The 576,716-nt window shown below is 47.6% G+C and overlaps 1 protein-coding gene and 1 long non-coding RNA gene across 6 annotated transcripts; both read left to right on the top strand.

The window, feature by feature from the left end:
- The first annotated feature begins 138,355 nt into the window (after positions 1 to 138,355).
- On the top strand, positions 138,356 to 454,838 carry ajap1 (adherens junctions associated protein 1). Of its 5 annotated transcripts, none has more exons than XM_038821840.1 (7): positions 138,356 to 138,520; positions 221,723 to 222,525; positions 346,171 to 346,258; positions 368,267 to 368,278; positions 376,039 to 376,281; positions 434,220 to 434,346; positions 454,077 to 454,838. In XM_038821840.1, the coding sequence occupies exons 2-6, from the start codon at positions 221,727 to 221,729 to the stop codon at positions 434,290 to 434,292; spliced, it is 1,215 nt and encodes a 404-aa protein (XP_038677768.1). In that variant the 5' UTR covers positions 138,356 to 138,520; positions 221,723 to 221,726; the 3' UTR covers positions 434,293 to 434,346; positions 454,077 to 454,838. The 5 variants fall into 5 exon arrangements, with proteins under 5 accessions (XP_038677768.1, XP_038677766.1, XP_038677767.1 ...); XM_038821838.1 differs by lacking the exon at positions 138,356 to 138,520 and adding an exon at positions 138,992 to 139,428; XM_038821839.1 differs by lacking the exon at positions 138,356 to 138,520 and adding an exon at positions 138,992 to 139,466.
- Positions 454,839 to 454,861: 23 nt separating this feature from the next.
- Positions 454,862 to 459,184, top strand: LOC119979510. The gene is made up of 2 exons (XR_005463748.1): positions 454,862 to 458,300; positions 458,749 to 459,184. It is a non-coding gene; the product is annotated as an uncharacterized LOC119979510 (long non-coding RNA).
- Positions 459,185 to 576,716: the final 117,532 nt, after the last annotated feature.

Below are 576,716 nucleotides of genomic sequence, written 5' to 3'. Positions count from 1 at the left end.
TTCTCCCCGTGTCTGCGTGGGTTTCCTCCGGGTGCTCCGGTTTCCTCCCACAGTCCAAAGATGTGCAGGTTAGATGGGTTGGCCATGCTAAATTGCCCTAAGGTTAGGTGGAGTTACTGGGTTACGGGAATTGGGGGTGGAGGTGTGGGCTTAAGTGGGGTGCTCTTTCCAGGAGCCGGTGCAGACATGATGGACTGAATGGCCTCCTTCAGCACTGTAAATTCTATGATTCTATGATTCTACAAGAGAACCACGTTGTTGGGAACTCGGCCCAACGGCAGCGGTGAACCTGAGAGGCCCTGGAGAATAGGGTGTCAGGCCCGCTAACGATATGCTTACTTTACTTTTAACCTGCGCGGCGAGCGACACATTTACTCCATTTTCGGAGTGCCGATTTCCTCCCGCAAGTCCCGAAAGATGTGCAGTTAGGTGAATTGGACATTCTGAATTCTCCCTCAGTGTATCTGAACAGGTGTCGGAGTGTGGCGACTAGGGCCTTTTCACAGTAACTTCATTGCAGTGTTAATGTAAGCCTACTTGTGACAATAAAGATTATTATTATTATTAAAATACTGAAATGTTACCATCTCAGGGGCTGCAATAGTTACAGGGCGAGTTTATCTATTCTGAGTGACAACGGCAGAATACGAGATTAAGTTTTTAAAAATAAATTTAGAGTACCCAATTCAATTTGTTTTTCCAATTAAGGGGTAATTTAGCGTGTCCAATCCACCTACCCTGCATATCGTTGTATTGTGAGGGCGAAACCCATGCAAACACGGGGAGAATGTGCAAACTCCACACGGACGGTGACCCAGAGCTGGGATCGAACCTGGGACCTCGGTGCCGTGAGGCCGCAGTGCTAACCACTACGCCACCGTGCTGCCATTGAGAGAGATTAAGTTGCTCCCTTACCAATGAGACTATGGATCGGAAATGGTGGTAAACATTGTCGGCACCTTTTTGTGCCCTGTGTTTGTATTACTGTGGGGCGGCACAGTAGCACAGAGGTTATCACTGCTGCCTCATAGCACCAGGGACCCAGGTTCAATTCCAGCCTTCTGTGACTGTCTGTGTGGAGTTTGCACATTCTCCCGTGTCTGCGTGGGTTTTCTCCGGGTGCTCCGGTTTCCCCCCACAGTCTACAGGTGTCCTGGTTATGTGGATTGGTCATGCTAAATTGCCCCTCAGTGCCTAAAGACGTGTCGATTAGGTGGGGTTACAGGGGTAGGAAGTGGAGTAGGCCGAGATGGAATGCTGTTTCAGAGGGTTGGTGCAGCTTCAATGGGCCGAATGACCTCCTTCTGCATTGTAGGGATTCACTGATTCTATGTTCTGAGGTGGAGATGCCGTTGGACTGGGGTGAGCACAGTAAGAAATCTTATAACCTGAGGAAGGAGCTGTGCTCCGAAAGCTAGTGATTTGAAACAAACCTGTTGGACTTTAACCTGGTGTTGTAAGACTTCTTACTTTGATCTGAGGTGACAGTGAATTTTCCTTATTTCTACCCCCTTACCATGGGATGATCTCCTTCACCAACTAAACTAAAATACATCTCGGAATTCAGGATCAGTGAGTGAACTCAGATCAGCAGCTAAGATACAAAAGAAAAGCTTTCATATACGTACACTGTGGGACATCTGCGCCTTTTTAAAAAATGATTTTAAAATTGGTGGTTGCCGTGGAAACCCTTTCACGTGTGCATATTGTCCAACAAAACATTCGGAGGCAAGAGATGTAAGATTTAATTGTAATCCTGTCGAAGGTGTGTCACTCTGTAGCCACGACACAGTTGTGCCAAGGATTGAGTTTGGTCAGATAACTGGGGAAGTCAATGACAAAAGATGATCAGCGTGGAGATTCCAGATGCTTATCATGTTCCACTGCTATGGGTCACCGATACTATTTATAACAGTGTTTTCAGCTGACCACATTTTTTTTAAAACAACCGTTATTGTAACACTAGAAAGTTAAGAGGAATCTTTGGGATGTGCTACATGTTCGCCTGTCTGACCAAGATGCCATCTGTATCTTGGCTCCCATGGAATCTCATTCCACTATGATATTCCACGACTGGCTTTTCTTCCTGCCATGCTGGGTGGCTGATCAACCCCAATATCATAGTCGCCCATTTCCTATGTATGGGCCAAGAAATCCAAGCTGCCCCCTAGCCTGTGACCGCACTCATGCATACATCGTATTGTTTCAGTCGCTGGATATTAATCAGGCAGGGAGCTCAGTCTGATTATTCTTGGCTCCCTCTCGCTAACCTAAGGATGGGGAGATCGATTATTTTGCCCAAGTACAAAGCCAAAAGAATCAGTTTACTCCGCAAAGGGAGAGGCACTGAAGACCAGGATTCTCTTGGCTGTTCCACAAAGAACATCAGAGGAGCTTTGCTGTCGGGTTTTCAACAAAACTCAAGGTGGCCTAAAAACGATGATGCAATATTGAAATGACCTCTGCCTGGGTCTGACTCCCGACCTAGAAAATGGTGCAAATCGGGCGGGATTCTCGCGAACCCCCCGATGGCCCGACGGCGGCATAAAAAAATGACGTGAACCACTCCGGTGGCTGGCCAACAGGAAGTTGCGGAATCCTCCGCACTTCAGGGGCTAGGCCGGCGCTGGAGGGGTTGGTGCCACGCCAACCGCGAGTTAGCGCATGTGCAGAACCGTCGGCGTGGTTCCGCGCATGCGCAGACTGGCCGGCGTATTCTTGCGCATACGCAGGGGGGGTGTCTTCTCCGCACCTGCCATGGCGGAGCCCTACAGAGGCCGACGCGGAACAAAGGAGTGCACCCATGGCACAGGCCCGCCCACAGATCGGTGGGCCCTTTTCATGGACCAGGCAACCATGGGGGCCCGGAACCCCCCCCCCCCCCCCCCGAAAACCGCACCAGCCGGCCTACCAGCCAAGTCCATTTCAAGCCTGTGGGACTGGCCAGAAATGGATGGCCGCTCGGCCCATCGGGGCCCGGCGAATTGCCGGGAGTGCCGCTGCCCACGGTCCCTGACAGACGCGAAGTGATCCCCGCCCCCGCCTGAAAACCGGCACCGGAGAATATAACAGCCAGCGACGGGGCGCGATTCACGGTTCTCTGACCCGGCGGGGGGTCGGAGAATCAATGTGTCAGCATTCCCTCACTTTGCCAGCTGACATAATAATAAAGCAGGAAGAAGGGCTTTCTGGCACATCCTACAAACAGGTTTAACTGCTCGGTAACAGAGGGACTCCTTGCGACTCACTTCATCTGATTAGCCAAATGGCGTTAGGTTTCACTGAAGCACTTACCCTGAATTTCAAATGAAACAATTACCAACCTCCTAGATGTAGTCGAATTCGAGGATTCCCAAGAAAGCAAGACATAGACGAGCCATTTCACTTCATTGGGCCCAACTGGTGCGCATCATCTCCCTCCCACTGCTTCAGCTCGTGCTCATCTTTTGTCGAAGACTGTCTTTGGAATTCATGCAAAAACAAAGTCTCACTGTGACTGCCCATGCAGGCAATGTTGTTAAATGTATTACCTGATGTGGCTCTCTGCACATGTTAGATTCCAGCCCCAGCCTTTGTTAAGTTAGTTAACAGCAGCGGAATTAATCAGCTTTTTTCTCAGGGTGAAACAGTGGCACAGTGGTTAGCACTGCTGCCTCACAAAGGCAGGGACCCGGGTTCGATTCCGACCTTGGGTAACTGTCTATGTGGAGTCTGCACGTGGGTTTCTTCCGGCTGCTCCAGTTTCCTCCCAAAGTCGAAAGATGTGCACGTTAGGTGGATTGGCTATGCGAAAAATACCCCTTAGTGGCCAAAAGGTTACGTGGGGTTACAGGGATATAGGGCAGGGGCATGGCTTAGGTGGGGCAGTCTTTTGGAGGCTCTGTGTAGACCGATGGGCCAAATGGCCTCCTACACTGTAGGGATTCTACAATTCTATGAAACACCCAGGCAAGCATTCTTATTCATAATTATTATTCTACTGGAAAGTGCTTGTGTGTGAATGTAGGATGAGGACAGGACGGGATTTGGCTCAACTATGATAGTCCTGCACCAGCAAAGATCCTGCATCACTTGTGGGGAGGACCCATACACATACGGTGGTCATTTGGGTGAGGTACCAGTGCGATACCAAGGCATACAAGGCTATGGGCCAAGTGCTGGAGAATGGGATTAGAATACTGAGGTGGTTGCTTTTGACCAGCGCAGACGCGATGGGCCAAAGGGCCTTTTCTGTGCTGTAAGACTCTGTGACTTTAATTTCGATATGGAGATGATCACACCGCAGTTAAAATTCCAAAGGAATTATTGGGATTTTTCGAAAGATCTGGGGAAAGAAGTCATTGTGGACATTGTGTCAGCTGTGCACATAGTTTTGTTGAGTTTCCTGCAATTTTTGGAGGAGTATTATTCACTAATTCTGAAAACAAAATCGGAAATGCCTACTTCTTGCAAAAAAGAATGAGGGAGTTCCTTGCAATTCCTTGAGCTAGGACCAAAGAAATCAGGTGAGGGACGCCTTAATGACAGCTAGGGTGAAATGACCACACAGTGAGTTTTCCCATTCAGTAGTTGAGCCTCACATTGTCACATTCTGAGAAATGTACAGAACTGTAAGGGTTAATGTTATATCCGAATCAACCACTAGAGGGAGCTAGATGCAGAACTATATAAAGCATCAATGCTAAGCCTTCTGGGAGAGAGTTGAGGAGAAGGCTAAGAGAGAAACTATAGGATAGCTAGTGTGAGTGAGAACAGATCACAGTTATTGTATTAGTGCAGACATTAGTGGTAGATGAGTGTAGATTGTATATTTATTGTCAATTGTTTATTGTATGGAAGTAAGAGGTTGAATTCAATTAAGTAGCGCAAATAAATCTTTAGCTCTGTTTAATACAAAAGCTAGTTGTGGTCTTTGTGAACACTACGCCAACCATCTTTGGATCTGAACCACAAAGAATACCACAAGCATTATCCCCTGTCACCTCAGCAGAGCCATTACTTATGCATTGGGGAGGGAAAAATCAGTAAAATATCACCCCCCCCCCCCCGTGGAATTACTATTCAGTGATTACTGCTTTTAATGCCCATGCATTGGCTACAGAAGTCAGTTGTGATGTCTATGAAGGTTGGATAGGTTGCCAACACATACTTCTACTGGCTGTTCCCAGGGATGCACAATGACTACTGTTGTAGGATCATCAACTCGTTGAAGACTGGAACATTCCAAGGTCCGGAACTATGTGCTGAGGGACGCACTCAAGCTTGGGGCAGCCGCCGCCAAGGTGCAATGGGAAAAGCCACTGTGTAAGGTCTTCCAGCATATGTACACCGAGGGGCTGGTAACCGTGTAAAACCCCTCAGTCTGTAGTGATTCACAATCAATGTATAAAAACTACTGAAGCACCGCAGGGTGCAACATGACCAACGTAAATGTTTTGAAAAGAATTGTATTGCAAACATTGAAATGTGTGTACTGTCATCATTATTGAATTGAAGAAAGTCAAGTAAATGTGGACCTCTGGGGAAAATGTAAACATTACCATACTTCACTGTTATGACAATTTGAAATGTTTTTCTAATGTCTATTTTTAGAGATTTTATGAATAAATTACATTTTTGAAAACAAAAACAAAAAAAAACACTTACTCCATATATTGTGAAGTTTGGCTGAGAGCCCAGACATCTATTAAAATAAAAGAACATATACTCCCCATAGAAAAGATTGTTTGATTTGCAGCTCAGACTCTCTGGTCTCTGCAGTCAATTTCACAATGTTTGTAGACATAAGTAAATGGTCTCAAGTGCTTCTGGTTTTTTGAGATTTCAAAGTGCCTGGATAATTGATACTTTTATTGACTTGCAGTTCAGACATTTTTTTCATAGGGTAAGTGATCATTTAATTACATTTTTCAGCGCTTATTTTATTGGACATTCTACTTTATACTGGGACATTCATTGGTTGTCGAAAGTGCACAGTGGCTCAATGGGCATGGAAGTGCCAGAGTCTGGCATAGGGGACTTAGGGATGGGTGGAAGGATAAACTTTAATAACGGGGGAGTGAGGGGACTTCGGGGCTGGGTAGCGTGGAGGGGCAGAGCCTGGCATAGAGGACATGAGGGGCCAGAGAGGTTGAGTGAGGGGCATGAGGTGACATGAATGGTGCATGGGGAGTGTTTGGAGGGTGAAGCGGGTGTGAAGGGCGAGGGATGGGTGCTCTAATTCTAGTCTGCATTACAGAATTATCCATAATTATCCATTAAGCTGTTGATAAATGAACTGTATAGGGTAGGGACTGAAGACAGAACATTCTTTGTGTCTGCAGCTCAGTGGTATGTCACTTCCTATGACTACGACTGAGCCGTTTACAAAAGAAAATAGATTGCAATAATTCAGTTAATTTACTGAATTGCATTAATTTGCATCCCAATCCTTTAATTTCAGCCAGGGCAGCAGGGTAGCATGGTGGTTAGCAGAAATGCTTCACAGCTCCAGGGTCCCAGGTTCGATTCCCGGCTGGGTCACTGTCTATGTGGAGTCTGCACGTCCTCCCCCTGTGTGCGTGGGTTTCCTCCGGGTGCTCCGTTTTCCTCCCACAGTCCAAAGATGTGCGGGTTAGGTGGATTGGCCATGCTAAATTGTCCGTAGTGTCCTAATAAAAGTAAGGTTAAGGGGGGGTTGTTGGGTTACGGGTATAGGGTGGATACGTGGGTTTGAGTAGGGTGATCATGGCTCGGCACAACATTGAGGGCCGAAGGGCCTGTTCTGTGCTGTACTGTTCTATAATGCACCAAAGTTTCCTTTAGGGGACAATAATATAACCCATGTTGGCTATCAAATGAAGTATTACGAGAGTGCCTGATTGTTGGAAGTGCTGTTCTTCAACTGAGATGTTAGGCAGAAGCTAACTAGAACAAAGAAAATTACAGCACAGGAAAGGCCCTTCGGCCCTCCCAGTCTGCGCCGATCCAGATCCTTTATCTAAACCTGTCGCCTATTTTCCAAGGATCTGCTTCCTTCTGTTGCCCGCCCGTTCATATATCTGTCTAGATGCATCTTAAATGATGCTATCGTGCCCGCCTTTACCACCTCCGCTGGCAAAGTGTTCCAGACACCCATCACCCTCTGCGTAAAAAACTTTCCACGCACATCCCCCTTAAACTTCCCCCCTCTCACCTTGAAATCGTGACCTCTTGTAACTGACACCCCCACTCTTGGAAAAAGCTTGTTGCTATCCACCCTGTCCATACCGCTCAGAATTCTGTAGACCTCAATCAGGTCCCCCCTCAACCTCCGACTTTCCAATGAAAACAATCCTAATCTACTCGACCTTTCTTCATAGCAAGCACCCTCCATACCAGGCAACATCCTGGTGAACCTCCTCTGCACCCTCTCCAAAGCATCCACATCCTTCTGGTAATATGGCGACCAGAACTGCACGCAGTATTCCAAATGTGGCCTAACCAAAGTCCTATACAACTGTAACATGACCTGCCGACTCTTGTACTCAATACCCCGTCCGATGAAGGCAAGCATGCTGTATGCCTTCTTGGCCACTCTATCGACCTGCGTTGCCACCTTCAGGGTACAATCGACCTGAACTCCCAGATCTCTCTGTACATCAATTTTCCCCAGGACTCTTCCATTGACCATATAGTCAGCTCTTTAATTGTATCTTCCAAAATGCATCACCTCGCATTTGCCTGGATTGAACTCCATCTGCCATTTCTCTGCGCAACTCTCCAATCTATCTATATTTTGCTGTATTCTCTGACAGTCCCCCTCGCTATCTGCAACTCCACCAATCTTAGTATCATCTGCAAATTTGCTAATCAGACCAAATAGATGAGAAAGAGTGAAGTCTTTTCACAGTGGATGACTTGGCACTTCGCAAATAATGTGCAATTGCTTTACCCACCCTCAAAATTGCTTTTTAACTTCTTGCTTCCATTAAGACACATATAGCCTCCCAATTTAGTATCACCTGCAAATTTGGTTAAACGTCTGTTCATTCCTTCACCCAAGGCAGGATGGAGCGAACGTCCTGCTCCTCTCAAAATCATGCCACTAAATTTGAACATTTACCATACCTTGGGGCCAATGGGAAAGGCTGACAGTTTAATGTCTTGTCAGAAGCAATTCTCATTTCTCTCTCAGAAATTGAACTTCCCTTGTTTTTTTATTGTGGCCATTTTTATTTTTGATGACTAGCGTTCAGTTTTTGTGACTTCTCAACTTATTCATCTGACTAAAAAGGGTTTTTAGCAAAATTAGATGCTGGAAGGAAAGTTGTTGGATGCTTGTGTTGAATTAAAGATATATTTTGCTGAGAATTAAGTAGTATTTTATCTTGCAACCTTTGCAACAGCTGCAGAAGGAATTTGTTTGAATTAAACATTAGGGAGGAGGAAGAAAGAGTGCGAGAAGGCTCAAGTGGCACGCACACCCATTATTGTGCTCTATAAACTATACAAGGCTATACAATGTTCCTTTTCATTGTCTTCTTCTACCACTATGTTCTGGTATCTGTGACATTATGAATAATGTCTAGCACATTAAGGGTTAACGTAATGCTGTGACCAACCACTAGATGGAGCTAGGGAGAAGATCTATAAAAAGGAATGCCTCTCCGGTTTCTGGGAGTGTGTGTGAGGAGAGTGTCGAGAACTAGAGAGAGTAGGAGCAGAGCAGAGAACAATTTAAGATAGTGGGTATGAGACAGGTGTTAGTATACTGTAGATTGTAGTCTAATTATAATATTATTTATTTTAAGAATAGTGTTCAAACTGTATAATAAGTAGTGTAATAAATTTAGCTTTGTTTCTTAAACTTAGCTTTTGTGGTCTTTGTGTACACTACAAAATCTATCCTGAGTAGAAGCAGCACAAATAGCACCACAGTATCTGTCTTAAAACATTTACTCACTGTCACGGAGAACATGGCATTTTAGCCGGTCAATGCAAGTGTTGTCTTGCATGATGCGACCAAAGAAAATGCAACTTAAAACATGACTTGACATCTGACCAAAATCATTCACAATTCCATTGAGCTATGAGTTGGCCTGGAACTATCAGCAGTTTCAGCTACAGAGGTAACCTGACAATGTACCCAAAATGAAACACCGAGACATTAAAATAGAAAAGGCTGAACATTTCTTTCTCAAATTCCTCCCTTTGCTTTTTGGTGGAGGTGACATCCCAATTAATTCCACTATTGGTAAGGAAGAATTCCAGGACACAAAAGCAATGTTAAAGGACCAAAGGAATGTTGTTAAATTTCCTTTTATGAAGGCCCTGACTCAAGTCTATGTGGTAAGTCTATAGGTGACATCTACGCCATACCCCATTGACCATTCTTTATATATAAGCTGTTGTGTTAGGTACACTGGTATAACACTGGCAACTGGATGCAGCTTGGATTGAAAAGATACTTCAGACCTTGAAGTTAATTCAATCAGGTTTATTGAACTAATAGCACAGTTAGCACAATTCTCTGTGAGTTCGACTCTCTGCTAACTTAAGTGTGGCTACTCTGTCTGACTGAACCAGACTAGCTCTTAGCCATGTGGTAGAGGTGTGAGACTGTAACAACCCCTTGACTGACTCTCTAGATGTTCATCAGTGGAAAGAGGCGGAGTGTGAGTGCCTCGTGCCTTTTATAGTCATATCCCACCCCTGAGTGTCCTGCCCGCTTATTGGTCATGTCCTGTTCTCTGTGTCTATTAGCTGCTTGTCTATGCCTGCCTACATATAATATGTGTGTGTCTGCATATCATGACATAAGCCTAGGCCGCATGAGTTGGATTTCCTTGGTCCTGATTGGGATCAGAAGGATGCTGGAGCAGAAATAAAGGTCTTTGAGTGGTGCACCTGAAGCCCCCCATTTCTTTTTCCGCTCTCAACCATTTTCAGGAAGGCAAGAGGGGGAAACATAGAAACATACATACATAGAAATGAGGAGCAGGAGTATATGGGGGAGGCGATTCAGCCTTTTGAGCCTGCTGCACCATCCAATCGGATCATGGCTGATCCTCTATCTCAACGCCATATTTTTGTTTTCTCCCCACGCCCCTCGATGCCATAGAAATCTTGAATACATTCAGCGGCTTGGGCTCCACAGCCTTCAGTGGTGGACAATTCCACCGATTCACTCCCCTTTGAGTGAAGAAAACTTTCCTTATTTCAACCATAAATGGTCTATCCCGTGTCCTGAGATCCTGAGCGGGCCCTGGAAGTCGCCTGCTACTATTCAGGAGGCTATTCACACAGCTAATTTTTAAGAATTTGTTTGTTTAGTTAGTGAAGTTTTTGCGGGGCTGTTCAATGGCTTCCTACTGTTACAATAGGTCTTGTGAGTTCTGCTCATAAAGTAAAAAATGGGGGGCATAGGGAAGATAAGGCTGATGAGGGGGTGGGGGGGGTGTTGGTGGTGGAGAGAGGAAAGATAATTTCAATGTATGTAGTTGAGTCACTAATTGCATCAGAGGCACTGGACCGAGGATTCTTGGAAATGGAAGTTGACCTTTTAATCTGCCGGCTCTGGATTCAATCCAACTGCCTTGCTACCTGCAGCAGCCGGCCCATCTCCAGGCCACTTTGTGCATGGACCCCTGGGAAATCCCATCGCCCAGCAGTCTCGAGACTGAGGTGGAATCAGTCACATCTCCCGATTCCCATCTCCAACGTGAAAACCTGGCTCAATTTTGGAGAGATATTGCCAATTTATATTGCATCCCCCCCCCCCCCCCCCCCCCTTCCACTTTCTTCCATTAATATCTGCATGTCCCAGCCGGAGGTGACTGGATGGTAATCCGGAGGCAGGGTTTTGGGAAGTTATAACTTCACCCGCTGTCTGTGGAAACTGAAGCTAATTGTAGCATCCCATAGTCAAACCACTTGAGAGCAGCGAATATAGGAGAAAGTTAGAAAGTTGACATCTTCTTGTTCTGTATTAGTACCTCATGGTGGAACAGTGGTTAGCACTGTTGCCTCACAGCACCAGGGCCTGGGTTCAATTTTGGCCTTGGGTGCCTGTCAGTGTGGAGTTTGCATATTCTCGCCATGTCTGCGTGGGGTTTCTTCCGGATGCTCAAATTTCCTCCCACAGTCCAAAGATGTGCAGGTTAGATGGATTGGCCATGATAAATTACCCCCGAGCGCCCAAGGATCTGCAGGTTACGCGGGGTTATGGAAGTATGGTCGGAGAAGCGGGCCTAAGCAGGGTCCTCTTTCGGAGGGTCGGTGTGGACTTGATGGGCTGAATGGCCTCCATCTGCACTGTGGGGATTCTATGGTTCTATAAGTGGAACACTGACCAACTCAGTCATCCAATAGCTTTGTTTCCATTCCCTTGGTTTTCTAGAAAGCAATGGTAATCAGCACATGTCCAGATTGCTGAGTATGTGGTTAAAAATTCTCTCCTCTGTTGCATCGACTGAAGAAGGTGGCTGGGGTTCTCCATTGTGAGTCCGGCCGACTACTACTACAATGTGAGGACAGAGAATTTGACATGGCATTGGCTGGCAGAGGGGTTCTCTGATCCTGCCGCTTAACAGTGTGGTTTCTCAGTGTGCTGCCGATGGCACCAGAAAATCCCTCTGTCAGCGAACGGCTGGAGAATTCCATTTTTGGGGATAGCGACACCTAAATATAAAAAAATATACAGCGAGACTAGAGCTGTGTGTACATCTCCAAAGGATTCCTTTCCAGCCAACGCTGTCTAAATAGTGCGCGGTTAAAGGTGCTGATGGAACTGGTCTAGCAATTTGATGCTAATTTGGATTCATGCCCTTACAAGTTAAATACCATCAGAGCAGTTATAAGAGACACTTAAGTTGCCTAATGGTTCATTGAGCTCGAGAGTCTAAAGATATTCACGTTTGAGGGACATACCACAGCCAGAACAATATATGCATATACATACACTCACACACAAATAGTAAGCCCAAGGATTGGAAGCACTTTAGAATTCAGCAAAGGATGCTGATTTTAAAAAAAGTAAATAGAATATGAAAGTAAGCAAGTGAGAAACATTTAAAAAAACAGACCGAAAAAGCTTCACTTTGTATGCAAAAATGAAAAGATTAGCAAAGACAAATGTGGGCCCAATACAGGCAAAGACATGAGAATTTGTAATGGTGAATAAAGAAATGGGAATGAAATGAAGCAAATATTTGGGCGTAATTCTCCCATACCCCCTGCCAGTTGGTTCATTGGTGGTGGCGAGGGGAAGGGTTCTCACGTGCGCAGGACTGTTGCTGTATAAACTTTCGGTTTGGTTGGCAGAATTACTCCTCTTCATTCCTCGACTGACGGTTGAAGTCTGCTGAAGGCTGCGCTTGTTCCATAAGCTGCTTTGGTGAATGCCAGCAGCAAGGGTGTCAGCCTTTCTATCTCAAAGTCATAAATAAATATGAATCAGCCGAATGTAGTACAGGAATTGAGACACTACCAAAGATGATCAGATAGAGAGAGAGAGAGAGAGCGTCTTCTGACTTTGCCATTTATAAATTGGGAATTCTAAAGCTAGTCTCAGAATGGTGACCATGACAACTACCGTTGATTATCGTGAAAACCCATCTGATTCACGAATGCCCTTTAGGGAAGGAAATCTGCTGTCCTTACACAGTCTGGCCAACATCTCACTCCAGATCCAAAGCAATGTGGTTGACTCTGAATTGCCATCCGAAATGCCCTAACAAGCCACTTAGTTTAAGGGCAATTAAGGATGGGCAACACATGTTGGCATTTCCCACAATACTGCCCAAATCCCATAAAAGGACGGAAAGAAAATTCCTATCGCAAAGTGGTTTCAACAGGGATTTCACATGACTGCGCTTTGCTTGGGGCTGGATTGTCCGCCCGCAGGATTCTCCGTTGCGCTGACAGCACACCCATGCCCGGGGATTTCCCAATGGCGTGGGGCTGCCCACAATGGGAAACCTCATGGGCCGGCTGGCGGGATGGAGAATCCCGCTGCTGGTGGGGGCACGCTGCACCAGAAAACAGGTGCGGTGGGATAGAGAATCATGGTTTTTCAATCATTTTAAAGTAGCAATCTCATAATTTCCTTTCACTTCGATGGGGGTGTGAAGCATAGAAGGTAAAAATGCTTAAATTTTTTGTTGCTTGCACAAATCATGAGTCACAAAAGGGTTCCGTGCTTACTGTCTGCATCTACTGACTGGTGGCAGGTGGTGTATCTCATTATTGGTCTTTAGAAAATATCACCTCATATCAAAAATTAATGTTGCAGCACCTTAAGCTTTCAACAGGTTGTTTTTACCTTTAACCTCTGACCTAATCTGAAGCCCTTAACTCGTGTTGGGTACAGTTCCACAGGGCTAATGGACTCCAGTGTTTCCCGAAAACATTCTGTCCTTTCAATGACTACCAGGATGTTAATCCATCAGACGGATGTTTCCGAATCGACTCCAATGCTCTCTTCACTTGAATGCACCCGGGTGTACTTTTGAATCATCAAATAGCAATCGGGAGCAGGAAAGCTGACTGAACCTTCTCCTTCCTAGCTCAGGGGCATCTTGACAAGTTGAAGTATTTCCAATACTGCCATAGCGATGATGAATTAAATCTGCACAGAGCTTGGGTCGGTTATGGTCAATATGGTTCTCAGGCTCATGTTGTGCATTTGTTGTGATCTGTGGGGAAATCAAAATAACCAAGTTTGCTGAATGACCCCCAGATGAAGAAATTACAATCAACATTCCACGTTTTCATAGCTTTTACTTTAACACAAATCAGAATCTGTGTAAATGAAAGATTCGGCTGGGATTCTCCATCTGTTCATGGCAGCGGGATTCTCCAGTCCCGGTGTGGTGAATGGGAGATTTGGTTGTGTGCCAAATTCTCCAGGCGGGATTCTTCGTAAAACGGCGGGGCGGGCAACTTTGGGGCGAAGGAGTGGCGTGAACCATTCCGGCGTCGGGCCGCCCCAAAGGTGTGGAATCCTCCTCACTTCAGGGGCTAGGCCAGCGCCGGAGTGGTTTGCGCCACGCCGGGCCGGCGCAGACGGGCTTGGCGCCACGCCAACCGGCGCCGAAGGGCCTCCGTGTGCTGGCGTAATTCCAGCACATGCGCAGGGGGGGGTTCATCCCCACGCCGGCCATCGCGGACCGGTACAGCAGCCGGCGCTGAGTAATAGAGTGCCCCCATGGCACAGGCCCACCCGCGGATCGATGGGCCCCTATCACGGGCCAGGCCACCGTGTGTGTGCCCCCCGGGGCCAGATCCCCCCCCCCCCAAGGACCTTGGAGGCCGCCCGCAGAGCCAGGTCCTGCCGGTAAGTACCAGATCTAATTTATGCCGGCGGGACCAGCCTAAAACGGGCGGCCACTCGGCCCATCGCGGGCCAGGGAATTCGGGTGGCCTAGATCCCATAGCGTCGCGCCGGTCCTCGGCATTCTCCAAGGCGGGCGGTGTGAATCACATCAGCAGGATTTTGGGGGGGCCGGAGAATTCGGCAGCCGCCGGGGGTGGGATTCACGCCGACCCCCGGCGAATCTCCGACCTGGCGGGGGGGTCGGAAAATCCCGCCCTCCGTCTTCGCTAGTAGCAGTAGCGGGGAAGACTTGCAACAGAGAATCCCGGCTGAAACTACAGGTAAATTATGATCTGTACGAACTATAAATTACACATGGAATAGCAGATGCAACAAAGGCTATCTCATGAGATTATAAGCATTTGTATCATTCCCCAAATGTGGAAACCATGTGCAATCTCACAGTATTCCCAACTGTGGAATGCACCTTTTTCACATAATGGATTTGGTCCTCAAGTCACCTGCAATAGGAGCGCCACTCCATCCAAGACCCCTGGAGACTGTCATCACCCAAAAAACACATTCCTTAGCAAAGTTCATGACAGTCTTGCTGGCAAAGTTTTCCCAGAGACGCCTTTACCTCGCTCCTTCAATAATCCTTGATGAATGGTCAGCTCTGACAAAACTGAAACATATTCGTAAAATCTTTGCAACCACAATTTCTTCTCTAACCATGCCTTCGTCTAAATGCATGGTTCGAGGCTAAGACATAGAGATCAGGATCGAATGCGGGTCAAGTATGGACCAAGTGCTGGAAAAATGGGATTAGAATAGGTGCCTGGTGGCCAGCGCAGACATGATGGGCTGAATGGCCTCTTTCTGAGCTGCAAAGCTCTATGACTCAATGATTTTATCATCGTCATGGTAATATTGGAGAAACTTAAATTTGTCAAGGGCCCTTGAGATAGGAAGCTTCAGCCAGTGTCCTTGTTCCTGATTGCTATTTGGTAATTCCTACTGTAAAATACATCAGCGTGCATATCAAGTGAAGAGAACGTAGGAATCCATTCTGATACTTTTACTTTTGGAATAATTTCCTGGTATTATTGAAATGGCATGCTGAATGATCACTTGCACGAAACACTGGAATCTGACCCTTTTTAACTGTATTACACACACAACGCCTTGTAAACGTGCCTCCTCCTTTCTCCCCTATTGTAGTTCTTCTTTGTCTCTGCCAGCCATCTGGTTTCCATGTCAAAAGTTACCAGGTGACCAGGAGCAGTTTTTCATAGAATCATAGAATCCCTACAGTGCAGAAGGAGACCATTTGGCCCATCAAGTCTGCACCGGCCCTCAAAGAGCACCCTACCTGCCCATTCCCCTGCCCTATCCCCATAATGCCACCTAACCTTTGACCAGTAAGGGGGACGTTAACATGGCCAATTTTCCTAACCTGCACATCTTTGGACTGTGGGAGGAAACCTGAGCACCCGGAGGAAAACCATGCAGACACGGGGAGAACGTGCAAACTCCACACAGAAAGTACAATTGATCCTGTTAGAATTGACACAGACTTTTAAACTCAGTGTCAAACATTTTTTAAACATTTGCAGATTGCCTAGACATCTTTAAAAAATTACAATATCTCCCGACTGCACTACTTCCGGGTCAGAGGTCATCACACATTGTATTTACTTACTGAACTGATGAAGGGGGTAGGCAATGTCTCAGAGTTTCAACTGTCCAAACCTATTGATTTGAGGATTGCACTCTCCAAGAATCTCAGATTCAACTGGCATTCACATTCAGAGCTCGTCCTAGGTTATGGGGGCTTAGTAGTTTCAGCTGAGGCATAAAACTGGTATTTATACATCGCACTTCAGCTCAGAAGCACCTCAGAATAGATCGCATACAGTGACTTCCATTAAATGAAATGACTGTCATGTAGCCGGAAAATGTATCAAACCATTCTGTACACAGAAAGATTGCACAAACCAACAGTGGGACGACTGATCTGTTTTGCTTGCACTGGTTGAAGGAGTCATTTAAAGGAGAGAGGGAAAAATGAGCTAACAAGGGCAGCGCCGAGGTGGAGCAGGGAATAGCGAAGTACCAGAGCACATTTTTCACAGAATCAGTCATCCGAATTAGAGATCCTTATTCAAAGACCTGTAAAATAAGTTGAACGCAAATAGAGAAAGATTTGAGCGACACTTCAAACACTTGTGGATGAACATTGAAACCTTCAAAGGTCCTGACTATTTTCTGAGCTTATTTGCAGTGGAAGGCAAAGTAGACTTGCACGGAGTTCCATATTGTTGCAACATAAATGGATATCTCACCAGAGTTCCTAAAATCCTGTACACTCCCTCGTAACCATATTAGTTCCTCGTCCATTGATGCCTCATTTAAAAAAATCAAGTCTTTGTTTTCAAATCTCACCATGGCCTTGTTTCTCTCTATTCCCCAAATTTCTTACAGCCATCCACTATCTCGACGACATTTTCATTCTGGCTTTCTGTGCCTCCCTGATTTTTTAACTGCTCCACCATTGCCAGCTGTGTTTTTAGTTGCCCTAAGCCCTGGATTTTCTTGCCGAAATCACATCATCTCCCGATTCTGTTCTGCTCCTTTGAGACACGGCTTAAAGCTACTTCGTCCTCCACTTCTTTGGTCATCTGTCCTAATATCTGCTTATGTGTTACATTTTGTACGATAACGATCCTGTGACATGCCTGAGGATGTTTTATTCTCTCAAAGGCGCTAAAATGAAATGTAAATGTCGACACACTACCAGAGGACCATAGGATGTTCTCCCCTTTGACTGGTGGAGAGTTAACCTGATGGTCACCACACCTTAGGCGAGGGGCAGAGTTCATGAATAACCTGAAGCGGTTAGCTCAGTTGGCTGGGCAGTTGGTTCATGTTGGCGACACCAACAGCGTGAGTTCTATTCCAGTACAAGCTGAGATGCTTCATGCCTTCTGAACCTTGCCCCTCACCTAAGGTGTGGTGATCGTCACATGGGGAGGTGGTGGCGTAGACATGTTGTTCCTGGTCTGGTAATCCAGAGACTCAGAGCAATGCTCTGGGGGACAAGGTTGAAACCCACCAAGGCAGATGGTGAAATTTTGAATTCAATAAAAATCTGGTCTGGAATTAAAATGTCTAACGATGACCATGAAACCATTGTCAATTGTCACAAAAACCCATCTGGTTCACTACTGTCCTTTAGGGAACTAAATCTGCCATCCTTACCTGCTCTGGCCTACATGTGACTCCAGATCCTCAACAATGTGGTCGATTCGTAAATTCCCTCAGGAATGCAAAATAAATGCTGGCCCAGCCAGCAATGTCGACATCCCATGAACGAATAATTTTTTTAAATTACCACAAGCCAGCTCTCTCTCAAAGGAGAGAGCAGCTTATGATCCTCTGGGATTGTGGCAACATTTACATTGAAGGCACTACATCAGTGTTGTTGTTTAAACTCCTGCAATAGCACCATCTAGTGCTGCAAGCATCATCATGCAAGAAATGGGGCAGGGTTCTCTCAGCCCTGGACCGGGCCTGAGAATACACGTGACCGGCGCAAATCGTGTCACGCTGCCCCGACGCCGGCACGCGAAGAGCGGAGAATCGGTGCCATTGGCGCCGGTGTGGTTCGTGCGGCGCTGGTTGCGGGCCGCTCTACGCGGCCAGCCCGCCGATTCTCGGCCCGGGATATGCTGAGCGGCCATCATGAAAACGGTGAGTCCCGCCGGTGGCGTCGACACCTGCTCTCAGCCGGCGGGACCTCGGTGAGGAATGGTCGGGTGGCGGCCTGTGGGGGGGATCTGACCCCAGAGGTGGCCTCGGATGTGGCCTGGCCCGCGATCGGAGCCCACTGGCTGGGGGCCTCCTTTCCTAAGCGCTGGCTCCTGTAGTACTGCGCCATGTTGCGTCAGGACCGGCGCGTTGAAGGAGGCTACTACCCAAGCGTGCGTTGCTGCCGGCGCCCCTGCACATGTGTAGATCCCATAGCGCCCAGTTCGCGCCGGGATCAGCAGCTGGAGCGGCGTTAACCGTGAATTAGTCGTGGGGTTGGCCCGTTCACGCTGTCGTAAAATGCAACGGCGTTTACGACAGCGTGGACACTCTGTCGCGGGATTAGTGAATCCCGCCCATGATGTCCTGTCCACCACCCCATCTTTCTGTAGTGCAGTTGCCTCATTCGCGTGTGAACTTATCAGCCGAGGTATTAGACTACAAAAAGCATTACAGGCGAACATGTTCCCATCCATTTGTTCCCAGCTGGTATCATAATATCCACTCATATATATCATGAGATGCAGACAGGCAGTGATTTACACACAGGATAACCAATGAACACACACGACACAGAACAACCAATCACCAGACAGGCCACCACCACTATAAAGCCCACAGGGCAATAAGGCTCTCCCTCTCTCACAGGACACAGCCAGGGAGATAGTCGCAGTGCACAGGCCAATGAACATCATCACCATGTGATAGAAAGCAAGTCTGGTCAAGCCAATAGGAGGTTATCAGTTAGGTTAATAGAGTGTCAACCCACAGCAGATTATGTACAGCAATCAACAGATTCAATAAAACAGTGTTGGACCATCTCCTGTGTCGGAAGCCTGTTTCTCGTTTTACTGCATCCAGTTGCAGTCGATGTTAGACCAACACAGATAATACATCATGGTACCAGAGAGTTATTAACTCTAACGAACTTCCTTCGAGTGAATCTGCAACGACTAGCACGCAGCCATCCAGCGGCATGGAAAAGATCCAACCTCCTCCGCAACTCCTGATCTCCGGCAACCTCGGCGCCAACTGGAAAGTCTTCAAACAGAAGTTCCTCCTGTATATCGAGGCCTCCGACCTCGAGGCAGCATTGGATGCCCGAAAGATCACGTTGCTCCTGTCGACTGCGGGGGATCACGCCATCCACATCTATAACTCGCTCACGTTTGCCAATGGCGAAGACAAGACGAAGTTCAAAACGGTTCTGCTGAAATTCGACAACCACTGCGACATTGAGGTGAATGAGAGCTTTGAACGGTACATCTTCCAACAGAGGCATCAGGGTAAGGATGAACCTTTTCAGTCCTTCTTGACCCATCTCCGCATCCTAGCGCAGTCATGTAATTATGACTCGACGGCTGATTCCATAATCTGGAATCATATCGTTTTCGGGGTCCAGTCCGACTCCCTGCGGGAGCAGCTCCTCAAAATCAAACAGTTGACCCTCTCCGTCGACATCGAAACATGCGTTGTCTATGAGCATGCCAGGAATCGTTACTCCCACATCAGGGCGGCAGAAAATGCAAAACTAGACTCCCACGAGGCAGAAAGGGTGCAGGCCATAGCAAAAATGCAAGGCCTGAGCATCGAGGAGAGTGGCCGTTTCGCGTGCTTTTCCCGGGTCCCTACGCATGTGCGGCACGACCGGGTGAATGACGAGGCCAAAGACCCCGATGCGCATGTGCAAAAATCGGCCGACCGCACTGCGCATGCGCGATGGCGCACAGAACTCACTGACGTCAGTTTCATGACGTGTCCAAATTGTGGCTCCGCCCATTTAAAGTGGCAATGTCCAGCCAAGGGAAGGCAATGTCTACAGTGTGGAAAGCCTGGGCATTACGCGGCCTTATGCAGGTCCGCTCCACCGACCAACAGTCAGCGATCCCAGCTGCAGCGCAGACGTGTCCACTGCGTACAACAAGGCAAGCAGGATTCGGATGCCGACAGCCCAACGGACCCTGATGCTGACTGCCTCGAGTCTCCATATCGGGTGGGTATAATCACCATGTGCGAGCTGGCCTCCACCGTGCCTGCAAACCACCTTTCAATCCTCACTGTGGATCCTGACGATGAGTGGTGTGCTGTCGTCATGGTTAACCAGTCTCACATCCGATTTAAATTGGACACTGGCAGATCTGCAAACCTCATATCACAGTCAGACCTCGACAGCATCCGAGACCAACCTAGCATTCTTCCAACAGCCTGCCAGCTCCTTGACTACAATGGCAATGCCATAACTGCCAGTGGATCGTGTCAGCTAGGTGTATCTCACAAGGCAATCAAAGTGACGTTACGATTCGAGATTGTCCGGCCTGACAAGGCATCCCTGCTCGGACTCGCGCATGCAAACTCCTAAATCTGGTCCAGCGCGTCCATGCCATGTCCTCGACACCGGCGACTGCCTCGCCCAATGTAAATCGGCAGGCTAAGATAGACGACATTCTCACGCAATACCACAATGTGTTTGATGGAATGGGCACGCTCCCATATCGCTACACGATATTGCTCAAATTGAATGCCATCCCAGTCACAAATGCACCACGCCGGGTGCCGGCCCCTCTCAAGGATCGTCCGAAAACGCAGGACCAGAGTATCATCTCAAATGTCACGGAACCAACAGACTGGGTCAGCTCCATGGTCTGCGTCAAGAAGCCCTCTGGTGAACTCCGCATTTGCATTGATCACAAAGACCTGAATCGCAACATCATGTGCGCGCACTACCCGATCCCAAAGCGTGAAGAGTTAACCTGTGAGATGGCTCATGCCAAATTCTTTACCAAGCTGGACGCCTCCCGTGGGTTCTGGCAGATACAGCTGGACAAGTCCAGTCGGAAGCTGTGCACGTTTAACACTCCATTCGGAAGGTATTGCTACAACCGCATGCCTTTTGGTATCATGTCAGCTTCCAAAGTATTTCATCGCATAAAGGAGCAAATGATGGAGGGCATTGAAGGGGTGCGAGTCTATGTGGACAACGTGATCATCTGGTCCACGCGCCTGAGGATCACATCGCTCGCCTCAAACAAGTTTTCCAGAGGATACATGAAAACGGCCTCCAGCTCAACAGGGCCAAATGCTCATTTGGTAGGTCCGCTATCAAGTTTCTGGGTGACCACATTTCACAGCAGGGTGTGCAACCTGACGCTGACAAGGTGCTGGCAATCAATGCCATGAAGACCCAAGAGGACAAAAAGGCCGTTTCCTCGGGATGGTGAATTTTCTCAGGAAATTCATTCCCAACATAGCATCCCACACCACAGTCCTCCGGCATCTCGTAAAAAAGTTGACAGTGTTCCAGTGGCTTCCCACACATCAAGCGGAGTGGCTTGAGCTGAAGGCGAAGCTCACTACAGCCCTAGTACTGGCATTCTTTGACCCAACCAAGGATACCAAGATATCCACAGACACAAGCCAGGATGGCATTGGGGCGATGCTCCTCCAGTGAGACGACTCCCCGTCCTGGGCTCCAGTGGCATACGCCTCCAGGGCCATGGCTCCGACCGAACAATCGTATGCCCAGATCGAAAAGGACTGCTTGGGTCTCCTGACAGGAATAGTCAAGTTTAATGACTACGTATACAGCCTTCCAAAGTTCACGGTGGAAACAGACTACAGGCCTTTAGTCCACATAATCCAAAAGGATTTAAATGACATGACACCTCGGCTGCAGCAAATTCTTCGTCGTCTCGGCCGATATGACTTCCAACTCGTCTACAGACCGGGCAAGGAGCTGATCGTCGCGGATGCCCTATCCCGATCCGTCACCACGCCATGTCAACAGGGCGACTTAATTCGCCACATTGAAGCACAGGTGCAGTTGTGTGCCAGCAACCTCCCAGTCACTGATGAATGAGTTATACAAATACGCAAAGAAACTCCCAAAGATCCCCTACTGCAGTGCATGATGAAGCACCTCGCCCATGGCTGGCAAAAGGGACAGTGCCCCCAGTTCCTCAATGTTAAGGACGAGCTGACGGTTGTTGAGGGGATCCTTCTTAAACTAGATAGAATCGTTATTCACCAAACCATGCAAAACATGGTGCTCAGACAGATCCATGAGGGTCACCTGGGGGTCGAGAAATGTCGACGCAGAGCTCGGCAGGCAGTTTACTGGCCTGGCATCAGCCAGTACATTGCCAACACAGTCCTCAACTGCACAACATGCCAGAAGTTTCAACCAGCTCAGCCCAAGGAAACGCTGCAACAGCACGAGATCGTGACCTCTCTGTGGTCCAAGGTGGGGATAGACCTCTTTCGCCCCAATGGGCGTGATTACGTGCTCCTGGTTGACTACTTCTCCAGCTACCCGGAAGTGGTGAAACTGTCGGACCTCACGTTCAAGTCCATCATCAAAGCCTGCAAAGAGACGTTTGCCAGGCATGGGAGACCACTCCCATGAGTGACAACGGTCCATGTTTCTGCAGCCAAGAGTGGTCCGACTTTGCAGATCCTACCACCTTAGTCACATCACATCCAGTCCCCATTACCGGCAATCAAACGGGAAGGCCGAGAAAGGGGTTGTCAAGGCCTTGTCAAGCGGTTGCTGTGCAAGGCTGCAGATTCAGCCTCGGATTTCAACCTGGTGCTACTGACACACAGGGCAACCCCTGTGTCGACTGGTTTGTCTCCGGCGCAGTTGCTCATGAACTGCAACCTGAGAACGACTGTTCCAGCCATCCATATTCCAGACCTTCACCACCCCACGGTGCTGCAGAAGGTGCAGCGATCCAGGGACCAGCAAAAGATCACGTATGATGCTCATGCCACGGATCTGCCTGCGCTGGCTCCAGACGATGTTGTTCGCGTTCAGCTGCCTGAAGGAGGTTGGTCAGCCCCAGCTGTTGTTATCAGACAGGCTGCTCCCAGGTCTTTTGTTGTCCAAATGGCTGATGGCTCCATTTTATGGCGCAACAGGAGGGCGCTGCGTAAAGTTCCCTGCCTATCACCCGACCGCACATCTCCGCATGTCATCATGCCTCCTCCGGAAGTCTTGCACCACGTGGCCACCGATCTGGCAGCGATCCCACCTGTCCACAAGGCCACCGAGATGGCAGCCATCCCGCCTGTCCAGGTGCCGGCGTCCCCCCCTCCACCTCTGCATCCAGTTACAGTCTATGTTAGACCAACACAGATTACACATCATCTGGAAGCACTGTATTCCCATGTGGTAGGAATCTTGACCAATTGATGTTCCTTCCATGGCACTGAGAGCAGCTGGCAACCCCTGACTGCTGCATGGCTACGTTGAACTAAATGATACACAATGACGTTGAAGTTCAGGACCATCCTGACCAGTACCACAGTTAGACAAGCTGAGGGAAGACTACGAGTTATGTGAAACCATATCACAGTACATGTCTTATGCAAGGAAAAAGGAAGGTTAGATGGTGGAAGCAAGCAGAAAACAGCAAGTAAGGATAAAATGAATCAATGCACTTTCTATGACTACATATGCAAAGCTAGCAGTATATATATTTATACTGATGATTGGTAAATGAGAACCAAAGGGAACAAGGTTATAATCTCGCCAGTACAGTTTACATTTTATCACCGTATCCTTTCCTGTGCTGTGCATTAAGCAAGCTATGGTTGTCTGACAATTGGATCACAGTTGCCAAACTTTAATTCACTAATGGCTATATTGCTGCGCTGTTAAATCTAGTTTTCAGTCAAAGCTTGACACAAGTAACCTCAGAGGGATAAATAAGCAGCTAGCATTTTCCCTTGGTGATATTTTCTATTGAAGTGCTTGTTTATAATTTCTTATTTGTCAAAGTCTTCAAGTAACTGGATAATGGCCAGGTTCTTTTGGAGTTTGGTGCATTACGCAGCACGCCCTGTCAATTAGACTTATTCATTGACGTCTAGTATAAAAAGTTACCCCCAAAAAAGTTGCTGCTGGAAGTGCCGCTTCTTTTATTATGCAGCCAAGGGCGACAGAGCATCTGGGAATTAGTGAACAGTGCAACCGACAGTGTAATTCCTGAACCAACGCGATTAAAAGATTGAAAAATAGACAGCAATAACTAAGAGGGAGCATGAGTTAAAACTGTTGAATTTAATGTCAAGTCAGGAATAGAAGCAAAGAGAGGAAAATGAAGATTGGATTAAGAGAGAGACAGATAGAGAGAGAAAAGAGACATAAAGAAAAAGTAAGAACCTCTTGTAAGCCCTTAAATTTAATGCTTTAATCTCATACAATTCGCAACCTTAGGGCATGCACCTACACACTTAATCTTTCACTTTCGGAGCAAGAGAGGCTGATAGACAGTCATTAAGAACAATCACTTTGTTAAAAGAGTATTTACATGTTTAATCACTAGACTTAACTTTTTGTGAAGCCTTTAATGGGAAATTAATACACAAATGAGAATTTGATGAAGTTTACAGTGAGATGCCCTTTTTACAAAGCTAATGAAAGAGCGTTACAAATTAGACAGTAACCTGGTGGCAATTTGCAAATCACAGGATATCTCTTCTTCAGCAGAAGTTGCTGGCTGATTTGTATATCTGATGGTGTGCACAATTCACAGATTACTTTTGTTTCAAACAATTATGTGCATTATTTTGAAATATAAATTACTATAAATAGGTGCAGGAGGAGGCCATTCGGCCCTGTGAGTCTGCAAGCCATTCAATATGATCATGGCCGATCCTCTATCTCAACACCATACTCCTGCACTCTCCCCATATCCCTTAACACCTTTAGAGTCCAGAAATCTATCTATTTCCATCTTAAATGTATTCAGTGGCTTGGCCGCCACAGCCTTCTGTGGTAGAGAATTCCACATGTTCAGCACCCTCTGAGTCAAGAGGTTTCTCCTCATCTCAGCCCTAAATGGCCTATTCCATATCCTGAGACTGTGACTCTTTGTTCTAAACACTCAGCCGAAGGAAACAACGAATCTCCATCCAGTCAGTGCAGCCCTGTCAGAGTTTTACACATTTCGATGAGAGCCCTTCTTCTGAATTCCAGTGAATACAGCCCCAGTCAACCCAATCTCTCCCCATAGGACAATCCTGCCCAACCATGAATCAGACTGGTGACCCTTTGTTGCACTCTCTCTCTGGAAAATACATCCTTTCTTAGACAAGGAGCCCAAAACCCCACAAAATACACCAGGTGTGGTCTCACCAAGGTCCTGTACAGCTGCAGTAAGACATTCTTGCTCCTGTACTCAAATCCTCTCTTAATGAAGCCCAAAATAACATTTGCCTTCCTAAATGTTTGCTGCACCGGCATGTATGTTTTCAGTGACTGGTGTACAAGGCCACCCAAGTTCCTTTGTGCATCAATGTTTTCTAATCTATCACCATTGAAATGATACTCTGCCATTCTGTGTTTCCACCCAAAGTGGATAACTTCACACTTATCCATGTGTTTGCCCACTCACTCAACTTGTCCAAATCACCTTGAGACCTCTTAATATTCTCCTCACCATTCACAGTCCCACCAAGTTTTGTGCCATCAGCAAGCTTGGGAATATTAGTTTGGTTCCCTCATCCAAATCAGTGATGTATATTATGACTAGCTGCCCAAGCACTGATCTCTTCAGGCTCCCACCAGTCACTGCCTGCTTTGTCTTCTGGTTCTCCGATTCCTGTCTGTTAACCAATTCTCAATCCATGCCAATGAATTACCCCCAATCCCTTCTGTTTTAATGTTGTACACCTCCTATGAGAGACCTTATCAAACGCTTTCTGAAAATCCAAATACACTACATCCACTGGTTCTCCCTTATCCACTCTGCTAGTTACATCCTCAAAAAACTTTCACTATAATTTCACTTTCATGTTGATTTTGTCTAATTCTGTTGATATTTTCTAAGTGTCCTGTTATCATATTCTTTATAATAGATGCTCGCATTTTCCCTATTACTGATATTCGGCTAACCGGTCTGTAATTCCCTGTTTTCTCCCTCCCTTCCTTTTTAAATAGTGAGGTTACATTTACCATCCTTCAACCTGCCAGGATTGTTCCAGAATATACAAAATTTTGGAAGGTTACAATCAACGCATCCATTATTTTTATGGCTACATCCTTTAGTACCCCGGGGATATTGATTATTAGGCCCTGGGAAGTTATTGGCTTTGAGTCCCATTCATTTCTCCAGCACTATTATTTTATTAATACTAATTTTCTTCAATTCCTCTTTCTCACCAGGCACTTGGTTCCTTAGCATTTCTGGGAAGTTATTTGTGTCTTCCCCTTTGAAGATGGAACTAAAGTAGTTGTTTAATTGTTCTTCCATTCCCCTTGTTCTCTGTTACAAATTCTCCCATTTCGGACTGTAATGGTACCTACATTTGTCTTCACTAATCTTTATCTTTTTACCTACTATAAGAAGGTTTTACAGACCGCTTTTCAGTTACTTGCAAGTTTACTCTAATATTCTATTTTTCCCCACCTAACCAGTCTCTAAGTCCTCTGAACAAGCCAGGAATTTATCTGTCACAGTAGTATTACTAATTTTGTTTGTCCAATCTATATATAGATTAAAGTCACTATGATTACTGTAGCATCCTTGCTACATGCATCTCTAATTTCCTGTTTAATGTCATCCCCTACCTTACCACTACTGCATGGTGACACATTTCCCAGTAATGTTTTCTGCTCCTCGTTGGTTCTTGGCTCTATCTGAACTGGTTCAACATTTAGGTTTTCTGAGTCAATATCGTCTCTCACCATTGCACTGATTTCATCCTTAACTAATAATGCCTCCCCACCGCCTTTTGCTTTTTACCTGTCCGTCCTAAATATTGACTTTCCTTGGATACTCAGTTCCCATCCTTGGTCACCTTGCAGCCATATCTCCGTAAGCGTTATCAGATTGTACCTGTTAATATTCTATAATCACAGATTATCATAGAATTTAGTGCAGAAGGAGGCCATTTGGCCCATCAAGTCTGCACCGACTCTTGGAAAGAGCACCCTACCCAAGGTCAACACTTCCACCCTATCCCCATAACCCAGTAACCCCACCCAACACTCTGGGCAATTTTGGACACTACGGGCAATTTATCATGGCCAATCCGCATAACCTACACATCTTTGGACTGTGGGAGGAAACAGGAGCACCCGGAGGAAACCCACATAGCAACAGTAATTGTGCAATGCAATTCACTAAAATGCTTTTCTTCTTCTTAGAACATAGAACATAGAACAGTACAGCACAGAACAGGCCCTTCGGCCCTCAATGTTGTGCCGAGCCATGATCACCCTACTCAAACCCACGTATCCACCCTATACCCGTAACCCAACAACCCCCCCCCTTAACCTTACTTTTATTAGGACACTACGGGCAATTTAGCATGGCCAATCCACCTAACCCGCACATCTTTGGACTGTGGGAGGAAACCGGAGCACCCGGAGGAAACCCACGCACACAGGGGGAGGACGTGCAGACTCCACACAGACAATGACCCAGCCGGGAATCGAACCTGGGACCCTGGAGCTGTGAAGCATTTATGCTAACCACCATGCTACCCTGCTGCCACCATTTCTTGGTGAAATGATAATCGATAAATGTGATCAACTGTAGATGTTTGCAAACATCATTTGCTTATAAGATGTAAATACAATTCACTAGCTTCAGGCTAGGATTTCAAAATCATCCTCTGGAAGGCTATTGGGTTAAACCAAAATTTGTTCCAAATTGATCGTTTCGTGAAGTTTTTCCGTGGAAGTGTGTAGGATCCAGGCAAGCAACCACAGGGAAGCGATGTTGGATACGGAACAAAGAGGTTTAATATACAACAAGTTACACTCACCACTCCCCAAAGAGTCTCCAATGCCCTGACCCCACTCGGGTCAGGGTCTTTATGTCCATAAGGCTTCCTGGTTAAGGGTTTAGCCATGCCCGCTCATCAGGGAATATCGTATTCAGGTGAGGCCACGGGGAACCTAATGATCCATACCCCGTGACCTGCGTTCGGGTTAGATTAAATTGGTTTCCCAATCTTAATTAACCCCATATAACTTCAGTTAAGTGGTTGATCACGATGTCCCACAGAACTTCAAGCAATTTTGATCAACCAATGCAGCAGTGTTTTTCAAACTTTTCTGCCCGGGACTCATCTTTATCAATTGGCCATGCTTCGCGATCAACACCGGCCAACCTTCATGACCCATGCCAATCGACCTTTGCAACCCATGTCGGCCGACCTTTGCGACCCACGCCGGCCGACCTCAGCAACCCATGCTGTCCGAAATTTTACGTGACAGGTGAGCCTGCTTGGTTCTCGTGATCTCACTTGCTTTATTATTCAATGTTACATTTCAGATAATGACTTCAGCTGATGATTTAAGATCTGTTGAAAATATCAAGGCATTTGTCCTCCATCTCTCCCTGCTGAGTCTTCAAATGTCTTTGAAGTTTTCAGGGTTTTAAACTTTCATTTGCCAGTGTTTCCCTGCACACAACATATATGGGGCGGGATTCTCCATTCCTGCGGCAAAGTACCGGCTAGAATGGAGAATCCGCAGGAGGTCCACGTGTAAAAATCCAGCTCAGGCCCCTCACCGATTCCGCTACTGGTGAGGGGCGAGCACTGGCACTGACCAAAACTCCTGCCTTCCGTGTCCTAAAGGCCGGAGAATGGCCGGGTCCCGGGCCACGCATGCACACGACTTACAGTTGTGGCGCTGTACAACATGGCGTGGACCTGACCCGCCATCCGCAACCATACAGCCCACCCCCTGGCCACCCCCCACCAGAACCCCCAGCCCTCGCTGAAGCCCACGGCCAGTGGCACGGATCCCGGCTGAGTGTGTGCAGCCACCACGCCGGATTCACGATTTGTGTGAGGACAAGTGTCTCGCATCGTGGGGAACTCAGCCCATTACGGAGGAGCATCGTGAGTGGGCCGGCCGATAAGCCGCCAACGGAATTGGGACTGCACGTGTCATGATGACGCCAGTTTGGAAGGGGTGGAGACTCGCAAACCGGTACCGGCCCCGATTCCAGCGTCGTAATCGATTCTCCGCTCGATCGCTGATCACAATATCGGCGTCAGGCAACAGAGAATCCCGCCCATGAACTTCGCATCCTGATTTGCATTGGCACAATTAATACACCCACACGTCAAGTAATCAACTTTATGCTGCCTAGTTCTGGTTTTCAGCTTCTTCTTCATGGGTTGTTCACTAGAGGCCCTGGAGCTCAAACCAGCACTCTTGGCAGCTGCAAAATGGAGGAATCTCTCTCGCACCCAGAACACGTGATGTCAGCGTACGGGGCAGGTGACTTTCTCTCTGCTGCCGCTCCATGCTGGAAGACTCCTGCGATTTAAAAAAAAAATCTGATCCTGGGTCAGCGCGCTGACTTCGGGAGGAGGTGTTCTGCCCCGCTGGGCTCCAGGCCTGCGCACTGCTGAGGGGCCACGCATGCGTGGAACGGCAAGCATTCTGAAAGCCGGTTGCGGTCAACATTTTAAAAAGCTGGTCACGCTGTTGGGCATGACTTTTAACTATCAGACTCGCAGTGACGCGCATGATCCCATGACCCTCCCTACACCCGCCTGCATGCCCCACCTGCGACCCTGGGTTTGAAAGTGACCGCACTCGCCTATTTCTGACTTATATTGTTGGAATTAAGAACATAATTGCGAATAGCTCTAAATCAAGCTACACCGGCAGCATGGTGGCACAGTGGTTAGCACCCCTGCCACACGGCGCCGAGGTCCCAGGTTCGATCCTGGCTCTGGGTCATTGTCTGTGTGGAGTTTGCACGTTCTCTCCATGTTTGCGTGGGTTTAGCCACCACAAACCAAAGATGTGCAGAGTAGGTGGATTGGCCTCATTAAATTGCCCCTTTATTGGAAATAAATAAATTGGGTACTCTAAATTTATAAAACAAAATCAAGCTACACTGACTTGTTCCTCCTTATAGCTGCCCAAGAATGGCCTGAGCATTCGGTGCAGCACAGGCTAAAGCACAGAGAACATGACCCAGGCCTGACTCGCAGAGAAAGATATAAACGGGCCTAAAAGTAAGTGATGCCTTTGGAAGGCAGTATACTCTAAGCAACAAAAATGTCATCAACCAATAATTCCAAATGTCAGTTCTAAAACCCCATTGTTCACTCAACTCTAAATCATCCTGTCTGTTATGGAAAATAATGAAGTCCTGCAGGACTAGTTGGAAATGATCCTATTTCACTCACCATCATTATCCCTCATTACTAACCCAATTAAAATTCAATGCCAATCTCTCAAAATTTGTTGCTCATTAATTGTATTAGACCCAGCAATGTGTAGCTTGGCCAACATGGCAATATGTCCCGTGACTACGATGAAGATATCCAGATTATTCAGTGGTTTGTCTCTGCCCGCAAGTACCTAATTTTCTCTATCAGAGGACTCCATCCAACCCTGCCACAGACCTTCATCTTTTTTCCCTGAGATTTGTTCCATCCCCTCTTGAACACTCTAACTCAAAGTGTCACACATGGCAGCTGCTCTCCATTACTGACCCATTTAACTATTCAACATGTTTGAGCAAGTGTGGGCAAGCTACTTGACTACAATCAGCACCATAGGTAAGAAAATCTAAAGAAGTGATGTGTTAAAATGACCAAGTTCAGTTTTGTCTATGCATTCTATGCGCGCATACTCTCTCTCGCGTACAGAAACACTCAATCTCACACACGCACTCAGAAACATGGACACAGATACACATACACTCTCTCACATACACATTCTTTCACAAACACAACACACTCACACACATACACACACTCACACACACACTTCCACTCTCTCACACACACACATTCTCTCACACACACATACAAATACACACACTCAATCACACACTTCCTCACACGTCCATACTCCCTCACACACAAACACACACACACACTCATGTACACACACACAAACATGCTCTCACACAAACCTATACACACACACACACAGGCACACACACACATTCAGACAAGCACACATTCTCTCACACACACATACATACATATGGACTCTCACACACTCCCATTCTCACACACACACTCTCTCACACACATACACACAGACACATTCAGATACACTCAACTGGGATCCACCAACCTCCCTCGATTCTTCGGTCTCCCCAGGGAGGCTGCACCATGAGCTGATCACTGCTGGTCCTCACAAACATAGACCAGGTGGAATGGCACCCGATGGCGTGGAAAAAGTCGACACCGACCTTGGACCATGGGGAGGTCACTATCTCATGTTGCTGCAAAGTTCTTTGGGTTGAGCTGGCTGAAATTTCTGACATGTTGGGCAGTTGAGGACCGTGTTGGCAACGTCCTGGCTGATGCCCGGCCAATAGACTGCCTCCCGAGCTCTGCATCGACATTTCTCGACCCCAAGGTGATCCTCATGGAGTTGGCCGAGCACCATAGCTCGCATGCTCTGCGGAATCACGATCCTATCAAGCTTCATGAGGATGCCGTCCACCACCGTCAGGTCATCCTTGATGTTGTAGAACTGGGGACATTGTCCCTTCTGCCAGCCATTTGTAAAGTGCTGCATCACTCACTGTAGCAGAGGATCCTTGGCCATTTCCTCACGAATTTGGATGACCCTCTCATCAGAGGCCGGAAGGTTAGTGGCACACAATTGCACCTGCGCGTCGATGTGGCAGATGAAGTCAGTTTGTTCACATGGTGTGGTAATGGACCTGGAAAGGGCATCTGCATTGATGAGCTCTTTGCCTCACGTGTAGACAAGTTCAAAGTCATAGCGGCTTAGCTGTAACCGAGGCGTCATGTCATTTAAATACTTCTGGATTATGTGGACTAGTGGCCTGTGGTCCGTCTTTACCGTGCATTTTGGCTGGCCATAGACATAGTCATGAAATTTGTCGATTCCCATAAGGAGGCCCAGACATTCCTTCTCAATCTGAGCGTACCGTTGCTCAGTGGGCGTCATGGCTCTGGAGGTATACGCTACTGGAGCCCAGGATGAGGAGTCATCCCGTTGGAGGAGCACCGCCCCAATGCCACCCTGGCTTGCATCAGTGGATATCTTGGTCTCCTTGGTTGGGTCGAAGAACGCCAGAACCGGGGCTGTGGTGAGCTTCTCCCTCAGCTCATGCCACTCCTTTTCATGAGCGGGCCGCCTCTGGACCATGCTCATGGATTCTCTGGAATACCTGCTTGAGACGAGCGATGTGTTCTTGGGGAGTTGTGGACCAGATGATAACATCGTCAACATACACTCCCACCCCCTCGAAACGCTCCATCATCTGTTCCATGATGCGGTGAAATACCTCTGAAGCAGAGATGATGCCAAAAGGCATCAGGTTGTAGTAGTAGCGACCGAACGGGGTATTGAATGTGCACAGCTTGTGACTGGAAGCGTCCAGCTGTATTTGCCAGAATCCCTTGGCGGCGTCCAGCTTCGTAAAGAATTTGGCATGAGCCACCTCGCTGATCAACTCTTCACGTTTTGACATGGGTAATGCTCCCGCATGATGTTGCGGATTAGATCCTTGGGGTCGATGCAGATCCGAAGCTCCCCTGACGGCTTCTTGACACAGACCATGGAGCTGACCCAGTCCGTGGATTCTGTGACCTTTGATATGATGCCCTGATCCTGGAGGTTCTGTAATTGCTGCTTGAGGTGATCCTTGAGGGGTGCCGGCACCCGACGTGGTGCATAAATTACAGGGGTGGCGTTCGGTTTGAGCAGGATTTTATATCGGTATGGAGCATACCCATTCCGTCGAACATGCTGTGGTACTGCGTGACGATGTCATCAATATCAGCCTGGAAGTTTTCATCAGGTGAGGCCGTCGCCTGTGACGATGACATGGTGTGGACTCGCTGAACCAGGTTCAAGAGCTTGCAGGCCCGAGCACCAAGCAGGGATCTCTGTCAGGTCCGACGATCTCAAACCACAGTGACGCTTTGATCGACTTCTTGGACACTCCGAGTTGGCATGAGCCATTAGCAGCTATGGCATTGCCATTGTAGTCAAGGAGCTGGCAGGCCGGTGGAAGAATACTTGGTCTGACGTGGATGGTGTCGAGATCGGATTTCGAGATGTGGTTCGCCGATGCGCTGGTGTCCAGTTTGAACCGGATGCGAGCCTTGTTAACTGTGAGGACAGCACACCACTCGTCATCGGGATCCACGCTGAGGATCGAGAGGTGCTTCAGTATCTTGAAGAAAGGAAGCGCATGCTTCGTAATGATGCCCATCTGGTATGGGGATTTGAGGCACTCAGCATGAGGATCTGTTGGGCTGTCGGGATCGGAATCTGGCATGCCTTGCTGTATTGAACGGACACTTCTGCGCCGTGGCTGGGATCGCTGGCTGTTGGGCAGTGGAGCAGATCTGCAAAGGGCTGCGTAGTGGCCAAGCTTGCCACACTAGACATGGTCGTGCTTTTGCCGGACATTGCCGCTTTAAATGGGCGGAGCCACAATTCGGACACGTCATGACACTGACGTCAGCGCGTTCAGTGCACCATCACGCATGCGCAGTGCGGTTGAATGACGTACGCACCTGCGCAGTCTGGTCGTCGGTCTCGCCGTCCCCTCAGTCGTGGAGCGCATGCGCAGGGGCCCGGGAAAAGCGCGCAAAATGGCCACTCTCGTCGATGCTTAGGCCCTGCATTTGTGCGATAGCCTGAACCTGTTCCGCCTCGTGGGAGGCTAGCTTTGCATTCTCTGCCGCCCTGATGTGGGAGTACCGATTGTTAGCATGTTCGTGGACAACGCACGTCTCGGTGGCGATGGCGATGGTGAGGGTGAGCTGCTTGACTTTCAGGAGCTGCTGACGAAGGGAATCGGAGTGGACCCCGAAAACGATCTATCCCGGAACATGGAATCAGCTGCCGAGTCATAGTTACATGATTGTGTGAGGATGTGGAGATGGGTCAAAAAGGACTGAAAAGATTCATCCTTACCCTGAAGCATCTGCTGGAAAACATACTGTTCAAAGCTCTCATTCACCTCAATGTCACAGTGGCTGTCAAACTTCAGCAGGACTGTTTTAAATTTTGGCTTGTCTTCACCTTCAGTGAATGTAAGGAAGTTGTAGATAAGGATGGCGTGGTCCCCAGCTGTGGAGAGGAATAGTGCGATCTTTCTGGCATCCGATGCTGCCTCGAGGTCGACGCCCTCGATGTATAAGAGGAACTTTTGCTTGAAGATCTTCCAATTGGCAGCGAGGTTGCCGGCGATGCGGAGCTGCAGAGGAGGGTAGACGTTTTCCATGTCACCAGATGGCTGCTTGCTGGTCAACGCTGATTCACTCAAGGTAGGTCCGTCAAATTGCAGCATCACTCACTGGTACCATGATGTGTTCGGCAGGCTGGGTCGACGTGGACGGCACTTGACGCAGTGTAGCGAGAGACAGACCTCTAACACTGGATAAGATGCAACACGATTTTATTTAACGTCTTAACTAATATACATGTTCAACTGTGGGTTGACACTATACTGAATTGACTGGAGACCTAGTACTAGCCTGAGCAGACTTCCTAGCTACCGCATGGTGTTTGCACTAGCTAGCTCATGTTTTTAAGGTAAAGATAGATAATTATTTGAAGAATAAAGGGATTAAGGGTTATGGTGTTCAGGCCGGAAAGTGGAGCTAAGTCCACAAAAGATCAGCCATGATCTCATTGAATGGTGGAGCAGACCCGAGGGGCCAGATGGCCTACTCCTGCTCCTAGTTCTTATGTTCTTATGTTCTCACGAACTCTGACTGCCTCAGTGGCTGGGTCCAGAGAGAGCGGGAAACCTAGTGCCCTCTGGCTTAATAGTGGTCGTGTCCTGTCTGGTGATTGGCTGCACTGTGCTGTGTGCTTACTGGTCAACCTGTGTGTCAATCACTGCCTGTCTGCACTCCATTATATACATAGATGTATATTATGACAGTGTCCATGTGTATGTGTGTGTGGTGGGGCGACATTTCCCATGGGTGGGGATGTAGGGAACCCACAAGATCACTTAGAGATCTGGGCACCCTTTCAAAATGTCGGCCCGATTGCAGAGTTCAGCTCCCCAGTGCTACAAATAATTCTAAGTGTGGGCTAAACCAGTGAGAAACTCCCCAGAGCCCAAAAAAGTGTAATTGAATAGCGGCGGGGAGCTTGCTGGCAGTCGGCGGGAAACCCCCTGAAAAACACGCCACACATTATCTCAGAAAACCTTTGGGGGAAACACGCCCATGTCTACACACGCACGCACACACACAGACACACAAACACAGATACGCTCACAGACACACAACATACGCGCACGCACTCTCACATACACTTTCTCACGCATACACATATAATGAGCGATCTTCCCAAAAGGGAACAAAGTCCCCTAGTGAGTGCGTTTAGCCGCGTGTTCCCTGGCTCCACTCACTGGAACTCTCCGTTGTAGCGAGGCCCACAAAAACAAAACCCTGACCTCCCCCGCCCAGCCCAAACGCAACACAGGAGGGTCCCTTGCACCCCGCAATACCCACGGTGGTCAACACTGGCCCATTCGCACAGGCGCAGAAAATGCCAACTGGGCAACTTGGCAGTGCCAACCGGGCACCCTAGCAGTGACCCTGCCAGCTGGCAGTGTCACCTGGGCAGTGCCAGGCTCGCACCCTGGCAGCACTACCAAAATGCCAGGTGGCACTGTCAGGGTGCCCAGGTGGAACCAGCAGTGCCAGGGCACTACCCTTACCAAAGGACATGCAGCTGGGGGCCTTCGATCCTCTTGGAGACCCCCACAAGTGCGGTTCCGTCTGGTCCCCGTTTGCTTTGAATCTCGCGAGGCATTTCGAGCCGAGTAGATCCCTAGAGCGGGGTCTCCTGGCTTTCACTGGCCACACTGCGCTACAGCGAGCTGCTTTTCCAATGCAGCGTGGCCAGAAGATTGTGCTCATATACTCTCACACACCCCCATTCACCCACATACATAAATACTCTCACCCACACACATACTGTCTCATACTCACTCACACTCACTCATAACACACACACTCTCTCACACAAGCACTCACACACACTTACAAACACACACATGCATGTATACCTTCACATATACACACACTCACACACATATACACACACTCTCACAAGCATACACACACTCACACACACACAGACACACAAAAACACACACGCTCACACTGTCACACACACTCACACATACACATGTGCACACGCACTTAGACACACATTCACATATACTCACACAAACTCAAATTCACAGTACCTTTATTGCAGTGTTAATGTAAGCCTTCTTGTGACAATAAAGATTATTATTAAAACATACATGCACACAAACATACAAACATAGGTACTCACACACACATACATACAATCATAGATACTCACACATACTCACACACACACAGATACACACTCTCTCGCACACACATGCGCACATACAAACTCACACAGAGATGCACAGTCACACTTACATATACGCACAGACAAACACATACAAACTCACACACGTAAAGACTCACACACACACACACACACACACAGATTCACACATACAGGCACCACAGACCTGGCCAGTTCTTGACTTTGTGCAATAATATAAAACAAGTAAGAGCTCGCTGGCAACCCATTGTACACCCACATTGTACACATCAGGTATGATGTGGTAGGCATCACAGAGACATGGTTGCAGGGGGTTCAGGACTGGCAGTTAAACATCCAGGGATTTACAACCTATCGAAAAGACAGAGAGGTGGGTAGAGGGGGCGGGGTTGCCTTGTTAATTAGAAATGAAATTAAATCAATAGCACTAAACGACATAGGGTCAGGCGATGTGGAGTCTGTGAGGGTAGAGTTGAGGAACCACAAAGGCAAAAAAACCATAATGGGAGTTATGTACAGGCCTCCTGACAGTGGTCAGGACCAGGGGCACAAAATGCACCACGAAATAGAAAGGGCATGTCAGAAAGGCAAGGTCACAGTGATCATGGGGGACTTCAATATGCAGGTGGACTGGGTAAATAATGTTGCCAGTGGACCCAAAGAAAGGGAATTCATTGAATGTTTACAGGATGGCTTTTTGGAACAGCTTGTGATGGAGCCCACGAGGGAACAGGCTATTCTGGACTTAGTGTTATGCAATGAGCCAGAATTGATAAAAGATCTTAAAGTAAGGGAACACTTAGGAAGCAGTGATCATAATATGGTAGAATTCAGTCTGCAATTTGAAAGAAGGAAGGTAGAATCAGATGTAAAGGTTTTACAGTTAAATAAAGGTAATTACAGGCGCATGAGGGAGGAACTGACGAAAATCGACTGGAAGCAGAGCCTAGTGGGAAAGACAGTAGAACAGCAATGGCAGGAGTTTCTGGGAGTAATTGAGGACACAGTGCAGAGGTTCATCCCAAAGAAAAGAAAGGTTATCAGAGGGAGGATTAGGCAGCCATGGCTGACAAAGGAAGTCAGGGAATGCATCAAGGCAAAAGAGAGAGCCTATAATGTGGCAAAGAGTAGTGGGAAGTCAGAAGATTGGGAAGGCTACAAAAACAAACAGAGGATAACAAAGAGAGAAATAAGGAAGGAGAGGATCAAATATGAAGGTAGGCTAGCCAGTAACATTAGGAATGATAGTAAAAGTTTCTTTAAATACATTAAAAACAAACGGGAGGCAAAAGTAGGCATTGGGCCGCTCCAAAATGACGCTGGTAATCTAGTGATGGGAGACAAGGAAATAGCTGAGGAACTTAATAAGTACTTTGCGTCCGTCTTCACAGTAGAAGACATGAGTAATATCCCAACAATTCAGGAAAGTCAGGGGGCAGAGTTGAATATGGTTGCCATCACAAAGGAGAAGGTGCTAGAGAAACTAAAAGGTCTGAAAATTGATAAATCTCCGGGCCCAGATGGGCTACATCCTAGAGTTCTAAAGGAGATAGCTGAAGAAATAGTGGAGGCGTTAGTTATGATCTTTCAAAAGTCACTGGAATCAGGGAAAGTCCCAGAGGATTGGAAAATCGCTGTTGTAACCCCCCCTGTTCAAGAAGGGAACAAGAAAAAAGATGGAAAATTATAGGCCAATTAGCCTAACCTCGGTTGTTGGCAAAATTCTAGAATCCATCGTTAAGGATGAGATTTCTAAATTCTTGGAAGTGCAGGGTCGGATTAGGACAAGTCAGCATGGATTTAGTAAGGGGAGGTCGTGCCTGACAAACCTGTTAGAGTTCTTTGAAGAGATAACAAATAGGTTAGACCAAGGATAGCCAATGGATGTTATCTATCTTGACTTCCAAAAGGCCTTTGACAAGGTGCCTCACGGGAGACTGCTGAGTAAAATAAGGGCCCATGGTATTCGAGGCAAGGTACTAACATGGATTGACGATTGGCTGTCAGACAGAAGGCAGAGAGTTGGGATAAAAGGTTCTTTTTCGGAATGGCAACCGGTGACAAGTGGTGTCCCGCAGGGTTCAGTGTTGGGGCCACAGCTGTTCTCTTTATATATTAACGATCTAGATGACAGGACTGGGGGCATTCTGGCCAAGTTTGCCGATGATACAAAGATAGGTGGAGGGGCAGGTAGTATTGAGGAGGTGGGGAGGCTGCAGAAAGATTTAGACAGTTTAGGAGAATGGTCCAAGAAGTGGCTGATGAAATTCAACGTGGGCAAGTGCGAGGTCTTGCACTTTGGAAAAAAGAATAGAGGCATGGACTATTTTCTAAACGGTGACAAAATTCATAATGCTAAAGTGCAAAGGGACTTGGGAGTCCTAGTCCAGGATTCTCTAAAGGTAAACTTGCAGGTTGAGTCCGTAATTGAGAAAGCAAATGTAATGTTGTCATTTATCTCAAGAGGCTTGGAATATAAAAGCAGGGATGTACTTCTGAGGCTTTATAAAGCACTAGTTAGGCCCCATTTAGAATACTGTGAGCAATTTTGGGCCCCACACCTCAGGAAGGACATACTGGCACTGGAGCGGGTCCAGCGGAGATTCACACGGATGATCCCAGGAATGGTAGGCCTAACATACGATGAACGTCTGAGGATCATGGGATTATATTCATTGGAGTTTAGGAGGTTGAGGGGAGATCTAATAGAAACTTACAAGATAATGAATGGCTTGGATAGGATGGACGTAGGGAAGTTGTTTCCATTAGCAGGGGAGACTAGGACGCGGGGGCACAGCCTTAGAATAAAAGGGAGTCACTTTAGAACAGAGATGAGGAGAAATTTCTTCAGCCAGAGAGTGGTGGGTCTGTGGAATTCATTGCCACAGAGGGCGGTGGAGGCCGGGACATTGAGTGTCTTTAAGACAGAAATTGATAAATTCTTGATTTCTCGAGGAATTAAGGGCTATGGGGAGAGAGCGGGTAAATGGAGTTGAAATCAACCATGATTGAATTGTGGAGTGGACTCGATGGGCCGAATGGCCTTACTTCCGCTCCTATGTCTTATGGTCTTATGGTCTTCCAACCTTTATTTCCACTTCTTCAGTATGAAATTGGGAAGGATGTAGAATGGAGTGCCTATTCGCACTATCGCACAACATCAAGATCTTCCCCATAGGCTTCAGAGGATATCATTGTAAAGTGGTCAGGGGAAGGAGAAACCCTGACTGATTTGCCACTGCCAGATAACCTTGGATCTTTCAGACGAGTCGCCCTGCCAGAGGTTAAGCTAGCTTGAGTTAATTTAGCACAAATTATCATAGAATCATAGAATTTACAGTGCAGAAGGAGGCCATTCAGCCCATCGAGTCTACACCGGCTCTTGGAAAGAGCACCCTACCCAAGGTCAACAACTTCACCCTATCCCCATAGCCCAGTAACCCCACCCAACACTAAGGGCAATTTTGGACACTAAGGGCAATTTATCATGGCCAATCCACCGAACCTGCACATCTTTGGACTGTGGGAGGAAACCGGAGCACCCGGAGGAAACCCACGCACACACGGGGAGGATGCGCAGACTCCACACAGACAGTGACTTAAGCCGGAATCGAACCTGGGACCCTGGAGCTGTGAATCGATCGTGCTATCCACAATGCTACCGTGCTGCCCAACACATCATTTTGAGCATCATTTTGAACAGCGTTGGTCTATACAGCTGAAAACCACTCCAAGCAGTTCACTTATTAAATAAACATATTCAGCACCGCAGCTGTGGTCACTTTCTATAGATTTACAGAGATGTACACAAAAGGTGATGGAGTGGTAAACACCCTCTGATCCATCTACCCTGTCCCTGGGAAAGACCCTCTGATCCATCCACCATTCCCTGGGAAAGATGATCTGATCCATCTACCCTGTCCCTGGGAAAGACTCTCTGATCCACCCATCACTCCCTGGGAAAGATATCTGATCCATCTACCCTGTCCTGGGAAAGACCCTCTGATCCATCCACCATTCCCTGGGAAAGACTCTCTGATCCATCCACCATTCCCTGGGAAAGACTCTCTGATCCATCCATCATTCCCTGGGAAAGATGATCTGATCCATCTACCCTGTCACTGGGAAAGACTCTCTGATCCATCCATCATTCCCTGGGAAAGATGATCTGATCCATCTACCCTGTCTCCCAGAGTTGTGATACCTTGTGCATTACAATGGATATATATATCTATATATACTGACCTCACCCAAAATCAAAAAGTATAAAAACCCAGGTCATTTTGGGGAATAAAGTTGAGAAGTTCCTCTCCTACTGTCTCACAAGCTCAACATTATTCCAGGAGATAGTTGGGGAAAGGAGACCCGGAATTATCCGGCAGTGGAAATGGGCATAGTACCAACATCACATTGACTGCAGCGGTTCAAGAGGGCTGCTCACCCCCCACCTTTCCAAGGGCAATTAGGGAAGGGCAATGAATGGCCAAGCTGGCGACGCCCACTTCCCTTCACCGAATAAATAAAATAAAGACAGCCAAGTTGCAAATAGTTTGAAAAAATATTTTGATTTCTTTTTTAAATCACATTCGCCTCCTGAGACAGTAAAACATTTTAAATCCCAGCATCAATAAAGCGTTTTAGTTTGCACGTAATTTTGGACTCTCACAGTTACGTGCAAAGATGTCTTGAGCGTATATTAAAGTTGAAGAGGCCCACAGTACATCACAATCTTTTGACAAAGACACTTAATTACTGTGAATCCGGTTGACAGTTTGAGTGGTAGAAAACCATGCACCTATTGATGTGCAGGCATTGTAATGTTTAAGAAAGCTTCAAACACAGGAGCAATTTAAATCTGTTTTGCGCAACCTTGTCTTTTGACAAGCGATCCTTCTCTCACTTCTGGATGTCAACATCTCTCCAATCCATTGTTACCCTACTTGTCTCTCTGTCACTTGCAATACCGTTACAGCTATTGCTCTTGTGAACTTTTCTCTCCAGTCATTGCGAGACTCCAAATACTCGACCCTGCAAGCATTTCCTTCTCTTTACCTCCTCTCAGTGTTAAACGTCTAAATTCATTGGGGTAGCAATTTCAATTAACCACCTGCCGACATGACTGGTGTTGTGGAGCTCTGGCATATCGTGGAAACTGGCTGAGTTTAATTCCTTTGAAATTACCTGGTAATTCAAATTACACCAGAGTGACAAGTTGAAATCTATATTAAGCAGACCAGAAAATTCTGGAGCCACTCTGCAGGCAGCATCTGTGGAGGGAGAGAAAGAGAATTGACGTCTCAGAGCTGTGACCTTTCAACAGAATATCTATCCCTGTTGTCTCTTACTCTAATTCATTATTTTCTAGCATTTGAGAATTGTGTAACTCCTTAACCTCCTGCTGTAGCCTCCAGGCTTTTAAAAGCCAAATGTGCTATCACGTGGTGACTATTTTATCTATCTTGCCTATTCCTCACTCTTTTCAACATCACGCAAGACAGGCCGTGCCTCATTACGTTTCTAACTCTGAGGTAAAAGGATTAGATCTCACCAGGAAAAGGCAAAGCAAAATATCTCTACGTTAATGTAATTTATCCTTATTTTGGCCTATGACACCCTGACCAAGAGGTTATGTAGGAAACCAAAGATCGCGGCTTTTTCTGGCTTCTGTCATGGTTGACTTTCAGTCATTGTGTTGGGCGTATTGAATTGTGTGTTGAGCTGGGAAATCCTGGTCACTTCTTTTATCTTTTCTGACAGCTGAGGGCTCATCATTCTTATTCTGGATGATTGCTGAAATAAGGATGAGCTTCCTTTTGTCACCATACGTTGTCTCAGCATTGCCTTCACAACATGCATTAATGTGCATCATTGATTTAAGTTTGCTATATTTGCACAACTTTGTTTTTTTGAGTTGGACAGTGATTGTTGCTCCCACTCTGACCTTTCTGTCCTTGGCCTGTGACAGTATTCCCATGAAGCTTAACATAAGCTTGAGGACCAGCACCTCATCTTAGGCTCAGCACTCCACAGCCTTCTGGACTCAGCATTGAGTTCTAACAACTTTCACTCATAACCACTGTCTTTATCTTGTTTTACGTGGGTTTTTAATTTTTGTGTTGGTTGACTGGTTTCTTTTTTATCCCTTTACGTTGCGTTCTGATGGCAGCTATATGCCCGCCTCGTCTGGATACAACAGACTGTTTCTTTACTGTCCCCATTATCACTCTCTTTGGCTGTTACATCTTGAACCTGTAGCTATCACGCCTGCCTCCCACTCAATGGCAGATCTTCCTTTTGCCCTTTCTGCACCTTCACCCTTGTTAAGAACCCTGCTGATGTTAAATGCAAAGAAGGATAAGTTGGAACACCGGTTCTCAGTGGTGTATATTTTCAACTTAGTTTAATGTGTTAACAACCTAGTGTTGTGAGACTTCTTACTAGTTTTTGTGAGGAGAGATATGCAAACCAGTGAAGAACAGTCCAGTCTTGTTGTAATCCATTAATGAGAAATATTTATTAACTTAAAAGAAACACACAAGAACGACGACAATACAGGACAACAGTGTACTTAACTACAATGATGGCTACATGCACACGCAGTATCTTATGAAGTTAACTACCCCCCTCACCCCATTCCCACCTATCTATAACCCTAACCTCTGAGAAACATCCTGTTTCCAAGCAACATCCTGCACCCTATAACTCTATGAGCTAAATTCAGCAAATAGTTACCACCCACAAGTTATCTTTTAGCTTTGGAACGTTTTCTTCAATTCATAGCATTCATAGCATAGCATTCCTTCTCTCTGGGATCTTTAGTATAGTAGCATTTCAGCGCCAATTTGTTTTTGGGAAACAAACTGTCTTTCCAGCTGGGTGTGGCTATGGTCGTAGCTGCCTACCAGCTGTCCTCGCTTCCTCCTCTCCTGTTATAACCAGTTACCTGCTATTGATACACTGGTTTTCTCCTTTGATGACCTCCTATCCAGATAATCCCTTAGATCAGGCTTTTATCATATAGGTGCAGGAAGTGATCAAGTTCCCCAATCAAAAGGTGTCATAATGTAATTTGATTTTAATCAGTGCTCTTACAAAAGCTTGCAATGTCTCTGGTTTCTGCTGGTCTCTTGACAATGGTCGCTGGAGACAGCTTTAATCGTTATCTCGTTAAGGTATTGTGGTTCCGTCTGGCCAGGGCAACAAGTGATTTGCATTTCAACTGCCCCTGGTCTGTTGACAATGGTCGCTGGAGATAACATTAATTGTTATCCCATTCAGGTATTGTGAGTCTTTCGGGCCGGGGCCGCAAGTGATTTGCATTTCAACTGCCCCTCTTTGAATGAGATTGGGCTGTTTCATGACTCATGGCCTGTTTGTCTTGATTTAGTTGTCTGCCTGCAGACATGGTTTGTTCAGCAAAATGTCCATTTAAAATGGAATGTCCTGCTCCAACATGTCCAGTTCATTTTGGTCTTTTGATGAGTTTGCTACAACGTACACTGCAGCACACCCACAGCTACCCTGAATTTTATTTATTGTTTGAAATCATTTTCTATTGGTCATTCCCTTACACTTCCCACCTTCACCCTCACTGAGATAGATGATAGGTCACTACCACTAAACTGAAAGAATGGGTGGAATTCTTCTCTGCGGAACTAAGTCCCATGACGGGGTAGGGATGGAGGGTGACAGAGGCAGACAGGAACCAATACCATAGTTTCTATCCCCAGCATAATTAATTACACATCCAGAGATTTTGCATCACCTTCCATGGTGCGGTGGGCTTGACGGTGTGCACCCTACCGTCACAGCCGGGTGGCATATATAGAACAGTACAGCACAGAACAGGCCCTTCGGCCCTCGATGTTGTGCTGAGCAATGATCACCCTACTCAAACCCACGTATCCACCCTATACCCGTAACCCAACAACTCCCCCCCCCCTTAACCTTACTATTAGGACACTAAGGGCAATTTAGCATGGCCAATCCACCTAACCCGCACATCTTTGGACTGTGGGAGGAAACCGGAGCACCCGGAGGAAACCCACGCACACACGGGGAGGACGTGCAGACTCCACACAGACAGTGACCCAGCCGGGAATCGAACCTGGGACCCTGGAGCTGTGAAGCATTGATGCTAACCACCATGCTACCATGCTGCCCCGCTACCATGCGGCCCCTATATAAAACGTGACCAACAAAAGAATGGACTTCCTGAAGAAAGAAGATGGACTCCCTGAAGACATTGAAGCTGGAAGGCCCACCTGATAGATGCTCCCTCTAACAACTTCCATAATTGTTGCTGATGGCCTGCATCCTAATCTTCGGAGGCAGCTCCGGGCCTTCTTCAGGAAAGACAAACTTTTGCGCGCCACATTGGTCCAAACATGCTCTTGACTCTCCGTGTTATTCCGCTGATGCTGCTGAGATTTGGGCTTGGAGGAAGATTCTGGTCAGGCCTTTATCTGCATCCCATTAGCAGGATGTGAATTGGTTTCTGTTATTGGCCAGGGTTTAGCGAACCCCAAAGTGTATCATGCAGTTCCCCTGACCCACAACTTTTAATAGATTGTGGTATGGGGAGTACACGGCCCACTCTACAGGTGTGGTACAGCAGAAATTGAAAAGTATTGTTTAAAGCAAAACAATGTTTATTCTATGAACTCATGTTAATCTTTTTAAAGCATACAGTGAACATCTCAGCAACCATCAATTCAAATTCAACCCCCAAAGAATACAACATTAAGTAATCCTTAATAACTTGCCAAACAACATCCAGAAGATAAAAGGAACACCTTTTAACAGAGGCACATCACGTTTACATTCACTACTGAAGACATTTATAATTCTGAATTCACCAAATGATCAAGAGATAGTCTTTTCATGGCAGAGTGATCAACAGTACACCTGCTTCAGCTCCCACACTGAATACAAAACTAAAACACACCCTGCAGCAAACAGCCTAAAATGAAAGTAAAAAGCTGACAGACAGCCCAGCTCCACCCACTCTCTGACATCACTGCAGTAGTAAACACCCATTTCTTAAAGGTACTCTCACTATAGATATTTATATAGACACCCATTTATAAACACCCATTTCTTAAAGGTACTCTCACATGACAGTTTCACACTGACCTCCGGCGGGATTCCCCAGCCGCGATGACGGACATCATCAGAAGATACCGCTGTAATTTCTTGGCTGGCGTGAAAATGATTTTTGGTGCCCCTTGCCAACTTCTCGCTGCCCACATTCCCCTGAATTAGCATGCCAGGAAATGAAGTCCTGGAAATAATCTGTGGTATTTTAGCCAGAGACAACCTTCTCACTATTTATGTGACAAGGCTAAGGGTGAAATTTTCTGCTTTCGCTGATAGTGAACATGGGGATGGGAAGGGCATCTACTGAGGTGGAATGACGGCACAACAGAACCTCGCCGTCTTCCTGCCTCTACCAGAATCAAGTTCTGTGCGGGACTGCCCATGGTCCACCCTCACTATCAATTGAGATTATAAATTGCCAATCAATGACCACTTGAGGGCCTCATCCCACCTGCTGCTGGTAATACCCCAGTGACAGATGGACCTGTCGCCATGCGGCGTGTGCAACAGGTGAAACTCCGTGACCAGCTTGGTGCAATCACGGGATGAGGGTGTCCCTCAATCAAAGGAGCACAGTGCCTGATACAGGGACTGGATATTTGGACATCGCAGTCACTGAGTGGTGGGGTGGGTGGTGCGGGGAATGCTGACAACCATTCCTCTTCTCCTCTTCCCTTGCTGCTGACAGCCCTGCACCACACTTCCTGCAAACCCCAGCATGTAAACCGCCCCCCCCCCCTCCATATTACTACCAGTGGCCTGGGTCGCACCGTGATCCTGGGTCTCCAGAGCCTGTCCTTCCAGCAGCAGCCATGGACTAACCCGTGGCACTGCTGAGCCCATCAGCTGCCAGCGCCTTACTGGCTGGTAGCTCTAGTTCAGTGAAACTTCCACCCCTGAGGTGGCACCTACAAAAAGAAGGTTAGTAGCTTACCTGAACCCACCTCCACCCATTTGGTATGGCTCTGGCTCCAAGGTCTCTGACCTCCTCATAGTTCTTGACTGAGGAATGTCTGAAGCTGGATCATCCCCCTTCCCCAAAGGGCTTCAAAACTCCCAACCTCTCCCCAGCACAACTCCAAGATCCCAGTGTTATGAGCCAGGGTTTAGAGAGCCCCAAAGTGTATCATGGAGTTTACCTGACCCACAACTTTGAATAGATTGTGGTTATGGGGAATACACAGCCCTACTCTGCAGGTGTGATGCAACAGAAATCTACAGTACTTTTAAATTAAAACACTGCTTATTTATGAAACCAGTTTACACTTTATAAACCCACAGTAAACATCTTAACAACTATCAACACCAATAAATCCCCCAAAGAATACAGTACTCTCTAAGTAACTCTTAATCTTTCCTTGCAACACCCATCAGACAAAAAGGACCCTCTTTACAGAAAGACATCAGGTTTAGTTTCACTACTGAGAACAGTTACCACTTTGAAATCACCAAATGAGCATTCTTTAGCTTGCAGAGATTCATTCACATCTTGCTGTGTTTGCAACTTTTCCAAATCTAAAACGAAACTAAACACACCCTGCAGCAAACAGCCTAAAGTGAAAGTAAAAGCTGACAGACAGCCCAGCTCCACCCACACTCTGACACCATTGATAAACACCCATTTCGTAAAGGTACATCCACTACAGATATTTTTAGAAACACCCATTTCTTAAAGATACTCTCACATGACACCAGCCAAATCCCACCCTGTGTGCTACCCTCTCCCATTTAACATCCCATCCCTGGGTCCACCCCAAACCCACTTACCTAAGTGTCACTGCAACAAGTGCAGAGGGCTAATCCCTCTCTGGGGGCCTTCTACAATCACAAGCATGCATTGTGCCAATGAAGTCTGAGCCCCAACATCATGGACACTTTGGACCGAACCTTCCCGATTAGGTACTCCCCAAGTGCTGAAAAAAGGCTCCTCCTGAACTTCAGGATGGATGTGCTTTATCGGTCAGGGCCAATTTCAGTCGGAAAAGGATTGAATATAGATCATAAATCAAAGAATTTACAGTGCAGAAGGAGGCAATTCGGCCCTTCGAGTCTGCACCGACCAATGGAAGGATCACCCTACCTAAGCCCACACCTCTACCCTCTACCACACGCCTCTAACCCAATAACTCCCTCTAACCTTTTTGGACACTAAGGGGAAATTTAGTATGGCCAATCCACTGAACCCGCACATCTTCAGACTGTGGGAGGAAACCGGAGCACCCGGAGGAAACAACGCAGACACGGGGAGAATGTGCATACTCTGCACAGATGGTGACTCAAGCCGGGAAAACTGTGATAGTAACTGACTTTACAACTCATATTCATCTATGACTATGGATATGACTCTATTGATGGTGTTTTACAATTTCTGTAATTACATATTCAGGATATAACCTGGAGATTTTTCAGTGTGCATGTCTCATGTCGTTGAGCATGTGTGTAATATGTATGAAGCTATGTCAGAATCTTCTGCTCTCACTGGTGGCCGGCTTGGAGGCAGGAAGGGCATGTGATGAGGGGATGATGGTGGTTGGGGTGATGGTGGTGTCCCAGGGTGGGAAGTCTGATGGTCAACCTTGCAGCTCCCTTTCTATTGAGGCCTTTAAGTGGCCAATTAATGGTGGCTCAAGGAATGCATTCCACCGCTGCTGGGATTAACGTAGTGGAGGGTGGGACTGTCGACATACTTGCACAGCAGTTAAATTTGTGCAGCCAGTTGGGCAGCTCCAGTGGGAGGGTCCGCCGGTCAAAGACACTCAGTGCTGGTGGCCTGGGTGTCCTCACAATCTGGGGTGTCAAAACAGTCGGTGTTTTTCCTGCAGCAGCTGATCTGCCAGTAGCTCTCGGTAGGTGGGACTCCTGCCTCCAACTGCTGTGGTCTTGCCACTGCCCGATTAGCTTGCAGGCCGGCAAGCCTTCCTAAAAAGAGGCAGCACGGACCTCTCGCTGGCACTCTAGCCAGTAGGCAAAACTCACGCTACCTCAACAAGATTCCGCCCATTGGATCAGCACACAAGTCCTCTGACATTTTCAATATCCCAGTTTTGTGCTTATTGTTATGGAACTACCATTCATTTTACAGATTCGATCAGTCAGTTACTTGTGCTTTTTCATACAGACTGTGAATTTAATTGCTATTTACAGTACAGGGAAAACCTAGCCACACTGACTCTCATGGGAATATTTTCAAGACCTTATTTAATAGAAGTTTTCATTTGCTTCCTGTACACATAATGCTTTTTTAGTTCAACTGAAATTTCAGTTCAACTAATCTCAAAACTGAAATAACTTAAATCAATATTTTATGCCAAATTATGCACTTTACTATTGTGTATTAGATTCATAAAGTGTTCAACATGGTCCCAGTAGGTATACAAGTAGAGTGGCTCTGTTGTGTTTTACACATTGTTCTGATCCTGTTCAGGGCCATAATGTTTCAACAATCAACCAACAGAACCATGCCTCAGGATTTCATACTTTTTAGCAAAAACAAACATTATTGTCTGTATAAACAGAAATGAATACAGAAAGCATGATTAATTTGGTGTGAAAGCTTATGAAAGCTCTCAATTCAGTTCTACTTTTTACTTGCCCCAAGAGTTCCCTTATCTTATGAAATCTTAAAGGTTCATTAACTTTTCCTGGATTCACCCTGAAAGGTATGCCACAGCCCCCCTAGAATGTACGTTAATTGTCATTATTCCAGCTATTCCTTGAGCTATCACTTACATGGGGATCCTTCCATTTGCTTTTGGTTGTGCAATCTTCAAATTTTATTTAAAGATTTCATGGCTGTGGACTCTTCAGCTCCTTGTCTTGGCTTTGAACATACACAGACTGTTTTTCCCAATCTGCTCCCACAGCTTCTATACAGGTCTTTCGAAGCGAATTGTTCAAGATAACTGTTTTCCATCATAAGTCTCTGTGAGGACCACTGTAGATTCTTTCCCCTAGCTACAAGATAGAAAATTTCTTCCAGCTGCTTTTCCCTCATAAAACCCAAACTGAATTGAACTATGTGTATGTTTTCTGACAGAAATATAGAGTAATTCAACAAAAGACACCTTCTACTCCCAAATCCTGCACCCATGCTCTTGGATGCTCTGAGTAATGTAAACAGATCATTTTAATCTCCATGCAGATCTTTGATTCTGTAACCCATATAAGCAAGTTATATTGCTAATAGAGTTTTACAATCCCCTCTCCCGTAATTGCTGGCCCTGTTCAGGAACTCCCTTGTTCACAACCTGATGTTACTTTTGTATCAGGGAAGTAAAGGCGGATCTTATGGCTCTATTATACCAAGACAGAAGATTCCCTATTGGTTATTTCTTTCGCAACTCCACCCATGACCTTGTAAGATAAACATAGATTAGCATTCAACAGTGCTAATGACTCCAAGCTTGTTGGAATTGTGTTTACTTCAGGCTTGCTTATAAGTTTCCCAATTAGATGCTCTTGTTTATCTACAGTTAGAACTTTTATTCATAGCTCTCAGTTACATTATAAACCATAGGAATTATGAACTAGATATTTGCGATGACATATAATTGCGAGTGATGGCAAAGTGTTTCAGAGCACAGGATGTATTACAGTGATTTGTAATATTCCATGAATTATTACTGCTGCTAGAAGAGATAACATGCATTTATATATTGTCTGACACATCCTCAAGGCACTTCAAAGTGCTTTTTCAACCAATTTCAGCAGTTGTATCATTGATGTTACTGCTGCAGCTCAAATATACACAGCAAGGTCAAATGATTGGTAAATGATGGAATGATCAGTTAATCTGTTTGTAATGACGTTGGTTGAAGGAAGGATTTTGGTCAGAATGTAAAAAGAACTCTCTGCTCTGCTTTGAGTAGAATCATGAAACCTCTTACAAACCACATGAGCAGAAAAACCGAGGCCCCCAGTATTAATCTGAAGGCAACTTCCATGCAGGCACTGAATACTTTGGGGTGAGCACAGACGTCAGCTGAGAAGGTCGGAATCTTTCATCCCGTGTGATGGAATGGCCAGCTCGCATGCAGGGATCACCAGGTGAATGGTGGAAAGTGCTACTGTGGGCAGCAATCAGCAGTTGTCATGCGATGTGGAGCACCAGAGCTCTTTACAAAGCGGGTCATCATCATCCTCCATCCCAGGGCCCACACCCCGCAGAACGGCATGTTTGTATCAGGGAGGGAGTTGCAGGCAGGGCGGGTGACCGGGAGACAGTGAGGGGATGTGAGGGTGAGATGCGGTGTCCGTGGCCCTGGCCAGTACCCCAGTAAACCCCCCCCCCCCCCCCCCCCGCACACTAGTTGGTGAACTTGGAGGCAAACAGAGCGTCCCGTACGCGTTGGTCCTAGTACACACATAGAACATAGAACATAGAAAATAGAACAGTACAGCACAGAACAGGCCCTTCGGCCCTCAATGTTGTGCCGAGCCATGATCACCCTACTCAACCCACGTATCCACCCTATACCCGTAACCCAACAACCCCCCCCTTAACCTTACTTTTATTAGGACACTACGGGCAATTTAGCATGGCCAATCCACCTAACCCGCACATCTTTGGACTGTGGGAGGAAACCGGAGCACCCGGAGGAAACCCACGCACACAGGGGGAGGACGTGCAGACTCCACACAGACAGTGACCCAGCCGGGAATCGAACCTGGGACCCTGGAGCTGTGAAGCATTTATGCTAACCACCATGCTACCCTGCTGCCCCTGTGACCTCGTGTGACCTCCCTTGCCTGCCTGGGGCGCATGTCCTGCCCATCCTTACCCTCTCCCACATCCTCCTTGTCAGACGAGGCCTTGTCCTCCTACTCCAGCACATCGCCACTCTGCTGCGTGATATTGTGGAGGACGCAGCTGGCCGCCACGATGCAGGTGACCCTTTCAGCATCATACTGGAGGGCTCCTCCAGAGCAATCCAGGCACCTGAACTGCATCTTCAGGATGCCGAAGTACCGCTTGATCAAGCTCCTGGTTGCTGTATGGGCATCGTCGCAGCGGGTCTCGGCGTTGGTTTGTGGATTCCTGATATGTGTCATCAGCCACGGCCCCAGTGGACAACCCCTGTCACCCAGGAACCAACTCCCCCAACCGGCGGGGGGGGGGCGTCTCAAACATGTCAGGAATCGTCGGGTGTGTCAGGATAAAGATGTCACGCACACTGCCCGGGTATCAGGCGCAGACGTGTACAATGCGTAGCTGATGGCCACATATCAGCTGCACTTTCATCGAGTGGAACCCCTTTTGGTCTGTGTGGAGCGGCCTGTCATCTGCAGGTGTTCATAGGGGTGCATGCATCCCATCGATCACCCCCTGGACCCGGTGCATCCTGTCGATGGCGGCAAATCCTGCTGCCTGGGCATCCTGGGGTCTTGGTCCACATTGAAGTGGATGTATTGAGCAGCCTGGGCATATAGGACCTCCATGACAGCACGGACGCATTGTGAACTGAGGTCTGTGAGATCCCGGACTGGTCCCCCCTCGGAGCTTGGAAGGACACTGTGGTGTAAAAGTTCAGGGGGGCTGTCACTTTGACGGTGACTGGGAGCGGATGTCTTCCCCCATACCGCCGGGGTGCCAGGTGTGCCATGATCTGGCAATTATGTCGCACTGTCCCCCTACTTAACCAGTCCATGCGAGGCCTCGTATGGTCTCCTTGACACCTCCTCGGCCTGATGGGCGGCTCGTTCTCCATCCTGGGCGGCTGCCTCCTGTTCCTTTGTGGCACATTCCGCTGCTGCACATTCTGCTGCTGTACCTTCCTCCTTCTCAAGCAGCTCCAGCTCGGACAGTTGCAGGGCATTCCCCAGGCCACCATTGCTGGTTGAATTCCAATATCCATTGTCTGCAGGGAGTGAAAGGCCGACATGTTAACATGATGCATACCCACCCGTGCCTAAACAGGTGCACCGGGCTACACGATGGCCCCAGTTGGGCTCTGCTCCCGCATGTCCCCTACTCCAGTCATGCACCCTTCGTCCCATATGTTCCCTGCACTGTTGGGGCCTCTGGCCCAGGGGTGCCCATCCCTGATGCCAGGGGTAACGTTGGCTGGCACTGCCCTTGCCGAAGGTGCGCTCTGCTCTGTGGCCCAGGCCGGCGCCCCGTGGAACTACTGTGGGCGCTGCCCTGGGTGGGCCGCTCGCATGTGGTGGCCGTTGAGGTGGGGTATGGGGAAGGGTGGGGATGGGGGAGGTGAACCATACGGCCGATGTCACTCTGCAGAACCAGGGGCCAATGGGTGGTCAGTGGGGTGTGCAGCAAGATGGTTGCCTTGCAGGCCGTGGTAATGGCTGTCTGTGACTGGACATCATCCGAGTCCCGTAGGTGCACGACGGCCACTCGGCCCATTCCCCCATCACCCCCGGGGCAAAGGAAGAAGACACCAAACAGTGAGAAACTGCAGGTCAGGTGATCTGGAACCGGAGCGCCATTCCAGTGAAGGTGTCCCAAGGAGATGGACATGGGACAGAAAGAGGTCTCACAAGAAAGTCCCAGGCAGGGACAAAGACGGGGATCGGAGATAGATCCCAGAGTGTCAAGATCAATGACAGGAGCAGAGAAAGTAGCTCCAAGTTAAAGCAAGAGCAGCGGGCAGCAGCCTTGAAGCAAAGTGCATTTGAGGGAACCCCTGAAGATCTGAGGAGGCAGCGAAAGGTTGAGAACGCCATGCTGCATGCCGTAATAGCAAGAAGCCTGACAACACCAGGTTAAAGTCCAACAGGTTTGTTTCGAATCACTAGCTTTTGGAGCACTGCTCCTTCCTCAGGTGGCATGCCGTAATGGCAAAGGTACCCTTTTGGAGCAGTAGTGTTCTGCTTCACATGGCTGAAGATCTGAAAGTATGCTTGGAAGGTGTGAAGAATGACTATGCTCAGAGATCCAGTGGAAATGAATCTCAGTGGGTGAGATTGAAACCCTGGAGGTGGATTCTTGTTGAAGCCATACGAGTGGGAGCAATGTTTTGAGAGAATTCCAAGGCCAGTTCTTCAAACGTGTAGATTGGAAACCTTCGTTAAAAAAAGCAGCATTCTGGTGAGACTGGTTAGTTTATGGTGTGACAAGCTTCTGGGTGGATGTTGAGAAATCAGATAGAATCTGCTCTGGTTTGGGCTGCATTGTGGCGCAGTGGTTAGCACTGCTACTTATGGCGCTGAGGACCCAGGTTCAATCCCAGCCTTCAATCACTGTCTGTGGAGTTTGCACATTTTTCCCATGTCTGCCTGGTTTCACCCCCACAACCCAAAGATGTGCAGGTTAGGTGGATTGGCCATACTAAATTGTCCCTTAACTGGAAAAAAAATTGGGTACTTCAAATTTATTTAAAAAAGAATCTGCTCTGGTCGCATCTGACATTTATTTTGGAGCATGGTGTATTTGACCACATAGGTATTTGCATAATTACCCAGAATATTGGAATATAAAATAGATATGATAAATTGTATAACCATTCTGAATTTGTATGTGCCTGTAAAGATATAGCTAGTGAGGGAATAGTGAATATTTGACAATTTTCTTGTGTTTGTATTGAGATCTCTCCAACCTTTTCATCTGGTGTAATATAGTTCATTTTTCTTGATTAATAAATTCTTTGAGGAGAAGGCAGGAGAATGGGGATGAGAAAATATCAGCCATGATTGAATGGCGGAGCAGACTCGATGGGCCGAATTCTGCTCCTATGTTTTGTGGTCATTTGGTCTTATGTTCAAAGTTCATCAGCAAATTTCTGTGAATTTGTTCAGTAACTTTCCTCCACAGTTTCTAAACAAATGCTAGGATCTATCAAGCCAGGTTTCCCTATGGAATCAGATTTGTCCAGTAGTAACATCAGCTGGGATTGTAACAACAGCCACAGGACCCGCAGCCATGCAATGGCACAACTACTCACACCTCAGTTAGACAGTTAGTTGGGCTTTCACACTTCTCTATTGAACACAAGCAGACATTAGTAACAAGGATAACTGTGGTGAATTGAGTTGGGGGGGGGGGGGGCATTGTTTCCTCCAAGGTCTACTTAACTGAGTCATAGGAGTTATTGTTGAGAAGGAGATTGCTTGAGGCGCTTCACAGTTTAACTGGTACAGACAGATGGGCTGCGCTCCGAATAGTAAAGACTTGGTTGCCACCATGGAGCTTCAAACAAAGCTCTCAAATGAGCCCATGCAGGTCGTGAGTATGTGCAGTCATATGGCAGCAGGAGGCCATTTGGTCCATCGAGTGTACATCGACCCTCTGAAAGACCACCCAACCCAGGCCCACTCCCCCGACGTATCTCTATAATCCCACCTAACCTTTGGACACTGAGGGACAATTTAGAATGGCTGATCTACCTAACCTGCACATCTTTGGACAGTGGGAGGAAACTGGAAACCCAGAGGAAACCCACGCAGGCACAGGAAGAAAGTGCAAACTCCACATAGAGAGTCACCCAAGGTTCGAATTGAATCTGGGTCCCAGGCACTGTGAGGCAGCAGTGCTCACCTCTGTGCCACCCTTTTACATGTCAACTTGTTTGCCACCTTAAACAGGGTGCCAGGTACCTGAACTGTGGATTTACTAGGCACCATTGACGTTCATCAGCCTGGTCTTCTGCAAGCTGGTAGGGATGATGCCAAAAGCAGAGATGGAATTGAGAGCTCCATTCAATGTGCTCCCAATCCACTCCTTGGGACATTATCTCCTTTCAGAAAAGCCTGTCAGGCACTTAGTTGGACAGTGCGGGGCCGTCCTTTGCAGCAAGGACCTCAGGATGGAAATCCTGCCTACCTCATCCAAATTCTAGCCAATCAGAGGTCAGCAGTTGTAATTGCAGAGGGTGTCACTGGGAGCAGTCCTGGGATCAATGAGGGAGGCATCCATCCGTGGGTGGAAGGAGGTGGACAGCAAATGCATGGAAGTGGCTTTCAGCAGCCCCAACCCAATTTCTGATGCCTTTGTGCCCTTGAACAAGGGACCTCCCAACCACCTGCCCACATCAGAAGCCTGCAAGCAACACCAAAAAGGTTTGCTTTTCAGGTTTCCTATATGGCAAGACCCCTTTTTGCCGTTGGGTTAAGACCAGCGATGGAGGAATGATGCATTGAATATCATATTGTTTCAATGATGTAAGCACCAATCGCTCATATGGGTTGTGGAAACACATTGTGGGCCATTTACTAGGTCCCAGATGACCATAGGCTGCTTTCCCCTTTGAGGGAGAGAGCAGACAGGTGGTGATTTAACCTGAGGGTCACCACACCTCAGGCAAGGGGCAAGGTTGAGAAGGCGGGTCTTTATGAATAACCTCAGCTGGTATGGGACTTGAAGCCACGCTGCTGGCCTTGCTCTGCAACACGGGCCAGCTGTTTAGCCAAATGAGCGAAAACCGGCCCCTCACATGTATACGGGAACAGATAGACAAAAGGGAGTAAGCTTGAAGACAACAGCAGCAGAGCTGTGTGTGCTTCTTTTGGAGTAACCAAATCCAGAAACTGAGGGATAAATTAAAAAGTAGCCTCATAAAGGGACACTGCATCAAAGTAACCAGAATCTCAAAGGAAACTTAAAACATCAAAACAAAAATGTGATTAAAGGGGTCAACAAGAACCCTAGTCCCCCCCGGTGCCCACTGAAGCTCTTAATCATGCCTGAAGACACCACGTGCTCCCTTTCTAGGGAACCCGGCAGTGACTATAGCCATGGAAGTGCTCTGTGTAAGTGTTCTGCTCAAAAGCAAAAGTGAAATTAAGTGAAGTTTGCACTAGATTCCAGTACAGGAGCAGGGATGTGTTGCTGCAATTATACAGTGCCTTGGTGAGTCCACACCTGGAATATTGTGTGCCGTTTTGGTCTCCTTATCTGAGGAAGGATGTTCTTGCTCTAGCGGGAGGACGGTGAAGGTTTACCAGACTGATTCCTGGGATGGTAGGAGACGTATGAGGAGAGATTGACGAGGTTTGGATTGTATTCACTGGAGTTCAGAAGAATGAGAGGGGATTTCATAGAAACCTATAAAATTCTAATAGGAGTAGGCAGGGTAGATGCAAGAAGAATGTTTGCAATGTGGGGATGTCCAGAACCAGGGGTCACAATCTGAGGATATGGTAGACCATTTAAGACAGAGATGAGGAGAAATGTCTTCATCCAGAGAATGGTCAGCCTGTGGATTTTGTACCACAGGAAGTAGTTGAGGCCAAAGCATTGCATGTTTTCAAGAAGCAGTTAGATATAGCACTTGAGGCGAAGAGAATCAAAGCATATGGGGGAAAAGTGGGATTAGGCTATTGAGTTGGATGATCAGCCATGATCATAATGAATGGCGGAACAGACTTGAAGGGCTGAATGGCCTCCTCCTGCTCCTATTTTCTATGTCTCTATGACACACTTGTCTTCTCGTGATGTCATGCTGCTGTCTCCTAAAGGCATATTTGAACATTTAAGCGGGCCACTTGAGGATCTCAACTGGTGACAAGGTGGAAAGGTGAGAAAATTCAAATTTACGGCCATTCACCCCTCCACCTGACCTTTCTCACTCAGGTGTGCTTGGAGTCAGAAGACACAAATTAAGTCCATGGGGTGGAATTCTCCGCTTCCCACGTGGCATGGCAGAATCATGGGAGGGCCTCCCGACATTTTTTACGCCCCCCCTGGCGCCCCCCGCGATTCTCCCCCCCCCCCCCCCCCCCCCCCCCGGGCTCGGAATAATCGCCGCTCGCCGTTTTTCACGGCGAACGGCGATTCTCCGAGCCCGATGGGCCGAGCGCCCGGCCCTTCACGCCCGTTTCACCACAGCAGCAACCACACCAGGGGCGGGATTCTCCGACCCCATGCAGGGTCGGAGAATTGGCGGGAAGCGGCGTTATTTCCGCTCCCGCAGGTTTTCGAATTCTCCCGCCGGTAAAAAACCGGCGTTGTGCAAATCCCGCCGGCAGCCTATGAAAACAGCTGGCGCCGGCGGGATTTCATTTTATTTGCACTGACCTTAAATCTCTGGCCCGGATGGGCCGAAGTCCCGCCGACGTGGCCACGGGTCACGTCGGCGAAAATCACAGTTGATTTAAAACGGCGTCAACCATCATCAATGGTTGACGCCGTTCAGTGTCGGGGGTGGGTTGCGGAATGGGGGGGGGGGGGGGGGGGGGGGGTGGGGGGGGGGGGGAGGGGGGGGGGGGGGGGGGGGGGGGGGGGGGGGGCGGGGGGGGGGGGCGGGGGGGGGTTGCGGTCCATCGGGGGGTTGCGGCCATGGGGGTGGGTTGCGGCCATCGGGGGGGTGGGTTGGTGGCCATCGGGGGGTGCGGCCATCGGGGGGGTGGGGTTGCGGCCATCGGGGGGTTGCGGCCATCGGGGGGGGTGGGTTGCGGCCGATCGGGGGGATGGTTGCGGCCATCGGGGGGTTGCGCCATCGGGGGGGTGGTTGCGGCATCGGGGGGGTTTTGGGGCAGCGGCGGGCAGAGGAGGGGGGGGCGACGGATGCCCGGGGCCAACGCACCAGTCGCCCCCCCTCTGCACGCAGCTGCCCCTACCCCAACCCCCTCCCTTCACCACCCCTACCCCCTTCACCACCCCTACCCCCCTCCAACGCCGCACCCCCACACCCCCACTAACGCCGCACCCCCCCCCCACTAACAGAGGAAGGAAGGGGGGGGGGAGGACTGGAAAGAGGGAGGGGGGGAGGAGGGAAAGAGAGGGAGGTGGGGGGAGGAGGGATAGGGGGGGGATGAGGAGAGAGGCGGGGGAGAGGAGGAGAGGGGGGGTGAGGGAGGTAGGGGGGGGGGAGAGGAGGTAGGGGGGGGGAGGAGGAGGGGGGGGGAGGGAGGTGGGGGGGAGGGAGGTGGGGGGGAGGGAGGTGGGGGGGAGGGAGGGGGGGGAGGGAGGTGGGGGGGGAGGTAGGGGGGGGGGAGGGGGGGGGGAGGGAGGTAGGGGTGGTGGGGGAGGGAGGTAGGGGTGGTGGGAGGGAGGTAGGGGTGGTGGGGGGGGTTGAGGTAGGGGTGGTGAGGGGGGGTTGGGGTAGGGGTGGTGGGGGGGGTTGGGGTAGGGGTGGTGAGGGGGGGTGGGGTAGGGGGGGTGAGGGGGGGGTTGGGGTAGTAGGGGGCAGCGGCGTACAGAGGGGGGGCGACGGTGCGTTGGCCCGGGCATCCGTCGCCCCCCCTCTCTGCCCCCAAACCCCCCCCCCCCCCCAAATGCCGGACGGAACACCCCCCCCCCCCAAATGCCGAACACACACACCCCCCCCCCTCCAAATGCCGGAACACACACACCCCCCCCCACAAATGCCGGAACACACACCCCCCAAATGACGAACACACACCCCCCCCAAATGCCGGAACACACACACCCCCCCCCCCCCCAAATGCCGGAACACACACACCCTCCCCCCCCCCCAAATGCCGGAACACACACACCTCCCCCCCCCCAAATGCCGGAACACACACACCCCCCCCCCAAATGCGGCCACACACACCCCCCCCCCCCCCCCCAAATGCCGGAAAACACCCACACCCCCCCCCCCCCCCAAATGCCGGAACACACACACCCCCTCCCCCCCCCAAATGCCGGAACACACACACCCTCCCCCCCCCAAATGCCGGAACAACACACCCTCCCCCCCAAATGCCGGAACAAATGCCGGAACACACACACCCCTCCCCCCCCCCACCCCAAATGCCGGAACACACCCACCCTCCCCCCCCCCCAAATGCCGGAACACACACACCCCCCACACCCCCCCCAAATGCCGGAACACACACACACCCCCACCAAATGCCGAGTCTGTCTCTCTCCTCCTTATCCTCCAAAAAACGCCGGGTCTCACCACTCCGCAGCTGGTGAAACTGACGCGTATCGCATCAGTCAGCTGCTAGCCCCTCCGGGAACGGAGAATAGCGGCCTTAAAGAAGGCCCAGACGCCGGAGTCATTAACACCGATTTTTCTCGCCGGAAACCCACGTTACGACGGGCAATGGAGAATCCCGCCCCCTGGTCACTGCATTCGTTGAAACGGGCGCCAGATGCCCGTTTGGGGCATCTAGGGGCCCGATTGGACGGGAGCACCGCGACTGTGCTCGGGAGGGGACAGGCCCGCGATCGGTGCCCACCGATCGTCGGGCCAGCGTCCAAAACGGACGCACTCTTTCCCCTCCACCGCCCGGCAAGATCAAGCCGCCACTGGAGAAAGACGGCACCGCGCATGTGCGGATGGTTTCACATTCTCGGCGTGACTAGATCGCTGCTGAGAAAGATGGAGGCCCGCTCCTAGCCCCCGGGTGGGGGTGAATTAGGTGCGGGGAGCGGGCTCCGAGGCTGTCGTGAACCTCAGCCGAGTTCACGACGGCCTTCACGAATTCGGCCCCCTGTGGAGAATTCCGCGGATGGTCTTTTTAGCTTTCCTTTGATTTACTCCTGATTGTACAAACGACAACTTCCAATGGTTTCATTGTTGAGCGGCCTCAAAATATTACCGGTTACGGTGGAATTTGCAGAAATCTACAAAATTTAATTCCATAGTTCAGTGGAAACATATGTAGTCTGTCCTCCCCAATGAAACTGGACTCACTCTCATCAGAGAATGGCCTCTGGTGTTTTGACAAAACTAATTAGCCCATCTGTTGAGTAGTTTATACCACATTTTGTTGTCTCCATGCATTGATTTTTGCTGTGAGGCCTAGATTCAAGCAGACTACCCCAGGGACCTGGACTATCCATTCTCGGGATGAAAGCAGCTGTTACTGAGAGCTCCCATGTCTGGCCACAGGCTAGTGCAGCTGGACAATCTCCTGTTGCTGTGTAACTAAATTCTGATTGACATTTTAGGGCTTTTAAGTTGACGTACACACCTACTGTGTTGGGCTGAAACATTTGCCATTTTGTGAATTGGTTCCCAGTGTGTGAAATTAATTCAAACAATAGATTTTGTTGCAGGATTGTCCTTCTTGATTCATCCACAACCTCCCGTAATCTTGACAGTAAAAATATTGGGCTTGTACATTCTTGTCACTATGCAGAGAGGCTCCTTTCTGATATGTGTAGCTCCTTCATCTCTTTTCCAATCAGCTTCTCGGACGTCCTTTTGAGGTGGTCTTTGTGTTATGATTCCAGTTGGACCAGGAAGATCCTGGAATAGAACCCTAGTTCAAAAGTCTGTAACTTTTACTTTTTTAACATAATGTGGAGGAACATAGTCAGAGGACCACTTATTATTTTTAACAACAAGAACAAAAACACTTGTTAAACACAAAAAGTTGGATTATAATACAACACTCCTTTATTCCCCTTACTTTAACAATTACTCACAGGTTTTAGAATTAACACAGATTACAAAGTAAATCTTAATCTACAATGGTCTCATTAATGCGTAGTCCCTTTTAAGCACACAGGATGACTGTGGGCAAATACACTCTCCACTCTGAACCCAAATTATCATCTGTGGATTTCTCCTCAGAATCCCCCAGATGATTGTCACGTGACAGTTTCCAGACTTCACTCCCAAAAGCATACTTGAAAGTTTTCTCTCACAATTATAATGTTTTCCCTTGGCGGTTTGCATTCTGAAATCTAGACCAGGGTTTCCAAATTACACTTTTAAACAAAGCTACCGCTTCACCTTTAACAGTGAATTCAATCCAGAATTTCACACCAACCACTTTAGGATCTCTTTGTCTTGACTGCTGTGAAAACAGCTCATAATTGCTTTAACTCTATTCCCAGATTGTATTGAAATGACATAAAATCTTTAATCTACCTCTGAAGTCTGTTATCCCACCTTAAATCTATTTACTGCAATTGCCTCTTTAACTCAAAACACTATGGGCGCGATTCTCCGCTCCCCACGCCAGGTGGGAGAATTGCGGGAGGGCCGGGTGACTCACGACATGCCCCCGGCGATTCTCCGGCCCAGATGGGCCGAGCGGCCTGCTGTTCCCGACCAGTTCACGATGGCGGCAACCACACCTGGTCGCTGCCGTCGTGAACATGGGCGCCAAATGCTGGTTTGAGGCTTGTGGGGAGCGGAGAGGGGAATGAGCACCATGGCCGTGCTCGGGAGGGGACTGGACTGGCCCGCGATTGGTGCCCACCGATCGTCGGGCCAGTGTCTCAAAGTGACACACACTTTCCCCTCTGCCGCCCCGCAAGATCAAGCCGCCATGTCTTGCGGGGCAGCGGAGGGGAAGACGGCAACTGCACATGCGCGGGTTTGAGCCGTCAGCTGTCGTGACGTCAGCCGCGCATGCGCGGGTTGGAGCCGCCCAACCTGCGCAAGCGCGGCTGACGTCACTTAGGCGCCGCCGTCGCATCATTCTCGGCGCGTATCCTTGACGCAAGCGTCAAGGCCCGGCGGCCGAGAGTTATGGAGCGCCGCTCCTAGCCCCCCGGGTGGGGGTGAATAAGGTGAGAGGAGCGGCCTCCGAGGCCGTCGTGAAACTCGGCCGAGTTCACGACGGCCTTCCCGATTTATCGCGGGAGCGGAGAATTCCGCCCTATGTTTACTCATCCTTTAATTCTTCTGAAAAATACATTGGCCTCTGTTCTCTTGATTCCAGTCATCTTAAACACTCATCTGTCCCAATTTCCTGGCTATCTGCTCTGTATCTTATACTTTCGGCAGCCTGCCTCTTTGCAGTTCTGTCCTGTCTTTCTCCTAGCAAATCTGAGAGATATTCACTCCCTGAGATCCTGTTTCCAAATTCCCACACATTCAGCTGAAACAAACTTAAAAACTTCTCTTAAAAAACTTACAAGGATCCAGTTGTGAAGCAACATTGCATACCTCTGCTGGCCTATTTATTTACTTTTCACACCATAGTTCTCTCTAAGTAGAATAAAAACACAGTTTGAACTTAACCAACTCTCACATATGCAAACATCTTTTTCTAGCATAAATGTAACTATATGTCCCTTCCAGGCACAGAAAGATTAAATTAAACCCACTTAAAACTATGCTTTATTTCTTAGGTTGACCACTCCAAATATAAATCCTTTAAATCTACCTTTGTTTTCCTGGCACTTGCAAGAGCCACCTATCTAAGTTTGCACTTGAGGGCAGCCCGTTCTGCTGTACACAGCTGGTGGGAAAAGATTACCCACTGGCAATGTAACCTTTGAGAATTATTCTTCCCATCTTTATATCTCAATGACATTGCCAGAAACAGCAATACTCCTGTTGGCAGTTACAGTCTAAATAAAGCACTGTTAGCATTTTGAATAGCCTCAGGGTTTTAACAAGTGAAATTGAGCTCAGTTGCATTCCTTATACAAGCATTTTGTTTTCCATTTGGTAACAAAATTAGTGTAGGGTGGACATGGGCATACTTTTTCCCCTGTTGCTGCCAAATGCCATATTGGTGAATGTATTGGTGCCACTTGGTGAATGATTTAGTGCACAGAGCAGACAGGTCACCGTGCCAATTAGCATGCAGAACTAATTTGATACCATCATGTCATTTTGAAGCTCAACACTCCAGTCTACACACTCTTAACCTCAGACTGCTCACCATCTATTAAGCAGCAGGTTCGGAAGCATTCCCCTCTCCCCGCCATTTCCTTCACCCCATGCTACCTCAAGGGATCATCAACAATTTATGGGTTGGCTTCTGGTTGATTTGTTTCTGGGTGTTGGTACAATTTAACGAGAGTTTGACGCTTTCCTCAGCTGTTTCAAGTTACAAATATCTGCAGGGAGTTGTGGAACAGGTGCTAAAGAACGTTTTCCTGACTTCAAGGTTTCAGAACCCAGCAATGTCTTCCAGACATGAGTGTATGAGTAAGTCTTCAACTTGGGGAATGGGTAGAGGACATGCAAAACAGGACACGCTGCTAGAAGGGGGAGGGGACTGGGAGGAGAAAAGTGAAGACCTACTTTGAGTGAAGTACCAATGACCAGGGATTGCATTTTATGTCACTCCCAAGGGGTTTTGAGGTGAATGGGGAGTGTGGAATTGTTTACATAGGATTGCTCCGTGATCCGGTCCATCCAGTCTCAATTTTATGGTGGGGAGGGGAAGGCCTCAGATGGGAAACTTGCCTTTCCCCAATTAAGGCCCTCAAGTGGCCACTTAAGAACCTGCCCGATCTCAATTTTCAGTGTGGTGGGCACGCCAATAATTCAGGGCCAGTACAGGGATTGTACTGTTGGCCTCGCTCTACATCACAAACCAACTGTCCAGCCAACTGAGCTAAACTGGTAGTGACCGTGACCGTACCAGCTGAGGTTATTCATAAAGGCCCCGTCTTTTCAACCCCAACCCTGATGTGTGCTGATCCTCAGGTTAAATCTCCATCAGTCAGGTCACCCCCTCAAAGGGGAAAGTAACCTATGTTTATCTGCGATGATGATGAATTTATTTACTTACTCTGGTGATTGCAGCTGGGTTGGTGGAAGTTTGTTAACTCTCTGCGATGAAGATTGCAGATCGCCATGGAGGATAATCTCAAGCAGCCCTGAGCCAAGAAGGCCCAGCCTCATGGTGCACCATCTTGACTTTGTCAGTAACAACAGGCCTGGCTGGGTGTCTGATGGGCAACAGTCAGGGCATGGGCGGGAATGGCACGTGTTGCAGGACAACTGCTGTCAACCTGAGAGAGGATTAGTATTGCACAGATCGACTGGCAGTCTGTCGGGACGGCATCGCAGAAATCTGCAGGACAGATTTCTGTAGCGCTTTGGGACTATGCAAGCCTCTTTGAACACCACAATTTCAGTCTGAACTTGCACTGCAAACACCCAGTGACGTCAAGGGAAAAGGTTGCTGTAGTGGAAGCTGAAATATTGACCGTCAGATGCTTAATCGTCGTGGAGTCCTTCAGTGTGTTAACAGAGTTGGCCAATATTCCCTTGCCAGGTAAGGTGGCAGAGAAGATGGCATGGAAACCCCTGTGCTAAGTTGGTGCCAGTCTCTTCCATGCTCTTCAACGTTGAACGCAGGCCTCTTGGGCAGGCTTCCCGTGTGCCAAGCATTCCACTGTGTATAGCCATCAGTCTTTCTTCTGTTGCATGGCCCACTAAAGGCTTCATCTGAGTCCTCTGATGCAGAACCTTGCATTCCAGCAAGTAGGCACCTACTCCTTCCTTGCCCCCTGCCCAGGCCACTCATGCCTCGTGTCTCACAATGTGTATATCCAGCCCCTCTTATTCTCTACCTCGTGCACTATATCTGTCTTGGTTGCTGTAATGCAAAATTGTGCAGTGTGATGTCTTGGTGATCATTGTCTTCTTCCTGCTTGACCAGTTTGGGCATTTTAGAGGAGAAAGCCATAAGGGTACGACCATAGTGAGGGAAGGAAGAAAGATGTCAGGATTGGGGAATTTTAGCTAGGAGGAAAGAGTGGATAGGCTGGAGTTGTTTTCTTTGGAACAGCTGGAGTCTGGAATGAGATTTAACTGAGGCTTAAAATGTTGACAGACCTCGATGGAATGGACAGGAAGGACCTATTTCATTAGCAAAGAGCTTATGACCTGACTTCAAGATTTCAGAACCAAGCAATCTCTTCCAGACATGAGTGTATGAGTAAGCCTTCTCCTTGGGGAATGGGTAGAGGACACGCAAAACAGGACACGCTGCTAGAAGGGGGAGGGGACTGGGAGGAGATAAGTGAAGAACTAGTTTGAGTGAAGTACCAATTACCAAGGACTGCATTTTATGTCACTCCCAAGGGGTTTTGAGGTGAATGGGGAGTGCAAAATTGTTTGCATGGGATTGCTCCGTGATCCGGTCCATCCAGTCGCAATTTTATGGTGGGGTGGGGAGGGGAAGGCCTCAGATGGGAAACTTGCCATGGATTTAAAGTAATTGGTAAGAGGGGAATTCAGGCTTAATTATTTCACCCAGAGGGTGGTAGGGTCTGAAAAGCACTGCCTGAAAATGTGATGAAGGCAGAAGCCATCACCACATTTAAAGAGGATGTGCATTTGAAGTGCTGGAACCTACTGGGGGTGAGGACGAGGAGCAGAAAGGTTTTTCTTGGCGAGCATGGACATAATTAACCAAATGGCTTACTTCTGCGCATTCGCACTGTTGCTCGTTCTGAGTGAGTGTGCTTTACACTCAATTTGGCTCTGTTTCATTCCTTAGCTCTAGAGTCGCCAGGTATCGTTAAGATACCGCCACAAGTTTCAAGTTCAAGTTCAGACCAATAACTCAATACACCAGTTAGTAAGTTCAAACAAGACATGTTTATTATAATACAGTTATCTACTAATTGTGCATATAAAACTACAAGACTAGGCTAATCCTACCACTAACAGGCCAATACTTACCTGGAATAAGGGAACTGCCGGATTAGGGAACAACGGCCTCTTGCTTTGTTCTGGATCCGCAGGCTTCCAGTCGGTGTGGACTAAAGGAGTCAGGAGTGTCTACTCTCGTAGCGTGCGTTGTATGACACTTACTTGATGGCGGCTGCTGTTGGCCAGGCCTCTCCTTCTCAAGGTTCTTCGAGAGCTGCTAAGATGTTCTGCTGGGAGGGCCGGCTAAGAGAGCGAATCAGTTCTGGGACCTGACTTTTATAGGTCCCAGGGGCTTTGTATCCTTCAGGGCGGACCCTCTATAAGCCTGCAATCGATTGGGTCTCTTCCCAATCGATTGATTTGAATTTCCCCAATAACGGGGCTGTCCCTCGATCACCGGCCGATTCCTTACAGCTTATTGGAGCCCTTTGTCTTAGACTCTACTGGCGCCGGAATGTCTGGCCTTCCATAGAATGTTTAACTGTTGTGTCCATTGTGCCTGGGAATCACCGTAAATCACTTCATTAATATGCACAGCTTGTGAGTTACAATTCTGTCGGGTTTCTGTGGCAGCTAGAATACAGGGGATTCTGCAGACTGCTGGTTTCTTTGCCAATATCCATTTTACCCTGCAATCTTTGCGTTCTTCCATTTTGTGTGAGAAAGTGGCCAACCCAGGTGGCGACAGCACACCATCTATTGCTTGTAAATCACACAAGAGTATGTGATACGATCAGGAAGTGGGATGCGGGAAGGAGAAATAGTTCTGAGGATACCATCATCTTCAGTTGATTCAGCCCTGCAGTTGACCGCATACTCAGCAATTGAAGATCCAATACCATCTCCTCACTGGGGCTCAGAACACAGAGGCCCACCTGACTCTTTGGTGAGCTTTTGCGACCTCCGGTTGTGCAAGGGAGAGCGTGTCCATGAGTACTGCGCGGTCAGTTTAGGCATGGTGGCTGGCATGGTTGACCAGCTGGAAATGCGTGCAAGCTGTGAGGTCAGGGTCCTGGAGATGTTTGCTTCCAGTGCCTATTGAGTGTGCGACCGGAGGGCCTCCTGTCTCCCAGCTAATACAGGACGTCTCTCTTCCCTTCCACCTCTCCCCATCAAGGCCTCCAGTGCAGTACCCGAAAATCTTGGAGCTCGCTCTCTGCCCTGTTGCGCCACTCCTCATTGTTTCCCACTTCCTGTGCGGCCGTCAATATCTGCTCCAGCCAAAAGTCCACCATACCATTAAAAGGTTACTGGCCAGCTTTACCAGCACAGGCTGGCTTTGAGTGGTGCTCGGAAATAAAGACTCTGGACCCTCTACTGATGTGCGCAATCAATGAACAGCACGGTCAGTGCTTGTTTCAAGTAAGAAAAAAAACGATAATGTGCAGTGCTTCTATTTAGCTCACTTGGCTAGACAGCTGGTTCATGCTGCAGGGCGAGACCAACAGCATCGGTTCAATTCCTGTCCCAGCTGAGGTTATTCATGAAGGCCCTGCCTTCTCAACCATGCCCCTCGCCTGAGGTGTGGTGACCCTCAGGTTAAATAATCGCCAGTCAGCTCTCCCCCCTCAAAGGGGAAAGCTGCCTTTGATCATCTCGGACAATGGCTTGTATTTCAATCAATAGCTGGAGGGTAATGGCAAATTGCATTTGCTGCGCACTTTTCAAACACTCGATTTTACCTCAGTGTGTGGGAAAGATTTACCTTGACGCCAACGACAAAAGCCCACCTCCAGTGACAAGCGCTGTCTCACACCATGAATGGGTCTTCTTCCTTGCCTGCAGACAGGCTCAGTTGCTTATCTCATTCAAGCAGTCCAGCTGTCAGGATTTCCACTGTCGACCTACATGGGACTATATGTATCTGGATCAACTTGATAGAGGGTATACGCTGCTCGCTCTTGTGTTACTTCCACTTAGTGCCTTCTCATGTAAATCAGGACATTTCTACTGTCAATTAATTGTAGCAGCACTCACAGAGGGACAAAGCAGCTACAAATTTAAATCCTGGTAAGATTCATAATTTAAAGTAGGCAGTCCATCAAATTGTTATTTGAGTGTCTACCTGTAAACCACTTCTGAAATCTCTGTGTGAATTAGGCTGATTATTCACACAATGGGCAAGTTCGACTTCATCAGCGCCTATTGTGCTGTACAAGATTTGAAGTGAAGGTTACGGCAGCAAGCAAGCTTAATTGTTTCAGGAATGTGTCTGTTGGACACGTCTGAGCCGTGAAACCCTGTAGCTCTCCTCCCCCCCCCCCCCCAATATGCTAAAAAGTTGTGGCAAAGTTGTTCCGCAGCATATCAAGTAAAGAATATCAAGTTCTTCACCACTGCAGACACGCCATTCAAGAAGAGGTCTCATCCCCAATTTTCACTGCTGCTAATAAATGCCGGCCGTTCCGAAGTCTCAGGAATGAATTAGAATAGAATCATAGAATCCCTATAGTACAGAAGGAGGCCATTCGGCCCATCACATCTGCACCGAATCTCCGAAAGAGCACCCTACCTAGGCCCAAACTCTCATCCTACCCCCATAACCCCACACAAACATTGGACAATTCGGAACAATTTAGTATGGCCAATCCACCTAATCTGCACATCGTTGGACCGTGGGAGGAAACTGGGGCACCCGGAGGACACCCGTGCAGACACACAAACATGTCTTCCATCAATTGGCTGTCACTCTTCAGATGACATGCTTCAAACTACCAAAGGTATAAAAATAAAGGCACATGGTAGGCCACTCTGAAGCCTGCTGATTTTCTGGCCTCTCATTAGGGCAGGCTGTAGGGATTCACAAGCAGCTGCCATTTTACGGCAACTTTACTCAGCGATGAGCCTTTTCCCGACTTACGCTACTTTTGTTTTGGGAGTTACTGGAGCATTGCCATTAACGGGACAAATTAGGTTAACATAGCTTCATCTTAACAGAGAAATAACTCACACCCTTGTCCCACGAAATCTGGGGGGAAAGCCAAAGGAGGTCGTTCAGTCAATTCTGCAAGGGAATCTATATTTCTTAAGTTAACTTGTGCGTTGCTGAGGCCGAATCTACCTCAGAACAGAAGCTGTACTGAAAATGAAACTGAAAGGGAAGCAGACAAGGTAAACACAGAAATGAAATTTAATTTCCCAGTTTCTAAGGAAATCAGGAACAAGCTGCTGTTGGGAAAATCAAAACGAAAACCTTGTTGAAAGATATAAAAAAACACAGATTCAGTCCAAGCACCAATGCCACTTGTTGATTCTACCAGAACAGAGCAGACGGGCTGAAGAAGACTCACAGAGAGGATGCTAGATCCAAAAGCTGAGAATAAACAAAGAGAAAAATAAGGGGTGGGATTCTCCGCGCCGGTCTGGAGAATCGCCTGGGCGGGGGTGGGCGCGAATAACAAGACGCCGCTCCGATGCCGGTCCGCCGATTTTCCGCTCAACGCAGCACCCCCCCCCCCCCCCCCCCGGGATTTTCCGCACTCGACGGGCCGAATGCCCGCCGAGTTCGGCCGAGTCCCGCCGCCGCCGTTCACGTGAAATGAAAAAATGAAAATCGCTTACCCAGCATGCACTCGCCATTCACGCTGCGGGGGCCGTCCTGTTGTGGGGGCAGAGGGATCTGACTCTGAGGAGGACCTCCACGGTGGGCAGACGCGCGATCAGAGCCTACCGATCGGCGGGCAGGCTGATCCCGGGGTGGGGGGGCTATGTTCCTCCGCGCCGGGCCCCTGGAGGGCTCCGCCATGTTGCCCGGGTGCAGGCGCATAGAAGGCAACCCACACGCATGCGTGAACTCGCGCTGGCCGTGGAGTGTATGCACGAACTCGCGCCGTACCGTGGGCGCACCTGGAGCTGCGTGAGGTGCACCAGTGCCGTGCTAGCTGCCTGTGCGGTGCAGGATCGCTGCTCCTCGGGGCCAGGTGATGCCGCCATAAAACACTCCAGCGTTTACGCCGGCGTCAACACTTAGCCCTAGGATCGCAGAATCCCGCCCATGATGTTACAGGTCTTTCTGTTACTTGAAGTTAACAGTGGTGGATCAACACCATCCTGGCCTGGTTGAGGAGGTTCTGCAGATGTGTGTCATTTGGGGTGAAGACCATGCCTGTGGAGCTCCAGTAGGTTGTGCATTGCTGTTGGGCTGGGGACCGGACTAGCTTCTACAAGGAGAGGAGCTGCAATTCCTTGTGAGCAAGGCAGAATTTGAAGGATTTTGTAACTGAGAGTGATCACCAAAACCTGAATGGACAGCTGAGCCAATCCACAATATCTGTTGTATCCACTAATTAATGTGCAATTTATAGTTTATATTCAACCACCAATTGCCTGTTAATTCATGTTTGACTCATGTTAATTCTGAATGTTAGAGCATAGCATAGACTGTATTTAGTGTTCGATTTGTTGACTCTTGTATTGGCAAAATTTTTCTGTTTTAAACAATGAAATCTTGTGGCTTAATTCTCTTAGTAAATGACTGAGATTTCATATTTCTTCTTTTAAAAAAATGTTACTGATCTCTCCTGAGATGGTAACAAATTGCAATTTTTAAAAATTAATTTGCTATAATGGTAATAATTGGTCTTCAGTCAAATAGTTATTGACTCAAACCCGACTCCAGGATCTAAGTACAAATTGCAAGCTGAAACTTAATTGCGCAACTAAAGAAATGCTGCACTATAGCAGCTGCTGACTTTCATATGGCATGTTAAACTGAGGTCTCATTAATTAGCAGAAAGATTCCATGACATTGGTTCAAGACGAGCTTTGCAGTCTCCCAGTTAACTGGTCAATGTTCTCTTCCCAAGCAAGACCGAGAAAAAGGTTTGACTAGTCAATCATGGAATAGTACAGCTTAGAAGGAGTTCATTCTGCCCATTGAGCCTGTGCTAGCTCTCATTCACTATTTGTAGGGTCTTGCCTACATAGGTGCGCTTCCCAAAAGGCAGGTCCTTGGCCCACTAACGCTCCATTCGCAACTGATTTCCAGGCCGATTTTGGTGATGTCTTGCCACATTGCCATCCACACTCATGGGTTTAGCAAGGAGCCAGTCTACCTCAGGCAGAACAGGAAGTGAACGCATGTTGTCAGGCATTCTTCTGAACCACCAGCCAATTGATCCAAGCTGTCCCTATACATAAGAGTAGTAGCTATATTTCAAAGAGTAATTCATTACATGTGAAATACTTCAGCACGTCACAAAAATGCAGTCATTTGGGCAAAATTCTGTCTCATCATGATCTTCTATTGCACGAATGCAATCTTTTTCCGTCCATTTTGCAGATGTCTTAAATGATCAATGACAGGAGATGTGACAGACTATCCAGAGAATCCATAGAATTCCTACAGAGCAGAAGGAGGCCATTTGGCCCTTTGAGTCTGCACCAACCCTCTGAAAGAGCACCCTACCTAGTACCCCCTAGCATCACCTTGCCTCCCCCCTCAAGGTACTTTGGAATAAGAAACTATGATGCCGTGGAAAGTAGTTAAAATGCACTTTTACAATTTTCAGATGTTGTTGAACATTTGGGCAAAATTCTGTCTCATCATGATCTCCTATTGCAAAGTATCTTGTGACTGCTGATCCAAGCTTATCTCAATTGAGAATTAAATTAAAGTTCCAACACCAAAATCTCTCTAATGAGTTACAGATATTCCACTTACTATTTGCCTTTTATAAAATAGAGCTATCAGGAGAACTGACCTGCCATATATGTTTGTATCAGTAAGAGTGAGTCCAATAATAAAGATAAACTGTGCAGTCATAAATAAAAGCAAAATATTGTGGCTGCTGGAAATCTGAAATTAAAACAGAAAATGTTGGAAAAGCTCAGCAGGTCTGTGTGGTGATACGCATCACTGTAAATACATAAGGGGTTAATGCAAATACACTAGGACTAAATAAACACTAGAGGGAGCACCAGAGACATCATGACACACAGACATTCAACCAATAGGTCAGTAAGATAGGACACGGCCAATGGGCAGTCAAGACACACCCAGAGGTGACACTACCACAAGGGGGCTACCCACGTAAAAGGACAGGGCACACATGCTCTTTCTCTTTTCCACAGGCGACACTCAGAGAGACAGGAAGCATCACACCCACCGCATGGCTTAGAGCAGACTGGTTAGCTAGATTAAGTTACTATAGCAAGATCAGCAGGAGAGTCGTACTCAAGTAAGAGAATTGTTAACTGTTCAATAAATGTGTTAAACCTATCTCCAAGTCTGAACCTTCCTTTGTCAGAGTGTACATGAAGAAGCATAACACAACAGTTTGGCAGCGTAAGTGGAAGGAGAATCAGAGCTTCGTGTCTGACGCGAATCTTCTTTGCAATGAAAGACTCTTCTGAAGTCGTTTTGGACTCGAAACATTGACGAGAATTCTCTGCCGCTTGCTGACAGCGGGATTCTCTAATCCCTCTGGCAGTTCATCCCCGCCCGTGGGTTTCCTGGTGGCATGGAGAGGCTTAAATGGGAATTCCATTGACATGTGGCAGGAGCAGAGAATCCCACCACCAGCGAACGGCTCACCTCCTCCTGCCACCGACAAATACGCGGTCGGGCGAACTGGAGAAACCGTCCGGTTAATTCTGCTTCCCTCTCCGCGGGTGCTGGCAGACACACTGAGCTTTTCCAGCAATGTCTTCGCCACAAGAAAAACCACCTGACTAGGTTAAATTCACGGCGTCACAATTTTCCAACCACTGAAGTTATTCGACGGAATAGCCAGTTCGGCTTCGGCCTGAATTCCTGCTCTGTGCTCCCAGCACCCCAAGTTGAACCGTGAAAGGAAGAAGGAAGCAGCATTTATATGGCACCTGACCACATTAGCCAGGATGCCCCCAAAGTATTACTTTTGAATTACAATGACCATTATGTGGGTTGCACATGGCAAAGCCCCACAGACAGTAAAGTAAAAACAAATTACTGCGGATGCCGGAATCTGAAAGACAAACAGAAAATACTGGACAACCTCAGCAGGTCTGACAGCATCTGTGGAGAGAGAAGGGAGCAAACGTTTTGAGTCTGGAAGACTCTTGGTCAAAGCTGAGACAGCACAGAGAGGAAACCGTTAAATGATCAGATAATCTGTTTATTATGATGTTGGCTGAGGGAAAAATATTGGGCAAGACATGAGGGTCAGGATTTTACGGTCCTACCGGGCGGGATATTATGATCCCGTTGAAGTAAATGGCCCACCAAATCCGCTGGCTGGGAGAGACGTGGCAGAGCAGTAGAGTCCTGGCCCAGGTAAAACACCTTGCTCTGTTTTTGTATTTTGCCATGAGATCTTTTACATCCACTTGCGCAAACGCTCTGAAAAGCTTCTGAAAAACACAGCAGCAGTGCAAGCAGTGAGGAGTCCGCCTGGATTACCTACTCAGATCTGTGATGGGGTGTTAACCCAGAGCTGGCTGAGTCAGAGGTCAGTGTGCTCCCAGCTAAACCAAACTAACACACCAAGAGAAGGAATATAAAACAAAAGACTGAGTGGTCACGTGAAAACATGGTGGCTACAAACGAGATCACATGTCAGGAGCATGGCCGTTATCCCCGGGAGTGCAGTCAATACACAAGTGTTGTAAAAGGAGGTAAGTAAAGTTGCCACAGTCCCAGATGACCAGAGGCTGCTTTCCCTTTTGAGGGTCAACACACCTCAGGCGAGGGGCAAGGTTGAGAAGCTGGAGCCTTCATGAATAACCTCAACCAGTACAGGAATTGAACCTGTGCGCTTGGCCTTGTTTTGCGTCACAAGCCAGCCGTCCAGCCAAATCAACTAAGGTTTCTCTACATGCCATTCACCATCGTGACGATATCACCATTCCTTCACTGTCACTGGGACAAAATCTTGAAATCCTCTCCCTAATAGCACATGGACTGCAGCAATTCAAGAAGCAGATCACCACCAACTTTTCAAGGGCAATTCGGGATGGCAATAAACCTTGCCAGTGATGAATTTGAAAAAGACCCAAATGATGCGCCAGATATATTTGCTCTTTACTCCAGGGATCTATTAGCTTTGCTCCAAAAAGTTTTAACTTTAATACACACCCTCAAGGGCATCTTCATGTTGAAGCACCCTTACAGTTCCTGACCTGCCTCAGCAGCATCCATCGCTCCTCGTGGGGTTGGCTGGGTTCCAGAGCCTTTTGGATTAGGTCAAATAGTAACATCCAGAAAGATTATTGGACTCACTGTTGAGGCATACTATTGGTATGTATGGACAGGGGTCCGCTGTGTGGTCTCAATGTCAGGGTCCCGACACCTACCAGAAAATCCAACTCAAAATGCCTCTCAGCAAAATGCCTCACAAATAAGGTACAAAGGGCACAACAGGTATTCAAATTGAAGATGGATTTTGAAGGAGTAAATCAGAAATACCGGTCGACATTTTCCACCCTCATTCACGGCTGGGATTTCCCGTTACCGCTGAAAGTGAATGGCGTTTTGGTCAGAACACCAAATCCTCTATTCGTGCTTGCTTCGGGTCCCTCCACGTATGAGGCCGGAGAACCGTTCTAACCTCACAGGGGAACGTGATGCTGCCACCCACCATCTGAACAGGGTGACCGATGAGGGGCAATTTAGAGTGGCCAATCCACCTACCCTGTGCATCTTTGGGTTGTGGGGGACGAGACACACGCAGATATGGGGAGAATGTGCAAACTTCACATGGTCAGTGACCTGGGACGGGGATCGAAACTGGGTCCTCAGCACCGTGGGGCAGCAGTGCTAATCACTGACTGTGCCACTGTGCTTCCCATGCGGGATATTACATTGGTGCTCCAGCTTACTTTGAGACCCGAAGTGTTATTAGTGGCTATTAGTCATGAAGAGAAACAGACATCCCCTATTTCTGCTTAAACAAGGGGCTGGATTCTCCGGTCGCCGACGCCAAAATCGCGTTCGGCGATTGGCCGGAGAATCAAAATTCCCGACCGAATCGGGGGCAGCGCCGCTTTCGCGATGCTCCACCCACTCCAAAGCGGTGTACACACCTTGCCATGTATCGACGGCCTCAGGATGTTGCCTGAGGCCCGCCCCAACTGGCCGAGTTCCCGACGGCGCGGGATATGTATGGACTCAGCCGGGCGAGAACTCGGCGTGGCGGCTGTGGACTCAATCCAGCGCCACCACAGTTGGGGGAGGGCCAATCCGTGGGGAGGGGGAGACTTTAATAGGGGCTGGGGGCACTGTGGGGGGAGTGGTGGTCTGGGGTACACGAGCCGGCCAAAGGGGGGACTATTTTGCGGGCCGGGTCCGCAAGTAGCTGCCGCCAAGCGCGGCCACGGATCCGGCAATTCTCCGGGCCATATTGGCAGCTAGAGCCGGGTGCTCTACGCTGCCTTCCTGCAAGCCCCAGCAAAACGGGCACTCCGTGGCCGTTTTATGCCATTTATTCTGTCGTAAAATGCCACCGTTTCCATGACCGCGTGGGGACACAGCCGCAGAATCGGAGAATCCAGCCCAAAGAATTTGAATACTACAACATATAAGCATAACTATTTTGGCCTGGTTAAAAAGATAACCTTTGAGCACTGACAAGGGGAGGGAGATGAGGTCAAGATAGGAATAAATAAGTCCCAAAGGGCAGGAACAGGCTGATAAGATGGGTCTATAGGGCAGTCCTGTTTGTGGATTTTGGGAATGTGGTAGAAGTGAGCTGTTTGGTGTTGGGGGACTATGAGGTGGAGGGAAGATCACCAGAGAGGATGAGGTCAGTGACTGCCCTGGAAACAGCGCCTTGATTTTTGGTGCTGGGGCCATGGTTTGGTGGGGGGTGCGGGAGTGTTGTGTGTCATAATATACACACAAGTATATGATGGTGCACAGACAGACATTGATTGACACACAGGATGACCAATGAACACACAGAACACAGCAGCCAATCACCAGACAGGACACGGCCAGTATAAAGCCAGAGGGCACTAGTCTTCCCGCTCTCTTGTGATGCAGCCTCTGAGACAGTCAGAGCCTGTGAGCAACAACTAGAACATACACCATGTGGTAGTAAGATAGTCTAGTCAGGATAGCCTCAGGTCTCCAGTCAACTCAGCATAGTGTCAACCCACAGTTAAAGTATGTTTAATAGTTAAGAGTTCAATAAAATAGAGGAAGTGTCTGAGAGTTGGCGCTCAGTCTCTGGAGGTAGATGTCAGTATCCCAAAAACAACCGCACCCTTGTCAGCAGGTTTGATCAAAGAATGTTCTCTAATTTTGTTCACTAATCTCTTTTTTGAAGGATGAAGGGGTATCTTACTGACACTTACAGGATTCTGCAAGGTCTGGATAGAGTGGACGTGGAGAGGATGTTTCCACTTGTAGGAAAAACTAGAACCAGAGGACACAATCTCAAACTAAAGGGACGACCCTTTGAAACAAAGATGAGGAAGAATTTCTTCAGCCAGAGGGTGGTGAATCTGTGGAACTCTTTGCTGCAGAAGGCTGTGGAGGCCAAAACACTGAGTGGCTTTAAAACAGAGATAAATAGGTTCTTCATTAATAAGGGGATCAGAGGTTATGGGTAGAAGCCAGGAGAATGACGATGATTAGCCATGATTGAATGACGGAGCAGACTCGATGGGCCGAGTGGCCTAATTCTGCTCCTATGTCTTATGGTCTTGTGGGACCTGACCAAAAGCTTCTGAAAGTCCAAATACACCACATCTACTGGTTCTCCTTTATCTGTGCTATAAGGAACATCCTCAAAAAACACCAACAGGTTTGTCAAACATGATTTCCCTTTCATAAATCCATGTTCCCACCGCTCAATCACAGAATTATTTTCTAAGTATTTAGTTATCACTCTAGCTATCATATTCTTAATAATAGATTTGAATAATTTCTCTATTAATGACGTCAAACTAACAGGTCAGTTTTCTATTTTCTCTCTCTCAAACTTTTTAAATAGTGGAGCTGCAATTGCTACTCTCCAGTCTGTAAGAACCAATCCAGAATCTATGTCAATTTGACATTTCTTTCAGAGAACAGATGATGCTGATCTTTGACCAATAATTTAACAGATATAGACTTGATTTTTTTATCCAAGTGATTTCTTAAAGCCTTTCCATGATTGGCAATTTACAAAGAGAAATGTTCTTAAGGTTCAGTCAGTGCTTAAAAGTTTATCTTTCCAAACAGGCTAAAAGAGACTGTTTTATACTTAGGTGTTGAGGGGTCCAAATTCCTTGTTTAAGGAGAAATGAAAGATACCTATTTTTTTTCATAATTAATAGCTTACAATGGGACACAGTAGCATAGTGACAATGTCACTGATTTGGTAATCTAGGGACCTGGGATAATGATCAGGAGACATGGCTTCATATCCCACCATGGCAGCTGGTGAATTTAAATACAGTTGTTCAATAAATCTGGAATTTAAAAACTAGTTTAATTAATTACAGAACTCCTACAGTTCCATTTGGTCCATTGAGTCTGCACCAACCCTCTGAAAGAGTACCCTACTTCTTTAAAATAAATTTAGTGTATCCAATTCATTTTTTTTCCAATTAAGGGGCAATTTAGCGTGGCCAATCCACCTAGACTGCACCTGGGTTGTGGGGATGAAACCCACACAAACACGGGGAGAATGTGCAGACTCCACACGGACAGTGACCCAGAACCATGATCGAACCTGGGACCTCGGCGCCCTGAGACAGCAATGCTAACCCACTGCACCACCTTGCTGCCCCAAGAGTAGCCTACTTAGGCCCCACTATGCCCTATACCTCGAACCCAATCTAAACTGCACAGGCACGATTCTCCGCTCCCCACGCCGGGTGGGAGAATCGCGGGAGGGCCCCGCCGACTAAATTCACGAGCCCCTGGCGCCCCCCACGATTCACCCACCCCCCGCTCGGAAGAATCGCCGGTCGCCGTGAAAAACGGCGACCGCCGATTCTCCGACCCGGATGGGCCGAGCGGCCTGCCGTTTGCGACCGTTTCACGACGGCGGCAACCACACCTGGTCGCTGCCGTCATGAAATCGCCATAAGATGCCTGTTTTGGGGCTTGTAGGGGGCCTGGTGGGGAATGAGCAGCATGACTGTGCTCGGGAGGGGACAGGCCCGCGATCGGTGCCCACTGATCGTCGGGCCGGCGTCTCAATCGGATGCACTATTTCCCCTCTGCCGCCCCGGAAGTTCAAGCCGCCACGTCTTGCGGGGCGGCTGAGGGGAAAGACGGCCACTGCGCATGCGCGGGTTCGAGCTGTCAGCCGTTGTGACGTCAGCCGCGCATGCGCGTGTTGGAGCCGGCCAACCTGCACATGCGCGGCTGATGTCACATAGGCGCCGCCGTCGCGTCACTCTCGGCGCGACGCCCGGCGGCCGAGAGTTACGGAGCGCCGCTCCTAGCCCTGCCGAGAGGGGAGAGTAGGGGGTGAGGAGCGGCCTCCGAGGCCGTCGTGAAACTCGGCCAAGTTCACGACGGTCCTCCCGATTTTTCCCGGGAGCGGAGAATTCCGCCCCACATCTTTGGACAACAAGGGGCAATTCATTTTTTTTCTAATTAAGGGGCAATTTAGCGTGGCCACTCGTCCTGGACTGCACATCTTTGAGAGGAAACCGGAGCACCTGGAGGAAACCCATGGAGACACGGGGCGAAAGTGCAAACTCCACATAGACAGCCACGCAAGGCAGGAATTGAACCTCGGTCCCTGACGCTGTGAGGCAGCAATACTAACCACATCCAAGGCTGACCCTGTCATGATATGCAAACATGCACCCAATGGACACTCAGAATAGGACCCCGGAGGCCGCCCACACAGCCAGGTCCTGCTGGTAAGTATCTGTTGTAATTTACGCCAGCGGGATCGGCCTAAAACGGGCGGCCACTCGGCCCATCGCGGGCCGGAGAATCGCCGGGGAGGGGGGGGGCGCTGCTAGCGGCCGCCAACTGGCGAGTTTCCCGCCCCAGCCAAATCCCCGGCGCCAGAGAATTTGGTGGCCGGCGGGGGCTGGATTCACGCCACCTCCTGGCGATTCTCCGACCCAGCGGGAGGTTGGAGAATCCCGCCCATGATTTCAATTTGGTGTACACACCTGGTAAGGAGCTCATCATTGCCGATGCATTGTCCCGCTCCGTCAACTCACCCAGTGAACCACTGGAGATCATCCAGCACATTGAATTGCAGGTACAACTGTGTGCAAGCACTCTCCCGGAAACAGATGAGAAGATTGTTCTCATCCGAGAAGAGACGGCCAAAAAACCCCTGTTGCAGCGAGTCATCCACAACCTCAGCAATGGCTGGCAGAAAGGGCAATGCCATCAATTCTACAACGTTAAGGACGACCTGACGCTGATCGGTGGCATCCTGCTCAAGCTGGACAGGATAGTCATCCCGCTACGTCTCCAGAACATGGTGCTGCGACAGATTCATGAGGGACACCAGGGCGTAGAAAAGTACAGACGTAGGGCCCAGCAAGCTATCTACTGGCCCGGCATCAACCAGGACATCATGGACATGGTTCTGAACTGCGAAACCTGTAAGAGGTTCCAACCAGCGCAGAGCAAGGAGACGCTCCAACCACATGACCTAGAGACCACTCCGTGGTCCAAGGTTGGCATTGACCTATTCCACACGAATAGTCGTGACTATATCTTAATCATCGATTACTTTTCGAATTATCCTGAGGTGCTGAAGCTGTTAGACCTCAGCTCACGGACCGTCATCGAAGCGTGTAAAGAGACATTCTCAGGGCATGGCATCCGGAACACCGTCATGAGCGGCAATGTCCCATCCCATGCTTCCAAAGTCGAGAATGGTCCATGTTTGCCAAGAGCTACAATTTCAGGCATGTCACCTCCAGTCCGCAGTGTCCGAAGTCCAATGGCAAAGTCGAAAAAGGGGTGCACATCGTTAAGCAGCTCATCCACAAGGCCTTGGACTCCGCGTCCGACATACACCTTGCACTACTTACGTTCCGGGTGACTCCCTTGTCCACTGGCATGTCGCCATCTCAACTTCTGATTAACAGGGACATGCGGACGATGCTTCCAGCCATACACCTGCCCAACCTTGATCACCTCCCGGTACTGCAGAAGATGCAGCAGCTTCGTGACAGCCAGAAGCAGGGCTGTGACGTACATGCCACGGATCTGGGCGTGCTATCCCCGGCAGACACGGTCAGGATCAAGATACCGGATGGTGGGTGGTCTGCTCCGGCTGTCGTTGTTCGACAAGCTGCACCCAGATCCTATGTCCTACGTATGGATGATGGCTCCATTGTGTGTAGGAATCAAAGGGCACTGCAAAAAGTTACTTGCCCACAACCACTTTCCCCTCCATTTCCACATGTCGAACTGCCACCTCCAGACACCTTGAACCACGAGGCCACCAGTCATACCTCCCACTTGCCTGTCAAGGCACCGTCATCCCCTCCACCACCTCTCCGGCGGTTGACGAGGATCAGACGCAAGCCTCAGAGACTGGACTTATGAGCATGTGTTTTGTTTGTTCTGTTCTGTATTCCTCAGTCAGTCACATTAGACAGACACATTCACATCATCTAAAAAAAAAGGGAGATTTCATGATATGCAAACATGCACCCAATGAACACTCAGAATAGAACACAACCAATAGGCAGTCAGGGCACTCAGAGTTGGCATCGCCACAAGGGGGCATGACATAAACACTATAAAAGGGATGAGGCACTCACACTCTGCCTCTTTCCACAGACAGACATCTAGAGAGTTAGACTGGGTTGATCAGCAACATCACACCCCAGCATGTGGCTTAGAGCAAGCTGGTACAGTTAGACTGAGTTACTACAGTTAGATTAGCAGAGAGTCGAACTCATTTGAGAACTGTGTTAATAGTTCAATAAACACGTTGAACTCATTTCAGAGTCTGGAGCATCCTTTACTTAAGACTGCATCTAGCAGCAGCCTGTGTTTTCCGAAGCAGCATAACATAACAGGCCCAACCACCCCCATGGGTGAAGAGATGCACGGGTGGGAGCTTCCGGTGCTCTTGGCAGACACCACACTGTTGAATTAGTCGCTCTATTTCCCCATCAAGGCCTGGCCACCAGACATAACTATGGGCGAGCATTTTCATCTTTGAAACACCTGGATGTCTGCAGTGCAGATCTCATGGTCAGGGGTCTTGACCCTGGTGAGGGACCACGATGCGTATTCCCCACAGAAGGATGTCGTCCTTGATGCTGAACTCCGATATCGTGGTCAAAAATGCCCTCAATTGGTCAGGCAATCTCCGGTGTTGACATCTGCATGACACGATGTGGCAGACTTTTCACAACAGGGCGTCTTCTGCCTCCACTCCCAGATCTGGGCTGCGGTGACTAGAAAAGTATCCATGAAATTCAGTCTGGTGACGACTTTGTCAGGTTTAGGAGGAGCCAGCAGTGGGGGTCTACTCACTGCATCGGCATTCGCGATATTTGTGCCTGGCCGATGCGTGAACGTATATCCGCTTGCCGTGAGCAACAGGGCCGATCTCTGGGTCCTGGCAGACGCTAACAGCGGGATTGCCTTGTCTTCTTTACAGAGACTCAGTAACGCTTGTGGCCTGTCAGGATAGTAAAATGACATCCGTACACATACCGGTGGAAAGTATTGACCCTAAATATTACGGCCAAGCCTTTCTTTTCAACCTGCGCATAAGTTTTCTCCGCCGCGGCTAGTGTCCCGGATGCAAATGCGATCAGTTGTTTACCATCATCGTTACCATCATCCATGCGATGTGACAGCATGGCGCCAAAGCCATATGGTGAGATGTCACACATAACCACAAGCGCTTGAGCGGGATCGTAGTGCATCAACAGGCCGGACAAATGCTTCCTCCTGAGGTGCTCTCCACGCCCACTCCTGGTGTTTTTTCAGCAGGGTGTATCGGGGAGCGAGCATGGTCTCGAGGCCTGGGATGAACTTTCCATAATAATTCACGAACCCCAAGAAAGGAGCGGAGTTACATCATGTTTTTTGGAGGGTGGGCTTGGTAAATGGCTGGCACCTTCTATTCTACTGAGTGCACGTCATCCCAGTCTACGCGGTGCCCCAAATAAATGATCGCCCTGGCATGGTAGACATATTTTCTCTTTTGAGGCGGACACCCGTCTCTGAAAAGTGGCGGAGGACCTCGTCTAGGTTGGTCAAATGTTCTCGCTCTATGGCTCCCGTAACCAAGACATCGTCCAAGTAGGCCACCACATGTGGCAGCTGCCTAGGAATGTTTTCCATGACGTGTTGAAAGATGATGCAAGCCGATGACAGTCCAAATGGCAATCATGTACATTCATAAAGGTCCCTGTGGATCTTTAAGGTCACTCACTGTCTGGACTCGGGTCCAATTGCAGTTGCAGATATGTGTGACTCATGTTGAGTTTTGTAAACGAATGACCCTCGGCCAATTGCGAACATCAATCTTCAATCCACATCCTCGGATATCTGTTCAATCGGGATTCCCTAATCACGGTTAACTTCTAGTCGCCACCAAGTCGAGTAGTTTTGTCCGGTTTAGTACGGGGTCTACCGGTGCTGCCCAATCCGTGAATCTTACCGGCCTGATAATCCTGAGGCCCTCCATTTGGCCGAGCTCTGCCTCAACCTTTGCCAGTAGCGAATAAGGGACTGGGCTGTCCTGAAAATGCCAGAATTGAGCTTCAGAGTCCACTTTTATTTTGGCCATGGCACAGTTGATCTTTCCAAAACCGATTTGAAAAAACCTTTGAGATATTTTCCCTACATCTCGCAGACGCCTCCGGAGCCCATCTGAAAGATCCGTTGCCAATCCAGGCAGAGGCATTGCAGCCAGTCAAGGCCTAGGAAGCTCGGTCCAGGCCCTTTTATGACGGTCAATGGCAACCTAACAGATAGCTGCCCGTAGGTTACCGGGGTCATCGCTGTGGTTGTGGGACAGGGCGTGGGAGAGGGCCTAGGTGCGGTGCTCTTTTGGAGGGACAGTGCAAACTTGATTCTATAATTCAAATTCTATGAGCAATGAGCAGTTTTCAGGGTTGGCTCAACTTTAGTGCTATACTTTAGTTCCCATCTCTCTCCATGTGGCCTTGTGGATACATGAACCACCCTTAATGATTTAGCTGCTTTCTGCCAGATCAGTTGTTGGGCTAGCAGACTTAATCTCAGCAACCTGTGTGAGGAAGAGGATAAAGAACTCATCTGGATTATTTTCTCCTGATCCCTAACCAGGGACTTATGCTGGAAACACATGTGTACATGTCATAACCCACATGAGACCTATGGGGAGGGGCGATTGATCTCTCCATGGGTCTCGTGAAATACGAGATTCCCCGATAAGCAGCAGGGCCCTATCAATAGAGTAATAGACTCTAACTTTAACATAAAAGCTGACCCAGAGAGGAGCCGAGATACAGCAGTCCTGACTGGGACCTAAATGTCATGTGTCTCTAATTTGCTTTGTAATAAATAGTTTTCTCCATATTCTCTGATCAGCTCCTCTGTGACCACAGAATGTATTGGGGAGGACAGGCTTGTTTGTGACACCCTCCACAGTCAAATAGCATGTCAGCATTCTCTCTCTCTAGTCTTACACAAGAATGATGGCTGTTCAGTGCAACACCAAGTGACAGCTGCCATCTTTTGGCTCGTCCCTTCCCAGATCGAATTTAGCCTGATGGATGGATTATAACCTTCTTGTTTCCAACCAGCTGCTAACTTGCCTTATTGAAATGAGTTTCACTAGACATTTCCCAGTGAACCTGACCCTGTGTAATGATTCTACAATCAAATGCGCTGCGATTGGCATTTACTTGGAAATCGCACACAGATATTGGAATATTCCATAGCGGTTGGATTGGCATCATAGAACATAGAACATAGAACGATACAGCGCAGTACAGGCCCTTCGGCCCTCGATGTTGCACCGACATGGAAAAAAAAACTAAAGGCCATCTAACCTACACTATGCCCTTATCATCCATATGCTTATCCAATAAATTTTTAAATGCCCTCAATGTTGGCGAGTTCACTACTGTTGCAGGTAGGGCATTCCACGGCCTCACCACTCTTTGCGTAAAAAACCCACCTCTGACCTCTGTCCTATATCTATTACCCCTCAATTTAAGGCTATGTCCCCTCGTGCTAGCCACCTCCATCCGCGGGAGAAGGCTCTCGCTGTCCACCCTATCTAACCCTCTGATCATTTTGTATGCCTCTATTAAGTCACCTCTTAACCTTCTTCTCTCTAACGAAAACAACCTCAAGTCCATCAGCCTTTCCTCATAAGATTTTCCCTCCATACCAGGCAACATCCTGGTAAATCTCCTCTGCACCCGTTCCAAAGCTTCCACGTCCTTCCTATAATGAGGCGACCAGAACTGTACGCAATACTCCAAATGCGGCCGTACCAGAGTTTGGTACAGCTGCATCATGACCTCATGGCTCCGGAACTCAATCCCTCTACCAATAAAGGCCAACACACCATAGGCCTTCTTCACAACCCTATCAACCTGGGTGGCAACTTTCAGGGATCTATGTACATGGACACCGAGATCCCTCTGCTCATCCACACTACCAAGAATTTTACCATTAGCCAAATATTCCGCATTCCTGTTATTCTTTCCAAAGTGAATCACCTCACACTTCTCCACATTAAACTCCATTTGCCACCTCTCAGCCCAGCTCTGCAGCTTATCTATGTCCCTCTGTAACCTGCAACATCCTTCCGCACTGTCTACAACTCCACCGACTTTAGTGTCGTCTGCAAATTTACTCACCCATCCTTCTGCGCCCTCCTCTAGGTCATTTATAAAAATGACAAACAGCAACGGCCCCAGAACAGATCCTTGTGGTACGCCACTCGTAACTGAACTCCATTCTGAACATTTCCCATCAACTACCACTCTCTGTCTTCTTTCAACTAGCCAATTTCTGATCCACATCTCTAAATCACCCTCAATCCCCAGCCTCCGTATTTTCTGCAATAGCCGACCGTGGGGAACCTTATCAAACGCTTTACTGAAATCCATATACACCACATCAACTGCTCTACCCTCGTCTACCTGTTCAGTCACCTTCTCAAAGAACTCGATAAGGTTTGTGAGGCATGACCTACCCTTCACAAAACCATGCTGACTATCCCTAATCATATTATTCCTATCTAGATGATTATAAATCGTATCTTTTATAATCCTCTCCAAGACTTTACCCACCACAGACGTTAGGCTCACCGGCCTATAGTTACCTGGGTTATCTCTACTCCCCTTCTTGAACAAAGGGACCACATTTGCTATCCTCCAGTCCTCTGGCACTATTCCTGTAGCCAATGATGACCTAAAAATCAAAGCCAAAGGCTCAGCAATCTCTTCCCTGGCTTCCCAGAGAATCCTAGGATAAATCCCATCTGGCCCCGGGGACTTATCTATTTTCACCTTGTCCAGAATTGCCAACACTTCTTCCCTACGCACCTCAATGCCATCTATTCTAATAGCCTGGGTCTCAGCATTCTCCTCCACAATATTATCTTTTTCTTGAGTGAATACTGACGAAAAGTATTCATTTAGTATTTCGCTTATCTCCTCAGCCTCCACACACAACTTCCCACCACTGTCCTTGACTGGCCCTACTCTTACCCTAGTCATTCTTTTATTCCTGACATACCTATAGAAAGCTTTTGGGTTTTCCTTGATCCTACCTGCCAAAGACTTCTCATGTCCCCTCCTTGCTCGTCTCAGCTCTCTCTTTAGATCCTTCCTCGCTTCCTTGTAACTATCAAGCGCCCCAACTGAAACTTCACGCCTCATCTTCACATAGGCCTCCTTCTTCCTCTTAACAAGAGATTCCACTTCTTTGGTAAACCACGGTTCCCTCGCTCGACCCCTTCCTCCCTGCCTGACTGGTACGTACTTATCAAGAACATGCAATAGCTGTTCCTTGAACAAGCTCCACATATCCAGTGTGCCCAACCCTTGCAGCCTACTTCTCCAACCAACACATCCTAAGTCATGTCTAATGGCATCATAATTGCCCTTCCCCCAGCTATAACTCTTGCTCTGCGGGGTATACTTATCCCTTTCCATCACTAACGTAAAGGTCACCGAATTGTGGTCACTGTCTCCAAAGTGTTCACCTACCTCCAGTTCTAACACCTGGCCTGGTTCATTACCCAAAACCAAATCCAAAGTGGCCTCACCTCTTGTTGGCCTGTCAACATATTGTGTCAGAAAACCCTCCTGCACACATTGTACAAAGAACGACCCATCCAATGTACTCGAACTATATCTTTTCCAGTCAATATTAGGAAAGTTAAAGTCTCCCATAACAACTACCCTGTTACTTTCGCTCTTTTCCAGAATCATCTTCGCCATCCTTTCCTCTACATCTCTAGAACTATTAGGTGGCCTACATCGTTCAGATGTGGTGGATGAAGTGCTCCTGTGAGATTATACATTCCATTTAGAGTGATTGGAGGGGAGGTGCTATGGGATTGCCTCTCGCTGTCTGTGAATGAAGGAGGAAGACAGATGTTCAATTACTTACAATGACATCTGAAAGCACACGGGCATTGAATGCTCCCAGAACACATCATTCAGTTCTCTTTTGTGCCCCATTTTGATGCATTTGTTAACTGATTTAAATTATACATGATAACAAATTTGCTGAAATAGTGCAAGAATAGAGGGTGTGGCAAAACGCTCATTACATCCACAGAGAAAGGTTCCAACTCCAAAATCCTTTACATTCACCAACAGAAAAAAAGAAGAGCGTGATAATGGAAACATAGAAAGTAGGAGCAGGATTAGGCCATTCGGCCCTTGAAGCCTGCTCCACCATGTGACCCCTGGTTCTGGACACCCCCAACATTGGGAACATCCTTCCTGCATCTACCCTTTCTAATCCTGTTCAAATTGTATAGGATCACCCTCATTCTTCTAAACTCCAGTGAATAAAATCCTAACTAACTCATTCTCCCCTCATACGTCACTCCTGCCATCACAGGAATCAGTCTGGTAAACCTTTGTTTGTATCATAGCTTGGCCCCTTTAAGGGGAAATCTTTGGCAGGCCACATAACCCACTCGGGGCCTCATTTGTTGTTTCAATAAACCTCTGTTACGTGAAAAGACTCCTCAGTGATACCTCGCACTGTTACATTGGCGATGAGAGTAAATCAGACAACGATTGTAAATCTCGAAATTCGTGGGGGAAAGGATTTCGTCAGAAATCTCCAAGAAACGGAAAAGAGGATGTCAGCAGGAAAACAGTGAGTGAGAAACCGTGCCGATGGTAGGTAAACTCAATCCGTTCGGCCAAGGGGCTGAAGACTGGAGCCAATATTCCGAGAGGTCTGGTATATTTGTTTAACACCCAATGAGATCACGGGGGAGAATAAGCAAAAGGTAATTTTAATGGTTTGTAGGCCCCAGGCCTATGACCTGATCAGGGATTTAACTTCCCCAGAGGCCCCAGACACAAAATCGTTTGACCAGACAGTGACATATGTTGGCCCAGACCCACCATCATACTGCAGCGTTAAAAGTTTAATTTAGCCATGGGGAGACAATTTCGGCTTCCATTGCCAAACTTCGCCAAATGATTGAACACTGCGATATTGGCTTGGCATTAAGTGACATGTGACGTGACCATCTGGTATGTGGCATCAACAATATCAATGTACAAATGAACCCCGACCAATGGGGAAAGAGCACGGGGCCCTGGGAGCAGTGGGCCTCGGCTGTGTGGACTCGGGGGTCAGGGATAAAGACCTGCATGTGTTACCTCTATGCCTGTATACAGTTAGACCTCATTGTTGTTTCCAATAAACCTCCTCGTTACACAAGAAGCCACCTCAGTGATACTTTTCACTATTACAGTTTATATACCATTCAAATCCCAGGATGTTCCAAAACACTTTATAGCTGCTGAAGTATTTCTGAAGTCTTGTCACTGTTGCTATGAGTGCAAACCTGGGACATGTAAACATCAAAGCGTTTGCTTTGAATGGAATGCAATGCAGTTTTCAATCTGGCAAGGTTATGTCTGTCATCAATGTTAGTTACAGCTTTCAGTTGCCAGCAGTCAGGCCTGTGTGAGCAGTGGAGGAACCCATTGATCTCGGATTCTCGGATACTATTGTTTTGTCGAAACTCTAAATGTGTGAATGGCGTGGTGGTTAAACAAAATGTAATATGACGTGAATTAGAAGATCGGTGCCAATTGGCAACATTTGAATTCAGGTGCCAGGTAACGGAAAAGCGTAGATCATTTCCCAAACATTGAGTTACAATTGAGTCAGATTCATCATCTTGATTCTAGTGTGAATCGCCTATCGGACCCACAAAGCACTTCCACCTTTGTCGGTCTGTGCGCCCTATGACGTTGGGAATATCTGAATGGTAATTTAAAATTATGAATTCCTTCCTCGGCAAAGCCACCTCTTCGTATAGATTGCTGATGAATTTGGTGAAATAGACCCTTCGAACTTAATGGACAGGAAGGAAGCAATTTGTCCCAGTGTGTTTATGTTGGCATTTTACGATCTCTCTCCCCACTCCCCATGTCTTCCTCTGCTTTGAAGGTTTATCCAAGTTTCCAGTAAAAGATGCAGCGGGATCTTCCTCAACAGTTTCTTACAGAAAGGAATTCCATGCACCAACAACCTAGTATATGAAAATATTTCCTGAGGCCGCTCCCCTCATTCTCTCAAATGACAATTTCAAATTCATCGTCTCAGTCGGCTCAGTAGTCTTTCCCTCCTCACCTTCGGCATTTTGAAAGATACTTATCCGTCTCTCCTTTACTGGAAATAGTCCCAATATCTCAAAACTCTTCTCATGGGTTTTGTTTTTCTATTATACATCTGGTGAATCTACACCGCATGATTGTAACCATCAAAAAGTACCTGGATGAGCACTTGGCATGCCATAACATTCAAGGCTATGGACCAAGTGTTGGTAAATGGGATTAGGTAGGTAGGTCAGCAGTTTTTCACGTGTCGGTGCAGATTTGATGGGCTGAAGGGCCTCTTCTGCACTCTGTGATTCTGTGATCTTTACAGGCAACATGATGGGTTTTGTTGGAACAAATAGGACCTGTTTCCACTGGTAGGTAGGTGAATAACTAGAGGGCACCCATTAAGGATGATTGTCAAAAAAGATGGATGAGGATTATTTTTTACATAGCAAGCGGTTATAACCTGGAATGCAAAGCTTTATTAGGGCAGTAGAAACAGGTTCAGGAGTAACATTCAAAAGGGTATGGGAACACAAATTAAAACAAAGACGTTTGCAAGGCTATGGAGAAAGAGAAGTGGAATGGGACAAATGGATATTTGCTTGAAAGAGCTAGCAGAGTCACACTGGGCTGAGTGGCTTCCTTCAATGTTGTGTGATTTTGTGGCTGGGTCTCAGCTCAGAGCCAGGGTGAACTGTGGGGACATCCAGAATTATCCTGAACATCTTGAAGCTTTTATCTAGTGATGGAGGTGGGAGGGGGAAAGATCATCGGGAGGGGGTGCAGTAGTGCATTGGGAGGCCCAATTGCGGAGTTGGTTTGATTGTTGGCCTGCGGTGCTGATAGTAGTTGTGGTGGGGTCTGACACTCTGGGGGGAAGCAGGCCGATTATGAAATAGGGTGGAGGTGGGGGGGGGAGGGGGTGTGTGGTTTATTGGTCTGACTCCTCCTGGTCAACAAGCACTGCTATAAAGGTACTTAGCTCATAGATTCAACCTTTCTCACCTCCTTTCACCTGCTGGATTTCTCAAAGCTTGGGAATCCCAACTGACTGTGGTTAAAAATAATGGCTATTAAAATGAAAGCACACAACCTCTTTAAACTATTTAAATAGCCAACTTGCTTTCTGCAAGTAAATTGGTCATCTGCCCTTGTCCTAACTCCCACTAGATGTGGGCACGTTTGAAACAAGTTGAGTTCTTTGTCAGAGTTTTACCTTTTTCAACTCCTGCGTATGTGGCCATCCAAAATGGCGACCCGCAAAGGATGATGGGAATTGTGGTCAGGTTGGGACACAGACAGGACACAGCCTGTGTGGATTGCAAACAACAACTCCGACGTATGCAGAAACTTGCACCTGCTAGAGACCACTCACAGATCTCCCCAGGACATTGGGCTTCAGATTGAAACTTAACCTTAGTAACAGACTCAGGGCACCTATTTGCCTTATTTGGGAGTGCCTACGTGCCTTGGACAATAACAACTAGGACCCGCCCAGCTATCGAGGTCCCCACCCCTAATTGGCCAGAATCGATTAGGGTGATTAAAATCCGATCGATCCATTGGATCCCGACCTGGGACCGCTCAAAAGAGTGCGAAAGACCGGAGGATAAGAAGAACTACACAACCAACGTTCTGTCTCTTTTGGGACTGGCTTATGAGTACCAACTGCAGCACATCGACCAGCCAAGTTCAAGGACCCAAGAATCCACCTGAAAGACGGCACTGAGTCGAGACGAACCAGCAAACCTCCAGCCACCACATGTGAGGAACCGGATAAAGACCTTATCTAACCTGCACAGAGCTAGTCACTTGGAAGTTAAGCAAAGGTCATTTAAACTGCTAGATATAGTCTAATGTGTAGTTGCGTGTAATTTATCAAGTATAGAACTAAACCTATGTTTGATAATTGTGGTAGTCACCACTGTTGTATTATACTGTATGTATGGGTTTTACGGTAAGGCCCCTGTACTACAGGTATGGGGGTAGATCCCTGTCTGCTGGCTCTGCCCGTCAAGTATAAATGTGTGGGCTCTCTGAACAGCAGCCATTTCACCAGCTTCTGTAGGAGGCCACACATCTCTGTGTAATAAAGCCTCAATTACATTCTACTCTCGTCTCGTCGTAATTGATAGTGCATCAATTTATTACACAGAGATTTTCAGAGATGGACCACCACATCAAGCCGGATCGCCTGCAGCTGCATCCTCAAGCAGACAACGCCAAAAAGGACTTTGAACATTGGCTAGCTTGCTTTGAAGCATACATCGGGTCTGCGGCAGACTCAATCTCAGAGGCACAGAAGCTCCAGATTCTGTACACGTGACTGAGCTCCAATGCTTTTCCCCTCATCCGGGACGTGCCTACCTACACAGAGGCCATGGCGCTACTGAAGGAGAACGACGCTCAGCAAACCAACAAGATCTACATCAGGTACCTACTGTCCACGCGGCGCCAACTTCCCGGTGAGTCTGTGGAAGGTTTCTGGCATGCCCTGCTCGCCCTGGTGAGAGACTGTGATTGCCAGGCCATTCGGCCTCTGAACATTCGAACCTGCTAATGAGAGACGCGTTCGTTACGGGCATAGAGTCGAACTACATCCGCCAGCGCCTCTTAGAAGGGGCCACGCTTGACCTCGCCGCGACCAAGAAACTAGCGCTCTTGCTCACAGTCGCCTCACGCAACGTACAGGCTTATTCCCCCGACCGTACGGCCCACCCGTCCTGTGCATCGTGGACCCCGCCAGCGGCCACCTCATTGCGGACCCCATCAGCGACCGCCCCCAGCCAACCCCACGCCTGCGCTGCGTGGCAGCCAACCAACCCTGGGGGACAGAAGTGCTACTTCTGCAGAAAGACAAAACACCCCCGGCAACCCTGCCCGGCGCGGAGTGCGCTCTGCAAAGACTGTGGCAAGAAAGGACATTTTACTGCAGTGTGCCAGACCCGCTCAATCGCCGCTATTGTCCCGGCACCCCCCACGTGTGGCCAGTGGGCGCCGCCATCTTCCTCTCCTCAGACCACGTGCAGCCCGTGGGTGCCACCATCTTGCTCCACTCACAACACGTCGGCCCATGGGCACTGCCATCGTGCTTGCCCCAGGACACGTGCGGCCCGTGGGCGCCACCATCTTACCCGCCTTTGGATCGCTGCCCGTCTGGCACTCATTAGGCCGCTCATCACCTGCAACCGCCGCCGACGAGCTGTGTCTCGCCTCGGTCACAATTGACCAGTCTCGACCGCACAACCTCGCGACCGCGTCAACAAAGGTAAAGGTCGACGGGCACGAGATATCCTGCCTTCTGCACTCCGGGAGTATTGAGAGCTTCATCCACCCCGATAGGGTAAGGCTCCCTCGCGGTACATCCCTCTCACCAAAGAATCTCCCCGGCCTCTGGATCCCCTCTGTGGCGATACGGGGGTACTGCATCGCCAACCTCAACGTCCAGGGTGTAGAGTTCAGCGGCTTCCGGCTCTATGTCCTCCCCAACCTCTGCGCTGTCTTGCTACTCGACCTGGACTTCTAGTGCAACCTCCAGAGCCTAATCCTGAAATTTGGCGGGCCCCTACCACCCCTTACTGTAAGTGGCCTCACGACCCTGGAGGTCGATCCGCCTTCCCTTTTTGCAAACCTCACCCCAGATTGCAGACCCATCGCCACCAGGAGCAGACGGTACAGCGCCCAGGACAGGGCATTCATCAGGTCTGAGGTCCAGCGGCTGCTGCGGGAAGGTATCATCGAGGCCAGCAACAGCCCCTGGAGAGCCCAGGTGGTAGTGGTGAAAACCGGGGGAAAAAACAGAATGTTCATTGACCATCAATCGGTACACGCAGCTCGACGCGTACCCTCTCCCACGCATATCTGATATGGTCAATCAGATTGCACAGTACCGGCTCTTCTTGACAATGGACCCAAAATCTGCCTACCACCAGCTCCCCATCCGTAAGGCGGACCGCCCATACATTGCGTTTGAAGCAGATGGCCACATTTACAATTTGCTTAGGGTTCCCTTCGGCATCACTAATGGGGTCTCGGTCTTCCAACGGGAGATGGACCGAATGGTTGACCGGTACAGGCTGCGGGCCACTTTCCCATACCTGGACAACGTCACCATCTGTGGCCGTGACCAGCAGGACCACAATGCTAGCCTTTCTAAATTTCTGCACGCTGCCACATTCCTCAACCTAACTTACAACAGGGAGAAGTATGTGTTCAGCACGAACCGATTAGCCATCCTTGGCTACGTGGTTCAAACGGAGTTCTAGGGCCCGACCCCGACCGTATGCGCCCCCTCATGGAACTCCCCCTCCCCACTGCCCCAAGGCCCTCAAACGATGCCTGGGGTTCTTTTCATACTACGCTCAGTGGGTCCCAAACTATGCAGACAAGGCTCGCCCACTCATTCAATCCACCGCTTCCCACTGACGGCCGAGACTCACCAGCCCTTCAACCGTATCAAGGCCGACATCGCCAAGGCCGAGATGCACGCGGTCGACAAGATGCTCCCCTTCCAAGTCGAGAGCGATGCATCAGACGTCGCTCTGGACGCCACCCTCAACCAGGCAGGCAGGCCCGTGGCATTCTTTTCCTGTGCCCTCCATTCCTCCGAAATTCAACACTCCTCTGTCGAAAAGGAGGCCCAAGTAATCATTGAAGCTGTGCGACATTGGAGGCATTACTTGGCCGGCAGGAGATTCACTCTCCTCACTGACCAACAGTCAGTTGTCTTCATGTTTAACAACAAACAGCAGGGTAAGATCAAAAATGATAAAATCTTGAGGTGGAGGATTGAGCTCTCCACCTACAATTATGAGATTTTGGATCACCCCGGTAAGCTCAACGAGCCCTGTCCCGAGGTCCATGTGTCAGCGCACAAGTGGACTCCCTCCGGTCCATGCACGAAGATCTCTGTCACCCAGGAGTCACCCGCATTTAACCACTTCATTAAGGCCCGTAATCTGCCTTACTCCATCGAGGAAGTCAGGGCTATCACCAGTGACTGCTAGGTCTGCGCGGAGTGTAAACCGCACTTCTACCGGCCAGACCATGCGCGCCTGCTGAAGGCCTCCCACCCCTTTGAACGCCTCAGCGTGGACTTCAAAGGGCCCCTCCCCTCCACCGAGCGCAACATGTACTTTCTTAATGTGGTCGACGAGTAATCCCGATTCCCCTTCGCCGTCCCATGCCCCGACATGACGTCTGCTATCGTCATCAAAGCCCTTAACACCATCTTCGCTCTGTTCGGTTTCCCCATCCACAGCGACTGGGGTTCCTCATTTATGAGCAATGAGCTGCGCCAGTATCTGCTCAACAGGGGCATTGCCTCGAGCAGGACGACCAGCTACAACCCCAGGGAAAACGGGCAGGTAGAGAGGGAGAATGGGACGGTCTGGAGGGCCGTCCAGCTGGCCCTACGGTCCAGAAATCTCCTGGCCTCCCGCTGGCAGGAGGTCCTCCCCAACGCACTTACCTCCATTCGGTCGCTTCTGTGCACCGCGACTAACGAAACCCCCATGAACATCTCTTTGCCTTCCTCAGGAAGTCCACCTCAGGGGCTTCGCTCCCAACGTGGCTGGCAGCTCCATGACCCATTCTCCTCCGCAGGCATGTGCGGCTCCATAAGGCGGACCTGTTGGTTGAAAGGGTACAGCAGCACCAACTGGGTCCCCACACCCCCCCCCCCCTGCCCTGGCACCACCCTAGCTTCCCCCGGCGCACCCCACCGCAGCCCCCGCACCAAGAAAATCCGTCCTCCCCTTGCTCCCACCCGGGGATGAAGAGGATTTTGACACACTCCCGGAGTCACTGAACATCAAGCCAATGCCTGAGTTGCCACCAGCACTGTGGCACTCTCAACGACAGATCAAGGCGCCCAATTGTCTAAATTTGTAACCTTCTCTGTAATTTTAAAACCAATCTCTGGAAATAGTTTTTCACCACCCCAGCTGGACTCATTTTTAACAGGGGGTGAATGCGGTAGTCACCACTGTTGTATTATATTGTATATATGGGTATTACGGTAAGGCCCCTGTACTACAGGTACGGGGGTAGATCCCTGCCTGCTGGCTTCGCCCAGTAGGCAGAGTATAAATGAGTGTGCTCTCCGAACAGCAGCCATTTCGTCAGCTGCTTTTGGAGGCCACACATCTCTGTGTAATAAAGCCTCGATTACATTCTACTCTTGTCTCGTCGTAATTGATAGTGCATCAATAATAAACTGTGATTGTACTAAAATACTGGTTGTGTGGTTATTTGCCGAATACACGTAACACACTCGCATACTGTGATTATTATTAATAAAGATAGAAGTCAACACGTGGAACAAATCCATCTATTTGTAGGGTGAAAAGAAGCCACCACTATGTCCGTTCTCTGATGTGCATACACCAGGAGGACTGAAGGGTTACGGAGATCGGGCAGGATGGTGGAGTTGAGGCCATGATGAGATCAGCCGTGATCATGTTGAACAGTGGAGCAGGCTGTAGAGGATTAATTACCTACTCCTGTTCCTAGTTCTTATGTTCTAAGAAATAACCATTCCGCCAAATTCCACCATCCAGCTCTTGGCCTGCAACCCTGTAGGTAACAGCACCTCAAGCACAAATATGGTGTTCTTGATTAATATGGGGATCTCTTAATTAATAAGGGGATCAGAGGTCATGGGGAGAAGGCAGGAGAATGGGGATGAGGAACATTTCAGCCATGATCGAATGGTGGAGCAGACTCGATGGGCCAAATGGCCTAATTCTGCTTCTATATCTTATGATCATCTCAAACTGTGACATAACAATTGACTTTTGCAAATGTATAATTTCTTATTTTTTCTTCTACTCGATGCCCCATTTAGAAAACCTCACATACAATTGGCTATTTTTCTAGCTTCATCCGTGCTCAAACATTTAGATCTCTTTGTTATCTATACCTTCTCCATTGTTTCATTGATTATTACCTCAGATTCTTGGTTTTTCCCCCAATAATACATTACCTCACACTTCTCTCCATCATTGTATCTGCCCACTGTCTATTTCTATGTAATGTCTTCCTGAAGTCGCTCACAGGCACCTTCACATTTTAATAAGCTCCTCACTCTGCGTCATCAGCAAACTTCAGCGAGCGGGGCTCCTCAGTGCAAAATGGGGCTAAGTGCTGCCTCATCGGGGAGTTCCCCGCTGAGGCCTCCAATCTATGGCCGTTAGTTAGCAGGGTGTTTCTCGGTCCTCCGATCACCAACACATGACTAATCTTGCGTGTTATGGGATCTTCGGGTAGATCGCTCCCAAAATCTCTAAATGGGAGAATTCCGCCCACTCTCGCTCATGTTGTACTTACTACATCCATTCTTTCTCACCTCAGGTGAAATTTGGAAGACAAGACCTGACATCTGCTTTCATTGATCTGAGAATTCTGACTGAACAATGGCAGAACATAAAAGTTTTATTTTCAATTCAGTGACTACTATGGGTGGTCTAAGATTGATCTCATATTACTAACCTCGGTGATGGTGGATTCTGATTCTAATGGTGAATGGCGGTAGAGCTGAATTGTTTCCGTTCCACTTTCAGGATTAATTTTCACCATCGCAGGGTATTCATTTGGAAGATTTCCCCCCCCCCACCCCCCACTGCACACATACGTCCAGCCCACTGTGGCGCTGGGCATGGTGGTACCAGGCGAGTCTTTATACCATATACAAACATTGTTTTCCCATTTCACATTGGAATGGGCCCTCCTCCATTACGGGGACTGTTGAGATTATTCAGGTCACAGTCGCTGCATTGATAGGCTGTTCTGTTCCAGTAACTTCAGTGATTGCATCGCTTTTCCAAGTACAAGTTATTTTACAATACTAATGGGCGATTCTGACCTATGTGTTTAATGTTACTTGAAGTGGTCTTCAACACAGAAGCAGCACGTGCACACGTGGAAGGTTTGCTGCTGATGATTTGTAACAGCCTGGGGCGTTTTGTGAAGGCACGCACAAGCTCAGAACTCAATCCGTTTGTTCATGGTTAACCCTGGTCGTGACATTTACATTTGCTCTTGTGCAGGTTGATGGGTTGCGTTTGAAATGACAGAATCAATTGTTTCTGGAAAAGGGGGAAGGGGAATAATTTGAACTATCCTTCAGAATCAATCTCCAGTTTTCATTTATCCCCTTCAGGTTTTGCCGTAATTATAGTATTTTGTCTCTCCGGTCTTGATCTGATGAGCCAGAAGGTTTTGGAATCAAGCATCACTCTAGACACTTGAATACAAGGTAGACATGTGAATGGAATACTCATTGGAGCGCATATCCTTCGCCACACTGTGTTAACTCAACATTATTAGAATTTCGTGGCATTTGCTTGAGGCTCTTCCCTGCCTGGTTGATGCTTCACAACTGCAAAGCTGAAAATAAATCCCTTCTTATTAAGAGCTTCTATCTCTGTGAGGAGGCCTCAGGCCAATCTACATCCAACAACCTGCTCTCAAAACTCTGCTCACATTTTGACAGTTGGGACACTATTTCACCACAACATTCTAAATAAAACAAACTGTAGTGATATGCATCACTGTAAATACACAAGAGGTTAATGTAAATACACGTAGACTAGATAGACACTAGAGGGAGCACCGGAGACATAACACACATAAATTCAACCAATAGGTCCGTAAGATAGGACACGACCAATGGGCATTCAAGATACACACAGAGGTGACACCACCACAGGAGGGTATTACACCAACCCATATAAAAGGACACAGCACACATGATCGTCCTCTTTCCAGTGGAGACTCTCAGTGAGTACACAGGGTTGATTTGAAACACATCACACCCACCACGTGGATTGTAGCAGACTGGTTTGTCAGTCTGAGTAGCTATAGCAGGATTAACAGGAGAGTCGAATCCAAGTAGGAGAATCGTTAACAGTTTAATAAATGTGTTAAAGCTATCTCCAAGTCAAGGCAGCACGGTGGCTCAGTGGGTTAGCCCTGTTGCCTCACGGCGCTGAGGTCCCAGGTTCGATCCCGGCTCTGGGTCACTGTCCGTGTGGAGTTTGCATATTCGCCCCGTGTTTGCATGGGTTTCGCTCCCACAACCCAAAGATGTGAAGGGTAAGTGAATTGGCCACTCTAAATTGCCCCTTAATTGGAAAAAATGAATTGAGTACACTAAATTTAAAAAAAAGCTATCTCCAAGTCTGAACCTTCTTTTGTCAGAGTGCACATCACGGAAGCAGCTTATGCTAAATCAAGAGCATAACAAAACACAAACCACAATATTCCAAAAGGAAAAAAAGCCAACTCACCCTATCTCCCAATGTTACCAAATCCTTTAAAAGAAATTCCAGGTCCTTCATCTGCTCCGCCACCAAAACCTAATTAGTTCTCCTTTGGGCCATAGACTTTTATGTACCAAATTTCATTGAAATCTGTCCATTAGGATTTAAGATATATTTTTGTTTACAGTCAAACAGGCTTACAAAGAGGGACAAAAACATTAGCTTCACCCATCTTTACCGGTGGAGGTCACCAGCACTCCTGTGCAGGAGTAATAGAGTGCCACACTGTTAGGAATGCTGTGATTTGAGTTAGTTATTAAGCCAAAGCCGTGTCTGTCTTTTCAAGTGGACATAAATATTCCCACTACATTATGGGAAGGAGCATGGGGTAGTCCCAGTCATCTGGTCAAAGGTTTCACCTTCCACCTCACACCTAAAATAAGACTATTTGGATCTTTAGCACTCAACAAATTTAAGGAGGAGATCGGTAGGTTTTTAATTAGTGGTGTGATGAAGGGTTACAAGGAGCGGGCAGGAATGTGGAGTTGACCACATGATCGTATTGAATGGTGGATCAGGCTCGAAGGGCTGAATTGCCTACTCCTGCTCTTAGTTCTTAGGTGCTTATGTTTATCGACACTTGGTTACGCACAGGTTGACGACTCCATTTGGCTCCACTGCATGTTTGTTGCACTTTACGGACTTTATTTATTCATCCAGAGGTTATGGACATCAGTGGCTAGCTCAGCATTTTATTGCCCATCACCAATTGCCCTTGCAAAGGTGGTGAGGAGCTGCCTTCTTGAACGGCTGTAGTCCATGCGGTGCAGATACACCCACAGGACTGTCAGGAAGGGAATTCCAGGGTTTTTACCCATGGACAGTAAAGGAACGGCAGTGTATTTCCATGTCAGGATGGTGAGTGACTTGGAGGGAACCTGCAGATTGTGGTGTTCCCATGTGTCTGCTGCCTTTGTCCTTCTAGGTGGTACAGGTTAGAGATTTGGAGGGGGCTGTCAAAGGAGCCTTGGTGAGTTCCGGCAGTGTATTTTGTAGATGGTACACATGTTTGGCACCATGTGCTGGCGGAGGAGCCAACTAATGTTGAAGGTGTTGGAAGGGGTGCAAATCAAGTGGGCTTCTTTGTGATGGTGCTGAGCTTGTTACAGGTTGTTGGAGCTGCTATCATCCAAGCAAGTTTGATTCGCTGCAAAGCAATTGAGAGCCGCCCTTTCCTTCCATTTAACCTCTCTCTTCTCTTTTCTAACACTCATGCCCTTTCACTGCATTCCTCCCAACTCTTCCTCCCTCCTTTATATCCGATCCCCTTCCTTCCCTCCTTCCATCAATGCAAAAAGAATATCAGTGTCCTGAGAACGTCATCAACAACAGTTTTGCTTTCTGCTGAATCTGCTAATTAATCTGCTCGCTCATTGCATGGATTTATATTCAGGACTTGTATCTTGAGGTGCCAGAATTTTTTTGGAACGATGGGTTGGCTTCTCCTGGTGTTCAGAGTGACAGTGGGATTGCTCTGATATTATGAATAGACTTAATTAAATTCCATCAAAGCCAAGAGTCTAATTAGTGATCAATCATTTTGGAGCTGATTTTGGACTTGTAACTCAAGCAAATTGATGGCAAGAGTATTTAGTATTGTGATTCAACTCCCTTGTGGTGATGCAGTTGTCCTTGGTTCCAATCATTCATCTATCATCAAATTAGTGCTGTGTTTCCATGTTAATATTGCCTTCGGTTGGATGTTACACGTTGCAATAATTGGGTCTCATCCACTTGATCTGGGTCCAGATGAAGTTTGGATGCTCTTGACGTGTTGACGGACTGCTATCTTAAAGGTGGTAACTTTATTCTGAAAACTGCTTCAATTCACCCTGTTACGCAACCACATCTTGCACTTGGTATTCATTTTAAGATTTTAAGAAAGCAGTCTGGACACAGCTTGAATGCTAGTTAGTAACATGGCAACGGAGTTTAAAATTGTGGCATGACTATAAGATGGTTTCCTCTATCTGAACAGTGAATGAGGCTGGTCAAACTCTGAGAGCAAAACGGCTATGATCAGAAACCATCTTTTGTACTTAATTTTCAAATTAACCATTGAAGTAATTAACCAGGAGAATGGTGCAACCAGGAGTACAGAATCAAATTCTAGTTTTGGCATTTTAACATTTTGGGAAGAATTAAATCAACTGAAGGTGGTCAACTTTCAGATTTTGGTTTGCATCCTCGAGGCAAGTAGGGAGTCCCGGCTTGCCCGAAAATGTGGGATTTCAATGCCTGGGGGCCAGGTGGCAGGCAGGAATTGAGGCCACTGACCCAAGAAGAAGTATGGAGACAGTCAGAGGGGCTGCCCTGTGTGTTGTAATATGCCTTTAAGAGATAATCAGCAGGACATCACTCGAAGGGCAATTCGTCATGTGATCCAGTCTTAGTTTCACTTTTGCTCTTGACCCCTTAGCCATGTTATGGCAATTCCATGCTCATTGACCCATTGTATTGTGTGGGATCTAACTTGGATCTAACCTTGGAGACCTCAGGTGAGCGCCGTTCAGTGGTGATCCCCACAAACGGGGACCAAATAGAATGGCGTTCATGGGAGTCTCTCATAGGATTGGAGGCCCCTAGGTGCTTGCCCTCAGGGCAGGGTGGCACACTGGCACTGCTTGTGCCACCCTGGAACCCTGGCACTGCCAACCTGCCACCCTGGAACTGCCACCCTGGTAGTGCCACCTGGGTGACAGCCTGGCACCGTCAAGGTGTGCCAGGTGGCACTGACAGCTGTCAGGGGCACTGTCAGAGTGCCAGGCTGGCACTGTCAAGGTGCAAAGCTGGCATATTTTGCACAACGGGGAGCGGGCCTGGGGCTCCCCTGCAAGGGTGAGGGCAGGGGTGGCAAGGACCCCCTTATCGGTGAGTTAGGGCATGGGGGTGGTTTGAGGGTCTCGTCAGGGGGTTTGAAGATTGGGACGCCATTTTAAAATGGCACCCCAATCTCTCCGTGCAGTGAGGAGCTCCGTTCGCCAGTGCCGAAAATGGCCTTAGCCGTGCATTCTCCGCTGAGGCACCCAATCTACCCGACTGGTCGTTCTGTAGTGTGGTGTTTATCAGCGCTCCGAGTACCGGGAAACACCCGGCTAATCGCCTGTGCTATGGGACTCTGTTCCCATTCGGTAGGTCGTGCCCCAGGTTTCACATACCAAGTCTGATGTCCCTGGTAGGCAGGAGTGGAAGGGCCTCAGTGTGCAGACAGACGTGATCAAACTTTAAAAAAAATAAATTTAGAGTACCCAAGCATTATTTTGTTTTCCAATTAAGGGGCAATTTAATGTGGCCAATCCACCTAACCTGCACATTTTTGGATGTGGGGATGAAACCCACGCAGACACGGGGAGAATGTGCAAACTCCAGATGGGCAGTGACCCTTTTTTTTGGATTTGAACCCGGGTCGTCAGTGCCGGCCACCAGGCTACTCCCACAAGCGATCAAACTTGATGGTGTCAGTGGATGCAGTTGGATGCAGTTGGGGCATTGTGAGTTTTGACCATCCCCTCATAGAAAGAACATAAAGATAATGGAAAAAGGCGTAGTAAATTCACTCAGGTATTGGAAGATACAAGAGACTAGAGTTAAGAAAAATAATGAGTACTTAAGATGAGGCTCTGGATTTTACAAGCCCCCTGGATATGGGCCGGGATGTGGGAAATCTTGAAAAAACGGCAGGAAGGGTCAGGAAAGGGGGCCTATTTCTTCCTGCTGCCACGGTATTTTCTCAATGGCAGGAGTTGGGGGGGGGCTGCTGCCATCCTCAATCAAGGAAGTCTTGACAGGATGTGGAGAGGACGGGTCTGTTAATTACGTGATTGTAATACGTCGTTACTCTTTTGCTTACTTTCAGAACTTCCCTTACCCAGTGTTACTCCCCCCCCCCTCCGCCCTCCATCCTCCATAGTTAAATCTTTGCCCTCTAGCCCTTTCCATTGCTCTGTCTTGCTTTCCCTCACCCTCCCCACCAAGATGTGCCTTTGCCCTCCAGCTCATGTGAATCTGCCTCCCTCCAACTCACTGCTGGTCTGGGAGGTAGAACATTGGCCCTGAAACAACCCCGGAAATCATTCTGCTGTTGCCTGCGCAGCCCAGCATGGAGTTGGAGGAGAGACAGGCGATGCACAATGGAAAGAAGGTGAACATACCACAAAGACACAAGTGCGGCGCATTTTTCAAGGCGGGGTCCCTTATATTCGATCCTGAATGACACCGGTCTAATTAGACGCCATTGTAATCCAGCATTGGGGAGAGGGACATGATTTCGGCGAGCTGCCTTCATAAGTGAGCATTCATGAGATTCCAATATGTCCAAAAGATATTCCCAACACGTTGCGACAGGAAATGCGCCATTGATCTCTGAAGCAGACGATGGCAACTTGTTTTCACACCAAAGTAAAACTGACATTTGTAGTCCCGCAGTATTCTCCCCTCTGCCTGCCATTGTGCCTACCACTGATGGGAGTGAAAAATCCCATCCTTTTGGGTGGAATTTTCTGATTTTTTTGGAGAAATGTCAACTCCGACGGGAAATGCGGAGCGTAGTCCTGTCGCTGCACTGCTGGCATTTAACACGCATGGGCGGGATTCTAGGCCTCCCAGCCACTTGTCTCTCAGCGGCAGGAGGCAGCACACCGTTTGCAGGCGGCGGGATTCTCCGCTCCCAGCATTGTCAATGGGAAACCCGCGGACCACCGCCAGCGAACAGCTGGAGAATTCCAGCCCGTATGTTGTGACGCGTAGTCATGAAGGACCACAATGGCGGAGCAGCTCCCCGCCAGCATATTCGGCTATCAAAAGAAATTTTAAAAATTGAAAAAAGAAGATCACAAGACTCGCAGAAACAGAACAACCCCCCTCCCCGTTTCTCTGCCCTCACACAACTGATCTCCTGAGAATACCTCCATGGAACCCCCAGGAACTTCTCCTGCCAGTGTCTCCTGGGGGGGGGGGGGGGGGAGGCGTGCGCAGGCAGTGCTAAGGCAATGCCAGGGTACTGTCTGGGCATGACTCTTTCCCTCCTGGGGTCCATACTCACCTGTGCGACTCCAGCAGGTTCCGTCTGCCAGGTACATGTCGTGGGGGACCTTCCGTGATTCACGTTGCCATGCTCTCACCCAATCATGAATGGACAATCCAACATGGGGGATGGCAACATGCGGGGGGAGGGGGAGCCTATCAGGTGGAAACGTCTGATCTGCATTGTAAATGGAGATCCCTGTTACCTCATTGGCAGGGATGCGGGGACAATGGAGCTGAGAAACCCTGCCAATGGAAAAGCTGTTTTGGGACCACCGTTTGATTCTCTTTCCTCTCCACCATTCCACCCCTGCCCCACAGAAACTAGGGCAGGATTCCCCCCTGCCCCACCCCACCCCGCCCTGCCCTTTGTTTCTGTATTTTCTATATCGCCGAATCCATGAGACTGCCAGAAATCAAGAGTCTCCAAAGGGCAGACCATTTAAATGAAAAGGCTTGTATTTATATAGCGCCTTTCATGACCCTAAGATGTCCCAAATCATTTTACAGCTAATTAAGTATTTTTGAACTGCAATCAATGCTATAATGTAGCAAATACCGAATAATGAAAATGAAAATCACTTATTGTCACAAGTAGGCTTCAATGAAGTTACTGTGAAATGCCCCTAGTCGCCACATTCCGGTGCCTGTTCGGGGAGGCCGGTGCGGGAATTTTATTTATTTTTGGGTTATTGAAACCTTTTATTTTGACCTCATCGGAATAACTCAAGAAACAAGACATTTGAGATGATTCTGATTCAGGTCACAAGCAAGATTTCATAGCAACAAATCCTTCAGTCACTCAGGGCTAAACGTAATTACATTCTGCATTTGGTTACATTTATTGTTCCAACATCTTTCAGTCGCAGGCTTTTATGACTCCCGTTTGATCAGTGGAGTATTTTATATTCATGTCAAACCTTTACACATTTGGGAACAACCAACAGAGAACGGAGCTCATAGCAGCCTGTGCTGAATCTGTAACTTTATTAACTCAATTGCAATTGATAATCGAATCACCATTAGCTGGGGTAGCGACAACTTTGTGAGGTGGAGAGGTTTGAAGTGGTCGCAAAATAAGAAGGGGGGGGCAATTAAAAATAAAAGGTACCATTGTAAATGGGATTCAGTGATAGAGGCGCCTGAGGGGTTTATGCATGCAAATGTTCAAAGCAGTGGGCAGGGCAGATTGGGAAAGTGGTTAAAAAAGACTGAGGCATCCTTGGCATTATAAATGGAGTACAAAAGCAAGGACTGAACAGGCGCCGGAATGTGGCGACTAGGGGCTTTTCACAGTAACTTCATTTGAAGCTCACTTGTGACAATAAGCGATTTTCATTTCATTTTCATTTTCAAACCTGTACGAATCACTGGTTTTCCCTCTCAACCAGAGTATCAGTCTGAATTTTACCCATCAGCAGGATGGCCCACCACTGGGAGATAATACATATTGCCAGCAAGTCTGGATTGCAGCTCCCTGTCCCCCTTCGATACCCACCCCCTCCCTGAAAGTTACAGCCGATTTAGTGGCTGCTGCCAGTGTTGCCATCTGATTAAAGATGACAGCCCTCCCCCCACAACCCAACTCTGAAGATAATGAAAATTTGCCGGGGGAAAAGGAAAAGATGAGGGACGTGGGATGAAGTGAGTTTGCTTTTTCAAAGAGCTAGCACAGACACAACAGGTCAAATGGTCATTCTATTATTCGATGGTTCGAGTTGATGCTTCCTTTAAATGGTGCTGTTGGGGTGGAGGAGGGTGTGGGAGTGCCAGCGGTTTAGTGTCATTCTGATGTTAAATGCATGTTCAACTGTGCACGTTTAAAAAATGACTTTTTATTTTAAATTTTGTAAGACTGATCGCTCCAGGAGTGATTTCACAAAGAAATAGGGATATGGTATATTAAATCAAACTTTATTACTACACAGTATTAAAGTATCTTTAACACCACACAAGAAAATAGTTTACAATTACCTCTTAAACAATGCTAGTCAGTACTGTGACACAACAACCCTTAACTGCTATCTTTATTTCCACTCAAACAACAAAACCATCTCAGGTCACAATCCACTTTTAAATACAATTAGCACTCAGGAATACTTGCTGTAAAGAGATGGCTTGGATACTCCACTTTGAGAAAGAAAGATATTTTGAGACTGCTTGAAAGACAGAGATCTGGCACCCGTCAACATAAAGCAAAATCTCTGTCTTTATTTCTTCAGTAACCTTTTCAGTCATGTGTCTTAACCCCTGGTTCCTCCCGTTACCTGTATCATCTCACTAAACTGAACACAATGTCTCTAATTATCTACTCTGCAGGGAACCCTTTTAATATAAAATTAAAATCCATGGGCCAAACTTTTACGATGTTTTAATTGCACTTCTGTCTCCAAAAAACTTAGTTGTCTTTCAAACCAAGATTTTTTAAAAACATGACTGCAGCAGTCCTACACACACTAACCCAGGTTTTTCATCCTTACTGCACCAAACACAAATAATGTAATATATCTGAAATTCCTACAATCATCACACGTTAGCTGGAGCATTGAGCTTCAAAAAGACATCTCTGAAGTCATACTCTGCCTCCACCGCATGCTCCTGGCAGACACATGTGCCAATCTCCACACCAAATTAGCATCCAGCAAGGCATGTAACAAAAATGTGTCAATGTGGCGCACAAAAATAAAATGTCAGGCATCAAAAAGCCGAATTTTGCAGCCAGAGATTCCTGAATAATTTAAGAAGCAGTTGACTACTGTGACGAAGGATCTGTCTGATCAGATGTAATAGGTTGTGTCAAATGGTATTCCTCACTGGGTTCTTGTATTTTGTGAACAGTAGATCTAGAAAGGCCACTTGGCAGAAGTGCTACCCAGTTCTCTATGTCCAGAGAACCGAATGCCAATAAATGTCAATGCCTGTATGTGGTGAGAAGGATCAAACCTAATGCATGCCAGCTTATGGTAATAAGAACCTCGTGACTTTGGTTGCAATATTAAAATATGAATGCCTAACTGGATCATTTCACAATACCAATTTAAAAGGGTTAACACCTCTCAACTAATGGACAAAGTAATGTCATACAATTAACATCTGTAGGATTCACACAATAATATGGCACAGTGTTCATTCTAAGCTGGAAGTGTTCCAACAAAATCTACCTTTCATCCAAGGTTCGAGTGTTCATCCTGAAAATCACTGCATTTATCTCTGGGAAAAAATGTGTTCTGATCGACATCAACGTGTTCATTTCTTTCTTTGAAGTCAGTTTTGTATTTATTACGAAAACATCTGTCAGGTCTAAGTACCAGATGGCAATAGAAGTTCCAGTGAATAAAATATAATTACTAACTGAATTGACGAGGTGAGGGTGCTTATTATTCTTATTATACAGTTGGTTTTAGTCCAAAAAATACGGGAGAGATCTGGACTTGCATTTCAGTTTTAGAATTCCGGACGCAACAGCACCTCCGTGTTCGTTCGCTGTGATCTCTCCCACCTGAGATTCTGCCATTTTTGTATTCGCAAGGGTTGCTGGGTAGTGATCAGGTGTGAACATCAGAATTGACTTTCCCACCCCTGCCCCTCCTGCAAAGCCAAGGGTTCTGAGGCCAATTGTGATGCTGCAGTTTGAGTCCATCAGCCTGACATCAGCTCGCACCGAACAAATCAGGGAATATAACTGAGACCTGTTTGTATGTGTTAGAGGTCAGTCAATCTTCGAAAAATCGCATGAAGTCACCACGACAGCAGGGAAATGTTACGTGCAAATGTTATATTGGCATTGGGCTGTTGGAATTCCAAATTGTTCCTCAAGTGGCCATTTAAAAAAAATATTTACTAGTGTCATAGCTTTCTGAAGTACTGTCTAGGGTTTGATTGGAATTAGGATTGTAATTCAAAGGCCTATCTTTCTTTATGCCTTAGTTAGTGACAAGATGTACTGTGTCTTTTGTAGAAAAATGTGTGTTCTAGTTATGGATTCAAATTACTGATTAGAGGGAATTTCAAACATTATCAAGGAGTGTGTGATCACTTTGAGTGGTCTCACATCAAGAACAACTTGGTTAACTTCAGACTGTTAAAGACAAAATCAATACAGATAAGAAAGACCATTTGGCTCATTATCCACCAGGAAGCCCCGACCTTTCTCTTGTAATCAAATTGTCTCTTAAATGATTAGTGCATTCCATGCTGATCATTCTTTGTGTAAAGCGATCGTTCTGATAGCAGTCCTGCATTTATCTTGCACTACTTTGATTTTGTGCACCCTTGTCTCTGCACGTTATGATTTTAACTTGAAGTTATTTTTGGAATCCCGACAGAATTCCCACAGTGCAGAAGGAGGCCATTCAGCCCATCGAGTCTGCACCGAACCTCCAAAAGAGCACTGTACCGAGGCCCATTCCCCCTCCCGATCCCTATAACCCCGTAACCCCACCCAACCTACACATCTTTGGACACCGAGGGGCAATTCGGCATGGCGAATCCATCTAAGTTTGCCCAGGTTTCTCCACACAAAAGACCTTAGTTTTCTGATGCTAAGTTTTAGTGGTCCTTCAGTTGTCTCTAAGTATCCAGAATCGGACAGGGTAATCAAGATGCGGTGAGATCAGAGAACTGTGCAGCTGGAACATGATTTTCTCCGTCTTATACTTCAGTGCTTATCGTTCCACCATTTTAATTGCTCTGATGATTGCTGCTCTACATGGCTGGATGTGCTGAGTATCAAGTCTATGAAAACATCATGATCTCTTTCAGCATCATCGTTTAGTGATTCAGCATTTTTCCTTGCAGTATGACTGATGTTAAATTTCATTGACCAGTGCCCCACCCAATATTATGTCCACCTCTTGCCGGTGCAGACATGATGGGCTGAATGGCCTTCTTCTATGCTGTAACAATTCTGTAATTAATTTAGCAGTGCCTTGAGCCTACACACAGAGAAGACAAAGGTCTATGCACTGTTACATTGTTTATCAATTTGCTTGTTTTAAGCCCATAAAATGGTGCTATGATTAAATACAGAGTCTGGAAATAACAAACGCTTGAGTAATAGATTCACCGCATAATAAGGAGAGCTGAGTGTTTGGAAGTAGCAATGAGTCTTAACAGTGAGCAGGAGATGGAGTTGAAAATTTGCCCTGAACAATCAGGCGACAGGGGGTTGCGTGACCTGATTCACCCTGAGCAAATGGTCATGGAGGAAGATGTAGTTACTGGCAATGATAACTTCGGTCATCATAGTGCTCAGTTGAAAGAACTTTTGACTGAAAACGTTAAATGTTTAAGCATGTTATGATCGTGACAGATCGGAGCATCAGATGTGATTGGCAATAGAATGTTGCCACTCATAGCACCATCGAGCAAGCATCTGTTTACAAAGCAGAAAAACCTCCTCACAAGTTGCGTTATGCAAAGGGCTTACAAGCCATGCAGAAAATGTACAAAGTAAGATTTAATTCAATTTCTTCTTCAAAGAAAGGAAGCACAGAGTAGGAACAATTATCATGGAGTGGATACAATGACTGATTGCTAAAAGCCTCACTTTATATGTCTATTTTAGCTTTAAGTGCTCAATTTGAACAAAAATGTCAGCATCTTGGGAACCTTCTTCACCAGCGGATATCAGGTCAGTCTGTGGTCAGAACCCACGTTGTCATTAATAAATCCATTTCAGGGCACCCGCTGTCACCTGGGTAAGTAACAGTGTTGAGATATAATGGCTTTCCATGGGAATTGTGGATTTGGAGATACGTTTTATGATTTAATACCTTTGGTATGGAGTCTCATTTGGGGAAAGGATAAATCAGGAATTCAAATTACACCCACTTGAATTTCCAGTAAATAATAACATTTGTCTACTGATACCTGTGGAAAGGTTGCTCTTGGAGGTGTAGTAATGTCGCTTTCACACGTATCCAAATGAGTTTTCACCAAAGCATCAATCTCGCGCATCCTGGTGCGAGGAGTAAATATTAAATGGAACGAGGGCGAGAATGTTACTGACTGCATGAATACACCACATTTTGACCCAGCATAAGAAATTGAATGGTCACAAGGACAGGAACAGATCATTCAGCCCCTTGAATGAAATGAAAATCGCTTATTGTCACAAGTAGGCTTCAAATGAAGTTACTGTGAAAAGCCCCTAGTCGCCACATTCCGGCACCTGTTCGGGGAGGCTGGTACGGGAATTGAACCGTGCTGCTGGCCTGCCTTGGTCTGCTTTCAAAGCCAGCGATTTAGCCCTGTGCTAAACAGCCCCTTGAGCTTGTCCCAACATTTAGTTACATCGGGACCGATCTGTCACCTAATTCCAAACATCTGCTTTTGCTCCGTATTCTGGGGGGCAAGCTGTTCGCTGGCGGTGGGATACTCTTGTATTGGACGCTTGTCAATGGGATTTCCCATTGAAGCCACGTCACGCCATCGGGAAAGCCGCAGACGGGGCTGCGCTGCCAAAGGGAACAGAGAATGCCAGCGGCCGGAGATATCCATCCTATATATGTCATAGGAGGAGAGCAAAGTCTGCTGGAGGGAGAGACTGCCTTGGACTTCCATCCAATTATGTGTGACTTTATTTTTACCTAGAACTATAGGTAACTGATGGAGTCCACTAGATGGGTAAGACTTTATTTTCTGATTGTAGTTTACCCAGATGCTGCGTTCTAATCCTAGTTTTAAATCTTTTTGAGTGCAGTGGAATGGCAAAGTATCTGATGACAGCATATTGCACAAGAATAACTAAACATTTCCAATTATCTGGACTATGCAGGAGGGACTTTTCCATTGTGAATGTAATTCTTCTAACAGTGATGTTTGACCAGATCTCCCAGACTGCTGCTTGCTCTACTGTCACCTCCCAAAGCCTTTATCCTGGTCCCACCTGACTGCTACCTCCCACAAAACCCTTCTGTTATAACCCTTACAAGACTCACCAATACACCAATTGATCTCCCTGTCAGACTCCTGGAATGTGAGCTCCCCTGCTGGTGAGCAGAGGCCTATTGCCTGAGGCTGGTGAAAATTGACTATAAACGCCGGTCCAGACTGTGACCAGCAAAAAAATGTAGTCCTGTTTGGGACCTTTGAGCTGTAAGCCGCATTGCAACCTTTACTTTTGCTGTCAAATAAAACTTATTTTGTATTTACCTTCGCTGGCCTCCTAAGCCTTTATAACCCCCAACCTCCTTCTACTTCCTTGTACCCTACCTTTGACTACTTAGAATCCATTGAATTCCTACAGTGCAGAAGGAGGCCATTTGGCCAATCGAGTCTGCACTGACCCTCTGAAAGAGCACCCTACATAGGCCCACTCCCCCACACTATCCCCTTAACTCCACCTAAGGAGCAATTTAGCATAGCCACTCCACCTAACCTGCACACCTTTGGACTGTAAGAGCAAAACAGAGCATCCAGAGAAAACCCATGCAGACACAGGGAGAACGTTCAAACTCCACACATAGAGTTACCCGAGGCTGGAATCGAACAGAGTTAACCCGGTGCTGTGAGGCAGCAGTGCTAACCACTGTGCCGCCCACTTGCTCGCATTCAATCTAAAGAAACATGCTGGCACTTGCCACTGGCACCCACCTGATGGGCCGCTACCTTCAGACTCTCATCTGAGCTTTTCAATTCGTTGTCAGCTCTTGTCCAATATGTCCCCTGCACCAGGAGAAGATGAGAGCTGATCAAATAGTGGGGAGAAACACAATTCATTTTTAGAGATGCAGAAACAAGGAGATTTTATTCAGATGCCAAGCATTTGCACTTATTTTTCTGGAGCTATCACGACAGACTGCAATTCTTCTGTTCTGTCTGTGGTCATGTAAAGATTAAAGCTTTGTGTTGGGAACAGAAAACAAAGATAATGTTCAAAACCATTCAGACTTTGAATGAATAACATTGTCTCCTTTTGCATTGTAGGGTCATATCTTTCGGATACTTTTAGCACGCATGGGGAGACTTAAGCTCTTCAGTACAATTTGACTTTCATACCGCATTTGTCACTTATCCGGATCAATTATACCTCAGCCAAACACTGCTCTTGATTAAAAATCCCTAAAATGCGCAAGTTATGTGGATTGGCCATGCTAAATTGCCCCCTGGTGTCCAAAAGTTTAGGTGGGTTGCGGGGATGGGGTGGGGGTGTGGGCCCAGGTAAGGTGCTCTTTCGGAGCATCAGTGCAGACTCCAGTGGCCGAATAGCCGCCTTCTGTACTATATGAATTCTATGATTATAAAACAGAAAATTCTGGATAATCCCGTCTGTGGAGATAGAAACAGAGTTAATGTTTCAAGTCCAAATGGTCCTCCTACAAAACCTCACAGATGCTGTCAGAGCTGCTGAGTTTATCCAGCATTTTCTGTTTTTATTTCAGATTTTCAGCAACTGCAGTATTTTGCTTTTATCTGACTGGTCTGGATAATCGGTCATTAACCTGCAGGGGAGTAAATATTGATCATAACAGGACTGGGAACAGGACCAAACTGAAAGTAGCAGCAGAGAAGATAACCATGGGTTAGGTGATACCAAGTTTGTGTTTTACAACACTGTGGGTTGTACCAAGAAGCAATAATGGAGAAACGGCAAGGAGTTCCACTTTTTGGAATCTTCGGAAAGAGTAGGAATAATACGATGATGAGTCTTGACTCCAGTACAGTGAGGACATGAATAGATCTATGTAGGGTAGCTGTTTGGATCTTCGGTGAAGCAACGGAGTTCATAGGAGCAAATATGGAGAGATAACATAAATGTTGTTATGGTGTTATGGATGTGGGTCTTTACAAGATGTTACATTTTAAAATGTTTCCATTAACTTCAGGTGAAACTGCTGCCTCACAGCGCCGAGGTCCCAGGTTCGATCCTGGCTCTGGGTCACTGTCGGTGTGGAGTTTGCACATTCTCCCTGTGCGTGCGTGGGTTTCACCCCCACAACCCAAAGATGTGCAAGCTAGGTGGATTGGCCACGCTAAATTGCCCCTTAATTGGAAAAAATGAATTGGGCACTCTAAATTTAAAAAAAAAGAAAAAAAAAACTTCGGGTGAAACAGAATATTCCAGATGGGGGGAGGGATGATGGCCACAACAAACCTCTGACTGGTGACATGCCCAGGTGATTGGGTTATCATACAAAAGAATCCCAAACCAAAGCCTATTGAAAATCAAGTGAAAGCTTTCACATCTTAATACTGAAAAGGGACAGTGGCTTTTTGGGTACAGACATGGAGGTGCCAGAAAGGAGGGAGACAATATAGTTGCTGTGAAAAGCAAGAGAAGACTGTGTTTGGCTCAGCAGCCAAATCAGACACAGGGTGGGGAATCACCCCAGGGGAAGGAGGAGTTCTCCTGGGCAGAGGTAGATAAGAGTGAACTGCAGACATGCGGCTGCTCTTGAAGATCACTAAATAAGTCCATTGTTGTTCGCTAATGAAGTCTCTGAGAGTGCACCATTACATGGTTACGCTGTGACATTCGGTAATGTGAGAAGAGAATTCCCTCACACTTATTAATGATTCGGTACAGAGCATTTGGAGTTACTTTACAACTGAATGGCATGCATGTCTGGAGCTCAATTCAGCACAGGAGGGAAAAAAAAGTTTATTATTTGACCTTTCAGCTAATTGAAAGTGCTGCAAAGTGATCACAGAGAGCTCACAGGTTCTTTTCCCCACCTTCTCTCGAAAGGTTATTATGTGCCAACAGCCTTATCATATCTTACTCAAGATGCTCACCTTTTCAGAGGGTTGAGGCCAATTTACGCTCATCCTATCACTGCAACTGGTTGTGGTCAGTCAGCTCAACACCAACTGAAGTGAGCTGTTCTGGAGTTTTATTTTTTAACAAGTCAGCTTCTTAAAACTGACCACCTTGAAATTAATTGATGGCCAACCCTGTGTAGTCCTGATGCAGCACTCCCACTTTCTCCCACTGAAGGCATTCAAAAGGCCCGTGGGGATAAAGCAATTAATTATGAAGAAGTACCATCTTGAACTCAAGCAACAACCTCATAACGATGGATTATACTCCATTGATTCACGTTCACAGCTCCTACTGCCAATAATGTACGTGCCATGGCGAAAAGAAAAGACACAAAAGTGCATTGAATATTCATAGCACAACTATAATATCGACTGTAATCCACAAAGGGTGTGGGAGGTTTCCAAGCTGTTGACCAAGAGGATTCTAATGCTGCTCTGCCCTCTGCTGTTAAAGAGCTGTGTGCTCTGATTTAAATGGTACAGTGCAACACAGCCAAAGCTTCAGTCATTCTAAGCTGCCTTCTGTAATCATGTGGTGATCTTGACTTTGTTGGATAATGAAAAAGGGGTGATAGCTAATCAACAGCCAATTTTCTACTGATTTTAAAAGGAGATTTTTCAATTTATAGTTATCAACTGTTCCTTTCCTGTGACGGCTCTAGGGCTTACGTCCAAAACAAATGTGAAAAAGCAGACTTCTGTGTATCACCCATCCCTCTTTTACTTTTTTCTTTCTATTTCTCTCAGTCTTTTCTTCTATCCACTTTTTTATTCCCTACCTTTCTCTTTCTTTCTTATCACTTTCTTTCTCACATTTCTTGTTTTCATCCACTTCTCTTTCCAGGACCCTCTCTCTCTGTTCCCTTCCTTCTTTCACTCCATTGCTCTTCTTCCTCCTTCTTTCCGATGCTTCCGTTATCTATCTCTTGTTTTTCTTTCGGCTTCCTTTTCTCCATCCTCTCCTCCTGTTTTGTTTCTCTGTCTCTTATCTTTTATTCTCTCTTTCCCTTCTTCCTCTTTCTTTCAGTGTCCTTTCCCCCCTCTCTCCCTCTTTCATTCCATCATTACTTTATTTCTCGACTGCCTCCTCTTTCTCTGTGACCTCTTTAAAACAGTTTTATCCTGTGTTCTTTCTGCTTGTGCGCTTTCATGTTCCAATGACTTGAAAAATAGTACCATGATTTTCATCTCCAACAGGAAACAGTCGGGATAAATCAGACATTTTCAAGTTGGCAAGCCGTAACTAGTGGAGTGCTGCAGGGATCAATATTGCGTACTCAAATATTTACAATCTATATTGATGACATAATAGAAAGAACTTTGTTGGGGCAGCACGGTGGTGCAGTGGTTAGCGGTCAGTGAGCTTAGAGAAGATTCTCTGGCTGATTCCCCAGGTCGACTTATAGAACCATATAATTCCTTCAGTATAGAAGGAGGCCATTTGCCCCATTGAGTCTGAAAAAGCACCCCAACTCGGCCCACTCCCTTACCCTGTCCCTGGAACCCTACCCAACCTGCACATACCTGGACACTAAGGGTCAATATATCATGGAAAATCCACCTAACCTGCTCATCTTTGGACTGTGGAATGAAACCTGAGCACCCACGCAGACATGGGGAGAACGTAAAAACCCCACACAGACAGGAATCAAACCCATGCCCTAGCACTGTGAGGGAACAGTGCTAACCAATGTGTCACCATGCCGCCTTGAGGAAAGGTTGTGCAGGTTGTCCCTATGTCTCTTGCAGTTCAGAAGAATGAGAGGCGATCTTATTTAAAACATGTATATCGCTGAGAGGGAGTTTGACAGGGTGGGTTGAGAAAATATTTCTCCTTTGTGAGTATATCTAGATTTGGGGGCATAACTTTCAGAATGACGGACATTTGAGATGGAGATAAGGAGAAAATTGCTCGCTCAGAGGGTTATTGATCTTTGGACTTCTCAAGAACAGTGGAGGCTTTGGTGGTTGAATATATTCGAGGCTGATTTTTGATACACAAGGGCATCAGCGGTTATGGAGGACAGGCAGGAAAATGGAGTTCAGGCAACAGTCAGATCAGCCATGATAGTATTGAATGGTGAAGCAGGATGGAGGGGCTGAATGCCACACTCCTGCTTCTATTAATCATCTTCTTTTGTAAATCAAGTAAAAGCGAGAGTAGGGAATGAGTCTCCAAAAAGAGCGTGATTTATTGTTCCATACACTTCAATGGAAAGATGATCAAGACAGTGTAAAATTGGCAAACAATGTTGCATGAGTTTGTTTTGAATTGTTTGCATATCCACTTCACTCCATTATGTTCCTCGCGGCTGTTGTTCACACTCCTCTCTCCTTTTCAATCTCTTAACACTGTCTCTCATCCCTTCTTTTGTCCTTTTCTACACTCCCTACTTCCTTTCTTTACCCCTTTCTCTGTAGTATCTAAGATTCTCCCTGACCCCTTTCTATTTTCCTCCGCTCTTTACTCTCTCCACTCAATCAGTTCTGTTATCCCAGATGTTTTCTTTTTCCCTCCCCCCACTTTTTAATCTTCCCTATCTATTCTTCTCTCAACGTTCCCTCCCAGTTTCCACCATCTCGACAGTTATTCCCTGCACTTCTGAGATTAATTGTGACAGGGCTGACCTGACTGCATCTGCGCTCAGCAGAACAGTCTCTAAAGTCAAGTATGTTGAGGGATCGACACTGCTAAAAAAAAAAATTGTTGCCTTAATTAAAATTGAATGAAAATTAAACACAGTGGGTGCAATTTAACCGGGAAAAATCTATGCCAGGTTTTGGGTGCGTTTTGTGAGGTGTTTCGAGAAACACACCATTATCCAATAGCACTCTGCCGTTTTTGCTTGGCCTCAGGGAGTTTCTCCACACCAAGGTGCACTTAGAGGGATTTCCTGCGAAGGTTCCTCACAGATCGAGGTGCCATTTTGTCTAGCCGCCCTGATCTTTCTATCCCCCCCCCCCGCCTTTCAGCCTCCCACCCCCTATTTTTGGTCTCCCCTTTCCCCCCAACATTGGGAAGCCCCAGGAACACCCCCTCACCCCCTCCACCTAGTAAGGCCCCCCGGGTGTGGTCCCTGGAGGTACCAACCTTGTACCTGGATACCCTGGAACTGCCACCTTGGCAGTGCCAGGCAGGCACTTATAGGGTGCCCGGGTGGCACAGCCAGGTTGCCAGGCTGGCAGTTCCCAGGTACTATTCCGACTTGTCCACATTTGTGAAACCCAGTACTAAACAGCACCTTGGCGAGGTCACCCAGGCGCGGCCATTAGGTCCTGGGGGCTGAAAACGCATTTAAATATGTTGATTTGGATGATGCCTGGGCGAGCAAGATTCAGATCACGACATCTCGCAGGGCTCCATTAAATCTGCTGAGGCTTCACGAGCATCGCAAATCTCACAAAAAACCCCTCACGAGATTCAATGGCCTCACCCCGACACCAAGTCCATTAAATGGCACCCAATAAGTCCCTGACTGCTTATATTGCACGTGTTCAGTAACAGTCGCAGACGTATTGCAGGATAAATTCTCTGATGGGCAATTGACTGGTGCAATTGTTTGAATCAAGAATAAATAAGTTAATGCATGCCTTAAAATAACCTGATAGGGATCACCAAAAGGTCAGTGGCTGAACATTTCGCTGAACGGTTCACAGCGGTGGAAAGATCATTAAAAGTGCCCATTTAGATGACAATTCTGTTGATGACCCATATCATCATAACAAAATCATGTATTTTGCTAAGTCACTGTAGAATCAACTCACTTGTCCTTCTGAGAAACAATGCCTCAATGGACTATCTTTACTCACTGAGCACTCGAGCACCGCACACAAGAGGCTTTCTTCTTGTGTCAACCTACACACTTGGTATGGACAAGCTGTTCCAACATGATTGCACCAAGACCAAGCCTGATTTTGTCCCATTCCACACCCATAGTCATGCATTTCCCTTCAGGGTTCTGTATTTGCTGCGTCAACGTGAGTAATGTTTTCCTCTCTCAATACGAAGGACACATCCAATATTTGTAATGCTCCGAGCTGCGGGGAGAACACAGATAGGCTGCAAAGAGAAATAGGCAGGCTCAGCAAGTGGGAAACAAGGTGGCAGATGGAATATAATGTAGGCAAGTGTGAGGTGATTCACTTTGGTCGTAAGAATAGAAAAGCACAATATTTTTGAAACGGTGTAAAACTTCTAAGTGTTGACGTTCAAAGAGACTTGTGCTCGTACAAAGAATGCATGTTGGTACAGCAAGCAATTAGGAAGGCAAATGACATGTTGGTCTTTATTGCAAGTGGATTGGAGGACAAGAGTAGAAAAGTCTTGCTGCAGTTGTACAGGGATTTGGTGAGGCTACATCTGGAATACTGGGCGCGGTTTTGGTCTCCATATTTAAAGAAGGATATACTTCCATTGGAGCGATACAGTGAAGGTTCACTGGATTGGTCTCTGGGATTGAGGGGGTTGGCCTATGATGAGATGCTGAGTAAATTGGGACTATTTTCTCCGGAGTTTAGAAGAACGCGAGGTAATCTCATTGAAACCTACAAGATTCTGAAGGGGGTTGACAGGGTAGGTGCTGAGAGATTGTTCCTCTGGGTGAGGGAATCTAAAACACGGGGGGCACGGTCTCAGGGTAAGGGGGCCGACCATTTTTGGACTGAGGTGAGGAGAAGTTAGGGTTGTGAATCTGTGGAATCCTCTACCCCAGCAGGTTGTGGATGCTCCATCATTGAGTACATTTAAAGCTGGGATAAGCAGATATTTGGTTTCTCTGGGTATTAAGGGATAAAATTGAATTGAAACCCAGGATCAATCATGATTGGATTGAATGGTGGAGCATGCATGACGTACCATATGCTCTACTCCTGCTCCTGTATCAGCACAGACCAGAGGTCATATCTGGGATTCCCTGGCTTGTGAGCCTCACAACCACATTGAAACCAAATGCATTTCTCGGATAAAGCAGCCACTTGACTGGCACCCCATCTCCAACCTTTAACATTCGCTGCTCCCACCACCAATGTGCTGGAGCAGTGGTCTGTACCTATACAAAATGTACTGCAGCAACTCAATCTAGGGCAGCACATTTTGCACACAAAAGCTCTGTCACCTGGAAGGACAAGGGCAGCAGATGCATGGGGTAAGCGCCACCTGCAAGTTCCCCTTCAAGTCACACGCCATCCTGACTTGGAGATATATTGATATTCCTCCATCGTCACTGGGCCAAAGTCTTACCTAACGACACTGTGGGACTATGTTAACCACATAGATTGCAACTGTTCAAGAAGACAGCCACCACCACCTTCTTAAGGGCAGTTGGGGTTGGGCAATAAAGGCCTTGCCTGCAGTGTCCACATCCCCTGAACAGATGAGCAAAAAAAAAAAAAATAATGCTGCAGACCTTTGAATAAAACACAATCTTCACTCTGAAAAGCGACTACGCTTCCAAGTAATTTATTAACTGTGGAACATCTTGAGGGGAGGTCCTTTAGTTATGAAAGATACCATATCAACACACGTTCCTTCTCTATTCATTGGAATTTGGAATGAATGTTTAATACAGACTCTATCACTGTGTGAAATAGAGAATGGGGTGGAAACTCCAGTTCCCCATCTGCGTGTTTCTCTGGGGGAGGGGGGTTCTATCCTCCCACCGCTTCTCAATGGGATTTCCCATTGAAGCGACACAATGGCACCAGGAAAACAGCAGGCAAAGGCGTGTTGCCGGCGGGAAAAGTGAATCGCAACAGTCGGAGAACTCCAGCCAATATTTCATCAGCACCAGCAGCTTGCTACGCACAAAGACAATAAACAAAAATCATTGATAATGAAGATCAAAACCCAACAGAAATATGTTCACTGAGTAAATGATTTAAAATGAGGTCACCGATCAGATGTAGAGCAGTTACCATCATTACAACCGAGGCTACACTTCAAAGGAGTAATATATTTGCTGTGAAGTGCTTTACGATGTCCAGGGCTGCATTGTATGAACGCAAGTTCTTTCCCTTTTATCGTCCCCTTTTCAGTAGAAGACCAATGGAGACAGTGTGAGACTCAAGGATCACATGATCCATTCGACTGCAAGTTGAAAGCATGTACACTTGTTTCAGAAAGGTTTCAGAGATTTCCTCAGATAAAGTATTAATGTCGTAACTGATATCAGCTGTCATAATTTATCTCGAATTTCTTCATAGATTCAGCCATCATTTCCATGCTGCCTCGACCTTCGGCACTGCGTGTCTGTCTGACAAAACATTTATTGTAGCCCATGAAAACAGCCACTCTTCATCCATACCTTCAGGCGTCAATAACTGGGATACCTTAGCAAAAAGAAGACAGTAGCAGATGTGTTCCTCTGTGTCTGTGAATCCTGCACTGCCAGTGAAAATTCAGACTTACAGGAAACATGGGTCAGATAATCGTATCCCTGTCCTAGAATCATGGAATCACTTCAGTGTTGAAGAAGGCCGATCGGCCCATTGAGTCTGCACTGTCCGTCTGAAAGTGCACCCTATCTAGGCCCATTCACCCACCCTATCCCCGTAACCTCCACTAATCTGTACATCCGTGGACACTAAGGGGCAATTTTATCATGGTCAGTCCACCTGACCTGCACATCTTTGGACTGTGGGAGGAAACTGGAGCACCCGGAGGAAACCCGTGCAGTCACGAGGAGAAAGTGCAAACTCTATACAGTCGCCCAAGGTCAGAATTGAACCCGGGTCCTTGGCACTGTGAGGCAGCAGTGCTAAATACTGTGCCACCGTGCCATCCATCCTATGCTGGGAAGATGGGAATTAATCCTTACGCATAGTGCAATCTTAGATCCACTCTTTACTGGAAGACTTACAATTTTATGAGTGCTAGGTAAATGCCTCTGCGAGTGGGGATAGTGGGTCAGTGAGTAAATACCACAGAGCCATCCAGACATTAAAGTTTAGATCACTTGATTCCTGTTCTGTACTGAAACACAGACAGGTTAACAGTGGAGTGACGCTGTTGCTCTTTGTGTTACTGTTGAAGGGAGGAGAAACATGGGGCTGAGTTCTCAGTCCCAGTTGTTATCCAATGATTTCTGCTGGAACGTCTCAGTATGTGGGTAGGCCTCGGCTCCAATGTAATGTCTTCCATGGTCAAGTATGAAAAGCAGGAGAGGCAGTGGCACAGTGGAATTTTCTACGAGGTGAGCAATTCAGAGACCTGAGGTAATACTCTGGGGATCTGGTTTTGAATCCCACCAGGGCAGATGCGGAAATTTGCATTCAATAAAAATCTGAAATTAGAAGTCTAATGATGACCATTGAGCCATTGTTGTAAAAGCCCCTCAAGTGCACTAATGCCCCTTTAAGGAAGGAAATCCGCCATCTTTGTCTGGCCTGAGTGTGGTTCCAGATCCACAGAAATGTGGTTGACTCGTAAATGCTCTCTGAAATGATCTACCAAGCTATCAAGTTCAAGGGCAAGCAGGTGTGAGCCCTAAATACTCACCCAGCCAGCAGCACCAACATCCCATGAATGAATTTGTAAAAAAATACGCAAAGGTGACCAGTGAAACTATCTGTGAAAGAGGTTTCAGTTAGTGCAATTAAGAGAGGGAGGGAAAAGAAACCAATAACTACAGGTTGACTGTCAGTGGAATTAAATATTCTATAAGTCCTTCTTCCTTATTCATCAATCATCACCCCTCCTATGCTCCTCAATGCAATGACTGAACATTGATTGTGCCCATATAACTTATCCAAATCTTCAATCTGCTCAACGCTGAGTGTCAGCAAGCTTGACAAAGTGAAGCCTGAATTTATCGTAACCTTATGTCCGCCTACCTCTACTACCCATTACCTGTTGCTTAATGGAAGCCAGGAACAGGAATCCTGGTCAAATTTCCTCTTCCTATCCCAGGGGCACTGAGGCCAGTTGTTGCACATTCTTCTGTTCTCTCGGTTGAGATGCTCAACTCTGCCATAATCAACTAAAGCCAAAGGACAATTACTGTAGTACATTAAATTTGTTTTTATTGAAACCAAGTGTGTTGATGTACACACACACACTTTGATTATTAAAATTCCTGCAGTTCAACCGTGATCTAATTGAATGATAGGACCTGCTTGAGGAGTTGATTGACCTCCTCCTGCCCCTTTGTTTTTTCCTACTCAGGCATTACCTTGAGTTTCAGTGTTCTTGAATCTGCATTTCTCTCAGATTTTACCATTGTAAATTCATATGTCAACGTTTTCTCATTCAATTTTGCAATGTCAGCGCTCACAGTGTAGTTCCGAGTGTTTGGCCACTAGGTAGCTCTGTTGAGCAAATTTCTATGCGCCCTCTTGTTCTTCGACAATGGTTTTAGTATAAAATTGAACTGAATATATGAGCAGGCAAGGACAAGATATGGCACTCACCCTGTTCATGTGGATTCCTCTGATCCTTCCACTGCGGCATCCATCTGCATTTTGAATGTCTCTGACATTGTTGGCTCTGCTACCTTCCAGCAATTGTTTAGTTGAGTTTATTTCTGCCACTCCATTTGTCCACGTGCATGATTGCTGATGACAACAATGGAGGAATTGGTCTGATGGGGGTGTAAGGCTTCACAAGTGTGACGGAACCAAATTAAGCTTAATTATAGAATCATAGAATTTACAGTGCAGAAGAAGGCCATTCGGCCCATCGAGTCTGCACCAGCAATAAAAGGCATGTTCCTCTGCTGATTCCAATTATATACCAAACGCACTGATGCTCATTAAATCCATTACGACAACTGTCTCCATCTGAATCTTCTATTTTAATAAGGCTACAGCCAAAGTGAAATGAAAAAAAAAGATTTAAACAGTCATCATAATTAACTGTAAGAGTTTTATTCGTAATCAGAGAACTGATTGCAACATTCACTCTGTTAAGTTTTTATTGTCTCAAACCAATGTCTCAAAACTACAAGATTGGTTCGGCTGATAGCAAACCTTTGGTACATTCGATAGTGCTTCATTGGCCAAAAAGCACTTTGAGATATCAGGCGGTTGTGAGAAGAGCTCCATAAATGCAAGTCTTTCTTTTCTTTCTTCATCCTTCCAGAATACCAGCCGTACAGTCTTCCTATTATATTCCGTAGCTGTTTCTCAAATGACTCCCGTGCTCTGGCCTTAACCACCTTCCCCAACAAACTGTGCCAGCCATTGATTTCCCTCCGTATTATGAAGTATTTTCTGGCTTCCTGCCTTGAACTTGCCCTTCACTGTCCTGCACAATAAGGTCAACCGCTGTCTATTTTCAGCACCCAATATGATGTTGGAAATGACTAGTTCAAGCTTCAATCTTTCAGAATGGTGCCTTTATATTGCAGGGCCGCTGTTGCAAGTGGTTGTGCCAAATTACTCTGGGTAATGGATCCGCTTGGCTTGCATGAAGAATGTGCATTTATATAGCGCCTTTCCTGACCTCTGGGCATTCCTGTGTGCTTTACAACCAATGAAGTAATGTAGGAAATTTGAAAGCAAAACTGCTCCAAACAGCAATGAGATCATCAAATAACCTGTTTTAGCCATGGTTGTTGGAGGGAAACATATTGGTTTGGATGGGGTGGCATGGGATATCTTACCTGAGAGCGCAGATGATTCCTCTGTTCAATCCCTCATCCAACAAAAAACAGCACCTCCACTGGCACAGAACTCCCTCTGTAGTACACGGAGCCTTTTGTGTTCAAACCTTTGGACTGGGACCTGAACGCAAAACGTATTGACTCCGCTCCTGAAGGGACTGACTTCTGCTGGGGTTGGTGAGGGTGCCGGCCGTCTAGAGGCCTGGGCCCACGGTGATGTGCCCACCTTAACCACGTAATTTTGAATCTCACTAATATTTTTGGGACATTGTAGAATATTTGTATGTTTCAGTTCCTCTGCAATGTGTTTGATTTGTCTGCAACATTGCACAGTTACAGATATATGATATATATATAGTATATATATATATATATAGAGAGAGAGAGAGTGTGAGAGAGAGAGAGAAGTTTGATTCACAGAACAAAAGACCGCAGGCAATCAATTGAGTAGAGATGTAGGTTAATGCCATTGGGGGTATAGTCTGTTGAAACCTAATTACAGCCTGGTTCCATTGAAAAGGTTAACAGTCCCAGGAAGTGCATAATTCTGTTAGGTAGTGTCACAGATTTAGAAGCTACGCACGGGCTGTATGTTACATATTTCCACAATTGAGGTCAGATCGACAATGGAAAATAGTTACATTATTCCAATGATATGGAAATGGGATATTAGGCAATTCAATTTTTCAATCATGAGGTGGCAATAGCCCACTTGTGCTTTAGCTAAGCATAAAATCATAGGGAAAGGCTGAGGAAGGCCATTCTGTCCCATCTTATTTTATCTCTCCAAAATGTATAAATGGTTTTTGACTCCACCACCAAACTGAAAGTCCGTTCCACATGTCGGATCGATTTCAGGTTATGCATTATTCAATCATTGTCAATTTTGGATATATTGCTGTTTAATTATCCCTGTTGGTGGTCATATTTGGGTTTGTCAAGTGCACTAAAGAAAAAGGGGTTTGGGCATTAGCTTATTTAGCGCAAACCAGTATTTGCATTGTTGATCGCCATGTCAAAGGAATTACATACATCGTAAAATTATTGCTTCTGTTTTTGCAGACACAGGTAGATCTGGAGACCATGGATCTCATAAATTTGCTGTGCAAATGATGTGCAATTCAGAAATTAGTTCACAACATTAAAACCAGCCTATGCTACCAAACGGTTCGACAGCAATCACAGACCCAATAACATTCATTCATGTGGAAGATACTCAGTGAAATCTTTAAGAGCTGACTGAGATCCGGAGATTTATGAAATTTTATTGTCAACTAAGCTAGAACATGCAGGAGTCTAGAAAGTCAATCATACTTGGAAACCACTGTTCAGGCAGTCACAAACTTCCAGGCCATAGTGTTGTCATCACTGTTAACTCTTTCAGCTCCATTTCAACACATAGATTGATACCTCTTCATTGGATGTCGTGACTTGATTCCATTAGAGAATTTTCTTGCCTGCAGATTTGAGTTAGAGATTTCCTCTGTGGGTGAAATCTTCAAAAACTGTTTGTTCTTTACATAGTAGCATGGTGGTTAGAACTGTTGCTTCACAGCGCCAGGGACCCGGGTTGCATTCCCGGCTTGGGTCACTGTCTGTGCGGAATCTGCACGTTCTCCCCGTGTCTGCGTGGGTTTCCTCTGGGTGCTCCGGTTTCCCAGCACAAGTCCCGTTGAATTGGGCATTTTGAATTCGCCCTCAGTGTACCCGAACAGGTGCCAGAGTGTGGCGACTAGGGGTTTTTCACAGTAACTTAATTGCAGTGTTAATATAAGCCTACTTGCGACACTAATAAACATTATTATTATTATTGTAAAGGTACTTAAGTAAAAGCCCATAGTGCAGCACACTGGTGAACCTAAACAGAGTAGGAGAGTAAATCACTTCAATCAGGAAGCATTGTTTAAAAAATAATGGTAAAATGCTGCGCTGACGAACTAAATGCGATTGGAGAACCATCTCTAACAATACCTCCCAAAGCTCTGATCACTACCAAGTTGAAGGGCAAGAGCAGTCAGGCAGCCGCTTCCAAGTTCCCCTCGACGTCATTCACCCTCCTGACATGGAAATACATCGCCCTTCCTTCATCGTCCCTGGGTCAGAATCCTGGAACTCCCTCCCTAATAACACTGTGAAAGTTCCCTCAACGTGTGGACCGCGGCAATTCAAGAAGGCAGCTCAGCACCACCTTCTCAAGTACAAGTGACAATATGATAGGCAATAAATGCTGGCTTTGCCAACACTGCCCACGTATTGTGAATGAATAACACCAGGAGGGGAGGCAAGGTCAAATGCAAGAACGTTCATATGTATGAGGCAGGGCATATAAAGAAAGGAAATAGAGAAAGTAAATTCCTCAGGTCAGTGAAACATACTGAACTTGCAATACCCAGGAGAGCTGGCGGTGTTAATACCCCAAGCAAGTTAAGTAAGCTCGCCATCTATTGCTTCAACTCCATATATATCTTGCAAGCATTTCAAACCACCACTAATCTTTAAAATGTATTCATGTTTGGATGGAAGTGTCACCAGCAAAGCCGGTATTTAGCACCTGTCCTTTAATTGTCTTTGAGAAGGTCATATTGATACAACTGATTGGATGTTAGGCTCTCCAGAAGGTAATTAAGAGTCGGTCATGTTGCTGTGGGCTTGGAATCGTATATAAATCGGACCAGTTAAAAACAAACTTGTTTCCTGCCCGAAAGGATACGAGTGAGACTGTTTCTTTTCTCTCTCTCCCTGGGACAAACTGAGAGCTAAATTGCAACCTTTACTGATACCGCTTTCATATTTGAAGGTTTTTTTAAAAACTGGCTTCAAATTCCTAAGTTGGGAGTTGACTCTGTGTTCTCTTCGTCCAGATCTCTGGATTACTAGTCCAATAACATAGCTGCTACACACAACCAGACCTTTGTATTTACACAAAGTTTACTGAAAAGGACGGAAAAAAATATGATGTCAATGGAAACGGTGGTGTAAGTATAAATATCAATGGGCTACCCCTGCGTACCGTGATTGGTCGTCTGTATGGAGTTAGGAATTTTGCCAAGGATTGATAATGTGGCAATTTTACTCGTCCACGTTATCTCCTTGGCTATGATTCTCTTCGACCTTGGTGCTTTGTGGTATTGCAGACGTTGTCCGTTCATCTCCGCTTCTTAACAATGAACAAGATAGAACTTGCTGGGTGGAAGTTCTTCCCACACAGCCTCCACAAAATACAGAATTATATAGAACCGTGCAACACAGGAACAGACCATTCAGTCATTGCACTGTCACCGCCCTTTGGTAAAGCTTTTCAATTAATTCCGCTTGCCTGCTCTTTCCCCACAGCTCTGTAATTTTTTTGTTCCCTCAAAGTATTTTTCCAATTCTATTTTGAATGCTGTTATTGAATCTGCCTTCGTCACCTTTTCAGGCAGTGCATTCCAGAACATAACAACTCGGGGTGTGTGAAAAAGAAACATGTTCCGAACGTCACCTCTGATTAATTTTGCCAATCACCATAAATCTATGTCCTCTGGTGGCCAAACCTTCTGCCACTGGAAACGGTTTCTTATTATTTATTCATACATTTAACATACTCAATTGTTGTATTCAAATGTATTTTCTATATTTTATCTTCAAAGAAGATAGCTTGCTTTCTGGCTCCAAGGTACAAGAGTCTTAGCACTTATGTGGTAGAAAATGACTGGAAGAAATACATTATATTTATACACTTCCCTGGAAGCAAGTGATTGACTTCATTTCAGATTTTCTTTGTAGAAATGTTCCCAATGGCACTTCAGCTGGAACAATGGGGAAAATGGCATCACAGGGAAACCGTATTGAGTCAGGAGCCAGGTGATGTTATGCAACAGGCTTTGTCACTCAAAGCTGAGCCAATGATTTCACGGAACTGAACTGGACTAGCCATATTAATACTGTGGCTACGCAGGCAAGTCAAAGGCTAGAAATTCTAAGGCGAGTAACTCACCTCCCGACCCCCCCAAAGCCTATCCACCATCTATAAGGCACATGTCAGGAGAGTAATGGAATACTCACCACTTGCCTGGATGAGTGTACCTCCAACAACACTCGAGAAGCTTGACACCATCCAGAACAAAGCAGCCTGCTTAATTGCTCCCCCTTCCAGAAACATTCAATCTCTCCACTACCGACGAACAGTGGCAGCTGTGTATACTGTCTACAAGATGCACTGCAGTAACTCGCCAAGGTCCTTAGCACCTTCCAAACCCACGACTACTACCATCTAGAAGGACAAGAGCAGCAGATACCTGGGAACCCCACCACCTGGAAGTTCCCCTCCAAGTCGCTCACCTGGAAATATATCACCGTTCCTTTGCTGTTGCTGGGTCAAAATCCTGGATCTCCCTCCCTAACAACACAGTGGGTGTACTACGCCTCAGAGACTGCAGCGGTTCAAGATGGTAACTCACCACCACCTTCTGAAGGGCAGCTAGAGATGAGCAATAAATGCTGGCCTAACCAGCGAAGCCCACATCCCGGAAATGAATATTAAATAAAAAACATTCTCACCAGTAAAGAACACCAAGCAGATGTGGACTAATGATATTCTTCAGTTGCACAGAGGACAGCAGGGATAGGATAAAGTTAGCAGAGCTGAGCATTCAGCCAGATAGAACAATGGTGTATTTAATAGATGATCCTCCAACCTATCACTCACAGGACTGCCACCTGCAACAAGTGCAAATGTGAAACTGCATCCTAGAAGGAGGATGCACTTCTGGGATAAGATGTTAGACTGAGTTCCCATCTGCCCTCTCAAGTGGATATAAAAGAACCATGGCATTGTTGCAAACAAAGGGTGATGTTCTGCCCATTATTGATGCCTCAACCAAGACCTGAAAACAGACCACATCATCTCAATACTTTTTGTGGAATCCTCCTGTGTCAAACTGACTGACATGCTTCCTAAATTACAACACAGTCTGCACATCAAAAGTAATTAGTTCGCTGTAAAGAGTTTGGGGATTCTGAAAGGTGCTATATAATTGCTAATTCTTTCCTTCTTTAACCATATTCCAGAGAGTCAGCAGTTATGTAAGTTTCCCAGAGTTAGTGCTTGTCAAGCTTTTTCCCACAGAAAGTCTGTGCATTGCAGAACCTTGTGCTGGAGATAATCAGTACATATGGAATAGTTTCCCAGGAGTATGAGCACTTACTGAATTGTTTTCCAAAGAGTGCCAGCACTTTTGGAACTTTATCCAAGGGAGAATCATTACTTGTGGATGTGTATCCCAGAGAAAATGAGCATCCTCTTTAAAACAACAGCAAATAGGGCAGCACGGTAGCATTGTGGATAGCACAAATGCTTCACAGCGCCAGGGTCCCAGGTTCGATTCCCGCTGGGTCACTGTCTGTGTGGAGTCTGCACTTTCTCCCCGTGTGTGCGTGGGTTTCCTCCGGGTGCTCCGGTTTCCTCCCACAGTCCAAAGATGTGCAGGTTAGGTGGATTGGCCATGATAAATTGCCCTCAGGGTCCAAATTGCCCCTTAGTGTTAGGTGGGGTTTCTGGCTTATGGGGATAGGGTGGAGGTATGGGCTTGGGTAGGGTGATCTTTCCAAGAGCCAGTGCAGACTCGATGGGCCGAATGGCCTCCTTCTGCACTGTAAAAAAATTCTATGAAGTGAGTGCTGTATACATCTTCAGTTTGCCCCAAATTGTTCATCAAAGTCATAATGATTCATCCAGTTCAATTATCAATTCAATACTTATTTCTGTTGCATTCAATGGCAAGCTTTGTTATATTTAGATATCTGTGGGGGTAGCGTGGAGGAACATAGCACAACTGAAACAAAATGTACCCATGTCAGCCAAACGCAGTCAGGGAAAAGACTGAGATCATGATTCAGATCAGTGGTTTCCACTCTATCATGTCTAGTTGCTTTAATTTCTTCTTGACATTTTTATTTGTCTTTCTTTTTTGTCCTTGCACAATGTGGAAAAGTGTGAGGTTATGCACTTTGGAAGGAGGAATGGCGGCATAGACTATTTTCTAAATGGGGAAATGCTTACAAAATCAGAAGTACAAAGTGACTTGGGAGTGCTTGTTCAGGATTCTCTTTAGGTTAACGTGCAGGTTCAGGCAGCAGTTAGGAAGGCAAATGAAATGTTAGCATTCATGTTGAGAGAGCTGGAATACAAGAGCAGGGATGTACTTCTGAGGCTGTATAAGGCTCTAGTCAGACCCCATTTGGAGTATTGTGAACTGTTTTGGGCCGTGTGTTTCAGGAAGGATGTGGTGGCCTTGGAAATGGTCCGGAGGAGGTTCACAAGAATGATTCATGAAATGAAGAGCTTGTCGTATGAGAAACGGTTGAGGACTCTGGGTCTGTACTCGTTGGGGCTTATAAGGATGAGGGGGGATCTTATTGAAACGTACAGTATCCCAATAGCAACCGCGCCCCCCTTGTCAGCAGGTTTGATCACAAGAATATTTTCTAATTTTTTTCACTAATCTCTTTTGTGATGATGAGGGGGTATCTTACTGACACTCACAGGATACTGCGAGGCCTGGATAGAGTGGACATGGAGAGGATGTTTCCACTCGTAGAAAAAACTAGAACCAGAGGACACAATTTCAGTCTAAAGGGATTACCCTTTAAAACAGATGAGGAGGAATTTCTTCAGCCAGAGGGTGGTGAATCTGTGGAACTCTTTGCCCCAAAAGGCTGTGGAGGCCAAATCACTGAGTGTCTTTCAGACAGAGACAGATAGGTTCTTGATTAATAAGGGGATCAGGGGTTATGGGGAGACGACAGGAGAATGGGGATGAGAAAAATATAAGCCATGATTGAATGGTGCAGCAAACGTGATGGGCCGAGAGGCCTAATTCTGCTCCTGTGTCTTATGGCCTTATGGTTTTATGGTCTATGGTCTTGAGGGAAAAATATAATGTAAGTAGAGAGGACAGAAATGGGCAGAAAGAAGGCATAAAACATAATGTGGGAATGCCAGAGACCCAGAGGAACTGAGGTATGGGGAATTGTCAAGTCACCATAGTTCCAGATGACCATAGGCTGCTTTCCCCTTTGAGGGGGGAGAGATGAGTAGTGGTGATTTAACCTGAGGATCACCACACCTCAGGCGAGGGGCAAGGTTGAGAGGGCGGGGCCTTCATGAATAACCTCAGCCGGTGTGGGAAATGAACCCACGCTGCTGGCCTCGCTCTGCATCACGAAACCAGCGGTCTAGCCAATTGAGTTAAACGAGCCCCCTAACTGGCTGAGCTAAACCGGAATAAAGGATGAGGAAGAGGGACTGAGGAACAAGGGAAAATATGGAATGGGAGTGATGGAAGGAAGGGAATGACAGAGGGGATCATGAGACAATGCGATTAAAGGGCTGTGAGGAACAGGGGGAATATGAAAGCAAGGGGCTGGGTTTTAAAGTTTCGTGGATGCTGTAAATCTGAAATAAAAACAGAACATTCTGGATTTCCTCAGCAGTTCTGGCAGCATCGTGGGGAATGAGAGAGACAGAGTTAAGGTTTTGAGTCCATACGCCTCTTCTCCAATTGGTATGACAAGCCAACTTTGGTTACAGTGTAATATCAGTAGGAATACTGTTTAAAACATGTGGCTTTTTGATGACATGCAATTTACCCAAAATGTTTGGTTAACCTGAGCAAGTTCACTTCGAGGAGGTTTTGCTCTCCTATGATAAGCTCAATAGACAAATACATACCTGGTGTGAATCAGGAACATCCCATTTTCAATTTAGTCTGTCCTGGAACGGCTGCACTCTGCTGGGTCTGCAGTTGGAGGTGATATTTCACCTGAGTGACCCTAAAATAAACTAGCATTTTCCTTCTTGACCACAATCAAGTGATTCCTGCTAGAGCATTAAGGTCCACAGACAACTGTTGAATCCATAGAATCCTTACAGTGCAGAAGGAGGCCATTTGGCCCATCGATTCTGCACTGACCCTCCAAAGGAGCACCCTATCTAGGTCCACTCCCCTGCCCTATTCTCATAACGCCAGGTAACCTACACATTAAGGGGCAATTTTTCCATAGTCAGTCCACTTAACCTGCATGGTTTTGGAGTGCAGAGGAAACCGGAGCACCCGGAGGAAACTGGGGCACCCAGAGGAAACCCATGCAAACACAGGGAGAACGTGCAAACTCAACACAGTTACCCAGGTTGGAATCAAACCTGTATCCTTGGTGCTGTGAGGCAGCAGTACTAACCACCGTTCCACCCGTAGCTCCTGTATGAACACCTCCGTTACATCATGTACACTGCCTAATCCAGCAGTTAGAATAGCAACAGTTACCCCTCTGGGTGAAAGATTTAAAGTAACGATTCCTAAAGAAGCATGAATGCTGCAATTTAAAAAAAAAATTATCCTTCATTCTATGCTTCTGCACTAATTTAGTTTAACTTTGGCACAGCAATTGTAGTCTTCAAATTATTGTTGGAGATAATAGTCGATGAGTGCCTTCTGCATCCGTATGACATTGTCAAAATCTTACTGCAGGAGTTATTCCATCTGCTTCACATAAATTAATACCTCTGGCAAAATTGCAAACAGAAATGCCATATGAATGTGTTAGGCACTCATCTGTTAAATATCCCCATAGTAATTCCAGGCCTTAAAGAGGCTTGAACTGGGAACAATCTTAATTAAATATAGACAAAACATTGGAGCCACTTGGATTCATAGAGATGGACTCCAGGAGAAGGAAGGAGGGGGTGAAATGTTGTTTTCTTTGCAATGATTACCTTTCATAGGCAGGGCTTGGAGCAATCATTGCAATGCACTTGCTGGGCCTTAATTTCAAATCATGAAGTAAAGTCATTATAGTCCTAGATGACCATAGGCTGCTTTGCCCTTTGAGGAAGAGAGCTGACTGGTGGTGATCTAATCTGAGAATCACCACACCACACCTCAGGCAAAGGGCAAGGTTGAGAAGGTGGGGCCTTCTTGAATAACTTCAACTGGCACGGGAATTGAACCCTGCATCACAAACCAGCTGTCCAGCCTACTGAACTAAATCAGCCACCCTTTCAAGTTCAAAGCGGTTCAAGTTCAAGTGGTTAGCACTGCTGCCTCACAGCACCAGGGACCCGGGTTCGATTCCGACCTCAGGTAACTTGTGTGGAGATTGTATGTTCTCGCTGTGTCTGCCTTGGTTTCCTATAGGTGCTCTGATTTCCTCCCACAGTCCATAGATGTGCAGGTTAGGCGGATTGGCTATGCTAAATTGCCCTTAGGGTGGGGTTACAGGAATAGGGTGGGGGATTGGGCCAAGGTAGGGTGGAGTTTTGAAGGGTCGGTGCAGACTTGATGGGCCAAATGTCCTACTTCTGCACTACAAGGATTCTATGAAATAATACCGTAGAGTCGCCTACCCTATGTCTCTTCCCACTCAATTCCTTTCACTATCAATTTATCCTTTCTTACCAATCCCCAAATGCTGTGGCTACCCCCCCCCCCCCCCTTCCCCCCCCCCCCACCCCCCAAGGCTATCAGTAATGTATTTTTCTATTCTGAGATTGAGTTTGTGGCCACTTTTAAAATTAGGAATCAATTGACCTACAATTTACAGCTTAGATTCTTCAATGGTGATGATTTTGGTCAAATCAACGGTAATTTTACTCCAGAGTAATTTGACACAGTGCAACAACACTTGCCAAACTGCCTTTGGCCCATTATCATCGAGTGGGCACACAGCAAGTCAAGAGATTATTACCTGAAACATAGTTTGAAAAAGAGTGTAGATTGTTTGTCCATTCCCAGAATGTTGCCGTTTGTAGACATTTACCGCCCCCCCCTCCCCAAACTCCGATGTTCCGAAATGATTGCCCTTAAAATTAAAACGTCCACATTCCGATTGCAACATACTAATTCTTTTATAACATGTGATTATCAAGGCATTTTATTGCAAGTTACTGCCTGTAGCCTGATTATAGTATTTAAATAAATTATATGAATAATCAGGATGCAAATAGAAATTATTAACATTAGCTAGTATTAAGTTGTTTTTGTAATTACAGTTGGTACCTCTTCAGGGTCAGGTGGGATCGGCCGACTTGAGATACACTGTTAATTCCTGCAGCTTTCTCTGGCCTGGGAATATGTATTCCTCGTTGCATTCATGTGAACAAAACCATTCAACGCCACTCAATGAGTGTCTCATGCTTTCTTTGCAGTTGTACAAAGTGAAGTTAAGCAAACATTTGGGCGAGTGGCAGTGTAGCCCGAGGGAGGAGTTATGTTACAGAAGTAAACTAAGAATAGTTTGAGGGACCGATTTGCACTGAATGGGAAAATGGGTCCTGGTTTGCAATTCGTTCTGGTTATTATACATATGTGGTGATGTCATGACATCAGAGTGCAAATATACACTGTTGTTGATTATATTTACTAACCATGAAAATTAATCCAGTTTGTCCATTATTTTTCCAAACATATCGGGCGGGATTCTCTGATCCTGAAGTGATGATGCTGTCGTAAACGCCGTCGCGTTTCCCGACGGCGTCAACATGGCCTCAGGATCAGCAATTCTGGCCCCTACAGGGGGCCAGCCCGGCACTGGAGCAGCCCACGCTGCTCCAGCTGCTGATCCCGGCGTCAACTGGGCACCGCAGGGTCCACGCATGCGCAGTGACTCCCTTCTCTGCGCTGACCCCGTCGCAACATGGCGTAGGGCTACAGGGGCTGGCGCAGAAGAAAGGAGGCCCCCAGCCCGAGAGGCCGGCGCGCCGATCGGTGGACCCCGATCGCTGGCCAGGCCACAATGGAGCCCCCCTCCGAGGTCGGACCCCCTACCTCCCCCCCTCCCCCCCCCCCCCCTCCACCACCACCACCACAGGCCGCCCCCGAACCTTTCACGCCGAGGTCCCTCCGGCTAAGAGCAGATTAGAACAGAGCTAGCGGGACTCGGGTTTTTTGTTACGGCTGCTCGGCCCATCCCGAGAAACTAGGGGACATAGTCTAAAACATAGGGCCAGATTGTTCAGGAGAGCTGTTAGGAAGCACTTACTCACGCAAAGAGTGGTAGGGTTTGGAACTCTCTGCCACACACAGCAGTTGAAGCTGGAACAGTTGTTAATTTTAAACCTGAGATAGATAGATTATTGTCAATCAAATATGTTATTAAAGGGTATGGGTCAAATGCAGGTATGTGGAATTAGGCCACAGATGAGTTGTGCTCTCATTGAATGGCAAGACTGGAGGGGCTGAATGGCCAACTCCTGGTCCTATTTTCCATTGCTTCACTTTAGAAAATCCAAGTTACAAGTAACTCACTCTTTGCCCTGAGGTGTGGCCTTTGTAGTTCACATCTCCTGGGGTGTGGGTTATCACACCTGAAGTTTCAGTCTGTTCACCAGGGTCAATATCTGTTCAAGTCCCAATGTCAGTATCGTGGCATGGGGGGGGGGGGGGGGGGGGGGGGGGGGGGGGGGTAAGGTAGTAAGGTATCCTCCTCGGTGGGTGGAATTGCACCCTGAAAAATTCCAAAACTCCCTTTGCAATTGGCTCCTGTGAGCCTGACTTGTGTGTGCGTGTGTGTGTGTGTAGCCGCGTTCACACCCCTTACCTGTACCTACTTTGGGTGGATTCAAATTTGTGATGCAATTTTGCATTGAACGCATTTTGGAAGAAACAATCCCCTATACCTGCCCGACTTCGGGGTGGGGGTGGGAGGTGGCGGGGGGGGGGGGGGGGGGGGGGGGGGGGGGGGGGGGGGGGGGGGGGGTGCGGGTGCTGGGGAGGGGTGCTGGGGAGGGGGAGTGGTGTGGGAAACCAACCAGGTACAGTCATTGTTAATTTTATCAACAATATTTCAAAATCTGCCAAGATAAAGTAAGGGCCACAGCAATAGGAACTTATTTTACAAACAATTATAACATTGTTACTTTGCAGACAGAGGCCACTTGGCCCATCATGTCCGCACTGGCTCTCCAAATGAGCATCATGACTTAGTGCCATTACCCTTCCTTTTCCCTGTACCCCTGCACATTGTTTCTATTCAAGTAGTTATCTAATTTCCCTCTTGAATGCCTTGAATGAACCTACCTCCACCACACTTCCTGGTTGCACATTCCAAACCCCAACCACTCCTTGTGGGAAAAGAAAATCTCACCTAACATTTCCCTCTTTGCAAATCACTTTAAATCTTTCCTTCTTGAGCCTTTTACGAGCAGGAAACCTGTCCAGCCCCCTCATGATTTTGAAAATCTCTATCAAATCTCCTCTCAGCCTTCATCTCCCCAAGGAGAACAATCCCAACCTCTCCAATCTATCGCACCATTGAAGTTTCTCACCCCTGTAAGCATTCCTGTAACCCTCTTCTGCACTCTTTCCAATGCATTCACATCCTTCCTATCGTGTGATTGATGTTTTCCACCGGCACTATCATTGAAACCCCTATCAATGTTCTCAATGTTCCATCTTTAATATAGCAAGGAGAACTATTCACCCCATTGTTGATACTGGTCTTTTGCAGCATATTTAATTTATAGTCAGAAAATATTACATTTCTCGTTTTGAAGGGGGTGTAATTTTAATAATTAGGCGTTCTGTTGAGGTTATGCTTCATTTGTCTATTGCAGTGAGTATGTGTGCACCTGAGGAATTAATCTTGCATGCTCCCAAAATAATGTTCTCTCTTCATTCTGTAATCTGCGACAGCTTTGATACAGGGATGCTGCGAAGTGGCCTTGGGTGTGGGTGGGATGGATTGGCCACTCTGATTCACAAATGATTCACTTGACCTGTTCACATTAGGAAATCTCAAAAGCAGGTTACTGACAACACATCACGGGCCCATCAGCTTCTGGGAGGAGAGGATACAGGTTCATCTTTTTTTCTTTGGGGGTGGGGGGGGGGGGGGGGGGGGGGGGGGGGGGGGGGGGGGGGGGGGTGGGGGGGGGGGGGGGGGGGAGGGGGGGGAGATCTTGTCTCTGTTTGCTTTTAACTGTCAATATGCCAGATGCAATGAGCAACATATTGATTGAGTCTTTGGGTATAGACCCCCCAGCACTGCTCCAATAGTGAGCTGAATATTGAATCTTGTGCTGAGACACCGGGGCGGAGGTGTGAAATTCAGTGGAATGACCTGTCTGGATAGGATGCATGCAGAACGTTTTCATGTTTGCATTAACACTGACCAATGTCATGCAAATAATACCACCACGAAATGCAAAGTAAACAATATTTTACTATAATAAAAATAAAAGCAAATTAACTGCGGATGCTGGAATCTGAAAGAAAAACAGAAAATGCTGGAAAATCTCAGCAAGTCTGGCAGCATCTGTGGGGAGAGAATGGAGTTAACGTTTTGAGTCTTTGTCAAGGAACATTGTAACATATTTTACTGTTGGACAAACCAATCACGTGACCGATTCAGTTATTTGACCGAACAATGTGTCATTTAAAAGTCACTTTGCTAATTACACTTTCTATTAATTGCATCTGCACAGTCCAGTTTGAAGCTGTACATTAAACGGTGGTGTGGTGTCGTAGGGGCTAGGTTATAATAGAATTGCCTGGAATGTGCTTCAGCTGTAGATTAGAATGATCCGCTTAATCGAGAAACTCACATCAGTAAATAATCACTTGGGTCGCACTGGCAGAAATGAGTTGACATCTCCAACGCCCAAATCGTTAATGTTTTGGTGCCGGTTCGATTGGCTCCAAGATCGACCGAGGGAGGAACCGTGCGCCCTCAAGAGCTGGACAGATTTCCAAAATGTACACACCCGGTGCATTAACATTCCCAGGGCCAATATGAGGTATGACTGCAAGGCACTTGTGCAATAATCTGCCTGGGTTATATAAAATCATAAGCATTCACAGTGATGTGTGTTTGTGTGTGTGTGAAGCCCCGATAAAGTTAATATTTGTGAATGCATTGTGTGGACGGAATGCAGGAGACCCAATTGCCGCCTTTAAATCAACTCGCAGTCTCTTACCCCGGGAAACAGTAGTCACAACTGACACTGGGTGGGGTAGCTGACCCATTCCAGATTCTTCCTGGGTTGCCAATCATCTCGGTTATAATCATTCCAACTCCCTTTTGCCTGTCGGTCACACCAAACACAATTGCAATCCGGCTGGTTACACCCCTCTCCTCTCCAACACCCCCCTCCTCTCCAACACCCCCCTCCTCTCCAACACCCCCCTCCTCTCCAACAACCCCTCCTCTCCAACACCCCCCTCCTCTCCAACACCCCCTTCCTCTCCAACACCCCCTCCTCTCCAACACCCCCCTCCTCTCCAACACCCCCCTCCTCTCCAACACACCCCCTCCTCTCCTTCACACCCCCTCCTCTCCAACACCCCCCTCCTCTCCAACATCCCCCTCCTCTCCAACACCCCCCTCCTCTCCAACACCCCTTCCTCTCCAACACCCCCTCCTCTCCAACACCCCCCTCCTCTCCAACACCCCCTTCCTCTCCAACACCCCCTCCTCTCCAACACCCCCCTCCTCTCCAACACCCCCCTCCTCTCCTTCACACCCCCCTCCACTCCAACACCCCCCTCCTCTCCAACACACCCCCTCCTCTCCAACACCCCCCTCCTCTCCAACACCCCCCTCCTCTCCAACACCCCCTCCTCCTCTCCAACAACCCCCCTCCTCTCCAACACCCCCTCCTCTCCAACACCCCCTCCTCTCCAACACCCCCTCCTCCTCTCCAACACCCCCTCCTCTCCAACACTCCCTCCTCTCCAACACCCCCTCCTCTCCAACACCTCCCCTCCTCTCCTTCACACCCCCCTCCTCTCCAACACCCCCCTCCTCTCCAACACACCCCCTCCTATCCAACACCCCCCTCCTCTCCAACACCCCCCTCCTCTCCAACACCCCCTCCTCCTCTCCAACAACCCCCCTCCTCTCCAACACCCCCTCCTCTCCAACACCCCCTCCTCCTCCCCAACACCCCCTCCTCCTATCCAACACACCCCTCCTCTCCAACACCCCCCTCCTCTCCAACATCCCCCCTCCTCTCACAACACCATCCCCTCCTCTCCATCACCCCCTCCTCTCCAACACCCCCCTCCTCCTCTCCAACACCCCCCTTCTCCAACACCCCCCTCCTCCTCTCCAACTCCCCACTCCTCCCCAACACCTCCCCTCCTCTCCAACACCCCCCTCCTCTCCAACACCCCTCCCTCCTCTCCAACACCCCCTCCTCTCCAACACCCCCCTCCTCTCCAACACCCCCTCCTCCTCTCCAACACCCCCTCCTCTCCAACACTCCCTCCTCTCCAACACCCCCTCCTCTCCAACACCTCCCCTCCTCTCCTTCACACCCCCCTCCTCTCCAACACCCCCCTCCTCTCCAACACACCCCCTCCTATCCAACACCCCCTCCTCTCCAACACCCCCCTCCTCTCCAACACCCCCTCCTCCTCTCCAACAACCCCCCCTCCTCTCCAACACCCCCCTCCTCTCCAACACCCCCTCCTCCTCCCCAACACCCCCTCCTCCTATCCAACACACCCCTCCTCTCCAACACCCCCCTCCTCTCCAACATCCCCCCTCCTCTCACAACACCATCCCCTCCTCTCCATCACCCCCTCCTCTCCAACACCCCCCTCCTCCTCTCCAACACCCCCCTTCTCCAACACCCCCCTCCTCCTCTCCAACTCCCCACTCCTCCCCAACACCTCCCCTCCTCTCCAACACCCCCCTCCTCTCCAACACCCCTCCCTCCTCTCCAACACCCCCTCCTCTCCAACACCCCCCTCCTCTCCAACACCCCCTCCTCTCCAACACCCCCCTCCTCTCCAACACCCCCTCCTCTCCAACACCCCCTCCTCTCCAACACTCACTCCCCTCCTTTCCAACACTCACTCCCCTCCTTTCCAACACTCACTCACTCCCCTCCTTTCCAACACTCACTCACTCCCCTCCTTTCCAACACTCCCCACACCCACCCTCAACTCCACTGTTCAATTATGGGTTAATCATCAGATTACTGGGGAAGGCAAACAGAGTTTAAGGACATCCGCTTGGCACTTGTGATTTAGCAAGAGAGAGGGAACACAAAATAAAACCCCTTGCAATGGAATGAAGTTTGCAGCTGGGGCGATGGGAAGGGTTAATGTTGTTTGCACCGTCTGGATCTTTGCCTTCGGTCTGACAACTAGTATTTTCCTTTCTCCGCTGGTGCGGGGAGAGTTGAGATGAATGGGCATCGGCGCCTCTCTCTCTCTCTTCTCTTATGATCCAGCAGTCATTGTTACCCACCGCCGCGGATTCCATCACTCCTAATATCTAAGCATTTCACGATTCCTATCTTTCAGTCCAACCGACAGCGATCAACAACAACAGGAAAAAAAAACAGGGACCATTTCTGCAAATCACAGGCACAGTTATGTTCAACAGTTCCAACAGTGGGGACGTGTAGAGAGAGAGAGGGAGAGGCAGAGCTGGTACAGGTAACCCTGGTGAATGATGTTCTGTGTACTGTACTTTGTAATCGTTTTGGGAGATTGCCTGGTTATGGTGGGGGGGGGGGGGGGGGGAGATTGCAATGCAAATACTAAGTTTGAGAATGAGATGTAATCGGTGCAAGGTGAGGTTGTGGAGTTTCTGCGTAGCTCCTAACCCAGCGGGCGCTGGGTTTAGCTTGTGGTGTGGGCTCTTCTCTCCGGCGGTGTTATACAGCGGTAGAGGGGGGTCAGTGGTGAGCAGATCAGAAGTTGAAAGTAGTTTGGCGAGCAATAGGTTAATGGGGACGATGATGGCGCTGAGCATTAATCCGGTGTATGTGTGTGTGTGTGTATGGGTTGACACTTTGGCTTTTTTTTAATGAAGGGGGGGGGGGGGGGTTGGTGGGTGGGCTCAACTGACGTCAGCTGGAGCCAGACAAGGCTCTTCCCTCAGTCCCTGGATTGCTCATCCTCACATTGAGAGGCTCTGTGAGCAGAGCATGCTGTCTGGAACCTGATCCAAAACATTACCAGCTCACTTCTCCCTCGCCCTGATCTCTCTCCTCCTCCTCCTCCTCTCCAGCTCTCCCCCTCTCTCTCTCTCACCCTCTCTCGCCGGTGTGGACAGACTCCATCCAGGGTTGGAGGAGGAGGAGCGGGGAGGAGGGGGAGGAAGGGAGGTGTGGGGGTGGGGGGGAATCCTCCACCACTCTCAAGCAATGGGCAGACCAGCAACAGCGTTTGGGGGATTATTGCTTTCAGAATGACTCTGCTACGAGGCTTTTGACATGGGATCTTACTGTTCTTTGGAACTGTGCGGGACAAACATGGGCTCTGCCTCTTTGCGTTGCAAAGACTCGGCTATGTGAGAAGGGGATGCTAACGGTGTTCACCATGTTGCTAAAGCGCTTGTGGTAAGATCGCGTTTGATGAATCCACTTACAACTTGGAGGTTTGGTTGTTTTTTTATTGCTTGCACCTTGTAAAGATTTTTCTGTTGATCTTTGAGAGAGTGTGGGGGTGGGGGGGGGGGGGAGGGAAACTGTACTAATGAATTCATTGATCTGATTTATTTGTTGGAATACTAGAGAAAGTAGTTGGGGGCTTGGGAGGAAACGGGAGGAAAGGACAGCCACATTGCTGTCATATCCACTGGGCAGCGCTAGACATCCACACACACACAGACACACAGACAGAACGGGGCATATTCAGCACCACGTACCTTGAACAGCTCCGACATGAGGCAGCCAACTTCAGCACCTTTCGCGGGCAGGCAAGGCTCCCCAATCCAGAGATTGGCAATGCGAAAGAAAAGGGGTCATAAATAATTTAAAATCAAAGGTAACACGACCGTACCAGAGAGGGGATCTTTTCCATAATAGCACTGCGTTTACCTGTCTGATGTGAGATTGCATTAACATAGTGGGCACCGTTTTATTTCCATAAGGACTGAGTGAAAACAGATGTTAAATAAATGCACGAGTTGTTTACATTTCGTATTATGGCCGAATATCCATGACATAAACGCCTCTAGATTCACATTTGCATGCCCGCCTAATGCTGAGCTATGCAGTTATGTATCCGCACATTTCTATTATATTAACAGACGAAAACGCAACACTTTATATAATTAAAGTATTTATATGCCTACAGTAGTCATTTATGGTGGATATGAGGAGCTATGCCATAAAAAATATGGAAACCTGCTCAAGTTTCATTGAAAACGCAGCAACATACTTCACAAAATAGCGATGAACTCCAATGAATCAGGTCAGTTTAAAATACCAAATGTAATTACTGAAGTATTTAAAGTGACCCGATTAATGCGACGCCCTCTAAATGGGAAAGAGGGTGAATATAGGCAGGTGAACTGTGAGGAACGTTATTAACTGTATCTTTAAAAAAAACATTGAATAACACTGAAAGGGAGATAAATTATAAATGATTGCAATAAGATGCTAAACACAAACTAAACTCAGCGACACAGTAGCCGTCATTGGGTAACTAGCGGGAAATCAGTCCATCAGTATTTTTATGGAAGGTTTTTAAAAAAAAAATATGTTTTCATTATTTTTATAGGTAGCCACTGGCCCCTGGTTTGAAAAGTTTTCTCTTTTTTTGCATAGCTCCCCTTCACATCCCCCCCCCCCCCCCCCCCCCCGCCCCACCTCCAAGCTGGAAATTGATCCAAGTGTGTCTCGTTATCTGAAGCTATGATCAGGGGTTGCGAACAGGGGTAGGGGAAAGCAGCAGGATTGCCAAGTGGGAGTTCTATGCAGATCAGAGGCGAATGAAAGGAGCTTTAAGAATAATGAGCTGTTCCAGCGAGTGACACATCACCGAGCATGCCAACACTCTGCCAGCAAGAGAGAGAATCATCTCGTTTCAGAGCATGGCAAAGCTAGCAAAAAAAAAAACTAAAACATCTGCAACCTCTGTTTCTAATCGGGTATATAGATCTATATATTATATGTATGAACGGTACACTCTGATCCTGTATACACTCACAGTTCCACTATAAATATCTATCAGGGCATATGTGTGTTGCTTGTATACATGGGCACATTAACATAGGAAAGAACAACATGATATTCATTTGTAATCTATTCAGAATGTGGAGTAATGTGCTCAGAATTAGCTTCTCTAATGCCACTACGTTAAAACTTGCCAGATAGGATGGGAGTTCAGCATTTAAACGTGCTCGTTAATATCTCAGCAGTGACATCTTGTTGCCTAATGTCTGGACATAGTGCATTTTCTTTCTAGTCTCTCCATTCCATGGGAACACTGACACTTATTCAGGTATGATTGCACCTCTCTCTTGTACCCATCCGTCCAGTACTGTGGAGATCCTAGGCTATTTGACTGTGGAAGGACTTGCAGCCGAGTCTGATCTTGCTCTTGATTAATAGCCATACACATCCACTTTCCAGTAGAGGTCAGTGCATGGTAATCAAGAGTGGGAAATCTGGTGGATGCACTCTTTCCTTGGCCCGAGGTCAGCGGTGACAACTAAACTGCTGCATACTTGAGATTAGCTAACCCATATTGGGAATTGAGCCTCTGTGTCTCTGTATGGTGTTGCATCATATAAAGTATTGCTTTTACCTGTTAGAGCATCAGAGGAGCCAGACAAATTTGTTTTTGTTCTGGAAAGAATGTAGCTTTTAATATAAGACATGTGTTGATGGGGATACAGGGACTTATATATATTTATCCATGTTGTCTCTCTCAGTTGTTTCCTTTCCATGGCTGCACATCTGTGTGTGTGTATATATATATATATATACATATATATATATTAGTATGCATTACTGGCCAAAGCTAATATTGGCAGACACTACATTTAATTTTGGAGCATTAGCATGTGTTGCAGTGAAGTAAAGTTGTTTTTGAATTACCTTTGCTACAGATGTAGAATAAGTGTGTTGGCCATGTCAATACTGCTTGGGTATCATTGCAGGATAGAAGACTGGCGTGTTTGAAATGAAATGAAAATGAAAATCGCTTATTGTCACGAGTAGGCTTCAAATGAAGTTACTGTGAAAAGTCCCTAGTCGCCACATTCCGGCGCCTGTTCGGGGAGGCTGTTACGGGAATCGAACCGTGCTGCCAGCTTGCCTTTGTCTGCCTTCAAAGCCAGCGATTAGCCCAGTGAGCTAAACAGCCCCAGTTTGATCAGTTATGTCTCTGTTGGTAGGCTGGGTGGGTGGAGTGATGTGTTGGATGGTATTGCTGTCTCACCTCCCACCCATTGTACAGTTTGGGGGAGGGTGTATACTGGCTGTGTTGATTGGTTTCTCTTTTACATAAGGCATTTAGGAATTGATGGGTGCGGTGCTGTTGATGAAGTCTCCCAGAAAGACGCCAAGGTTTTTCTTTTGTATTTCTAAAATGAATGAATGCAACCATGGTATTTTCAGCCCTTGTGCACCTTGTGTCACAATATCTTTATGGAGTGGGAGTGGGGGAGCCACTTCCACTCAGTAGATATAATGAGGCATTTGTTACACTAATCTTTTACTAGATATGAACTGTATTGAGATTATGATAAATTAAAGTTTGATCAGTTGCTGCACGGATTAATTCTGTTTTTAATTTCAAACTTGCTTCAGGGGAGATTTGATTCAGACACTGAATCTGAACCAACAACCCAAGCAGCTCACAGACATTTGCAGGTGTGCTGGCTGCACCAGGGGTAACCTCTGAAGGAAATGCTCGTCAACAGTTAATATCTTTGCAAATGCAACTTCGCAATAGCACAGATGGTTGTTAAAAGGGCAATTGATCATGTTGCGTACAGTTTTGGCTGAAGTAAGTATCATTACTGGGAGCACTGCTTTAAAATTATTTATTTTTTCACAATTAGTTCCTGCTGCTTTTGTCTTTTCTATTGAAAGAACTCAAGACACAAAACCTAATCAGACATCAGTGCAATTAAATCAAATTGCTGCACTTCAATGGAATGGACAAAGCACCAATTCAGAAGCAGAAATAACCCAGTGTGATATTAGTTAACTATTCATTAATTATTTGTGTGAAATTTCTTTGCCTGCTACAATATGAACATTACTTTAATATGTTACAGGATAAAAAACATAAGAGTGAATTAAGGATGTGAGTTAACTATGGTATTGAAGTTTTGTACTTTAGATTTTTAAATTGTTATTTATCCAGTTATTGCCTTGTAACTCAGGGGCATCATCTATTTTTAATATGTATTATAAGTTATATGTTTGCTCATATTGCCTGTCAAAATTTTCCATTATGCACTTATAAGCTTCATATTAATAATATAAATTTATCCTGTTGGAATTACACTTTTCTACTAGTGCAGGCACCAAAATGCCTCAGTTTCCTAACCTCCAGTGTTACCAGCCTGTACTGATTTAGTTTTGAAGCTAAACAGAATAAATGTGGTAATTGATAGCCTAGCATCAGAAAATGATCATGAAGCCTCCTGGATTGTTCTGCTGGTGACTCTGTTCCACATGATGTAGGTGAACTATATGCCCTCAGGGCAGCAAGAACAATACTCCTGCTGTTCGTATCCCAAGATGGCATTTTTAATAAAGGAAAATGGTGAGCAGACCAGAGTGGGGGGTGAGGAGGGGTGGGGGTGAGAAGGGAGGGGGTGGTAAGGGAGGGGAGGGGGAGCGTTAGGTGACCAAACACATGCTCAAAGGAGGAGAGGAGAGTAAAAAGGCAGCAGTTTAGAGAGGCAGTTCCAGAGAGTTGACCGAGGAGATTGAAGGTATGGGGACCAATTGTGGGCCAAAGGTTAGTGGGATACCTAAGAAGCTGAAGTCAGATAAATAGGATGAGGGGTGGAGGCGGAGGGATGGAGGAAGGGGTGGGGAGAGAGTTGCCAGCTAGGAGAGAGTAATAGAAAGGAGTGAGCACATGGAAGGGTTTAAACAGAAGCTTGAGAATTTCTACTTTGATGTGTTGGGGAACTGGGTGCCAGTTCAGGTCCACAAGGTTAAGTCTGATGAGTGAGTAGTATTTGATATGACAGACTTGATTCTCAGGATCTGAATTCCATCCCTCGGTCTTCTCTTCCCATTCAAATCAGATATTCAAAACCAACAACTCCAGTCATATAACCACCACTATTTGATTGACGCAGTTTTCTCTCCTCATCCATTCAATGTTGAGGTACTGCATCCAGTGTTCACCTATGTTGCCACATCCTGCAACCTCTTTCGACCATGCAGAAGAGGTTTAATTTCAATTAATGGTCGAAAAACAAATGAAGCCTAACTATCAATATGTGCCACCTTCCAAATTGAGAAGCCACTTTCTTAAATATCACCTTGGCACTTTTGATGTTTAAAACATTTGTTAACAATGAATATAAGATTCGGCTTCCGGTGGGGGAAGAGAGCGGTCGCATGTGGAGGAGCTCCTGGAGGGGAACAAAGTTGCGTCCCGCTCCTTGCCGAGAACCTGCAGCCAAGCGCACAAATTCACCCATTTGGGCCCCCCACCTGCAACAAGAGAGTGGGGACGAAGAAAAACCCGGACTCCAAAGCTCATTAGAGCAGGAGAACTGGGTGCTCGGGAGCAGAGCGATTCGGCGACACCCCCCCCCCCCCCCCAACGCACAGCAGCAGAGCGCAGGGCAGGACGAGCGGCGGCCCGAAGCAAAGCGAGGATTGAGCCAGCAGGAACAACCAACATCCCCCGTCCCCTCACCCTGAGCAGGAGAGCGCAGGGTAAGACGAGCGGCAGCTCTGTCCAAGACAGAGACCAAAGCGGGGACCGAGCCAGCAGCAAGGACCGACCACCCCCCCCCCCCCCCCCCTCCCCTGGCGGTGACCACCACGAGGCAGGAACGAAGAGGGACTCCCGGCCAGAAGCCTCTCTCTCTCTCTCTCTCGATCCTGGGTGAGTGAGGGAACAGGAAAAAGACCTTCCCATTTTGCAAAAACCAAACTCTGAAAATAAAACTTTTAAAGAGAGAGAATTTTTTTCACTTTTTATTTCACTTTTTTAAAAAAAATAAACAAATTCTCTTGAAAAGAATTTGATAAAAAATAAGTGGTAAAGGAGAGAAGGGAGGGGAAAAGAAAAAGGGGGACCAAAAAAGGGGAAAAGAAAGGGAAAAATAAGGGAGGGGGAAAAAAAGGGGGAGAAAAATGCCAGAACGGAGCCAAAGCAGAGGGAGAAGGAGCACCAAAAGCAGACGGGCAAGCCCGTTCAGGTGAGCTAATCAGCAGACGAAGCGACGGAACAGAAGGTTCGCCTCTACAAAAACAACTGGACTGACAGGAACATTTTCCCCCTGGGCCAGAGGGGAACCGGAACTGGAAGGCAGCCTTTGTCAAGGTGCTAAGGGAACATCAGCAGGAAAACAAGGCAGAGGTTAGGGCAGACATAGAGGCCGCAGTGCAGGCAGCAATGGTCAAGACCCTGGCGGAGGTGCAGCATGCCCGGGGCAGAGCAGAGGAGAAACTGGAAGCCCAAGAGGCGACCATTAAGGAGCTGGAGAAAGCAGCGACTGACATGAGCGACCGGATCATGGCCCTGGAGAGGGAGGTGGCGAGACTGGGCACAACACAGGGGAGCTGAAGGGCAGAGTGGACGATCAGGAAAACCGCTCGAGAAGGCAAAATGTCAGGATAGTGGGCCTGCCACAGGTGATCGAGGGTAGAAACCCCACGGCATACGTGGCCAAGATGCTGGGCAACTTAGTGGGGAGGAAAACTTTACCCAACCCACCAGAAATGGACAGAGCACACCGGTCGCTGCGCCCGAAGCCCAAGGCAGGGGACCACCCGAGAGCAGTTATAGCTAAACTGCACCGGTACCAAGACAGGGAAACAATCCTGCGCTGGGCCAGGAAAAACAGGACCTGCAAATGGGAAGGACACTTCATTCGAATTTACGAGGACATTGGGGCAGACCTAGCCAGGAGATGGGCCAAATCCAATAGAGTGAAAGCAGCTCTTCACAAGAATGAAGTGCGTTTTGGTATGCTGTACCCAGCAAAACTTTGGGTCACATAGCAAGAAAAAAAATACTTCTTTACAGCCCCCGCTGATGCGAACAAGTTTCTCAAGGAACATGGGCTGGAAAACCAACAGCTAAGGTAGAAATCAGGGGCCCCTGGCAAGGGGCAACAACATGCTGATGGGGGGGGGGGAGGGGGGGGGGGGGTTGTGGGGGGGGAGGGGGGAGGCAATGCCAGGCTCCCCCGCCCCCACCCCCGCCTGGCAGAGAGGTAAGAGCGACAAAGGAACTTTGATCTGCTCTCCACCAGGAAAGCAGTGCATCAACTCCGCCAGGCACGTGGGACCCTATACGAACACGGAGACAAAGCCAGCTGCCTGCTGGCTCACCAGCTGAGAAAGCAGGCAGCCACCATTTAAACAAGCCCGACACAAATTCCACTACCTGGGGATCCAAATTGCATAGCCCATGACTGGAAAGAGATCCACAAATGGAACCTCACCAGTCTGACGGAGGAAGTGAAAAAGGACCGGCAAAGATGGAACACACTCCCACTCTCCCTCGTGGGGAGAGTCCAAATGATCAAAATGAATGTACTGCCCAGGTACCTCTTCCTATTCAGATCCATCCCGATCTACATCCCCAAAGTGTTTTTCAAAGCACTGGACAAACTAATCATGGCGTTCGTATCGTGGGGGGGGGGGGGGGGGGCGGGGGGGAAGAATGCTAGGATCCCAAAGAAGGTCCTACAAAAAACAAAATCCAGAGAGGGGCTAGCCCTCCCAAACCTACAATTCTACCACTGGGCGGCGACGGCTGAGCGAATAAGAGGATGGATCAAGGAGCCAGAAGCCAAGTGGGTGCGCGTGGAAGAGGCCTCCTGCATGGGGACCTCCCTCCGGACCCTCGCCACGGCAGCATTCCCATCCCCACTCAAAAAACACTCCAGCAGCCCGGTGATAGCCCCTCTCCAATCTTGGTACTAATTACGGCAGCAATTCAGCCTGACCAAAATGTCGGACAAAGCTCCCAACTGCAACAACCATAGGTTCACACCAGCACTGACTGACGCCACCTTCAAAAGGTGGGGGCAGGAGGGAGGGACACTGACAGTCAGGGACCTATACACGGACGGCAGGATCGCAACACTCGACGAACTGACAGAGAAATTCCAGCTAGCTAGGGGGAACGAGCTGAGGTATCTACAACTCAAAAACTTCCTATGAAAGGAGACAAGGACGTATCCACAACTGCCACGACAGACATTACTGGAAGAGTTACTGAACACAAGCATACTAGACAAAGGAAACTGTAGCGACATGTATGACCGACTGGTTTAGAGGGCTGACACCGTACTGGACGCAACAAGAAAGAAATGGGAGGAGGACCTGGGGATTGAAATAGGGTAGGGACTCTGGAGTGAAGCATAGGGTCAACACCACCTCCACGTGCACAAGGCTCAGCCCGACGCAGCTGAAAGTGGTACATAGAGCCCACTTAACAAGAACTCGTATGAGTAGTTTCTTCCCAGAGCTGGAGAATAGATATGGACGGTGCCAAGGAGGCCCGGCCAACCACGCCCACATGTTCTGGTCTTGCCCCAGACTTGCGGGGTACTGGACTGCCTTCTTCGAGGTTATGTCCAAAGTGGTGGGAGTGAGGGTGGAACCATGCCTGAAAGTGGCGGTCTTCGGGGTTTCAGACCAGCCAGATCTATTCCTGGGGAGGAGGGCGGATGCCCTTGCCTTTGCCTCCCTGATCGCCCGCCGTAGAATCCTGTTCGGCCGGCGGTCAGCAGCACCGCCCAGAGCTGCAGACTGGCTGTCCGACCTCTCGGATTCTCTCCAAATGGAGAAAACCAAATTCGCCATCTGAGGGTCAGACGACGACTTCCACAGAACCTGGGAGCCATTCACCCTATTGTTCCGGGTCCTGTTTGTGGCCAACAAACAAGCAAAAGAGCAGCCAGGTAGCCAAGAATTAGGGGAAAGTAGCCAAAGCATGAGAGGGAGAGCTCGACCAGGGGAGGGGGTGGGGGGTGGGGACAGCTAAACCTAAGAGGAAAGAAAGGCGAACCACAGGAGAGGGGGGGGGGGGGGAGAGGGAAAGGACAGGGAAAAAGAGAGGAGAACCAGGGAGGTGGGGGTGGGGGGGGGGGGGGGGGTGGGGGGGGGAGGCAGGGAAATGACAGGTGGAAGGAGGGCACGGGATACGATCACAAACTTGGCATCTCCAGGAACAGAGAACAAGGAGAATACAGGAGAAAGACAGGAGGAACAGCTGAAGCGGACGTGAGCGCAAGACGACAACAACAGCGAGTCCGGGAGAAGCAAGTGACAACACCAACACCAAACCCATTTGAGTATTGCCTTCTGTAATTGTTTCTCCGGCACCCAAGACCTCCCCAGTCTCGACCATCTCCCTCCCTCCCCCCCACAAACAGTCGCCTACTTATGTGCTGTAAATAATTTTGCCAGTTGTACAGAGTTGCTGCTGTTGAGCTGGTGCACAATACCCTACCAGTTATTCTATTTTATTTTTTATTTTATTTGTTATTATTACTTTTTTTTTGGTATGTTTGGTGTGCCCTTCTCTTTTATTCATGTGTATATATATATATATTTCTTATCCTGTGTACATAACGGTAAATAAACTTTGTTCAAAAACCCAATAAAAACATTTATTTAAAAAAACCAATGAATATAAAGCTATAGGGGCAGCATGGTAGCATGGTGGTTAGCATAAATGCTTCACAGCTCCAGGGTTCCAGGTTCAATTCCCGGCTGGGTCACTGTCTGTGTGGAGTCTGCATGTCCTCCCCGTGTGTGCGTGGGTTTCCTCTGGGTGCTGCGGTTTCCTCCCACAGTCCAAAGATGTGCGGGTTAGGTGGATTGGCCAGGCTAAATTGCCCGTAGTGTCCTTAAAAGGAAGATTAAGGGGGGGGGGGGGGTTGTTGGGTTACGGGTATAGGGTGGATACGTGGGTTTGAGTAGGGTGATCATTGCTCGGCACAACATCGAGGGCCGAAGGGCCTGTTCTGTGCTGTACTGTTCTATGTTCTATGTTCTAAATCGAATGCGTAGGTTTTGCAAAACCACAACTTTCAGGGAAGACCAATGCCATTAAAAGGCACATGCTCTCACATAAAAACCAGGCAGATAAATCACAAGCTACATATAATATTGAGAAAAACGATGTAAAATTAGTGCTAATATTAACAATAGATAAGAAATTGAGGGCGAGGAATGGGGTTTGGTACTTTGTGCACTTTGGGATTACAGCAATCTTTACTGGTTCCGTGATGTTAATTTTGTACTGAAAGGTACAACATGAAGTAAGTGATAACAGGGGGACACGTTCATGTATGCCCGTTTGCTAAGTGCTCAGTGTAACATTGCCCAAGACAAGAAGGATTTTATGTAGCTAGCTTCTTAAAAATTTAAGGCGGCATACTGAGGCATGATATGGTACTGCCGAGGGTACAGGTGGCAATATCGTGTGCGGATTTGGCCCATTTGCTCCACTTCCTTACTGAATGTGCTGAGGCTATTTTATCCTGTCTCCAAGAGCCAACAAATAAATACAGCTCTCCGAACAGTGTCAGACTGAGTTGAGCCTCTCACCCACCAAAGTTTCTGACTCTGCAGTTTGACCTTTGGCTGAAAATATACCACAGACCTGTGGCTGATTCAGGAAATGCTTCATCAAAAACCTTTATCTGTTCAATTCATGGGTGATCAGGCAGGACAAGGAGATCACCGGTCGCCAAACTGGGAGACACAGCGAGGCACCAGGATAGCTATTACTGCAACAAAGAATGTGAGACTTATATTAAGCTATTCTTCCTTCCAAATAACCAACGGGGAACCATCATGTGTTTGAGGCAGTTTACTGTCTATTACAGCATCACGGAGGTCAGAAATTCCATCTTTTGGCACCACAGCAGCATTATATCCAATTCAACCAGGAATGTCAATAACAGCATCAGCAAAGCAGTTTAATGATTGCAGTAGCTTCATAGAGTGCAAGGCAGAAGAGATTGAATACATTTGGCCATCAGAGTGTCAGCATAATACGTCATGCACTGTCTACGTTTAAAAAAAAATGACTGTACACAATGAATGTGTGCACGTTGGGCAATCCTTGATCCAGCAAGACAGTGCCCACAAATTCCAGCATTGGACATGGCCGGCGCAGACATGATGGGCCGAAGGGCCTCTCTCTGTACTTTAAATCTCTATGGGTGGGATTCTCCGTTGCCCGACGCCGAAATCGGGCCATGCGATCGGGCGGGGAATAACTCCCGATGCCGAAATCACGACAGGTGCCGGTTTGGCTCGAAATCGTGATGCTCTGCCTCCTCGAAAATGGCGTCAATGCGACGCACGGCGCACATAGTTGAAACACTGCATCTCATTAGTGGGCCCACCCACGATGCTCTGCCTCTGATGGGCTGAGTTCCCGATGGCGCGGTTCACTTGTGCTTTCGGAAATCGTGAAGCTGGCATGGCGGCTGCTGAGAGAGAGAGAGAAGCTGTATGGACAGTGTCCAGCACCTCCATACCTCAGCGGCACGCTGGCTGGGAGGCATCTGCCAGAGCTGGGGGGAGTAGTGTTGGGTGGCCAAGAGGTGAGCTGTGGGGTTGGGGTGGGTGGGTACACAACACCATTACCGCAGCCGGTAAGGTAGCTGAGCATACCGCTGACAGCCCGTTATAAACCTGCGCCTTATAGGTGACCTACCCGGGGCACCCCCCATGGGTGCACTCTGGCCCCAGCCAACCCATCAGCTGTCTGGGCGCTCCTGCGCAACCTGTCCCATCTTGTCGGCCGTGATCAGTGTGAGTGGGAGCTGTAGAGTTTTAGCGCAGCTGCAGGTTGTCAGCCCTGCGAGTGTCCATCATGGACCCGCCGATACTCGCACCATTTTTCGTGAGTTTCGCTGGTGTTCCATGCGGTGTCGGTGCTAGTCCTCACTGGTAGCAGAATCGGTACAGGTGTGGCACCGATTTTTCTGACATGAAACTCCACGCATTCTCCATTGGCATCAGCACTTAGACTCAGAAACTGAGAATCCAGCCCTTTTACTCTAAGAGCCATTAGTGACAGCCAGAATTTCATTGAGCAGAGGTTGAAAGTTTGAAGCATCACTTCTCATCTTCGATGAGTCCTGGGGAAAGGGAGCTGTCAGCACATTGCAAAATGTGATGTTAGAATAATAACCGATCCTTACAGTCAACACAAGCCTTGTTCCAGACTTTGAAAAGGAACAGAAATGACACGTGGAACAGGTGGAGCATGAGGATGTGTGGTAACAACCTACAACAGAGGTGTTTGGGGAGAGGGATTGGAGGTTTGTAATGTTCTTGCCAGACTCTGATAGGTGATTTCTTCAATTGATGCATCGTATCATCTGTTCATTTGTGCTGTCTCCTTGTTGTTCTGCTGTTGAGTGACACTTAAAAATATATCCTTATTCTTGCACTTCCCGCTACTCTGTTTTCATACAAATTGCAGTAATTCAAGTTGGTTACTAATTAGTGAAGTCAAAAGATTTCATGAGGTCATAGCATGGAACGGAGATTGAACACATTAGGCCATCAGAGCGTCAGCATAATATGCAATGCAATGTGTGCATTAAAAAAATTACTGTACACCATGAATATTGTGCAATCTATAGTCCAGGAAATCACAGTCCACAAATTCCAGCATTGGACAGGGCCGGCACAGACATGATGGGCCAAAGGGCTTCTTTCAGTGTTGTAAAACTCTATGACTCTAAGAGCCGTTCGTGACAACCAGAATTTCATTGAGCAGATGGAAGATTTCTGTCCCAGAGTCTCACCAAGAGTGTGTTTCAGCGCCAAGTGTGCCGGGTGCTGGTTTCATGGTATTATTCATATTTTTGCCATTCATTTTAATGTTTGAAACATTCAGCCGACCATGACTTGAGTGTTTGCAACTTCTGCAGCCAATTTTCTCAACAGTGCTCTCAGCAAACTGTACACGTCAATGTAAAATGTTGAGTTGGAGTGTTCTCGTCTTGTACATCCTGTGCTCGTGCAATGTCCTCTACTTTGTTCCTGTGAAAACCTAGTGGAAGGACAGAATTCTGTATCGGGTGACAGATTTTGCGTCTTGCACCTTGAACATCACATGGTACCTCGACGTGCTCACAACTGCAAGGATTCAACAGTTGCCCCAACAATATTCTCTGATCCCTTTGGAGGAAGGGCTTTGGGAGACATTTTACTGTGTTACCCCTGTTGTTCAGATATTGAGTATATTTGCAGCTAATGTGCAAGTTCTTTGTATGAGCTGCCCACCTTGTTCCAAGTGGGTCATAGTTGCGAAATATGGCATCTTAGGTGGTTACGGTCCATCATCAATGGCAATAATGATGAGGGTCCATGGGGGACCTTGCCTGTATGAATAGCTGCCGCAATGATCGCACGATTAGAGCACAATAGGCTGTTGACTCCTGTGGAAATGAAGCTAGTGACACTTGACACATTCAGTAAGTGTAGCAGCTGGCCACTTTAAGTGGCGTAAATCAGGAAAGTCAAGTGAACCCCATCACCCAATGGGAATTGAGTGCAGGGACCTTGGTGCAGAGTGTGGGCTTTTGCAGCCTAAGTAGATCCTAGGGCTGATATTGCTAACATCGTGAAAGGCTCTGTGTAAATACCCTTTGTAAATTAACCTTTATCTTTTGTTGTATAGACTGACTAGCAGTTGCCAGTCCTTCCTTTAGTGCAGCAAGGAGGCAGGAAAATGGACCAAATACTGCACACAATATTCCCACCTGTATTCCCAGCAACACCATTTTGCAACTCAGTACATCTTCAATTTTGCTGGAGATAGCTACACACGATTTCATTCCACTTCTCATGGCTGTTATGACACAACAACTTTGCTGCCACTGACATATGTCAGTAACCATCTGCAAAACCCACCACCTCATGCCTGTAATATCTCCTACATCGGCCCTATGCATACCTTTCTCACATCTAGGCTCTCTTTACCAGCCTCCCATTAGTTACAGAGCCACTGTGGTACAGAAGGAGGCAATTTGGCCCATTGAATCTATGCTGTACATTTGATCACATCCAGAAGTCTGCTGCTCCCGTCCTCCACCAAACCTAGTTTATCCAACACCCATTAACTTTTCATTCTCGTCTTTAATTTCCTCCGCAGCACTCTGGAATTGTTTCTCCAAACCCCTCTACCTTTCCTCATCCCTCTCCTCCTTTAACACCTTCCTTCAAACCCACCCCTTTGATTGAATCTTGGTCCTGCCCGCCTGCTATCTCTTTCTTGGCTGAGGCACTCAATTTTGCTGTTGCAAAATGTCTTGGGCTCCTCGTCTATGCAAAAAGCAGCAGACAAAGGCAATTTGTTGCTACTGTCTTTAAGTTTATGGTTTAAGGACCTAGAAACACAGACTTAAGATAATTGGCAAAATAACCTGGGGCGAAATGATGAGACCTTTCTTCACATTGCAACTTTAATGATCAGAAATGCGCCACTTAAAAGGATAGTGGAGCAGATTGAAAAGCCATTTTCAAAAGGAGATTGGAAAAATAGTTGAAAAGGAGAGCTATGTGAAGCTGTGGGAGAAAAACAGGATAGTGGGACTAATTGGATCGCCCTTGCAAAAGGGGCAGCACACAAACACTGGGCCGAACGGCGGTCTGTGCTGCGTGATTCTGTGATGTTGCCTGTAGAGGTATGATTTGGTTTGTGTGCAAGTCATGCTGATGGCATGATTCATTGTGAAAATGGGAATATGTGCTACACATGACAGTAAATAGTATAAGCAGGCCCTGTACCTGACTTGGCTTTATCTATTCCCCTTCAGGGAAATGTGTCCTATCACATCCAGTTGTCTCTCCAAAGCTGACTGGTTGGTAGATTGGAGTGTGTCATTTCAAGCTGCTTGATTTTCTGTTATTCAATTGCAGCTTATTCTGTAAAGGAAAATATATGGAAGTGAGTGAGAGCAGTGGGATAAGGATGCAATGCCTGTGTATGATAAAGATGCTATTTAAAATTGTTATGGTTGTTGACTTAGAAAAACCTGCATCATATCCACACTGACTTTTTCCTCAGAGTGAAGTATTCATGCCGTTTTAAACTTCCTTCCTCAATGATGCCCCTCTACATGCACACGTCAGGTAACTTTGCCGCATTTTCAAATTCCACATGCCTTTCTCGTGCTTTGCACATCGTTTTGTGATTGCCACTTTGATTATGCGCTGTTGGTATGTGCAGCATAGAGTTAGTGGGCTGACTCACCTTGGAGGGGAGTGGACAAAGATAGATGTGCCCTGCAATGAGATGCATGCACGCCCATCTCACTGATGTCTGTAAGTAAATGGCAGTGTTATTAAACAATCATGACATGCAACTCTTTGGTATTGTATCATTATATAGTACTATCATTTAAGTTGGTGGGTGTGGGAGGCGGGGGTGGGGTGCGGTGCAGGGAAGGCTTGGAATTGGTGTTCATAATTAGTAATGCATTTGAAAAAGAGAGCCTTCACCCAAAAATGTTTGAGAGCCATTAGGGTAGAACATATTGTAATCACCACACCACTTATCCGTTGCCACTAATGCATTCTCTGTTGGATTTCCATGGCTTCCTCTGGCTTTCACCCCCACCCCCCCCAACCTCCATCCCCCCCCCCCCCCCCCCCCCACCTCACTCAAGCTCATCTGCCTGGAGCATGGTGCTTAGTAATACCGGCACCGTGGTTTTAATTCCTGTACCAGCTAAAGTAGTTTATTGGGTCTGTCTCTTCTACTTGGCCCATTGTGATATGCTGCCGTTATTGAACCGTGATTGACAAGGAGGACAATACCCGTAGAGAGATTCACAAATTCCACTGAACATAACCTTCTGCTGTTTTCCTCCATTGGCAGATAAGGACACAGACGCCACTGCAATAAGATATCAAATATTAAATTGATGAGTCCCTCATTAACAAGCTGGGAAAGATTATGAAGGATTTGCTTTCAAATGGAGTCTTAATGAAGTTAAAAGAAACTGCGCATGTGTGAGATTCACATTGCACAGATTTCCCATACCATCATGGGTTTATTACAGGCTCCATCAAACTGCTTCATATTTTTTGTTCAGTCACTAAGCATGACTTCAGGCACCAAGTGTGACCTTAGATCAGGCAATATACAATGTTGACACAAACTCTTTATATCAGATACCACTTTCTTGATTCGGAAGGTTATGCATTCAAGTACCGTGTACAACTTTGATCTCCTTGCCTCAGGAAGGATACATTTGCTTTTGAGACTATGCAACAAAGGTTCGCTGGACTGATTCATTGAATGAGAGATTGTCTTCATAGTCCTCAGTCTGTAATAGGTGGATGGACACACACCATATCTCGTGGCCCATCTTAAAAACAAGCTTCAATGGGGATTCCACATTCAGCAAATGCCATCCAAAGCATCAGGTTCTCGATTTCTGGGGAGGAATCTTTGGTGTTGCAACAACAACCTCAGAGTGAGAGCTTGCTAAACATTTATTCCTTCAATCCTGGAGTATTAAAGTCGTATGTGGGATCCTTTTATGGCAAGAGAACTTGGCCTATCAGAGATGGAGCATCGCGGAGGCCCCAGAGAATACCGGGTTGGGTCCGCTAATGGTATGCAAACAGTGTCTACTGTACGTGCGTTCTGGAACGCATTGACTGTGCTGTTGAGGTGCTGGACCATTATGATTTGACATCAAATCGGCTTCTGCTGCGATTTCGGCCCAATCGCTTTTCCCGGTTTTGCCGACGGCTAACGGAGAATGCCGTCCAATTTGTTCTCAAGGACAATTCCACAATGGAATAAGGTGCCACAAGGAATAGACACAATCTTCAAGATGCTTCTTCAGATGATTTTAATTTAAAAGTTTTCTTGCCAGGTCTACCACCTCAGCAGGATGTGCCTAGTGTATCCAACATTATCATTTAAATATTGGCAGAATATGGATATCAGTCCGTGATACCGCTGAAAACAGAAGCAGAAGATGAGGTGAGATTGGGTATACCGGGTTTTAATTCCCTAGGGTTTAGAAGAACAGGAGATGATGTCACTGAGGCAGAGGGTCTGACTTTATGGACAATTGACTCTTGGCCGCACTCCAAACTTTCTCATCTCACCTGCGACAATGCCCGCTGCTGGGGAGACGGGAAAATCCCAGCCATATAAAATTCTTGAGTGCTAATGCTGGGAATGTGTTTCCTCTGGCTGGGAAGTGTAGCACAAGTGGCACAGTCTCAGTGCGCAGCTTGTCCACTTAGGGCTGGGATGTGGAGAGATTTCTTCACTGAAAGGGTTATGAACCTTGGAAATCCCAGCCAGGAGGCTGTGGATATTCAGGGATGGAGTATATTAAAGGCCGAGATCAGTACTGAACAGCCAAGGGGATATGGGGATAGCGCAGGGAAATGGAGTTCAGCTGAAAGGCCAGCCATGATTTTGTTGGTTTCTGAAGCAGGCTGGAAAGATCAATTGGCCCCTCTTTTTTCTGTTCTTAATTCTTATTTTCAAATGCTTTATCTGGGCACACGTCTTAAACCAGTGAACAGAACCTTTGGGAGCGAAACTTGTGCCCGTCAGACTATGTAAAGGCAAGCGGAGCCCAAGCCAGATTTTTTAAAGTATTTTTCAGCCGAACTGTGTGATGACGTTGTAAATATGTTCCTCGAAAACTTGGGCATACGCTGTCTCAGAAATTTCAAATTGATTGACAAAACAAAATGGATTTTTTTTCTCATACAACACAACTAGGCAACCTTTGGAGCACAAAGCTTTCACCCACACACAATGTTTCCTTTGCAAACGTCCTTTTGTAAAGTGAAAGAGAAACCTAGCAGTGTTCAATGTAATATGACGGTCCCAAAGGCACAGTTCAGAACTGCATAATTTCATGCCAACTGGTAGTTTAAGGCTGGAATCTAATCAGTACTGCTAGTTTCTTCACAGAGATTTCAGGTTGTCTCTTCAATTTGGAATCTGCGTGCTCGGTCTGTGTGGTCTGAGACATGTGTACTTTGTTAGGCAGGAGATTGGGGGGAGGCGGCAGGTTGGGAGCTATCTTCATTTACACAGAAAGGCTAAATTCAAGTGTGATGCATATTGATGCTTGTCCTTGGACTTGGAAGGATTAACACAACAAGGGAATGCAAGCTGTAAATCCAAATGCACATGTTTTTATAGAACATAGAACAGTACAGCACAGTGCAGGCCCTTCAGCCCACAATGTTGTGCTGACCATTTATCCTCATCTAAGATCAACCTAACCTACACCCCTTCAAATTACTGCTGTCCATGTACCTGTCTAAGAGTCGCTTAAATGTCCCTAATGACTCTGACTCCACCACCTCTGCTGACAGTGCATTCCACACATCCACCACTCACTGTGTAAAGAACCGACCTCTGACATCTCCCCTATACGTTCCTCCAATCACCTTAAAATTATGTCCCCTCATGTCAGCCATTTCCACCCTGGGGAAAAGTCTCTGGCTATCCACTCTATCCATGCCTCTCATCACCTTGTACACCTCTATCAAGTCACCTCTCTGCCTTCTTCGCTCCAGTGAGAAAAACCCTACCTCCCTCAACCTTTCTTCATAAGTCATGCCCTCCAGTCCAGCCTCTCCAAAGCATCCACATCCTTCCGATAATGAGGCGACCAGAACTGGACACAATATTCCAAGTGTGGTCTAACTAGAGTTTTATAAAGCTGCAGCAAAACCTCACGGCTCTTAAACTCAATCCCCCTGTTAATGAAAGCCAACACACCATACACCTTCTTAAGAACCCTATCAACATGGGTGGCAACTTTGAGGGATCTATGTACGTGGACCCCGAGATCCCTCTGTTCCTCCATACTTCCAAGAATCCTGCCTTTAACCCTGTATTCAGCATTCAAATTCGACCTTCCAAAATGTATCACTTCACATTTTTCAAGGTTGAACTCCATCTGCCACTTCTTAGCCCAGCTCTGCATCCTGTCCATGTCCTGCTGTAACCTGTAACAACTCTCAACACTATCTACAACTCCCCCAACCTTCGTGTCATCGGCAAACTTACTAACCCATCCTTCCACTTCCTCATCCAAGACATTTATAAAAACCACAAAGAGCAGAGGCCCCAGAACAGATCCTTGCAGGACACAACTGGTCACCGACCTCCAGGCGGAATACTTTCCATCCACTACCACTCGCTGTCTTCCTTCGGCCAGCCAATTCTGCATCCAGACAGCAAAATTTCCCTGTATCCCATGCCCCCTAACTTTCTGAATTAGCCGACCACGGGGAACCTTATCAAATGCCTTAGTGAAATCCATATACACAACATCCACTGCCCGACCATCTTCAATGTGTCTCGTCACATCCTCGTAGAATTCAATGAGGCTTGTGAGACATGACCTGCCCCTCACAAAGCCATGCTGACTATCTTTAATCAAACTATGTTTTTCTAAATAATCATTAATCCTATCTCTCAGAATCCTTTCCAATATTTTGCTCACCACAGACGTAAGACTGATGGGTCTGTAATTCCCAGGAATTTCCCTATTCCCTTTCTTGAACAGGGGAACAACATTCACCTCCCTCCAATCATCCGGTGCTACTCCAGTGGAGAGTGAGGATGCAAAGATCATCGCCAATGGCGCAGCAATCTCCTCCCTCGCTTTCCGTAGTAACCTTGGGTATATCCCGTCAGGCCCAGGGGACTTATCTATCCTGATGCTTTTCGAAATTTCCAGCACATCCTCCTTCTTAATACCAACATTTTCAAATCTATTAACCTGATTCACACTGTTCTCATGAGCAACAAGGTCCCTCTCTCTAGTGAATACTGAAGCAAAGTATTCATTTAGGGCCTCCCCATCTCCTCAGACTCTAGGCACAAGTTCCCTCCACTATCCCTGATCGGTCCTACTCTCACTACTGATCATCCTCTTATTTCTCACATAAGTGTAGAACGCCTTGGGGTTTCCCCTAATCTTTCCTGCCAGGGCTTTTTCATGCCCCCTCCTCGCTCTCCTCAGTCCATTTTTGAGTTCCTTCCTGGCTACCTTGTAACCCTCTAGATCCGAGTGAGATCCTTGCTTCCCCAACCTTACATAAGCTTCCTTCTTCCTCTTGACTAGAAGCACCACTTCTCTTGTCATTCAAGGCTCCTTCACGTTACCATTCCTTCCTCGTCTCAGTGGGACAAAACTATTCAGTACTTGCAGCAAGTGCTCCTTAAACAATCCCCACATTACTGTTGTGCATTTCCCCAAGGACAACTGTTCCCACTTTATGCTCCTCAGCTCCTGTCTAATAGCAGTATAATTTCCCCTCCCCCCCATTAAATACCTTCCCATACTGTGTGTTCCCATCCCTCTCCATGACTATGGTAAAGGTCAAGGAGTTGTGGTCACTGACACCAAAATGCTGTCCCACCGAGTCATCTGACATCTGGCCTGGTTTGTTGCCGAGCACCAAGCCCAATATGGCCTCCCCCCTAGTTGGCCTATCTACATATTGAGTCAGGAATCCTTCCTGTACACACCTGACAAAATCTGCTCCATCAAACCAAACCGTTTAAACAGTAAGACATAGGAGCAGAAATAGATCATTTAGCCCAGCGGGTCTGCTCCGCCATTCAATGAGATCATGACTGATCTAATATAATCCTCAATGCCACATTCCTGCCTTATCCCCATAACCCTTGATATCTTTACTGATTAAAAACCTGCCCATCTCAGCCTTACTTAATGATGCAGCCTTTACAGCTCTCTGCAGTAAAGAATTGTATAGATTCACTACCCTCTGAGGGAGAATAAATTCCATATGAAAAGGGACAAATGGGATGGCTCTTTCAAAGAGAGGATACAGGCACTATTTACAGACTGGCCTACTCCCATGTTGTACAATGGTACAATACCATTCAGGCTAGCCTGTTATGCCCCCACGGTTCATAGAAACCAATGAATTCCTACAGTACAGAAGGAGGCCATTTGGCCCATCAGGTTTACACCGAACCTCCGAAAGAGCACCTTACCTAGGCCCACTCCCCTGCCCTTTTCCCCATAACCCCACCTAACCTGAACATCTTTGGACTGTGGAAGGAAACCGGAGCACCCGGTGGAAACCCACGGAGACACAGAGAGAACGTGCAAACTTCACACAGTCACCCAAGGTCGAATTGGACCAGGGTCCCTGTCACTCTGAAGAAGCAGTGCTAACCATTGTGTCATCATGCCAACCAGCATGCAAAGACTCACTGGCTAGACTCACATTGAATGAATAGCTGGTCACAGTGATGATGCACTGTAGCAGGATAGGCAACCGAATGGAGTTGTGAAGCAAGGGAATTAAAGAATATCGGGATCAGGTGGTGTGGGGGTTGGGGGAGGCAGGGGGCTGCAGTTTAATGAGGAATGTGGAATTCAAAACAAAAAAAGCCAGGATCTTATTGAATGCAGAACAGGCTTGAGGGGCAGAATGTCCTACTTCTGCTCCTATTTTGTATGTTTGTATGGCAGTAGCCAACTTATTTAAAGTGGCAGAGCAGCGGGATCAACCAGCCAAACACTATAGGAGTTGCAGGAAAATAGAAAATTAGTTTAAGTGTTTTAATTCTGCAGAGCTTTGTTTTTGCCATCACCTTGTGCATCGCAGCAGTGGCTTTATGAGTTGTGCTGGGAGAACTGAAACTGCATTTACCTGACGTGGACAGTGTGTGTCATCCAAACCCTGAAGTCACCTCTCAGGCTGCAAAAAACAATTACAGCTTATTCGGAATGTGTTCACTCCATTCAAGTTTCGACTGAATGAATTTCCCAATCACACGCTCCTGGAAGCGGAATCTCATTCTGGGATCAGGTCGGGAATGGGATGCACATAAAGGCAAGAATTTTCAGATAGAAAATGATTGACTGTGCAATTTCCCAAAATGTGCATCCACTCCAATGGGACTGGCTGAACATAAGCCTGATATGTCCTGATATTTACTGAGTAAGCACTTAAGTTAGTGACAATATTTCATGTTAACATCTGCCTAAATGGCCACTGAAGGAGAATGTAGATTTTTCTAGAACATTGTAATTAGGAGCCAAAAGAAAGCCACTCAGCCTCTCGCTGATCTGTATCTCAACGAACAGAAATCTGTCAATCCTGGTTTGACCATTTTTCATTAGCCCCCCCCCCCATCTCAGCAGATTTTCTTTTGGGGGAGAGAGTACCAGATTTTACTGTCCTTTGTGTGAAAAAGTGTTTTATGACATTAACCCTGAACAAACTAACTCGAATTTTAAAGTCTGCAGAATACTATCTACTCTATTGTCTCGTGTGTTCACTGTTCCCAATATGGTTTCATCTACATTGGGCAGACTGAACGCAGACTGGGTAACCGATTCACGGAACGACTTCGCTCAATCTGCAAGCACAACCCTAACCTTCCAGTTGTTTGCCATTTAAACTCAGCACCTTGCCCTCAGGCCCACACGTCCATCCTTGGCCTGCTGTGGTGCTCCGGTGGAGCCTGGCGTGGGCTGAGGGAGCAACTCTTCATCTACTGATTAGGCACATTACAGCCCTCGGCACTCAGTGTTGAGTTCAGCAACTACAGACTCTGATCTATCTCCTCCATCTGAAAACTCTGGCCGTGATTCTCTGTAGACCGACACCAAAATCTGGGCAGAGAATGGATTCCGACCCCAGAATCGCCATGCTCTGCCCCCCTCCAAACCGGCGTCATCGGGCCGCGCACGTTGTTGCAACGCCATTGGCGCGTCATTGGCCGGCCCACCTGCGATGCTCCGCCCCCGATGGGCCCAATTCCCAACTGCGCGGACTATCTGTGGTCACAGTGGTCAGGAATCTGGCATGCCGGCTGCGGACAGTGTTCAGCGCTGCCACGCTTGTCCGGGATCCATGCCGCTGGCCAGGGGACTTCTGCTAGGGCTGGAGATCTGGTGGGGGGTGGCCAGGCAGTGGGCTGTGGGGTTGTGGTTGGCGGGTTAGGATTCGAGCACGGCCGGCGCCATGTTTTCCGGCGCCACCGGTGCAGGTTGCCAGACCTGCACAGGCGCGGGACTCGGCCACTCTCCGGCTGTCTTCAGCGTGTTCCGTGGCCATTTTGACAAGGAGCTGGTGCTAGCTCCTAACCGGTACCAGAATCAGTAAGAGGTTCGCGCCAATATTCCCGCGGATTCTCCATTTGAGCCGGCACATAGCCTCAGGAACGGAGAATCGAGCACCATTTTTTATATCCCAGACATTTCTTATCTCAATTTAAACCCCCTCCCCCCCCCCCCAACAAACTGGTCTATTGTTCTTAAGGTTGCTACATCTTGTTGCACTCTCACCTGTAATGACATGTAGAATATTATTTGTTCAGAATTTAACAACCTGAACTGTAAGTTAGGATAGGTGCCGTATGCATAGCCTGAGATTCTAGTATCCGACCACAGGTGGCGTGGTGAAAGGAGGAGGTCACGAGAAGACGGGCCTCATGGTGATTGGATGTAACCTCCAATGGCACAGACAAAGAATCAGGACAACAAGCACAGAGCACAGTCGCATATCGAGCAGCTCCTAAGACAATAGTTATTTGTATTTAACCATAATATCCAACTGCAATCTTACATCATAGAAACCCTTTAATGGTTTTGTAGTAGTATGGCTAGAGAGATCATATTACCGGAGAACCAGGCTGCCATTGGTACAGCAGCCTCGCTGCCCATTGGCCCAGGCAAGTCATGTGTCTCTCTGCCAATTGGTTGTGGCTGGTCATGTGACTCCCCGCCGATTGGCTGAGAGGTTGGTAGCTCCGCCTACAAGGCGGGGTATAAGAGCTCGTGTTGGCTGGCAGTCGGCCTTTCTCTGTACGACCACTGCCGGGCTCACATCTAGCGTATTAAAGCCTGTTGTTTGGAACTTCACTATGACTCGAGTCCAATTGATGGTGCATCAATTTAATACGCTAGACTTTGAAAATGGAACTACGGATTAAGCCAGAATGCCTCCGGATCAGCCCGCATGCTGAAAATGCATCAGCAACTTGTAAACATTGACTGGCGTGCTTCAACAGCTACCTCTCTACTACAGAAAATCAACCAACAAAGGAACAGAAACTCCAAATCCTCCACTCGTGCGTGGCTGTTTACTCAATGATAGAGGACGAACTGGACTATGATGTTGCCATGGATCTCCTAAAAGGACACTTCATCAGGCCAGTAAACCAAGTCTACGCACGGCACCTCCTGGCAACAAGGCAACAATTCCCCGGTGAGTCCCTCAATGAATTCTATCGGGCCATCATTGTCCTAGTTAGAAACTGCGCCTGCCCGCAGGTCACTGCTGCGGAGCTCTGATTCGAACTCTTGATTAGGGATGCCTTTGTGGCGGGCATGCAGTCACCCCAAATACGGCAGAGACTGTTAGAGAAGGACGCTCTCAGCCTCACTGAGGCATGGACCCTTGCATCCTCTTTGGAGGTCGCTGACCACAACGCGCGCGCGTACGCCCCCGGCCGCGCGGCAGCCCCTTGGGCAGTGTGGCACAGCCCCCTCACTCCCGCTAACTCGGACCCCCAGACCTGCGCTGCAGGATGCCCAGACAAGCCCACGGGACCCGCTGCTATTTCTGCGGGCACGCCAAGCACCCCCGCCCGCGCTGCCTGGCCCGCACCACAGTCTGCAAGAGCTGTGGCAAAAAGGGCCATTTCGCGGCCGTCTGCCTCTCCAAGTCGGTCACTGCTGTTCCAGACAGCGACTGCGGGGCCCCCCCTGCACTCCTCTAGGGCCCCGTGCGGCCCGCGGACCTCGCTGCCTCCACCACCCACCGTCAAGAGTGATCCACGGCTGCCGCCATTTTGGGCCTCCGACGCCACGTGCGAGCCCCGGGTACCGCCCTTTTGGGCCCCCAACGCCATGTGTGACCTAGGGCGCCGCCATCTTGTTCATCCCCCACCACGTGCGGCCGACGGGCGCCGCCATCGTGGATCGGCACAGAGGACCCCGCAAGCGAGTACTCCATCCTGGATGACGATTCTGCGTTCCGACCACGACTTGCCTCGGTGACACTGGACCAGACACGGCCCCACACACTTTCCACGGCGACCACACAGATCCACCTCAACGGTCGCGAAACAATCTGCTGACTGGACTCCAGGAGCACAGAGAGTTTCATCCACCCCGACACGGTAAGACGCTGCGCGCTCCCCGTTCACCCCGTAAAGCACAAAATAGCATCTGGTTCGCACTCTGTCCAAATCATCGGGTGCTGCGTAGCGGACCTCATGGTCCAGGGGAGGGTTTTTAAAAATTATAAATTCCTCGTCCTCCCCCGCCTCTGCGCACCGGCACTTCTTGGACTGGATTTTCAGTGCAACCTGCAGAGCCTAACTTTTAAATTCGGCGGCTCTATTCCTCCCCTCACTGTCTGCAGCCTCGCGTCCCTCAAGGTCAACCCCACTTCCTTGTTTGCGAACCTCACCCCGGGTTGCAAACCCATCGCCACCAGGAGCAGATGATACAGTGCCCAGGACCGGACCATCATCAGGTCCGAGGTCCAAAGGCTCCTGAAGGAAGGGGTCATAGTGGCTAGCAACAGTCCCTGGCGAGCACAAGTGCTGGTGGTTGAGACTGGGGAGAAAAACAGTATAGTCATTGATTACAGTCAGACCATCAACAGGTTTACGCAGCTGGACGCGTATCCTCTCCCCCGTATCTCTGACCTGGTTAACAGGATCGCGAAGTACAAAGTCTTCTCCACGGTGGACCTTAAGTCCGCCTACCACCAGCTCCCCATCCGCACGAGTGACCGAAAGTACACCGCGTTCGAAGCGGATGGGCGACTCTACCACTTTTTAAGGGTTCCCTTTGGTGTCACAAATGGGGTCTCGGTCTTCCAAAGGGAGATGGACCGAATGGTTGACCAATATGATTTATGAGCCACCTTCCCGTATCTCGACAATGTCACCACCTGCGGCCATGACCAGCAGGACCACGACACCAACCTCCGTAAATTCCTCCGAACCGCAAAACTCCTTAACCTCACGTATAATAAGGATAAGTGCATGTTTAGCTCCGACTGTCTAGCCATCCTCTGTTACATAGTGCGTAACGGAGTGATAGGCCCCGATCCCGAACGCAAGCGCCCCCTTATGGAACTCCACCTTCCCAACTCCCTCAAAGCCCTCAAACGCTGTCTGGGCTTCTTTTCTTATTATGCCCAGTGGGTCCCTAACTACGCTGACAAAGTCCGTCCCCTCATCCAACCCACCACGTTCCCCCTGTCGATAGAGGCCCGCCAGGCCTTTAGCCACATCGAAACTGACATTGTGAAGGCCACGATGCGCGCTGTTGACGAGTCCCTCCCATTCCAGGGCGAGAGCGACGCGTCTGATGTAGCTCTGGCGGCCACCCTCAACCAAGCGGGCAGACCCATGGCCTTTTTCTCCCGGACCCTCCACGCTTCCGAAATCCGCCATTCCTCTTTGGAAAAGGAGGCACAGGCCATTGTCGAAGCTTGCAACATTGGAGGCACTATCTGGCTGGCAGGAGGTTTACCCTCCTCACAGACCAACGGTCAGTAGATTTCATGTTCGATAATGCACAGAGGGGCAAGATCAAGAACGACAAGTGGTGGCGTGGTGGAATTGTTGATGGACTTGTAATCCAAAGACCCAGTCAGGGTAATGCTCTGGGGTCCGAGGTTCAAATCCCACCATGGCAGATGGTGAAATTTAAATTTTGGGCAGCAGGGTAGCATGGTGGTTAGCATAAATGCTTCACAGCTCCAGGGTCCCAGGTTCGATTCCCGGCTGGGTCACTGTCTGTGTGGAGTCTGCACGTCCTCCCCCTGTGTGCGTGGGTTTCCTCCGGGTGCTCCGGTTTCCTCCCACAGTCCAAAGATGTGCAGGTTAGGTGGATTGGCCATGCTAAATTGCCCGTAGTGTCCTAATAAAAGTAAGGTTAAGGGGGGGGGTTGTTGGGTTACGGGTATAGGGTGGATACGTGGGTTTGAGTAGGGTGATCATGGCTCGGCACAACATTGAGGGCCGAAGGGTCTGTTCTGTGCTGTACTGTTCTATGCTATGCTATCTTGCGGTGGCGGATCGAGTTGTCCACGTACAACTACGATATCTTGTATCGTCCTGGGAAGCTCAACGAGCCTTCTGATGCCCTGTCCCATGGTACCTGCGCCAGCGTGCAGATAGACCGCCTCCGCACTCTCCAAGCGGACCTCTGCCATCCAGGGGTAACCCGCTTCTTTCATTTCATTAAGACCCGCAACCTGCCCTACTCCATCGAGGAGGTCAGGACTGTGACCAGGGATTGCCACATTTGCGCAGAGTGCAAACCGCACTTTTACCGCCCCGAGCAGGCGCATCTGGTAAAAGCTTCCCGCCCCTTTGAACGTCTCAGCATGGACTTCAACTGTCCCCTCCCCTCCAACAACCGCAACATATACTTTTTAAATGTGATTGACGAGTACTCCCATTTCCCTTTTGCCATCCCCTGCCCCGACATGACCACTTTAACTGTCATCTAAGCCCTCCACTCCATTTTCTCTGTTACCCGCGTACATCCACAGTGACCGGGGGTCCTCCTTTATGAGTGTCGAACAGCGTCAATTCCTGCTCAGCAGGAGCATCGCCTCTAGCAGGACGACCAGTTATAACCCCCGGGGTAACGGTCAGGCCGGGAGGGAGAACGGTACGGTCTGGAAGACCGTCCTACTGGCCCTGCGGTTCAGGTGTCTCCCAGTCTCCCACTGGCAAGAGGTTCTCCCAGACGCCCTCCACTCTATTCGGTCCCTCCTTTGTACTGCCACGAATCAAACATCTCATGAACATCTTCTTGTTTTCCCCAGGAAGTCTTCCTCTGGGACCCCACTCCCGACCTGGCTGGCCACCCCCGGGCCCATCCTGCTCTGGAAGCATGTGCGGGTGCACAAGTCCGACCCATTGGTTGACAGAGTCCAGTTACTCCATGCGAACCCGCAGTACGCGTACGTGGAGTATCCCGACGGACGACAGGACACGGTCTCCCTTCGGGACCCGGCAGAGTGTGGCCACACCCCCCAACACCAACACCCTCCCCCAGTTCCGACCGCGCCCGGCGCCCTCAGGCCCCCGCAACCCGGCGCACAGGAACCCCTTCCCCCGGCCCGGCTACTACCAACTCCGACCAGGGGTACGGACCCAGGACCACGACCACAGCTCCCGGAGTCACAGACGACCACCGCTCCAACGTCACCGGCGCCGCTGCGCAGGTCCGGCAGGACACCGAAAGTACCCATCCGGCTGATCAAGTCAATTTGATGGACCTTATGGACTTTCATGTTCTGCACATGTTCCTTGCCGATGTTTTTTATTATTATTGCTATTTTATTGTTGTTTTTTTTCTCTTGTACACTGTTCGTCACGGGCCAGTGGGCAGCCATAGTTACCTCGGTACTACCCGAGAAGGTCTCTAGTCATACTACCAGTTTTATGAACCATACACCCTCCCCCCGTCTCTCCCGCCACTTCTTCCCACCCCCCACCCCCCCCCCCACTTCTTTCTCCACAAGGGGTGAATGTGGTAGTATGGCTAGCGAGATCATATTACCAGAGAACCAGGCTGCCATTGGTACAGCAGCCTCGCTGCCCATTGGCCCAGGCAAGTCATGTGCCTCTCTGCCAATTGGTTGTGGCTGGTCATGTGACTCCCCGCCGATTGGCTGAGAAGTTGGTAGCTCCACCTCCAAGGCGGGGTATAAGAGCTCGTGTTGGCTGGCAGTCGGCCTTTCTCTGTACGACCACTGCCGGGCTCACATCTAGCGTATTAAAGCCTGTTGTTTGGAACTTCACTACGACTCGAGTCCAATTGATGGTGCATCAGATTTAGAAACATTGAATAAACAGTTTTGTTCATTAACAAAGCCGTATGTTCTCTGAGCACTTCAACAACAAAGACTCCGCCATCCGTGCATGCAGAGAATATTACATCGCCCAGCTACACTTTAACATGCAACATATTTTTCCCTCTCATTTAGTTCAGATGAAGAGTCAAACAGACGTAAAAAGTTTTCTCTCACTACCGATGATGCCAAACCTGCTGAGATTTCCCAGCATTCTCTGTTTTTGATCCTTATTTTAAGGTTATGCCTTTGTGTTCTGGAATTCTGTGTCAGAGAAGGTCCTTTCTAACCCCCCATCCCCCGTCAATCCCTGCGATCATCTTAATTTACATTAATTCCTCCATCTTCTACATTCAAGTGAATGCAAACCAATTCTCTGCCTGTTTTCACCATTTAACCCTTTTAACCCTGTTAGTATTCTATGGTTAGTCATCAATGATCACTAGGAGTGTTCAGACAAGTTCACTCTTAACTTTGAAAATGTTTAAGTTGTTACTTTCGTAACGTTAAAAAACGGCCAGGCAGCATCTGGGGAGGGGAAAATGGGGTGACCCACCTTTTTGGCAGAGTTGGAAGATGTTGGAGATGAACAGCTTTCAGACAACAGCAAGACCCTTCAGCCGTTGCTGGGTTTCTGCCTTCGTCTGTGAGACACATTTTATTAGAGGTGGTTTTGGGGCGGGGGGGGGGGGGGGGGGTGTTGGAATAAAGCGACATGAACTCAAGCTGTGAAAACCTGAGATGCTATAGTGCCCAGTTTATGGTTATGTGGAGTTGTATGTCTCGCATGCAGGATTTACATTGCCATGATATATCTGAAAAGTGCTGGCAATATAATATGAAAGTGAGCTCAATGGGGTTCATAAAAACCATTGGAGTCTGCCCCTGATGATTTAATCTTCTCCTTTTGTGAGGTCTATTTTGCAAACATGGCTGGTTTGTTCCTCACAGCGGTCTGTTGATTTAATTTTAAGCCTGTGGAGAATCCCCGTTGTGATCCTTGAACTGAATCATGACAACATCACGTGGCAAGGATTGAGGTTTGACGAGCTGTGTGTTAACCCCAATTTCTTTCCCTGGTTTTCCTCTTCTGACCTGGAAGGCCCTCATTTCTGCTGCAGACGGGTATCATGGGCATGGATCGCCATTCTGCCATTTCACACGGGCAAGCATGAACAATGTGTGTCGGCAGGACACTTGACCAGTGCAGCATCAGGGACTAAACTTAGTCTCCAGCCTCCAGTATGGAAATACCCATTTGGTGCTTTTGACTAACATTTCTCAAGGTTCAGAGAGGTTAGTAGAGAGGTCAGTGATTAGAGAGGCATATATTTAAGGTGATTGGTAGAAACATTAGAGGGAAGATGGGGATTATTTTTCACCTAGTAGGCTGTAGGTGTCTGGAACTCACCACCTGAAAGGGCTGTAGAGGCAGAAACGCACAACTCAATTTAAAAAATGACAAGGGGTGGAATTCTATGGCCGTTTCCTGGCGGTGGGACTCTCTGTTCCCGCGGGCAGCACATCCCCGCTGGTTGCTGAAAATGCGGAGTGGGTTCAATGGGAAAACCCATTGACAATTGATGGGAGTAGAGAACCCTGCCGCCAGTGAATGGTGTGGCCAAATTCTCCACCCTCGCTAGCAGCAGTAGCGGGGCAGACTCACAACGGAGACTCCCGGCCGAGATATGCACCTGTAACCTGCAGAGCTACGGACCAAGGCTGGGATTCTCCGAGCTCACGCAGGCTCGGAGAATCGGAGTGACACCACGATGGTCCGCAACGCTGGTCCGCTGAGACGTGATTCCCTGGCGAAAGAGGCGGGAGCTCAGACCTGCGGCTTTGGTGGCCGTCCTGGTGGGGGGTGCGGGGGGGATCAGACTCTGTGGTGGGGTCTCCACGATAGCCAGGCCCGCGATTGGGGGCCACCGTTCGGCGGGCGCGCAATCCGGGGGGGCCTACCTTCTTCCGCTCTGGTCCGCTGTGTGGCTCCGCCATGTTGCACCGTCCCAGTGCGGAAGAGGCCGCCGCACGCATGAGTGGACCCACGGCCGGCAGTTCAGGGCCGCGTATCGGTGCCGGCGCTGCATGGAGCACTCCAGCACTGTGCTGCCCCCCTGTGGCCACGGAATCGTTTGGCCAGGGGGGCCTGTTGACGCCGGCGTGAAACACTCCGGTGTTTACGCCCGCGTCAACACTTAGCCTCCGTATTGCAGAATCCCAGCCCAAATGTTTGACAGTGGGCTGAGGGTGGGTGGCTGGTTTCTCGGCTGGCGCAGACATGATGGGCCAAGTGACCTCTTTTTGGCCGCAAACGTTCTATGATTCCTCGATGGAACTTTGAATTGGCATATTCATTGTAGCTCATCCACTAGTGTCTTTATAACAGGTTTTGTCTGGAGGAGGTGGAATATAAGCGATTATTCGAATGCCTGCAAAAAATGTTCCTATTCCCATTCATTTCCATTCAGCAGAATTCCCGATTTGCTGTCCCATCCTGAGTGAGAAATCTTCCCCACTTTGTACTGATGCGCTGGCTGACATAAGTATGCAGAGAAATAGTCCCCAGGGGGCAATATTCCAGTCCTGAAGTCTAATATTGGCAGTTACGTAAAACAAGATGTTCAAAAAATCACAAGACTGTCTTTTGTTTAGATCAAATTGCTGAACGAGTAAGTACCTGTAGATTGGAGTTAAAATATCTGTAAATTGAATATTTTATGTGAAATTGATTGAGTTGCTTATCCAAACATATCACTTCATGGGAAATTAGTTTATGTTTATCAAGATTCAATTGCTGACTATAGGCTGAAATGCATTGTTGATGAGGTGAGGGGGCGAGCACTTAATGGGTGAATATGATTCTCTATTGTCCATTGTTTCAAAGATTTAATGATGCAACTAAAATAGCAGGCAAAGAAACACCATTGAATCTGTTAAGTATTTAAGTACTATTATCACAAACAGTAAATTCTCATTTTACGCAACATCGAAAATAATGGACATTGACAATTGCATAATAGGACAATTATTGGTTGCTGACATTATTCCAGTCATAGAGTCATAGCGGTCTACATTCAGAAAAGGCCCTTCGGCCCATTGCATCTGCGCTGGTCAAAAACAGCCACCTAATCTCAATCTGCACTAATCAGTGCATGTTTGAGGGCATGGACATGGGGAAGGGTGGGGTCGTGGAGGGGGCCGCTGACAGCTATACCCTGCCCTTATTGCCAACCTCCAGGTGCTCCCTGCAACTCCCACCTCATGGGACCGCTCTCCCCACCACGCCCCCTTGTGGGTCACTCTGCGATCCTGGGACTCCCGGGGCGCAGGAAGGGGGCGTTAATCCTACTGCAGCCACACCCTCTGATTGGCCGTCAGCCCTTGGCGGACAGGAAGTCACCTTCTGGGGCCCTCAGTCTGAAGAAAGTCCGCCGTTGTCCACTGAACTGCTGGATAGACAGAAGATATAACGGAAGATATATCATCGAGTTAATGTGGGCGTCTCACTGTTTTTCCAGCCAGCAGATGAGACACCCACTGAGAACGCCCTCTGTTTCTGTACCATTTCATATTGTAACACTATTGTTTACAGTGTGGGGCCGCCAAGCTTCAGATTCATTGGGAATAAACTTTAAACCTCGGTAACAGGTGGATTGTAGTTAGGTGAGATACAAAAGTCTCAAACCAGACTCCAATCTGCGTTTAACGTAACAGAAGACAGGCACTCATTCTGCTCCCAGCTCAGTTATTTGCATATGTCAATAATGTTGGCAACCGCCAAGCTCCACCCATCCAAAAGATTATCTTCCTATTTTTTAAGTTGTTTACAATGTGAAGGCATTGTTGGAAAGCTTAGTAGTCCTTGTCTCCTGCTCCCAAAATTGCACCCCCCCCTCCCCTCCCCGCCGCCATGAGATACAGTTGCTCATTGAGATTTTGACCTGAAGTGGTCTGATCACAGGTTCCCTGTCCAAGTAAGCACATATCCTTAACTGCCCTTAAGAAGCTTCTAGAACCGCTGCAGTGCATGTGGTGCAGGTACACCCACTGTGCTGTTAGGGAGAGAGATCCAGGATTTTTATCCAGTGACAGTGAAGGAACAATGATATATTTCCGAGTCAGGATTCTGAGTGGCTTGCAGGGGAAATTCCAGATGGTGATGTATCTGCTGCCCTTGTTCATCTAGGTTGTAGAGGTCGCAGGTCTGGCAGCCGCTGTTTTTCGAGGATGATGAGGTACTACGGTACACCTTGTAGACGGTACAACTTGCTTCCAAAGTGCACCTGTGCTGGAGTGGAGTGAATACTTAAGATGGTGGATGGGATTCCAATTAAATGGGGCATGAGTTCGATTCCGGACTCGGCTGATTGTCTGTGTGGAGTTTGCACATTCTCCCCGTGTCTGTATGGGTTTCTTCCGGGAGCTCCAGTTTCCTCCCCCACTCCAAAGATGTTCAGGTTAGGTGGATTAGCCATAACCAATGCACAGGGTTACGGGGATAGGGTGGGGGAGTGGGCCAAGGTAGAGTGATTTTTGGAAGGTCAGTTCAAACTCAAAAGGCCTCTTTCTGCACCGTGAGAATTCTATGGATTTCACTTTTTGGAACTTTAACACAAATCAAAACCAATGTAGATTAACAGGAAAATTGTACTTCAAATAAAAGGGTGAATGTCACTCTAAATTGTAATTCAGGCAAAGGTATGTCTTACAAAACCACAAGCATAGCTACATAGCTAAACAGATACAGAATATGCGGTTCTTTATTCACGCAGAGTAGGTTAGGAGTCCTGTTCGACACCAGCTTTCACCTTTGTGTTTCGCATATACGATTGTCATCTTGTCTGAAGCCTCTTTCCCTTGATGTGTCACAAGAATCACGATGGTATAGCTTTCCAGAATTCCTTTTCAAACATCCAGCCAATGACACCCCAGTCCTTGGTTTGATCACTTGTTGTGAAACACCCAGCTCTTTAGCATCTCTGAATTACTCATATAGTCTTCCAGGTTTTGGACTTATTAAATTCGCTCACAAAGTGCCTCCAAGATCTTCTGCATTTGTGTGCCGGTCGCCTTCTGCCTCCAGCTCTCCCTTGTGTCTACCGACCACACAAGCTTTTTTGCATAACTTCTTCCAGATCAAAGGTCATCAGATCTAATTTCTCATTCTTCAAGAAAATTTACAGTTGAATACTTCAAAAATTGATGCAAACTCTGAAAAGTCCTTTTCAAACGTTCTTAAAAGCAATGACAGATTCCTTGGACATTTCAAAGATTCTTACTGTTAATGCATCCATGTCAAAGGCCATAACACTCGCCACTGATCTGCCCAAGCTTGAATGTTGTTCAGGTCTCACTGCACATGAATATGGCTTCATTATCTGTGGAGTTGAAAGTGGTACTGCAATCATCAATGGCATCTCCACGTTTGAGCATTTGTTGGAGAGAAGGCCATTGATGATGCAGCTGACGATGTTTGGGTTTTGGACACCATCTTGAGAAACTTTTGCAGTGGATTGAATTGGATTGGATTAGATTTGTTTATTGTCTTGTGTACCGAGGTACAGTGAAAAGTATTTTTCTGCGAGCAGCTCAACAGATCATTAAGTACATGGGAAGAAAAGGGAAGAAAAGAAAATACATAATAGAGCAACACAAGGTATACAATGTAACTACATAAGCACTGGCATCGGAGGAAGCATACAGGGTGTAGTGTTAATGAGGTCAGTCCATAAGAGGGTCATTTAGGAGTCTGGTAACAGCGGGGAAGAAGCTGTTTTAGCGTCTGTTCGTGCGTGTTCTCTCAGACTTTTGTATCTCCTGCCCGATGGAAGAAGTTGGAAGAGTGAGTAAGCCGGGTGGGAGAGGTCTTTGATTATGCTGCCCACTTTCCCCAGGCAGCAGGAGGTGTAAATGGAGTCAATGGATGTGAGACAGGTTCATGTGATGGACTGGGCGGTGTTCACGACTCTCTGAAGTTTCTTGCGATGCAGCCAGATAGGATGCTTTCTATGGTGTATCTGTAAAACTTGGTAAGGGTTAATGTGGACATGCCAAATGTCCTTAGTTTCCTGAGGAAGTATAGGCGCTGTTGTGCTTTCTTGGTGGTAGCGTCGACGTGGGTGGACCAGGACAGATTTTTGGAGATGTGCACCCCTAGGAATTTGAAACTGCTCACCATCGCCACCTCGGCCCATTGATGCTGACAGGGGTGTGTGCAGTACTTTGCTTCCTGAAGTCAATGACCAGCTCTTTAGTTTTGCTGGCATTGAGGGAGAGATTGTTGTTGTTACACCACTCCACTAGGTTCTCCATCTCCCTCCTGTATTCTGACTCATCGTTATTCGAGATCCAGCCCACTATGGTTGTATCGTCAGCAAACTTGTAGATGGAGTTGGAACCAAATTTTGCCACGCAGTCGTGTGTGTACAGGGAGTAGAGTAGGGGGCTAAGTACGCAGCCTTGCGGGGCCCCGGTATTGAGGACTATTGTGGAGGAGGTGTTGGTGTTCATTCTTACTGATTGTGGTCTGTTGGTCAGAAAGTCGAGGATCCAGTTGTAGAGTGGGGAGCCTAGTCCTAGGTTTTGGAGCTTTGATATGAGTGATGTCTTGTGGTTGAGATGATTGGCCTTCAGTACCAACGACTTTGCACTAAGTATCTTTCCAACCAGAAGATGATTTTCTCCCTGATTCCCATTGACTTCAAGTTTGCTGGAGAAAAAAATAAAGATGCGTTCTTTCATTAGAAGCTGCATTATGTGGTATATGACAATGCAAATGGATTCAGCTCAGATTATTAAAATTGAAAGAATAAGTTGCTGTTATGAAACACTTAGAGACAAATGAGATAAAAAATGTCCTTTCAAACACTGGCAGCCTTGATGAAAATAAATTACTTCTGACAGCCTCCTGAAACTCACTACCAGCTGCAGTGCCTGTGTATCTGTCACCAGCACTTCAATATCGTTTTTGTCCTATTCTTCCCCTTTCTGCTTTTAATGATTTTTTGATGACTGGCCCTCTTTGCAAAACAGTCTGCAACAGCCAATGCAGTGTAATAAATTTCACTGGGGAATATGCAACAGATCAGTTGTGTAATCCAGGTATCAAAATTTTTGCTGTCGTGCCTCAAATCATAATTAATAATATCACTAGTTCTTGTGAAGGTATTTTTGTAACTGATGTAATGTTTTAGAGTAAAATGACCAACTAATCAAACAAAATTAAACAAACTGAGGATAAATTAAAGAGCATTCACTTAAAGGGATACTACATTAAACAAAAATAGATCTCAAACTAAACTTAAAACTTCAGGGTCGAGATTCTCCGTCGGCTGACGCTGGAATCGGGAAACGCCATTAGGCAGAGAATTGCTTTTGACGCCAAAATCATGGTGGGCTCCGGATTCATGCCAAATCGCAATTCGCCAGGGCCTCGACAATGGCGTCAGAGTGTTCCAGACACACGTACAGTAAACGCCTTTGGCATATCATTAGAGTTCCTGACCCATCATGGCATATCATTAAGTTCACTAATGCTTTGAAATTTGTGAAATGGGCTCTGTGGCTGCTAAGGGAGAGAGAGGGAGGGAAGGAAAGAGTCCAACATCACTGTAGTTTGCTGACAGTTGTGCCACTGGCGGGGGGGGGGGGGGAGGGGGGAGGTGGGGGGGGAGCTTCTGCCAGGGCCAGGGGAGAAGGGGGAGGTGGCCAGGCAGTGGGCTGTGAGGTCTGGGTGGATGGGCATGGAGCACTATTGTCGCGCGGCCTGCAAGGCAGCTATGCAGCTGCGCACGCAGCTGACTGCTCACTGTAAACTTAGGGTCACAGGTCGTATGGGTGTCTCCCCCAGAGTACCTCCCCCAGGTGCCCTCTGGCCAAGCCAACCCATCAACAGGATGGCGTGCTTCAGCAGAACCAGTGCCATCTTGTTGGGCTGGGATGAATGTGTGTGGGGAGTGTAATGTGTATATGCGGCTGCAGCTTGTCAGCCTCCCGAGTGGTAATCAATGGACCCGGTGAATTCTGCACCGTTTTTCATTGGAATCGATTATGCTCCACATAGCGCCGGTGCTAGTTCCCCCACAATCGTTGAATCAGTCCAGGTGCAATGCCAGTTTTGCTGTGGTGGAAGTCCACAAATCCTGCCCCGGCGTCAACACTTATCAAATGAAATGAAAATCGCTTATTGTTACAAGTAGGCTCCAAATGAAGTTACTGTGAAAAGCCCCTAGTCACCACATTCCAGCGCCTGTTCGGGGAGGCTGGTACAGGTATTGAACCGTGCTGCTGGCCTGCCTTGGTCTGCTTTAAAAGCCAGTCCCAGAAGCGGAGAATCCTGTCGCAGACCAAACTGTGATTAAAGGGGTCAATAAAACATCCTGGTCCCCACGATGCCCACAGGGCATGGAAGGACTTAATGGTGCTGGCAGACACCGGATGAGCCCTCTCCAGGGACACCAGGCCACGAATATAGCCGCAGTGAAGTGGAAGACATTTGTGCCGGACGACGCCCTCGATCGCCTGCCGATGGTGAGATCGGCCAGGCCCAGGAGCAGATTCATAAGGAGATCCTCCTCCTTCTCTGCCCTTCTCCACATTGGGTGCCCATAGATCAGGAGTGTGGGGCTGAAGTGCAAACAAATCAGAAGTAACACGTTTTTAAGGAAACGGAAAATCGGTTACAGTCCAGGACAACTTATATATGTGTGGTCCACGGACTCCACAAGCCACAAAAACGCATTGGCCGGCATTCTCTGATCCATTCACTGCAGCAGGACTGGAGGATCCAACCGGCGTGGTGAATTATGGCCATTATCTTTGTTATAGTTAAGCAGGAGGTTGAAATGAAAGTCGCCATATTCCCCGAGGACCATAGGTTCTTCTCTACTTTTGCAAGAGTGCCGACCGATGACATTTTAACCGGAGGGTTACCGTACCTCTGGAGAAGGGCAAGGTTGAAAAGGCAGATCCTTCATGGTCAACTTCAGCCGGTATGGGAATTGAACCCGTGCTGTTGGCGATGGTCTGCTTCACGAACCAGCCATCCAGTCAACTGAGCTATCCGACCCCCAGTAGGTTGTTAACCATTGATATAATCAACAATAGGGCAAGTTTATATGCTTTATTTCCCAGGAGCCATGGATCTTGCTACTCATTTTCAAACCCTTGGTCAACTAGGCCATGAAGAGATGACGCATATTCTCTTTGTGGCATGCACTGAGATGTCTGACTTAAACTACTAATGCACTCTTCATTGTTGCATTTTATTTTGCCAGTTTTAAGGATTTGGGGATTAATCATGATGAAGTTCTTGCATTTAAATTCAAGCCATGAACCAGCTGCGAATGAAGCTTCATTTCTTACAATCTGTAATAACTGGGGGAGTCATACCTACTATTGTTGCGATGATCCAGTCCATCTGGGTGTAGCCAGGGTCAGTCGCCAACTTGAGCTTCAGAGACAACGGATTTTGAGCAGAGGTAATGGGATTGATTTGCAGTTCTATTGTGCAACCCTCAGACGGGCAGCGGGATAAGGACCATGGGCTGGAATTTTGCTTTGGGAGTGGGAAACAGGAGTCGAGAGTGTTAAATCAGAGTCGGAACAGTTCCCTGGTCCCAAACGCACCCTCCCATACCCCGAAGGAATACAGTCACTCAGTGAGGTTTTGATGGAGAACCTGGAGACAGGTTCTCGTTCATGTTCAGGGGAGGCAGGTGGACGAACAAAGCTGGAGGGCCTACATGAGGCTTCCATTTTGAGAGGGGCAGCAGGCTGTTGTGGAAGGTAAGTAACTGAGAGAGAGATTCAGCATGAAGGTGTCCGCTCACCAACTTTATTAAAAATTCAAATAAAAACAGGAAAAGCAGCCAGTCCACAACTGGAGTGATGGGGCACGGGGTGGTGGTGGGGGGGGGGGGGGTTTGCAAGACTTCCATGCACCTGCATCCAGCACCCAGACTGGCAGGGTAAGCCTGTCAGCCAGAAGCTTTGGCCCCCTGATCAGTTACTGAGTGCCCCCTTGCAGGTAGTTAAACTGCAACCCACCCTGCCCCCTGCCCCGGTTATGTTGGAAAACTGGAGGTTGACTGGAAAAATCCAGTTAGCCTCCTTTCTGTGCCCTGACCAAGGATAAAACCAATTGGCTGTCCATGTCTCACAGGCCCAGCAACCATCTTGTCAAAAAATGGCTGCCACCTGGAGTATGGTCCGGGATCCGACAGGCCAGCTGACGTTGGCATTCTCAGGCCCCGTCCACCTTTTTTCCTGACCTTTGTGAAGCCTGAAAATTCCACCCCAGAAGCAAAGAAAATAAATTTGAAGGCAGCAAACAGCTAATTCCAAGAATGGCTGTCAGAAGCAAGCCTTGACTTGGGTTGCAAACAAAGACACAGATGGTCAGTTGTCAAAGCTGGAGGTTGATCTGGAAAGAAGACTCCAAAGTGATCATTTGATCTTCCATTTATGCTGGCTCAATGCAAGAAGCTTTATATAGAAGTCAGAAAAAAATCTGGAAGCACTATCCTGCCTAGTCATGTGTTTTTTCTTTCAAAATAAACCAACTTCTTGACTTTACATTGACCTTGTCTCATCAGTGTTCATCAGACCTGCCTAGTGGAAAAAGATTGGCAAAGCATCCACAAGGGCACATACAGAGGACACATTATCCAACTAAGATCACAAGGAATTCTTGTTTTTACAACCCTGAGATTTGCTTTTATACAATTGGAAGTTGGACAACAAATGTCACCTTCTGAATGTCAGAAAGTTTAGGCCACTGCTGGAGTATTGTTTGCTGTTCTGGAATCCACATTATAGGAGGGATGTGATAGCACTGGAAAGGGGGCAGAAGAGATTTGCTAGGATATTTCTTGGGCTGGAGAGTTTTAGTTATGAAGAGAGATTGGAGTTGTTTTTCTTGAGGCAGAGGAGACTGAGGGGGTGGGGGACATGATTGAGATGTATAAAATTATGAGGGGCATAGATAGAATGGACTGGAAGAAATATTTCCCCATTGGTGGAGGGATGATTGCCCAGGGCACAGATTTAAAGTAAGGGGTAGGAGGCTTAGGGGAGATGTGAGGAACAACCTTTTCACCCAGAGGGTGATGGGAGTCTGGAATTCACTACCTGAAAGAATGGTGTGGAGGCAGAGACCCTCATAACATTTAAGAAGTATTTAGATGTGCACTTGTGATGCCAAGGCAGACAAAGCTATGGGCCAAGTATTGGAACATGGGATTAGAATGGTTAGCTGGCTGTTTTAGACCAGCACAGACATGATGGGCCGTATGGCCTTTTCTGTGCTGTTGACCTTGATAACTTTATGTGTGACCAATGCCACTGAGGCTGAGAATATCTGAGGGAGAACCAACATTTCTAATATAAGCCCATAATTGTGAGCAGGCTCATGAATAACCACAAATCTGTAGTTAGTAATGTCCTGCGCATTAGGCAAGTGGAAAATCCATTGAAGCCAAGTTGTTGCCGCTCCTGTTGCAAGTGGGTCATACTGAACTCTATGGATTGGTATTTATTTTGTTACAGCATTTGAGTCAAATCCCTTGCACTGTTACCAAGGTGCCTGAAAGCCCATTTTTGCAGTATCCCATGTCTTTTAGAAATATCTGAAAACGTTTCATGAAACGTAGCAATGAAGCACTGTAATCAAAGGTATCATATGTACAATAACAGCAATGAAATGAATAAGCAGGTCATCTGGTGGTGGTGCAAGTTGAAGACAGAATGTAGGGTTCACTCAAGGAGGTCTCCCAGCACTGCGCAATAGGACTAGAGGAGCTTTCAGACACATTTTGAGGAGGTAAATAGAAAAGCGCTTCATAGGGGAGAATGGGCGCCTCCGATGTTTAACAGTCATTAAGCCAAGAAAATATACTGAAATTCTGTCATGGGACTTGTACCAAGATATTCTGCCCAGAGATTAGAGGATCATCGACGGAGCGAGGTTACTTTCTGGTGGTTGCAATGTTAACTTTTAAGGCAGTGGCTCCCTTTTCATACATGACCACTGTACATTTGTGGATGTCAATTATGGATTTTTATACATTAGCGACAAGGCGTGGTTCACGGTGGCGGAGGCTGCCTGCCATTGGCTGGCGACAGAATACACCGGTTCTGCTGCAGTTGATGAGTTTTCCCGTTGTTCGCACCCAAGGCCGGGGGGGAGGGGGTGGGTCACCATGAGCAGGACTGGAATATCCTGCTGGCGGAAATGGTCAGCATATTTTGGCCAATGCCTTTTCTCAGCTTATGTTCATTGTCAGTTTATATAGAAACTGATCTGGTGCAGTAATAATAATCAGCCCTTATGGCCCCCTTCTGATGTCTCCTCTATCTACCCTTCCACTGTATCAGAGTCTGCAATTGGCCCACCTTATCTTCCTCTGTTAATGGGTATTCACAGCAGGTGACAATATCAGTCCATGATGCAGCTTAACTTCAGCCAGTAAGTATTATTCTGTGCAAATAGAATGAAGGAGATTTTGTGGTGCACCCCTGCCTCTGAGTCAGATGCCATGGGTTTGCGTTGCAACACAGACTCGATGATCAAGGAAGATTTGTTCATAACGTGGCCACATAAGTTGATTATCAACTTGTAAATCCTTCCAACATATGGCAGGTGATAAGAATAGGAGAGATTCCTGATGATGGAATGAATGTTGGAGCTTCTACCATCACAATCCAGAGCTCTATATTTGAACATAGAATGCCTACAGTGCAGAATGAAGCCATTCAGCCCATCGAGTCTGCACCGACCTTCTCAAAGAGCACCCCACCTAGGCCCACACGTCCCGCCCTATCCCCTTAACCTCACCTAACCTTATTGGACACTAAGGGGCAATTTAACATTGCCAATCCACCTAATCTGCACATCTTTGGACTGTGGGAGGAAACCGGAGCACCCAGAGGAAATCCATGCAGTCACGGGGAGAACGCGCAAACTCTACACAGTCACCCAAGGTTGGAATTGAACCCAGGTCCTCGCCGCTGTTAGACAGCTGTGCTAACCACTGTGTTACTGTGCCTCCCTTCATTTCCTTTTTGAATTAGGAGCAGGGGTAGACCACTAGGCCCCTCGAGCCTGCTCCACCATTCAATAATACATGGCCGATCTAATTCTACCCCATGCTTATCCACAATTTATCTAGTTCTGCTTTAAAGAAATTAAAAGGACTCTGCCACAACCACCTTTTGAGGAAGAGAATTCCAAAGGGCAGCATGGTGGCACGGTGGTTAGCACTGCTGCCTCAAAGCGCCAGAAACCTGGGTTTGATTCTGGCTATGAGTGACTGTCTGTGTGGAGTTTACTCATTCTCCTCATGTCTGCGTGGATTTCCTCTAGGTGCTCCGGTTTCCTCCCACAGTCCAAAGACGTGAAGGCTAGGTGGATTGGCCAAGCTAAATTGCCCGCTAATGTACTAAACGTTAGTTGGAGTTATGTGCAGGTTAGTGGGTTACGGGAATAGGCCCAGGCAGGATGCTCTTTCGGAGGGTCAGTGCAGTCTCAATGGGCTGAATTATCTCCTTCTGCACTTCTCTGAAATGCTTCCCATGCATTTACACCCTCCCTTAACTGTGCTGTAAAACTCTGAAGAGAACAATACTGTACACAATAGATGTGGCCTCACCAATACCATGTACAACTGAAGCATATCCTCCCGCTTTTGCATTCAATTCCCCTCACAATAAAAAAACATTCTATGAGCTTTCCTAATTACTTGCGGTACCTGTATTCTAGCCTTTTGTGATTCCTACGCTATGACACCCAGATCCCTCTGAAGGTGCACGTTGCCACATCAGCTTTCACTCCCGGAGTGATCTGTAACACACCAGCACCACCTTAATCAAAATATATGGCAAAACATTCCAACAGCAAGTTTCTTAGAAGCGATTGCGCAGTGAAGGAAGCCCTGGTACAACTGAAGCTTTATTCATTGGATTGTTTGAGCACTTGACATGCAAATCTGGCACATCACAGCTCAACCGAAGTTTTTTTCTTTTATTTGGACAGCGAAAGCCATACTTATTACAGAAAATGTCCTGGTGGACTTCTTCGGAGTATAGTCAAGTTAAAGGCTTGGCAGAAATCATTGAATGAATGATAAGTGCATAGTTTTGGAGTGTCGTTTGAGTATAGTGCTTGTTAAATTGTAAACATTTCGGATCCAGTGGCTTCGTGAAATACAATCTCGGAAAAGACAGCGACAATTTATATTGTGATTTACAGCCCGTAGGTTCCCAGTAGAGGTTTGCCATGTTGATGTCTTACTGTGCTAATAGTTCAGAGTTCCCAACAAAGAAAATACTTTGGCAGCCTAAGTACTGTGTGGAATCATTCTAACTTACAGCGCAGTGGGAGGCAATTCAGCCCATCATGCTTGAAAGAGCAGTCATGTTTCGCACCACACCTTCACTTCCTGTCTGTAACACTTCAAGATCCTCATCCTTAAGCACCGGCCCAACTCCCTTTTAAATTTTAACATTGTTTATGGAAGCAGCTATCACCGTGCTTTCAGGTAGCCGTTCCAGATCCCCCGAACTTTCTGAGGGAAAGATTTTCCCTCACAGCCTATGACCTCTGTTTATTCACCCACTTGCCAGAATTAATTATTTTTCTGTACCTACTCTGTCAAAACCCCCTGAGGCCCCCACCTCTCATAACCCCACCATCTTTCGAGGGACATCCCAAGCTCCAACTTTGTTCCCAGGAATCATGCATGTGCAGGGAGGCAAAGATATTTGGCAGGGCTCTTCTGAGCCATGGGCAAGATGCCTCCTGCAAACTAAAACTGTCCCTTCACACGCTCCTCTGTTCCAACACTATGGCATTGCCAGTGGCAAATGCTTGATTTCCCCCTCAGCTGTCCAGTTGAGCTTACCTGCATCTCCACCCACACCACTTTGACCCAACTCCCAGGCAGCATCTCGAGATCTCCACCATGAGGCTCTGCATACTTGTGAGCACCCATGATTGTAGTTATCTTCGACGAGTAGTCCAATACATTTACCCGCTCCCCCGTGATCCATGCCCTCTTCCCCCATACCATTGACACCCCAGGTGTAAGATTTGACCTTCCCTCGGTCACCCTTCAACTTGTCCCCTTCACCCTCCATCCTGTGCAGGTGAATGTCAACATCCCCTACCTTCCAGAGGAGCCCACCCCAATGACAATAGATATGCGCTCCCCCCCCCGCCCCACTCTGCCAACCCCCACTATTCACCTCTCCTTCCATATCTTCTCCAACAACCTTCAACTCCCCCCTTCACCCATCTCGCTAAACCCTCATTTTCCCACTCTCTCAGCTCCCACTGCCCTCTTTAACTCTCACCATCCCTTCCTGTCACCGATTTTCTCAGTATTCCCCTTGAGTCTCACCAGTTAACACCGCAGAGCCCATCCCCTGAACCCCTTTCGCTCTTCCCCCAAATGTCTGTTCACATCTGCACCCCCCCACCTCCCCATGTCCATTCACACCTGCACAGCCCCTCCACCATGTATGTTCACACCTGCACAAACCCCCTTTCTCCCTGTCCACACTCAGACTTGGCCCATTCCACCCTCTTGCTTTCTTCCACCTCAAGACCATTCCACGACCCTCAGAGCATCTCTCTCTTTCCCCTACCTTTCCTCTGCTCCCCTCGAGGCCCCCACATCTACTCCTCCTCTTCATTCATCCCCTCCCCAGCATCCCCACCCTAATACAGACCATCACTGCCAAACAGTCCCTCCTGTAGCCATCCACCTGCAGCTTGAAGATCCAGCTCCTGGAAGCTACTGCAGAGTGAGGATCCACATTGTTGATGCTCCACTCCGCCCGCCCACTGCTGCACGTGGTGCCCCACAGTCACTGGAGGCCTCCGTGAAAAAAAAAATCGCTTATTGTCACAAGTAGGCTTCAATGAAGTTACTGTGAAAAGCCCCTAGTCGCCACATTCCGGCGCCTGTTCGGGGAGGCTGGTACGGGAATAGAACCGTGCTGCTGGCCTGCCTTGGTCTGCTTTAAAAGCCAGCAATTTAGCCCAATGTGCTAAACCAGCCCCTTCTGTTGCCTGGGCCTAAGCCGTGAAATGTGCACACCACATTGTTCCCGACATCTTCTGGATCTGCGCGAGATCACGCTGGCAACGTGGATGCTTGGTAACGTGAAGGGAAATTCCCATCCGCACTTCATCAGCATTCTGTGATCGGAATGGAAAAAAGTTTCACGTCAGGCTCGGTGGGAATGACGACCTACCATGCTATGTCGGCGGGAAACCAGTTTTTTGGCTCCCATCATATTGTTTACCCGCACCCCCTCCCTCCCACCTGTCCTTAAATGCATGGGGGACATGGAAAATTTCCTTCCAAAATCTTTGCATCTTTCCTGAAATGTGAGGCCCAGAATTGTACACAGTTATTCAACTCAGGCCTAACCAGCACTTTATAGAGTTTCATCATGATCGCTGTGTTTTTATATTATATTAGATTTATAAACCCAATTAATCTGTATGGCCTTTTGCAAAAAATACCTTATTAACTTGTCTTGCCAAATTTATGGATTTGTATTGTCATGAAATCCATGTCCTTGGGTGCTAAATTTGCGGGCTATGGAGATTGTGACTTTTAAGGATCGGTGTTCCAATGCTTGCTACACTACTTCTTGCCTAATTACAAGGGTGGGACCCTCTGGATGATAGCCCACCAGAAAAGTTCAAAGGTCAGTGAATTACTCTCTTGAGCCAGTCAGTTTTAATATGAAAATAAGTGACCCACAGAGAGAGGAGGACAAGAGGGGGGAGGGGCAAGGGGCAAGGAAAGGTCCCAAAAGGAAGTCACAGGTGAGGGACAAAGACAAGAAATGCCAGAAACAGTTCCCAGATAAAGAAAGTGCTGCAGGGAACAGACCAAATGGTGTTCTGCTGGGCATGGCCAAGATCTGAAAGTGTGCCTCTACGCTAGTGTTGAGTGTATGCTGGAATCCACAAAGAAGGAATCTTGGAAAGTTTGATTGAAACCCTGTGAGGGTTAAAGCTGCCCGAGTGGGAGCAACGTTTGGAGAGAATTCCAAAGAGAAGTCTTCAATGATGAAGCTGGGAATCCCTTGTGAGACAGTTTTAATGAAATTGTTTGACTTGGTGGCTACTGATGTCTGGGTGAGTTCTTGACAAATCCATGGACTCAGTCTTGGTTGAATCTGTCATTTAACTTGTCGTGTGGTGCGTTCCACCACAATTCATCTGTTCATACACAGGTGCCATCGAATGCTAGTACAACATGCATATGTTGTAAATTGATTCATCATTCTGAATTTGTGTTGTAAATCTTGTTTTGTTTTGTTAAAATCCCATAGAATCTTGTGGCTTTTATCCAAAATCAGGTGTCTTGCATCTCAACATTTATCTACTACAAACAAAATATTTTTGGTTGCTAACTGCATTTCCCTTCACAGTCCCGGGGCCTGGCCAAGGATTATAACACCAACGAAAGGGAAAATGCTGGAAAATCTCAGCAGGCCTGGCAGCATCTGTAGGGAGAGAAAAGGGCTAACGTTTCGAGTCCGATGACTCTTTGTCAAAGCTAAAGACAGAGAGAGTGGGAAATATTTATACTGTGGAGTATCATCTTTCATTCCTACTCCACAGTATAAATATTTCCCACTCTCTCTGTCTGTTAGCTTTGACAAAGAGTCATCGAACTCGAAACGTTAGCTCTTTTCTCTCCCTACAGATGCTGCCAGACTTGCTGAGATTTTCCAGTATTTTCCCTTTCGTTTCAGATTCCAGCATCCGCAGTAATTTGCTTTTATCCAGATTATAACACCAAGGACTCTCTGCTCATCTCAATTTTTCAGAAATGTGGCATTTATACCTTGGCTAGAATTCACCAACTGTAGCAATTCGCTTTTCCCGCCAGTGTGTTTCCGAATTATGTGGGGTTGCTTCAATGAGAAATCCTGTCAACAAGAGATGGAAAGACAGAATCTCACTGCCAGCGAACGGCGCGCTGCCAAGAAAGACGTGCCCATGGGCGGGATTCTCTCAGCCCGGGGCCGTGTCATGCCGTCCCGACGGCGGGATGCAATTCACCGTGGAGCGGAGAATCGGCGCCATTGGTGCCGGCATGGACAAGTTGGGCGCCAGTTGGGGGCCGCTCTACGTGGGCCCCCGCCAATCCCAGGCCGAGGGCCATAGCAAAAAGCCCGAGTTCCGCCGGCGCTGTTCTAACCTCCTAGCCGGCGGGATCTCTGCGTGGAAGGGTCCGGGTGTGGCCTGCGGGGGAAGAGGAGGAGGGGTCCGACCCTGGGGAGGCCTCCGTTGTGGCCTGGCCCGCGATCGGCGCCCACCAATTGGCGGGCTGGCATCTCGGGCTGGGGGCCTCCTTTCTTCTGCGCTGGCCCATTTAGCCCTATGCCATTTGGCGTCAGGGCCGGCGCGGAGAAGGCAGCCACTACGCTTGCACGCGTTGATGCCGGTGCCACTGCACATGCGCGTGTTGGCGTTGGTGCCACTGCGCATGCGCGGACCCTGCTGCGCCCAGTTGACGCTAGTATCAGCAGCTGGAGCAGCGTGGGCCACTCCAGTGCCGTGCTGGCACTGTAGGGGCCAGAATTGCTGATCCCGAGGCCACGTTGACGCCGTTGGGAAACGCGCCGGCGTTTTCGACGGCGTCAACACTTGGGCCGGGATTCTGTGATCCTGAGGCTATGTGTCTTTCTATATTATTCCTCCCAAAGGATATCACTTCACCTGTCGCCACATTGAACTTAATTTACCGGGTTGGAACTCCATAGAGCTGGCTAAGGGTTGGAGTACAGAGCTAATCATTGTCTATATGAACCATATATGGGTCTTTGATCAGAAGTAACATGTTGATGATATGCATCCCTTGGAAAGCAGCCAGCCTATATCAAGACTGAATGACCTAGATTTTTTTTAATTTGAGTTGCATCAGCTGCCTCAGGGCAGTTAATACAATTTGAAGGAGACGACTTCAGGAGCTGCTTTGCCAGCTCCACAATTGCCACCAATAATTCAGGAAATTTCTGGCAGAAGTGATGTGAGGTATCAAATATTAGCATCCCAAATATGGGTCAGCATATTTCAGGTCAATAACTGAAATGGGCTAGTGTGCAAGGTTATTGCTGCCCTCGCAAGTGCTTAATGCAAGGGACACACGAGGAATGGAAGAGGATCACTTAATTTTAAAGAAGCTCACATGAGCCTGTGCAGCCAACTTGAGGCCATTGATCTCAATTGATATGCCACTGCTTCTGAACCTTTGTTTTTCAGCTGGGGTCAAGTTGCATTTGTACGGCAAATGGAAATCTTACCATGATCAAGATGAGTTGTTATTTTCACTAATGTGGGATATTCCAGCTGACATGTCTATAAGTAATGGAAAGTAACAACTGTTCAGAGTTATAGAGCCATAGAGGTCTGCAACACAGAAAAGGCCCTTTGACCCACTGCACTGTTCGGAAACAACCACCTGAGTATTCTAACCCTCTTTTCCAGCACTTGGCTCATGGCCTTGTATGTCTTGGCACCACAAGTGCACATCTCAATCCTTCTTCAGTGTTATGAGGGTCTCTTCCTCCATTCCCCTTTCAGGCAGTGAGATCCAAACTCCCACCACCCTCTGGGTGAAAAGATTTTTGCTCACATCCCCTCTAAACCTCCTGCCCCTTACCTTAAGCCTATAGCCCCTGGTCATTGATCCCTCCACCAAGGGGAAAGGTTTCTTCCTTTCCACTCTATCTATGCCCCTCATAATTTAATATGCCTCAATCATGTCCCTCCTCTGCTCCAAATGAAACAACCCCAGTCTATCCAACCTCTCTTCATAACTGACCAGCCCAAGCAACATCTTGGCAATGTCCTCGGCACCCTTTCCAGTGGAATCACATCCCTCCTTTAATGTGGATTCCAGAATTTACACAGTACTCTATCTGTGTCCTAACCAATGTTTTATACAGTTCCAGTATAACCTCCCTGCTCTTAAACTCTATGCCTTGGCTAAGAAAAGCAAATATATCAAAAGCCTTCTTAACTACTGTATCCAACTGCCCAGCTACTTAAGGGACTAGTGTACATGCACATCAGTGTCCCTCTGAGGAGTTGAGTGACATGATTCAACAAGTACTTTTCTGGCGTTAACACATCTTTAATAAGTTTTTCTTTTCTCTCTATTGTTTTGTTTTGATCATATCATTTTATTGATGCGAATGAAATTGCCCACAAGTGGTGATAATGCAGATTTCAAAAGAACGTATAAAAACAAATATATTTCTGCACCAGTTTACACCACAATGAAATATATTCCGCTTCCTCAACATCACACACTGTGCAAAATATACCTCCTGGCGATGCAACCAAGAGCTACCATGCTGTCATTAATTTTAAAACATTGCTGATTCCCGGTTTGCTGAGTTCAGACATGCCAGTTGCTACAGCAACGTTCTAAAGTACATTCCTAGCAGTCAATAAAGTAATATTCCACTTGATGAACGAACGTTAGCCGCATTTTATTTTTGTGCAATCGATCAAAGGAGTTTTTGATCTCCAGCGAAGAGAATGTGATGTGAAATTGTGGGATTGAAGGGACCTGAGACTGAGACAGTGTCTGTGTGTGTGTGTGTGTGTGTGCCACTGGGATAGCAACCAGTGGCTTGTTACAAAACGTATGCTGCATTGCCTGTCATGTGATTTTTCAGCAGTGTGTCCTTCAGATGCGATAATCTCAAAAGTGATTAGCTTCTTCTCTCCCACGTCACTCCTCTTTCTGGTACTGCCGCTGAATTGGTCAGCAACTTTGCAGAATCCTCCTGCTGGAGGCTGTTGTTTTTTGCTCAATTCTCGGCTGTCTTCAACAACTCCAGGCATTTTGTTTTGTTGTTTTAATCTTTACAACTACAACCAGCTCCCTTGTGTTTAGCTTGACTGATCTTGTGATCTTGCCATTCTGCTCTGAACTATTTGAAAACTGCATTGGCTCTTGTTTATCCTGCATTTTGTTTCTCAGGAGATTAAAGCGTTCCATGCACTACAGTGTGCAGATGTGAGGCTGGGAATAATGAGGGACCATTAACACCGTAAAGTTGACCCAGTTAGGGCTATATTTAGGTTAGAGCCAGACTTTCTTCATTGTCCCCTGCCTGTCAAATCTATATTACTCTACTTCCTCAACTGACTCGAATCTGCTCAGTTATTTTTGTTCAAATATTTCGACCATAAGAAATAGGAACAGCAGGAGGCCATTCAGGCCTTCGAACATGCTCCGCCATGTAAGAAGATCACGGCTGATCTAGCTCACTAAGTCTACTTTCCTGCCTTATCTCCATGACCATTAATCCTCTTACTGATTAAAAACCCATCAATCTCACCATTGAAAATGTTAGGGCAGCATGGTAGCACAAGTGGATAGCACTGTGGCTTCACAGTGCCAGGGTGCCAGGTTCGATTCCCCGCTGGGTCACTGTGTGGAGTCTGCACGTTCTCCCCGTGCCTGCGTTGATTTCCTCTGGGTGCTCCGGTTTCCTCCTACAGTCCAAAGACGTGCAGATTAGGTGGATTGGCAATGATAAATTGCCCTTAGTGACCAAAAAGGTTAGGAGGGATTGGAACGAAAGGGAAAATGCTGGAAAATCTCAGCAAGTCTGGCAGCATCTGTAGGGAGAGAAAAGAGCTAATGTTTCGAGTCCGATGACTCTTTGTCAAAGCTGGAGGGGTTATTGGGTTACGGGGCTAGGGTGAAAGTGAGGGCTTAAGTGGGTCGGTGAAGACTCGATGGGCCGAATGGCCTCCTTCTGCACTGTATGTTCTATAACTCAGAATCCACAGCTTCCTGGGGTAAAGAATTCCAAAGATTCACCATTCTGAGAGAAGAAATTGTTTCTCAAATCGATCTCAAACGAGCACCTCCTTATGAAGACTACATCCCTAGTGGTAGCTGACTCCTGATATGCTGCAGTTATTTGTCCTAAACTTGGTATCACGCTCGCTCATCCCTGTGTCCTGGCTCAGGATGTTTAATGTAACTCACTCTTTCTTATGGGCTTGTTGAGTTTCTACGCTATCATAGATTTCTTTCAGTACTGCAGAGTGAGAGATTTGGTCATAATGCTGACCTCTCTGGTTTTTGCTTGAATTATATGGGGGGTAAATACGGCCCACAATCAATCAATTATATTCAAGAATGTAGATTCAAGAGAAAAAACTCATTGAAATAAAAGCCTTAAAATATTCTAAAAGTGTAAATATTTGAAGTAAATTTGTTGCCATAAAAACTTGCTGTTGAGAGGTAGAGATGAAAGCCAAGGCCCATTGAGGAGAACATCATTGAATCGTAGTAAAGTAAACAAGCTAAATAGATAGGGGTAGCCAGAACCATAGAATCCCTACAGCGCAGAAGGCGGCCATTCAGGCCATCGAGTCTCCACTGACCCTCTGAAAGAGCACCCTACCTAGGCCCACTCCCTTGTCCTATCCCAGTAACCTCATTTAACCTGCATGCCCTTGGACATTTAAGGGGCAATTTAGCTTGGCTAACCTGCACATTTTTGGACTGTGGGAGAAAACCGGAGGGCCCAAAGGAAATCCACGCTGATACTGGAAGAATGTGCAAACTCCACAGTCACCTGAGGTCGGAATTGAACCCGGCTCCCTGGCACTGTGAGGCAGCACTGCTAAACACTGTGCCACCGTGCCGCCCTGGTTTCTCAAGCTTGCATTGTTTGTTTACCTGAGTCTTGCCTTTCTCTAATAAGACAGTAGAGAAAGGCATGACCAGGTGTGCAAAATATTCCTCTCTTTGCCGATCCTGAGAAAAATTGGGTAGGAGGTGCCACAGTGAATATTGGCACCTTGACAAGGAAGGTACAGAAGGAGGAAGTGAATTATCGGGCGATGCCTTTGAAACTGAGGAGAAACAAGAGAGAATTGGCCTGATTGACTGGAGTGATCTTTTCTAGGCCTGTGTGTCCCAGTTTTAACTTTCAGGAAAACAGTATCTGTAGTAACATTGATAAAGTAGAGATACATTGGAAGTTATTATAGAGACAGAGCGAGGGAACATTGAAGCAAGACTTGAGAAATATCGGATGAGAACATAGGAACTCATTCTGCCCTTTAAGCTTTCTCCACTTTGCCAACTGACCCCCGACCCAAACTCTCGACTCCCTCTTCTATCAAAAATATGTCTAGCTCAGCTATGAATAAATTCAATGACCCAGCCTCCACTGTTTCCTGGGGAAGAAAATTCCACAGACTAACAACCCTCTCAAAGGGGCAAAAAATCCTCAACCTCTATCTTAAAAGGCAGACATCTTATTGTAAAACTGTGTCTGCGTATTATGGTCAACCCCAAGAGAGGTAAGACCCTCCCACTACCCCCCCACCCCTTCAAATCCCCTCAGGATCTTATATGTTTCAATACGATCACCGCTCATTCTTTGAAATTTCAATTGCTTTTGGACCAACCTGTTCAACCGTTCTTCATAAGATAAGCCATTCACCCAGGAATGAGTAAAATGAATCTTCTCGGAAATGCTTCTCATGCAATTATATCCTTTCTTAAATAAGGAGACCAAACCTCTGCACAGCACCCCAGATGTGGCCTCGGCAACCCCTGTAAAACTGTTGCAAAACATCCCTACTTTATATGCCTTTCCGCTATCAATAAACAGCAACATTTCATTTGCCTTCAAAGTTATCCCCCTGAATACTAACTGATTTATGTACCAGGATACCCAGATCCCTCTGTACCCCCTAATTCTGCAATCTCTCTCCACGTACTACGCGGTAATGTTATGTTCTACTCAAATCATGTGCTGCTTTTTTATTCTTCCTGCCAAAGTGGCTAAGTTCACATTTTCCCACATTATGCACGTTCGGCCAACTCTTTTGCTCACTCACTTAATTGCTCAGGCAAGTGACATCACAGGGAGAGGTTGCCCGGTCTGGACTAGATATCGCTTTGTCTGAATCCAACATTAACGATCGAGAGGCACAGGCCTTTAAAATATCAATGTTTGCAACTTGAAATTGGAGGAGTTATTGGGATCAACTGACTGGAGCTCGCTGCAGTTATTATGAGCCAGCTTTTACCTATTGCAGGTTGGCCATTCTTCGAAATGGCGCGACTCTTGGTGTTGACCATTGTGGTGAGAAACTTGCCACTGTGGAAGATCCGACTGAGGGAGAAGACAATGGGTTGATGTGTTCGGTTTTCAACCCAGCCTAGGGAGCAAAAGATAGAAATGTGAATTTTTCAAAATGTTTGGACTGCCTGATGGGTGACAGCTGTTGTTTAGAACTCAGGATGTCACTAATTCATTCAGGCCTGAAGCCAAAAGTCTCAAGTCTCAAACCGGGGAGTATAGAAGGCTCAAACTTAAAGGAATATAATGAAGTCAAATGTTTTTTTTTAATGTTGCCTGTGAATTAACATAAAAATTGTAGAGGCAGTATCAGACCTAGTCACACGTGGAAAAGCTTCACGACACTTGGTTCACAGTATTGACCAGATATAGATATTCTTGTTTGGTTTACCTGCCAGGTATGCTGTACTGAGATTTATTCTACCTTCACTGCAAAGCAGGTTGGGAATGTTTCTGAATGTAAAGTTAAGCAACATGTAAATTCCCTGTTTCTGGAATGATGCAAGATATTTTCAAAGGTTAAGCATCACTGGCCATTGGAATAAATGGACCTCACATTTCTTAAAATCTTAAATGCAACTTCCCCTGCACAACAGCAGGGAAACGATAGTGAGGGACAGGGATGGCTGGCATCCCGCAATTTGGGGCATGATCCAACCGAAGAAATTCTGTGTCCGGTTTTGGCCGCATTTAGCAAGGTGCTTCTCGTCGGCTGCATCGTGGAAAACACCAGGCTATTCAATGGCACTTTGCCATTTTTTGGTTCTGAGGAAGTTTCTCTCCACCGAGGCCGCACTTGAGTCATTTCCTGCTAGTGAACTGAAAGGCTCTTCATAGAAGGGTGTGCCATTTTGGAATGCTGCCTTGATCTTTCCCTCCTTCTTTTAGTCCGCCCCCCTGTTTTCGACCCCCCACAACCATGAGGAGGTTGCAGTGAGCCCCTCTAACCTGCCGCCACCTGGTAAGGCCTCTCCAAGCCCCAACTCTGGCAGTGCCAATCTGACCTGGGCACCCTGGCACTGCCGGCCTGCAACACTGGCAGTGCCTATACTAGAGGGCAAGATCCAGATTGTGATGTCATGCAAGATTCTGTTAAATCTCGCGAGATGTTTCAAGCGTCGCGAGTCTTGCCAGAGGCCCCTTGCGAAATTTAGCGGCCTCATCTCGACACCAAGTTGGTCGCGGTGAGGCCGCTGAATCACATCATTGAACTTTTGAGGGGTGTCCCCCTTTAAATACAGAGATTGGGCTATGATGAGGCTCATCAGGAACTGACTGCAATTGCAACCAAAGGCCTATGTAGGGAAGTGGGTTGTAGCTCCTCTTCCAGCACAACCTGGATCAAGGGCCAGAAGAGTCCTAGAAAAGTGATTTGATTTTGGATAAATGGAGCTAAATGTCCGGTAGTGCAAAACCGCTGATGAGGTGGCCAAAATTGCAAACAGAGTTTGTTATTGACACAGTTGCTGTGCACAAATTAGAATGAAAGATATTGGTGAGAATTGACTTTTCCTTTAATAGTGGCAAAAGTTTCATGTTTTTGCATAATGCTTTCCACTGTTGAGGTGCAAACTCATTTATTTTACCTCAATTCTTTCAATTATGATTATCTCTTGCATAATTTCTGGGGTTTTGTGATAAACGTGAAGTCTCTATTACGAATGAATGTTAGGGTTTCTTGTGATCCAAGATTGAATGAAACAAAATAGTTTTCATACAAGGCTTGAAACCGTACTGCAGTTTAGCCCCTGTGAGCAAATTCCACCTAGGACAACTTGCTTCAAGTCAATTGCTTGAGTTTCTATAATGTGAGATATTGATTGTGAAGTGAAGTCTTTAAATTACATCCTCGCACCTTTATGAGGCAAGGTGTTCCTACTAAAGGAAGAGAACACCGTGAACTGCTTGTATTGTGTCATTGCAACTGAAAGCAGTAATGGCATCTAACTGGACATGCGGCACACAGTGTAGTGCAGATGAATGGCAGCATGGGACTTCTGCTGCAAAGTGGATGGCACAGTGGCACAGTGGCTAGCACTGCTGCCTCACAGTGCCAGGGTGGCACAGTGGCTAGCACTGCTGCATCACAGTGCCATGGACCCCAGTTCGACTCCGACCTTGGGTGATTGGCTTTGTGGAGTTTGCATGTTCTCCCCGTGTCTGTGTGCGTTTCCTCCGGGTGCCCCAATTTCCTTCCATAATCCAAAGATTGGATTGGATTGCATTTGATTATTTTCACGTGTATCGAGGGACAGTGAAAAGTATTCTTCTGCGTACAGTCCAGACAGATCATTCCATACATGTAAAAAAAACATAGGGCAAGCATAAACACACATTGTAAATACATAGACACAGGCATCGAGTGAAGCATACAGGAGTGAAGTAGAGAAGATGTGTGAAGAGGTCAGATCAGTACAAAAGAGGATAATTTAGGAGTCTGGAAACAGCGGGGAAGAAGCTGTTTTTGAATCTGTTAGTGAGTGTTCTCAGTCTTTTGCATCTCTCACCTGATGGAAGAAGTTGGAAGAGTGAATAAGCCGGGAGGGAGGGGTCTTTGATTGTGCTGCCCGCTTTCCCAATGCAGTGGAGGTGTAGACAGAGTCAATGGATGGGAGGTGGGTTTGTGTGATGGACTGGGCTGTGTTCACAACTCTCTGTAGTTTCTTAAGGTCTTGGGCCGAGCAATTTCCATATCAAGCTGTGATACAGCCAAATAGGATGCTTTACATGGTGCATCTGTCAAAGTTGGTAAGTGTCAATGTAGACACGCCAAATTTCCTTAGTTTCCTGAGAACGTACAGGTGCTGTTGTGCTTTCTTGGTCATAGTGTAGGCGTAGGTGGCCCAGGACAGATTGTTGATGATGTGCCCACCTAGGAATTTGAAGCTGTCAGCCATCTCCACCTCAGCACCATTGATGCAGACAGGGGTGTATATGATACTTCTCTTCCTGAAGTCAATGACCAGCTCTTTAGTTTTGCTGACATTGAGCGAGAGATTGTTGACGTTACACCAGAGGTTCTCTCTCTCTCCTGTATTTTGACTCATTGTTGTTCAAGATCCAAACCACTACAGTCGTGACATCAACAAAATTGTAAATGGAGTTGGAGCTAAATTTTGCCACACAGTCGTGTGTGTGTGTAGGGAGTATAGAAGGGGGCTAAGTATGCAGTCTTGCGGAGCCCCGGTATTGAGGACAACGTGGAGGAGGTGTTGTTGTTTATCCTTAGTGATTGTGGTCTATGGGTCAGAAAGTCGAGGATCCAGTTGCAGAAGGAGGAGCCAAATCCTAGGTTTTGGACCTTTGACATGAACTTGGCTGGGATTATGGTGTTGAAGGCGGTGCTGCTGTCAGTGAATTGGAGTTTGACATAAAAATCCTTGTTGTCATGATGCTCCAGGATGAGTGTAGGGCCAGAGAGATGGTGTCTGCTGTGGACCAGTTGTGGAGGTATACGCATTGCAGTGGATCTAGGCATTCTGGGGGTGTGGAGTTGATGTGTCTCATGTCCAACCTCTCAAAGCACTTCATAATGATCGATGTCAAGGCCACCGGATGGTAGTCGTTGCAGCACATTGCCTGGTTCTTCTTTGGCACCGGTATGATGGATGTGCAGGTTAGGTGGATTGGCCTTGCTAATATTTCCCCTCAGTGGTCAAAGATGTGCAAATTAGGCAGGGCTATAGGGATGGGGTGGGGAAGTGCACCTTGGTAGGGTGCTCTTTCGGAGGGTCGGGGCAGGCTCGATGGGCTGAATGGCCTCCTTCTGCACTGTAGCGATTCTGTGATTCTATGCTTCCCTCTCGTCTTAAGTGCATTACTTTTGACCATCCAGTTGTGTCCTGGCCTCGACTTTAAGCCAGGCATAGGTTGGGATACTGGCATCTCTGGTGCAGCGTTGTCCTGAACAGCAGAGAAGGCAGCTTTACAGTCCGAGGTGCAGATTCACGATAAAATGATTGCCCCATATGAAAGTGCACCTCACTGAGACACGTTTGTCAGATAGCACGAGAGCGAGTTTATGCTGCAGCTGCTCAAAGGCAGAAATGTCAGCCCCAAAGGTCAGCGATATGTAACTGGCACCTTGGTATTTCCATTCTAAGTGTTTGTAATTAGAATTGTGATGTAATTTAATATTATTAATGGGAAAGAAGCCCTGTTATTGGAAAAGCTAGAACTGGGATTTAATGAATGTGTGAGCAGAGTAAACTTGTCTTGTATATTTATGTTTTAATTAGTAGCACTAACGCTGGTGGGCGCCACAAGGCAACATCGGCCCATTACTCTCCTGAAAGCTGAAATCCCACCCTGCCCTGAGCAGCCATATATTTTATAGCATAGTATTTTATTTTTAATCGTACTGTAGAGATACTCCTCGGAACACGAGTAAGAATCATAGAATCCCGACAGTGCAGAAGGAGGCCATTTGACCCATTGTGTCTGCACCGACCCTTGGAATGAGCATACTGCCCATTTTGCCTATCCCCATTATCCCCTGACCTCACCTGCACATTTCTGGACATTAAGGAGCAATTTAGCATGGCCAATCCACCTAACGCAAACATCTTTGGACTGTGAAAGGAAACCAGAGCGCCCGGAGGAAATCCACGCAGACACAGGGAGAACATACAAACTCTGTGAATTGCAAATATGTAGAGTGCCAATAAAGGAATGTGCAGACAACTGGAACATAACTGCAAACGCGTTCTTCCAGTGTTCAAAGGATTTAAAATTAGTTGGGGGGGGGGGGAAGGGGGGGGGGGGGAGGGGTAGGGGAGGGGGTGTTGAGACCGAGTCAATTAACCACTCCATGAAAGGTTAGACAATGGCTGGAATTCTCCGGCCATGGGAACTGCCTGGTCCCGCCGGCAGTGTACCCCAGTTCATGGGTTTCCCGGCAGCATGGGGCTGCTTCAATGGGATCCCGTTAACTGGCGCGGGAAGAGAGAATCCCATCGCCAGCGAACTGGCTGAAGTATTGGGCAGAGTCTCCGGTCCCCCAGTCACATGTTTCACGCGGGGCGCCGCTTGTCATTGGAATTTCCCATTGAAGCAGCCCCGTGCCACCAGGAAACCCACAGGCTGGGGTGCGCTGCCGGCGGAAAGAGGGAATCCCCATGGCCGGAAAACTCCGGCCACGGTTGGAGTGTGATTGGAGGTTCGAAGGATCATGTACGTCAGGCACATTTTTCTGTGCCCAAGTGCTCCATATTTCTAGTGCATGGGTTATGATGGACTGGAGGGCAGCGATCCATGACATCAAAGTTCCAAGTCTTGTATTTTCAACACACAAGACAGATGAGTGAGTAAAATTACAGTGACACTGAATTAACATGGGCCTGGATTTTCATCATTTGGGACATAGGAACGTAGAAAGCAGGAGCAGGTGGAGGCCATTCGGCCCTTTGAGCCTGCTCCATCATTAACTATGATTATAGTAAGAAGTCTCACAACACCAGGTTAAAGTCCAACATGTTTGTTTCAAACACTAGCTTTCGGGGAACTGTTCCTTCCTCATTTCACCTGAGGAAGGAGCAGTGCTCCGAAAGCCAGTGTTTGAAACAAACATGTTGGACTTTAACCTGGTGTTGTAAGACCTCTTACTGTGCTCACCCCAGTCTAACGCCGGCATCTCCACATCATCACTATGATTATGGTTGATCATCCGAACTCAGTAACCTGTTCTGCCTCAGACTCATCTTCTACCGATGCTGTACTTGTTGCTGAATTCATAGATTCAGAACCAGAAAGACTTGTGGGAGCCTTCTCTGACCTTTCGTCAGTTTGGTTTGTGTTGTTAGTGTCTCTTTTTACATTTATCCATGGCATAAAGGTCTTGGGGAAACTGCTACAGAAAACAAGGACCCACATCCATCCTCCTTTGTGAGGCCAAGACCTTTGATTGACCTTTTACAAATGGAACTATGTTTTAAAAGCTTTTGAAAAGCTTTTCACTCTCTGGGTGAAGAAAGTTCTCCTTATCTCTGTCCAAAATGGTCTGCCCCGTATCTTCACACTGTGACGCCTGGCTCTGGACACCCTCACCATCGGGAACATCCTTACTTGCATCTAACCCGTCTAGTCCTGTCAGAATTTGATAGGCTTCTATGAGGTCCCCCCTCATTCTTCTGAACTCTAGCGAATTTAATCCAAACTGATTCTTTCATCCTTCATTTATCAGTCCTACCATCCCAGGAATCAGTCTGGATGAGAACAGGAATGGAAAAAATCCTCAGCTTGACGTGCTCACCTCGAGAGAAAGTGACGATAAGGGCAGGATTTTCATTGTCAGGCGTGGGATCAGGCTGGGTCAGGCAAGCCAACCTGGGAAATAGTCCGAAGGCAATCACACTGGCTGCCAGGTGCAGAGGCCAGGCTGTCTAAAAGGGTGTTTCACTTGGGTTCAGGTGTTTTAGCCAAGCCTCATTATGTATTCTTGGCTGAGAGCCCAGGGGCGGGATTCTCCGACCCCCCTCCCCCTCCGCCGGGTCGGAGAATCGCCCGGGGTCAGCGTCAATCCCGCCCCCGCTGTGTCCCGAATTCTCTGCCACCCGAGATTCGGCGGGGGAGGGAGTCGCGCTGCACTGGTCGGCGGCCCCCCCGCGTCGATTCTCCGGCCTGCAATGGGCCGAAGTCCCGCCACTGACAAGCCTCTCCCACCGGCGGGAATCAAAACACCTACCTGACGGGCAGGATTGATGGCACGGGCGGGCGTCGGGGTCCAGGGGGGGCGCAGGGCGATCTGACCCCGGGGGGTGCCCCCACGGTGGCCTTGCCCACGATCGGGGCCCACCGATCGGTGGGCGGGCCTGTGCCGTGGGGTCACTGTTTTTCTTCAGCCTTCGCCATGGTCTTCACCATGGCAGAGGCGGAAGAGATCCCCTCCCCTGCGCATGCGCCGGGATGATGTCAGCAGCCGATGATGCTCCGGCGCATGCGCGGAAATACGCCGGCCGGCGAAGTCCTTTCGGCCCCGGCTGGTGTGGCGCCAAAGGCCGTTCACGCCAGCCGGCGGAGCGGGAACCACTCCGGTGCGGGCCTAGCCCCTCAATGTGAGGGCTTGGCCCCTAAAGGTGCGGAGACTTCCCACCGGATAGGGGAGAATCCCGGCCCAGATATCCATGAGAGTAATAAAACACTTAAGCCCCAGAGGAAACATTGCTTGATTGACAGCACTGGCTCTCTGATCTCTGCTGTCAACTTCACAATGTTTGAATACACTAGATTAAATGTTTCAAGTGTTTGAGGTTTCTGCTGCTGATATTTTGAATAACCTGGACGATTGACAAATCTATGTCCTGTAGCAAAACAAAATATCTTACTGTCTCTATAGGTTTTATTGCTTCTTTACAGTGAGTGAACAAGCATGGAAGTGCCATAACATGGCATGGAGGCATGAGGAGCCATAGGAGTTATTTTCTGGGGGCGGAGGGAGAAGCGGGGGGGGGAGAGAATTTTTTGAAATTATTACAAAAAGTTCCTCCATGCCGACTATATTCCATGATGTATCAGAGGTGCTGAGGAATGTGGCTCATTGAAAACCTGGTTGACCCCATGGATATTACGAAGGGCTATTCCTATCCCCGCAATGGAGTCAGCCAGGACGGGAGAGCACGGTGCAGGCTTCCGACTTGAATCTGCCCAACCCTTTAAAGCAGCCTTGTCCAAACTTTTTGGGTGGTGGGTGGGGGGGGGGGGGGGCACATTTCAAAATTCTTTTCACTCAAGGGGCTGATGAAAATAAAAATTTGGCACACCATTAAACATGAATTAAAAAAAACCTGAGCTATGAAAAAAACCAACTTGCGAAGCAAAAATAAAACAGAGTCATAAATAAAGATGAGTATTAGAGTGTAATAGGGTGAGAGTGCATGTTTCTGGCTCAGTCCCAGGCTCAGGGCATTGTCACAGTCAGCCGCTGTGAGAATGGATGAGAGTGACTGATGGGTGCCTGTGGGTGCAAGAACTCTGCTGCTGGGAATAAGCCAGACTGATGGACACATTCTTCCCCCACACTCTCTCACCCCCACGTTCTCTACCCCCCCCCCCCCCCCACAATCTCTCTCACCCCTTCCCCATACTCTCTGTCACCCCTCACACTCTCTTACCCTCACAATTTCTCTCACGCAACACTCTTGTCACCCCACATCCACACATTCTCACCCCCTTAGAATCATTCACCCTCCACTCACACACTCCACCTCTCACACTCCCTTACCTCCCTCACACTCTCTCTCTCTCTCTCTCTCTCACCACACTCCCACACTCTGTTACCTCTTGTCATAAGTCCGCGGAGGCAGAAATCCCTTCACCAGAATCCTTTTTATTAACAAAACCAACAGCCGAACTCCCAGGTGCATTCAGCTTGCTGTCTACACTGGGAGTGCAAAGGACCTGACACTCCCTGTTGTATACAGAGAAGAGGTTCCCTGATTGACCCACTAATCAGGGAACTCATATTCCAATTGGCCAATCACAAAGGACTGGTCTAAGACACCTCTCCCACACATTCTCACTCCCTTCAGACTCTCTTTCTCACACACACAGGCTCCAGTCATTCACTCACTCAGACCCTAGTGAGCTCTGTTCCTGTTGCCTTGCGCTTCACTCCGCTGTGGCTGAGCCCTGCTCCCTAACACCTGTGATTCCCAGCAGCCCTGCACCCTGGGCCCCACTCCCCACGACCTATGCCCTTTGTTCCTGTGCCCAGCACCTTGCTCCCTTGGACCTTGCGCGAGGCCCTTGGCCCCCCGGCCCTTGGCCACCTTGACCCCGTTCCTTGTCTCCCCGACCCCTGACTCTTCAGGCCTCGATTCCGGTTGCTTCTCTGGTCACAGGTTTTTTTTTCTCGTCCACATTTGCTGCTGATAGGTTCACTGGGTTTATGCTTGAAGGAGCAGCGATTCTTCCATTCAAACCTGTTGGCCAAAATTTTGAGAACTTGTTCCTGGGGCTGAATAGTTGGACTTTGAGGGCCACGTTTAGTCCTTGAGCCGCACGCGGACAAGCCAGCTTAAAGAAAATTGGTAGTCTGGGTACGGAGTCAGAAATCCCATCATCGGAACCTTCCTGCCATTTTTAAAGGGCTCAGCCATTCTGGCTGGGCAACAATCCATGCCACAATGTCATTCTTGGGCCATTCTACTGGGTCCAATCCACCTTAAAGTCACCCGCCAGTACAATGTGTATCCAGGTTTGCTGTATGTTGAGCGGTTTAAAGGGGCAAAGTAGGAAGTTTCATTCAACAATTTTAAGCATGTTCCTGCACCATTTGCCTCATTTCTAGTTCTAGCCATGAACATTCAAGCTGAGCCACGGACTAAAAGTTATAGACATAAATTAGTGAAAAGAAAATTAAAAACCAATATTACAAAGAATGTCTTTGCTTAAACATAGAAAATAGAAGCAAGAGGACGCCATTCGGCCCTTCGAGCCTGCTTCACCATTCATTACGATCATGGCTGATCATCAAGTTCAATATCCTGATCCTGCCTTCCCCCCATATCCATTGATCCCTTTAGCTCCAAGAGCTATATCTAATTATTTCTTGAAACTACACAATGTTTTGGCCTCTACTACTTTTTGTGTGAGCTAATTCCACAGAGGCACCACTCTCTGGGTGAAGAAATTTCTCCTCACCTCAGTCCTAAAAGGTTTACCCCTTATCTTCAAACTATGACCCCTAGTTCTGGACGCCCCTGCCATCCAGACCATTCTTTATGAATCGAACCTGCCTAATCCTGTTGGAATGTTGTAAGTTTCCATGAGATCCCCTCTCACTCTTCTGAACTCCAATGAATATAATCCTAACCAATTTAGTCTTTCCTCATATGGCAGTGCGGCCTGGGAAACCTTTGCTGCACTCTCGCCATAGCAAGAACATCCTTCCTCAGATAAGAACACCAAAACTGTCCACAATTCCCCAGGTGTGGCCGCACCATTGCCCGAAAGATGATTGGAGTAATCTTTCAGACAAAAATAGAGACAAAAAAACCTTCAGAAATGTTTAAAATCCTGTTGGATGGTGCAAGAGGAGAGTTTAGGTGTGGGAAGGATGAACAGCGATAGGCCAGTGCCAGGGTTAGTGAGAACAAATTGATGAGGTATTCGGACATGATTGAATGCGGGAGATATGAAAATTGATGAATAGCCTGGAGATGTGCTTGATTACCTTTTGGAATTTTGTATAAAATGATTCCTCAAGGATTATGTGGGGCAGAGTTCACATTAGGCTGGATTGTAAAAGATCTTTGCAAAAGTGGACAGACGGCCCAACATTGCATCCTGCACTGAGGACTTAATACCTTGATGATTTCAACACTTCAAAATAGATGTGTGTTGGGGTTGAGTGAGATTTTAAAATGTTTAAATATTTAACCTGCTTTACAGGATTAATTTGGATCTTGAGAAATCTAACATGTCAAATTGGGATGGGGGGTGGGTGGGTGGGTGGTGGTAGGAGCGTAGGGATGCAGGCATACAAGGACGGCTTCAGGCAAGAAGCAAGTGGTTTTACAGCACTGCTTGTGGGCTACAAAGAGCTGCTTTCCACTCAGCTGCCCCAGTTTCCCTAGGATTACTCATTCCTCCACCCCCTCCCGCTTACCCCCAATCAACTCCTTTGACCTACTGGGGTCAGCAATCGGGAACAAGAATCCTTGCCCAGGTTCATTGGATCAGTCCCCCTCACTGCTCCTTATCCAGCTGAAAGCCAAGCCTGTCTGTGAGGCTGCCTTCCCGGCTGGAATCCAGCGATTGCATTCTGTGTAGTTCCACCCCGGCTTCTGAAACTCCATGCCTTCCCCCTCAGCCTTCCAAACCTGGTCCTGTGAATTTTGGGACCATTTAATGTTGCAATATCTCCAACATGCACGAATATCTTTGGTAGTTTTACTTGGATGCTGATTCCTGTTTACATTATTGCATTTCTCATAATACAAATACTGTCTTGAAGGCATCAATGGTTACATGGGAATACAGAATGTCAGGTGACAGATTCAACACTGATGTCATATTGTTCAGAGCATTTAGTGGCCACACAGAGTCCAAAATGAGAGGTGTTTAAGAATCGTATTTTATTAAAGAGTAACTATACACACAGTACACTTCAGGTCGCAGCCAGGACTACTCGCACTTGACTCCCATCTTTGCTGGCTTTTATGCTAGAGTCCGTTTACTCTGCTGATGGGCCCCCACCTCTCAGCGGGGCAGCACGTATTCTATGAGGCTTAATGGAAGGCTAATTGGTCCCATCCCCGTGGGTCTCATGCAAGTTATACCAGAGCGTCTTACAATTAGGACTTGCTGTCAGCTTTTCCTCTGCCCTGTCTGACAGTGGCAAAATCATGACTTTGTTATTGATGTGGGGCCCGAGTGTGTGCATGTCCTCGAACTTTCTGAACAGATGTCAGCCTGTTAAGCCCTATCAAATGGGCATGAAAATGGGATGGAAATATTTTGTCCTGAGCCCTAACATTAATCACTGGGTGCTGTTGAACATAAAGAATAACAAATTCCCCACCGTGTGCTTGCCTTGCCCTAGATTGTTATTCAAGCAGCTAATCCATTACAGACATGCAGTTTAATTCGAAAGTCAGCGTTTAACAGAATATTTTGTCGAACAGCAATAGGGAACAAGTCAGTCAATAGCAATTTCTTACCTCCAGAGCAATAAAGGAGAAAAATATATCTTTAAAAGTGCAGTGTTGCAAACTAAAAGTGCAAAAACACAGCAGAACATGGCTAAAGGAAACTGTTGGGGCATTGACTGACAATAAACACTTAATAATTAATATTTCTCTCTCTATTTTATCGATGCTGCAATGACATGTTCTTCATACCTTTCCTTGGTCATTGCCCCGAAGATTCAAAACATCTGTTCTTCTTCTTGTCCGATATTTGATTAGAAACTCATTTCTCATTCTAATTCGTTCCCTTTTGGACCCAATAATCGAGAACTCCATCGATCTCTTCCTCCTGTTATCATCATCATACATTTATGATTCAGGCTCGGTGACACGTGATCGCGACTTTTCTTACTACTTTATTTCATATCTTATATTTCATCTTATATTTCATGTCGGGCAACACGTTGGCACAGTGATTAGCACTTCTGCCTCACAGCACCAGGGACCTGGATTCAACTCCTGCCTTGGGTGACTGTTTGGAGTTTGCACTTTGCCTGCGTGAGTTTCCTCCGGGAGCTCCAGCTTCCTCCCACTGTCCAAAGATATGCAGGCTAGGTGGGATTACGGGGATAAGGTGAAGAGTAGGTAGGGTGCGCTTTCAGAGGTCCGGTACAGACCCGATAGGTCGAATAGCCTCCTTCTACACTGTAAGAATTCTATGGCTCTATCTTTAGTGGTTTCCTGCACCGTAATCCCTTCTCAATGAGAAATGTACGGTCCCTTGAAATGAGTAAGGTCGCACATCCCATGGGCATTTGTGACAGGCTCCCAACATAGCTAATTATTGTTATGCCGATTAACTCCTCTTAACAAGAGCTGGATATAGCTGCTTAAAAAGGGAGATTAAGGGCTCTGGGGATACGGAAAGGCACAGATGATAAAATATTTAGTGTTACAAGATAATTCACATGATATTGTAGCTGTGGATGAGCCACCTGTGGAATGCACCATCTCAGAATTGAATAAAGTGTAATGTGACTTGAGAGATTGGCATTTTGATTCGATTACTCCTGCTAGTCACAGATTAATTCATGTTGTTTGACAATTCATCTGTGATTGGGTTGTCGTATTTTTTTGGTCTGTGTTACTCTAGAATATTTCTGTTGTCCCTCAAGGCTACGTTTGTTGTTGACCCCCAGCTGATGATGTCTCAATGAGGGTGTTTTTTGTTTCCACAATACCTAGATAAATCTGAAACAGGCTATTATTCTCTGGAAATATTCCAATAGAACAGATGTAAAGAAATCCCAAAAATATTTACGTTGGAATATTACATTGGGCACAGTGGTTAGTACTGCTGCCTCACAGCACTAGGGACTCGGATTCGGTTCTGACCTTGGGCAACTGTCTGTGTGGAGTTTGCACTTTCTCACCGTGTCTGCGTGGGTTTCCTCCGGGTGCTCCGTTTTCCTCCCATAGCTCAAAGATGTGCAGGTGGATTGGCCAAATTTGTCCCTCAGTTTTCAAAGGTTTGGTGTGGTTATGGGGATAGGGCGGGGGAATGGGCCGAGGTAGGGTGCTCTTTCGAGTACAGACTCGATGGGCCAAATGGCCTGTTTCTGCACTGTAGTAATTCTATGGATCTATGAAATATCACTATCTCTGTAAAGGGAAGGGTACAGCTAGAATCAAGCAACCAGACAGGACAGGGTTAGATTCTATGCGTCTCCATTAATTTTAATAGACGCAAAGTCCCGATCATGTGAGCACAGCTGGATCCGAGGCTGGGACAGTTGTGGCATTCAGGGGATGAGAGCGTTGGGAGAATCTTCTCTTGCCATCGTTGGCCTTCCTTAGCTCTTGAAGCTGCCTTCCTTGAGTCAAGACTTTAAAGAATCCAACCGTAAACCTACATTCAGGGAGACTGCACAATCTTTCCGTGGAGCTTCTTAACCCCGTTCTGAGGTCAATCTTTAACAAAAGAATTGGCTGTTGTCCTTTAATCATCCTGGGCTTTCATGCTGGGACCTTTAGAGGAGGAGAACCGTGAGCTCTGAACACCCACGCCTTCCAACAGAATGTGTAATAAATGCCGAATGACTACCCTGCAACATTCTCATGTAAAAGAAATCAGAGATTAAAATTTCAATCCATTTTCTTCCCTTACAAAGTCAGCCAGCAAGTCTCCTTTCATGTAAGATGTGCCTACAGTGTCAATCACTTCAAATACAAAGATATATTATGTGCATTGTGGGGGCTGAAGCCGTCACCATGTTTGAGACTTTTCATCTTTTCTCAAATGATTCCAGCAATTTTATATTTGCCCAGATAAAGAAGCCAAGTATTTACATTTATACGGTGAAGAAAAATTAATAGGTTCTCCAAAAGTATGGACATTGAGTAATTAGGCATGGCAGAATTTTACTTTGATAGAATCCAGCAAACCCTGAAGTGATAATGGAGATTTGTTCCAGTTTTCTTCCTTCAAACCTGTGAATTATTACACTCAGTCACGTTATCGTTCTCGGAGTGTAGCTGAATTCCTAAATAGGTCAAGTCTTCTGGGGTCTGAATGAATGAACAGAAATATCTAACGTAAAATGTCCTGATTAGATGTGCTTTCTCGTCTTGTATAATAATGTCATTAAATGACAATTCGTCACAACAGTTGGCAGAATGCCATCCTCTGTCCTCAAAAATTGGGATACACTAACGTTTTATTGAATGAGATTCAGGGTTAGTTAGCTCAGTTGGCTGGATGGCCGTTTTGTGATGCCGAGCACTTCCAAAAGCATGGGTTTAATTCCCCTGGAATAATCTGAGGTTGTCCGTGAAGGCCTTCTCAACCTTGCCCATCGGCCGAGGCACAGTTGCCCTGTGATTAAGTCATCACCAGTCAGCTTTCTCTCAAATGGGGAGAGCAGCCTATGGACCTCGGGGAATGCGGTGACTTCCTCTTGCTTGCAGAATGAGATCAGTGGTGGGATCTTCCGACCTCCAGGCTGTGTGTTTCCCGGCAGCGGGAGATGTGGCACGGTTCTTCGGCGACGTGATTCTCTACTGCTGTTGCCATCAATGGAAATTCCCATTGAAACCAGCCCTACGCTACAGGGAAATCCACAGGTGGGGACGCTGCCAGGACGCTGTAGGAAAAACTAAAAGCAGAGGACATAATCTCAGACTAAAGGGATGATCCTTTAAAGCAGAGATGAGGAGGAGCTTCTTCAGCCAGAGGGTTGTGAATCTGTGGAATTCTTTGCCGCAGAAGGCTGTGGAAGACAAATCACTGAGTGTCATTAAAACAGAGATAGATAGGTTTTTGCTCAATAAGGGGATCAGGGGTTATGGGGAGAAGGCAGGAGAATGAGGATGAGAAAAATATCAGTCATGATTGAATGGCGGGGCAGACTCAATGGGCCGAGTGGCCTAACTCTACTCCTCTGTCTTATGGTCTTATCTTCCAGAGCGCTAAAACTGGTTGTTTGGAGGGTCCTGTAAATATAGTAAGACATGTTAGTCGCAATGTTGCTACAAATTGTGAATGTGTGGATATTAGACAATGGTAGGCTTAGCCTTGCTGCCTCTTTCCAGTTGAATTGCATGAACTCACCCACTTTTTTGCTTTTCACATGAATAGTGAGCAGCTGGGCAAGGTATTGAAGGGTTGAACGTCCGGTCAAACTAGTACCCCAATGGCGGCTACCACTTTCATGAGGGGATAAAGGAAAAAATAGGGGGTCGGAGAATGGCAGGCTTTAGAAATTGGATCAGCAACATCACACCAACTGGGCCAAGCCTGTCCTCACTGTGATGTGTCGGTGTGCTGGGCACAGCGATGTTAGCAGTAGGGAAAGATGGTAGTGCGTTCCAACGTTTAGGGAGTGGACCACAGAGGGTTTTTTAAAAATCTGCATACATCTAGTAGCAGAAATATTTTGTGGAAGATGAAAATTTATTTTGTGTGGTTATGCTATAACCCAAACAACACTGCAATGTTGGTTTAGCATGGTCTGTAAATAATCAAGGTGTAAAGGTGGACAAAAGCTGTATTTTAATGGCATACATCTTGACGACAATGCAATTACTGTTTCTGTGACCTTGAAAGCCAACCACATGTGTATTCTAATGGTAGTTTAACTTTTAATGATCTTCATTGTCAGCAGAACCTTTATAACCATCAAGTTGGTTTAAGTATATTTTCATTGCCTGCAATAATAGGCACAGCATTTATGAGGCCTATAATTGATATGTTATACTTTATATCATTGGCTTCATAATATTCAATTCCCATAAATCAGTCCATGGCACGCTTGAACAGCAAGTTGCTGTCAAAGGATGACATCTATTTAGCAATTGGGTTTATTGCGACTTATCCGGACAGACAATATGGAGTTAGTAATGGGATAGTGGTACCCCTTCTGGGAAGTCTGGGATCCTATCATGTCCTCACTGGAGTCTGAGCCCACCATGTTTAGTATGAACTGATTTATCACATGGAAAGCTTTGTCAGGTAAGAAATTTATTTACGTAGCATCGTTTCCAGCAGTGTAACAAAGAGCTACTTGGATATTTTCTCATGCATGGAGCTTCCTGGTCATGTCCTGCATTCAAATGAAGTTGTTGGAAGTGCGAGATCGTGATGTCACTGACGGCTTTATGTGGTGTTGCTGATGCAGTGTCAGGGTACCAAAATTGGTAAAAGAATCTGCAGGCAACATCTCCCTTATTCATTCCTGAAATGACAGCATTATAAAACTAAGACCAGTGCTGTTCTGAGGCCATTTAAAGGGCCATCCAACAAGTTGCGGTTGAGGGTTAGGATTCTCCATGCGAGTCTGCCCCTCTACCGCTGCTAGCGGGGAAGGAGAATGTGGCCGCGCAGCGAAGCCTCCCATTCACTGCAGCGGGACCGGAGTATCCCGCTGTCGTGAACAGACAGAGAATCCCGCCCAAGCTATTTTGGTTGACTTGTGCTCAGGCAAAGTTTGTGGAAGCACCACGATGAGTGGCTGGTGGACATTGCTGGCATAAAAAGGCAGAAAACAACATTGCTTTCCATAGCTATGCAGTCAGTATGTGCTGTGCAACATGAACAGACCATGGTGAGGAGGAAGTAGAGGGGGGAAGGGGGTGTGCTCTGTGTAGCACCCCCCCCCCCCCCCCCCCCCCCCCAGCCTGCCCATCATTTACAGAGCTGAAGTCAGGAGTCTGATGAAATACTCTCCACTTGCCTGTGTGAGTCCAGCTCCAATAACACTTGAGAAGATCGACACCATCCTGGTCAAAGCAGTCTGCTCATATAACATCCCATCACCACTTTATACATTCACTCACCTACAACTGGCACACAGTGGCAGCAGTGTGTAACATATACAAGATGAAAAATGGCATTTGCCAAGGCTACTTCGACAGCATCTTCCAAACCTACTACCTTCAGCATCCAAATGGATAAGAGCAGCATGGGAACACTATCACCTGCAAATTCCCCTCCAAGCCACTCACTATCCTGCCTTGGAATGATATCAGCACTTCCTTCACTGTCACGGATCAAAATGTCACTCCCTAACAGCATTCAATAGAGCCATGTGGCATCAGGAAGCCTGCTACCCTGGAGAGCCAACAAGCTGACTTTTCTGCTGTTTCCTCCTTAGGGAGTAGAGGAATTAAGTTCCCTCTCCTTTTGTACAGTGTGTCCATCAACTCCCTGACGCTTCTGTGCATTGTGAACTGTGACATGTTGCTGATGTTTCCTTGTCCATTGCATCGAAAGGAAGGGCAACAGTGATCTTCACAGTCATCCTCACCCTAGTTTGAGGCTCCAAATTGTTGTGAAGGTGTACAATTCTATCATTGCCTTCTGTGTGAAGTCTCATCTCCTCATGCACTGCTCCTGGCTGTCATATAATTCAACTCCCCACTTTATGTTTTGTAATTCTCTTCCAACCAATTATTCTACATTTTCTAAATTAAAACCTTTTAGAGGCTAAATATTTGTTCGCCCTGATATTTGAGTGCAGGTCCATGATTGCCGAGCTGCCCACACTGGTTAGAAATGAGGTGAGCAGTGTGCAATCTTGTGTGCCAAGCTCGCTTTCCTGACAGTAGCATGGTCGCAAGCGACTCCCACACTGTCCTCCTCTCGATTTCACTGCCAGAGTCCTCTGCGTACCACAGGAGTCCCAAGAGGCACTGCAGATGATGCCTGGAAGCAATCCGCAGAGAGATGGAGGCCGCGGTTGAGGCCATGTTTCCACTGCAGCACATGCGACGTGGCCTCTCAATGTCTGAGTGCTGCAGTGGAAGCTCAGATGGGGGTAAGTGGATCCCTGATTTCCAATATCAGCACTATAAAGTGAGTAAAAATAATATGCAACCTGACATTGCAGCAGTGTTTGGAACTCAGAGTGCAAGTTCAAGGGGTCGTACTGCTATGTCGGTGCTCTATTATGAACTCCAATCCCTTTGATCTGTGCTTGTCTCTGTAAAATTATCCTTTGATCCCTTCCATACTTAGTGTCTGACACATGATGTTGATCCATTCCATGTTTGATAGTGGGAAGATTGAAGCCATTGACTTCCGTTCCCCAACCCACAATCCATTTCCTTGCCACTGATTCTCTCATCCTTGCCCTTGCCACCTCCAGGCTTGACTATCTGAGCACACTCCTCTACCCACCATCAGTCATGTAAAACTTTGCTGCCAGTGTCCTAAATCGCACCAACTCCCAGTCGCCCATCACCCCTGTGCTTGCAGACCCACATTAGCTTCCGGTTAAGAAGTGCAGTAACTTTAAATTATGCATCCTTGGCTTCACCCTTGCCTCTCTCTGTAATAGCCGTCATTGCTGTAACTCTCAAAGACATTTGCACGATTCCCTTCTGGCCTTTTGGGCATCCCCAATTGTAATTGTACCATTACTGGTGGCGATGCTTTCTGCTGCCGAGACCCCTTACTCTGGAATTATTACCATCCCCAACCAGATCCCAACATTTGCTAGCATACCAGATAGGAACCCCAATACTTATTTTTTAATTTGTAAGGGCTGTGAGGATGGGGTACTTTGCTTCCGGAGTGATTCCACGCACAAATAGGAATGTGGTGTATTAAAACAAACTTTTTTTTATCAACACAGCGTTAAACTACCTTAACATCACAGAAATATAACTTTCAATTACCAGTTAAATAATGCTGAATAGTAAAATGAAACACTTAAACTCCTAACTGATACCTCCTTTAACTCCAATCAAGCAAAGCCCATCACAGGGCAAAAACAACTTTTCAATAAAGTTCGCACACCAGATCACTTGCTGGCCTCTGGCCAAAGTGTTCTTTGAAAGACTGCCTGAAGAGAGGGAGATGGTTTCAGTAAACAACCAACAGATCTCTGTCAGATTATTGCTGAATCTGACCGCCTTCTACAAAAGCTGCTATTCAGCTCCCAGCGCTGAGCCAAACTAAACTAAAAACTGCCTGCTACAGTCCTGGCTCCTCCCATCAATTACATCACCCTTATCCCACTCAAATCCCATGACCTACTTACTAAGCTTAAATGTCTCCACTTATCTATTCCCCAGGGAATCCCGAGAATGCATAACAAAATCCCATTACAACTCTCCTTTTAAACATATATATGTTTTGAAATAATGATACTCTACCTTTTACCACACCTTAATTGCACATTTTGAAGCCACAGAATCTGTATGTCTTTTAAACAAGGATTCTTAACAAATAGTACTGCAGCGTATATATATATGATCATCCTGAACTAGCCTTTTACAATATTACTGCAATAAATACATATAATACTATGTCCCAATTTCTTACATTCATCACAGAAGTGCCTCCATAAAGCTCTCTACTTCTCTCTTCCTTTAAGGTAGACCTTTAAATCCTACTTCATTGACCAAGATTTTGGTCATCTGTCCTAATGGCTCTTTATGTGGCTCAGTGTCAAATTTGATTTGCCAGCGCTCCTGTTGTAAAGCACCTGGAGACATTGCATTGCATTGAAATTGCTTTGGACATACAAATTGATGTTGTTGTGGCATCTGACACTTGCTGTAATAGCTGTATATTGATCCTGTTCACATTTGGTTTCTAACTCAGGAGCATTCAGATAAAAGTGTTCAATGATGGGTGAGCAGAAAAGATCAATTGTTGATCCGCAGCAGATTTGTAGAAGCCAGTTAGCACAGGTTAATCTACGCCCTTTGTTACATTTGAACAATTCTACATTGTACCTGTGCTGAGTGAGCCTGCTTTCAGGCATTGCTGACTACTAGTCTGTCATCACTGCTGGAAGGGAGGAGGCAATGTAAGAGGTCGAGAAAATCGGCAAGAAACACAGTAAGAGTACAAATTTAAGGTCTATTTGGATTATTTCTTGAAAGCAGTCCCTCCTTTATACTGGAAAGCAATATTTTCAAAATGATTAATCTATGGATCGAGTGATGATACCATAAAATGCGGGGCTCTCTCCAAAATGTTGGGAATTTACTGGAATGGGTGTGGGGGGACTCACCACGCAGTGTAAAAGTAAGGGGCTAACTCGCCTCCATATGGCCTCGTAGCCGTTTAATGGCTGTCAGTCCATTTTATTGCTTTGAGTTGGGTCTTGCACCACATCTGGGGAGGAAGTCCTGCCTCCGAGAGCTGTCAGCCAATCAAATGGCGGCAACTCTCTGGACACAATAGCACCACTGGGAGGAATGGCCACAACTGGGACTGCATGGCCCAGACAAAGGGTGCGTGGGGCTGGGGAGATGACAGAGTGAAGGGGTAATGCGTGGATGGAAGACTTTATTGTTGGGGTGGGGGGGGCATCTCTAATGTGCACTGTGGGGGGGGGGAGGTGCTGCAAATCTGATCCCCCCCCCCCACCCCCCGCCACCACCCCTCACGTCCACCCCTTCCCCTTACCCCCTGCTGGTAAAATTGTGGTTGGTGTGGGGGGGATTGGGGGACAAGCAGGTAGGTGCTGAGAACCAGGCCCATGGCATGGTACTCATGATCCAGCAGAGGGCAGCAGAGCAAAGCTACTGATCAGCTGTTCTGGGGGAATTTGCATACGTGCAGTGCGGTCAGCCTAAGTTGAAGGTGCGGGAGCAGGGTTTGAGGTAATATCAGGTAAGCTCTTCCTTTCTTTTTCTTTTTCTTGTTTTTTTTTTAAATCTAGAGGTGATGTCAGGGAAGGCAGTACAATGCTCCTCCTGCAGAATGTTTGAGGTGAGGGACGCCGTCAGTGTCCCTGCTGATTTCATCTGTGGGAAGTGCACCCAACTCCAGCTCCTCAAAAACCGTGTTAGGGACCTGGAGCTTGAGCTGGATGAACTTCGGATCATTCAGGAGGCAGAGGGGGTCATAGATAGGAGCTTCAGGGAAGTAGTTACACCAAAGACTGGAGATAGATGGGTAACTGTAAGAGGGACTGGGAAGAAGCAGTCAGTGCAGGGACCCCCTGTGGTCGTTCCCCTGAGTAACAAGTATACCGTTTTGGATACTTGTGGGGGGGACGACTTACCAGGGGTAAGCCATGGGGTACGGGCCTCTGGCACGGAGTCTGTCCCTGTTGCTCAGAAGGGAAGGGGGCAAAGGAGTAGAACATTAGTAATTGGGGACTCAATAGTCAGGGGCACAGATAGGAGATTTTGTGGGAGCGAGAGAGACTCACGTTTGGTACGTTGCCTCCCAGGTGCAAGGGTAAGTGATGTCTCGGATCGTGTTTTCCGGGTCCTTAAGGGGGAGGGGGAGCAGCCCCAAGTCGTAGTCCACATTGGCACTAACGACATAGGTAGGAAAGGGGACAAGGATGTCAGGCAGGCCTTTAGGGAGCTAGGATGGAAGCTCAGAGCGAGAACAAACAGAGTTGTTATCTCTGGGTTGTTGCCCGTGCCACGTGATAGTGAGATGAGGAATAGGGAGAGAGAGCAATTAAACACGTGGCTACAGGGATGGTGCAGGCGGGAGGGATTCAGATTTCTGGATAACTGGGGCTCTTTCTGGGGAAGTTGGGACCTCTATAGACAGGATGGTCTACATCTGAACCTGAGGGGCACCAATATCCTGGGGGGGGGAGATTTGTTAGTGCTCTTTGGGGGGGTTTAAACTAATTCAGCAGGGGCATGGGAACCTGGATTGTAGTTTTGGGGTACGGGAGATTGAGAGTATAGAGGTCAGGAGCACAGATTTGACTTCGCAGGAGGGTGCCAGTGTTCAGGTAGGTGGTTTGAAGTGTGTCTACTTCAATGCCAGGAGTATACGAAATAAGGTAGGGGAACTGGCAGCATGGGTGGGCACCTGGGACTTCGACGTTGTGGCCATTTCAGAGACATGGATAGAGCAGGGACAGGAATGGTTGTTGCAGGTTCCGGGGTTTAGGTGTTTTAGTAAGCTCAGAGAAGGGGGCAAAAGAGGGGGAGGTGTGGCGCTGCTAGTCAAGGACAGTATTACGGTGGCGGAAAGAATGCTAGATGGGGACTCTTCTTCTGAGGTAGTATGGGCTGAGGTTAGAAACAGGAAAGGAGAGGTCACCCTGTTGGGAGTTTTCTATAGGCCACCTAATAGTTCTAGGGACGTAGAGGAAAGGATGGCGAAGATGATTCTGGAAAAGAGCGAAAGTAACAGGGTAGTTGTTATGGGAGACTTTAACTTTCCAAATATTGACTGGAAAAGATATAGTTCGAGTACATTAGATGGGTCGTTCTTTGTACAATGTGTGCAGGAGGGTTTCCTGACACAATATGTTGACAGGCCAACAAGAGGCGAGGCCACATTGGATTTGCTTTTGGGTAATGAACCAGGCCAGGTGTTAGATCTGGAGGTAGGTGAGCACTTTGGAAACAGTGACCAGAATTCGGTGACCTTTACGTTAGTGATGGAAAGGGATAAGTATACCCCGCAGGGCAAGAGTTATAGCTGGGGGAAGGGCAATTATGATGCCATTAGACATGACTTAGGATGTGTTGGTTGGAGAAGTAGGCTGCAAGGGTTGGGCACACTGGATATGTGGAGCTTGTTCAAGGAACAGCTATTGCATGTTCTTGATAAGTACGTACCAGTCAGTCAGGGAGGAAGGGGTCGAGCGAGGGAACCGTGGTTTACCAAAGAAGTGGAATCTCTTGTTAAGAGGAAGAAGGCGGCCTATGTGAAGATGAGGCATGAAGTTTCAGTTGGGGTGCTTGATAGTTACAAGGAAGCGAGGAAGGATCTAAAGAGAGAGCTGAGACGAGCAAGGAGGGGACATGAGAAGTCTTTGGCAGGTAGGATCAAGGAAAACCCAAAAGCTTTCTATAGGTATGTCAGGAATAAAAGAATGACTAGGGTAAGAGTAGGGCCAGTCAAGGACAGTGGTGGGAAGTTGTGTGTGGAGGCTGAGGAGATAAGCGAGATACTAAATGAATACTTTTCGACAGTATTCACTCAAGAAAAAGATAATATTGTGGAGGAGAATGCTGAGACCCAGGCTATTAGAATAGATGGCATTGAGGTGCGTAGGGAAGAAGTGTTGGCAATTCTGGACAAGGTGAAAATAGATAAGTCCCCGGGGCCGGATGGGATTTATCCTAGGATTCTCTGGGAAGCCAGGGAAGAGATTGCTGAGCCTTTGGCTTTGATTTTTAGATCATCATTGGCTACAGGAATAGTGCCAGAGGACTGGAGGATAGCAAATGTGGTCCCTTTGTTCAAGAAGGGGAGTAGAGATAACCCCGGTAACAATAGGCCGGTGAGCCTAACGTCTGTGGTGGGTAAGGTCTTGGAGAGGATTATAAAAGATACGATTTATAATCATCTAGATAGGAATAATATGATTAGGGATAGTCAGCATGGTTTTGTGAAGGGTAGGTCATGCCTCACAAACCTTATCGAGTTCTTTGAGAAGGTGACTGAACAGGTAGACGAGGATAGAGCAGTTGATGTGGTGTATATGGATTTCAGTAAAGCGTTTGATAAGGTTCCCCACGGTCGGCTATTGCAGAAAATACGGAGGCTGGGGATTGAGGGTGATTTAGAGATGTGGATCAGAAATTGGCTAGTTGAAAGAAGACAGAGTGGTAGTTGATGGGAAATGTTCAGAATGGAGTTCAGTTACGAGTGGCGTACCACAAGGATCTGTTCTGGGGCCGTTGCTATTTGTCATTTTTATAAATGACCTAGAGGAGGGCGCAGAAGGATGGGTGAGTAAATTTGCAGACGACACTAAAGTCGGTGGAGTTGTAGACAGTGCGGAAGGATGTTGCAGGTTACAGAGGGACATAGATAAGCTGCAGAGCTGGGCTGAGAGGTGGCAAATGGAATTTAATGTGGAGAAGTGTGAGGTGATTCACTTTGGAAAGAATAACAGGAATGCGGAATATTTGGCTAATGGTAAAATTCTTGGTAGTGTGGATGAGCAGAGGGATCTCGGTGTCCATGTACATAGATCCCTGAAAGTTGCCACCCAGGTTGATAGGGTTGTGAAGAAGGCCTATGGTGTGTTGGCCTTTATTGGTAGAGGGATTGAGTTCCGGAGCCATGAGGTCATGTTGCAGTTGTACAAAACTCTAGTACGGCCGCATTTGGAGTATTGCGTACAGTTCTGGTCGCCTCATTATAGGAAGGACGTGGAAGCTTTGGAACGGGTGCAGAGGAGATTTACCAGGATGTTGCCTGGTATGGAGGGAAAATCTTATGAGGAAAGGCTGATGGACTTGAGGTTGTTTTCGTTAGAGAGAAGAAGGTTAAGAGGTGACTTAATAGAGGCATACAAAATGATCAGAGGGTTAGATAGGGTGGACAGTGAGAGCCTTCTCCCGTGGATGGGGGTGGCTAGCATGAGGGGACATAGCCTTAAATTGAGGGGTAATAGATATAGGACAGAGGTCAGAGGTGGGTTTTTTACGCAAAGAGTGGTGAGGCCGTGGAATGCCCTACCTGCAACAGTAGTGAACTCGCCAACATTGAGGGCATTTAAAAGTTTATTGGATAAGCATATGGATGATAAGGGCATAGTGTAGGTTAGATGGCCTTTAGTTTTTTTTTCCATGTCGGTGCAACATCGAGGGCCGAAGGGCTGTACTGCGCTGTATCGTTCTATGTTCTATGTTCTATGTACTCATGCCTATAGCCCCAAATCCATCCCCCGGGAGCTATAAATTTCAGTCCATGATTTTTTTTACAACCCCATTCCTCAGTCACTTTCAGTCCTTTGTTTAGTCACTTTGTCCATTCTGCAGCTCGTTCTTTCTGGTCTGACTTCTCAAAAGTCTGAAATCATTCCCTGAAAGCCTTTGTCTGTGTACCTTCCATCATATGTGCACAAGTAGGCTTATATAGATGATTGAGGCATCAAGCAAACACAGGCAGACAAGCTGACGCGCTCAGGGTTCACAGAATCATAGAATTTACAATGCAGAAGGAGGCCATTCAGCCCATCAGCCCTTGGAAATAGGGCCCCACTTAAGCCCACACCTCCGCCCTATCCCTGTAACCCAGTAACCCCACCTAACCTTTTTGGATATTAAGAGCAATTTAGCATAGCCAATCCACCTAACCTGCACATCTTTGAACTGTGGGAGGAAACCAGAGTACCCGGAGGAAACCCACGCAGACACGGGGTGAACGTGCAGACTCCACACAGACAGTGACCCAAGTCAGGAATCGAACCTGGCACCCTGGAGCTGTGAAGCGACAGTGCTAACCACTGTGCTACCGTGCCGTGGGTTAAAACAAAACCTTTATATCTAACATTAAATGCTCACATTTTTACCTTTGGCTTTACCTTATGCATTGTGTCTTTACTCAGCGCACTCTAATGTTGTTCTCTCACTCTCCTGTGCTCTCATTCTCTCTCTCTCTCATGCATAAACACTATTTAGTGCAATCTTGCCCTGTAAATCTTCATTACTCATCTTTAGCTTGCTTTGCCCAACACCTCGGTCTCAAATCATTTTCCTAATTCTGCCCGTTACCTTTTTAGCTTTACTTTCCCTTGAAGTTTTGTCAATTTCCCTCTCCAAACCCTTGTACAGCTCCCACCCAACATCCATTACTAAGATCACAACCACAATTGAACTGTGATCAGTACAATAGGAAGAAACATTTCTGATCAAACCTCGTTGGCCATGGCATCCCGCAACTCGCTGTATTTGTGGAGGTTTGCCATTTTCTCACACGTAGCTCAGTGAGCCTCAAAGTTTCCTGTTGCAGCTCTGAATTCCTGTCGATCTGAGAGGGCTATGGGCCCTGCTTTTCCTCCCACACAATGAAAGTAGGTCAGCTCAGTCACATTCTCAACCTACCAAAACGTTCCGCGAAATCAAAAAGAACAGCTCCATACTTTACCCTGGATATGTTCATCTATCTTTAATTTAAGATCCACTCTAAGAGGGGTGGTAGTTTTTATTAGCTTGTGGCAATTAATCAGTGTTACATTCCTATAAAATTGCTACCGTTTCTCACGGAAGGCTGGCAAGATTTACAGCATTCCTGAACAAAGGAGTCCGCGGGAATGGGAAAAATCCGATTTTGATTTCGGCACCTCCCTGCATACCTCCATTTTCTTCACTTTGTCTTCCAAGGTCAAAGGATACAGCATCCCAACAGTACGGAAGGAAGACATTCAGCCCATCAAATCTGCATCGACCCTCCGAAAGAGCACCTTACCCGAGGCCCAATCCCCCACCCAATCCCCATAACCCCACCTAACCTGCACATCTTTGGACACTGAGTGGCAATTTAGCATGGCCAATCCATCTAACCTGCACATCTTTGGACTGTGGGAAGAAATCGGAGGAAACCCAAGCAGACACAAGGGAGAATGTGCAAACTCTACACAGACAGTCACACAAGGCTGGAATCAAACTCGGAGCTCTGGTGCTGTGAGGCAACAGTGCTAACCACTGTGCCACCATGCTGCCTGAATCCTGCTATGCTATGCTTCCACTGGTAATGGCTACCCTCTGTGGGACCATGGTGAAGTCTGTCTTTCTTTACAAATGGTGAGCGCCAGCAAGCTGTTCAATCACAGGAAGCATCACAGGCAAGTGTAGCGTTGACATGGTGGTATTTTCCAGCAGGTATCTGTAAATGAGGCACCAGAACTCTGATTGATTGTTTCCCCCTTCACTATCCCCGGGGCAAAAAAAGGCCAATTGTAACTTTCTCACTGCCAGTTTAGATAAGCCAATTCGGAATATTGCAACCTTGTGGCCCGCCACACCTCTGTACCATGGTAGATGGTGAACACACAGAAGGTGGAATTTTCCTTATTTATTCCCTTTGGTTTGAACATAGAATATATTCATAGTCTGAACTGCTGAGATGGTTAATGTTGCACCCATTAATGAGTTTCAGAGCGTCAAGGCCCCTCTGTCCTCACTGATGTCTTTTCACTGTTTGCAAAAACTTCGCCTTAGAAATATAAAGGTTCCTTGTGCATTTGTTTGCAATTTTATTTCTGCAGTTACAGGGGTCATTCGCACCTCTTTCGAGAGAGTGAGATACTTGTCCTTTTCTGAAGGTTAGAAATTCCTTTAGTGTGAATCATAGCCAATCATGTTTCCGTCAGTGTAAAGCCTTTGTCCATTTTTTAAAATGGATTAATTTTATAAAGTTGTCAGGATAATATAGCCAAAGATTTATTTTCATAGAATTCATAGAATTTACAGTGCAGAAGGAGGCCATTCGGCCCATCAAGTCTGCACCGGCTCTCAGAAAGAGCTCCCTACTTAAGCCCACGCCTCCACCCCATCCCCGTAACCCAGTAACCCCACCTAACCCTTTTTTGGACACTAAGGGTGTCATGGCTAATCGACCTAACGTGCACATCATTGGACTGTGGGAGGAAACCGGAGCACCCGGAGGAAACCCACGCAGGCACAGGGAGAACGTGCAGACTCCACACAGACAGTGACCCAAGCCGGAATCGAACCTGGGACCCTGGAGCTGTGCGGATTCTGCACAACCTCCCCGTGTGTGCGTGGATTATGGGGATAGGGTGGAGGTGTTGACCTTGGGTAGGGTGCTCGTTCCAAGAGCCCGATGGGTCGAATGGCCTCCTTCTGCACTGTAAATTCTATGAAACAGGTTTACTGTTGCATTCACCACTTCGCAATCTCTGCCGAGCGGGTGCTGGAGGTCAATTGTAACACACAAAGAGCGGGATTCTCGGTTGCAAGTCCGCCCCACCACCCCAGCTAGCCAGGATGGAGAATTTGACCTTCAGCCAAATCTCCCATTCACTGCAGCAGGACTGGAGAATCCCACTGCCGTGAATGGACGCAGAACCCCGCTGCCGTGAATGGATGCACAATCCCGCACAAGGTATCAGGTTTCAATAAAAGATACAAACTAAGGGACTGTTGCATAAGCTGGTGACTTCAGGAAAGGAGGAAGATCACAAAGGAATATATAGCTTAGAAGCAGGCCATTCGGCCCTTCAAGCTAGCTCCATCATTCAATAATATCATGGCTGTTCTGGTTGTGGTCTCAAGTCCACTTTCCTGTCTGTCCTCCATAACCCTGATTTCCTTGTCAGTCAATAAGAAAGCAGGAAATACATATCAGGGCTGCCCTCTGGAGTAGATGTTCTACAATGTATGTTATGTATGTTCAGTAATTATAACAATACATAAAGACTATAGGTACCTGCATAACATTATTAATGTGGTTGAAGCTGATGTGTGATGTAGAGATGTCATACCGCAGTGGAAATTTTTTTACCTAATGAGATAATGTTCAGGTTGTGACCAGAGGGACTGTTTAATTGCCTTGTCTCAGGCTTCTGTCAATTGGTGGAGTTGTGTTGCGAGGGGAACATTTGGGTTTTGCGCAGCACTTTCAAGAACAAATGGATGCAGTAAAAGCACTTTTTATTCCAGATAAATTGAAACTCAAGTGATGAGCCAGAGTGCAGGTCACCATCCAGGGTGAAAAGTAGAAAATAGCGGAGGCGATCCATCAAACGTTGGTGATTAACAGATTCCTCGCTGGGTTGTTTTGAACCTGTGGGTTGTCATGAGATGGGGAGACTGAGGAACGTGAGGCAGGCTGCGATTATTGTCACCTGCTCAATAATGAGTTTGGAGGTGGAGGCGAGGGCCGCGATTCACCCGATAAATGTCTCTGTCCGGTTTTGGGCGTTTTTAGCAGGATGTGTCCGGGTGCCTGCGGCCCTGAGAAATATCTCGCTGTTCAATGGCACTTCGCTGTTATTTTTAGCCTCGGAAGATTCTCTCCGCCAGAGGCCACACTTCGAGCGATTTCCTGCTGGAGATTTGAAGCTCACCAGCATGAAAGGCTCCTCACAGATTGGGGTGCCATTTTGCAAGGCTACCCCAATTTTCACCCCCGACCTTTCAGGCTGCCCCCACTCCCGTTGTTTTCGATCCACCCTCCTCCCCCCCAACCAACCTTGGGGAGGCCCCTGGGACCTCCCCCCCCCCCCCCCCCCCTCAACCTGGTAACACCTCCCCCGCCTGGTAACACTCCCTGGCATGCCAATGTTGCATCTGGGCATGCTGGCACTTCCAGCCTGACAATGTCAGCTGGGCACCCAGTGCCTGTTTGCCACTGCCAGGGTGCCAGGCTGTCAGTGTCAAGTTGCCCAGGTGCCAGTGGGAGTGTCAGGGTACTACCCTGCCCTGCTCCGACCACCAGTGCCTCCAATGGCCCGGGAAACCCCCCCCCCCCCCCCCCCAGGTGCCATTGTGATTGATCCACGCGAGAGGCCTATCGCGAGATCAAACAGCCTCGTCCCGACACCAAGACGAGCACGACAAGGCCGCTAAATCGCTCGCAGGGTTTCAGCATGGTGAAAGTAAGGCCATGGAAACACTCCATGTAGGTTTACGTGTTAGGAACTTGAGTAAATTCTGCAGAGCTCAGGTTAAGAATAAGATAATTTTGTACAAAATGTTACCTCATGATTAAAACAGTGCTGTATGCTGGTACTGGATTAGATGCCGGCCAAAGTATTTTGCACATATATGTAAAGAGCTTCTGAAATATATTCTTATTTGCGTTGCATTCACTAGACTGATGTTGCACTCTTTTCTTCTTCCAGCCCAATGCCTGTCAATATATTTGGACGACCTGTTGGGTGCCATGCCTGGATATTGCTTGCCATGTTTCACCTAGCCATGGATTTCTCTTCTTGCGAATCACAGAGTCAGGGTCAGGGACTCCGCCACACGTCAGGGTCAATCCACCCACCAGCACGTCACAGACTTGCCGCCGGCCCTCTCTGGGAGTACAAAAATGCCCAACTTGGGAGAATTACAAAATCCTGGTGGCTCAGAATGATCTGGCCTGAAATCCATCCCGGGAAGCAAATGGCGGACCAGCCAGCTGGAGTTCACAAACACAAGTCAGTCACAGGCACCCTGTGTACCAACTGTCTGTCCAAACAATCTATGTCTTACAGATGGGACCCTTCAGTCTCCACGGAGAGCAGGGACTCGGTAAAATCGACCTCTTTGAAAAGGTCGAGAAGGCAGAGCGATCATTTTGCGTTTGATCATTTTGAGAAACCCAAATGCACTTCTTATGACAGTGACGGAGCCGCGACTGTGATACCTTGCGCCATCGAATGGGGCCCCACAAAAGAGGAGCTCACGGAATTCAACATGTTTTCAACTCCGACAGGTCTTTCCACCACGGCGTTGACCTTGCTGCCCTCCACCAGAATGACAACTGCCAGAACCACAACCACCACCACAGCCAGCACCACATCGACCACTATGCAAACCACCACAACCACACTCAGGAGCCCTAAGATGGTGGTGCCTGAGCCAGGGACAACCGAACCGAACCTAAGCTGGAAGCTGAGCAACACCGTCCGCCCACCCCGCATAGGAGATTCAGGAGGTAGATCAACCACGAGAATTCTGAATCCGTTATTTTATAGCTAACAATGCAATATGGAGAGGTCATGTTTAACCTGTTTCTGTGAGAAACCTATTGATCGTGACAATGTTTTATTTTTGAATGGACAACAAGTAGAGATGTTCACTGTGCACTTGCTGAGTTACATGTTTTAATCCCAGGACTGGCCTACTTTGACATTTCCAGTGATCTTGGCTAAATTTACAGTAACTTGGAAATCACCTGCTACAGGAGATAGATTCTAATCTCGCTGCCACAGGAGAGAGATGTGAAGAGACACCTTAATATTCACATGAGGCCAGGGAGTGCAGTTGGAGGGGTGGGGGGGTGGGGGGGGTGGGGGGGAAGGGGGGGTGGGGGGGAAGGGGGGGGGGGGGGGGAAGTCCGGCAAGGCTAGGCTGTTTGAAAGCCCTGCTGAGCTTCACGGTCAGGGTCGCATTTAAATAATCTGCTGCAACCTCCTGCCCAATAGCCTGCCAGAACACACAGCCTGGTCAGCAGACAAAAACACAAATTAGCACACCCGCTGAGTCTTGCGTATAGTCGCCAGCAGTCAGCACAGCACGTGGAAAGTCTGAACTGCCATCTAGTGGCAGGGGGAGGAGAGAGAAAATGTTTGTTTCAGTTTGGGGTAGGCCGAAGGCTCTTTGGAGGGGCTCGCGAGGAGCACTGCTGCTCCTCATGGCCCGTGAGGCAAGGAGTGCTGAGGAAGGCTGACCAGGTCTTAACCAGGAGACATTTCCTGCCTCAGATCTGCTGCCAGATGTGACAGCTGAGCTCTCCTCTGACTTACTGTTCAATACAAAGTGCACGGGTGATGGCGGATGTTCCTGATGTCATAATATCCACTCATGTATATAATGAGAGGCAGACAGGCAGTGATTGACACACAGGATGACCAATGAACACACAACACAGAACAACCAATCACCAGACAGGACACCACCACTATAAAGCCCACAGGGCATTAAGACTCTCTGTCTCTCAGGACCCAGCTACTGAGACAGTCAGAGTGCACAAGCTAGTGAGCACTATTACCATGCGGTAGCTAGTAAGTCTGGTCAAGCCAGTAAGAGGTCATCAGTTGGATTAGTAGAGTGTCAACCCACAGCTGAACATGTACAGCAGTCCAAGTAGTTAAATAAAACAGTGTTGGATCATTTCCTGTGTCAGTCGTTTGTTTCTAGCTTCACTGCATCCAGTTGCAGTCAATGTCAAACCAATCTGCCGAACACATCATGGCCCCACTCCTGGTACCATGATGTGTTAGGCATGTTGGTTCGACGTTGACTGCAACTGGATGCAGTGAAGCTAGAAACAAACATCTGACAAAGGAGATGATCCAGCACTGTTTTACTTAACTAGTTGGACTGCTGTACATGTTCAGCTGTGGGTTGACACTCTACTAATCCAACTGATGACCTCTTACTGGCTTGACCAGACTTACTAGTTACCGCATGGTAATAGTGCTCACTAGCTTGTGCACTCTGACTGTCTCAGTAGCTGGGTCCTGAGAGAGGGAGAGTCTTAATGCCCTATGGGCTTTCTAGCAGTGGTGTCCTGTCTGGTGAGTGGTTGTTCTGTGATGTGTGTTCATTGGTCATCCTGTGTGTCAATCACTGCCTGTCTGCATCTCATTATATACATGAGTGGATATTATGACACCTGAGGCTTCCTCCTGCCATTTTGGGAGCCTCTGTATAGCCTAATTTATCTTCGTTGGATTTTAAACTGGGGTGAGTGGGGTGGGATTGGGATCGGGTTGCTCAGTCCCGATATTTTAACTCAACATTTCCCACTCAACACTAAGTAAATCAGTTGATGAAGATGCTACCATTTAGGTTTTTCTTTTATGAAGTCTGGGGCAAAGGGTGGGAGCAGAATTTTGAAATACAAGCTCACAATTGAGAGAATATAGTTAGCGTACTGAGAACAATGTTGCTCCACAGCAGCTTCCTGGTTTTGGGAGGGCAGGGAATTAGCTGACTGGTGGGAACAGGGTCATGGGCACTAACTCACCGGATACAAGCTCATGGGCACTGAATCGCCGGGTACAGGTTCATGGGCACTGACTCACTGGGTACAGGTTCGTGGGCAATGACTCACTGGGTACAGGTTCATGGGTACTGAATCGCTGGATACAGATTCGTGGGCAATGACTCTCTGGGTACAGGTTCATGGGCACTGAATCGCCGGATACAGATTCGTGGGCAATGACTCACTGGGTACAGGTTCATGGGCACTGAATCGCCGGATACAGGTTCGTGGGCAATGACTCACTGGGTACAGGTTCATGGACACTGAATCGCCGGATACAGATTCGTGGGCAATGACTCACTGGGTACAGGTTCATGGGCACTGAATCGGCGGATACAGATTCGTGGGCAATGACTCACTGGGTACAGGTTCAAGGGCACTGAATCGCTGGATACAGGTTCGTGGGCAATGACTCACTGGGTACAGGTTCATGGGCACTGAATCGCCGGATACAGGTTCATGGGCACTGAGTCACTGGGTACAAGTTTATGGGCACTGAATCGCCGGGTACAGGTTCGTGGGCAATGACTCACTGGGTACAGGTTCGCGGGCACTGACTCACTGGGTACAGGTTCTTGGCACTGACTCACCAGTCACAGATTCATGGGCACTGACTCAGCAGATATAGATTCATGGGCACTGACTGGGTATAGGTTCATGGCAGCAACTCACTGGATACAGGCTCATGGGCACTGAATCGCCAGGTACAGGTTTGTGGGCAATGACTCACTGGGTACAACTTCATGGGCACTGTCTCACTGGTACAGGTTCATGGGCACTGACTCACCGGGTACAGCTTCATGGTCACTGACTCACCGGGTATGGGCACACGGGTACTGACTCACCAGGTACAGGTTCATGGCACTGACTCACTGGGTACAGGTTCTTGGGCATTGACTCACTGGGTACAGATTCATGGGCACTGACTCACTGGATACAGGTTCATTGACACTGACACACTGGATACAGGTTCACGGGCACTGACTCACTGGGTACAGGTTCATGGCACTGACTCACTGGGTACAGATTCATGGGCACTGACTCACTGGATACATAGAACATAGAACATAGAACGATACAGCGCAGTACAGGCCCTTCGGCCCTCGATGTTGCACCGACATGGAAAAAAAAACTAAAGGCCATCTAACCTACACTATGCCCTTATCATCCATATGCTTATCCAATAAATTTTTAAATGCCCTCAATGTTGGCGAGTTCACTACTGTTGCAGGTAGGGCATTCCACGGCCTCACCACTCTTTGCGTAAAAAACCCACCTCTGACCTCTGTCCTATATCTATTACCCCTCAATTTAAGGCTATGTCCCCTCGTGCTAGCCACCTCCATCCGCGGGAGAAGGCTCTCGCTGTCCACCCTATCTAACCCTCTGATCATTTTGTATGCCTCTATTAAGTCACCTCTTAACCTTCTTCTCTCTAACGAAAACAACCTCAAGTCCATCAGCCTTTCCTCATAAGATTTTCCCTCCATACCAGGCAACATCCTGGTAAATCTCCTCTGCACCCGTTCCAAAGCTTCCACGTCCTTCCTATAATGAGGCGACCAGAACTGTACGCAATACTCCAAATGCGGCCGTACCAGAGTTTGGTACAGCTGCATCATGACCTCATGGCTCCGGAACTCAATCCCTCTACCAATAAAGGCCAACACACCATAGGCCTTCTTCACAACCCTATCAACCTGGGTGGCAACTTTCAGGGATCTATGTACATGGACACCGAGATCCCTCTGCTCATCCACACTACCAAGAATTTTACCATTAGCCAAATATTCCGCATTTCTGTTATTCTTTCCAAAGTGAATCACCTCACACTTCTCCACATTAAACTCCATTTGCCACCTCTCAGCCCAGCTCTGCAGCTTATCTATGTCCCTCTGTAACCTGCAACATCCTTCCGCACTGTCTACAACTCCACCGACTTTAGTGTCGTCTGCAAATTTACTCACCCATCCTTCTGCGCCCTCCTCTAGGTCATTTATAAAATTGACAAACAGCAACGGCCCCAGAACAGATCCTTGTGGTACGCCACTCGTAACTGAACTCCATTCTGAACATTTCCCATCAACTACCACTCTCTGTCTTCTTTCAACTAGCCAATTTCTGATCCACATCTCTAAATCACCCTCAATCCCCAGCCTCCGTATTTTCTGCAATAGCCGACCGTGGGGAACCTTATCAAACGCTTTACTGAAGTCCATATACACCACATCAACTGCTCTACCCTCGTCTACCTGTTCAGTCACCTTCTCAAAGAACTCGATAAGGTTTGTGAGGCATGACCTACCCTTCACAAAACCATGCTGACTATCCCTAATCATATTATTCCTATCTAGATGATTATAAATCGTATCTTTTATAATCCTCTCCAAGACTTTACCCACCACAGACGTTAGGCTCACCGGCCTATAGTTACCGGGGTTATCTCTACTCCCCTTCTTGAACAAAGGGACCACATTTGCTATCCTCCAGTCCTCTGGCACTATTCCTGTAGCCAATGATGACCTAAAAATCAAAGCCAAAGGCTCAGCAATCTCTTCCCTGGCTTCCCAGAGAATCCTAGGATAAATCCCATCCGGCCCCGGGGACTTATCTATTTTCACCTTGTCCAGAATTGCCAACACTTCTTCCCTACGCACCTCAATGCCATCTATTCTAATAGCCTGGGTCTCAGCATTCTCCTCCACAATATTATCTTTTTCTTGAGTGAATACTGACGAAAAGTATTCATTTAGTATCTCGCTTATCTCCTCAGCCTCCACACACAACTTCCCACCACTGTCCTTGACTGGCCCTACTCTTACCTTAGTCATTCTTTTATTCCTGACATACCTATAGAAAGCTTTTGGGTTTTCCTTGATCCTACCTGCCAAAGACTTCTCATGTCCCCTCCTTGCTCGTCTCAGCTCTCTCTTTAGATCCTTCCTCGCTTCCTTGTAACTATCAAGCGCCCCAACTGAAACTTCACGCCTCATCTTCACATAGGCCTCCTTCTTCCTCTTAACAAGAGATTCCACTTCTTTGGTAAACCACGGTTCCCTCGCTCGACCCCTTCCTCCCTGCCTGACTGGTACGTACTTATCAAGAACATGCAATAGCTGTTCCTTGAACAAGCTCCACATATCCAGTGTGCCCAACCCTTGCAGCCTACTTCTCCAACCAACACATCCTAAGTCATGTCTAATGGCATCATAATTGCCCTTCCCCCAGCTATAACTCTTGCTCTGCGGGGTATACTTATCCCTTTCCATCACTAACGTAAAGGTCACCGAATTGTGGTCACTGTCTCCAAAGTGTTCACCTACCTCCAGATCTAACACCTGGCCTGGTTCATTACCCAAAACCAAATCCAAAGTGGCCTCACCTCTTGTTGGCCTGTCAACATATTGTGTCAGAAAACCCTCCTGCACACATTGTACAAAGAACGACCCATCCAATGTACTCGAACTATATCTTTTCCAGTCAATATTAGGAAAGTTAAAGTCTCCCATAACAACTACCCTGTTACTTTCGCTCTTTTCCAGAATCATCTTCGCCATCCTTTCCTCTACATCTCTCGAACTATTAGGTGGCCTATAGAAAACTCCCAACAGGGTGACCTCTCCTTTCCTGTTTCTAACCTCAGCCCATACTACCTCGGAAGAAGAGTCCCCATCTTGCATCCTTTCTACCACCGTAATACTGTCCTTGACTAGCAGCGCCACACCTCCCCTCTTTTGCCCCCTTCTCTGACCTTACTAAAGCACCTAAACCCCGGAACCTGCAACAACCATTCCTGTCCCTGCTCTATCCATGTCTCTGAAATGGCCACAACATCGAAGTCCCAGGTACCAACCCATGCTGCCAGTTCCCCTACCTTATTTCGTATACTCCTGGCATTGAAATAGACACACTTCAAACCACAGACCTGAACACTGTCGCCCTCCTGCGAAGTCAAAACTGTGCTCCTGACCTCTCTACTCTCAATCTCTCGCACCCCAAAACTACAATCCAGGTTCCCATGCCCCTGCTGAATTAGTTTAAACCCCCCCAAAGAGTACTAACAAATCTCCCCCCCAGGATATTGGTGCCCCTCAGGTTCAGATGTAGACCATCCTGTCTATAGAGGTCCCACCTTCCCCAGAAAGAGCCCCAGTTATCCAGAAATCTGAATCCCTCCCGCCTGCACCATCCCTGTAGCCACGTGTTTAATTGCTCTCTCTCCCTATTCCTCATCTCACTATCACGTGGCACGGGCAACAACCCAGAGATAACAACTCTGTTTGTTCTCGCTCTGAGCTTCCATCCTAGCTCCCTAAAGGCCTGCCTGACATCCTTGTCCCCTTTCCTACCTATGTCGTTAGTGCCAATGTGGACTACGACTTGGGGCTGCTCCCCCTCCCCCTTAAGGACCCGGAAAACACGATCCGAGACATCACGTACCCTTGCACCTGGGAGGCAACATACCAAACGTGAGTCTCTCTCGCTCCCACAAAATCTCCTATCTGTGCCCCTGACTATTGAGTCCCCAATTACTAATGTTCTACTCCTTTCCCCCCTTCCCTTCTGAGCAACAGGGACAGACTCCGTGCCAGAGGCCCGTACCCCATGGCTTACCCCTGGTAAGTCGTCCCCCCCACAAGTATCCAAAACGGTATACTTGTTACTCAGGGGAACGACCGCAGGGGGTCCCTGCACTGACTGCTTCTTCCCAATCCCTCTTACAGTTACCCATCTATCTCCAGTCTTTGGTGTAACTACTTCCCTGAAGCTCCTATCTATGACCCCCTCTGCCTCCCGAATGATCCGAAGTTCATCCAGCTCAAGCTCCAGGTCCCTAACACGGTTTTTGAGGAGCTGGAGTTGGGTGCACTTCCCACAGATGAAATCAGCAGGGACACTGACGGCGTCCCTCACCTCAAACATTCTGCAGGAGGAGCATTGTACTGCCTTCCCTGACATCCCCTCTAGATTAAAAAAAAACAAGAAAAAGAAAAAGAACGGAAGAGCTTACCTGATATTACCTCAAACCCTGATCCCGCTGAAAGGTAAGCAAATTTAAAGGCACTCACTCACCTTCACGACAGGCCCCTGCTCCCGCTTCCCAACCACCGTGGGGTGGGGGGGTTGGTTAGAGGAGGAGGTAGGGTGGGAAACACTCACAAAGTGTTTCGGGTTTAACTGTCACTTGCCAACAGCCCCTCCACAAACCACCTTCATCTTAGGCTGACCGCACTGCACGTATGCAAATTTCCCCAGAACAGCTGATCAGTAGCTCTGCTCTGCTGCCCTCTGCTGGTTGCTTGCCTTTATTCAAACTCCTTGGGTCTTCTTCGCAGGTTCACCTTCAACTTCGGCTGACCGCACTGCACGTATGCAAATTTCCCCAGAACAGCTGATCAGTAGCTCTGCTCTGCTGCCCTCTGCTGGTTGCTTGCCTTTATTCAAACTCCTTGGATCTTCTTCGCAGGTTCACCTTCAACTTCGGCTGACCGCACTGCACGTATGCAAATTTCCCCAGAACAGCTGATCAGTAGCTCTGCTCTGCTGCCCTCTGCTGGTTGCTTGCCTTTATTCAAACTCCTTGGGTCTTCTTCGCAGGTTCACCTTCAACTTCGGCTGACCGCACTGCACGTATGCAAATTTCCCCAGAACAGCTGATCAGTAGCTCTGCTCTGCTGCCCTCTACAGGTTCATTGACACTGACACACTGGATACTGGTTCACGGGCACTGACTCACTGGGTACAGGTTCATGGCACTGACTCACTGGGTACAGGTTCATGGGCATTGACTCACCCGGTACAGATTCATGGTCACTAGCTCATCGGGTACAGGTTCATGGGCACTGACTCACCCGGTACAGGTTCATGGGCATTGATTCACTGGTACAGGTTCATGGACATTGACTCACCGGGTACAGGTTCATGGGCACTGACTCACCGGGCACTAACTCACTGGGTACAGTTACACGGGTACTGACTCACCGGGTACAGGTTCATGGGCACTGACTCACCGGGTACAGGTTCATGGGTACTGACTCACCGGGTACAGGTTCATGGGCACTGACTCACTGGGTATGGGCACACGGGCACTAACTCACTGGGTACAGGTAAACGGGTACGGACTCACCGGGTACAGGTTCATGGGCACTGCCTCTCCGGATACAAGTACATGGGCATTGCCTTATCGGATACAAGAACATAGGCACTAACGCATCAGGTACAGGTTCATTGACACTGACACACTGGGTACAAGTTCATGGGCACTGACTCACCGGGTACAGGTTCACGGGTACTGACTCATTGGATACAGGTTCATTGGCACTGACTCACTGGGTACAGGTTCATTGGCACTGACTCACTGGGTACAGGTTCACGGGTACTGACTCATTGGATACAGGTTCATGGGCACTGACTCACTGGGTACAGGTTCACGGGTACTGACTCACTGGGTACAGGTTCATGGGCACTGACTCACTGGGTACAGGTTCACGGGCACTGACTTACTGGATACAGGTTCATTGGCATTGACTCACTGGATACAGGTTCATGGGCACTGTCTGACCGGGTACAGGTTCACGGGTACTAACTTACTGGATACAGTTTCACGGGTACTGACACCCTGGGTACAGTGTCACAGGCACTGACTCACTGGAGACAGGTTCATGGGCACTGACTCACCTGATACTGGTTCACGGGTACTGGATCACCGGGTACAGGTTCACGGGTACTGACTCACCAGGTACAGGTTCATGGCACTGACTCATCGGGTACAGGTCATGGTCACTAACTCATAGGGTATATGTACACGGGTACTGACTCAATGGGTACAGATTAATGGGCACTGACTTATTGGGTACAGGTACATGGACGCTGCATCTCCGGATACACGTACATAGGCACTAACGCATCAGATACAGGTTCATTGACACTGACACACTGGGTACAAGTTCACGGGCACTGACTCACTGGGTACAGGTTTGTTGGTATTGACTCACTGGATACAGGCTCATGGGCACTGACTGACCGGGTACAGTTTCAAGGGTACTTACTCCCTGGGTACATGGTCACAGGCTTGTGGGCACTGACTCACCTGATACAGGTTTGTGGGCACTGACTCACCTGATACAGGTTTGTGGGCACTGACTCACCTGATACAGGTTTGTGGGCACTGACTCACCTGATACAGGTCCATGGGTACTGACTCACTGGGTACAGGTTCATGGGAACTGACTCACCGGGTACAGGTTCATGGCACTGACTCACCGGGTACAGGTTCATGGGCACTGAATCCCTGGGTACAGGGTCACAGGCGCTGACTCACCGGGTACAGGTTCATAGGCACTGACTCCCTGCGTACAGTTTCACGGGTACTGACTCACCGTGTACAGGTTCATGGGCACTGACTCACCGGATACAGGTTCGTGGGCACTAACTCACTGGGTACAGGTTCATGGGCACTGACTCCCTGCGTACTGTTCACGGGTACTGACTCACCGGGTACAGGTTCATGGGCACTGACTCACCGGGTATGGGCACATGGGTACTGACTCATCAGGTACAGGTACATGGCACTGGCTCACTGGGTACAGGTTCATGGGCACTGACTCACCGGGTACAAGTTCATGGGCACTGACTCACCGGGTATGGGCACACGGGTACTGACTCACCAGGTACAGATTCATGGGCACTGACTCACTGGGTACAGATTCATGGGCACTGACTCACTGGATACAGGTTCACGGGCACTGACTCACTGGGTACAGGTTCATGGCACTGACTCACTGGGTACAGGTTCATGGGCATTGACTCACCCGGTACAGATTCATGGTCACTAGCTCATCGGGTACAGGTTCATGGGCATTGACTCACCCGGTACAGATTCATGGTCACTAGCTCATCGGGTACAGGTTCATGGTCACTAGCTCATCTGGTACAGGTTCATGGGCACTGACGCACCGGGTACAGGTTCATGGGCACTGACTCACCGGGTATGGGCACACGGGCACTAACTCACTGAGTACAGGTACACAGGTACTGACTCACCGGGTACAGGTTCATGGGCACTGCCTCTCCGGATACAAGTACATGGGCATTGCCTTATCGGGTACAAGAACATAGGCACTAACGCATCAGGTACAGGTTCATTGACACTGACACACTGGGTACAGGTTCACGGGCATTGACTCACCGGGTACAGGTTCACGGGTACTGACTCATTGGATACAGGTTCATTAGCACTGACTCACTGGGTACAGGTTCATTGGCACTGACTCACTGGGTACAGGTTCACGGGCACTGACTCATTGGATACAGGTTCATGGGCACTGACTCACTGGGTACAGGTTCACGGGTACTGACTCACTGTGTACAGGTTCATGGGCACTGACGTACTGGATACAGGTTCATGGGCACTGTCTGACCGGGTACAGGTTCACGGGTACTGACTCACTGGATACAGTTTGATGGGTACTGACACCCTGGGTACAGTGTCACAGGCACTGACTCACTGGAGACAGGTTCATGGGCACTGACTCACCTGATACAGGTTCACGGGTACTGGCTCACCGGGTACAGGTTCACGGGTACTGACTCACCAGGTACAGGTTCATGGCACTGACTCACCGGGTACAGGTCATGGTCACTAACTCATAGGGTATAGGTACACGGGTACTGACTCAATGGGTACAGGTTAATGGGCACTGACTTATTGGGTACAGGTACATGGACGCTGCATCTCCGGATACACGTACATAGGCACTAACGCATCAGGTACAGGTTCATTGACACTGACACACTGGGTACAAGTTCACGGGCACTGACTCACTGGGTACAGGTTTGTTGGTATTGACTCCATGGATACAGGCTCATGGGCACTGACTCACCGGGTACAGGTTCATGGGCACTGCCTCTCCGGATACAAGTACATGGGCATTGCCTTATCGGATACAAGAACATAGGCACTAACGCATCAGGTACAGGTTCATTGACACTGACACACTGGGTACAGGTTCATGGGCACTGACTCACCGGGTACAGGTTCATGGGCACTGACTCACCGGGTACAGGTTCATGGGCACTGACTCACCGGGTACAGCTTCATGGTCACTGTCTCACCGGGTATGGGCACACGGGTACTGACTCACCAGGTACAGGTTCATGGCACTGACTCACTGGGTACAGGTTCTTGGGCATTGACTCACTGGGTACAGATTCATGGGCACTGACTCACTGGATACAGGTTCATTGACACTGACACACTGGATACAGGTTCACGGGCACTGACTCACTGGGTACAGATTCATGGCACTGACTCACTGGGTCAGGTTCACGGGCACTGACTCACTGGGTACAGGTTCATGGCACTGACTCACTGGGTACAGGTTCATGGGCATTGACTCACCCGGTACAGATTCATGGTCACTAGCTCATCGGGCACAGGTTCATGGGCACTGACTCACCCGGTACAGGTTCATGGGCACTGACTCACCGGGTATGGGCACACGGGCACTAACTCACTGGGTACAGTTACACGGGTACTGACTCACCGGGTACAGGTTCATGGGCACTGACTCACCGGGTACAGTTTCATGGGCACTGACTCACCGGGTACAGGTTCATGGGCACTGACTCACTGGGTACAGGTTCATGGGCACAGACTCACTGGGTATGGGCACACGGGCACTAACTCACTGGGTGCAGGTAAACGGGTACTGACTCACCGGGTACAGGTTCATGGGCACTGCCTCTCCGGATACAAGTACATGGGCATTGCCTTATCGGATACAAGAACATAGGCACTAACGCATCAGGTACAGGTTCATTGACACTGACACACTGGGTACAGGTTCACGGGTACTGACTCATTGGATACAGGTTCATTGGCACTGACTCACTGGGTACAGGTTCATTGGCACTGACTCACTGGGTACAGGTTCACGGGCACTGACTCATTGGATACAGGTTCATGGGCACTGACTCACTGGGTACAGGTTCACGGGTACTGACTCACTGGGTACAGGTTCATGGGCACTGACTTACTGGATACAGGTTCACGGGTACTGACTCACTGGGTACAGGTTCATGGGCACTGACTTACTGGATACAGGTTCATGGGCACTGTCTGACCGGGTACAGGTTCACGGGTACTGACACACTGGGTACAGTGTCACAGGCACTGACTCACTGGAGACAGGTTCATGGGCACTGACTCACTTTATACAGGTTCACGGGTACTGGCTCACCGGGTACAGGTTCACGGGTACTGACTCACCAGGTACAGGTTCATGGCACTGACTCACCGGGTACAGGTCATGGTCACTAACTCATAGGGTATAGGTACACGGGTACTGACTCAATGGGTACAGGTTAATGGGCACTGACTTATTGGGTACAGGTACATGGACGCTGCATCTCCGGATACACGTACATAGGCACTAACGCATCAGGTACAGGTTCATTGACACTGACACACTGGGTACAAGTTCACGGGCACTGACTCACTGGGTACAGGTTTGTTGGTATTGACTCACTGGATACAGGCTCATGGGCACTGACTCACCGGTTACAGGTTCATGGGCACTGCCTCTCCGGATACAAGTACATGGGCATTGCCTTATCGGATACAAGAACATAGGCACTAACGCATCAGGTACAGGTTCATTGACACTGACACACTGGGTACAGGTTCACGGGCACTGACTCACCGGGTACAGGTTCACGGGTACTGACTCATTGGATACAGGTTCATTGGCACTGACTCACTGGGTACAGGTTCATTGGCACTGACTCACTGGGTACAGGTTCACGGGTACTGACTCATTGGATACAGGTTCATGGGCACTGACTCACTGGGTACAGGTTCACGGGTACTGACTCACTGGGTACAGGTTCATGGGCACTGACTCACTGGGTACAAGTTCACTGGCACTGACTTACTGGATACAGGTTCATTGGCATTGACTCACTGGATACAGGTTCATGGGCACTGTCTGACCGGGTACAGGTTCACGGGTACTGACTCACTGGATACAGTTTCACGGGTACTGACTCCCTGGGTACAGTGTCACAGGTACTGACTCACTGGAGACAGGTTCATGGGCACTGACTCACCAGATACAGGTTCACGGGCACTGACTCACCTGATACAGCTTCACGGGCACTGACTCACCGGATACATGTTCGTGGGTACTGCCTCACCGGATAGAGATTCACGGGTACTGACTCACCGGGTACAGGTTCACGGGTACTGACTCACCGGGTACAGGTTCACGGGTACTGTCTCATAGATACAGGTTCACGGGCATTCACTTAGTGAGTACAGGTTCTTGTACACTGATTCACGGGGTACAGGTTCATGGGCATTGACTCACCGGGTACAGGTTCTTGGGCATTGACTTACTGAGTAAGGGTTCTTGGTCAGTGACTCACTGGGTACAGGTTCATAGGCACTGACTCACTGGGTACAGGTTCACGGGCATTGACTCACTGGGTACAGGTTCACGGGCATTGACTCACTGGGTACAGGTTCATGGGCATTCACTTACTGAGTACATGTTCTTGGACAATGACTCACCGGGTGCAGGTTCACGGCCATTCACTTACTGAGTACAGGTTCTTGGGCACTGATTCACTGGGTATAGGTTCATCGGTACTGACTCACTTGTACAGGTTCATGGGCATTGACTTACTGAGTTCAGGATCTTGGGCATTGACTCACTGGGTAGAGGTTCATGGGCACTGACTCACTGGGTACAGGTTCATAGGCACTGACTCACTGAGTACAGGTTCATGGCCATTGACTTACTGAGTACAGGTTCTTGGGCACTGATTCACTCGGTATTGGTTCATGGGCATTGACTCACCGGGTACAGGTTCTTGGACACTGATTCACTGGGTATAGGCTCACGGGCACTGATTCACCTGTACAGGTTCATGGGCATTGACTTACTGAGTTCAGGTCCATGGCCATTGACTCACTGGGTACAGGTTCATGGCCATTGACTTACTGAGTACAGGTTCTTGGGCACTGATTCACTCGGTATTGGTTCATGGGCATTGACTCACCGGGTACAGGTTCTTGGACACTGATTCACTGGGTATAGGCTCACGGGCACTGATTCACCTGTACAGGTTCATGGGCATTGACTTACTGAGTTCAGGTACTTGGCCATTGACTCACTGGGTACAGGTTCATGGCCATTGACTTACTGAGTACAGGTTCTTGGGCACTGATTCACTCGGTATTGGTTCATGGGCATTGACTCACCGGGTACAGGTTATTGGACACTGATTCACTGGGTATAGGCTCACGGGCACTGATTCACCTGTACAGGTTCATGGGCATTGACTTACTGAGTTCAGGTCCATGGCCATTGACTCACTGGGTACAGGTTCATGGCCATTGACTTACTGAGTACAGGTTCTTGGGCACTCATTCACTGGGTATAGGTTCATGGACATTGACTCACCGGGTACAGGTTCATGGCCATTGACTTACTGAGTACAGGTTCTTGGACACTGATTCACTGGGTATAGGCTCACGGGCACTGACTCACCTGTACAGGTTCATGGCCATTCACTTACTGAGTACAGGTTCTAGGGCACTGATTCGCTGGGTATAGGTTCATGGGCATTGACTCACCGGGTACAGGTTCATGGCCATTGACTTACTGAGTACAGGTTCATGGCCATTCACTTACTGAGTACAGGTTCTTGGGCACTCATTCACTGGGTATAGGTTCATGGGCATTGACTCACCGGGTACAGGTTCATGGCCATTGACTTACTGAGTACAGGTTCTAGGGCACTCATTCACTGGGTATAGTTTCACAGGCACCGACTCACCTGTACAGGTTCATGGGCATTGACGTACTGAGTAGAGTTTCTTGGGCAGTGACTCACTGGATACAGGTTCATTGGCATTGACTCACTGGATACAGGTTCATGGGCACTGACTCACTGGGTACAGGTTCATGGGCACTGACTCACTGGGTACAGGTTCACGGGCACTGACTTACTGGATACAGGTTCATTGGCATGTCTCCAGTGAGTCAGTGCCTGTGACACTGTACCCAGGGAGTCAGTTCCCGTGAAACTGTATCCAGTGAGTCAGTACCCGTGAACCTGTACCCGGTCAGACAGTGCCCATGAACCTGTATCAAGGTTCATGGGTACTACCTCTCCGATACAGATTCATGGGCATTTGTGCATCAGCTACAGGTACATGGGCACTGTCTCATCAGATACAGGTTCACAAGTACTGACTCACTGTGCACAGATTCATGGGCATTGACTGACTGAGTTAAGGTTTTTGGATGGTGACTAATCGGCTACAGGTTCATGGGCACTGAGGCTTGAGATACAAGTTTCACAGACAGCAAGTTATGAGTCATATGTTTAACTAGCACTGCGTATGTGGTACAGAATCAACAGACATTGACACATTAGATACAGTTTTCATTGCTGTTTCTTGGTGTAGATTCAATGGACAATCCTGCCAGGGGTCGAATACTTGGACTCTCCTTGGTCCTGTATCTATGGGTGCTGATTCTTGGGGTGTGGTGTCAATGGGCAACCCTTCCAGGTGTTTAGTACCCAGACTGTTCTTGGTCCCATACAAAATACCCCAAAAATGTTGAGCCTTTTGTGAAGGAGCAACTCGTGACCCCTTTAAGAGCTGTTGGTTACGCTACTCCCCACCTGAGCACAAACTGCCAGAGTGTTAACTATGCACTGTCCATCCATTTGTACCTGATAATAGCAAACAAGGCCCAACATGTAGGACTTCAGTTGATATGTGTAAGTGGACTTCCATTTGAAGCAGGTGGGTGCATTGCTTTGCTCAAGTATCTGTCCTCTTAAAAATCGCATCAACATAGCCTTGAACGTCCAAAGAGCCCCACCTAGATTTCGCATCAGCTGGGAACCCGGCGTTGAGGAAATAAATGATAAATTGATATCAAGGGACACTGGCAAGGTGCTGTGATAATGGCATCCCATCCACCATCTCGCCCTGTGGGAAAGACACACTGTGATGGTGTTTAGGTTTGCAGGCAGCACGGTAGCATTGTGGGTAGCACAATCGCTTCACAGCTCCAGGGTCCCAGGTTCGATTCCGGCTTGGGTCACTTTCTGTGTGGAGTCTGCACATCCTCCCTGTGTGTGCGTGTGTTTCCTCCGGGTGTTCCGGTTTCCTCCCACAGTCTAAAGATGTGCAGGTTAGGTGGATTGGCCATGATAAATTGCCCCAGTGTCCAAAATTGCCCTTAGCGTTGGGTGGGGTTACTGGGTTATGGGGATAGGGTGGAGATGTTGACCTTGGGTAGGGTGCTCTTTCCAAGAGCCGATGCAGACTTGATGGGCTGAATGGCCTCCTTCTGCACTGTAAATTCTATGTAAATGAGGACTTGGTTTCATTTAGTTTGCTCCCCTCTAAGGTGAATTAACAGTCATTGAAGAGGTAGATTCATTACCCGCTGGTTCCCGCAGAAACCTAACGCACATTGTACCAGGAATGTTGAAAATATATTCAAATGAGTTGACCTCTCTCTATCGCAACAAGGTGTGCTGCACATGTGCAACACTAAAAGGCACTGAGGCATCTTGTGCCAGGACATGGTGGCATTGGCACAGGATAAGGCTATTCACCTCCTCATGCCAATTCCGCCATTAAATTAGATCTTAACTTCTTCTAGCTGTCATGGTTCCATCTCCCTGAGTACCTTCACTGAACAAAAATCTGTCAATCTCAGTTTGTAAAATTTCCAATTCAGTCCAGGTGAGGGATTGCAAATATCTTCCACCTGATGGCTTCAGGGCCCTGTGTGAAAGTGAGGCTGGCAGTCTCAATTCACCTGCTGTCAGCATGGCTCCCTATTGGAAAAGTAAATTGTGGTTATGTCTAACCTCCCACTGTCCAGTCATCAAGACATTCACTTTCAAATGGGTTAATAAATCTGTACCAAGAGTAGACAAAGCAATTGATTGCGAATGTGCTGAGCAGTGTGTCACCAGAGGCAATGAAGCCCCCGATTTTGGCAGCCTCACTCAGACGGGGCGGGCAAACAGCCAGTGCGGATAACGTAATAATCATGCCGGGATAGTATGGTTGTTCTTTTCAGGCTTGGGTTGTCACATCATGAGTCAGAAGACGGTGAGCTGGACTCTGTTCCTGGCTGCCCTCCTGCGGTGCGTGGACTATACATGATGCTGAACTAAAAATATTGCGACTGCACTAAATCTAAAATGAATACAGGAAAGAAGACAACAGATCCACGTGATCGGAAAAGGCAGGTTAATGTTTTCACTGGAGACCCACCCTCAGAAGGTACTTAATGTTAACACTGGTGAACATTAAGTGTTGTATCGATCATCATTTTTTTTTATATAAATAATTTTTATTGAAATTTTTACAAAATACAAAATATAAACATCTTAACTCTATTAACGTACAACCGCGGTAACACCCCATAAACAATGCCCCCCGGCTTCAAGAGCAACTTCAAACAAAAGGAAGAAACAAAAACAAAGAAAAAGAGAAAAGAAAAACAAACAAAGGAGAGAGATAGCACCCTCCACAAACCCTTGTGCACAGTTCTCCCTCCCCCCAATCCTTACCCCCCCCCCCCCCCCCCCCCCCCCCCCCCCCCCCCCCCCCTCCCCCCCCCCCCCCCCGCCCCGGGTTGCTGCTGCTGTCGGCCTGTTTCCCTACCGTTCCGCCAGGAAGTCCAGAAAGGGCTGCCACCGCCTAAAAAACCCTTGTACTGATCCCCTCAGGGCAAATTTCACCCTCTCCAATTTAATGAACCCCGCCATATCCGAGTTCCAGGCTTCCACGCTTGGGGGCCTCGCATCCTTCCATTGGAGCAAGATCCTCCGCCGGGCTACTAGGGACGCAAAGGCCAGGACCCCGGCTTCTATCGCCTCCTGCACTCCCGGCTCCACTGCAACCCCAAAAATTGCGAGTCCCCAGCCTGGCTCGACCCTGGATCCCACCACCCTCGACACCGTCTTTGCTACCCCCTTCCAAAACTCCCCCAACGCTGGGCACGCCCAAAACTTATGGGCGTGGTTCGCTGGGCTCCCCGAGCACCGAGCACACCTGTCCTCGCCCCCGAAAAACCTACTCATCCTTGTCCCAGTCATGTGGGCCCTATGCAGCACCTTGAACTGTATGAGGCTAAGCCTCGCACAGGAAGAGGAGGAATTCACTCTCTCCAGGGCATCCGCCCACGTCCCCTCCTCAATCTCCTCCCCCAGCTCCTCTTCCCACTTCCCCTTCAGTTCCTCCACCGAGGCCTCGTCTACCTCCTGCATTACCCGGTATATGTCCGAGATCCTCCCTCCTCCGACCCACACCCCCGAGAGCACCCTATCCCGCACCCCTCGTGGGGGCAGCAAGGGGAACCCCTCCACCTGCTGCCTAGCAAACACCCTCACCTGGATGTACCTAAACATGTTCCCCGGAGGGAGCCCATACTTCCCCTCTAACTCCCCCAAGCTCGCGAACCTCCCCTCCACAAACAGGTCCCTCAACCTCCTAACCCCTGCCCTGTGCCAGCCCAGAAATCCGCCATCAATGCTCCCTGGGGCGAACCGATGGTTCCCCCGTATCGGGGCCTCCATCGAGCCCCCCATTTCTCCCCTGTGCCGTCTCCATTGCCCCCAAAATTTGAGGGTAGCCACCACCACCGGGCTCGTGGTATACCTCGTTGGAGGGAGCGGCAACGGCGCCGTTACTAGCGCTTCCAGGTTCGTGCCCACACAAGACGCCACCTCCATCCTCTTCCACGCTGCCCCCTCCTCGTCCATTACCCACTTACGCACCATCGCTGCGTTGGCCGCCCAGTAGTACCCACAGAGGTTGGGCAACGCCAGCCCCCCCCTATCCCTGCCTCATTCCAGGAACACTCTTCGAACCCTTGGAGTCCCATGCGCCCACACAAAACCCGTGATACTGCTGTTGACACTCCTGAAAAAGGCCTTTGGGATAAAGATGGGGAGACACTGGAACAAGAACAAAAACCTCGGGAGCACCGTCATCTTAATGGACTGCACCCTCCCCGCCAGTGACAGCGGTAACATATCCCACCTCTTAAACTCCTCCTCCATCTGCTCCACCAACCTTGTGAGGTTGAGCTTGTGCAGGGCCCCCCAACTCCCAGCCACCTGACCCCTAGGTACCTGAAGCTCTTCCCTGCCTGCTTCAGTGGGAGCCTACCAATCCCCTCCTCTGGATCCCCCGGATGCACCACAAACACCTCGCTCTTGCCCAGGTTCAGCTTATACCCCGAGAAACCCCCGAATTCCCCAAGGATCCTCATCACCTCCGGCATCCCCCCCACCGGGTCCGTCACATACAGCAGCAGGTCGTCCGCGTGACACTCGATGCTCCTCCCCACCCTGCACCATGCCCCTCCAGTTCCCTGACTCCCTCAATGCCATGGCCAGGGGCTCAATTGCCAACGCGAAGAGCAAGGGGGACAGGGGGCACCCCTGTCTCGTCCCCCGATGCAGCCGAAAGTACTCCGACCTCCTCCTATTCGTGGCTACACTTGCCATCGGGGCCTCGTTGAGCAGCCTCACCCACCGAATAAACCCCTCCCCAAACCCAAACCTCTCCAACACTTCCCACAAGTACTCCCCCCTATCGAAGGCCTTCTCCGCGTCCAACGCCACCACTATCTCCGCCTCCCCTTCCACCGCTGGCATCATAATGACATTGAGGAGTCTTCGCACATTTGTGTTCAGCTGCCTTCCCTTCACAAACCCCGTCTGGTCCTCATGTATGACCCGCGGCACACAATCCTCTATTCTAGTGGCCAGGATCTTTGCCAGCAGCTTGGCATCGGCGTTCAGCAACAAAATCGGCCTATATGATCCACACTGCAGAGGGTCCTTGTCCCGCTTCAGGATCAAGGAAATCAGCGCCCACGACATAGTTGGGGGCAAAGCCCCCCCCTCCCATGCCTCGTTAAAGGTCCGAACCAACAGGGGGCCCAACAGGTCCAAATACTTTTTATAAAATTCTGCCAGAAACCCGTCCGGCCCCGGCGCCTTCCCTGACTGCATGCTCCCTATCGCTTTGACAACCTCCTCCAACTCGATCGGTGCCCCTAGTCCCTCCACCCGCTCCTCTTCCACCCTCGGGAAACGCAACCTGTCCAGGAAGCGCCCCATTCCACTTTCCTCCAACGGGGGCTCAGAGCGGTACAGTTCCCCATAAAAGTCCCTGAAGACCCCATTGACCTTCTACCCCCCTCCGCACCAGCTTCCCAGCGCTATCCCTCACTCCCCCAATCTCCCTGGTCGCGTCTCGCTTCCGGAGCTGGTGCGCCAGCACCCTGCTCGCCTTCTCCCCGTGTTCATACACCGCCCCCTGTGCTTTCCTCCACTGGGCTTCCGCCTTTCTGGTCGTCAGTAGGTCAAATCTGGCCTGTAGGCTACACCTCTCCCCCAGCAATTCCTCCTCCGGGGCCTCCGCATATCTCCTATCCACCTGCACCATCTCCCCTATCAGTCTTTCCCTTTCCCTCTGCTCCCCCCTCTCCCTTTGGGCTCGGATGGAGATCAATTCCCCCCTCATCACCGCCTTCAATGCCTCCCAGACCGTCCCCACCCGAACCTCCCCGTTATCATTGGCCTCAAGGTATCTCTCAATACACCCCCAGACCCTCCCGGCCACCTCCTCCTCTGCCGTCAGCCCCACCTCCATGCGCCAGAGCGGACGTTGGTCCCTCTCTTCCCCCAGCCCGAGGTCCATCCAGTGCGGGGCATGGTCCAAAATGGCAATGGCGGAGTATTCCACTTCCTCCACCCTCGGCACCAGCCCCCTGCTCAGGACAAAAAAGTCAATCCTCGAGTAGGCCTTATGTACATGGGAGAAAAACGAGTATTCCCTGGCCCTTGGCCTCTCAAACCTCCAAGGGTCCACCCCCCCCCCCCATCTGGTCCATAAATCCCCTCAGCACCTTAGCCGCCGCCGACCTCCTACCCGTCCGGGACTTGGATCGATCCAATGGGGGATCCAGCACAGTGTTAAAGTCTCCCCCCATGATCAGGCCCCCCACCTCCAGGTCCGGAATGCGGCCCAGCATACGCCGCATGAACCCCGCATCGTCCCAATTTGGGGCATAAACATTCACCAACACTACCCGCTCCCCCTGCAGCTTGCCACTCACCATCACGTACCTCCCGCCACTGTCAGCCACCACTTTCAACGCCTCAAACGACACCTTCTTCCCCACCAGGATCGCCACCCCTTTACTCTTCTCGTCCAGCCCTGAGTGGAATACCTGGCCCACCCACCCCTTTCTCAGCCGGACCTGGTCCACCACACTCAGGTGTGTCTCCTGGAGCATGGTCACATCCGCCTTCAGTCCCTTCAGGTGCGCAACTACTCGGGCCCTTTTGACTGGCCCATTCAGCCCCCTCACATTCCAGGTTATCAGCCGGATCCGAGGGCTCTCTGCCCCCTTCCCCTGCCGATTAGCCATACCCCATCCCTTGCCCACCCCCGGCCAGCGTCCCACACTCTGCCAGTTTCCCACGGTGGCACCTCCCCCCCTCCAGCACTCCCTGCGTCCTCCAGCTCCTTCCTGACCGTTTCAGCAGCAACCCGGTAACCCCCCCCCCAGGCTAGGACCCCTCCTAGCCGCGCCCCCCCCCCCCCCTCTACAGCACTCCCGTGAGCCAGCTATCTTCTGCTGACCCCGGCGGCTCCCGCCCTACTTTCGGCTCCTCCCAACGTGGGACTGCCCCTCCCCCATAGTGCCCATCAACCAGTCCACCCTCCCCCGCTCCTACGCGGGAAAAGAAAACCCCGCCCCCTCCCTCTCCCTGCTGGGCCCCGCCTCCTCCAGGGCCACTCCCATTGTCAGTCCCCCCCACCAGCTCCCCAAACACCCCGTTTACCCCTCAGTCCAAACCCGTCCACCCAACTCCTGCTAGAAAACCCATAAAGAAAACACCCGTACGGCATCACCCCACCCACCCTACGGCCACCCCACATCATACCCTAAACCCCGCAGATACACATACAGTATAAATAAATACAGTATTCCACAGCATCCCCCATCCGGGGGACCCTCAGTTTGTGTCCAGATTCTCGGCTTGCACCAAGGCCCACGCCTCCTCCGGGGACTCAAAATAGTGGTGCCGATCCTGGTAGGTGACCCACAGACGCGCCGGCTGCAGCATTCCAAACTTCACCTTCCGTCTGTGGAGCACCGCCTTCGTCCGGTTAAACCCGGCCCTCCGCCTCGCCACCTCCGCACTCCAGTCCTGGAAGATCCGCACCTCCGTGTTCTCCCATTTGCTGCTCCGCTCCTTCTTGGCCCACTGGAGCACACACTCACGATCCACAAACCGGTGGAACCTTACCAACAAAGCCCGCGGCGGCTCGTTCGGCTTGGGCTTCCTAGCCAGAATTCTGTGGGCCTCCTCCAACTCCAGGAGCCCCTGGAAGGACCCAGCCCCCATCAGCGTGTTCAGCATCATCACCACATAGGCCGCTAGGTCCGACCCCTCCAGCCCCTCCGTGAGGCCCAGGATCTGTAAATTCTTCCTCCTCGACCGGTTGTCCAACTCCTCGAACCGCTCCTGCCATCTTTTATGGAGCGCCTCGTGCACCTCCACCTTCCCCATGCCATGGCCACGACCTCGTCCTCCCTCTCGGCGGCTTGCTGCTGCAGCTCGCAGCCCCCTGGGCTGTCTGGGTCTCCATCAGTTCCCTGTTGGTTACCTTGATGGACTCCAGCAGCTCCACTTTCAGATCCTGGAAGAGGCTCAGCAGAGTCGTCTGGACCCACTTCTTCAATTCTTCAAAACTTTCGCCGGCCGCCATTTTGTCCTCCGGGTCCCAATTTTTTTCAAAAGCTTTTCCTCCCGATTCTCTCCCTGCTCCGCTCCTGGTCTGCACCATGGGACCTCTGGGGAAACTCCTGGCCTCTTCCCCCGTCAGGATTTGCCTCTTAAGCTCCGTTGGGGGCCTTTAAAAAAGCCCCGAAGTCCGTTTTTTTTCAGGAGCCTCCGAACGTGCGGCTCAGCTGGTCATTGCCGCTACCGGAAGTCCGTATCGATCATCATTGATGCCGATTACTTTGACGAGTCATTCAAGGGATTGAAAGGTAACGATTATGGCCCTCTGAAGTTTCTTGGTTCCAGGTTGTTATGACAACTCCGACCTTTGTCCGTCTGATTGTGGTGCATCAGCAGTCAAAATTGACTTGTGTCTCTTTTGAGTATCGCTCTGTGATATAAATTGAACAGGCCCAGAAATAAAGAAAAAAAATCTTTCTATTTAGCTTCAACAGTTTTGACGTCTCTCTGATAATGAAGCCTGTCAACCAATCTAATATAATGAATGTCATCCAATTTATAGAAAACACCTTTTTGTGCTCATCAAGGTCAGGGATGCTAGAGCAGAAAAACAGCAGCTCTTTCATTCAGACACCCAATACCAGCATGAATCATTTTCACAACAGGAAGATAGAATGAAAGCTTTTATTTTATTGGAGGTTTTTACTCCAATTCAAAACAGTTATCTGAAGTGCAACAGTTCCACTCGGACAGTTAAGCTTCCATGGTCAACATGTGGAGCTACGATATTGTTTCTGTTCCTGTGAGGCCAGTTTAGCTCACTCGGCTGGACAGCTGATTCATGATCCAGAGATGAAGCCTGCCGTGTGGGTTCAATTCCCAGCCTGCCTGAGGTATGGTGATCCTCAGGTTAAATCACCACCAGTCTGCTCTCCCCCTCAAAGGGGAAAGCAGCCTATGGTCATCTGAGACTATGGCAACGTCCATTACATCTGTTTCTGTACCTAGTGGTGCATGAGACAGATTTCCATTTTATTCCATAGAACAGTAATGGGCAACCTAGGCTAGTGAGTGTCCAGTGAGTGGGCCGCACGAGTGGCCCTCCTTCATCTCAGGGGGCTGCAATGTTGAAACCAGGTTTGTTCACTAACCGTGATCCTAAGATTAAGATGAAATACATTTAATACACCCCAACTATTTCATAATGAGTTAGAGAAAGTTCTTAATCAGTTATCTATGAATAGAATTATCATCAACTTCAAATGGTAAGTACAAAATGAATATTTGCGTTTTGAACATAGAGGGAGCGCACATCTCTCACAGTCAATGTTGTGAGCAATTAGCAGGCACCCCACTTCACTTCCCCTTGCTTTAGCAAAAGGAGAATGGGCTACACTCAGAACCCAGATGGGGGTCACCGGTTGCCCACCACTGCCATAGAAGGATCTTTCTTGGAACAGCTCGTCAGCCTGTTGCCAGAGGTTTATAGCCTGAGGGGGCGCCATTCCACATCAAGCGAGGCTGATCAGGGGTGGAATTCTCCGAGCCGTGCCAGGTCGGAGAATCGCCAGGGGCATGGAAAATTCGTGCCACGCCGCTCCGACGCCGGGCTGCGTTTCTCCAGCGACCGGAGGATCAGCGCCAATCGCGCCCACGCGTCTGCCGCGGCGCCGGTCGGGGCCGGCTGACATAGGCCCCTGTGGTGATTCTCCGCGGGCGATGGGCCGAACTCCCGCCGAGTTCCACTGAGTCCCGCCGGCGTGGTTCTAACCTGGTACCACCCAGCGAGAGCTCGGACCCGCGGCCATGGTGAATGTCCTGGTGGTGGCGGCAGGGGTATCTGACTCCGGAGGGGGGCCTCCATGGGGTCCAGGCCCGCGATCTGGGGCTTCCGACCGATGGGCGGCCGCGATCTGGTGCGGGCCTACCTCCTTCCGCGCGGCCCGCTGTAAGGTCCCCGACATGTTGCTCCGTGCCGGCGCGGAGGCAGCAACCACACGTTTGCGCCAGGGCAGAGATGGCAACCACGTACAAGCGCCGGCATGGAGACAGCCGTCGTGCACATGCACGGACCCCCGCCAGCCGTGCAATGCCACCTTTTAGCGCCGGAGCAGCACGCACCACTCCCACGCCGTGCTGGCCCCCTGAACACCGGTGCATTGCTGGACCAGGAGGCCCATTGACGCCGGCGTGCACGACTCTGGTGTTTACGCCAGCGTCAACACTTGGCCAGGAGTTTGGAGAATCCCGGCCCAGGAGTCTCTGCCACTCTTACTGCCAGCCATATGCTTGTTTGGAAGGATTTTGCAGGTTGACACTCAACCTTAAGTCCTCAGGAGAACTTGAACCCAGAGACTCTGGCTCATAGACAGAGACGCTACACACTGTGCCACAACACCCTCAAGCTATGATATAGTGTAAGGCTAGAGGAAGTGACATGTACAGCTACCTTAAAAAAATAAGTAATTCATAGGACTGGGAGAAAAGCAGGAAACATCAAACATTCCGATGGACACAAAGGAAATATTAAGAGCTGCTAAAAGGGAATACGCAAAGAAATTTGCAAGTAATATAAATGCTAATAGGAAAGACTTTAATAAATATTTTAAGAGTCAGAGAGTAGCTAAGGGACACGTCTGTCCATTAAAGACAGAAAAAGGTGACACTGTATTAAATAACAGAGTAAAGCAGATTTATCAAATGCAAAATTTGTAACTGTTTTCAGAGCAGGAAAAGAGAATAAAATACCAGCGACGGAAAAGAAATGAAATATAAATCAAGGAGAGGAACTTATTGCATTCAACGTAAATTTAAAAAATGATAATGGAGCGAATAATGGAACTTGGGAGACAAATGTCCAGATCTTGAGGTTTTTCTACCTCCGTGTACAAAAAGAAGTAGGTGAGGAAATTACAGAAGCATTATTCGCAATCTTTAAAAGCTCTCTTGATTTTTGAATGGTGCCATCAAGTGGAAAGTTTGTTAATCTTCCATTATTTACTAAGGGTGAGAGAGAGAGAGAAAAACTAGGTAACTCCAGGACTGTCCATTTTAATGTCAATTGTGAGCACGTTCGGGATGGAGTGAGTCGGCACTTGAGCAAATGTGAGTTGGTCAGAGAGAACTAGAACGGCATTTTCTTCAGGATTAATAGTCTTATCAGCATTCAGTCATGTCTCTGCTCTGGTCACCATGGCATGCATTGAGCAAGCACTAGATACTTGACGGTAGAGTATATCAATAAATTTATTGATAGACTGCACAGTGATCGGCCAAAGTGTATACTGAAAGAGCAGCTTTCCAAACTCTTCGCAAAGTCAAGCTCCTTCATGCATCTTATTTTGCCTACATCAAAGGTCAGAGAAAGAAAGTCTTATGATATATTTATTCTCAACTCCTTTGAAGACAGTCTATTCCTGTAAACAGTTGTAGCTGCGTACTCCAAAGCTACTTCCCGTAGGCAAGACTTCCCAGCACAACTGGTGTTGGTAATGTCTTTGAAGAACAGGCTTAACTGTTATCTTCCTATAGCTAATGGATCCCTTTATCTATGTTTATTACCATAGCAACAAAAGTTGAAACTTAATCACTCGTTATTATTGCTGCATATTTTCTCGTACATGCACTTTTTGTGTGTCGCACAAACTCTAAATGCTTTAATTAACCGTTAACTCCCCATATAACGTGCAACAGTCCAGATGTCCAACACATGTCTGACTAATTGAGTTGAATTTTTTTTTGACGCGGTTACTCATCATGTAAATAACATGGAAAAGATGATGCCTACCCATGTTCCCCATATGGACTTGCAGAGGGCATTTGACAAGCATTCAGAAAAGGGATTATTCACAAGTTTGAAAGAATATGGAATTGGGAGTAGCTTCCTGACTTGGGTTGGAAATTAGTTGGGCGATGGGATGGGAGAATGAGGATAAAGGGCAAGGCCTCTATTTGGCATGATCCAACAAGTGGATTTCTCCAGGGATCTCGTCTGGGGCCTTAACTTTTCACCTTATTAATTAGCGACTTGCATGAATGAGTAGAGGGTTGTGTATCCAAATTTGTAGATATTTATTTTTTTGGTTCTTGGGATGTTGGCGTCGCTGTCTGGGTCAGCATTTGTTGCCCATCCCTAATTGCCCTTGAACTGAGTGGCTTGCTAGTTAAGAGTCAACCACATCACTGTGTGGGTCTGGAGTCACATGTAGGCCAGGCCGGATAAGGACAGCCGCTTTCCTTCCCGGAAAGACATTAGTGAACCAGATGGGTCTTTACGACAATCGCCAATGGTTTCATGGTCATCATTCGACTTTTAAATCCAGATTTTTGTTAAATTCAAATTTCACCATCAGCCATGGTGGGATTCGAACCTGGGATCCCTGAGCATTACACTGGGTCCCTCCCCATACACTAAATTGGGAGGGAAATCAGCAGAATAGTTGGATTAAATGAAGCCACCCTCCTCCCCCCAAGATGCCGGAAATTGGTGGGAAGAAAGCAAGGAGGGGTTAAGTTGTAAGAAAGGGGATATCCCATCCCAGCCTGCCAGGAATGCACCAATTTCCAATCTCTCTGGGGCAGATTGGCAGAGGAGATGAGCAACCTACTGTAAAGAGGCAGGGTGATGATTATAATATGTTAATTAAGCTGATTGCCACAGATTTCCATTTGGATTCACTGATTTCCAAGCCCAGAAGAGAGCTGCAGCTGAATGCCTTTCCTGCACTCCTCAGGGCCAGGAAGTGTAGGAATGTTTTGTCCTCAAAGTTCAACTGAAGCTGCTGAAATCTGCTTCTCTTTGTGCTATCTGTTGACTTCCCCACAAAATAATCAACACCCCTCTCCCCTACAATCTGGTCTCAATCAACCCCCTGTAATCTCTTTCCCCATCTGATTTCTTTTGAGTTTAGAGGGTTTGGAAACAATCTGATTGGGGTGTTCAAAAGGTGCTGGATTTAATCAGGTAGATATGAAGAAAGGATTTTATTTGATGAGGGAATCAAGAAGGGGGCATTATCTTAAATTGGAAACTTGGCCACTCAAGACTGAAATCACGGAAGCACGTTTTCCACATGATGTGCAGTGGTAATCTGGAACCCTGGGCTGGATTCTCCGCAGCCCCGCGCCAAAATCGTGTTTGGCGTGGGGGGGGAGAATCGATGTTTACCCGGGAATTGTGCCCACTGCCATGAGCATGCGCGGACTCCCAACTGGAAGTACGGGGCCCGTATCAGCAGCCAGAGTTGCGAGAAGCACTCTGGGTCCTGCCAGCCCCCTGCAGATAGGAGAATCGATCTTGACTTTTTTAAGGAAAGTCAAGAGTGAAATGCCAGCGTTTTTACGCCGGCGTGAGGACATAGCCCCATTTTGGAGAATTCAGCCCCCTGTCTCTCAAATTATGGATCCTGGGATGTCAATTGAAAGAGATAGCTTTTTGTCAGGTAGGAATATCAACATGGACTTATAAACTAGCTTTAAACTAATATGGCTGGGGAGCGGAGTTAGGAGGAGAAGGAATCAGGGTTGGAAACGAAAGGCAGAAAAAAAATGAAAGCAAAAGAGGAAGACATGGGAATAAAAGGCAAGAAACAAACAGTTGCTCTTTTGTCCCTAGAGGTAGGCTTGGTGGAAGGCAAAGTGGTAGAAAACAAAATTAAGAGTTCTGGAGCCTAATGCACGAAGCACAAAAAACAAGTGAACTGACGGCTAAGAGAGGAAGTAAAAACAGCTTTGAGAGGTGATCTAAGATGAGAGGATGTGGAATCAATTTGGGTGGAAGTGACAAATCTCAAAGGAAGGAAGTGAGTGTTTGGAGTATTGTAGAGGCTCCCGAAAAGTAATCATACTGTAGGAAAAAGTTTAAATCAAGAAATAAAAAATGCATGTAAAAAGAACATCGCATTAATCATGGCAAGAGCATGCCAGGAACAACACCAGGCATACCTATAAATGAGGTGTCAATCTGGTGAAGCTACAACATAGGACTACTTGTGTGCCAAACAGCATAAACAGCAAGTAACAGACAGAGCTAAACGTTTCCACAACAAATGCATCAGATCTAAGCTCTGCAGTCCTGCCACATCCAGCAATGAATGGTTGTGGACAATTGGTTGTGGAGGAATCTCCACAATTGTCCCCATCCTCAAAGATGGAGGAGCCCAGCACATCTATGTAAAAGACAAGACTGAAGCATTCACAACATCTTCAGCCAGAAGTGCCGAGTGGATGATCCATCTCAGTCTCCTCTGGAGGTCCCCAAGACCAAAGATGTCAGTCTTCAGCCAATATGATTCACTCAATGTGATATCAAGAAACAGCTTAAGGCAGTGGGTACTGCAAAGGCTATGGGCCCCGACAATATTCCGGAAAAAGTACTGAAGACTTGTGCTCCAGAACTTGCGGCACCCCTAGCCAGTACAGCTACAATACTGGCATCTCCCCAGCAATGTGGAAAATTGCCCAGGTGAGTCCTGTATACAATAAACTAAAGTGGACAAATCCAACCCAGCCAATTACTGCCCTTTCAGTCTATTCTCCCGCATCAGCAAAGTGATGGAAGGAATCATCAACAATGCTATCAAGCGTCAATTACTCAGCAATATCCTGTTCACGGACACTCAGTTTGGATTCTGCCGGGGTAACTCAGCTCCTGACCTCATTACAGCCTTGGTTCAAACATGGACAAAAGAGCTGAATGCCAGAGATGAGGTGAGAGTGACCGTCCTTCAGATCAGGGCCGCATTTGACTGAGTGTGGCATCAAGGAGCCCCAGCCAAACTGGAGTCAATGGGAGTCATACCTGGCGTAAAGGAAGATGGTTGCGGTGATTGAAGGTCAATCATCTCAGATCCAGGACATCTCTGCAGGGGGTCCTCAGGATAGTATCCTAGGCCTAACCATCTTCAGCTGCTTCATCAATGACCTCCGTTCCATCATAAAGTCAGAAGTGGGGATGTTTGCAAATGACTGCACAATGTTCAACACCATTCACGCCTCCTCAGATAATGAAGCAGTCCATAGGCAGCACGGTAGCATTGTGGATAGCACAATCGCTTCACAGCTCCAGGGTCCCATGTTCGATTCCGGCTTGGGTCACTGTCTGTGCGGAGTCTGCACATCCTCCCCGTGTGTGCGTGGGTTTCCTCCCACAGTCCAAAGATGTGCAGGTTAGGTGGATTGGCCATGATAAATTGCCCTTAGTGTCCAAAATTGCCCTTAGTGTTGGGTGGGGTGACTGGGTTATGGGGATAGGGTGGAGGTGTTAACCTTAGGTGGGGTGCTCTTTCCAGGAGCCGGTGCAGACTCGATGGGCCGAATGGCCTCCTTCTGCACTGTAAATTCTATGATTCTAGATATCCAAATGCAGCAAGACCTGGATGATATCCAGGCTTGGGCTGACAAGTGATAAGTTATACTCGCGCCACACAAGTACCAGGCAATGACCATCTCTTACAAGAGCGGGTCTAACATTCAATGGCATTATCATCGCTGAATCCCTCACAATCAACATCCTGGGGGTTACCATTGATCAGAAACTGAACTGGACTAGCCATATTAATACTGTGGCTACCAGAGCTAGGCATCCTATGGCGTGTAACTCAGCTGCTGACCCCCCAAAGCCTTTCCACCATCTACAAGGCACAAGTCAGGTGTGTGATGGAATACTCTCCACTTACCTGGATGAGTGGAGCTCCAACAACACTCAAGAAGCTCAACAGCATCTAGGACAAAACAACCCGCTTGATTGCTCCGCCTTCCACAAACATTCAAACCCTCCACCACCGACGACGAGCGGCAGCCATGTGTACCATCTACAAGGTGCACGCCGGTAACTCACCAAGGTTTCTCAGACAGCACCTTCCAAACCCACAACCACTATCATCTAGAAGGACATGAGCAGCAGATACCTGGGAACCCCACCACCTGGGGTTTCCTCTCCAATCAGTCACCCCACCCAACTTGGAAATATATCGCCGTTCCTTCATTGTCGCTGGGTCAAAATCCTGGAACTCCCTCTCTAACAGCGTAATGGGTGTACCTACACCTCAGGGACTGCAGCGGTTCATGAAGGCAGCTCACCACCACTTTCTGAAGGACAATTATGTTTGGCAATAAATGCTGACCTAACCAGTGACGCCCACATCCCATAAATGATATTTTAAAAATCCCAACGGGGAGGAGAGACTCGAAGGGGAAGAAAGATCTAAGATGGATAGCCAAAGAAGGTAAGAAGGGTATTAAGTTGAAAGGGGAAACATATAAGATGAAAAAGGTTAATGTGAGGCTAGAAGAGTGGGATAGATTCAGAATGCAGCAAAGATGGACTAAAACAATAATCAGGAAGGAGAAAATAAACTATAAGTGCAAGCTGGCGAGAAACAGACAATGTCAACTTTTTTAAGTACATTAAAAAGAAGAGTAATTTTTTAAAAAAGTATTGGTCCCTTGGAGAATGAAACTGGGGAGGTAATTATAGGGAACAAGGACACGGCAGAAGAGTTAAATAGATATTTTGCATCGGTCTTTATTGGAAAGGATACTATAAGTCTCCCAAAAATAGTACAAAATACGGGGGAGGAATTAATTACAGTCGCCATCACCAGAGACTTATTTTTAGGCAAACTAATGAGGTTAAAGGCTGACAAGACCCCTGGACCTGATAGTTTACGCCTGTCACGAAGCACGCTGATCTTATCTGTGAGGGTAACCAAACCTGGAACACCGGTTCGTGGGAGTGTATAATTTTATTTTGTTTTGGTCTGAGGAAACAAGTGAAACCGCAGTGAGAATAAATAGCTCAGTTGTCGTGTAACAATTTTTAAAGACATTCTATTAAAGTAAAGACAAATACACACAAACAGGATGACTCTACCTGAACTCTGTAAGACTTCCCCTGTTCCCCAAACAACATCCAAATTGAATAACCAGCTACAGTTACCACACAAAACAGGGGTGATACTCAAATCTGGAAACCGTCTATTTTCTGGTCCAGCAAAGATATTCTAAAACTGCTGTTACAAAGGTTTTATGCACTGCCTTGACTGTAAGACGTGGAAGCTTGTTTACTGTAAACCTAGTTTTCAGGTTTGGTGGCCAGAAACTGTCCTGTCTGCTATCTGAGACTGCCTGATGGTAACTGCCTCCCTTCCTTCTTAGGGATGGGTCAATTGTACCTTTGTCGTTCTTTGATTATGCCTTTAGTGTATTCAGCTGTCTGCCCCCATCAAATTCCTTGCCTATACATTAACATATGTATATCTCGGGGACCTTCCCAATCGTCTATAATCGGTTTCTCCTCCATAACCTATTCACACTTGACTATTATCTAAATTGCTGTTCTAAACTCATTACCGGGAGAGAATCATACCAATTGAGGTCCTTTGAATACTAACTAATGCTGTCTCCAGGTAGATTCACGACACACTCCAGGATCTTAAGACTAGCTACAGAGATTGTGCATGTCTAGGTAGTCATTTTCCAAATAGCCATCGATTCTGGAACTGTGCCAAAGGATTGGAAAACTACCAATGTGGTTCCTTTGTTCAAAAAGGAGAGGAGGCAAAATGATGGAAGCTACAGGCCAGTTTAGCCTAACTTCAGTGACTGAAAAATATTTGAATCAATTATTAAGGAGAGAATAGCATTTGGAAAATCATGGGTGGGATTCTCTGATACTGAGGCTAAGTATTGACGCCGTCGTAAATGCCATTGCGTTTCCTGACGGCATCAACATAGCCTCAGGATCAGCAATTCTGGTGCCGACAGGGGGCCAGCACGACACTGGAGCGACCCACGCCTCTCCAGCTGCCGATCCCGGTGTCAGATGGGTGCTGCCGGACCGCGCATGTGCAGTGGTACCAGTGCGAATTCCGCGCATGCCTGCTGTCTCCCCTCTCCGTAACAAGGCGTAGGGCCACAGAGGCCAGCACGGAAAAAAGGAGGCCCCCAACCTCAGAGGCTGGCCCGCCAATCGGTGGGCCCCGATAGCGGGCCAGGGCACAGCAGATGCCCCCCCCCCACCGGGTTTGAGGCCCTCCTTCCACCCCATAGGCCGCCCCCGGATCCTTTCACACTGAGGTCCCGCCGGGTAAGACCAGGTGAGAATGGTGCCAGCGGGACTCAAGATTTTTGGTCCGGCCGCTCAGCCCATCCCGGGCGGAGAATCGCCGGGGGGGGCCCCACAGAGCGGCCCCCGACCAACACCACACCGACCATGGCGGCGCCAATGGCGCCAAGTCTCCACTCTCCGGAGAACCGTGTGCTGGTGTCGGGGCGGCATGGCGTGATTTGCGTAGGTTGCACGGATTCTCCGGCCCGGCCCCGGGCTCCGATTCTCTGGTCACCGATGCTGAAAACCCGTTCGACAAACGGCCAGGGAATCCAAATTCTCAACGAAATCAGGAGCGGCGCGCTTTTGCAATGTTCCGCCCCCTCCAAAGTGGTGTACTCGCAGAGTATGTCGTGCGCTGTTTCGATGGCCTCAATCCTTTGCCTGAGGCCCGCCCTTGATGCTCTGCCGCCAACCGGCCGAGTTCCCGAGGGCGCCACCTGTGGTCTCATCCATCGGGAACCTGGCATGGCGGCTGCGGACTCAGACATATTCGGGCCTGGGGGCACAGTGGTGGGGCGGTCCAGGGCGCGCGAGCCGACCGAAGGGAGGGACTATTTGTGGGCCGGGTCGGCAAGCGGCCTCCACCATAAAGCACGGCACAGCCACTACAGGCCACGGACCTGGCAATTCTCTGGGGAGTATCGGCAGCTAGATCCCGGTGCTCTACGCTGCCATCCTGCTACTCCCCAGCAAAACGGGCAATTGGTGTCCATTTTGTGCCAGTTCTCGCCATCGTTCCAGTGCCGATGTGGGGGCATAGCCCCAGAATTGAAGAATCCAGCCGCATATCTGTCAAATTGCAAAGATTTGTCCAAACGTGAACAGTAGAGCGCAATAGAAAGTACATTTCCAGCAGCTAAGTACTACCCGTCTGTGCTTGCACCATATCAGTTTGAGGCAGAGAGCTCCACATAAAGCCCTTTGATGAGGGATCAGCCAGAGTAGACAGAGGAGAACCAGACAATGTATTACACAAGGCATTTGATAAGATGACACAGAAACGGCTACTGCATAAGATCACAGGACCCAGCAGACCGCCGACTGCTGTCTTGCCTGGAAGTTCCTGCCTCCACCAGATGTACATCAGTAGCAGTGTGGCGCTCACCAGATTGTGCCCCAGAAGCCTGACCACTGCTATTTCCCACCAAGGTGTGTGTATCTGAGCTGGTGGAGGGTGGGGATGACAGCTGTGCCACGACTATAACAGTTGTATCCTCAGAGCTCCACTCCAAGGTGTTCCCCTCGGAGTCAGGAGAAGGGACAGCCCTGGATGGGCCACCTACCTTCGCTGGAGGACCTGCAGGAGAATGGTCATGTGATTAGCGGGAGGGATGGGTTAGTCAGTAAGTTCCTCACCTCTACGGCTCTGCCAGCCTCTGCGTTGGTGACCACCCTGTCTTCGGCTATCCCAGTCACCTCCAGGACCCATTCCTTGAATAGGTGAGAGTTCTGATATCCAGCACACCCATGCCAGTCTGGAGCCTCACCCGCCGATTGTGGGAGAGATTTTCCTTAGGAGTCACAGAGAGGGCATTGTTAGCCACACTTGTGGTTCACTATAATGGGAGAGGGTGTGTGAAGGGGGGATTGGGGGAGTAGAGGGAGGGCTGGTGGTCACCTGGAGAGTTGGGGGAGGATGCATGCTCTCTTGGAAGGTCGGAGGGGCATTGGTGTCTACTCACTCGTGCTGCCCGGTGTAGGTGGTTGACCTTTTTCCGCCACTGCAGGCCAGTCCTCCTGGTCACACTCACCGAGCTAACGGCTGCCTCCACCTCATCCCAGGCGGCACTGACTACCATGTGGCACACCCTCCGGGTCCCTTGGGGGAACAGGACATCCCTCCTGGCCTCCACCTTTTCCAGAAGCCTCCCTAGGTCAGTGTTCCCAAACCTTGGGGCTGGCCTCCTCGGTGTCATGAGAATGTCACTTTAAGAACTGTTTGGCTGCTCATGTTGCTGCAGTGATGTCAGAGTGTGGGTGGAGCTGATCTCTGGCTCTGCTTTTTAGTTTCACGTTGAGAAAAGCTTGGGTGTATCTGTGCTTTTTTGGTTTTGTTTTTCAGTGTTGGAGCTGAAGCCAGACAAAGCAGTTGTACTGTTGATCTCTCTGCCATGAAAAGACTATCTCTTGATCATTTGGTGAATTCGGAATTATAAATGTTTACAGTAGTGAATGTAAACCTGATGTGCTTCTATTAAAAGGTGTTTCTTTTGTCTTCTGGATGTTGTTTGGGAAGTTATTAAGGATTAGTGTTGTATTCTTTGGGGGTTGTATTTGAATTGATGGTTGCTAAGATGTTCACTGTATGTTTTGAAAAGGTTAAATTGAGTTCATAGAATAAACATTGATTTGCTTTGAAAAATACTTTTCCATTTCTGCTGTACCGCACCTGTAGAGTGAGTTGTGTGCTCCCCATACCACAATCTAGAAAGAGTTGTGGGTCAGGTGAACTCCATGATACACTTTGGGGTTCTCTAAACCCTGGCCCATAACATCAGCGACATTATTGCGACCTGGTTATGGTTGGCTGAGCAAATTCAGCTTAAGTGCAGCTTGAACTTGTTAGCGAGGGGCTGGTGAGCGCAGTCCCGGCGAATCAGCTGGCGAGCCGTCAATTGCGGCGAGAAACCCGTGAGACCTTTTTAACATTGAATGGCGTTGCCGGCCTTGCTGGGTCGAGCGCTGGGAAGCTCACAGCAATTCCTGCTTGCTACCACACTCAGAATTCTTTCTGGAGAATCACCCCCTCAGTCTGCTGAACAACCGTTATCATAGATTTGTCATAGAATTTACAGTGCAGAAGGAGGCCATTCGGCCCATCGAGTCTGCACTGTCTCTTGGAAAGAGCACCCTACCCAAGGTCAACACCTCCACCCTATCCCCATAACCCAGTAACCCCACCCAACACTAAGGGCAATTTTGGACACTAAGGACAATTTATCATGGCCAATCTACCTAACCTGCACATCTTTGGACTGTGGGAGGAAACTGGAGCACCCAGAGGAAACCAATGCACACACGGGGAGGATGTGCAGACTCCGCACAGACAGTGACCCAAGCCGGAATCGAACCTGGGACCCTGGAGCTGTGAAGCAATTGTGCTATTCACAATACTACCGTGCTGCCCCTAATACAACAACACTTGCTGTCTTTTTGACCTCGGGAAGATTCTCTCCACCGAGGCCGCACTTAGAGGGATTTTCTTCTGCCGACCATCAGCTACCAGCAAGAACGGCTCCTCGCAAATCAGGGTGCCATTTTGTTTGGAAGCCCTGATCTTTCCCACCCCCTTTCATGCCCCCCTCCCCAGTTTTTGTCACCTCCTTCAACCTCCCAACTTTGTGGAGGCCCTTGGAAACCCCCCCCCCCCCCCCCCTCACCCTCTATACCTGGCAAGGTCCCCCCAGGCCTGAGTCCCAGCAGTGCCAATGTGCCCATGTGCAGGGGGGAGTGTCAGGAAGCCACCCTGCCCTGTCCTTCACCACCCGGGGGTCCCAGGTTCCCTCACAACTGACCCACGTTTGTGTGGACCAGTACTAGATGGTGGACTGGCATGGTCTCCCAGGCGTGGCTGGTGAATCCCGTGTACTGGGCGAATCCGACATTTACGTATTTAAATGAGCCGAAAGGCTCAGCTCAATATTCAGATCGGGATCTTGCCCAATGAGGGCGAGACCCAGATTGGACCAGGCAGAGCGAGTTGGGTGACTCGCCATTGGCTCAGCATGGAGCCCAATTTGGGTCTCGCTCATGATTAACCCGTTGCGTCTGGATCAGCGCGGGGTAAAACTGGGTTGCTGAATCGTGTGCATTGACAAGTTCAGTGAAAGAGCAGAAATTTAGCAAATGGATTTCAATGTGGCAATATGTAAGATTGATCATTTTGGAAGAAAGAATGAAAAGGCGGACATTATATCAATGGAGAGAAGTTGCAGAAAGCTGTAGCACAAAGGGACTTGGGGGTGCTGGTTCAGGAAACCCCGGAAACTAGCATATGGATGCAGTCGGTAATTACAAATGGAATGTCAGTTTTTATTTCAAGGGGGCTGGAGTATAAAAATAAAGAGGTGTTTCTACAACTGTGCAAGGTACTAATGAGGCCACATTTAGAATATTGTGTACAGTTTTGGGCCCTTATTTAAGGAGAGATATATTATCATTGGAGGAGGTTTACTGGGATGATCCCAGGTATGGAGGGACTGCCCTATGAGGAAATATTAAACAGGTTGGGCCTGTACTCTTTGGAGTTCAGAAAAATGAGAGGTGATATGATTGAATCATGTCGGATTCTTAGGGGATCAGACAGGGTAAATGTTGGGGGATGTTTCCACTCATGGCAGAGTGTCGGGCCAGAGGATTTATAGTCGCAGAATAAAGGCTGCTAATTTAAGGCAGATTTGAGGAAGAATTTTTTTCTCTCAAAGACCGGTGAATCTTTGGAATTCTTTACCCCAGGAAACTGTGGAGGCCGAAACCCTGAACATTTTCAAAGCTGAGATCATCGGCGGGTTTCTCTGTCCCCGCCATTGGGATTCTCCCTTTCGCCGGCTGGTCAATGGGGTTTCCCACTGTGGGGCAGCCCCACGCCTTCAGGAAACCCCCGGGCAGCCGGCAAAACGGAGAATCCCGACGGTGGAAAATTCAGCCCTATTGGTTTTTAATCAGTGGGGGAATTAAGGATTACAGAGATAAGGCAGGAAAGTCAACTTTATGAGTGTTAGATCATCCATGATCTTATTAAATGGTGGAGTAGACTTGGAGGGCTGAATGGTCTACTTCTGTTCCTATTCCTTATGGTCTTATGGTCTGATAGAACATCCATGATCTAACTGGATGGTCCAAAGGATTGAATGGCCTCCATTTGTGTCTAATGATCCTTATGCATCTCCTCATCTTCAATCCTCAGAGAAAAGCAGGGTGACATTTTTCCATTTCACTGTCATTGAACCTGACTGAGTCACAATCAATTTGTACCAAATTAAGGAAAGTTTGTGCTGCAGGCTAGTTAGAAAATAAATGGGTAATTTACAGGTTGGCAGGCGCCAACCAGCGGAGCGTGTAACAATCAGTGCTGGGGCCTGAGCTATTTACAATGTATATCAATGACTCAGATGAGGGACCAAATGTAATGTGCCCAAGTTTGTTGAGGATGGAGATAAGTTGAAAAGCACCTCCTTACCTCAGAGGGAGTACCACAAAGGTTACCACAAAGATTGAGCCCTGAGAGGATTGTCTTATGATGAGTCAACTATAGACCTATATTCTCTGAAATCTGGAAGGATTCATTCTCGGGAGAGGTGATCTTTTTAACATTCTAAAGGGGCTTGCCTCATACCAGCCTCCCCGAACAGGCGCCGGAGTTTGGCGACTAGGGGCTTTTCACAGTAACTTCATTGAAGCCTACTCGTGACAATAAGCGATTTTCATTTCAATTTTCATTTATATGCTGTGAGCAGGTTCCGTCTGGTTGGAGAGTGTAGGACTATGGGCCACAGCCTCACAATAAGGGATCAGTCACCTTGCAGGGGAATTTCTTCACTCAAAATGCCTGGAATCTGCATGGTCAGTCATGTTCGAGATAGAGATCAACAGATGTTTGGACACTGAGCAAGGTCAGGGACTGTGCCGAGTTCAGGATGATGGGGTTGAGATGGAAGATGAGAAGTGGTTGTTCTGAGTACCAGAGCAGGCTCTAAGAGACAAATGGTCTATTCCTGCTCTTGTCAGGGGGCCGGGGGGGGGGGGGGGGGGGGGGGGGGGGGCTGGGAAAGGCTGAAACTACGTGCCCCATACGCACAACGAGGAAGATACCCGACTCCCGGCAAAAGTCCTGGAGTCTGGCGTCACATGTAGGCGAGACTGTGAATTGCGCTTTCACGTATCTGATCGTCAGTCCAGAAGTAAAACACTCGAACACGTCAGTAACGAATATTCGTTTATTCACGGCCGGGACAAATCTCTAAGCAGTCGGGTAACTACCTTCGAGAAGTGCCAAAATCCCAGAATAAGGACTGTATTTTTATACATTTTACAGCTTAGGGGTGGTCCCCTTAAATTCCTAGATACACCTATGATTTGGCAAGGATCCAGAACATGTACATATATGGAATTATTCTTCGAGGTCGGGAGGTTATTTTTGACATAATCATTAGCACAAGTCACTATTAATATTATTACAAAGGTTTTTGTATCCCATGGCCATCTGGCTTAACTCATTCCAAAGCCCATTCCTTTTACATTTCAATGTTTATTTGTCTCAACTGGTCAAACGAGCTTAATTGCGCTATCTCTGCAATAAAGTAACGCTTCCCATTCATTCCATTCTTTGACTTTTTGACCTCTCTGCTTTCACAGATGCGGGTCAGAACATTAAATAGTACTAAAGCCACACTCCCCTTTTTCCATCCCATAACCTTCTGACATCTCTGCTTTCACAGATGCCGGTCAGAACACGCTCCCTTTATTTCATCCCTTGACCTGTTGACATCTCTTTCACAGAGCTTTTCAGAACTGTTATATTAACCCTATCAGCGAAGTTCCAAATGAAATCCACTTCTACAAGACCAGGTAATGGTGACAGATTTCCTTTTCTAAAGGACATTAGTGAAACAGATGGGTTTTTACAATAATCAACATGGTCATCATTTCACTTTTAATTCTGTATTTTTAATATCCCACCTGCTATGGTGGGATTTGAACCTGGGTCATCACTATGGGTGTCTAGAATACTCGTCCTGCAACAATACCACTATGCCACCACCTCCCCTGCATTATTGGGAACAATGAAGGCTCTACTTCCCCACCTGCTGTGCAACTTGGAACTGCAGTCAGGACTGGCGATCCATGATAGATAATAGTCGGAATTCTCTGGCCATAGCGATTCTCTTTTCCCGCTGGCAGCGCACCCACGCCTGTGGGTTTCCTGGCAGTTTGGGGTGGTTTCAATGGGAAATCCCATTGACAAGTGACGGGCAGAGAGAATCCCGCCACCAGCGAAACACGCCGCTGGGGGTTCACAGAATCCCATCCAATGGCTATTCACTAATAGGGAACTCTATCCATTCCCCCTATATAGACATAACAGGGAATGATGACACACAAATAAGTTTAATATATCATTGATGCCTCAATCCTCCGTCATCTCCCCTAAGCTCCCTACTTCCTGTCTCCGATTATCCCTTTCCTAACTCATCAAATAGGAATTCCAGCTTTGTCCTAAAACACCATGCCGCTCTCAGTCTTCTGCTCCTCTCTCAGTTCGACATTTAGCTTTGTGACCTGAAATCTGACTTGGCCATCTCAGAAGATATTTCATCTCTCTGAGATGTCAAGTCATCCCATTACTCTTGCATCCTGCTCTTGGGGAAGTGGAACTCCAGACCTCTCCACCCCCCCCCCCCCACCCATATCCCACTCCCCCACCCCCTGCAACCCTTTCATTTAAAAAGAAACTGCTTCCTTGTGTTCACCATCTTCAGTTCGAGTCACGAGGTGAAATACTTTCTGACTCACCTTGTCTATCACCTCCAGATGCATTGATTTCCAAATTCTCATTCTAGTCTTTAAACCTCTCCATAATTCTGACTCACGTTACCTCTGCAACCTGCTCCAGCACAATATCCAGTGAGCACCCATGGCCTTCTTCATAGTTTTCTTTCTCTCCACCCCAACAGCTGTGACAAATTGTATAATTCTCATCTGGAAACTTTCACTCTTTGTTATGTAGTTTGCCACTTTTGAAAGCCTCCTTCGAAGCAACCTCTTCGGCTGGGTCTTTCGTAACCTCCCTGAACCCTCCTCCCTAACTCCTTCCAATGTCCGCTTGCTCCTTGTAAAGACCCTGCGATATCTTGCTACATTAAAACTGGTACATAAGTGAAGGTTACTGTTGATCACAGTAGAATAGCAATGGAGATGCCATGAATGGCCTCAGCGGCCCGAGGCTAAAAATAAATAAACCAAGTTCATTGCTTCCTTTTCTTTACAGCTCTGTTCAACTCTGTCTTCTGAGGAGCCCAATTTTGGATTCAAACTTCACTATGGTCTGCATAGTTGCGACGGAGGTGGGTAGCTCAAGTTGGGAAATTTCCCACCTTGTCAGACACCGCCATCCCCCCCCCCCCCCCACCCCACCCCACCTCACTTCATTCCCTCCCCTTGGCTTAAAGGGCCCTCCCTCGACCTGTTTTCCATTCTAGGGAGATTGAGTCGGGCTCACCGACTCTGGAAGCCAATTGTGTATGGCCAGGGCGGGCGGAGGGTAGATGAGGACTGAGGTGGGCTGATTGGAAGGTCCACCTCAAGTCCTTGGGACTGAATCCCATTAGCTTTGGAAGCTGCTGGGCCCTGTAGCCCTCACCCCTCACACTCTTCATCTCCTCCACTGACCCCCCTCACCATGAAGTCTGAATGTCAACTCATGCCCTCATGTCCCCCCACCCCCCACGGCCCCCACCCACACCCCTCCCCCTCCTCTATCCCATGTCCCAAGGGCAGCAACGTGGCAGCACCAGGGACCTGGGTTAAATTCCGGCCTTGGGTCACTGTCTGTGTGGTGTTTGCACGCTCTCCGTGTGTCTGCGTGTGTTTCCTCCGGGTGCTCCGGTTTCCACCCACAGTCCAAAGATGTGCAGGTTAGGTGGATTGCCCTTGGTGTCCAAAAGATAAATAAATAAAGATGTGTATGTCAGGTTAAGGGGTTATTGGGGAAGGGCGGGCGGGGGGTGGTGTGTGAGCTTGGGTGGTGTGCTCTTTCAAAGGGTTGGTGTAGACATGAAGGGCCGAATGGCCTCCTTCTGCACTGTCGGGATTCTATGCTGCATTATCAGAGGGATTTAAATCGAAAGCAAAAAGACTATTGTAAACTTCTTCATTCACTGCTCGTGCATCATTGATGAATAGAGACAGAAGCAACTGAAAGATTTGGGTTAAGTACACTCAATGTGTTTCTGTTGCAGTGCAAGATAATTAATTGCAGTTAATTATCACATCCCTGGGCTGCAGAGCTGACATCAACACCCACGGCATAAATAAAGGCCAACTCACTGGTGATAGTGAGTAACAGTTCCCTTTCCTCAGGTGTGAAAATCCTATAAATTAGAAGCTCGGAGCTGCAGCATTTTCACGCTTTCTAAAGATAGAACCTGCAGCATTGTCACTCGCAGGCGGACGGCAAATTAATTTGAATATTTTAAACATGGTTTCACTCAAAAGAGGATTAAAACTGAGCAAGAGCTACCATTGCTAATTTTATCAATCCTGAGATGTAATACCTGGCCTGAAGGCCACTCTCAGAAATTCAAACCGAACGTGCATCGTATCCCAGTGAAGAGCCATTTTAAAGCTGAGGTATTGCCAAATCCCTCTGTGATTCTGTGACCAGACTAGGCCTACCTGCAGAAACTTGTTTAGTAATCCAGAGACCCAGGACAAGATCTGGGGACCTGGGTTCGAATCCCACCGTAGGCAGATGATGACATTTGAACTCAGTACAAATCTGGATTTAGAATGAGCCAACTGGCTCTCTAAAGTCCTTTACCTGCTGCGGGATACTCCGTCAACGGGATCTTCCGCTTCACTGGCCGTGCACCCACGCCACCGGGTTTCCTGACGGTGTGGGTGTGGCCACAATGGGAAACTCCATTAGCCACCGGTGGGAACAGAGTCTCACCGCCGGTGGGTGCGCGCTGCGCTGGAAAACGAGGCTGGCAGGACAGAGAATTCCGTCCCTGACCTGGCCTACACGTGACTCCAGACCCACAGCAAACACTTTAAATCCCCTCTAAATGCTGGCCTATCACATAGTGGTTAGCATTGCTGCCTCACAGTGCCAGGGACCTGGGTTTGATTCTGGCCTTGGGTGACTGGCTGTGTGGAGTTTGTACGTTCTCCCCCCCGTGTCTGTTTCCTCCGGGTGCTCCCAAAGTCCAAAGATGTGCAGGTTAGGTGGATTGGCCATGATAAATTGCCCCATAGTGTCCCGGGATGTGCAGGTTAGGTTACGACATTATGGGGATAGGGTGGGGTGGATGGGGGCAGTGGACCTGGGCAGAATGCTCTTTTGGAAGATCGGTGCAGATGGGCTGAATGGCCTCCTTCTGCACTGCTGGGATCTATGATTCTATGAATGATTAAAAATAAATTGATTTCATACAGGGACCAGAATTCTCCAGTCGTCGGAATTTATTTTTCCCACTGGCAACGCACCCCCAGCGGGTTTTGCCGCGGTATGAGAGGGTTTTAACTGGAAATCCTATTGACAAGCGGCAGGAATATTGAATCCTGCCGCCAGCGAATGGTGCATGGCAGAGAACCACGTAGCAGGAGGCTCGGAGAATCCAGCTCATGATCTGAGCTAGAATTGCAATTCTTCAATTCTTTTCCCCTTGAAGTTTGCCAACCAACTTGCCAACCAGTCGGTATCAACTCACCCTTACTAGCTGACTTGACCCATCATCTGCAGCTATTGTCAGGTGATGACAGGTGAATTTGGCTTCTCTGCCCATCTCGGGTACCAATTTCTGGACCTCCCTGTCTGTTCACTGAAATGGTCGCAAACTTGACAATATAATGGGGCGGAAGGGGATCAATGTTGCAGAGGTGATGACTGATCTTGAAGACCACACAGTTCGTATTGGTAACTGCGCTGACACTAAAGGAACTGAAGATTGCCACTAACACTATTGATGCAAAAAAACTGTGCTGAACTTAAGGGATGAGAGAAGTGTTAATGCAATAAAAATAACATGCAAGGGATTTGGCAGAAAAGCAATTGTCACTTTGGAAAGTGTGCAGTAAAAACACGAGAACATTTAGCGTTAAGCAAGACCAATGAACCAAAATCACTTGTTTTGAGAGTTAATCCTATCCTGAAGGAGTGCTTCAATATGCAGCACCATGGTGTTATGGAGCACGGATGTGGACCTGTGATTCGTATTACCACGTAGTTGTAAATCAAAGCCAGGCGTTACCCCACAGTAAGGGAGAAAATGAGTAATGAGTGGTTTTATTTTCTTCAGCTCCATTTTCCAACAGTGTTCCCTGATTTCCTGACGAGGGTTCTCTGGCCCCCCAGCTGCCTGTTTCTCTGTGGGTTGCCGATCGCTGATGGCAGGGGTGAGCTTCCAGTGGGAAAAGAGAATCCCATTGGCTGGAGAATTCCAGTCTCTATTACAGGACAGTAAATGAAAGAGAGGGAGACTATGATTGTAAATAAGCTCATCACCCAAGACCTGAAAGGCCCAGGCGCCGAGGCAACTGGAGAAGGAGGTGTGATGGCGGCTTACATGATGAGAAGATGGACCCCATATGGAGGCACAGGCTGCATTGGAACTCAAAATCCCAAAATTGTGGCATGGTGGCACAGTGGTTAGCACTGCTGCCTCACCGCGCCAGGGACGGGTTCAATTCCGGCCTTGGTTTACTGAATATGTGGAGTTTGCACGTTCTCCCTGTGTCGGCATGGGTTTCCTCTGGGTGCTCCGGTTTCCTCCCACAGTCCAATGATGTGCAGGTTAGGTGTATTGGCTATGCCAAAATTCCTCTTAGTGTCTAAATATGCGCATATTAGGTGGGGTTATGGGGTTACAGGGATAGGCAGGGAGTGGGTTTAGGTAGGGTGTTCTTTCAGAGGGTCCGTGCAGATCCAATGGGCCAAATGGCCTTGCTCTGTACTGTAGGAATTCTATGGTTCTAAATCCCAGCTTTCAGACTTTGTGAAGATAACAAAAATACCTTAATTTGCTAAGTGTATGCTGGCATGCTTATGAAGAACAGTGAGACAATGGTGTCGTGGTAACATTACTGAACTAGCAATCCTGAGGCCCAGACTAACACTCTGAGCATATCGGTGGACATCTGGTGGAATTTATATTCACTTAATTAATCAATTCAATAAATAAATTAAAAGCTAGTTGCTAGTCCCGGTAATGGTGCCCATGGCAACAATTGTCAATTGTTGCAAAAACCCATCTGGTTCACAGATACCCTTTAGGGATGGAAATATGCCATCTGTGCCACGTCTGGCTTACATGCGACTCCAGACCCAAAGCAATGGGGCCTACTTTAACTACCCTCTGAAATGGCTATTCAGTTGTACCAAACTGCTAGCACTGTGAGTGTACATGCACTGTAATGGCTCAATAAGGTGGTTTACTACAACCTTTTCAAAGGCATTTAGGTTTGGAAAAGAAACATTGACCTTGCCAGCGATGCCCACATCCCATGAAAAGAAAAATACGCTCACGTGCAAAATACCGTGGGTACCGGAAATCTGCAACCTGGACAGAAAATGTTGGAAATATTCATCAGGTTAGGCTGCATCAGCGAATCGAGAAACAGGCTAATGACCTTTCATCAGAACAAAGAATTGCCACAGATATTTGTTGCATGTTTCCAGCAAGTACAGAGCCAGGGAGGATGGAAGGAGCAAAAGGGAAGATCTGTGATTGGGTGGATGGCCGGGGTGATTACAGGACAAAAAGGGTCTATGCTGCAAGGAAAAGCTGGGGATAATGATACAAGTACAGGGACAAGAGATGGGTCAAGAAGAATTGCAAACGGCAACAGAAAATACACTCTCATCTGCAGTCTGAAACAGTGGTTAAGTGGTGGTTATGATCTGAAAGTGTTGAACTCGGTGTTGAGTCCAGAAGGTTGTACAGTAAGCATACATATGGTGGTAGATTGAACTATACTAGCATTCAGCAGCAGACACAAACAGATCTTTGGTTCAAGGTTGTTGGTTCCAATTCAACTTGGTTGACTTCTTTGACAAGAGTTCATTACAGTCTATTAAAATTGATTGGAAAATAATTGGCCTCAAGACCTTTAATTAAAACGAATGGTGATGGAGGAATGAAGGTATAATCACAATAATAAGTATGGATACAATCTATTCAAGCACAATGATGCATGTGACAGGTTGGGTTATTGAGTTATTTGCATGCGAGGCAAGATTGTACTGTTGCCTCTCACGCAAGCGTACACCATTCTTGCAGGATGTTGCAGTTCTTTATTCAGATAGATCAGAAAGATTAGAATGTGAGCTGAATTCTCCAGTCCCCCCCCCCCCCCCCCCCCCCAGCCACATCTATCTCAGTGGCACACCGATCTCTGACAGCAGGACTCACTAATCCTGCCACTTCTCAATGGGATTTCCCATTGAAGCGAAGATGCACTGCCGGCGGGAACAGTGACTCCCAACTCCCTGCTGGTCACGGCCCTGTTTGAATAGTGAACTAACTTAGCAATCCCTCCACCGTACCCCGTCATCCGCACTGCAAAGATGGGTTAACCTCTTTCATCCGCTACTCTTCTGAAGGTTGTAAACCGACATGACCAACATGTGCAATGACATCCACCAAAACTATCTGGGTTAACTTGGCGATCTCGCATGCCCAGAATGGACCAACGCTCAAATTGACCAGAAAACACAGCTACAACACTGCAGTGCTAACCCTTTGAAGAATAGGACAGTGAATTTGTATTTATTTCAATCAACATTCCTGTAATATTATTGGACACCTGCAGTGCTTTTTTCCCCTATCATTTATCTTGAGAATATGAGGTTTTGAGAGTTTACACACAATTCCCACCCCCTTCTCCACATCTGAGTTTTAAAAATTATTTTGTGGGACGTGGACATTGCTGGCAAGGCCACTATTTGTCGCCCATCCCTAATTGCCTTTGAGAAGGTGGTGATGAGTTGGCCATGCGGTTGAACCAATTGCGTCAGAGTGGGTGAGGTGTAGAGGGGCATTAGATCAGTAGGGAGGTATTACAGCTAAAGCTAATTTCTGTCCTTGCCTAATATTTGCTTAAGCCTCCCAGCCATGGTCAATGCATGTTGAACAGAAATGTTAATTATTCCTCCAACCTATCCCCTTAGTCCTGCGGAAACTAAGTGTCCACACTGTCGCATCAGCTGAGGCAGGCTAAGTCAGCACGGTGCAGAATTGAAATCACTTACCCTGTAATAACATAGACTATCCAAAATGAGTATGATGGGGCAGCATGGTAGCACAGTGGCTAGCATTTCTGCCTCACAGAGCCAGGAACCTGTTTTCAATTCTGGCCTTGACCCATCATTACTAAAACAGATTGTCTGGTCATTTATCTTATTGTTTGCCAGGATTCATTGTGCATAAATTGACTGCCACTTTCTACATTACTACCCTGCAAGAGTACGTCATAGGCTATGGAGTGCTTTGGGGTTTGAAGCCAAGAAAGACACAACATGAATTCAAGTCTTTCTACAAGATTTTTCAAGTGTTTTTTGTTCAGTAGTCCCCCTTTTCCCTCCCAAAAAGCAATTGAACTATACTGGAGCTGATTACCACAGGCCATATGTAATAGCGCAAGGTATCAACGAGGAGGCTGTTTAAAATCACAAAATTATTTATTCGAACATCAACATGGTTAAACTTTATGCAGGGACAGGAACTACAATAGAGGTCTTTACTCCTTGACTCCCAGGTCCACATTGCGGGTCTCTCGAGGCCCATGCGCTTTCGTCCCATTGGCTGAGGTTCATGTGCTCCAGAGCAATGGACTCCAGGCGGATTACTTGACCCACAAACGATCGCCCTTCAAGGGGCCATGCTACCACATCATTCAATTTGATGGCAGATCACTAAATCATTTGACTAAGATATGTAAGGCATTGTTAAGTGTGTAACGTATCTGTCAACAACTGTAACAGTCCCGGTCAATCCGAGATTTCTGAATGACCAATTAAATGCCATCGCTTCAAAATTTTACAGAAGGGGTTCTTACTCAAGAGAGACATTAGAAAGGGCATAACGCTCTCAGTTATAGAATAGTTTAATCAGAGTTGAATTAAAAACGGTAAAAGATAAAGGCGGCCTAAAAAGTCTTTGCAAGAAGTATTGGCAGAAATTATGAAATCTATTGAGATAACCCATCAAAGCGCTTTACTGAGCCAGGCTGCTAAAACAACAAGAGTTGTAATAGGTGGCAAATTAACGAAACCCTTCAGTTGTTGCCGAGTTAATCTTAAAGAGAATCTTAAATAGAATCAACTAGCACATGCTTAAGTTAGCCGACTTCCCTGTCACAGTCTTATTTTCAATGAAAAAATGATAATTATTACTTTTCCAAAATGGATGGTTGAGGTTTCCTGGGACATATAGGCTAAATGTATTAACGGGTGTGGGCATTTTATCTTTGTGTTTGTATGTATCATTTAATACTATTGCACTCAGAATACTGGTGTGACTGTTTAAATCATATCTTGTTCGCACATTGCAGTCATTACCATGGCAACAAAACTGACTGCCCTTTGTAGAAAACCTGTGGTCCATTTTAAATGTATGCATCATACCAAATTGGCTAAGTATGCAATGCCGCTTAAGTTAACAGATTACCCAATATATTAAATGGCATGCACAGAAGTACATTTATATATCACATCTGCCCAAGGTATTGCAAGGCTCTTTGCCTCCCAAGTGCAATGATTATTACTTAAGCAAACGTGGCGGCTCTTTTGCACACAGAAAGAGTTCACTGACATTAGTTGGGGAATGGGGATATGTGAGGTGACATTTGAACATATGAATCCGGAGCAGGGGGAGGCCACTCGGCCCTTCGAGCTTGCTCCTCCTATTCAGTAAGATCATGGCTGATCTGATTGTTATCTCAACCCCACATTCTCAACCATATCTCAACCATACCCACACATTCTCATATCCATATCACCCATATCATTCTCATATCCATATCATTTTTGTATCCATATCTTCCCCACATCCTCACATATCTCAACCATATCCCCACATTCTCAACCATATCTCAACCCCACATTGTTATCTCAACCCTACATTATTGCCGATCCCCAATAACCTTTCTCCTCTTTGCTCATCAAGAATCTACCTCCCTCTGCCTTAAAGATATTTGAGGACTTGAGTCCCAACGTCTCACAACTTGCTGCGAGAATTATTTCCCCCTCATCTTTGTGCGAAAAGAGTGACCCCTGATTCGGAAATAGTGACCCTCAGTTCCAGGTGCTCTCACATGAGGAAACATTGGGTGAGATTTTCAGCCCCTGCGCTCACCCCCCGCCGCGTGTTTTCTGGAGACGGATCGCCATTGGCCACCAGTGGGACCTTCTGGTCCCGCCGATGTTTATGGCATTTCGTGCAACTCGCCCGTTCTGCAGCCAGGGAACCCACCGTGGGTCCGAGGATGATTCGCCTTCCGTGGGACTGGTTGATCCTGGCATCAATCTTATTAACCCTCTCTGAATTGCTTACAGTTGCTTTCCATCCTTCCTGAAAGGAGACCAATACCGTGTACAATACTTCGGAAATAGGGCTGGATTTTCCGGTCCCTCAGCTGCGTGTTTCTCAGCGGCGCGCCATTCCGTGGTAGCGGAATTCTCTATTCCCACCACATGTCAATGGTAGTTTTCATTGAAGCCCAATGGTGGGCTTGTGGGGCTAGAATTGACCATGGACCCACTCAGGGTGTCGTAGCAATACTGACTGTAGATCGAATGAACACAGGATGACGAGGCTACTTAAAACGTCACATGAATTCCCCCGAATGGCGTGTAGTGTACAACCATGAATTGTTGCTCAGATTGGTAAATGAACTATTGTTGTTCTAAATCCTTGATCATCAGTTATTGGAACCCAACGCTAACTGTTTTGCGATTCATGCACAAACTGGTAATTGTGAAGCCCACATACTGCAGTGGTGGGTTAACCGTGTTACTCTGTGTTGTGTGATGCTGGCTGAGAAGAGATTTGTTTGGCAGGGGAGCTCCCTCCTTTTCAAATTGGGCCATGCAAAATTCTATTCCCCTCTGAACCAGCAGACATTGTTTCACCCAACCGCGGACGAATTGCGATATGACATTGACGTGCCAGAGTGCATTTAATCCTCAAGGAGGGAACATGGAAAAAAGAGATAAGAAAGAAATGAACGAAAGGTAGGAAGGAAAGCAAGAGATTGCATTTGTGGTGATCACAAGTTAACTAGATGCAATACAACTGAGCAAACACTAGAGGGGGCATGGGAGAGCCATATAAATACACCGGGACAGGATGTACAATTTTCTTTAACGATGTACAGAAAATATGTAAAGAGAAAAAGGGGGATGTGGTGATCACAAGTTAACTAGATGCAATACAACTGAGCAAACACTAGAGGGGGCACGGGAGAGCCATATAAATAGGGGGACAGGAAGTGAGGACACACTTCACGGAGGGCAGAACTTGGAGCAGGACACAGATACACACCAGCAAGTAGCACTGAAGGTAGCCGTAGGTAACAGCTCTGAAGAGAGAACAAATTCACAATAAAGCATCTTCTCCACATTTGAGACTACGAGCTTTATTAAGACACGAGTAACAACACAGCATTTATATATCACCTTGTACAGCCTCTGCGTGTCCCAATGTACATCACAGCTGATGAAGTATCTTTGCATTGCTGTTATATCGGCAGCTGCAGTAAACAATTTTTACACAGGAAGATCCCAAATATAGCAATTAAGTGTAAAGCTAGAAAATCTTTTTAAATCATTTTAGTTAAGGGATGAAGTTGGGCAGGATATAGGGAGAACCACCCTGCTCGTCATCGAACAGTGCCACCAGGCAGCTGAAAGTTTGATTGAAAATATCATCCAAAAGAGTTGGGCGGAATGCTCCCATCTGGGATTAAGTTCCAGGCGGGAAAAAGGAATGTTTCTTGTGATTCAAGCCAATGGGAAACATGACATATCTTCCGGCTCCAATGTTTTTAATTATGCATCCGGGGATTTAGCGTCACGTTCCGCAGGAGGGACGGGCTTGATGTGTTGCGTCCTCTTGTCATATCTGGGTGCCATATATAAAGGCGCCCAACATCACTGATCTACCTGTTGAAGAAAGAAGATCGATCTTCTGCAGAAAGAAGACAGATCTCCAGGAGTACTCTGAGGTCGGAAGATGGACGACCTCCCTGCTGACTTTGAAGCTGAAAGTGCTACCTGTAGATACTCCCCTACCCCATCCATTGCTGAAGTGTTCCAGGATCTAGCAACACTGGCGGCCTCCATCCTGAACTCTGGAGAGTCGGGCATACATCAGGGAAGTCCTGACTTCTACACGCCACATTGTTCCAGACTTGTTCCCGATTGGCATCGCGGAAAATCGAGCGTGGGGGTAATATTCCGATCAGGCCTTCATCCACATCCCAGTAGCGGGATGCAAATCGGTTTCACCCTGGCCTCCAGTGGGATTTCCTGATCTGTCATGGGGGGCACCAGCAGAAGGTCCCGTGGGAAATTCACGCCAGCGTAAAACCGATTTTTGGGTCTCCCGCTGAATCCTCCCCCCCCCCCTTATCATCCACCATTGAATCCAACGGTTGGGGGGCATGGGAGAATTCCACCCAGCATCTCCAAGAATGCAGCACCACTGCTGAAATGGCAGCTTAGATTACATGCTCAAGTTTTGGAATGCTATTTGAAACCGTCACCTTCTGACTCACAGCCAAAGGGATTTCTGAATGAGCTGCGCAGAAAATATGCTGAAAATGCATCTTACATCTTGTACACATCTTTCAAAAGTGAGCCTTTCAATCAGATGTAAGCGTTTGGCAACCAGCTTTCATTCATTCACAGCAACATCATTCTTGACCATTTTTCAAAGGCATTGTGATTCAGAACACTTTGCCGCACTCAGGGATGTCGGTGTGAATCATCAGATCAGCAGCTTGATCAGACGCCTGATAAAACCGTTACCAGCAGAATATACCCTAGAGGTTCACAGGGATCCTGGATGCATGGCACGATGGCACAAGAAAATACTCAAGGTTCAGGTGACACAGTTAAGACTTGTTGCAAAAATGATGAAGAAGGTTGCAAAAATATCCTGGCTTTGAAAACCTTCACAGTATTAATATTTTATGTCGGCAATTTTGAAGATTCTTCCTGCCAGTGTAAGTGATCAAATTAAGGAAAGAAATAACAACCATCCTCGGAACAAAGGGTAGCAAATAGGGACTTGTCCCAAATAAATTCTTTCTGTCCCTGACGCAGCTACAATTGTGGCAGATGTGCACTTGCACAGAACTAATTCATCACTCAGTTGCCTTCTTAAGTCACAGTTGAGATGCTCCAGACGCGTTTCCCCTCTCGTCTTCAGAGTGCGCCTCTTCAGGTGGGGAAAAATAAATCAAATGCTGAGGTGCTTGCTCAAGGGACTGTTGTCAGTTGTTTTACACTAACAGACTTGGACTGTGGGAGCATTTTTTATTTTATTTCTCTTATCTTCCTTGGTGATTCCTTGGTGATTCACCTGCAGCAGTGGTGGCTAAATTCGATGCTATTCAGTTCAACCACAAATGGCCATGTTTCATTAAACCTGAGATGAGGGCGGCACGGTGGCACAGTGGTTAGCACTGCTGCCTCACAGCACCAGGGACCCGGGTTCGATTCCGGCCTTGGGTGACATGACTTGTGGAGAGCTTACACATTCTCCCCATTATTACGATCCCAGATCAGACTCCAACAGTTGCGAGGACACTGGACAGAATCGCCAATATTTTATTTTAATTTTGTAAAACTGAGGAAAGGACATCCTCGCTCCAGGAGTTATTTCACACAAAATAGGGATATGGTATATTAAAACACAGTTTATAACTAACACAGTATTAAATAATCTTTAATATCACAGAAGAAAATAGCTTACAATTACCCCTTAAACAATGCTAATCAATACAGTGACACAACAACCCTTAACTGCTATCTTTATTCCCACTCAAACAACAAAACCATCTCGGGTCTCAATCCACTTATTAATACAGTTAGCAGACTCAGGAGATAGGTCTTGGATGTTCTACTTTGAGAAAGAGAGATCTTTTGAGATAGCCGGAAAGAAAGAGACCTGATACTCTGTCAGAATAATGCAAAATCTCTTCAGAAACCTTCCCAGCTCACCTTCCAGCCAAAAACTAACCCTGGAAACCTCAACATCGGACAGCTTCAGCCCCTGGTTCCTCCCATTAATTACATCATCTCACTGAGCTGAACACATTGGGCGGGTTCTCCATTCCGCCATGCCAGATGTCTGGTTCAGCCTGCCGTCGGGAGTCTCCGTTTTGCCGGCTAGTCAATGGGGTTTCCCACTGTGGGGCAGCCCCACGCCATCGGGAAACCTCCGGGCTGCCGGCAAAATGGAGCATCCCGACGGCGGAGAATTTAGCCCAATGTCTCTAATTATCTACTCCACAGGGAACCCTCTTAATCTAGGTCAGGAGGAAGAGGCACACACACCAGGAAGGAAGATCACAGGCAGGACAGCTAGGTACTGTCATGTTGGAAGGTGCACAGACCTCGGATATCTTACCTCAATATGTTGGAGAACCATCGTCGAAGGTGGCTAAGGCTAAGCCATGAGGCTCAGCAGCAACACTATATCGCAATCCATCAACCCCATGCCCTGCCAGGTAAATGTAACCTTTGCTCTCAACTCTACGCCAAAGGCTCTTTCCAGGTCAGGAGACCTGCCTGGTACATCACAGTCAGCAGCAAAAAGCTGCGTTAAAGCTGCAGCTAATGCCGTGGTTGCTCATGTCGGGGAATCATACTAATTTCTTCATAGATTTGACATCTCAGATGCAGAGAGCCTCAGCCTTTGCCCAATTAGCAGGCGTCCCTCAGGTGGAGGGTATTAATGACTGCACTCGCGTTGCTGTAAAGGCCCCAAATCAAACTGCAGACAGCTTTGTCAACAAGAAGCCCTTCCACTTAATCAATGTACACATGATTTGTGACCACCACAAGGTCTACCTTCATGCATGTGCAAGGTTCCCTGGCAGCAGCCATGACTCCTACATATTAAGCAGTTCCCAACGCCCTCAGCTATTTCAGCCACCAACACAGATTTTTGGTTGGTTTCTAAGGGACAAGAGCTACCCCTGAAGAACTTGGATAATGAGCCCCTGCACAGGACAACTACAACAGAAAACATGATGTTACCAAGGGTACCACTCAGCAGGCAATTGGCATTTTAAAAATGTGATTCAGGTGCCTCACTCAGGTGGAGGTCTGCAGTATGTTCCAGGAAGGATATCACAAATAGCGGGGCTGTGCAGCTTGCTGCACAACATTGTGCAGTGGAGTGGCATACAAATCAATGACAATGATGTCATGGGCAGAGCCCCAACCTCGGAGGAGGAAAATGAGGAAGGGGAGACCCTATCCATTCAAACAATTCTGAAACAGATGAGGATAAGGAGATCATCAGTTGGTGGGCATGGTCATAAAGCTGGGGGTGACACTGTGCAGGAGGGAATCATCGCCGGATAGATTCCTGTGCAAAAGAGATTCCTGGTGACATACGCCCACTTAAACAACCTTCTACATTGACTCCACAATTACTCAAAGGACAGCCTACCCTGAAAATGCAGACAGTAAATATCAATGAGTTGGACTGAGTCACATTCATATGGCTGAAACCCTCACCATCATAAGCATGGGCCTCACCATATTGCAAACAAACATGGTAATGTGTCATTCACAACCTGGCCCCTGTACATGAACACTGATGACTGTCAATGACGGGTACATACTGCCAAATTGTGCAGAATAAAACCATGCCCAGAATGCTGAGAGTGACACAATGTCAGAATTCCAACCCTATACATGCAGATAGGATTGTATATTGTAGCATGCATGCAGATAAGGCACCTCGTGCACGAGGAGACTATAAATGCAAAAACAGCTCTTTGAAAAAACCTGCGGACCATCCATTCCGGCCAATAGTCCAGTTTCTAACGTGGGTGCCACATGCCACATTCCTGGCTTCCATGTAGCTCTGATTACTGCACAAAGCAAATCAGACTTCTATCTGCTCCAACATACCTGCACAGGATGTGCCTTTGTTCGCAGGGATGTAATTTGGAAGTGAAGGACAAGCAAAAGGAGCAGTTGTTCATGGCTGACATGCTGTCGAGAGCTGCATTCCCTTTGAAAGAAGCTGATGATGTTAGTACAGAGCGTGTGTGAAATCTTCCAGGTTCAATGAGAGGCAAAAGTACAGCTTACTCCAGAAGTCATAAGCCCAATAGAGACAGAGAGTGTGATCTAACCAAAAGAAAATCAGAATCTGTTCTGGGCTAGATAAGCAGGGACGTTAAGCACGGGGCCCAGCCCCACTAACTAACGGCACTCCGTTGCTATTTTGGGCCCAGGTGGTGAACGCGCCCCCCCCCCACACCCCCCCCCCCCCACACCCCCCCCCCACCCCCCCCCCCCCCCATACCCCACCCCCCACTCCCCCTACTCCCGAGGCCGCACTTAGCATCATTTCTTGCACTGAGGAGCTCCAACGAGTGGGGCACCTCTTCTAATGGCACCCGTGATCTCTAGACCCCCTGATGCAACTCCCCGACCCCCCCCCCCCCCAATTCCCCAACGCTCCTGTTGGGTAGTCGTCAAGCCTCCCCCACCACACCTGGGCCCGATCCCAAGTGCTTGGCACATTGACATTGCTAGCCTCACACCCTGGAAGTGCCCCTGCCAGCTTGACAGTGCCACTTGAATGCCCTATTAATGTCAGGGTGAACCTGAGTGGCACTGCCAGGGTGCCCAGGTGGCACTACCTACATGCCAAACTGGCAGTACCAAGGTGCCCAAGTGGCACAAGCAGAACCAGTGTGCCGGCCTAGCCAGAGGTCAACCACCCGGGGGCCTCTGATCACCCAGAAGACCCTTGAGTCCCCGTTTGTGGGGACCAGTACTAATTGGCGCTTGGCTGGGGTCTCCTTGGCGAGTCCAATAGATACCCGATGGCCGTTCAATCTGACTTCAGCGAGGCTGAATGGGTTTTTAAACTCACTTTACCGTGCAAAACTGGGTCCTGTGGTTAGATCTCGCGAGGCGCAACAACCTGTATATAATGTATATAATTGATTTGGAGTAAAATGTAACTGGTCTGATTAGTAAGTTTGCGGACAACAAAGGTTGGTGAAATTGTGGCTAGCGATGAGGACCGTCAGAGGATACAGCATGATATCGATTGGTTGGAGACTTGGGCTGGGAGGTGGCAGATGGAGTTTAATCTGGACAAATGTGAAGTAATGCATTTTGGAAGGTCTGATAGAGATAGAAAATATACAGTAAATGGCAGAACCCTTAAGAGTATTGATAGGCAGAGGGATCTGTGTGTTCAGGTACACAGGTCACTGAAAGTGGCAACGCAGATGAAGAATGTAGTCAAGAAGGCATATGGCATGCTTGCCTTCATCAGATGGAGCATTGAGTTTAAAAATTGGCAAATCATGTTGCAGCTTTATAGAAACTTAGTTAGGCCGCACTTGGAGTATAGTGTTCAATTCTGTTCGCCACACAACCAGAAGGATGTGGAGGCTTTGGAGAGGCTACAGAAGAGGTTTACCAGGATGTTGCCTGGTATGGAGGGCATTTGCTATGAGGAAAGGTTGGATAAACACGGTCTGTTCTCACTGGAACGAAGGAGGTTGAGGGGCAACCTGATAAAAGTCTACATGATTATGAGGGGCATAGACAGAGTGGATAGTCATAAGTTTTTCCCAAGGTGGAACAGTAAATTACTAGGGGGCATAGGCTTAAGGTGCGAGGGGCAAGGTTTAAAGGAGATGTACGAGGCACGATTTTTACACAGAGGGTGGTGGAAGCTTGGAACTCATTGCCGGGAAGGTGGGAACTCATTGCCCCCCACGACGGGTCGGAGAATAGCGGGAGGGCCTTCCCGACATTTTTCCCGCCCTCCCGCTATTCTCCCCCCCCCCGCCCAACTCCCGACACGAATCGCTGCCACCGTTTTTTTTACGGCCGGCAGCGATTCACAGCTGATAGATGGGCCGAAGTCCCAGCCCTTTACGCTGTTTTTACGAATGGCAAACACACCTGGTCTGGCCGTTCGTAAAAACGGCGGGAACAACTCGCTTTTTATAACCATGGCACCGATTGGCACGGCAGTACCACGGCCGTGCCAAGGGTGCCATGGGCCCGCGATCGGTGGGCACCGATCGCGGGCAGCGGGCCCGATGCCCGCGCACTATTTCTCCTTCCGCCGCCCCGCAGTATCCATTCGCGGGGCGGCTGAGGGGCATCCCGGCCCGCGCATGCGCGGGTTTCGCGCAAATACGCGATGACGTCATCCGCGCATGCGCGGGTTGGAGTCTTCCAATCCGCGCATGCGCGGCTGACGTCATATGACGCGTCAGCCGGCGCTAACTCCGGCAAGCGGGCTTAACGAAATTCGTTAAGCCCGTGATGCCGGAGCTTACGGCGTCGGGCTGCTAGCCCCGACCGGGGACCAGAATCGGTTCCCGGTCGGGAAGGGGCGCGCTGGCGTCAAACCCGCCCGGGTTTGACGCCAGCCTTACGATTTCTCCCGTTTTGGGAGAATCGCGCCCAGTGACTTTTAAGAGGCGTCTTGACAAATACATAAATGGGATGGGAATATAGGAATTTGGTCCCCGGAAGCGTAGGGGGTTTTAGTTCAGAAGGACAGCATGGTCAGTGGAGGCTTGGAGATCCAAAGGGCCTGTGTCTTTGCTGTAATTTTCTTTGTTCTTTGTTAAACTATCAAGGACACACCTATTGCTGTCAGAGAGTATTGGGCTGACAGGAAGTGATTGTCCAAAATGACATCTTGTACAAAGAACAAGCGTCATCATCCCTGAAGAGAACAGCAAGTTAAGCAAGAGAAAACCACTCATGACACATGCATCCCAAAACAGATTAGAAAGAACAAAGTTTCTGGCTCATGCGTGGCCATGGACGTGGCTGATGAACATAAAATGATAGTGCTTGCAATGTGTATATCTTTTTCTGGGAAGGAGGTTGAAGAAGTGCTCGGCTGCCTGTTGACAATTGCGGCTTGCCACAGATACAACGAACAAAGAACAATACAGCACAGGAACAGGCCCTTTGGACCTCCAAGCCTGCGCCGACCCTGGCACATGCCTATATTAAAACCGTCTGCACATATGAAGTCCATATCCTTCCATTCCCACTCCATTCACATATCTGTCTAGATGCCCGTTAACTGCCGCTATTATACCTGCCCCCACCACCTCCCCAGGCATCGCGTTCCATATATTTACCACATTCAATGTAAAAAACTTGCTTCGCACATCTGTTCTAAACTTTTCCCCAGGCACTTTAAACCTATGTCCCCTAGTACTTGACTCTCCTATCCTAGGAAAGAGCATCTGGCTATCCACTCTGTCCATGCCACACATGTGACGACCAAGGTCATTTTTGGTAAGGCAAAGGATTCAGATGGAAGCCATTTTACCCACCACATGAATTGTCTATTGACAGCGTTTCCAAATCTAATTCAAAGCTGTGTGATTGAATCCATCAGAATTTTCTTTTTGACTTATTACCTTCAATCTTCATGCCTCCTCATTTAGTTGAAAAAATGTGGGAGCTGCAGTTTCAAACACTACTTATTTTGGCCGTGCTATATTTTGAATTTCTCTTCTACAGCCCAAGCTATCTTCAGCTTCTGTTTGTGATCATGGTTTTCCTTGAAGGTGTTGACTTAAATTATGGGTGGCAAAATGGCACAATGGTTAGCACTGCTGCCTTACAGTGTCAGAGGCCCAGGTTCAATATCAGCCTTGGGTGACTGTCTGTGTGGAGTTTGCACGTCCTCCTCGTGTCTGCGTGGGTTTCCTCCAGGTGCTCCGGTTTTCCCCCCAGTCACAAAGATGTGCAAGTTGGGTGAATTGGCCAATCGAAAATTGCCCCCTAGTTGGGATGATAGGGCAAGATTATGGGGATAGCGATGGGGGGAGTGGGCGTAAGTAGGGTGCTGTTTCAGAGGGTTGGTGCAGACTCAATGGGCCGAAAGGCCTTTTGCACTGTAGGAATTTTATGGTTCTATGAGACAGTCATTGTTATTTGTCACCCTCCTCTACCTTAAGTATTGCATTGCTCATGATCCCAGGCAGTGAATATTGGTGTTATACATAGATAGACATAGAACAGTACAGCACAGAACCGGCCCTTCGGCCCTCGATGTTGTGCCGAGCCATGATCACCCCTACTCAAACCCACGTATCCACCCTATACCCGTAACCCAACAACCCCCCCCTTAACCTTACTTTTTAGGACACTACGGGCAATTTAGCATGGCCAATCCACCTAACCCGCACATCTTTGGACTGTGGGAGGAAACCGGAGCACCCGGAGGAAACCCACGCACACACGGGGAGGACGTGCAGACTCCGCACAGACAGTGACCCAGCCGGGAATCGAACCTGGGACCCTGGAGCTGTGAAGCATTTATGCTAACCACCATGCTACCGTGCTGCACATTCTATGGGAACTTGAGGGATAATTGTGTGTCACCGCATCGTACAATCCAACCAAAGCGACAGGACTATAGTCAGGGGCAATAGTTTCCAGCCTTACAGCGGAATTCCAAACATAGGCAGCATGGTGGCACAGTGGTTAGCACTGCTGCCTCACCGTGCCAGGGACCCGAGTTCAATTCCGGCTTTGGGTGACTGTGTGGAGTTTGCATGTTCTCCTTGTGTCTGCGTGGGTTTCCTCCGGGTGCTCCGGTTTCCTCCCATAGTCCAAAGATGTGCAGGTTAGGTGGTTTGGCCATGCTAAATTGCCCCTTAGTGTCGAAAGCTGTGCAGTTTAGGTGGGGCTGCGGGGCTAGGGTGTGGTGTTGGGCTCAGGAAGGATGCTCTTTGAGAGGGTTCGGGCAGACTCGATAGGCCGAATAGCTTCCTTCTGCACCGTTGGGATTCCAGAAATATGGGGCGGGATTCTCTCAGCCCGGGGCCAGGCCGGAGAATCCCCGCGACTGGCACGAATCGCGCCACGCCGCCCCGACGCCGGCACACGATCTCCGCAGAGCGGAGAATCAATGCAATTGCCGCTGGTGTGGTTGGCTCCACGCGGCCATCCCGCCGATTCTCAGCCCGGGATGGACCGAGGGGCCGTCGTGGAAACACCGAGTCCCGCCGGCGCTTTCCACACCTGCTCTCAGCCGGCGGGAACTCAGCATTGAAGGGTCGAGTGGAGGCCTGTAGAGGGGTGCGGGGGGGGGGGGGGGGGGGGGGGGGGGGTGCGGGGGGTCTGACCCCGGGTTGGGGGGGGGAGGTGGCTCCGATGTGGTCTGGCCCGTGATCGGGACAAACCGATTGGCGGACCGCCCTCTCAGTCTCCCGGCCCCCTTTCGTCCGCACCGGTGCCAGTACTCCTGCGCCATGTTGGGTCGGGGCCGGCGCGGACAAGGGAGACACAGTGCATACGCGGAAATCGCGCCGGTGGGACTGCGCATGCGCAGGTTCGCGCTGGACCCACAGCTCATGCGCGCATCCCCCAGCGCCCATTCCACAGCCGGATCAGCAGCTGGAGCGGCGTGAACCGCTCCAGCGCTGTGTTGGTCCCCTGTAGGGGCCAGAATTGCTGATCCTGGGGCCATGTTGACGCCGTTGAGAAACACAACGGTGTTCCCGACAGCATCAACACTTAGCGTCAGGATCAGAGAACCCCGCCTAGGGAATCTATGGATTTTCAGGCTTGGCCAAAGTCACCGGACCTTTGTACTGCTTACCGCATTTATCGACCGCCCATGGTCTTGTTCCCTTAATGTTGCTTCAAAATACACTCTAAAAAAAATTGCCATTTCAATTGTATAAGTTTAAAAGTATGAGTGGACCGGTTAAAATCTGGTAAAACGGCAACACTCACACAAAACCAGTAATTGCTGTTTGATTTATCCTTCCCAGTTGTGTGTGCTCCCCCCCCCTCCCCCCCCCCCGCCCCCGCCCCCGCCCCCGCTGATTCCATGTAGTCTTGCAATTGAACCCTCGAAGCTGTAATGCTTAGCTGTGCCCTCCATTTACTCACGGAGCGATCAAGTGACAGCTGCTTTTATGTAGATTTGAACACCATGTTCATCAACAGCATTAACCTATCCAGTGGAACTTCTTTAAGGTCAGCGTTAATAAGTTGGAAAAAAAAACCTGTTCCATTAACTTTCTTAAACGCCTCGAGCGGTTATTCGAAAAACATCTCCGTCCCAGAATGGTTCAAATGCTTGCGATGATCATTGGTTTCGTCAGCAATCTGGAATGAATCTTATCAGCATTGCACTTTCATTCTGCTGTCTTCTCATAATTACTGCTGGCAACACAGAGAATGATGTGCTTCAAGGTCAACAGTCATTAAGTCATTATGCCCACTATGAAAGAAATTAGTTGCTCCCCAGTGCTCCACTGGCTGTAAAGTGCTCTGAGATGTTTGAGATGGTCATGCAAAGTACTGTATAAATGCAAGAATTTGGGTTTCTTTTTCAGCAGGAGAACATTTTTTCCGTGTCACCTCTCCAGCCTTGCCATTTTCTCCACTCCTCTCTAATGCTACTGACTCCTTGCTAGGCTATTGTTCCAGGGTACCAGCACCTTGTAGTACCCCATTTCCCATGTAATAGGGGACCATTGTAGCTGACCTCAAGCCTGACCCCACCCAATTGGATCCAAATTGTAATGCTAATCGCAAGTGAGTATCCGGGCCTACCAGAAGATTTTGCTCGCCAGCCTGCCATTTTCCTGTTCATTAAAACAAAATTGTCAAAAAGATCCCATGGTCTTATTATGAAGAGGAGTGGGGTTGTTTTCCCCGGTGTCCTGGCCAATATTTATTCCTCGAAAGATCGCAAAGATAAGTTATTTTTGCCATTATGAATACAATAAAATACAATGTTGACAAATGTGAGGTTATCCATTTTGGTAGGAATAACAGCAAAAGGGATTATTATTTAAATGATAAAATATTAAAACATGCTGCTGTGCAGAGAGACCTGGGTGTGCTCGTGCATGAGTCGCAAAAAGTTGGTTTATAGGTGCAACAGGTGATTAAGAAAGAGAATGGAATTTTGTCCTTCATTGCTAGAGGGATGGAGTTTAAGACTAGGGAGGTTATGCTGCAATTGTATAAGGTGTTAGTGAGGCCACACCTGGAGTATTGGGTTCAGTTTGGTCTCCTTACCTGAGAAAGGACGTAATGGCGCTGGAGGGTGTGCAGAGGAGATTCACTAGGTTAATCCCAGAGCTGAAGGGGTTGGATTACGAGGAGAGGTTGAGTAGACTGGGATTGAACTCATTGGAATTTAGGAGGATATGAAACATATTGAAACATATAAAATTATGAAGGGAATAGATAGGATAGATGCGGGCAGGTTGTTTCCACTGGCTGGTGAAAGCCGAACTAGGGGATATAGCCTCAAAATAAGGGGAAGTAGATTTAGGACTGAGTTTAGGAGGAACTTCTTCACCCAAAGGGTTGTGAATCTATGGGATTCCTTGCCCAGTGAAGCAGTTGAGGCTCCTTCATTAAATGTTTTTAAGATAAGGATAGATAGTTTTTTGAAGAATAGAGGGATTAAGGGTTATGGTGTTTGGGCCGGAAAGTGGAGCTGAGTCCACAAAAGATCAGCCATGATCTCATTGAATGGCGGAGCAGGCTCGTGGGGCCATATGGCCTACTCCTGCTCCACTTCTTATGTTCTTATGTTCTTATGTTATGAAGGGAGCTTGCTGAGTCCAAAATTGACTGCCATGATTCTTGCACCACGAGAGTACTTTAAAAGTACTTCATTGCACTTTTGGGATGTCCTCAAGTCAAAGAAGGTGCTAAAAACGGATTTTATTTTCTTGAACCCAGGCTAATTGTAGTTTCTCAATCCTCTGAAGAAGATCACACTCTGTTTCCCTCTGCACAGATGCTGCAAGATGTGCTGGGCTTTTATAGTATTTTCAGTTTTTATTCTAGTGGTTCCTCTGTTGTTCACTTGGCTGAGCTGAATTGATCAATGATAAAACCTTGGGATCGCCATGCTTTGTGTACCTTACCCACGAAGGTGTGCAAAGAGTGACATCTCCCATCTTCAGTTATCAACTCTGAATTCAGCCATCTCTGTATTGTCCCATCCCAGTTTATGTGAAATTAATATACTTCTGCTGAGGCAATCAATAAAAGGGAAAAACTACTTGACCTTGTGCATACTAATCTACCTGTCGCATGTGCATTCGTCCAAGACAGTATCAGTCGGAGTGACCACCATGCAGTCCTTGTGGAGATGCGATTTCCATCTTTACCATCCATCATTGTGTGGCACTAACTCCTTGCTAAATAGGTAGACTCATAACAGGTCTAGCAACTCAAAGCTAGGCAAGTGTAAAGCACTATAGGCTGATATATCCTTCACTCTGGCTTACCATCAATGAGGAGAGCAAGAGAGCATACCAGGAGCAAACCCTGCAGCTCAAACTTAAAATGAGGTGCCAACCTGGTGAAGCTACAACCCAGGAGTACATGCATGTTAAGCAAGATAAATAGCATATGATAGACAGAGATAAGTGTGTCCACAATCAATGGATCAGATCAAAGCTCTGCAGTCCTGCCACATCCAATTGTGAATGGCCAATTAAACAATTAACCAGAGGACGAGGCTCCATGAACGCCCCCTTCCTAATGATGGGGGAGCACAGCATTCCAGTGCAAAAGATGAGGCCGAAGTATTTGCAAGCAACTTCAGCCAGAAGCGCCAAATGGACTTTCCATCGACAATTACTTCTCTGCCTTCCACCATCACAGATACCAGGCTTCAGACAACTCGATTCACTCCACGTGATATCAAGGAACAGCTGAAGACACCGGATAAGCAAAGCTTATTGACTTTGACAACATCCTGTCTGTGGTACTGAGGATTGGTGCTCCTAAAATATCTGTGCCCTTCGCCAAACTGTTCCAATACACCTACAAGTCTAACATCTATCCAACAATATAGAAATTTATCATTCAGAAACAACCTGCTCACCGACGGTCAGTCTGGTTTCGCGAGGGCCACTTGGCTCCAAACCTTGGTTCAAACATAGAGAAAAGAGCTGAACTCCAGGAAACATATAATCATAGAATCCCTACCGTGCAGAAGGAGGCCATTTGGTCTATCGATTTGCACCGGCCCTCGGAAAGAGCACTCTACTCTACCCTATCCCCATAACCCAGTAATCCCACCTGAACTTCTTAGACAGTAAGGGGCAATTTGGCATGGCCAATCCACTTAACCTGCACATCTTTGGACTGTGGGTGGAAACCGGAGCATCCAGTGGAAACCCACGGAGACACTGGGAGAAAGTGCAAACTCCACGCAGTCACCTGAGGCCGGAATTGAACCCAGGGCCCTGGATCTGTGAGGCAGCAGTGCTAACCACTGTGCTACCATGCCACTCTAGGAGTGAGGTGAGATTGGCTGACCTTAACGTCAAGTAAACATTTTACCAAGTGTTAGCCTTAGGAAAACTGAAGTTAATGGGAAGCAGAGTGAAGACTCTCTGCTAATTGATGTTATTCTTGCACGAAGAAGATAGTTGTGGTTGTTGGAAGCCAATCATCACAGCCCCCAAGATATCATTGCAAGAGTTCCTCAGGGCAGTGTCCTAGGCCCAACCATCTTCAGTTGTTTCACCAATTACTTTCCCTCCATCATTTGGTCAGAAGCGGGGATATTCACTGATGTCGGCACAATGTTCAGCACAATTAGCAATGCCTGAGATACTAAAGCAGTCAATGACCATATGCAGCAAAACATGGACAATATCCAGGTTTGGGGTTGACACATTGCAAGTAATATTTCCAGTACACAAATGCCAGGCAATGACCATCTCCAACAAGAGAGAATCTAACCATCACCCCTTAACATTCAACAGCATTACTACTACTGAATCCTCTGGCCTCAACATCCTGGGGTCACCATTGACCAGAGATGTAACAGATCTAGCCACATGAACCTCAGCTCCAAGAGCAAATCAGAGGCTGGGAATTCTGTGAATGACACACCTCCTGACTCCCCAAAGCCTGTCCGTCTACAAGGCATAAGTCAGAAATATGATGGAACACTCTCCACTTGCCTGGATGAGTGCAGCTCTAACAACACTTAAGAAGCTTGACAACACCCAAGACAACGCAGTTTGCTTGAACCGCCACCTCACCAACCCCCAACCACCAGTGTACACTGACAGCAGAGTGTGCCATAGGTAAGATGCACAGCCTGTAGTTTGCCAAGGCTTCCTCGACAGCATCTTCCAAACCTCCAACCTCTGACCCCTAGAATGGGTGTGATCAAGCCTTGTGCACATAAGTTAGTTTTAAACCCACTTAGGCGTGCTCACCCAGGATCTACCGGCCTCCTGACATCTGCCGGTCTCCTCAGGGAGTCCCCAGCCGGGCGCCATTCTGTACTGGGCCACACAAACCTGGAGCAGGCGGAATATCATCCAAGTGGGCTCCCGGGTCATTGGAGGCTTGTCAGTGTGGCCCCCTGACCCTCCCTCTGGAACTTGGGCACGTGGCACTGCCTGGCTGGCACCTTAGCACAGCCACCCTGGGTGGCACTTCAAAGCCGACAGGAGCACTATTTGGGTGCCAGGGTGGCAGTTCCAGCATGGCACTGTCAAGGCACAGGCCCTGGGGAGCCATGTCCATGAAAGGAGGTTGGGGGGGGGAGGGGGTGGGGGGGGGGGGGGGGGGGGGGGGGCTGAAGGTGGGGGGGGGGGGGGGGGGTTACATGGCGGGTATGAAATGGCCTATGAAAGTTTGGGGGGTGTGAAAGGTGGGGATCCTGGAAGGGGGGGGGGGCACAGGTGGGGGCCTGGGAAGGCTTGAAAAGGGAGTGTCCTCACTAACCTTACAGTGGCATGTCTGATGCACTCTCAATTATGACGAGCCGAGAGTAGAGAGTAATCGAGGCTTTATTAAGCAAAGATGTGTTGCCTCCTGCAGCTCGGTGAGCACGCACATTTATACTCTGCCTACTGGACAGAGCCAGCAGGCAGGGATCTACCCCTGTACCTGTAGTACAGGAGCCTTACCGTAATATACCTCATAAACTTAATATATACAAACAGTGGTGACTACCACATTCCCCCTCTGTTACAAAAGAGTCCAGCGGGGGTGGTGGAAAAACTATTTACATGTATGTGAGCATTTTTAAAGTGTACAGTTTGGGGAAAGTTCACAAATATAGCCGGTCGGGTGCCTTGATCCTCCATTGCGAGTGCCGCAGTCCCGGTGGTGATGCAGGCGCCAGCTTGGTCACCGGTGACTCCGGGAGCGTGTAGACCTCATCTTCATCCCCAGGTGGGACCAAGGGGAGGACGGATCGTCCTGGAGCGGGGGCTGTGGTGCGGTGCGCTGGGGGGAGGATGGGTGACGCCGGGGCAGTTGGGTGGGGGGGGGGGGGTAACCAGCTGGTGCCAGGTCCCTGAGGGAGACTGGGTCTTGGCGGCTGTCGGAGTACACCACATAGGCGTACTGCGGGTTTGCATGGAGTAGCTGTGCCCTCTCAACCAACGGGTCCACTTTGTGGAGCCGCACATGCTTGCGGAGGAGAACAGGTCCTGGAGCTGCCAGTCACGTTGGGAGCGAAACTCCGGAGATGGACTTCCTAGGGAAGACAAGGAGACGTTCATGGAGGGTTGTATTAGTCACAGTGCAAAGTAGCGATCGGATGGAGTGTAGGGCGTCGGGGAGGACCTCCTGCCAGCGGGAGACCGGGAGATTTTTAGACCATAGGGCCAGCAGGACAGCCTTCCAGACTGTCCCATTCTCCCTCTCCACCTGCCCGTTTCCCCGGGGGTTGTAGCTGGTCGTCCTGCTCGAGGCAATGCCCTTGCTGAGCAGGAATTGACGCAGCTCATCAGTCATAAAGGAGGATCCCCAGTCGCTGAGGACATAAGCAGGGAAACCGAACTGAGTGAAGATGCTATTGAGTGCTTTGATGACTGTGGCAGACATCATATCGGGGCATGGGATGGCAAAGGGGAATCTGGAATCTGGAATCGGCAGCAGCTGCATGAGGCAACACATCTCTGCTTAATAAATCGATGCACTATCAATTACAACGAGACGAGAGTAGAGAGTAATCGAGGCTTTATTAAGCAGAGATGTGTAGCTTCTTCCAGCTGCTGCCGAAATGGCTGCAGCTCGGTGAGCACACACATTTATACTCTGCCTACTGGGCGGAGCCAGCAGGCAGGTATCTACCCCCGTATCTGTAGTACAGTAGCCTTACCGTATTACTTCTCAGATACGTAATGTATACAAACAGTAGTTACTACCACAGTTCCATCACTTGGGGGGGTGTGGGGTAATGCCCATGTGTGTGGGTGGTAACATTGCCCAATGTGGGAGGGCATAGGGGAATGTAGAAACCCGCTTAGAAATCGGGGCACACTTTCAAAATGGTGGCCCGATCTCTGAGAAGCTGGCCTGGCTGGCGAGATCTGCTCGCCAGTGATGAAAATTAATCTAAGGGTATGATTTATCGGCTGTTCACGCTGGCGGGAAATTCTGTCCCCACCCCATGACAATGACGAGACCGGTGGATCCTGCTGGCTGGCGGGTCGTCTCCCCACACGGTGGGGTGGTCGGTAAATCCCACCCTAAGTGTGGGCTTGACCGGGGAGAAACTCCCCAGGGCCCAAAAAAGTGACAAAGCGTGGTTGGACAGCTGAGCCGGCAGGAAACCCCAGCAAAACCCACCACAAATGACACTTAGAAACGTTTCTGTTAGATCGTGCCCTTCATTTACATGTCCCTGATGAAATGTTCTCAGGCTCACTTAACCCCTGTGGAAAAAGCCTTCCTTGCTCCAGCAACTCTCTGTGCAAAAAGATTAACCCAAACAGCCCTCATCACCATCACTCGCCAGCCTTAAACTGACTGAGTCAATTTAAATCCAAATAACCATTACTTTCCATCTCATTTGTATCTTGTGATGGAGCTTATCCAACACCCTTGAAAAATCTGCATATATATAAACCCCATTACCTTAATCCAAATAACTTTATTTTGATCTGAAAATATCCTGGTAGATTCATTTAAGGTTAATCTTTAACGAATCTCTATAGACTTTTAGTTGTCTCCTGGTGCTTAATATTTAGTGATTTTGGCTTTTTTAAAAAGCACATTATTGCGTGGTTAGGGAGTCCTGTGGACAGCCAGCTTGTGGAACAGCCGGGGACAGACTGCATGTTCACGGCCCCCGTGGAAATGTTCACACCACAACCTGCAAGAACTCAAGCATCTCTTTTGAAAATCTGACGCCAAGGCTTTGAAGTTAACTCTGCATGTTTAAAAATGTGCAACATATGCGCACGGTTTGATAATGGCATTGTGCTTTTGATGGTATCGGCGCCGCCGCCAGAGTTAGTAAACATTGTAAAGTGCTTTTGCAAGGCATTTAATCAGGTGACAGGACTCTGGTGAAATAGCGCTGCAAAATTTTGGCACCGCTCAGTGCCAATGCTAATGTGTTTCACTTTTTTAATTGAAGCTACTAATTATTTTCTCCTAATATACTGGATGTGTTTTGCACTAAAATCAAGTTGAGAGCTGTCATCACTGCAATACAATGGTTCGAAATGCTGCATTTTTTAACCGCTAGATGAGAACCCCACGAGCAATGCGAGTGTCGTGCAAGACATGACAGAGCGGGAAGACTCCAGGTTGAATCGCCAGACTGCGTTGCCGGCTGATCCCGGCCAGGTTTATAGTAGGAATGCTGATGCTGCTGGGGACTCAGTGACCCTAGGCGACGGAAAGGTCGAATCAGCTGGGACTCATGGGACTCAGCCTGGGGATGTTTAGCACAGGGCTAAATCGCTGGCTTTGAAAGCAGACCAAGGCAGGCCAGCAGCACAGTTCATATTCCCGTACCAGCCTCCCCGAACAGGCGCCGGAATGAGGCGACTAGGGGCTTTTCACAGTAACTTCATTTTTACAGGGGCTGGTTTAGCTCACTCGGCTAAATCACTGGCTTTTAAAGCAGACCAAGCAGGCCAGCAACACGGTTCGATTCCCGTACCAGCCTCCCCGGACAGGCGCCGGAATGTGGCGACTAGGGGCTTTTCACAGTAACTTCATTGAAGCCTACTCGTGACAATATGCGATTTTCATTTCATTCTTTCCTGATTGGAAAGTATCCTGTTGGAAAGCACCCACGTGTGGCACTGGGATCGGCTATTAGATTACAGTTGTCCTCAGGATATGCCCGCTTGGTGCAACACTGTTCTTGTCGCCTTAAAGGGACAGGCCAGTTTATCATAGTTACACCTTAACTGTCGCAAAATACATTGAGGTAGACCTTGACTTTGTGCGGTAGTTTAAAGCGAGCAGCGGCATGTTGGCAATCTGTTTTACATCGCTCTTTATTTTTTGTTTCCGTTGGCTTAAATGTAAAATGAGCTGCTGACCTCCTCTGGCCCATTCCACAATTATTGCATAGAGTGAAAATTCACCCACTTTGTGTGCATCTTGGTGCAACACCATAATGCACCCTCAAAATTGACCCAGGCCACCTGTATCCACTTATGTTATATCACCCAGCCACGTGTCACCTCAATTCATCTGCCACTGAAATTATTTTTTTACGCCACGACTTGACTATTCCAATTGCTCTCCTGGTCAACCTCTCATCTTCCATGAAATGCAGCTCTGTTGCCCGGGTCACAACTTGCATTAAGTCCCATTCACCCAACATCCTTGTGCTCAGTGACCTGCATTGACTCACTGAGTGCGGCAACGCCTCGATTTTAAAGTTCTCATCCTTATTTTGAAAATGTCTCTGTGGCCTCACCCCACTTTACCTCTGTAATTTCCTCTGCCCAACCAGCCTTTGAGGTCTTTATGCTCCAACTCTGGTCTCCTGATTTTAAATGCCCCAAAACTGGTGGCCACAGCTTCAACTGCAAAGCCCTAGGCTCTCGAATTCCCTCGCTGACTTCTCCAATTGCTATCTCTCTCTCTCTCTCCTTTTGATCCTAAATAATCCTTCAATTAGTCATCCATCCTGATATCTTTGGTGCTATATCTTGTCCAGTGACAATCTTGTGAAGTGCCTTTAGTTTTTCGTCATGTCAAACTGTGAGGACCGGCCTCCAGTCGAGGTTCCCCAAATTTGTTATAACCACTGCCATTGTGCTCTGTTGCTGGAGGGATTGAATGTTCATGGTGGTTGCAGTGTGCAGATCAAGTCGGCTGCTTTGTTTTGGATGATGTGGGATTCTTGTGTATCGTTAGAGCTCCACTCATCCAAGCAAGTGACTAGCATTTCATCACACCTGACATGTGCCATGCAGATGGTGGTCAGGCTTTGCAGAGTCTGGAGGTGAGTTGCTCATCACAGTTTCTGACTTGCTCTTTGTAGCCACAGTATTTATATGGCTGGTCCAGTTCAGTTTCTGGTCAATTGTAACCACCGACGATCTTGTTGGTGCTGGTTCAGTGATGGTCATGCTGCTGAATATCAGAGGGAGATGGTTAGATTCTCTCCTGTTGGAGATGATCATTTCCTGGCACTTGTGTGGCGCTAATGTTGCTTGCCACTTAGTCTGAATGTAGTCCGGTTCTTGCTACATTTGGACATTAACTTCTTCCTTATCTGGTGAGTTGCAAATGTTATTGAATGTTATCCGCACCTCCGACCTTAGGATGGAAGGAAGGTCATTGGGGAAGCAGCTGAAGATGGTTGGGCTGAGGACACTACCCTGAAGAACTCCTGCAGTGATGTCCTGGAGCTGAGATGATTGGCCTCCAGCAACCACAACCATATACCTTTGTGCCAGGTATGACTCCAACCAGTGGAGAGTTTTCCTCTTGATTCCCATTGACTTCAATTTTGCTAGGGCTCCTTGATGCCAAAGTCAGTCAAATAACATACATTGGAGCAGAGACACAGACAGTGACCCAACATCAGAATTGAACCCGGGTCCCTGGCGCTGTGAGGCACTTTCGGCTGAAGTTGGTTGCAAGTACTTCAGCCATTACCTTTGCAGTGACACGCTGGGCTCCACCAAATCTGGAAGTGCTAGAAATGAACAATTAAGCTCGAAGATCAAAGCCTTTCACAGACAATCTGATGGTTAAGTGGGTCATTGCACTTCCTGAGGTGTAGCGAGCCGCATAGATTCGGAAGGTTACAGGTCTAGGGTGGGATTCTCCAGTCTGTCAACTGCATTTTCTGACAGGCCCCGCCAGCAATGTGATTCTCATTCACGCAACTGGCCAATGGGGTTTCCCATTACAGCCACCTCACGGGCGTGGGTGCGCTGCTGGTGGACCGGAGAATCCCCCTGACGGAGAATTCCACTGCTAGTCTCTGAGAGGCGGAAGGTCCATATAAATTCCTGCTCCTGAATAATATCCAGTGAACGAGACTGTACTTTCCATAGTTGAACGGCCTGCAGATTCCTACTGTATCGGCTTAGACCTGAAGACTTGGATCTCGATTCTCCGCCAGTGGAATCCTCCGTTTTGTCGGCAGCACACTCATGCCCGCAGATTTCCCGACGGCATGGGGCTGCCCACAATCAGAATCCCATTGGCCGGCTGCTGAGAAGGAGGTTCCTACTGCCGACGGGGGCGGGCCGCACCAGAAAACGGGTGTAGCGGGCGGAAAATCACACCCGTGCTGTTTCAGCAAGGCATCGAGGCACTCATGATGGACAGAGGGGAAGAACATTGGAAACCCCGGTGTAAAAGGAGAAGCAAACTAAATGATGCCACAAAAATCAGCGTATCACTCTGAATCAGCCAAGTAAAAGCAAATGTAACTAATTGGACAGTTGGTTAGTAGCTCAGAGCGTCAGGCTTGCTGGGCCTAAAGCCATGGATCCTGACAGTGCGAATTACCACAAGAACCAACTGGAATAATTCAGACTTTTCTTTCTTTTCCTCACCTCCGAAATTAGGCAATTACTGAACAGTCAGGACGGAATATGAGAATCAGCAGATTTTCGTGCCTCCTGCCCTGGGCCCAGGCACCAAATTCAAAGCTTGATTGTAATTGCAATAAAAAAACTGCTGAGCCAAACTCAATGCTACAGGTGAGCATTTGGCTGAGGTTCAAATTTCCTATCAAACGCCAGATCAGCCTTTTGAATGACCAAAGATCAAATTCTCCTGGGCAGAGTGACAGCTGAATAGAGCTAAGAATAGTTGTCTTTTTAATTCTCTGCTGCGTTCCTCCCCTGACCTCTTTGTCCTCGTTATCTTACACTATTCTAGTAAAACTCAACATAAGCTCAAGGAACAACATTGTACCGATCTTCAGGCTCAAAATTCACTTTAAAAGTCTCAGAGCGTAACAGATGCTCTTATTTATTGGACATCGGCTTTTAGCAAGATTCTGCCTTTTCCGTTTACAGCTCTTCCAGATCCATGTCTTGTCTTTTTACTTGACCCATTACCACCTCCTTCTACCTTTCATCGTCCCTTTTGCCATTTAATCGCCCCTTTCCCTCAACCTGTCACAGATCTTCCCTTTTGTTCTTTCTCCCCTCCCCCTGTTCTCCCATTTGCATACACATCTCGCATTGAATTCACCAAGGCTCCTTAGGCCTCAACTTCCAAACACTACCATCTAAAGGACAAGGGCAGCAGATACATGGGTACACCGCCATCTGGAAGTTCCCATCCAAGTCACTCACCATCCTGACTTGGAAATATACCGGCTGTTCCTTCACTGTCGCTGGGTCAAAATGCTGGAACTCCTTCTCTACCTACACCAGATGGACTGCAACAGTTCAAGAAGGCAACTCAGCACCACCTTCCCAAGGGAAATTAGGAATGGGCAATAAATGCTGGCCTAGCCAGCGACAACCACATCCCGTTAATTAATAAAAATAATAGTCATCTCTTCTGATGGAAGTGCATTGACCTGAAATGGTAATTTTGCTTCTCAATCTGACCTGTGGATTATTTTCAGTATTTTTAATTTTTATTTTCAGTTTAGTCGACCTTGCCTGAGAACATTATTCACCCCAACACTTAAACTGTGGAAGGAACATGGGAATGGGAGGAGGCTGTTCAGCTGCTTGAACCTATTTGTCATTCAGTGAGATCGTGGCTGATCTGTGACTTAACTCCACGTACCCAACTTTGCCCCACATCCCTTCACATCTTTGGTTAACACAAACCTTAGATTTAAATTTAATAATTGACCTAGCTTCAGCAACCATTTGTGGAAACCTATACTACCTTTGGTGTAGACACGTGTACATTAACTCATGAAAGATCGGCCTCTAACTTTTAGGGTGGAATTCAGTCACTCCTTGTTCCCAGCGCAGAGCTGCCCATGTGAAATGAAAAAAATGAAAATCGCTTATTGTCACGAGTAGGCTTCAAATGAAGTTACTGTGAAAAGCCCCTAGTCGCCACATTCCGGCGCCCGTTCGGGGAGGCTGTTACGGGAATCGAACCGTGCTGCTGGCCTGTTTGGTCTGCTTTCAAAGCCAGCGATTTAGCCCTGTGCTAAACAGCCCCTGTATACCCGTCATACCCGTCGCGCGAATTGTCACGAACCATTCGACAGACTGTTTAAAGGTCCGTTGACCTCCGGCAGGAATTTTCGGCCTTGTGACTGGTGCGACCGGAAAACCCTTACCGACGTCATCTTTCAAAGGAGACATTAAACCAAGGCCCCCCCTCTGTCCTCGTAAGTGGACTGAGACGATTGCCTGGTCCTATTTCAGAGAAGGGGAATTCTCTCCGGTATCATCAGCAATACTGAAATGTCAATCAACATTGCTGAAACATTATCCAGTTGTTATCACATTGCCTTACAATCTGCAAGTTGGTTTCTGTGTTTGCTACAATGAGTACATTTCAAAATTACTAAATTAGCTGGAAAATTGGCCATTCTTCTCTAATGCAAGTCTTTCAATATTTGAAAACTGCATTTCATCAGTTGTTTCCCTTCCCGCACCCAAGGCAGACATTTATCTGATTCCGTAGCGAGTTTTACCTGGAAGAGGTAACTAGTATGTCACCAGAGGCTTATTGCTTCAGGGGCACCACTCCACATCAAACATGGTTGATTTCCGACCCCCCCCCCCCCCCCCCACCCCCCAACCCCAGCAGTCTCTCCCACTCTTCTCACCTGCCGTTGGAAGGGTTTTGTAGGTTGACACGTAACCTTTTGGCAGCGCTAAGAACTTGGGATAGGAATTGAATCCGGAGTTTCTGCCTCAGAGGCAGGGACATTACCCACTGTAGCACAAGACCTCCAATTTTATCAGTACTTCACCTCATGTTATGGGCTAGATTCTCCGGTCCCCCAGCCACTTGTTTCTCGGCGGCGCGCCATTCACTGGCGGCTGGATTCTCTATTCCCCCCGCTTGTCAATCGGATTTCCCACTGAAACCACCCCACACCCCCGGGAAACCAGCAGGCAGGAGTGCACTGCCAGCGGGATCAGAGAATCTCAACGGCTGGAGAATTTCAGCCAATATATCCAATTATAAATGTGATCATTTATAAATATGAGGTGGTGCAATAAATGTGAGGTGATGCATTTTGATAGATCAAATCAGGGCAGAACGTACTCAGTTAATGGTAGGGAGAGTTACAGAACAACGAGATCCAGGGGTACAGGTTCATGGCTCCTTGAAGGCGGAATTGCAGGTGGACAGGGTGATGAAGAAGTCATTCAGCATGCTAGCTTTTATTGGTCAGAATATTCAATACAGGAGTTGGGACGTCTTGATGAAGTTATACAAGACATTAGTCAGACCACACATGGAATACTGTGTTCAGTTCTGGTCACCCTATGATAGGAAGGATATTGTTCAACTAGAAAAAGTGCAGGACAGATTTACGAGGATGCTACCAGGACTTGATGGTCTGAGCAATAAGGAGAGGCTGGATAGGCTGGGACCTTTTTCCCTGGAGCGTAGGAGGCTTCGGGGTGAACTTATAGAGGTCTATACAATAATGAGGGGCATAGATATGGTAGATAGTCAACATCTTTTCCCAAAGGTAGAGGAGTCTAGAACTAGAGCGCACAGGTTTAAGGTGAGAAGGGAGAGATACAAAAGAGACCAGAGGGGAAATATCTTCACACAGAGGTTGGTGAGCATCTGGAATGGGCTGCCAGAGGCAGTGGTAGAGGCGGGTACTATTTTGTTTTCTTTAAAAAACAGTTAAACAGTTACATGGACAGGGTGGGTATAGAGGGATATGGGCCAAATGCGGGCAGGTGGGACTAGCTTAGTGATAGAAACTGGGCGGCACGGACAAGCTGGGCCGAAGGGCCTGTTTCCATGCTGTAAACATCTATGACTCGATGACTCTGTTTCTGAAATAAACTGAGGGAATGTTGAAATGAACTTACAACAGGCTAACTGGCTGTATTGTTGACCACCTGATCGTCAGAGGATGTTGATGTTTTTAGAGGTGACATTGAGACAAGAAAGCACAACTTCAGAAAGAAAGCACATCTGGCAGCACAGATCCCTTGATACAGCATTCAAATGTCACCCTGGAATCCTGAAGTGTGATTTAAGATTTCATGAACAAAGTGATATGTTCAGAAACTAAGATGTAGAATTGATAAACAACAACTCATTAGAAAATAATATGGTACATTCTGTTTACTGAAACATTCACAAATATGTTGTTGGACCTTATCCTCAGAAGAGAAACTGCAGTTGATAAAGCCAAAATGACACAGCCTTTAATATCATGAATTGACAGATCGTACATAGAAGTATACATTTAGGGACTAGATGGCTACCTTTACATTGGCAATGCAAATCCATCCACCTTGGGAGTAGATACTGGGAATTTGGCCATGCAGAGCTCTAGGCCAGGAATGCTCACTTATGCAAATTTACCCCATAATCATAGAATCCCTACAGTGCAAAAGAAGGTCATTCAGCCCAGCAAGTCGGCACTGACCCTCTGAAAGAGCACCCTACCTAGGCCCACACCATCGTCCTATCCCCATAACCCATTAAGCCATCATAATCTATGGACACAAAGGGCAATTTATCATGGTGTGGTGAATGTAACTTGGTAATTCACACTGTATCTTTGTAAGTGCAGTAGCGTTATCCGACCACTAGGGGGAGTAGCTCTGGGAATGCTCAGGAGTTTGTACAGGGCTCCACCCTTGGCACCGCCCACGACTCCTCCCCCTTGTGCTGCTGTATAAATACCCTTGTCCAGAGTCAGCCTGCAGTTCACCGAGAGTTCATGAACAGGTAACAGGCTGGCTCTGTAGTAAGTAGATTAAAACCACTGTTCATATCTGAAAGCACGTGTCTGGTGAATTGATGGTTCCATCACATGGCCAATTCACCTAATGTGCACAACTTTGGACTGCGGGGAGGAAACCGGAGCAGCGGGAGGAAACCCACGCAGACACAGGGATAACGTGCAAACTTCACACAGTCACCCAAGGTCGGAATTGAACCCGGGTCCCTGGTGCTGTGAGGCAGCAGTGCTAACCACTGTGCCACTGTATCGCCCATTCCTGCTTTATTTTTGTTTCAGGATGCAGCATGGCTGACGAGACCACATTTATTGCCCAGTTCTAGCTGCTCTGAGAGGTCGGTAGTAACGACAATGCAGTGCAGGACTGCAGTCATTTGGGTAGGAGAGATAGGTTCATTTTCCCATTCTTGAAGCAGTTGACCTGCTTACGACAACCCAGCAGGCTTTATGGTCATTTTTTTATGATGCCATGTCATAAGTTATTAAATTTATTGAATTGACTTTCATAACTTGTTATGTTGGGACTTCAATTCCTGAGCTCTGGGTTTTTAGTGCGATACCAAGATGACTATTATCATCCCCAGACAGACTTCATGGTTGTTCAAAAAAGATGGACAAAATGCCGTAATGTTTGCAGACCGTCGTATAACATATTTACTACATTTGGCAAATATTTAAGATGGAAAGAAAAAGGGAACAGAGGGACCATAAAATGGAGATTAAGGAAGAATACACTCATGCAGCAAAGTAGATAATGCTAAAAAACGTATTAATAAACAAGTATGTAGTAGTAACTTGGATGTGTTACCCTTAGATGGGCGCTTCAATACAATACAATAGCTTGAAGAGGGGAGGTGAAGAAAAAATTAAGACTTTCAAAGAGATAGTATAAGAACAGGATATTCAAGATGTAGTGATGTTCAGATATCAATATAGGGGCTAAATCGCTGGCTTTTAAAGCAGACCAAGGCAGGCCAGCAGCACGGTTCAATTCCTGTACCAGCCTCCCCGAACAGGCGCCGGAATGTGGCGACTAGGGACTTTTCACAGTAACTTCATTGAAGCCTACTCGTGACAATAAGCCATTTTCATTTCATTTCATATACATGATCAATGTATGTAAATGTAGTTCAGTCATTTCAAAACTAGATGTCTCAGAGTCAGATACTATAAGTTCTTTGAGAAGGTGACTGAACAGGTAGACGAGGGTAGAGCAGTTGATGTGATGTATATGGATTTCAGTAAAGCGTTTGATAAGGTTCCCCACGGTCGTCTATTGCAGAAAATACGGAGGCTGGGGATTGAGGGTGATTTAGAGATGTGGATCAGAAATTGGCTAGTTGAAAGAAGACAGAGAGTGGTAGTTGATGGGAAATGTTCAGAATGGAGTTCAGTTACGAGTGGCGTACCACAAGGATCTGTTCTGGGGCCGTTGCTGTTTGTCATTTTTATAAATGACCTAGAGGAGGGCGCAGAAGGATGGGTGAGTAAATTTGCAGACGACACTAAAGTCGGTGGAGTTGTAGACAGTGCGGAAGGATGTTGCAGGTTACAGAGGGACATAGATAGGCTGCAGAGCTGGGCTGAGAGGTGGCAAATGGAGTTTAATGTGGAGAAGTGTGAGGTGATTCACTTTGGAAAGAATAACAGAAATGCGGAATATTTGGCTAATGGTAAAATTCTTGGTAGTGTGGATGAGCAGAGGGATCTCGGTGTCCATGTACATAGATCCCTGAAAGTTGCCACCCAGGTTGATAGGGTTGTGAAGAAGGCCTATGGTGTGTTGGCCTTTATTGGTAGAGGGATTGAGTTCCGGAGCCATGAGGTCATGTTGCAGTTGTACAAAACTCTAGTACGGCCGCATTTGGAGTATTGCGTACAGTTCTGGTCGCCTCATTATAGGAAGGACGTGGAAGCTTTGGAACGGGTGCAGAGGAGATTTACCAGGATGTTGCCTGGTATGGAGGGAAAATCTTATGAGGAAAGGCTGATGGACTTGAGGTTGTTTTCGTTAGAGAGAAGAAGGTTAAGAGGTGACTTAATAGAGGCATACAAAATGATCAGAGGGTTAGATAGGGTGGACAGCGAGAGCCTTCTCCCGCGGATGGAGGTGGCTAGCACGAGGGGACATAGCCTTAAATTGAGGGGTAATAGATATAGGACAGAGGTCAGAGGTGGGTTTTTTACGCAAAGAGTGGTGAGGCCGTGGAATGCCCTACCTGCAACAGTAGTGAACATGCCAACATTGAGGGCATTTAAAAATTTATTGGATAAGCATATGGATGATAAGGGCATAGTGTAGGTTAGATGGCCTTTAGATTTTTTCCATGTCGGTGCAACATCGAGGGCCGAAGGGCCTGTACTGCACTGTATCGTTCTATGTTCTATGTTCTAACTGAATTCTCAGAGTTTATTATTTTATTACTCATTAAATAGTTCATCTTTCAACAGGAAGTCTATTGGTCATTTTATCATCCTGGTGGATTAAAGAGTAATATATATATTTTAGATAAGTCATTATTTAAAATATAACTCATGCTAGAAGGAAAACGAAAAACCTTTATGAATTTGAGTGGTTTGTATTAGGGACAATGTAGGTGATATATGCTCAGAGGTCTGGGGCAAGACTAGAATTTTTTGTAATGGTGCTGAACAGGAATCTGACAAATTTTCAATGGAAGCAGTATCGATGGAAGAAGTGATAGTGGAGGCAATGGATAGGATTAAAATTCAAAGGGAGAGAGAGCAATTAAACACGTGGCTACAGGGATGGTGCCGGCGGGAGGGATTCAGATTTCTGGATAACTGGGGCTCTTTCTGGGGAAGGTGGGACCTCTATAGACAGGATGGTCTACATCTGAACCTGAGGGGCACCAATATCCTGGGGGGGGAGATTTGTTAGTGCTTTTTGGGGGGGTTTAAACTAATTCAGCAGGGGCATGGGAACCTGGATTGTAGTTTTGGGGTACGGGAGATTGAGAGTATAGAGGTCAGGAGCACAGATTTGACTTCGCAGGAGGGTGCCAGTGTTCAGGTAGGTGGTTTGAAGTGTGTTTACTTCAATGCCAGGAGTATACGAAATAAGGTAGGGGAACTGGCAGCATGGGTTGGTACCTGGGATTTCGATGTTGTGGCCATTTCAGAGACATGGATAGAGCAGGGACAGGAATGGTTGTTGCAGGTTCCGGGGTTTAGGTGTTTTAGTAAGCTCAGAGAAGGGGGCAAAAGAGGGGGAGGTGTGGCGCTGCTAATCAAGGACAGTATTACGGTGGCGGAAAGGATGCTAGATGGGGACTCTTCTTCCGAGGTAGTATGGGCTGAGGTTAGAAACAGGAAAGGAGAGGTCACCCTGTTGGGAGTTTTCTATAGGCCACCTAATAGTTCTAGGGATGTAGAGGAAAGGATGGCGAAGATGATTCTGGAAAAGAGCGAAAGTAACAGGGTAGTTGTTATGGGAGACTTTAACCTTCCAAATATTGACTGGAAAAGATATAGTTCGAGTACATTAGATGGGTCGTTCTTTGTACAATGTGTGCAGGAGGATTTCCTGACACAATATGTTGACAGGCCAACAAGAGGCGAGGCCACATTGGATTTGGTTTTGGGTAATGAACCAGGCCAGGTGTTAGATCTGGAGGTAGGTGAGCACTTTGGAAACAGTGACCACAATTCGGTGACCTTTACGTTAGTGATGGAAAGGGATAAGTATACCCCACAGGGCAAGAGTTATAGCTGGGGGAAGGGCAATTATGATGCCATTAGACATGACTTAGGATGTGTAGGTTGGAGAAGTAGGCTGCAAGGGTTGGGCACACTGGATATGTGGAGCTTGTTCAAGGAACAGCTATTGCATGTTCTTGATAAGTACGTACCAGTCAGGCAGGGAGGAAGGGGTCGAGCGAGGGAACCGTGGTTTACCAAAGAAGTGGAATCTCTTGTTAAGAGGAAGAAGGAGGCCTATGTGAAGATGAGGCGTGAAGTTTCAGTTGGGGCGCTTGATAGTTACAAGGAAGCGAGGAGGGATTTAAAGAGAGAGCTAAGACGAGCAAGGAGGGGACATGAGAAGTCTTTGGCAGGTAGGATCAAGGAAAACCCAAAAGCTTTCTATAGGTATGTCAGGAATAAAAGAATGACTAGGGTAAGAGTAGGGCCAGTCAAGGACAGTGGTGGGAAGTTGTGTGTGGAGGCTGAGGAGATAAGCGAGATACTAAATGAATACTTTTCGTCAGTATTCACTCAGGAAAAAGATAATGTTGTGGAGGAGAATGCTGAGACCCAGGCTATTAGAATAGATGGCATTGAGGTGCGTAGGGAAGAAGTGTTGGCAATTCTGGACAAGGTGAAAATAGATAAGTCCCCGGGGCCTGATGGGATTTATCCTAGGATTCTCTGATTTTTATGTCATCATTGGCTACAGGAATAGTGCCAGAGGACTGGAGGATAGCAAATGTGGTCCCTTTGTTCAAGAAGGGGAGTAGAGATAACCCCGGTAACTATAGGCCGGTGAGCCTCACGTCTGTTGTGGGTAAAGTCTTGGAGAGGATTATAAGAGATACGATTTATAATCATCGAGATAGGAATAATATGATTAGGGATAGTCAGCATGGTTTTGTGAAGGGTAGGTCATGCCTCACAAACCTTATCGAGTTCTTTGAGAAGGTGACTGAACAGGTAGACGAGGGTAGAGCAGTTGATGTGGTGTATATGGATTTCAATAAAGCGTTTGATAAGGTTCCCCATGGTCGTCTATTGCAGAACATACGGAGGCTGGGGATTGAGGGTGATTTAGAGATGTGGATCAGAAATTGGCTAGTTGAAAGAAGACAGAGGGTGGTGGTTGATGGCAAATGTTCAGAATGGAGTTCAGTTACGAGTGGCGTACCACAAGGATCTGTTCTGGGGCCGTTGCTGTTTGTCATTTTTATAAATGACCTAGAGGAGGGCACAGAAGGTTGGGTGAGTAAATTTGCAGACGACACTAAAGTCGGTGGAGTTGTAGACAGTGTGGAAGGATGTTGCAGGTTACAGAGGGACATAGATAAGCTGCAGAGCTGGGCTGAGAGGTGGCAAATGGAGTTTAATGTAGAGAAGTGTGAGGTGATTCACTTTGGAAAGAATAACAGGAATGCGGAATATTTGGCTAATGGTAAAATTCTTAGCAGTGTGGATGAGCAGAGGGATCTCGGTGTCCATGTACATAGATCCCTGAAAGTTGCCACCCAGGTTGATAGGGTTGTGAAGAAGGCCTATGGTGTGTTGGCCTTTATTAGTAGAGGGATTGAGTTCCGGAGCCATGAGGTCATGTTGCAGCTGTACAAAACTCTGGTACGGCCGCATTTGGAGTATTGCGTACAGTACTGGTCGCCTCATTATCGGAAGGACGTGGAAGCTTTGGAACGGGTGCAGAGGAGATTTACCAGGATGTTGCCTGGTATGGAGGGAAAATCTTATGAGGAAAAGCTGATGGACTTGAGGTTGTTTTCGTTATAGAGAAGAAGGTTAAGAGGTGACTTAATAGAGGCATACAAAATGATCAGAGGGTTAGATAGGGTGGACAGTGAGAGCCTTCTCCCGCGGATGGAGGTGGCTAGCACGAGGGGACATAGCCTTAAATTGAGGGGTAATAGATATAGGACAGACGTCAGAGGTAGGTTTTCTACGCAAAGAGTGGTGAGGCCGTGGAATGCCCTACCTGCAACAGTAGTGAACTCGCCAACATTGAGGGCATTTAAAAGTTTATTGGATAAGCATATGGATGATAATGGCATAGTGTAGGTTAGATGGCCTTTAGTTTTTGACTTCCCATGTCGGTGCAACATCGTGGGCCGAAGGGCCTGTACTGCGCTGTATCGTTCTATGTTCTCTATGTTCTAAGTGCTGCAAAAGCTAGCCACGCTCAGGGAAGACAAGCCGCAGGTTGCTAAAGTTAGACAGGGTGGAGGTGGCGGAAGAGCTTGCCTTAACTTTTTCAAATTTCTCTAGATATCAGGATTGGAGGGCGGCAAATGTTCAAGAAAGGGTGCAAGAACGGTCCTGGTAATTTTAGGCGACCTCTTCTAACATCGGTGATAGGGAAGGTTTTGGAAACCTTAATCGGGGAAAAAAAAATGAGCAGACACTTGAAGAGGTTAGGGTTAATTGAGGAGAGCCAGCACGGATTTCTAAAAGCGAGATCTTACTTGACTAATCTCACTAATTGATTTGATGACATAATAGAAAGGTTAATGAAGGCAATACGGTGAATGTTGGGCAGGATTCACTGTTTGGGAGACCATGGGCACGAGTCAACGGGAACAAAATCTATGTCTGGTTTAGGACGTGTTTATTGGAGTGTTTCTTGGCAGTTGCAGGGCCTGGATACACCCCGCTATTCACTGGCACTTTGCTGGGTTGTTTTGGCCTCGGGGAGTTTCCCTCTGTCGAGGTCGCACTTGACTCATTCCCTGCTGGGCTCGCCGCAGGTCGGGGCACCATTTTGTGTGGCTGCAATGAGCTTCACCCCCTTTTAGCTCCTCCCTCAATTTGAACCCCCCACCACCCAACCTCAGGATGGCCTCTAGGAACAGTCCCTCACCACCCCTCCCCCCCCCCACTTGGTAAGACCCCCCAGTCTCTATCCCTGGCAGTGTCAACGTGGTATCCAGGCATCCTGTCGCCACCAGCCCGACACCTTGGCAGTGCTCCTGCCAGGGTTGCACTGTCAGGGTGTCAGGCTGGCAGTGCTAAGGTGTCCGGGTGCCATAGGGAGTGCCAGCATGCCCCTTGACCTGTCCATACCCTCCCGAGAGTCTCTAAAGTCCTTGGAGACCCCCACAGGCGCCATTCCGCCTGGTCCCCACTTGTGAAAACTGGTACTAAATGGCACCCTGGTGAGGTCTCCCAAGCACTGCTGTTATATCCCGGGCACGAGAAGAGTCTCACAAAGGCATATTTGAATGAGCGTAATGATTTACTTAAATATGCAGATCACGACATCTCGTGAAATTTTGTTAAATCTCGCGAGGCCTTTCAAGCATCAAAATCTCACGTGAGGTCTTTCCCGAGATTGAATGGTCCCATTCCGACACCAAGTCTCGCCGGAACAGAATTGCATTGGATTTGTGCCCACGCTTGGAGTCCAAATCAAGAATCGATTCCCAATCCTTACTCATGCAAATGTATGCATGGCGGGAATTGTGAGGGTTTCCCTCGAGACTAATTCTATGGGCTGTCATTTTGAGTCGGTGGCCCGATAGCCAGGTCCAGTAGCTGAGGCCACCCTCAATGCAATTCAGCCCACCCCCCTGCAACACAATTCAGTACCCTCAGAATCCCAGCCCCCACAGTATGGGGGTGCCTCTCCCCCACTGTCCGCCATCCCACCAGAGAGTTCCTAATTAAAGGTACGCACCTGTTAGGAATGGATTGACAGACCTTCCAATTAAATACTAATTTGATGTCAATTGTCCACTGATAAAGGCATTACAGGTGGCACTATTTGTTGGTGGAGATTTGTGTGTGAAGTTGGGTCAAAGAAATAAAGGTGTTTTGTGGAGAAGCAGAACTCTTGTCTCCTTTACTGTCCAGCAACCCAGAAGCTTAAACAGCCCCCCCCCCCCCTCCCCACCCGAGACCCATTAATTAAAGAGGCCCCAAACAGAGCCCACTAATTAAAGAGACTCCCACCAGAGACCCCACGCCCACCCCAGAAGAGAGAGCCCTGTCTGGAAATTAGAGACCATTCCAGACAGAGGCCATGGAAAAAAATCACTGCTTTAACACTCACCTGGGCTTTACAGCTGCTGGCTCAGGCAGAGGAAGCAGCACTGTCAATTCCTGGAAAGAGAAAATTGGTCAGCTGTGTTTCAACACCATCAGATCTTTGATCTGCAAACCATTCATTAATTTCTCTATGATATTAATTTCACTCGGCTTTGATTGGCAGCTTCCACACACACCAAGCATTATTTCATTCATCTCCTTCATGCTGAAGCAACCTTGAAGTAGCCAGCTGTGAAATTCGCAGGAAACACTTAACTCTCTTTGGCGTGGTCCACGAGCTGTCAATCAAAGCTTGATCTTCACAAACATTGTGGTTAGTTTCACAGCTGACTACTTCAAAGTCAATCAGGTTATCCTCATGGGTTTTATAACGTCCCTCCCCACAAAATCTGTGTGTCCCTCTGTTGCAGGGAGTGGAGGAAGTTGTCTTCTCTGCTTTGTCTGCATTTGCACCTCCTGCTGTTGTGGGGCTGGGTCACGGCACGTATAGCATGTCAGGGAATATTGTTTTTGCATCAATCATCTCGGGGGGTGGGGGCACCAGTGGAGGCTGTTCCCTGGCGAGGCCATCGTCCGAACACTTGGCGGGGAGATCAATCGGGTCATCCCAGTCGGACTCGTGGGGGTTATAACATTTACCCAGACTATTATATTGAAATTACACCTGATTCTAAATCTATCTACTTTCCTAAATTCTGAGAATACGCCTTCCCCAAAACAATATCACATAGGTTGTAACACCATGAGCTAAACCCAGCAAATAATTACCACATACGACCTGCAGCTTTCTTTGGGAAACCTTTCTTCATGTTTAGAGGAGGACTTAAGGGCTCTGACACTGACAAACATGTTCTGCCTTTGATTCTGTACAACAGCTAGACTCTCTGAGGGAGCCCTGCTTTGCAATTGGACGTCCCGAGACAACTAATCTCCACTTTGTTGAGCAAAGTATCTGTTTCACCCTGCTACTAGACTAACCTGCGCCTTATAAGTTCTCAGTGCTGCTAAATCTCCATCAGTGCCTTTTTAACCAATTCTTTATGTTTCATCTTATTCAAACTTCCTGACAGGGGGCAGATGAGTAGCAGATGGAATGCAATACGGAGAAGTGAGAGGTGATGATTTTTCCATGAGGGATAGGGGAGACTTAATAGCACAATTCTAAAGAGTGGGCAGGAAAAGAGGGACATAGGGGTACCTGTATATGAGTTTTGAAGATGGCAGGGCATATTAAGAGATTAGTCAGCAAAGCACATGGGATCTTAAGGTTCACAAACAGAGGCTTCATGTACAAAAGTAGTGGAGTCATATTGACCCTGTGGAAAGTTTTGGTTAGGCCCCAACTAGAGATTTTATGCAGTTCTAGTCACCACACTTGGAAAGGATGTGAGGTAGGAAAGATGTGTTTTGGAAGATTTAGCAGATGGTTCCAGGGTTATGGGAAGGTGGGTGGTGGGTTAGTTACAAGGTGAGATTGGAGAATATTTTTCTTCCTTGGAACAAAGGAGATGAGGAGAGATTGGTAGCGGTGTGCAAGAAAATGACAGGCTCCGGTAAAATAGGCTAAGATAGATTCTGTTAGCTGATTGTGAAAGGAATACAGACCACAAATTTAAGATTTGGAGGTGGGGGGCTAAATAAAGGTCTTTTAAAAAAAATGTAGAGTACCCAATTCATTTTTTTTCCCCAGTTAAGGGGCAATTTAACGTGGCCAATCCACCTACTCTGCACATCTTTTGGGTTGTGGGGACGAAACCCATGCAGACACGGGGAGAATGTGCAAACTCCACACGGACAGTGACCCAGAGCCCGGATCAAACCTGGGACCTCAGTGTCGTGAGGCAGCAATGCTAACCACTGCGCCACTGTGCTAGAAAAGGTCTTCTTTACTCAGTGAGCAATAATGACTTGGAATGTGTTGCCACGAGCATGGTGGGTGCAGAAATAATCAATGATTCCAAAAGAAATTGGATTGGCACTGGGAATAAAGAAACTCGCTGGTCTACAGGGATTGAGCCAGGGAGCGTGACTAACTGAGTTGCTCTATAGAGAGCCAGAATGGGCTCAATGGAACAAATGGCCTCCCTCTGTGCCATAAGAGTCCGTGACTCTTTGAGTCGATAAGGATCATGAATTATCTTATTGGGGTTTGAAGGTTATGGTATGCAGTTAAGCTGTCACAGTGGGCAAGAAAGCATAGATGAACCAATGCTAATTCAAGTGTGATTTTATTTTTTTCAAAGGACTGGTTATTTCATTTCTGGAGGCTTCATACACACCAGCGACTTTGATTTGCAATGAGGGGTATCGTAACATTGTGATTATGTTATTAGTTGAGTAATTCGCAGGCTTGGGTGATTGATCCAAGAGCATGAGGGCAAATCCCAACATGGGGATTTTAAATTCAGTTAATTTTATGATTCTGCAGTAAAAGTCCAGCAATGATGATCATGAAATTACTGGATTGTTGTAAAAATCCGCTTTGGTGTACTTTCAGGAAAAAAATAAACTGTCCCTATCTGGTCTGGTCCAAGTCCATAGCAATGTGATTGACTCGTAAATGGCCCAACAAGCCACTCATAGAATCCCTACAATGCACAAGGAGACCAATCGGCCCATCGAGTCTGCACCCACCTTCCAAAAGAGCACCCTACCTACATTCACTCTGCTACCCTATCCCCGTAATCCAACCAACACATTGCTGGACACTAAAGGACATCTTTGGATTGTGGGAGGAAACCGGAGCACCCGGAAGAAACCCACGCAGAGACAACAAGAATGTGCAAATTCCACACAGACAGTCACCAAGATCGGAATCAAACCCAGGTGACTGGCGCTATGAGGCAGCAGAGCTAACCAATGTACCACTGTGCCTCTCCTCAGCTGTATTGAAGAAGGCGCCTCAATACCATTATTTCTCAATGCCAATTAATGAGGGGCAATAAATACTGGCCTTGCACCAAATCCCCTGAATGAACTAAATCAAAACCCTCCATTGGTGAGTAAATCTCAAAGAGACATCACTGAAGCATTTCCTTTCATTACAACACTTTGAAAGTCATTCATTAGCTGGAAGGTGCTATGGGACATGCTGAGGTTGTAAAAGATGTATAAATACAAACCTTTCTTCTCATTTTTCTTGGTTTTTGGGAGCATATTTATGGTGCAATTTTTTCCTGGTTGGTACAGGAGTGACGATGCAAACCTTATGGAATGAGTTTGCACTGTTCCCAAGAAGCAACATGAAAGGAAATCTTCGCAAAAGTTCAGTTACTGGGTGGATACAACAAAGTTGCTTTCTGTTCTGGGACAGTTTAAATGAAAAATTTTGGATATTCGTATCAAGCTTCTCCAAGATTATCTCATTGCTTATTGGCCAATAAAATGTATTTTCCTCGTGAAACCATTTGGCCTTGCTTACAAACTCTGATCAGTGGCTCACAAACCTGATAAATGTATTTGAGTATGTATAGGTGTCTCTCTTATAGTGCTATGTTTATTGGGGAAAGAATATTGAGGTTTCAAATTGTGAACATTGGCTTTTTTCATTGATTGTGCAATTCTGCTGTCTGCTTTTACGTGAACCACTCTTTATCATGGCTGGATTTCCAAGTTGAGGGGGAGCCTATTACAGGCCAGGGTTTAGAGAACCCCAAAGTGTCTCATGGAGTTCACCTGACACACAACTTTTAATAAATTTTGGTTATGAGGAGCACAAGTGTCCATTCTACAGTTGTGATGCAACAGAGATCTAAAGTACTTTTAAAACAAAACAATGTTTATTCTATGAATCCAGTTAACATTTCATAAACACACAGTAAACATCTTAGCAACTATCAACTCAAATACCCCCCCAAAGAATACAGTACTCTATAAGTAACCCTTAATCTTTCCTAGCAACATCCATAAGACAAATACCCTCTTTAACAAAGTCAACAGGTTTAAATTCTCTACTGAGAGCAGTTATCATTTTAAATTAGCAAGTGATCCGAAGACAGAAGGCAGAGAGGTCAAAATTATACCTTGTTTGGCTGCATGCAGCTCCAACTCTGAAAAAGAAACTAAACACGCACTGTAGCTGCCAGCTCAAAAACGAAAGTAAAAGCAGACAGACAGCCCAGCTCCACCCACACTCTGATATCACTGAAGCTATTTGATAAACTTCCATTTCTTAAAGGTACTCTCACATGACAGAGCCATCTAGATCAGCAGAACATATGGAAAACTGGGTCATGCTTAGCCCATGATTTTCCAATGATTTGATCCATTGTCCCATCAGGTAAACATGAACGAAACTTAAAGCCGCTTTAAAGCACCATGGGATATCAAAATAAGTTAACCCATTGGATCATTAAAAGAGTGAAAGATTGTTTGCACCTAAGCTATAAAATATGACTACAATCACGCTTTGGGCTGTATGTGACCGGGAGGGGGCATGGTGGTGGGGAGAGGTGGGTGGTTCATCTACCCGTCCCCGGAAGGATATAGTTCCATGCCAGCCCATATGACACTGTGGATGGGCTAAATTTGTGAAGCGCGGAAATTCCGCCCTTCTCCAGGGTGGAATCTCCACCCTCGGGAGATGTCGACCAGTCTGATTAGGTGGCAGCTCCATCAGTGCCAAGATCTCATTCATGGACACAGCCAGTACTGCCACAAGGCCCACTAAGAGAGCCCAGTGTATTCCAGAGTGAGGTAAGTCCAGGGTATTGACTGGGGGGGTGTTTGATCAACTTGGAAAGGGGGAGGGAGTTAGGTTGATAGGTTCTGGAGAGCAGGCAGGGAAAATAAAGTGGGGGGGGGGGTACTATCACAAGGGTGGGCGGCTTCCTACATTGAAAAGGCACCCTCCCAAAGAAGACTCCCCTTCCATCCTAAACTTTTAAAAACATTTTACAAAACAGCCTGCTGCATCTATTAGATGTTCCTGTGGAGCGCAATAAAGTGAATATAAACAAGAAAACAATATACAATAATGCAATAAAGGACTGAAAAAATCCCAAGGACTTGTTGATTTCCGCCACAGGCTTTCGAGAAGTAGGTGGGGAAATTGCAGATACCTTTGGCCACAGTCTTCCAAAGATCTCTCGATTCAGAAATTCTCCCTTTAGATTTAAGATTTGCAAATGTAAATCCATTATTTAAGTGAGGTAAGAGAGATAGAGGCCAGGAATGGGGGGGGGGGGGGGGGGGGGGGGGGGGGGGGGGGGGGGGGGGGGGGGGGGGGGGGGGTGAGGGTGAGGCGTGTCTCGTGGCGGCAGAGGCGGACAATCGTTTGCCGGGGGCAGGGTCTTCTAATCCCACACCCCCGGCTGCCAATGGGTTCCCCATTGAATTCTCCCCCCCCCCCCCCCCCCCCCCCCCCGAAGCCCATGGCAGGGTGGGTGGGGGGGGGCATCAGCACGACTGGAAGACCTGGCCAGAATGAATGGCCAGAAGATTCTGGCCGATGAGTCCAACATCTCTTGTTGTAAAGTTATTGAAGAAATAATTAAGGAGGGAGTGACCGAGTACACACAGCTAATTAGAGAGAGGCAGCATGAATTTGTTAAGGGCAGGTCATGTCTAACAATACTAATTGAATTTTCTGAGACAGTACCTAAAGTCGTAGACAGGAGAACGTCAACCTATGTAGTTTAAATGGACCGCAGTCAAAAAGATGCCATGTAAGAAACTGCTGTATTAAAGCTCATGGAATTGAAGGGAAATGATTGGGCTGAACAGGATGTGGATTACAGAGTAGAAACAGAGGGCAGGATTTAACCTTTTTTGCACAGTGCTGGCTGAGGCGAGCAAATCGGTGTGCAGCTCTTCAGCTGCGCAGCCGACTTTTCTCGTCACGTATGTGCGGTTAAAAAAAAAACTGCAGGCGTGGCTCATGCCGCCACATCGGCGGGGCGGGGTTACAAAAAGCCGACAATGTTTGGAATCCCAAGATCAGAAGGGGTGCCCCAATCGCCAATAAAAAATGAAAAACTTCCACTCCCCCTCCCCTCCATGGACACGGGGAACCAGCACCCCACCGTCCCCTCCAAATGGATAAGGGGAACATTCTCCAATGGAGCTTCCCTGAAGGGCCCACTTGGCACTTCCCCCTGGCATTGGACAATTGGGCAGTGCCAGGGTACTGCCCAGACAAGTCCTTCTCCCCCTGGTGGCTATACCTACTTGTGCGTCCCCGGCGCAATTAAATATAATTATATTTAAATGAATGAAAATTACGTTCCCCACCTTTCCTGGGCGGGAACCCCATTACATCACTGGCAATGGAATAGGAAAATCAGAGAACAAGAGCTTGATTTTTGACTCTTGCAGGAGGATCTATGATGCATCAAGGGCATCTTGGGCAAGAAAGTCAGTCCATCTGGCACCCAAGGATCTATCAAACGAGTTCCACTACCCCCCCCCCCCCCCCCCCCCCCCCCCCCACAACAACCCCATCCTGCAGTTTCCTCAGTTTTAAATTTGGCTTACCAGCCCCCGAGGTTTACTTCAGTGACATCCTCCAACGGGGCTACTGAGGTTTTAGAACTGCCAACCTTCTGATTGGAGAGCAATCTGTGATAAAGTTGCCCCGGTTGCCTCACTTCAGGCAAAGGCAGACTCGGAATCCATGATTCACCGCAATGCAGAGTCCTAAAGCCTGTGGGAAAACAGAGTTAGGATAATGAATAAATAGTGTAAATGGAAAAAAGTAACTTGTGGTGTTCCACAGGGATCTGGACTGGAGTCTAAACCATTCACCATCTTTATTAATGATTTAGATAATACAACTGACAGCGATGCATCTGTGTTTCCTGATGCCACAAAGATTGATAGCATGGTAAGCAGTGCAGACAGGTGTATAAGAGAAAACAATAGACAAAGTGAGTGGACAACATCGTGGCACATGGATTTCAATGCAGGTAGATGTGAGGTAATCCATTTTGGGCCAAGAAGGAATAGATTTGAGTATCTTTTAAACGGTGAAAGCTAGGCTATTCCTTCAGAGGGACAGGCAGTCGGGGGCAGTTTAGGCAGCATTACAAGTTGAACGCCATGTCATTGTTGGTCCCTATCTGCGGCCGTCGGGTCTGGATTCAACGTTTAAATCATGGGAATGGAGGGGCTTGTGTATTGTGGGGATCTGTTCATGGAGAGATAGTTTGCTAGTTGAGAGGAGCTTTCGGTGAAATTTTAGTTGTCAGGGGTGCACTTGTTCCGCTACTTCCAGTTACACAATTTTGTCTGGAAGGTCTGTCCTAAGTTTTCCTTAACCCCACAACCCTCCCTGCTGCGGAGAATCCAATTGCTGGTGGGGACGAACATTTCAAATATTTCTCGGCAGATTATGTCAATGGAAGCTGTCTCACTGGACCAGATGAGGGAGAAGTGGGAGGGGGAGCTGGGACATATTGTGGATGTGGGCGTGTGAGATGAGGCCCTTCGTAGGGTGAACTCCACTTCTCCCTGCATGTGGATCAATCTGATTCTTTTTTTAAATAAATTTAGATTACCCAATTATTTTTTCCAATTAACGGGCAATTTAGTGTGGCCAATCCACCTACTCTGCACATTTTTAGGGTTGTGGGGGCGAAACCCACGCAGACACAGGGAGAATGTGCAAACTCCACACAGACAGTGACCCAGAGCCGGGATCGAACTTGGGACCTCAGCGCCGTGAGGCGGTTGTGCTAACCACTAGGCCACCGTGCTGCCCTTCTGATTCAGCTCAAGATGAGACATAGGGCTCACCTAACTAAGATTAGGTTGAGTAGGTTATTTGCAGGAGGGGAGGGCAAGTGTTAGCGGTGGTCTCGTGGGCCAGCTAACTACACACACATGTGACCAAGGATGGTAAGCGTTTGGGTCCCTTTCTTTAGCATATGTCAGTGTTTCTTAACACTGATCTGGAGCTTAGTCCATTGGTGGCCATTTTTGTGGTGTCAAGGCGGATATTCGTGCCTTTGCCTTGTTAATAGCCTAGAGGCGAGTTCTGCTGGGATGGAGATCTTCCGCTCTGTCCAGTGTCTCGGCCTGGTTCGACCTCATGGAATTTTATATCTGGGAAAGGTCAAGAACACAGTTAGGGGATAAGTGGAGGGGTTCTACCTCAGCCACTCATTTTCTACTTTAAAGAATTAATCACCATCAGCTGTTGGGGGGGGGGGAGGTGGGGGGGGGGGGGGTTACTTTGGTCTTTCTTCCGGTGGGTTTTCTCAATTTGATTGAGTGCTTTTTTCTTTTTTGCTTCCTTTCGTACAATATTGCACTATTTGACATCGCTTTCTGGGCTGTTTGATGTTAATGTTGTGTTTGTTATCAATGAAATATTTTCAATAAAAGTGTATTTTTTAAAAACCCATGGCCTCACTGAATGGTGGAACATTCAAGGGCTGCACAAACTACTCCTGTCTCTATATTAACGATATGGAGGTGGATTCTCCATTGCGAGTCCGCCCGTCTACCGCCGCCAGCGAGAACTCGGAATTTGGCCGCGCCGTTCGCTGGTGGCGAGATTCTCTACTTCCCATTGAAACCACACCCCATGCTGCCGGGAAACCCAAAGGCCAGAGAATCCCGCTGCCAGGGAACAGTCGGAGAATTCTGGCCGTGGAATTTATGGGGTGGGATTCTTCTTTCCGGGGACTAAGCCCCCACACCGGCCGGAAAACCGGCGCGACCCATTCCGGCGTCAACAGCCCCCGAAAGTGCGGAATTCTCCACACTTCCGGGGGCTAGGTGCACTCCGGAGGGGTTGGCACCGCGCCAGCTGGCGTCGAAGGGACTGCGTGAGTTTGTGCATGCGCCAAAGGGCCGACGGGATCTCGCACATGCGCAGAACCACCAACGTGTTTTGGCGCATGCGCGGGTGGGTTCTCTTCTCCGTGCTGGCCGTGGCGGAGCCCTACAGGGGCCGGCGCGGAAGGAAGGAGCGCCCCCACGGCACAGGCCCGCCTGCAGATCGGTGGGCCCTGATCGCAGACCAGGCGACTGTGGGGGCCCCTGTCCCGTGGTCGGATCCCCCCGCATGCCCCGAGGACTTCCCCCGCTGACTTACCTGCCAGGTCCCACCCCGGCAGCACTGGCCAGTAACAGAAGACCGTTCGGCCCATCGGGCCCGTAGAATTGCCGGGGGGGGGAGGGGGGGGGGGGCGCTGCTAACGGCCCCCGACCGGCGTGGTGTGAACCTCGCCCTCACCCGAAAACCGGCGCTGGAGAATACGGCAGCTGGCGTCGGGGAGGCGGGGGGGGGGGGGGGGGGGGGGGGGGTTCGGAGAATCCCGCTGATGATGTGAGTTGCTTTCCGATCTTTAATAAATAAGGATTAATTAACTTCTGTTAGATTTCAATTTGCTCCAGTCAGACAAGAGTTAAACTCTGTGTTTGGAAGTGAATAGTCATTTTTGGAGCTGTACAGTGGGAGCTCGATTTAGCTCAGCTGGCTGGAGCCGGGTTGTGGTACATAGCGAGGCGAGCAGTGAGGGTTGAATTCCCGTGTGGGCTGAGGTTATTCATGAAGGCCCCTCCTTCTCAACCTTGCCCCTTGCCTGAGGTGTGGTGAACCTCAGCTTAAATTGCCACCAGTCAGTTCTTGCACACAAAAGGGGAAAAAAATGTCTGGTCATCTGGGACTGTGGAGACTTTTCTTTTACAGCGAGATATTTTAGAGATTGGGATGTGGTGATAGGTACAGGGGGAAAGAGAGAGTTCTGAACTGTGTTTTTCGGCACAATTCACTCCCCTTCATCTCCCTTCTCGGCCCTTTGGCATTCTCAGAACTGTCCACCCTACAATTACGTCTGTCAGCACTTTCTACCCAAACAAGATGTATCATGGAATATTTATTTTCATCGCTTACTAATAACAGATTCTGTAATGGTGAAACATTTGCATCTAGCACCACGTTGATTGACAGGTTGTGAAAGCCAGTTATCACACCTTGACATTCGACCCCTATCAAAAAAATGTGGGTGAATTTCAGCAAAATATGGAACTCAATGTCAGCCCCACAATATAGAGATTTCAATTATAATATTACAATGCATATGAAAATTCAAGTCTCTAGGTGGTTGAATATGATGTGAAATTAGTTGGAACCTGCTTGAATTGGAGCAAGAAAACTGACTACCATCTGTTGGTGAACAGGTTTTTTTAACCTTGCTGATCCTTAATGTTTCCATAATTAGCTTTGTCTATATAAAGTACTTACGTGCAAATCTGACTTACCACCGAGCAACTGGTCAGAATCAAATTGCACTTCATAAATATTAAGCAGCCAGCAAGGTCACATGACCAGAAATGGTCTGTATCGTGGAGGCTCTCATGCTTTGGGATTCTTGAAGATAAATCTGAGCTTGCAGCTCAGAAAGGCCTTCCTTACCCTAATGGCCTAGCAGGTAAAAGCACCACCCAGTATAGTCCTAATCTCCGTGGAGCAGAAGGCGTCTATTGCCAATCTGTGCCGACCTTACCTCAAGCAATCTAGTTAACTTCAGTGACCTGGAACGAGCAAGTTTCGCTTTTGTGATTGCTGATCCCATTTGACCCCCCCCTCCCCCCCGACCCCTGCCCCCACACACATTTTTGGATGTAGTTAAGAGCAGAGATCCATGTTATTTTTCAGGATAAAATCGCTTTCTATTACTCACAATCTACACCACAGATGAAATTTGGCAAGCAACTAGTGAACCTTGTAACTGTCTTGAGGGATCACCAGAATGAGACGGGAGGGGGAATTAAAAAGCATTAGAAAACCACCGCTGCACCGATTGTCTGAGGTCCTGGTATTCAGTGGGGAGAATGGTTATTTGAAGGATTTTACTTTAAAGCTTCAACCCCCTTTTAGCGCGTATATTATGACTTAGTTGTTCACAGACCTCCAGGTTGTATGCTTTTCCTGGGGCCAAGGGTAGTAAATGTTCCTTGTTTAGATAGATTGTCCGAGGTCGCTTCTTGTCTGTTTGAAGGGGCTGCCCTTGAACCTTTGGTTACATTTCAACCCATGCTCCTAATCTTCAATGACCCGGTGCAGAACGGAGGAAGGATGAAAACTTCCTTGTAACAATTCCCTGGGCCTGGCCAAGTTGGTCATCAGCAGGTCGAGGCAGTGGACAGTTGAGGAGGCCATCCAGCCTGATTGTCCGTCCCTCTACTGCGACTACGTTCACAGCTGGGTGTTCTTGGAGAGGGAGCACATGGTGTATATTGGCACGCTTCAGACCTTCCATGACTGGTGGGCACCATGGGGGCTGGAGTGCATCATCACCCCAGATTGACGTTTTAATTTAATTTCTTAAATTTCCTTTTGACATTTTATGATTATTACAGGGCCTCATCAGGGGCTGTCTGTCACACTTGTCATTTTTGATAAATTTATCAATTATTGGTTTTCTTAAAAACGTTTACTTGATCTAACCAGTGCACTGAGAAACATGAGCCAGAGGGCATGGGCTGAATTTTCCTGATCCTATTGGAGACAAGCTGGGAGGTGGGTTGGGCTGGCATCACAACAGGGGAAGGCTTTAGGGACAAAACTCAACATCTTCCCGCCACCATGATATATTATTAGTTGCAGGAACCTTGGTGGTATAGTCACTTAACGGGCAGTCAAAGAAACAGTGCTCATCCCTGCAGGCATTTTGCCCATGACGGGAGGGCCTGCTGCTTGGTGGGGAATGAGCAAGGTAAACCCTGGAAGACACCCAGGGATTCAGCGAAGGAGCGGGGTGGCCATCCTTAATGGGCACTCCAGAGAGGGGTCCCCATGGCCGTCACCATGTCAAGAGCACTGCCTGTGCATCATGACCGACCAGTGGTTCCCCAACCACCAGCGTCTATCTACCTGGCCACGGCTTTCCCTCTAACCTAACCCACCTCTTTTCGAGAGCGCATATCCCTCACTCCAGAATTGAGGCCTTAGCACCTGTCATTGTTAGTAGTGTGGGGTGCCAGTGTCTGATTGGACCATTATCTCTGAGTGGAGGGCCGCCGTCCTCAATTGAGCGCCAAAGACAATACACGACCCTAGGGTCCCACTTTCGGCCTTAGAAATGGGACATCACCATAATCAAGAAAACCCAGAGTATGAAATGAAGTCAGAACACTAGCTTCAGTGGACAGCAATCAGATGATTCTAATACGTGCTGTCAGTTCCTTGAAATTATGTCAGGCGATGATTATAGTCATAAAGGTTCATGTAATGTGGTTGGCCTTCAAAAGATTACAGCTTGGAAAGAAAACCTATGTCTCTTGTAAAAGCTCCTAAAATGCATCATGCTATTTAAAACCTAAATTCAACATGTATATTTTGGTCTTAAGAAGTAAAGCTGATTCTCCCAACTCGTTTAGAGTAAATCTGAATGATCAAGCTTTTAATGGAACAAAATGGAAGCCTTTGGCTCAGAATGGTCGTTGGCACGTTTTACTTTTTAAAATAAATTTAGAGTACCCAATTCATTTTTTCCACTTCAGGGGCAATTTAGCGTGTTCTATCCACCTACCCTGCACACCTTTTGGGTTGTGGGGGCGAAACCCACGCAAACACGGGGAGAATGTGCAAACTCCACATGGACAGTGACCCAGAGCCTGGGACCTCGGCACCGTGAGATTGCAGTGCTACCACTGCGCCACCGTGCTGCCCAGCACGTTTTACTTTTGACAATCTTAATAAGCGAAATAACAATTTGGGCTGGATTTTCACCACAGACACGGGAAATAGGAGCCAGGTTTTGTTCTCAGGTCAGAAACCTGCCTCTGCTGGGAAACTGATTGGGGGGTGGTTAGAGCCTTCATTGATATGTAAACAGATTTTCTGCTCACCTAGAGCCAGTGAGGGCAGGAACAGAGGCAGGTCAGATGTAATGTGGACTCCCCACATCAACTATCGCTAAGGCTGCCAGTTGACCTGAGGGAGAGGTGTGTGGATTGTGCCAAAGCTTTCCACTGAACCAGAAGGAAGCAAAATGTCACTGGAGGGCCAGAGGCCTGGCACCGGGCCAGACAACAACCCACTTCAATGGTGCCAACCTGGATCTAAGGCTGGTGACTGTGAGGCAGGGACCTTTCCTCTCCCCGGCAAGTTTATTCCCATTGATGAATCTAATTGGCCAGCCGTTTCTTGAGGGTCATGAGGATGCATGAGTCATACCCAATACCTATGGGAATCCAGAGATGGAGACGAAGCCCACCCCCCCCCAAGGCCAAAGTTACTTTGGCGGTCACTGACAGGGCATGACGACCAGTGCTATGAGGTGCAAGGTCTTCGGCCACTTTCCTGGAAAGTTCCTTGGCACTGGTTCTCTGTCATATCCTGGCATCCGCATCAGTGGCAATATATCCTGTCTTGAGGGATCAGCTCTCATTTCCTGCCTGTCTCTCTTTCCTCTCCTGTGCCCTCCTGATGTCTGGAGCTCTCCCATTTCAGTGGAAAGAATTGCCTCTGATTGGTACTGGGCCAAAAACCTGCCAGCTGTGTCCCTCTGCCAGCTGTGTCCCCCTGCCAGCTGTGTCCCCTGCCAGCTGGGGCCTTCCTTCTGGGCACACAGCTGTGCAATTGTCCATGAAGCATTTTTTGTTCAGATGCTAGTTCACATGAGACACCATCAGATCAGTTTGCATGATTGTACATGGTCAACAAATAGCATTAGCTGCCTGGGAGTTACCTTCTCCAAGATAACTGGGAAAGCTGCCCGGTGTGTGATACTCATGGGATCATGTGGTAGAATCAATCTGAGTACAGAGCCTCATTGCAATGGAAACATGAGGTGGTGTGATCAATGTGTTTACAAAGAGAGGCTGAATGAAATTATGTTATAATTGCTGGAGAATCCCTGGAGAATAGATAATTTGAGATATTGGCCGGATTCTCCCCTACCTGGCGGGACGGGCCGTGCCGGCGCCAAGGAGTGGCGTGAACCACTCCGGCATCGGGCCACCCGGAAGGTGCGGAGTCCTCCGCACCTTCGGGGGCAAGGCCGCTGGCGGCGGGGTTGGTGCCGCGCCAACCGGAGCTGAAGAGCCTCTGCTGGCCGTCGTGAGTTGGCGCATGCGCAGGAGCGCCGGCATGTTCTGGCGCACTCTCAGAACCTCTGGCGTGTCTCCTGCGCATGCACAGGGGGTTTCTTCTCCGCACCGGCTATGGCAGAGCTTTACACAGGCTCGCGTGGAGGGAAAGAGTGCCCCCACGGCACAAGCCCGCCCGCAGATCAGTGGGCCCCGATCATGGGTCAGGCCACCATGGGGCCTCCCCCCGGGGCCAATGCCCCTGCGCCCCCCCCCCCCCCCCCCCCCCCCCCCCGAGGACTCCGCAGGCTGCCCTCAGAGCCAGGTCCCGCCGGTACGGACCGGGTCTAATCCACGCCGGCGGGACTGGCTGAAAATGGGCTGCCACTCGGCCCATCGGTGACTGGAAAATCACCAGGGCTGGCCACTGCCAACGGCTCCCGACCGGCGCGATCCCCGCCCCCGCCAAAAAACCGGCACCCGGAGAATTTGGCAGCTGGCGTCGGAGCAGCGGGGCGGAATTCACGCCCCCCCCCCCCGGGCGATTCTCTAAACCGGCGGTGGGGGGGGGGGGGGGTCGGAGAATCCCGACCATTGTGTTTGGCAGGTCAGGCGATCTGAGTGGGATACAGATGATGGGCGGGATTCTCAGACCCCCGCTGGGCCGGAGAATCGCCAGGGGGGCGGCGTGAATCCCGCCCCCACTGGCTGCCAATTTCTACGGCGCCGGAGATTTGGCGGGGGTGAGAATCGAGGCACGCCGCTCGGCGGCTGCTGGCAGCGGTCCCCCCCGGCGATTCTCCGGCCCGCAATGGGCCGAGTGGCCGCCCGTTCTTTGCCGTTCCCGCTGGCGTAAATTAGAGTGGGGATTTACCGGCGGGATCTGGCAGCGCGGGCAGCCTCCGGTAAGCCCCAAGCCCCTTCCCCGCCAGCCGGCGCGGCACAAAGCACTCCGGGGCAGGCCTAGCCCCTGAAGGTGCGGAGGATTCGGCACCTTTTGGGCGGCCCGACGCCGGAGTGGTTCACCCCACTACTTCCCATTGGAGCTGCCCGCCCCGCGGATTACGGCAGAATCCTGCCCGATGTAATTAATGGGAGGTGCTAGGTCTGTAGCAGGTTTGAGTCTGCCCAAAGCTTTAAGCTGAGCAGCAGTTTTTTGCCAAACGCTGTTTGCACAGATAGAAGGATTTATGAAAGGGAAATCAGACTTGGCAATCTACTTGAATTCTTTGAAGATGTAACCAGGGAGAACCAATGGTTTATTTAGACTTTCAGAAGGCTTTCGACTAGGTCTCATATAGCAGATTACTATGTAATGTGATAGTGCATGGGATTACAGGCAGTATCTTGAGATGGATAGAAAGCTGGTTAGCAGACAGGAAGCAAAACTTTGGAATAAATGGGTCTTTTTCCGATTGGCAGGCAGTATCTAGTGGGGTACTGCAGGGATCTGTGCTACGACCCCAACTGCTCATGTTATATATTAATGATTTGGACGAGGGAACTAATGTATTATCTCCAGATTTGCAGATGATACAAAGTTGGATGGGAGGGTGAGCTGTGAGCGGGATGCAGAAATGCTTCAGTGGGATTTGGACAGGCTGAGTGAGTGGGCATATGCATGGATTAATGTGAGGTTATCTGCTTTTGTAGCAAAAATAGGAAGGCAGATTATTATTTGAATGGGTGTGAATTGAGAGAGGTGGATACGCAGCGAGACCTTGTGCTCTCATGCATCATTCGCTGAAAGTAAGGTACAGCAGGGAGTAAAGAAGGCAAATTGTATGTCGGCCTTCATAACGAGGAGATTTGAGTATAGGAATAGGGATGTTTTACTGAAAATGTATAGGGCATTGGTGAGGCAACACATGGAGTATTGTGTGCAGTTTAGGTGTCCTTATCTGAGAAAGGATGTTCTTACTGTGGTGGGAGTGCAGTGAAGGTTTATCTTTCTGAATCCTGGGATGGCGGGACTGTCGTATGAAGAGAGACTAAGTCGGTTAGGATTATATTCATTGGAGTTCAGAAGAATGAGTGGGAGTCTCATAGAAACATATATAATTCTAACAGGATTAAACAGGGTAGATTCAGAAAGAATGTTCCCGATGGAGCAGCTATCCAGAACGAGGGGGTCATAGTTTGAGAATAAGGGGTTAAACCTTTTCGGACTGAGGTGAGGAGAGATTTCTTCACCCAGAGAGAGGTGAATCTGTGGGATTCACTGCCACAGAAAGTAGTTGGGGCCAAAATATTGTGTAATTTCAAGAAGGAATTAGATATAGGGCGGAATTCTCCGCTCCCGCAATGCATCGGGAAGGCCAGCGTGAACTCGGACGAGTTTCACGACGGCCTCGGAGGCCACTCCTCGCACCTTATTCACCCTCACCCGGGGGGCTAGGAGCGGCTCTACGTTATTCTCGGCCGCCGAGAATGACGCAACGGCGGCGTCTAAGTGAGGTCAGCCGCGCATGTGCAGGTTGGCCAGCTCCAACCCGCGTATGCGCGGCTGACGTCACGACGGCTGACGGCTCCAACCCGCGCATGCGCGGTTGCCGTCTTCCCCTCCGCTGCCCCGCAGGACGTGGTGGCTTGATCTTGCAGGGCGGCGGAGGGCAAAGAGTGCGTCCCTTTGAGATGCCGGCCCGACAATCGGTGGGCACCGATCGCGGGCCAGTCCCCTCCCGAGCACGGCCGTGGTGCTCACTCCCCTCTCCACCACCCACAAGCCACAAACGAGCATCTGGCGCCCATGTTCACGACGGCAGCGACCTGGTGTGGTTGCCACCATTGTGAACCGGTCGGGAACGGATGGCCGCTCGGCCCATCCGGGCCGGAGAATTGCCGGTCGCTGTGAAGAACGGCGAGCGGCGATTTGGCGAGCAGGGGGTGGGAGAATCGCGGAGGGGGGGGCAGGGCGGTGTGTCGTGAGTCGCCCAGCCCTCCCGCGATTCTCCCACCCGGCGTAGGCAGCGGAGAATCGCGCCCATAGTTCTTGTGGCAAAAGGAATCAAGGGATATGGGTGGGGGAATGTATGATATGGGGATTAAATTTGATGATCAGCCATGGTCATAATGCATGGTACAGTAAGAAGTCTTACAACACCAGGTTAAAGTCCAACAGGTTTGTTTCAAACATGAGCTTTCGGAGCACGGCTCCTTCTTCAGGTGAATGGAAGGATGATTCCATTCACCTGAAGAAGGAGCCGTGCTTCGAAAGCTCGTGTTTGAAACAAACCTGTTGGACTTTAACCTGGTGTTGTAAGACTTCTTACTGTGCTCACCCCAGTCCAACGCCGGCATCTCCACATAATGCATGGTGGAACAGGCTCAAAAGGCCGAATGGCCTCCTCTTCTGTTTTCTGTGTTTCTATGTATATATCTCAGGCTTTTTCCTGAAAGGATCTCTCCCTTCAAGGCGTTTTTCCAAGAAATCTTGAAACAAGTGAACAGCAAGTAACACAGTGTCAACTTTATTTATAACTTTATTTATCAGTGGCTTTTGACCAGTCATGGACTATGTTTAATTGGAGATAGAGAAGATATAAGTTAGTAATTAAAATGTTTCCTTTTATTTTAAGAATTGTTTTAAATGTTAATTGAAAAACTATTGCCTGTGATGTTAATGTGGTTGATGCTGTACGAAGAATAGAGTTTGTTTTAATATAAAAGAACCCTTTTGGTCAGTGGAATGACTCATGGGGTGTCATGAGTACCCTTTCCTCACAGTTCAACAAATTTTTTAAAAAATTGTTTGGGGTTCTTGTCCAGTCTCCCAGCAAATGTTGTGACTCCTCTGAGCAAGTGAATAGATGGTTTATGTGGGTCCCCATTCTCATGGTTTGGAACCTTAACAGCGGATAGAAAGCTATCAGCCTTGAACCTCTGATTATGCTCTTTCTCTCTTTGCACGTTTCTTCCTTTATTTTCTGCCTGTTATTTCCCACAGTTTTGTTAACAATTCTTTTTAGTGCTGACTACAACCTCCTGCTCTTTTTAGAAGTAGCTTTCACTCTTTTTTTTGAATTAAGCAAGATTGAGTTTCACTTTGGTCCGACCTCCAGGCCATTCAAGGGTTGCAATGGACTCCTCTGAGCAAGTGAATAGATGGTTTATGTGAGTCCCCATTCTGACGTTGCCTGGAAAGATGACGCCAGCTTTCCACGTTACTCCTCCTGACATGGGAAATGAGTGTTTCCAGACTTGAAGAATTGTGTGGGCGGGGGGGGGGACTGAACTGTGAAGGAGGGAAGGAGGCATGAAGCACAATGTATTACTGAAATGTGTGGGCTACACTTTGAATAATCTTGTGAATTAAAGCAGTGCGAGCATCTCCCAACCAAAGGCTTTCAGCTTCCATTCAGTGCACCCTTATTCACGCGGGTATTTCAAATCCATTGAGGTATACATTTCAGCGTTTTTTTTTCCTAACATGAAAATTTAAACTCTTGGAGGCTGCTCCTGAATTGTGAATGTGACAGACACAGGACCCGACTGGGGGATCTCTGCTGTATTCAAATACTGCAATGCCATATGAATGCAACATTTCTCTGCTGCACTGTAAACCTTGCTGATACGTAACTTTTAAGTTCTTGCCGTGCGATTGTGAATACTGTAGGTCTCCTGCTGGATCTTTCTTGGTTTAACCCGTACAGCTGTCAACCTTAATCCTCCATAGCCTCACTCGTTTGCAATCTCCAGCAGTCCTATGTCCAAGCTAGTACCCTCCATCACTGGCTCCCTTCTATTGCTATCCTTTCTTCCTATTCTGCCTTTTTAAGAAAAATCTGAATTCCTTTCTCAGTGATACAAAGTCAGTGCACGGAGTGGGCTGGGCAAGCCCCTAATCCATCTCCTTTCTTACCACAAATAACTTTAAATTCAAATTGAACCCAATTCATGGTCCCCCACAAGAGCATGGCACAGTGGCACAGTGGTGAGCATTGCTGCCTCACGGCACTAGGAACCCGGGTTTGATTACAACCTCGGGCCTCTGTCTATGTGGAGTTTGCACGTTCTCCCCATGTCTGCGTGTGTTTCCTCCAGGTGCTCCGGTTTCCTCCTACAGTCCAAAGATGTGCAGGTTAGGTGGACTGGATATGCTAAATTGCCCCTACAAGGGATTTCAAGAGGGGGGGATGGGCCTAAGTTAGGGTGCTATTTTGGAGGCTCGGTGCAGACTCGATGGGCCAAATGGCCTCCTTCTGCACTATGGGCCACAACGGAGGCACCCCCGGGGTCAATCCCCCCTTCCCCCCACAGGCCGCCCCTGACCCTTCCACGCCGAGGTCCCACCGGCTGAGAGCAGATTAGAACGGCGCCAGCAGGACTCGAGATACGGCGGGGGTGCCGCATAGAACGGCTCCCGACTGGCGCTGCGCCGACCATGCCTGCGCCAATGGTGCCGATTCTCCGCTCAGCGGATTCTCAGAATCCCGCTCATTAGGTTTCCACTGATGCCAAATGTTTCATTATTGTTGGGAAGAAGCCTGTCATATGGAATCTTATCAAAAGTGTTTTGCAAATCGTGTTGGACGATGTTAACCAGGATTCCTTCAAACACCATCATGCTAACTGTTGTGAGAAGATCATTCGCGATCCGGATCTAGATGGTGGAAATTGGGAAGACAACAGAGTATCCAACCAATACTGTCTTGCATATTAGGCAATAGCCCGCCCATCCCTCACCAGCCTAGAACATCTCCCAACTCACTCATGGTGGTGGGATAGAATTAAATACCCCCCACATGTGAATGTGGACATGTCAATTTTGACACGGTTTCACATCCAGAAAGAGGGTCGATAATTGCCAATTGGCTGGAATTTTCCAGCCATTCACACCAGCAGGATCTCCTGGTCCTGCCAATAGTGCATCCACTCAGTGAGTTTCCCGGCGGGTGTGTTTGATGGGGATCCCTGTTGACAACGGCAAGACCAGGAGATTCCACCGCTGACCAGTGGCAGGCCGCCTTCTGCCGTCAAGAAACGCGCGTCGGGTTGCATGGAAAATCCCGGCTAATAAGTGTACTTGGAGGCATCGGAAGCACATCAGCCTAACATATCCAGACAAGGAACTCAGTCATGGCACTCAAAGCAGCAGAAACTGGATTTTCCCAATGGTGTCATTTAGTTGCTCAGCAGTAAATGGATGGAAATAACTGCTGGCCAATCAGAAAATCCAGGCGAACTGCCAATTGATTTTACGATGTGTATTCAAAATGTTTGTACTTTGAACATAGATCCAGGAATTAGAATGTGAAGTAACAAATTCATCTCCATAAAACATTGGAAAACATTTCATGGAAGGAACGCTGTAAAGATTCATGCCGTAGTACAGTTTCATTGCTGGCAGACGTCTGCAGGCATCTTGCGTTGATAGCCATTGTTACCTCAGAATGAAAAAGAGTTGCATTCTGCAATGCCTTTCATGATCTCAAGACATCACAAAGAGCTTTATAGCCAATTAAATGTGTCTGAAATGTAGTCCATGTTAGACTGTCGAAAACTGTCCATATGCATCTAACAAGGTCCAACAAACAGCAATGTAATAATGGTCAGATCTCCATTCTTTTAAATTGGTTTGGTTGATGAATAAATATCGGCCAGGACACCGGGGAGAATTCTTTGCTTTTCTTTGAGGTGAACCACTCCGGCGTCGGGCCTCCCCAAAGGTGCGGAATTCTCCACACCTTTAGGGGCCAAGGCCTCACATTGAGGGGTTAGGCCCGCGCCGGAGTGGCTCCTGCTCCACCGGCCGGCGCAAATGGCCTTTGGCGCCCCGCCAGCCGGGGCCGAAAGGCCTTCGCCGGCCGGCGGAAGTCCGCGCATGCGCTGGTGCGCCAGCGGCTGCTGACGTCATACCAACGCATGCGCAGGGGAGGGTGTCTCTTCCGCCCCCGCCATGGTGAAGGCAATGGCGGGGCGGAAGAAAAAGAGTGCCACCACGGCGCAGGCCCGCCCGCCGATCGGTGGGCCCGATCGCGGGCCAGGCCACCGTGGGATCACCCCCCAGGTCAGATCGCCCCGCGCCTCCCCCCAGGACCCTGGAGCCCACCCGCGCTGCCAATCCCGCCTGTACCAGAGGTGGTTTAAACCACGCCAGTGGGAAAGGCCTGCCAGCGGCGGGACTTCAGCACATCGCGGGCTGGAGAATCGCTGCGGGGGGCCCGCCGACCGACGCGGCGCAATTCCCGCCCCCGCCAAATCTCGGGGGGGGGCGGAGAATTCAGGACATGGCGGGGGCGGGATTGACGCCGGCCCCGGGCGATTCTCGGACCCCCCGGGGGGTCGGAGAATTCCGCCCTTGGTTTCACCATGACGTGAAATGACAGTGGGATCTTCCGCTGGTGGACAATGTGGCAAACTGGATAAAAAGTTGTCTCAGCAACAGGAAACAAAGGGTAATTGTCGATGGCTGCCCTTGCAAATGGAAGGTTGTTTCAAGTGGTGTTCCACAGGGCTCAGTGTTGGGACCCTTACTGTTTGTGTTGTATATTAATGATTTGGAGGTGAACGTGGGGAGCACCATTGGGAAATTTGCAGATACAACGGTTGGCCGAGTAGTGGACAGTGTAGAGAATAGCTACAATCTGAAAAATGACATAGATGGGTTGGTGGAGTGGGCAATAAAGTGGCAGATGGAATTTAACACAGAGAAGTGTGAGGTCATGCATTTAGGGATGTCAAACAGTTAGAGGGAATATAACTGTTCCCTAAGGGAATCAATGGGAATATACTAAGAGGAATAGATGAAGTGAAAGATCTTGGTGTACATTTACGCAGGTCCCTGAAGGCAAAAATTCAAATAGACAAGGTTGTAAAGAAAGCATCTGGAATGCTCTCCTTCATTGGCAGAGGCATAGAACATACAAGTAAGGATATAATGTTGGAATTGTATGAAACGCTGGTGACGTTGTCTGTAATTTCCAATGGACATTAGGGATATCTGTGTTAAGTAGACCTCTAATAAAAAAAAGTTTTTCCCTCCCATTTTCCGACACAATGTTGTTGGGAATGTCACGAGAGAAATAGATCAGTGATTTGTGAATACATTTAGACTTCAACGCTGCAGAAATTCATTATGCAATCTCACCAGATGGTTGTAAGTATCAGTAGATGGATGCGTTACCAATCTGATCAAGGCCACATGTTCGAGGGCCGACACTACTTCTTCTCTCAGGACTGATCAGTTATCTCACATGTCAGTCAGCTTTTCCATCCAGTGGAACCCTATCATGAAAAAGTGTAGCTTGTCAGAGATATTAATTGGCCAGTCAGAGTCAACACTTGACCAGAGGGGATACACCATGAGAATTAGCTTGGGCATTTAAACCTAATATATGGAATGACCCATTCACCTTCATGTATAATACAAGAAGCAGACTCGTTGGATGGAGACTATGACAGGGTTTTAATGAGGAGAAAATACGAGTAAAACCTACCATTTGTGGGAGATTTTTAATGAACGTTAAAACAGCATTTTGCTATTCTGCTAGTCACAGAGGGTCTTAATCTATTTTTAAACACTCCCTGATCTTTTAATTTGCCTTTCCATCATTGAAAAGGGTATTGACATTATCCCTGTTTATAATAAAGATACAATTCTCTCTCACGAGGAATGGACTTGCACTTATATTGTCCCTTATCATATCCTCAGGACATTGCAGCACACTGTGTCACCTTGGATTACTTGGATTGCTGTTATTGTTACACAGGCAGGGCCTAGGTTTTAAATCCTCAATACAGTGGTCGAGTAGTGTTCCCTTCAAGGACAACTGGTGAGGCTGCATGTCGACCTGAAATTCCTGAATGCGGGAAACCCAATACCAACTGCAATCCGAGCAGTCAGCTTTGCCTGCGAGGCCTCAAACAGGAGTTAGTCGGAGGGACTAACCTAGGAGGTTGCATACTTAAAGGACTAAGGCGGGATTCTCCGTCGGGCGACACCGGAATCGGGAAACATGATTGGACGTAGAATTCGGCATCAGCTGAAAATCGAGGTTAGTGCCGGATGCCCAGCAAAATGCCAACTCCGATCCCCCGACAGTGGTGTGAATGCGTTCTACGATGGCCATGGAAATTGTACAGTAAAGGCTGTTGGCATACCATTAACAGGCCTGACCCAGCATTTTCTGGGCCTTCGGCGATGCTCTGCCTCTGTCAGGAGGAATTAATGATGGCGAGGTATGCTTGTGGTATTCCAAATTGGGAAACAGGCAACGTGACTACTGAGAGTGCGGGAGGGGGTACAATCAGTGTCCACCATCGCTATACTGTGCTAACCATTGTGCCGCCGGCTGGGGGGGGCGTCTGCCAGTGATGGGGGGAGTAGAGGCGGAACGACTAGGAGGAGGTCGGGGGGTGGGGTCGGGGTGGACGAACATGGACCGCCATTGCTGCAGTCTGCAAGGCAGCCATGCGGCTGCGTATGCTGCTGACTGCCTACTGGGAACCGAGCACACGGGTCATATGGGTGCCCCCCCAGGCCCTCCTGAGGTACCCTCTGGCCCCAGCCGACCCATCAATGTGGTAGACGTGTTCCAGTGCAACCAGTGCCATCATCTTGGCTGGCTGAGGATCGGCATGCATTTGGAATAACGTGACTTCTACGTGGCACTGGTGCCATTATCGGGACTGGAATCCCTTTCAGTATGGCCCCGCTCATCCACGTAGAACACTCATGATTCAGTCCAGGCGTCAGCATTTAAACAAAGAACAAAGAAAAGTACAGCACAGGAACAGGCCCTTTGGCCCTCCAAGCCTGTGCCGACCATGCTACCCATCTAAACTAAAAGTTTCTGCACTTCCAGGGTCCGTATCCCTCTATTCCCATCCTTTTCATGTATTTGTCAAGATGCCCCTTAAAAGTCACTATCATCCCTGCATCCACCAGCTCCTCCAGCAGCGAGTTCCAGGCACCCACTACCCTCTGTGTAAAAAAACTTGCCTTGTACATCTCCTCTAAACCTTGCCCCTCGCACCTTAAACTAAGCCCCCTAGTAATTGACCCCTCTACCCTGGGAAAAAGTCTCTCGCTATCCACTCTGTCTATGCCCATCATAATTTTGTAGACCTCTATCAGATCGCCCCTCAACCTCCATCGTTCCAGTGAGAACAAATCGACTTTATTCAACCTCTCCTCATAGCTAATGCCCTCCATACCAGGCAACATCCTGGTAAATCTCTTCTGCACTCTCTCTAAAGCTTCCGCATCCTTCTGGTAGTGTGGTGACCAGAATTGAACACTATACTCCAAGTGTGGCCTAACTAATGTTCTATACATCTGCAACATGACTTGCCAATTCTTATACTCAATTTCCTGGCCAATGAAGGCAAGCATGCCGTATGCCTTCTTGACTACCTTCTCCACCTGTGTTGACCCTTTCAGTGACCTGTGGACGTGTAGCTCTCTGACTGTCAATACTCTTGAGGGTTCTACCATTCACTGTATATTCCCTACCTGCATTAGACCTCCCAAAATGCATTATCTCACATTTGTCCAGATTAAACTCCATCTGCCATCTCTCCGCCCAAGTCTCCAAACAATCTAAATCCTGCTGTATCCTCTGACAGTCCTCATCGCTGTCCGCAATTCCACCAACCTTTGTGTCGTCTGCAAACTTTCTAATCAGACCAGTTACATCTTCCTCCAAATCATTTATACATACTACGAAGAGAAAAGGTCCCAGCACTGATCCCTGCAGAACACCACTAGTCACAGCCCTCCAATCAGAAAAGCACTCTTCCATTGCTACTCTCTGCCTTCTATGACCTAGCCAGTTCTGTATCCATCTTGCCAGCTCACCCCGATCCCATGTGACTTCACCTTTTGTACCAATCTGCCATGAGGGACCTTGTCAAAGGCCTTACTGAAGCCCATATAGACAACATCCACTGCTCTACCTGCATCAATTATCTTTGTGACCGCCTTGAAAAACTCTCTCAAGTTAGTGAGACACGACCTCTCCTTCACAAAACCATGCTGCCTCTCACTAATACATCCATTTGTTCCAAATGGGAGAAGATACTGTCTCGAAGAATTCTCTCCAGTAATCTTCCTACCACTGACGTAAGGCTCGCCAGCCTGTAGTTCCCTGGATTATCCTTGCTACCCTTCTTAAACAAAGGAACAACATTGGCTATTCTCCAGTCCACCTGGACATCACCTGAAGGCAGTGAGGATCCAAAGTTTCTGTCAAGGCCTCAGCAATTTCCTCTCAAGCCTCCTTCCATATTTGGGGTAGATACCATCAGGCCCTGGGGACTTATCTACCTTAATATTTTTCAAGACGCCAACACCTCGTCTTTTTGGATCCCAATGTGACCCAAGCTATCTACACACCCTTCTCCAGACTCAACATCCACCAATTCCTTCTCTTTGGTGAATACTGATGCAAGTATTCATTTTGTACCTCGTCCATTTCCTCTGGCTCCACACATAGATTCCCTCTCCTGTCCTTCAGTGGGCCCATCCTTTCCCTGACTACCCTCTTGCTTTTTATGTATGTGTAAAAAATCTTGGGATTTTCCTGAACCCTATTTTCCAATTACTTTTTGTGACCCCTTTCAGCCCTCCTGACTCTTTACTTAAGTTCCTTCCTACTTTCCATATATTCCACAGGCTTCATCTGTTCCCATCCTTCTAGCCTGACAAATGCCTCCTTTTTCTTTTTGATGAGGCCTACAATACCTCTCCTTATCCAAGGTTCCCAAAATTTGCTGTATTTATCCTTCTTCCACACAGGAACATGCCGGTCCTGAATTCCTTTTCAACTGACATTTGAAAGCCTCCCACATGTCAGATGTTGATTTACTCTCAAACATCCGCCCCAATCTAGGTTCATCAGTTCCTGCCTAATATTGTTACCCCTAATTTAGCACATTCACCCTAGGACCTCTCTTATCCTTGTCCTTTAAAACTTACTGAATTGTGGTCACTGTTCCTGAAATGCTCCCCAATTGAAACTTCTACCACCTGGCCGGGCTCATTCCCCAATACCAGGTCCATTATATTGTTTTAGGAAGCCCTCCTGGATGCTCCTTACAAACTCTGCCCCATCCAAATCCCTCACACTAAGTGACTCCCAGCCAATATTGGGGAAGTTAAAGTCTCCCATCACAACAACCCTGTTGCTTTTACTCCTTTCCAAAATCTGTCGATCTATCTGCTCCTCTATCTCCCACTGGCTGTTGGGAGGCCTGTAGTAAACCCACAACATTGTGACTGCACCCTTCTTATTCCGGATCTCTACCCATATAGCCTTGCTGCCTTCTGAGGTGTTCTCCTGCAGTACAGTTGTGATATTCTCCCTAACCAGTAGCGCAACTCCGCCACCCCTTTTGCATCCCCCTCTATCCCGCCTGAAACATCTAAATCCTGGAACGTTTAGCTGCCAATCCTGTCCTTCCCTCAACCAGGTCTCTGTAATGACAACAACATCATGGTTCCAAGCACTAATCCAAGCTCTAGGTTTATCTGCCTTACCTGTAATATTCTTGCATTAAAACATATGCACTTCAGGCCACCAGTCCCGCCGTTTTCAGCAACATCTCCCTGTCTGCTCTTCCTCAGAGCCATACTGGCCCTATTCCCTCGTTCTCCCTCAATTTTTTCACCTTCTGACCTATTTCTCCGGTACCCACCCCCCTGCCATACTAGTTTAAACCCTCCCGTGTGACACTAGCAAACCTCACGGCCAGGACATTTATGCCTCTCCAGTTTAGATGCAACCCGTCGTTCTTATACAGGTCACACCTGCCCCGGAAGAGCTCCCAGTGGTCCAGATAATGGAAACCCTCCCTCCTACACCAGCTGTTTAGCCACGTGTTTAGCTGCTCTATCTTCCTATTTCTAGCCTCACTGTCACATGGCACAGGGAGTAATCCCGAGATTACAACCCTCGAGGTCCTGTCTTTTAACTTTCTGCCTAGCTCCCTGAACTCCTGCTGCAGGACCTCATGCCCCTTCCTGCCTATGTCGTTCATACCATTATGTACAATGACCTCTGCCTGTTTACCTTCCCCCTTCAGGATGCCTGCTACCCGTTCGTGAGACATCCTGGACCGTGGCACCAGGGAGGCAACATACCATCTTGGAGTCTCTTTCACGTCCACAGAAGCGCTTTTCTGTGCCCCTGACTATAGAGTCCCCTATGACTATTGCTCTTCTGCGCTTTGACCCTCCCTGCTGAACATCAGAGCCAGCCATGGTGCCACTGCTCTGGCTGCTGCTGTTTTCACTTAGTGCCTCAAACGGAGAATTCACTCCCTCACGTTTGTTTCAGACTCAGACCCTGAATTCTTGTTTTCTGCCTGTGCTAATATGGCAGGTGGTGCACCCTGTCTGCCATATTGGATGTTTAGGTGTCCATCTTTGTGACTGAGGAATGAGAATGCCACTGGCAAATCTTCAAGCCAATGATTCCGACAATGTGGCATTCTCTCAATATTGTACTTGTGCCAGCCTAAATTAGGTGCTCACCCAGTTTTCAGGGTTGAACCCACAGCCCTCTTACTCCGAGATGAGAGTGCTACTCATGGAGATAAGCTGACTATTTAATACATTTCGATATGGAATCAGAGAATGATAGAGGTCACATGTCCCATTGTCCCTGCGTTATCTGTTTGAAAAAGCAATCCAATTAGTCTGACTCTCATACTCTTTCCCAAATTCCCAGCAGCACTTTTCCCCTCCTTTAAAGGTTTTATCCAATTAATCTTGATATTGAATCTGCTTCCACCACACTTTTCAGGCAGTGCATACCAGATCATAACAATTTGCAGAGTGGATACTTGCTTTTCCTCTTTTGCCAGTTACCTTAAATCTGTGTCCTCCAACACTTCTACTGCCGAAAGCAGTTTCTCCCTTATTTACCATTCATGATTCTGAGCACCTCTCGCAAATCTTCTCATAGCTTTCTCCGTTCTAAGGAGAACAATCCGACCTTCTCCAGTTTATTACATTAAATATTACATAATAGTTCTGAATGTTTGGCACAGTAGGGCAGCACGGTGGCGCAGTGGGTTAGCACTGTTGCCTCACGGCGCCGAGGTGCCAGGTTCGATCCCGGCTCTGGGTCACTGTCCGTGTGGACTTTGCACATTCTCCATGCGTTTGCATGGGTTTCGCCCCCACAACTCAAAAGATGTGCAGGGTAGGTGGATTGGCCATGCTAAATTGTCCCTTAATTGGAACAAATGAATTGGGTACTCTAAATTTATATTTTTAAAAAATGAATGTTTGGCCCCGAAAGAGTGCTTATGCTCCACTAACAGTGGTTAGCACTACTGCCTCATAGCGCCAGGGGCTGATGTCTGATTCCCACCTTAGGTCATTGTCTGTGTGGGTTTCCTCCAGGTGCTCCTGTTCCCCCCTACAGTCCAAAGATGCGCAGGTTAGGTGGATTGGCCATGATAAATTGTCCCTTTATAGAACAGTACAGCACAGAACAGGCCCTTCGGCCCTCGATGTTGTGCCGAACAATGATCACCCCACTTAAACCCACGTAACCCGTATACCCGTAACCCAACAATCCCCCCATTAACCTTACACTACGGGCAATTTAGCATGGCCAATCCACCTAACCCGCACATCTTTGGACTGTGGGAGGAAACCGGAGCACCCGGAGGAAACCCACGCGCACACGGGGAGGACGTGCAGACTCCACACAGACAGTGACCCAGCCGGGAATTGAACCTGGGACCCTGGAGCTGTGAAGCATTGATGCTAACCACCATGCTACCGTGAGGTCCCTTTGCGTCCAAAGGTTAAGTGGGGATACAGGAGTGGGCGGGGGAGTGGGGCTAAGTTAGTGCTCTTTCGGAGGGTCAATGCAGACGCGATAGGTTGAATGGCCTCCTTCTGCACTGTAGGGATTCTATGATGAAGCCTTCTCCCATCCAAATCTTTTGTCGCGACCATGTCTTCCCTTCTCACTCATGTGCTCGCCCAATTTGCCCTTAAATGCATCCATAACTATTTGATTGAGCCACTCGCTGTGGTCGTGAGTTCCACACTCTCTCCAATCTTTTGGTAATCTTTTTTTCGGAGTTCCCAATTGGATCTCTTGCTGGCTATCTTATATTTTTGCCTTCCAGTTATGCTCTTCCCTACATGGATAAACGTTCTCTCTCACCTCTATCTTTGTAGAGTTGTTGAAAGTCAACATCTTATCCAAAATGGCGCTGAGATCCAGGAGCCATGCCCCCATTTCTGACTGATCCTCTTTCTGCTGCTAGGCTAAATCGTGTTATGTCAATAAGACATGAAAAGAAGTCAAAATTGTAGGTGTCAAAACACTATTCCTTTTTGCCATTTTAAAATGGACCCCTGCTGAACCACAAAATGGCTACTCGAGGCTACATGACTCACAAGATTGGGCAACTATTCTGGGAAGGTCCAACAGAGACCACAGGAACAAAAGAGTTCCATTATCACCCTTGTGGAATCTCGCACCCCATTGTAAGGGCACGTTATAATCACAAAACTAGATGACGAACAGATAAATTGATTCCCCTCAGCCGGGACGATAACAATGACAGAGTCATCAAAATTTGTTTTAGCTGAAGAAGGGATAACAACCACCATTTCGCGTCATGGAGGTGAGTATCAGGAGTCAGTAAAATTCTCGATCCCACAAACCCATCTCTGTTAGGCAGACCTTGCTGGACCTCTGGAAACCTCAATTTACTGGGAGAATGGCCCGGTTGTAATCATGACTGTCAGGCCCTCAAACTCTAACTCCTCACCCCCAGCCAGTTGCCATTCCACCACATGCTCCCTCCATGCCCACAAACCTTCCATGCCCCTTTCATAGCCCTCCTTTCCCTGCATGCAACTTACATGCTCCCCGACCTACCCCCACCCCATGTCAGCCTCAGTACCCACTCTACCAGTATCCACTTGCCAATGGCAAGTCTTTCAAATATTCCTGAAATTGACAACATATTCATTGGTTTTGAAAAGATACTTTGATAAAAGAACTGGTACAATCTTTTACAAATGTCAATCAACCACAGGCATTCATAGCACCAATTAAAATAATATTTTATCCCTTCAGTCCTCTTAATCCATATAAATAAACACACAAGCACTGGAAAATAATTTCCAAGAAAGATCATGGCCAGAATTGTTTGGACAGTGGGGGCTCATCTCTCGTTGTCCAAAGAATCAGCGGGGGATACAACACGTTGATTCTGGCTGTCCTGCAGCCAATGTATGCCCTAATATGCATTGATTGGCATTAGATGGGATACCTGCCCTTCACTTGGGAGAAAGTCCCATCTTAGAGGGCTGCAAGTCTATCCCTGCAACAACAGCGCCGTGTTGATAGTGGAAAAACTGCACCAGGAGGCCTGAATTCAAGTCTGGGTAGTGGAGGAAAGGTAAATGTCAGGTGCCTGAGGGGGAGGAGGGGTAGGAAGGCATGGGGAGCCATGAGTGAGAGCATTTGGTAACCTGGGGGAGAGGCCTGGGTGGGGCCTAAAGGAGTGTCAGCTCCGCTTCAGAAGGGAGTCTCTGATGGTGCCCCCTTTCTTCATATCTAACCTGGATTATTTCTAGCCTTCCCCCAAGCAGCCTCACTCCACCTGCCAGTATAAAATTTGAGACCCGACGGGAAACAACCTTTAATCGGTCATCAATTTGCTTGGGAATTAAGTGCCTCAATTAGGGCAAGGGTGGACATCCCATCTGAGGCCTTGCTTGCCCAACATAAAATCACTGCAAGGTTGGGGTGGTTGGTGGCAATCCTATCTTTGCAATTGAATGATTCCTGCAGCCTAAAAAAACATTGGGAGAGCATAAAATTCACGCCACGTTTATTACATGGCGCTAGATATGTGAATCAAACAAAGCTTATACTTCTCTTCAAGCAATATAAGAATTTCAAGGTAATTTAATGGAATAGTCATTCTTGAAGCTCATTCAAGCATACACACAAGGTCATGTAAAAAAAACATACATCTGTTTCTGTTGATGTAGTTGCCAGATGGCCTCTTTATTAATGCTTCACTGAGTTTCAAGAATGGTTAATCCACTTTAATCAAAAATAATTGTTTCTACAGCTGCAGACGTAGCTTTCTTCAATTAATATCTTTATTACCATCTACTAACCTGGGGTGAATCCTCCGCCACATGCTACCGGTAGTGCATTTCCACCAGTCTCTGGAGTAATTAAACTGTCAATCATTGGCTAATGCAATGTGTTGCTGTGCGAAATCGAATGGGAGATTTCCATTTGAAAGACTGTCGAGGAATTTCAAGCCCTTTGAAGTGTACTGGGCTTTTGAGGAAACCTTTGACACTTGTGACAGCTGCTGTTTTAAACTCTTTTGTCTGAGGCAGATGTTCGGAAATTGTAAGTGAAATACTGTGATTTTTCACCGAATTGCCTGGCATGGCGGTCTCTGAATGGGCTTATCTGATGGGGGGATCTGATGGGCAAGTCTGATGGTGGACCTGGAGTTCGGAATCAGGCAGCTGCTCCAAATGGCGACCCGATACCGGGATTCTGACGGAATGGTGCAAGCTCTCCTGCATGCAGATATTTGCATGGAAAAGGAGATGGAATCGCTCCTGAGTGCTGCTCCTAGCACCAGTGGAGACCCGGATCGATTCTGCCCTGCTGGGAGCACTTAGGGGAGGATTCTGTGTTCCCCGAAGCCAATTTCATAATTGGCGATCGGGCAGAGATACCCTTTTTGTGTCCGAATCGGAGTCGGCGGCTATTTTCAGATGAAATTCGTCCGCTCCAAAATGGTGCCATCAGGGAGTACGCCGACGCCGTTGGGGCAGCCTCAGGACGTTACCTGAAGGCCCTCCCCCGATGCTCCGTCCCCAATGGGCCGAGTTCACGATGGTGCGGTTCACTTGTGCTCTCAGTTTTCGTGAACCTGGCATGTTGGCTGCAGACCGTGTCAAGCGCTGCCACAGTTGGGGGGGGGGAGTCGTGCTGCTGGTGGGGCGTGGTTCGGGGATGGCGAGGGGGTGTCCAGGGGTGGCAATATCTGGCAGGTCGGGTGCGTGCATGACCAACGCCATGTTGTACGGCGTGACCGCTGCATGTCGTCGCCGCGCACATGCGTGGCCACGTTCCAGCAATTCTCCAGGCGTTTACTTTGTAAAGGCCATGTGTTTTACATGGCGCAGCTGCTAGCCCCTCATCGGTTGGAGGGTCGGTGCTGAGGCCTCGCCGATATTTTCATCCGGACATAGCCTCAAAATTGGAAAATCCAGCCATCAGTCCCCAGAACGGAGAATCCAACCACTCTTCTATCTTTGGTGTGGTTTTCAATGCAATGGTGTTTATTTGCATAAGATTAAGAAGTCTGAAGTGGGCCAAGCTTCTTTGAAATTGAAATAAATTATGTTGATTTTTTGACAGGTTTGTGGGACTGTGCAATGGGCATGTCGTATGGATGTGTTTTCCACACTCAGGGCTAGGGTTTCTGTGAGAAACTGTAAAACAAGTGTACAAATGTGCCTGGCTCCCCACCACTGCTCCTCACGCCCCCCCCCCCCCCCCCCCCCCCCCCCCTCCCTTTCTCCCACCAATTCACAATGGACTTGGCAAGGTTAAAAGTTCTTTGCTCGGGCTGGTTAACCCCACCCAACTCAGCGATAACGCAGCGAAAGACTCTGGTGTAGCTTCTTCACAGCTTTATCAACTTGTCCTATGGCACGGTGGCACAGTGGTTAGCACCGCTGCCTCACAGCGCCAGGGACCAGGGTTCAATTCCGGCTTTGGGTGGACTGTCCCAATGGAGTTTGCATGTTCTTCCCGTGTCTGCGTTGGTTTCCTCCAGGTGCTCCAGTTTCCTCCCAGAGTCCAAAGATGAGCAGGTTAGATAGATTGGGCACTCTAAATTGTCCCTTTGTGTCCAAATGTTAGGTGGGGTTACGGGGATAGGGCAGGAGATTGGGCAGTGGTAGGATGCTCTGTCAGAGGGTCAGTGCAGACTCAATGGGCCGAACGGCCTTCTGTACTGTCGGGCTTCTAAGATCCTATACCTTCAAGTAGTTCCTGACATATATTGCCAAGTGTCTCTGTACCTGCACCCATTTAAAATAGCATATGTTCTGTTGTAATGAAAATTGCTGTCAGATTGGAAAGATTTGTGAATATAAAGCATTCCTATTTTATCTTTCTACTTCATAGGCATGCACATTTCCATAATTTTACCTCTGGATTAAGAGATTGCTGGTATTGTTTCCTATTTTCCATTGTGAGCTAGTTTCAGAACATCACAGTAATGTTGCAAGAATCCTTCAGCCATAAGCTGTATAAGTGAAGCATTCTGCAAGACTCCTGAATCCACAGGGAGTCAGGGAAACTCAGTGAACTTCAAGAGCTTCCTAAAACCTGTGCCAAACATTGCAGATGATTTTATGAGGGACCTCTGCTCAGATCATCAGGTTCAATGTGAGGAAAGGCGGTCTGTCTGTAAGACTCCCGCTGAACAGAAAGCAATTGAGAAGAAACTAGATTTTCAACATGCTGAGAAATGGTTGATTCAAGACCTTTAAACTCTGAAAACTGCCACTCTTATAAAGAGAAGTAGGAGTCAACAAACATGCAGAAATGCTGCCAATAGAATTGTAAACAGGTTTAAGCACTGGATCATTAACCACGATCTTGCTCTCTCTCTCTCTCTCTCTCTCACTCTGTATCTCTCTATCTCTCTCTCTCTCTTTCTCCAGTTATCTGCTCATCACCAGCCTATTTTTGTTTGCCTTTTAAGTAAAATAAATCTATTGCTGATACATAGAAACGTCTCACAAATGTCTGTCACATTGTCACACTTCAAAGTATTAATTTATTATGATGTGTTTACGAGCAGCTGTAATTATCTGCATTTTCCTATTTAGACCACTTCACCATAGGGACTACTTGAAGTGGTCTTAAAGAAACAGGACAGATTAGCATCTCCATATTCCAGACCCAGAATCCATGTGAGCATCGACACGTGAGATCTGAAAGTGTGTATGTGTATTTTCTGCACATTCTGTCTTTATCTATAAATCAGTAATATATTCAATCCAAAGTTAGTCAGCCAAGAACAAATATGTCCCTGTTTGTTTTTAATATCTATTTGTTTGTATCCTTCTACTGTCTAACTTTGCATCATAATCTGCCTCTATATCATTGAATTCTCATTGCTCATTTTTATATCATTAGCTCTAGTTACATTACCATTCATCCTTCGATTTCTTTCCTTCGATGTAACTCTTGGTCTACCTCTGTACACACAAATATTTTCCTAACAATGTAGTCATCTGTGTGCCTATCTGTGCACATATCTCTATATCTCCCCATGTATCTGCTTGTCCATCAAGACTTACATGTAAACCTTCCAATCTGAATAACTTTCTATAAATTTCTCTGTTTATTAACTTTCTTTGTCTGTGGGTTCATTTAGGTATTTCGCCATTCTGGATATGACATTTATCTATCTACCTTTGTAACTAACCCATTTATTTTTAGAAGCAGGCCTGTTATTTTATCCATTTAATTTAGAAGGAATGAATTATGAATTGCAAAAGTGACAATGGTTCTTACAAATTAGTACAATTTCTCCCAAGAGAACTCTAGAAATTGAAAAATATAAGACCATTCTGAGCTGCACGAGGGTATGCCCGAGACCTGAAGTGATCCAACCCAATCCCATTTCGCTAGCTCTAACACTGGATCAGTCTATTCCAATCCCAGTTCACTCGCTCTAACACTAAAAATCTATTCTAATCCCATTTCACGAGCTCTAACACTGGATCAGTCTATTCCAATCCCAGTTCACTCGCTCTAAAACTGTAAAAATCTATTCCAATCCAAATTTTCTAGCTCTAACACTGGAAAAATCTATTCCAATCCCATTTCAGTAGCTTTAGCACTAGAAAAATCTATTCCAATCCAAATTTTCTAGCTCTAACATTGGAACAATCTACTCCAATCCCATTGGCCTAATATAGGAACAATCTATTGCAATCCCATTTCACGAGTGTGAACAATGGAAAAATGTATTCCAACCTGAATTTTCTAGCTCTAATATTGGAACAAACTACTCCAATCCCATTTCCCTAACACAGGAACAAACTATTTCAATCCCATTTCGCTAGTTCTGACACGAGAACAATCTGTACCAATCCGATTTCGATAACACCGGAGCAATCCCATGTCCCCAACACAGGAACAATCTGTTCCAATCCCATTTCCTGAACACAGGAACAATCTATTCCAATCCCATTTCGATAACACTGGAACAATCTATTCCAATACCATTTCACTCGCTCTAAAACTGTAAAAATCTATTCCAATCCCATTTCACTAGCTTTAACACTGGAAAAATCTATTCCAATCCAAATGTTCCAGCTCTAACATTGGAACAATCTACTCCAATCCCATTGCCCTAATACAGGAACAATCTACTGCAATCCAATTTCACGAGCTCGAACAATGGAAAAATCTATTCCAACCCGAATTTTCTAGCTCTAACATTGGGACAAACTACTCCAATCCCATTTCCCTAACACAGGAACAATCTATTCCAATTTCATTTCGCCAGCTCGGACACTGGAACAATCTGTTCCAATCCCAATTTGCTAGCTCGAACACTGGATCAAGCTGTTTCAATCCCATTTCCCTAACACTGGAACAATCTATTCCAACCCCATTTTGTTAGCTCTAACACTGGAACAATCTGCTCCAATCCCACTTCAGCAACACTGGAAAAATCTGTTCCAATCCCATTTCGCTAGCTCTAACACAGGAACAATCTATGCCATCCCATTTCCCGAGCACAGGAACAATCTATTCCAATCCCATTTCCCAAACACAGGAACAATCTATTCCAATCCCATCTCCTGAAAACAGGAACAATCTATTCCAATCCCATTTCGATAACACTGGAACAATCTGCTCCAATCCCATTTTGCGAGCTCTAACACTGTAAAATCTACTCCAATCCCAATTCACTAGCTCCAACACTTAAACAATGTGCTCCAATCCCATTTCGGTAACACTAGAACAATCTGCCCCAATCCTATTTCCCGAACACAGGAACAATCTGTTGCAATCTCATTTTGCTAGTTCTAACAATGGGACAATCTATTCCAATCCTATTTCACTAGCTCTAATAATGGAACAATCTGTTCTAATCCCACTTCGCTAGCTCTAACATTAGAACCTTCTATTCCCATACCATTTCGCTAGCTTTAAAATATCCTTAGAGCTGCACGCTCTAATTTTTGAGGCTATGTACGGAGCACGTGTCTAGACTTACGACCAAAAAGTCGGCGCCACCCTCACGCCGATGTTCGGCCCGGTGGAGGGCGAGCAGCCGCGCCATGTACCTGCTGATATGAACGGAGAATTGCCAGATCCGTGGCCGCGCACGTGCATGGTGGCGACCTGTAGCGCTCCAGCCGTAAAACATGGCTCTGGCCGCACGCGGACACGGCCTGCCAGGTAGTGCCCCCCTGTAACCCTCTTGCCAACCCCAGACCACATCCCACCAGTCCCCCCAGCCCATTCCAAAGCCCACCTGGCCAGTGGAACGGGTTCCCTCCCTGACTATGGCGCTGCTGGACATAGTCCGCAGCCGCCACGTGAGGTTGATGAAACCTCAGACCACAAGTGATCCATGCTGTCGGGAAGTCAGCCCATTGGGGGCGGAGCATCTGGGGAGAGCCTTCAGGTGACGTCCTGAGGTCGTCACAATGGCGTGCAACGTACTCAGCGATGACGCCATTTTGGAGGGGGCGGAGCGTCTGAAAAACGAAGACGCCCCGATTCCGGCGTCAAAAAGGATTCTCCGGCCAATCGCCGAATGCGATTTCAGCGTTGGAAATCGGAGAATCCTGTCCTTAGTCTTTGTGTTGGAAAGGTTTTCTACAACTCCATTTCCCTACAAATCCTTTTGAATTCTTCCTTTTAAAATTCTTGCTGACATCTCTTACTTCACTCATTTCTGGGGCGGGATTCTCCGACCCCACGCAGGGTCCGAGAATTGGCGGGAAGCGGCGTTATTTCCGCTCCCGCAGGTTTTCGAATTCTCCCGCCGGTAAAAAACCGGCGTTGTGCAAATCCCGTCGGCAGCCTGTGAAAACAGCTGGCGCCGGCGGGATTTCATTTTATTTGCACTGACCTTAAATCTCCGGCCCGGATGGGCCGAAGTCCCGCCGACGTGGCCATGGGTCACGTCGGCGAAAATCACAGTTGATTTAAAACGGCGTCAACCATTGATGATGGTTGACGCCGTTCAGTGTCGGGGGTGGGTTGCGGCCATCGGGGGGTTGCGGCCATCGGGGGAGTGGGTTGCGGCCATCGGGGGGTTGCGGCCATCGGGGGAGTTGGTTGCGGCCATCGGGGGGGTGGGTTGCGGCATCGGGGGGGTTTGGGGGCAGCGGCGGGCAGAGAGGGGGGGGGCGACGGATGCTCGGGGCCAACGCACCGTCGCCCCCCCCCTCTGAACGCCGCTGCCCCCTACCCTAACCACCCCCCCCTCACCACCCCTACCTCCCTCCAACGCCCCTACCCCCCTCCCCACCACCGCTACCCCCCTCCAACGCCGCCCCCCATCTCTCGCAACGCCGCAACCCCCCCCCCCCCTCAACGCCGCAACCCCCCCCCCTCAATGCCGGTTCCCCCCCCCCCCCTCAACGCCGCAACCCCCCACCCTCAACGCCGCAACCCACACCCCGTCCCCCTCCCTCTGAAGGCCGGTACCCACACCCTCCCCTCTCTCCTCCTCCCCCCCTTCCTTCCTCCTCCCCCCCTTCCTTCCTCCTCCCCCCCTTCCTTCCTCCGTTAGTGGGGGGGGGGGTGCGGCGTTAGTGGGGGGTGGGTGCGGCGTTGGAGTGGGGTAGGGGTGGTGAAGGGGGTAGGGGTGGTGAGGGGAGGGGGTTGGGGTAGGGGCAGCGGCGTGCAGAGGAGGGGGGCGACGGATGCCCGGTGCCAACGCACCGTCGCCCCCCCTCTGCACGCAGCTGCCCCTACCCCAACCCCCTCCCTTCACCACCCCTACCCCCTTCACCACCCCTACCCCCCTCCAACGCTGCACCCCCACACCCCCACTAACGCCGCACCCCCCCCCACTAACAGAGGAAGGAAGGGGGGGGGAGGAGGAGAGAGGGAGGGGGGGGAGGAGGAGAGAGGGAGGGGGGGGGAGGAGGAGAGAGGGAGGGGGGGAGGAGGAGAGAGGGAGGGGGGGGAAGAGAGAGGGAGGGGGGGGAAGAGAGAGGGGGGGGTACCGGCATTGAGGGGGGGAGACACGGCATTGAGGGGGGGGGGACCCGGCATTGAGGGGGGGGGGGACCCGGCATTGAGGGGGGGGGGGACCCGGCATTGAGGGGGGGGTGGGGGGGGGGGCCCGGCATTGAGGGGGGGGGGGCCCCGGCATTGAGGGGGGGAAGAGACCCGCGTTGGAGGGGGGTAGGTGTGGTGGGGAGGGAGGTAGGGTGGTGGGAGGGAGGTAGGGGGTGGTGGGGAGGGAGGTAGGGGTGGTGTGGGAGGGAGGTAGGGTGGATGAGGAGGGGGGGGGGGTGGTTAGGGTAAGGGGGCAAGGCGGCGTACAGAGGGGGGGGGGCGACGGGGGCGTTGGCCCCGGGCCAATTCCGTCAGCCCGCCACCCTCTCTGTCTGCCCGCCGCTGCCCCAAACGCCGGACACCACACCCCCCCCAAATGTCCACACCCTCCCCCTCCAAATGCCGGAACAACACCCCTCCCCCCCAAATGCCGGAACACACACCCCCCCCCCCCAAAATGCCGGAACACACACACCCCCCCCCCAAAATGCCGGAACACACACCCCCCCCCCAAATGCCTGGAACACACACACCCCCCCCCCAAAATGCCGGAACACACACACCCCCCCCAAAATGCCGGAACACACACCCCCCCCCCCAAAATGCCGGAACACACACCCCCCCCCCAAAATGCCGGAACACACACCCCCCCCCCCCCAAAAATGCCGTAACACACACCCCCCCCCAAATGCCGGAACACACACCCCCCCCCCCCCCCAAATGCCGGAACACACCCCCCCCCCCCCCAAAGTGCCGGAACACACCCCCCCCCCCCAAATGCCGGAACACACACCCCCCCCCTAAATGCCGGAACACACACCCCCCCCCCCCAAAATGCCGGAACACCACACCCCCCCCCCCCCAAAATGCCGGAACACACACCCCCACCCCCCCAAAATGCCGGAACACCCCCCCCCCCCCCCAAAATGGCCGGAACACACACACCCCCCCCCCCCTCCCCCCCCTCAAAATGCCGGAACACACACACACACACACACACACCCCCCCCCAAATGCCGGAACACACGCACACACACCCCCCCCAAAATGCCGGGTCTGTCTCTCTCCTTATCCTCCAAAAAACGCCGGGTCTCACCACTTCCGCAGCTGGTGAAACTGACGCGTATCGCGTCAGTCAGCTGCTAGCCCCTCCGGGAACGGAGAATAGCGGCCTTAAAGAAGGCCCCGGCGCCGGAGTGATTAACACCGATTTTTTTCGCAGGCAACCCGCGTTACGAAGGGCTACGGAGAATCCCGCCCCTGTTGTGCAGTCCTCCATGTTCTAATAACCGTAGTTGTGGAAAACAAATCTAACTTCCTCGCTAAATTATGAGTGAAAACCTTCATTCATATCCCCCTTGTCAGTAATTACCAGCCAGTAAAATCATTTTTGGTCTATCATCAAAAGAAATTTCACCGTTGATTAGTAAAATGAGTTTTGCTTGAATGTTCAACTATCATGGCTGCTGGGAGAGATTACATTTGAAGCAATAGATGGTACACAGAAAATAAACAAGACGTTTTTCTCTTTTAATCTTTAGGTTTGGCTGTACACCAGATCATCACCATCACAGTCTCCCTCATCATGGTTGTTGCTGCTTTGATAACGACACTGGTTTTAAAAAATTGGTAAGTACATTCGCATAGTGTGAAGAAGAAAACTGGAAATATTGGGAATATGAGGTTGAAAAGTATAACGCTGGAAATGCAGAGCTATTCGTCAGCCACCTGAGTTAGCCAATGATAGATTAGCATCTTGGAGGAGCCTTACTCGGGGTTTCTGACTGTTGATAAAGGGTAACACCTAGAATATTCACCTTGTTCAGGTGCCAATGGACTGGCCGTTCCACCCTATGTGGTTCGGTATTACCTTCTTTAGCCTGTGTGGTGCTCATCCTAGATCAGTGACATTGGGTTGTGGGTCAGAATACATTTCAGTCACTCAATATTAACAAGTGCTTCCAGTTAGGCATAGCATGGTTGTGTACAGTGCAAACCAGCCAAAGCAATGAGCATCAGATCAACCCATACAACATATTTCAGCTGCCCTGCAGTCTCCCTGACTGAGATAGCCAATGAGGGTTTAGAGAACCCCAAAGTGTATCATGGTGTTCACCTGACCCACAACGTTTAATAGATTGTGATATGGGGAGCACACGGCCCACTCTACAGGTGTGGTAGAGCAGAAATGGAAAAGTATTTTTTAAAGCAAAACAATGTTTATTCTATAAACTCAAGTTCACCTTTTTAAAACATACAGTGAACATCTGAGCAACCATTAATTCAAATACAACCCCCAAAGACTACAACACTAAGTAAAACTTTCAGCTTTCCTTTTTAACATCCATATGATTTAAAAACAAAACCTTTATCAGAAGCACATCAGGTTAAAGTCATTACTGAAAACATTTATAATTCTGAATTCACCAAATGATCAAGAGATAGTCTTTTGATGGCAGAGAAAACAGCAATACACCTGCTTGGTCTGGCTTCAGCTCCAACACTGAAATCAAAACTAAAACACGCCCTGCAGCAAACAGCCTAAAACAAAAGTAAAAAAGCGGACAGACAGCCCAACTCCACCCACTCTCTGACATCACTGAAGTAGTAAACACCCTTTTCTTAAAGGTACTCTCACTACAGATACTTGTATACACATCCATTTATAAACACCCATTTCTCAAAGGTACTCTCATATGCCAGGGGTATCTTGTGCCGTGTGCTATGTCCATTAATAATAATAATAATCTGTATTAGTGTCACAAGTAGGCTTACATTAACACTGCAATGAAGTTACCGTGAAAATCTCCCCGTCATCACACTCCGGCACCTGTTCGGATAACACGGAGGGAGAATTTGGAATGTCCAATTCACCAACAGCACGTCTTATGGGACTTGTGGGAGGAAAACAGAGCACCCGGAGGAAACCCATGCAGACACGGGGAGAACGAGCAGACTCCACTCAGAGAGTGACCCAAGCCGGAATCGAAATTGGGACCCTGGAGCTGTGCTACCGTGCTGCCCTAACTGTCCATTTGATATCCATAGCTTACTTTACAAATGACTGCTAACACCTAGCCTTTCCTATGGAAAAACTGGCAATAGCATCTTGTGCTTCGGGAAATGGTCAGGTACTTACAGATTAAACAATGCTTCATGACTCAAATAATGCAGCATATAGAATTCCTATAGTGCAGATGGAGGCCATTCGGCCCCATCAAGTCTGCATCAACCCTCTGAAAGTGTACCCTCCTTCGGCTCACCCCCCTGCCCTATCCCCGTGACCTAAACTGTACATCCCTGCACACTAAGGGGCAATGAAGCGTGGCCATTCCACCTAACCTGCACATCTTTAGGTTGTGGGAGGAAACCCATAGCACCTGGACGAAACCCATGCAGGCACAGGGAGAATATGCAAACTCCACACGGACGGTCACCCAAGGTGGGAATTGAACCCGGGTCCCTGGCGCGGTGAGGTAGCAGTGCTAACAACTGTGCCGCCGTGCCGCCCCTGCTAAAGAACATTGCACTCTCTGAGACGACTATTGTAATTTTATTCATAATATTTTTTCCCCAGGCTTCTCCTGTCCCTTTCATTCGAAAGCCTCAACTGATCAAAAAAAAAGTCAGTCACGCTATTTGGATTTTGACAGCAGCACATTTTCTACGCTAAAGCTTGTAAAGTTAAAATTTGGGGAGTGCCTGAAGATAACTAGCTGATGTTCCAGGCACTGTTTAAAATTTAAAACTGCCCTGAATTCTCCCCTCACCACCCATTTGTAAAAAGAAAAGCATTTTGGATTTATGATTCCTCTCTTTATTTCCCCCCCGAACCCCGCCGACCTTTTTCCCAACACCTCCGTTCTAAAGTGGTGAAACCCTCTCAGAATAATCCCGCAGCAAGCTTGAGATGGGATAAAATCAGGTGGTTACTGTATTTGACACACACTCAAACGCAGGGAGGGGTTATTGTTACATTATCCCCGTTACATTAGCACAATAAAAGAAGGATAAGAGAAAGAAAGGGGTATATGGCAAAGACCATGGACAAAATAAAGGTTGTTGTTTTACATGAGCCCAGAGTCCAGAATTAAAAGTCTAATGGTGTATTCCTTCACAGAGGTTAAGAGGCTGAAGCTGATGTGGGATAATCCGTTTTTCCAGTCACGCTGACTCCATGATAGGAGAAACACGGAGAGCTGAATCAGTCTTACAGTAGGCACTGGGACAGAAGTTCAGATGTTCCAGGAGAAACAGTGCAGCCGAGGACCAGGCCATTTAAACCCAGACCGAGCTCCAACTCTGCTGTTGTCATTTTGATGGAAGCTGGCACTTTTCAAGCAAATTGGCAGAGATAAACCAGGCAATTACAGACCGGTCAGTGGTAGGGAAACTATTGGAGAAAATTCTGAAGGAGAGAATTAATTTCCATTTGGAAAGGCATGGCTTGATTAGGGATGGTCAGCATGGCTTTGTCAGAGGGAGGCTGTGCCTAACAAATTAGCTAAAAAATTTTGATGAAGTGACCGAGTGTGTTGATGAAGGAAGTGCAGTTGATGTAGTTTATATGGATTGTAGCAAAGCCTTTGATAAGGTCCCATATAGGAGACTGATTGAGAAGGTTGAAGCACATGGAAATCAAGGAAAATTGCCAAGATGGATCTGAAACTGGCTTAGTAATGGGACACAAGGGTAGTGATAGAAGTCTGTTTGAGTAACTGGATACCGGTGTCCAGCAGAGCACCACAGGGTTAAGTGCTGGGTCCCTTATTGTTTGTTAGTTATATAAATTATATAGAACGTGGAGGGAATAATTAGTAAGTTTGCAGGCGACACCAAGTTTAGTAGGATGATTAACAGTAAAGAAGAGGGTCATAGGTTACAGGAAGATATAGATAGGTTGGTCAGATGGGCAGAGCAGTGGCATATGGTATTTAACTCTGATAAGTGTGAGGTGATGGCTTTGGAAGAAGGAAGTATGTCATGAATAGCAGGACACTAGGAAGTTCAGAGGAACAGATGGATCTTGGGGTAGTTGTTCACAGCTCCCTGAAGGCAGTAGAGCAGGTGAATCGAGTAGGTGAATAGGCATATGGAACACGTACCTTTATCAGGTGTGGCATAGAATATAACAGCAAAGTGGTTATAATGGAGCTGTACAGAACATTGGTTCGGCTGCAGCTGTGTGCAGTTCTAGTCACCTCACTATAGGAAGGAGGTGATTGCACTGGATGGGGTACAGTGGAGGTTCACCAGGACGTTGCTTGAGCATCTGAGCTATAAAGAGAGACTGGATAGGCTTGGATTGTTTTCTTTAGAGCAGGGAAGGCTAAGGAGGGATATGATTGAGGTGTATACGATTGTGAGGGGTTTGGACAGGGTCAATAGGAAGCAACTGTTCTCCTTGGTTGAGGGGTCAATCACAAGCCAGCATTGTTTTAGGGTGAGGAGCAGAAGATTCTGAGCGGATTTGAGGAAAATAAATTTCACTCTGGAGGGTGGTGAGAATCTGGGATGCACTGCCTGGGAAGGTAGTGGAGGCTGGAAACCTCAGAACCTTTAAAAAGTACTAAGATGAGCATTTGGAATGCCACCACATTGAAAGACATGTGACAAGTTATTTTAAATGGGAGTAACGTGAGATTAGTGGTATTTATTGGCGGTGTAGACTCGATGAGCTGGAGGGCCTTTTCTGCGCTGTACAACTCTATGACTCTATGGTAGACTGGCTGTGATCAGCACCACAAGGCAATATTATAGGTTCTGGCAGATTGGGAAGGAAAGGAGCTCATGTGACGTAACTCCCACTTCTTTCCATTGATTCGGACAGAGGATACACATTCCTGGTCTGGATTCTTGAGATAGTTAATGATTCATCCATGAATAGGTTCACCAGAGGTCTCAAGATTCATGGTCCATTAGCTAGAGCTCTGCCATAGAGATGTTTAGGGTCTTTGTGCATTTCCATGGAATTTGATTCCTACAGGCACAGAGGGCATTAGTGCTTCTTTAGCGATAACAAAGTTGCTGTGGTTTTCTGAAGGCTAGAAATTCTTTTAGTGTGAGTTGCAGCGAGTTGTGGCTTCAGTCAGTATAAAGCCTTTGTCCATTATATTTTTAAATAATAATAATTTTATAAAGTGGCCAGGATGATATATATGTACAATTTTTTTTCTCTTTCATGACTTCTTGGCATGACAGTAGTCAAATTGTTAGAACATAGAATATAGAACATACAGTGCTGAAGGAGGCCATTCGGCCCATCGTGTCGTCACTGACCCACTTAAGGCCTCACTCCCACGTTATCCCCGTAATCCAATAACCCCTCCTAACCTTTTTGGACACTAAGGGCAATTTAGCATGGCCAATCTACGTCTTTGGACTGTGGGAGGAAACCGGAGTACCCGGAGGAAACCCACACAGACACGGGGAGAACGTGCAGACTCCGCACAGACAGTGACCCAGCGGGCAATCGAACCGGGGACCCTGGCGCTGTGAAGCCACAGTGCTAGCCACTTGTGCTACTGTGCTGCCCGTAAGGGTATTAGACTTGTTAACTAAGTTAGCACATTGAAATGGGTAATGCAAGTACAGTGGCGCAAAGCCAGCAACCTTGGGTCTGAGGTCGTCCCAAATTTCAAATCTTGCTGGATTTTGGGTTAGGTGGTTTGGGCAGTATTGGCCAAGGCTGGGGTTAAGGGTTTCTCAGAGTATGGGAATTGACCCGTGCACAAGAAGTGAACAGGTTAACTAGTCAAGTGCTGCACCAATGCCAAAGCAGATAGCTTTCTTTATTTTACTCAGTTAGAATTAATGCATGGCGCATTATAAAAATGACTGGCTTTCAGACAAGCCTGGGGTATTTGTCAGCTGGATTTTGAGATGCTGGACTGTACAGGTAGTGTTTTACACAGAGACTGGAATAAGGGACCCAGTGAGAAGATGGGTAATTGGTGTTAATTTTGATTTTAAAAGAGATCTTCACAGACCAGGAGGTCAAATTTGGTAACTTGTTTTCTACAAGTCAGTTTTTACCCCATACTGTGAAGTTCGCAGTTAGACCAGGCGGAGAACTCTTTGATCCTGGAGTGCTATGTATGTGTCATGGCATGAGAGGGATCCTACAGATCCTGCAGGAGGGAGCAATAAATTTAATCCATTCTGTTACGGGAGGTACAATGTGAGTATAGAAAGTGTAGGGATAAAACTAAACGGAATTAGGAAAGCAAAGCATAGGTACGAAAACAAAACTGGCAATTAAAATCAAGGAAAAACCAAAGATGTTTTACAGATGCTTTGAGAGCGAGGGGACAACTGAGAAAGGAATAGAACCTATTGAAGACCAAGATGCGAACCTCTGTGTCAGGGCAGAAGACATAGAAAGGGTTCTTGATGAATAGAACATGGAACATAGAGCATACAGTGCAGAAGGAGGCTATTCGGCCCATCGAGTCTGCACCGACCCACTTAAGCCTACAATACTTTGAAATGTCTTCATAAAAGAGGTTACAATGCAAAAATTATAGTTAAGGAGAAGTATGAAAGATTGGATGAGATAAATATTGTGAAAGAGGAAACATTCAGGGATTCAGCAGTTTTGAGGGTAGGTAAGTCGCCAATCTCAGTAGACATGTCTCCCAAGCAGCTGGGCAGAGAAAAGCAAGAAATGGAGAAGGCTTTGATCACATTTTCCAATCCTCTCTGGCTCCACTCGGTGTGCAGGAGAACAGTATTGTTCCGAACAATCTACATTTGCATTAAAAGAAAGGACAAGAGTGTACAATGCAAGCCAGTCGGCCTAACCTTGGCGGTTGGCAGATTATTGGAAAATATTCCAAGGAACAACATAAACTGTCAATTTAAAAAGGCACAAATTAATCAAGGATTGTCAGCGACGATTTGTTAAAGGAAGGAGAGCCTTGATTGAAATTTTGAGGTGGTAACATGAGAGTCAAGGAGGGTAATGCATTTGGTGTGAACATAAGAATGTAAGAAATACAAGCAGGAGTAGGCCTCGAGCCTGCACCATCATTCAGTAAGATCATGGCTGATCTGATTTTGATCTCAACACCACTTTCCTGCCTGTTCTCCACGATCTTTTACACCCTTATGGTTCAGGAATCTGTATCTCAGCCTTGAACACAAAAAATGAAACAGCCGTCGCACACTTCCTAGACAGAAAATTCCAAGATTTATGACCCTCTGAGGGAAGAGATTGCTCCTTATCTCCATCTCAAATGGGCAATTCTTTATTCTAAAATTATGCCCCCTCTTCTAGTTTGGGAACAATTACACTGTCAAACCCCCTCAGAATCTTATGCACTTCAATGAGATCATCTCTCATTCTTCTAAACTCCAATGAGGATATCACCAATCTAATCAAACATTCCTCAAAGAATGACATGTTCACCACATGAATCAACCAAGTAGATATCCTTTGCACTGCCTCCAGTAAAAGTGTATTAAGTATATTCCTCCTTTATTGGAAATCAAAGCTGAATGCAATATTATACGTGTGATCTTCACCAACATCCTTACATGTGTAACAAGATTTTCTCACTTTTATTCACCATCTCCCTTGTAATAAAGGCCAGCAATCAATATTCCTTCCTAATTACTTGCTGTGCCTGCATAGTAACTTCCTACGCTTCATGTATGAGGATACCCTGATCCCCCTATATCCCAGCACACTGTAGTCCCTCTCCATTCCAGTAACATTTTGCTTTTCTATTCGACCTGCCATTCTACCGACCATTTCTTTTCACCCATGATACGTCTTGATGTAGTTGACATGGATTTTAGCAAAGGTTCCACATGGCAGACTGGCCATGAAAGTAACAGCCCATGGGATCTAAGGGAAAGTGGCAAGTTGGATTCAACATTTTCCACGAGCAAGAAGCAAACGGCCAATGGATACTTTAGTAAAAGGTTGTTTCCAATGGAACTTTGCAATGCTCAATGCTGGGTCCATTGTTTTTTTTAGCAATTTAGACCTAAAATTCAGTGATTGCATGGTTAAGAAAATTTAAAATTCAAGGAGTGCATGGTTAAGAAAATTGCAGGCGGTACAAAAAAATGGTGTGTGATTGATATGGAGCAGTCGACTGCAGAAAGATACCCAAAGATTGATCAGAGGGCAGGAAAGTGGTGAATGAAATTAAATCTGGAGAAGAACAAACTAATGCATTTGGGGAGGACAGGCGAGGCAATAAATGGTAGAGTGATGAAAAGTGCAGAGGGACCTTGGCATGCATTCCACATATCCCTAAAGATAGCAGGATGGGTACATAAGACGGTTAAAAAGTCATGTGGAATACTTTATTTTAGGAACAATTGCTTAGAATATAAGTTCTATCATTCACCTGAAGAAGGAGCCGTGCTCCGAAAGCTCGTGTTTGAAACAAACCTGTTGGACTTTAACCTGGTGTTGTAAGACTTCTTACTGTGCTCACCCCAGTCCAACGCCGGCATCTCCACATCATAGAATATAAGAGCAGAGAAATTACCGGGAAGTGTATGAAACTCAAGATAGGCCACAGCTGGAGTACTGCATATGGTTCTGGTCAACGCATTATGAGAAGGATGTGATTGTACCAGACAGTACCCAGAGGAAGTCTAGGCAATAGTGCCAGGAATGGAGAATTCCAGCTAAAAGGAATAATTGCATAGGCTTGGATTGTTCCCTTTGGAACTAAGGAGGCTAAGGGAGATTTCATTCTGGTGTATAAAATTATGAGGGTCATAGATACAGTGGATTGGAAGCATTTATCTACATTAGCTGAGCTGAGAGGTTAATAGTTAGTGGCCATATATTTGAAGTGTCTACTGTGTCTGATAAAAATATTAGAGGAGAGTTATAGTGAAATACTTTCAGCCAGAGGGTGGTGGGTGGGTGTCTGGAACTCGCTGGCTGAAAGAGTGGCAGAGGAAAAATTGCTCATTGCATTTTTAAAATACAGCCCCTGATTGTAAAACTGAAAATGTAATGCCGAACATTAGATGTGATTAGCAATTGAACAGCACATGCTGGACAATCCTGAGGGTGCTACGAATTACACTAACAGCTGATTTAAGATTATTGACCAGGTTCATAGTGTGGCACACTTACCCTTGCTGGGAGCAAGGACCTGCAAAAGGAACATGTCCGGATATTGTGCCTTTTTTAAAGTTAGACAAAAACGGGGGAGACAGTTCCCTTGTACATTCCCTTCAACAACCCTCGACCAATCAGAGCTGATTTTCCAACCAGTCAGTACCCTTTTCTCATGCAGCGTAAATTGCTGTTCCCTTTGAAATTTGACACTCTTGCATCTGTTCTGATGAGCGCAAGATGAAAATCTTCAACAGCATGTCTATTTTATTTTCATAATACTTGGGTTTTGTATTGCCAATTAACAATTTTAAAGCACTTTGATGCGCATTTGAAGTTTAATAAACTACAGGGATACAGACCAAAATCTGGAAAGTGGGATTTGATTGATTAAATTTTGTTTAGCCATCACAGAAAATGGACCAAATGGCCTCCTTCTGTGCCGTAAGTAAGCTTTCTATATTTCTAACTTCCTGAACTCAGGTTCTTCAGCCTTGAGCTTATGGAGATGTATGAGACAAAACAAGAGAGAAAAGACTAATACAGAGCAATAGTTTCAGGACAGTTGGAGCTTGAGGTTATGAGTTTGCAATGATGAAGGGAAAGTATTTGACAGGCATTGGAATGAATACCTTTATCCAGAGCTTCAGGAGGGTTGCCAGAAAGAATGATTGAGATCAGGACACTGAATCCATTCTCAGGAAAAACTGTAATGAGAAGTGTTTGGGTTAACATTGTCAAAGGATGAATTCACAAAGATCAAAGAGCCTCTTAACTCAAATCAATCTTATGACCCTTCCATTATTATCGGACAATTTTGCTGCCAAATGGAGTGCCTTACACATTTTTGAAGCTTTGCTATGCTATTTGCAGAGCCGTCGTCATCATTCTTCTTACTCATTGTGGAAAATAGGTCTTCCACTGGTCTGAATTTTGCGAGAGTGCTCACCGCTGACCCCAAAGAAAGCTTCAGTGAGAGATTTGACATGCAATTGATTGTAGAGTAGTATAATGGAGTTCCCAGAGAGCGGTTGCAGTGTTGGCATCAAGCTGCCCAAGCAGCCAATCACAAAAGAGAATTTATACAGACAGCCAAGCAGGAAATAAAAAGGACTAATAAATAAGAGTGAAATTTAGTTTGGTAACATACACCAGGCATCCAGGTAGGACCTGAAACATCATGAAAATATTTTAAATTAAAAAAAATATTTAAAATAAATCTAGTAGAAAAATGTAGTCTTAACCACAACATTCCACAGAAAAATTTCAGCGCCAGATCAGTTGTTCAGCAGTAGTTATTACTCATATAATTGTTAAAATTCCAGTTACAACTCATCTAACAAGGCTCAACCTTTCTTATGGTTTCTAACTGTGATTGGAGGGTGGAAAAGAGAAGTTCTGATCAGGCTGATTTATTTCAATGATTGATGGTTCCAGTCAGGAGCAATGAATGTCAGACCATAGCTTCAGCATTTCTGCTGAATTTCTGCTACACTTGCAACAAGCCCCGAAGTTGTGGTCAGATTCAGAGGGATAATCACGATTACCAATGCTGACAGTTCACCATCAAGTAACCCATAAATTCCAGGCTGTTGCTTTTCACCTTTGAACAATGTTTTGAACAACTATTCCCAACAGATCTCACATACAGAGTCTGGCATTTTGCCTTGGCCTCGGCCTCCACTGTTCTAGGCCAACTATTTTTGACCTACCTGGTCTTACCTTTCTCCGGGAGCTCTGTTTCAGTGAAAACCAGTGATACAGGTTTTGCATTTTCTATCGGCATATCTAAGCCAACTCCATTTTCTCCATATTATTTGCAACTCGAGACCCCCCCTGTCATACGTTTTATTTCCCCCTTGCAATTCCTCATTTTAGGTGGTCTGTGGCCGGCAAATGTGCAAAATTGTTCACAGACATTTATTGACAAATGTTTATAATACAGTGGCTGATTAGGCTCCCTCCAGAATAGCGATGGGGTTTTAGAGCACTTGTGCAATGTTTGACTGGAAAATCAAGGCATAATAAGCTTTATCCCGTACACCTGGCTTGTGAATAGGGGAAGATGATCCTTCAAATGCAAGTTGAGCTCTAAAGATGCATTTTGTTCATTTGTCAAACAACAGTAATTTTGCAATTGACAATGGAGTATAAATAAGACAAAATATGAAACTGTTTGGAGCATATTTATCTCAGAACATTCTGTACTCGTAAGAGCCATCTCAATTAGAATCAAATGAATTGGCAAACCCTCATTGTCTGATTTTCAGGATGAGTCGATTCAGTCATTTTTTTCACTGTGTTTATTGACGGGTGGCACTTAACTTGTGTTGCTGGAGTTCATTGAATCACAGAATTGTTGCAGCACAGAAGGAAGGCATTTGGCCAACCAATCCAGGCCAGCTCTCTGCAAGAGAAATCTAGCTAGTTGCACTCCTTTGCCCTCTCCCCATAGTCCTACAACATACTTTTTTCCACTTTGGTGCTTGTTCAATTCCCTTTTAAAAGTCATGATTAAATCTGCCTGTCACCCACCCTTTCAGGCCATGTGCTCAAGATCATAACCATTCACTGTGTGAAAAGGTTTTTCCTCTTGTTTTTTCACTCTTTTGTCAATCACCTTAAACCTGTATTCCCTGGTTCTTGGTCCTTCTGACAATGGTCACAGTTTCTCTCTATCTACTCTGCCTTGATTCTTTGTGATTTTAAATACCTTTATCAAATCTATTCTCAACCTTCCCTTCTCTAAGGAAACCAGTCCCACCTTCTCTAATCCATCCATACAACCCAGGAGCAAACGTTCACCATGTTTCTCTGCATCTGGTCCCTCAGCAACTTTTTTCTCTTTTATCTCATGGGCTTCAACGTTGATGACAAACCTATAATGCGGCATTTTATCAAATGCCATTTGGAACTCGATAGGCATCAATCAAATTACCCTCATCCACCATCTCTATTACCTCATCAAAAAACTCAATCAAGTGAGTTAAACATGGCTTGTCTTTAACAGATCCATCCAGTTTTTTCTTAATTAATCGACACTTGCTCAAGTGACTGTTAATTTTGTCCCAGATTATCACTTCCAATAGTTTTCCTATTACTGAGAGAAAACTCAGTTGTCTGTTGGTGATTGGTTCACCTTACACTCTCAGGTGAACAAATACAGGACATCCTGAAGGGGGAGGGTGAACAGCCAGAGGTTGTAGTACACTTGAGTACTAATGACATTGGCTGGAGTGTTACGATCATGCAGAAGGAGTTCAGGGAGTTGGGCAGTAAATTTAGAAGCAGGACCTCTCGGATTGTAATCTCAGGATTACTCCCTGTGCCACTAGCCAATGAGGCTAAAAATAGGAGGGTAGTTCAGCTTAACACGTGGTAAACTAGTGGTGTAGGAGGGAGGGTTTCAGATTTCTGGACCATTGGGATCTCTTCCGGGGCAGGTGCGACCTGTACAAGAAGGACGGGTTGCATCTAAACTCGAGGGGAACCAATATCCAGGCTGGGAGGTTTAGTAGTGTCACTCGGGAGTATTTAAACTAACATGGCAGGGGGATGGGAACCAGAACATTAGCTTGGAAGATGTCATAACAGAAGGGGAAATAGAGAACAAAAATAATCGAACATCACCCTCAGGCAGAGCAAAAAAGGTGACAAGTGTGAGAAGGGAGGTGGTCAATGCTGGGCTGAGGGTGTTGTACTTTAATGCGCGCAATATACGGAACAAGGTAAATGACCTTGTTGCGCACATTGAAATTGACCGGTATGATGTTGTGGGCATCACAGAGACGTGGCTGCATGGGGATCAGGGCTGGGATCTAAATGTACAAAGATATGTGTCCTATCGAAAGGTCAGGCAGGTGGGCAAAGGGAGCGGGGTTACATTGTTAGTAAGGAATGAAGGTAAATCGATAGCAAAGAGCGCTATAGAATCAGAAGGCATAGAATCTCTGTGGGAAGAGTTGCGGATTCGCAACGGTAAAACGCCCCTGATGGGAGTCATGTACAAGGCCCCTAGCAGTAGTCAGGATGTGGGCAGAAAATAAATCAGGAAAGCATCTAAAAAAGGCAATATCATAATAATCATGGACGACTTCAATATGCACGTGGACTCGGAAAATCAGGTTGGTAGTGGATCCCAAGAAAAGGAATTTGTGGAATGTTTAAGAGATAGTTTTTTGGAGCAGCTTGTGGTAGAGCCCACTAGGGAACAGGCAATTCAGGATTTGGTGATGTGTAATGAGGCAGACTTGATTAGGGATGTTAAGGTGAAGGAATATATAAATATATCAATTTGAATGCAGATAGGGCAGCACGGTAGCATTGTGGATAGCAGAATCGCTTCACAGCTCCAGGGTCCCAGGTTCGATTCCGGCTTGGGCCACTGTCTGTGCGGAGTCTGCACATCCTCCCCGTGTGTGCGTGGGTTTCCTCCGGGTGCTCCGGTTTCCTCCCACAGTCCAAAGATGTGCGGGTTAGGTGGATTGGCCATGATAAATTGCCCTTAGTGTCCAAAATTGCCCTTAGTGTTGGGTGGGGTTACTGGGGTATGGGGATAGGGTGGAGGTGTTAACCTTGGGTAGGGTGCTCTTTCCAGGAGCTGGTGCAGACTCGATGGGCCGAATGGCCTCCTTCTGCACTGTAAAAAAATTCTATAAAGTCTATTCTTATTTTGGTGCTTGATATATTAGAACTATTGTCATTGTTGTACCCAGGCTGGGGAGAATATTGTAGATTTTCAGATTCTCATCCAGATGTACAACTGCCATTAGGGAAAATTGAGCAGTTTCTGCAGTGGGCAATGCCAGTTTTATGCCCATTTGACATAAGAAATCTCCGTCAAGTGTGTTGTTTGAGGTCTTGGCAGCATTTGGAGCTCATCAAGGCAAGTAGTCCCAGAAATAGCATGGTAAACAAGAGAGAAGGTGAAGCAATTTAAGTGTTTCAGTATTAAGAATTGGTCTGCCTAAGGCAGCACGGTGGCACAGTGGGTTAGCACTGTGGCCTCATGTAGCTGAAGTCCCAGGTTCAATCCTGGCTCTGGTTCACTGTTCGTGGGAGTTTGCACATTCTCCCTGTGTTTGCGTGGGTTTTGCCCCACAACCCAAAAATGTGCAAACTAGGTGGATTGGCCATGCTAAATTGCTCCTTAATTTGGAAAAATGAATTGGATACTCTAAAATGTTTTTAAAAATTGGTCTGCCCAGGTTTGGATCCCAATATTTAGTAGTTTGCAAAAGGAAGGGAAAACTGAGGACAAAAGGAATTTCACAGACCTGAGGTCCTGAGCAGGCACATGTAAGATTAGAAGACCATACAGTTGGTCTTTCATTTCACACAGTAATGAGCCAACGCAGAGGCAGAGAATGTAGGAGTTAAAAGATAACGAGAGTTGTTTTTATGTTAAAGAAACGAGATGGAAAGAGCTTGGAGTAGGCGGACTTGTCACTTCACATGTTTCGCAACTCAGACATTTTGCAGTTTCCAGTAGCCAGATTTACATAAGAAAGCAAGGGTCAAAATTTACATGACCAGAGAGATGGTTCAGGAGGAGAATGGGTCTGACCTCTGCCGCAAAGGCCCAGCTTCTGGCTATTTTCATTCAGGGAGAAGCGGGTGCATCCCACCGTAAGTATCCTGTTAGGTCAATTAAATGATATATTAAAATCACTCAACAGAAGTTGGCTGGGTGTGATGGAGACGGCCACCCTAGTAGACCCACAATAGGTAGGCCATCCCTTCTCCCACTGCAACAGCTGGGGCTGTTGGCCATCCAGTGGAACGGTTGGCTCTCCATGATGATAGCCTGGAGACTGTGGCCTTTCTAAAATCCCAAATTCTGAAAATCTCCTCCGAGGATGCCTCCATTGTTAAGCGCTCTCTCTTTCTATCTTACTTGTATTGGCAGCTCTTACCCAGAGCTGCTGAATGTGTCTTTGCAGGATGTCTCTTATTGTCTCTTTGGGAGCTCATCGGCGTCCTTAATTGGATGTTGAACACACGCCCTGTCCCCTAAATGATCAGCTGGTCAAAGGTGGCATCGGATGTCAAGTGCCAATGCAATGTGAGTTCGAAACCTGGAACTTCACCCACAGTAGGCATCAAACAGTCTGATAGGAAGGAAAATATCAGCCATTAGCCAGTCAGAATGTACCTGTGTGGAGGAATTTAGACCTGATTGATGATTGGTGGCAACAAAGTCAGCTCCTTTCAAATGGTTAAAAGTTAAAGGTTAAAGTTTGTGATCGTGTATAATGTAGTGGCCCGTGACTAGGAAAGGAAGGGCGAAGAGAAAATCAGCCAATCTCCAGTTTTCTTTTCACTGGTGTTACACTCCATGTGAAGCCAAATCCAAGTGGGGAAGGTCATCTTCTCCAGGGGCCTCACATGGGTGTGTTCCTGAATTGTTCTGGGCCCAAAATCGCAATTTTCCAAAAAGATTTGCATCAGTGCAAAGGCATGAATCAGTTTACGGAGTTAGAGTTACGGTAGAAATGCACTATTCATTTTCCCAAGACTGTTCCCGCTAATTTCCACACAGACATGGCCAGCGGGCATGTGTCCTCACCGGATTTTCCACTTCTGACAAAGGGCCAATGGCCAAAAACATTAACTTGTCTTTTTCATTTTCAGATTCTGACAGAGCTGCTGTGCGTGCGCTCCTGGAATCTTCCGCTTTTCTTTCAGATTTTGACCATTTGTGGTTTGTTTGTCCCCCATCTGCTTGCGTGCTGCAATGCCCCTGGTGACATTGTGTCCTGTTATTTTTGAATACCGTCCTATTGGCAATCAGAGCTGAGTGAGTGCTCGGATAGATAGCGAGCACCTCTGCTCCCGGCGGCGGTGTGCTTGTGTGCAATGGAGGGTGGAATTGAACTTATGCTTCGCATTTGTCTGGGTGAAAATGTTATTGATTTTAAATTGAACCACTAATTACAAAACAGAAGCTAAGTAAATAGGAGATGATTTTTTTTTAAGCTAGCAGGCACAACCTCAGCGCTTGAAGCACAGCCCAAGTGTTTAATGCAGCTTCACGTGTAGTCCTGTGCCCAAGCTACTAGGGAGCTGGAGGAAAATAAAAGTAAAGACAAAATGGAAGCTTTGCTCTGCTTCAAAACTGATCCAGTCCTGTCTTCTGGTGAAAGGAGGATCTGCATTCAGTAATAATCTAGTATGTTGGAGGGCTGTCCTCTCCCTCCACTTCCCCACTAGTACAGGATTTGTACATCTTGATTCTACCTTCCAGGAGGTTTGATTCCCTTTTTTCTTGCACTGGCCATTGCAATCCTCGAACATGCTTGTTTGCGTGAACAGGATAAATCATTAACCAATTTAAAAAAAAATATGATGTGAGATAGCGCAGGGAGCAATTTGAAGGAAACCCATCAGTTGGTGCTGAAGTCAGAGACAATTTCCAGCCTCCGCCCTTGCAGCCAGATTTGTTTTAAAGTATTAATTCACAGGAGGTGAATCGCAGAATAATGCAGCACAGAAGAGGCCCTTCGGCCCATCGAGTCTGCACCGATGCATGAAAGTCACCTGACCTGCCTACCTAATCCCATTTGCCAGCACTTGCCCATAGCCTTGAATGTTATGACATGCCAAGTGTTCACCCAGGTACTTTTTAAAGGCAACCTGTGAGGCAACCTGCCTCTACCACCCTCCCAGGCAGTGCATTCCAGACTGTCCCCACCCACTGGGTAAAAGGGTTTTTCATCAAATCCCCCCAAATCTCCCACCCCTAATCTTAAACTTGTGTCCTGTCGTAACTGACCCTTCAACTAAGGGCTTTTCACAGTAACTTAATTGAAGCCTACTCGTGACAATAAGCGATTTTCATTTTCATTTCATTTCACGTCATTTCTATAATGTGGTGACCAGAGCTGCACACTGTACTTCAGCTGTGGGGCCAGCAGTATTTGCCAAACTTTAATTTCCCTTGAGAAGATGGCGATATGGCTGCCTTCTTCATCAAAGCTGTGTGCCTTGCTGAGCTATTTCAGAGACTATTTCAAAGTCACCCATATTGTTGTGGACTTGGAGTCACATGTGCAAGGATGGCATATTTCACCCCCCCACGAAAGTGCATTAATGAAGGGGGCGGGTCTTTAAGACAACCTGTTAGTCTCATGGTAATCATCAATGACATTTAAATTTCTGATTTATTTCAGGAGTTGCATTTGAATTCTGTGGTGGGATTTGAACCCAGGCCCCTGGACCCGTAGAATACAAGCAAAATACTGCGGACACTCTGGAATCAGAAACAAAAACAGAAACTGCTGGAAAATCTCAGCAGGTCGGGCAGTATCCACGGAGGGAGAAAACAGAGTTAATGCTTCGAGTCCGTCTGACTCTTCTTCAGAGCCCATATTGGTGAGGAAGAGTTGTATTGGACTTGAAACGTTAACTCTGTGTTTTCTCTCTCAGCAGATGCTGACAGGCCTGCTGAGTTTTTCCAGCAGCATCTGTTTTTTGTCCCTGGATCAGTAGTTCAGACCTCTGGGTGACTGGTCCAGAAACATAACCACGATACAACCACACCCCTGTTGTACACTGGCGTGGAATGCTCCACATCAGGATGATAATTTGAAACTGTAATTTGCAAGGGGAATTAAACCTACAAGGGGCCCTTATGTTATACGACATCAGCCTCTTGGCTGATATTCTGGAGGGCTGCATTTATCCCATGCCAGGTTTTACGCAGCTCTCTCTTCTATATGGCAGGGCCTCTCTGCTTGTAAGAACACATTTTCCTATTTCTGATTCTTAGTTGAGGGAAGAAACCCGTAAACCATTATACTCGTGACAGTACAATTCCAATCCCCTGCTTCCAACATCAATTATTAACTTGTCAAATGTGTATTTCCTTTGGCTAAGAGTTAAGATGTTAGTATTTGTATGAAAATTAAATGCAAATCAATGCTATGTGGATCGCATTGATTTTAGCTAAGCTATACAGATGAATTGAATTAATTAGCATTTCTACCCGCAAGCCATTTCAGTTCCAGTGTATTACAGTGTAACAGCTTGACTTTTTAACCATTTTAAATATTTTTTTTAAAGAATGTGTCCTTGCATAATTGATGGATGATGTTCATAACGTTCATACCATTTAATTCAAAATGACTCCATTCAAATTTGCTGAATTCAAATTTCCTGATAATTCAAGTTGTGTTCGACTTTGCGGTGCCATTTGCTTTGTTTGATTCAAATGTTTGGACAATTCAATGGTTTTTAGCACAGATGAGCTGCTGAACTACCACGGATAAACAATGTAATTGCATTTTCTAATATCGCTCACTTAAGGTGTGGTAAATGAGTCAGACGCACAGACACAGATGGACTGATTGTGGTTTCATTTAATCAATATTCCTATTATGAGTTCTTTGCTGATATTTTCCCTTCCTGTGTCTTTCAAACTGTGAGTACACCGTCCCTCATGCTTTTCCCCTGCCACACATTCATACGAGGTAGAAATAGAAATTAATCGCTCTCGACCAGGCTAATCTTTTCCCAGATGTCAAAAGACATGGAGATCTCAGTCTCCCCCCTCCCTTCGATGATCCGAGGGGTGTTTAAAACTCTCCAACAGGGCGTTATCTAGCTTCCACTTCTTAATTTGTTTCCCCAGTTTTCCTACTGCTTTCCAATCTGTCTTCTACATTATGAAGTTTGAGCCTTCCATGAGGTTTCTCAAGTGGGAGGCATTCTTGATTCTTCAAAGTGACCAGCAGTGAAAGCTGTGGGCTGTGCAGATAGAAAAGAGTGATTTAGTATTACCGCGGCAACCCGCATTCCTTTTTTGTTTTAAATTCCCTTCTGTCTATACAATATAACAGAAAATGAAATAATTCTTTGGAGGAATGCTGGGAGGAGCCATATAAATTGGCTTTCTCTTGCTGTCAACCTTAATTTCCCGGAGACCTCCCTTACCTTAAGAGTCTAATATTGGTACCATTCATCAATACATTGGGTGCTCAAATATTATCAGCAGCTATTCAACGTGCCACCATACAAAATAGGAGCAGAAGTGGGCCGTTGGCCCTTCGAGCCTGCTCCATCATTCAATAAGATCGCAGAGTCATAGAGGTCAACAGCACAGAAAAGACCCTTTGGCCCATCGCGTTGCATCTGCGCTGGTCAAAAACAACCACCTATGTATTCTAATCCCATTTTCCAGCACTCGGCCCATAGCCTTGCACGCCTTGGCATCACAAGTGCACATCTAAATACTTATTAAATGTTACAAGGGTCACTGCTTCCTCCACCCTTTCAGGTAGTGACTTCCAGATTCCCACAACTCCCTGGGTGAAAAGGATTTTCCTCACATCCCCTCCAAACCTCCTGCCCCTTACTTTAAATCTATGCCCCTTGGTCATTGATCTCTCCACCGAGGGGAAAAGTGTCTACTTCATCTATGCCCCTCATAATTTTATAAATCTCAATCATGTCCCCCCCTCAGTATCCTCTGGTCCAAGGGAAACAACCCCAGTCTATCCAATCTCACATCATAACTAAAACTCTCCAGCCCAGGCAACATCCTGGTAAACCTCCGCTGCATCCTTTCCAGTGCTATCACATGTCTCTTACAATGTGGATTCAAGAACTGCACACGATCCTCTACCTGTGGCCTAACCAATGTTATATATAGGGCCGAACCAATGTTACATACTGCACACAATATTCAAGATGTCTCACCAATGCCCCTGTATAACAGAATTAAAATGGATTGGCTGTAAACCTGGAATCACAAGAAACCAATTGTTCCCATTGCTCAGGACATTTCATTGAGAATTTTAAGATCTGTAGAAAGGAACATTAAAATTCACAATTTATAGGAGGATGCTGATCATTGAGATGATCTTAAGGGTGGAATCCGCCTTGGGACAGGCTTCCAAATCACACCAACATGATATCTACTGATTATATTTTGGTGAATCCCTCGCCTATTGTAATGCTCTCCAAGTGACTGCTCTACCACATCGTCTGAGGTTTGTGCATGCACGTGAGTCACGGACCTCTATGAGCCACCTCATCTTGAGGCAACTAAAACTTCTGATAGCTACAGGACTGGCTTATATCTTGTTCCATGTGGTGCCAGTATATCTGTGGGGCTGACCAATGGATTAACTAAATGACCATTGGGTGACTACATACAGAGGTAGACAAGGTGCCGACTAGGCTGTGCACGGAGTGTAGGAGAAGCTTGAAATAGGGTGAACTGTGGACAGGGCTGCAGAAATAACAATTGGAGTGGATGGAAATAGTGGAGAAAGGGATTACCCCATTTTTATTTTATAATTCTGTCCTATTTGCTTCATTCTTTTTGTCCTGGCGTTATTATCCTTCTTTGTTTCAGCTGCATATTCTTGTGGGTAGCTTTGAAAACTCTGAGATTGGCTGATCTCAGCAGGCAGAAAGTGTTGAAATTTGCCTCAGTCCCACAGAGTGAAGGAAGTCAAGATTCAGCCAGGGTCACAATCCTATTAAGCAATTGGTCGGTAAGGATGACACTAGGCTCGGATGCATTACCCTGACAACCATGGCTCCTACTATCTAAACTTACAGCTGAAGGTGACTTATAAACAGTATTAAATGCCTTAAAAAATTGCTGAGACCTGTGAGTGTTTACGACTTGAATTTATATTTCGGCGATACCTGATAAATATCTCAAAGTATCTTACCCACTCGATATGGTGAGTTGTTTATCGGGAGACGGTGGCGTAGTGGTATTGTCACTGGATTAGTCAACCATAGACCCAGCGTAATGCTCTGGGGACCCAAGTTCAAATCCTGCAACTGCAGATGGTGAAGTTTGAATTCAGTAAAAATCAGGAATTAAAAGTCTAATGGTGACCATGAAACCATGGTTGATTGTCATAACAATCCATCTGGTTCACTAATGCCCTTTAGGGAAGGAAGTCTGCCATCTTTACCTGGTCTGGCCTACACGTGACTCCAGACCCACAGCAATTTGATTGACTCTTAACTGCCCCCTCAAGGGCAATAAATGCTGGCACAGCTGAATTTAAAAAAAAATAAAGACAGTTAGTTTGCACACTGCAAGGTCCTACATGCATAATCAATCTCCCTTCCTTGGCAAAGAGGTGACCAGGAAAACCCCCGGCTCTTCAAATAACACCGAATCTTGAATAACTACTTAAACAGGCAGAAGCAGAATACCTGTGGATGCTAAATATCTGAAATAAGAACAAAATGTGCCAGAAATACTGAGCAGATGAGCCAGGGTCTGTGCAGAGAATGAGAGTTAACATTTTGGGTCACGATAACCTTGCAACAGAACAGAGCGTTCAATTTGGCTTCTTCTAAAGGGAAGCATCTCTAATGATTCAATACTTCACTGATGGGTTGGTTTACATTATATACTAATATCCTGGAGTGGGTTTTCAAATTCACATGCTTCTGACTCAGAAACAAAAGTGCAACAGGTCTAAGCTAATACCTAAGAGTGTGTTACATAAAGTATTATAGGTAGATGTGTGTTTCACAGAAAATAACATATCCTCGTGTCACGCAGAAAGTAACAGAAAATGTGTAGTATACTACATCAAAAGAGAGAGGTATTATGTTACAGAATGAGCAGCAGATAGCTGGTGTCTCTTACACAGGGAATGACACATGTCAGGATATCATATACAGGGAGGCATGGTAGCACACTGGCTAGCACTGTTGCCTCACAGCCACAGGGGCCCGGGTTCGATTCCGACGTCGGGTAACTTTCTGTGTTGAGTTTTCACATTTCCCCCGTGTATGTGTGAGTTTCCTCCGGGTGCTCCGGTTTCCTCCCACAGTCCAAAGATGTGCAGGTTAGGTGGATTGGCCATGCTAAAACTGCCCCTTAGGGTGGGGTTGCAGGAATTGGACGGGGGACTGGGCCTAGGTAGTGTGGTCGTTCAAAGGGTCAGTGCAGACTTGGTGGGCCGAATGGCCTCCTTCTGCACTGTAGGGATTCAATGATTGTGTGACACTAAAAGCTCCAGATGTTGGTCACCTTACATAGGAAATGACAGATTAGGGTGTCTTACACCGTGAATGACAGATGTCGGAGTATCTCACATCGAGACTGACCAATGGTTGGGGTACGTTGCACACAGAATTACACTGATTGGCGCATGTTGCGTGGACGACCAATGATGTTGATGTGGCATCTTGGGGTTGGGGTATCAGCTTTGATCCAGCGCATGATAGGAAGGACAGCAATTATGTCCAGGGATGGTGGTCTTTTACGACCGCGTGACAGGAAAGAAACAATTGCAGGATTTATTTTTGCAGCAGGTTGCCAGGCCATTTACAGTTGTCCTCCCTGCATTGCAACATTAACAGCCTGCTGGACTTGATATTTGATCAATGATGGGAGGGAACGACAAACACTGTGATTTTTTTTTGGATCAAAGGAAACTGTGAGCCAAACGGTGAGGAATCATTCAACTCAAAATTAAACTGGAAATTCCTTGGATCATTTTCAACTTTTTTCTCCTTTTGTTTCCTTCCTGGGTGGGGTCCATCCTACACGCGATGTCCCTCAGGTGGGATCACAGGTGAGAGCCCCTGGACCTCAGCTATCAATGTACATCAATCCTGTCTGTTTCTTTGTGTGTTGACTGAACACTGTTAATGGCTTTGAGTTCACCAGTAAACCCAGTCTGTTAATTGGTATATCATAGACACATTCCATTCCAAGCTGGTGCTCCCAGTTCATCACATTATAATTGTTTGGCTGTTGTTTTGTCATGAACATTTTGAGCATCATGCTTGTCGAGCCTTCAAGGGACAGAACTCTTCAAAATAAAGCTTTGTCATTTGAGACTTGATGTACCGTCAGTGTAGCATGCTTATTGGAAGAGCGGGGGGTGGAGTGGGGGGAACCTTTGAGCTAGTGTTCCCAAACATTACAACACAGAAACTGCAGGCAGTGGATGTGGGCAGTGACAACCAGCAAGCTATTCGAGATTTGGCCACACACGTACATGCCAATATTTTTCTCCCTCGTGTCCACAGATGGGATTTCTCACCCAATTCATGAGTCACAATCAGGGATGATCCCGAGCACTGAAGCCCTTTAAGATATTCCTAACAGCCAGCCTGAATTGTACACCTGACTTAAAGCTGTCAATTCACACAATACGCGCTGTACTTTAAACAGTTTTGTTTCCAAAGTAACATGTCGCTGGCCTGTAGTTTGACCGCAAGAACATTCAAAGAAGGGAAAACCCACAGGAACTCAGCAGGTCAGGTAGCAGCTGTAGAGATGAATTAATGGCCTGGATTTTCACCCTCGAGGCGGGTAGCGGAACTTGCCGATTCAGGCACAATGAATCAAATGATGGAAGCGCGTATTTCCGTCCAGTTTGGGTGCCATATGAACGAGACATGAGGTGGGACACAGTCAAGACTCCCCCCCCCCCCACGTCAAGGATGACCAAATGGACATGGCACACATGTGTCTCCAAGCAACCATGGGATGGCAATAGAACACCCATTTTGACACCCTCCCCTCCCAAATAGATTAGGCTCGTACCTGGATGCCGGAGTCAATATCCTTAATTAATTGATTATTTTCAGGAGAAGAGAACGCAAATTGCAAAGACGATTGTCCAAACAAGGGTGAGAGTGTGGAGCTGAGAGTGATTCATGCAGTGCAGGAAAGGGTCTTACCAATTACTCGCATGCCTTCCCAGGACAGTGTCGGAGATAGTGAATCACCCACTGCAAGCGCCAAAGGCAGTGTTTTAAGCACCTTAAAGCATGGTTCCATTGATGGGAGTGATGGTTATTCACTCTGGGGGAACTGGACTGAGCATAATGGGGAGCTGGTGGGTGGTAGAACATAGAGGTAGGGAATCAGGCCCATATGGTTTCTGATCTTTCATGCGTTCTCACGCTGATAAGGGCTACACGAATTATATCCTGTTGTGTCTCCCACAGGTCCCATCACCGTGCACCCATCCCCCCCGAGCCGAATCACCCCTTGGGCATCAGGAGAGAGAAAAGATGTCCAAGGAAATACCATCCTAGATTATCAGGCAAAGCCCACTCAAACAGACACCAACAGAGGGGAGGGATGTGGCACGCGTTTAGAGTCAATTATACATTTGTGTGGGTTTGAGTGCAGGCTGGGGTGTCAGAGCCAGAAATATCTGGGCAGAGTCACTCTCAGCGGAAGGAGGGCAGCAACTATGATACTCCAGTTGGCATCAGGAGATTGGTCTTCAGGAGTCACATTATGGGGCTCAGTGCTTGAATCAGTCGCAGCAAATGTCTGGGCAGCTGACAGTTTCCTGAAGCAATGCACGCACATGCACTGCGACGGTATCAAAAGGAGCAGTGGTCCGTTGAATGCTGTACAATGTGGTGCAATGAAGGGGTGGGGGGGGGGGGGGGGTACAGGTGCACATGCAGAATACAGAGCCCAAGACCACTCGTCAGAGGAAAAGGAGGTGGTGGAGAAGGAAGGGCCATAAACCTCAGGTGCCAATATAACCGTGGAGGAGAGGGACAATGGTGGAGATGTTGAGAGGAATTCCCAGGTAACCAGGGACAGCTCGGTACCACAGATGCTGTCACACTGTTGACTTATAAGTGCTCTTCAGACCATGGGCATCTCACCTCTTCCAGGAGATGTCTATTCCCCGAAAGGAGATAAAACCTGCAAGTGTCCTTGAGACTCTGATATCTCAGTGGCTGAAATCTTCTCCATCATAAGTCTGCATTCAGCGACATTGAGGGATTAACCTTGAAATGCAATGTGTCAACGGGGCCTAAAAGTGGACGTTGGATGCAGTGAGATACAAGGCAAACATGTCATCGAGGGACTAAGTGAAGCTCAGCCTCTATGCCAAGAGTGTGCCTGTGCAGTGTCAGTGAAGCTCAGTACATGCAGATGTGACTGATGGACCAACAGAAATGCGGTAAATCAGGACTGTGCCACATAATCAACGTTTAAGCCACACAAGTGCAGGCAACGGCAATCTCCAACAAGAGAGAATCTAATCATCTGCCCTTGGCGCTGAATTCCCCAGTGCCAACATCCTTGGAGGCTATCATTGACCAGAAACTGAGCTTAACTTGTCAGATAATACTGTGGCTACAAGAGCAGGTCAAAGGCTAGTAATCCTGCAGTGAATAACTCACCCCCTAACTCTCCAAAGCCTCTCCACCATCTACAAGACGCAAGTCAGGAGTGTGGTGGAATAGTCTCCACTTACATGGATGAATGCAGGTCCAACAACACTCAAGAAATTCGATACAATCTAGGTCAAAGTAGCCCACCTGATTGGCACTCCATCGACCACCTTAAACTTTCACTCGCTCTACCACTGATGCACAGTGGCAGCCGTGTGTACCATCTACAAGATACACTGCAGCAACACACCAAGGTTCCTTCAACAGCATCTTCCAACCCTGTGACTTCCACTGACTGGAAGGATAAGGGCAGGAGTAACCCTGGTGTTCACTTCCTAACAGCACTGTGTGTGTACCTACAGCACATGGACTGCAGTAGCTCATGAAGGCACCCCACTATCACCACCTTCACAAGGGCAATTAGGGATGGGCATCAAATGCTGACCTAGGCAGCGAAACACACACTTCCCTGAATGATAGCCGAAAAATAAAGTCACCCATCTGATGGCCAAACCATTCACTGACTTTCAGTATAATACAGTACCACAGCGTCATATGTGGTATCCACAATGGTTACGGCGGTAATTCAGTGAGGCTCACTTTCAGCCTGCAGAATCCGACACATGAAAGGACAAGTACCATCGTCGCCCACAATTACAATGTTGTTGGAAAGCCTCCTTTTCGTTGTGACCTGAGAGCATCGAGGGAGAATTTTCAGAAACATCCCTGTCCTCACTTCAGGACTATGGGTGGGCCGACACCAGACGGACTGCTGATTCTCCATTGTTGTACCCAGCCTCCTGAAACTTGCCAAAGGATGGAAGAGAGATGATCTAGTGGCCCACAATTTGCACATCCCATGGTCCCACCGGTCATTGGAGCACAGTCTATGGTCTTGTCATATCCTGGGTCCGACGAAAGCCTACGGAGTCGTGGATCTACTTTATCCAGAAGCCCTCAGAGAATATGCGCTCCCCCGCTGAAAGGGTGCGGAGCTTCTGAATCCTTCTGGTATAAAGCCGGCCAGCTCAGAACCGCCGGACACACTCGGAGGAGTAGCATGTTTGAAAATCTCTGCAACAAACTTCAATAAACCGCCTACAACCCGATGTGGACTCCTTCCTCAGGGAGTCTCTCGTGGAGGGCTGCTTGCATCAACTTCACCCTCCCCGGCATCCTACCTGGCTCTGTGCTGGCTTTCAGGAAGGTTAGATGGAGGGAGTCGCTGTGGTGCACCAGTCATCCATTCCAGCATCCGTGTTACCACCAACGATAGGGCTCTGTTATGGATATCCAACTTCTCATACCCTGTCAATGGACAGCAGTCACAGTGTGAGACACTCGGATGCAGGCAACACAGGGGGTGGGAAGCTGGTGGCCGTCATGGCCAGGAGCATCCAGCCATGGCAGCCGGTATGGGTGCTGGCATGTGGTGCAGGGTGGGAGCGAGCACACTGTCAGAGAGTGGGGTTTGGCCACCCTCCAGCTGGGGGAGGAGGGGGTGGGTTACGGGTCTGTGGGATGGGGATTGGTGTCAGGGGCACAGTGCTGCCGACTTACCCTGCCAACCCTAGAGAGATTGTGCAGCTTTTTCCGGCACTGCTATCCAGCCCTTGCAGTTAGGCCCACAGCGCACACGGCCTCTGCTGCCTGTGCCTAGGCCCGGTGTACAGCAGCTGGTGGCAGCCTTCATCCCAGCCCGAGAAACAGGGTGGCCCGCCTCTCCTCTAAGGCTCACAGTAGGGTCTCTAGCTCGGCATTTGCAAATCAGGGTGCCTCTCTCCGTGCTGCCATCTTGTTGGCTGGGATGAGTGTGTGTGGGGAGTGGAGTGCTAAAATGCGGCTGCAGCTTGTCAGCCTCTTGAGTGGCAATCCCGAATCTGGCGAATTGGACACCGTTTTTCATTGGAATATAACGTGTTCCACCTGGTGCCAGAGCTAGCCTGTTAATGGATCCTGAATTTCTCCGGCACCGGCGCCAATTTAGTTGTCGTAGAAGTTCACCGATTCAGTCCCGGCTTAAACACTTCGGGCGGGATTCTCCGGTCTGCCAGCCACATTTTCTGGCATAGCCCGTCCACATCTGCGCCGGCAGCGGGATTCTCCGTTCCCCCAGCTGGCCAATGGGGTTTCCCATTGTGGGCGCTCCATGCCATCAGGAAACCCGAGGGCATAGATGCACTGCCAGAGGTCCGGACGATCCCGCAGACGGAGAATTCCGAGAGTTTCTGAAACCGAGAATCCTGCCGTCTGAGTTTTGGAGCTTGTGAAAGTGAAAATCATATGACTTCCTGTCCTGGCCTATCTCTTTAAATGACCCAGCTGATTCGTAATTGGTCTGTTTGCCATTTACGACCCACTGCCCTTTCACACAGCTATCAATATCGGAAATTCCACAAATGGAGTGGGACTTCCGGATCCGGGTCAACCCTCCGCAGAATCGACCCGACTCTATGAGAATCCAGGCCAACAATTCAGGTCGCTGACCTCACATCCAAAAAGGGAAAAGTTAAGAGATGCCACAGGTTTTTCAGCAGCTACTGAGGAGGGGGAGGTGAGGGGGGAGCTATAAAGGAGAGGGAAAGTCTGTGATAGGGCAGGAGCTGTGAAAAGATGAAAGGGTTGGTCGCACGAGGCAAAATTAGATGGTAATGGTTAAAGAGAAGGGATTGGTCTCGGGCAGAGTTAAATAACAGAATCATCAGCAAGAGCCATCTAAAAAAACAAATATAAAGTAAGGACAACTGGGAATGTGAAGGGTAGAGCAAGTTTCGAATTAATGTCAAAAGGGTTTGGATTTGGGACACTGAGGCCGGAATTCTCAGGCCGCTCGCTGACGGCGGGATTCTCTGGTCCCGTTGGCAGCGCGTCCCCACCCCTGGGTTTCCCGGCAATGTGGGGCGGCTTCAGTGGCAAAGGCCCATTGAGAGCAGAGAATCCCGCCACCAGCGACCGCCGCACTGCTTTCCACGTGACTGGGAGATGGGAGAATCCCGCCGTTGAATATCACAACACAGACGTTAGAAATAACTTGCAGCAAACAATGAACTTCAGAAAATGTGACCAACACTGGCTAGATCCTGCGCGTCAGATTTTTCAGTCACGCATTTTATAACTAACTCCACCTTGCTCAGAATAGAAACATGGTTAAAACAAGAAGTTGCTCTTGTCACATAATAACAGAAGAATCTCAAGTAGCATTCACATACTTCAGGTAGAATTCATACACATTCTCCCTATTATTTGCTACCGTTCTGTTTCTTTTCTGTGTTCCTCTTTTCATGGGCCTCAAGGGAGATTTGTTTCTTGCCTATAGTTTGAATCGGAGACTTTCATTACCAGTGTGTCTGCTGCACTGTCCATTCTTCCAATGATAGAAAGCCAGAATAAAGCTGAGAATTTCTAGAGTACCAAGCAGGACTTCACGATCCTGAATGCAGTATGCTTGTCACGATATTCGGCTGCAGAGGTTCAAGTGATGCGTCAGTCATTTTAAGCATGCAGACTGTGGGTATCAATCATATGAAGGTTTCTAGGTCAGAGCAAAGTGGTCATGGCTGCTCCAGGTAAACATGGAAGTGCCAGCATTGATGTGTTGAGGTCGGACTGCGGAATCTCACAACTGAACATGTGGGACTTTAACCAAATGCAAGGGAATAACTAGGCTGGATGGAGAATGGATTAGTGGAGTGGCATGATGGCGCAGCGGTTAGCACTGCTGCCTCACAGGACCAGGGACACGGGTTCAAGACCCGGGCCTTGGGTCACTGCCTGTGCGGAGTTTGCACATTCGCCCCAGGTCTGCGTGGGTTTCCTCCGGGTCCTCCAGTTTCCTCCCACCATCCAAAGATGTGCAGGTTAGGTGGGGTTACGGGGGTAGGGTGGAGAGTGGGCCCAGGTAGGGTGCTATTTCAGAGGGTTGATGCCGATTCGATGGGCCAAAAGGCCTCCTTCTGAATGATAGGGATTCTATGGTTAGAGAGGCGGCAACAGTAGTGGGGTATGCAGCCCATTTGTCCCTTTTCCCATTCTGAAGCTTCTGAACAAATCCAAGGAAGTAATGGTGGCTTATTCAAAGTCCTCATTTTTAATTCCTACCTGTAGCTTTTCTCAACAGCTTCAATCTTTTCTCTTCCCCAGCGTCCCCACCTAGCTGGCTTTCTCCCTCTGACCCTCAGATGAAAGATAAATTTCACACCGACACTGAAGTGCAAACAGAGCATGTTGTCAGATTCTAATTAGTTTAGTCTTCAATAAAACATTGTCCTGTCCTGTTATTGTCTCTATTACTTCCGTACTGTGACCATAATGGAGTTATAAACTGTGTTCCAGTGTTTTAAATGTTGTGAGAAAGTTCCGCCATAACCTACCAATCTACTTTTACGGCGCAGTGCAGGCGCGATGAGCCAAATGGCCCCTCCTGCACTGTAATAATTCTGTGATTTTACATCCATCTTTAATTTCAGGCTTATTCCAACCCCTTGCCTTTTGGTATTTAACAGACAGAAAAATTTACCTCAGTCACGTTTGTCACTTCCTTTCATAGCCTGGAAAGCTTCACCTTGGAGTCTGTCTCCCCAGGAGAAGAAGCCCGACTTGCTTCAACCTTCCTTACGGATGAGCTTTCAAATTAAGTTTGACAGCCACTCAGGACTGCACTGAAATTTTAAGGAATTAGAAATTAATTTTCAGCACACTGTTGCAAGCCAAGAATCATAGGGACCTCAGACAAAAATAAAATTCAACACTTTTGTTTGTTCGTTATTGGAATATAAGGCACAGGGAAGACGGCTATTGACTGTCGGCGAAGAACGGTCCAATTGAGTACCGATTTTGATTGGTGTAAGAAGGTAGTGCAATTTAAAAATGGAATTATCAGGTAACCGATGGCAGGGAAAAGCTCCATGAAAGGCGGTCAACCAGAGTTGGAGAACCATCTTGGTTGCTTCCTTCCGCATCCTGCTATGGCTATCAAGACCCTTTCTGGGACCGAGTGAGCAGAAGTACCAGAATTAAATAAAATCAAACAAACAGAACAACCTTTTTCTTTTACATTTTTTTTTTTAGCCTACCTCTCTGGTGTAGCTTATTTGGAACTGGAGATGTTTTGTGTGTGCTTACTATTAAAATGGAAACCTCGACAATGCGGAGATGAACAGACCTACTTGTTTTACAGTTGTGCGGAAAATGGAAATGGGCATCGAAATAGTCACCAACGGAAGATCAACCAACAGGAAGAAAGTTGCCAGAATCTGACCGATTTCACCGCCGCGCGAGTGCCAAGCAACCTGGACATATTCACTGCGTACAACGAGACCCTCCAGTGCTCACATGAGTGCGTCCGTGCGTCAATGCCAGTCTATGCTGACCAGGGCCTACACCAGACCACAGTCTACAAAACCACATTCAATGGAAACCGGTAAGGCTATCATATTAAAATTAAACAAAAATGTATTGGCAACGCATGGCACAGACTTCTCACCTCGAGGAAAAAATAAACACAATTAGCAATTGACTGGTTCAAGTAGCAAACTTGTAATGGTTCCAGGTTTAGGGATGTTGGGCCTGAATCGGTGTTCACCGGTTTCACCCTTTCACTGGGAATGCCAAGCCATCGGAGGTCCGTTCTGTGCTTTGAGACAGAACAACCCCATCCCTCCCGCAAACAAATGAAAGTTCAGTTAAAGCAAGGCTCTCAGTGCTAATGTTCCATAGAATCCCTACAGTGCAGAAGAAGGCCATTCGGCCTCAAGTCTGCACCAACCCTCAGATATGGAACCATACTTAGGCCCATTCCCCCGCCATATCACTGTAACCTCTTCTAACCTACACATTTTAGGACATTAAGGGGCAATTTAGCATTGCCAATCCATCTAATCTTTGGACTGTGGGAGGAAACCGGAGCCCCTGCAGGAAACCCATGCAGACGCGGGGAGAACGCGCATACTCTACACAGACAGTCTGAGCCAAGACACTTACAAACTGAATATTGTGTTAAGACCAAAAACATCTCCACCAATGCTTCCCAAATCATTTCCCAATGTGTCCCTATTTTAATTCCTCAGACTTCGTGTGACGCCAGGGTGAAAGTTCACAGGTCAGAGAGTTGTTGAGCACGGTTGGAGGGGGGGGGGGGAAGAGGGAGAGCAGGGGGAAGGGGGTAGGGGCAGTGATGGAGGAGGAGGGTGGCTTCTGTTGTTAAGTAGGGGTGGGCTTTCCTTGTGGAACATAGCATGCCCCATTCCCGCTCCTTCATCTGATCTACCCCTCTTTCAAGCCCATCATCCTAGTGGGGGACGGAGTTGATTGAAAAGAAGAACACCACCTACCTATTCGCTGACTTATTTTGCAGCTGCAATAGGGCCTGGGAGAGCAGTCCATTGGGCCACACCCATCAGCAAAAGAACGTGAGGATTTAAAGGGCCCTCGCAGCTATCAGAAATCAGTCCAAGCTTCATGACAGCCATTACTACATCAGACTTCGTGACCCCAAAATCTCACCTTGTGATGAGAACTGAGGGTTGCGACCCAGTTTGGGAAGCCCTGTGTGGTGATGTAATATTCCAAAATTATTGAGAAGTAATTTAGTAATTTGGCACAGTAGCAATACAGCACAAATTACAATATACAAACACGAACTAAGTAATCAGCATCAATAAAGAATAGCCTTAAAGGGAGCTTTCTGATGCATTAAGCAAGATTAACCAAGAAATACCCGAAATATTATCCGTTTGATATTGATATGACTATCAGTGCTTGGTACATCCTCCAACCTCTAAAGTATTGTGTTTTTCAGGGAGCTGCCCTGTAACCAGCTTTCTTTCAAAGTTTTTTGAATATACAGGCAACTGGCAATCGCATGGTCGCCTTTGACCCATTGAATCCTTTTCTCTGCTTTCACAGACACTGGCCTTGCACAGAAATCCTTGGAACAGTTTCAAAGGTTAGCTGGACACAACAAATATAACCAGAGAAATGCAGGGTCCTCTTTTGTTCCATGTTGCTCCAAGAGTTCTCAAAATAATCTCCGTCTCCTATTTAAAAAGGGACTGAAGCTACTTGCTCAATTAACAAACTTGCCCTCTCCTGTTGTGTCAGAAAGTGCATAGCTGCCCTTTGAACTTCTGTTGAGGTATCAAGCCTACTATATCATTCTGGAAGACATGTTCTTGGCAGTTTCTGGTTCCTTTTCCTTATCTACTTTGCCTGCTTCTTTTTTTTCCCCCTCTTCAATCTTTTCCTCTCCCCTGCACTCCTGAAGGCATTGACTTTCTTGCTGGGGTACAGTCCTGCAGTCATTCTTTACTGCCTAATACCTCGCCCAGGTGCCTGTAATCCATGTGTCAATCCTAGCAGAATGTGTAGACAGATGAGTTGTGGTGTGTTGTTGCTGGATAATTACATGGAATTGTATTGAATTTGAAACACTGAACTAGGCTATTTGCCCAACAGGTCTATATACTTGTGCTTATACTCCATCAGAATCCCCTCTCACCTTGGTTCATCTCACTCTGTCACCATATTTTTCGATTACTTGCCCCCCCCCCACACTTTCCCCGTCCCGATGCGCTTGTTTGCATTCCACCTAAATGCCTCTATCACAGAATCGCAGAATTGGCACGGCGCAGAAGGAAACCATTCGGCCCATCGTGCCTGCCGCAGCTCTCCAGGTGAGCATCATGACTTAATGCCCGTACCTCTGTACAATGCTTCTATTCAAAAAAAATCATCGAATGTCTTCTTGAATGCTTCAGTTGAACCTGGTTCCACCACACTTCCAGGCACTGCATTCCAGACCCCAGTCACTCGCTGTGTGAAAATGTTTTTTTTCACCTCACATTTGCTTCTTTTGCAAATCATCTTAAATCTCTGCCCCCTCGTTCTCAGTTCTTTTACGAGCGGGAACAGTTTCTCCCTATCTACCCCTGTCCAGCCCCCTCGTGATTTTGAAAGCCCCTTCACGCTATCTGAACTTCTCCTTAATTACTCATTGAACTTATTAGTGACTCTTTATGGTTTCCCCAACAAATCAAAATATCTCTATGTTCATTGTATAGGATCCCTTCATAATTTCAAAGACCCGACCCGGAGAAGGAAACTTGACAGATTTGCATCTTGTTTACCCGGTACTAATGTAGCACTCCTTCATCCACCCCTGGCGAAGTCAGCGCCGCCTACTAAATTTTCTGACCTCAGTGGTGGTCAAACTATTCATTTGCTGAACTAGCTGAGCTGTTGGCATGGTCCAGGTTCGTGATTCCATGGGCTGGATTTTAACCGGTCCACTGGAATTGGGCTGGGAGGTTTGGGGTGGGGTGGGGGGGTTGCCCTTTATAATGTGTGAGGTGTTGTGCCCATCACATTCCCACCACATTTATTATTTATCAGTTCCGGGGAAGGTTACAGGAGAGGCCTCCTGCCCAGAGGGTTATTGAGATTGAGCCAATTAAATGGGCCAATTGACATCCTCCGCCCATCACCACTGGTATTTTACCAGCACTTGGTGTGTGGGGGGGGGGGGGGGGGGGGGGGGGGCGGCATTGCTTGGGGGTCATCCTAATGTTACCTAATGCTCAAAAACAATACGGTATATTTGCATCATCGCATGGAGTTGCTTCAGAGTATTGTAACTTTTGTGGAGCTTCCTGGAGGCAGTCCTGCCCCCACTGTTTTAAAATTGCATAATTTGTTTTTATAGTAATCACAGGGACTTGTTCCGTTAGCTCAATGAAAGCTGTCAATCTTGGGTGTATCCATCGCACTTGACTGACAGCATGGACAGGTCAACAAAGGAGCTCATTGCTGCCGTATAGAGACCACAGGCTTTGACAAACTGGTGCTCGGGCATTGCCACGAGTCACTGGTCCAAACGTTGGAGGATGTAAGGGGGTAAGATTTGAGAGGCTCCGCAGGAGTTGTGGAGCCTTACTTGATGCTGGCACTGGCCAGAGAGATGAGTACTCTTTAAGTATGACTTTGGACCGATATTCTTACGCAATGAGACTGCATGCAAGGAATACAGCCTTGGAAAGCTTACCCTTCCACATCAATTGAATCACTGGTTCAGTCCGCTGTTAATCTGACTATTTTACCTGGAATAATGTAGAAATACAGTGAATTATAGATGCAAACAGACCTTGAATTGGTCTTGAACTCAATGTGCCAATTGATACCATTTGTTAAAAAAAAACCTTAAAGTTTATATCGGATGGCAAAACAGCTCACTTTTCCTTTATTCCTTACAATTAATGTACCTAAATTCTGAGAATTTAAGGGCCGGGACTCTCCGACCGACCCCCCCCCCACGCCGGGGATTCTCTGGTGCCGGTGATTTGGCGGGGGCAGGAATCGCACGGTCGGCGGCCACTGGCAAAGGCACCCATGGCAATTCTCCAGCCCACGATGGGCCAAGTGGCCACCCGTTTTTGGCCGGTCCCGCCGGCGTTAATTACAACAGGTACTTACCGGCGGGACCTGGCTCCGCGGGCCGCCTCCGTGGTCCTCGGGGAGGCGCGGGGGGATCTGGCCCCGGGAGGTGCCCCCACGGTGGCCTGGCCCGCGATTGGAGCCCACCGATCCGCAGGCAGGCCTGTGCCGTAGGGGCACTCTATTCCTCCGCGTCGGCCGCTGTAACAGTCCGCGATGGCCGACGCGGAGATGAGCCCCCCCCGAGCATGCACTGGGATGATGCCAGCACACGCTGGTGCTCCCGCGCATGCGCCAACTTGCGTCGGCCGGCGGAGGCCCTTAGGCGGCGGCTGGCATGGCGCTAAGCCCTTCCGCGCGGCCGGCGCGGCGCAAACCACTCCGGCGCCGGCCTAGCCCCTAAAGGTGCGGAGGATTCCCCGCCAGTTTGCGGAGAATCCGCCCAAATTCTTTACCCCAGATTGTGGAACAAAGGCTAGCATTTGTTCAATGTGAGTTGACTGCACAGGGTCAGGAACCATTGCTGGAGGTACCAGCCTCCCCGGACAGGCGCCGGAATGTGGCGACTAGGGGCTTTTCACAGTAACTTCATTGAAGCCTACTCGTGACAATAAGCGATTTTCATTTCATTTCATTTCATTGATGATGAAGTAATCGGCACTATAACCTCACAATACATAGCTACTCACTTCAAATGTAGTTGCTACAGGAAAGTTCAAAAATCAATATTGAATTATTTGCACTCTTATTTATTCAAACCCTTTACTGTCTAGTTCAAATCAAATATCGCATCCTTATAACTACAGCTCCCTTTTGGCTTTATTGTGCAAACAAAGTCCTTTGTGATGTTCAAGGAAACAGTGCTGCATGGCCGCAGCTTCATCCTTCGAGCTCTAGCTGGGATTCTGTACTTGGCTTTGGTTTAACTGGACGAGGGAGGGAAAAATGATCAGGGCCGGAATTCTCCATCCTTTGGGATTCTCTGTTCCGTTCTAGCCAGCAGTGCACCTCTGCCAGAGGTTTCCCGGGAGCATGGGGTGGCTCCAATGGAACGTTCCATTAATAAGCGGCGGGAAGATAGAATTCCGGTTCCAGAGAACGGCACGCCGCCGAGAATCACGCAGCTGGGGGAACCGGAGAATCCAGCCCCAAATGTCCAGGTCCTGACCTTGGTGTCATCTGACAAATCCTGCCGGAAAGACAGACAGGACAGGACAGTGCCCAACAATGGTGGCTCCTACACTCTTAACAGCAAGTACACAATCCCCTTCGAGGCTCATGCCTGATTAACAGTCACTTGGTCTGCTGTCTCCTTAGGAACTGTACCCTGACAAGAATTAGCCCTTCAAGGAAATGAGGGGAGACAATTGGAGGAGGGAGAAAACCAGATCACCAGAATAGACCACTGTTGGTCAAGTTGAGTTGCTGCACCAACGACAGAACTGTTCCTGTTATCAATCTCTGTACCACCTATTATGCGACACTTCATTTTTCCCCCCCCCATAGTCATTATTGATCTTGGCTGTTTTCTTTGAATAATTTTCATAGAATTTACAGTGCAGAAGGAGGCCATTCGGCCCATCGAATCTGCACCGGCTCTTGGAAAGAGCACACTACCCAAGGTCAACACCTCCACCCTATCCCCATAACCCAGTAACCCCACCCAACACTAAGGGCAATTTTAGACACTAAGGGCAATTTATCATGGCCAATCCACCTAACCTGCACATCTTTGTGACTGTGGGAGGAAACCGGAGCACCCGGAGGAAACCCACGCACACACGGGGAGGATATGCAGACTCCGCACAGACAGTGACCCAAGCCGGAATCGAACCTGGGACCCTGGAGCTGTGAAGCGATTGTGCTATCCACAATGCTACCGTGCTGCCCACAAATGAAACCGTAATAAAACAATAGAAGCAGATCAGGGTCACACAACTAATTAAAACTAATTGAAACACTTTCCCATGAACAGTAAGTTGCGCACTGGTCAGACCAAATTAAGCAACTGAGAAACAATGCAACTTCTATTATGCAGTGCTATCACGCCTAATCTTGGCAATGAATGATGAGGTACATGACATTGCACAAACCTATTCCGCTATCCCCAAATGTTGCAGTCAGCAATCAAGAATCCTTCGTTTGTTTGGCGAGGTCTATCTTTTCATTCACTATGCTGGCACAGGTTTTGCTAAAACCGTAATGTATGAGGTGCATGTTGTGCTCGGGTCTATTCTCCTGTTAATCAATGATTTCTCAAGTTGTTTATTTTTTGGCTGAAGCATACAAGCGACACAGAAGATATACGCACCAATATATTTGTAGAAACAAGACTGTGTCCTTTGGAGAGACGTGGATAATTTTAACCTGTGGAGAGAGAAACAGAATGAGCGGTCAGAAGGTCCTCATTTCTTGGCTACTATCAACTCAGGTGGAAAAAGCGGAGGGTAGCCCACCAGCTGCGTTGCCGACTTTTCCCGCCATGTTTGTAAACACAGGGCAGCACGGTGGCGCAGTGGGGTTAGCCTTGCAGTCTCACGGTGCCGAGGTCGCAAGTTCGATCCCAGCTCTGGGTCACTGTCTGTGTGGAGTTTGCACATTCTCTCCGTGTTTGCATGGGTTTTGCCCCCACAACCCAAAGATGTGCAAGGTAGATGGATTAGACACACTAAATTGCCCCTAAATTGGAAAAAAAAAATGAATTGGATACTCTAAATTTAAAAAAATGTTTATCAACATAAAAATATTAAGAAGGTGGGTCCCATTTTTAAAAAGATGCCCTGATGTCAAAAAAGTTAAAATAGATAAAAGGAAATCCGATCACCCCTGCAATAGACCCCACCACCACAACTGATTAACCCCCCACCCCCTCAACATCACCATGGAGAGGCGACATGTGGCGCAGTGGTTAGCACTGGGACTGCGGTACTGAGGACCCAGGTTCAAATCCCGGCCCTGGGGCTCAGTCCCTGTGGAGTTTGCACATTCTCCCCATGTCTGCGTGGGTTTCAGCCCCGCAATCCAAAGATGTGCTGGTAAGGTGGATTGGCCAGGTTAAATTGCCCCTTAATTGGAAAAGAAAAGTAATTGGCTGCTATAAATTTGTAAAAAAAAAACAGCACCATGGAACCATTGCACCACCTCCCCGCTGCCCCACCTCAAGGGCACTGACCACCTCCCCCCATCCTTCCCATGGACAGGGAACCCTGGCACCTCACCCACGAACCTCTCCTGCTGACAGAGCCCCACTAGTACGGTACGTTCTGGGCATGACTCTTTCTCTCTCTCTCTCTCTCCCTCACGCCTCTCCCGCCCCCTCCTGGGGGCTGAACTCAACTGTGCACCCCTGGTGAGCTCTATCCGTCAGCTCCCTGTTTTTAAAGTCCTGTTTTAAACCATGCCAACATGCTACTGGGTGTGGGGAAGCAGTGGGGTGTGAATTCTTCTACATGGGGGGAACGTTACAGCAGTGAGGCCTGCTAATTCTTTTTAAATGTATTATAATGGGTTCCTGCCACTGTTTGGTGGGAACCCCATTATGTCACTTGCTGGGGGGGAGGTGGGGGGGTGCTTGGTCTATCGAGTGGGGAAATCCCACCAACAGAAAAGCCATTTTGGGTCCTCCGTTCGATTCTCCACCCTCTCTGCCATTCCTGCCCCCCTAGGGGTTCTGTGACTGGGGCAGGTGGTGGGGTCCATGACTATCTTAAATAATCTGACACCTCTGCTAAAAATTCAAATAACGTATGTCAGACATTTCTCCGTGTGGATATTTTTGCACATTAACTCAATGATCCCACAGATATGCTGCAGGATTCTCCATTGGCGGCATCCTCCGCTTCGCCGGCAGCACACCCATGCCCGCGGGTTCACAGGGAAAACCCGGGCTGGATTCTCCGCACCCCGACGCCGAAATCGCGTTCGTCGATTCATGCATGAAATCGAGACCGCCGCCGGTTCGGCAATTCTCCGCCCTCCAAAAAGCAGCGTACTTGGGGAGTATGCCGCACTGAGTGTTCACCACCTGGGGCCATTGCCAAAGGACCGCCCCGCTATTCTCTGCCCACGACAGCAGGGTAGCATGGTGGTTAGCATAAATGCTTCACAGCTCCAGGGTCCCAGGTTTGATTCCCGGCTGGGTCACTGTCTGTGTGGAGTCTGCATGTCCTCCCCCTGTGTGCGTGAGTTTCCTCCGGGTGCTCCGGTTTCCTCCCACAGTCCAAAGATGTGGGTTAGGTGGATTGGCCATGCTAAATTGCCCGTAGTGTCCTAAAAAAAGTAAGGTTAATGGGGGGGGGGGGGTTGTTGGGTTACGGGTATAGGGTGGATACGTGGGTTTGAGTAGGGTGATCATGGCATCATGGCTCGGCACAACATTGAGGGCCGAAGGGCCTGTTCTGTGCTGTACTGTTCTATGTTCTATGTTCTATGACCGCCAGAATTCCAGACAGCGTGGATCTAATCTGGTCCTGCCGTTCGGGAAACTCGCGAGGCGGCTACGGATTCAGTCCACGACCGCCACTGTCAGGGGCGAGCCGATCAAAGGGCAGGGGGGGCTCATTCGGGGCTGGGGCTTTTTTGTACAGGCGGTCAGGGGGCACTATTTCCACGGTCCAGGTACGCGGTCTGAGTCCGCCATGGAGCACGGTGCAGAATACCCTGCTAGCCCCCTGCAAGGCTGTCTTCACGATGGCGTGGGGATATAGTTCCAAAAATGGAGAATCCGGCCCTCCATTGGCCAACTGCTGAATGGAAAACCCCACTGGCGGCGGGGGTGCGCCGTGCCGCAAAACGGGGCTGGCTCAACGGAGAATCCCACCCACATTGTTTCAAGGTGGTCATTTTAATACGATCAGCTTCTGGAGGAATGCATCCTGTGTTTTTTTTATGTTTTAGTTCCAGATTTCCACTCTTTAGATTTAATAACTAGCTGCCCTTCTGAGCAACAGAGGTACTTTTTCATTCTACCTGGCATTGCCCGGTGACAATATAAAACTATTCAATAAAAGTGACAGGAAATCAATAGCATTGCATTTGTTTCAGAGGTAAATGGATACTATGCCGCAATGTGGAGGTGCATACATTGTTGTTTTGCATGGTTGACTAATTGACAATTACTTAACCTACTGACCACTGAATAATATGTTAATTTGCTAATGCAATATTGCAAGATATGGGAGCATCTTGGTGACGGACTGTTACATTTCAGTTTGAGTTTGCGTAATGTTAATGCAAATGCTTTAAATAAGCATGGAGAAGTTTTTATTTTTCTCATTTAGCATGGAGGGAAAGGGAAAATTTCCTATTTTGTGACGTCACAAACGTGTTTTAAAAAAACACCTCTTTTGATAGAAAACTCAGAACATACTTTTCCATGATTTTGAGCTTAACATGTATGTTCTTAAAAAATAAACACCATTCTGTGGGCTGCCCTCGAAGATGGATATAAACAACCGTATGGCACCATTTCAAAGACGAACAGAGTGGTTATCCCTGCTGCCCTGACCTGTATTTATCCATCAATATCCAACTGCGTGGAATTTTCGGCTGCTCACACCAGTGGGATCTTCCAGTGCCGCCGATGGCGCAACTTCACCACGGGTTCCCGGCAGCGAGGGGCGCATTCAACAGGAAAGCCCGTTGACATTGGTGGGACTGGAATATCCAGCTCCCGGCCAATGGCCGGCTGCATCCAGCGTTGCGAAACACACAGCGGTTGTGTGGAAAATCCCGCCAGTGTATTGGTGCTTGTGGAATCTTGCTGTGTGCAACTTGGCTGCAGAGTTTCTTGCACTAGAACAGTGGCTACACTTCGAAAGAATCTCATTGGATGTAAAGAGCTTTGGGATGTGCGGAGATTGCAAGAAGTGCTATACAAATGCAAGTTTTTCCTCTTTTCGGCTAAGTCCCTGGATTTAAATGTTGCACACTCTTGCACTTGCAATTGCCCTTTAGCTCAGTTGGCTGGACGGCTGGTTCGTGATGCAGAGCGAGGGTTCAATTCCCCTATCGACTGAGATTATTCCTGGAAGCCCCGCCTCCTCAACCCTGCCCTTGTCTGAGGTGTGGTGATCCTCAGGTTAAATCAGCACCAGTCAGCTCTCCCACTCAACGGGGGAAGCAGCCTATGGTCATCTGGGACTGTGGCGACGTTACTTACTTACCATGGGATGGTCACATTTGAAGATTCAAAGCTATTGATGTAGCATTTAATTACATTAAGATTGTGGATCAATGAGCAGACAGTGCACAATGGTGCTCAAGAAAATGATGGGGCATCCTACGCTTACTTGCATTTTCTGTGTGTTTCTGGGCATAAGATGAAAATGACAAGGTATTACAGTAGTGTATTGCTGACAATGTGCAGACCGACCACTGATCTTATCTGGTGGAAAAAAAAAACAGCCACAGTATAATTTGACAAAGTCAATTGTTCATACTGGCTTAGTCCATGCTGTTATTTCAGTCGAACACCTTGCCTTTATTAGAAACTGCCACTTTGGAAAATAACTCGAAGAAAAAATGTTTACCCGCTGAGCGAATAGTTCAACACCAGCCTCTGTTCACTCTTCCGAATGACTCAGCCAGAAATGGAGGTCTAAGCCCTTTTTTTCATGGAAGTATGCACTCGTGGAGCACAGATTGAGGCCAGTCCTCCCATCTAGACAGCACTCACTGTTCTGAAGGGGAATGCAATTAGACTTAGTCCCGCATTCTTGCACCGTTCCCTCTCCTCCCAGTGTTGATCCAATACCGTCGAGAGATTACCAGGCAGTTGTATTTCAGATCCTAATAATTTACTGGGTTAAAAATAAAATGTTTTTACTTTTGTTGCCTCTCATTTTTGAGTTAATCACCTCAAATTTGCACTCTCTAGTTATTGGCCCATCAGCCAATGAAAACAGTTGTTCTCTATTTCCTCCATCTGCACCTTTCCTGATTTTAAAACACCTCTGTAAAATCTCATTCCAACCTTCTCCGCTCTCAGGAAAATAATCTCAGTTTCTCCAGGCTATCCATATAAATTAAATCCCTTAAACTGGAACCACACTGGTAAATCTCTTCTGTATCCTTCCTAAAGACTTCAAACTGTCCTAAAGTGCGGTGCCCAGAATCAGACACAGTTCTCCAGCTTGGGCCAAAATAATATTTTATATGGATTCACCTTAACATCTTGGCTCGTGTACGCTTCAGCTTCTATTTATAAAGCCATGGGTCACATATGCTTTAGTCACCGCTCTGGCAGCCTCCATTGCCACTTTCAACGATTTGTGGACAAACACCCCCAAGGTCCCTCTTACACTTAAAAAAAATATTTAGCTTGTATTGTATTACCTCACACTCTTCGGAGTTGCACTTCACATGCCATATTTTCTGTCAATTCCACCAACACAGTTATGTCCCCTTGATTTCTATTGCTTTCTTCTGCACAGTTAACTCCAGGGGCTGGATTCTCCAGGCCCCCTGCTGCGTCTTTCTCGGCGGCACGCCGTTTGCTGGTGGCGGGATTCTCTACTCCCGCGCTTGTCAATGGGATTTCCCATTGAAGGCACCGCACGCTGCTGGGAAACCCACTGGCGGATGCACTGTCGGCGGCAATGGAGAATCCGAAGGACCGAAGAATTCCCGCCCAAGTTTTGTGTCACCTGCAAATTTCAAACTTGCACCCCAAGTACAAATCGTAAGTGAGCCGAGTACTGAAACACAGGGAAATCCACTGTCTGCTTCCTCCAGTCTCAGAAATACAGCCATTCACCACAACTTTCTGGTTTAAAAAAATCTCATAGCATGTTTTTTTTATAACCCACGGTGCACTACCCCTTTAATTCCATCAGCTTTAATTTTGCTAATAAGACTATTGTGTGCTGTTCTATGAAACACCTTTTGAATACTCATATACACAACATTGCCCTCATCCACCGTCTGTGTTGCATCCTCAAACGACTCAATCATTTATAATTTCCCCTCAAGAAATCAGAGCTGGTTTGCCTTCATTAGTCTATGCTTGTTCACGTAGCTGTTAATTTTCATCCTGTTTATAGTTTCTAAAAGCATCCCCGACACCAATATGACCTCCCATTACTAGGTTTATCCTTCTTCTCTGTTTTGAACAAGGGTGTGAAGTCCTCCTGACCTTTGACACCACCTATGTATCTGAGCAGGATTGGTAGATGGTGTCCAGTACCTTCACGATTTCAACCTTTACTTGGCTGTATGTTAGTTCAATGGAGAAAGATTGCAGAACTCCAAGGTACAGAGGGATCCGGGTGTCCTGCTGCATGAAGCACCTAGTGAAGGCCTCCCTCCAATGGCTTACCCATTGAAAGTCTTCAGTTCTAGTATTTGAGACCATGTGACCTCTTTAATGATTCCAATAATAACGAGCTCTGACTTGCTGGTAGAATTTCACTGGGAGACAATCATAAATATCTAATTAACATCAAACCAGAAACTAGGATGGTATCATGACCCGGTTGTGGTGCTAAAATAATCTTATTTGCTCCTCTCAGGGGTGTCAGGAAACCCAGAGCCTCTGCCTCTTTTCCCATCACAGAAATACAGCAAAGGAGGTTGCCGTTGTTTCCTAAACTGGCCCTGAATGTTAAGGTGAGCCCCATATGCCAAGCGGTCCCAGGTTCAAATTTAATTGATGTCGACGAGCGTGCCTCATGCAAGGGGGGAAATAAATGGCCAGGGTTCTCTCTCCTGACTTGTACTCTGGGAACACCATTTTTTTAACATGTGGAAATGTTAGAGAGTGGCAGGGTTAACTTGGATGTGGCACATTCAGCAGTCCAACAGCTATCAGCACCAAGTATGAAGAGCAGGTGAACTATTGGGGAAGAGTCACTTGGGAAAGTTACTTGAAGGCAAGTGACATTCTCTGAGGAACAAAAGAATCTGGCCAGAATTCTTCAGTCATTGGGATTCACTTTTCCCACTGGCAGGGCACCCCTGTCCGCGTGATTCCCGGCATTGTGGGGTGGTTTCAATGGAAAATCCAAATTGAAAAGCGGCGGGAGAATAGAATCCTGCCATCGGCGAATAATGCACTGCTGAGAAATATATGGCTGGGGGATTGGAAAGTCCAGGCCACTGAGAGGAGATGTGATCGAGTTTTACAAGATTACAACTGGTTTAGTTAAGATAGTCAAAATAAGCTGATCCCATTAACTGATTTTATACGGTTTAGTGTGACTCAGTTTAAGTTCTTGGGAAAGACAAATGGGACAACACCAATGATTGGCAATTTTAACTCACTGCCAATGAGAGTGGTGGAAGCAAAGATGTTGAGTAATTTCAAAACAAAATTGGAAAGCACACTTTAGAGAAATAGACTTGCAGGAGGGGAATGAGATTGACGAGCTTGTCCAGGGAACCAGCATGGACCTTAAACATAGAAACATAGAACAGTACAGCACAGAACAGGCCCTTCGGCCCTCGATGTTGTGCCGAACAATGATCACCCTACTCAAGCCAACAAATCCACCCTATACCAGTAACCCCCCCCCCATTAACCTTATTTGTATTTAGGACACTAAGGGCAATTTAACATGGCCAATCCACCTAACCCACACATCTTTGGACTGTGGGAGGAAACCGGAGCACCCGGAGGAAACCCACGCACCCACGGGGAGGACGTGCAGACTCCGCACAGACAGTGACCCAGCCGGGAATCGAACCTGGGACCCTGGAGCTGTGAAGCATTTATGCTAACCACCATGCTACCGTGCTGCCCCATGGCCTCTTTCTGTGCCATAATGACGTGATGGGCTGGATCTTTGTGGAGGACGTAGGAAAGTCGGGTCGGGAAACTTCCTCACGCGGCAGATCCATTGCCTTGAAAGCACCCCCCGCTTCAAGTGGAGCAGGACGGAGCTGGGCCCACTGACACTGGACTAGGTCCTTGGTGGCGCTGGAGGCCGGCAGATGGTGAGGCTAGCAGGCTAAACTGCTCGCCTCCATTTGCTGGGGCATGGCAAAGTTGAGATGAATTACAGGCTCTCATACCTCAGCACCCCACACACACCCCATGCTCCCTCCAATAATCCACGCTCTCTCCATGTTCCACGCGCCTCTTACCCTCTCATATCCTCTCTGCAGGCCCCCTCATACCACCTTACCATCTCAAGGTTTCCAGATATCCTTCTTAGCCACTCACTCAGTATGCATTGTGAACAGACCTCAGGAGCCAAGCTTTTGAAATGGACATGAATCAGCTGTCAATCAGACACACTTCATAAAACAATTCTCATTCAGAAAATCTATTTAAAGAATTTGATTTGCTGTGAGTGGCTAATCTGCTGCAAAATCAAACAAACGTGAATTCACTAACCTACATTAAACACCGATGATCCCTTTATAACTTATTAAAGCTGCCAACTCCACGGTCTGCACAGCTGCTGCTGAGCTTGGTGATTCTGGAGCTTTTGAAACTCAGCCAAAGGTTCATGATGGTCCAGCTGCTAAAACAAACCATTACAGTTTCATACAATGAAATCTATTGAAACTGCAATAACAGATGGCTATGTTTTATTCGAAGCTACACCATATGGCCTGTCAATCAATGTACTCCGAGAGCCGGTGCCTGTATTTTGTTTACCTCTAAGGGAGAGCTGCAGGCCCATTTTTTTTTTCAAATTTAAAGGGCTTCTCATAACAAGTGTAGTTTTCATACACTGTTTTGCTTAGTCTTGAATGTGTAATAGCACTTTTCCAAATATGAAAAGTACTCTCCTGCATCTCAATACTTACACAATTTTGATTAATGTAGTGGTCAACTTATCTTTGCAGGCCGACTCTTACTCTCAATCTTACAGTAAAAGCATATTTAACTTCCAATACAGCATCTAACTATTGAAACTGAAGGAACTGTTTATTTTTTGTACTTAAAAGCCAAAGCCAATGAAACAATACCAGGAACAGGTGACTGTTTTATTTTTTGGTTCACCACTTGAAACCAGGGTTTCCTCTTGCTTCATGACTCCTCTGAGGCCCACATTCTTACAGAGAGTTCCAATTCCATTACAATCGCAGAGGAGTGAGGGGTACGGGGGTTGGACTGCCCGCCCTTTGCAATGGAGCCAGCAAGGGCAGGAGTTGTGCATGCAGGCAGACTACATGTGTGCTCTCTCTCTGGCAGAAATTTCCAGAAATGACAATGGAGATGGGACTCCCAGAATTGGGTGCAGCCAGCCATTATTGAAGGGCCCCAGGGTTGACTTGACTCAGCAAAACTCCTGGGGCCTATAGCTCGACAAAAGCCGCTCTCCAAATGCAAGTTCCTTCTTTCGATGAACTTAAATTGGGAAGCAGTAATTAAAGTAAGTTTAAATTAGATATTGGGAAAATGACTTTACTTATAGGATTGATAAATAACCGGGATAATCTGCCGGTGGGATCATTACAATCAAGAACAGCACAATCATTGAAGGAGCATCTGGATACAACTGTGGAAAGCATTAAGGTACCAGAGAGATCGACTTCAATAGGTCGGAGGACGTTTTCCATTGCTTACCTTTTGCATTTCTGAATTGGGAAGTTAATTTTTACACAGAGCAATAATGGGGTCTGATAGTTTATCATGGAGATACCTTGCTGTCATTTTAAATCTAGTGTGTGCTCCACTGGGCATTAACAGCTTGGGCCCTGATGGTGGTTTATGGTTCTCTAATGGAGGAATTGATGATTATGATTTAATTAGTGCTAAGTCTATCAAGTGACAGTCTGCAGTCACTTTCCAAAGTAAAACACAGTCAAGGCATATTACTTAATTATAGCTTCGATCTTACAAAGATTCATTGCTTATGCCTGAGATTGAAATCTTAGCTCATAGCTTTGCTTGTGTCATGTTCTTGAAGCTGACTCAATTATGTAATATGTTCTGTTTTACAATGACTGTGAGCATAAGTGAGCATAAGTATGTGAGCATACTTCCCGTACCAGCCTCCCCGGACAGGCGCCGGAATGTGGCGACTAGGGACTTTTCACAGTAACTTCATTGAAGCCTACTCGTGACAATAAGCGATTTTCATTCATTTCATTTCATTCATATTTTATAAAAATTAAAATTCTTACTTTTGGCAGATGTTTCTTGATTTCACAATTTTGGGGTCATGCTTCTGGCCCACATATCGACATTTGCTGTATCGACATTTTCCTATTCCATTATGCCATGCCAGCGGACACAATGGACTTACGGGGAGGGGGGGGGGGGGGGGGGGGGGGGGGGGGTGTCAGTTCACTCTTGATGCAGTGAAGTCCATTTTCAAACCCTGTTGGCATCTTCTAAATTCTAAACCTATAATCAGTGCTGCCTGAGGCCAACTGCACAGGCAACATACCTGTGTTATATAACGACAAATTTTCTGTTTTTTCTTAAGTGCTGGCACAAGATTCGCCCCTCCCCCCACCTCATAGACACAGAGAGCACCACACATGCACAATGGGGAACCAACCCACCCCCACAGACAGAGGGAATTCCCCCCTCCCCATAGACACCCCCACATGGACCTCCACAGAGCTGGTCTCTCCATCAGATTAGCCTCGAGGCCTCACAACACCAGCAGACTCTCACCTTGTGTGTGAAAATCGGACTAGTTGGGACAATTCCTGAACCTGACTGGGAGAATGTGTTTGGGAAGTTTAGATTTTTGTCGCCGGTGGGAAAAAGTGAGATTTGGGTCTGCTGCTGCTGGAAAAGGTTCAGAGGCAGTCTGCTGTGTGGTTGTACCTACATGCAAAGCACTTTATTGAAGCTATGCGGAAAGAAAGAAAGCAAAAAACAGCACTCCAGTTCTTACCCCTCACAACCCTTCATGCCCCATTCATGCCAATCCATGACAGCCTATGGCCCATCTACACCCTTCACACCCTCCATGCTAACCAGTGCCCCACACCCATCACCCCTCATTCTCTCCATTATTCTCAGAGCCCTTTATAGCCCAGTCCTAACAGAGTGCCAACTCATATCCTCCCGACCTACCACCCTTTGTCCTGACACCCCCACTCATTCAGTATGCATCATGGGCTGACCTCAGGACCCATGCTGAGATTAAATAAAGTTCTTCTGTGTCTAGTGGTGAATTCACAATTTAATGAAAACCAACCCCATTGATGAAAACTCATTCACTCACTTTAAATTAATTTAATCCCTTATAAAAACAAGCATTTGTATCCATAGTCCCACTTCAAAGATTTTATAAGCACTCGAAGCTGCCAATCAAACTATGACCTGACAGGCTCCTCACTGTGATAATGGTAGGTTTGGAAATTGATCATACAACCCTCATCCCATTATGGCAGCCCACAGGCTCATGTCAACATATGGAGTGAAAGAGCAAGCAGTGCTTTTTTTTAAGTACTGCATAAATTTTGTTTTCCAAATATTTAAAGGGTGGGATGTTTAAGTAATATAACAGCTATCTTGACAATTCTTTTGACAATTCCCTTGACAGTTTTCTTTCAAGCACTCTTAACAGTTCCTGTGAGCTTGACAGCTCTAATGACTTTATGTATTTTTTAAAGTAGATTCATATCTACTTTGAAGAACTCAAAAGAGCACCTGACTTTTACAAAAATGGAGCTATATCCAGGGGGTACCATACATCTCCAGAAGGATACCTTACCTCTCCCAAGAGCTCCAGTAACTTTAGTAACTTTAGACCTTCTATTCCCAGGTCTAACGTGCATAAGTCATGATTTAGATATTCCACCAGCGAAAATCAGATCTGACTGAGGTAGCTGCATGTGCAGCTGCATCCATGAACCATGGATGTGCAACACAGCACATATACTCCCACCTCCAAATATGCAGGGGCCGGGTTCAGGTGTGGGACCTCTGGACTGGTGCCTCTCAGCCTGCATGGAATTTTCGACCAATGTTACCTCATGTTTGCCTCTCGTTCTTTTGTCAATCATCATAAATCTGTGTCCTCCAGTTTCCGACCTTTGTGACACTAGATACAGTTTCTTCTTATTCAATCTATTAAAAATCCTCTATGATTTAGGATACCTCTGTCAAATCTCCTCCTAACCTTCTGTTGCTGAAGGAGAATAGCCCCTGTTTCTCTCAAGACTAAATATGAAATGAAAAAATGAAAATCGTTTATTGTCACGAGTAGGCTTCAATGAAATTACTGTGAAAAGCCCCTAGTCGCCACATTCCGGCGCCTGTCCGGGGAGGCTGGTACGGTAATCGAACCGTGTGGCTGGCCTGCTTGGTCTGCTTTTAAAGCCAGCGATTTAGCCGAGTGAGCTAAACCAGCCCCAAATATTTCCACATATCTGCAGTCCCTCATAACTGGTACCATTCCAGCAATTCTCCTCTGCACCATTGGCATCCTTCCTGGAGTATAGTGGCTAGAATTGAACACTACTCCATATGAGCCCTAAAGCAATGATGGTTTAGCCTAACTTCACCTGCTTTTGTACTCTGTACCTTCATTCACAAAGCAAACAATTCTATATGCTTTTTTCACAATCCTTTCATCTTGTTCTGTGACCGTCAAGGATTTGTGCATCTGCACACGGGCCTTTCTGTTCCTGCACTTTTTTGAAACTTGCATCATTTCGTTCATATTGCCTCTCCGTGTTTTTCTTCACCAAATGTATCACTTCACATTTACATACAGTAATAACTTAAAAATCAGAGTGGGTAAAGATTGATTTGCCCTTTGGGCCTGTTCTCCCAATACAATAAAATAATGTCTGATTTTCATAGAATCATAGAATTTATAGTCCAGAAGGAGGCCATTCAGCCCATTGAGTCTGCACCGGCCCTTGGAAAGAGCACCCCACTTAAGATCATGCCTCCACCCTATCCCCGTAACCCAGTAACCCCACCTAACCTTTTTGGACATTAAGGGCAATTTAGCATGGTTAAACCACCTAACCTGCACATCTTTGGACTGTGGTAGGAAACTGGAGAACCCAGAGGAAATCTATGCAGACACGGGGAGAACGTGCAGACTCTGCACAGACAGTGACCCAAGCTGGGAATCAAACCTGGGACCCTGGAGCTGTGAAGCAACTGAGCTAACCACTGCACTACCGTGCTGCCCCCTATCTCAAGTCAACTATGCTGTATTATCCCCACTTCCCTTGAACCTACTACACAGAGTAAAACAGTTAGAGTACAGGAAAAGGCCATTCAGCCCAACTTGTCTGCCATCACTGCCCTGGCCTTTCCCCCACAACCCTCAATTTCTCAAACATTTTCTCAAAACAACTATCCATATCTACCTTGAATATATTCAGCCAACCCAGCATTCACAGCTTTGTAAGGTGGAAAATATCAAAGAATCACTGTGAATATTAAAGAAGTGTCCCCTCAACTCATTCCCAAATGGCTACGCCCTTATTCTGACACTGTGGTCCCGAGCTTTACACTTCTCAGATCTCAAAGCTCCATCCCATGTCAACCCCCTTACCAATTATGTGAGTGAAAGAATCCTTCATTCTTTGGAGTTGTAATAGGCTTAATCTACTCAATCACTTTTCATTGAATAAGCCCCCCCCCCCCACATCGCACCCCCTCCCAGGAATCAGTCTAATGAAGCTTGGTTGCACTCCATAGAAGGAACGTATATCCTTCCTTAGGTGAGGAGATTCACAGTATTCCAAATATGGTCTCATCAAAGCCTTATGCTGTTGCACCAAGACCTCTTTGTGTTAATTTAAAAAAAAAATTCATTTAGAGTACACAATTCACTTTTTCCAATTAAGGAGCAATTCAGCGTGGCCAACCCACCTAGCCTGCACATCTTTAGGTTGTGAGGGCGAAACCCATGCAAACACGGGGAGAATGTGAAAACTCCACACGGGCAGTGACCCAGAGCCAGGATCGAACCTGGGACCTCGGCGTTGTGAGGCAGGAGTGCTCACCACTGCGCCACTGTGCTGCCCTTGTGTTAAATTTAATATGCCATGAGTAATAATATGTCATTTTAACATTCTGTCTTGTCTCCCTGAAGTTTGTTCCTGCATTACTTGTCCAAGTTTTACATTATCTGCAAACTTTGAAATGATGCCTAGTATACTCAAGCCCAGGTTGTTAAATTATATTGAAAAGGTCCTCATAATGACCCTTGGGAAATAGTTAGAAAAACAATGTTTAGCATTCCTTGGTGCCTTTTCTCCCTTAGCCAGTTTTGTATCCATGCTGTCGCGATCCCTTTAATCACAGAGGCTTTCATGGTGTTATCAAGTCTTTTATGTGGCACCTCATCAGCATATTTTACAGGCCATGTGTGAATCTATAGATATATGTGTGAAATAAATACTTCAATTTATAAATATATAATATTTACATATTTTATGTAATATGTCATGTTATAGTCATGTAACTCTTCTGTATCTTTTATCAAACATATTGCTGAAGAAATAACGTAGGCTCCGATTCGCCATTCCCCGCTGCTGAGATCGGGAATCCTGACCGGGCGGAGAATCCCGGGGCAGGGCAAAATCAGGATCCATGCCGGGTAACTGGTTGTGGTTTCTGTGACCATCCCGCCGGCCATAGTGGGTTTCCCGAGGTGCCAGCCAGGCTTCCCGCCTTGACTCGGCGGGGCCATGCAAATAGGTCATTAGAGCTATTTTGCATGTCATTGACGAGCAGGACGCACCGTTCACAAGCCAGGTGGCATGCTCCCCCCCCCCCCCCCCAGCCAAGAGTCCCGCTGGTCTGAATTGGTGCAAGTCCTGACGTTGTCCGATGGGTGACAAGGTGGTAAGCACCCTCCCAATAATTGCCACCAGGGTGCCTATGAGGGGGGCTACCACAGAAGTTAGTGGTCAGGGAGACTTGTGTTGAGCTGGCAGGGATCAAGGGGTCTTTCCCAGAATGGGACTCTATTGGCTGCTCTCCCCATCTGCAGTTTATAACCACCCTTAATAATAATAACCGCTTATTCTCACAAGTAGGCTTCAATGAAATGACTGTGAAAAGCCGCCAGTCGCCACATTCCGGTGCCTGTTTGGGGAGGCCGGTACGGGAATTGAACCCGTACTGATGGTTTTGTTCTGCATTACAAGCCAGCTGTTTAGCCCATTGTGATAAACCAGCCCCAGTTTCCTCACCACCACATCAAACGCAGCTAAGTGCTTTGGCTTCCTCTTTTTCACAGCAGGAAGCACTTAGCTGCATTTGATGTGGCTAAATTGAATGGAAGCTCTACATTTCAAAGGCTGTCAATGGATTTCAAGCCCTTTGAAGTATACTGGGCTTTCGAGGAAGCCCCTGACACTTGTAATAGCTGCTGTTCGAATGCTTCTGTCTGAGGCTGCAGATGTTAGTAAAGGGTGAGTGAAATTTCAGTGATTTTTCAACCTATTGCCTGCACAGCTCTTCAGCTTTCAGGCAGGGGTCTCTGATGGGGCAGCCTATTTTGGTGGTTTGATGGGGGTATCTGATGTGAGGGTTCTGATGGGGTGTTGGGCCACCTTTATGTGTGTTTGCTGTGGGGGTTGACGCATTATTTCCATGGTGGTGGGGGGAGGATGCCCCTACTTGTCAGTTGAGGGGCAAGTTGTTGGGTGGGAGGTGGGGCCTGCCGTTGGACCTCAATATAGGGCCACCCACTCAAAATGGCGGCCCGAAACCAGGATTCTGACAGAATCCCAAGAGCACTCCACCATGCATAAATTTGCATGGCAAAGGAGAGGGGAAAGCTCCTGGGCACCGCTTCTAGTGCCAGTGGAGACCCGGGGTGATACATTTTCAGCAGGAGAACTTAGTCTCCCAAATGGAGAAACCTGCCCACTGCCTACCACAAGCCCACCTTGACTGATCAGTTTATGCATTGGATTCTGACAGCTGCACATGCTACAAGACTAACCTTATTGACCATCTCCTAAATGGGGCATGAGCCACTTTCTCACCATGCAACCTTAACACTGAAATAGGGCACACCAAAGCTATCCTGCGGGACAATGGTCACCCTGATTATATCATTGCTCACTACGTATCACACATACACACAAATGGGCCGAAGGTCCCTACATTCAGACCTGAAAAGTGCTCAGTATTCCTCAGTATTACTCTGGAAGGATAAGGTATCCGAAATTTGAGCAACATGTGAAGCTAGACATTTCACACTGCTACCATGCAGCGGCAACGCAAATGGTGTTTTCCACCAACAGGATGCCACCTTCAAGCCAAAAAGAAGTTCTGGCCACCTCACAAATGAATAATGTGATATGTGAATTTCAGCGCCAGTGTGATGCCAGGTAGGTAGGCTTCACACCCCAATGGCTGATGGATTGTATCAAACATCACGGCCCTTTGACTGTTTGGTAATAGGCGGAACACTGACTGTAGTTAACCAACCTGCGTTTGTAATACTCAGTACATAATATCCTATGTTAGATTGGATTTCACAACTGGGCAGCATTTCCCGAACAATCCTGAGTGTGCTCAGAATTAGGCTAATAACCAATTTGAGATTATCAGTCGGTCTTGCGATGTAGCTCGCATTCAGTCCCACCAAGCGATGGGGAAGAGGTGCTGCAGTGGTATTGTCTAGCTGGACTAGTAATCCAGAAATACTGATTCAAATCCTGCCACAGCAGATGGTTAAATTTGAATTCAATAAAAATCTGGACTTAAAAGTCGAACGATGACCATGAAGCCAATGTCGGTTGTTGTAAAATGTCCCTTAAGGAAGAAAACCTGCCATCCTTACCCAGTCTGACCTACATGTGACTTTGGATCCACAGCAATCTGGTTGACTCCCAACTCCACCTGCAAGGGCAGTTAGGGTTGGGCAATAGATTCTGGCCCAGCCAGCAACACCCACACCCCATGAACCAATTTTTAGAACAGCGGGTAGCTAATACACATGTTACAGTTATACGTAATGAATTTTGAAATCATACATTAAATGTATTTGTATTAAATATTTCACCCACCCCCATCCTAATGAACCACACTGGTGGTTCAAGATGGTGGTATGGGATATTTAGGGTCCCATGCTGACCACAGAGCGTTGCATCTGCTGTCAGTGTAAAGTGGTTCAGTGGTTATTGAAGATTGACCTGCACCTGGAATTCCAACCATCGCTGAAAGTCCTGTGGTCGAGGCTGTCTTCCGGCACCAGAGTAGCAAAGTTGCCCATGTGAACAACACAGGTCAGGATTCACATCCCAGTGATTCTAATTACTGGAGCTGCACATTCTTTGACCACAGGTTTCTGGACGATAACTTGAACCAACATTTCTCTCGCTCCGAGGTGAGAGACCCAACACGAAGCCAAGGGTGACACCTTAAAGCACAGCGCGAATCCCATTTCCTTTTAGCATTCCGAACGTATTCAAATTTGCCGAATCAATTTTAACATTACCCAGAAACATAACACAGCGAGGCCCCGTGGGATGGGATTAGACACCAGTGTTTGCATGGGAAATAAATCATATCCCACGAGTCTTGGAATGTTCCCCACTGTATCCAAATCAGTGAAAAACAGATGGGATAAAGCCTTACTGTGCGAGTGTTTTCTTCCCAGTCCTGTAGTTGTCAGGTTGCTTGCTGAGCTAGCGGCTAATTCACACATTATAATTCAAATGAGTTCTTGCGTAACAAAGTCACTCAGGCTTGTGTCAAGTGGCACATTTTATACATTTGTCTGCAACATTACAGGGAATGTAGGCTTGATGCATTCAGGGAGAAGGGAGGGGGGCGAGGACGTTTTAAAAGCAGAGACCCTACCGCCACCAACACTACCCCCCTCCCCCACCCACCCCTACCGCCACCAACAATTGACCTTTCAACTTTGATTATTGTTTTAATCCTTTATGATGTGGTATTTTGGGCACCTCAAACCTTTGCAAAAAAATGCCTTTTCCCACATTTCTTTCCTGTTTTGATCCTGAGGAGAGACTGGGTGCCACCTATGGGCTGTCTGAGACAGGGAAAGTTGCTTCTCCATATTCAACAAAGGCCAGATCGGAGCAGCAGGGATAGGGGATTGAGAGGCAGTTCTTTTGGCTCAATGGTCCAGGGGGACCAGGAGGACTGAGGAGAAAATAGAACATTTCTGTTCATTCAATGTATTTTTTGAATCTCCTCTTCCCTGGTGTAAGCGATAAGCCCACTCCAGAGATTCGAGCATAAAATCTGTTCTGACGTGCCATGCTGCACTGTCAGAGCTCTTTCCAATGGAGTGTTAAACTGAGACCTTGGGCGGTAGTCTCCCCTACCCGGCAGGGTGGGGGGTCCCGGCGTAGCGGAGTGGCACCAACCACTCCGGCGTCGGGCCTCCCCAAAGGTGCGGAGAATCTGCACCTTTAGGGGCTAGGCCTGCACTGGAGTGGCTCCCGCTCTGCCGACTGGCGCCAACGGCCGGCGTCGGTGCTGGCCCGAAAGGCCTTCGCCGGTCGGCGTGAGTCCGCGAATGCGCCAGAGCGTCAGCGGCCGCTGACGTCACCTTCGGCGCATGCATGGTGGAGGGGGTCTCTTCCGCCTCCACCATGGTGGAGGCCGTGGCGGCGGCGGAAGAAAAAGAGTGCCCCCATGGCACAGGCCCGCCTGCCGATCGGTGGGCCCCGATCGCGGGACAGGCCACCGTGGGGGCGTCCCCCGGGGTCCGATCGCCCCGCGCCCCGCCCCAGGACCCCGGGGCCCTCTCGCAATGCCTGCTCCCGCCGGCACAGAGGTGGTTTAAACCACATTGGCGGGAGAGGCCTGATAGCGGCGGAACTTCGGCCCATCGCTGGCCGGAGAATCGCCGCGGGGGGCAGCTGACCGGCGGGGCGCGATTCCCGCCCCTGCCAACTCCCGGGTGGCGGAGAATTCCGGCCACGGTGGGGGCGGGATTTACAAAGGCCCCCGGCGATTCCCCGAACCTGCGGGGGGTCGGAGAATTCCGCCCCTTGTCTGCCGTCACAGGTGAACATTAAAGGTCCCCTTGGCACGAACTGGAACAAGAGCAGGAGTGTTCTCCCTGCTGCCCTGACCAATCCCTTGACTAACATTACTAAAAATAGGTACATTGCTGTTGGTGGAGATTGCTGTGTGTGAATTGGTTGACACATTGGCCTGGATTCTCTGTTTTGGAAACGTTGGGTGGGATTCTCCGTTGCCCAACGCCGAAATCAAGGGCTGGATTCTCTGGTTGCAAACTACAAAATCATATTCGGCAATCGCCCGGAGAATCCAAGTTTCAGCAGTAATCGGGGTGGAGCCGCTTTCGAGACGCTCCAAAGCGGCATATTCTAGGAGTACGCCATATTGACGAATTGAGACCTGCCCCCCCCCCCCCCCCCCCTCCCGATGCTCCGCACCCGGCCGACCGAGTTCCCGACGGCGTGGGTCTCTCATGGTCTCACCCGTCGGGAACTCGACATGGTGGCTTCGGACTCAGTTCAGCGCCACCATAATCAGAGGAGGGACGATCCGAGGGGAGGGGTGACATTATTCCCAGCTGGGGGTACAGTGGGGGGGGGGGGGGTGGTCCGGGGCATGCGAGCCGTCCAAAGGAGGGAACTATTTAGTGGGCCGGATCCGTAAGTAGCCGCCGCCATGTAGCGCAGTGCGGCCGCTGCCGTGAAAATTTGCGGCCACAAACTCGGCAATTCTCCAGGGTATATCGGCAGCTAGAGCCGGGTGCTCTACGCTGCCGTCCTGTTAGTCCCCAGCAGAACTGGGAATCGGTAGCCATTTTGTGCCAGTTTTTCTGGCATAAAATGCCACAATTTCCACGCCGGCGTGGGGACATAGTCCCAGAATCGGAGAAGCCAGCCCCCTGTTTGGCGATCAGGCGGAGAATGGGCTCCAACACTGAAATTAGTGCTGGTGCCAGTTTGATCCCAGTCAGCCATGCTACGCCGCCTCCGAAATGGCATCATCGTGATGCGTGGCCCGCGCAGTGCTGTTGGCGCCTCATCGGTTGGCCCAAGCCTGATGCTCTGCACCCGATGTGCCGAGTTCCCAACGGCGCGGACCACGTATGGTCACACAAATCGTGAACCCAGCGTGGCGGCTGCAGACTGTGTCCAGCACCACCACACTCGGCTGGGATCCATGCCGCAGGCCGGCGGCGGGAGGGGGGGGGGGGGGGGGGGGGGGGGGCTTCTGTGAAGGCTGTGTAGACTGGTGGGGAGTGGCCAGGGGGTGGGCTGTGGGGTCGCAGGTGGCTGGTTGGGTCCGCTCATGGCCGGCGACACATTGTATGGCGCAACTACTGTAAGTCGTCAGCCGAGCGCATGCACGGCCCAGGACACGGCCACTCTCTGGCCACTTTCGGCACAGTAGTTTCAGCCGCCGCCGGTGCTAGCCCCTCACCGGTACTGGAATCACCGTGCCCATGCCGGCATCAGCACTTAGCCTCAGAAATGGAGAATCCAGACGCAAGTTCTCCTGCCAACGAAGAATCGGGTCTGGTCTCCACTGGTGGCAGGAGCTGCCCAGGTGTGAGTCTCACTCCTGAACCATGCAAATTTATGCAAGATGGAGAACTCACCAGATTCCATCGCGATCCCGGTATCGGTCTGCCATTTTGAGTGGGCAGCCCGATCACAAAGCATGGCGGCAGACCCCCCCCCCTGCATATTGCAACGCTGACCGCCCCTCCACTGCTGACAATGAGTGTCACCCTCCCCCCACCATGGGAATAATAGGTCACCAACGCTCCCCCCAGACTACGCTCGCATGAAGGTGACCGCAGCCCCCCGCATCAGAACCCCGTTTCAGCAATCCCCTTCTGTCCCTGCCCCTGACATTGCCAATGGCGCACTGGCCCCTGACACCATGGCACCTACTTCGTGGCAGTGAAAACTGTGCCTGTTGCGGTGCACCCTAAGGACGGTCAAGGGGGCCAAGTCATAGGTATTGTGCCAGGCTGCAGAAGGAGGTTTCCTCAAGGCTCCTGGGGGCTGGGTGGGCTTGGGTTGTGGCTGAGCAGTTGATCCTGAGACGCCACCCCCTCCTCCCCTGGAATAGGGGTCCTGTGCCGTCTTCCCCTCCGCTGCCCCGCAAGACGTGGCGGCTTGATCTTGTGGGGCGGCGGAGGGGAAAGAGTGCGTCGCTTTGAGACGCCGGCCCGACGTTCGGTGGGCACCGATCGCGGGCCAGTCCCCTCCCGAGCGCGGCCGTGGTGCTCACTCCCCTCTCCGCCCCCCACAAGCTACAAACTAGCATTTGGGGCCCATGTTCACGACGGCAGCAACCAGGTGTCGTTGCCGCCGACGTGAACCGGTCGGGAATGGCAGGCCGCTTGGCCCATCCGGGCCGGAGAATCGCCGGTCGCCGTGAAAAACGTTGAGCGGCGATTCTTCCGAGCGGGGGGGGGGGGGAGAATCGCAGGGGGCACCAGGGGGGCGTGTCGTGAGTCGCCCGGCCCTCCTGCAATTCGCCCACCCGGCGTGGGGAGTGGAGAATCGCGCCCACTATTTCTTTAATTCTATTCTATACACGAGGACAAGAAGCCCTGGCATGGCAACCTGTCCAGTGGTGTTCCAGTGAGATGATTCCTATCTGCGGTGTTTCTCTCTCATATCACAGCCAGAATCATGATCCCTGTAAGGTGGTGTTGCCACAGCTACTCTGATGTCCCCCAAGGTCCAATAGCACAGAAGAAAGTGAGCCTTTTTGTTCGCTCTGCTGATCCAAAAGAAGTCACTGTGTTCCCAGATAAGGTGATCAAGACTTGTCTGGGACTCATAACACCTTTCAGTTCAGGGGTAGAAAGTGCAGAATGCCCTTTTGAATGCCCTTTTGATGCACAGAAATTCCTTCCCAGCACTACCTCACCAATGGACTTCCCCTCCCTGGTAGAATGTAAAAGGCCAGCTCAAGGACACTGGGATTCCAAATAGAGGTGGAAATCAGGCCCAGACGTTTCAACCTTTGGATCACTAACCCTAAAGGATTTGTAAATCTGAAAGATGTGGGGCTGGATCCTCCATTCTTGAGGTTAAGTGGCAAATGGAAATTACGCACGAGTTTCGCGACAGATAAATCAGCGTGGACCCCTCACCAATTCCGGTACCGGTGAAAGGCTCGCACCCGCGCTGCATAAAACCCCCGCTGAAAATTGCTGCAGAATCTCTGGGTCACGGGCCGCGCATGCGCAGGGCTGACAACCTGCACCGGTTGTGCCGTAAAACATGGTGCCGGCCGTGCGCAACCCCTAACTCACCAACCCCGATCCCACAACCCAACCCCTGGCCACCCCCCATCAGCCCCCCAGCCATGGCAGAAGTCTTCCCCCCCCCCACCCCTGGCCAGCGGCACGGATCCCGAACGAGTGTGGTGGCACTGGATACACCACAGCCGGCACACCGGGTTCCCGACCGCTGGGACCAAACGTGGCCCGCGCCATCGGGAACTCATCCCATCGGGGGCGGGGCATCACAGGTGGGCCTGCCGATGACGTGCCAACACCGATGCAATGGTGTGCGGCGTGCGTCCCAATGACGATGGCTTCGAGGGGGCAGAACATGGCGGTCCAGCGTCAAGCCGGCTCATGCCCTGATTCCGCCGTCTGGATCCATTCTCTGCCCGATCGCCGATCATGATTTCGGCGTTGGTGAAAAGTATTCAGTTTGCAGAATGGAACATGGTTTAATCAGGTTTTTTTAAAAGAAATCAATTTAGACCATTAATTTGGAGACATCTACTTCACTGAAACAACTTTTGAAGTCAAATTTATCACTTAGCTGATTGATGCCATGAATAGTTGGCACCTTTTCTGCTCTTCACCCATAATTTCTGATGCCAAGGTGCCAGATGCAGATCACTGAAACATGAGAGGAACTGCCTTCTCTGAAATTGTAGACATTCAAGACTCGTCCTACATGCAGAGTTATTGCTTCTGGCAGGAGTTTGTAGTGGAAAACAAACTTAAAAAACACTAAGATAGGGCCATGTTTTTTGAGGAATACAGAAGGCCAGAACCTCACACAGGAACAGGGAGCGGGATTCTCTGATCCTGCGGTTAAGTGTTGACGCCGTCGGAAAAACGCTGTCACGTTTCTTGATGGCGTCAATACGTTCTCAGGATCAGCAATTCTGCCTCCACAGGGGGGCTAGCATGGCACTGGAGCAACCCATGGGCTCTGTGGGGTCCGTGCATATGCAGTGGCACTGGCGCCAACGCGTGCATGCGCAATGGCTCCCTTCTCCGTGCCGGCCCCGACGCAACATGGCATAGGACTACACAGGCCGGCACGTAGGAAAGGAAGCACCGAGCCAGAGAGGCCAGCCTGCCGATCATTGGACCGCGATCATGGGCCAGGCTACATCGGAGGCCCTCCCCCGGGGTCAGCACCCCCCTCCCCACCCCCACAACCACGGGCGCCGATTCTCTGCTCTGTGGAGAATCGCATGCCGGTGTCAAGGAGCTGGCGTCAAGGCGCTGGCGTTGGGCGTGATTCGCACCAGTCGGGGGTGATTCTCCGGCCTGGCCCCAGGCTGAGATAATCCCGCCCAGGGCTTTTAAATGATTTAAACCCTTCCAGCTATAGTAACTGTTCAAGACTCGTTGTGGAACTTGAAATTTAACAAAGAATTGAGATCGTGGACTGGGGCAATGATTCTAGATGGTCAGAAAACAAAATTTGCAAGTGGGAGAGAGGGAAAGATCAAAGGCTTCATGCAGGCCATCCCCAAGGTTGAAGGGATCAGGAAAGAGGATGACTTACTGAGAACTGGTGGAGAGCTGCAATAAAACTACAGACTGTAGCTGGAATGGAAGCATTACTGCTCTAACTTCCTCTTTTTACAAAAGAAGGTGGAACAGTGGCACAGGGGTTAGCACTGCTGCCTCACAGCGCCAGGAACCTGGGTTCAATTCCGTTGACTGTGTGGAGTTTGCCCGTTCTCCCCATGTCTGCAGGGGTTCCCTCCGGGTGCTCTGTTTTCCTCTGGGATAGGGCAGGGGGTGGGTCTAGGTAGGGTACTCTTTCAGAGGGTCGGTGCAGGCTCGATGGGCCAAATGGCCTCCTTCTGCATTGCAGGGATTCTACGGCTCTAAGGCTAAATGTCTCAAAAGACATCCAAAGTGTCAGTTGTATTTCGTTCCACAGTCCCTGATTTCACAGAAATCTAATTCATTAGCGGAATTTCATGGTCATAGTATATTTGGGTGACTTCCACACGGAACATGCCAATTTATTTTCTAAATAGCCGATAAATAGGTACAATAGATAAACTAGTGATTGCGATTTTGGAATTTGGAGAACTTGTACTTTAATGATTCCATAGAATTGAAGAAAATGCTGATTTACTGATAGCGCTCAGCATTCACCATAAGGACGTTTATGAAGTTCAAGAACTATCATGTGTTGTCAATTTATAGATGTAGGAATGTAGGTGCAGGAATAGGCCATTCAGCCCATCAAGCCTGCTGCACCATTCAATTAGATCATGTCAATTTATAGACGTAGGAATGTAGGTGCAGGAATAGGCCATTCAGCCCATCGAGCCTGCTGCACCATTCAATTAGATCATGGCTGATCATCTGCCGAAACACCACTTTCCCGTGCTATCCCCACATTCCTTGATAGCGTTAGTCTCCAGACATCTATAATTTCCTCTCTTGAGCATGCTCAATTATTGAGCTTCCACAGCCCTATGGGACAGAAAATTCCAAAGAATCACCCCCATCTGAGTGAAGAAATTCCTCTTCATCTCAGGCCTAATTGCCTATCCCCTATCCTGTTTCTGTACCCTCTGGATCCAACCCCGCCAGGCAGGGAAAACCACTGATCCATTTCTGTCCTGTGAGAATTTTGTAAGTTTCAATAAGATTACCACCAATCCTGTGCTCCACATTCATTCATTAACCTCCTATGCCATCAAAAGCTTTCTGAAAATCTAAATACACTACATCCAGTGGTTCTCCTTTACCTATGCCAAAGTCGGCCCCCCGCCCCATGGCAGGATCCTTGGGTGAGCCAAGGAAAAGCTCATAGACTTTGATGGGACCAGAAGATCCCATTGACAGTCAATGTCATGTTGTATCTCCTGCGGGAAAGCCCGCTGAGGCGGGGGAGGGGTGGGGGGGAGGTGGAGGGGGGGGGGGGGTGGCAAAAAATTATTGGTCTAAGTGTCTAGTTATTACATCCTTTATTATCGATTAGAACATTTTCCCCACTCCATCATTAAATTAACAGGTCTGTCATTCTCCATTTTCTTTCGCCCTCCTTTCTTAAATATTTGCCATACCCCAGTCTGCAGGACCCTTTCCCGAATCTAGATAATTTTGAAAGATAGCCATAAATGGATGCACTAACTGAATATCCATCGCATTCAACACTCTGGGATGTAGCTCAGTGGCTGTATTAACCTTCAGTCCAATTAGTATTTGTATACAACCTCTATTAACGCTAATTTGTTTTAGTTCCTTATTTTTACAAGCCCCTTGTTTCCCGAGTATTTCCGGAAGGGTTTCTGTATTTTCTCTGGTCAAGGTAATTGTTTAGTTGATCTGCCATTCCCATATTCTCCATTATAAAATCTTCTGTCTCCACCTGTCATGGGCCCATTTGTTCTCATTAATCTGTTCTTTTTCACATACCTAAAGCAACTTTTACAGGCTGCCTTTATGTTTCTCAGTAGCTTGCGTTCATGTTCTCTTTTCTCTTGCTTTATCAGTTTCTTGGTCTTCCTTTGCTAGCTTCTAAATTGCACCTAATCCTCAGGATCATCATTGTTTCTGGTAATATTACAAGCCACTTCCTTTGATCTAATGCAATATTTAACTTGTTTTGTTCGCCATGGTCGATCTACCTTTCCTGGTTCTTTTTGTGACTTGGAAGAATAAATACTTGTTCTCGAATACATTCTTTAAATACTAGCCATTGCCTATCTACCTTCAAATCTTTGAATGTATTTTCCCAATCCAACTATCCCCTCATTTCTTCATAGATTCCTTTGTTCAGATTTAAGACCCTAGTTGCAGAATGAACAATATCACTTATTAACTTAATGTAAATATTATGATCACTAATTCCTAAGGGCATTTTACAGCAAGGTTATAATTAGCCCTTTCTTATTCCATAATACTAAATCTAAAAAAGCTCTCTCCCTAGTTAATTCTTCAATGCACTGCTCCAGAAACCCATCTCATAAACACTCCAGGAATTCAACCTCAACAGTATTAGTGCTAATTAGGTTAATCTATATGTGCATTGAAGTTCCCCATTATTACATGTTACATTCAGCTCTATTTTCCTCATACAGTGCCCAACATTAACACTAAAGAATGGTGCGCTACAAACAACTCCCACAAGGTTCGCTGCCTCTTGCTATTTCTTTGCTCCACCCAAATTGATTCTATATCTTGCACTGATCTCATCCCTTATTGACAGCACGGCCACAGCTCCTCTTCCTTGTTCTCTGTCATTTCTAATTTTTGAAAATTATTTAATGGGATGTGGGTGTCATTGGCTACGCCAGCATTTTTTATTGTCCATCGTTAATTGTTCTTGAGGTGGTGATAGTGAGCCACTTTCTTGAACTGCTGCAGTTCCCCTGGTGTAGGGACACCCACAGTGCTGTTAGGGAGGGCAGTTCCAGGATTGTGACCCAATGACAGTGAAGGAACGACCGACATATGTCCAAGTCAGCATGGTGAGTGGCTGGGTGGGGAATGTCCAGGTGGTGATGTTCCCATATATCTGCTATCTTTGTCCTTCTAAGGAATAGTGGCCGTGCATTTGAAAGGTGCTGCCGAAGGGGTCTTGGTGAATTGCCGCAGTGCATCTTGTAAATGGTACGCACTGATGCCGCTGTGCATTTGTGGTGGAGGGAACGAATGTTTAAGGTGGTGGTAGAGGTGCCAACCAAATGGGCTGCTTTGGCCTGGACAGTGTTGACCTTCTTGAATGCTATGGGAGCTGCAGTCATCCAGGCAAGTGAACAATATCCCATCATACTCCTGACTTGTGCCTTGTTGATGGTGGACAGGCTTTGGCAAGTCCGGAGATGAATTATTCACTACAGAATTCCTAGCCTTTGACCTGCTCTTGTAGCCACAGTATTTATATGACTAGTCCAGTTCCGTTTCTGGGTGAGGGTAACCTCCAAGGTGTGGATTGTGAGTGAGCTGGGGAGGTGAGGGGTGGGGGGGGGGGGGGGTAATGCCATTGAATGTCATGGGATGATGTTTAAATTCTCTGATTGGAGATTGTTCTGTGACACAAACATGAAGAAACCTGTGTTTAGAATGAAGCTTCCAGCATATTAACACTGCTTGGTTAATAAACCAACGTCAGAGGCTTACTCCCAACACCTTCACATGACTCGTGAAGAGAGGAAAATAAAACAGCCGGAGGTAAGCCTGGCTAATTAACGAGTTTGGGCAATTGTTTTCTTTGCTTAATAGCTGTGCAGTTGATCCTTGCACTTAGATAACCAGGAAATAACTGAATTAAATCCTTTCATTGACAGTGATTTCATTGTTTGCGTTCTGGCCACTCGTGTTGTTTTCAAGTGACGCCCTCTATTTAGTTTTGTTGATAGTGTTGACACAGGCAAAGGGTTTAAATCGAGAGAAGGGTGCAGTGGCAGACTCCTCCAGGGATGAAATGTCACTCACTCGAGCATAAAAATCAGACTGGTTGTTTGGTGTCCTTTGATTCTCGAGAAGGGCAGTTGCACTCGGTTGATAGCACTTGGTGGTATTGTCTGCAGGTGGAAGTTTGACACACAGCACTACATTTATACACATGCGTACAGCAGTCTGTAATCAAAATCTAAATAACTGGCAATTTTCCTCTGTTGATGATAAGTGGCAGAAGGAGAGAGATATTCCAGCCTGATTGAATAACAGTATTGGGCATTCTGTCATAACTGAGGTGGGAAACTCCATTAGAAAGCATGATCCAGTGTGGCATTAACCAAAAAGGCACCATGTTTGACCCCTGGTCTCAGCACATTTTGCTGATCTGAGCCATGGCATATCAAGGCGACTATAATTGATCTCAACACCTATCTCGCTGGAGTCAGAGTTCCTGCTATCACTGTCCACCAACTGTCTCTGTGAAATATAAATGAATGGAGTTTGCAGAGGACAGGATTAGGTTTGGCTGTTAGGCCTCATGCTGGGACAGGCCGTTGAGGCTTGGTGGGAGTTTACATATTCTTGCCACGCTTGGAGAGGGGAGGTGGTAGAGCACTAGAGACCACAAAGCCAGTCTGATAAACAAGCATAGTTTCCAGTTAGCTAGTGGGCAGTCCAGAGAAGGCCGCAAGATTGGAGGGGTATACAGGTGTGGATATCTTCAGAGGTGAAGATCAGATAATTAGACAAGAGGTTGGAGATCAGTGGCCTCAACATATGTTAAAGGCCTTGCAGGGTGTGAACAGAAGCTTCATGAGGGGATGTTGGGCGGAGATCAGAATCCTGATTAGTGAGAGATTAGAGGCCTCATGGGGAGAGGTTGAAGGGAGATTTAAAGGATTGGTGGTGGCTGTCTGATTACAGGGGTTTGGACAGGTTGGCAGCTTTGCTGGATCAAACAGGGCAGGTGAAAGCTAATTACTGACTGACCCAACAGTCACCCTCCTTGCATATTCCAAAGTCTCAGGAAGCCCTGCTGATTAGAGTCAAATTTCAAACTGTGGATATAAATGTGACTTGCAAACTCATTATTCTATATAAAGCACCGACCCACCTTCTTGGAGTCAGATGGTTCTCTGTTTCCCTGCATACTCTGCAAAAAACAGATGCCTGGCCATCTGTCAAAAATGCTTCCGTTGATATAATTGCCAGATGTCCTCAATGTGAATGCTTGACTGAGCTCCAAGAATGGCCGATGAACTCAGCTCAGCAGTGGTCCTTTTTACACAGCTTGAAGGGTTTGCTAACTTTGTTTGATTGACAGCTTTCTGAGGCTGTAATATGATATTCTTTCTCTGATATGCTTTTTCAATGCCTGTTTGTTTGGATAAGATTGAGAAGTGTTAAGAAGATTAAAACTTTTGGCATTGATACTATGAATGAATGTGGTTGATTGACATTTTTTGAGTTTTAAGATGATCATTTTATTTTAAAAGGGAGACTTTCAAAGCCTTTTTGCTTATTATTGTTATTTTACACTTTTCCCCCCCAATTAACGGGCAATTTAGCGTAACCAATTCATCTACCCTGCACATCTTTGTGTTGTGGGGGTGAGACCTACGCAGACATGGAGAGAACGTGCAAACTCCACATGGACATGTGTGGGACGGGATCGAACCCACGTCCTCAGCGCCACGAGGCAGCAATGTTAACCACTGTGCCGCAGTGCCATCCACCTCTTTGCTTATTCTGACACTCAGGAACATTTTAAAGATGTGCCTGTCTTGCCAATGGGTATATAGTGGATTCTGGAATACATGGAGAGGATGGGAGGGGCATTGGGGCAACATGATGAAAATGCAGGGTGCAGGGTAATGGGGGCATGGAGTGGAAATGAGATAGGAGTATGGAAGATATGAGGGTGCATTGGCATGATCTTTTAAACATAACCCTTCAAAAGATTCCTGACTCTTTTACAAAGTGGATTTCTTTATTCCAACATATTCATTCCAGCTGGACATAGAGGAGGCAAGGAAGTATCCTGTTCCTCAGCTCTGTGGGCTATTTAGGATAGTATTTCGACCACCTGTATTTAGATACCAATGTGCCATTATGGCCGGGCTTATCCGATCCGGATTTGCCCCACCAATCACTCAACCAGTAAAGTGAACAATACTCCTGACTTGTGCCTTGTGAGAATTTAAAGCTCAGCCAAATTTGCTGCAGCTTCCAGAGAAATCCGTCAAACAGAGAATTCTGGCCAAAAAATGGAGCATGTTGCCCATGTTGCCAGTGCAAATATTTACAAATATAGTGAGCTCAGTATTTGAGGGACACTTCTTTAGAGATCATTATTTTAAACGTTTTTGTCATGATGTAGTGTTAGAGAGTGGGGCGGTCCTGTGGCGCGGTTGTAGTGTTCCTTAACTCTGAGCCAGAAATCCTGGGTTCGGATTCTGGGATTTTCTGCCCTACCCTCACCCCCCCACTGCAACATGTTTTCAGGTGGCAGAGGTGGCTTGCCATTGGCAGCTGGCATGATCTTCCGCTCCGACTGATGTTTACTGCGATTAGCATGACTTGCCTATTCTGCCGCCAGGTAACCCACCTTGGGTGTTGCGGGAGGGGGCGGGCGGGGGGGGGATTTAATTTGATTTGATTTGATTTTTGATTTGATTTATTGTCACATGTACCGAAGTACAGTGAAAAGTATTGTCATAATATATCATGGTGCAGACACACACTAATGGACACACACAGGGACCAATCAACATGTACAAACACCGCAGCCAATCACCAGTTAGAATACACACACTATAAAGGCAGAGGGCACCACGGTTCCTGCTCATTCTGGGTGCTGCCTCTGAGTGTAACAGGAACTTATTCAGCCCAGCACAGACTCACAACACGTGCTGAGAGAATCAACTGGTTCGGACAAGGCTTAGGTCTCTAGTTTAAGTTAGCATCATTTAGACCCACAGTCATCGTGTGTTAGTTAGTTAGAAGGAGTTAATAAAATCGAGTTGAACCTTCATCTGTGTTGGAAGTGTCTGTTCATCTCTCAAGCCTACACAGGCCAACACAACATGATACCAGGAGTTGAGGAATGCTCGCACTTCTGAGACCGACCCTTCAGTGATCTGCCATCTGACAGAAAAGACTCCGTTCGCCCGCTGCCACCTCTCCGCATTGCAGGGAACCTGGGCTCCAACTGGAAACTTTTCAAACAGCACTTCCAGCTGTACCTCGAAGCCAGGGACCTGGAAGCTGCCTCGGACGCACATAAGATAGCTCTCTTCCTCATCACAGCCGGTGACCATGATCTGCACATTTACAACTCGCTGACCTTCGGTGAGGGGGAGGACAAATCGAAGTTCAAGACCATAATTCTGAAGTTCGACAGCCACTGCGCAGTTGAGGTCAACGAGAGCTTCGAGAGATACATGTTCCAGCAGCGAATTCAGGGTAAGGACGAGCCTTTCCAGTCCTTTATTACCCACATCCGCGTCCTTGCGCAGTCCTGCAACTACGGGTCAATCTCCGACTCCATGCTTCATGACCAGATTTTGTTTGGTGTTCAATCTGAGCCCCTGCGCCAGCAGCTACTAAAAGTAAAGCAGCTCACTCTCTCCACGGCCATTGAGACCTGTGTGCTTCATGAACATGCCTCCACGCGTTACTCATGCATCCAGGCTGCTGAAACGGCGCGGCTAGCCCCCTACAAGGCAGGACGGGTCCAGATGATCAAATCTCTTCAGGCTCTGGACCTGAATGATGGCGGCCATTTCACGCAATTTTCGCGGAGTCCCGCGCCCACACGCAGAGAGCGCGCTGACGTCACGGACCGCTTCGTGTAGGTGCGCGCTACGCTGGACCGCCCCGCGCATGCGCGGTGGCGCGACCAACATCCCGACGCTCTGGTATGCGGCAACTGCGGCTCCGCCCAATTAAAGCGGCAATGATCCGCGAAGTCCCGACGCTGCCTGCAGTGTGGCAAATGAGGCCACTGCGCTGCAATGTGCAGATCTTCCATGCCTGCTGCTTTTCAATGGTCCACCCAGCCCCACAGAGACGGCAGGGCTATCCAGCCTGCCATCAATGAACCTACTCTACACTTTGATTCCGACTGTGCCTGCGATGACCCACGGGTCCCGTTCCAAATCAGCATCATTACTACCAACAGGATGTCCCCCAACCGTGGCACTGAACCTGTCCACGTCCACAGTGTCAGCCAGGATGATGAGTGGTGTGCCACCCTTATGGTCAACCGGTCCCCTGTCAGGTTCCGCCTGGACACTGGCGCTTATGGCAATCTCATCGCGTCATCTGATTTTCGCAAGCTCTGGGTGCAGCCTGCTGTCCTGCCATCTGCGTGTAAATTGCTGGACTACAATGGCAATGCCATCGCCGCCAGCGGCTCCTGCCGCCTTGAGGTGACACATCGTGCTCACACAGTCATTCTCCCGTTCGAGATTGTTGCTGCCTCAAAAGCCTCCTTGCTTGGTGCGCAGGCATGCAAGCTGTTCCACTCAGTGCAGAGAGTACACTCTCTCTCTTCAAGCGATGTGTCTGCATCCTCTGACACAGACTTCAGGGCGCAACTCGACTCCATCATCCAACAATACCATGATGTTTTCGAAGGCATGGGCACGTTCCCGTACACGTACAAAATCTTACTCAAGCCCAACGCCACGCCTGTCGTTCACACACCTTGCAGAGTCCCAGCGCCACTCAAGGACTGCCTCAAGCAACAGCTCCAGGACCTCCAGGACCAAGGAGTCATCTTTAGGGTCACGGAACCCACAGACTGGGTAAGCTCGATGGTCTGTGGCAAGAAGCCGTCCAGCGAGCTGCAGATCTGTATTGATCCTAAAGATTTAAATCAGAATATCATGCGGGAGCACTACCCGATTACAAAACGGGAGGAGCTCACATCCGAGATGGCCCACGCCATGCTATTCTCAAAGCTGGATGCCTCGAAGGGCTTCTGGCAGATCCATCTAGATGAGTCAAGCAGGAAGTTGTGCACGTTCAACACACCCTTTGGCAGGTTCTGCTACAACCGGATGCCATTCGGCATCATCTCTGCGTCCGAAGTTTTCCACCGGATCATGGAGCAGATGATGGAGGGGATCGACGGCGTCGGGTATATGTCGACGATATTATCGTCTGGTCAACCAGAGTTCGTCGCCCACCTCAGAGACTGAACTTACGAACTCTGCACACGTGTGGACTTTCTGAAAAGTTCTTTTTCCCATATTCTTTGTTTTTGCCTTCGTTATCCAGTGATTTGTAAATAGGTTTGTTGGTTGTTCCAGTTCATGGTAGTCATCTGCACCAGGCACCTTCCTCTGTAGTCTTGTTCCCTGTATATAACCTTGCACATATGTCTTTGCACCTCACACGTAGCTAGGTACATTCTCCACAAAGCCACATTATTTATTAGCACATGCATAGATCAACATTTTTTTTATAAAATGGGGGATGTCATAATATATCATGGTGCAGACACATACTGATGGACACACACAGGGACCAATTAACATGTACAAACACCGCAGCCAATCACCAGTTAGAATACACGCACTATAAAGGCAGAGAGCACCACGGTTCCTGCTCTTTTCTGGGTGCTGACTCTGTGTGTCACAGGAACTTATTCAGCCCAGCACGGACTCGCAACCCGTGCTGAGAGAATCAACTGGTTCGGACAAGGCTTAGGTCTCTAGTTTAAGTTAGCATTATTTAGACCCACATTCATCGTGTGTTAGTTAGTTAGAAGGAGTTAATAAAATCGAGTTGAACCTTCATCTGTGTTGGAAGTGTCTGTTCATCTCTCAAGCCTTCACAAGCCAACACAACAAGTATTTTTCTGCAGCCAAGGGAACGTACACAGTACATACATAGTAGACAAAAAAAGAATAATTGACAGAGCACATTAACAAATGGTACATCGACAAACAGTCATTGGTTACAGTGCAGAACAAGGGGCCAAACAAAGCAAATACATGATCACGAGCAGCATAGGGAGTCGTGAATAGTGTTCTTACAGGGAACAGATCAGTCTGAGAGAGAGTCGTTGAGGAGTCTAGTAGCTGTGGGGAAGAAACTGTTCCGATGTCTGGATTTGCGCGTCTTTAGACTTCTGTATCTTCTGCCTGATGGAAGGGTCTGGAAGAAGGCAATGGCTGGGTGCGAGGGGTTTCTGATAATGCTGTCTGCCTTCCTGAGGCAGCGGGAGTGTAGACAGAATCAATGTGGGGGTGGCAAGCTTGTGCGATGTGTTGGGCTGAGTTCACCACACTCTGCAGTTTCTTGCGATCTTGGGCCAAGCAGTTGCCGTACCAGGCTGTGATACAGCCGGATAGGGGGTGCGATTCTTCCTGCCCCGCGCCAGGCTGGAGAATCGCTGCAACCGTGCGGAGAATTGGCGCCATTTGGCGCAGCGGCAGTCGCGGGCTGCTGTTAGAGGCTGGGCCGCCGATTCACCATCCACATCAGGTCGCTGCCGGCGGGAACTCTGCACGAGGGGTCGGGGGGCAGCCTGTGGGGGGGGTGGCGGGGGTCTCCGTCGCCAGGGGGGGCCTCCGATGGGGTCTGGCCCACGATCGGGGCTCACCGATCGGCGGGCCTTCCTCTCTCCCCCCCCCCCCCCCCCCTCCGGGCCTACTTTGTTGCGTGTCCGGCCCCAGAACCCCCGCGCCATGTTGCGTCGGGGCCGACGCGTTCCGTAAAGCCACTGCGCATCCGCAGGTTGGCGCGTCGCCACTGCGTATGCGCGGCTTGGTGCCGCCCCCAGTGTGCGCCAGGAAGTGAGGCTAGAGCGGTGTGAACCACCCCAGTGTCGTGCTGGCCCCCTGTGTGGGCCAGAATCGCTAGTGCCTGCGCCCGCTTCGCGCCGCCGTCCCGGCACTCTGTCCCACGATTGGAGAATCGCGCCCAGGATGCTCTCTATGGCACATCTGTAGAAGTTTGTGAGAGTCAATGCAGACATGCTGAATTTATTTAGCTTCCGTAGGGGGTCGCCTTCGGCAAGTCCAGAGGATCCTGTTGGTGGGAACAACTGGAGAATCTCACTCCCCATGACTTGCTGACTGCAGAAAACGTGTTCATGATGTGTCTGTGGCAGTCGGTAAGAGATTCCTGGCAAGCTGGGCCCTACAGAAAGCTATATCAAACCACTCCAGTATTTTGCCAAGCATAACCAACTCCTGCTTAGGACATGTCTTCTGAAGAGGGTGAGTATCAGGGGTGTTAATAACATTAGGAGTAGCACTGTTGTCTGATAATAAGTATATTCAGAATGGTATTTACTTTTCATAGTCAGATATATTAAATCACAATATGCCATGTTAGACCTGTGGATTGCAAATGTGCGCGCGTTGTTAATTTATATTCTGCAAACTGTTGGATTTTCAACAAAAACAAATAATGGACATTACCAACACTGTGAAATCTGTCACGGTTGACAAGCAGGTGACAATAAATCCTGTTTCTGTGGATCCAGTGCATAGAATCACCATTAACTCATCACAAAACCTATTTCTGTCGCCTCCATTTGCAAAGAGGGCTACTCTAGCGTGAATGCTTTTTGAAAATGTGTTTGTGGAATGTGGGTGCCTCTAGTAAAGTGATCTTTCATTGTCCACCCCTAATTGTGTTTGGGAAGGTGGTGGTGAGCTGCTTTTTCTGAAGTGCTGCCGTCATTGTGGCGTAGGAACACCCAGAGCATTATTAGGGTCGCAAGTTGCAGGATTTTCACCTAGGGCAAACAACCGCACGGCGCTATATTTCCAAGTCAGTATAGTGTGTGGCTTGGAGGAGAACTTGCTACCCTACTGAAGCTCACCTCTGTGGGTCTGATTTACAGGAGGATGGCTTGGTTTTACAGGCATATTTACATACGCAGCTACAGTCAGAATCTGTCCACAGACTCACTATGGTCGTATTTGTTTATTACTGGGATTTGCCATCATCCTAAATGATTGGCAAATCTGTCCCATGGCTTCCCACTTGGGCCTTCCTTTTCCCGTTGCATCTTCAGGAATTATTTCCACTGTCTGCCATCTCCTGATGCTCCTTCTCTCAATCTCCCAGCCTTGAGTAATCTCATGGCTCTGTGCTCGCAATCCTCCAGCTCAGCTTTTTCCTTGCCATAATGTGGGGTGGGCCGGAATTCTCCAGCCGTTGGGATTTACTGTTGCCCCAGGCAGCACACCCCCAGCTGTCGGTTTCCCGGTGGCGTGGGGTGGCTTCAATGGGAAATACAATTGACAGCGGGAAGGGAGAACCTCACCGCCAGCGAATGGTGCGCCACCGAGAAACACGTGGCTGGGGGAATCGGAGAATCCAGCCCCTTCATTTAAAAATAAAAGGAATGAAAAACATAGACCCAATAAAGGAACAGGCACATTCCTGAGGACGTAATGCTAATTTTAAAAACTCGCATGAAGTAGATCATAGAACATAGAACAGTACAGCACAGAACAGGCCCTTCGGCCCTCGATGTTGTGCCGAGCCATGATCACCCTACTCAAACCCACGTATCCACCCTATACCCGTAATCCAACAACCCCCCCCCTTAACCTTACTATTACACTACGGGCAATTTAGCATGGCCAATCAACCTAACCCGCACATCTTTGGACTGTGGGAGGAAACCGGAGCACCCAGAGGAAACCCACGCACACACGGGGAGGACGTGCAGACTCCACACAGACAGTGACCCAGCCGGGAATCGAACCTGGGACCCTGGAGCTGTGAAGCATTTATGCTAACCACCATGCTACCGTGCTGCCCATTAATCATGATGGTTAAAATGTATTTATAAGCAAAATTATATGGTTCAAAAGACTCCGGTTTTGGCACTTACATCAGCAGCACCATCATGTGAGCTTTGATTTTGCTTTGGGGATGTGGGCCATGATGGCAAGTCACAACTTTTGCACATTCCAAATGACTCTTTCTCTTTCCGTAGCTATCCTTTTCACAATTGAATGCTTTGCATTTAGTGCTTTAGGGCCAATCATATACTTGCAGGACTGGAGTGAAGTGCCGGCCAATGGCGGGGGGTGTGGGGTAGTCAAAGAGAATCGCAGAGTCAATTGGGTTTTTCTGGCAATCTGGCATTTTCAACTGCCAGCCGCCAAGTCGCTTAAGTTATTGAACTTTCGTTTAAGATGCCATAGTTCGACCATGAATTAGCGACGCCTGGATTTGTCAATTCATACCATAGTCAGGAGACGGCTCTTTCATTTTCTTCTTCCGAATTTTAAACTCAGCTGTTGACATCTCATGTTGAAGCATCCAACACATATTTAGCAAATGAATAGGATCTCCCAGCATCAGGAATGCTTGTTCAATGCGCCTCAGTGATTGGGATGCCAACTCAATCACTGCTAATTATCAAGCGGGAAGGAGGCTGGGTGAATGATGGTTTTCAAAAAGGATACCATGGCAATTAAAAAATGTAATTGCGTTTTTCTAATTATGTGGGCAGCACTCTCACTGCAGAGCGATTTAGAGCGAACACACATTAGTCCTTTTCCTTGAGACACATGTACTCACAAAATTACCTGGGGCTGGTTTAGCTCACTGGGCTAAATTGCTGGCTTTGAAAGCAGACCAAGCAGGCCAGCAGCATGGTTCGATTCCCGTACCAGCCTCCCCGGACAGGCGCCGGAATGTGGCGACTAGGGGCTTTTCACAGTAACTTCATTGAAGTCTACTCGTGACAATAAGCGATTTTCATTTTGGGGCTGGTTTAGCTCACTCAGCTAAATCGCTGGCTTTTAAAGCGGACCAAGCAGGCCAGCAGCACGGTTCGATTCCCGTACCAGCCTCCCCGGACAGGTGCCGGAATGTGGCGACTAGGGGCTTTTCACAGTAACGTCATTGAAGCCTACTCGTGACAATAAGCAATTTTCATTTTCATTTTTCATTAAGGAAAATAGACCTTTGGTGTGCAGTAAATGAACTTGAAGTCTGCGTTCCTCATGGCTTTTGTCCTCTCCCCTGCCGAATTTTCCTCTTACCATTTGGCAGGGTGTCTGGTTGTCCAACCCAGCCTATGATTTTCCCTTCTTATCCATTGGCCAGCTAATGGCCAGAGGCTGTATGGCGAGTGTCATTATATACATCCATGTATATGATGGAGTGCAGACTGGCAGTGATTGACACACAGGATGACCAGTGAGCACACAGAACACAGCAGCCAATCACCAGACAGGACATGACCACTATAAAGCCAGAGGGCACCAGTTTTCCTGCTCTCTCGGAATCCAGCCTCTGAGACAGACAGAGCTCGTGAGCAGTAGCCAGTACAAACACCATGTGGTAGTCAGTTAGTCTGGTCAGGCTAGCCTCAGGTCTCCAGTCAAGTTAGCATAGTGTCAACCCACAGTTAAGCATGTATTATAGTTAGATGTTAAATAAAATCGTGTTGCATCTCATCAAGTGTTGGAAGCCTGTCTCTCTGGACATTGCATCAAACGCAGTCCACATAGACCCAGCTTACCCAACACATCAGCATTGGGCAAACTTAAAATAGGAAAGTATGTAGTGTTTTTAGGGGGATATATTTGCCTGGTTAAACCAATCCAAAAATTGACTGTCACAGAAATTCCGATTGAATAAATTAACTCTCTTCTTGAAGTTGATGTGGGTTTGACCCTCTAAGCTCAAAAAGCATTTCAAACCCGCTGCGCAAATCTGTTTAACGTTAAATCACGTTGGCTTCTCTTGCTAATAACTTTAAATATGTGAAACCAGATCCCTCTCCCTCAGTGGGTAAAAATGTTAAAATGCTCCCCAAGAGTTAGTGCCTCTGAACATTGGGCTGACATCCACTGCACGCAACCAATGGGAACAGAGTCCGCCCCCTTTTGCTACCCTTGCTAGCAAGAGAGCAGAGTTTGACCTCCGTTGCCAATTTGGTGTCTGCAGGGGCCTTGTGTCTGACCGGATTGGATTGGCAAATCCTCTCCACCCCTCCCTGCTCCACTTCACAGCTTGCTTGCTCATCGGGTAGCACCTTGCTAATTAGATGGTGACCTGCCCACATAAAGGGTTTTATTAATACTGAACACAGGAGGCTGCCGGGTCCTGAAAGCCTGTTCCACCTCATACACTATGGAATCCTAACAGCGTAAAATGGGCCATTCGGCCCATCGTGTCTGCACTGACCCTCTGAAATAACACGATACCTAGGTCCACTTCCCTGCCCTATCTATATAATCCCACCGAATAATTGGACATTAACGAGTAATTTTATCATGGCCAATGCACCTAACCTGCACATCTTTGGGCTGTGGGAGGAAATGGGAGCACCTGGAGTAAACACACGCAGGGTGAACGTGCAAACTCCGCAAAGACAGTCACACAAAGTCAGAATTGAACCCGGGTCTCTGGCGCTGTGAGGCAGCAGTTCTAACCACTGTTCCACTGAGTTGTATGTACTGCACTCCACTTCTATTGCTGTTTGATGATCAATGAAGAAAACACATTTGAATAAGATATGAGATTTATTCAAATCCTTTCAAAAATTTTAGAAGATGAAAGGATTTGTTTTTTTCTAATCTCCAAGTGGGTGACGCCACAATATCGGACTAATTTCATTTTGCTCGTCTGGTAGGGTAAATCTGTCCAGACTGTGGACAGAAAGGATAGGGTTTGCCATCCACGTCAGTCATATGACAACTTCAGCAAAGGTTGTCTTTTTTTACCAGGCTCAATTTGTTTGTTTCAAAGAGCTTTTCATCAGTTTACATTTAAAAGATAGCAGAGTTACTAAATCAAGTGGACAAAAATTCTTTGAAAACACTCTGTTTTCATTGAGGCTGTATTGATATTTTGTAGTGTCCAATGGCTTGGTAAAAATAGGCTAATTAACGTGTTCAGCATAAGATCATAAGACATAGCAGCAGAATTAGGCCACTCAGCCCATCGAGTCTGCTCTGCCAGCCAATCATGGCTGATACTTTTCTCATCCCCATTCTCCTGCCTTCTCCCATAACCCCTGATCCCCTTATTAATCAGGAACCTACCTATCACTGTCTTAAAGACAAGCAGCAATTTGGCCTCCATAGCCTTCAGCGGTAAAGTGTTCCTCAGATTCACCACCCTCTGGCTGAAGAAACTACTCCTCATCTTTGTTTTAAAGGATTGTCCCTTTAGTCTGAGATTGTGTCCTCTGGTTCTAGTTTTCCGACAAGTGGAAACATCCTCTCCACGTCCACTCCATCTAGGGGCTGTGACAATAAAAAGATTATTATTTATTATTTATTAACCAGGCCTCACAATATCCTGTAAATTTCAATGAGATCCCCCCTCATCCTTCTAAACTCCAATGTGTACAGACCCAGGGTCCTCAACATTTCCTCATACAAAATGCTCTTAATTCCAGGGATCGTTCTTCTGAATCTTCTCTGGACCCTTTCCAAGGCCAGCACATCCTTCCTTAGATACAGAGCCCAAAATTGGTCTCAATACCCCAAATGGGGTCTGACCAGAGCCTATACAACCTCAGAAGTACATCCCTGTTCTTGTATTCTAGGCCTCTCGACATGAATGCTAACGTTGTATTTGCCTCCCTAACTGCCGACTGAACCTGCACATTAACCTTAAGAGAATCGTGAACAAGGACTCCCAAGGTCCTTTGTGCTTCTGATTTCCTAAGCATTTCCCCATTTGGTTGGTTTAGCTCACAAGGCTAAATCGCTGGCTTATAAAGCAGACCAAGCAGGCCAGCAGCATGGTTCGATTCCCGTACCAGCCTCCCCGGACAGGCGCCGGAATGTGGCGACTAGGGGCTTTTCACAGTAACTTCATTGAAGTCTACTCGTGACAATAAGCGATAAAAAAAAAAAAAAAAATTTAGAAAATAGTCTATGCCTAAATGTCTCCTTCCAAAGTGCATAACATCACATTTTTCCACATTGTATTCCATCTGCCACTGCTTTGCCCACTCTCCTAGCCTGTCCAAATCCTTCTGCAGCTCCCCTGCTTTCTCAATACTACCTGCCCCTCTACCGATCTTTATATCATCTGCAAACTTAGCAACAGTGCCTTCAGTTCCTTCTTCCAGATGATTAATGTATATTGTGAAAAGTTGTGGTGCCAGCACAGACCCCTGAGGCACAGAACTAGTCACCGGCTGCCATCCTGAAAAAGACCCCTTTATCCCCACTCTCTGCCTCTGCCAGTCAGCCAATCCTCTATCCATGCCAGGATCTTACCCTTAACACCATGGGCTCTTAACTCATTTAAGTCTCCTATGAGGCACCTTGTCAAAGACTTTCTGAAAATCGAAATAAATCACTGGTCCACTCGTTCTCCTTTGTCGAACTTCCTTGTTACCTCCTCAAAAAACTCTAATAGATTTGTTAGACATGACCTCCCCCTTACGAAGGCATGCTGACTCAATCCTATTTTATCATACAGTTCCAAGTACTCCGCAATCTCATCTTTAATAATGGACTCTAAAACCTTACCAATGACCGAAGTCAGGCTAACCGGCCTATACTGTCCAGTCTTCTGCCCCCCTCCCTTCTTAAACAGTGGTGTTACATTAGCCACTTCCCAGTCCTCTGGGGCCCTTCCTGCCTCCAGTGATTCCTGAAAGATCATCACTAATGCCTCCATAATTTCCCCAGCTATCTCTTTTAGGACCCTGGGGTGTAGCCCATCCTGTCCAGGTGATTTATCCACCTTCAGACCTTTCAGTTTCCCCAGAACCTTCTCCTTAATAATGGTCACTGCACTCACATCTGCCCCCTGATTCTCCTGAAGCTCTGGCATCCCACTGGTGTCTTCCACCGTGAAGACTGACACAAAGTAACTATTCAGTTCCTCTGCCATTTATTTGTTTCCAATTATTACTTCTCCAGTCACATTTTCCAGTGATCCAATGTCTATTCTTGCCTCTCTCTTACCTTTTATACATTGAAAAAAAAGTCTTACTATCTTCTTTTATTTTACCAGCTAGCTTGCACTCATATTTCATCTTCTCCCCCCTTATTGCTTTTTTAGTTGTCCTCTGCTTGATTTTAAAGGCTGACCAATCCTCTGGATTCCCACTAATCCTCGCCACTTTGGATGCTTTTTCTTTTGCTTTTATGCTGTCCTTGACTTCCCTCGTCAACCATGGATGCCTTGTCCTCCGTCAGCATGTTTCCCCCTCCTTAGGATGAATTTCTGTTGTACCTCCAGAATAACCCCAAAAGACACCTGCTATTGCTGTTCCACTATTTTCCCTGCTAGGCTCCTTTTCCAATCAACTCTGGCCAGCTCCTCCCTCATGTCTTTATCGTTACCCCTTATTTAATTGTAACACCGTTACATCTGATTCCAGCTTCTCCCTCTCAAATTGCAAGGTAAATTCTATCATATCGTGGTCACTGCTCCCTGAGGGTTCCTTCACCTTAAGTTCTCTAATCAAGTCTGCTTCATAACACATCACCAAATCCAGAATTGCCTGTTCCCAAGCAGGCCTTGTCACAACCTGCTCCAAAAATACAACTCTTAAACATTCCATGAATTCCTTTTCTTGGGATCCACTACCAACCTAATTTTCCCAGTCCACCTGCATGTTGAAGTCCCCATGATTATTGTAATATTGCCTTTTTTACATGCCTTTCTACCTAGAACATAGAACAGTACAGCACAGAACAGGCCCTTCAGCCCTCAATGTTGTGCCGAGCCATGATCACCCTACTCAAACCCACGTATCCACCCTATACCCGTAACCCAACAACCCCCCCCTTAGCCTTACTTTTATTAGGACACTACGGGCAATTTAGCATGGCCAATCCACCTAACCCGCACATCTTTGGACTGTGGGAGGAAACTGGAGCACCCGGAGGAAACCCACACACACAGGGGGAGGACGTGCAGACTCCACACAGACAGTGACCCAGCCGGGAATCGAACCTGGGACCCTGGAGCTGTGAAGCATTTACGCTAACCACCATGCTACCCTGCTGCCCTGCAACCTCTTGATTTATTTTCTGCCTCACATCCTGACTACTGCCAGGGGGCCTATATATAACTCCCATCAGGATCTTATTATCTTTGCGATTCCTCAACTCTACCCACAGAAATTCTTTGCCTTCTGATCCTATATCTCTCCTTGCTATCGATTTACTTTCATTACTTACTAACAATGCATTTCCATTAAGAAAAAAATCCAATTATATATTTTTTGATGAGCAAATATTGTCCAACTACTGTACGGATTGTACGGTTCAGTGGGGATTCAATGGCTCTGTAGAGATTCTATAGTTCAGTGGGTATTCAATGGTTCAGTGGGGATTCTATGGTTCTATAGAGATTTTATGGTTGAGTGGGGATTCTATGGTTCTGTAGAGGTTTTATGGTTCAGTGGGGATTCTATGGTTCTGTAGAGGTTTTATGGTTGAGTGGGGATTCTAATGGTCTGTAGGGATTCTAATGTTCTATAGGGATTCTATGGTTCTGTAGGGATTTTAACGTTCTGTGGGGATTCTAATGTTCTGTAGGGATTCTATGGTTCTGTAGGAATTTTAACGTTCTGTGGGGATTCTATGGGTCTGTAGGGATTCTATGGTTATGTAGAGATTCTATGGTTCTGTAGGGATTCTAATGTTCTGTGGGGATTCTATGGTTATGTAGAGATTCTATGGTTTTGTGGGGATTCTATGGTTCTGTAGGGATACTAATGTTCTGTGGGGATTCTATGGTTATGTAGAGATTCTATGGTTCTGTGGGGATTCTATGGTTCTGTGGGGATTCTATGGTTCTGTGGGGATTCCATGGTTCTGTGGGGATTCTATGGTTCTGTAGAGATTCTATATTTCTGTGGGGATTCTAATGTTCTGTAGGGATTCTATGGTACTGCTGGGATTCTAATGTTTGGTAGAGATTTCATATGTTCTGTAGGCATTCTAGGAATTGGCGCAGTTTTTCCGATGCTCCGCCCCCTGAAAAATGGCATATTCAAGGAGTACGCCGGCGCACGCCATTGAGATGGCCTCAGGATGTCACCTGAGGCCCGGCCGCGATGCTCTGCCCCCAATGGGCCAAGTCCCAATGGCATGGGGCGCATGTACTCCCAACTTTCAGGGTCCTCTTGTGGCGGCTGCGGGCTGTGTCCAGCGATGTCACAGTCGGGAGGGACAGCTGTTCCGCTGGCAAGGGGAGCTTGGCCGTGGGCTGGGGGGACTGGTGGGAGGTGGGGAGGGGGGTTACATGGGTGCAGTTTTTGGCAGGCCAGGACCACGCATAGCTGGCGCCATGCTGGAGGGAGCGGCAGCCGCATCCGCCGCCGTGCACATGCACGGCCACGGGCCCAGCCACTCTGCAGTCGTAACTCCACGTAAAGCCGGTGGGTTTTACTCGGCGCGGCTGCTAGCCCCCCACCGGACGGAGGATCGGTACGGAGAATCCAGCCCTGTATTTCTTACGGATTCTAATGATCTGTAGGGATTCTATGGTTCTTTGGGGATTCTACGGTTCTGTGGGGATTTTGTGGTGATGTAAATATTCTTTGGTTCTGTGGGGAGTTTATGGTTCTGTAGGGATTCTATGGTTCTATGAGGATCCTATGGATCTGTGGGGATTCTATGTATCTATGGAGATTCTATGGTTCTGAAGTGATTCTAATTGTTCTGTAGGGATTCCATAGGTCTGTGGGGGTTCTGTAGCTCTGTGGGGATTCTATGGTTCTGTGGGGATTATATGATTGTGTGGGGATTATATGGTTTTGATGGAGTTCTATGGTTCTGCAGGGATTTTAACATTTTATAGGGGATTCTATGGTTCTGTGGGGATTATAAGGTTCTGTGGGGATTCTATGTTTTGAAGGAGTTCTATGGTTCTGTAGGGATTTTAACATTCTGCAGAGGGTTTTATGGTTCTGTGGGGAATCTATGGTTCTGTTGGGATTCTATGTTCTTAACGGAATGATATGGTTTAGGACAATGAACATTTTTCACTTGAGGTCTGACAGCGGGTGTGACATTGAGGACAGAACCCACCAGCCCTGAGAAGGCTGCTTTGGAAGCTGGCGATGGGTGGTGAGGGATCACAGAAATCTGGAACTTTGCCGGTTGAATACCTGACATGTTTTTGCCTCTGTGAGACTTTCCCAGAGGCAGTCTCCCAGTGGCTCTGACTGCCTGCCTGGGAGAGGTGGGTTTCCAAGCAAGGCACTGAAGACGGCGATTGGTCCCTGTACCTGGATGCAATTGGAATCACAATTCATATATAGGCTGCACAGCAGCCCCTCCCCCCCCCCCCCCCCCCCCATATTGGCCCATTGCCAGGTGAGGGATGGCAGCCTATATACGGCAGGTCGGAGGCTTGTTAACTTTGAGGCTGGTGAATTGTTGCTGGCAAGGCTGCTTTCTACCTAAATTACAAGCTTGCCGTTGAGTGAAGCGATCATGAAGATAGATGTTTCTAAAAGCCAATGCAATGAATTTTGTGGCTGTGATGCCTCTGTTGCCACTCAGTCCAGCCCTCAGGAGCAGGAGTGGGTCAATATGCCTGACACCCGTGCCTTGGGAATCCATCTGCCACCTTTAATTCATTGCCAAAACAGGGGCGAGCTCTTAATTGGTCACCTCCCGGATTAGTCCCCATGTCGGCATATCTCTGACTCATGTGGGAAAATACTCAAGAGGAGAAGATTCCCGTCGTCTGAGCTCACCATATTCACCAAACGAAACTATTGTCCTCGCCTTTCATTGATTCAGACATCACCAGCCTTCCCCATCAATTTTGGCAATTTATTCAATCACAGGGCTTCTCAACCAGGGGCCTGTTCACAAGTCTATGGACCAGGTGCTGGAAAGTGGCATTGGAATAGATCAGTGCTTGATGTCTAGTGCAGGCATGATGGGCTGAAGGGCCTCCTTCTGTGATGTATGGACGTATGACTCTATGGCTATGGCTCCTCAGGGACCAGAAGATTTTAAGAACCCGTAACAGGATATGGGGGGGAGGCGTTAGTCTGGTGGTGGTGGTGGTGGGGGGGGGGGGGGGGGGGGGGGGGGGGAGCATAAGAACTGTCATTGTCACAGTCCCAAAGCCCTGTTAAAGGTTTTCACCTGCTGGATTGAGACAATCTTCACTCCCATGACAGTAACTTCAAGCTGGGCTTCTAACTATAATGCACCATTAAAGATGACCCACATGGTGGGGGATGGTTTACTCGACACCCCTCTCACTCACTGCTATCCGCTCCCTCACCAATTATTGCATCAGGGAGGGTCAACAGCCAATGACCAGCATTGGTGTCCCTCCTGTGGTGCTGGTGATGGCGAGGATTAACCTTCATGAGCTGTCAGTATCAGAGGAGAGATATTAGGAATGAGCAATTTAACACTGGGAGCTCTTACCTTGAGAGGAAGTCCTGCCTTAGAGAGCTGACAGCCAATTCAATTGGCCGTCAGTTGTGAAGAGCAGCATGAACTGGCAGCCTAGGCCATGACTGTGTCTATAGCCGGTGCTGCCATACCTAGGAGAGCCGGTAATTTCAGGGGTTGGATGTCTCGGCAAGGAAGGATGGAGGAGGTGGGGCTGGGGGTCGGGCTGGGTTCAAAAGGCCAGGGAAAGGGTTAAAGAGAAATTACCTTCTGGTCTGGATTCTCTGCTCCCCCAGCCACGCGTTTCTCGGCAGAACACTATTTGCTGGCGGCGTGATTCGCTACTCCTGCTGCTTGTCTATGGGATTTCCCATTGTAACCACCCCACGCCATTGGGAAACCTATTGGTGTGGATATACGGCCAGCGGGAACAGAGAATCCCAATAGTGGGAAAATTCCAGTCAGTGTTTGACAGGAAGGAATACTTTGTACAGAACACTCCCCAGACTTGCCTTTAACAGTGAGGTAGATGGTTGTGATGGCCAACCTTGCTTTCTTCTTTATTCAATGCTTGTTTTGGAAATCGAAAGATACATCATTGGTTGATTTATTTTCATCCGAAACCACGTGCTTGTGCTCAACCAGTCACATATGAAATCATTGGCCTGATCTGTGGAATTTTGTCAGAGTCTTAAGTGCCTTATTTAACACATAACGCTGAGGGATTCCAGAACTGCTTGAAATGTAGCGACACTTCTTGTGATAATGCTTCGGTTTCATATAAAATTACCTTAAACCTTGCGCTGGATATTGCTTTTACAACTGAGACATTAAATCGCAGCACCATCTGTCTCCTCAGAGGAGTTCTTCTCGATGCCCTGCAGCCAATATTATCCCCCCAGCCATCATCACTGAAATCAGACGATCTGGTTGTCATCCCATTGCTGTTTGTGTGCAGATGGGTTGATCCTTTTCTCTACATTGCAACAATGCTACACTTAATTGGCTGTAAGATGCTTTGGGAAGGGCAGAAATCATGAATTGCAACGCACAAGTACAGGTCCCTTTTTGTCACTTTTAATTTAGCGACACCACATTGAGGAATCGCGTTCAAAATGATCTGGGTCAGAGATAGGTCGACAAGCAAGTAGGCCCAGTTTCTGGCCACTCCCTTTCAGTACTGTTTCTCACTGGTACGGAGGGAGTGCTGAATGCATTTTTTTTTGTAAAGGTTTATCAAATGCGTTATTCAGTTTGATTAACCGTTGGATATTAAACACATTACGCAATCTCAAGCTGCTATTTTGGAGAGACATTGACAAAGGCTTGGGCAAATCCACTCATATTCCAATTTTGCCAATGTTAGCACATTGCCTGGTTACCCCAGGCAACAGGGAGAACACAGAGGGAGTCCGAAACTAAATTATATTGAACCAAGTTGGGACTGTCAGAATAAAATAGACTTTTCAGTTATACCTGATCAAAATTTGGGCAGCACGGTGGCGTCGTGGGTTAGCCCTGCTGCCTCACGGCACCGAGGTCCCAGGTTCGATCCTGGCTCTGGGTTATTGTCCGTGTGGGGTTTGCACATTCTCCCCGAGTTTGCATGTGTTTTGCCCCCACAACCCAAAGATGTGCAGAGTAGGTGGATTGGCCACGCTAATTTGCCCCTTAATTGGAAAAAATTAATTGGGTACTCTAAATTTATACAAAACAAAATACCTTATCAAAGTTCTGGAATCCCATTGTTGATTTGGGACATTTTGGGATGACAGGAAGTAAACATGGCTGATCATGACAGCATCTAGACAATGCCTAAAGAGTTTTTGTTATTCTCCAGATATTTTTCATGATTTTAGCATTGAGGTGGCTCATAAAGATCCAAATCCATCTATAGCTACTTTCTGTCCATATCCTGTCAGCCTGCTCTCAATCCAGCTCGACATAGCACTACAAAATACCGGACTCTTGAATCTTATAGAGAACCATCTTCTGTACCACATTATCAAAAGCACGTTGGGAATTAAGTAGCCTGGATGAGTAGAGCTCCAATAATACTCAAAAAGCTCATCGCCACTCAGGATGAATTGATTGGCACCCAATTCACCAGCTTCAACATTCAGCCCCTCCACCACTGATGCACATGTAACAGTGTATGCCATCTACACAATGCCCTGCAGCATCTCACCAAAGCTCCTTCGAGGGCACCGTCCAAACCCACTACATCTACCACCTAGAAGGATAAGGGCAGCAGATACATGGGAACATTACCACCTGCGAAGTTCCCCTCTAGGCCACTCACCATCCTGACTCGGAAATATATTGCCATTGCTTCACTGTCATTGGATCAATACCTTGGAGTACCCTCCCTAACAGCACTGTGGGTGTACCTACGTCACATGGACTCTAGCGGATCAAGGATGCAGCTCACCACCACTTTCTCAAGGACAATTGGACATGGACAATAAATGCTGGTTTAGACCCCATGAACAAATAAATAAATAAATATAATTGACTTGGTTTCCCTCATACACCATCTTCTTAACTCCTTCAAAGAATGCAATGTGTTATTTTTTGCTATTTTTATGAAGCCATGCTGGGTGTCCCTGATGTGTTCCTCCCTATCTAAAGCAATCATATACCACATTCCTAAAGATTCATACAAGCATCTTTCCAGTTACTGATGTCAAACTAACAGCCATAATAACTATCCAGGTTCATCTTGTTGCTTTATTTTAATGATGGAGACTACATTTCAGTCCTTCATTCCTTCCGGTTCACAGGAACCATTCTGGAGTGCAGTGAGCTGTCACAAATACAAGCTAGGTGCTTACACAACATGTGTCATTTCTTCCTAAGAACCATTGAGTGCACTGTCATCCAGGCCAGCTGCCCTGTTGATTTTCAAGTTCTTCATTATGGGCAGGATTCTCCAGTTCCTCAGTTGCGTGTTTCTCAGGCCACATGAATCGCTGGCAGCGGGATTATCTACGCCCACCGCTTGTCAATGGGATTCCCCATTGAGCCACCCCACGCCACCGTGAAACCTAGGGGCAGGTATGCGCTGCTGACGGGAATAGAGGATCCCAATAGCTGGAGAATACTGGCCAACATCTTTAACAATATGTTCATCTATTTTAATATTATTAGTTTCATGAATAAAATCACTCAATTCTAATACTTCAGCATCTTCTGCAAGATTGAATACTGATCTGAAATATTAATTTACTGTTCCCTTCATAGTCAGTGATGCATCCATCACCTCTCCCTTAGTATTTTTCATTGGTCCAATATTACAGTCCTTGAGAATTCTCTGACCATTCGCACAAGTGAGAAAGTTTATCTCACTATACTTACACTTTCCAAACCCTACAATGGCCGCTACCATCTATAAGGACAAGGGAAGCAACCACCTGGCGACACCACAACCTGGAAGTTCCCCCTCCAAAAATCCCCATCCTGATTTGAATCGGCCATTCCTTCACTGTCACTACATCAAAATCCTGGGCCTCCCTCCCTAACAGCACTGTGGGTGTACCTACACCTCAGGGACTGCAGCAGTTCAAGAAGAAAGCTAACCATCACCTTCTCAAGGGTAACTAGGGATGGGCAATGAATGTTGGCCTAGCCAGTGATGTCCACATCCCGTAAATGATTATTTTTTAAAAGTTTCCAATTACCCTTAGCCTGTTTTCTGATCTTTGATTTATTCAACTGTCCATTATAGTCAACTGTGTTTGGTCAGGTATTCAATGTATTTAATGTGCAAAAAATTTATGTTCTCCGCTTTCATACATGGCTAGTCGGCCACCTTGGCGTTTTCTTGTCGCTCTCCTTCCTATTAACTTTAGATACACATTTATCTTTCACATTTTTATATTCTGTTTGTAAAATCTTTCTGTTTATATTCTGCATAGTTCTCACTACCACACAACAGGTTTTGCCACTTTGCTCCAGGGGCTGACACACTTGCAAAATATTGTCAACTGCAACTGGCCTTCCAGGGACAACCCTAAGATAAGGTTGAAAATATACAATAACGTAACCGAGGGAAGGAGAAAAATAACCCTTTCATACATTTTCAACTCACTAAACTCGGATCTATTTTTATCGTGTTTTTGAGCTGTCACATTCACATATTTTTGAATGCATGAAACAAATGGTCACATTATTGACCAAAGTAGCTTTAAAAATCCATTTCCAAGCTTCCCAGAGTATATTCAGAATGTTTGAGCTATGTAGACTTGAAGGCTCCCAGTCTTACTCAGCGTTGATTAGATCAGCTCAGCGAAGGACGGCTGTTTAGATACATCAGGTGGTCCTGTCTCCTTTGGGTTAGAGAAACATTGGTCTGGGTTTCCTCTTCTAATCTTAATTTAGTGGACCTTATTAGATAGTTAATGGATAAGGTCCTTAATGGGTAATACGACTGCCTGCAACATATTATGATCATTTGAGAAATAGTGTGCTGACTGTCACTGTCATGGATATCAGATGAATAAGGGTCACTTGGGGCAAGAAATATTGGAGGATAACCAATGTCCTTGAGTCAATGCCTTCAGGATAGGAGAACAAAGGGTTGAACGGTGGTGAGATAACAAACCCGGACCAAATGAATGCAATTAATAGTCCATGTAAGTAATTTAAGGGCAGCACGGTAGCATTGTGGATAGCACAATTGCTTCACAGCTCCAGGGTCCCAGGTTCGATTCCGGCTTGGGTCACTGTCTGTGCGGAGTCTGCACATCCTCCCCGTGTGTGCGTGGGTTTCCTCCGGGTGCTCCGGTTTCCTCCCACAGCCCAAAGATGTGCAGGTGAGGTGGATTGGACATGATAAATTGCCCTTAGTGTCCAAAATTTCCCTTAGTGTTGGGTGGGGTTACAGGGTTATGGGGATAGGGTGGAGGTGTTGACCTTAGGTAGGGTGCTCTTTCCAAGAGCCGGTGCTGACTCGATGGGCCGAATGGCCTCCTTCTGCACTGTAAATTCTATGAAATTCAGAGTAAATAGCAATTACAGATTGGATCTTGGCATAGAAATATTGGGTCATTTGAGGGTTGCCCCTTGACATTTGTTTCAGAATTTCAGTCATTGGTGACAATTGCTGATGAATTAGGATCCCACTTTAAAAAGTATTCCTAATTTTCTTTTGTGATCAATTTATGATTATTACAACAAAGAGTGGTATGAAATATTGCAAATACGCACTTAATGAGGATTGTTTACAGTTTGCGTTACTCGTTAAAACATGTGTGAAATTGACAATTTTACTAAACCTGCGAAGGTACTTCCTTTTCATAAGGTGAGAGGGCGGAGGCCAGGTCACTCGGGCATGTAGGGGTGTATAATTACACTGCGCCAGTAGACGCTGGAGACAGGCCTGGCTGCCTGGCTTCTCTTGCAGCGAGGGCGTGGCCAGTGTTGTAGATGGTGGCGGAGGGAAGTCAAACCCCACATGTAACTAACTCAAGAGAGCCAAAGAAGAGGCCCTGCAGTCTCCTGGTGGAGAGCGGTGCATTCTCTGGGACCAACCTAAAGAATAATTTGACTGGGAAAGATGTAATCCACATCAATTTTTAAATAACTGCAGAACAATGCGACAAAATCATTTGCAGGAGTTTCCCCTTCAATCCAAAGACTCAATAGAATTGTGCTAAGATAGAAGCAGAATCACTTCTTAATTGTGTGTGACTCAACATTTTAAGAAAAACAGGCCCGGTTTAGTTGAATAATTGATGTTTTATATATGTTGTTATTAAGGGTGTCTGCCTGCTAATTTTTAATAAATTCCACAAACTTTGAATACATGAAAAAGGAATTTAAAAATCTTTTAGTTAAATTTTCAACAAAACTAAAGATTGTTAAAGTGCCCAGTTTTGGGGATCTCGATCAAAGCAGCACCTGGCTTAAAATATCTGAAGAGTCTTTTTTTTTCATTAAAGGTTAGAGGTCGATGCTCTAATAACTTGACAAAGTGCCACTTTACGCAGACTTTTTTTTTCAAGCTTAGCTTGTCGCAGGCCGAACTAGGCCTGCCTAATGTGTATTACGTGCCAGCACGTGCAAGCCCATTTTTCTGCTCACTGCAGAACACCCCCATCTGAACGGCAGCTTATCCCAGTGCCATTCGTATCGGAAAAATGGTTTGAAATCTCCTGCTGACTGGCCGAAGGCTCTTACTCCTGGGGCGGGCAGACTTCACCTTTCTAATTCTTGGTAAGTATGACTCTCCAGTTCAGACCGTCTGCACCTTTCTCAGTTGATTGTTAATATTGACCAAGGAGACAAGCCCAGACATAGAGGGAAAGAAAATAAAGCCAATGTAATCTTTCCTGGTATCGACTCCACTTGGAGCACCCTAATGTCGCTGTTGGCGCTTCCGTGGTGTCATTGCACATCAATCAATGTGTGAGGATCTATTCTACACTGTGCCCAGCAGCAACTGTATCCCAGAAAAGGTAACAAAACCATTTTGCCAATGTGCTGCCATCCCAATTAGATCGATTGGGATCTATTTGAACATTTCCAAATTTATGATGCTTGGGTCAATTGTTGTTCAGTTAACACGCATAAATGTTAGCACAGTTCCAGTTCCCAGGTTTATGACAAGAGTCCATCGGACAGCCTAACAAATTTAAATCCCAATTAATATAGAAATCCCACAATAAGAAAATGCTGAAATGTTGAACCCAGAAATGTGACCCGGAAGTGGTGGTTTGAAGATTGGCATAATCTCAAGGAAAGCCAGCTGGAAGTAGTGTAAAGTTCAAATGGTCACCCACTGAATATTCATGATTTTCAGGAGACAAGAGTAGTTTGATACAGCGACAAGCTGATTATCTTGGGGAAAAACATATTTATTTAATTCCCCTTTTTCTCCTTTACATCCTGTAGGATCTTTCTCAGTGGTGTTGTGGATGAACATCTGTATGGGGTAATGAAAATGACAGGGCTTGGGGAAAGACATTTGAACATTGACTATACAGTGACTATTCGACTTGGCACTAAATATAACAATTGTGATCTCAGGAAAGTTGACTTTGTTTATATCTGCAGTTACTATTTGTGAGCCATCAATTGATTTAACGCCGAACCTTTTCAGCTGCCCCCAACCATATTGGTCAATTCAATATTACGTTAGCCATGTTTGCGACAGAGATGAAGGGAGGTGGACCCAGTCTAACTTCCGCGAAGAAAAAGGACCCTCAATTTTATTCGCTGAATCAGGACACATTTGCTAACTTCAAAACATTCATGGCTTAAAGCATCTCAGAATGTTTTGGTATATTTCCAAGATGAGGCAGAATTTCAGAAGGTTTAATACAGTGAGCAGCCAAACATTACCTACCATGTGTGGCTAAACACCTGAATGATGAAAGCTAGGTTTCTGGGTTTTTTTGCTTGCATTTGTTTCTGAAAAAACATGTGGAAACTTTCTGCGGTATAAAAATAATCGCAGGGTACAAATACCTATTCACAGCTCATCAAATCTTGGCACAAGTCAATGAAACATTGGGTAGAGTTGACAAAGATTCCTTGATATAGGGATTTTCCCATTGATTACCTTATAATTTAACTACAATTGTGACTATATAGATCCAATTCTATTACTTTTGTACATTTTTTTAAATGTAAGTTTGAATGCTGCAAGGGTGTTTCTGTAAGATTGCAAATGCACTGAGCTTCACAAAACTACCATGGTATTTTCAAAAAAGCTTTACCATTGATCCAGCATTGAATGATGTTAAAAATTCAGGACATTTAAAAATGGTTACACACTTGTATTGGTCTTTCAATTATAGACTTGTTCAGTTTGAGAATTTCATGCTCCTCCCTGCTAGGATTCACCCCATTAACTTACATTAATATCACACCTTTTATGTATAAAAACTCATTAAGAAGCTTCTCAGAGGCATAAAGGGAAAGGAAAAAGGGGCATTTAGCCAGAGAAGAAATCATGAGGAGAGCTGACAAAATGTTAGGTCAATGACGTTCTTAAGAAATGTGAACAAGGGGCTTTGAAAGAATTTAGGAAGCTAATTCCTAACTGTAAGGCCTAGATGTTCAGCAATGCTGGGATGAAAAGGGGAAGGATCTGCCCAAGAGGCAAGGGAAATGAGGCAGTTTGAAAGGCTGAAGGATGCAAAAGAGATAAAGAAGGGCAAGGACTGGAAGAAGGTACACACCAAGGCTGAGTTTTAACGTGAGGCTTTGGAGAGCTTGATGCCAATGTAAGCTGGTGAGGAAGAGGTGACAGGGCAGTGAATCTTGGAATGGGATAGAATAGGGACAGTAGAGGTTTAAGAAGAGTTGACATTTTAGGCTGTTAGAGGAATGCTAGGCCACCGAGAGGAGCATTGTAGTCCATCAGAGAACTGCAGAAGCAGCTAGGCCCAATACGAGAAGTTAACTTCAAAGGAATGAATAATTCCTTCCTAACAACATATCACACTGAGATAAGATTGTTCCATTGTGAGTCCTTCAGCTTTTTTTTCTCTTTCCTTTTAACTTTCTCCATAGCCTCCCACCCCAGGTGTATTTCCTCTGTGGCATTGTGAGTTGCTTCGGCCCATAGAAATCTGCAGGCAGGACCCATGATGTCATGAAATCAACAGGCAGGACTGTTCCCTTCCAGTTGGGGAACACTTCAGCAGTCAAGGACATTCAGCCTCTGATCTCCGGGTCAGCATTCTACAAGGAGGCCTTCAGGAGACGCGACAACGCAAAATTGCTGAGCAAAAACTTATAGCTAAGTTCCGCACGCATGAATGCGGACTCAACCGGGATCTGGGATTCATGTCGCATTACATTCGGCCCCCACCAACAAGCCTGGACTTGCAGAGGCCTACCGACTGAACTGGCTTGGGACAATTCACACCTCTTTAACCTGGAGTTACCTCTCTCTCTGCATCTTTGATGATTTGATTGCCTGCAGGTGCTCGCATTCCGGGGCATCTCTGACTGTGTCTATATAAACATTTCTGGAACAAGCCTTTCCATTCACCTGAAGAAGGAGCCGTGCTCCGAAAGCTCGTGTTTGAAACAAACCTGTTGGACTTTAACCTGGTGTTGTAAGACTTCTTACTGTGCTCACCCCAGTCCAACGCCGGCATCTCCACATCATCGTTCCTTTTTTAGATACAGTTGGAGATGTGCTTGAACATGAGGTGGCCCTGCCCATCGACGCAGGTAGTTTTCTTCCTTCTCCGCAAGTGTTGCAATTAAAATTTGCAGCACAAGAAGCAAAAGAGTGGAAGAACAGGGCGCAGATACAGATGAACACTGAAATTTAAAGTAAGGCTTCACTCTCGAGAGTGCTAATTCTGTAGAAAGGAGCAACATTCACCATCTTCAAACCAATTCCCTGCACTGTATACCTTTCTACCTTAGGTTTTTCTCCCCCATGGCTTTAGGATTGTCTCATAACTCTCTGTCTGTACTCTTTTTCTTATTGCATAATCAGCATTTCCTGGCTTATTTCATCTCTTTCACTCCTCTCAATCTTTGTGAGGTTGTATTAGGCCCTTGACCTTTCATCTGGGTGCCCGTATATAGAACAATTGGAGAGTGCCTGAACAGGTGAGATTTCCTCATAATGTAGACCGAGCTTTCCACCAAGTGAGTCTGTGGAGATCATTATCACATGGAAATGACTGGAACAATTGCTGGGAGTAGCTTGGTGTCTGTCATTCCTTCAGTGATTTACAGATTGAAAGAGTTGTCAATGTGTTTTCCATTTCATAGTTGCTGTGAAGCTTTCAATGAACCTGTAGTTGAATAGCATTAACAAAATATAGTGAAAGGGTGGCACGGTACCACAATGGTTGCTTCACAGCGCCAGGGACCCGGGTTCGATTCCCAGCAAGGGCGACTGTCTGTGTGGTGTCTGCATGTTCTCCCCGTGTCTGCGTGGGTTTCCTCTGGATGCTCCGGTTTCCTCCCACACGTCCTGAAAGACGTGCTTGTCAGGTGAATTGGACATTCTGAATTCTCCCTCAGTGTACTGAACAGGCGCTGTAGTATGACAACTAAGGGATTTTCACAGTAACTTCATGTTAATATAGCCTACTTGTGACACTAATAAAAATTATTAAAAGAAACCTCAAAACAACTATTTAGGTATTAATTTTAAGGCCCTGGTGTTGGTTTTGTGAGGTTCCTCTGATGTGAGTTGCCTCTGGAACATGGGACAGAAAATTCACTCTCTATCAGTAAATTATATGGTGACAATCTCCGTAATCTACATAAACCCCTGTTTCAATAATCCTTCAGAATAGTATTTTCAGGTGGTTCAATATCTAAACAGGCATTGCCTTGGATGGTGCTAACCAGGAAAGTTCAGGTACAGAGCCCGCTCTTTGCTAGCATGACTGATTTCAGTCAAGATAATAACTGAAGTACTGCAGGTGTCAATGGATGAAGGAAAGGACAGTGAATCACACAGAGTTCCCACCCCTGTCTAATGCCTGATGAAAGCCAATGAAATGTGTATGTGTGTGCAGACTCTGGGGAAGACTGGCCCTGTCATGGCTGAGGTTCCTCAGTGGAACAGTTGACCCTCACTGTTATGAATTGTTTATTAGAGGCAGGGTAACATGTGCAAATCCAATTCCCAGCATGAGTCAATGCCTTAAACAAAGTAAAGGAGAGCAAAATGAAGGAATTAAGCAAACTGAAGGTGGCTGTTCAGTTGGTGATGCCATTCCTGATGTGTAACTTTCATGCTGAAGTATATTGGCATGAACTTGATAGAAGGGCTGATCTCGAGAGAGAAGGTCTGATCTCAAGAAAGGGTCTGAACTCAAGAGAGGGCCTGATCTCAAGAGAGGGTCTGAACTCAAAAGAGGGTCCGAACTCAAAAGAGGGTCCGAACTCAAAGGAAGGCTTCAACTTAAGAGAGAGGGCCCGAACTCGAGGGAGGGCCTGAACTTGCGAGAAGGCCTGACCCCGAGAGCCTGAACTAGAGAGAGGGCCCGAACTTGAGTGAGGCTTGAACTGGAGGGTAGGTGTGAACCTGAGCCTGGGAACAGAAGGGTTTAAGGGGAAAACAAGGGTTGTGGGTAGAAGCAGAGGGAGATAGAGGAGATGGCAGAAAATATGGTACTGCAGGCACCTGATTGTAAATAAAGAAAAAAAATCTAGATGCACCTTGATGAATCTGATACATGTGAACATTTAACATGCCATAAATTCACATTATATTCATGTATTAGAATATGTAAAAATGGCAATAAATCCCATCTGTTCTATTTGTCATATTAAAATTACAGCCGTAATAATTCTGATAATTAACCACTTAACCATTACCAATTATTTTACGTTTATATTATATATGCAAATTGCTTTATGAACTGATTACAAGAAAGGTCAGTTTCCAAGTTTCATTGCCTTAAAGGGGCAATACTCCTTAATTGAGAAAACAGTTGCTTTGGGTTTTAATCATCATTAATCTTGCCAGTAAGTATATATAATTTAAAAGGTGACTGGGAGAAGGAGCAGCTGGATTATCTAAGTGCCATCTTCAATCCACTGTGTCACATGATATTGCATCTTAAGCCGATTTATTTTGCCACATTTTTTTTTTCAGTTAGATTCCTTCTCCTGCCACCCTGCCAAAGACACACTGTCCGTTTGAAACCATATTAAATTAAGAATAATTGGGGGAGTGCTGTCACACGCAGCTGCCGCTTTATATACGGGTAAATTGACTCAGTTGTGGTTGCTGTTTCCGACTTGAACAGCTGCCATTGGCACTCTGTCACACACTGAATGCCAACTGATCTAGTGGAGCACCTACTGGACTGGCAAGAGTGCATTGGTGGGGCTGGAGTATCAAACCCTAATTCTAATCTCTTAAATATTTATTCAAGTAGAGGCTCAGAAATCAGTAATTGAAAATAAGGTATTGCTCTTTCTTAAAACACCCTCCATTGAAGTAGTGGTGAGGCGGAGTTGTTCTTCCTCTTCCTGCACCTAGTGGTGCACAAGGCAGACTTTCATCTATTTTTCCCAGAACACGTCTCTTTCCTGTCGCCAGAGGCTTATCACTTGAGGAGCACCATTCCGCGACATGGCTGACCTGGAGTCTATCCCACTCATGCCACCTGCTGTTGGCTTGTGTTGGAAGGGTTTTATTGGTCGATACTCAACCTGTTTGGCTGCACTTTGAACTGGCCCTTGTCCGTCAAGACGTGGGGTAGGATTTAAGCCAGAGCTTCGAACTCGGAGGCAGAGACGTTGCTCATTGGCCCACAAGACCTCCCTAGGCGGAGTTGCCATGGCAAAAAATAAAAAGCAATTTTCATTGATCTGGTGCTTCTCATAAACAGAATGGCAGGAATGGAGATGCTCAGCTTTGTGCAAGGAGAAGGGGGAGATAAAAAGGCAACTGGAAGGATAACAAAAGAGGGAGTTTAGAGCAGCAGAGAGGTTAGAAGGTGCCATAGTGCTGATTCTCAGAGATTAGGAAGGTCCCAGTTTGGATCTACAGTCTGTTCTGAGTTTACCTTTGGCCCAGAGAGGATGTGGAGAAGATGTTTCCACTAATAAGAGAGGCATAGCCTCAGACTAAAGGGACAGAGATGAGGAGGAATCTTAAGACAGGCATAGATAAGTTCTTGATTAATAAGGAGATCAGGGGTTATGGGGAGAAGGCAGGAGAATGGGGGTGGAAACATATCATGTATGATTGAATGGTGGAGCAGATTTGATGGGCCTACTTCTGATTCTATATCTTATGGTCTTATAGATGTGAAAAGACTACAATTTGAGCCAAATGAAACGGGTCCTCAATCAGTGATGTGTGGTGTTGGTGTTCCCCTCAATTCTCCTCACAATTTAAGTTCAAGATGAGAAGTATATTCATTTTCATTTCAATTATAAACCCATTCGAGTGGTGGAAACTAGGGCCAGGGCAGTGACTGGTTAAGGTCACCCAAGTTGTCACTCAATCTGAAGCTGCTGGGAGCTGACAGGTTCCGATTTTCACCGACTGACGTGAGCTGGAGGCTGGGACATCCATGAGCAGAAGGTGCAGTGCTTTTGACCATTGGGTCCGAATGATACAATCTGTACCCGACCGTATATGATTTCTGCCAAAGGCCTACGAGAAAGCAGGGATAGGGTCAGAAGAAGCCCCTAAAGGTAGGTTTTTCATCTTCTTTTATGCTCCCTGTGGGGCCAGGAGGAGCAGGAAGCATGGAAATGCTATGCCTTTCCTGCTACTCCCTGTTTTACCTCCATCCCCACCACTGCATCCCCACCCCACCGTTCATTACTTGACCCTGTTGATAACATCTGTCCGTGGATGGTCACCAGGCCCAAGCCTTTTCCAATGTTTACCATCTAGAATAACTGGGAATTAAGTGGAATTTCTGGATCCATCGGTGAGTTCCGAATTCACCCTTATGAACCAACCTTAAGTTGCTTTCATCTTGATGGAATGTTACTGATGGCAGACAATTGGTACCCTTGCCAACCAGGGAATTTTTAAATATAAATGCCCAGAGATGCGGAGATCTAACTTGGAAGTAGGGTTGGCAATCTGGTTGAATATATCCCTTCACAGGGCCTACCCTTAGTCCCGTCCTATTTCTCTTCCACCTGTTGCCTCTCAGAGATATTTAAAAACAAAATGGCAGATTCCACATGTAAGCAGCAGGCTGCCAGCTCGATCTCATCTCCAGCTCTCTTGACCCCATGCCTCTAAACTACTAGACTGCTTGTTCAACATTCAATACTGGATGAGCAGAAACACCCGCTAATTAAATATTGGGAGGAAATTGTCTCTGTAAGCCTCTGCTTCTCTCTGGCTTTAGCCTACCTCAGCACACTCCTTAAAATCTGTGTCTCCACCCAAGGTCACCTGGTCCTCATATCCCCTGGTTGGCTCAATGTCACATTTTGTTTTATAATGCTGCTGTGAAATGCCATGGATTATTTTTAGGTAAAGGTGCTGCATTATTGTTATTGTATTCTCACCTAGACAGAGCGTAGTTACCCTCATGCCTTTCCCATGCAGCAATTTGTCAGCAGACTTGTCAATAAAAAGTCGGAGTGCAGAGAGATTACAACAATGGCGCTGTACAGCCAAGCCAATCTCTGTTCATTTTCATTGTCCGGCATTACTGCTAATGCCATGTATCTGTCACTTTCCCTTTCCTTCTGCCACCTACTCAGCTGATTCTGAATCATTGAGGTGCTCTCCACTTTTAACACTAGCCCTACTCATGTATTTCAGTCCCCCAATTCTCTGTGTAAAAAAATGTTCTTCCATTCTCTGCACTAAATCTCATTTTCGGTTTTGTGGCTATTAATCCTCCTTCCAGACATCTCAACCACTCAAAACATTCTATCCAATCCCACTCTTTCATATCTTTTTAACCACTGACAATATTCATTATTACCATAGAATCTCTATAGTGCAGAAGGAGGCCATTTGGCCCATCGCGTCTGCATGGGCCCACTGAAAGTGCACCCTACCAGGTCCGACTTCCCCGCCCGATCCCCATAATCTCATTAACCTGCACATGAAATGAAAATCGCTTATTGTCACGAGTAGGCTTCAATTAAGTTACTGTGAAAAGCCCCTAGTCGCCACATTCCGGCGCCTGTCCGGGGAGGCTGGTACGGGAATCGAACCGTGCTGCTGGCCTGCTTGGTCTGCTTTAAAAGCCAGCGATTTAGCCTGGTGAGCTAAACCAGCCCCTCTTTGGATACAAAGGGGAAATTTTAGCAAGGCCAATCAACCTAACCCGCACATAGTTGGACTGTGGGAGGAAATTGGAGAACCCGGAGGAAACCCACACAGACACCCACCCAAGGCTGGAATTGAACCCGGGTCCTTGGCACTGTGAAGCAGCAGTGCTAATCAGCGTGCTACCCATATGCTAACAAAAGCAGATGCTATTTTTCAAGCTTTACTATTTCCCTTTCCTCAAAACAGGCAATGCCCTCGCAATAGTGTCTTACCCTCGCTATTATTTCAACGTCCTTCAGAAATCTATTTGAAATGTTGCGCCTAATGTCATATGAAACCAATCCTACAAATCACTCTGCTTTTCCCTGGGTCAGTCAACTGCCCTCCCTTCAAAGTCACTTATATTTGTTTTACTCAGTATATCCCTTCACACTCGCTGGTATCAAGTTCTATCTGCCAACCATGCCCATTTCAACAACTTGAGAGAAAATCAGTTTTCACAGAATGACTCACTTTGACTCCTATTTTGGTATCATCTGGAAATTTGAACAGCACTCCCACTAGCCTTTGATTCAAATATAATAATGAAACAGCAGTCATTCCAGGACAAGACCCTGCGGGGCACCACTGTCCAATTGCAACCACCCTGAGGAGCTGCCATTAATTCCTGATCTCTACTTCTTAATCATGTTACAAATTTTAATGTAATTCCTTTCATTCCCCACAATTCCATGTTCCTTGAAATTTTGTGGTACTGTACCTTGTCAAGAGCTTTCTGAATGTGCATGGTTACAACATCCATTGTGTTTTCCCATCTGTCATCTCATCGAGGAGCCCCAACCGCAATTGCAAGAATCCAAAGTGGGCAATTACCTATAGCTCTGAGGATACTTTGAAGAGGTTGGGTCTCTTTTCCTTGGATAAAGGCTGAGAGGAGACCTGATGGATGTATTCAAGATCCCAAGATGTATGGAGAGGGTAAATAGTGAGAAACTGTTCCCTCTCAAGGGAGCATCAAGAAGGTGCAGATTTTAAATCAATGGGCAAAAGGAGTAAGAGTGATGTGGGTAAAAACATGTTCACCCAGAGGGTTGTTGGAGTCTGGAAGAAAGTTACTGAGAGGGTGGTGGAGACAGTTTCGATCGAGGTATTCAAAAGGGAAATAGATTGCTATCTGAAAAAGAAGAACGTGCAAGGTCATAGGGACAAGGCAGGGAGTGGGATTAGGCAAAAGCTCTTTCAGAGAGCCAGGGCAGGATCAATGGGCCAAATGGCCTCCTTCTGCATTGTGTGATTCTGTTATCAAATGTTGGCTGGGATTCTCCAGCTGTTGGGATTCTCTGTTCTCGCTGGCAATGGCGCCCACCCACGGGTTTCCCGCTGGCGCGGGGTGGCTTCAATCAGAGATCCAAATCACAAGAGGGGGGAAAGATAGATTCCCGCCACCAGTGAATGTCACACTGCAAAGAAGCACGCGGCTGGGGATTGGAGAATCCAGCACGCGGCTATTGTCAAAATCACATGGAGAATTTTCCACTGTCCTATCCAAATTCAACTTCCTAATGAACATCTATTCTTGTAGTACTGAAGATTACATAACCAGGTACTCTGTTCTTCAGGATTAGCACTCCATCAGTGCGGAACTTCCTGAAATATAAACACAATGGGCGGGATTCTCCGTTCCCCGAAGTCGAATTTGTAATCGACGATCGGCCGGAGAATCCCTTTTGACGCCAAAATCGGGGGAGGCACCTGTTTGACGCAGGTTTTGTATACTCCGTCCCCTCTGAAACGGCACCATTGTGTCGTGTGCCGCACGCCGTTGGGACAGCCTCAGCATGTCACCTGAAGGCCTTCCCCCGATGCTCCGCCCACAAAGGACCAAGTGCCCGACTGCGCGGGGGACGTGTGGTCTCAGCGGTCGGGAACCTGGCATAGCGGCTGGAGACCAGCACCGCCGCAGTCGTCCAGGAGCCGTGCTGCCAGCTGGGGAGGCTCCTGCGAGGGCTGGAGGGACTGGTGATGGGTGGCAAGGTGGTCAGGGGGCACTATCTGGTAAGTCTGTGCATGGCCGACACCATGTTTTATGGCAATTTATATCGTGGGAGCCAGGAGTTTTATTAGGCGCGATCCTGTCACCGGTGAGGGGGCACCGCTGTTTTTTTCACATAAAACGCCACAGATCTCCACACTTGGCCTCAGAAATGGAGCATTCAACCCAATGACTATGTTTTGGAGCCATCATTCTTTACAGTAATCAATGTTTCTAATTAAATGTCGCGATCAGATATTGGAACTCACTGCCTAATCCTATCTGATCACTTGCCCAATCCCATCATCTCACCAGCTAATAGTAAATTCATTAATTTCAAGTGGATTTCACTGTAAACCCATTCCCCTGTTTCTGTGTAGCCTGCTGCTCTCCATGTAGTGGAACTCCTGCATGCTTGCTCCACAAGGGGGATAGAATTCTACATGCTCGCAGTCTGTGATTTTGCCTTTCTACCCCGAACTCTATGTGGGTCTGTTTGATTAAAACGAGCTGATGAACCAGGCCTGCGTTTTAAAATCGTAGCAGTGGATGCAGGAGAGGATGAGGAACTAGATAGAGGGTGTTACTCTGCAGTTGGCAAGAAGAAGGAAAACAATGATTCGCAGAATGGAGGTGGTGTCAACAGCAGCAGTGATGGACTAAAGGTTGATGGTTCTGCTTGGTAGAAGAAAAATTTTGGCCTGTCACAATAAGCAGTGTAAAGGGCTTGACTTATTCTGTACTTTTTCTCTGTGTTAGGCAGTTTTTAGTGGGCCGACATGCGAAGCACAGAATTATCTGCAGCTCAACATCATTCAACCCGAGTAGTTAGGCAGGCCATTAGAATGACTGGTGTGTATCATGGGCCCATATTTCCATATAGCTGGAATGGCTCTGTGTCTGAGCCACAAAATACCAGAACCCCAATTCGGGAAGTCCAGCACCTGAGCCCAGCTCCCACCATTTTCACCAAGGTGGATGTGTGGGGGAGAGCGGGGTGTGTAACGAGGGTGTTTTGTACTTTGCCATTTGTGTTTCATGGAAAAGTGCAGCTACCTTCAAACAGTTGCAATTTTGGTGACTAGGCTGCCGAAACATGACTTGTGGGCTTTAGACATTTGAGGAAAAGATTCAAAGCTGATGGATATATTTGGAGGTTTAAGGTACTCTTTTGGGAGAGGTAAGGTGCCCCTTTGGGTGGGTCCAGGTGCCCTCTAGGATTGTTAAAAGTAGACAAGAATGTTTGCAAGAAGTGGATGAGCTGAGTGGAATTGTCGAGTTGCCAAGTCATTTAAATCCCGAAGTCATTTAAATTCTTTGAAAAAAAAAACTATTTCACCAGCTGTCTGTTGACATAAGCCTGAGGGCTTTCATTATAGGGTTTGTGCTGCATGACTGATTCCAGAACCTATCATCACAACTGAGGAATGGTTTCACCTTCAATGTTTGATTGACAACTCCAAGTGGTGGTAAAGCTTCTGCTGTGAGGCTATGAATACAAATGTTTGTTTTCATAAAGGATTAAGTACCTAAAGCAAATAATTGTTTTCATAAGGGATTACTTGAATAAAATTAAATGAATCAAATGGGTTTTTATAAATGAAAGTAATTTTTAAAAAACAGTGAAATCTGCAACAGATATAGGGCAGCACGGTAGCATGGTGGTTAGCATCAATGCTTCACAGCTTCAGGGTCCCAGGTTCGATTCCCGGCTGGGGCATTGTCTGTGCGGAGTCTGCACGTCCTCCCCGTGTGTGCGTGGGTTTCCTCCGGGTGCTCCGGTTTCCTCCCACAGTCAAAAGATGTGCGGGTTAGGTGGATTGGCCAGGCTAAATTGCCCTTAGTGTCCTAAAAAATAATGTTAATGGGGGTTGTTGGGTTACTGGTATAGGGTGGATACGTGGGCTTGAGTAGGGTGATCATTGCTCAGCACAACATTGAGGGCTGAAGGGCCTGTTCTGTGCTGTACTGTTCTAAATATAGAGCTTTATTTCATTTCATCACACCATGGTGCCTGAGGTCTGCCTATAGTAAAACTAGGTGAGTTGGCATGGAGAGTTTAAGGGCAAAGGATGGTGGGTAGGGATCATGGGCTGGCATCAGTTGGCACTACATTGGCAAAGGAGCTATTAATGGCCACAGGAGTAGGTAAAGAAGCGTAGGTTAGCAAGGAAGGGATGAGAAGCCATAGGAGCTGGGTTGTGGGCATGAGGTGGGCATATGTTAACATAGATCAAGCATGGATAGTGCTTATGAGTTGAGGGTTTATGAGAGGTGAGGGTTGGAAGGATGTTTCTATTTGTTTCCTTGTTTTTATTGTAAGTGGGATGAAGTTGCAGTGGGCTGGGCTTTTTAATCAGTCTGCCTCAGCACCTAGTGTTTATGGCGACAATGGTCCTAACTCCCATTAACACCTGTCTACTGCCAATCAACACTTCCTCCTTCCCCCTCCCTGGAATTAAAAACCTAAAGACTTGAGTTATTTTCTCCCATAGTTGGATTTGAAGGGGCGGGCAGTTTCTGACCTGAGGGCAAAATCAGCCCTTAGTTGTTCATTGGAGACTTCTCTCCCTGAAAAAGCCATTGAGGAACATCAGTGAGGGGATGTGATTCTTAGCATTCCACTTTTAACATCTAGTGCAAGCATGGATTGCTCCCAAATCAGGCATTTCAGTGGCTCCCTAGCATTCAGCGGCTTTTACTGTATTTTATGATTTCTTCCAACTTAATCTGACAGGAAAATCTCCAACTACTCCTGGGTGACATTTTCTCTTTTCCACATCAGCCACCTTTATGGCCGAGTTGAAACATTTGGGAGGTCAGGTCGAAGAAGGGGGCTGTAATGCCAAATTAATCCATTGTGCCCCGGTTGTGGCTCTGTTGGTCGCGCTCTGGCCTACGAACCAGACGACTGCGGATTCAACCCTTACTGTAGCCCCCAGACCCTGGCCGATTCTCCAATGCGACACTGAATGAGTGCTGAACTGAATTCCAGGCGTTAATCTGATGGCCAGTCTGTTCTTAATGCCCAGCATAGGCACATTGGAACCATTTTCAGGATGATAATCAATCACAACAGTAACTTAAGAAAATGTAGCAAATTGATTGTAAAGAACACTGGGGCATCTCGAGGTTGTGAAAGGTGTTATGGAAATGCAAGTTCTTCCTATCTTTCTGTACAACCAGTGTCTAATTATTACACAGACAATGGGCTGGAATCTCCGATTGCTGACTCCAAATTCGCGTTCGGCAATTGGCCGGAGAATCCGTTTTTACACCAAAATCGGGGCGGTGCTGTTTTTCGGACGGTCCGCCCCCCCCCAAAAAAACTGCGTAATCGCTGAGTATGCTGCACGCCGTTGGAACAGCCTCAGGACGTTATCTCAGACCCTCCCCCGATGTTCAGCCCCCAATGGGCCGACATCCCGATGGCGTGAGGTGTTTGTGCTCACAGTTTTCGGGGACCTTGCGTGGCGGCTGCGGACAATGTCCAGTGCCGCCACAGTCAGTGGAGAGGGGGGAGCTGTTCCACTGGCCGGGAGGGGGGGTGGCTTCGGTGGGGACTGGTGGGGGGTGGTCCCAGGGTGGCGAGGGGGATTACAGGGGGGCACTATCTGGTCGGCAGGGTCTGCTCACGGCCAGCGCCATGTTGTACGGTGCAGAGACCACAGGTCGCCACCATGCGCATACACGGCCACGGACAAGGCTATTCTTCATCCGTGTCTGCAAGTAAAGCCGGGCAGAACATAGGTGCGGGGGCAGTGCCGACCTTTTGGTTGTAAGAGAATCCAGCCCAATGTGCTGGTTAATGATCTTTTGAATATTCCCCCGTTGCTGTAAGTTTAATGTGGAGATGGCCAGTAGTCATTCCAAGCTGCTTAAATATCTAATTATTAGTCACTTGCGATTTGGAGCACATAGTCCAACTTTTGAATGGGTTTGCCCAGAAACCTTAGCCCCATTTAACTTGTTCGTTTAAGTTAGATTCAGAACCTCAGCCTCTGGCATTTCTGCATCTGAATCTGGTTCCCGCAGACCAGTGTTTCCCCAGGTCTGGCTCAGATGGCTCAGCTTAGGCCTTGACTTTCCCTCCTGCCTTGGGGGCACAGAGCCGAGATGTTCCCTGGCTCCGCAAACCCAACCCAGGAGAAAGTGACTCGGGATGTTAGATTTTCATTCCATGGTGGTGGGGTTCCCTAGGAATCAGGCTGAACAACCCCACAACGACTGCAGAAGATGCCAGGTATGGTTGCGACCTATGCGGAAATCCTGCCTCAGTGCTCTGGCACCATGTTGAAATTCAGATAAGAAGGAAACAAATAGTACAGAAAGCAGGCATCCAGCCCTCATCCCTCACAACACCCCTCCCCTGCAGACTTCCCATGCCTACCATGCCACCTGATGCCCCTCACCCACAATCCCTTGATTCCTCATACTCTCCAAGCTAACCTATGTCCACTTACTCCTTTCATGGCCCACTTCTGCCAACTTAGCACCAGGTCATGACCCTCCACCTAACATCCTTCATTGTTACAGCCACCTGCCAAGTCACCCAATATCCACTCGGGGCTGACCTCAGGCCCCAATACTGAGAGTAAATAAAATAAAGTTCTAATTGTCCATTGTAGACTTTATTTTTTAATACTCTCATTCCTAAAAATACCATTTACAATATTTACATTCCTTCAATTACATTATCCCTGATGACAACAATATTTCATTAAATTGCATAATCTCTTACAACATCATCATGCACTGAAATTCACCAAGACATATTCAGGAGCATCTTCCAAATCTGTGACCTCTATCACCTCAAAGGACAAGGGCAGCAGATGCACTGAAAGACCACTACCTGCAGGTTTCTCTCCAGATCACACACCTTCCTGACTTAGAAATATACTGTCACAGGGTCAAAATTCCAGAACTTCCATCCTAACAGCACTGTGGGAGGTGCCTGCACCACATGGACCATAGCAGTTCTAGAAGGCAGCTCCTCACTACTTTTTCAATGGTAGTTATGGATGGGCAATGAATGCTGGCCTAGTCAGCAATGCCCACATTTTGTGAAAGAATAAGAAAAAAGTCCACTTCAAAGTGTCAGTCAAATTGTGAAATGGCAGGCATCCTACTGTGATAATGGTTGGATGTGAAATCGGTCTTTGGCCACTAATGCAGTAATGGCAGCCCTGAGGCTTATGTTAGTAGACAGTGAAATAGCAAGCAATCTTTTTTAACACACCAGTTTTTTGTCATAGAGTTAAAGGGCAGAGGTTTTAAATGCCTGACATATTGACACCTCCAATGCCAGGGTGTCCCAGGTGGCACTGCCAGACTGGCCATCAGGAGTGCCAGGGTGCCACCCTGCCCCTGACAACCCAGAGGTGTCTAATGGTCTGGGAGGCCTTCCCAGGTGCCATTATGGCTGCTCCGTGTTTGAGGAAACTAGTACTAAATGGCATCCTGGTGAGGTCTCTCAGGCTTGGTTGGAAATTACTGGGCCCCCAGAGAAACTGGCAAACATACATTCAAATGAGCCAAATGGCTTCGTTTTGAGCGTCGTAAATTTTCTGAGAGGCCTCTCGACACCAAGACGAGTCTGTTAAATTGTGCCCCTCCTTTCCAAAGTTGAGTAGGGACTAAGAGATTCTCCAAACAAATGAGCAGGGAGGAAGTGAGATGCGTCTTCCGGTTGAAACGTTACAAGGGAGAGTAGCCGGGGCTGCACATCCACTTGGTGTCCCAGGGAATAGTGAACCAATTCGAAAATTGCCCAATCCCAATCCAAAGGCACTGGCTAAGAACAGTAAGAAGTCTTACAACACCAGGTTAAAGTCCCACAGATTTTTTTCGAATCAGGTATTGTAAGACTCCTTGCTGTTCTCACCCCAGTCAATGGCGGCATCTCCACATCACTGGCTAAGAAGTCAGTGATAGGTCTAGTCAGCAGGTTTGTGGCAAATTTCAGTGGTTAACAGGAATTGGCCCAGAAAGTGTGAGGGTGATGGGTCACTGAGTTGAAAAGCCAAAGCAGGTGCAGTGAGAGACGATTATCCACCAGAGGGCAGTTCTGTTCCAAAAAATCATGGAGCCTACCTACCAACTGACCAGACGAACAAATCAAACTAGATCAGATCGCATACCAACCCACCTTGTTACAGAATCGTGAGACAACCTCACAGGGCTTCCCACTGCAGTTAAAATTATCCATAATAACACAGAAGGCTACAGCCCTGCCCAGTAAGGATGCAAGAGAGACCCCTTACCAGGAAGTAATCTCCCTATTGTCTGGACCAAGAAAGGCTGGCCCATCTTCAGGAGCAGATTCCTAACCTGTTGCCATGCCAACCCATAGCATTCGGCAATGGTAACTGGCAGACCGCAGTGGTGCTCGCGCCCGAGCTAAACACTAAACCGGAATCCGCAAGAGAGGCCAAAGTCCCATTAAATCACCCCACTTCCATTACAGTCAGTCTCACCACAGTCTCTGGGTTTGAACAGCTGAACCTACAGGTTACCAAGGTGGAGCAGGGAGGAGCTAGGCTGGGCCAGAGCCCACCAGCTCCATGATCAAAGGACCTGGGATTGTCAGTGTGAGATACCCAGTATCCTCCTGCGTATAGGCCCAGAGCAGCGAGACCATGACTCACCACCACCACAACCCCTCACCCCGCCATATGTGCTAACCACCATATAAAACCCCAGATCCTTTCGAGAACAGGAGTTGGACAGGCAGAGTTCTGATCCCCAGCTCAAGCCTGATCCCCAACGGAGGAATCTTAAGAAATCCTACCTTGATGAGACGTCCCCTTAAGACATCTTCCCAAGTCACAGAATCACTCCAGCTCACAGGACAGGAACAAGAAGGCCGTTGCTGATGCACTGACCCAGATTTAAACCGCAAAAGAAAATGGAGTGAGGAACTGCCATTGGCCCTGTTAACTAGGTTACTGCCATGCCAGTTTGAATGTGATAATGAATGCATACTTCTTTACCTCCTGTCCTTCTTTCATAAGACCACGTAACAAAATGAGATAGAATTCAATTTTTTCTTCGAGGTGGTGAAGAACTGTGATGGATTATGACATCACACTGTATGTTTTCATAAAATATGTAGAGTTATCCTCATGACTATTTCTAAACTTCAAAAGAAAACCTGAACAATACCCTTAAAATGGATTAAGCTGTATGTCTGTGACCCCAGAACAAAATAAATCACTTTTCTGTCACACCTCGTTATCTCGGAGGAGCTACCAATGATCACTTGAGGAGTGTACAGCCCAACTTCAAAGGGAGTCAAATCCAAGCTTTTTTCTATTGCATAATCAGAGCTGGCCAGTCGGGACAGAACATCTCAGACAATGGCCTCTCAGACCTTCCTTTTAACCCATAATGGGGAGATGCCGGCGTTGGACTGGGGTGAGCACAGTAAGAAGTCTTACTGTGGTTAAAGTCCAACAGGTTTGTTTCAAACACGAGCTTTCGGAGCGCAGCTCCTTCTTCAGGTGACTGGAGAGGTATGATCCAGAAACATTTATATAGACAAAGTCAGTGATGCCGGACAATGCTTGGAATGCGAGAATTTGCAGGTAATCAAATCATTACAGATCCAGAGAGAGGGATAATCACAGGTTACCCCGAAGCGTGGTACATTGGCAAGACCATGCAGACACTGCGACAACGAATGAACGGGCATCGTGCGACAATCACCAGGCAGGAATGTTCCCTTCCAGTCGGGGAACACTTCAGCAGTCAGGGGCATTCAGCCTCTGATGGTAAGCATTCTTCAAGGCAGCCTTCAGGACACGCGACAACACAGAATTGCCGAGCAAAAACTTATAGCTAAGTTCCGCACGCATGAGTGCGGCCTCAACTGGGATCTTGGATTCATGTCGCATTACATCCACTCCCCACCATCTAGCCTGGGCTTGCAAAACTCCACCAACTGTTCTGGCTTGAGACAATTCACACCTCTTTAACCTGTGATTATTCCTCTCTCTGGATCTGTAATGATTTGATTACCTGCAAATTCTCGCATTCCAAGCATTGTCCGGCACCTTGGCACTTCCCCCAGCATAGCTGTGCCAGGGCACAGTGCCAAGGTGTCAGGGGCATGACACTGCGTGGGCATGTCCATCTTTCAGCAGGGGCTATACTTGCCTGTACGCCCCCAGTGGATCGCCTTCAACGGCTTTGCATTTTAAAATACCTGTTGGAAACCTCGCCAATTTGACATCACGTCAGAGAGGCGGGAGTTTGAAATATGTGGGGATGATATGGCGGGGAAGCCCGTTCACCATATTTAAATTTATTAAAATGCATTGAAGTGAGATTATATCACCAATGAAGGATGGGGAAAATCAAAAATTGACACCTTGCCAGTGAGAATCTTGTTTTCCGATTTTTGCGAGATTTTGCCCCCCTGTCACTGTTTGCACTCGCGGTGAACACTGGTGCAAAATCATCCCCAATATTTCATTAGTCTTTTGTCTCTGTACTGTAAATCTTTCTTTTCTCTATCCTCTCTATTATCTGAAGGTGAGGGGAATGTGTCAACCCTCTTTTGCGTTTGAGTGTGTACAAATAAAGTAACCCTTTGAGTTAATCCTACCTCGAGTGTGCTGTGGGATTATCAATAGACAATTGGATCGCACCAACACCGGGGGATTGGGAAATACTCCACCACACATAAAGAGGGAAACAAATCAAAACCTCTTTCTGTTTATGGGTGGGTGGGGAGAGGATCAATTAGAGCTGTTTGAATAAACGCCCATCCTTAGCAATCCCTTTCATCCTTTAATGGCTTCTGTCTTCCATCCTATTACAGGCTTTCCCTCTTGTCTCTACAATTGCTTAAATGCTGTGCATTTCCAGCACCACCCACTTCTGATTTAAGGTCATTGAGCTGAAATTACAACAGCTCTTTCCCTCTCCATTGGTGCTGCCCGATCAGCTGTGGCTGGATTTTTATCTCCTATTTTTAAGCATTGCTGGTATTTTAAAACAAAATCATCCATTGCCCATATTTTGTACTGGCTAATATTCTCACACTGACAGACTCTTGTTCGTCATGTTACCTGAACTGATTAGCAGTGCAATCAATTTAATTGCTCATCGTTAAAGAAAAATGTTGTTTGCGCTTTGTTAAAATTCTATCTGGTTAATCGCCCTTGTTGGAAAAAAACATTTCTTTGTTTTTTTTCTCTCTTTTCTTTCCAGGATCCCACTGGTGAATCTGTAAAACACGCGGATGTCGACTTTTTATTGCACACCCGTGGGACAGGGAGTGAGCAGAACCTTGTTTATTTTTTTAAGTGAGAATGCCTATAAAATAACATTATTTTATGAAGAAGCAGGAGAAAACGAGAAGGAACTGTCGAAGATTTAAACCTTTGCCAGAACACGAAGGGAGCGCAGCTTCAGTGCGTGACGAGAATGAGACACAGCAGTCAGATTTCGACGGGACTTCACAACTTTTCAGAAGTGTCTATAGTGGAGATACAATCTCATGAACTGGGATCCACTGCCAACAGTGCCATTAGATGCCACGTACTTCGAGACTAAAGGCTGGTACGATCCGCTGAGAGAATCTAACTCTTGGAAAAGCATTTAATATTTTTTGTCTGCGAGAAATAGTATCACTTCTTTCCATAAACAGGAACTACTCAGAGCTGACATTTACTAAAGCAATGTCTGTTGCGAAGATTAAATGATGAGAAGTATGAATACAGTAAATTCCACTTAATCGAGAGTGTATATCCTGTTTAACAGACTTAATTGTTTAGTTCTCATTCACAATTTCTTAACTATTCCCCTTTCACTCTTTGGTTCTCCTGTGAATCATCAAATCCCTGCCGTGCAGAGGGAGGTCATTTGGCCCATCAGGTCTGCACTGACCCTCTGAAAGTGCACTCTACCTGGGCCCACTCCCCTGCCCACTCTACTCTATCCCCGTAACCCTGGAATCCCACCCTGGACATTAAGGGGCAATTTAGCATGGCCAATCCACCTGAGCTGCAGATCTTTGGACTGTGGGAGGAAACCAGTGCACCCGAGGGAAACCCATGCAGATGGGGGGAGAACGTGCACACTCCACAGTGAGTCACCCGAGGCTGGAATCGCCATGCTGCCATTAGGCTAAGCCTGTGGGCTAGGCTTTGGCCTAAATCTGTCGAGGCCTGACATAATGTACCAGAGCAGCCTGTTGTAGAGAGATTGTACCAGAGCAGACTCCTGGAGAGAGAATGTACCAGAGCACCCAGTTGTAGAGAGATTGTACCGGAGCAGACTCCTGTAGAGAGAATGTACCAGAGCAGTGTCCTGCAGGGAGAAAGTACCAGAGCAGACTACTGTAGAGAGAATGTACCAGAGCAGCCTGTTGTAGAGAGATTGTACCGGAGCAGACTCCTGTAGAGAGATTGTACCAGAGCAGACTCCTGTAGAGAGAATGTACCAGGGCAGACTCCTGTAGAGAAAATGTACCAGAGCAGCCTGTTGTAGAGAGAATGTACCGGAGCAGTGTCCTGTAGAGAGAATGTACCAGGGCAGACTCCTGTAGAGAAAATGTACCAGAGCAGTGTCCTGTAGAGAGAATATACCAGAGCAGTGTCCTGTAGAGAGAATGTACCAGAAAAGTGTCCTGTAGAGAGAATGTAACAGAGCAGCGCCCTGTAGAGAGAATGTACCAGATCAGACTCCAGTAGGGAGAATGTAACAGAGCAGCGCCCTGTAGAGAGAATGTACCAGATCAGACTCCAGTAGGGAGAATGTACCAGAGCAGTGCCCTGTAGAGAGAATGTACCAGAGCAGCGCCCTGTAGAGAGAATGTACCAGATCAGACTCCAGTAGGGAGAATGTACCAGAGCAGTGCCCTGTAGAGAGAATGTATCAGAGCACTAACCTGGAGAGAAAATGTACCGGAGCAGCCTGCTGTAGTGAGAATGTACCCGAGCAGTGTCCTGCAGAGAGAATGTACCAGAGCAACCTGCTGTGGAGAGAATGTACTAGAGCAGCCTGCTCCAGAAACAATGTACCAGATCAGTGTCCTGTCGAGAGACTGTACCAGAACAGCCTCCTGTCGAGAGAATGTACCAGAGCAGTCTCCTGTAGAGAGAATATACCAGAGCAGTCTCCTGTAGAGAGAATGTACTAGAGCAGACTCCTGGAGAGAGAATGTACCAGAGCAGTGTCCTGTGGAGAGAATGTACCAGAGCAGCCTTCTGGAGAGAGAATGTACCAGAGCAGCCTCCTGTAGAGAGAATGTACCAGAACACACTCCTGTAGAGAGAATGTACCAGAGCAGCTTGCTTTAGAGAGAATGTACCAGAGCAGCCTCCTGTGGAGAGAATGTACCAGAGCAGCCTCCTGTGGAGAGAATGTACCAGAGCAGCCTCCTGTGGAGAGAATGTACCAGAGCAGTGTCCTGTAGAGAGAATGTACCAGAGCAGACTCCAGTAGAGAGAATGTACCAGAGCAGTCTCCAGTAGGGAGAATGTACTAGAGCAGCCTGCTGTAGAAAGAATGTACCAGTGCAGTGCCCTGTGGAGAAAATGTACCATAGCAGACTCCTGTCGAGAGAATTTACCAGAACAGTGTCCTGTAGAGCGAATGTACTAGATCAGTGTCCTGTAGGGAGAATGTACCAGAACAGTGTCCTGTAGGGAGAATGTACCAGAACAGTGTCCTGTAGAGCGAATGTACTAGATCAGTGTCCTGTAGGGAGAATGTACCAGAGCAGTGTCCTGTAGAGCGAATGTACCAGAGCAGTGTCCTGTAGAGCGAGTGTACCAGAGCCGTGTCCTGTAGAGCGAATGTACCAGAGCTGTGCCCTGGAGAGAGAATGTACCAGAGCAGTGTCCTGTAGAGCGAATGTACCAGAGCTGTGCCCTGGAGAGAGAATGTACCAGAGCAGTTTCCTGTAGAGAGAATGTACCGGAGCAGTGTCCTGTAGAAAGAATGTACCAGAGCAGCCTGTTGTAGCGAGAATGTACCAGAGCAGTGCCCTGTAGAGAGACTGTACCGGAGCAGACTCCCGTGGAAAGAATGTACAAGAGCAGCCTGCTCTAGAAATAATGTACCAGATCAGTGTCCTGTCGAGAGAATGTACCAGAACCATGTCCTGTAAGAGAATATACCAGAGCAGCCTGTTGTAGAGAGAATGTACCAGAGCTGTGTCCTGTAGAAATAATGTACCAGAACAGCCTGTTGTAGAGAGAATGTACCAGAGCAGTCTCCTGTAGAGAGAATACACCAGAGCCGTGACCTGTAGAGAGAATGTACCAGAGCCGTGACCTGTAGAGAGAATGTACCAGAGCCGTGACCTGTAGAGAGAATGTACCAGAGCCGTGACCTGTAGAGAAAATGTACCAGAGCAGTTTCCTGTAGAGCAAATGTACCAGAGCAGACTCCTGCAGAGAGAATATACCAGATCAGTGTCCTGTCCAGAGAATGTACCAGAGCAGTCTCCTGTAGAGAGAATGTACCAGAGCCGTGACCTATAGAGAGAATGTACCAGAGCAGTGCCATGTAGAGAGAATGTACCAGAGCAGTTTCCTGTAGAACAAATGTACCAGAGCAGTGCCCTGGAGAGAGAATGTCAGAGCAGTCTCCTGTAGAGAGAATGTACCAGAGAAGCCTCCTGTAGGGACAATGTACTAGAGCAGTGTCCTGTGGAGAGAATGTACCAGAGAAGCCTCCTGTAGGGACAATGTACCAGAGCAGTATCCTGTAGAGACAATGTACCAGAGCAGACTCCTGGAGAGAGAATGTACCAGAGCAGTTTCCTGGAGAGAGAATGTACCAGAGCAGTGTCCTGTAGAGACAATGTGCCAGAGCAGTGCCCTGTAGAGAGAATGTACCAGAGCAGCCGATTGTAGAGAGAATGTACCAGAGCAGTGCCCTGTGGAGAGAGAATGTACCAGAGCAGTTTCCTGTAGAGAGAATGTACCAGAGCAGTTTATATCCTTCTCCTCCTCCCTATGTGATTGGAGGCCTCTGGGTCCCTGCCCGGCTAAGATGGCAGGGTCGACAGTGCAGAAGAGGAGGAGGAGGACCTGGCTTCTGAACTTGCATTCCGTCCCCTCCCTCCCCCGGAGGAGGAGGACCTGGCTTCTGAACTTGCATTCCGTCCCCCCCCCCCCTCCCCCATTTTGTTCAGCGTCCAAAACGGAGCATCGCCCACATTGTCTTGTGACGACGTTGTGGGGGAAGTGTGGCCATGACAACAGGCTGGTACAGGCAGAGCTCAGTTGGAGGCCTTGCAGTGAGCCAGGACATGCTGCCACTCGTGGACCCAAGCTCCATTACATTATAAACTGTGACAAATAAATCTCCATTCTGCTGAAGAGTGCTTCATACTTGCAGAAATAAAGGTGGCAACTGAAGCAACAAAAAAAAAATCAAAACATCAACAAATTGGCTGATTGGCATGGCAGAGGACCAAGAGTGAGTAAGAGATCAGTTATTTTAAAATCCAAACTGTTAAACAAAATGTACACTCCAAAAGGAGGAAGCTGGTGATTTCTCACATTAACTTGCTGATTTTACCACGCCTACAAAATGGCAGTGAGGATTTTAACCTCCCTGAGGAGCAAGACTTTTATAACTTCCACAAATCCGTTTTCCTGTCATACATTTTCTCCCTTGAAATGGTGTTGTGCAAATTCTTAGAGCTATGGAGCACAGAGATCAAAGCGTCAAGCGCAGAGGACAGGGATCTGTGTGTGTGTGTGGCTTACACTGAACAACTTGCGCTTTGCATTGTTTTGTACGACACCAATGCTGTTATTGTCCTTGAAATGGTTCATAGCCATGACAACTGTGTGTTTTTTTTTAGATTACATGAATACATCATTTTAAATTATACTGTATAATAAAATGAATTTCAATTTAGCAACAGGAAGTTTCTAGAGAGGAAGAAGTGAAGCTTAACCATGGAGAGAACTCATTGATTCTTAAATGGCTTCTCATTAAATGTTGAAAGCTGCTAATTCATCCTTCCGGAGTTACCTTGAACACGGAGGTCTGCAGGTATGAATGAACAAGCATTTTTTTTTGGTCCTTTCCCCTCTTTTTCCGATTTCCTCTTTTTCTCCCCAAAAATGACTTGTGCTGTCTCCTCCACAATCTCACTTCCAAGATCCACGATTCAAGTATGAACTAGGCCATTTGGGCGTTGCTCGGCCATTGGAAAAAGGGAGCGCAGTTTGCCCCCACACAAGTCTCATACTTTGCACTGGAGACTGGGTAGACCCACCCCTCCTAAACACAGAGGCCCTGATGCTAATTCAAGGGACGATCAAATCTGGACTCTCACCCCCCCCCCCCCCCCCCAAAAAAAACACAATTGGTCAATTCAAAGTGTCAAAATTGAAATTGCTAAGTAACTATTGTTAGATAAGGGCTTTGAGTATGGAATGCATTGAATAGATGCTAACATCTAGGACCCTTCAACATTTGGTGATTCAATCCTCAATGTCATGTCAAAACTAATCAGAGGGTTGCCCTCATTGGCCCCCATGACCTGCGGCCAAAGGTCAGCACAAGTGGTCAGAATAGCAGTGGTGTGGGCATTGGATATTTCCAATCATATCGAACTGTTGTCCCAGGTTCAGTGCTGAAGTTCACATGTAGTTAAAACAAAGTTGTGATTGCAACTTTGGCAATAGTTTTGACCCCAAGCTCTTGAGCGGGAAACCAAGAGATGTAAAACCAGTTGGGGATTGAAGGTCATGATTGATCTGATTCCATCCGTTACCCCCTCTCCCTACTAGGATGAGTTATGTTCCAATGGCTCTCGTTAGGTTTCTAGTGTGAGCAGCAGTGAGGTCCCTCACTGACTGAGAAACTTTCACCCCTAAATTGCCCGCAAGGCCAGAAGATGCCTGCCTCTGTAAACATGATGTGGAGATGCCGGCGTTGGACTGGGGTGAGCACAGTAAGAAGTCTTACAACACCAGGTTAAAGTCCAACAGGTTTGTTTCAAACACGAGCTTTCGGAGCACGGCTCCTTCTTCAGGTGAATGGAGGAGCCGTGCTCCGAAAGCTCGTGTTTGAAACAAACCTGTTGGACTTTAACCTGGTGTTGTAAGACTTCTTACTGTGCCTCTGTAAAGACTGCAATGTGAAGCTCACGGGCTGGAGGATTTGATTATGTAAATAGGATAGGCCCACTAACCGGCCCGACGTTGTATCTCCTTCCGGAGGACAAATTTAGCTCAGATTTCGGCCCACGACGTGAAATAATCTGTGCTTGCCCGCCATAAAAGTTTGAGAATCGATATCATACTAGACTTTGTTGTTTTTTTTTATGGAGGCACAATTCCCGCAAAACCTCAGAAGGAACTATCGAGGTCAAAAAAGATTTCCCATCCCAATGAGGCATCATCACACTGCGAGAGAAGCCGTATGAAACAGGCATCCGGGCGGATCAATGAACCAGAATGTGGTGGGATTTCTGTTAACGGGCCCGGTCTTCACCCCATGCTGTGCCCCAATGAGTGTGTCCAGTGTGGGGCTGGCTAAGTGATATAGACACAAAGGAGATGCCAGGCTGTGTTGCAAGGTTCTCTAACTGCTGCACATTGGCCTCAACGTCCGAGCAGGACACCTGATGACTGCTCACCATCTTTCTGTTGGCAGTTGGAAGGTGTGGGCGTGAGTTTGAGGCCGGGCTTGGCCGAGCCTGCAATGCTCCGGCGATTCCACAACCTGCCCAAATAACCACCGCAGCTTTAAACGTTGGATTATGGTCCATTTGAGGGCGGCACTGGGGCAAGAGAGTCAGGAGGGGAGAAAATGAAGGAGAAATAAAATTATATTCACTTGACAAAAAAGTTTCAATGCTCCATTCTGACATGCTATTGCGACACGGTTTTGATGCGCAGGTAGTTTCGAAGTTTCAGTTGCAAGTTCTGGCCGGCTCCGATCGGCACAGTCTCCCCCCCCCCCCCCCCCCCCCACCCCCCACCCCCTCACCCTCGGGAATGCATTTTTGCACCAGGAAATGCCAAAGATAGAGAAGCGTGGATTTCTGCCCGCAGTCACTGCCCCTGTTTCCCCCTTGAAATAACTTCAGTGGAAGTTGAGAGCCTGTCGCGCAGGACGCCGGCATGACTGATTAAATAAGGCGGAGGCTGAGGGCGCCGTAACAAAACAGAACGAAAGCCATGTTCAGATGGCACCGAGTTTGGATTGTGGAAGTCCCAATCTTGGGAAGGAACCAGTTTCACCGGTCAATCTCCTCATTGTAATGTGGACGCTGCTAAGGCCATTGCCCTGCAACTGGACTCGGTGTCATTGTGGTCAGGATTATGAAGCCGATTCAATCACCTTTTTCTTTTGCACTTTCCCCTGTATATTCATTAATGAACACGCTGAAGATTAATGCATGATTTCTTTACCGGGAAGTAAGCGCTTGTGCGGGTTTTAAAATTACTTTTGGAACACGTTGCTTTCAAAGGTTTCTGTTTACCTTCCCGCAGTCGAGTGGCACCATTCAGTTTCAGATCTTGTTATTTCAGCCCCTCCCTCCACCCCAGTACAAGCACCTAGACATGTCTTCCACAGATGCCCTTGTGTTAGTTAAGCAGTCTCATTATTTGGAGAACTAAACGGTTAGATTTTCATTTCACCGCCGGGGCGATAGATTAGAATGAAATTAACGACTTTAAAATGGATGGGTGAACTCCACTCCCCCCCCCCCCCCCCCCCATGGCCCCCACAGCATCTCCTCCTTTTAGTCCCCCCCCCCCCCCCCACCCAAATTAAGCTGAAAATCTATTCCAACGTGTTAAAAATGAGGAGAGAGAGTGTGATGTTTAATCAAAACAGCAAATGATCCAGTGCTAGAATTACAATTGAACGTAGACTTTGATCACCCCTTTGTTTCATGTTGTTCCATCCGAACTAACGTACTAATAGTCAGATATGCATCAAAGTTACTTTCTGAGACATCAGAAAGGAACCCATTTCAGCCTTGGCCTCTCCAGAATACCATCGCTTCCAGTTGTTGGCATCCGGTCTGCTCTGTAGTGCGGGAGGGTTAAAGATTCATTAGTGTAGAAACCTGAATTCCAAGTTGCAGAATGCTTTCCTTACATTGCTTCGAAGAATGTTGACGTAAAAATGACCGATGGAACCCGCATAGTTAGCACCTTTCCAGAGCTGAGTCTGATGGGAGCATTGGACATGTAATAATGGACAGGCTGCACCACTGGATTAAGACTTATCTGTATTGAGGGATGCAGAGCTGAGGGGAAAGTCTGGCATCAAAACAATTTGTTCAGAAAGTCGAAAGCTTTGACCTTCCTTGTACTGTTTGTTCTCCAAATAGAATCACGGCATACACACATGTGACATACCCATATCTCTCACTAGCTGTCACTGTCTAATCAGGTATCAGAGTGATGAAGTGTTAGCACAGGGGATTTCACAGACTGGACAGATCATAAAGCAAAATGACACACATTGTACAAGAACACACTCGGACAGTCCGCGGCGCAGGACTTGCTGACTCACTGGACAATTTGTCGTGCGGGTGAATCATATAGTGCAGAAGGAGGCCATTCGGCCCTTCGCGTCTGGAACGGCCCTTGGAAAGAGCACCCTACTTAAGCCCACGCCTCCACCCTATCCCTGAATCTCACATACCGGACGGTCCACCATGCAGCGGTGAGGCCACCACGCTGGAAAATGCACGTCACAGCGAGTCCCGCACACTGGGCAGCACTTCCGCTGTCTGAATCGTGCAAGTCAGGCTGGGACAGGCATGGACATTACCTTGGGGAGGCCCAATGGGCGAATGATGCTCACACCGTCGAAGCTATTTTGCAGACTAAATGACCCAGGGAATTGGATGGTGAACTGGCAGTGGCATTCTGAGAACTCGCACAATAGTGGATCTCAGTAACCGTGAGCACTGTGTCCAATTTACTAAGGAATAGATGGGCCATTGTACATGAACTCAATCAGGCTCCAGGACTGAAAGGGCAGGGTGGAAACTTGGGCTGAAATGGGTTCAGAAAATCTCCGGAACAGTAGATTAAACGATGCCAGCGTGGTTTAGTTGCTTTGAAAGTAAATACTGACTGACATGAGGAAGCAATCCCTTTCCCAAATTGTTGTCCAACACCGTTTTACACTATCACTGAATACCTCTCCTGCATTCTAAAGCTGTAAAGTGTGATTCTAAAAGCAGTTTAAATTATTGTGTCAGTTAACTAATACTTGTTTGATCCTTTTGGTTTACAAAAGTGATGTGTTTAGCGTGAAATCTGGTCTATAAGCTGCACCTTCAAAATGGGTTGGATTTTTTTTTGAAAGTAAAGGAGTGATTTACACGCGCGGATTTTTTTTCTTAAATGGAAAAGCAGCAAGGTTCGGGATTCCTGGCAGTAACGTCAGACTTCACCCTTTGCTATTTTTAATGAAAGCATCGCCCCATTTTAATCACACTCTTGCCAAATTCCTCTGTCCACTGTGCGAACAGGCACACGTTTCCTGAACATGGTGCGGAGCGGGAACATGACACCAACATGACTAAATGCTTGTGGGAAAAAAAACCTCAATCTTTATAGAAAGTGGCTTATATAAATGTGCGACTTATAGTCCGTATTGGGCGCTAATTTGCTGTCACCAAATTTTCTGTCGAAAAGTACAGCACTTTTTGGTGACTGAGAGAAAAAAAAGAAAACTATATATATATATAAACATATACATACATCTTCCAGTGAGAACAACGCCACATTTTTTTCTTCAGCGAACAGTTTCATTGGAGGATGGTTTCTATTTTGTCACTGCTGTAATTCTGAACTGTGTTTGAATGCACTGTAAACGCAACCTGTACCAATTCTCTTGTGTAAGTTTAGTACTCTGATGTTGCTATTAAACCCTGTTTAACAACAGTTCTCACCGCCGTTCCAACCTGCTTATTACCAGCGCTCACTGTTCATTCACGCACCGAGAAAACTGGGTCAGTCCAGAAGTGATGCTTGGATTCTAAGATTTGGGCTAAAGGTGAGAGGTCGGCTATGAAGGGAGGAGAGATGCCCGAGCATCAGAAAGGGTTGTTCCAAAACAGCAAGAGGACCAGCAGGTGTGCAGGCTGGGAAATGTTAGGCATTGTGGAGGGACTAAAAGAGAAACACTTCACAAGAGCTCCGACGAACGTGATATTGATTAAAAATAGACCGCAAGCAAGAAAGGTTGTGAAAGGTCACATCAAAATAGGCTAAACAGCACTCTGGGTGTGCTTTCACCAGATGGACTGCAGCGCTTGAAGAAGGCAGCTCGTCATCATTTTCCCAAGGGCAATTAGGGATGGGCAATAACTGCTGACCCAGCCAGCAACGCTTGCATCCCACGAATGAATAAATAAATTAAAAGTCTTGTGATTCGACATCCATTCTCTGCAGGTTAGGTGTTGTGGCCTTGGTCGGGGTGAGGGGTGGGGAGGAGGGAGGGAGGCACAACTGACCGCAGAATCTCCAACCAAGAGAAAGGTGAAGTTTTCTCCAGGTTATGTTAGCCGAGTGACCACCACACCACCCCATTTCCTGCAAAAGGTGTGTCTAGATGCGTGTATGTAGGTGTGTGTGCGCACATATATGCGTGTGTATATAGATATGTGTGTATAAGTGTGCGTATGTGTGTATATAGGTATGTGTGTATAAGTGTGCATATAGATTTGTGTGTGTGTATAGGTGTTTGTGTGTGTCGATGCATGTGCCCATGTAGTATGTATAGGTGTATGAGTCTGTGTGCGAACAGGTATTTGTGTGTGTATAGGTTGTGTGTCTATATATAGGTATGAGTCTGCACGTGTGTCTTTGTGTGTATAGATGCGACTGGGCTGGTGCACAGTCAATTCCAGGGCCTCCTGACATGGAGTCACAACACAATTGAATTAACCAATAATTCTTAGAAAAACACCCAAAACTTTTGGCCCTTGGCTGCCCAATATACATATAAAATCGCTTATTGTCACACGTAGGCTTCAATGAAGTTACTGTGAAAAGCCCCTAGTCGCCACATTCCAGCACCTGTTCGGGGAGGCCGGTACAGGAATTGAACCCACGCTTCTGCCTTGTTCTGCATTACAAGCCAGCTGTTTAGCCCACTGTACTAAACCAGCCCTGTACTAAACCAGCAACGGTCACCAAGTTTGTAAATGTAAACACAATTTAATTTATTAATAACAATTACTATAACAAAATATACAGCAAATACAACAGTTTAACTATTATCTAATTCCTAACCTCCCCACTTAAACTCATCCCATCCTCGCCACACACAAGCCAGATAATCACACAGAGGGGAGGAGAAGGAGGTAAATGACAATGAAAGTAAAAGATGAGTCTTTGTTTCAGATGGTTGTTTCAAGTACACCTTGCTTCAATCCAGGCTTCCAGTTTGAGGTTTTCACAAGAGATTCATGTAGATTCTGTATGTTGCTATGTAGTTTTTCTTCCTTCAATCTAAGATTTCAGTTTGAGGTTTTCATGTAGATTCATTCAGATTCTGTGTACAGCTGCACAGCTTCTCTGGAGAAAACAAGAGGGAGGAAGAGTGAGAGAGAGCAGGTCCTTTTCTCTCTATGTTCATGTCTCAACTCTGCTTTCATTAGGTCTCTGGAAATCATCGCACTCAGGCAGGATCCAATCACCACCCATTACTGGGCAGAATTCAGCCTTTTGGTCAATTCATGGGCCACCAGCCAACCAATCAAACCAAGTCCCACCACATCCCTCGGTGCCACAGAGTTTAAGTTCTGCTGTCCAAAGCTAGAAGAGTGCACTGTCTTGCAACTTTTGAATTTCCTTCTTCCCCTGCTCAACTTAAAGGCATATGTCCATTAAGCACCTATGGATCAAAATGATAACAGCAAAAATAAAGAAAGGGGAAATAAGGGAATCAATAGCAAGGGTCCTTACAGTGTGTGCATAGGTGTGTGTGCACATGTGTATAGGTGTATGTGTGTACGTGTGTGTATCTGTGCAGGTGTGTGCATATGTATATATGTGTGTGTGTGTATAGATGTGTGTGTGTGTATAGCTGTATGTGTGCCTAGGTAAAAGCAAATTACTGTGATGCTGGAATCTGAAAACAAAGAGAAAACGCTGGAAAATCTCAGCAGGTCTGGCAGCATCTGTAGGGAGATAAATGAGCGAATGTTTCGAGTCCAGATGACCCATTGTCAAAGGTGTGCATAGGTATGTGTGTGTATGCGTGTGTGTGTTTGTGTATAGATGTATAGATGTATGTGTGTGCATGTGTTTATATAGGTGTGTGTTTGTGCACATGTGTGTGTATAGATGTGTGTGTATGTATAGGTGTGTGTGTGTGCATGTGTGTGTATAGATATGTGTGTGTGCAGACTTTGTGTAAAGGTGTTGTTATGACACACTAGGCTAGTGTGTACTCAAGCTGAGCTCCTTAGGACTCTGAAAATCATTCCACTTTGCTAGGATCCAATCACCACCTGTTACCGGGCAGAGTACGGCCTTTTGGCCAATTCATTGGCCCCAAGCCAATTAATCTAACCAAGTCTCACCCCATCTCCCCAGTGCCGAAAAGTCTGAAGCTCCTGTTCAAACTATCAGAGACTATCCGAGTGTTCTCTCCTTTAACTTCTGAGTTCCTCATTCGCTCTTCTGCTTGTCTGAAAGATACATGCCTATTAATCACCCATGGACCAAAAATAATAACTGGCAAAATAAAAGAAAGGGGAATAAACAGTAAGGACCCTTGCAGTATGTGTGTGTGTAAGTGTGTCTCTGTGTGTGTCTGTGTGTGTGGCATCTGTGTGATTATAGGTGCATGTCTGTGTGTGTGTGTGTGTCTGTATAGATGTGCCTGTATATGTGTGTCGGTCTGTATGTATCCGTGTGTATGTATGTGTGTGTATAGGTGTGTGTCTATATAGGTGCGTGCATGTATAGGTGTGTGTGCGCCTATGTGCGTATAGGTGTGCCTATGTGTGCATCGGTGTGTGTGTTTTTCTGTACATGTGTATGTACACGTGTGTGTGAATACGTGTATCTGTGTGTGTGCGCCTGTGTGTATAGGTGTCTGTGTGTGTCTGCATCTGTGTGTGGGGACCCATGAATGACAGTGTGTACTGTGTGAGGATAGGATTAGGATGTCTTCCAAAGTTGTATAGTCGGTGGCAGTCACTGTCATGGATCAACAACAGAATGAACTCTGAGGTAAAGAAGTAGGAGAGTGACAACATTGAGGTGAGAAATAAAAATAAAATCAATTTAACCACCAGTCATGCTGAAGATAGAAAAAAGCAAACCCTAATCAGTTGGAGAGATTGAAGCCTATACATCAGTAGAGAATTTCCCCTTCATTCCTTCTCCTCTCAGCTCCCAGTGGGGAATTAATAGTAAAATTCAGTGTTTGAGGGAGATTCTGTCGCTCACTAAACTGGGTGGTAGAACAGAAGAGGAACAATTCTAAGAGAAATCTGACCGACTGTAATCAAGGGGGAACTCCTCCAACTGGACAGCTTCCTGTGGACCTGTACTCAACGAGCTGGCAAAGCTGGTGCCCCCTGAATGGGAAGCACCCACTGCTGGAAACTTAAAGGAATTCCTGACTGCGGAATGGGGACTCACTAAAGAGGGTCACAAAAGACAATTGCCGGAATTTTCCGCTCCTATTTGTGAAGGACGCCATGGTGGACAAAAGCAGAAAATATCGTGTGCAGGTCAGAAACCGGTGTTACGTTGCGGTAGAACGAAGTCGTGATTGCTAACTCCAGCATCAGTGCTGGGCCACATTTTCCACTGCGGCACATCGGGAACGTCATTTCAATGCATTTGCATCACATTCTAAGGACAAGTTAGCGGAATTACCACCTCTGCCACGTTCTGGAACGTCAGCGTGTTCCACAATGGAAAATCAGCGTGTTCCACAATGGAACATACGTAGAACCAGAGAATTGAACTATAGATTTCCTACAGTGCAGAAGGAGGCCATTCAGCCCAACAAGTCTGCACTAACCCTCTGAAGGAGCACCCTACCTAGGCCGACTCCCCCGTTCTATACCCTTAACCCGACAACCCCATCTAAGCTGAAAGTCTTTGGACACTAAGTGGGTGTTTCTCCACTTCAACCATGATCCAACCTATTCTCATGATTTTGAAGGAGGCAAATGAACGCTTTCCGGCATCCAGGGAACCCTCAATGTTACTCTTGCATTTCTCACACCTGGCTCTTGACCTGATCTCTGGATCTTCCAGCACTCTCCCTGCCACACTTACAGTGAAAAGGCTTGCACAGAGAAAGCCTCGTTTCGACCCTCTGGAACCCCAAAGTGTTTCATTGAAGAACTCATGTCAGTGTTGGGGAATGTAGCAGCCAGTCTGTGCACAGTAAACTCTCACACACACTGAAATAATGACTGGTTAATCTGCGTTAGAGTCATAGCATCCCTACAGTGCAGAAGGCCATTCAGCCCATCACATCTGCATTTTAATTAGGTCCACTTGCCTGCCCTATCCCTGTAACCCGGGCAGCACGATAGCACAAGTGGCTAGCACTGTGGCTTCACAACACCATGGTTCCAGGTTGATTCCCCACTGTGCGGAGTCTGCACGTTCTCCCCGTGTCTGCGTGGGTTTCCTCCGGGTGCTCCGGTTTCCTCCCACAGTCCAAAGATGTGAGGTTAGGTGGATTGGCCATGCTAAAATTGCCCCTTAGTGTCCAAAAAAGGTTAGGAGGGGTTATTGGGTTACGGGGATAGAGTGGAAGTGAGAGCTTAAGTGGGTCGGTGCAGACTCGATGGGCCGAATGGCCTCCTTCTGCACTGTATGTTCTATGTTCTAACCCTGCATATTAATCATGGCCAATCCTCTAACCCGCACACCTTTGAACATTAAGGGGCAATTTAGCATGGTGAACCCACCCAACCTGCACACCTTTGGACTTTGGGTGGAAACTGGTGCAACTGGAAGAAATACATGCCAACACGAGGAGAACGTGAAAACTCCACACAGACTATGACCCAACGGCGGAATCAAACCTGGGTCCCTGGTGCTGTGAGGCAGCAGTGCTAACGATTGTGTCACCGGGCCGTCCATAGTGATGTTGATTGAGGAATTAGTAATGACCAAGGCACCAGGGACAACTCCCTTTCTCTGCTTCATAATAGCACCATGGACAGAGTTTTAGGGCCCCAGCCGCCGTCCGGATTTTCCATTCCCGCCAAAAACAGTGGAGTTTTGAATGGATGAACCACATATTGTACCCTGCCATGATGGGACCATTAAACCCCACCCCATGGGATCTTTTACATTGACATGAAAGGACGGAAGGGGCCTCAGAATACCAATTCATCCAAACCATGGTGCCCCTGACAGCTCAGCGCTCCCTCAGTCCTGCAACTGAGCACCAGTCTGGATTATGTCATGGAAGACTCAGAGACTTTGCACTTTCCTCTCTCAATGGCCTTCTCTGCAACGTGTTTCTCAGCGGCGGGAGGTGGCCTGCTGTTGGCCACTGGCAGGACCTTCTAGACCCGCCACTGGGATTTCACCTTGAATCCACATCATGCCGCCAGGAATTCCGAGGGGAGCGCTGTCAGCGGAACTGGAAGATCCCCCTGGTATGAACGACCAGACGATCTTGCCTCATATCTCCAGTATTATTAGCTTTAGTGGTGCGGAGTTACATGGTGGCGCAGTGGTTAGCACTGCTGCCTCATGGTGGCGAGGATCCTGGCACCTAGTCACTGTCCATGTGAAGTTTACACGTTCCCCCTTTGTCTGCATGGGTCTCACCCCCACAACCCAAAAATGGATTGGCGACGCTAAATTGCCCCTTAATTGGAAAACCCTAAAAAAAAGGATTGGGGGGGCAAATTCAAAAATGCTAGTTATAACAGGCACATATTTCTCAATCATCTGGAATAGAGAATAACTGCTGTTTAGTTGCAATTGACAAGTGGCTCAGCAAAAAAATTATTAAATATTGCTTGGAAAATTTGAAATAATATTCACTGCCCCATATGCTTTGGAAATCTGATTGGAAAGTATTTTCCAGCAATGGTGAATATTTTGCTCATATTTATTCAGGAAAATTCACTGAGATCTGAGATAGAAGTCCCTCGGAGTCGAGGATACTAAAAATGATTTCCCAGGTAACGAAGAGTCCAATACTTGATCTACAGCACGGGATTATCTGTTTTTTGCACGGAGCGTTGGCTGAGGTGGGCAGACCGGTGAACAGCACGCCGTTCGTGCAGCCAACCTTTCTCTCCATGTTGTGTGGCACTCTGAGCAGGAAAATCTCCAACCATGGCACATGCAGTCACGCTGGCGGGGTGAGGCCAGAACTGCTGGCGGGGTGAGGCCAGAAAAAGCTGGCAACATAGGGCCGGGGCAGTGCCAGTGGGATTTGCCAGGGTGCCGGGGGACAATGCCAGGGTGCTGCAGAGAGTTCTGGGAGCATTGCCAGGTTTCCAGGATGCAGTGCCGGGGTACTGCCCAGCCATGTCCCTCTCCCCCCGGGGGTTATAATTGCCTGCGTGCCCCCGACATGCTCGCTCCTCCTAATTCTTGTTTCGTAAGCTTGCTGTGGGGACAGAGCCCAATGTAGGGGGAACATCTGGCAGAAATGCCCTTAGTTGAGGTCCCTGACCTGTCTAGACGAGATTCCCATTTTCCGACTCTCGGGATGTTTAGTGCCATCTCTCTCGCAGCAATTGTTTTGGTCACAGGTGGGAGAAGTGGGTGGGTGGGTGCCCAGGGTACGTGTTCCTTTCGCTGTCAATGCCTGACTTCAGCTTGGACTCGGTGTTGAAACTCAAGGTGTTCAGCTCCTTTGCGGATGCTTTTCCTGTACTTCGGGTGGTCTTGGGCCAGGGAATCTCAGGTGTCAGTGGAGATGTTACACCTTTTCAAGGAGGCTTGGAGGGTGTCCTTGAAGAGCCCTCCTGTGGTATGCTTGCTGTGCCGAATCTCTGAGTGGCGCGTTTGTTTTGGGAGTCACATGTCTGGCATGGGGAAAACGTGGCCTGCCCAGCGGAGCTGATCAAGCGTGGCCAATGCTTCGATAATGCTGTACATTTTGGCCTGAGTGATAACACTGACTTTGGGGTGGCACGATGGTGCAATGGTTAGCATTGCTGCCTCACACGTCGAGGACCTGGGTTCGATCCAGGCGTTGGTCTCATCCCCACAACCCAAAGATGTGCAGCGTAGGTGGATTGGTCATTCTAAATTGGCCCTTAATTGGAAAAAAAATTGAATTGGGTACTTTAAAGTAAAAAAAAATAGCACTGACATCTATTGACATCTATTGAGCCTATTGTAAAGAACTAGCTAAATCCTTGTCTATTCTGTCCTTCTTTTTTTAAATTCCTGTCTTGTGCAGCATTACAGACTTTTGTGTTTGAGCTGAAACTCCCCTGCTGCAAGCTGCTATTTGAACTGATCCGGCAGACCCCTTTGATTCAGTATGCTCTGTGTTATAGACCGTGATGTCATTTTGATGGACTTGGTTAGCAACCAATCAACTCCATTGCAATCCCGGGCGAAGCAGATCCATGACGTGGATTGGTGTTTTTTTTTCAGGAACGCACAGCTGGGTGACTCTCTGTGTGTTTGGTTTCAGAGTTGATTAGAACTGCAGAGCTAAGCAGAATTCTTTAGAATCTCTATCCCAGAAGAGGAGAGATCTTAGCTGGAACTCTCTTCATGTAAACAGAGCAGTCAGCACGTACTTAAACCTGAAGATAGAACTAAGGAGGGGAACCTTCCGGATTCTTCTCCCATTATAGTTACTAGACCACTCAAAGGCCTCACTAAAATGGCCGCTCTGATATTCAGTTTAACTGAGAAAAGTTGTTGGTGAGTCACACACACATGTTCAGGTACACATACGCACTCACATATATTCACTTTGACATACATACTGTAAGAGTCCTTCCTGTTTATTTCCATTGTTCCCATTTTATTTTTATCATTTTTGGTCCCTGGACCCACATTTGGAATGTGCTGAAGGACTCAAGCTGAAGTAGCCTGTTAGTCAGGACATTATGTTCCAGGTTTGCATTTGGAGGGAGAAAACAGACTCGTCGGCACTGAATGAATTTAAGGAACCAGTTTTGGATGAAGATAATTTGATTGCTTGGTTGGCAACCAGTGGGTTGCTCAGGGACAGGGTTCTGCCTGACAATAGTCAATGATTGGTTACTGCATGATACATTTTCAGAGAACAGAAGTGTTTAAACATTGGAAATGAAGTTAAGAACTGCTTTGTTGTTCTAAAACCAGTAAGTAATGAGGACACCCCGCTGTGGGGTCCCTGGGGGCCCCCACCTTTATAGCCCATCCCCAAGCTCCCTTACACAACCTCCTCCCTTCCAGGACCCATATTCGTCACCCCCCCCCTCAACCTCTCAGAGGCCCTTACTATCCTGGCCTGCACACCCACACCCTTCAACCCCCACTCTCCACCTACTTTCATAGGAATGGCAACCCTCAGCCCCTGACCCTTGGCAGTGCCACCTTCGCACCTTGACACCCTTGAACTGCCACCCTGGAAGTTGGTCTAAAACCAGTAAGTGTCTGACACATCCTTCGCAGTAAACTTGAAATGATCCTGAATCTACAGAAAAAAATGGACAACCTTGCCAGAAGCCTCTAGACTGTCGAAGGAAGAGGAATTGTGTTTTCTCCCTCTGCTGCCTTTGTGAGTCTGCAGTGAACATAATTACAGGCTGAAGGAAAAGAAAGTACACAAGGCCTAACCTTCAGAAAGACATGAACTAGAAGTCTTCCCAGCGGACCAAAGATCCTTGATCCTTTTATATTTATTAATATTTTCTTTACCTCTCATTCACCCTTTCCCCTCTGTTGTTTGTCCGTGTGTGGGTCGAGAGTGGGTGGAGTTAGAAATTGTGGGACAGGGGTATGAGTTAGTCAGTTACTTTTGTCTCTCAGTCTAATTATAATACTATACATAATAAAAGGTTTTTTCGTTATATTTACAAACCTGTGACTGTAGTTTATTTGGGCTGTGTTGCAATTCCGGGTCAAGTGGAACTGGAATTTTCTGTGCGCTAGCCCAGGGTGCCGTGACAACACACACAGACATAGTTGCATATACATGCACACAGACCAGGACACTCACACATGTTCACATACATACATACAACATACACACTCACACACACAAACTGACAAAGATACACAAGTACACATGCTCATGACACACACACAGAACCAGAGACACACACAGACACACACGCTCACAAACACAAACTCATGCAACTCATGCTCACACACACAGGCACACTCACTCTCTCTCTCACACAGAGTTACTCACACACATTTACATACAGACACACACATGGTCGTACACACACTCTCTCGCACACTCAGTCACTCACACACACATACACTCACATGCTTTTATTTTTCAATATATAAAAGGTAAGAGAGAGGCAAAAATAGACATTGGACCACTGGACAATGTGGCTGGAGAAGAAATAATAGGAAACAAAGAAATGGCAGATGACCTGAATAGTTTTTTTGCATCAGTCTTCACGGTGGAAGACACCAGTGGGATGCCAGAGCTCCAAGAGGACCAGGGGGCAGAGGTGAGTGCAGAGACCATTATTAAGGAGAAGGTTCTGGGGAAACTGAAAGGTCTGAAGGTGGATAAGTCACCTGGGCCAGATGGACTACACCCCAGGGTCCTAAAAGAGATAGCTGAGAAAATTGTGGAGACATTGGTGATGATCTTTCAGGAATCACTGGAGGCATGAAGAGTCCCGGAGGACTGGAAAGTGGCTAATGTAACACCACTGTTTTAGAAGGGAGGGAGGCAAAAGATGGGAAATTATAGGCCGGTTAGCCTGACTTCGGTCATTGGTAAGATTTTAGAGTCGGTTATTAAAGATGAGATCGCAAAGTTCTTGGAAGTGCATGGTAAAATAGGACTGAGTAAATGGTAAAATAGGACTGTAATCTACCTAAATGACCTGGAGGAAGGTATAGGTGGTCTGATTAGCAAGTTTGTAGATGATACTAAGATTGGTGGAGTTGCAGATAGCGAGGAGGACTGTCAGAGAATACAACAAAATATAGATAGATTGGAGAGTTGGGCAAAGAAATGGTAGATGGAGTTCAATCCAGGCAAATGCAAGGTGATGCATTTTGGAAGATCAAATTCAAGAGCTGACTATATGGTCAATGGAAGGGTCTTGGGGAAAATTGATGTGCAGAGAGATCTGGTAGTTCAGGTCCATTGTACCCTGAAGGTGGCAACGCAGGTTGATAGAGTGGTCAAGAAGGCATACAGCATGCTTGCCTTCATCGGACGGGGTATTGAGTACAAGAGTTGGCAGGTCATGTTACAGTTGTATAGAATTTTGGTTCGGCCACATTTGGAATACTGCGTGCAGTTCTGGTCGCCACATTACCAGAAGGATGTGGATGCCTTGGAGAGGGTGCAGAGGAGGTTCACCAGGATGTTGCCTGGTATGGAGGGTGCTAGTTATGAAGAAAGATTGAGTAGATTAGGATTGTTTTCGTTGGAAAGACGGAGGTTGAGGGGGGACCTGATTGAGGTATACAAAATTATGAGCGGTATGGACAGGGTGGAAAGCAACAAGCTTTTCCCAAGAGTGGGGGTGTCAGTTATAAGGGGTCACGATTTCAAAGTGAGAGGGGAAAAGTTTAAGGGAGATGTGCGTGGAAAGTTTTTTATGCAGAGGGTGGTGGGTGCCTGGAACGCTTTACCAGCGGAGGTGGTATAGGCGCGCACGATAGCATCATTTAAGAAGCATCTAGACAGGTATATGAATGGGCGGGAACAAAGGGAAGTAGACCTTGGAAAATAGGAGACAGGTTTAGATAAAGGATCTGGATCGGCGCAGGCTGGGTGGGCCGAAGGGCCTGTTCCTGTGCTGTAATTTTCTTTGTTCTTTGTTCTTTGTTCTTTGAGTCAGCACGGCTTTGTCAAAGGGAGGTCATGTCTGACAAATCTGTAAGAGTTCTTTGAGGAGGTAACAAGGAAGTTAGATAAAGAAGAAGAACCAGTGGACGTGATTTATTTAGATTTCCAGAAGGCCTTTGACAAGGTGCCGCATAGGAGACTGCTAAATAAGTTAAAAGCCCATGGTGTCAAGGGTAAGATTCTAGCATGGATAGATGATTGGCTGACTGGCAGAAGGCAGAGAGTGGGGATAAAGGGATGTTTTTCAGGATGGCAGCCGGTGACTAGTGGTGTGCCTCAGTGTCGGTGCTGGGATCACACCTTTTTACAATATACATAAATGATCTGGAAGAAGGAACTGAAGGCACTGATGCTAAGTTTGCAGATGATACAAAGATCTGTAGAGGGACAGGTAGTATTGAGAAAGCAAGGGGGCTGCAGAAGGACTTGGACAAGCTTGGAGAGTGGGCAATGAAGTGGCAGATGGAATACCATGTGGAAAAGTACAAGGTTATGCACTTTGGAAGGAGGAATTTAGGCATAGACTTTTTTCTAAATGGGAAAATGCTCAGGAAAACAGAAGCACACTTGGGAGTCCTTGTTCACGATTCTCATCAGGTTAATGTGCAGGTTCAGTCGGCAGTTAAGAAGGCAAATGCAATGTTAACATTCATGTCAAGAGGGCTTGAATACAAGACGAGGGATGTACTTCTGAGGCTGTATAAGGCTCTGTTCAGACCCCATTTGGAGTATTGTGAGAAGTTTTGGGTCCATATGTAAGGAAGGATGTGCTGGCCTTGGAAAGGGTTCAGAGGAGGTTCACAAGAATGATCCTTGGAAAGAAGACTTGTCGTATGAGGTACGGTTGATGACTCTGGGTCTGTACTCGTTCGAGTTTAGAAGGATGAGGTGGGGTCACATTGAAACTTACAGGATACTGCAAAGCCTGGATAGAGATCAGATGGAGAGGATGTTTCCACTTGTAGGAAAAACTAGAATCAGAGGATACCATCTCAGACTGAAGGAACGATCCTTTAAAACTGAGATGAGGAGCAATTTTTTCAGCCAGAGGGTGTTGAATCTGTTGAACTCTTTCTGCAGAAGGCTGTGGAGTTCAAATCACTGAGTGTCTTTAAGACAGAGATAGATAGGTTCTTGATTAATAAGGGGAAATGGGGTTATGGGGAGAAGGCAGGAGAATGGGGATGAGAAAAATATCAGCCATGATTGAATGGCGGAGCAGACTCAATGGGCCAAGTGGCCTAATACTGCTCCTATGTCTTATGGTCTTATAGTCTTATGCTCACACACACACACACATATCAGAAATAAGGGGATTTAGAGTCCAATTAAAAAAATGTAAAAAAAATACATGGTAAGTGTCCTTTGATTGTCTTTGAGGTGTAGATTTTAAACGTTGCAGCCGATTTAGGTTAGCGGGTTTCTTGCATCCTGACGGTATTTGTAGCTTTGCAATTATCATGAAATCACATTTCACTGGCAGGTTTTGGATTGTTGACTGCTTGAGCCAAGAAGAGAGAGAGTTCCATTGAGCTTATGCATTCTGCTGAAAACGCTCTCACAACCTCTCTGCCATGGCCGCTGCCTGACCTGTTATATTTCACTCATTGTGTCATCCCAAAGGGTTTTTGGGTGTGTCTGTTTGTGGCAGTTTACTGTTTAAATAACCAGAACTTTGCATTTTTAAATATAAATTTAGAGTGCCCAATTCATTTTTCCAATTAAAGGGCAATTTAGCATAGCCAATCCACCTACCCTGCACATCTTTGGGTTGTGGGGGTGAAACCAGCACAAACACAGGGAGAATGTGCAAAATCCAAATGGACAGTGACCCAGAGCCAGGATCGAACCTGGGACCTCACTGCTGTGTGGCAGAAGTGCTACCCACTGTGCCACCGTGCTGCGCCTAGTACTTTGAATTTTAATGTATCTTCCATTGACAGCCATGAGTTTTGATGAAACTCTGAATTATGGGAAATTTCTCTCTTCCCACATCCCTGAGGGTGATTTGTTGTTTTATCACCTTTACCTTGGCAGTTGGCTTTTCAGTTTTAGTAGTTTGTTCTGTCTCATTTCAAATTGGAAAATTTGTACTCAGCTGAATGTTTAAAAATCATACTTTCAAAGATGAAGGTCATTACCTCCTGACAATAGTCATAATTGTAATGGATGAAATTCTGGTGAGAGAAATGCCATGCATTTAGCTGTCTTTCAATTGAGCATCTCAGTGACCTCTTTTATGCAAACAACTGCAGATGGTAAACTGTGAGATGTAGGGCGACATGGTGGTGCAGTGGTTAGCACTGCTGCTTCACGGCACCGAGGACCCGGGTTTGATTCCGCCACCGGGTCACAGTCCGTGTGCAGTTTGTACATTCTCCCCGTGTCTGCATGGGTGTCACCCCCACAACCCAAAGATGTGCAGGGTAGGTGGATTGGCCACACTAAATTGCCATTTAATTGTGTACTCTAAATCTAAAAAACAACTGAGAGGCGTTGCAAATATCTCCACCCCCAGCCTGAAAGGAGCCATATGCATATACGTTCATCACCATGGTTACCATCACAGCTTCTGGCAATTCCATCCTTGCTCTGCACAGAGGTTGTGGTTATGGCTGCAGCAGGTAACAGATTTCAGTGACAGTGACTTTACAGAGATTTGCATGTCACATATGTTGTTTCTTGATAATCAGAGAACTGTCTCTTGAATCCCCTGGGTTGTTATGGCCTTCATTTGAGAGCCCCTATTTTCCTCCTCCCTCTTCCAACAGCTTGTCTTTCTCTGTGTTGGCACCTATGCTCATTATTTTCTAGTCATTCTCTAATCCAACATCTGGATTCTCTAATCCAGCATCTACCAGCACACATCTGGTCTGGGAGCAAATGTTTTTTGCAGAAATCTTGGAGTCACCAAATGTTATTCGCCACCTACCACACCCTTGCCTATAAACCTCTGCAACCTCGAACAATAAAAAAACACCAAGTATTGAACAATTGTAACCTTCCTTCCCCCCTCCTTGTGTTTTATCCTGTGATACCTACATATCAACCATAATTTTGGTGTTTGGCGGACGTTTTCACAGCCAGATGCCTTTCTCACATCTTAACCTTGTAACGAGGCTATGCCCCTTTATTTCTGAAAATGGTTCTCAAAATTTCAATTGATTGGAAATTATGCAATTTGAAATGAGACAGTACTACCCACTTAAAAAGTCAAGGCCACCTTCCAAGGTGAAGGTGAAAATAAGTCACCTTCGGGACTGTGAAGAGAGAGACATTTCCTGTCATTAAGAAACTCATCAAACCACATAACTACCTTTGGATGAGACATTAAAAGTGCAAAATACTGGATATTTAAACAATGACTACCACAGACACACCACCCAAAACCTCTTGGAAATAAACAATGGGGGAAGCATAACAAGCCAGGCTACAGACGCTGCAGGTATTTTTGCAAGAAAGACTTGAGCAGAAGAGACAGGATAAAAGCTCTCTCTCTCTCTCTCTCTGGAATAAAAGTGTATTATCCAGTTGGTGAAATTAACAATCAGAGACCTACCAGTGTACTGAGATATCAAAGCAATTGCAACATCTTCTACACCTGCAACCTAAATCGGCTGCAAGATTTAAAATCTATGCCTCAAGCACAATCAAAGGATATGTTACTGCATATTCATCTATCTTTTTTGATTGAACTCTAACACCCTTTATTTCTTATATCTGTGTACATCTGTACATAGAACATAGAACAGTACAGCACAGAACAGGCCCTTCGGCCCTCAATGTTGTGCCGAGCAATGATCACCCTACTCAAACCCACGTATCCACCCTATACCCGTAACTCAACAACCCCCCCTTAACCTTACTTTTTAGGACACTACGGGCAATTTAGCATGGCCAATCCACCTAACCCGCACATCTTTGGACTATCTTGGTACATGTTTGTGTGTGCATATATGTGTATGTGTGTGTGGTTGTATGTGTGGTTGTATGTGTAGTCTGTATGCATGACATCATGTTTTTAGATATTTCTCGAAAATAAGTTTGCTCTTTCTTTAAGACAAGAAAACCTGGTTTGATTGGTTCCTTATTGTTCACTGCTCAAGTAGTTAAATACATTTGGATTCTGAAAATACAAAAAAATGAAACCTTTATTGTGACCAATTGAGGTTGAATAAAAGGGATCCAGTTAACACCTTCTTACCTATTCGGAACATCCTCCCCATTTACCTGGGCTGGGGAGCTGCACTAACACACAGTGGCTTGTGTGCACCAATGACTGGGTCCATCATTGACTTGGACAATTAACCAGAAGTAAAATCATCCAGTAACTAACCTGTAATTAGTTGATGATTCTGTTAAATAGCACAGATGTGTGGGTCCATCCTGTTGCTTAACGTGTGTTCAGCTTTGTGAAATTTTTTTTAAATGATTTTATGGAATGTGGGCATCGTAGGCTGGGTCAGCATTTATTGCCCATCTCTAATTGCCCTTGAATGGCTTGTGAGGCCATTTAAGAGTCAACCACATTGCTGTGGGCCTGGAGTCACACAGAATATAGGAGCAGGAGGAGGCCTTTTGGTCACATGTAGGCTAGACCAGGTAAGGATGGTAGATTTCCTTTCCTAAAGGACTTTAATGAACCAGATGAGTTTTTATGACAATGTTTTCACGGTCACCATTTGAATTTTATTTCCGGATTTTGGTTAAGGAAGGGTGATGACTGAGCCTTGAGCTCCAAAATGGCACCACTGATGTCAAATCCATAATTTCAAGCTGTTTATTGTCTTGATATGATATGGACTTGTGGCAGATGTTATCCACATGTGCTAATGCTCTCATTAAGATTGTGTTATTGCGGCATCAATATGCATTGGACCCGAATGGTGATTCTAGCACCCAAACAATGGATGCTATCATTCCCAAATTTATGGCTGAACAGACTATACTTGCGTTCCCTCCACCCACCCCACCTATTCTTATCCAGCCAGCTGGAATGGATTCTCGACTTGTAGCTGCGCTGGAACCATCTGTGGTTTTGGACTCTCCCCAACAGCACCATTGCTGCATTCACTAAAGTTACACCATTGCTTACGCCTTTACATTCCCTCCAGACCAAATTAAATATGGTTAACAATTCTGGCCTCCTTCAAGACGTCTCTGCACATATCTCTTCTCGGGAATTGTTCTCCCTCCTCCTTCCTCCCCCTCTCTGATTCCACTCATCCCTGTCGTTAATGTTATTGATGCTAATTATGCCAAACAGCTTCTTCTCTGCTTTCATGATCGCCTCTGAAAAGCTCGAAGGATCCATCCATGGATCTCTCATCCTCACGATTTATATGTTGCTCCTTGGCAAAGTTATCAGAAATGCAGGGTCAGCTGACAGAACTAGCCTTTGGATCAATGAGAGAGGCAGAAATATTTTGCACCTGCTAATGTAAAACTGGAGGCCAAGTTTCCCTCAGCTTAATCTTAGCAAACCAAAGGTGCTGAGGTGTGATATTCCCATCTGACCCACCTGAGGAATCGTAAATGACTACCCTCGGTCAATGGACGTTTTCACAGTCCATTAAAAGCTGCCCTATCTGCGACTATTCCCATGGTTGGCGGGATGGGAAAATTTACCCCACAGCCTCAGACGGCCACCTATGTCTGTCCTCATGATTGCATCAACTTCCCAACTTGACTCAGTCATAAATCTCTCACCAATGATTCAAAATGTCAAAGGTTCAAGGCCCACTCTGTTGTAAAATGCCTTTAACTTTTCTTGTGTTCCTAGTCTTAATAAATTATACTGCAATGTGATTACCCAGTCCCATATGAGAATTTAGTACTTTGTACGATAAATTAGCCCAAGATATATCATTATAATAATGTGCTATGGTGGCAGCAATGGGATGAGTCACGTTGGTAAGCGAATGTGGGAGCCATGGAGGTGGGGCAACTGGAAGGTGGAGGTATTGTGATGTAATCTCCAGGGATTTGTTCATGCAGACTTGGCATCCAATCCGCAATAAGGTAAAATCCCGACGTCCGACCTGCCCAAGTTATAGCTCAGTCAAAATACTGCAATCTCTGCCTGCAGCCACACAAAAGCCATGCTTCCCATAACCATGCTCTTTACAAATTGCACTGGCTGTGTCATGTTCAGGGTGATGTGTTATCTGTGCTGGTCTAACATCGACTGCAACTGGATGCAGTAAAATCAAAAACAGGCTTCTGACACAGGAGATGGCCCAACACTGTTTTATTGAACCTGTTGATTGCAGTACATAATCTGATGTGTGTTGACACGCTATTAACCTAACTGATAACCTGCTACTGGCTTGACCAGACTAGCTCTCTATCACATGGTGATGATGCTCATTGGCCGGTGCACTGCGACTATCTCCCTAGCCGTGTCCTGTGCGAGAGGGAGAGCCTTAATGCCTTGTGGGCTTTATAGTGGTGGTGTCCTGTCTGGTGATTGGTTGTTCTGTGTAGTGTGTGTTCATTGGTTATCCTGTGTGTCAATCACTGCCTGTCTGAATCTCATGATATACTTGAGTGGATATTATGACATCTCCCCCTTTCAAAATACATTTTGGAACATGGCTGTATATGCATGCATAGCTATGTATAAGTGGCGAATGAATGAACATATGTACATGGGAAGGTGTCTGTCGTGCAGATACAGAGCAAACTGAACAAAATTTACAAAATATAAGTCTATAGATTCAGTCTTTGTGGTGGGCGACAAATTCTTGTCGATCGCTGCAGAGGTGGAGGGGGGTACGCCGGCACCTGGACAGGCGGGGTGGCTGCCATCTCGGTGGCCTTGTGGGATCGCTGGCCTCGTGGTGCAAGATGTCCGGAGGAGGCATGATGACATGCGGAGAAGTGCGGTCGGGTGATGGGCAGGAAACTTTATGCAGCGCCCTCCTGTTGCGCCATATAATGGAGCCATCAGCTATTTGGACAATGAAAGACCTGGGAGCAGCCTGTCTGACGACAACAGCTGGGGCTGACCAACCTCCCTCAGGCAGCTGAACGCGAATAACGTCTGGGGCCAGAGCAGGCAGCTCCGTGGCATGAGCATCATACGTGATCTTTTGCTGGTCCCTGGATCGCTGCACCTTCTGCAGCACCGTGGGGTGGTGAAGGTCTGGAATATGGATGGCTGGAACAGTCGTTCTCAGGTTGCGGTTCATGAGCAACTGCGCCGGAGACAAACCAGTCGACAGAGGGGTTGCCCTGTGTGTCAGTAGCGCCAGGTTGAAATCCAAGACTGAATCTGCAGCCTTGCACAGCAACCACTTGACAAGGCCTTGACAACCCTTTTCTCGGCCTTCCCGTTTGATTGCCGGTAATGGGGACTGGATGTGATGTGACTAAGGTGGTAGGATCGTGCAAAGTCGGACCACTCTTGGCTGTAGAAACATGGACCGTTGTCACTCATGGGAGTGGTCTCCCATGCCTGGCAAATGTCTCTTTGCAGGCTTTGATGATGGACTTGGACGTGAGGTCCGACAGTTTCACCACTTCCGGAGAAGTAGTCGACCAGGAGCACGTAATCACGCCCATTGGGGCGAAAGAGGTCTATCGCCACCTTGGACCACAGAGAGGTCACGATCTCGTGCTGTTGCAGCGTTTCCTTGGGCTGAGCTGGTTGAAACTTCTGGCATATTGTGCAGTTGAGGACTGTGTTGGCAACGTACTGGCTGATGCCAGGCCAGTAAACTGCCTGCCGAGCTCTGCGTCGACATTTCTCGACCCCCAGGTGACCCTCATGGATCTGTCTGAGCACCATGTTTTGCATGATTTGGGGAATGACGATTCTGTCTAGTTTAAGAAGGATCCCCTCAACAACCGTCAGCTCGTCCTTAACATTGAGGAACTGGGGGCACTGTCCCTTTTGCCAGCCATGGGCGAGGTGCTTCATCACGTGCTGCAGTAGGGGATCTTTGGCAGTTTCTTTGCGTATTTGCATAACTCATTCATCAGTGGCTGGGAGGCTGCTGGCACACAGCTGCACCTGTGCTTCAATGTGGCGAATGAAGTCGTCCTGTTCACACGCCGTGGTGACGGATCGGGATAGGGCATCCACGGGGATCAGCTCCTTACCCGGTGTGTAGACGAGTTCGAGGTCATATCGGCGGAGACGAAGAAGAATTTGCTGCAGCCAAGGTGTCATGTCATTTAAATCCTTTTGGATTATGTGGACTAGAGGCCTGTGGACTGTTTCCACCGTGAACTTTGGCAGGCCGTATACGTAGTCTTGAAACTTGACTATTCCTGTCAGGAGAGTCAAGCACTCCTTTTCGATCTGGGCATACTGTTGTTCGGTTGGCGTCATGGCCCTGGAGGCGTATGCCACTGGAGCCCAGGACAAGGAGTCGTCTCACTGGAGGTGAGTCTGTGGATATCTTGGTGTCGTTGGTTGGGTCAAAGAATGCCAGTACTGGGACTGTGGTGAGCTTCGCTTTCAGCTCAAGCCACTCCGCTTGATGTGCAGGAAGCCACTGGAACACTGTCGACTTTTTACGAGATGCTGGAGGACTGTGGTGTGGGATGCCATGTTGGAATGAATTTCCCGAGAAAATTCACCATCCCGAGGAAACGGAGGACCGCCTTTTTGACCTCTGGGGTCTTCATGGCATTGATTGGCAGCACTTTGTCAGCTTCAGGTTGCACACCCTGCTGTGAAATGTGGTCACCCAGAAACTTGATTTGGACTTACCAAATGAGCATTTGGCCCTGTTGAGCTGGAGGCCGTTTTCATGTATCCTCTGGAAAACCTGTTGAGGCGAGCAATGTGATCCTCGGGCGTCGTGGACCAGATGATCACGTCGTCCATTATGCGATGAAATACTTCGGAAGCTGATACGATACCAAATGGCATACGGTTGTAGCAATAACTGCCGAACAGAGTGTTAAACATTCACAGCTTCCGAAACGAAAGGGACAATGCTGGAAAATCTGAGCAAGTCTGGCAGCATCTGTAGGGAGAGAAAAGAGCTAACGTTTCGAGTCCGATGACTCTTAGTCAAAGCTAACAGACAGAGAGAGTGGGAAATATTTGTACTGTGGAGTGAGAATGAAAGATGAGTCATAGCCACAGAAAGCCAGGGAAACTTGGTGCTAATGACCGCAGATACCAAGGGGAAAGAGTGTTAATGGCAGTCCCCAGAGAGGACAAAAGATGTGAAAGGTCAAACAGCAGGGAAACTAACATCAGAGGATGAACTGTAAGTGTGGGGGAGGGGAAGGGGAAGCAAAGAGGAGAAAGATTCAGGAAAGGTGCAGGAAAGAAAGAAATGGTAACAGACAGTCCCTTTCGTTTCAGATTTTCCAGCATTGTCCCTTTCGTTTCATCTTCCCTTCACTCCCTCTGTCAGCATTCCTCAGAGACCGTTCCCTCCGAGACAATCTAGACCACTCCTCCACCATACCCAGTACCTCTTCCATCACCCATGGCACCTTCCCATGCAATCGCTGAAGGTGTAACACCTGCCCCTTTACCTCTTCCATGCTTAACATCCCAGGCCCAAGACACTCATTCCAGGTTAAGCAGCATTTCACTTGCACCTCTTTCAATCTGGTCTATTGCATTCGCTGCTCCTGTATATCGGAGAGACCAAACGCAGACTGGGTGATCACTTTGCTGAGCATCTTCGGTCTGTGTGCATTCAGGATCCTGACCTTCCTGTTGCTTGCCATTTTAACAAAAGACCCTGCTCCCATGCCCGCATGTCTGTTCTTGGCCTGCTGCAATGTTCTAGTGAAGCGCAACGCAAACTGGAGGAACAACATCTCATCTTCCGGTTAGGCACACTACAGCCTTCCGGCCTGAACATCGAATTCAACAACTTCAGATGATCAGACCCACCTCGACCCATTTGTTTTCATTTAATTTTAACTGTTTTTTACCATTTCTTTCTTTCCTGCACCTTTGCTGAACCTTTCTCCTCTTTGCTTCCCCCTTCCCCTCCCCCCACACCTACAGTTCATCCTCTGATGTTAGTTTCCCTGCTGTTTGACCTTTCACATCTTTTGTCCTCTCTGGGGATTGCCATTAGCACTCTGTCCCCTTGGTTCCTGTGGCCATTAGCACCAAGTTTCCCTGGGTTTCTGTGACTGTGACTCATCTTTCATTCTCACTCCACAGTATAAATATTTCCCACTCTCTCTGTCTGTTAGCTTTGAAAAAGAGTCATTGGACTCGAAACATTAGCTCTTTTCTCTCCCTTCAGATGCTGCCAGATTTTCCAGCACTGTCCCTTTCGTTTCAGATTCCAGCATCCGTAGTAATTTGCTTTTATTCACAGCTTCCGACTGGACTCGCCCAGCTGTATCTGCCAGAACCCACGGGAGGCGTCCAGTTTGGTAAAGAATTTGGTATGAGCCATCTCACAGGTTAACTCTTCATGCTTTGGGGTCGGTTAGTGCTCGTGCATGATGTTGCGATTCAGGTCTTTGGGATCAATGCAAATGCGGTGTTCACCAGAGGGTCTCTTGACGCAGACCATGGAGCTGATCCAGTCTGTTGGTTCCATGACCATTGAGATGATACCCTGGTCTTTGAGCTCTCGTAGCTGCGTTTTCAGATGATCCTTGAGAGGAGCCAGCACCCGGTGCAGTACATGGACTACTGGGATGGCATTCGGTTTGAGCAATATCTTGTAATGATATGGGAGCGTGCCCATCCCATCAAACACATTGTGGTATTGCGTGAGAATGTCGTCTATCTCAGCCTGGAGATTTACATTGGGCGAGGCAGTCGCCGGTGTCGAGGACATGGCATGGACGCGCTGGACCAGATTTAGGAGTTTGCATGCGCGAGCACTGAGCAGGGATGCCTTGTCAGGCCGGACGATCTTGAATGGTAACGTCACTTTGATTGCCTTGTGAGATACAGCTAGCTGTGACGATCTACTGGCAGTTATAGCATTGCCATTGTAGTCAAGGAGCTGGCAGACTGGTGGGTCGAGGTGGGGCTGATCATCTGAAGTTGTTGAAATCGATGTTCAGGCCGGAAGGCTGTAGCATGCCTAACCGGCAGGCTGGTGGAAGAATGCTAGGTTGGTCTCGGATGCTGTCAAGGTTCGACTGTGATATGAGGTTTGCAGATGCACCAGTGTCCAATTTAAATCGGATACGAGACTGGTTAACTGTGACGACAGCACACCACTGGTCGTCAGGATCCACAGTGAGAATTGAAAGGCGGTTTGCAGGCACGGTGGAGGCCAGCTTGCACGTGGTGATTATGCCCACCTGGTATGGAGACTCGAGGCAGCAAGCATCGGTGTCCTTTGGGCTGTCGGGATCCGAATCCTGCATGCCTTGTTGTACGCAGCGGACAAGTCAGTGCTGCAGCTGGGATCGCTGGCTGTTGGTCGGTGGAGCGGACCTGCATAAAGCCGCGTAATGCCCAGGCTTTCCACACTGTAGACATCGCCTTCCTTTGGCTGGACATTGCCGCTTTAAATGGGCGGAGCCACAATTTGGACACGTCATGACACTGACATCAGTGCATGTGCAGTGCGATCGGCCAACGTTCACACATGCGCATCGGGGTCTTCGGCCTCGTCGTCCACCCGGTCGTGGCGCACATGCGTAGGGACCCGGGAAAAGGGCACGAAACGGCCACTCTCCTCGATGCTCAGGCCTTGCATTTTTGCGATGGCCTGCGCCCTTTCTGCCTCGTGGGAGACTAGTTTTACATTTTCTGCCGCCCTGATGCAGGAGTAACGATTCCTGGCATGCTCATGGACAACACACATTTCGATGGCGATGGAGAGGGTCAACTGTTTGATTTTGAGGCGCTGCTCCCGCAGGGAGTCGGACTGGACCCCGAAAACGATCTGACCCTGGATCATGGAATCAGTCGTTGAGTCATAATTACATGATTGCGCTAGGATGCGAAGATGGGTCAAGAAGGACTGAAAAGGTTCATCCTTAACCTGAAGCCTCTGTTGGAAGATGTACCATTCAAAGCTCTCATTCACCTCAATGTCGCAGTTTTTGTTGAATTTCAGCCGAACTGTCTTGAACTTCGTCTTGTGTTCGCCATCGGCAAACGTGAGCGAGTCTTTCGGGCATCCGATGTTGCCTCGAGGTCGGTGGCCTCGATATGCAGGGGGAACGTCTGTTTGAAAACTTTCCAATTGGCGCCGAGGTAACCGGAGATCCGGAGTTGCGGAGGAGGTTGGATCTTTTCCATGCCGCTGGATGGCTGCGTGCTGGTCTTTGCAAATTCACTCGAGGTAGGTTTGTTAGAGTTAATAGCTCTCTGGTACCATGATGTGATATCTGTGCTGGTCTAACATCGACTTGCAACTGGATGCAGTAAAATGAGAAACAGGCTTCCAACACAGGAGATGGTCCAATACTGTTTTATTGAACCTGTTGATTGCTGTACATAATCTGCTGTGGGTTGACACTCTATTAACCTAACTGATAATCTCCTACTGGCTTGACCAGACTAGCTCTCTATCACATGGTGATGATGTTAATTGGCCTGTGCACTATGACTATCTCCCTGGCTGTGTACTGTGAGAGAGAGAGAGCTTTAATGTCCTGTGGGCTTTATAGTGGTGGTGTCCTGTCTGGTGATTGGTTGTTCTGTGTTGTGTGTGTTCATTGGTTATCCTGTGTGTCAATCACTGCCTGTCTGCATCTCATGATATACATGAGTGGATATTATGACACAGGGAACTGGCTGGAAATCTTTTAACCATGTTTTCAAATTTCCATCTCCGTACTCCACCTTAATGACTAATTCAGCCTTACATCCTCACAAGCACTTTCTGTCTCTCTCTAACAGCACCCCACATGTTATTCCCTATTCCCTTTGCTCCTTTCTTGTTTCCATGCACAGTTCCCATGCCCTTGTCCTCTCAAATTCCTTTGTGCCCTTTAGCTTTCCAACTTACTCCCTTATTTCAAAAACCTCTGCAAGACCTGGTTGCTTGTAATCAGCCTTTTTTTCCCCCACTTTTTACTCTTCTGCTTTGCCTTGTATCTTTGCCTCCTTCTCTAATAGAAAACAGTTACCCAACCATTACACAGCACTACTGGAGAAACAGTGACTATCAGCAACGCCTGCTCCAGAGTGGCTTCTATCGGAATGCGTGCATCTGTGTGCTGGGCATGAGGGCAAAATCAGACTGGCTGTGAAGCCCACTATCGCTGAATGCCTGCTGAAACACTCACCGGCTCAGCTCACATGGGTGCCAGCCCTGAAGCTGCAAATAACTTTTCTTAATTTTTACAAATTTAGTGTAACCAATTCATTTTTTCCGATTTAGCGTGTTCAATCTACCCAGCCTGCACATCTTTGGGTTGTGGGGGTGAAACCTATGCAAACACGGGGAGAATGTGCAAACTCCACACGGACAGTGACAGAGTCGGGATCGAACCTGTGACCTTGGCGCCGTGAGGCAACAGGGCTAACCCACTGTGCCATCATGCTGCCCTAGAAGCTGCAAAGAAAATCATCAAAGGTTACAGCAATCTTACTTTTCAGCTCAATTTATTTAAATAAATGAATCCCTATCATTTTTTTCACTTCAAAATATTGAATAAATTAATATCAAAGGGCTGAGAAAAATATTTCTATTCTGTGCATACTTAATTAATTTTCAATTAATTTGTCACTCAGGCTAGAAGGCTTTGCTTCATCTCAGCATATTTTTTTACATATAACTTCTGTCATGAAATCATTTATAGCTTTAGCTACAAGTGTTCTTGTAATATAAATTAGGCCATCCGACAAGAACATTATATGGTACCAGGTCTGGATGGTATTAAACACTGAGAAAAAACCTATCACATCACTGAGTGAAGCCTGACACGAGGTCCACAGAGATTTGAAGATTTTGCAGTCATTGAAGCCACCAATGAGTCTCAGATTTCATGGTAATGTGAACAGCAACTGGTGCGTGTTTAAACAACAATTTAGTCTGTTTATTACTGCAGTAAATTTAGGAGATCAATCAGATTAGCGTAAGGTAGTAAGGCTCCTCACAGCAGCAGGGCCCAAAGCAATTGCTGTGTTTAACACATTTAAATTGATAAACGATGAAGATAGTAAAAATTTTAATGAAGTAATTTGAAGATTTGATGAACATTGCACCCCCATAAAGAATGACATTTATGAATGCTATGTGTTTAGATCACATTTACAGAAGACAAAGAGTCCATGGATCATTTCATCACTGATTTAAAGTTAAAAGCTAAAACCTATAACTTTTCTGTGGTGGAATCTTTCATGATTCGGGACCAGATTGTGTTTGATGTGAATGAAAATTAGCTGAGATGACAGTTGCTTAGGGAATTGGAGCTGTCATTGAAACAAACAGTTAAGATTTGGATCAGGGTCACGACCTAGCAGCACAGCATTCTAAAATAACTCTCAGGAATGGTCACGTATTCTTGGAGGAAAACACTCCCGTTACTGCCCTTTTTCCAAAAAGGTGGGAAACTTCCAAAAAAAGTAAGGAAAGTTCCTTCAGCTCCTCGGGCACCAACAAGCAGGTTAAAGATCAGGATGAAGTGTAAAGGACGTCGTCAAAGGCACAAATTAAGGCGGTGCCCATTGTTTGGCACGTTTTGTTCCAGATGAAAAGGAAAAAAAATCACTTTGCTCAGAATTGTTACTCTAAGCTCAACCTCAGTTCAGTCAGCACAGTGGAAGACACAGTCTCCAGTGATGAAACATCATTGTTTGTTGGAGTAATAACAGAGAAGAAGAATTTCTGGAGACATCAACAAATTCTCCAGCAGTAACAAAAGGCAAACTGATGCTCCATTTAAAATAAGTGCGGTTGATGAAGACAAATGGCTGCTACCACTTCAAGTGAACGGTACAGTGGTCCAATTGAAGTTAGATACTGGTACCAAAGCCAATTTAAATAATCTAAAAATTCAGCCAATTAGAAGAAATCACAAAATATCTCTGAGGGATTATAATGGTTCAAGCATTAAATATTATGGTGCTTGTGACCTGAGTGTGGTGATGAATAACAGTTTATTCTGTCCCATTCTGTATTATTTCCAAGGGCTTGGATTCAGTATTAGATGAGAAGTCCTGTAATGAATTAAGTCTAGTACAATTGGTGTATCGCATCAACAAAGGATTGGATCAACATTTCAATGATTCTGAGAACATTATCAGCAAATTCTGTGATGTGTTCACTGATTTTAGTGCACTCCCATTTGCCAACGAGAAACAATTAAAAAATGCATTATCTGAAGCACCAATATAAATTATGAGTAGTGAAATTGCTGAAGACGTAGATCTCCATGTTAATCTCATTTCTACTCTACCACCCATATCAGGTATGAAACTACAAGTTATTAAGAAGATGGAAGAACCTACCAATGCGGTAAATTCTATGTTTTTCGTGAAGAAAAAATAGTGATGCTGGTATAGGCATGGATCCCGAAGACCTTAATGTTAAAAGCAATGGTTAGCCAATCTGGTCTATATCTCGCAAAATCCCATTACAAAGCATTACCATTGTCATATGGTAGATCATCAGCCAAGTTACTCATGAAAGGGAGGTTGCATACCACACTCCCATACATCGGAAAAGAAGGAGGAGAATGCATTGAAACGGCAGGAAATGCAAAACATCAATGCAAAACAAAAGCAGTTCAATGATAGAGTGTTTCGAACATTCTCACCTCTGAGTAGTGATGGCATTGTGAGAGTAGAAGATTCAGGCAATTGGTTGAGAAAAGCCATTGTACTTGAAGAAGTAGCACCTTGTTCGTACAATTTACAGACAGAAGAAGAATTGGTTTTAAGAAGAAGAAATTGTCACGTGTTCTTGAAAACCAGAGAAGCCTTTTGCAACAGCGTGATGGATAACGAATCTATGTCAGAATCAACATCAACTGCAATGTCAGATAGTCCAGTCGTTCCTGAGCGTGGGTATGTCGTGGAAAACATTGAATGTACAAGTTCTGAGCAGCAAGGTCAAACTTTGAGAAGATCGACCAGAGTCAGAAGAAAATATAAATGACTCAATTTGTAGATTTGGACCATTTGTACTTACTATGCCTGCCTTTCATGTAAATTTTAAAGATAAAAAAAAAATACTGCAAGACTCACAGGCTAATGATATCACTTGTATATATGCTGATGATAATGTATTCATTTATTGCTTCAAAGGAAAGGGGATGTAGTGATATCATAGTTGTGCTGTAATTCACCGATTGGCCACTGGGAGCCTCATTAGTATATAAGTGAATGTGAGTGTCAAGTGACCTGGCCACAAGGCATCTCATTAGTATACAAGTGAATGTGAGTGTCAGGTGACCTCAGACTGACTAGGGAGCTGGGAGAGAGGTTGCTTGTGCATGGTTATACTATTATTCACCTGTTGTTTGTATATGTTTGATCCACAGTTAATGTTAATAAGTCATTTATAGCTTTAGCTACAAGTGTTCCTGTAATATAAATCAGGCCATCCGACAAGAACATTACACATCGGAGCATTAACACATCAAGTGTGATACCGAACCAAATAAGGAGATGTAATAGAATCATAGAATTTACAGTGCCGAAGGAGGCCATTCGGCCCATCGAGTTTGCACCAGCTCTTGGAACGAGCACCCCACTTAAGCCCACATCACCACCGTATCCCCGTAACCCAGTAACTCCACCTAACCTAAGGGCAATTTAGCAAGGCCAATTCATCTAACCTGCACAGCTTTGGACTGTGGGAGGAATCCGGAGCACCCGGAGGAAACCTACGCAGACACGGGGAGAAAGTGCAGACTCTATACAGACAGATTAATTGCTTGTTTGAAATCGCCACAAAGGCAGACTGAGCCATCCGTCTTAAGGATAGGCACCACATGGGTGCCGTTCATTCTGCAAACTGGACCATTTTTATTATTCCTTCATGCTCCAATCTTTTGATTTCCATACTCACTTTCTGCCTTAATGCAAAGGGTACTGCTCGGACATTGTAGAATTTTGGGACTGCCTCTGGATCTACGTGTAATGACGCCTTTGCTCCCTTTATTGTTCCGAGCCCTTCTCGGAAAACCTCTGGGTATTGGCACAACCTCGGTCCCGCACCTTTCATTATCATTAAAAGCAGCCTAACCAGTTGCACTCCATGAGCCACAGGTACATGTGTTGCGCCCAACACTGTCAGTGGTTCCTCTGTGTATGTCCTCAGTTTTGCTGAAGTGCTGGTTAGAGATAAGGGTTGGAGTCCAATGCGAATTTTATTAAATACTGTTTCCCCATCACTGGTACGGCTGCTCCCGTGTCGACTTCCATTAATGCGGGACGCCCATCCAACCTTATGGTTAATTTAATGGGTTTTGATTTAACCACCATTACACAATTTAGTTGTTCCCTGTCGGAGGTAGGTGGGGCTTCTAGGGTGTGCATTCTCCTGTACCCCAGCCTACGTGTCCTCCTCTCTGGCTCCAATCTCTGGCAACAACTACAGTATCTTGCCAGGCGAAAGGCTGCTGAGGCTGCCGTCTGTCTGGTCCCAATTTTCCCTTGATTGGGAGTGGTTCTGCGAGTGGGTCTGGGTCCCTTACTATCTGAGTCATTCCTGAAGGTGGCTATGCAGTTGCCTCTCCCCCAGCGGTAGTCCCTTAACTCAGTTTCACTGGTGTGGGCGTCTACCTCCATCGGAGTACCCTGTAATTCATGTGCTCCGCTCGCCGCTTTTTTCTAAGGACAAAGCCAGCTTGTTTGCAATCCAGCTCGGCCTCTGCTAGCAGATGTTTTTGTATTGTAAAATTATTTATTCCGCACACCAACAGGTCTCAGAGCCTCTCATTTAGCATCAGGCCAAGTTTGCAAGCCTCTGCTAATTGCCTTAATCTTGTTAAAAAGTTAGTGCCCAACTCCCCAGTGTCTTGCAATACTGAGTAAATGGTACCTTCGCAGGATCAGAGGTGGCTTAGGGTGACAGCATTCTTTTACTAAGTCCGTCAATTCCTGGAAAGTTTTAGTGTCTGGTGCCTCCGGAAAAGTGAGATTGCGCATAATGGCAAAGGCTGCTGGCCCACATGCGGTCAGCAGAATGACCTGTTACTTTTCATCCGAACTATGTCATTTGCTCTAAAGAAGTACTTCACTTGACATATTGGGCCCAATCTTCCACTCCAGGGTCAAAAGAATCCAACTTCCCAAATAAAGACATTTTGCCTGTCAGTTGCTTACTGAGGCAGTGGCAGAAGTCCCGTCACCAGAATTCCTTTTATTTACAAAACCAACAGCCGGACACCCAGGTGCATTCAGCTTGCTGTCTACACTGGGAGTGCTGTGGATCTGACATTCCCTGTTATATAGAGTGAAAGGGGTTTCCTTATTGGGCCACTAATCAGGGAACTCGTATTCTAATTGGCTAATCTCAAAGGCCTGGCCTAAATCATTACAATGTCCTTCCACATAGTGGGCAGCAGTTCTCATCTGACTGAGTGTATCAGCCTCCGCAGATATGCTGCTGTTGATTAAGCTGTTGGGGGTGGGAAGAGCTGGTGTAGGAAGTCCCCCCCTCCTGACTCTGCCCGGCCGACACCTGTCCTGGGATTGGTGCTGGGAGTCCTGTCTTTGACAAAGTCAGCTGAGAAGTGCTGCAAATGACAGAGCCCACTTCCCTGTATCTCTTAAAACTACCTTTCAGACACTGTTCACATTCGATCTTTAATTCAATTCATAAAAATGATAATAATTGGTCAACAAGCAGCTGCAGTTATGGCAAGTCCAGAACACTCACCGTGAAAGAGTTTGGCATATTTAAGAGTTGCATTAAGATGTTCAGCTCAGGATGAAACATCAGCAGACAACCAATCAAGTACCTGCCTTCAAGCAGAGTACGCATGTGATGAATACAACACTACAGAAATGCAATGTGCTTTGAACCACAGTTGTAAATCTCTGCACTTTATATTCATGTCTATTTTAAATATAACATCCAGCAATGGATTTCACCTTCACCAATCGATGGGATCTTTTTTTAGGCACGGTATAATAAGCCTCACGTAACGTAACACCAGGGCAGCACGGTGGCCTAGTGGTTAGCACAAGCGCCTCACGGCGCTGAGGTCCCAGGTTCGATCCCGGCTCTGGGTCACTGTCCGTGTGGAGTTTGCGCATTCTCCCCGTGTCTGCGTGGGTTTCGCCCCCACAACCCAAAAATGTGCAGAGTAGGTGGATTGGCCATGCTAAATTGCCCCTTAATTGGAAAAAATAATTGGGTAATCTAAATTAATTAAAAAAAAGTAACGTAACACCATGTTTCACAAAACCATTATTCCCGAGGTTTTATTTTGTCAACTGATTAACAACGTTCGATCAAATGCAAAAGAGAAATATGCTGCTGATCGCAAATATTCAGAATGTGTTGCTCTTGTAGCTATCATGTTGCTGTGTTTTAAAGTGGAGAAGCTCTAACTGTGCTGCTGTCTTGGGATATTTATACAACGCAAAACCAGAATACAACAGTTTCATGAATCGGATTGGAAGGAACATCCCTTGGGGTTGATGGGGATCAGAAAGTTGCTGGCATGTCCAAAAGCATAAAACAAGACTGCGAATCCTGGAAATCTGAAACGGAATACAGAAAGGGTTGGAAATACTTGGCAAGTATGGCAGCATCTGTGGAGCTAATGCTTCAAATCGATGACTTTTCATCAGAATTCTATTTTGAAAATTAATTTACAGGATGTGGGCGTCACTGGCTAGGCCTGCATTTATTCCCAATCATTATTAGGCCTTGAGAAAATGGTGGTGAGCTGCTTCCTCGAACTGCTGCAGTCGCTGAAGTGTAGGTGCATCCACCGTGCTGTTAGGGAGGGAGTTCCAGGATTTTGGCTCAGAAACAGTGAACAAACGGCAGCCATGTATTTCCAAGTCAAGATGGCGTGTGGCTCGGAGAGGAATCTCCAGGTTGCAGTGTTCAACTCTCCCAGCAGAAGTGAGCTGCGGATCTTTGGCCTGAAGCTTAGCTGTCATGGGACTTGAAGCATAGCTTTCAGAGGCATTGGTGGGCAGAAAAATGGAAATAGGAAGTGGTCTGTAAACTCTTCAGATATACAGGGGAATAAGGAAAGATTTGCATTTGTAACACACTTTTCACTGTTGTGACACTTTGGGCAAATGCTCTGTGAATTCCATCCCCACTTGTCCCTCAGTCATAATACAATTGAATTAACCAATAAATCTTAGAAAATACCTTAAGTTTTTGGCCCTTGGTTGCACAATAATTACAGTCACCAGGTTTGTAATTCTAAACACAATAATTGTTTATTTATAACAAGAACTACAATATGCAGAAAATATAACTGGTTAACTATTATCTAATTCCTAATTCCCTGCTTTAACTTGCTCCCCCTCCCCACCCTCAACACACACACATACACACACAAGACAGACAAACACAGAGGGGAATAAAGGGGTAAAAATAATAAGCAAAGGAAAAATAGTCTTTGTTTCAGATGATTATTTTCAGCATTTTACTCCTCTTTAAACTTTACTTTCAGTTTGTGGTTTTATTGTAGGTTTATTCCAGACTCCATTTCAGAAATACAATACCCACAGCCTTCCTGGAGAGAGAGAATGTCTTGCCTTTGTCTGAAGCCTGCAATGGTTTTCCTGCAGATGCCCTCATTCAGCTTCTCTGCAGTCTCTGAAATGCAGCCTTCTGGGGGACCATGTAGGAAAAAGAGAGTAGGATCTTGTCTCTGAGCTACCAGGAGTCAAGCTGAACCATTCAGGTGTCTGAGAACCATTTCACTAGGATAAGATCCAATCACCCCCTGTTATCAGGCACATCACAACCTTTTGGGCCAATTCATTGCCCCCCAGTAAATCAATCAAAGTGAGTCCCAGCCTTTTTCAGGAACTAGTATTATCTCCTGTAACTTCTGACTTCTGCTGCTTGACTTAAAGAAAAGTGCCCCTTACTCATTCATGAATCAAAAATAATAACGGCAAAATTAAAGAAAGGGGAAATAAGGGAATAAACAGGAAGGACCCTTATATCACAACCACCATTTGTCTCAAAGCACTCTACAGCTGATAAAGTACATTTTTAATTGCAGTGATTGTTATAACGTACGTAGGGTGGCAAATAATGTGCACTCAGCAAACAGCAATGTGATAATAACCAAGTAATCTGGTTGGCTCTTAAACTTTAACTGCCCCAGTCACTCAGTTAAATCATGATTTGGAATGGGCATTAAAATCTTACCAGTGACACCCACATCCCAGGAAAGAATAAGGGAATAAAAGTTTTCATATTTGTAAGCAATAACCAAAACATCTCATGCTGATGGTGGATAGACTTAGTCCCCAAAATCTCAGGAATGTCAGGTTTTGTAAATAATTCAACGTTAAACTGTCTATTCAGTTTCAAGATTGAATAAAGTTGATAGTCTAAAGGATGGTTAATTAATGTTTCTACCTGGATACAAGACCCGTGTGATTCATATTGCCATGGTGAGGGGCTTTGAAAAGGCAGCCATGGTAAGATTGGATTATGGGTTTTCATAAAGATATTCATCGACAAGTTCAGGTTTCAAGAATCCCCAAGAGAGTGAGAGTGGAAAAGAGAGACCCATGATTTAGCAGCAGCCAGTCTCTGTCGTTTACCATGCCAAAATGTAGATGGGAGCTTGAACTGAGATTTATGAGACCAACATCACAAGGGTTTAAAACAGCTGGAAGATTTGCCTAGCTTTGGCTTGAGGGAAGGTTTTCTAGAATAATCCACACTGTGAAATTCAGTTTGGGGATTCAAAATTATCTAGCTGGGAAAGGACAAAAGGGATAAGAAACCGATGGGACCCATCGAGCGGGTTGCCCGCCAGAGAGAAAAGAGAATCCCACCACCAGCAAATAGCTGGAGAATTCCCACTAATGAGTCTTTGGGTGGAAGTCTTCATTTTTGAGGTTAAATGCGGTGACAGACGGCTCTAGCAGTACCTGTCCCGCTGATAGAATGGCGGGTCCCACCGCAGATGCTGTGGTTGGAATCTGATTAATTATCCGCAGCCGAGATAACCCCCAACGCTCCTGGTGGGCCGGCAGATGATTTGTTCGCCCACCCTCAATTGACGGGTGCAAAGGTCACCACTCCAGCACACTCATGCCATTTTCTCCAACCCACTGGTCTACACCAGACCCTTGAGGAAAAAGGCTAGCAGCCTCGAGTGGAAGTTTCATCCATGATTCAGCCACTCTCCAGCACCACCAATCTCCCCCCCCCCCCCACTCAAGCCCATCACAGGTGAGACCCCCATGCTCCACTTGGATCTCCACCCACTGCATCTATTCTTCATCCATCTCTTTCCAAAAAGCGATGTAGTATCCCCTTGATGCTCTTGTTTGTGAGAATTCCAACCAAGCAGACTTGTGGGAGTCCAGCTTCCTTCCCCTCGGTCTTCCTGCTGCCTTCCATTGTTCGCCTTCATCATCCGCCTCCATGCGCCTCTGCCTGTCATTGTGAGGCCTGGCTATACCCCCTCTTCCTTTCATAGCCCTCCTTCCACATTGCACCCCCTTGTCTTTGTCAGGAACCCCCCCAACGCCAACCCCAGGCACTCAATGATCTGACTTGGTGACCCAGGAGGATCCATGAGTCCAGCAGCACGGTATTGTCCTTGAAGATCAGGTCGGCTGGAGATGAAGGGATAGAAAAGTCTTCCCCAGCAGAGTGCTGAACAGCACAGTGCTATGCAGAAAGGCTTTGTTTCACCTCAACGTCACTGGCGAACTGAGGACTACCTTCTGCATACCAATCTTCAGCAATTGGATTCAATACCGATGTGATTTCCTGCTGGCATGATGCAATATTGGAAGGCTTGGCATGACACCAGCGGGCAGCTGTTTCAATGAGCATTCACGGGACGTAAATGAATGCAAATGCATTTTGCACCACCTGCCAGTGGGATGACACACCCGCCATTGGAAGAATTGCAACACAATTTTACGCTGGTGGGCTTCCGGCTTTTTTGGCTCTCACCATGCTCTCCGTACCTACCCACCACCAAACCTGCGGCAGGGGACTTGGGAGAATTACACCCTTCATTTCAGTACAATGACAGAGTAGATAAGGGGAAACAGCTCCCCCGCGGGAAAGGATCGTGAACGAGACGGCACGGATTTAAAGTGATTTGCAAAAGAAGCAGATGCGCTGTGAGGGAAAAAACTTTTCATTCAGCGAGTCGTCGGGGGCTGCAATGCACTGCCTGAGAATGTGGTGGAGGCAGGTTCAATTGAGGCATTCAAGAGGGCAATAGATGATTACTTGAAGTGAAAGAAATGCGCATGTGCATGGAGAAAAGGAAAAGAAATGGCACTGAGTCATAATGCTGATTCGGAGAGCTGGCGCAAACACGATGGGCCGAATGGCCTCCTTTGCGTCGTAAAACTTCTGTCATTTCTGTAATTCTGTGACAGTGATGATCCAAGGAAGAATGCAGAAAGTGGAGCTCAGGGAGGACGAAGAAAGGGAAATGTTTTAAGGGAATTACTGAGAGAACAAAATTTAATTTCTACTCATTTTCTCTCGCTTAGTTTTAAATAAAAGCTTTAAGCAGTGCACTTTCAATAATGGCCACACCAACAGTAAAAGTCATAATATTGAGCCCCGATTGCAAAGTTATAACCACAAGGACATTTCTTGAAATAATTTACATGAATTGGCTGTGAATGGAGACTCCTGGAGGGAATCTGCATACCTTGTTGAATTGTTTTTATAAACACTGCATTTCCTTTATAATTTCGACAGGGCAGACTGCTGAGAACTACCTGGAATCAAACTGTTTTGAGAGCAAAGTAAAATACAGGACATAATGCAACAGAATTTCCAACTATGACTCAGCTCAGTTTGTCTTAGCATGGAGCATTGGGATATATTATGGTCGGTATGCCGGTGCTTACCTAATTAGTTAAAAGCAATATTTTGCTTTCACACAAAGAACAAGGTGTGATACTTGCTGAGCAGTCCTCCTCTCAAATTCTGTGATATCTAACTGACTTGTTTGATTAAACCCTTTATAAAATGTTGCCTGATTTTCCATGCTGTGCTGGACTCTTCATTATGTATTCCTTGCCCCTGTAAATAATTCAACCTTAGGCAGCACGGTGGCGCAGTGGGTTAGCCCTGTTGCCTCACGGCGCCGAGGTCCCAGGTTTGATCCAGGCTCTGGGTCACTGTCCATGTGAAGTTTGCACATTCTCCCCGTGTTTGTGTGGGTTTCGCCCCCACAATCCAAAGATGAGCAGACTAAGTGAATTGGCCACGCTAAATTGCCCCTTAATTGGAAAAAAGTAATTGGGTACACTCAATTTATATAAAAAAGAATTCAAACTTAGCCATTTCGGAAATGTGCCTCGTCTGACTGAGGAAGAGGATATATACCAGTGACCCATGGGACTTGTCCATGCTTTCAGCTAAGTGGTGGGCTTGGAAACAGCCTGGGCGAGGGCCACGGGGGAAGCCCAGAGTATGGGAGGCCTGGGTGAGCATTTCGGCCTTTCACAGGCCTGGGCTTATTCGGCCTCAAAATCTTTCTCCTGGCAGGCATGGCCGGACAGGGCAGCCATCAGTCCTCTCCCCACATACGGTCTTGCTCTGAAATATCAGATGATGCCATCAGGCCTTGGCCTAAGTAATTAACAGGCCCCTACCATCTTATAACAGGTGTTCTGCTTGGCTGCTCATAAAAGTAGGTTAATATTTTCTCCCGCTGGGAAGGAGTCAGGATTGAACATGTCAACAACGCCTTCATTATTACTGCTCTCTACCTTGCTCAGTTTCTAGCAGACAAGGGCAGGTGAGTTAAAATTGAGGGCACAAGGCGAATTAACCACTCGCTAATAAATGGAAGCTTTTAAGGAGAGTAATAATGTCATGTGATTGGAACAAAATCACAGTAGTATTAATTCCACTGTCTAGGCCTTAATATCTGGGATTACCCTTTCTACACCTCCTTACCTCTCAGCCATTCTCACCTCCTTCAAGACACTTAAAATCTTCCCTTTGACTGAACTTTTAATGGTCTCCTGACAGCTCCTATACATCTTGTGTCAATTCTTTCTGACACCACTCTTGTGAAGTGCGTCAGGGTGTTTTGGGATTTTAAAGGCCTTGATGGAATTTCCGGTCCCCCACTCCTCCCGTACCATGTCTTGTGGCAGTGGAGGCAGCCCGCCATTGGTCGGAAACAGGATCTTCCAGTCCCACCGCTGTGAATGGGTTTTCCTTGTTGATCGCACCCTCAGCTGCGAGGGAACCCACGGCAGAAGGCCACCATTGGCAGGAAAAGCAGATCCCATCGGCGGGAATGCCCGGGAAATTTTGATCTCTTTCCAATGCAAATTGTTGTTGGTGACAAAACAGGTTGTGACAAGAATAAAAAATAAAAAGGCAGTGGCGAGGAATGATGCAAGAGGCCATGTTAGGAGTATTCTCTGGATTTTCACCAAGTCAGGAGGACTCGGGAGCCCTTCAAAAATGACAGACAGGTCCCAATTCCGGAATTCCGACACTATTCCCTGGTTGTCTGATTTTCAGGAGAGCCTTTACAAGGGTTTGATTTGATCTGATTTATTATTGTCACATGTATTAGTATACAGTGAAAAGTATTGTTTCTTGCATGCTGTCCAATCAATGCAGACCGTACATAGGGAAGGAAGGAGAGACTGCAGAATATAATGTTACAGTTATAGCAAGGTGTAGAGAAAAGATCAACTTAATACGAGGTACATCCATTCAAAAATATGATGGCAGTATGGAAGAAGCTGTTCTTGTGTCGGTTGGTACGTAACCTCAAACTTTGGCATCTTTTTCCTGACGGAAGAAGGTGGAAGAGAGTATGTCCGGGGTGCATGGGGTCCTTAATTATGCTGGCTGCCTTTCTGAGGCAGTGGGAATTATAGATAGAGTCAATGGATGGGAGGCTGGTTTGCGTGATGGACTGGGCTACATTCACAACCTTTTGTAGTTTCCTGCGGTCTTGGGCAGAGCAGGAACCATACCAAGCTGTGATACAACCAGAAAGAATGCTTTCTATGGTGCATCTGTAGAAGTTTGTGAGGGTTGTAGTTGACATGCCAAATTTCCTTAGTCTTCTGAGAAAGTAGAGTCGTTGGTGGGCTTTCTTAAATATAGGGTCGGCATGGGGGGACCAGGACAGGCTGTTGGTAATCTGTACACCTAAAAACTTGAAGCTCTCGACCCTTTCTACTTCGTTCCCATTGATGTAGACAGGGGTATGTTCTCCACTACGCTTCCTGAAGTCGATGACAATCTCCTTCATTTTGTTGACATTGAGGGAGAGACTATGGTCATCGCACCAGTTCATCAGATTCTCTATCTCATTCCTGTACTCTGTTTCATCATTGTTTGAAATCCGAACCACGACTGTGGTGTCATCAGCAAATTTGAAAATCGAGTTGGAAGGGAATTTGTCCAGACAGTCATAGGTGTATAAGGAGTATAGTAGAGGGCTGAGGACACAGCCTTGTGGGGCACCGATGTTGAGGATGACCGTGGAGGAGGTGTTGTTGCCTATCTTTACAGATTGTGGCCTGTGGGTTAAAAAGTTCAGGATCCAGTCGCAGAGGGAGGAGCTAAGGCCAAGGCCACGGAGTTTGGAGATGAGTTTTGTAGGAATGATGGTGTTGAAGGCTGAGCTGCAGTCGATAAATAGGAGTCTGACATAGGTGTCTTTGTTATCCAGGTCTTCCAGGGTTGAGTGCAGGACCATGGAGATGGCGTCTGTTGTGGACCTGTTGCAGCGGTAGGCAACTGTAGTGGATCAAGGCAATCTGGGAGGCTGGAGTTGATTTGTGCCATGACTAACCTTTCGAAGCACTTCATGATGATGGATGTCAGAGACAATGGACGGTAGTCATTAAGGCATGCTGCTTGACTTTATTTTGGTACAGGGTTGATGGTCGTCTTCTTGAAGCAGATAGGAACCTCACATTGTTGTAAAGAGAGGTTGAAGATGTCTGCGAATACCCCCGCCAGCTGATCCACGCAAGACCTGAGTGCTCGCCCGGGTACCCCATCCGGGCCAGTGGCTTTCCGTGGGTTGACCTTCGAGAAGGCCGCTCTGACGTCTGCAGTGGTGATCTCAGATACAAGTTCATCCGTGGCTTCTGGGGTGGAGGGCTCGCTCTCGCTGACCTCTTGCTCAAAGCGGGCATAGAATGCGTTGAGCTCATCAGGGAGGGGTACATCAGGGAGGATTTTACATGCCTTCATCTTGCAGCCCGTTGTGTCTTGCAGACCTTGCCATAGACGGCGGGGATCGTGTGGCTAGCCTGGGACTCGAGCTTGGTCTATGCGAGCTGATACCCATCAAAAGCCTGTACCCTGCATTCCTGACTGAGCAAGCTCCATTGCGGAGATAGACATTAACGACTCCTCTGTATTTTTCACGAAGTCGGTCGAGAGAAGTTGCAAACCTTAGTCTGCATTGTGGAATCTTTTGAAATCTGAGTTCAAAATAACCATCACATGCCCACTATGCCAATCTCTGCCCTTCCACTTACCCTCTCTGAGCCTTCATTCCCCTTTTGTCAAGCTCTTCCCTTTAATACATCCCAATGTCTCCACATGTCCTATGCCAAGTTTTGTCCTTCCATCTAGTCCATATGAACATCATGTCTCCTGTGCCAAATTGCAGCATTTCCATGACCATTGACCCACTGCACACTTTCTTGAACCAATAAACTCTATAGTGTAGATTGGTATGTGCAAAAGGAAGCTTTGCAAAAAGCAATCTATTTCTAAATTACTCCAATGTTGGACAAAAGCGCATGCTAATAAAATTGTCAAAAACCACAAACCTCAAGCCCTTGAAAATACATAACTTATGTAAACAAACAAACAGTGAAATTGACAGTAGAGATCAGAGAGGCCGAGCTGTCAATCAAACAACATTTTCTCAGGGGAGCAGCTATTTTATTACTCTGGGCTCTCAGTTTAGCATATATAATGAGGCTTGGCTGAGAGCCCAGTCAACCAGTGAGCTTGTTGAAATATTTGCTTCCAAAGCCAAAGTCAGCAGCTCAGGTACTGCTACTGCTCATAATTTAGAAGATACCATAGGGTTTACAATGCCCCAGCAACCACAACCTTTTCAAAATTTGGCGTTACCCCATGAAGATTGTGGGGGAGCGGGACATGCCTATCTCTGCAATGGAGGAAGTTAGGTTGGGAGTGCAAGTGGTCAGACACCAGGCAGAAGTAAGCAGCAACCATGGGGAGGGGAATAATAGCACAAGTTCCAACTTGCTGGAGGTTAAAGCAGCATACAGTTTCAGCAGACGAAGAGTGAGATGATAACTTTTATGGTCCACCACAGGTGGCACAGTGGTTAGCACTGCTGCCTCACAGCATCAGGGATCCAGGTTCAGTTCTGCCCTTGGGTCACTGTCTGTGTGGAGTTTGCACGTTCTCGCCGTGTCTTCGTGGGTTTCCTCCGGGTGCCCCTGCTTCCTCCCACAGTCCAAATATGTGCAGGTTAGGTGCATTGGCCATGCTTAAATTACCCCTTAATGTCCAGGGATGTGTAGGTTAGGTTAAGGGATTATTGGGACAGTGTGGGGAAGTGGACTTGGGTGGAGTGCTCTTTCTGAGGGTCAATGGAGATGTGATGGGCCGAATGGCCTCCTTCTGCACTGTAGGAATTCTATGATTCTCGGCTACAGAACAAGATTGATGGGTGAGATGCCAAGTGCTTGATGCTTTGAGAAGCCCTCTAGAAAGTGCTGAATTCCTCAGTGTAAAGGAATATGGATGTATCCGGCCCCCATTTAACACAGTGCTTTGTGAAGATCTTTGAGTCCTTCTTTTCCAATACGAAAGAGGTAACTACTTCCAGAAACACATCCATGGAACCAAACCTGATGCAGTGTATGAAGGTTGATTCCTCAATATCCATTGTAGCACAAGCAGCCGGAACCCAATGTCGGAGTGTTCAGTAGAAACCCAGACGGCTGCCCTGATACCTTTGAGTTGTGCCATCAGAAGGCCCTGAATACCAAAGTGCAAAGAGATTTCTAAGATGTCACAACCCCAGCCTTGTCTCACCCTTTTCTTTTTTGCACATGACCAACAATCATTAGATGCCCAGGAAAAGGGGGCACAGCAAGAAGACAGTGAAGATGAAGAGACGTTTTCTCCCAAATATCCTCTCAAAAAGCATCAGCGGAAAAGGTATCCTGCCGCGATCATTTCCCCCCACTTCCTCCCTCTTCTAGCAGCTTATCCTACTCATCACCTCTTTGCATTCTCCCACTCATGTTCCGTGTTCGAGAGGAAGGATTTCTAGTCCATCCATGTTTAGGCGTGGATTGCTTTGACAGAAGACTTTAAGTCAGCCAGGAAAGTCCTTCAGCACCTGACACAGCACTTCCTGCAGAATATCGAATCTTAAACCAACTGTAGAAAACATCCACAACTTGTTGAATTGCAGCAACAAATAAATCAGCAACCAACCGGTAAGTACATAGATACATACATAGAAGATAGGAGCAGGAGAAGGCCTTTGGCGCTTCGAGCCTGCTCCGCCATTCATCACGATCATGGCTGATCATCCAACTCAATAGCCTAATCCTGCTTTCTCCCCATAGCCTTTGATCCCATTCTCCCCAAGTGCTATATCCAGCTGCCTCTTGAATATATTCAATGATACAGCATCAACTACTTCCTGTGGTGATGAAATCCACAGGCTCACCACTCTTTGTGTGAAGAAATGTCTCCTTATCTCTGTCTGAAATGGTTTACCCTGAATTCTCAGGCTGTGACCCCTGGTTCTGGACACACCCATCATTGGTAACACATTCCCTGCATCTACCCTGTCTAGTCCTGTTTGAATTTTATAAGTCTCTATGAGATCCCCCCTCATTCTTCTGACCTCCAGCAAGAACAATCTCAACCTAGTCAATCTCTCCTCATATGACAGTCCCGCCATCCCTGGAATCAGTCTGGTAAACCTTTGCTGTACTCCCTCAAGAGCAAGAACATCCTTCCTCAGAGAAGGAGACCAAAACTGCACGCAATACTCCAAGTGTGGCCTCACCAAGTCCCTGTACAACTGTAGCAACACATCCCTGCTTCTATACTCGAAACCTCTCGCAATGAAGGCCTACACACCATTAGCCTTCTTTACCGCCTGCTGCACCAGCATGCTTACCTTCAGTGACTGGTGCACAAGAACACCCAGGTCCCGCTGCACATTCCCCTCTCCCAATTTACAACCATTCAGGTAGTAATCTGCCTTCCTGTTTTTGCTTCTAAAATTAATAACCTCACATTTATCCAAATTATACTGCATCTGCCATTGATTTGCCCACTCGCCCAACCTGTCCAGGTCTTGCTGTAGGATCCCTGCATCCTCATCACAATTCACCCTCCCACCTAATTTGGTATCATCTGCAAACTTTGAGATGTTACATTTTATTCCCTCATCCAAATCATTAATATATATTGTGAATAACTCGGGTGCCAGCTCCAATCCCTGTGGTACCCCACTGGTTACTGCCTGTCAGTTTGAAAAGGACCCATTAATCCCTCCTCTTTGTTTCCTCTCCGCCAACCAGTTTTCTATCCACCTCAATACATTTCCCCAAATCCCATGCACTTGAATTTTGCACAATAATCTCTTATGCGGGACTTTGTCAAACACCTTCTGAATGTCCATATATACCACCGCCTGGCTCCCCCTTGTCGACTCTACTTGTTACATCTTCAAAGAATTCCAACAGATTCGTCAAGCACGATTTTCCCTTCATAAATCCATGCTGACTCTGACTGATCCTGCCATTGGTTTCTAAATGTTCCGCTATAAAGTCCTTGATAATGGATTCAAGCATTTTCCCCACTACCAATGACAGGCTTACTGGTCTATAATTCCCTGCTTTCTCTCTACCTCCCTTTATGAATATCGGAGTGACGTGAGCTACCCTCCAATCTGGAGGGACAGTTCCAGAGTCTCTAGAATCCCGGAAGATGACCATTAATGCATCCACTATTTCCAGAGCCACCTCCTTAAGCACTCTGGGATGCAGATTCTCAGGCCCTGGGGATTTATCCGCCTTCAATCCCATCAGTTTTCCCAGCACCATTTCTCTACTAATGTTGATCTCCCTCAGTTCTTCCCTCTCACTAAACCTTTCATTCACCAACATTTCTGGGAACTGATTTGTGTCCTCATTTGTAAAGACAGAACCAAAGTATGTATTTAATTGCTCAACCATTTCTTTATCCCTTATTATGCATTCCCCTGTTTCTATCTGTAGTGGGCCTACACTTCTCTTCACCAATCTCTTTCTCTTCACATATCTGTAGACTCTTAGTGTCAGTCTTTCTGTTCCCTGCAAGCTTGCTTTTGAAATGTATTTTCCCCTTCTTAATCAATCCCTTTGTCCTTCTTTGCTGAATTCTACACTGCTCCCAATCCTCAGACCTATTATTTTTCTTGGCTAATCTGTATGCTTCTTCCTTGTATCGGATACTATTTCTAATTTCCTCTGTAAGCCATGGATTGGCCCTCTTACCCCCTTTGTTTTTGTGCCAGACAGGAATGAACAGTTGCAGTAGTTCCTCCATGCATTCTTTGAATGTTTGCCATTGTCTATCCACTGTCATCCCTTTAAGTAACTCTCCCCATTCTATCAAGGCCAACTCACGCCACATATCCTCATAGTTCTCTTCATTAAGATTCAGCACCCTAGTCTCCGAATCAACTACTTCACTCTCCATCTTGATAAAAAATTCTATCATGTTATGGTCGCTCATCCCTAAGGGGTCTTGTACAGCCAGATTGGCAATGATTTCCTTCTCATTCCACAGTACCCAGTCAAAGTACTTGATGATCGCATTAAATAATATTAGTGGAGGGACAGGTCCATCTGGGTGGCATGGTGGCACATTGGGTAGCACTACTGCCTCACAACGCCAGGGACCCAGGTTCAATTCCAGCCTTGGGTAACTGTCTGTGTGGAGTTTGCACGTTCTCCCTGTGTCTGCGTGGAGTTTCCTCTGGGTGCTCCAGTTTCCTCTCACAGTCCAAAGATGAGCCATGCAAAATTGCCCCTTAGTGTCCAAGGATGTGCAGGATAGGGCGGGCTGGGTGTGGGATTGGACCTGGGTAGAGTGCACTTTCAGAAGCAGACTTGATGGGCCGAATGGCCTCCTTCTACGCTGTAGGGATTTTATTCTATCTATTTTATTATTGTCGTGTTCAGCTGTACGAGGATAAGAGAAGGCACAGGTTGGAGTGTGGAATGCCCAAATAGCGTCACTGACCTCAAATTAGCATTATACGCTTACCAACATCATGATCTGCACACAGCTGACAGGCATGCAAGCTAATCCCTTTACAAGTATGGTGTCCTGTAAAGAGGTGCGCGGGTGTCCCGCCAAGACCCTTGTACCATCTAAAGGCAGCTGCTACTGAGCCCAACTTTGCCTCCAGGAAGTTGGAGGATTCCAAACTGAAAGAAAGATCACACCAGTTTTCTTTTATATCGTATTCAAGGGAACAAGGAAAGAGTGACTGGGACAAAAATAACATGGGTCCCTTTTCATTTACCGCCAAAGTTAAAAGTTCTGTTTCAATAACTACCCGCCCTGTGGGATTGATCCTCCAGTATTAAATGGTTGTTGTTGACAGGGAGCTGAATTAGTCTGTTGTGATGTCAAAAGGCTGAAATTCAGCCGCTAGCAGTTATTATTCTCTGTGTCACTTGTAAGCTATTGAGAGCTGGCATCGCAGCTTACATTAAAGCTGCTCACATCACGGATTGCCAATTGTTCACTGTGACTGCCATTCACAACAGAATGTGGTGCTTGATAGATCCTAGCTGGGCAGACAAGAAGGATTCAGAATGACGAAAGCAGATGGCCAGCACAGTGCAGGGTGGAATGACATTCATGCCATGAGTTCAGGTCATAGAATCATAGAATCATAGAATTTACAGTGCAGAAGGAGGCCATTCGGCCCATCGAGTCTGCACCGGCTCCTGGAAAGAGCACCCTACCCAAGGTTAACACCTCCACCCTATCCTCATAACCCAGTAACCCCACCCAACACAGGGCAATTTTGGACACTAAGGGCAATTTATCATGGCCAATCTACCTAACCTGCACATCTTTGGACTGTGGGAGGAAACCGGAGCACCCGGAGGAAACCCACGCACACACGGGGAGGATGTGCAGACTCCGCACAGACTGTGACCCAAGCCGGAATCGAACCTGGGACCCTGGAGCTGTGAAGCGATTGTGCTATCCACAATGCTACCGTGCTGTCATGGTGAGGAGCTGTTATTTCCTATATTTTTGGGATTGACAAGGAGGCATTTGCTGCCATCTTTGTTTTGATTTCCATATCCCCCAGCATTGCAACGGTGACTACACGACCAAATTAAACTATGGGCTGGGTTCTCCGGTTTCTTGGGCCCGTGTTTCTCTGTGGCGCGCTGATCCCTGGTGGTGACTATTTGAAGAGGGGCAGAATGGTCACCCCAGTCAGCATCACCAGTGACAGATGAACTGATCTTTGATCTCATTCACTGTCTTTGGGAGCTTGCTTTGCAAAAGGATTGGTGAATATTTTGGAGCTGTGAAAAGGGTTGCGTGGATTCAAGTTCTTCCTGAATTTTATAAACACATGATACAGAGCAGTTCAATCACTAAGGCTCTGGGATCGTGAAGTGAGTTTCAGGACCCTAATTGAAGGCATTTGCCTCAGTACGAACCTGGAATGGGACCCAGGATATCTTTGTTCCTGAGTCTTTGTGCACACGGGAGAATTGTAAACTGGGGACGTTGGGGGGCGGGGTTAGAGAATCTCAACACCCACCCACCAACACCCTTCCCCTCCAATGTAAAAGTCAGGAATAAGTCTTCCCCACTTGCGAGGCTTGCATTACAGCCATTTAAAAACTGCTGGATCCTCAATTGGCTTTAGCCGGGACTTCTGTCCCTCATCTATGAAGGATCATAGAATCATAGAATCATAGAACTGACAGTGCAGAAGGACGCCACTCGGCCATCAGGTCCGCACGGCCCTTGGAAAGAGCACCTCATCCAAATCACATCTTCACCCTATCCCCGCAACCCAGCAAGCCCCCTTACCCTTTCTGGATGCCAAAGGGCAATTTAGCATGGCCAATCCACCTAACCTGCACGGGCGAAATTCTCCGCAGGGGGCCGAATTCGCGAAGGCCGTCGTGAACTCGGCCGAGGTTCACGACGGCCTCGGAGCCCGCTCCCTGCACCTAATTTACCCCCACCCGGGGGGGCTAGGAGCGGGCCTCCGTCTTTCTCGGCAGCGACCTCGTCACGCCGAGAATGTGAAGTCATCTGCGCATGCGCGGGTTGCCGGTTCCAACCCGCGCATGCGCGGATGACTTCATCGCGCAGACGGCACAAACCCACGCATGTGCGGTGGCCGTCATTTTCCTCAGCCGCCCGGCAAGACGTGGCGGCTTGATCTTGCTGGGCGGCGGAGGGGAAAGTGCGTCCGTTTTGGACGCTGGCCCGATGATCGGTGGGCACCGATCGCCGGCCTGTTCCCTCCCAAGCACAGTCGTGGTGCACCCGTCCCAATCGGGCCCCTAGATGCCCCAAACGGGCATCTGGCACCCGTTTCACGAATGCAGTGACCAGGTGTGGTTGCTGCCGTGTTGAAACGGGCGTGAAGGGCCGGCCGCTCGGCCCATCGGGCTCGGAGAATCGCCGTTCGCCGTGAAAAACGGCGAGCGGCAATTTTTATGAGCGGGGGGAGGGGGGGGGGGGATCGCGTGGGGTGCCATAAATGTCGGGGGGCCCTCCCGCGATTCTCCCTGGCCGTGTGGGGAGTGAAGAATCGCGCCCCACATCTTTGGACTGTGGGAGGAAACCGGAACACCCAGGGAAACCCACGCAGACATGGGGAGAACATGCAGACTTCACACAGACAGTGGCCCAAGCCAGGAATTGAATCTGGGACTCTGGAGCTGTGAATCAACTGTGCTAACCACTATGCTACTGTGCCACCCTGAGAGTTGCAGGCCAGTCGAATGAAAGGCAGCTCTTCAGTCCCAACAGCGCCACTTAGAGAAGTGGCCACAACTAGGACTGTATCCAGTGATCATCAACCATGCAAGATGTAAAGGTAATTGGGAGAACAGGGAGAGGGGTGGTGCCCAGACACCAGCCAGACCAATGATGGATACCAGGTTGGATGCTTTTCCAAAACTCATTCAAGGAAGTAGGTGTCGCCGGCTGAGTCAGCATTTATTGTCCATCCCCAATTGCCCTTGAGAAGGTCATGGTGAGCTGCCTTCTTGTACTACTGCCGCCCACGTGGTGTAGTTGCAATGATTTCACGAATGGTGTTCCAGGATATTGAAGGAACAACGATATATTTCCAAGTCAGGATGGTGAGTGACTTGGAGGGTAACCTCCAGGTGTGGGTGTTTCCAGCTATCGTGTCCCTTCCAGATGTTAGAGGTCGTGGGTTTGGATGGTGCTGTCTAAGGAGCCTTGGTGAGCTCTTAAAGTGCATCTTTCGGATGGTGCACACTGCTGCCGCTGTTCATTGGTGGTGGAGGGAGTGAATGTTTGTGGAAGGGGCGCCAATCAAGCGGACTGCTTTTCCTGGGTGGTGTTGAGCTTTGAGCGTTGTTGAAGCTGCGCTCATCATCCAGGCAATTGGGGAATGTACCGTCACACATCTGACTTGTATCTGAGTAGTTGCAAATGGTGCTGAACATGGTGACATCAGTGACATCCCCAATTCAGACATTATGATGGAAGGAAGGTCATTGATGAAGTAGCTGAAGATGGTTGGGCCCTGGACACTACCCTGAGGAACTCCTTCAGTGATGTCCTAGGGCTGACATGACTGACCTCCAACAACCATCTTCCTTTGTGCGCGGTAGAGTTAGAGTTATTGTGGGCCTCTCCTGTCGTAGGTTAAATTCCAATGGTGATGGAAGGAGGGCCTTAGATCGCCATTAACTGGTGTAGCAAGTAGTCGCAGGGTCATTGTGACCTATGTTGCACCACGCACCCGTAGGATTGGGCGGGGGAAGGGGGGTGGGGTAACATCTCAGCCATGAAATCTTCCTGTACTGAAGGCAGTCATTCAGCCCATTATGCCCGAGGCAACTCTCTGAAAGAGCTAATTAGTTCCCATCCCCACTCCTTCAACATAACCCTGTCATTTTATTCCTTTTCAGGTATGGCGCCAATTCCTACTGAAAGTTAGGATTGAATCTGCTTCATTCACCCTTTCTTCTTGTTTTCTTTATTCTTTCATAGAACGTGAGTCAATCATGCAGTCCAGGTCAAAAACAAGTTAGAACAATTTTGCCCCATCTGTTACAAGTGATACAAAACATCTATCCTCTGGTTACCCATACTTCTGTCAGAGGAAACAGATTTCCTTATTGTCTCGATCATAACCTTCATTATTTTTAATGTTTCTATTAAATCTTTCCTAAACTTGCTTTGTCCAGAAGAGTCGTCTCCAGTCTCCCCATCTGACTGATGTCTCCTCAAGCGTGCTACCATTTATGCTAAATCACCTCTTCACTCTAAGGTCTTGACATATTTCCCAAGGTTTGTTGGTAAGAATCCAGCTGAAACATAACCAGTGAAAATAGTAAGTCCTCTGTTCCTTTGATTATCACAACTTTTCCTTGTTCAACCCCCTCCCCCCCCCCCCCCCCCCCCTCCCCCAACCCTGGGGGAAAGACAGCTCACAATCAGAGGGAGCGTTCAAGAACGAAAGGGGAACAAACTGAGCTGCACCCCCTTACCGTCTACGGGCAAAGGGCTCTGGACCTTGTTGGGGGGAGCTGCCAGCCGGGAGGTTGCGCCGTGCCAGGTCGGAGGCGAAGCACCAAGTGAGAATCCCCTGTCTGAATGCAGTCCCTCAGCCCATCAGTACCCCCACCCCCCCCTCACACACCACCCCTTCACAAGCCACCGCCTGACACTGCACCACCCTCACAGTCCACACCCTCACACCCCACTGCCTGACACTGCACCATCCCACAGTCCACCCCCTCACACCTCACCGCCTGACACTGCACCACTCCCACAGTCCACCCCCTCACACCCCACCGCCTGACACTGCACCACCCTCACAGTCCACACCCTCACACCCCACCGCATGACACTGCACCACCCCCAAATTCCACCCCCTCACACCCCACCGCCTGACACTGCACCACCCTCACAGTCCACACCCTCACACCCCACCGCATGACACTGCACCACCCCCAAATTCCACCCCCTCACACCCCACCGCCTGACACTGCAGCACCTCTACAGTCCACCCCCTCACACCCCACCGCCTGACACTGCACCACCCCCACAGTCCACACCCTCACACTCCACCGCCTGACACTGCACCACCTCTACAGTCCACACCCTCACACCCCACCACCTGACACTGCACCACCGCTACAGTCCACCCCCTCACACCCCACCGCCTTACACTGCACCACCTCTACAGTCTACCCCCTCACACCCCACCGCCTGACACTGCACCACCCCACAGTCCACACCCTCACACCCCACCGTCTGACACTGCACCACCTCTACAGTCCGCCCCCTCACACCCCACCGCCTGACACTGCACCACCTCTACTGTCCACAACCTCACACCCCACCGCCTGACACTGCACCACCACACAGTCCACACCCTCACACCCCACCGCCTGACACTGCACCACCTCTACAATCCACCCCCTCACACCCCACCGCCTGACACTGCACCACCTCTACAATCCACCCCCTCACACCCCACCGCCTGACACTGCACCACCTCTACAGTCCACTCCCTCACACCGCACCGCCTGACACTGCACCACCTCTACAGCCCACCCCCTCACACCCCACCGCCTGACACTGCACCACCTCTACAGTCCACCCCTCACACCCACCACCTGACACTGCACCACCTCTACAGTCCACCCCCTCACACCCCACCGCCTGACACTGCACCACCTCTACTGTCCACAACCTCACACCCCACCGCCTGACACTGCACCACCCCCACAGTCCACACCCTCACACCCCACCGCCTGACACTGCACCACCTCTACAGTCCACACCCTCACACCCCACCACCTGACACTGCACCACCTCTACAGTCCACCCCCTCACACCCCACCGGCTGACACTGCACCACCTCTACAGTCTACCCCCTCACACCCCACCGCCTGACACTGCACCACCCCACAGTCCACACCCTCACACCCCACCGCCTGACACTGCACCACCTCTACAGTCCGCCCCCTCACACCCCACCGCCTGACACTGCACCACCTCTACTGTCCACAACCTCACACCCCACCGCCTGACACTGCACCACGCCTACAGTCCACACCCTCACACCCCACTGCCTGATACTGCACCACCCCCACAGTCCACACCCTCACACTCCACCGCCTGACACTGCACCACCTCTACAGTCCGCCCCTCACACCCCACCGCCTGACACTGCACCACCTCTACTGTCCACAACCTCACACCCCACCGCCTGACACTGCACCACCCCTACAGTCCACACCCTCACACCCCACTGCCTGACACTGCACCACCCCTACAGTCCACACCCTCACACCCCACCGTCTGACACTGCACCACCTCTACAATCCACCCCCTCACACCCCACCGCCTGACACTGCACCACCTCTACAGTCCACTCCCTCACACCCCACCGCCTGACACTGCACCACCTCTACAGCCCACCCCCTCACACCCCACCACCTGACAGTGCACCACCCCCACAGTCCACCCCCCCACACCCCACCGCCTGACACTGCACCACCTCTACAGTCCACCCCCTCACACCCACCACCTGACACTGCACCACCTCTAAAGTCCACCCTCTCAAACCCCACCGCCTGACACTGCACCACCTCTACAGTCCGCCCCTTCACACCCCACCGCCTGACACTGCACCACCTCTACTGTCCACAACCTCACACCCCACCGCCTGACACTGCACCACCCCTACAGTCCACACCCTCACACCCCACTGCCTGACACTGCACCACCCCACAGTCCACACCCTCACACCCCACCGCCTGACACTGCACCACCTCTACAGTCCGCCCCTTCACACCCCACCGCCTGACACTGCACCACCTCTACTGTCCACAACCTCACACCCCACCGCCTGACACTGCACCACCCCCACAGTCCACACCCTCACACCCCACTGCCTGACACTGAACCACCCCACAGTCCACACCCTCACATCCCACCGCCTGACACCGCACCACCTCTACAGTCCACCCCCACACACCCCACTGCCTGACACTGCACTATCCCCACAGTCCACACCCTCACACCCCACTGCCTGACACTGAACCACCCCACAGTCCACACCCTCGCACCCCACCGCCTGACACTGCACTATCCCCACAGTCCACACCCTCACACCCCACTGCCTGACACTGCACTATCCCCACAGTCCACACCCTCACACCCCACCACCTGACACTGCACCAACCCACAGTCCACACCTTCACACTCCACCGCCTGACACTGCACCATCCCCACAGTCCACACCCTCACACCCCACAGCTCCATCGCCGGGAACATTCAGACCCTCGTCAATTCCACAGTGGGCCACCAGGACTGGCAGCGCCAGGTGTCGGTGGTGCAACGGGGCTTCCCTCCGCGCGCACCACCATCCCTTAGAGTGGCCCGGGGACCACCGGGCTTCCCGAAGGAGGAGAAAGTCCCGGTGCCTGTCCTGATTACACCAGCAAGGGAGGGACCAGAACACTCTGGTTCATCTGGTGGGCAGGGGGCAGAGGAAGGTGGCAACACGCCATCCAGCACGCCCACCGAGCAGCCTGGCCCATCCAGGCTGGGCGGCCCCAGGAAGCGCACGCCGACGGGGAGCCATATCGAAGGGCAGGATTCTCAACAGTCCGCCTCCACTCCTGATGTACCGTCTGGGGAAAAACCTAGACGTAGTGGTGGGGCCCGTAAGGCCAAAAAATTAGACACGTAGTAAGTTGGCATGGGTGCAGGGCACAGATTAGCAATAGGGGCTAGGGCACGTCTTTCAATGTCACAATTAAAGTTGTTACATGCGTCTGTCCTATGTTCTATTTCCGGTGCCTGGGGGAGGGACGTGAGGGTGCCCGTTGACAATGGTGTTCGAAAATCATTGCAAGGGTGAGGCCGGCGTGCCCCCCCCCCTCCTCCCCGCCCAACACCATACACGCCGTCGCCCTCAGTGCTCCGACGCCCGCTGCCCCACATGGACATGTGATGGAGTGTCCATGACACATAAAGGGGACACCGAGGTGGTGGTGTTCAGATATGGCCATGAGTCAGATGGTCAGTAGCGATCTGTAGCTCACAGCTCATCGCAGAGCGGGTTGTCATCATCCAACATGGCACTGTTCACACCCGCTGACGGAAGTAAATGTGTAACGTCAGTAACGTGGTGCCGCACGTGTAGGACTGGGTGAGAGTGGTGCTGCGTGTGGTACGGTTGTGCGATGGTGCGGGATGTGGGTGAGAGGGGTGCTGGGTGGTGCCTGAGCGCACGATCAATGGTGCGAGTGCCCTGAACAACGATGCCCTCCCCCTAGTGTGCGAAACGTGCTGCGATCAACGCCTCGCGTGCTCGCTGATCCAAACGGTGGCATCATGCGGCCATCCGGCCATATCCTGCACCCCGGTGGTGTCCGTGTCCCGCCTCCCTCCCATCCTCTCCCTCCTCATATTCCACCTCCTCCTCCTCATCCTCATCCTCATGTTCAGAGTCGGTGCCCTCATCAGGCTCACCTGCTTCTTCCTCCTCCATTACATCGCCCCTCTGTTGGGCGATGTTGTGCAAGACGCAGCATGCAACGATGATTCTTAAAGCGCCTCCAGAGCGGTCCAGGCACCAGAATCTCATTTTAATGAGGCCGAAGCACCTCTCCACGGCACGCCTGGTTGCAGCATGGGCCTCATTGTAGCGGGTCTCCGCGTTGGTCTGTGGCCTCCTATAGGCGTCATCAGCCACGGCCGCAATGGGGCAGCACGGTAGCATAGTGGTTAGCATCAATGCTTCACAGCTCCAGGGTCCCAGGTTCGGTTCCCGGCTGGGTCACTGTCTGTGCGGAGTCTGCACGTCCTCCCCGTGTGTGCGTGGGTTTCCTCCGGGTGCTCTGGTTTCCTCCCACAGTCCAAAGATGTGCGGGTTAGGTGGATTGGCCATGCTAAATTGCCCGTAGTGTCCTAAAAAGTAAGGTTAAGGGGGAGTTGTTGGGTTACGGGTATAGGGTGGATACGTGAGTTGGAGTAGGGTGATCATTGCTCGGCACAACATCGTGGGCCGAAGGGCCTGTTCTGTGCTGTACTGTTCTAAATTCTAAATTCTAAATTCTAAATTCTAAACTCCTGTCGCCCAGCAACCAGCCCCTCATCCGGGGCGGGTGACACTCGAAAATTGCGGGGATGAAGGACTGCGCCAGTATAGAGGCATCATGCATGCTGCCTGGGCATTGGGCGCACATGTGCATTATTCGCATTCTGTGGTCACATACCACCTGGATGTTCATCAAATATGTCCCCTTCCTGTTCAGGAAGATGTTCCTGTTCCATGTCGGTGTACGAAGGTTGATGTGCACCCCATCCACAATGCCTTGTACCATCGGGACCCCGGCCACTGAGGTGAATTGCGCTGCCCTGACAGCCTGGTGCACGTGGTCCTCCGGGAAATTGATGTATCGTCCCGCGACAGCATAAAGGCTGTCGGTAACGGCCCGGATGCACCGGTGCACCGAGGCCTGACTGATTCCACAAAAGTTCACACTTAGCCGGTAGCGAAAAAATTCAGGGCGATTGTGACCTTCACTCTCACTGGGATGGCGTGTCCTCCCCCCGTTCCATGTGGCGCCATTAGGTGGCATATAGGCCGACTGTCTCACGGCTCAATCGGAGTCTCCTCCTGCATGCCGCTTCCGTTAGGTCCTTGAAGGAAATGCGGTCCCGGTAGACACGGTGACGCATGGGATGCCTTCGCCGCCTTGGCACGACCACCTGCTCGTGCTCCTCCCCTCGTGCCCCATCAGGATTGGAGTCATCGCCCTCTTCCTGGCCGATGACGTGGAGGTGATTCGCACCCTCCGCCTCCTCTTGGACCTGTCGGGCGTGATGGCCTGCAGCAGGAGCGCCTGGCACGGGGCCCTCTGCAGCCACTCCCTTTGCTGCATCCGCCTCTGCAGCACCCTCACTGAGCTGCCTGGCTCCTGAGCAACAAATGCCAATCTGCATGGCTGCTGCCGCCACGGCGGCGAACATCGATGGCTGCTGCGAATACATCAGGAACTTGAAGGTGGGGGGGAGGTTAGGGAGGGAGAGGCAACAAAATTTGTTCGGAGGGCGCTTTGGCACGTAGGCAGCCAGGGGCCTTTCGATGAATGGGTGCCCCGGCTGCTGGTCACGGTTCTTTCAGGCACACACCGTGCCACCTGCCCACAGTATCCGTTTCCCGCGCAGTTCACCCCATCCCTCCTCGTTGCAGCGCCAGAGGCCAAGCCCTTCACCATGCCCTCGAATTGGAAGGGTGTCTTCGCCACCTTCCTGCCATGGCACCCCAGCTGTGGGTCTCTGTCCCACGGGCAACTGTGGAGACCCCCCCCCCCCAAGCCGACAGGATGGTGGCATCGTTTGCACCACCCCCTCCTCCTTCCCCCTTCTCATTCCCCCACACCCTCCCCCTTCTCCTACCCCATCCCCCTTCCCTCTACTCCTTTCCACAACCCATCCTCCTTAGCCCTGTCGTCGCCCATCCCAATCCCCCCACCCCTTCCCCCAACCCCCTTCCCCTTCAACCTTCTTCCCCCCAACCCCCTTCCCCCAAACCCCTTCCCCCCAAACCCCCTTACTCCCCCAACCCCCTTCCCACCCAACCCCTTCCCCCAACCCCCTTACCCCCAACCCCCTTCCCCCCAAACCCCTTTCCCCCCAACCCCCTTACCCTCAACCCCCTTCCCCAAACCCCTTCATCCCCATCCCCCTTCCCCCCAGCCCCCTTCCCCCCAAACCCCTTCCCCCAAACTCCCTTCCCCCAGCCCTCTTCCCCCCCAAACCCCTTCCCCCCAACCCCCTTCCCTCCCCAACGATGGCTGTATGGCTGGCTGACAGATTTATTTAGCGGGAGTGAACGGCGACAGCGTGACCCGGACTTCGGACCATCCGGGCTGGAGAATAGAGGGGGGCGGTTGGGAGAAATGCCTCTACTGCCTGCTCGACAGATTCTCCGGCATGCGCGGCGCCGACCTCGATGACGCCGTTCTCGTCGGTTGGGAGAATGGCGGAAGGGTGTCGGACCGGCGTCGCGAGAAAAACTGCCGTGCACAGCGATTCTCCCAGACGGCGTGGGATGTAAGAATCGCCCCCATCATTTCTGTGCAGTAAATTTATGCCTGTTGTGCCTGTCAATTTCATCAGTAAATATTCTCCTGAAGTCTATGAACATCCAATTTACCGTTTACTGCATTATTGCGGGATGTGTCATCTGCAAACTTTAAAATTATTCCACCATTCCCTCTACCATTCCTGATCCAAGTCACCAATATGCAGAATCAAAATGATCCTAATACCGAACTGCTGAGCCTGAAAAACAACCGTTTGCTGCTTTTCTCTGCTTCCCGTCAATTTTGCCAGTTTCACGTTCATTTTGATTCATTCGTGGGTGGTGCTGAAGAGAATGGCTTATTTAGCCATTTTGGAGTCAACCACACTGCTGTGGATCTGTAATAACATGTAGGTCAGACCAGGTAAAAACAACACATTTCCTTCCCCCCCAATGCCATTAGTGAACCAGATGGGTCTTTGCAACAATTGTTTTATGGGTCATTTTCATTGGATTGAAATGTCATCATCAGCCATGGTGGGATTCGAACCCAGGTCCCCAGAGAATTACCCTGGGCCTCTGGATTATTAGTCCAGTGACAATACCGCCGCTCCACTGCTTCCCTTCTGCTTTGCTTATTCCTTTAATCCCATAGGCTTCAATTTTGCTGACAAGTCTATTATGTTGCACTTTATCAGATGCCTTTTGGAATTCCATACGCATAACATCATGCAAACATCTTTGTTACTGTGATGAGTATAAGAAATTGGTATATATATTGTATTATATGTATCATTTGTAGGAATGTTTTTAAAAGCCTGGGTTAGGGTGTGTACTTCTGCTGCAGTAATATTTTTTTCAAATCCGGGTTTAAAAGCCAGACAGATGTTGTGGCTGTAAAAGGTGTAATTAAGACGTGGTAATAGTGAGATCATCATTCTTTCAAGCCATGCTTATGTTTTTAAAGAGAGGCCTAATGGGATTTTGTTCTGATTTCCGGGGAGTAGAAAACTACAGACATTAAGTCAGTAGGTCATGGTATTTGAGTGGAATAAAGATGATATAAGTATGGGAGGAGCCAAGTCTGTAACAGTTTGAGTTATTTTCTGGAAGCTGTGAGCTGAACAGTAGCTTTTGCAGAAGATGGTAAGATTCAGAATTAATCTGTCAGACAGGGATCTTCAGGCTGTTTACTGAAAGGGTCTCTCTCTCTCTCTCTCTCTTCAAGCAGTCTTTCTAAGAACTCTCTTTATCCAGAAGCCAGCAAGTAATCCTAGATTTGCTAACTTGATTTCAAAGTGTTTTTTGACCTGGGATGGGTTTTGCTTGATTGGGAATAGAGAAGCCATCAGGTAGAAATTAAAGTGTTTCCTTTTACTGTTAAGCATTGTTTGACTGGTAATTGTAAGCTATATTTCTGTGATGTTAAGGTAGTTTAACACCGTGTTTGTAATAAAGATCGTTTTAATACAACAAATCCCTATTTGTGCGTGGAATCTCTCCTGGAGTGCAGTATCCTTTCCTCACAGTTTTACAAATTGCAAGGAAGTGTTGGGATGCTTGTCTGGAACCTTAGCTAACCTTGGGACCTGGTCCGGGATTGCAATATTTACAGCATCAGAGAACTCATTTTGCCCCAGTTTGCAGATATGTACCTTTGCTGACAGTAAGCTGTGGTGAGAGAGTGAAAGGAGAACTGCGATCGAATGAAAGAGAATGTGGTATGAAGCTGAGTGGATGAGTCTCCCAGATGGGAGAGCTCAGTGGTAATTTGGAAAGGCTTCGAGTTAAGCAAGATGTGCTTTGCATTTCTCCTGCTTTTTGTGCTCTCATTAAAGCGAAGATGGTAATGCCAAAAGGAATATTATTCATTTGCATGGGGCCCATCACTAAGCTCTGACAAGCAGAGAATGAGTACAATGGATCAGCACAGCTATTGTGAACTTTGGGCTTTGTCCCAGGGAGATCACACTGTAGAACCTTCATTCAGAAAGTAAAATGAGGGCACTTTCCAATCACTGGCGGCTTCCTGCTTATCAAAGTGAATTAGTATTTCTGCCCATGAACTTATTCTTTATTTTCCTCCTTTTTATTCCAGTATTTTTGTCTCTTCTTCTCCGAAAGGTGTTGGAGTTCGGTTTTTAATTCAATAAGCTATGGTGCACTCTGACCTCTCATCCATAGGAGGGCACCCTTTATATGACTCTGGACGATGAATGTCAATGGGCTATCCAACTGCGATAGGCATTTGAACCAAATTTTGTTTGCATGTAGCATCGACAGACATACACTTCGAGCTGAGGATCACGAATCAATGCTGCTGCTGTTCTCTCACCTAGGGCTATTGCTGCCCTGACAGAGATTGTCTAATTCAGTGCAGGACAGGCAGGAGGACACGCCTGGCCATGTCCTTGACCACTGGACAATTTGTTTTTTCCAGAGGCGCTCTCGTGGTGCAGAATCCAAAGGGCGAGGTTCAAGTCCCATTCCCGGACCTGAGCACAGAAATCTTTTCTGACACTGCCCACTGCAGCCAGCACATTGCCTCTGACCTCCCGACCCCTTACCCTCACTTACCTGAAGGCAGCCATCACCTGACTTTCGTTTCCCCAATGAAGTGAGACCTGAGGTCCAAATGTCCAGAACAGCCTCAATTAGATCCCATTGCTTTTAATGCAGTCATTTATTTTTCATGCACAGCAAGATTCCATAAGCAGTCCGAAAAAAATGACAAATCCACCTTTTTTGGTGTCTTGACTGAGGGAGGAAAAGTTTTCTGAGCAACGGAAGAATTCCCGTCCTCCTCAATTGTGAGTCATTCCACTTGAAGCACCAGGACTGTGGCTTAAATCTCATCCAACCTCATTTCGACACAGCATTGACGTATGACCAGATTAAGTGCTGATGTGGGGCTTAAATCCATAACTCAGAGAGAAGAATATGACCAAACTGACACTACAACAGAAGATAAAATGCCTCAACAGGCCGACGGCATCAATTTTTGCTTCAAAATTCCACCAATATGTACCACTGTGCAAAAAACAAACAGTAAAACAAGGAAAAAAATCCTTGAATAAATATTATTATGGCGTGCAGGCATCCCCCAGAGAGCAACAAGGCCGAGATTTTAAAATGAATGCTAATTCAAATGCTGAAAATCTGCTTCACTTTCCTAATATCGAGAGAATGAATTGCCTCGTGTTAAAGGGTCACTTCTCTTACTTTTTCTTCAACTCTGGGAACAATGCGGACGGCAGCTTACTGCAAAAACTCCTTTAGATATAGACTGGGCTATTCCATGTTCATTAGTGTTCAAAGCAAAATTATGCACAGTAGATTAAGTCATATGGATTGCTGCCAATATAATTGCCAAACAATTTAAGAGCAAATTAATGCAGGGGGCTCTTATTCCACAGTTGCTCACTAATAAATGTATGACATATGCAAAAAATATGCAACTGATTATGCTTGGCTTAAACTAAGCAGTACGGCTGTTGTGTATTTTGGGGACATCATTTCTGGATGTGATGTGCATATCAAGGTTAAATTAAAGCCATTCTTTATTCTCAATCCTCCACTACTGAAACCATTGATTCCTGTAAGCTTGTGGCTCCATGTATGCCAATGACACCCTGGACAACAGCACAGTGTCCACCCTCCAAAATTACGTTCCCCACATTTACCACCGAACATAGAACATAGAACAGTACTGCACAGAACAGGCCCTTCGGCCCTCGATGTTGTGCCGAGCAATGATCACCCTACTCAAACCCATGTATCCACCCTATACCCGTAACCCAACAACCCCCCCCCTTAACCTTACTTTTTAGGACACTACGGGCAATTTAGCGTGGCCAATCCACCTAACCCACACATCTTTGGACTGTGGGAGGAAACCCACGCACACAGGGGGAGGACGTGCAGACTCCGCACAGACAGTGATCCAGCCGGGAATCGAACCTGGGACCCTGGAGCTGTGAAGCATTTATGCTAACCACCATGCTACCGTGCTGCCCACATGAGCATGAGCATGAGCATGTCATTCATTAACTCTATATTGCGATTACAACTGGGGTTCGGTTAGCTCAGTTAGGTGGATGGCTGGTTCGGGATGCAGAGAGAAGACAATAATGCAAGTTTAATTCCCTACCTACTGAGGCCTCCTCAACCTTGCCCCTCGCCTGAGGTGTGACGACCCTCAGGTTAAATCACCACCAGTCAGCTCTCAAAAAAGGGGGTAGCAGCCTATGGTCCTCGGGGATTGTAGTGACTTTTATTGCAATGCATGTTTCCAGTTCCTGAAGCTGTTTAAGATAGACTTGCAAGCTGGAGATTGAAGAGCCTTCTTTTCGCTAACAGGCTGATACTAGCCCACATGTAGCAACAGCTATCAGATGCTACTGAGGAGCCAGTGTGAAAGCCGACGGCCTGTCAGATAACAGCCGTGGCTGGACAAGGGCATATCATGGTTTGCCATACCGTCATGGCAAAGATTTGGGGAAATATCTGATTTAATACTTTGCAAGGCCCAGGATGCAAGAGCACATTTTTTAAAAACGTGAAAGAATTTCTTTTTAAGGGATTTTGCTGGAGTGCGACTACTTGTTATATTTGCCATGATTTAGGCATTTCCCTGCACCAATCAGCTCATATTTTCTGGTGCTGCAACTTTCTGTTTCTGAGAGCTCTTAAAAATTGTTGGAGGTGGGACTAAGAGCGAGATGTCACTTGTACAATGCGAACGGAGGAGCAGTGTATGTTAACTCGATGATTGCCGGCCAGATAGCAATCTCCTCTCAGATAGCCTTAACTGTAACACCGAGGGTAGCTGACTAGTAGTAGGTGTGAGAAGGTGGCCTGTGAGTTCCTCTCCCTGAGCTACCAGCCAATGATAATGGCCTCCTTCTGCACTGTAAATTCTATGTTCTATGTTCAATGTTCTAATCAACAGGCCAATATTACACATTGAAATCAAAATAAAATACTGAAGATGCTGGAAATCTGAAATGAGAACAGAATTTTATTTCTGTTCAGTTGCAGGATGTGGGTGTCGCTGGCTATGGCCGGACATATTGCCCATACTTATTGCCCTTGAGAAGGTATTGGTAAGCTGCCTTCTTGAATAGCTGCAGTCCCTCAGGTGTAGGTAGACCGACCATGCTATTAGGGATGGATTTCCAGGATTTTGACCCAGTGATCATGAAGGGACAACAATATATTTCCACATCAGGGTGGGTGACTGAATAGGAGGAGAAACTCCAGATGGTGGGTTCCCAGGTATCTGCTGCCCTTGTCCTTTGAGATGGTAGTGGCCGTGGGTTTGGAAGGAGCCTTGGTGAGTTGCTGCCATCTTGTAGATGATACACACGGCTGCCACTGTCCATCAGTGGTGGAGGGACTGAATGTTTGTGGAAGGGGGACCAATCAAGCGGGTTGCTTTGTCCTGGATGGTGTTAAGCTTCTTGAGTGTTGTTGGAGTTGCACTCATCCAGGCAAGTGGCGAATATTCCTTTGTACTCCTGACTTGTGCCTTGAAGATGGTGGACAGTCTTTAGGGAATTGGGAGGTGAGTTACTTGCCGTAGGATTCCTAACCTCTGACCTGCTCTTGTAGCCACAGCATTTATATGGCTAGTCCAGTTCAGTTTCTGATCAATAGTAACCCCCAGGATGTTGACAGTGGGGGATTCAGCGATGGTAATGCCATTGAATGTGAAAGCGTGATGGTTAGATCTTCTCTTGTAGGAGATGGTCATCACCTGGCACTTGTGTGGCGCGAATGTAACTTGCCACTTGTCAGCCCAAGACTGGATATTGTCCAGGTCTTGCTGTATTTGGACATGACTGCTTCATTATATGAGGAGTCACGAATGGTGCTGAATATTGCGCAATCATCATCGAACATCCCCACTTCTGACCTTGTGATGGAAGGAAGGTCATTGATTAAGCAGTTCAAAATTGTTGAGCCTAGAACACTACCATGAGGAACTCCTGCACTGATGGTGGAGCTGAGATGACTGACCTTCAACCACCGCAAACATCTTCCTTTATGCCAGGTATGACTCCAACCAGTGGGGAGTTCGCCCCCTGATTCACTTTGACTCCTGTTGTACTAGGGCTCCTTGATGCCATACTCAATCAAATGTTGCCGTGATGTCAAGGGCAGTCACTCACATCTCACCTCTAACGTTCATCTCTTTTGTCCATGTTTCGACCAAGGCTGTAATGAGGTCAGGAGCTGAGTGATCCTAGTGCAACCCAAACTGAGCATCCGTGAGCAGGTTATTGCTGAGTAAGTGCTGCTTGATAGCACAGTTGATGACCCCTTCCATCACTTTGCTAATGATCGAGAATGCACTGATGGACTGGTGATTGGCAGGTTAGATCTATTCTATTTCTTGTGTACAGGACATACCTGGGCAATTTCCCACATTGCCGGATAGGTGCCAGTGCTGTAGCTGTACTGGAACTATTTGGCTGGGGGTGCAGCAAGTTCTGGAGCACAAGTCTTCAGTACTGCTGCCGGAATATTGTCAGAGCCCATAGACTTTGCAGTATCCACTACCTTCATCCATTTCTTGATATCAAATGGAGTGAATTGAATTGGCTGAAGACTGACATCTGTGCAGGAAGCCGATATGGATCATCCACTCATCACTTCTGGCTAAAGATTGTTGCAAATAATTCAGCCTTATCTTTTGTACTGGCGTTCTGGGCTCCTCCATCATTGAGAATGGAGCTAGTTGTGGAACCTCCTCCAATGAGTTGTTTAATTGTCCACAACCATTCATGGCTGGATGTGGTAGGACTAGAGAGCTTAAATCTGACCAGTTGGCTGTGGCATTGCTTAACTGTCTATTACTTGCTGCTTATACTATTTGGCACACAAGTAGTCCTGTGTTGCAGCTTCACCAAATTGACACCTCATTTTTAGGTATACCTGATGTTATGCTGGAATGCTCTCCTACACCCTTCATTGAATCAGGGTTGACCTCCTGGCTTGATGTTAATGATTGTGGTTATAAGTTGTGATTGAGTACAGTTCTGCTTGAGTACAGTTCTGCTGCTGCTGATGGTCCATGGTGTCTCATGGATCTCAGTCCTGATTTGCTAGATCTGTTCGAAGTCTATCCCATTTAGCGCAATGGTCGTGGCAAACAAAACGATAGAGGTGTCCTCAATGTGAAGACATTGTCTCCACAAGGACTGTGCAGTCCAACTAAAAGTGCCATGGACAGATGAACCTGCAGCAGGCAACTTGGTGAGGATGAGGTCAAGTATGTTTTCCCCTCTTGTTTCCTCACCAGCTGCTGCAGTCCCAGCCTAGCAGCTATATTCTTTAGGACTCGGCCAGTCTGTGGTGGTACAACCGAGACACTCTTGGTGATGGTCATTGAAATCCCCCACCCAGTACATTCTATGCCATTGCCACTCTCAGTGTTTTCTCCAAATGGCATTCAACACAGAGGAGTTCTTATTCATCAGCTGATAGTACGTGGTAATCAGCAGGAGGTTTCTTTGTCCACGTTTGACCTGAAGCTATGAGACATCATGGGGTCCAGAGCCGGTGTTGAGGACTCCCAAGGCAACTCGCTCACGACTGTATACCGCTGTGCCGCGACCTCGACTGGGTCTACCGTGCCGGTGAGAAAGGACATACCCACGGTTGGTAATAGTGGTGTCTGGGACATTTTCTGTAAGGTATAATTCCATGAGTATGACTGTGTCAGGCAGTTTCTTTAAAAAAAAAATTAAGTTAGAGTACCCAATTAATTTTTTCCAATTAAAGGGCATTTAGCGTGGCCAATCCACCTATCCTGCACATCTTTGGGTTGTGGGGGTGAAACCCACACAGACACGGGGAGAATGTGCAAACTCCACATACAGAGCCAGGATCGAACCTGGGCGCCGTGAGACAGCAGGGCTAACCCACTGCGCCACCGTGCTGCCCAGGCAGTTTCTTGACCAGTCGGTGAGACAGCTCACCCAATTTTGGCACAAGCTCCCAAATGATAGGAAGGAGGACTTTTCAGGATTGAAAGCTGGGTTTGCTGTTGTTTCTGGTGCCTAGGTTGACACTGGGCGGTCTGTCTTGGTACATTCCTTTTGTCTCCTTTGTAGCAGCTGAATACAACTGAGTGGCTTGCTAGGCCATTTCAGAGGGCATTTAAGAGTGAGCCACATTGTTGTGGGCCTGGAGGCATGGAGGCCAGAACAGATAGATAGAGATAGATAGAAATACAGCACAGAACAGGCCCTTCGGCCCACGATGTTGTGCCGAACTTTTGTCCCAGGTTAATCATAGAATTTTGGACACGAAGGGCAACTTATCATGGCCAATCCACCCAACCTGCACATCTTTGGACTGTGGGAGGAAACCGGTGTACCCGGATGAAACTCACACACACACGGGGAGGATGTGCAGACTCCACACAGACAGCGACCCAAGTCGAAATCGAACCTGGGACCCTGGAGCTGTGAAGCAATTGTGCTATCCACAATGCTACCATGCTGCCCTTAAGAAGAAATTAATCTACACTCCATTATTCTACCCTAATCCATGTACCTATCCAATAGCCGCTTGAAGGTCCCTAATGTTTCCAACTCAACTACTTCCACAGGCAGTGCATTCCATGCCCCCACTACTCTCTGGGTAAAGAACCTACCTCTGACACCCCCCCCCTATATCTTCCACCATTTACCTTAAATTTATGTCCCCTTGTAATGGTTTGTTTCACCCGGGGAAAAAGTCTCTGACTGTCTACTCTAACTATTACTCTGATCAACTTATAAACCTCTATCAAGTCGCCCCTCATCCTTCTGCGTTCTAACGAGAAAAGGCCGAGCACCCTCAACCTTTCCTCGTAAGACCTACTCTCCATTCCAGGCAACATCCTGGTAAATCTCCTTTGCACCTTTTCCAATGCTTCCACATCCTTCCTAAAATGAGGTGACCAGAACTGCACACAGTACTCCAAATGTGGCCTGACCAAGGTTTTGTACAGCTGCATCATCATCTCACGGCTCTTAAATTCAATCCCTCTGCTAATGAATGCTAGCACACCATAGGCCTTCTTCACAGCCCTATCCACTTGAGTGGCAACTTTCAAAGATCTATGAACATAGACCCCAAGATCTCTCTGCTCCTCTACATTGCCAAGAACCCGACCGTTAACCCTGTATTCCACATTCATATTTGTCCTTCCAAAATGGACAACCTCACACTTGTCAGGGTTAAACTCCATCTGCCACTTCTCAGCCCAGCTCTGCATCCTATCTATGTCTCTTTGAAGCCGACAACAGCCCTCCTCACTATCCACAACTCCACCAATCTTCGTATCATCTGAAAATTTACTGACCCACCCTTCAACTCCCTCATCCAAGTTGTTAATGAAAATCACAAACAGCAGAGGACCCAGAACTGATCCCTACGGTACGCCACTGATAACTGGGCTCCAGGCTGAATATTTGACATCCACCACCACTCTCTGTCTTCTATCGGTTAGCCAGTTCGTTATCCAACTGGCCAAATTTCCCACTATCCCATGCCTCCTTACTTCCTGCATAAGCCTACCATGGGGAACCTTATCAAATGCCTTACTAAAATCCATGTACACTACATCCACTGCTTTACCTTCATCCACATGCTTAGTCACCTCCTCAAAGAAGTCAATAAGACTTGTAAGGCAAGACCTACCCCTCACAAATCCATGCTGACTATCCCTAATCAAGCAGTGTCTTTCCAGATGCTCAGAAATCCGATCCCTCAATACCCTTTCCATTACTTTGCCTACCACCGAAGTAAGACTAACTGGCCTGTAATTCCCAGGGTTATCCCTATTCCCTTTTTTGAACAGGGGCACGACATTCGCCACTCTCCAATCCTCTGGTACCACCCCTGTTGACAGCGAGGACGAAAAGATCATTGCCAACGTCTCTGCAATTTCATTTCTTGCTTCCCATAGAATCCTTGGATATATCCCGTCAGGCCCGGGGGACTTGTCTATCCTCAAGTTTTTCGAAACGCCCAAGACATCTTCCTTCCTAACAAATATCTCCTCGAGCTTACCAGTCTGCTTCATACTGTCCTCTCCAACAATATGGCCCCTCTCATTTGTAAATACTGAAGAAAAATACTTGTTCAAGACCTCTCCTATCTCTTCAGACTCAATACACAATCTCCCGCTACTGTCCTTGATCGGACCTACCCTCGCTCTAGTCATTCTCAGATTTCTCACATATGTGTAAAAGGCCTTGGGGTTTTCCTTGATCCTACCCGCCAAAGATTTTTCATGCCCTCTCTTAGCTCTCCTAATCCCTTTCTTCAGTTCCCTCCTGGCTATCTTGCATCCCTCCAGCGCCCTGTCTCAACTTTGTTTCCTCAGCCTTACATAAGTCGCCTTCTTCCTCTTAACAAGACATTCAACCTCTCTTGTCAACCATGGTTCCCTCACTCGACCATCTCTTCCCTGCCTGACAGGGACATACATATCAAAAACACGCAGTACCTGTTTCTTGAAAAAGTCCATATTTCCCTTGTGTCCTTCCCTGACAACCTATGTTCCCAACTTATGCACTTCAATTCTTGTCTGACAGCATTGTATTTACCCTTCCCCCAATTGTAAACCTTGCCCTGTTGCACACGCCTATCCCTCTCCATTACTAAAGTGAAAGCCACAGAATTGTGATCACTACCTCCAAAATGCTCCCCCACTAACAAATCTATCACCTGCCCTGGTTCATTACGAAGTACCAAATCCAATATGGCCTCCCCTCTGGCCGGACAATCTACATACTGTGTTAGAAAAGCTTCCTGGACACACTGCATAAACACTACCCCATCCAAATTATTTGATCTAAAGAGTTTCCACTCAATGTTTGGGAAGTTGAAGTCACCCATGACTACTACCCTGTGACTTCTGCACCTTTCCAAAATCTGTTTCCCAATCTGTTCCCCCACATCTCTGCTGCTTTTGGGGGGCCTATAGAAAACTCCCAACAAGGTGACTGCTCCTTTCCTATTTCTGACTTCAATTCATATTACCTCAGTAGGCAGATCCCCCTCGAACTGCCTTTCTGCAGCTGTTATACTATCTCTAATTAACAATGCCACCCCCCACCTCTTTTACCATCCTCCCTAATCTTGTTGAAACATCTATAACTAGGGACCTCCAACAACCATTTCTGCCCCTCTTCTATTCCAGTTTCCATGATGGCCACCACATCGTAGTCCCAAGTACCGATCAATGCCTTAAATTCACCCACCTTATTCCTGATGCTTCTTGCATTGAAGTATGCATACTTCAACCCATCTCCTTGCCTGCAAGTACTCTCCTTTGTCAATGTTACCTTCCCCACTGCATCACTACATACTGATTATCGGCTTCCTTAGTTGGACTACAAATCCGGTTCCCATTCCCTTGCCAAATTAGTTTAAACCCTCCCGAAGTGTACTAGATAACCTCCCGCCCAGGATATTGGTGCCTCTCTGGTTCAGATGCAACCCGTCCTGCTTGTACAGGTCCCACCTTCCCCAGAATGCGCTCCAATTATCCAAATACCTGAAGCCCTCCCTCCTACACCATTCCTGCAGCCACGTGTTCAACTGCACTCTCTCCCTATCCCTAGCCTCGCATAGGCAACAAACCAGAGATGACAACTCTGTCTGTCCTGGCCTTTAACTTCCAGCCTAACTCCCTAAACTTGTTTATTACCTCCACACCCCTTTTCCTATCTACGTCGTTGGTACCAATGTGCACCACGACTTCTGGCTGCTCACACTCCCCCTTCAGGATCCTGAAGACACAATCCAAGACATCCCTGGCCCTCGCACCTGGGAGGCAACATACCTTCCGGGAGTCTCGCTCGCGAACACAGAATCTCCTATCTATTCCCCTAACCATTGAATCTCCTATTACTATTGCTTTTCTATGCTCCCCCTTCCCTTCTGAGCCCCAGAGTCAGACTCAGTGCCAGAGATCTGGCCGCTAGGGCCTTCTCCCAGTAGGCCATGTCCCTCAACAGCATCCAAAACGGTATACTTGTTTTGAAGGGGAATGGCCACGAGGGATCCCTGCACTGTCTGCCTGTTAGTTTTCTTTTCCCTGACTGTAACCCAGCTACTCTTGTCCAGTACCTTGGGTGTGGCTACCTCCCTGTAACTCTTCTCGATAACCCCCTCTGCCTCCCGGATGATAAGAAGTTCATCCAGCTCCAGCTCCAGTTCCCTAACACGGTCTCTGAGGAGCTGGAGTTGGGTGCACTTCCCGCAGGTATAGTCAGTGGGAACATCAGTGGTATCCCTCACAATCCACATCCTACAGGAGGAGCATGCAACTGCTCTAGCCTCCATCCCCTGTTACTTTACAGAATTAGCTGCCCCGTAGACCAACTGGACCTCCGCCTCCGACTCTGCTTCCAGTCAGCTGCACTCTAAACACCTGGCTCCCTTCACGCTCTTTGATAAATATAGGAAATGAAATGTAAGGAGCACCTTACTCCCTCTTCACCTAACTCCCTCAGTCACCAAACTCTCACTGCAGCACGCAAATGCACCAGTTCAGCACTCCAGTGCAAACCTGGAGTGCTGGAGTGCAAACAGGCAAGGACGGTAGATTTCCTTCCCTAAAGGACATTCGTCAACCAGCTGGCTTTTTATGACAATGGCTCCACGGTCATTGTTAGATGTTTTACTGAGTGTAACTTTCACAATCAGCCCGGGGTGAGATTCAGACACGGGGCCCCGTTCACCACAGGTGCAAATAGCGACGTGGACGTTAAATCCCACAAGAAGCCAAAATTGAGAATCTCACCGGTGCGGGCTCGAGACGTGCTTGTTGTCATTCCCAACCGCCCTCTCGCCTCCCCCACCACCATTGATGCAATGAGGTTCCTGCGCAGGAACCTCATTTAAATACATTTCCATATCATTAGCTGCCTTCCCTGCAGTACCATCCCTCCCATATTGGGATCATCCTCTCTTGCTGACATGGTGTCACTCGGCAAGGCTTACAGCGCAGGCAGGGGCCCCCTCTGGGATGCTCCATGGGGCTTATGCGGGGTTGGCTTCCCAGCGTCGTTGGAGATGAGGGATCCCATGTGGTATGGGTCCTAGAGTTCATGTGAGGGAGGGGTCTCGTGTACATGGGGTGGGGTCCTTTTTTTTAAACTGGTGATCGGGGCACCCTTTAAAAACAGCGCGTTAATTCTGGAAACCCGAAGTTGCTGGGTGTTTTTCAGGCCACACCCTGTCAGAGTGGGACACACCTCCAGGATTTTTCTTCCTCCAAGTGGCAAACAATATGGCTGAAAAAGCCATTTTCTCACCGGAATCAGCACTTAGAAGATAAAAAGTGAAGATTCTTTTTTTTTAATAAATGTAAATTAGCCAATTTTTTTTTTTCCAATTCAGGGGCAATTTAGGATGGCCAATCCAGCTACCCTGCACATCTTTGGGTTGTGGGGTGAGATCCACGCAAACACAGTGAGAATGTGCAAACTCCACACAGATAGGGACCCGGAGAAAAGCGAAGATTCTGACCATCATTTTCCAATCCTGTCTGGCTACAGGCACGGTGCTGCAGGTGTGGTGAATGCCAATGTTGTACTTGTTTGTAAACATGGGGGCATAGCTCGGCGAATTACAGGCCAGTCAGCCTAACCTGGGCAGCATGGTAGCATGGTGGTTAGCATAAATGCTTCACAGCTCCAGGGTCCCAGGTTCGATTCCCGGCTGGGTCACTGTCTGTGCGGAGTCTGCACGTCCTCCCCGTGTGTGCGTGGGTTTCCTCCGGGTGCTCCGGTTTCCTCCCACAGTCCAAAGATGTGCGGGTTAGGTGGATTGGCCATGCTAAATTGCCCGTAGTGTCCTAAAAAGTAAGGTTAAGGGGGGGGTTGTTGGGTTACGGGTATAGGGTGGATACGTGGGTTTGAGTAGGGTGATCATTGGTCGGCACAACATTGAGGGCCGAAGGGCCTGTTCTGTGCTGTACTGTTCTATCTATCTATCTAACCTCAGAAGAAATTCTAGGAGATTGCATAAATCGTCATTTCGTGAAGCAGTAAAGTTGCCCAGATGTCCATCGCTGTTTTCTCCTTTGAAGGAGAGAGCTGACTGGTTGTGATTTAACCTGAGGCAAGGGGCAAGGTTGAGAATGCGGGAGCTTCATGAATAACCTCAGCCAGTATGGGAATTGAACCTGCACTGTCTGCATCACAAACCAGCTGTCCAGCCAGCCGAGCTAAACCAAATTTAGAGAAGTACAGAGTTGTAAAAGGGAAGGCTACTTGGCTAACTTGACTGACTTGACTGAGTAGGTATCAAGGAGGGGCTAATGCAGATTGTGGACTTGATATAGTCCATGTGGACATGTAGATTTTAACAAGGGAAATGTTTTCACCCGGTGGATGGTTGGCATCTGGACCAAATTTCTGGGGGGGGGGGGGGGGGGGGGGAACAATGTGTAAAGGTCACAGGGATAATGGGACTGGGCAGAATGCTCTTTCAGAGAGCCAGTGCAGACTCGATGGGCAAAATGGCCTCCTTCTGCACTGTGAACATTTTGGCAAGTTCTCTAATTGCAGAGGAGTCAGAAAATTGAAAGTTCCTGGATTCCAATTGGAAAATATCAAGTTGGGACTAAATTCAACTAAGTGACAGGAAGTAAAGAGGAAATAAAGTTGGACAGGTGGCGAGGTGAGAGTACGGTGGTTTCGAGTGAGGTTCCGCAGGGCTCAGTACTGGGTCCCTTTTTATTTGTGGTACATATCGATGGTATAGACATAAGTCTGTGGGTGGAATACAGAATCAGTGTGTGGTTGATGGTGAGGAAGAACACTGGGGAATGCAGGAAGATGTGGGAAGAAAGGTGACAAGCAGTCTGAAGAAGAATGAGGGAATGTATTTTTGGAGTGGGCAACCAGAGCAAGGAAATACACAATGGGTAGGATTTTCGCAAAGTTTGGTCTGAGCATCAAGTTGAGACTGAAAACCGGCATGTATTTCTCCAGATACACAGCAGAGATTTCACTCCAGATTTTCTGGCACGCTGTGCACAGAGAATCTGGGGGCGTGGTCTGCGCCATTCCTCTGGTGGGGCGGGGCCTAAGAGAACCATGGAAACCGGGGTGCCATCTTTAAAGGGCGCCCCGATCAGTGTCTGAAATGAACTCGACCCACCCCCTCAAGGACACGGAGAACCTACCAACCCGAACAAACATCGGGGCAACCCCTCCCACCACACACCTAATGGGGCAGTCTCCCTAAACCTCCATCAAGCAAATATCAGGGTACTTCAGCCCCTCAAAGGCATCGGAACTCTTCCCCCCACACCACCCCACAGGCAGCGGCGTTCAACATCACCCTCACAGTATTCGGCATTCTCCCCTCATAAGCCCTGGTCCACCTCTCCCTTCTGACACACATGAGGGGAAGCTACACCCCTCCATGGGGCTCCTTTGAAAGTCCACCCCAAGCACTGCAAAGTTGGCACTGCCAGGGTTTCAGGGGGCAGTGCCAGGGGACAGTGCTTGACCTTGTCCCTCACCACCCGGGGGCTATACTTCCCTGTGGTACCCTGGCGCCATTCTAAATTGCCTCTTAGTGTACGAAAGATTAGGTGGGGTTATGGGGTTACAGGGATAGGGCGGAGGATTGGGCCGAGGTAGGGTGCTCTTACAGAGGGTCGGGGAAGATTTGATAGGCCAAATGTAGGATTTTATAATACTATGATTCTAAGCCCGTTTTTGACCTTTTGCGATATTTTTAACACCCACTGAATCGCGCCTAATAAATGGTTGGATAGTGGGAACTGTTGAGGTATTGAGGGACCTTGGAGTGCACACCCACAGATCCCTGAAGGCATCCAGTCAGGAAGATAAGGTGAATAGGAAGCCTGAGGCCTTGAGTACAGGATCTTGGAGGTTATGCTGGAGATTTATAAAGTAGCAGATAGATCATGGAAAACATTTCTGGCCAAAGAGTGTATGAAGGAGTGTATGAAGGAGATTACAAGGATGTTGGAAAGAATGGGACATTTTAGCTATGAGGATAGACTGGCTTATTTTCTTTAGAACAGAAAAGGCCAAGGAGAGATTTAACTGAGGCGTATGTGGGGCCCAAATAGAGTGGCTTGGAAGGATCCATTTCCTTCAAAAGCCAATAAGCAGGGGGCATAGATTTATGGAATTGATTGAGGAATTAGAAGGGACTTGAGGGGTAATATTTTCACCTTCAATGATGGTAATCTGGAACACATTCTGAAAGGGTTGTAGAGATAGAAGGTCCTACTACATTTAAAAAATATACTGATACCTGTGCTCAAAGTGAGTAATCTACGAGGTGGGAAGAAGAAATTTGGCTGGCTATTAATCGGGTGGCACAAAATGATGGACCAAATGCCTTCATTTCCCACAGTGAAATTTTCTCTGAATCCCCATTTTACCCTTGTGGTAATCACCACTGTTGTGTATATTAGGAGATATGTGGTAAGACCCTGTACTACAGATACGGGGGTAGTCCCTGCCTGCTGTCTCCGCCCAGTAGGCAGGGTATAGATATGTGTGCCTCCAGTACAACAGCCATTTCACCAGCTGCTGTAGGAGGCCACACATCTTAGAGTAATAAAGCCTCAGTTGTATTCAACTCTCGTCTCTGTGCAATTGATCGTACATCAGCCCTTGACCTGCCTGATCAGGTTGGAGTCAAGAAGAACAATGGCAAGGGCATTGCAAATAATCTCAGGAACTCCGAGGCTCAGCCTGAGTGGGTGCTGGCAGAATGGAAGAATAGGTGATAATCCATATTTAATTCACAGACAGCAAAAGATTCATAAATAAAATCAATCCCAAAATCTGGCTTCTGTTCAAATTTCAAATAATTTCTTATTTGTCAATAAAGTCTTTTCATCAAACTCCTGCACACTTTCAGCTTTAGAACTGTAACAACATTAATATTCAGGCTGTGTGAAGGAAAGGCATTGTACAAATTTAGCTTGCCCTGCCATTTTATTTTTAATATTCATTTGGTTTCTTTTCATATTTTTCAGCTCATTTCCTCCCCCCCTTTTTTTAATGCTCTGCATATTTTATTTTTCCTCACTTACGTCATCACTATTTATTCCTTAGCTGTTCCAGCTCTTGATTTGCCAAAGATCAGTGGGGATGTGGAAATCTCAGCAGGGGACCCTTTAGCACACTGGGCTAAATTGCTGGCTTTTTAAAGCAGATCAAAGCAGGCCAGCAGCACGGTTCAATTCCCGTACCAGCCTCCCCAGATAGGCGCCGGAATGTGGTGACTTGGGGTAGTTCACAGTAACTTCATTGAAGCCTACCCGTGACAATAAGCGATTTTCATTTCATTTCAATTGGCTCGTGTGCTCTTACTGTTTCCTAATAAAACACAAAGGCATTTAAGCAATACTGCTCCTGGGGTGAGTTGGATTCCACCTATTGTGTCTGGCTGCTCATTTTGACCTGGGATTATTATTAAAAATGAAGATGTTGTTCGAAGGTTTAACTCGATTTGGCTGCAAAGCCTCTTTGATTTTCTTTTCTCTCTCAAGTTGGTTGTCAGTTAAGGGATTGGTCTGTGATGTTGGCCATCTTGTTGGTCTGCTTGTTGTTTTTCCTATCTTGTCATTTATTTGAAAATTGTTTTATTCCTTGTAAAGCACTTTATGATAGTGTTGTGAAAGTTGTTCGAGAAGTCCAAATTCCCTCTTATCAATGACTCTGAAAAATAATAATAATCATTAATAGCGTCGCAAGTAGGCTTACATTAACACTGCAATGAAGTTACTATGAAAAATCCCCTCGCCGCCACACTCCGACGCCTGTTCGGGTACAGGGAGGGAGAATTCAGAATGTGCAATTCACCTAACAAACACGTCTTTCGGGACTTGTGGGTTGACACCGGGGCACCCATAGCAAAGCCCACACAGACATGGGGAGAACGTGCAGACTCTGCACAGACAGTGACCCAAGCCGGGAATCGAACCCGGGTCTCTGGAGCTGTGAAGTAAAGGTGCTAATGTATACGCTACCGTGCACCACTTCCGGCAAACATTCACTCCCTTCACCACCGACCCACAGTGGCAGCAGTGCATTCCATCTACAGGATCCACTGCAGCAACTCACCAACGCTCCTTCCAAACACACAACCATCACCATCTAGAAAGACAAGGGCGGCAGGCACATGGGAACACCACCACACGAATTTCCCCTCCAAACCGCTCACCATCCTGACATGTAAAGTAGCCTGAGAAGGAACCTGGGACAAGCATGCCAAATGTATGTTCCCAAAACTGCACCAATTGGAGTACATTTTGTAATGTGTTACCAGGTAAGTTCTCCGCTCCCTGCTGTCCAGCAACTATTTATCATAATGGGTGGAACCTCTGATTGTAACCCACCCCCGATAATCTTTCACCCTCTTGTTAATCAAGAATCTATCTCACTCTGTCTTTGGATAATAAGCTTTGATTTAAATGGCTGCCCTCTTATTTTTAAACAGTAACCCCTTAGTTCTAGATTCTCCCCCACATCCACTCCGTCAAGTCTCCGTGAGGATCTTATATGTTTTGATCAAGTTGTCTCTCACTCTGCTAAACACCAACAGACGCAGGCCTAACCTGTGAAACTTTTCCTCATAAGACAACCCACCCATTCCAGACATCAGTCTCATAAAAGCTTCTCTAAACTTAAATAAGGAGACCAGGGGCGGGATTCTCTGACCCCACTTGCCGGGCCAGGGAATCGGCGGGGGGTGGCGTGAATCCTGCCCCGCCGCCGGCTGCCGGATTCTTCGGCGGCGGTTTATCGGCGGGGGCGGGAATTGCGTCACGCAGGTCTGGGGCCGTTGGCAGTGCCCCCTCCCCCCCCCCCCCCCCCGACGATTCCCCGCTCTGCGATGGGCCGAGTGGCCGCCCGTTTTCGGCCGGTCCTGCCGGCGTAAATCAAACCAGGTCCGTACCAGCGGGACCTGGCTCTGCAGGCGGCCTGCGGAGTCCTCGGGGGCGGGGGGGGGGGGGGGGGGGGGCCTGGCCCGCGTTCGGGGCTCACCGATCCGCGGGCGGGCCTGTGCTGTGGGAGCACTCTTTCCCTCCGCACCGGCCGGTGTAACGGTCCATGATGGCCGGCTCGGAGAAGAACCCCTGCGCATGTGCTAGGATGACGCCAGTGCACGCTGGCGCTCCCGTGCATGCGCCAACTCGTGTGGGCCAACAGAGACCCTTCAGCGCCGGTTGGCGGGGCGCCAAGTCCTTCCACGCCAATTGGCGCGGAGCCAACCCCGCCCGTCATCTTCCGGGTGGTCCGACGCCGGAGTGGTTCACGCCGCTCCTCGCCGCCGGTAGGGCCAGCCCCGCCGGGTAGGGGAGAATCCCGCCACAGGATTTGTTTCCTTAATTTTGTTCAGGTGAATGTGGACGTTTCTGGCTGGGCGTGTTTTGCCCGTCCCTAATTTCCCTTGAACTGAGTGATTTGCTCGTCCATTGCATTGGGCATCAAGAATCAATAGGTCTGGAGTCACATTTAGGTCAGACCAGGTAAAGGCCTTCCCTAAGTTACATTAGTGAACCCAGGTCCCAGAGTTTTATCATAGGCCTCTAGATTACTGGGCTTGTGACAATACCACTACACCACTACCTCTCCTGTTTACAGTACTTCAGATGTGGTCTCACCAATGCCCTGAATGGTAGAAACATAGCCTCTCTACTTTGGTATTTAATTCTCCTTGCAATACACAATAAGCTTCCCTAATTACTTGCTGCACCTGCAGCCTAACCTTTTGTGAGTCATGCACGAGGACACCCAGATCCCTGTGCACCTCAGAGCTCTGCCATCTCTCACCATCTCTCATCATTTAGATAATAAGCTTTCTTATTCTTCCTGCCCCACATTCTCCCACATTACATCCATTTGCCAGATCTTTGCCCAGTCACCTAACCTATCTATACCCCTTTGTAGCCTCCTTATGCCCTCTTCACAATTTGCTTTTCTACCTATCTTTAGGCCATCAACAAATTTGGCAACCATACCATCCTCATAATCATTTGCATGATTATTGGTTCATAATCATAATCATTTGCATTGAATCCACAGAATCCCTACAGTGCAGAAAGAGGCCATTCAACCATCGAGTCTGCACCGACCCTCTCCAAAAGCACGCTACCCAGGTCCACACCCCCGCCCTACCCAAGTCCAAATATGGTCAGGTTAGGTGAATTGGCCATGCTAATATTGCACAAAGGTTAGATGGGATTATGGGGATAAAGGCGGGGGATTGGGCATAGGTAGTGTGCTCTATCGGAGCAAGGGTCGGTGCAGACTCAATGGGCTGAATGGCCTCCTTCTGCTCTGTAGGGATTCTATGATCCCCACAACCTCACCTGATCTGGACATTGAATACTGAGGGGCAATTGTTCAGGACCAATTCACCTAACCTGCACATCTTGGACTGTGGGTGGATACCGGAGCACCCAGAGGAAACCCACGCAAACACTGGAAGAACATGCAAACTCCACACAGACAGTCACCCAAGGCCAGAATCAAACCCCCGTCCCAAGCACTGTGAGGCAGCAGTGTAACCACTGTGCCACCATGTATTTATATAAATGGTAAGAAGTAGAGGCCCCAGCACAGATACCCAGGCCCCAGTCACCTAAGGAAAGAATAACAAGTTGATATTATGAGCGGATATCTCAAGTCTGAATCTTGCTTTAATGAAATCTGTCACCAAAAGATGAAAACAACTAATTGTAAGGCTGTAATGAGTTTTCGCTGTTTTCTTTTACAAACTGCCTGTTTTGTGATCAGCGATTTAACCTACTTATTGTGCTCTTATTTCTCTTCTGACATAATTAATCTGCAGCCTGGATAAATTCTCACCCACACACAGGATTATTGCACTATCATCAAGTCCCAAACAGCCTGCAGTTGCCCAATTAGCTCTGCCTCCCTTCCAGGCCAGCTGCGTTGAGGTACAGTACTGATCGGGAGCTTATTTACATGGAATATTAATTAGTTCTAACGAACACCCAATGCGGTAGATGATCACTGTAATCAAATGATAAATACCATGCAGAGATTGTTTCTCTCAAAGCCTTTTCAAAAGCTGCCCCAGTTTGGTTACAAATGACATGAAGACAAACTGATTTATTGCAAATTTGCGAAGATGACTGCTGCCAGCGACAGAATGGTGCAGAAACATTCAGCACTGTGCTGGAATGACACGGGATTTCAATCTGTAAAGTGAGGGAAAGGCCTCAACACCACCTGACCTTAAGCGAAGGACTCTGACCTCCACATGGAAGGCGTGGGGGGAAATTGCAGCCGTGGCTGGAACATGGGGGCAATGCCGTTCCCCCAAATCTTCCCTCCTCCTGTCGGAAAACTGAGACACGAAGAAAAGGCTTCATAGGATGATAGAATCACCACAGTGCAGAAGGTGGCCATTCATCCTATCGGGTCTGCACCCACCCAGTTTAAGATCAGCTGGGATTAAGCCCATACAGAGGATGCTGCCAGGAGTTTTCCTTTGTTTTTAATATAAATTTAGAGTACTCAATTATTTATTTTCCAAGTAAGGGGCAATTTAGCCCCAATCCACCTAACCTGCACATCTTTGTGTTGTGGGGTTGAACCCACGCAGACAATGTGCAAACTCCACACGGACAGTGAGCCAGAGCCGGATTCAAAGCAGGGTCCTCAACACCGTGAGGCAGCAATGCTAACCACTGTCCCACATGCCGCCCATAGCCAGGGGTTTTCAAACATGGGGCCAGTCACGACTGTGCCTGATTCTACTCACAGCCAGTGCTATTCACCTCTGGTTGGCATCACGTTGAACCTGATCCTTTTCGGAACCAATACTCAAGTGTGCACACTTTCCGATCGAGGACATTGGATAGCAATCAGAAGCAGTGGTGTCGTCTGCATTTTTTCCCAAGCTCCCCGACTCAGGCACAGTCTGGTCAATCGAAAGTTTTTTAACCAACGATGTCTTTTATCATCTCAAACTGCTGCATGCAAGCTCCGTGACCAGGGCGAATGGATGACATGGCTCTGGAGGTTCAATCAACTCTTGACTTAGTTTATAGAGCATATCCCTGTAAAAGAGGATAGGTTCCAATTCCTCTGATTCGCCGCACGGAATGTCACATATCCTCGTTACTGAATCTGATGACTGGCAACTTGCCTGCAGAGTCAAAAATAATTTTCTTTCCAGCTTCAGAGGGAGATATTAACCATTTACTTCTACAAGTAGACATATATTGTTGCTCTCTATGGGCGGAATTCTCCGCTCCTCACGCCGGGTGGGAGAATCGCGGGAGGTCCGCTCTCACACCTCCCGCGATTCTCCCATCCCCCCCCCCCCCCAAAATGGCGTGTCGCGTTTTGCGGCACACCGCTCGGAGAATTGCGGGCCACCGTTTTTCACGGCGACCGGCGATTCTCCGACCCGGATGGGCCGAGCGGCCTGCCGTTCGTGACCGCTTCACGACGGCGGCAATCGCACCTGGTCGCTGCCGTCGTGACCACGTGAGATGCCCGTTTGGGGCTTGTGGGGGGCCTAGAGGGGACTGAGCACTACGACCGTGCTCGGGAGGGGACAGGCCCGCGATCGGTGCCCACCGATCGTCGGGCCGGCATCTCAATGGGACGCACTCTTTCCCCTCCGCCGCCCCGCAAGATCAAGCCGCCACGTCTTGCGGGGCGGCGGAGAGGAAGACGGTGACCGGGCATGCGCGGGTTGGAGCTGGCCAACCTGCACATGAGCGGCTGACATCATTAGACGCGTCGGCCGCGTCATTCTCGGCGCACCGGGCCTTGACGCCAGCGACAAGGCCCCGCGGCCAAGTTTCCCGGCATGCCCCTCCTAGCCCCCCGGCGGGGGGAGAATAAGGGGCCAGGAGAGGCCTCCGATGCCGTCGTGATACTCTCCGGGTTTCACGACGGTGTCGGGCCTTTGGGAGAATTCCGCACTATGTCTGTGTGTGCATTTATATTGGTTGGCCGCAATTCTCCTGCTGTTCTCTGATGGAGGGATTCTCTATTCCCCCGGCAAGCGCACCCTCGCCCACGTATTTCCAAGTGGCGTGGGGTGGCTTCAATGGGAAATCCCATTGCCACTGGCAGGAAGAGAGAATCCCGCTGACAGTGAATGGCGTCCTGCCTCCTGCTGCTGAGGGAGGGCCAGGGGGGGTGGGGGGGGTGGGGGGGGGGGGGGGGGGGGGGGGGGGGTCGGAGGGGGTGGTGATGGCAGAGAATCCAGCCCAATGTCTCACGTGCACCAACACCACCCCAACACCTTGACAACAGATCCAATAGATCTTATTTCCTGCTGCCAAAACTCTGGGTTATATTTTTCCATCCACATTCACGATTGCCAGTTACCTCAGTCACCCTTCCTTTATTAGGCTTTGCTCCCATTTTGGACCTATTGGCTGCTTCTCAACCATTTTGTCCTCCGGCGCTAAACTCTTCAGCTTGTGCATTTCATTGCACTGGCATGGGCGGCAACCATCATGGAGTTAACTTGAATATTGCCTCCCTCGCTCTGGGGCCTTCTGACTTCCTTGTTCTGAGGTACCTTGTTGCCTTCAGCACTTAATTAGGAGTTATCCTCTCTCTGGGATAACTTGTTGCCCTAGGTACTTCATTAGAGGTTTCTCTCTTCCTTGGGTCTTCTGTTGCCTTTGGCATTCCCTTGGGAATGTGCTAAACCCGACATGCATCTGGTCCAGCCATTTATTCATCCATGATTCACCTGCCTTTTATAATTTTCTGTTGATGGCGATTTGTGTTTTCTTCTATTTACAGCTTGAAATTATGTTTCCCCTGGAAGACTGTCAGTGCAGTAACCATTTTCCCCCCCACTTCAGGCTGTCTCCAGCCTTCCAGTTCTTTTTTAATGTGTGTTGTTGGAGCGTGGCACAGTGATTAGCACTGGGATTATTGCTCTGAGGACCCAGGTTCAAATCCTGGCCCTGGGTCACTGTTCATGTGGAGTTTGCAGATTGTCTGTGTGGGTTTCACCCCCACAACCCAAAGATGTGCAGGTTAGGTGGATTGGGCATGTTAAATTGCCCCTTAATTGGACAAAAAATAATTGGGTACTCTGAATTTATTTTTAAAAATTGGAAAATAAAGAATTGGATACCCTAAATTTATAAAAAAAACAGAATTTTAAAACAATGTGAGTTTCCAGTGCTTTATCGAGATTTGTGGGCCTCCCTCAGGGTCATGCCTTTTAAAATTGTCGAACAGTTTTCCTCTTCTTGAACTCTGCGGGTCTTGTTTATTTTGAACTTTGGGGCCTTTCTGCAGCCTGCCAGTTTTCTCTCAGCAATTTCCCAGCACTTTTTCAAGCTAGAGAGGATCCGAGCTATTCTGCTCCTTCTTTATTTTTCAACTTTTCAAATTTTTAAGAGAGGAGCATGTAATTTATAGGCAATTTTTCCTTTTATTCTTTTACTCTGGAGGAAGTTTTGTCTTTTTGTTTGAGTGTCCTACACTGCAGGAGACTGGGTTGGCTCATTTTCTAATCGGGGATCTTGTTTTTCTTTTAAACTTAAAGGCGTGGCACTGCTTTATTCAATTCTGCATGTTTCATTTTTAACTTCACAAGTTCTTTTTAACTTGTAACGGTGCTCTGCAGTTTTTTCCTCTGCTCTTCCTTTTGTTTCACAGGTTTTTGTTTACCTTCCAGCTTTCCGATGGATATGTTGAACCATGGGACTTTCACCTATTCTACCATGTAAGTACAACTTCGTATTTGTATTTTTGCTCACCATCTCAAGAACAAACCAGGTCCTTTCACTTTGCAGCACTCAGGATCTTGCAGTTTTGTAGTTTAGCTCACCTTCTTGGGATCTAACTAAGTGTCTTAACTCAGCGTCACTTAATGTCTTGCAGTTTTTCTAGTTGTACTCAACTGTCTTCAACTTTGTACTCAAGCTTCTTCAACTGCTTGTTCAAGTTTTCTCCTGAGATGCACATCGCTGTAGTTAGTCTTCAGCTGCTTTTAGTTTTTCATACCTTTCAATGCTCTTCTGGGTTCACCGTTTAAAATGTTACCTTTCATTTCACCACTGATGCTCACCATGTTGTGTGATGATCCTACTTCTGCCAACCATGTTGCAATATGGGTTCCTCAGATGTCTCAGTGATGAGATTTTGAGACTTTTATATTTAAGCATGCATCGTTTAGTGCTAGTCTTTAACTATTTACAGATCTCCGGTTACTGCCACGCAAGGAGCTGCTTCTCCATGCAAGTAGGCTTTACCATGAGTCTATTACCATGTGATTCTATACATCACATCATGGGTGGTCCTATTCTCCAGTCCCAGGTTACCCCCTTGCTCCACCGAGCACCTTTACATTACAATGGTATGCCCACAATATCACAACAGAGAGCCGGTCCAATTGTCTTAATATGACCAGAGGATGGGGTGATTTTCAGCCCATGTGAGCCACCAACAACAATGGCAACACGGGCAGGAAATTCGACGAGAATCAGAAAACGTGATTCTCGGAGGCAAGATCACGTTTTCCGATTTTCCAACCCCCTCACCGGTGACATAATGAGGTTTATGCCCAGAAACGGTGGGAATATCATTTAAGTATATTTAAATACATTTTAATGTACTTACCGAGCCCCTCGTCACATGATCGTCCCCTCTCTGAATGCAACAATGTTTACAACATGTTCTTGTAAACAAGAATCAGTCGAGGGAATCCCCCTGGGAGCGCAAATGTCAACACAGCCCCGGGGGTGAAGGGACATATCCCTTGGCACTGCCCCCTGGCACCGTCCCCAGCATTGGCCTGGCACTGCCCCTGGCATATCCCCCTGGTACAGTGCCAACCTGGCAGTGCCTATCTGTACTGGTGGCAATTCCAGGGAATGACCCTCCGGCGAGAACCAGTGGTGGCAGGGTTCACGTTTTGAATGCTTAGGGGTGAGGTTTTCAGCCCCAATGCTGATGGGGAGGGTGGTCGCGGGGAGATGCTGATTGGAGCGCCATTTTGAAAGGGTGCCCCGATCTCAATGGAGCCGGTCTTACCGGCTTTATCAGGTCAGATCCAGCCACATTGATGGTGTAAACAACCGCACCCCCCTGAATTTTCTTTTGCAGAGAGGCTCAAAAATGGTCTAAAAACTCGGCTGTGCAGCTGAAGAGCGACACGCCAGGTTTCAGTCAGAACCTGACACTTTGCAAAAATATGGGAAAATTTCGCCCAATGTCCTCAGGGATCGGCGCCGGGGTGTAATGTCTATAAGTGACAATACATTAAAAGCGAAATATCCAAGTTTGCCAATGGAATTAAAGACAGTAATTAGTCTAGATGGGAGCCAGAAAGATGCAGAGGGACATTGATAGATGGGTTAAGTGGACAGATGGACAAGTGGAAAGTGAAAGTGTGGAGATTGGACCCAAGAAAATTAATCAATTTTGTCTGAAACTAGAAATTGTGGCTGAGTCGAGAGATTTAGGGATGCATGAATAGAAATCACTAAAGCTAGTGGAGAGATACAAAGAAAAATTATGAAGGTTAATGGAATGTTAACGTTTACCTCGAGAGGGCTGCAACACAATGGATTGGAAAGGATGTTACAGCAGTAATAACCTGCTTTGATGCCACCTGGAACATTGCATTCAGTTCTCGCACTGGTTTCAGAAGAGAGATTTTTCTCTTGGAGACGGTGCAATTCAGATTCACCAGATTGATACTGGGAATAAAAGGGGTAAATTATGGTGCTAGATTGCAAAGGATAGGGGTAGGACAGGAGGCAGCCGGCCATTGGCTTATAGCGGCATATTCCTGTCCCACTGTTGTCAATGGGATTTCTCGTTGTTAAAACCCTCCGCTGCTGGGGATCCCACGGTGGAGGAAGTGGGGAGGGGGGGGGGGGGGGGGGGTGTTGCTGCCGTTGGTCGGTTTGAAAGACCCAGCCAGGGGAATGACCAGAAAATCCCACTCTCGGTCTTAGTTTGAGTCCAGAAGATGGGTTAAATAGAAACTATGGCCGAGATTCTCCGCAAATGCGGAGAGTCGTAAAGGCTGCCGTGAAGCTGCCCGTGTTTCACGGCAGCCTTCACGCCCGTTCCTGGGACCCGATTCTCCCCCCCCCCATCGGGGCTAGGAGCGGGACCCCGGGAATCACGGCGTCGTTAAGGCTGCGCGCCAAGATGACGCGCGGCCGGCTCCAACCCGCGCATGCGCGGGTGACGTCATCACGTCATTGACGGAACCCGGGCATGCGCGGTTCTGCATTTCTCCAGCGCCGCCCGACAAGATGTGGCAGCTTGATCTTGTCGGGCGGCGGAGGGGAAATAGTGCGTCCCTTTTGGACGCAGGCCCGAGTGACGTCATCACGTCATTGACGGAACCCGGGCATGCGCGGTTCTGCATTTCTCCAGCGCCGCCCAACAAGATGTGGCAGCTTGATCTTGTCGGGCGGCGGAGGGGAAATAGTGCGTCCCTTTTGGACGCAGGCCCGACGATCGGTGGGCACCGATCGCGGGCCTGTCCCCTCCCGAGCACAAAGGTGGTGCTCCCGCCCCAAACGGGCCTCTGATGCCCCAAACGGGCATCCAGCGCCCGTTTTTATGATGGCAGCAAGCAGGTGTGTTTGCTGCCGTGAAAAAACGGGCGTAAAGGCCCGGCCGCTTGGCCCATCGGCAGCGGAGAAGCGGCGCTCGCCATAAAAAACGGCGAACAGCGATTCGTGTCGTGGGTCGGGCATGTGGAGGGGTAGAATAGCGGGAGGCCGTGAAAAATGTCGGGAGGCCCTCTCGCTATTCTTCCAACTGGCACTGTGGGCGGAGAATTACGCCCAATTTCTTCCATGGAGTCAATCGAAATTCTACAGTGCAGAAGGAGGCCACTCAGCCCATCATGTTTGCACCAACCCTCTTAAAGAAAACCCTACCTCGGCCCAATCCCCCACCCTATCCCCATCATTCCCCTTAAACTGCACATCTGTGGACACTAAGGGACAATTTTATCACGTCCAATCCACCTAACCTGCATATTTCTGGACAGAAACCGGAGCACTCGGGGGGAACCCACGAGGACACAGGGAGAATGTGCAAACCCCACACAGACAGTAACCCGAGACTGAAATTGAACCCGGGTCACTGGAGCTGTGAAGCAGCAGGGATAACCAGTGTGCTCCCGTGTTGCCCGAACCACTTGCCACTGTGCAATGTAAATCACTGAGAAGTATTGGTGGAATGTTTTATAGGAAAACCATTGCAATTTTTTTGAGTCCTCCCTTTGTGAAAATTCAACAGCAATACTTAAAATGTAACCATGGTGCTGTTGCTTCATGGCTTAATTAGGCCGATTGAATATTTGAGTGTGGTAACCTAGTTAGGTATGGCCCCACGTTGAATTACAGCACTGACTAATAACTGAGGAAAATGTTCATACATTAAGAAAAAGCAGTCGCTTCCCATTATCCTAAAAAGATAATTAAGGCTTCGCACCACAGGTCATTTTGCTCATTAGCCTGAGAAGCCAAATTCAGGAGATAAAAAGCAAGTGCTTTCTCTGCAAAATGTATTTCGAAATTTTCCTTCATTTTCGGGTTGTTGTTGTTCAATGTTGTTCAGTGACATTGTGTTTTGACAGAGAGCGACTCATCAATCCTCGTGCCTCACGAGTAAAACTTGAAGTCATTCCAAAGCAGAGAGCACCTAAAGGTTATGTGGCATCACTTCCTTGAAAGATGGCATCCTCTCTGCAAATGAGGGCAGCATTAATTTTTTAAACAGCCATATTGACTTTTTCCAAAGCTAAAAGTATTCTGAAGACTGAAATCCCTTCATCGGGCAATGGGTTGCATGTTAGGGATGAGAGAGAACTAATTTCTGTTGATCACATTGGTTCTGTAGGAAGCCAATGAAAGTCACCACAGTCTTCCAAGAACCACAGGCTGCTCTCCACTTTTGGAGAGGGGGCTCACAGGCGGTGATTTAACCTGAGGGTCACCACAACTCAGGTGAGGGGCAGGATTGAGAAGGTTGGGCCTTCATGGATAACCTCAGCCTGTACCGGAATTGAACCTAGGCTGTTGGCCTAGCTCTGCATCACAAACCAGCAGTCCAGCCATCTGAGCTAACCGATAAAGCGAGATAAATGCAAGATTAACGCAAGAATAAGATCATGTGGAGCATAAAGAGCATTGAGAACAGGCGCATCCAAACTTTTCATGCAAGGGGTCACATTTCACTTATTTCCTCAGTCGTGGGGGCCAATTAGCAAATCTCGGAAAGATTTTGGCCAAGATTCTCCGGTATCAGGCGGGCGGGCCGTACCGGCACCAAAGAGTGACGTGAACCACTCCGTCGTCGGGCCGCCCAGAAGGTGCGGAATCCTCCACACCTTTGAAGCCTAGGCCAGCGCTGGAGTGGTTGGCACTGTGCCAACCGGCGCGGGAGGGTCTCCGCCGGCCGACTCGAGTCGGCGCATGCGCAGGAGCACCAGCGCATTCCCAGAACCACTGCCGTCATTCCTGCGCATGCGCAGGGGTTTCTTCTCTGCGCCGGCCATGGTGGAGCTTCGTACAGGCCGGCGTGGAGGGAAAGAGTGCCCCCCTCGGGGCCGGATCCACCCAGGCCCACCCGGGGGCTCCGCAGGCCACCCTCAGAGCCAGGTACTGCCGGTACGGACCTGGTCTAATTCATGTTGGCGGGACTGGCCGAAAACAGGCTGCCGCCCGGCCCATTGGGCACCGGAGAATCGCCGGGGGGCGGCACTGGCAACGGCTCCCGACCGGCGTGGCGTGATCCCCACCCCTGCCAAAGAACCGGCGCCGGAAAATTAGACAGCTGGCGTCACCAAGCTGGCTCATCAAGTTGTTTCATGTTGAATGTTGTGCCAAACTTTGAGCGGGATTCACACCGCCCCCCCCGGCGATTCTTCAACCCGGCCGGGGGGATCGGAGAATCCCGCCCAAAGTTTGGCACAACATTCAACATGAAACAACTTGATGAGCAAAAGTAGAGTAATGTATAGTGGTATGTATGAGTGAGAGTATGAGAGTATGTGAATGAGAGTGCATTGCCAGGATTCTCCGAGCCCATGCCTGGTCGGAGAATCGGCGGTGACGCCAAATATTCTCGCCACGCTGCTCTGATGCCGGGACGCGATTCTACCGATCGGCAGGCGCACGTGATCTGAAGGGGACGTACCTCCTTCTGCGCGGGCCCGCTGTGTCGCTATGCCATGTTGTGCAGCTCTGGCGTGGAAACGGCCAAAACGCGCATGCGCCGTGCAGGAAATGCCCACCATCTGCATGCGTGGACCCGCGCTGGCAGTGTAGGGCTGCGTACCCTACTCTGACGCCGTGCTGGTCCCCTGTGGCCCACTGAATCCAAAAGGCCCGTTGATGCCAGCGTGAAACACTCCGGTGTTTACGCCGGCGTCAACACTTGGCTGGGGTTTTGAAGAATCCCGGGCCATGGGAGAAATTCTCCGACCCCCAGCAGGGTCGGAGAATCTTCCGCCGAAAATCCCGCCCCTGCCATGTGCAGAATTCTCCCACCCGCAAAAAGTCGGCGTGCCTCCAATCCCGCCGCCGGCCTCGGAGAATGGCGGGGGCCGGCGGGAGGCTACAAGTTTCTGTGCTGCCGTTATTCTCCGGCCCGGATGGGCCGAAGTCCCGCTGCTGAGAGGCCTCCCGCCGCCATGGTTTGAACCACCTCTGTGCCGGCGGGATCGGTGGCGCAAGCATGTCCCCGGGGTCCTGAGGGGGGCGCGGGGTGATCAGACCCCGGGGGGTGCCCCCACGGTGGCCAGGCCCGCGGCAAAAGAGAATCCCCCAGCGCGCATGCGCCGGTGGTGACGTCAGTGGCAGCTGACACATCGGCGCATGCGCGAACCGGCGAAGGCCATTCGGCCAGCCCCGGCGCTGGGCGGCAGGCGTCAAAGGCCGTTGGTACCGGTTTTGGCGCCAGTCGGCGTGGTGCCAACCGCTCCGGCGCGGGCCTAGCCCCCAAAGTAGCGGAAAATTCCGCACCTTTGGAGAGGCCCGACGCCGGAGTGGTTGGCACCACTCCGCTATGCCGGGACCTCCCGCCCCGCCGGGTAGGGGAGAACCCCGCCCCACGTGTGTGAATGAGAGGGCCTGTGCGTGAGTGACAGAGCATGTGTGTGTGAGTGAAAGTGGGTGTTTGAATGAGAGTGTGCATGTGTGAGGGGAGTGTGCCTGTGTGTAAGTGAATGAGAGTGATGTGAGTGTGTGAGAGAGTATGTATGGGAGTGGGCGGGATTCTCCGACCCCCCGCTCGGTTGGAGAGTCCCCGGGGGCCGGTGCGAATCCCACCCCACCGCCCCGACGCTGGCTGTCATATTCTCTGTCGCTGTTTTTCAGGTGGGGGCGGGGTTCCCGCCATGCCGATTGGGGGCCATTGGCAGTGGCCCCTCCCCCGGCGATTCTCCGGGCCCCAATGGGCCGAGCGGCTGTCCATTCTTGGCCAGTCCCGCCGGCATGGGTTCCTCAGGTCCCACGCGGCGGGACCTGGCAGGTGAGTATGTGTGGACGGTCCTCAGGGGGGCACAGGGGGGATCCGATCCTGGGGGGGGAGCCCGACGGTGGCCTGGCCGGGATCGGGGCCCACCGATCTGCGGCCGGTCTGGTTCCATGGGGGAACTTTTGATCTGCAGGCGGTCTGTTTCCATGGGGGCACTTTTTCGTTCCGCACCAGGCCCCTGTAGCAATCCGCCATATTGCCCGGGGGCAGGCATGGAGAAGAGAACCCCTCGAACATGCGGCAAAATACTCCAGCCGGTCTGCGCATGAGCGGAAACACATGCTATCCCTTCGCCGCCAGCTGGAATGGCGCCAACCACTCCGGCATCCACCTAGCCCCCTAGAAAGGTGAGAATTCCTCACCTTGTGAAGCCATTGACGCCAGAGTCGTTGGCGCCAGATTTCCCACCGGCGTGGGGACTTAGTCCCCAGAAGGGAGAATCCTGGCCATGTGTGTCTGGATGAGGCAGTGTGTATGTGAGTGAGAGACTGTGAGAGTGAGTTGCGAGATTGTGTGTGTGAGAGAGTGTGCTTGAGTAAGAATGTGAGTGAGTGTGTGTTAGTGAGAGTGTATATGAGTGGTAGAGTGTGCGTGTGTGTGTGAGTGACAGTATGCATGAGTGATTGAGAGAATGTGTGTGTGTGATGGGACGTGTGCATGTGTGAGTGAGAGAGAATGTGCGTGAGTGAGAGAGTGTGTGTGTGTGAGTGAACATGTGTGACTGAGGGAGTGTATGTGTGAGTAAGGGTGTTCTTGTGTGAGTAAGAGTATGTGTGAGTAACAGTGTGCATGTGAGTGAGTGTGTGTGTGACTGAGAGTGTGCATGCGAGTAGGAGTGGGCGGGATTCTCCATCCACCGACGCCGAAATCGCGTTCTGCGATCGGCTGAAGAATCCGCGTTTCCGATGAAATTGGGGCAGGCGCCGCTTTCACAATGCTCCGCTCCCTCAAAGGAGTACACAGCGCGTCGCATCGACAGCCTCAGGCCATTGCCTGATGCCTGCCCCCCCCAATGCTCCGCCCCCTTCGTAGAGTACGCCGCGCGCCGTAACGACGGCCTCACGATGTTGCGTGAGGCCCACCCCCCCCGATGTTCATGGGTTTATGATGGTCTTACCTATCGGGAACCTGGTGTGGTGGTTGCCTACTCAGTTCAGCGCCGCCACAGTCAGGAAAGGGTTCGATCTGCGGGCAGGGAGGAATTTGGCAAGGGCTGGGAGCACTGTTGGGGGGTGTTCCGGGGTTGCGAGCCGACAAATAGGGGGGATACTATTTTGCAGGCCAGGCCCGCCTGCGGCCGGTGCCAAGTTGCACGGCGCAGCTGCTGGTAATTCTCCGGGCCCTATCGGCAGCTGGTATCGGTATCACAGAGGGAGATGCAGGTCTAAAGTGGGGGGGGGGGCGGTTGGTGGAGGGAGGGTGGACATGGGAGGGTAGTCGGCCGGAGGGGGGGGAAGAGAAGGGGGTGAAGATGCAACGGGATTGTCGGTGATTCTGGAGGTGATTGGAGCGTCTCATGCGCAGCAGCCATTGCTCATATGTCCTGCGGCCTCCTGTAACTTCCTGGGCCGCATGCCTTGCCCATCCTGGCTCTCCTCCGCATCCTGCTCATTGGATGAGGCCTGGCGTTTATCCCTCCTCCAGCATGTCACCCTCTGCTGTGCGATGCTGTGAAGGATGCAGCAGGCCACCAGAAAGTGGGAGACTCTCCTGGCGCTATACTGTAGGGTGTCTCCAGAGTGGCCCAGGCACCTAACCGTATCTTCAGGATGCCAATGCACTGCTCGATCACGGCTCTGGTGACGTCACGGGCATCATTGTAACGGGTCTCCATGTTGGTCTGTGGCCTCCGGATAGGCGGCATCGGTCCGACTGCAGTGGCCCAGGAACCAATGGCTCAGCCAGGGATGCACCTCAAAGGTGTCGGGGACCGTCAAGTGTGCCAGGGTGAAGGCGTTGTGCACATTGCCCGGGTATCGGTCACAGATGTGAATGATGTGCAGCTCATGGTCACACACCAGCTGCACGTTCATCGAGTGGTATCCTTTTTGGTTTGTGAAAGCCCCCCCTGTTGTGTTATGTTTCTTGACGTAGCATCAGCTGCTTCCTTGATATACACTCTGACAAAGGAAGGTTTAGACTTGGAGATAGCTTTAACACATTTATTGAACCATTAACAATTCTCCTACTTGAGTTCGACTCTCTTGCTAATCTAACTACGGTAACTATATCTAACTAACCAGTCTGCTCTAAGCCATGCGGTGGGTGTGGTGCTTTCCTGATCTGCTCCTGTCTCTCTGAGTATGGAAAGAGTGTGTGCCCTGTCCTTTTATATGGGTAGCCCCCTTGTGGTAGTGTCACCTCTGGGTGTGCCCATTGATCGTGTCCTATCTTAGTGGCCTATTGGTTGAATGTCTGTGTGTCATGATGTCTCTGGTGCTCCCTCTAGTGTTTATCTAGTCTAAGTGTATTTACATTAACCCCTTGTGTAATTACAGTGTCCTAGTGTATCTACATTAACCCCTTGTGTATTTACAGTGATGCATATCACCACATCCCCCCTTTTTTCATGTTACATATTTTCTGTACATGACTAAAGAAAATTGAACAAACTAGGTAGATAAGTGAGGATAGGTCCAAATCATGATGACAGTGATTATTAAACAATAAGTCCAAATCATATGTACGAGTCTAAAATTAATTAATTATTATGGTCGAGTGGCTTTCTTGTTTGGTTGCTGAGTTGGTGATGTTGATGGTGGCATTGCTTTGTAAACGCCGTCAATGTTCCTGTGCATAAGGAACGAAGAAGTGGTCAAATCACTTTCTTGTCTGATTTGGACTCTGTTTTTCTTTCGACGCTTCTGGTAGCAATGTACACAACCTGTGTCGTCCTGCCATGGTATGTCATTGTACTGAGTTGAGCAGTAACACTGTCCCGCATTTGCAGAGTTGTACCATGTCGTACCAGTCGTAGTTCCATTGTTGTTTTTGTCGGGCTTGCTGTCGACGTTGTTGCCTTTGGTACGCTTCTTGTCATTGTCTTTGATGTGGTTTTCATAGGTTGTGTTGTTGTGTTGGTTGGTTTTGTTGTCGTGTTTGCTGCGCTCAAGGACCACACTCTGGATAATACGAGTCCTTCACACAGTTACTCGTGTCAGCGTCCTTTGTGGCACCTACTGTTTCCTTGAGTGTGCCATCACTGAGTTCGTGGCGCTCCCCGTCTGGAGTCATGTCCAGCTTACTTGAATCAGCTTTGACTTGTCGATTCGCCCCGTTTGTAGTCATTTCATTCAGGACTGCATTTGCTTGTGGAGAGGCTCGAGCGGATGAGGTGTGAATTAACGTGGTGTCACCGGAGTCACCAGTAGTCTCACTGTGATTGTCTTCTTTAACCTGTTTTAGGAGCCGCTCCCTCTCTTCCTGTGGCGATCCCATACTCCTATCCTCTGCAACCATCTGACTGCAGTGAAGTTCCGGCTCATGCAGCTTTTCATACAGCACCACAGCTTCTTGCTTCACCTGGGAATGTACTAACTCAGCCCCCAGGGTTTCCTTCTTCGTGTTTAATATATCCAGCTCTTGCTGTCGAGCAACACAAGTTAATTAATTGCATTCATGTTCATATATCTGGCTTGTTTGTCTTCTGCCATGTTTTTGATGATGGTATCTGCCGCTTGCTTTTCTCGTTCACTTGAGCTGGGTAGACTGTCAGTCTTCTTCTGGTGGCTCAAATAATCTGGGTGGACTGTCATGGTCGCTTTGTTGTTCATGTGAGCATGGTAGACGCGCATCGTCTGCTGCTGGTTGCTCAGTTAATGTTGCTAGACCTTCATGGTCTTGCTCATGCAAGGACTGCGCTCTGGAGTCTTGCAGCGTTCCCTTTGTGGAATCGTGCATTGGTCTCACTGTGGCGTTGTCTTCTTCTTGGGTATTGCTGTCATCCAACGTATCGATGATCTGCCATGGCACCATGGTATTGGATTCATCCACCATGAGAAGAGTAGTGTGGAGCTTTTCAACCGTGTTACTGATGCTGCGATCAGCATATCCGAATAACTCAGCCATGTCTGAGCAGTATTGTGCGTATTGTTCGATAGACAAATCATTGCTTTTTTGTGTGGAGACTGGGACCCTTCGTGGACTACTCTCCGTTTCTTGGTGTCACGCCGCAGCATAATCCTGCACTCACGAGTTGGGATGTCATATATACTGGGCTGAAGATTCCCCGATCTGAAACACTCATCATCAGGGTCTTCATGGTACAGCACCTCTAGTTGCAGTTTGGATTTGGTACTGGGGTAGCCATCTCCCAAGATTAAATCTTCGTCTGAGTCATTGCCTATAAAAAACATATCATCTTCTAGGGCGGTGCTAACTGCTTGTTGCAGGTTCTGCAGATGTTACTTTCAGCTACTGCTCGAATTCCAGGCATTGTGCTGTCATTCCAGGTGAAAGAATCTTGTTTTACGGCTTTAACATTTTTTTTGCGTTTTGGGATATTTCCCCTTTAAGTGGGCGTGGTCCAGGGCCTCTGATGTCACGAAGCCTGTGATGTGGAGCGTAGGAAGTGCATGCGCTTCTCGCGCATGCACAAACGGACCTGTCTGTTCTGTCTGCTCGTTGCGCAACTGCGAATGTGCGGATCCTTTTCCAAGATGACTGCCAATCAAACTGCCTTTTCTTGCATTTGCAGGTCTCCCTTCGCCTCGTGGTCTGGATTGGCGCCTCTATCACTGTTTTTTCTTGTGTCTTCCTCGCAGAATTGTTGAAATTTGTCCAGGACTGCCTGGAAGTCGCTCTTGTTTTGCCCCTTCGAATACGTGAAGGTCTCGAAGATGTTTGCTGCTTTTTCACCCGCGATGTTAAGTAGAAGCTTTATTTTCTCTGCATCCGCCACGTCATCTAAGTCGGACGCTACCAGGTAGATCTTGAATCACTGCCTGAACGCAGGCCAGTTTGCACTGAGATTGCCGTGGTACCTGAGCTGCTGTGGAACCGGAATCTCAAACATCTTGCCTGGGTGCTGTTGCTGGTTGTTTAGTTGAACTATAGGGATTAACAAGCACTCCTGGAACCATATTGTGTTATGCTTCTTGACATTGTATTTACATTAACCCCTTGTGTATTTACAGTGACCGAGTGTATCTATATTAACCCCCTGTGTATTTACAGTGATGCATATCACCGCACCCCCTTCATCCGCCAGTGCTCTTGCGGGAACATGCAATCTGTCTGTGACCCTCTGGACCTGGGGCATGCGGTGAATGCCGCTGCCCGGGCAACCTGGCGGGCTGGGTCCACATTTATGCTGATATATTGCGCCGACAGGACGCGGATGCACCTGTGCACCAAGGTCTGTCAGAGCCCAGACAGGCCCCCACTGAGCGCCTGGAAGAACCCTGTGCAAAAAAGGTCAGGGTGACTTCACCTTGACAGCCACCGGGAGAGGTGTCCTTCACCATTCTCCAATGGTTCCAGGTGTGCCTTGATCCGACAGATACCTTATGGTCTCCCTGTTCAGCCGGAGTCTTCGAGGATACGCCCATTCCGGCAGATCCTCGAATGACAGGCACTGCTGGGACACATGAGGCCGAATGTGGCTCCTCCTTCCCACTTCCTCCTCGGCCTGTTGGACGACCAATTCTCCATCCTCACTGGCTGGCTCCTATTCCTCTGGGGTAAACTCCGCAGCTGTAGGTCCTCGCAACTACTACTCGTTCAGCTTCAGTGCATACAACCGGTTTGCAGTGACACGGCAGACGCCAGCCATTCCTGGGCAGGTCATGCGGGGGGGGGGGGGGGGGGGTGGCGGTACCCATACGGCCGGTGTCGCAAAACCACGAGCCATATTGGGTGGAGCAAAATGGCTGCCTTGCAGGTCGCAGCAATGGCAATCCGTGCCTGGACACCCCGATTCTGGGGGTCACCACAACCTCTCAGCCCATCCCCTGGTTAACCCTTGCTACTCCCCTTGGCCCGAGTAGTTGTCCCACCCCCAGCCAGCCCAGCCAGTACTAACACCCGCAGCCCATGGTCGCACCACTGGCAATATGCCCTACCTCCTCTCTCTCCCTCAGCAGCCATGCCACCTGCTTCCCGATTTTAAATACCGTACGTGAACCTTGCGTCGGTAATTCCCCTTGGTGGAGATGGAGAATCGCAGGAGGTCCAGAGAATACCGGGGCGGGCCCATTAATGATATGCCAATGGTGTTTACTGTACAATTTGCATGCCCACGCGAGACCAAATGCAACCTCACGAGACGTTGCGATGTGAATCCTGCCCACAATAGTCAGGGTGACCTTCGCCTTAGTGACCGTGGGTGAGCACCGTTCAGCACTGGTCCCTACAAACCGGGATTAGATGGATCGGTACTCGTGGGGGTCTCGCAGGGAAGCGGAGGCCCCCAGCTGCATGCCCTTTGGGTACGGTGGTGTCCTGACACTGCTGGTGCCACTTGGGTACGTGAGCATTGCCATCCTGGCACCTTGGCAGTGCCATCTGGGTGCCAGCCTGGCACTGCCAAGGTGCCCATGTGGCACTGCCATCTGGCATGGGCACTGCCAGGGTGCCAGGTTGGCACTGCCAAGGTGCCAAAAAAGCTGGCATTTTCAACGATGGGGCCAGGGTTGCTCGGCCTGTGTGTTAGGGGGGCGCCGGGAACCAGGGTGACTTCAGGCTGGGGGGGGTGAGGTCAGGCATTGTCTCGGGGGCCTCGGAGATTTAAAAAAGGCATCCCTATCTCGCTACAATGGGGAGTACAATGGAGATTTTAAATCAAAGTTTTATTTTCTCTCTGAGGTAGATGGAGAAGATTCCAAGCATGACTTGAGAAAGATATTCCTGTGTACTGGCTGATATTATATATATATATCTGTCAGTCAACATCACAAAAACAGATTATTTGATCATTATCAAATTGATTGCTGCATTTCTTCCATTGCAGGATTGAACCATACTTCAGAAGCTCTTCATTGTTTGATGAGTGTTTTGGGACATAGAATCTTAGAATTTACAGTGCAGAAGGAGGCCATTCAGCCCACCAAGTCTGCACCGTACTTGGAAAGCGCACCCTACCCAAGCCCACACCTCCGCCCTATCCCCGTAACCCAGTAACACCACCTAAACTGTTTTGGACACTAAGGGCAATTTAGCATGGCCAATCCACCCAACCTGCACATCTTTGGACTGTGGAAGGAAACCGGAGCACCCGGGGGAAACCTACGCAGACACGTGGAGAAAGTGTAGACTCTACACAGACAGTGATCAAAGCCAGATTTTAACCTGGGACCCTGGAGCTGTGAAGAAACTGTGCTAACCACTGTGCTACCGTGCTGCCCACGAGTACCACGTGAGTTTGTGAACGGCTGTAGATTTTGACACGGTTGGGTAATTAATGTCCACTTAAGGGCCTCATTCCTGTCGCTGCTGCCAGCTTTGACCCAACTCGCCATACAGGAATTCCAAAAAGCAAACCACGGTCACGGTTTCTTACGGGTCCTTCTTTCAAAGGCACTCCCTCTGCAACTGGAGCTCGACTTCCAGACACACAGACCATAATCAGTAAGGATATATAACAAGACCTACTCCACGATAGTCCTCAATACCGAGGCCCCACAGGGCTGCTTATATAGCCCCCTACTGTACTCCCTATACACACATGACTGTGTGAAAAAATTTGTCACCAGCTCCATCTAAAGTTTGCTGACGACACAGCCGTAGTGGGTTGGATCTCGAACAACGATGAGTCAGAGTACAGGAGGGAGATAGAGAACATAGTCAAGTGGTCATTGTCTTCAGGAAGCAAAGTATCGTATGCACCCCTGTCAGCATCAACAGGGCTTAGGTGGAGATGATTGACAGCTTCAAATTCCGAGATGTAAACATCACTAACAATCTGTCCTGGTCCACCCACATCGACGCTACGACCAAGAAAGCATAACAGTTCCTATACTTCCTCAAGAAACTAAGGGAATTCGGCATGTCCACATTGACTCTTACCAATTTTTACAAATGCACCCCAGGAAGCATCCTATCCGGCTGCATCACAGCCTGGTATGGCAACTGCTCAGCCCAAGAGCATAAGAAACTTCAGAAAGTCATGAACACAGCCCAGTCCATCATGCAAAACTGCTTCCCATCCGTTGACTCTGTCTACACCTCCCGCTGCCTTGGGAAAGTGGGTTGCGTAATCAAAGACCCCTCTCACCCGGGTAATTCTCTCTTCCAACTTCTTCCATTGACAGGAGATACAAAAGTCTGAGAACAGGCACCAACAGGTTCAAAAACAGCTTCTTCCCCGCTGTTACCAGACTACTATGAGGAACGGTTGAATAAACTCAGTTTGTTCTCACTGGAACGACGGAGGTTCAGGGGCGACCTGATAGAGATCTACAAAATTATGAGGGGCATAGACAGAGTGGATAATAAGAGGTTTTTCCCCAGGGTAGCGGGGTCAATTACTAGGGGGCATAGGTTTAAGGTGCAAGGGGAAAGATTTAGAGTAGATGTACGAGGCAAGTTTTTTACACAGAAAGTAGTGGGTGCCTGGAACTCGCTGCCGGAGGAGGTGGTGGAAGCAGGGACGATAGTGCCATTTAAGGGGCATCTTGACAAATATATGAATAGCACTGTGGCATCACAGCGCGAGGGTCCCAGGTTCGACTCCCTGCTGGGTCACTGTCTGTGTCTGTGCGGAGTCTGCACGTTCTCCCCGTGTGCGTGTGGGTTTTCTCCCACAGTCCAAAGATGTGCAGGTTAGGTGGATTGGCCATGGTAAGTTGCCCTTAGTGACCAAAAAAGGTTGGGAGGGGTTATTGGGTTGCAGGGATGGGGTGGGAGTGAGGGCTTAAATGGGTTGGTGCAGACTCAATGGGCCAAATGGCCTCCTTCTGCACTGTATGTTCTATGAATAGGATGGGAATAGAGGGATACGGACCCAGGAAGTGTAGAAGATGGTAGTTTAGTCGGGCAGCATGGTCGGCACGGGCTTGGAGGGCCGAAGGGCCTGTTCCTGTGCTGTACTTTTCTTTGTTCTTTGTTCTTTGTGCTGAATGACCCTCTTATGGACTGAACTGATCGCTTCACACATCTTCTCCACTGAGTAGTACTGCACTCCGTACGCTGACACAATGCCTGTGTCTGTGTATTCACTATTTATGTCCTATGTTTTTTATCATCTATGGTAAAATCTGTCTGGACCTTACACAGAACAATACTTTTCACCGTACCTCAGTACACATGACAATAAATCAAATCCAAATCCACTCAATACCTGATTGTGGAACCTGGCATTAGGAAGGGGTGATGCAAGGAGAGCTAACATCCTGCTTGACCTGCCGGCGGCTCCCCGTCCCCAAAACCAACTCCCGGCCCCTCCCCCCTACTCCCCCGTTCCACCCCGACCCCCACCCTAAAGCCAACCCTCTTCTACCATCACTTACCCGTGGCCTCGATCTCTCCACCTTCTTGGGCTCTGGGGAGTCAGTAATTACTCAGTTTTGACTTTGCGTTGAGCACTCATCAATCAAACTGGTGAAAATGCCTGGGCTTCTTTTTAGTGACTCCCTGCTTCAGTGAATTGTAAATCCCTCCTCTTGCAAATTTGCCACTGTTGGCGCTGACAGGAAGTTTCACACTGCTCCAACACTACACCTGTTGATGCATGAATATTAATTGACAGATGATGTTAGCTTCAGCTCTCCAGGGAAGGGATGAGACAGCACCAGCAGATTCTGCCTCCAATGATTACAGGCCGATTCTTCCAGGTTATGCCACTCGGTATTCTCGACAGACAGTGTGAAAAAAGAGCAAAATGACTTTTCTTGGAACAGGAGAGATACCATACAACCAAACACAACGTCACAGTGGAATGCTGAGCACAACACTCAATGGGTTCCTTATCACTCCTGTGGGATGCAGCCTGCAGATAAGTCTGGCTGGTTGGAGATTAATTACCACTCAGATAGTGCCCAGTGGGTCCTGTGTGCACCAGCCATGCCTCCTTAGAATCCTCCCAGTGCAAAAGGAGGCCAATTGGCCCATTGGGTCTAACCTGACCCTCGGACAGAACACCCTGCCAAGGTCCACTCTCCGCCCTAACCCCATAACCCTACCTAACTTTACATCTTTGAAAACTAAGGGTAATTTTATTATGGCCAATCAACCTAAACTGAACATCTTTGGACTGTGTGAGGAAACTGGAACACCCGGAGGGAACCCACGCAGAGATGGGGAGAAAGTGCAAACTCCACACAGACAGTCACCCAATGCCATAATTGAACCCAGGTCCTTGGTGCTATGAGGCAGCAGTGCTAACCACTGTGGTGCCTTCCTACAGATGTACATATTGTTACGGTATCCAGACCAGCCCCCAATTTGTATTCGGAAACCGGATGAGAAGCATCAATAATTTTTCTATTTATAAATGTGAGGAAAGGATACTTTGCTCCATAAGTGATTCCATTGACAAATACGGAGCTGTTATATCAAAACAAACTTCATCATTAGCACAGAGGTAACAACATCAACAGCACTGAAAATAGTTTCTCAATGAATAGTTAAACAAGTCTTAAAATAAAAAGAAATCCCTAATTACCTATGTTTTCTCTATCTCCAATTAATCAAAGCCATTAACGGGTCATAAGCCACTGGTAAATAATGTTAGCAAATACAGCAATGCTTGTGTAGAGATTGAGTCCGCAGCCACCACGTTGAGCCCGCGACGGATGAGACCATGAGAGTCCCACGCCATCAGGAACTCGGCCGGCCGGGGACAGAGCATCATGGGGCGGGCCTCAGGCAATAGCCTGAAGCCATGGATACAGCGTATGGCATACTCCGAGAGTTCGCCGCTTTTCAGGAGGCGGAACATTGCGGAAGCTGCGCCGCCCCCGATTTCGTCATCATCAGGGATTCTCCACCCCGTCGCCGAACATGATATCGGCGTCGGGGATCGGAGAATCCAGCCGCAGGACTTCAATGATAGACTCTCCGCGGAAACTTCAGTAATCATAACAAATTTCCATTAGACATCTCTTTGTAAGAAAATGCATGGTTGGAATGAATGATGATCTCACTTTTATGACATTTTAATCACACCCTTTGGACACGTACCACCCACCTATATGTAAATCAAGATTTATGAAAAAAAAAATTGTTACAGCAGCAAGGCTTTTATTAACATTACTGCAACAGATGTATACAATAAAATGTATATAAAAATGTTCTACATTCATTACAATAGGCATGGCTTTACCGAGATATACCTAGTTGAATTTCAGTGGCAATCTGCGAATATATCCTAGGCGTGTCCCAACAGGTAATATGAGGAAGTGGAGGACGTACAGGTGGAATCCTGGCCTCTCCCACAAGGTTATCGCCACAGATATGGACTGGAAATTTGGAGCAGATAAAAAGGAAAAGTTATTCTGGGCTGGATATTTCAAAAGAAGGCTTGATACTCACATGTGCTGGGACGATGTATTGTGTTCTTTTACCTCTTTATTAAATATGCAAAGAAAAATATCAGTCAAGGCAAAATAGTGAATGACTAATAGATGCACACATCTTCGTAGACAGTTACAAATTGCACCCAAATACAAGAAATAATTCATGTGTATATCACCGGGCTATTAGCCACATAACAATAATCATTATTAGTGTCATAATTAGGCTTCCATTAACACTGCAATCAAGTTACTGTGAAAATCCCCTAGTCTTCACACTCCAGCGCCTGTTCGGGTATACAGAGGGAGAATTCAGATTGTCTAAATGACCTAACAGCACGTCTTTTGGGACTTGTGTGAGGAAACTGGAGCACCCGGAGGAAACCCAGCAGACACAGGGAGAACATAAATTCACCTAACCTTTTGGACAATTTAGCACCTAACCTGCATGTCTTTGGACTGTGGGAGGAAACTGGAGCACCCGGAGAAAACCAAAACAGAACGTACAAATTGCACACAGCCAGCCACCCAAGGCTGGAATTGAACCCCACTTCCTGTTGCTGTGAGGCAGCAGTGCCAACCACAGTGTAATATCCCTCACGGGAATGATTATCTTCCCCATGGTCCTCGTGGAGTATGAGCTCCCCTGCTGAGGGGCAGGGGAACTCCATTTAGTTGTGTATAACAGGTCGGCCAGTAAGGCACCTACCAGAAAGAGGCCTGGGAGGGAGTTGTATATAAGGTAACTGTTAATAAACCAAAGTTCTTTATTTTACTCGGTGTGGACCCCACCTATCATTTTAAACAAGGTGCCACTGTACCACCCTAATCATGCCAGTGACAACTCAATGGCAGCTTTAAAACTGAAAGCTGAATGGTAAAATTTCTCAGCTTTACCCCTCAGTCAAAAACAGGCATTTGAAACTCCAGGGGCAGGATTCTCTGTCCTGCCAGCCCCGCATTCCGGCGAGGCTGGCAGCAGGATCTTCCATTCTGGCAGCCAGCCAAAGGGGTTTCCCATCGTGGCCACCCCACGCCGTCGGGAAACCCGCGGGCGTGGGTGCGATGCCGGCGAAGCGGAGGATCCCACCGATGGAGAATCCCGCAGCAGGCTTGGTGACAGTCAATCACTCCTTGGTTAATATGTGCACTCTATTATCTCTCGAGCTGGGTCTATAGATCATGGCCCTTCATCAAGATTACTAAAAAGAAACTTAAAATCAAGTTAATTCTCCTAACCTAACGTGGCTTAGGGCCTAATTCAAACTAAACTCTCTGTCTCTTGTACTCTTAACTGTCTCAGCTTATTGTTTCCATTCTTCATCCTCTTGGGCCTCTCGGGTCGAAGTACCTCAGCTCAATGAATTGCTGATGCAAGACATCATTAAACTAGGCATAGTACCTCAGGGAGTTGAGTTAAATCTGAGTTTGCCCAGGTTCCACATCATGTTTATATATTGGATACAGATGATAAAATCTACACTGTAAATATTTTAATTTGTTTGTAGTTGTATATTTTCTATCTTTTAATGCTCCCATCTTCCTTTTTTTCCTGCTGTGTTTTCATCTTTTTGTTGTGTTATTAGACTCTTCCATTTCCATAAATTTATGAGCTAGATGCGGCGCACATTGTGACTCTTTCATGTAACTGGAAAGACCACATTAAAAAAGCTTACAGTTTGAAATATCCTCAAGGCAGTTCCATGAGAGATTTGGAAACGTGATTAATGGCGTGGTGTGTTTTTTGGGTCTTTTGATGGCTTGCAAAAGTAGGGCAACTGAAATAGATACTAGATTATTTCCATATCCTGCATCTATTGCCTCCTCTTGACTGCCCCCTACCCAACAGCTAGTTTTCTACAGATGCCAGGGCACTGCTGTCATACTCTCTCACCCAAGTGCCTGGTGATTGATTGAGAGAGAAGCCGTTTTCTCAGTTTTCCTCCTCATGTCCCAGAGGGGGAGGAAAACGACCCTTTCGTCACACTTTCCAACGGTCTAAACTTCACACACACACAATTCCGACTCTGATGAGCAAATCTGGGGCAGGAATGCTTAATTTCTGGATTTTACTAACGATGGGCAGCTTTTTATTTCAGTGTCGCTGAAGTGCAGCATTCACCATGTACACGGCCGCTTTGGAACTGGGGAATAAAAAACAGATACAGCACGACAAAACCATTTCAATCACATAAATGGCCCTTGTTTCAGATTAGAACCATTAGGAGACTACATTAATAGATGAACCGCACTCAAATTCTGGAGTGCAAGAGCTTGTCATGGATTAGTGCCTGCTGGCTGGCCCACACAATGCGTTAAATGCAGAATTTATTCACTCAGGGCGTGTCAGAGTTTCTGAGGTCTGGTATTTTAAAATGTTAAAATCCCACAAGAATCCTTTGAAAATTACCGCATTTCAGCAGGACATTCTCTGAGTGCAAATCAAGGTAACTGCTTGTCTGTCAATGCGTTAAGGACCGTAAAAGAATCTCAAAATTGAATTTTGTGATTTATAACAGGCACTGCACCTGACTCTCATTATCAAGTGATGGGTGAACAATAAATGTCTTCCACTTCAGTCACTTCCAACTCCAAGAACGCTTTGCTCACTGGTTGTCTCTCCAGTTCTGTTTAATGCCTGACTGAGATGGTCTTTATATCCTGGTTAAAGTCGCCCGACAAACGAAAAGCCCTATTGGATTCCCGGATACTCCAGTAGAACCGCCAATTTATTAGCCTTGTCCACTAAAATTCAGTTGAGACCACCAAAGCAGCAATTCGGACCAGTTAATTCCATTTCAGGCTTCAACTTGTCCGACCTGTTTTTTTTTCCTTCTGGGATATCGTGCCAGTTTATTGTGGACAAATTGTAGCACTTTCTTACTTCTTCCCAATGTTTGAACAAGACCTGTTGGCAGGCTATTAAAACCACTGACTGCTTTCTGGTGATAAGACATGGCTTGTGACTTCCAAAAGGCTTTGTTTATCTTATTGTTTTGAGCATCCACCTCCAAAATGCTGTTTGATCCTTTGCCGGACCCACGGTGTATTTCCAAAATGTTCTGATCTCGTTTCAGACATCCAATATTCGCAGTTTTGTTTCTCTTTAGATTCACACTCCTTTGACTTTCAACAGAACTCTTGCATCTGAGCCAGACAACAGTTAGAGCATGCATTCATAAAGCAAGAGTTTCACAATCCCAAGATGACCCAAAATGCTTTACAGCCAAATAAGTAACTTTTGAAGCATAGTGACCAGATAATTGGTTTTAGGGATGAGGATTGAGGAATTAACATTTGAGAGGACACTTGGGAGGATGTACACTGCACTTATTTCCATAACTGCGACATCCATTTTAGGTGTAGCTTTAATTTATTGTCTCATCTGAAACAGTTAGTCAGGTTGGCTGAGGGATAAATATTGCCCTGAACTCTGCATTTAGCAGACACGGAGAGTAAGGTGCTGTTTAGTCATCTCACAGACCAACTGGAAACCCTGGGTGCAATTTATCTATCGCATTGCTCCCAGCACGGATCTGGACGCACCGGCTAAATATTCAAAATCGGGATTTGCGTCGAGCGCAAATTGGTTTGCTATCTAACCGGCCTGTTCCTAATGGTGAGTTCCAGTTCTCGCCCAAATATGGCGAGCATATCATTGACCCCAATTAGCATTAATTTCCATCTCCTTAGCGAGATTGAAGCTCTGGTGCTCCTCAGTTTATGCCAAAGTCTGACTCCTGTCTTTCTGATGACAGCGCGGCCACACACATCCTCTGAAAGCGGTCTCAATTGGGGGCAATTGATCTTGGACCAAGGTGCGCAGCGGGCGGGCGGTGGGTGTGTGTGCGGAGGTCAACAGGGGGTGGGGGGCTGGGCAGGTGCATTGTGAAGATTAACGTGACAGAGACTCACGTATCAGGTGTAACATTTTTAAATTGTGAACATTGGATATTTTCATTCTCCCTGACTGTGCCAGTGGGGCCCCCATAAGATTTGGGGTGTAGGGGGGGGTGGAATGCAGCTGTAGTGAGCTCCAGATACCTCTGTGCCATCTGGCTCTGCCAGACCTGGTGCCTCCCCGTTGTCTGCACCATGATGTCGACACCCGCAGCAATACCTCAGTGAATGCGCCACCCTCTGTACCTGCATCTGGAATACTTCCCTCAGTGACTGGGATATGCTCTGCAGTCCCTCGGCAATGTCCGCATGCGTTTGGGAGATGTCCCTCAATGACTGGGACATGATGTTGAGGCCCTCAGCCATTGTCATCGCAGACTGAGCCATGCCTTGAACATCACCACTCACGATGCTGACGTTGTTCCTCCGAGCTTTCCACTACGCCTGTCAACCTAGCAGTGTTGGCCTCAGTCAGGCATTGTCGCCATTATCTTCTGCGCCCATAGCCTTTGGGACTCGCCCATTTGGCTACGTACTCACTGGAATATCGCTGATATCCCCTCCTGAATCTCACAGCTGTGTCCCAGCATCTGCATCAGCTCTGGGATAACCTTGTCCAGAGGCTCGGCATCTGACTGGGACCCAGCTGAGTCCTGGGATCCAGCAGACCAGCGATTGCTGACTCCCTTGGATGTCCCTGGCTCCACTTGATCTGCATCAGCAACTGTGTGCTGCTCACCAGATTGTGCCTAGAAGCCTGCCCACTAACGTCACTCTCTGAGGTGTGCGTCTCTGCACTGGTGGAAGGTGGGGGTAACAGCTATGACACTTTGATAGTGGTGTCCTCAGAGCTCTCCTCCAAGGTGTTCTCTTGGGTGGCGATGAATTGGGGGGGGGGGGGGTCTCTGGATGGTCTGGCCCCTCCAGATAGACATGACAATGGACATGTGGTCAGTGAAAGGGAAGCAGCATTTTGCCTGACATGAACAACTCATTTGAGACAGGTCATCTGGGTGAAGGGGCAGCGGATTCTCACCTCTGTAACGCAAGCCAACCTCTCTGTCGGTGACTGCTCTCTCCTCGGACAACCCCCAATTTCCAGGGCCCGTTTCTCACAGGGGTGAGGACTCGGAATTCTGGTACAGTTTATTATGGGCTATCTTCTCCTGCGGGGACAAAGAGAGGTTATTATGAGCCGCAAGCTGGATGGATCAGTGGAGCCTGTAGCATGTTGCATGTGTGGGCACCACAACTGGACGTGAAGGGGTTGTGCTGGTGGGTACCAGGGGGTGCTGAGGAACAAGCACGAAGATCAAATGTTGGGAAGGTGCGAGATATCAGCCAGTGACTTGTAGAGGAGCTGTCAGGAATTTGAAGGATGGCAGGCGGAACTGATGCTCGGAGAGAGGTGGTAACGTACCCTTCCAGCTCGGTGGAGGTCGTTGGTCTTCTTCCGACATTGGGCGCTGGTCCTCCTGCCTGCCCTGACAGCCACTGCCACTGTCTCATAGTGTTATTTGTGGGTCTTCTGCTGGCCCATTGGCCCCCCTCGGGGGAACAGGATGCCCCATCTCTCATTCACAGCATCGGCATTGACAAAGCAAAGAACAGGCCTGTACGCTGCCATGCTTATGCGTTGCCGGAGTGAGTGGTGAGGGTGCATTTAAAAGCAGCTTCCCCTTGCTAGCGACAAGACGGTGAGGCGCGGGCCCGGCGATTCAGCTGGCGAGGCAGTCAGTTATGGCGAGATGCTAATTTCCAGCACTAAGTGCCATTAAATACGGGCCAGGATACCACCGAGGCAGCCGGCAATAAACACCCGCCAATCGTGTCAAAAATTACACTTGGAACTTTTTCTATCATTTCCCGCTCTTTATTTTATAATGGAATGTCGGGGGCAAGGTGAGCATTTTGCTACAAGTGAGTTCAGATGATTGCATCTGCACTGTTATAATACCTGAGCCTCATTTTCAAATCAGGATCTCTCCCATCTTAAAGTGACCGACTTACGAGGGGCATTTCACAGCTCTTCAACTTTAGTGTACCTCACCAGCTGACTGAGCAGACAACACTTTGAGTTCTCGTTCAAGATCTTTATTCAAGCTATAGTGGGGGAATCTGTTCTCCAGCACATAGTCCACCACTTCCCTGAACAAAGGAATACAATGGTAATTATACCTTTGGGCTCAACTACAAGTAATTTACATACACCAGTCAAATTGTACACTTATTCGAAAGTAATCAATATCCAATCACAACTAATAGTCGTGATCACTTCATTTGATCTCCACAGTAGTATTTAACTAATTACAGCCACTCTATGCTTGCCTAATTATAATGTCCAATCATGAGCAAGGCATGTACTCATAGCTATATTATCCAATAAACACATGTTTATGGTCTTTGACTGTCTGGACCCCTGAACAGTGGATTATAGCTTCCCTCAAAATACATTTGCAGTCCTGGGCTAATATCTGTAAAGCAGTGATGTATGTAACTACAGCGCCCTTGAGGTTTATCAAAGCCCCATGTCCATTGTTTTTGCAGCTGTACCTTGCAGCCTTAACCATTTCCCAGGAAACTTTGCTGCAGTCAACGATTGTGAAGCCCTTCAGATGGATGCGAGAAAGTAGCTGACTTTGGGCCTTTCATCCCATCATCACCCGGAAGGAAAATCTTGGGCCGGGATTTTCTGGCACAGCCAGCAATGGGTATCATCGGGGACAGGATGGAAAAATTTGAAGAGTGGCCAAAAGTCAAGTCGTCAAATTTTCCTACCTCAGCTATGCTGATGTCTGCTACTAGTGGGATTGGAAAATCTCAGTCTTGGGAACCAGGAAAACTTGTATGAACTGGTGTTGGTAATTTTAAAAAATCAATCATTTTAGTGTAACCCGTCCATTGTCAGGTTAATTTAAGTAATGTTCATTACAATGAAAGGTTAAATGATATTTTGCAGCAACACGGAGATAAAAAGTTATTTTGAGCTAATCCGGAGGGCATTCTGAAAGCTAAACTAGCTATGCATTATTTGAAACTAGACAGATTAGTGAAATAAAGAGCCTCAATTATGAGGAACTTAAGAATAAGCAATTAATTAATAGATGTATTAGTAAGGCTGGTAATATAACAAAACACAACATTTGTAATGTTTTATAATTACATAAAATGAACACCTGGTTTTAAGTACACTAGTCATGAATCATGAGAATTGTAAATTGGTGTCTTCCCAGCCAGTCAGGAAAGAGTGAACTCTCAAAACCTTTATGCCCTTGGCTTAATGAATGAATGGGGCTTATTCAGGCTGTCTCAATCATAAATCGGCAGACAGTTAAGTTAGCCAATTATTGGTCGACAGTTAGGCTAACTCAAGATAATAGACAATGCTTAAGAGAAACCCATTGTCTTAAGGTTAAGACAATGTGTGTAATTTACTAAAACCAACATGCCAGCTTATTGTTGACAAATTATAGGCCAATTGACTATTTCCAACAACCTGACTATGTCAAGCTCACAGCATCTTTAAGTTATAAAATAAAGGCCTTAAGCAGTCATGTTTGTTTACAAATTACCCATGTTTTAGGACCACTTCACCTCTCGGAGAATTGTTAAAGTTAAGTCCTACACTGCGGACTGGTACCAAGAGGATACGCACAACCCCCCCCCCCCCCCCCGAGATAGCGCGTGCCCACAGATCGGTGGCCCCAATCGGTAGCCTGGCTGTCCTGGAGCCCCGCCCCCGGTGAAGGACCCCCCCCCCCCCCCCAGGGTGCCCACTGACTGAGTCCGCAGCCGAGTTCCCAATGGATGGGACCATGAGGGAACCACGCCATTGGGAACCTGGCCAGCTGCACTCGGTGAATCGCCGAGGGGCCTTTCAATGGCCTACGACCACGTCGACCGCGCGTGGGATTGGCATTGATTCTCCGGGGTGCAGTGAATTGCGGGAGCGGCATTGTACCCGATCTCGGGTTTGACGCCCATTCTCCGCCCCACACCGATCTTGATTCCGCCGCAGAGGCTCGGAGAAACCCGCCCAGTCATCCAGCTTTGAGTTTCATTTGAACTATCACCACAGAGAGCATTCATTTTGTTTATTTGAATCAAAATGTTCACCAGTTGCGACAGTGCCCGCCCATTGCTACAGTAATGACTGAACAAGCTGAAGATGAAAAATGAAGAAATACTTGCACCTTTTATGATATCAAAACATCCTGAAGCATTACACAGCCGATTAAATACTTATTGTCATGTAGTCACAATTGTAATATAGGAAATAGGGCACCCAATATGCACCCCACAGCAAGGTCCCAAAATGCCAATGTGAATACAAACCATTAATCATTGTTTCTGTTTACCTGAGAGGGCAGGTGGCACCTTAGTTTCATCCAAAGGACCCAACAGTGTGGATGCACGGCAGTGGCACCTTCCCCTGCAGGATTTTTTTTTTATTGTCAGGAAAATAGAGGTTGTTTTAAGTGACCTGTATTTGTATTAGAGTCACAATACAAATTGTGTATTGTTTTATCGCGCAGCAAAATGCCCCTCAGCCCATTGCGTCTGAACTGCCCATCAAGCACCTATCTATTCTGAACCCATTTTCCAGCACTTGAATGCTTGCATGCTTTGGCATTTCAAGTGGTCATCCAAATGGTTCTCACATGTTGTGATTGTCCCCTTTCAGGCAGTGAGTTCCAGATTCCCCCCACCCTCTGGGTGAAAAGGTTTTTCCTCAAATCCCCTTTAAGTTTCCTGCTCCTTCCCTTAAGTCTGTGCACCCTGGTTATTACCCCCCTCTACTAAAGGGAATGGTTTCTTCCTATCTGCCCAAACTACATCCCTCATAATTCTGTACACTTCGAAGAGGTATATTGTTGAATATTAGAAATAAGGTATAGATTTAAGTGGGTTTAATTGAATGGTTCTCTGTAAGGAAGGGTAAAACTTTAGTTGAATTCATGTTAGACGTAGGTTTTTGCATCTGGGGTATTTGGTTTCATTTAAGACTGTGTTTCCATTGTGCTGAGAGAGTTTATGGTGTGAAAAGTAAATAAAAGCTTGGGGAAGGAATGAGTGGTGGCTTAGCAACCAGGGGCACCTTTAGGGCAGGGAGGCTTTTTGTGATTGTGTTTAACTGAATTCATAGTAGTGGGTGACAGTAGGCTGGAGGGTGAGCAGCTCTCAGCTTTGCTGGAAGAAACACCATACAATGGAGTAATGGTTAAGAACACCAGAAGTATAAATATAAAGGACATCTAGATAAGGAAACTATAGAAATTAAGAGGGATTTCCGAGAAGTCTTAAGTTAAAGGAACAGTGGATGCTGGAACTAGAACAGGATATTGTTCAGTGAAGCCATAGACATACTGAGAAATGAGAAGCCAGAAAAACATCTGAAGTGGTTCTAAGGTTTGTGATATCTTACTGCAGCTCGTGAAACATTTAGTGAATAATTGTGGATCAATTAGTGGCTGGATCTCAAACTTTGTGTCAAAACATTCAAGAGAAAGGAAACCTGAAAGGAGAGTTGGAAAACGTGGAGGTTGTTCCTTATTAAAATAGCGGAGAGGAAGCTTAATTTGAAAGGATATTTGGAAAACCTGGAGGTGGATTCTTGATGAAAATAGCTGGTGGAAAGCATTGTTTGAAAGGAGATTTTAAAGTGTGTTTATTTGAAAGTGGACCTTGGAAATATTCATGTGACAATCATCTGCGGAGTAATTCACAGAAGATTGATTGAATGGCTTGTGCCATTTGGTTTATCCTTGGGTGTTATCCTTGATATCTGTGTAAATTTGTTAAGATAAGGGGGAGTGAAGGAGTGTTGTAATATAATCAAACTTTTCACATTTAATAAATGTTTTATTCTTGTTAAAAACTAATTGGCCATCCAGTGCCTCTGTTCCTCAACATTTTCTAAAAATAATGAAATGTTACAGTCTTCTGAGCCAGGGTTTCATACTGGGACCTTTACATTGGGCAGTAACACCAAGTGGAATTACATCATTATTTAATCATAGGACAGGAGCTGGATAGACAAATATTTATTTCCCATCCCTCATTTCTCTTGAGAGGATGGTGCTGAGCTGCCTTCTTGAATGGCTGCAGTCTATTTATTGTAGGAATTTCCACATGGTATTAACAAGGGAGCTCCAGGATTTTGACCTAGTAACAGTGAGGGTATAGTTCCAACTGGTGTGAGCCTTGGAGGAGAACTTGCAGATTATGGTGTTCTCATGCATCTGCTGCCCTTGCCCTCCTAGGTGATAGAGGGCATGTGTTTGGAAGCTTTGGTCAAAGGAACCTTGGTGAGTTGCTGTAGATTGTACACACTGCTACCATTGTGCATCAGCAGTGGAGGGAGTGAACATTTAAGGTAGTGGGTGCGTTACCAATTAAGCAGGCCACTTTCTCCCGGATGGTGTTGAGTCTTGAGTGCTATTGGAGCTGCATTCATCTAGGCAAGTGGAGGATATTGCATCATACTCCTGACTTGAGCTTTGTAAATTTAGACAGACTTTGGGGAGTCAGAAGGTGAGTTATTCATTGCAGAGTTCCCAGCTTCTGACCTGCTCTTGTAGCCATAGCATTTATATGCCTGCTCCAGTTCAGTTTCTGGCCAATGGAAACCCCTAGGATTCTGTGCTGGGTTCAGTGATGGTAATGCCATTGAATGTCAACAGGATATGGTTAGATTATCTCTTGTTGGAAATGGTCATTGCCTGGCACTTGTTTGATGTGCATGCTATTTGTCTCTTGTCAGCCCAAGCTTTAACATTGTCGAGGTCTTTCTGCATGTGGATGCGGACTGTTTTAGTATGTGAGAAGTCGTGAATGCTGTTGAAGATCGTACAATCATCAGCAAGCATCTCCGCTGTTATGGGCCAGGGTTTAGAGAATCCCATAGTGTATCATGGAGTTCACTTGACCCACAACTTTTAATAGATTGTGGTATGGGGAGCACACGGCTCACTCTACAGGTATGGTATAGCAGAATATGGACCAGTGGTTTTTAAAACAAAACAATGTTTATTCTATGAACTCAAGTTAACCTTTTTAAAACAAACAGTGAATATCTTAGCAACCAGTAAATCAAATACACCCCCCAATGACTACAACACTAAGTAACCTGTATGCTGTCCTTTTACACCCAAATGACTTAATAAACCTTCAAACAGGAGCATATTAGGTTTACATTTAATACTGAGACCTTTTTACAATTCTGACTTCGCCAAATGATCCATAGATAGTTTTTGGATGGCAGAGATCAACAGCAGTGCAGCTCACTGAAAAAACACAGACACACCCAACCTTTTTCTCAAACTGTAACTAAAAAGCAGAAGTAGAGCTCAGCTCCACCCACACTCTGACATCACTCCAGCAACATGAGGAGCTCTATTTCTTGAAGGTACATTTCTTAAACATCCATTTCTTAAAGGGTACTCTCACATGATACCACTTTTGACCTCCTGTTGGAAGGATTGTCATTGATGAAACGACTGAAGATGCTCGAGCCTAGGACATTACCCTGAGGAACCGCTGCAGTGAAATCCTGGAGCTGGGATGATAGACCTCCACCTTGTGATCTCCAGGATGATGTGAAGTCCTTGGTGACGTTTGGGCAATGGGGTCTTTCAGGCACGCTTTACGGGCATGTAGAGGAGCTGCATCAGAACTACCTTAATATGATGTTCAGTAAACTAGTGCTTAGAACATTGCATACACAGCGAGATACGTTACGTCCACACAATATGCACTCCGGTGTATGTCCAGGTGTATGGGAACGATGACTAAGGAAAGGAAAAATGTGAAACTCCAGAGGATATTAACCATGCACTTGGAGGGAGCCTTCAGCTCCACATTTATTCTACAGTATCCAAATAGTATGGAGGCAACTAGACCACACATTTGTGTGCAACCTTCTGCAGCACGCACATAGAAAAGAAACATAGCTTGGAATAATAAAAAACAAGAAAGATGTGTGCCCCAAGTGCCCAAGGCAGGAGCTACCTGTGTATCTGCATGCTGCAAGTGGTCATCATGCTTTTTGCTTGCCACATACAATGGACCGCAGGCACATTGCTTTATCAGGGCATCACTGTAAGCTTGCTAAATACGTGAGGAATCTAATTCTGTCATGATGCTTATTCTTCCCTTGTGCTGCTGTATGAATAAACTTGCACCGGATTAACAATGCATTATAATATATTGCAAAATGAAGTAAATTGGACCAGTGGTTACTGTGGCAACCTTACAGAAATTACAACAAGCTACCTTCCTCACCATATCCTGAAATCAGTGTCTCAGGAGACAACGTTCCATCTTTCGGACACCTCCCTACTCTCAGACACTGGCTCATCTGAGACTCGTCTTCTCTAAAGACTGTCCCTCAGTCCCAAACAATGGCGAAGAACAATACCTGCCAAACAAACAGGACCAAGCTGCTAAACAAACAGGACTGAGCTGCTAAACAGACCCAACCTGCTACACCAACAGGCCCAGCTGCACCAACAGGCCCAGCTGCACCAACAGGCCCAGCTGCACCAACAGGTCCAGCTGCACCAACAGGCCCAGCTGCACCAACAGGCCCAGCTACACCAAGAGGACCTGCTAAACAAGAACTCAGGCCACAGGACCTGCTAAACAAGACCTGCTAAATAAACAGGATCTGCTGAACAAGTCCTTGTGCAACATGTCTTGCTAAACAGTACCTTGTGCAACGGGACCCGCTATACCGGACCTGCTAACCAGGACCTCGTGCAACCGGACCTGCTCTACAGGAACTGCCCACCAGACCTGCTAAATAGCACCTGCTAAACAGGACTTGCTGAACAGGATTTGCTGAACAGCATCTCACAGTTCTGATACATTACTTTGCTGCAGGCATCCCTGCTCCCTTCAATATCAAGACAACCAGAAAGCTGAGAATTAATTAATGAACACACCGGTTGATAGAAGATAACACACCACTTGGTGAGCTCCAATTTCCTCATCACCCCGATCACTTTCTGGTGTTGCTCACTGGATAGTAATGCAGAGTGAGCCCCCAGCGAATTTTCCTTTCCCTCTCCACTTTGACTGTGCACAGACAAATATAACACATTTTACCAGGACACAGGATTTGATCTATTAACTGAATTCAGATCAGTTGGGTCTGGACATGCTTGGGAAATTTGGGACAGATTGGGCCATTCAGCCCCTCCCAGTATGTTGGACCATCAATTAGATCAGTGTTTTTCAAAGTGGGGGTCGTGACCCGCGGGTGAGTCATGATGGGATGATGTAAAATGGGTCGCCAAAAGGTCTCCAAAAATGATCCCCAAGGATCGGCTGACCCTTTTTTCCCCATTTTTCTCCCTGGGTGAATTCTGGCTAGAGTGCAATGTGTTATCACATGAGGCTGATGTCGAGGCAAGGTTCTGTGAACATCCTGCCTCCCTGGGTCATTCTTCCAGTCACTGCCAATGACACAGCCTCCAGCAGCCACTCCCGTTTCTGCAGCAGGTGGTCGGCCAGATTAGTCAGTACCTGTACCTACAACTGGAGAGTTTATAAGAAAAAAAATCAATTATCTTTAAATTTCTTTCCTGGCAATACTCCTGCACAGTATTAGTTTCCAGCAGTGCTTTGCGATCTGTTTTATTCCAGGCCTGCATCCTCACCCAAAACCAAGTGACTGCTGGTGGGTTTGGGAGGGGAACAATGCCCATGGAGTCACATCTCAGCATTGACCTCAGGAGAACAGGGCAATAATGATTGAGAGGGAGTCCTATACAGATAGACTGAGAGTGACTTAATTACAGAGTAAGTTACAAAGACAAATCAGTACTAAAATGATCACCGGGTGAACAAGGGTCAACTTTGTGCCCCTCCCCTCTAACAGGAATGCCACATTTGCACTCTCCATATGTTGGAGAACTTTCACTAGAAAATCACAAAATGTTGTCTTCATGCTGCTCTCCGTAATGTAGCAGCTCCCACAGGAGGTGCAGAACAGCCCCTATACAAAATATTACTAACTAGTTTTATGGCCAGATATTCGGGTATAAATGGCTGCTAATAATACTGGATGCGCACCTGATTTATTTTAATGGCGACATTAGTGCGTTAATAAATGAGTTACTCGCTACTTTATGAAGGAAGTCATTGGAACTCTTAAGCCTTCATTTTCTGCTATCACCAACGCTAATTTTTAAGCTATTGAGTTTTATATGCTAAAGACATCTAAGGGTTTTTGTTCCCATATATATAGTTTGTAACAAGACACACAAATTAAGTAAAATGTGACCTATTGAGAGCAAGGGCAATGTGTTTATTTAAGAATTGACATTGAAGAAAAGTATTTATAAACATTTATGTGATAGATAGAACACCAAGGCCATGCAGAGGGGTTAAGTTTAATCTGTTTAAAGATGTGACAATAGCACTAGTCCCATATTAACGAGGGCTCTCATAGGATGACATGTTGAAGTGGAAGATGCGGATAAATAACTAAAACATCAATGACATTGTCAGTTTGCCCAAAGAATCTCTCATGGCTTTGTGAGATGGCTGCAGTATCCAAACACTCAGTGAACATTTCTCTTCAATGTAAATGTTTTCATAGTTTTCCAACATGCTTCTACCTATGGATATTTGCAGGAAAAATACATTGAGGAAAGAAAAGGAAGAAAAGTAGTTTGGCATATCAACTGTCCAACACAACTCACACGCAGCAGTGGACAATATAAGGATGCTTTACAACTATAGGAGAAAGGTTTGTGCAAAGGTTTCATCGAAAGTAGTGCAGTCAACCTCCAAGAGGCAACATATTATAGAAAACATATACATTAACATCATTAATATTAGAGCAATCATATACATTTAATATTATGCTTTTAGAAAAATGAACATCCTAAAATGCTTAGGAAAAGGGGAAAAAATAACATTTCCTTCTTTCAGGGACATGAGCAAACTAAATGTGCTTTTATAACAATCTAGTAGTTAAAATCCCCACCAAGATTTTTTTTAAATTTCAAATGTATTTAGTTAACTGAATTAGAAATACCAAGTCCCAATTGCAAAATTTGAATGGAGCTTACCAGAATCAGCAGTCCAGGCTCCTGAACTCATTGCCAGTAGCATAATCCCAGTGCTCCTATTCCCCACTCGCGTCCGCCTGTTGTAAAGTCACTGGGTTGGATGATCATTTCTTTGTACACTATAAAAACAAAATGTGATAACCACTGGGCATTTTAAAATAGTTACGTTTTACACCGTCTCCTTTAATTGGAGGTAAAAAGGAATAGTTTGAAAGAGAGTGAGTGACCTACTATTAAATCTGCCCAGAGATACACCCATGTGACCTGGTTGCCATGGGCAAAGAGGCCCAGGTCAAAACATATTGGCCAGGATTTTGCACTCTCATTCTCATTCCCATTGGTGTGAATGGCAATGGGAGCACAGAATCTCGCAAGAGGCCCAAAAATGCATTTTATACCAGCAGGAAGCCCCGTTGAACAACCAGGGGCCAAGCTGATCATTTAGGTATCCCACTAGTCACTGCCTGACACATGGAATAAGACCCATTTGTTCATGCTCTGTTTCCCGACTGTCAACCAATTCTTGATCCGTGCCAATACGTTACCCCCTAT

The sequence above is a fragment of the Scyliorhinus canicula genome, chromosome 16 (genome assembly GCF_902713615.1).
Source record: "Scyliorhinus canicula chromosome 16, sScyCan1.1, whole genome shotgun sequence".
NCBI classification, from domain to species: Eukaryota; Metazoa; Chordata; class Chondrichthyes; order Carcharhiniformes; family Scyliorhinidae; genus Scyliorhinus; species Scyliorhinus canicula.
The sequence above is the reverse complement of the archived record's forward strand: the minus strand, read 5'-3'. Positions and strand labels throughout refer to the sequence as shown.

What these genes read in the sequence shown, in the direction of transcription:
- ajap1 (XM_038821837.1), top strand. Translation starts at nt 218,593, where the DNA reads ATGCTTCCACTGGTAATGGCTACCCTCTGTGGGACCATGGTGAAGTCT. An exon ending in TCTGTCTTTCTTTACAAATG is followed by an intron (nt 218,658 to 221,722) that starts GTGAGCGCCAGC and finishes TTCTTCTTCCAG; the next exon opens with CCCAATGCCTGTCAATATAT. An exon ending in ACACTGGTTTTAAAAAATTG is followed by an intron (nt 346,259 to 376,038) that starts GTAAGTACATTC and finishes CTTGTTTTACAG; the next exon opens with TTGTGCGGAAAATGGAAATG.